The sequence below is a fragment of the Miniopterus schreibersii genome, assembly GCF_964146895.1.
Source record: "Miniopterus schreibersii genome assembly, chromosome: 1".
NCBI lineage: Eukaryota > Metazoa > Chordata > Mammalia > Chiroptera > Miniopteridae > Miniopterus > Miniopterus schreibersii.
In genome coordinates this window covers 149,321,825-149,849,939 of record NC_138101.1, presented here as the reverse complement: position 1 = coordinate 149,849,939, position 528,115 = coordinate 149,321,825, and the positions used below count along the sequence as shown (strand labels likewise).

General features: G+C 38.1%; 5 protein-coding genes and 2 pseudogenes across 23 annotated transcripts; 2 read left to right on the top strand and 5 right to left on the bottom strand.

Annotated features, from left to right (window-relative positions):
* Positions 1 to 139,885: 139,885 nt before the first annotated feature.
* On the bottom strand, positions 139,886 to 153,740 carry DTWD1 (DTW domain containing 1). Of its 9 annotated transcripts, none has more exons than XM_081144549.1 (6): positions 153,641 to 153,740; positions 151,340 to 151,541; positions 149,178 to 149,497; positions 147,122 to 147,265; positions 144,693 to 144,942; positions 139,886 to 140,200 (listed from the first exon to the last, which is right to left on the bottom strand). In XM_081144549.1, the coding sequence occupies exons 3-6, from the start codon at positions 149,439 to 149,441 to the stop codon at positions 139,953 to 139,955; spliced, it is 906 nt and encodes a 301-aa protein (XP_081000675.1). In that variant the 5' UTR covers positions 149,442 to 149,497; positions 151,340 to 151,541; positions 153,641 to 153,740; the 3' UTR covers positions 139,886 to 139,952. The 9 variants fall into 9 exon arrangements, with proteins under 9 accessions (XP_081000675.1, XP_081000678.1, XP_081000674.1 ...); XM_081144552.1 differs by lacking the exon at positions 151,340 to 151,541 and adding an exon at positions 151,179 to 151,298 and having other exon boundaries at positions 153,619 to 153,738; XM_081144548.1 differs by having other exon boundaries at positions 151,179 to 151,541; positions 153,641 to 153,723.
* A 164-nt stretch (positions 153,741 to 153,904) lies between these two features.
* On the top strand, positions 153,905 to 342,535 carry FAM227B (family with sequence similarity 227 member B). The gene is made up of 17 exons (XM_081139022.1): positions 153,905 to 154,056; positions 160,000 to 160,102; positions 162,116 to 162,169; positions 166,621 to 166,852; positions 168,510 to 168,577; positions 181,219 to 181,254; positions 181,708 to 181,812; positions 186,769 to 186,867; positions 193,725 to 193,826; positions 197,019 to 197,145; positions 204,352 to 204,489; positions 307,202 to 307,299; positions 311,019 to 311,179; positions 335,791 to 335,868; positions 337,030 to 337,104; positions 339,678 to 339,747; positions 342,437 to 342,535. Exons 2-17 carry the CDS (start codon positions 160,073 to 160,075, stop codon positions 342,527 to 342,529), a joined length of 1,566 nt encoding a protein of 521 aa, XP_080995148.1. The 5' UTR covers positions 153,905 to 154,056; positions 160,000 to 160,072; the 3' UTR covers positions 342,530 to 342,535.
* On the bottom strand, positions 188,723 to 190,935 carry LOC308564497 (ribosomal protein S6 kinase alpha-6 pseudogene; annotated as a pseudogene). The gene is made up of 2 exons: positions 190,184 to 190,935; positions 188,723 to 189,945 (listed from the first exon to the last, which is right to left on the bottom strand). The product of its transcript is annotated as a ribosomal protein S6 kinase alpha-6 pseudogene (transcript).
* FGF7 (fibroblast growth factor 7) lies at positions 219,880 to 279,111 on the bottom strand. The gene is made up of 4 exons (XM_081139111.1): positions 278,796 to 279,111; positions 277,666 to 278,214; positions 222,297 to 222,400; positions 219,880 to 221,253 (listed from the first exon to the last, which is right to left on the bottom strand). Exons 2-4 carry the CDS (start codon positions 277,949 to 277,951, stop codon positions 221,059 to 221,061), a joined length of 585 nt encoding a protein of 194 aa, XP_080995237.1. The 5' UTR covers positions 277,952 to 278,214; positions 278,796 to 279,111; the 3' UTR covers positions 219,880 to 221,058.
* GALK2 (galactokinase 2) lies at positions 336,752 to 460,280 on the bottom strand. 8 transcript variants are annotated; one of them, XM_081139036.1, is made up of 11 exons: positions 460,019 to 460,280; positions 459,768 to 459,892; positions 442,557 to 442,645; positions 435,880 to 436,003; positions 427,962 to 428,052; positions 424,789 to 424,935; positions 387,136 to 387,234; positions 385,537 to 385,689; positions 373,172 to 373,382; positions 349,910 to 350,111; positions 336,753 to 343,131 (listed from the first exon to the last, which is right to left on the bottom strand). In XM_081139036.1, the coding sequence occupies exons 3-11, from the start codon at positions 442,624 to 442,626 to the stop codon at positions 342,924 to 342,926; spliced, it is 1,305 nt and encodes a 434-aa protein (XP_080995162.1). In that variant the 5' UTR covers positions 442,627 to 442,645; positions 459,768 to 459,892; positions 460,019 to 460,280; the 3' UTR covers positions 336,753 to 342,923. The 8 variants fall into 8 exon arrangements, with proteins under 8 accessions (XP_080995165.1, XP_080995166.1, XP_080995164.1 ...); XM_081139039.1 differs by lacking the exon at positions 427,962 to 428,052 and having other exon boundaries at positions 336,752 to 343,131; positions 460,019 to 460,267; XM_081139035.1 differs by lacking the exon at positions 459,768 to 459,892 and having other exon boundaries at positions 460,019 to 460,276.
* Positions 408,499 to 410,283, bottom strand: LOC308564494 (ATM interactor pseudogene; annotated as a pseudogene). Its single transcript has one exon. The product of its transcript is annotated as an ATM interactor pseudogene (transcript).
* Positions 460,281 to 460,444: 164 nt separating the features above from the next.
* On the top strand, positions 460,445 to 488,960 carry COPS2 (COP9 signalosome subunit 2). 2 transcript variants are annotated; one of them, XM_081132523.1, is made up of 13 exons: positions 460,445 to 460,536; positions 471,902 to 472,015; positions 472,848 to 472,925; positions 476,865 to 476,990; positions 478,630 to 478,719; positions 478,848 to 478,925; positions 480,945 to 481,119; positions 481,547 to 481,725; positions 481,817 to 481,869; positions 484,486 to 484,583; positions 486,100 to 486,182; positions 486,714 to 486,772; positions 487,402 to 488,960. In XM_081132523.1, exons 1-13 carry the CDS (start codon positions 460,483 to 460,485, stop codon positions 487,544 to 487,546), a joined length of 1,332 nt encoding a protein of 443 aa, XP_080988649.1. In that variant the 5' UTR covers positions 460,445 to 460,482; the 3' UTR covers positions 487,547 to 488,960. The 2 variants fall into 2 exon arrangements, with proteins under 2 accessions (XP_080988649.1, XP_080988648.1); XM_081132522.1 differs by having other exon boundaries at positions 460,458 to 460,536; positions 478,609 to 478,719.
* The last annotated feature ends 39,155 nt before the right edge of the window (positions 488,961 to 528,115 follow it).

Below are 528,115 nucleotides of genomic sequence, written 5' to 3'. Positions count from 1 at the left end.
AAGTGCCAGGGACTATTTTGAACCTGAACAAAGAAAGTCTGAAGAGTGGCTGGTGATGGCAGTACATTGGGGAATAATAAAATTTTAATTTTACATAAACATTATCAGATTATTTGGAAAGAAAAACCAATTTTCTAGATTCAGGACTGATGTTGGCAACCTTGGGTCTTTAAAGCGTCAGTGCAAGCTTTGAGCTTTTCTAAGCAATTATACACTTATTCCTTTGACTTCGACCTGCTGCCTTGTCTCCCTCATCTGCAGCCAGGTATATACCCGTGAGGGAGAGAGAGAGGGGTGACGCAAGTAAGAGAGAGAAAGTGAGAGGGGAAGAAAGCAATGGAGAGAAGATAGGAGAACGGGAGATGCGAGTTTCCAGTTACATGTCTCTGAAGGTGGTATGACTCCGAAAAATAAGTGTAATTCCTCAAAGGAAAAAATATTTGATTGCATTTGAGTTGCAAATAACAAAACCTCCTTCACAGTTGGTGTGAGATCAAGAACATTTTATTAGAAAGGGGCTGGGAGCTCTGGCTTCTCATCAGGGTGATGCTGCTGAGTTGTGTTGGGTGGGCCATGCCACCCACTTCCCCAGGCCTTAATGTCCCAACCTTCAACAGAGAGATCAGGCAGTACGGGGTCTCAAAGACCCTTTTTCATTTCCCATTCTGTGAGCTTTTATTGCTAGTGCCATACACTGTAATTGTAATTTTGATTGGAGAGAAAGAGAGAGAGAGATTGGTTAAACTGGATTCTCTCTTGAGGGCAAGCCTTGACTCTTGTACTGGTTTGCATTTCTCTAGAACAACCCCTGATATCCTCCTGTCGCTCAGCTCACCATGGAGGTGCAAAGCCCTATGGCAGCGCTTTTGCTTGGCTCAGCTGAACACACTCGATTTCTTGCTCATGATTCACTAAGATCTTATATCCGTACCCTCCTTTCCTCTCTGCTGCTTTACATAGCAAAAGTATACAGACAAAGGTAAGATACTTCTGCCTGGTAAGAAGAGGCTCATTTTAAAGTCCTTTCTACTGTGTCCTTGGGCTTAGAGGAGATCCTTTTTTTAAAAATTAAATTTATTGGGGTGACATTGGTTAATAACATTATATAAGTGTCATGTACAATTCTATAATACATCATCCGTATATCACACTGTGTGCTCACCACCCACAGTCTAATTTCCTTTCGTCACCATATATTTCGCCCCCTTTACCTTCTTCACTGTCACCCCACCCCCCTTTCCCTCTGGTAACCACCAGACTGTTGCCTGTGTCTACGAGTTTGTTTTTGTTTGTTGCTTTCTGTTTTAGAGCTCACATATGAGTGAAATCACATGGTTCTTGTGCTTTACTCTCTGACTTAATTTGATTAGCTGATGCTCTCAAGATCCACCCGTATTGCTGCAAATGGCAGTGTCCCATCCTTTCTTCCGGGTCTCATCCCTCTGTGTACATGCACCGCATCCCTGTCCAGTCATCCGTCAAAGGACACTTCGGCTGTCTCCATGTCCTGGCCACTGTGAGTAATGCTGCCGTGGACATAGGGGTGCATATACCTTTATGAATAAATGTTTTCAGATTTTTGGGGGTAGATACCCAAAGAGAGTGTGCTGGGTCACATGGCAGCTCTATTGTTAATTTCTTGAGGAACTGCCATATTGTTTTCCACAGGGGCCGTACCAGTCTACATGCCCACCAGGAGTGACGAGGGCTCCTTTTCTCCACACCCTCTCCGACACTTGGTGTTTCCTGTTTTATTAATACTGGCCATTCTAACAGGTATGAAGTGGTGTCTCATTATAGTTTTGATTTGCATTTCCCTGATAGCTAGTGAAATTGAGCATATTTTCATATATCTGTTGGCCATTTGTATGTCTTCCTGGAAAAAGTCTCTTTTCAGGTCCTCTGACCATTTTTTAATTAGTGTTATTTTTGTTGTTGTTGATTTGTATGAGTTCTTTATATATTTTGAATATTAGCCCCTTATCTGGAGTATTGTTTGCAAATATCTTCTCCCATTCGGTCGGTTGCCTTTCTTGTTTGGTTGAGGGCTTCTTTTCCTGGGCAGAAGGTTTTTATGATACAATCCCATTCATTTATTTTTTTATTTTTTTAAATATATGTTTTATTTTTTTTAATTAATTTATTTTTTCAATATGTCTTTATTGATTTCAGAGAGAGGAAAGGAGACGGAGACAGAGAGATAGAAACATCAATGATGAGAGAGTCATTGATCAAGCCTGCAACCTGGGCATGTGCCCTGACCGGGAATCGAACCCCAATCGCCTGGATCCCAGGTCGATGCTCAACTGTTGAGCCATGCCCGGCCGGGCCCATTCATTTATTTTTGCTTTTACTTCCCCTGCCTTTAAGGTCAAGTTTACAAAAGCCTCTCTGAGACCAAGGTTCGCAAGTTTAGTACCCATGTTTTTTTCTATGTATTTAATTGTCTCCAGTCTTATATTTGTCTTTAATCCATTTTGAGTTAATTTTTGTGTATGGTGTCTAATGGCAGTCTAGCTTCATTCCTTTGCACGTGGCTTTCCAATTTTCCCAGCACCATTTATTGAAGAGGCTTTTTAAAGTATCTTTATTGATTTCAGAGAGAGGAAAGGAGAGGGAGAGAGAGAGATAGAAACATCATTGATTGAACCCGCAACCCGGGCATGTGCCCTGGCCGGGAATTGAACCCTGATCGCCTGGATCCTAGGTCAACGCTCAACCACTGAGTCACGCCCGGCCGGACCATCGAAGAGGCTTTTTAGAGGAGATTCTTTAGGCCTTAGGTGCCTCAGGATTCAGGTTGAAACAACAGAGCTTGAGTGATTTCCTTCATAGTCATACAGAACTTTTCCACTTATGTATCAGTTTGTGTATTTACACAAATTGTATTCTTTGAGCCTCACCACAATCCTGTGCAGTGGTCAGGACATTCATGTTAAACCCATTTTTAGGAAGTGGACATTGAGGTGCAGAGAGGTTAAGGTTCTACCCAATATTCCCAGAAAGTTAAAAAACTCACTCAGATCTGACACCTAATCCAGAGCGTCTTACCTACAACTCCTCATTCACACCCAGCTCTCTCTCCTCACAGACACGAGATTCCTGAACAGTCCATCTTTCTAAATCAGTCATTTGGCTTCTCAAGTGGACAGACTCAGGGGTACAAACAAATGTCAAGGTGCTTTGAAATGTATGTTTCAGGTGCTCTCTTTCCCTCTCAATGCAACTAGGCAAGATCTCTTCTTTCCTTTCTCTACGCATCTCATGAAGTTAAGTAGGCGTGGAATGCAGGCAAGGGAAATAAACATGCCTCAAAGGGTTTTGTAAAATTTCTAGAAAATGCAAAAAACCAGCCCGGCCGGGTGTGGCTCAGCGGTTGAGCGTCGACCTAGGATCCAGGCGATTGGGGTTCGATTCCTGGTCAGGGCACATGCCCTGGTTGCGGGCTTGATCAATGCCTCTCTCATCATTGATGTTTCTATCTCTCTCTCTCCCTCTCCTTTCCTCTCTCTGAAATCAATAAAGATATTTAAAAGAAAAAAAAAAATACAAAAAACCAGAAAGGCTGAACCTCTGATTTTTATGGTAAGGAATTGCATTACTCTTTCAGAATGTGCATTTTGCCTCATGATCAGTCTGATCTAATTACCTCAGTTGAATTACTCAGAATTATTATTTTGTATTTTAAAATATTTGACATAGTTTAATAGTGGAAGAAGCCAGAAATTGTGATGTCTTCTGGATTGTGGTGGACTTCTGCGGTCAGGAGTCAGATAATGACGCGGGGCCACAATTTTCCAATTTTTACATTGACATCTGGTATTAAGTGTCTGCAGTTTGCTCTACTGCGTCACATTTCATTCCTCGGCGACAAATCATGCACTTTTGCAATTCTCTAGCCTAAGTGTTTCGCTGAACTGCCTGGAAGCCAGACCCAAATGACCCATGTGTTTCAAAATGCTCATTGCAAAATATTTGGAGAGCCTGGCTGGGCAAATCTGTAGGTGTGGAGCTATAACTAAACCAAGAAAGAGGCCTATCTGTCCTCGGGTTTCAAAACTTCCTGGCAGATCTATTCCTGTAACTGGTGCAGAATGCAAAGCAGCTTGGAGCAGCGTAGTAAACGTCCAGCGTTCAAGAAATAATAATGAGTCGGCCAAAAATCTCTGGCCGTCTCCATTCAAATTCCCGTAAGGTTTGTAAGGGCAAGTTTAAATTTTTAATAAACTGCAGCCCTAGGCTTATACGGAAAAATCCTATTGAACCGGGATCCACGGAGAGATGATGCTTCACTTCATTTGAAGGTAATGATCTAGGAGAGAGGCAGTTGTTCCATCTTTGTCACAAATGTTTCTATTCTCCCTGCCTTCTAGGTAAGTGTGAGCAGTGAGTAGGCTATTCCTTTGGTGGTTGGTGACTTTACTTCTGCCCCTTTCTGATGATCTCTCCTCAGTGTGCAGCAATATGTAGGTACAGCTGATGCGCAGAGATTGGGCAGGAGTCACACCGACTCCAGAACATCCTCAGAAAAGGCTTTGAATAAAATTCCTGTTACTTTCTTGAGATGATGTCACTTTGATGAAGGGGTGATTGAAAAAGAATTAATTGGAGATCATAATTAGATGATTGGGGGAGATATTTAAGTGATTATCAATCAGTTTGGCAGGGACATTGACCAATAAGAATGGACACGCGCCATTAGTGACCCATGCTGCCCCACTGCCAATGGCAGCTGGCACTCATTCTAAGTCACATATGAAAACAATCCCTACTTTTCTTCATAAGGTACCTACTGGGTCTGACTAAATAAAAACAAAATTCTAAGCCAAGTAATTCATAGATACTATAAGGCAGGTGAAAATATTTTCTTGGTGTTGCTTTGCCATACCAGCTAATAATTTGTTGTCTAAAGCTATAATATGATGTTTTGAAGACCAGGAATAGCTTTTTGTTGTTATTGTTGTTAATCCTTCCCTGAGGACATTTTTTCCATTGGTATTTAGAAAGAGTGGGAGAGAATTGGGGGAAGAGAGAGAGAGAGAAAGAGAGAGAGGAACATGATGTGAGACACTTCCATTGGTTGGTTGCCTCCTGCATGTGCCCCAACCAGGGCCAGGGATTGACCCTGCAACCCAAGTACCTGCCCCTGACCAGGAATCGAACTAGTGACCCTTTGGTGTGTGGGCCGATGCTATAACCACTGAGCCACATCATCCACGGTAGGAATAGCTTTTAACTGTACAATATTGATGACAAAATATCTTTAGGTATTATGAATGATTTTTTATCTGTATAAATTACTGACATTGTTAGTCAAGTAGTTTTATAAATAAAACATTTATAAATAATTACGGTTCAGGAGTTTGGGAATTCAGTTACATTTTTGATGATAGAAAAGATCACTGATAATATCTTTGATTGACTGGACTTCATTTCATGGCTCTGGTTCTTCCTTAACGTCCTCAGTGTAAGGTTTGCACGTGGCAATCCTTCCATCCAGGAGCCATTTCCTCGTGTCAGAGGGAGTGTGCTGATGCATGCAGCACTCCTGGGCTAAGCGCTGAGTGTGGGGACGGGAGGGTATCAGATGTGTAAGAAAGAGAAACAGCTTCTCTTTCCTGCCCTTAGGGAGGTTCTAATCTAGAATCTTTCTACTAAGTATTCCACATACCATCTTTCATTGAATTTAAGATGGCATGATTTCAAAGATGCATCATGAATTTACAGACTACTTGAAAACAAAAAAATACTGTCATTTAGAATTGTAAAGATCTCATTGCATGTAAGATTTATTCCTAATTTCAGAGATTTTTAAATAGGAAATATGGTGATTACTGGGTTGTAGAAGGTTGAGAAATGGCAGGTGAAAAAATACCGTGTATGGATGGTGACTACTTTTGAAAGATGTTTGAAGGGCATAATAGTTTCAGTAGTTGTTAGGGGCTAAGAAATTATTTTTACCTTGCAGCCCAGGGTAAGGGAGAGCCTTGGAGAGGCAGGGGCAAGAGGGTGCTCCCGAAGGGGAACGTTCCCGAGGGCCTCTTCGCAGCCAATTGATGCAAAGAACAGTGAGGACACTGTTAGGATTACCCTGGGCAGATGCCCCCCTGCCCCAGTAGCCCGCAGAGAGGATAGATAACCTCCAGGAGGCTCTCAGGACCTCCAGGCTTTGCCTGGTTCTGCGAGAGCATCACTTCCTCTTTAGATACTCGCTGTGTGGCCCATGGAGTGCCTGGGATTTAACTGGTATCATCCTGTCAAGTTAATCTGATTAATTTACTTGTATTTTATGTTCTGTTGCAGCATCCTCACAAAAAGAATGAAGAGGTTACTTATTGCTGGGTTCGTTTATTAGTTTTGTAGAGGAAAGCACCGCTGACGTAGGTTTTGGTCACTAGTGTGCACACTTCTCACTAAGGCTCTTTATTTTACCTGAGTTACCCAGTCTTCATCATTTCTTAACTTCTTGCCCCATCTCAACTTCCAACCTATGAGTTAATATAAGGAGAAAATAGAAGGTTATTTTCTCTAAAAGTTACCTTACTGGCTTTTGTTTCTACAGCAGAAAGCACATGCCTTGAGCTACCACCAGAATGTGCTGATTTTCCATGGAGCCCTGCACTGGGGGTTCTCCAGACCCACATACTGGAGTCAATCTCAGCAAACTTTCAATGCAGGTTGCTTTCCCTCATATTACTTTCTAAAGTGCTTCTAAATTTTTTATGGCCATTAAAGTATTTTTCAGCCAGGTCAGCCAGGAGAGGTTGCTCCACATTTCTGAGTCAGCACCAGAGCTCTGAAGGCTTAAAATACTTGGTCACTTTTGTTACTGGCTTCCAGTTTTTGGTGCCATTTTCATCTCTCTCAAATTACTAGATTTTTGTTTTAAATGTAGTAATAGGTGGTTTGAATGGATGCATAGTTTGCTAGAAAGTTGATTGTGTCTCTGTAGGTACTTTTATCCAAAAAAAGGACTGCCAAAAACAAAACCCCGATGCCAAGCCAAGAGATCAGTCTCACTAACATGCATATGACAAAAATATCTTCTGCAGTGTTTTCATACATTCCTCCTTTCTGTTCCTTCTGGCCATAATTTCTTCACACAATTAAATAAAAAATATATAGACATATTTAACAAGTCACAAAGGTAAAGTTATTTATTCTTAGATTCCCACAGGTCCACTTGATGAAGGGTGGCTCCCTCAGCTCAGAACCCCAGCGTTCTGGGCCCAGTGTCTTGGTTAGAAGATACGCCTGCCAAGCTCGGTGAAGCCGTTGTCCCCGTCTCGGTGTTTACAGCCCTTACGCACACCTCTGGAATCACACTTATTACAGTTGTGCCAAATCTATGTTACTAAGCTGGTCTGCTCCTCTAGACAGACATACTCTATGGGAAAGGGTCTGTGTCTTATTTTCCTTTGAATTTCTAGTGAATTGTACAGTTCCTGGCAGATAATTTGTTGTCACAATATCTGCTAAATGAGTGAATGGACATGATTCAGACTCGCTGAAATGTAAGTTCTGTTTTGCACAAAACATTGACGTGGTCTTTTTGGCAACGTTAGGCTTGGAAAACGTATCTACCATTTAACCACGGACATAAGAATACAGTGTGTCGACCACATCCTGGGGAGGAATTCTATAGTTTCACTGCTTTAATCATTCTTCTGGGTCAGTATCCAGCATGAAGTAAAACCACACAGGAGTTCCTGAGCTCTTAAAAATACCTCATCAACTGAACCACACACAGGAAAGATATATTTTAAATGCACTGCAATCTTTTGGGCTTTCAGCAGCTTTTCCTCTGTGACTAATAAAGTATTTTTCCTTGTACTTGACTTTTTATATTTACATTTTTCCCAGCCTTGGTTGTCGTTACTTGTTTATGTTTTATCTTTATTTATTGTATCTACTCGTCTATTGCAAACCACTTGAGTCCTTTGGGAAATGAGGTGGGATATGACTAAATAAAAAGACGCTGTTATGTCATAGGGAGGCGACTGGGATTCACATCAGGGACTTTTTGGGGGAGGCGATGGACTGTCTTTCTGTCTTCCACTCGTCCATTCCGTGATCATGGGCAGGTCACTTAATTCACATTGCTGCTTGCTTCTGCTAGTTAATGTAGATACTTGAGAATCATACCTTCAAAAACAGTAACTGGAAGCCTTTTTTTTTTTTTTTAATAACATAACTTAGTCATGGCACTAAAGGAGCCATAGTCATTCCTCCTCAGCATTTCTTTCCATCCCCAAAAGGATTGCTAGGGTTTTGTTCTTCAGGTCCTTAGGGCCAGGATGCCTCACGAGGACTTTCCTACTACTCCTTGGCAAATCAATTAATAAAGCAATAGCCTGCATATCTGGGGTCTGTGGGGAATGCAGGAACAGAGTTGAGCACAGTCTAGACCCTCAAGGGACTTCAGGTCAACGAGGAACAGAGCTTGGCACATGGCATAAGAGAATAGAGGAAATAGCCCTGCACGTGGAATAAACACCTGGGTTCATGGCCAGGCTATGGGATCTTCAGCATTTTACCTAATTTTTCCAGTCTTCGTTCCCTTGCTTGTCAAATAGAACTGATAGCAGGAGTGTAGTCAAGATTACAAAAAAGAATGACCACCAAAGAAGTTTATAGCTTTCAAAACAATGTACATGTTATAATAAAGAGTGTTTATATTTGATATAAAATGATGCATTGGAAAGAACTTTGGAGGCATACAGACCTGGGTCCATATGTCCTTACTAAGACTCACAGAGTTTCAGCGGCACAGAGCTCCTGCGAATGTTGGCAGCAATGTACAGAAAGCTTAAAGCAGAGTGCCTGGCACATAACAGGCCCCGAATAAATGGGAGCTTTCATTTTATGATTACTCTAGCATAACAATAGAAATCACATATAATTTAGCCCTGGATTGTTTGCCTGCAGCCTGTGGGTAACGTAGCAGGTCAGAGAAGAGGTATGCCAGCTGTATTTGGGGTCTTGTTGAAAAGGCTTTATGGAAAAGGGGTAATTTGAGACGGGTCTGCAAAGGCAAGGTGAGTAAGCTTTGCTTTGGTGGAATAAACAGTTGTTTATTTACCCAAATTAGTGCTCTGGGTGAAGGCAGGACGACTCAGTCAGGGTCACACTTACATTCGCTTGGACCTTCTATAGCACCTAGCACTGGAGCGTGAAAGTTACTTACATGTTTGCCTGTCTCCCTGTGAAGTCCTGGGAGAAACCCAGCTGACTGTTTTCACCTTTACATCCCTTAAAGCAGCGGCTCTCAGTCCTGGTGGCTCTCAACCCTGTGAATAGCTCCTGGAAAGCTTTTAAAAATACCCACGCTGGGGCCTCATGCCAGACCCATTAAACAGGCAGCTCAGGATAGAGCCTGGGTATTCCTGACGCTTTTCAAAGCCTTCCAGGCATTTACCGTACGAATCCCAGCTGAGAGCCAATGCCTGATAGTGTCAACCACACACGCCCCAGCCATGCGCTGCGTCACAGCGAGGACGGCGTGTACGACAGTGGTCCCCCAAGATCATGACGGAGCCGAATAATGCCCATCACCAAGTGCTGGAGTAGCCCTGTCGGCAGCTCAGGGCTTTACTTGTGTTGGCGGTGACGCTGGTGAAAACAAACCCACCGCACTGACAGGCGCATAGAAGTGTAGCACGTGCAATAATGTACAGAGCACACTACCAGGTAACGATAATAAATGACCATGTCACTGGCTTGTGTGTTTACTCTTCCATACTTTTAATCCTGATTTGAGAGTGCGCTCTTTCTACTTATAAACAGTGTGCCACGCCATCCTGGCGCAGCCTCACACCCCTCGTGTTTACCGCGACCCCACTGCATCATCTTCGCACGTGCTCGGTCCAATCGTGCTGTTTTGTGCAGTCAGGAGCCGTCGGCCGAACCACCCAGCCCGCGTACGTGCTAGGCTAGGCCACCTGGGTCGGCGTGAGGGCACTCCACCATGCTCACACGTCCACAGCGTCGCCACAGGGCATTTCCCAGAGGGGTCCCTGCGTGTGAAGTGGGACAGGCCCGAGCGGGCTGCCGGGGAGGAGGCACTGCAGGTTCCAGCTGCGGCCCCCCCGACTGCCGGCCAAGGTCGTCTGCCCCCTGGGCTCTGTGCCTCATCTGCCCCGTGGGGAGGCTGGACTCTGTCTCCTCAAGCCCTGCTGGTTCAGGATGTCGCTAAGCAGGCACTGTCCGCCCTCTAGTTTGGGGATCCAGGCCTGGTGGTGGAATTGGGGGGGTGCTCCTCTTGCTTTCCCTCTAGGTACACTTCTCTCTCCCCCCCCCACCAGCCCCACTCAGAGGTGGATCAGAGGTGCTCACCGACGACATTTGAAAACTGTTTACCTCTTTTCCCAAGAAACACCATGCCATCATCAATCTGTGTTTGTTTTATTTCTAATGAAGGAAATGAACCTCCTTTATTGGAAACACCTTGTGGAAGGAGGCGAGGGCCTCTCTGCAGTCTGGCAGCTGAGAGCAGAGCTGCTGGCTGTGCCCCACCTGTCCCCACAACCAAGGCTGACATGGCCCCAAATGCTTTCCATACGTAAACCTTTGTGAAGTTTCTTGTGGACACAGTGCAGATTGGGCCCCAGTTACTGATTCTGGCCAAGGAAACTCGAACCACATGCTTGGAGGGGGATCAAGAAGTGGTTCCTCCAGAGGCAAAAAAGTAAGCTAGTGGCACCTTTTTATGCTGGTCATCGACCCTCTCCCTAGGACCAGGCACCAGCCAAACCTATAAAGTAATTTCAGTCCTGAAAATCACTGCATTTGGACTAGGACACCTGATGGTCCTTAAGAGGCAGCCATCCACTTTTGCTCTTAAAAAACAACAGAGGAGCCTGGAAACTAAGAGGAAGGTAGTACATGTGGGGAACTTCATCTGACATTCCAACTTCTCAGGCTGAATTTAGGGCCAGTAGGTGGAGCACAGACAGGTCCTGTGCCCTGGTCCTCGAGCTCTTTCCTGGGTCCTTAAGTGAGTTTCAGAGACCTCGTTGGGCAGACTGGGAGCCGGGAGGGATTGCCTCATATTTGTGAGTTTTGAGGAGGGGCATTAGGTCTGTTGGTGAATGGTAGTCAAAGCCATTCTGAGAACAGGGTATCCTGCAAGGCCAAAATCAACAGCCGTAGAGTCTTCTAGAGAACAGTCCCTGACCATGCTGTCCTGGTGATTTGTAAAATTTCCTGTTAGGGACCCCATTTGAACTTCAGTTCAGCATGATGCTGGGGAATGAGCTCAGGCTCTGCAGCCAGAACAAAGTGACATTCTTCCTACCCTAGTTAATTGCTTTTACACCTACCCCAGTGATTTAACATCCTTAGTCCCTCAGCTTCCTCATCTGCAAAATGGGAAGAATGGTAACCACTGCAGAGGCTTTTGCAAGGATTAGCTTTATATTTAAGTAGTTAAGTGAATGGGCTCTGAACCCAGGATGCCTGAGTTCGAAACCCTCTCTACCACATTCCGGATCTGTGGCCTTGAGCAAGTTAATTATTCTCTCTATGCCTCAGTTTTCTTACCTGTAAAATGGTGATGATAATAATAAGATCTACCTCATCCGGTTGTAGCGAGGATTGAATGAGTTAACACTTGTAAAATCTCCTGGAATATGGGCTGGTACAGAGTAAGCGTTCAGTAACAGGGTGAGTCAACATTTATTGTGCATTACAGCCCGTCACACAGTGGCTGGCATTCCGGACATGCCCAATGACTGTTGGTTATTACAAGCAACTGGGGCTATTATCCACTCAGCCAAGAAAAGGAACATCTGTCCTCATCTCATTTCCTCCCCCTCGACCTCCTGGCATGATTCAGATGTGAATCTGAATCCCCTGAGGCATCATCCTGGCCCTGAGGGGAAAGAAGGAGAAGCTGTGGGGCCAAATGAACTGAGCAGGGATGTCAGGCTGGCAGCTCAGGGCTCAGGCCAAGGATCAGTTGACCTTTCCACAGGAAGAAGAGAAACCTCAGCAGCTCTCACTTTCCCTGGGCTCTCACTGAGTCATGCTGAGTCAGTCAAAGAGGAATATTCTCTTTTGGGGTCAGAGGAGAGGAGAGTTAGTAGTCTCTGGCTGGCTCTTTAGCAAAATCACTATTATTTTCTCTAAAATTAGCCCATGCCTTATTCCTATAGAGAAGGGCCTTAATGTGTATTCATTTATTCTATAAATGTTGGAGGGCCCGCCATGTGCCATGCACGGTGCTAGGAATGCTCTCAAGAAGGATGTCACAAAATCCTAGATAATTACTATATAATATTTTTAGTTTATAACATGAGTGGGTTCAAAGTCTGATGGGGACATGTCTTTTCATTCTTTTATGGTCCTCATGTCTTTTAAGGGTGTCATCAAAGCAAGTTTCAAAAAACAATTCCTTAAAATAAGGCCAAGGAATATTTGAGATCTGCTTGGCTGTAATACTATCATGAGAACGTAGATATAGTGCCGGAACTTTCTGGACATGCCTGAAATATCCACTCTTTAAAGTTGGCCTCGAATTAGATAGGGTTAGGCCTGGCCCTCACGTGCCTCTCCCACTCATCTCACATCCCACTTCCCCTTGCTCTCTTTAATCACTAGACTCACTGGCTCTCGCAAGTACTTTAAAGACTCTACTTTGAACAGTCTGTTCCCTTTGTCTAGAATGCTTCCCTCCTCTCTATGTTCCCACCCCCTACTCATGTTTGCCCGTTGATTCCCACTCACCGTTGAGAACTTCTCTCAGTTACCACTTTTTTAGAGTCTCCCAGTCCCCCTCAGTAGGTAAAAATCCCTCTATTTCTAATCTTCTTGTGGCACCTTTGCTTCTCCTTCAGGAACCCTAGTACCTAACACATTTGCTGTGCAGTTGACCAGTGTTGATATCATTCTCCTCTACGTGGCGAGTTCCAGAGGGGCAAGGCTTGTGCCTATTTCTATTCATCAGCTCATCCTTAAGACCTAGGTATTCAATATCTCATATAAGCAAATAATTTGAAGTGAATGTTTACATTTAAATTAATCCACAATTATTTACTGAGCATCTACCATGGAAGAATGTGTGGAGGCTTACCGAGGAGAAAGGACAATGCTATGAGTTTTAAGGTGCTAACAGCAGAAACGATATTGAGTGGTGGCAAAGTAGAGTAAGGAGCAGGCCAAGAAAACATGGAAACTGAATGGTGTTATAAAGCAAAGTACAGAGAATGGAATGGGCTTCATTCATGAGGGCGACGGAATGCAGCTGGGACTGGTTAGACAGCTGATGTGCTGCAACTTCAAATTAGTGGCAGCACTGAGTAAGAGTATGTATATTAGTTATCTATTGCTGTATAACAAATTAGGCCAAAACTTAGTGGCTTAAAACAACACTTATTGTATTATAGCTTCTATGGGTATGGCTTTGCCGGGTCCTCCATTCTGGGTCTCTCACAGGGCTAGTGTTACAGTCTCATCTGAAGGCCTGATTGGAGAAATATGCATTTCCAAGTTCACTCACATGGTTGCTGTTGGGATTCTGTTCCTTGTGAGCTGTTGGACTGAGTGCCTCAGTTCCCTACAGGCTAATGGCCAGGGGCCTCCTTTGGTTCCTTGCCCTGCGGGGTTCTTCATAAGGTAGATCACAACATGGCAGCCAGCTTCATCAGGGCGAGCAAGTGAGAGGGCAGATGGGAGAGCAAGTGAGGGAGTAAGAGCAAGACAGACCTCACAGCCATTTGTAACCTGTTCTTGGAGGTCACAGCTTATCCTTGTTTGCCATGTTCTACAAGTTAGAAACTAGTCTCTAGATCCAGGCCACATTCAAAGTGAGGGGATTACACGGAAGGTGGAGGTCACTGTGGAGGCGGGGGCATTTCAGATGTTCCCTACCAGTCTGTGATTGCTATGGCCAGTTAACACTAAAAAGAAGGGCAAGATGTCTATGTTTATATTTCAGGGTTATGAATTGTGTCGTTCCTAATTAGCAGGAATAAGCGACAAGGTAAACTAGGAGTACTTGGCTCACACCCTTGCACGTTACAGAAATGCAAATGGAGGGGAATTGCTGCCATTAAGCTTACTTTCCGCTTGAATCCCATCTTAGGAAGTTCCTCCCAGACAGAGAGCAAATTGTGATAAATACAGAAAAGAAAGGCAGGGTTTTTGAGATAGATGCACTCATCAAACTCACGCTCTGAGACTGGGGATAACATTCAGAACAAAGCCCCTTATTCCCAGCCCTCACAAGACTCCTGCCACACTCCAATACTCACCATCTCCGTGTCCTTCCCCAGACACTTCTGAAAGTTGAGGCATGCAGGTCGCATCAGTGACCATATGGGTATTTTGTTGCACCAAGGACGGTATTGTCCTTGGGGACTGTGTTTGTTTTATTAACTCTCTACTGAACACGCGCTGCTTAGGAACATAAGACTGTAACCAAGAGAGCCAGGCCTGGATAACATCACCTAAACAGACAGCAGAAAGCCCTTAGAAAGAAGCACGGTTATCTCCATGACAGTCTTTTCCACCTTGATTTCTTCTTGCTATGGAAAAGAATTGTGTGTATAAATCTTTCTCCTCTAATCTTTCCCAGGGTTATCAGAGCTAGATCTGATTCAGGTGAAATCGTAGACACTGCAATTGTAAATGGATATCAAAGAAGGAATTCAGAATGGTTATAGGAGAATGGTGCTTTCTCCAGTTGTCTGCCAATGAATACACTGGACTGTCCAAAGAACAGGGGTTAAACTCTGGAAGATGAGCTTGGAGATGGGAGCTGCACCCTGGCTTCTGTGACAAGTGGGTAGCCTGCAGGTTTTGAGAAGAAGTAAAGCAAGACCAAATTTATGGTTCACTTTAATAGCGGAGGATCAGCTAGATCAAAGAGGAGCAATCTGGAGGAACAAGCCTCCTAGTTTTTGAGCTTGAAGGAATTCTAGTTTTACAAGGAATAAAATAATTCAGAACCTGGTCCCCGCCACAGAGTGGGCCTGTGGGTTTTTCTCAGGATAGAACAACCAAACCCCTGGATTCTTTCTGTGTTTTCCCCTTCAATCTCCTTCCCCTAGTCCCTGGAGCTCTTAAGGACCCGGGGGGAGTGTGGGGAGAGTGGCGAGGAGCTCTAGGATCTGGTCTTAGCTTTACACCTGCTTATATGTCAATCTTGGGCAAGTAATTTAACTACCTCTGTGAGCCACAGGTTTCTCACTCTGTAAATGGTAAAAATAACATCTACCCTGCTCACCTCACAGAGTTACCATGGATATTAAATGTGGTGTTATAGGTAAAGCTACTTACAAAATATATGTTACAAAATATATATGTATATAAGCAAATCTTTTTGCTGTAGTCATCTGCACCTCACTGATTTTTTATTCACCTAATTATTTGTCCAACCATTGATTCATATTAGCTCACTTGCTCTGCTCTTTCTCTAGTTGACTTAAAAATGTTTGGTTTTACTCCTTCCTTCTCTTACCTGCACCCTTGCTTTTATAATCTCACTCTGTCCCTTATGCATTTTCCCTACTCATTAATCCTAAGTCTTGGCTAAATCCCCTCAGTTTCTCCCGCTGTCTGTCTTGGCCTCTTTCCTGGTCAGTTCCTTCCCTTCGTTCCCTTCCCCTGCGTCATGTCCCTGTCACTCCTTCCCAATGCCACACGCCATCCCAAGTCTCCCCAAAGCATTACCCAGCCCCCGTCTCGCCGTGCGGGGCTGCTCTTTGTACTAGGGAGCATCATTGGAGGGCCCTGTCCCAGAGCAATGACCATGAGCTGCATTGCAGTTTCCTCATCTGAGAAATGAGAAATGAGGATGCTATGACTTTATACCCCCTTTTGCTGAAGAAAAGAACGACATTAACTACTAACTATGCTGAAATTACAAGCCTAGTGAACAATAACAGATAACAACTATGGAGCATTTATATGTAAACACTGTTATTCAATTACAGAAAATAAGCTCTATAAGGTAGATACTATTTGATGCTCAAATACAGTAAATAAGCTTCCCAAGATTATGTAGCCAGAATTAAAAGCTAGGAGGGTCTGATTCTAAAGTCCATGCTCTATGCACTATATCCTACTAGCCTCCAAAAATTCTTATTTTTGTGATGGACCAGGAGAGGGTACAGTGGTTGCACAGGTCAATCAATGACCTTGAGAGAATCTTAGAATGCAAGGACTAGGTCAGGAGGGCTGATCTATTCCTAAGAACCTGATTGGATAATAGGGGGATGTGCTAAAATTGGGGATTTATCTTTCTTCAGAACTAGGGTTGCCAGATATATAAAAATATGTCACCCAGTAAAATTTGCATTTCAGCTAAAATAACCTAGTTTTAGTATAAGTATGTCCCATGCAATATTTGTACTAAAAATATTATTCATTATTAATATTATAATAATAAAAAATATGGTTTTTATTATTTACCTGAAATTCAAGTTTAATTAGGCAACCTGTGTTTTATCTGACAACTCTACTCAGAGCCCCAGAGTATTTTGTCTTTTCTCCCATTCACAGTGCTTATTTTATTTTATAATGAGTTTTTAGCATATTTCCAAATGCCTTTAAAATCACATAATAAAACTTAGGGTTTCTAACACGATCCAGATGCAATATAAGAAAAGATTGATAGATTTGACTATATAAAAATAAAAACATCTTAGGTATCAAACAACAACAAAAATCCATAAACCAAGTAAAAAGACAAATGACAAACTGCAAGGAGATATTGTAAGCTATATATCACTGATGAAATATTAATAATACCTAACATTAAAAAAATTAACAATTGAGGAAAAACACAAAATATTACAGAAAATGGGTAAAACACATAGATAATTTACAAACAGAAGAAATAAAAAAATGGTTCTTAAACATGTAAAAAGATGTTCAACTTCACTTGTAGTAAGTTAAATGCAATTAAAACTACGTTGGTCCTCTCATTTATCAGATTGGCAGAAATTTGAAAGCTTGACAGTTCACTCTGTTGGCAAGTCTGTGGGGACATAGGCTCCCTCACACATTGCTGGAGGAATGCAAAACAGTACATTTTCCTATGGAGAGGAATTTCAAAACATGTAATAAAACCACATTATATATTTACCCTTCAACCCAGTAATACTATTTCTAAGAATTTGCTCCGAGCATATACTTTCAACAATACAAAAATACATATGCACAAGATTTTTCAATGCAGCATTGTTTATAGTTGTAAAGTATAGAGAACTACCTAAATATCCCAGCATAGGAGCTCAGTTGAAAGGTCCATTCACATAATAGAATATTATACAGCCATAAAAGAAAATAGGGAGATATCTATGAGCTGATATGGAGGAATTTCCAGGAGATAACATTCAGTGAAAAGGTAAAGAATAAATAAGATATATTACTTTTTGTGTGAGAAAGAAGGAAAGAAAATACTGACTATGTGAAGCATGTGAATGTTGGATATATTCAAAAATTAAAATTAAACCAATAAGAAAGGGAAGGAAAGAAAAAACTAAACCTGAAAGTAGAAAGAAATAAAGTAAACTAATTATATTTCAAATAAATATGGTAACCACATTGAATGGAAAAGGAAGGAAGGAAGGAAGGAAGGAAGGAAGGAAGGAAGGAAGGAAGGAAGGAAGGAAGGGAGGGGAAAAAAAGAAACAAATGTAAGGAATCCATGAACATGGTATTTTATCATACACCCACATTTTGGCCAAAATTGGGCATGAGGGTTGAGGGCAGAAAAATTGCAAACAAATTCTAAATTCTTTTTAGTAACTTTTTTTTCAATTAAAAAATATGGGCAAAACAATTCTGAAAATTTAATGTTGATGGGAGTCAGGGTTCTCACTGTGGAAGAGGCACATGCAAGTGTAGCATGAAAGAAAGCAAGAAAGAACACATGAGCATAAATTGCAATTGGACGTATCAGTGTGAACTGATAATTTCTAAGTTATGCCTACCCATGTAATGTGCACATGCAAACATACAGGTATATATGTGTGTTCACATGTGTGTATTTGTTGTATGTTTAATGTATTTTTGTGTGCATATATGTACACACACACACATAACTATTTTCTATCTCTGGTTCAGTTGAAAAGACCAAGAATTGACCGGCTGGGTGTAGCTCAGCGACTGAGCATCGACCTAGGATCCAGGCGATGGGGGTTCGATTCCCGGTCAGGGCACATGCCTGGGTTGTGGGCTTGATCCCCAGTTGGGGGCCTGTAGGGGGAAGTTGATCAATGACTCTCTCACCATTGATGTTTCTATCTCTCCCCCTCTCCTTTCCTCTGTCTGAAATCAATAAAGATATATTTTTAAAGAAAGAAAGAAAGAAAGAAAGAAAGAAAGAAAGAAAGAAAGAAAGAAAGAAAGAAAGAAAGAAAGAAAGAAAGAAAGAAAGAAAGAAAGAAAAGACCAAGAATTAAAGAAACCCAGTAGTGCCCTGGCCGGGTGGCTCAGTTGGTTGGAGTGCTGTCCTGTACACCAAACGGTTGTGGGTTTGATTCCAGGTCAGGGCACATACGAGAAGCAGCGGATCAATGTTTCTCATATCGATGTTTCTCTCTCTCTCTCTCTCTCTCTCTTTCTCGCTCTCTCTCTCAAATCAATAAACATATCCTCGAGTGAGGATAAAAAAGAAAACTTGGTAGCAATAACATTACCTAAAGCCTAAATCTTGGTCTCTAAAACCATTATCCAGTAAAGGGAATGAAGGCTCTTTGAAAGAGTGGCTGACTAGGCAAAATATGAAATTAGAAGTAAGCAAGCACTTCAAATAAATTGAGGGGTCATTTCACAAGGACCAAGGTGCTAGACAAAAAAAAAGTTTCAACTGGCCATATCAGGAGTAATTTTAGCACCGAAATACTTGAGTACAATTCTGAATTACAAACCACTGAAAAAAATTAAAATTCGTGAGTCCTTACTCATAATAAGTAGGAAAGTAAATGAATAAATGAATTAGTGAGAATGGAGGCTCTTGTTACAATAGAATGCTGCTAGCCAACTTGTAAATGTGGAGGGAGTATGGGAGTTGGAAAGCAATCACTTTGCAACCATCATTGAAAAGATTGCATCAATCAAAACTCATCAATAACTTAACTCTAAGGGAAGGAAAGTTTTAATAAACAGGAGAATATTTGCATGGTCTTAAACTATCTCCCCACAGATTGGTTATCAGTTGTGATGGTAAAAAGTAGTAATGACATAGTGAAGAAGCTGAACACCAACTTGACGGCATAATCAGATCAACGTGGCTGTGGAGGTAGATGGACACTGTGCGGCTCCAAGTGATGGGTGCCCTGAGGGGGACACACCATTATCTGCGCAGGATTTTGGTTGAATATACAACCTGAATCTAACCATAAGAAAACATCAAAAAAATATCATGAACATTCTACTAACAAAAAAAGGAGGGAAACTGTGTTCTTAAAAATTGACAAAGGCCACAGAAATGTTTCAGATTAAAAGAGGTGTCTTAGTCCTTCTGTGCTCCTATAACAAAAATACCATAAACTGGGTATTTAAACAAGAAGTATTTTATTTCTCAGAGTTCCACATGCTGAGAATTCCAAGATCAAGGTGCTGGAAGATTCTGTGTCTGTTGAGGGTTGTCTTTTCAGTTTTTAGATGGTTGCCTTTTTCTTGAATCCTCACAAAGCAGAGAGCAGAGAAAAATAAGTTCTCTTAGGTCTCTTATAAGGGCACTGACTCCATTCATGAGATTTTACTTGCATGACTTCACCTAATCCTAATTACCTTCTAAAGGTCCCACGTCATAATATCACCACTTTGGTGGGTAGGGTTTCAACATATAAATTTTAGGGAGACACAAACGTTCAGTTCCTAACAGGAGGTTACAGAAACATGACAACTAAATGCAATACCTGCCCCTAGACCAGATCCTGTACAAGAGGGGAAAATGCCATACAGGACATTAATGAGTTGACTGACAAAATTAGAATATAAATGGTGGATTAGATAAAAATATTATATCAATTTTAAATTTACTAGCATTGATGGCTGTAGTGAGGTTACACAGGAGAATATCTCTATACTTGAAAAATACACACTGAAGTATTTAAGGGTAAAAATCCATGATGTATGCAACCTAACTTCAAATAGTTCAGAAAAAAATTTGTATATGGAAATAGAACAAATGATGAAGTCAATGAAATAAAATATTAACAATAGATGACTCTGGGCCGAAGGTATTTAAGGGTATTCTTTGTAGGGGAATTCTTTGTGTTGTGCTTCATTATTGCACTTTCCTATAAGTTTAAAATTATTATTATTATTTTTTGTTAATCCTCACCTGAGGATATTTTTTCCATTGATTTTTTTAGAGTAGAAGGGAGGGAGGGAGGAGGAAAGAGGGGGAGAGAGAGAGAAAGAAAGAGAAAGAGAGAGAGCGAGATGTACTGGTTGCTTTCTGCATGTGTCTCGACCAGGGTTGGGGATCAAACCTGCAACCCAGGTACATGCCCTTGACCGGGAATTGAACCCACGACCCCCCAATGCCTGGTCTGACTCTCTAACCTCTGAGCCACACTGGCCAGGGCTAATATTATTTTTACTGGGAATATCATTTTGACCATGTAACCAAAAGTATCATCACTAGTGAGGGACAGATGAACACTGTGCCTCCAGAGGTGATCCCCTGAGGACGCATCACCTATGCAGTGCTCTAGTCCAGAGTACATAAGCTAAATCCAATCATGAGGAAACCTCAGACTCACTCCAGGTAAGGAATGTTCTATTTACAAAGGAGGGTTATTTTTTGTGTAGCATAATGAGACTTCCACTTTACAAAGAGAACCTCAACAGTTGCATTGAGGGATATAAGATACTTGACCAAGAGAAGACCAGCTTTGTAGCTACTACTTAGACAGCCTATCAGAGAGCTAATGAGGGACAGAATTAGCCTAGGATGCAGGCGTGGGAACTGGTTTCAGATTTAACAACAGTTTCATAAATAGGAATAACCCAGATTTAACACTGACTCAATTAAGTGGCAAAGGATAGGGGTAAAGTAAAATAAGCACAGGTCATTATTAGTTAGGTTGAAGCTCGCTTCCATCTGCTCTGCCATGTGTAGATCCAATGAGAAGACAGCCATCTATGAACTAGGAAGATGGCCCTCACCAGATACTGAATCCCCTGGCACCTTGGTTAATAGATGGTGAGGCCACTTATTGAGACAGGGAATCTTGGAGACGAAGTAGAGTGAAATAAAGAAAATTTCTGTGCATATTATCCAGGGGAAAATACTGATCAGAATAAATATGTTATTTATTTCAGCCATGATTTAGAAGCACTGAATTCTTACTAAGTCCCAAGCATTTGTGTCAAACTATGTAATTAATAAGCAATATCTGCATGATTCTCATAATGACACTTTTTCCCAATGAGAAAAACTAGGCTCAGAGATATTAGAAAAACTTGCCCAGTTAGTGTACAACTTAAAAATGGAGGAGGCATGATTTTAACCGAAAATTATGCTTTTCCACTATGTCATGTTACATCTCCCCCCAAATATGATTTTTGAAAATGTTGTTTTGAATTACAATTGACCTACAATATTATATTAGTTCCAAGTGTACAACATATTGATGATACAGTTATATACCTTATGAAGTGATCACGCTGATAAGTCCAGTATGATTTCTGAATAAAAGCACCATTTCTGCTTGCTTTTCTTCCTTACAGGATGCAATAAAGCACTAGGGGTGATATTGGATTTCCATGGTCTCTAGATAATAAAGTTAAAACGATCTAAGCGTGATTTTAACTGGGTCTGTTGGGTTTACAAACTATGGTCCACCAACTGCTTACAGCCTCTAGGTAGAATTTCCCAACTTTCCCCAGAAGGTGGTAATTGTACAACAGAGAGATCTCTGAAGCCAGAAGGTAGGTTCCATCCCTGGCTCTGCATCTTGCTGACTGTAAAATGGTGCCACCCAGGGCTGTTGCAGGGGTTAAATGAGATAATGTGTGCATAAGCATATACAGACAGACGTAGGTGTGTCTATGTAACCAGATCTATGAAACCAAAGACCTCAGTGAGATCCAGTGATTCCCACTGTTTCCTCCAACACTATCTCCAGAATGTTCATTTCACAGTGAGGAGTTAATGAGCTGCATTTGGATCAGGAATTCTAAAACACCAGAACAAATAAAGGGGTAGAGACTTGGCAGTGAATTTCTCCAAGGCCTACAGCCCTGAATCTGGTGTGGTTAGTGTGCTTCAGGGACAGAGGTCTCATAGTGGTTGTGTCACCTAGCACCATGTGATCTTGCCATTGCCTTCCCCTCCTTGACCTCAGTCTCAGCATCTGTAAATGAAAGCAGGCGCAATACTTCCTGAATCAATGTTAGTCACAGTCTTGTTCTCAGGTCACTTCTAGCTAAAGCAGCTGGGTGGCTTGTTAAAACACATATTCCCCAGGTCTCACTCCATAGCTCCCAAAATAGAAGCTTGGGCAAAGGATCTAAGAATCTGCATTTTAACCCCTTACCACCAAGTAATTCTAATGCACACAAACCTGAGAATCACTGATCTAAGTCCCTTTTTAGGTAAGTAATTCCATGTAGGCCAGTGCTTTATAAACTTTAACGAATCCCTCTGAGATCTTGTTAAAATGCAGTGAGGCCTGATCTGTACTACTACTGAGCTCTCAGGTGACGCTGCTGGATCCTGGACCACACTCTAAGTAGCAAGCCTTTATGTGACACGACACAGCCATATAGGTTGATCTTCTCTTTGGGATGAAAATTTAACATATGTAACGACTCAAGGATGAGAGAAGTACATACACATGAATAGGAACCCCAAAGATTTGCTTGGCTTGAACGAAGAGTTAGTTGATTGGACAGCTTTGGGTGACTTATGTCCCTATGATAGAGAAGACACAAATTTGGAGACAGCTGACTTGGTTAAGTCCCCCACTCTGTCATTTCCTAAACAAGGGATCTGCAGAAAGTGATTTACACCTTCAGAGTCTTAAGCTCTGAATCTGCGAAACAGAGGCAATAGAATACCCACCTTGTAGAGTTGCTGGGAGCATTAAATGTGATCACACATATGAAATTCCCAGCCTAGTGCAACGATATCAGTCCCTCTAGGTTTTCTGGGGACTGCTCCGTAGGACCTGTTCCTCTTCCACAGACACCACCACCTGGAAGGCAGCAGCCTCTTCCCCATGAGAAAACACTTGGCCGTCCTCAGGCACTGAGTGATTTATCACACGGCTGCTCTCCCGGACTTGGAAGGCTGACGGCAGCCCTGCCGGAGACAGATGGGAGAGCTGGAGTCCAGTTGCTTGTCAGCGATGTTCAGTGGACACATTTATAAGGCTTTTCGCACTTCCCTGGCACCCTCCACCACCCCAGACACCGAGGGCAGCCCGCTGCACACCACACGCAGGCAGGGAAGCCGAGTGCACGTGCGCGGCCCGGGCATGGCTCTGTCCTTCTCCCCTGCCTCCTTTCATTACTCGTTTCTATGCGGCTGTGGTCAACATGCCACCCAGCTTTTCATGCTAAGTCCTTTGAATTTTTTTGACAAGCACTACTGTCCTTTCTCTTGAATAACTTGTTAAACAAGCAATGAGTTGCAATAATATGGACTTAATGTGGAGAGTTGTCAACTCTCTTTATAGTCATTTGGAAGGGTGTTATTAACACATATTTCTTTAGCAATTGTGGCATCCCAGGTGCCTGAGGGAACCTATAACCAAACCATTTGTTTCTTGCTCAAGCTATAGGAAGAAAACCATGAAAGTAGTTTTCTTTTCCCCTGAGTCCTCCTCAAATTTGATTGCATATTGGAATCACCTGAAGAGATGGACAAACATACTGATGCCTAAATACCAATCCCAGAGATTCTGATTTAATTGATCTGGATGCAGCTTGGGCATTGGGAATGCAGCCAAGATTGGGGATGGCTGCTTAGGAATTAATCAAATCTACCCAGAATTTTTCCATAATGTCTCAATTTTCAATCAACATTTGTTTTCAAGACCACCCTTTACACCAAAATAATCTATGTTAAACCTCAAAACAACCCCATGAAGCCGTTAGTCTGACTTTGTTATTAGTTTACTTGTATATTTGTACATTAGCCTCAATTTGAATATTTTAAAAGATGGAGCTCAGAGAGGACAAGTTATATCCTCTGGATAGACAGCTGGTAAAGGCAGGGATAATTCTTGAGCCCATGGGTCCTGGCTCCCACTATTCTTTCAATTACTTTGTAAAGCCCTTAATTCAGAGTTTGTCATTGGACACCATTTATTGGATCATAACACATGTCTACTTTAGATTGTATAAATGTTCAAAGCAAAACTCTCTGATTTCTTTATTGGCAGATTTAAATAATATTAATAAGGAAAAAAGGGCAGTGTTAATGAGAATATAGGGCCTTTCTGGTTTGATGGCCAATACATGCACTTGGCACATACAATGTGCTAAGTGCCAAGAGACATTGGATGCATGACGCTACTTACTGAGGAAGTCCATGAATGCCAGCCGAAGGCTCAACACACTAAGCTCATCTCCAAGTACCATAAATCATCTCAAAAATAGACCACAGCATTCTTCCTTCTGTGATGAAAGACATTCCGAGTTCTTTGGAAGGTCGCATAGAGCGTTGTTTGAAGACAGAATCATCTGCTGATTCCAATAAATACAGAGATTAGTTTGAAGGGTAGCTGTTCTCCCAAGCCAGCAGGATAATATATCTATTCAGAGCCTTCGTGCCCAAGTTATTTTTCACTTTACAGGAGACAATACAAATATTTTAAGAAACTACAACTTTTTGGAGACATGAAGTTACCATTTATCCACAACTTCTTGAGTGTTTTATTAACCCTGCCAGGAGGAAATGGAGCAGGATTGATGGATAAAACTAACTCTTAGCACTCTCTGAACTTTATCAGGAAGCCTGAAGTTTAGGTGTCATGCTCCTGTCTGAGGCCAATGCCACTGCTAACGGTAAGTGTATGGTCAAAGGATGCTTACTGATGAATGGGTCAGCATGGGTCAGAAAATTAATTTAGGGTTGCTCATGGCATTGGTCCAGTTTGGCTTCCACAGACATTTGGGTTGCAGAAGGACAACAGCCAATTAAACTACTGGTCATTTCGAAAACAGTTGTTTGAATTAATTCCAATATACTATCCGAAGCCATTCTATTGTTCTAATCAGTTTGTATATGTGAAGTTACAGCCAAAAATGAAGAAGAGAGTATGCACATTAAGCTCACAAATAGGACTGTTAGAATTACTAAAATCGCTCTAACAGCCCAGGAGTTTTGAAACTGAAGAAAATGACCATAAAGGATAACTCTTAACCAAACCTACCAAAATTATCCATTAGCTGAATCCTTAAATGCAATTGAAATCTAGTTCTTTTCACAGGTTCTCACTCTCAGAAGTCCTGGAAACAGGTCCCCAAATGCAGACCTCACAAATCCCCTTTGAGATGATGATGCTTTGGCAGTACATAATTTGTGAGGCTCAGTGCAAAGGGCTGGTCTCTTTGTTAAAAAATTATTAAGAATTAAAAAATGTTGACAGCAGAGCATTAAACCAGACATGAGGTCCTGTGTGACTGCACAGGTTGCACTTCACGAAACAGTCCCTGTTCTCAGAGCAGCAAGGCCAGCTGCCCTTTTATTGATCCTTGGGCGTAAATGACACTTCACTGTGTGTTGCCAATTGTTATGTAGGCAGATGGCTCCGGCTGTCCCTAGGACATCTGCAGGGATAGTAACAGAAGGAAAACATGGTGGAAAGTGAACGCAGCATGTCTGTCAGGAGTAACTGGAAGGGCAGAGGTTCTGTACAGCTGTTACAGAGCTCGGCAAAGGAGAGTTGGCTACCGTAGACCCAACTGAACGCCAGCATCATCCAGAGGAGAGCGAGCCTTGGTGTTCTCATCGCTGGATGAGATTATGTGGCAGCACATCCTAAACTATTATTCCTATGGATTTTTCCCAGCTCAAAATGCAATTCTCTTGATTTTGGAAGGGAGGAGAGTGAGAAGGCCAGTGTATCCCTGATCAAACAAAATAGAGCCAGAGATATGGAAGTATGCAACAGACTGAAGATTCTCACAGGGAAGGGGGGCGGGGGCCAGGAAGAGATTAACCAAAGAACTTACATGCATACAGGGTGGGCAAAAGTAGGTTTACAGTTGTTCTTATGAAAAAATAATAAATAATAATACAAAAATAAACTGTTTCACGTATTCACAACTGTAAGCCTCCTTTTGCCCACCCCTGTATATGCATAACCCATGGACACAAACAATAGTGTCATGAAGGCCTGGGGAGGGGAGGGGGCTGGAGAGGGGGCCAAGGGGGAAAAAGGGGGGACATCTGTGATACTTTCAAGATGAAGATAAATTTAAAAAAAGAAAGAAAAAAGGACATATACCCCACATTTCAGGAGTGGCTGCATGGGCAACGGACTGATAGAATGACAGGAGGCTTGGGCCCCAGGGAGGGCTAAGGGTAGTTGAAAGCTTCTTGTACCTCATGGGGAGGCACAGAAACATCCGCAGACAGCTTGCTAGAAAGGACGGAAGATATCTCACTGGCACCTTAGGCAGCCTGGTGATGGAGGGTCAGTGGCCATGTAATGTGAAATGTGGCCCCCACTCCCACCCCAACATGCATGGCTTTGCATAGGATTTCAGAGAAATATTGTATTTCTCTTGGGAGGAGAGGGAAGTAAGAAAAGAACTGAAGTTAGGTTTCCTAGTAGCTTGGTGGGAAGAAGATTGAGAACGGAAATGAAATAATAAGAAAAGAGTTATTTTTCCTGTATACTGACAGGGCCAGGTACGGAAAACACAGGTACAGAAACTCACCAGGGTAAGAAGCCCTGGATGCCTAGCACGGGGAAAATCTGGGAAAACAAGAACCTTGTCCCCAGGGTAGCCTTTCCTCCCCTAGAATATCACTGGTCATTTGGTTTAGACCCCCTGAGCATTTCCTCCCTAAAAATAACATCTAGGCTTCAGTTGTATTTCAGCTCCAGGCCCAGAAAGGTGGCAAAACCAGACAAGTGGCTCTGCCTCAGGACCAGCTACATTGGCTAATGGTCCCCCACCCTCCCCCGCCCTGGCACCGACCAATCCGTGGAGACCACGGCCCTGAAAGAGCGCCCCTGGAAAGCTGATGAATATTCTATTGAGACCCTCCCCTGAGACCTCCCCTAAGATTTCCACCTACAAGAGAGAATAAATATGCTCAGGACAGAGGACCTAGTGCCCGCTCCCCACCAGGACTTACCCCCTGAACCTGTGTCCAAACCCCCCTCCTCCTACTTCTCAGGGAGCCAAAGCAGCCAGGCCTAGGCTCTCCTGCTGCTTCGATGCTCTTTCTTGTTTCGCTGTCCCAAGTACATTTTTGCTGCCATCATGGACCCAATGCACTTTGGCTCAGTGCTGTGTAGCCCTTCCCTTTAGATATCTCCACCCCCCACTCCCTTTTCCTTAAATAAATTCAACTTTTCTTTATTCACCGTCTGAGATGGCTATTTAGCCTGCCCGAGCACCACCAACTTTACCCTTTCACACACCTGTGTTTTTTAGACTGGGATTCATTCTCACTGCTCTGTGATAACACTATTTCCCAAGCTCAGTCAGTTCCCATTGCTTTCACGCTGCTCTCACAGAGTAACTTTTTACTCTTTTAATTTGGTTTTCAGTTTAAACTTTCCCAGCGGAAAGAGCATGTTTGGACTGCCATGAATATTGTATTTCTCTTGGCAATGAAAGCTCTCAGTATAAATGAACAAAATTGACATTGTTCTGATTTATAAATTAGTCAGTCTCTTGCGAGTTTGGTTAACATGGCTCAGTTCCCTGGGACTGGGCCACGTGGATACACTGTACTGTCTTGATGGAATTTATGAACTTGCAAGCTAGAGGGCCATGGCTCTCCTAAGGTGCAGATGTCCTGTGAAGTTCCATGGCTGAAAAGGCCCCCGACCTCTCTCTACTGGTATTTCCTATTGAAAAATAATATCATGAAAATTATAAAGGAATTTTTTAAGTTATATTAGTATAACATTGTAGCTAGGAATGCAGGCTCTGGAATCAGACTGTCCAGTTTTATCCTGGCTTTGCCACTTGTACAAATTGTGATTTAGCAAATTTAAAGAAATCTAATAGGGACTATTGTAAGAAATAAAGGCGTTAATAAGTGTAAACTATTTAGACCAGTGCTTAGCATCTGTTAAGTGCTATATAAATGTTAACTACTATTTCTAGTTTTATTGTTGTTATTTTAGCTGTTCCCTTCCAGCCTATACTCCAGTGCATGGGTATCATTTCATATAGCACATAACTTCCATTTTTCCTTTCAGTCTAACACTAGGCCACACATGCTTTATGTATTGTTATGGAGGCTTTAATTATTTTTAATAATATAACTGAATTCACTAAATAGTTGAGTCCTTATCTTAAAATAACTGCTCTGTGACAGGGATATCAAAATGATGGTAAACTAGAAAAATCAGCAAAGGTGGTGAACGGGTAACATACCAAGAAAGAACTATAAATGGCCAAAAGAGGGGCTTACCCTAACAAGAGGTCAGGAAATGCAAATTAAAGCAATTGTTACTATTTTTACCCAGCAAATTGTCAACCATAAAAAGTTTGATAATGTCCACTTTTATTTTTTCTTTTATTTTTATTTTTTTTAATTTATCTTTATTGTTGAGAGTATTACAGGTATCGCATTTTCCCCCCCAATTGATCCCCTCCACTTTGCTCCCACCCCCTTCCCAGGCCTTCACCCCGTTATTAACTGTGTCCATGGGTTATGCATATATGCATATAACTTCTTGGGTTAATCTCTTCCCACCCTCCACACCCCTTCCCTCTTTCCTCTGAGATATGATCGTCTGTTGCATGTGTCAATGTCTCTGGATCTATTTAGTTCATCAGATTCTTTTGTTCATTAGCTTCTTCTTAAAGAAGACCCTTCAACTTTTCCTTTAGTGCTGGTCTGGTGGTGATGAACTCCTTTAGCTTTTTCTTATCTGTGGAGCTCTTTATTTGACCTTCAATTCTAAATGATAGCTTTGTTGGGTAGAGCAATCTTGGTTGCAGTTCCATGTTTTTCATCACTTTGAATATTTCTTGCCACTCCCTTCTGGCCTGCAAGGTTTCTGTTGAGAAATCAGCGGACAATCCTATGGGTGCTCCCTTGTAGGTAACCTAATTGCTTTTCTCTTGCTGCTTTTAAGATTCTCTTTGTCTTTAACCTTTGGCATTTTAATTATGATGTGTCTTGCTGTGGGCCTCTTTGGGTTCCTCTTGTTTGGGACCCTCTGTGCTTCCTGGACTTGTAAGTCGATTTCTTTCCCCAGGTAGGGGAAGTTTTCTGTCATTATTTTTTCAAATAGGTTTTCAATTCCTTGGTTTCTTTCTTCCCTTTCTGGCACCCCAATAATACGAATGTTGAGCCTCTCGAAGTTGTCCCAGAGACTCCTTATACTATTTTCATATTTCTGGATTCTTTTTTCTTCTTGCTCTTCTGGTTGGGTGTTTTTTTGTTTCCTCATGTTCCAAATTGCTGATTTGATTCTCAGCGTCCTCTACTCTACTGTTGATTCCATGTAAATTAGTCTTCATTTCAGTTCCTGAAGCCTTCATTTCAAATTGGTACTTTATTATGTCATTGATTTTCTCAGTTATTTTCATCATATTCTTTCTAATATCCTTGAGCATCCTTATAACCATTATTCTGAACTCTGTATCTGTTAGCTTGCTTGGATCTATTTCATTTAGTTCCTCTTCTAGAGATTTCTTCTGTTCTTTCCTTTGTGACATGTTTCTTTGCCTCCACATTTTGGCTGCTTCCAGGTGTTTGTTTCTATGTATTAGGTAGAGCTGCTATGTCTTCTGGGATTTGTAGAGTGGCTTTGTGTAGTAGGTGTCCTGTAGGGTCTAGTGGCTCAGCCTCTCCAGTCACCTGAGCTGGGCCTTCTAGGTGCTCCCCTGTGTAGGCTGTGTGCACTGTCCTGTTGTAGTTGAGCCTTGGTTGCTGTTGGCGTCCCTGGGAGGAACTGACCCCCAGGTCAATCAACTGTGAGGACCAGCTGCAACTACAGCCAAAGAGCTGCTGTGCTGGAGACACCCCTATGGAGCAGGATTTACTTCAGTGGAGCTTTGGTGTTTACTAGTGTGCCCCTTGAGTGTGTCACTCGTGGATGTGGTAGGGTTGTAATCCAGCGTGGTCAAGTCTGACCACCAGGTGCACTGTCTCTTGGGCCTCCCAGGAGGTGCAAAATCAGCCTGTGCCAGTGCCTTGCCCAGGGCCACCCAGCATGAGCTACACAGCAAACCACAGTTGGCTGCTACTTGTGCTGGGCTTGGAGGTGTCCAGGGGAGGCCAAGCTATGAGCCAATGCAGGCTGCCGCTAATGCCAGGCCTGGGGTCGCTTATCAAGCTGTATGGGGCCCGCTGCTGCTTGTTTGAGAGATTTTAAGAAAGTCCTAAGCATGAGGCTCAAGAGGCCACTTGCACAGAAAAGCCCCTGGAAATGGCCTGGATGAGCTGCAGGTGGGGAGGGGCGGGGCCTCCGGGAATCACGGGGCGGGGCCAAAGGTGAGAGTCAGGTGCTGGCGATTCAAACATGGCGCCTGCCTGCCGGCTGTGTGCGGGGAGGACTCGCCAAAGGAGCCATGGCCTCCGCCAACTCTTCTTCCTGGGAGGAAGCCGCCCTCCGCCTCTCGCCCGGATTCCAGGCAGGTTAGTTCCCCCCCGAGTGTCCCGGGTCCTTTCAGGCTGCTGCCCGGCGCTGGGCTCAGAGGGAGCGTCTGAGTGAGTCCGTGCCGGGCCCTTTAGAGGAGCTGCTGGGGCTCCCGCAGCCTCCGCGACCCTCAGGGACAGTCCCCGCTGGTTTCATAGCCCAGAGTTGTGGGGACGTCTCTTCCTGGCTCTAGAGCCCTGAGCTGGGGCCCTGCTGTGGGGCTGGGACCCCTCACTCCTCAGGGGAACCCCCACCGCCGAGATTCCCTCCCGGGTTTCAACTGTGGCACCAGGTGTGGGCTCGCGGCGGGGTCTCTGCGATTCAGCCCCGATCTGCCCGCGTCTCCGCCCCTCCTCCCGGTCTCGATGCTCCTTCAGTTCCCTGGTTGTGGGGCTTCTGTTCAGCCAGACTTCAGGAGGCTCTGAGTGACGGTGGTTCTGTGTTTTAGTTGTAATTTTGATGTGGTTGCGGGAGGCGGCGGGCGCAGCAGTGACCTAGGCGCCATCTTGTTTCGATAGTGTCCACCTTTAGAGCAGGATGTAGGACAGTGGGCGCTCCCCTCTCCTGCTGGCCAAGTGTAAGCGCATGCAGCCATTTAACTATTAATATTTGAAGTTTGCAGACTTTTTACACTCAACCATTTCACTCTCCCATATCTGCCCTCAAAAAACACTTGCTGTGTGCTTCAGGAGACAGGAACAATAATGTTCACTGGGACATTTGTAACCGTGAAAACGGAACACCACGTCACTGTTCAGCAACACTCGGAATGGTTAAATAAACCGTGATCAAGTCACTCAAAAAGAATGCGTTCTATCTAATATTGAATGGAAAGCTTCCAAAGCTTGTTGCTAAGTAAATAAGCAAACAAACAAATTTTTTAAAAAGTTACAGAAAAGCAAGTACAGTGAGGTAACATTTTTTAAAACAAACACTCTAAATAAAATACATAGCCCTATAAAGTATTTATAAGTATATATGTGTGTATATGCATATATAAATGTGTGTGTGTATACTGAAAAATGTCTGGGAGAGACCACACCAAACTGTTAACAGTGGCCACCTTTAGACAGAAAATTAAGAATGGTCAAGGGGCATTTTAGCTTTTTCTGTATTTTAAAATGTTTTTAAGTATTCTTTGTATAAATAAGGATACACTTTTAAAAATTAAAAGATGAATAAAACAAAGTTCTTGAATCCCAAAGTTAGTATTCTATTGAGTAGTTGTATAACAATTTATTTAGCCATTGACCTATATTTGGCAGTGTAGGTTGTTTCCATTCTTCTGTATTATGGATCTTTATACACTGCAGCTTCTTTTTCTTCTGTTGATTTATTTCTCTAGGATAAATTCCAAGAGTGGGATTACTGGATAAAATGGTATAAACATCTTTCTGGCTTGTGATATATTTTTCCACATTGCTTTCCAAAAATGTCGTGCTTCTTTTCCCCCATCATTACTACAGAAAAATGAGTGAGCTCTTTCTTCTACCACCTGGCACCAATCTCCTTGTCTATTGCCATCTCTCGTTCTCAGGAATGCACACTTTTCACTTCAGTTTTCAACCTGTTTTAGAATTGGCATCTCATCGAGAACCGACAGTTCATAATCTTTCTCCTAAGTGTAGTGTATGTATATTCCTGAAAGACAGATATGCTTAATATTCCCATTTTATAGATGAGAACACTGAGGCTCACAGAGGCCCAGCAACTTGCCTAGCTAATAAATGGTAGATCTGTACTTTTAATCATATTGCTATACTCTCTCTGCATCTGGATGCAGTTCTCTGTCAGCATGGTGTGAGTAGAGTTGGTTTGAATCCAAACACCTTTTGCTTACACGTAGGGTCCACTTCTGTCACGACTTTCCTGCTCCATTGGGTTTCTTGGTACCAGCCCATGTTTGTGTCCTCACTCCCTTTCTCCCTGTGTTCCTCTTTGTTGGCCTGATTCTCAGATGGTCAACATGAATTTCACATACTTCAACTCCATTCCCATCTGTTTCATCTACTTTAACCAAAGTAGCAACATGGGCTGGTACCCAAAAAGTCCATCCCTAGAAATCCAGTAATCCAGCTTCCTTGATTTGGGCTATAGTCTGCATCTGGGCCTGGGACTTTTTTCAATGTTCCCTGGGAGCTTTGGGGTAAGACCTCTGCCCTAGATGCCATTCTTGGTCCTGCCTCTAGGTTTAGGTAGCAACAGGGCTGGTTTTTGTTTGTTTTATAAAAGCTGCTCTGTCTCCCTTGGCTACCACCACCACTCATTCTACCTGTCCTGCTCTGTCTCTTTGTGCGCTCCCTTAGCAAAAGCACCTTGCTGTTGTTACCTTAGAGCCCTTGCTATTACTGCTGCCTGCAACCACTCCTTTCCTTTGTCTTATCCTGTCGAGCTGATGTTTTACCTTCTCCGTGTAACTCTCTTTCATCACAGCCCACACAGGTGGCTGCTTCTTCCAAACTCTGATTTCAATTCTCACCTTCTTCTTTCTAGTAGCTTTTCTTTGATGATGGAAGGCAGTATATAATTTTCATGTATGGGCTGGAGGAAGCATTCTCAATAGTAGTTAAGAGCACAGGACTGAGAGTCAGAAAGACTCATATTTCAAATTCCAGGCTGCTAATTAACCACTCGATGCATCAGTTTTCTCACTTATAAATTAAAGACAACAGTAGTATATATCCCATGAAACTTAGACAAAAGCATGGAAAGCATTTAACACAGTACCTGATAGATGATAAAAGTTTGATATATACTATTAGAAATAGGGTATATGGTAGTAGACTGATTTCTTTCAACAAGAGTGATGGAATTGAGAATTTATGCATCCCAATGAGCAATTTCATTTATCAACTGCCCCATAAATATTTGTTATATGAATGAATGGAAGATACCCACTTATCCTGATGGTGCTACATTGCCCAGGTCTTTTCCTGATATCTTCTTTTGGAGCTGCCTGTAGAGCTCGTTTATGAGCCAGTAAGAGAAAGGACCCTATTACTCTACTCTTTGTTTCTGTTAACCAAAAAAGGTAATCTCCAGTTTCATTGTCTACTTTATTTATCAGCTTCTGTGCCAAATGACCTTTGCCTATTTTTTAAAGTTAAATCTGTCCTAAGAAGACAAAGATGCCACTACTAAGATTATACACCAAAAGTGTTATGGATTCTCAAGGAAATTTCAGAACAGAAGTTCTCAAAGAAGTTCCCCAAGGAGAATTTGAGAACAGGTCCCTTATCTTCAGGCAGTGTTTCTAACTTGGAGTTAACTAAAGTTGGGTGCAGACTTTTGTTGCATGTATTTTTCTAGATAGAGGGTCTGTTTATTATTTTCAAAGGTACTTACGACAAAAAGCGGATAAGATCTTTAAAAAAATATTTGATAGGTGCCAAGGCTCTTAGGAGAGTGCTATAATGTTAATAATAAATGTGCTATCTTTCATATGCTAAAGTGATGATATTCATTTACTGCTATTACACATTGCCATTTTATTGGTGGGGGATTGGTTTGAGTGAAATTATAAATATTTCCTCAACCCCTTTGCCTTGACATCACTTGTACGTGTTTTCATAGACAGCTGCTAGTGTTCCAGCGTATGGGGTGTGGCCTTGGGGAAAAACTAGTGTTGTTCTTTGAATGAAGAAAACTGGACTGTCAGGATTGATACAGCGATTTTTTTGGGTTTGTAAGTGACACATTCTTACACATTGAGTTAATTCAAACAAATGACACTGGAGTTATTAATTGAAAGAACTGAGAAGGTTAGTTTTCCATTGCCTTTCTTTGAGTTCCCAATGCTATATTTTTAGGACCATTTGTCCTAAATGGAGAGAGTCCAAAGGAGAACACAGATACCATGGTTAAAAAACAAAATCCGAACATGGGAATTGGGAGGAGGATTATTTTATTGTGCTTTTTTTATCCAGGGGTGTGCTGGTAAACTGGCTCTCTAGGGGGAGAAAAGCCAGGCCTGATTTTTAGTGTTTACCAATTTCTATGGTGTAAATACTTCCACCATGGACAATTGCACATTATGAATGTGAGGTCACTGAGTGGAATTGGAAGAGATGCACAGAATTTGTTCTTGTGAGTGAGTACAAGTTGGCTCTGGTAAACCACTGCTTATAACACTTATAAATCTAGAGGCCCAGGAGAAAGGTTCCTAGGGGAGGTTTAGTTTTACAACAGTGCCCTTTGGAAGAAGCACAATGTAAGAGCAAAAAGTAATTATGAATCCTGTTGAAGGATATTGAAGAGGACTGAAATATATATAGTTGAAAACATATTTCTCAAGCTCCCTGATAAAATGTGCCCTCCTCCACCCCCAAGCCACTATATGATTTTTTCTCCCTTTTTTCGTCTTCCTCTACCTACCCCTATTTTTCTTACCCATTAGATCTATGTACTCTCACCTCTTTAGGAATTGATTGGAGGTGGGGTGGGAAGGGGTTGGCTGCTCTCAGATGGACAGAGGAGGGGAGGGCTGGGAATAGCAGGACATTACTAATCTGTATCCTATCACGTTATTTTCCCATGTTTAAAGAAAAAGAAAAAGTTGAGGAAAAAGAAAACACATAAAGTTTATGGTTTGTGAATCAATCAGTCTTTATAAACATAACCCTTTAGAGAGGAAAAAGCAGTATAAATACGAACCAAATCTTTTTATTCTCTTTCCACTTACTAATGGGCATTTCTCAATCTATACCTACATTTCTAAACCAATCTGACTAATCAAGTTTGAGTTAATAAAAAGTTTAAAGCCAAGCCAATTGTTTGTCTATCCCAACTGATTCTACTTTGGCTGTCTGGTGAAACTTGCTATGTGACCATGGGCAAGTCATTTGACCTTTGTGAATTGGAGTTGCATCATTGGACAAACAGGATTGAACTGAATTGTGTTTAAATTGCCTTCTAGCCATAAGATTTTGTGGGACTTATATCACATTTAATGTGCAGCTTCACAATTTTCTCTTATGAAATAGACTAATAATCTCTACTTTTAAAGTGTTGTTGACCTACTAGCTTGAACAAGTGGATGTATTTTACCTGACCTGGACAGTTTACCAGGACCCTTCTGACAATAGGAAGAAGGGCTTATTCTTTAGAATCCACTTTTTTCTACTGGCACTTTTCTCTGCTGCCCTCCCCAGACTTTGAGACTCATCAAGCTCCTGTGCAGAAAGAAACTCTTCTGTTCCATAAGGATTTATATTCTATGTGTTTCCTTCTTTTTTTTTTTTTTATTGAGTTATTTGGGGTGGCATTGGTTAAAAAAACCCATACAGGTTTCAAGTGTATAACTCAACCAAACATCATCTGTTTACCACACCATGCACCCATCACCCAAAATAAAGTCTCTTACCGTCCCTCTTTATCCCCACTTTGCCTTCTTCCACCTCCCCCCACTCCCCTTTCCCTCTGGCTATCATCATACTGTTGCCTGCTTCTATATGTTTTATATATATTTCTTTTTCTTTTTTTTTTGTTAATCCCTTCACTTTTTCACCCAGCCCCCCTCCCCTCTGACAGCTGTCAGTTTGCTCTGTGTATCTATGAGTCTGTTTCTATTTTGTTTGTTATTTTGTTCATTAGATTCCACATATAAGTAAGATCATATTTGTCTTTCTCTGACTGGCTTATTTCACTTAGCATAATATTCTTCAGGTCCATCCATGCTGTCGCAAAAAGGTAAGATTTCCTTCTTTTTTATGGCTGCCTAGTATTCCATTGTGTAAATGTAGCACAGCTATTTTATCCACCCATGTACTGATGAGCACTTGGGCTGTTTCCAGGTCTTGGCTATTGTAAATAGTGCTGCAATGAACATAGGGGTGCATATATTCTTTTGAATTAGTGCTTCTGTTTTTTTGGAAATATTCCCAGAAGGGGCATCGCTGGGTTCCTTCTCTTTATGTTTCTGGCCCCTGTCCCCGGCCTCCATCTCAGTGTTCCTCGTGGTCTCATAAAAGGACAGGGTGTGTGGGCAACAGGCATGCTTTCCATGTTCTCTGGGGTTGTATCTCTTGACTCTTACCTATCAAATACCTGATGATTTACTTTGTTGAGGAGACTTCTGGAAAATAATTATGGCAATAATAGCTAGTATTTATTGAATGCTAAAGACTTTACAGACATCTCATTTAGTTTTTAACAATGGCATAATTCTACCCCCATTCTCTCCAAAAGAAAACTGAAGCTTAATAAGATCGACCCAAGGCCAGAACAAGTGATAGAAGCCAGATATGATATACAATCCCAGGACCTGTGCTCCTAATCCTCACTCTTGTGTGGCTGTATCTGAAGTTCCTAAAACAAAACTGGAATTGAAAAGCAGAAAACTAAATAAAAGCTCTAAGATGAGGAGGATTGGATGGGAATCAGATTTCACAAGTTTTTCTTACTAAAGAGAGAAACAGCTCAGGTGAAGGGGGCAAAACACAACTCTGAGGACTTTCTCCTTTCACTTGCTTCTCTACTCCGTCCCCTGAGCATCTTACTCAGGGACCATAGGCTCCACTCTGGGCTCAGGACCTCTTGTTATCAAAGTATAGGTAGTTAGTAGTGGGGCGGGGGGCAGTCAAGACTCCTTGCCCAATTATTCTAGTTTTCTGCCCAGGTATCATTTAGATTTCTGAAGACTCACCTTGTGAGTAAACATTGGCAAAGTCATCACAAAACTATATATGTAGGACCTTCTCTACTGAGCAGAAAGACTGAAGTAGATTATGACCTCCCTTTTATTCCCAAAGACTTTGAAACCCCAGTCCAAAGGAAAGGAAAAGGAAATGATAGATTGCAGAAAATGTCTAGCCTTTTGGAGGCTACAAAGACATGCATCTTAAATGGCACCTTCCAGAATTCATCCATTTGGAGCCTGGATGTCTCCTGAGACATGGGGAAGGTTAAGAGCTGTCCTCCAGCTTGACTTCAACCTCCACTCTGGAGATAATGGGAACGTGATAGGGAGAAGCCAAATGTTTTTAGTTTGGGGTTAGAATTTTTTTAATTGATAAGAAAGTGTGATGGCACATTAAGCATGGGAAGAATTCAGGAAGAAAGGAAAGATGATTTAAAGGAAGTTTTGACAAACTGTTTGATGGAGAGGCTCAAAGAGAAAGTAAGTTTAGTGCTTTAAATGGACTCAAGGGTAAGAAAGGGTCCAGGGGTGAGTAGAGACCAGGGGTATATGTGTAGGGGTTTTATAGAACCTGAATCTTGCATAACTTAGAGGAGCACTTTTAAGAAAAATAATATGAATGCAAAATTAGGTATAGAGACTTGAACAAAGCTCATGCAAGTGAGTATCTTGCAATGAAGCTTCATTAGCTTTGTAGAAAATCCTTCTATGGTTGAAAGGAGGGAAATGGAGGGCATCTGTAATAGTGTCAACAATAAAAATAAATGAAAGAATATAAAAAAATTAGAAACAGGCTAAATAACCAACAGTTTAAGTATATTAAATAAATTATGCTACAGCCACCCAATGGAAATCTATGAGGTCATTAAAAATCACATAGTAAAAGAACATTTCATGCACAAAAAATGTAAAGAAAAAAAGGAAGAGTTGGGGGGTAAAAAAGGGAGTAAGCTTTACAATCATGGAAAAGTACCCACTGTGGCTACATTTCAGTGGTTTTTCAGTAAACTAAAGTATTCCATTAGTTATCAGACTTCTATAAGAAGTTTAATCCTGTTTTTAGGAGAACACAAATAAAAAATTTTAACAAAAAAATATTCCAGCTGGAAACAGAGACACACCACTTGAGAAATTCTACAGTGAGAGACTGAAGGGTTAGTGCGACAGATGCAAAGGAGAGGATTCAAACAGGGCACCAAAATGAAAAGGAATTAGAGGGCATTTACCAGACGGTGTGCAGTAGTAAGAGAAGATCACATGTGTACATAGTTTCATACAACAGGGTCATCTTTGAGAAAAGAATGCCTGGCCTGGTCAGGTGTGGCTCAGCGGTTGAGCATTGACCTAGCATCTGGAAGATGGGGGTTCAGTTCCCAGCCAGGGCACATGCCTAGGTTGTGGGCTCGATCCCCAGTGGGGGGCGTGCAGGAGGCAGCCTGTCAATGATGACTCATCATTAATGTTTCTATCTTTCTCTGTCCCTCTCTCTCCCTCTGTCTGAAATCAATAAAAGATATATTTTAAAAAAAAGAAAAGAATGCCTGGAGGTGCCAGGGCAATGTGGACCACCATGCAGTTTTCTTTCCAGAATCTGAAAGAGGAGATAGGGATCAATAACTTCATAGCAGAAGGTATTTTTCACTCTCTCTTTGGTTTTCTACTAATTATGGTTTGAAAAAAATTTAATATGTTTTAATTGATTTTTTTTTAGAGAGAAAGGAAGGGAGAGAGAGAGAAACATCAATTGGCTGCCTCCTGCATGCCCCCTACTGGGAAATGAGCCTGTGCCCTGACCAGGAATCCAACCGGTGACCTCTGGTGCATGGGACGATGTCAACCAATGGAGCCACCCTGGCCAGGCACATTATGTCTTGTTTTATATGCATCTTTAGCACAGTTTATCTGCTACCTGTCTCTTTTCTTTACTTTTTTCTAATTATATCGTTTGATTCTTAATTGTCAAATAATCATATGTCTCAATTTGGGAAATAAGGGACATTTGTGAGACATGTAGAACATTTTTAACCTTGAAAATATTTTAGTCTTCTTTAGATTTTTTACAACCATTTTTAGATACCTCGATGTAGGTTTAAACTAAACTGACAGTGTCCCTTTTAAACTCTGGAGCAACAGAAAAAAAAGGCCTGTGATGGTGCCAACTCACCAGACTGACCAGGGCTGTGGAGCATACTAATTTTATGGAGTGGGGTTAATTTGGACGGTCTTATTGCTAGTCATAAGAATATTAAACCCATTGAGCATCTGACATCCTGCAGTTAAACTGGAAAAGAAAAAATGTCAGAACTTTTAGTGGTGACAGCGTAACCCAGCAACAAATTCTGCATGAGTATTAAAGTAATAGAATCCCAAAACTCCTAAACCAAGTACTAGGTCATCATCATCTGTGATTAACAAAAGATTAACAATGCAAATATGTTGTGTACTACCTGTCCTAAGAGATTAAAGAGAAGAAGAATTAATGGACTTACAGAAGAGACACTAAAAAACAAATATCTAAGCTTTAAAATATTTTACCAGGAATGAGCAACAAAATATATTGCAGATTAAATACAGATGGGGGAAAGAGGAGGTTTCAACAACAGCAGATTGGCAGGGAAGCTTGGGAGACATGGTAACAGGTTCTCTCTGTCCTGAAGAGAAGCCAGTGGACGGCAGGAGGGCCAATTTCTCTGAAGACTGGCACTCAACTCCTCATAATAATCAATACAAGGAATGTTGGACCCCCAGTCTCTGGCTCCTGTGAGCTTGTTCTAAGTGCCGTGGACCATGACACTGCAGCAGGAAGGGAGTCTAAGAAGCAAGAGAGCTTCTTGATTTTCCTGCCCTAAGGCAGGGTGAGGCAGAGTCTCTCATTAAGTTTACATTTGGCCCCCTTTCCACACAGCGGAAAGCCTAAGCAGCAGAAGGATATTTTCCAACATAATAGACACAAGTAAGACACTTCTGATAGGACAGGCTGGAGTAGCATCATAATTTTAGTCTAGGAGATTCAGTGACTCCATATGTATAGGAGTAGCTCGCCTACCTTCCTTCTTCTCTCCCTCTCTCTCTCTTTCCTTTTTTTCCTTATATTCCAGGAAATTGCTCAATTTACCACCCTGGAGTCATGGTTTTACAGAGTATTAGGCTTATCCAATTCTTTCCCCATCCAATATTGTACAGGGAGTAGTCTGTCAGAGGAGACAGTCTGATTGTCTGTCCATCCAACCATCCATCTACTAAACCTATATGGATAGTCTTATAGGTGCAGGGTCGTATTTTTAAAACATCACAAGATATAATTTTTCTCATCAAGGAAAGTATGGTCCAGTTCAGGGCAAAGAGATCTCTATGACAAACAAATTATCAAGTGATAAATGAGTGATACTGATAATATAAAAGATTACAAAAGTCTTAGAAAGGGCAAGGAAGGCTTAAAAGAGGAAAAGGGATTTGATGTAGAATCTGAAATGGGTGGGAAGATTTTGAATATCTTCTAAAAGGTATGAAAAAGCCCTTTGAGTGAGGCAACCACATGAAGGCCTATATGTATGCTATGGACTAAATATTTATGTCCTTCCAAAATTCATATGCTGAAGCCCTAATCCTCAATATGATGGAATTTTTGGAAGGTAATTATTTCATGAGGGTGGGGCTCTCATGACTGGGATTAGTGCCATTACTCATTTGTATTTCAATTACATCTCAGTGAAACTGTTAAAAATCTGGGTCAGTTTCATTTTCTTTGACTTGGCAGTCAACGCTATTCTTCTTTATCATCCCTTTGAAACACTTGTGTGGTATCTCCAGTCTGTCTCCAGATTTTCTCCTTGCCACCACATATGGAAGAATATAGCATTGTGAAGTCAAATCTCAGAAAAATATTTTAAAGGAATAAAATCAGTATGCTCAAGGAGTGGTATGCTCAGTTGGACAAATAGGAGTTCATATTGCCTATATCAGTACTAGCAGTGGCATGTGCCAACATTCATTTCCTAGTAACTGGAGTCCTAGAATTCAAATTGAGCCAGCCAGCCAGACATGGATGAGCATGTGAATCACTTATTAATGTTAAGAGAAAAACAGGTTTCCCGCCCCCATTCCTACCATTCCTATGATTTAGTAAATCTGTGGTGGAGCTCAGGGAATTTGTGTATTAAACCAAGATAAAGAAACAATAGCATTAGGATTAAGCAAAATCAACATTCACCCTTGCCTCCACTAGAACCCTCTGCCCTCACTGGGCTGCTGTCCTCTCCCCCTCTCATACCTCCTCTCCCACTTGTCTAATTTCCACCTATGCAAATTATGGTGATCCACCCATTGCAAATTCCACCTTTTCTTTTATAACTAACCATCTCTCCCCACTTTGTTTCTTCTCACCTGTCTCCAATCACCGTAGCCTTCTTAATTCTTGAGTCAAAACAGCTCCAAGATCCCAGGCTAATCACAGAGGTATTCCTTTCTCTGGGCTCCAAGTCACAAGGCCTCAGGGTTTCAAAACAGATTTATTTACAGAAAACCAGCTCTTTTGCATCACTCGAGAGAAAGTCACTGTTGTAAGTTCTCTTATGCGCGGCTTGCTTACTACATTGGACCCATCTATGGACAACGAGTACTACCCTGTTTTGGTTTTAGGGAAAATTATTAAGGCCTAGAGCAAAGTTGTTTATATTTGCCATCCAAATTTCTGAGAAGATATTTTAGATAAGCAATTCAACACTGCCTTTCATCTCAAGCTATCAGCTTCAAAGTATAACATTTAAAAATAATTTTTGTGTGGTTTCTATTATTTTGCCTGCCTTGCATGCACTGAGGCTTGTTTTAAGATGTCTCTCCTGTTTTTGAGCATTTTTGTCAGATGGTCAAGTTAGATGTTTGTCTGTTGTGATAAAATTCAACAACTCTTTTATAGAAATATCCTAGACTTCATTGATTATCATGTCAGACAGTGGTAACACGAATGCATTGGTCTTCTTTATGTGATGTTTCTGAGAGTAAGGGGTAAATTTCCACTCTTAACCTTTTAGGAAGAGTATTGGCTTCTGGTTTTTTTCTCCCCTTTATAACTTCTCTTGAAAAAAATCCACTTTATATATTTAATTTATATGGCAGGAAGGAAGATGGTTAACATTATTTCTTCTATATGGTGGAGGTAAACTTTTCTGTTCTTTTTGTTAGGGTCACGAAAAAAACGGTGTTAAATGTGGGACATTGGGACAATATGTTACAGAAGGGGCATAAATATGCCTTAGAGGTCCACTCAAGGGTACATAATTAATTTTATTTTTCCTTGCTTACTGCCTGAGAGATGGTATAATATAGTAGGCACAGTCAAAAAACAGTAGTAGCACTAAGTATCTAGAATTGGAGAAGCTGGTTTCCAAATTTTGTTCTTCCACCCACATAATCTTGAGCAACATTCTTTATTCTTTTGTTCATTCATTCATCACGAAAGTATATCTTGAGCATCTTCTATGCATCAGACATTGTGAAAAGCACTGAGAAGAAAGGAGCAGAACACAACCCTTGCTCTTATAGAGTGTGGCAGGCGTGAGAATGTGACTCATAGATCTCCAACAAAACATGCTCTTTTGTCAAGTACTAGGAAGTACACAGCATTACTCATGAAGTAATCTTTTCATTTTTAAATTTTCATTAAGAAAAAATTCAATCGTTTTCAGAAGAAAGAATACTATAAATGCCTTCACCCACCTTTAATTCATATCCAATTTCTTTAGTGAGTAAATAGCATGGGGGAAGGTAAAGCCATTTTAGAGTAAAAGACATGTAAGACAAGATGTTGCATCTTCACTAATAATGGAGAGTCTTGGTTGGACTAACTCTCCCTCAGAGAGCAATTACAAAATTTGGACAATATATTTTTAAAAATTATATTAAGAAACTGTAGAGTGACCAAAATTAAAACTAGACGAAAGTCTATCTTTGAAAGAAGAATTTTATGAGTGAGATTTGAAGATTTTCAGGCTCTTGTCTACACAGCTGAAGCAGCAGAAGCCACCATCTTACTGGTTTGAGGGATCAGACACAGTTTGTGGCAGGCAGAGCAGGAAGTTAGAGGGATAACCCTGGAAGGGAGGGAGTTGCACAGAAGGAGAGCCCCAAACATACACATATAAAATTGCCTAAAACCTTGGCTGATTGCTAAACTATACATGGCTAGGGAAGACCCCAAGAGGCTTTGAAAATTAACAGTACCTGGAAGCTGAATGAACTGAGTGGAGAGTTGATTTGTGGTCTGCCAAAAGGAAGACAGAGTTGGGAGTTTGAGTCCAGCCAAACTGTATTCTAAAATAAGGATTATTCATCAGAAGAACGGAGAAGAATACAGAGATATTGCACTGCATCATTCATAATGTCCAGTTGCCAATAAAAAATTACTAGATGCACAAAAAAACATAAAAGATACTCAAGGGATAAAAAAACATTCAATAGAAACTGACCCTGAGGGGATCCAGGTGATGGAAATTGCATATGAGGACTTTAAAGCAACTGTAGTAGATATGTACAAAAACTTAGGGAAAGTATGCACACAGTGAATAAAAAGAAGAGGAAATTTTAGCAGAATTTAAGATAAAAAGAAGAAAAAGAAAGCTTACCCAGTCCTAGTGTCTGTCCTACCTGCCTAGGTTTGGATATCCCTTCTAAGCACTAGGCTCTAATTTACTCTCACTAGGCATTATGGAGGCACAGTCAATACTAGGTAGCATTATCTATTTCAGTTGCAGTAGGTCTCATCTCAATGGGAAAGAGAGTGGGTAATGGTGTTGGTGGTGTCATGGTGTGAGTGATGGTGGTAGTGGTGGCAGACAGAGCTGAAATGCTAACTGACTATTAGGATATAAAAGGAAACTATTCTAAATTTTTGCTTTAATTAAATGAGATTATACATCTATGGTATTCCCCATAAACTCGCATTCCTTCATGACCAAAATTATGTTTTATCCAATGTTTCTTGAGAAAGGAAAGGGTTTATACAATAGTAACATCTAAGAATGAGAAGACTTAGTACTAGGTGCTAATATTCTAACCAATTTGGAGAAGTTAGATAAAATTCCAGAAAATCCAAGTTTTTTCCTTGTCTAAAGCAAGAGGGATTGGATGAAATGAACTCTCTGTAGCTATGACAGTTAATATTTAATGAATCCCAGACCTGGGATTCTCCTATCTTGACCATTATAATACCTTTACTGCTTACTCCACAGAGCAGTTATAAAGAACAACTGAGATCAAGACAACAATAACAATAGCTGGCATTTATTGAGGAATCACCATTTTCCTGGCATCATTCTAAGAGCTTTCTTTTCATGTATTAACCCACCCAATACTAACAACAATAAGATAGGTACTATTTTTATTAGCCTCATTTCACAGATGAGGAAACAGTTAAATAGTTTGACAAGTTCTCCCAGTTCACAAGAAGATGTGGAATTTCACCCTGGTAGTCTGTGATGAAGATGTGGGAATCAAGCATTTTCAGCCACTGTTATTAAGAATGTAAATTGGTGCAACCATTATGGAGAGCAATTTGGCTTCAGTCCTACAGCTAGATGCTCACTCCCACAAACTGGAAATTCCATGCATAGTATTCACTAAGAGAAACTCTTGTGCATGTGTAGCAGGGGACATATACAAAAATGTTCAGTGAAACATTATTTGCACTGGGAAAAACTTAATTGTCCATCAGTAAGTAAACAGGTGTGTGTGTGTGTGTGTGTGTGTGTGAGAGAGAGAGAGAGAGAGAGACAGAGAGACAGAGAGAGAGGGAGGGAGAGACTCTACAATAATTGAATGTATATCAATGTAAATAGATCTAGAACTGTGTTCTCCAATATGGTAGCCACTGGACACATAAAGCTACTGACCACTTAAAATATGGTTAAAGATATATGCTAGAATAATATTTTGGATGTATTGGATTAAATAAAATATATACTAAATTTAATTTTACCTGTTTCTTTTTTTGATGTGCTTATTAGAAAAAATTAAAAATTTTTAATTTTTTATTATTAGAAAAAATTACATATGTGTCTCATATTTTTATTGGACAACAGTGATCTGATCATTTGAGTTAAAATAAGCAGGCTATGAAATGATAGATACAGCATGAAAAGATCTGTAAACATTATAAAGCATGTAAAGCAATACTATCTACTATTCATGGAACATACACATGCAGTTAAAATACAAAAATATTGACTGAAATGGTACCCTCAAAATTCATAATAATACAATGCTTTGAGAGGAGATAACTGGATGGAAATTGGAGAGAAAAAAGGGAACTTTAATTTTTTTGTAATATCCTATTTTATTTACATAAACAATAAATCTGAAGCAAAAAGAAACAAATAGTAATAATTGATCATTCTTGAGAGTGGGTTATTTTCACGTTTTGGTATTTTAACATTTCAAAAATAAAACAGAGCAAAAAATTGAAATAAGACTAATAATGTCACACATGCAGCACACACTCATGCACATATATGCACATACAGTCACACTTTTACCAGCTTTCCAGTCCTTAGGCACCATATTTAGCCAGAGAATCCAGCAAAGACCTCCTTGGGGAAATCCAGGTAAATGTGAGGACATTAACAAGAGAGGCTAATGAAAGCTAATAATTTTGCCTGACTACAAAAGTAATATGTGCTTATTGTAGAAAATCTGGAATATTTGAAAAGTATAAAGAAAAAGTCAACAATTTCCCAAAAGCCCATCACTAAGGGAAAGTCCCTGGGTATTTTGGTTTATTTTCTTTCAGTCTCTTTGGAATATTTGGATTTTTACTTTTGCTAATATCCGACAGATATTTTGAAATAAAACCCTGAAAAAGATTGTTTTGTCTTTAATCAAAATAATCTTTGCTTTGGACTTTTATTTATTTTTTATTTTTTTAAATATATCTTTATTGATTTCAGAGAGAGGAAGGGAGAGAGAGAGATAGAAACATCAATGGTGACAGAGTCATTGATCGGCTGCCCCCTGCACGCCTCTGGCTGGGGATCAAGCCCACAACCCGGGAATGTGCCCTGACCGGGAATCGAACCCTGATTGCCTGGATCCTAGGTCAACACTCAACCGCTGAGCCATGGCCGGCTGGGCTGCCTTGGACCTTTAGATTGGGTTTATAATAACTTAAAAAAAAATAAAACAAGAATAAAACCAATAGCTAATATACACTAAAGGCTGTGCCCTGCATGTTAAGCATGTTACATGCCTCATATTATTTAAACTACTTTCCAATGTAGAAACTATTATAATTCTCATTTTACACAGAAAAAAATTCGGCACAGAGAGGTTTATTAAGTTGCCATAGAGGGTCTAGGAGGAAATAAAGGTGGGATTCAATCCCAGAGAGTTGGATACAGAGCCAATCGTTACATCTCCATGGCAGGTCCCCTAAGAGTGAGCCTTTGGGTTTATGTTGAATTTGGATGTGTGTGTGTGGTGGGACAATGGCATAGAATATATTCAGGTACCTTACCCCTCACTCCTACACCAAGCTACTTTCCAGAGGCCCCTACACCTCCATCACTCCAAATTCAGAATAAAATCTGGCCCATTCTAGAGATACGCAAAGCTAAGGTGGAAATAGGCCCAAAGCCAACGAGAATGTGCTGTGGAGCTCAGGCTGTGAAAATGTCCTATTGAGGTTATGCAGAGAGAGTAATTCACCACTCAGATATGCCTTGTGTTATTATGGATTCTAAGATTCTCTTTGCAGCCATTGTCCCATTGTTCAACAATTCTCAACAGGCTACAATCGGAACAAAGAACCCCAGAGCCCTGGAATGATCACCTGTACTGAGTCCATGTACTTCTTCCTGTGTCTGCACAAGTGATGGAAAGATAATTTTATTTCACATTTCACATTTGTTGAGCCCTCATTATGTATGTGCTTTGCCTAGGACTAAGAACATCACAGGTTTACTGGATCTTCATAACAACCCTATAAGGAAGGTTCTATTATGATTCTCATTTCATTGATAAAGACGTCAAGGCTTAAAGAGGTTGAGAAACTTGCTCAGGTTACAGCTAGCAATAACAGTGATAGAGTTGTCCACACTTTCAAACTGAGGACTGCAAACCCCAGAGTCCATAGTCTTCCTCTTTACCACTCCCCAGTATATGAAGACTTTCTTATCTCCTTTTTCTGACCAGTATAATATGATGATGTTTGAGGCCAGTAGAAGAAACATATTTGATATAGAATCCCCCAGACACTGATACAACCAATCAGATGACTCTTATCTTTTATAAAGACATCTTTGCCTTCAGTTTCTCACCAGGCCTGCCAAGTTTTGGTTGGGTGCCTGTCGCCAACTCCTGGTTCCACCTAGTTAGTGTTCAGGAATATAACCTGAGAAGCAGGCTTTAAATGGCTTGTTTTCGCATTGCATGTTGCAGTCTTAGGAGGAAACTTGGACAGTTACCAGCTTATAAAAATAAGGGAAATGAGAACCATACTTAATAGGAATGAGGCCTGCCAGTGACTGGAGCCAGGGATTAACCTTTTGAAATGTGATGTGAGATGGGGGTGGCGCAGGGGATGGGTCAAGAGAAGGCTGAATCAGAGTGTGAAGGCAGCTTTAGCCAAAGAACTGACCAATAAACAGATTCTGGGCACTCAACAGACTAGTAACTCCATAACCAGTGGAGAGGAAGAGATCTTCAAGCTAATTTTTAAAAATTCGTGTCTTTTGGAGGCTGAGGAGCAGTGATCACTAGGGACCTTGACAGCTGAGATGACATGCTAATGCACCTGTTGCTGGAACCCAGTCACTCCCTTGGCCTTAAAGCAGCACAGTACACTGCCCACTATGTTATTGGTACAGGTCCCAGCAAACAGTGTCTTTGAATCTCATCACCATCCCAGGTTCTACTAAAGGCCTGGGCCTTCATAATATTGCATACATATGATGAGTATTAATTAGCCAGAGAGTTTATGAGACGTAAACTCAGTCTCTGAGGTCAGGGAGTTAGTGAATGAATGTGGGGGGAGATCCAAGCTTGTATCTGAGACCTGAGTTATTAATGCAGAGATAAAATGTGCACAGAAAAAAAGAGAGTAACATAAAAAGTGAAGGGAACAAGCTCTTTATATTCTTACTCTTTAACCTAGATAAAGGAATGGGAATTAAGTGTGGTTAAACAAAGGTTTTCCTTCAGCTGATCTGTCCACATCTCCTGCCAAGCAGTGGGTATTGCAAGATGAAGAGTCATGTATTTTCTGGGAAATGAAGCCAATGCACCAATTTTTGACTGAAAGAAGAAAATGACAGGGCAAGGGGAAATGAATTGGACTGCAGTGTCTTTGAAATTCTTTTACATACGTTTCCCAGGCTCTAAGTGCAACACTTGTCTGGGGAAAGGCAGCCCTGTCCTTGTACTCCATGTGCAGGCTTAAAATGAGCCTCCATAGTCATCCAAACATCATAAGCGTTCTCATTATTCTCACCCTTCCTGGTGGGCCCACAGGAGTGGGACTATGCAGTTGGTCTGTGGGACAGCCCTGACAGTCACTCAGATCTCTCTGGACAGGAGCTGCTGGAACTTGCTGAGGTTCTTCTTACACAGAAAAGCAGCATTGCACCTCTATCTCAGCTGCAATACTGTAGCTGGCAAGTCCTTTAAGACTAGAACACAAAACAACTAATGACACCAAAGGGGTGTAAAATTTCATGATATTGGATTATTGGCCAAATCTAGATTCGACTCGGGATACCAACAGCTCCCTTAGGTGACAACACAGAACTCCCAGGGATTAGGCAGTGATTAGACTAAAGGGGGGGGGGGGGTAGATGTTTCTGGGCTGCTGAGGCCCCTCTGGCTCTCCATTTCTACAAAATTCATGGACCCACTTTAGATGTCAGAAGAAGTGGGATGAGAAAGGGAGTGACTGCTGTAGCAGTGTGAGGCTGAGCCCTACCCAAAGTGATTTCTTGTGGAGAATAGTCTGCACTTTCCAATCAACTGGACCCACTCATGGTCTGCTGGTCAGCACTGCAGTTTTGTGGCTCTTCCTTCTGTCAGTGTGTTTGGCATTGCCACTCCTGCTGAACATCTCCTCCCAGGTTTCAGAAACCTTGTCCCTTTGTCTTCATTGTCTTCATATATCCTTGGAATTCAGTGGACTTCCTTGTCTACTTATTGGTTTTAATATATATATATATATTACATATATATATATATATATATATATATATATATATATATGTGTGTGTGTGTGTGTGTGTGTAATTATTATTAGATACCTATTTTCTGTGTTCATCAGTTCTACCTACACAGTATTACAAACATGTTCTACTGGGCACTTTATAGTTAAGGAAAAATCTTGCCTTCAATGTCAAACCTTTATTAAGCACCAAAGGACTTTCTTAGAGGGGAAATTGGTAAGATGGATGTTGTGGGTAAGAACGAGGCTCTGGAGTCAGACACACTGGGGTTCACTCTTTACTCTGCCACTTAAATAATTGTGGATTTGAGGCAAATCCACCTCACCTCTCTAAGACTTCCTCCTCATCTATAAAATGAGCGTGACACTATAAAACATCTATAGCAAGGTTTGTTGTGAGGCTTCCATTATGTGCCTGGCACGTAATAATGGCCCAGTATTATTACTAAAAGATAAAATATAGACCTTAATCTTGTGGAGTTCATAGTATATAGGGAAGTCAATCATTTAAACATAAATAATGACATCAGGACAGAAGTCCTATAATAGACATGCAAAAAAAGAAGTCTAATAAAGCATAGATGAGGTGGCCATTGATTTTGTCAGAAAGGGTCATGAGGCTCCGGGAGGAAGTGCTGTTTGATCTCACTTGGCTGAGAAGTGAAGGAAGAAGGTTCTAGGCAGAGGAAACAACAAGAGAAGAGGCAGAGAGCCATGGAGCAGGGGGATGCCGTCATAGGAATTTGAGAACCCCGCCCACACGGAGGGATGGTAGGCTTTCTGAACTTTGGGAAGGATTAACTTCTGTTTATTTCTAAGAGGCATAATCTAGTTAGAGTCAGGGCGTACATTTTTCTTTAGCCTGACGACCCATTTACTGCAGAAGATGAGCTGGCCAGGAAGGGAAGGGCGGAACTCAGTGTGGAAGAACTGAGACACCGGTGCCGCCCAACCCGCTTGCCTGTCACAATGGCTGAGTCAGTCCCAATCCAATGAGACTTGCTTCTTGACTCATTGTCTGTCTTCCTGTTCAAGAGCACTGCATCCTAGTCGTGTGCATTGTCATTTTTTTTTAGCGATACAGCCAAAAAAAAAAAAAAAAAAAAAAGGCTTCCTGGTCTTCTTGATCTTGAAATTGGTTTTTAACTAGTCCATTTGTTCCCAGAACATTTTATTTGTCATCCCAGCCCTCTCAATTTGTTTGGTCAGCCTGGTTCTCTGGAAGGTCCAGGGCTGACTTGTCCATCATAAGTATTGAACGCAGCCTGGTTTAATTTCGGTTCTAATGCCTGGCTGACATTTTTTTCTTTGCCTTTATGTGAACATGTACACTGAAAACTTACAAATACAAAACTTCCTTTAGGTAGAAATTCATAAAAATGGGCAGACTTGAAGCAAAAGTCAGAAGAGCTTTCTTTCTCTCTGAGCGCAGGAGAGGTGTCAGCCTTCAAGGGGGAGAAGAAGCCTGATGAATGCGTTAGGTGAGGCGCGCAGGCTGATCTAGAAAAGTCCCAGGCGAAAGGATGGTAACCGAGCCGAAGCTTTGCACGTCCTCTCAGTGTTATTGAAGAAACATGTTCTCCTCTACTTATTACTAAACGTCCTTCTTAAAAATTAGTTTTTAGTTATTTTAGGAATAATCTATTTGTATATTACAAGGCATTTCCACTGTGCTCAGGAAAAATGCTTTATGATTTTAATTCTTTATCATTTATTGAAAATCACTTTATTGTCCAGTATGTGGTCAGCTTTGGCAAATCTATGTGCATTTGAAAATATTCTGCATTCTGTAGCTATTGAATGCATGATTGTGGGTTTATTTAATTCTGTTAGCTTATGTTTTAAAATTGGTAAGGCTATTTTATTTGGTGCATATAAACTTAGGTTATTAAATCTTCCTTTTTAGTTGCTCTTTATTACTATTAATACAAAATAATAAAGTAATTTTTATCTCTAATAATATTAAATACTGAAACATTTAGAAGTATTAAATTTTCCTGTTAGTCAAAATGAAATTTTGTTATCTCTAGAATTAGTGTATACAAAAGTTCTACTTTATCTCTAGTAATACTACATAATAAAGTATTTTTAATTATTCAGTTTCTTCCTCTATTTGTTTGTTTGAAGCACTGTTTTACTTTTATTTTGTATTACAGTTAGTTCAACATGCATCTTTGATTTATTAGGATTTACTTCAATATTTTTACCAAGTTTCCATACAATCCAAGGACCTTATAACACTTTAAAAAATGTTTTCTTTAGTTTTATTGAGACATAATTCACACATATCATTACATTAGTTTAAGGTATACAACACAATGTTTTGATATTAATCATTTATATTAATAATTATTTAATGATGACTACAATAGGTTTAGTTTACATCCATGACCTCACATAGTTAACAATTTTTTCCTTGTGATGAGAACTTTTAAGATCTACTCTATAGCTTCTATTTTGATTCTCAGTCTCTTACCTCACACACATACAATTTAGGAGACATAAAATGCACCCCCAAAAAAATTGCATGCAGAAAGTAAAGCTCACTTTTCTTTGGTTGCTTTTTCTCCAGGAACTTGGCTCATCCAGTCCTGGATTTCTTATCTCTTCAGCTCACTGAGGCTACCATAACACTAGGCCAGCACTTTTTTCAGAGTTTCCATGCCCCATGATTTCAACTGGAAAATGTGCTAGGACAGAAGTCCTATAATAGACATGCAAAAAAAGAAGTCTAATAAAGCATAAGATGGGGTGGCCATTGTCTGGCACGTGCCTACTGTCTGGGATCTTGGCCCCTCGAATTCTGGCTGCCTTAGTTGCTCTTTTCCCGTCACAAACCACTATTTGATGGTATTTTGTCCAGTTTTTATACTTATTCTTAATTACTGTGTCATAGAAGTGGAAATGCATATTTTTCTCTGAAAGTACTGATTTAGAATTCCTGGATTTTGTTTAGAGAGAAAGTGCAATTATTTCTGTATAAAATCTGGTCCTGATGTCTGGTCTGAACTCTACCTGGATGGCAACATAAATGATCCCCAGGATTATTCCTTATCTAAACCTTACAATAGATCCCTTCTTTTACCCTTTCATCTTTGAAGCTCTGAGAAAAGTTCTTGTACTAAATGTATCAGCGATTTCTGTACTTAATTCTTTCTGTCACAGCCCTACTACTCCTTTAAATATGTTTACGGCTCCACCCTTCCACATACAAGGAAGCCTAACACCTTCACCCTTTTTCCATCCATCTCATCTAGCTGTAGATACTGGAAAACAAAAAGCCCAGCACCGAAAATAAAATAATAGAATAAAATAAAAGTTGATGAAAGAAGTGAATAATAAGTGAAATTACTTCATTATGTGAAAAATAGTTGAGACAGTTTTAAGATTCTTCCCCTTCACTGTTAACCCATACCTTATTTATTTATTTTTTTTAAAGACAAAAAAAGTACACAATAATTTGAGGCTGCTCTTCTAGGGTCTATCTTTAGTGAGATACGAGGGATAGAATTTCACAAGTTTTTAGTCCATATAAAGGTACGCCAACAACTTCATTTTTTTTTTCACTCTGCATCATTTATTTATTTGTCATGTGAGTGGTCACCCAGAAGTGATTTTTGACAGAAATCTTCCCGTATACACTTAGCTAATCTTGACCGGTATAAACAGTTGTTGTCATGTGAATTTCTATTTTGGGACATGACATAGCTGGTGAAACGTAGCTAGATGGTTCATTGCCTGGTCTCATTTTTCAAAGTGTCTCCTTTGGAGGAAATTTAGAAATAGGAAATCATCATGCTATGTGCTGAATCTCTGTCAGGGCCTGCTCTGTCATGTTTCTAGATCTTCCAACATTTCTTCCTGTGCCTAGAATGTCTTTCTCCCTTTTGCTTGTCTGGTGAACTGCTTCAATGTTACTTCCTTTGTGAAGTTTTCCCTAATATCCCAGGAACATCACATTCCTCTTCTGGTTTCCCTGTTACCTGGTACTCAATTACAGTGCTTGCTGCTGCAGTGAATTATTTATGTCTTTGTTCCTCACTAGACTCTCACAAGGGCACAGGGTGTGTCTTACCCTTCAACAAACTTCAGTGCCCAAAATAGCAACTAATACTTTTTAGCTCCTCAGCACATTTAAAAAAAAATAAAATTCACACATCAAAGTCACCCTCTTAAAGTGTACAATGAAGTGGATTTTTGTTTATTCACAAAGTTGTGCAACCATTACCACCCTATAATCCCATATTTTCATCACCCCAAAAAGAGATGCCCAACAGCATTCACTGCCCATATTACCATCCCTCCAGTCCCTGGAAACCACTAATCTGTTTTCTGTTTTTATAGGTTTGCCTATTTTGGATATTTCAAATAAATGGAATCATACAATAATATGTGGCTTTTTGTGTCTGGATTCTTTCACTTTAAAACTTTAAAGGTTCTTCCAGGTTGTAGTATGAATCAGTACTTCATTGTTTCTGTGGGTGAAAAATATTCCAGTTTATGAATATTTTGTTTCTCCAGTAACCAGTTGATAGACTGATTATTATTGATTATATAATATATTGTTGATTATGGCCATCCTAGTGGATGTGAATGGGGTATCATTGTTTCTTCTTTATTGAGGCAAAATTGGCATATATCAGTTATTAGTCTGAGGCACACAGCCTAATGATTGGATATTTGGACACACTGTGAAATGATCACCACAATACTTCTGGTTAACAGTCATCACCATCCATAGTAACAAAATTTTTTTCTTATGCTGAAATGTTTAAGATTTACTCTCTTAGCAATTTTCAAATATGCAACGCAGTATTATTAACTATAGACACCATGCTGTACATTACATCTCCATGACTTACTTATTTTATAACTGAAAGTTTGTGCCTTTTGACCTACTTCACCCATTCTGCCATACTCCCCTCGCTGTGGTTTTGGTTTGCCTTTACCAAATGGATAATGATATTGAGCATCTTTTCATGTGTTTATTGGCCATTCAGATATTTTCTTTAAATTCAAATAATTTATCCATTTTTAAATTTGTGGTTTTTTTAAATTGTTGTGAGAGTCCTTTATGTATTGTGGATACTAAATCCTTATATGGTATTTGTAAACAGCCTGTTGTTTGTTCCAAATGCTATCCATTGCCTCAAGCGGCCATAATTACCTGTGATTGTTTTTGTCAAATGCCCTCAAGGAAAGGCTGTTTTCATTGGGCAAGCTCTGTGTCAGGTCAAATAAAGACAGCCTTGAAATGAAGCCTTTTACAGAACCACCAGACATGTCAGCTAATGACACTTCTCTGGGAAGGTGGCTTTGTAGAAGCTCCAGTTCCATTCTGTCCCCTCCAGTGGCTGCCAGACTGACGGTTTTCACCATAGTTGAAACTGTTGGGCTTTAGGGCTACCAGAGAGCTGGAGCAGTGGGGGAGGGGAGCAATGTTAACTTTAAAAAGGAAGACTTTTTGGAGGTTCTTCTTCCATCATTTTATTGACACTCTCAGTACATGTTTTTGAATAGATGAATGAATAAATGAACTAATTGAATGAAGTATGCATGCCCACTGAAATGCCCTCATACTCCCCAATTCAGCCAAGGTATGTATGTATGTATGTATGTATGTATGTATGTATGTATGTATGTATTTATTTATTCATTCATTCATTCATTCATCCATTCTTATTGTTGACACTATTACAGATGTCCCCGTTTTATCTCCCTTTGCCTGCCTCCACCCATCCCCTGGCCCCTCTTCCCTCTGGCGGTCACCACACTGTTTTCTGTGCCTGTGAGTTATGCATATATGTTCTTTGGCTAATTCCTTCACCTTCCTTCATCCAGTCTCCCCCTCCCCCCTTCTCTCTAATAGCTGTCAGCCTGTTCCATGCATCCGTGCCTCTGTTCTGTTCGTAAGTGTATTTTGTTTATTAGCTTCCACATATTAAGTGAGATCATATGGTATTTGCTCTTCTCTGACTGGCTTATTTCACTTAACATAATAATCTCCAGGTCCATCCATGCTGTATCAAAGGGTCAGAGATCCTTCCTTTTTGCAGCCACATAGGATTCCGTGGTGTAAATGTCCCACAGCTTTTTCATCCACTCATCTACTGATGGACTCTTAGGCTGTTTCCAGATCTTAGCTATTGTAAATAGTGCTGCTATGAGCATAGGGGTGCATACGTTCTTTCAAACTGGTGCTTTAGGATGCTTAGGATATATTTCCAGAAGTGGGATCACTGGATCAGATGGCAGTTCCATTTTTTATTTTTTGAGTAATCTTCATTCTGTTTTCCACAGTGGCTGCACCAGTCTGCATTCCCGCCAACAGTGCACTAGGGTTCCCCTTTCTCCACACCCTCGCCAGCACTTGTTGTCTGTTGATTTTAGTTTTTGATTTGATTTATCTGCTACAACCTGAACACTGGGTTAAGCAAGCCCTGGAACCGACTGCTGTAGTGGGAAGTGAGATGGGAAAGAAGTTGTTTTCAGTATTGCGGTGTCCAGTATATTGGCTGTCCAGATTTTTTTTTTTTGGAGGGCACCACCTACTACATTTCCTGTGCTGTAATTATTTCCTGTCTTCTTTCTAGGTCCTTCTACCATGATCTTTCATCTTATGTTTGGAATCATATACTTTTGTTCTTATATTTTTTGCCTAATTTGAGCAGCTGTCTTGCCTTGAATTGAGACTCTGTGAAGCCCTTGCCTCATTAATTACTTTACTTTTTGTATGCACTCAGTTTTTCCAGTGCAAATATCTTAATGAATTTTGAAGTGGAACATAACCTTGTTCTAGTCTTCCTGATCTTCTTGACCATCAGTCTTTGGGTACATTTATCTGATCTCTTGCCTGACTACTACTCTGTCTTTGCCTTGGAGATAATGCTAAACCTCATACCCTTTCTAGTGATCCTTAGCCACCCTGCAATGACACTTCCTTAGCAAAATATAAAAATCTCTAAATGCTTAAGTCCTGTGATATAACCCATGAAAGATTATGGAACTAGCTTTTTGGAAACCTACTAACTCTTTCGGATCCCTAGGATCCAACACACAAAATGAGTATGTTTTAAATAAGTTGTTTATAAAGCAAACATTTGTATACCAGATTATTCTAATTCTGGAGATAGAATACGATAGTGAAAAAAAAAAAGAAAAAAAAAAAGATCCCTGTCTTAAAAGATAAACTGTAGCACATTAAAATTTTGAAGTTTATTTGAGCAACATTGATTTGAATTGAGCAGAGACAAACCAAAAATGGTTAAAACTGCAATAGCAGAAGCTAAGGGAAATGCTTTGTAGAGCGGATACAGAAGCAAGCAAGGAAATTATTTGATTGGCTGTAGCTTAAGTTACTGCCTTATTTGGGAAAGCCTAGTTGGCTGTGATGGGTTGTTAAGTTTTGATTTCTTAACCTTAAGGCATTTATAGGACTTGGTTCTTTTAATGCTATATAGTCAGGCACAGTAAGTTTAAGGGATAAATAAGTCATATTTTCCTGATGATGATACTGAGGCATGGAGAACTGGGACCAATCTTGTTCTTACCAAGATAAACTCAACAGGACAGAAAGAAAGAGATGAGACAAGCATCCTGTCTGTGTGCCCTTGAAAGTTCTCACACAATTACAACTTAGGATTTGCTATAGTTCATTTTATTGGTAGGAATTCAAGTTTTAGTCTTTCTCCAAATAAACAAACTTGGCGATGGTGGGCACAGAGTGACTTGAAAAATCAATGCATTCTATCTACCATGGTTCTTATTTGTTAAGTATTGCTAGCCAAATTAAGTAAATGTCAAGTCTCTCTCGGGACTCCAGTGATAAAAAATAAATGACTTTTAAGCCCTAGGTGCTATCACAACCTGTTTAGTTTGGATGCTAGCAACTGCAGCATGGAACATGGAAACTCTCCCAGCAATGTTCTTCTCTAAAATCCTTGGAATAAATTAGAGCATAATGAAGAGAGATCAGAATCAGTGTCTCTTGTCTTTTGACTTTATGCCTTATAAAGTCAGACCTAAATGCTGGGTAGAGCCTCCCTGACATCTGAGATTTGGATTAGTATTTTTTAAAGGAATGAAGAAAAGATGCCAGTAATTGGCCTTCAATTTTTGTGAAGATGTCCACAACATATTTAGAGACCAGCAATAAAACCTACCAGACTTGGGGCTTATTATCTAAAGAACATAAAAAAATCACAATAGCTTCTTCCTTGGCTCAAATAGGAAAATACGAATTTGTAATTTAATTTGACCAGTACTTCTAAAAATTTTCAAATAGTGCCAAGAAAAGTCTATAGAAGTTTAAACAAAATAAGATACTCATCAGAGGAAACTTTTCCTATACAGATCATTAAATGTGTATACTTCTGTCTTGTTTTTTTATTGGAAATGAGCTGAACAAGGAGAACTAGATATTGTTAGGTGTTATCTAAGAGAGCATTGCTGGTTTACTTTTAACCTTTACCCAGGGCCGCAGTTTTGATAGAAGACATGATTATTTGATCACTATCCTATGTTTTCAATTAGAATCTTGCCAGATATGCACCACGATTTTCTTTTCTGCTATCCTGGCAAGAGCATAGAAGTATAAATCAACACATAATACCATTTGGTTCTCTTGGCTTAAGAAGCTCATACAACTCACTTTGATATTGCTTATAAGCTAAAGATGGCAACTATTCTTTCTACATTTTTAATATCTTATTGAAACATTACATGGCTCCCATCCTAGTCCTGAGAATGGAGGTTTCTTCTGATATGGAAACTAATCTTCAGACAAAATTTACATCTAAATATCTGGTGTATGTCCAAGTTGCTTGTAGTCTCAAGATGACAAATAATCATGTATCTCCTCCCAAGTTGCTTCTATTGTCATTGAGAACTGATTACTTCTGTAGAACACAACCTGTTTCACAGAGTTAAAATCATTGGGTGAATTCTTTGAGCAGCACTGATTAACACCAGCCTGTGATGCCCTACTTGTCCTGAGACCTTCTGCATGTAGAACCAAGCTTTGTCATGATTCCCTCTTATGCAAACATAACCTTAGGCCTGGACTCGATTTCTCTCCTGCAGATAAAAAAAATGTAAGGGGAGCTCTGGAGACAAACTGGCCTGACTTTCTCCCTGGGGGAGTCAGGGGAGTCAGGATATTTTACTGTGAGTCACCACCAGGGGCAGGCTCAACTCTCAGGGGGCCAGTGATAGCTCTGTGTTCCCTGGCTTGGGCACTGGATTATCCAGCTATAGAACCCTTCAGCCACTGAGAGCTGGGTGTGTAAGGATCCCACTGCTGCTCCTGTCCCGGCCCTCCCACATAGTCCACATTGTTCCATGAAACAACCACCCAACCTGTCATCATTCAGAAATAGTCACAGTTTGAATCAATTTAAGCTTGGAGATCATTCCTGAATCATTTGGATTTGGATAAGGAACTCATTAAATGGAAATCCAAACTGGTTCAAATATTGGACCAATTAGAGTCTGATACAAACTACATACTGGAATGGTTTTAGAGTTTAATCCCTTCAAATACTGAGCTGATTCGACTCAGTAAAAACATTAAGTATCATCCAAGTATTTGGGTAATAATGAGAAGTGTCCCTTACCCATCTTCCCTGTTCCCTCCCCTGTGTCTCTCTCACAGGTGTTCTACATGGTTGGGTTGTCTCAAAGACACTAGAGATTTTTTTTTTGATTTTTTTTTTGCTTATCTAGGTCAGGATACCAGCCACACCCTACCACTAACAAGGCACAAGGGGCCCCCACCATTCTTTGGCTTTCACAAACAGCTCTTACTGGAAGGCACCGAATTGAAATTTGTCTTTCCTTGGATGCTTGTTTGTGTATTTCCAGAGGCTGACAGAATTCCAAGGCTTAAAGAACTACAGGGGTCAAGAAAAGTCAGGGTCTCAGCCACTGGAAACCAAGGCACTTCAGGAAAGCCTGCTCTCCTTGAGGTCCAGACTGGGAGAAAGATTGCCTAATTTTCCTCATATTTAGAAGATCTTTCTCCTTTGAGTCTGCTTTTCCTGCTCTGTTCCATCCTCAGCTTAGAATACCAGTGAGGTGGACAAGGCTATCCTTCCAAGTGAAAAGTGTTTGTAAGGAAAAGCTATTGAGGTGGCCGACCTTGTGAAAAATTGTGAGGTAGATGAAGGGCTCCTAAGGGTGATGGTTCTTAAACTTGGTTGGCCCCAGGCTCACAGAGCCATGGTATTTTTGGATGGAGTCCTAGCATTTGTATTTTTTTAAAGCTCCCCAAGTGATACTGAGGGATGGACATTTGGGAAATGCTGATGTAAGGCACACACCCCTTTTCTTAGCTTTCTCCCCTATAGCCTTCTCACTATCCACCATCCAGTTCCCACTGCTGTCTCAGTTGTCCAGACTCCTCCCCAGACTGGCATCGTAGCCATGAAAGGCCTCCCTATTGCCTTCCCCAGCACCTCATACACAAACAAGCATACACACATACACGTACACATACACACACATACACACACACATATATACACATACACACACGTACACACACATACACATATACACACATACATACACATGCACACACATACACATACGTGTACACACACATACACAGTATTTTCAGTCCAATCTAATAAATTGAGCAAAAACCAATGAAATTATACTAAATTGCAATTGAATCCTCACTAAGCTTAATGTACTAAATCTTCCAGGAGTAACAGCATTTTGAAAGAGGGTACAAAGTTTAGGGAGGACAACGGCAGGAGTATGGATATCATCGGTCTTTAAGACCTACTCATACTGTGCAGAGAACGCTTATCCCATCTACAGGACAGACTCTCACCTCCCTAACAGACAAGGTGGGCCCCCATCAATCACGTTCAGCAAAGCCAGAACTGGCTCACTATAGCAACATGGAAAACACAGAGACAGCTGTGCTGTTGCTCTTACTTAGCTCCAGACAGCACTGGGAGAGAATTCCGCCCGCTGAGACTGCCTAATGATGCTTTGGCCAGTGGCTATGGCATATCCAGCTGGGATGGTGCCTCTGCTGGGGAAGCTTCTTAAAGGACAGGCTTATATTTCTCGTTTTGCTTACTAGCTGTCCCCGACTATACGCCAAAGCCATGGCTCAGGGTCGCATTAGTGTGTGCAGGTTTCAAGCCTCAGTTACCCTCACACTAAAAAGTTATGCAAACAACTATGTAAGGACCTGGGGGACCCAATAATTTATTTAAAGGAAAAGAAAATGGAGTGTTCCTTGGGATCCTCTTGTTTTTGGAACATAATTGAAAAAGCAGCTGCATAATCTATGGAAAGTGGTAGGCAAAGCACAGACCCTGTGTTGAGGGGTCTTCAATCTTCATTGTTTCCAGGGATACCTTTCTTCCAAATCTGGAGCATGAAGTCCAGTACTGTTCCCTCTTGATTTGTCCTTTCAACTAAGCCTTCCAAGGCCCTTAGTGCTAGTAGAGTTGCTGGTCTCCCAGGAATTGGATCGAGTCCAGGGCTGAGCTCACCATGACCACAGGAAATTCAATTCATGCTAAATGATTTGTGGTGCCTGCCCAGCCTGAGCTAGACGCAAGCCAGAGACCCAAGAAGCCAAAGGTTCTATGTCCTTGCACTGTCCTCTGGAGTCATATCCTTTCTGCCTTGCAGTTTCACTTGATATTTCCCAGAGATAGCCCACAGAATCCAAAGTCTTCAGCCAAGCTTCAAGTTGAGACTGAGCTGGAAAAGGCTGGATCAAATCTGGTATTCTCTTTCCTCACCTATACCATGCTCACTGTCCCTTCACACCTCTTAATCTCTATTTGCATTCATTTAAATTTCAGTTTATGATGATTTTTTTTTTCTGGGAAAATCCAGCTGGGGGCTTCCAAACTCTGGAGATTGACTGCAGCTGATCCCTTTTGGTCTTAGTTCCCTGAACCTGTATGAGCATCAGAAATGTTTTGTGACTCCTAAACCCCATCCCATGCTGCTATATGAGAATCTCTGCAGCAGAGCCAGGTGTCTGGGTTGTCCTCAGTGATCACATGGCCCTCCTACTACTCTATTCCCACCAGACTAGATTCACCTCTCCTGTTCCAAACTGAGAATTGACTTATACTCTTGGTTTGCCACTAAACTTCCAACATGTCCTTGCCTAATTTACTTAATTCTCATGGGTTTTAAGTTCCTTATCTTCAAGGAGGTGGGAGTGGGTTGGAGAGCTAGATTATATCAGTGATTTTTCAAGTCTCTCTCCTCAGCATGTTCACTTTTGGAGCTTTTGAAAATTTTGGATACAATGGTTCAGGTTTGATTCCTTTTGCAGTCTCCTCCAGGCCCCACCATTCCTCAACCCTTCCGAGGCTTGGCACGTTCTGAAGCTAAGATGACAAAAGGAGACAAAAGGAAGGTACTCCTTCCCAAAGTCAGACTCCTCCTTGCTCTAGGGCACTTGGTTTGGCAAGCAGAGCACAAGCTCTATTTCAGTTTCCAATTGCCTTTTGGATAGGTGCCTTGTGTAGGTCACAACTTGCACAACTGTGACCAAAGGAAAAAAAAGACTATTGGCTCTGGAGGTGGCAGGTTTGAGTTTCAGTCCCAACTCCCACTTTCTAGGTGTCTGAACTTGGGCAAGTTGCTTAATCTCTTTGAACCTCAGTTTAGTTATCCGTCAAAGTGGGATGAAGGTACCTACTAAAATGACCAAACCCAATGATAATACTAATCTACCAAATCTATTATAAGGCCCTCATTTGACTTATAAGCAGCATTTGATCCTTGTGATCCTTTCCATCTTCCTGATATGTCCTCTGCTTAGCTTCTGGGCACAACTCTCTCTTCATTACTTTCTTGCCTCTGCGGCCATTATTTCCAGCCTCCTTTGCTGATTTCTTTTCACCTTCCCAACTTCTTATTATTGGAGTGCCTAGGACTCAGTCCTCAGACCTCTTTCTTCACCAGTGTACCCTGATTTCCTAGGTAATCTCACCCAGTCCTATGACTTAAAATATCATTTTATGCTGATGATCATCAAACTGATCTCTGACTATAACCTTTCCCCAGAACTCTAAACTCTTAACTCAAATTTCCTACTCAATAGCTCCATTTGGATATATAATAGGCACCCCAAACTTAATATGTCTAAACCAAACTCCTAATTTTCTTCCCCAAACTTATTCTTTCCACAACCTTTCTGACCTCAGTATATAGCCTCTTCACTTGTCTAGTTCTTCAGGCCTAGAGTTTCTCTATCTCCCTCCACACTTCCAATCCATTAGCAAATCTATTGGCTCTATATCTAGTACCTGGTCTTGACTGCTATCATCCTAGTCTCTTTCTCCATCATCTCTCTCCTCAGCTATTGCAATAGATGAGTAAGTGATCCCCTCCATCCAGTTTGCTCCACCATGGTCTATATTCCCCACAGCATCCACAGAGATCAGTCAAAATCTTCCCATGCCTTCCCTTCTCACTGAGAATAAAATCACAAGGTCTTCCCCTGGCCTCCCCACAAGGGTTAACATGATATGCTTCTCTTCTACTATCTCTCTGACCTAATAGATCATTTAGCTTCTTGTTCACTCCTCTCTAGACATACCAGCCTCCATGTTGGCCCTCAAACATGCTACGTGCTCTTGCCTCAGGGCCTTTGCACTGCCTACCCCTCCTTAGGGAACAGTTTCTTTCTAGATCTCTATAGCTCATCAGCTTACGTCATTAAATTCTTTGCTCAAAAGTCACCTTATCACAAAGTACTTCCTTAATTTAAAACAGAACTTTATCCCAGCTCTCATAACTCTTTATTTCCTTATTCACATTCCTTTTTCTTCATAGAATATATTACCACTTGCCATATATATAATTTGTTAATTTGTTTGCTGTCTGTCTCACCTCACTTGGAATTAAGCATGTAAGAGGAGCTACATTCCAACATCTAAAACAGTGCCTAGCACATAGTATAGGGCCCAATGAATATTTGTTTAAACAAATGAATACATGAAAGGATGTCAGTGATATAACAAATGAGATTATGTATATGAAGGGTTTAGTATATGCCTGACACTTATTAGTACTTAATAACTCTCTACTTCTAGCTTGTGTTTCTCCCCACAAATATTTATTGAGTTTCTCCTCTAAGACATTCACTCTGCTAGATAATGATGACAGGAAATGGCTCTGCTACAAGGAGCTCACATTCTACTTGCTATATGCTAGTGGGAGAGACCCCACCAGAAATAACCACCAGACAATGCATTAAGAGCTGCAAAAGAGACATTGAACTATGAAAACATAGATAAGAGGACAGTTAAGGAAGGCTTCAAAGAGCAGTGACATTTAAGTTGAGCCTTGAGGGACAAGTAGGTACTTTTGTGTAACAAAGGGGAAGGATACTCCTTTCAGAGAGATCTTGGGGTGGGAGACAGAGATTTGATAACTCCCCCATCCCACCAAGAGCACACAGCCTCTTAGCTCCTTAGTTTAAGAAAAACATAACAAAGTGAAATGAAGAGAAAGTGTAAAAATTAAAGCATAATTATTGACATCACTAGCTCTCTCCTCACCTTGGTATAGTCCACTATATATTTTTCAGAGTTCTCCTAAATTTTATGTTCCTTTTGGCTCTACAACGTATCAGTAGGCCATGATCCCTTTATGACACAGCCAAAGAAACCAAAACTGAAATAAAATAAATGGTCTGTCTAAGGCAACATGGAACATTAATGGAGGATCTAGAGTTAGAACCCAAGACTCCTGTCTGGTTGACAATTTCTGCAATATAAAGTGAAAGGCAAATAATTGTCCTATCCAACTAGTTCAAAATATAAAGTGAAAGGCAAATAATTGTCCTATCCAACTAGTTCAAAATATTTCCAAATGGAATTCTAGATATAAACATTTCATGTTGCTCTTTTCTTAACTGGCCATATCCAGCTGCTATTTACTGAGAGCCTATCCTACTACACACTATACTAAGTTCACCACATATGTTATTTTACCAGTTTTCATAACAACCCTCTGGTAGGTGAAGTTGTTATTGTTATTATTTTATAAATGAGGAAACTATCACTTTAGTAGATTTTAAGTATCTAATTTGTGCAAAGATACTTAATAAAAAAGAGGCAGCACCAGATTTTGGAATCCAGTTTGTTTGATGCCATTGCCCATGTTTTTTCAGCTCTGCTTACATTTCTCAGATGAAACCTAACCAAATGTGCAAGTCCATCTTCTATTTGTGCTTCCTCTGAGTTATCTATATGGCAGGGGATGGCATTCTTGGCCTTGTACATGTTATGCAGAATTGTTTACTCACTGGAAATTTCATCTTTCATTGTAATTTTATATTTATACATTTCTCTAGCCAAGTTATACCACATGTACTCACGTACTATTTTTCTGCTTTTGCTGTCATATAAGTGTGGTCATATGAATCACTCTCATGTATCCAATTATAACACTGCTAAATAGGAAAAAATGACCGCCAATGGTAAAGTTAGCCTAGTCAATATGGTTAGTCTTTGTAAAACCATAAACAAAATCAAGAAGAAAAGATTTTTGAGCATTTTGCTGACAGTTCTTGTATAACTCAGTAATCACAAGGAGAATATGAAACACTTTCTTAACCTACACAAATTCTTTCTTAGAGGAGGAAAATACTAAAATCCTATTAACCATAGATTCGCCCCCAAACAGGTCTCTTTCCTGTGATGAAGCCCAACCAGGTCTTTATTCTTCAAGATATCTTTTTGTCCTTAAATTTGTAGATGGAGACATTGTGATGACTTGCTTTTGTCCTGCCTCCAAAGACACTATTGGTCAATAGATTTGTTGATGGTGACCACAGAAAGCAACCAGATGCACTGTCCCATGAAGGAGATATACCAACAGATGATCCCTTGCTATGAGAGATGGGGAAATTAGCATACTTTAGTTTTGTTTCAACTTGCTTCCTGTCTAGTTTTTTATTTTTCTTAGTTATATTATTTCTCATTTAAAGATTTATAACAGTTATATGTATTCTGCAATCATATTTTCATAATTGTTTAGTTTTAATTTTAAATTTAAATCTGTTTACTATGTACTACAGTCAGTTTTTATAACCACAGTTCTTTATTCCCAAGTTTTAAATTTTGACTCATATGTTAGACTGGTTTCATTTTCAAAAGTTTTTATTTTTTTAAAGAACAAATTATGGGTGCTATAGTCTGTAGGACGGTCATGTTTGAGAATGCTTGTTGCCTTTACATTTGCAAAGCAACTTATCTGGACAAGCAAGTCTTTGGTCACTTCCCCTCAATGTTATAAGTGATATTCCATTATTTTCTGGTAGCAAGAGTTGTTGTGGACAACTGAGGAAAAACCAAGTTCCTCCTTTAATGTTATACTTTTACCCTGCTTGAATGTCTATATTATTTCTTTATTCTTAAAGTTCAGTAACTTCACCAGGATGTGTCACAGTAATTTTTTGTATTAATTTTTCTTGGCATAAGGCATGATATATACTTTTATCTGACTACAAATTCAAATCTTTACTTCAGAAAAGTGTCTTCTAGCAGATTTTTCAATATTTTGTTGTTTCTTTTTTTTTTCTTTAAATGTTCTTTAGGGACATGATGTCTTCTGTATATTTTACATATATATTATCTTCTCCATAAACTATAAATACCTTTGTGTATTTGTTTTCATTTTCTCTGCATACTTTTCTATAGGCTTTCTTATATTCTAAGTTTAATTTTAAGTTCTACTTATTTTTATTATTTCTTTATGATTTTCCTCTATGTAATATTTTTCTTTCCTCTTCCAATTTGCTTTATCAATTTGATTGCCTCCCTCTGTTGTTCTATAATCTCTTCTTCTTCTTTATCATTAAGCCTTTTTAAGTTTTAAAATTTCTTTGAAATTATAACTATTTGTTTGAGTTACTTATCTTTTTCTTCAGTTAAATCTCTATTTTCCTTTTGTCGCTCTTCTCTGATCTGCCCCCCCTTTCCCCACTCCTCTCTCCTTTCTCTTTGGCCTGTGTTTTATGTTTGCCCTTTTCATTAAAATATATTTGGCATACATTTAGTTTCAGACATACAACAGTGAATTAACATTTATATTCCTCACAATTCTTAAAGAACAGAATGGAAAGAGATGGGAAATGAACTTGGGAAGCCCAGAGCGTGTGTTCAGTGTGTTTAACTGGAACTCCTCTCCAGATCTCACCTTCTCTTGCTCTTAAGGTCCATCGCACCTCAGTTTTACCCATAAAGAGGTTGAAGTGAATCATGGGAAATCTTCCCTTTCCTCCTATGTTCTTCCTTGCCCCTTAGTCTCCATCACTTAGGACAGACTGTAGAAAAAATTGGAAGGTCTGCATGACTTTGCCTTCAGCTCTGCCTCCCTGCTTTATTGTTGTGCCAAGCAAGATCTCTATGGGGAAAAATCACCAACTTCTCTTGGGGCTGGCACATACCTGTGGGTTTGATTGCTCTGGAAGGACCACTGAACGGACCCTTTGGAACTTTGATGTTCACATGTAGGGAAATCTGTGTCCTGCTAGAATTTTGAGGACAAATCTGTGTAGAAGTCTGAAGACAAAGATGTTGGATGTCAGTGCCTTCCCCTCATTGCAGCGTGAGTTGTAAGCTGGATTTGACACTTTTTTCTTCCAAAAGACTGACAGACTGGATCAGTTTGGGTTTTCAGACTTGGATATTTAATGGCATTAAACAAACTGAATGAAGTGAGCCTGTCACATCACAGAAAATAACTGACAATATTTGTTGACAACAATAAAATTCAAGCTTTCATGAGAAAATTAGAACTTTTGAAATCTTGTATCTACCACTGTGAACTTGACAGCTTCTTAATACATAAATACTTTTCTGATGAGATTGGTAGTGATTTTAATAAATGGGATTTTTTGATATTGCATAGTAAATTATGTCAACACTTGTAAAACTGGCACAATGGAATAAACCAATATTTTCCAAATGACCAAACATGCCTACTACAAAATCATGAATGGGGGAGAACTCCACTCAAAGTGCAAGGTAAATAAATGGATTTTAATGTAACAGAGAATTGATTCACTGTTATATTAACCTTTAAGAAACTACTACCTAATGAGTTTTGGTATAATATCAAAGAATAATATCTAGAATTATCTGTAAATACTTTAAGAAGAATTTTTTTAAAATATATCTTTATTGATGTCAGAGAGAAGAAAGGAGAGGGAGAAAAAAGAGATAGAAACATCAATGATGAGAGAGTCATTGATTGAGCCTGCAACCCGGGTATGTTCCCTGACAGGGAATTGAACCCCGATCACCTGGATCCCAGGTCGACGCTCAACCGCTGACCCACGCCCGGCTGGGCAAGAATAATTTTTCTTTTACAACTATAATCTCTTGAGGCCAGGTTTTCTTTAAATACTTTAACCAAAACAATATATAGAAACAAATGGAACATAAATGGAGGATCCAGCCGTCTTCTACTAAGCCAGACAGCAAAGAGATCTGCAAAACTGTGAGACAGTGCCACACTTCTCATTAAATTTTCTTGGTTTGGACAATAAAACTATCTTTATTAAAATATATTATTTTAGTATGAAATGGGGTCTTTATAATTATTTTAAATAAGGTAATAAATAATTATTTAAAATATTTCTTTGTTTTAATTTCAAATACTTTAAACATTATAGCTATAACACACATAAACAAAAAATCTTTGGAGTCCTTAAGAATGTAAAGGAATTCTTAGGCCAATAAGTTTCATAATCTCTGTGCTGGATGTACAGTGTAGTAAAACAGTAAGTGGTGCAGGAGTAAAAAATTAGAAGAAATATTATAGGTTGGATTAGGCTTTGTTCCAGAGTTGGATGCAGACCACAGATTGATAAGATTCAGATGGGAGAAGCTGAAGAGACACCATGTGAGAAAAGGTGTGGTGGTAGGAATAGTCAGGTTAGGTTTGGAGGACTGTGAGTCAAGCAGTGAGAATCCCTCCCAGGCTTCAAATCTTTCCTTCTTCTGCCTTACCTCTCTGACCCTTCTTCTGCTATCACATTCACTCTCTCCACCCCTACCCCCAACCCCCTCCACAGCTGGAAACTGTTCTCTGCTTTTTAAGGACTCATGATTACATTGCATCCAACTAGAATCCACACTCAACTCCCCATCTCAAGGGCCTTTCCTTTAATCACATATACAAAGGCCCTTTTGTCATGTAAGGAAATGTATTCACAGGTTCTGGGGATTAGAACATGGACATCTTTTAGGGACCATTATTCTGCCTACCTGTCTTAGTCTGTTCAGGCTCTTATAACAAAATACCATAGATTGAGTGGTTTATAAACAACAAAACTTCATTTCTCACAGTTCTGGAGGCTTGGAAGTTCAAGATCAGGATGCCAGCATGGTTATATTCTGGCTAGGACCTGACCCACATCCTGGTTCATCGCCGTGACTTCTCACTGCGTTCTCACATGGTGGAAAGAGGCAAGGAAGCTTCTCAGGCCTCTTTTATGAGGGCACTAATCTCATTCATGAGGGATCTTCCCTTAAGACCTACTCACCTCACAAAGGCCCCATTTCCTAATACTATCACCTTGGAGGTTAGGATTCAACATGAATTTGGGGGGATGCATACATTCAGACAATAGCACTACCATGGAATATTTTTGAGCAAGAAAGTGGCATAATGACAATGGCAATGAAGGAGTGATTATCCGTTATGGAATTGATCTGGTGCCAGGTTCCGGCAGAGCTCTGCCTCTGTGTTTTTAGTGCAATACAGACGATACATCCAGAAGGACATCTACTGATATTTTGGCAGGCAGATCACTTTCCCATTACCTGTCCTACCCACATTTGCCATGAGTGTCACCAAGGGGACAAACATCCATAGCTTCTAGAAATCACTTCTCTCTATTTCTTATCTCTGAAATGTTCCATGAAAAGAAAGGACACAGAATTGCCATGCTAGATCTTAGAAACCAATATGTTAAGAGGGCAGAAAATTTTCCGTTCTTAAGGCTGACCTTTCACACGAAGGATTCTGTTAAATAATTTGGTGGGGTTTCCAAACTTGGAAGTCAGAGGCAACGTCTCAATAAGTGTTGGGTCACCACCAGCAGTCTGACAAGAGAACAATAAGCTTAAGAGACTTTGAGTAATAATTTATCAGGGAAGCCAAATTATGAACGGATGCTTGAATTAAACAAAAGAAACCCACAAGATGGATGGAGCTCAAATATTTTCCAATGCAAGCTTCCTTTTGAAAGTAATTTAAATGTTTGTCTGCTTTCCCATCACATTTATGTGTGATATGTTGAGTAACTAACTAAGGAGGGCAGAATGGGAATCCCTGTGGTATAAGTTCCAAGAACAACTGAAGACTCATCCAAAGGTCACTGAGAAATCAGAGCAAGCCCAAATTCATAAGCTTGTCTTGAACAGAATCAAGTATCCTATAAAAATAAGACAAAACGACAAGCCATTATTTCCACCCTCTCAAAATATTTCTAAAAAACAGGATGCTGTTCCTTCAGCCAGGCCTATAACTTACCCAGGGCATTCTTAGCTATCGATTTTGACTGTTGCAGCGTAAGAGCGAACTTTGACATTTTGCAGCTTGCGTTTTGTAAAGTATATCTGTCCAATTCTCTTGGGTGTGTGCGGTTTATTATTTTTGCCTATGCGTGTTTTCTAGGGGAAAAGATGTCATAAAATCAGGACTGTTCTTAAACAGAACAGGCAACATTTGCTCTAACACTTTTTCTCTTTTGCAAGATTTTCTTCTTGGGAGGAAGCTATCACAGCCCTTTTCCCTGCAACCTACCACAGGCAGCAGGGACATTGTTACCCAGGGCTCAGTACTCGCCTATTCTTAACCCATTGGCAGTTCTCTAAATTGCACCTCCTCCTTTTGGACCCCAGGTATTGTCCAGCTAATTGTAGACAGATGTAACCTTTCATACAATGTAACATTTTGAGTCTACTAGACACCCCACACTCATCTTAGTTTTTTTTTTAGCTCACAATTTGGGTAGTTTTTTGAATATGTAAATAGAAGGTGAGGTGACAACCAAAAACAGAGATCCACTGGAAAGTCCTAAATTTTGGGACCCTGGGCCTCTAGCTAAGAGAATGCATGTACTGAAGCTTCAGGAAGTAGGTATGAAAAGAGTGGAGAGAGTTTCTAAAAGGAAAATTTTAATATATGAAAGGAAAATTGTATCTACTTCTTAGAGGTTGACCTTTGCTTCTGGTTTGCCATTTGTGGGGTCCTCTTAGTGTCCATTAATTGTACTGAGGAGATAGTTAGGCTCAGCCAAATGTCTAAATAGCTTGTGTCCTACCATGGGTATCACTAGTACTTGGCAATTTTATTTGGGAGTTCAAAAGGTAGAAACAATGGGCCTTGGGGGATGTGAGTCTGTAGCATGCCATATTCAGATCATCCTAGGGAACCTTCTTGTTATAATTCTTGGAATACTTTGCCCAACCTTGGAATCCAGAAAAGGCAGATCAGTGCCTCAAGCATTAATGTTGTGTTATAAACTAGGTGCTGGGTTTGTTTAACAAAGTCATCCTTCTTCATTGTTTCACACAGACCTACATAGTCGGCAGGTGTCCCTTAATACTGATTTATTTTTATTCTTTATGTACTAATTCTCTTAGATGACTTAGTATTTAATTTATGTATTTATTAAGGTTAAAATTTGGGCATTATTTCATGTAGATTTGTGGTTTGGAGAGGAGAGAACTGAATTAGGAGTCAGAAGACTTGGATTCTAGTCTATGTTAGTTTTGGTAATGCTATCTGCTGTAACAAACAATTCCCAAATCTATAAGGGCTTAAATCCAATAGAAGCTTATTTCTTCCTCAGGAAAAGTCAAAATGTGTATTATTGTGTGCCGCTCTCTTCCAAGTGGTGATTCAGGGACCCATGATCCAGCGACCTTTAAGATGTGGCTTCCAAGGTTGCTATGCTTATCTGTATCAAGCTGAAAGAAAAGGAAAGCACAACAGAGGATTTTTTAGTTTTTAAAATGAGTTTTTTAATGGGCCACGCTCAGAAGGGGTACATATCATGTTGCTCACTATCCTTTGTTGTTGTTAATACTTACCAGAGGCTATTTTTTCCATTGATTTTCAGAAAAGGTGAAAGGGAGCAGGGAGGGAGAGACAGAGAGAAAGAGAGACAAACATTAATGTGAGAGAGACACATTGATTGGTTGCCTCCCCTATGTGCCCCAGTGGGGGGTCAGGGATCGAACCAGCAACTCAGGTGTGTACCCTTGACTGGGAATCAAACCCCCAAACCTTCGGTTGTCGGGCCGATGCTCTAACCACTGAGGACACTGGCCAGAGCTACGCACCACTCTTTTGACTAGAGCTCAGTATCCTGGCCGCAGCTAACCCCCTTCTCTTGGGATCCATGAATATTATAAACTACCTTTTCAATGGCAGTTGTTTCCACATCTGTTGGCCTTACCATATTTAAATCATATAAAACCTAGACTAAAACAATGTAAGGTGGAACCTACATGCCCCCTGAAGCAGATGATCCCTAGAAATGAAAGAGGAGAAGTAGCAACGGACACCACAGAAATAAAAAGAATTGTAAGAAAATATCATGAACAGACTATATGCTAACAGATTGGACAATCTAGATGAAATGGATAAATTCCTTGAAACATACACACTTCCTGAACTGAACCAGGAAGAATTAGAGAACCTGAATAGACAGAATACAGCTAATGAAATTGGAGCAGTAATAAAAAACAACAACTCCCAACAAACAAAAACCAGGTGAATTTTACCAAACATTAAAAGAACTAACAACAATCCTTCTCAAACTATTCCAAAAAATTCAAGAGGAGGAAAGACTCCCAAGCTCATTTTAGGAAGCCAACATTGATAAATGTGCTACACCACATAAAGAAAATACAGGATTATAAAACCACATGGTCATATCAATAGATGCAGAAAAAGCACTTGATAAAATCCAGCATCCATTTATGATAAAAATTCTCAGCAAAGTGGGAATAGAGGGAACATATCTCAATGAAATAAAGGCCATATATGACAGACCCACAGCCAACATCACACTTAATGGCAAAAACTAAAAACATTTCCCTTAAGATCAGGAACAAGGCAAGGGGATGTCCACTTTCACCACTCTAATTCAACATAGCACTGGAAGTCCTAGCCACAGCCATCAGACAGGAAGAAATAAAAGGCATCTAACTTGGAAAGGAAGAAGTAAAACTGTCATTATTTACAGAGGACATGATACTGTATATGGAAAACCCTAAAGATTCCACCAAAAAACTACTAGAACTAATAAATGAATTCAGTAAAGTAGAAGAATACAAGATAAATATCCAGAAATCCATTGCATATTTATACACCAATAATAAACTATCAGAAAGGGAAACTAAGAAACAATCCCATTTACAAATGCATCAAAAATAAATAAATAAACACCTAGGAATACATTTAACCAATGATGTAAAAGACCTGTACTTGGGCCCTAGACAGTTTGCTCAGTGGTTAGAGCATCGGCCCATGGACTGAAGGGTCCCAGGTTCGATTTGGGCCAAGGGCACATACCTTGGCTGCAGGCTCTATCCCCGGACCCTGTCAAGCTGCGTGCAGGAGGCAATCAATTGGTATCTCTTTCTGTCTCTCTTCCACTCTCTCTGAAAAAACAATGGAAAAAATGTCCTTGGGTGAGGAAAAAATAAAATAAAATATAAAATAAAATAAAATAAAATACCTATACTTGGAAAATTATAAGATACTGAAGAAAGAAATTGAAGGTGATACAAATAAATGGAAGCATATACTGCATTTATGGATAGAAAGAATTAACATCATTAAAATGTCCTTAGCTCTTCTTTCTTCTTGGCTTTTGGATTCAGAATAGAAAGTTCCCTCCTGGTACTATGACTGGATAAGTTTGAGATGTATGTTGCAAGGCATCAGGAAAATATTGGGGTAAAATTATCCCTATAAAGGACACATGAGCATAGTGATTTGCATGTAGTGGGTGCTCAACAAGTACTTTTAAATTAATAACAAATAAACACAGGCTTTTGCTATTATTATATTACATGGTGTTTGGGTTGAATTTTATTGCTCCCTTCCCAAATTCATATGTTGAAGTCCTAACCCTGATTCCTCAAAATATGATCTTGATTGGAGATAGGGTCTTTACAGAAGTAAGCAAGTTAAAATGGGGTCATTCGGGCCCTAATCCAATATGACTATGGTTCTTATTAAAAAGGGGGAAATTTGTAGACACTCATACAGGGAGAACTCCATGTGAATATCAAGGCAGGGATCAGGGTGATGCTTCTACAGGTAAAGGAATGCCAAAGATTGTCAGAATACCACCAGGAGCTAGGCAGAGGCCTGGAACAGAGTTGTCTTCACAACTCTCAGAAGAAACCAACCCTGCCAACGTCTTGATCTCAGACTTCTAGTTGCTAGAACTGTGAAACAATAAATTTCTGGGTTGGTTTTTTTTTAAAGACATATGGGGTATAAGATGAAACACAAGAAATATATCCTAGTATATGAAGATAACTGGAATTTTACTGAATATTTACTGAATGAATGAATTAAATTCTAATCTATTACAGTGATTCTTTGTGTAGTCATAATCTATCCCCTCATCCTTTTTTACCTTTATTTTGTTTGAAGAACAATTATTCTACCCCCTCTCCAAAAACACTTCATAGAAATATTGTGAGGAGGATTTTCAAAATAATTTTGGAAATTGCTTTCAGTTGCTATAAAAATTGCAGAGAAGAATTATGTGCAAGGCAACGTTGCATAAGCATTTGCGTAAGGAAATAAGGAAGTGCATTTCAGTTCAGGAATTAATATTTTGGTTCAAGTTGTGATAAATGGTACCGCAGTTGTTGGAAATCAAGAAAACAGTTTAGAAGGTTTTTTTGTTTATTTTCAGGAAGTTTTCTGTGATTTTTTTTTTACTTTTGTTATTATCTTTGGTTCTGAAAATGCACCCATTCACAAAACATCTGGGCAGTTGTACAAAGTGGATGTATAATCCTCTGCAATGGGCCAGGATTCAAGTTGAAGTACAGTTGGCTGGACATTTAAGAACACAGTGAGAAAAAGCTCACCTTTCCTTTCCACAGGAAAGTGAAACTTTCCAAATTCTCAAGGAAAAAAAAAAAAAAGATGCCTCTGACTCTTCTGTTTGCCTTTAAGTCTTGCTCAAAATATTTCTTTTCAAATGGAAAAAGGAAGAGTGAAGGAAATAGCAAAAGTCAAGGAACTAATTTTGTGTCAAGGAAAACACAGCTATGGAATTTCTGGGCTAGAATTGTATAAAAAAATCCAGGGGGGGGAATCCCTAATTTATTCAATGCCTCAATTTGAAGATGAAGGAAAGGTGTTAAAGAATGGTGAGACTGAGGTGCTCCTTCGGAAAGATGACTTTTTCTCTGTATCTCAAAAGAAATTTGAAAAATTGCAAAACTTTCCACAAGAACCATTTCTAAGTTTGGAGAAATTGCTTTTTTCTGCATACTTCAGATCTCTCTAACAATGAAAATTTGACAACCGATGAAAAAGTGCTAGCTCCAGATATACAAAGGTAGAAATGTTCAAAGAACCCTCTGGGAATGTGTGAGTTTGCTTCACTATCAACACAATTCTGAAAATCCTGGAGACCCTTCCCTCAAATAATAGGTTCAGATGAGTAGCACTTTCTCTCACCATAATAACTAAATTGGTATCAACTGCAGGGCCAAGAATTCTGGGGCATGAAAGAACACATAAAAATTAAAATGCTGGTTATACCATTTAGCTCAACTCATTCACTTTGAAGATGGGGCTGCTGAGGCACAGGGACGGAAGTACACACTGGAACTGATCTGGAGGTCCCTTCTGCAGATAACATGGAACAGGCCACCTCAGGCCTCACTCCAGGTCCTGCCCCTCCTCCTGCTGCAGCCATCAGGGAACTGTGAATGTCTCCAAAGGTCTCACTAGAATCCTTGCCTGGTTGACTGAGTTGACAGGACCAGCCTGGAGTCTTATGACACCCCCTTCCATCCACACCTCTGCCCTATAGATTCTAAAACACCAGGGGTTCTGGGTGAGGGCTTTGAGCAATTGCTGTGGGGGTGGTAACTGAACAGGAAAGGTGAGGAAGCAGGGCCTGGTATTCCCAAGAGCAACACTAAGAGGTATAAACCTTGCATTTTCCTCCATCCTTCACTTTTATTCCTTTTGAAAATATTTTATTTTGAGCAAGACTTAAAGTCAAATAGAATATGAGTTGGAGGCATCGTTTTTCTCTTGAGAATTTGAAAGGTTTCACTTGGCATCTTTAGGTGGAAGAGAAAGGTGAGCCTTTTCCTCAGTGTGTTCCCATGTGTCCAGGCAACTGTTCTTCAGCTTGAGTCCTGGCCCATTTCAGAGGCCCCTGGTTGTACATTTATTTTGTCTGACTGCCCAGAAGTTTTGTAAATGGATATATTTTCAGATCCAAAATGATTTGTCTATTTATCTGAATCTAAAATCCATACTCTTTTCATGCCTATAATACTTAACTATTTTTCTTTACCATCAGACTTAAAAGAAGCATCTACATATTCATGAGTAATTAACATTATTTCTAATCATACCAATGTTATACTAAAAAATATTTTACTGTGTTTCTAATTTTAATAAAAATGTAAGCTATAAACAATAAATCTAAAACACATTGTCATAGACCAAATATAAATATTATTATCTAAAGAAAGTCTCAAAAACTTATACTACATAGAAGACATTTTCTAAATGTATGCAACAGTAATTATTAAGATTAATACAATTTTGATAGAGGGAAAAGAAACAAAGGAAAACAACAAAATGATTTGTCTAGAGAAGTGCTCAAATTTTGATATGCATAGAAATCACCAGGAGGACATATTAAAACACAGATTGCTGGGGCCCATGCCTGGTTTCTAATTCAGTAGGTCTGGGGTAGAACAAGCCCTACCATGTTCCCAGGTGATGCAGCTGCTTGTCGCAGGGCTCAGGGTTAATGGGAGCAATGGCTCCCGGATCCCAGCCTTAAATGTGCTCCTACTCAATTTGCCTGCTCCCACATCTCTGATAGGCCCCAGTTTTGCCCTGACTCAGTGAGAGGCTCTTACCATGTTAGGAGGAGACAGTGACAATGATGGACATTGTCACCTTCTCATAGGAACCTTGCTGTTTTTATTCTTAACTCTTAACAATTATTTTAGACTTATTTTTAGGCTCCTTATTTATTTTTCCCCCTCACGCATATATGACTACAAAATCCTGTAGATTCTGTACCTATAGAGGCTTTCCCCTTCCTCTCAAGTGCCTTCTCACCTCCCCTGATTCAGGTGAATATTATCTCTCACCCAGAATTCTGTAGAAACTTCTTATTTGTTCTTCTCTTTCACTCACCATCAGAGCAAGTATCCTAAAACAGAAATCTGGTCCTAACACTGTGCTCCTCAGAATTGCTCTTGTGTGTCCTCTTGGCCTTCAGGGGTAGAGGGCAACCTATGTCTTGGGGACATTTGTTTTCCCTTTCTGTCATTCTCTTCCTTCTTTCAACCACACCAACACTCACAGCATTCCAGACCAAACTTGGCAGAAAGAGGAGCAGGTTAAACTGATCAACTTCCTACTACTTAAAAACTGGTACCTTTCATTTTAGTTTAATGAGCATTTATAGGTTTGCAGTGCTTTTTGCTTTTCACCAATCCTCACAAGAATCAGGTAGGAGGAAAGAATGAGACACATAGTTAAGGAGCTACTTAAGCTTATAGCCAGCAAGTTAGGTGATACATTTAGAAGAGAAAATAGATCTCCAATCGCCTGTCTGGGTTTCTTGCCATAGAACCTCACAATAGTCTTCATTTGTTTTTCACATGTATGAGTTAGGCATTAGAGGTTAAGTCAATAAGCCCCAACTAACTTCAGACACCCAATTTAAAAAAACCTGGTTTCTATAAGGTAACCATGGGTAAGTTTCTTGCCCTTTGAACCTCCATTTCCTCATCCTGAATTAATCTTAGTTAGCTTTTATTCTTCTTCGAAAAACTCCCTTGTGGTAGCAGCATTCTAAGATGACCCCTGTGGTCTCTACCTCCTGATATCTGTACCTTTGTGAAACCTTCTTTTCAGGAGTGTGTGAAACTTGCTTCTAATAGGATAAGGCAACAGCCATGGGATATCTCTCTTATGATTATGTCATGTTATAGAAAGAATTTTTCAGGTGAAAGTAAGGTTCCTGATCAGCTTGACTTTGAGCTAATCAAAAAGAGATGATCCTAGATGGGCCTGCCCCAATCAGGTCGTCCTTTAAAAGAGGCTTATTTGTTTCCTGAGCTCTGAGACTCAAGATAGCAGAGATTCTCTTTCTCCTGGGTGCCCAGAAGAAGCAGGTTGTCAGGAGTTCTACAGATGTGAAGAAATACATTTTTCCAAATTCCATGTGACCTTGCAAGAAGACCCCTGAATCTCAGATGAGATTGCAACCCCTTGAACGCAATCTTGTGCAGCCCTAAGCAAAGGAGCCAGCTAAGCTTTGTCTGGATTCCTGACCAATGAAAACTGAGAGATACTAAATGTATAATGTTTTAAGCTGCTAAATTTGCATTAATTTGTTACACAGAGATAGCTAACCAAGACATGCCCCTTTTCCTGTAATTTCACTACCAACTCCCCTTCTCCCTAATAAAAAAAGGGGAGGAAGGTGACAAGGGCCTAAAAGCAGACTCTATAGACCAGGTAGAGCTGGTTTGGGAGCAATCACATCGTTACCCATCCCGAATCCTGGACAGGCAGAATGGCTTTCAGGAGCTCTGCTTTTATAAAACAGATGATGTACCCCAAAAGGGAATAGCCTACTAGGGGGCAGAGAAGTGTGGGACTGAGCTGGAGGACATTCTTGCACTTTTTCTGTAGTTCTGCATTTTTCTGGAACTCCAGGAGGGAAGCACTGTGCCAAGTGGAGAGGGTGGAGCTAAGCAGGCAGGAGCAATCACTGAAGTATAAAAGGTTTATACTATTTATAAAATAGTATAAAGTATCACTGGGCTGGGCTGGGCTCTATGGGGCTCGTAGACACAAAAAGCACCATGATGATGTGCTCCGTTGTGCCCTTTAAAGCCTATAAAAACTGGTGGGGAAAACCATTTTAACACATGGGGAAAGGTAAGTAACAAAGCAAATGATTGGCACAGGCAATATTGCATGGGGTGGAGAATGGTGCTGGGTTTGAAGACACAACACCACAGACATAGTTTGATTCTGCCACTAAATGTTGTTGAACTGCAGTTCCTAACAGGATCTCTGGATTTTGGCTTGACTCTAACACGAAAAGCTTAGATGTTCAATAGTATTTAATTTTTTTCAGAGGTATAATGCCTTTCCCAAGTGAAATATAGAAAACAGGTGAAAGGCAGAGTTGTTTGGTTAAAGCAGAGGACCCAACATTAAAACCAGTGCAGGAGATGAGCCCCAAGGTCCCTTCTGCTTCAGATGTCCTTTGACTATGCTGTGGCTTTCTGGCAGAGGCTTGCAGAAATATGGGCTTGGAGGATGCGTGCAGGTTTAAGCACCTTACCACTTCCATAGGCGCCTTACAAGTGTGGTACAGACGGGAAGCCCTGCAAGAGTGTGCGCCCTCTCCTCCTGCGGGGCCTCCGAGGTGCACGTCATGAACAGACACAGTTACCTTGCTTCTAGTCATTCCTCCACTAGGCTTGCAGCAGGTCAGCCAGAACTTTCTGTGGGGCTCCAAAGACAGTTCTACTCTAAGTCCCAGCGAGAAGGATTGAATAATGTAAGTTTTATTCTCAGAACATGAACTGTTTTGGGACAGTCAATTTGTTGCTTTAGAGGAACTGCATTTAGAGGAACTGCAACTTCATGGGGAATCAAACAAACTCCCAGCCCACCCACACCTCCATCCCCCGTAGTAGGTTTCATGATTTGTCTGTTCATGCATTATAGACATCCCCACCCACCAACCCTCAGAGCCAGCCTTGTATAATAACACAGACAAGAGAAAAAAACCTCTCTTGAGACTGTCCAATTCCTCGTGTAAGAGCTTTTGTACTTGTGTATCTGTAAGTTGTCTCAGATTTCTGTAGTGTGTAGAGAGAAAAACAACAAATGAAAGGGATGTTCATTTTTTCATGCAGTGTATTTACTGAACACCTACCACGTGTCTGGTGTTGTTCCAGCGACTGTGGGTAAGGAAGTAAACTACAGAGACATTGTTTCCACCTTCACAGAGCTTACAGTTTATAGGGGGAGAGAGGAAATAAAAAATAGTTGTGTATAGGAGATATAAACGAACTAGATAATTTAGGGTAAAATAAGGCCACTGAAAGAAACAAGCAAGGAGATGGGCTAAATGGGAATCAAAGAGGTGGGGAAGGACCTTTGGTAGGGGCCTTCCAGAAAGGCTTCCCTGAGGATGCAGCATTGAGCTGAAATCTTGATGCTGGGAAGAAGCCAGTCAAGCCCAGATTCCTGGAAAACTATTCTAAGAAAGAGGTGACAGCGAAATCAAAGGCCCTGAGTCAGAAGAGAGCTCAGCCTGTTTGAGGAACTGAAAGGCCTGTCTGGCTGCAGAGTGGGGAACATTGGGAATGTGGCTTGCTTTTCCCACGGGTCCCACTGGCTTTTGAAAAACTTTGCTGGAGTGGAAGGTGTGGGTGGAGCCTGGGTATTTTCCCAAGTTCCTGAATCGGCCACAGTGGCAGTAACCTGACCCCAGACCAGGCTGGCTGGTTCTTCTGGCTGCTGTCATGATTGGATTGAATTGCTTCAGTGTCTTAGGTTGGATCCCCTGGGCGACAGACTCAAGATGGAGATTTGAATGCAGGAAGTTAACTGGGAGGCATACTTGGGAAGAACTCCTGTGAGAGAGTGAGGATAGTGAGATCTGGTGGAGCAGTTGCAAGTCAAGCCACAGCAAATTTCACATGGAGCTCTGAAGATTCCTGGAGGCAGAAAGTTCCAGAGAAAGGGCAGAAAATGTGTAAATGTCTTGAGGTTGGAGAATGCTCGAGTTACAATAAGAAGGTCAGTGCAGCTGGGGCACAGTGGGTGAAGGAGGAGAATCAGAGGGTTGGCAGACGCTAGATCATGTGGGGCCAGAAAAGCAGACCATGGGAAGGATTTGGGATTATTACTTTTAATTTGTGGGTGAAGTGGGAAGTCACTAAATAGTTCTGAGCAACGAGTGTATGATCTGACATTAAGTTTTAAAAGGTGCAGACAGAGCACACGTAGGAAGCTACTGTGATAATTAGGCTGTGAGAGTAATGTGGGTTAGATCAGGTTATCTGTGGAGGTGGTGGGAATTGATTGGATCCTGGATAAACTTTGGAAGTAGAATTTGCTGACAGTTTGGCTGTAGGAGTGTGAGAGAGGGGAATCAGGGATGACTATAAATTCAACTGTCATTTCTGTGCACAGTCACTCCCTTACTCCACCCCACCCCCACCTCCACTTTGTTTACCACCCTCCTCTAATACTAAAGATTCTCACATTTACTTACCCAAGTGCTTCAGTGTGACCTCTCTCCCTCACCTTAGGCCTGCACGCTCTACTACTTCTAAATGCCTTTTTATATTCCAGACTTTTCTATACCGCGTTCTAGCCTATGAATTCCCCAGATAGTGACTGACTGATCAGCTTGTTTACAAAAGTAAATGAAGACCAAGGTGCTAATATGAAAATGTCATATTTCCCCCCCCCCCGCATCACCTCACTCATTTCCATTTTTAGTGCCTCACCCCTGTTTTATCTCACTCATGAGCAATGCAGGAATTTTAGGCATTTCAGAGTCAATGTGGAGCATGGGGGCCTTTTTGAGCAGGAGCTACTTCATTTATTCTGTCCTCACAGCAATCTGATCAGTATTTTTATTCCCATATCACAGAGAGAAGAACTGAGGTTCCAAGGGCCTGGGGTAAAGACAAGGCTGTAAGTAACAGCTGGGATCCAATCCAAACTGCCTGACTCCAGGCTCGGTGCTCTCCCCTCCACCCCGCACCCTGGTGGGGCAGAAGAGTGTGCAGTTAACTTCTGGGTTATAGGGACACCAAGAATGGGCCTGCTCTCTACCTGTGGCACATTCCTGTTATTTCTGAGCTTTGTTCAGACAAGAGAATTCAAAATGCCTCCTGATGAGTATTTCTAGTGTTTTTAATGTTTGTTTCTAGTGTTCAAGACAGTTTTATGAATGACTCTGACTTCAAAGCTATACTCTGCCATTTCTCTAAAATTCCAAATTATCTGCTATAGAGTCTAGAAGCCCAACATGTGCTTATGAGCGCAGCTCTGGGCCATCTTCAGTCCCCTGGAACAGTCTGATAGTGGTAAAGCAAAGTTAGAACTTGAAGCTGGGGATTTTTTTTCCTCATGGATGCCTTCAAATCTGGTGTTTGCCATTTCCTGACAAGAGCTTGGGACCAACTCACATCTGTCTCAGCGTTTTCAGTTTGACTGTACCACATTAGGTCTGTGCTGAATCTCTCTCTCTCTTTTTGTTTTCAGTCCTTACCCGTGGATATTTTTTTCCATTGCTTTTCAGAGAGAGTGGAAGAGAGAGAGAGAGAGAGAAATATCGATGTGAGAGACACATTGACTGGCTGCCTCCCTCACAGGCCCTGAACAGGGCCAGGATCGAGCCTGCAACCAAGGTACGTGCCATTGGCTGGAATCAAACCCGGGACCCTTTAGTCTGTGGGCCGGTGCTCTAACCACTGAGCCAAACTGGCCAGGGCTGTCCTGAATCTCTTTATCTTTCACCTCTACCTACAGGTTCAGTGAAAGAATGGACCTTTAATGACCCTGCCAATTTAAAAGGCCATGTCAATTTCTACCTAGGCCTGTAAACAGAAAATCATACCTGTGGTTTCCTGCTGCCCATCTGATTTCCAAACTGCCCATCAGCCATAAATTTTGTTCTTCCTGTTTAGAAACAGAGACACTATGGGGATGGGATATGGAGAGAGGAAAGAAATAGCAATGGAGCTTATCAAGGCGACCTCCGACACTGGGATCATGCCTTTCGGTTAAGATATGCTTATGTAGGTAAGGCTGTTAGTTGGTATTTGTTTCCTTTCCTTGGAAAATCCACTGTGTTGCAGCTATTTTTTCATGCAATATTGAAGTTTACTCATTAGCTCACATTGGTAGTCCATTTACCTTTTAGAAAAAGCACACCACCACAGATCTAGATTAAAAGTTTTAGATATTTAAAAGGAAATCTTATGTTTTGGTAAGAGTAACTTTTAAATTTATGTATGTTGCTATTAAACCTAAGCAAGCAATCAAACAGCCATGTAGAAATAATAGCTGAAGTTTCATTAGGGGCTATTAACAGGGGCTGGGTGGAGGGAGGAAAGGGGGACAGGGAAAGAGGGACATCTGGAATGCTGTCAACAATAAAAAAATTGAAATTAAAGAAGTAATAAAAGTAAAAAATAAAATAAAAAGTAGTATACAATATTTTTAAAAGAACAAATAAAATATCAATGTTTACTTTTTGTTTCTCCAGGCTGGTTTAAAAAAAGTCACACATGGGCATTTAATGATCTGTACTAATAAAATAGAACAGTGGTCTAGCAAAAGGGAATTACCATGTATTCAACCATACCATATTGTTACCATGTATAACAAGACTGATGTGCTAGGTACTTGATATATGTTATTGTGTTTAAATATCTGAATGATTAAGTCCCTTAAAAACCAATACCTTTGGACTATATTCTATGGCAGAGGGTGTGCAACACTTAAATTTTACTTAGCTCAATATTAAAATTAGTTTGCAATGCTGAGCATAGTTAAAGCTTATAATGTGCACATTGTCCCGAAGCTTAGAGATGTCACCTTTCTTTTATTTAGTCAATAAAGTATTTATTGAGCAACTTAATGTGATAAAGTTCTGGGTGAATTAGATATAAATTTAATTCTAAATCAGTTATAATCAAATGCAATTTAAATTGAAATAATTTGTAGAGCAAGCTCTTTCATGGAAATGTTATGGAGTGATTCAAAATTATTGGCCATTTGGAAAAGCAAATGGCCAATAATTACCATGATTATTTTGCATAGAGAAGAGGAGCCCCACCTACTAAGTACCAGACTTATAATACACACAACGTGTACTGATACAGGAATAAATAAATAGACCAATGGATCACAATAGGAAACCCAGAAACAGACTTAGACATACATATGGAAATATATATGTATATATATGTGTATGTACATATATATACACATTGAACATCTTTAAAGCCCTTTGAACTAAATCAAAACACTCAAGTTTGGTACAGCTCTATGAAAGAGTTCTGAGCAATGGGCTGTGTACAGGTGGCTTCTCCAGGCCTGCCCCACGAAACTTCCCTTGTAATACTCCATGTTCTTTTTTCACTGACCTGCTAGACACACGAAGAAAATCTGGTCGAGCTCTCTGAGAACCAAAGAGGTGGCATAGCCACTGGATGGAAGGAGCCTGACTGACGGTATGAAGCAGAAACGGTGCCCCACCCTCTCTGCCTACCCACTGTGGACAGCAGTGTAACCAAGAAACAAACCTTTGTTGTGTTGAACCACTGAAAATTAACATCGTTTGTTATAGCAGTTAGCCTATTTTGACTAATACACAATATAATTGCATTCATATTTCTGTCCCTTTCCACTAATCAGTGAGCTATTTGAGGCCAAAACCATACAGGACTTTATCCAATGTTGCTTAGCAAGAAGTTGATCAATAAATATTTATTGAATGAATAAATATTCAACTAAAGCACAAGAAAGGAATAATATGCAGGGTGGGGCAAAAGTAGCTTTACAATAATGGGTACGCAAAACACGGAGTTTATTCTGTATTATTATTTGTTAATTATTGTATTATTTTTCCATAGAAGCAACAGTAAACCTACTTTTGCCCCACCCTGTATTTTATGTTTTCATTGTATCCATTTTTCCCAAAGTGATTGTTTAAACAACCAAGCACAGAAAGTTCTTAAACATCAGAAAAACAAAATAGCAAGTTAACCAGATTTCACCATTTCTCAAGTATTCTGGATAGCTGACATTTTACTGCAGTAGAAAATAAGAGATTGATCTGGAGGTTTCCAACAGGCATATCATACATCCCTCAAAGTAGTGAAGGAAAGAAAACTTTTCATTCATCACTCTCATAGTAAAAAGAACAAACTTCTCTACATTCTATAGGTTCAAATCAGTTTCTATGCTTAAGCTTTCATTTGAAACAAGAAAACTTTGTGGGGTCACTTCTCAAGGTCTTTTTGACTACATAGGCATTTTGACATATTTCCTTGAGGCAGCGTTTGGCACAGCTGACTCAAAATGCATTCAAATGGCGTTTAATATACAGACTTCACTCATTTAATTACCAAGAAATATTTGTAACAATTAACCCCAGGCAAACTTCCATCTTAACGATATTAATATGTGTGTTTTACTGAGTACTGAGAAAATCATTAAATAAAGAATTAAGGATTTCCTATGAAGGTTGAAGCTAATATTAGTGGAACAAATTACTGCCTAAATATCCTCCCTTTCCCAAATACTATATATATCAGGAAGCTCACAGAAGCATACATGACTATCTTAATTTTCAAAATTTAAAAAGGGCTATCTTGTTAAGCAGAAGTTCTATTTAAAGTAAATCAGTATGGCTACTAGAGCTTTAAAAGAGAATTTGACATTTGCCCCATTCATTCATGTAATTCTTAGAGAATGGACAGTTGTTTTAGTTAAGAATAATTAATGGCCTTTTCTGAAATGAGTTGGGTAAATACATGCCTCTTGATTATCTGTGCTTTGCCTGCCAGATGGTGTCTGGGTGTATCCCCCATCCTTACCCCTCCCTGATTCTTGCCTCATGCCTTGCTACTTTCCTTGCCAAGGGGTGGTGTGAGGACGATTATGTTACACACTTCTTGATATTAAAAGGAATTGAAATTTTAATATGGCGTGTTTTGGGATTGTGTGAAAAAGTCCACACATCAAAAGGCAACTTAAAAAAGCAACTTAAAAAGGCAACTGGGCAAGGTCATTTTTCCCCTCTATTCTTCTGCTGTCCAATTCCCACCATTTTGTCAACTTTTGTTTTGCCCGAATGACTTCATGCCAAACCAATTGCCAGTGCTCAGTTTGGTAATTTGGATTTTTAATTATTGAAAATCTTCTATCTCCCAGTATGAATAAAAGCACACACATTTTCTTAACATACTTCCCTGTATATTATTCATACTGTGAATGTTATTTGTGATTTTCTTCTTGGCCAAAAAACAATCCCTGCTTTAATTATAACAAAAGTTTTAAGTACGTTTCTTAAAAAAAAATAAAAAAATGAAAGAGCATCTTGAATTGAAGTGCTAAAAGGAAATGAAATGGAGAGGTGAATCTACAATTCTTTTCATTGACATATTTAGATTCATGTTAAACTCCTCAATGTATTAAAAGGTACATTTTCAATTTTCTTGTAATTCAAGACTAAGACATGGGTTTTTAAATATTTTTTTCTAGGTCAGTTGATTTCATTGTTCCAAAGTACCTGTCTGGTTTGCAAGATGCTTGGCTATATAGATCTCTCTCTCTCTCAATCTCTCTCTCTCTCTCTCTCCACACACACACACACACACACACACACACACAACAAGGCCCCAGTCCTGATCACAAAGGAGGTAATGGAAACTGGGAAAGATGGCTCTATAATTAAGACCTTGAATTAGAGGATGGTGTAGGTTGTAGTTAGTGTGTTGAAGTTAGAATATCTATAGAATCAAATATGACTTTTAAAAGAAACAGCTTTACCTTAGAAAGTCCAAGTACTGTCACTGAATCAAGAAGAAAGTAATTAACCCCATAAATGAGAAATAGCAGTGTGTTTTTTTAGAGCCATTTCATGTCTGCTCTTACAGTGCTTACAAGTAGAAATAAAGCACATTTTAGTTCAGAAGAAATGAAACAACAAATGAAATATTACGTAGACCTTATGTTCTATTGTTATTATGAGAAGGATTACTCTGTTCTGAATATCCCTATCCAGAAATGACCCCAAGAAAATACCCCAGGCTTTAATAGGATAGTGGAATCCAAAAATAGTTGAGCAGGGAGAAGGAGGTGCCCGGGAATAAAAGACTTCTCAGCAGAGTCCTTTGATGAGACGTGAAGACTGATGATGGATTGCTTTTTCTACTGTCTCTCACAATTTAGTTGTACAATTATATAATGAAAAATGGCATTTTATGAGAAAACCAATGGTGTAATCTCAAATTAATCATAGTTATGAAAGAGAGGAAAGCCTCCTGAGCAATTTAGCAGAGCAATTATTCAGCTCTTCTCCTTTCATTTTCTTCAATCTGCCTCTATGACCCCATCTAAGCCAAGCTTTCCCATCTTATGATGGCTCAAATTCTTGACTTTGTTTATTCAGAACAGACTTCTCTCTTGTCCTGCAAACTCATATATAACATGGCCCCTCCTACCTGACCCTTCCTCTGGAACATCCTCCAGGCACTTCAGACTCCACCGATCATATCCTCATTACCCTCACTGGAATTTCTGGTCATACTAAGTGTTGCAATTACTACTGCAGCTTGTAACACCTCACTCCAGACCTTCTGCACAAAGAATCCAAATCTCTGTACACTAAGAGACATAAACTGCTATGATTACTTCAGGCTTCGTTTCTCAAAGTGGTTCTTTTTCATGCAGCAAATAATGGTATAATTCTCTATAGCCTCTACAGATATTAAAAAACAAAAAGTTATGGACTCTTCTGATCTTGCAAAAACTCTGTGTGTTAAGCCTATCTTCTATTAAAGCAGCATTTCTTTTGTAGATAGATAGGTAGGTTGGTAGGTAGAAGATGATTAGATAAGCAGATAGAGGGACAAAGAAACAGAGAAACGTACAGAGAGCTACAGATATCAGTGTTTTATAAAATGAAGGAATAAATGGGTGAATGAGTCATTGGTTCTCAGCGGGGTAGACAGGCATCCAGATGGAGTGAGCCAACATCTCTGCTGAGGGCTCTTTCTCAGTCTTTTGTAAACATGGCTTGAGTTTTGGAGAACCATCCTATTTTCAAGTATATTGCTCTATTATTATACCACTTGTATACATTTTTGGTCATCAAATTTATAGTGGAAATTAATTAATGTTTGTGTCTCACATGCTTCTGTTAGGGACTTTTGCATTTTTCTTTAAGAAAAAAATACATTAAACATTCAACTGTAGGTCAATGTTCATTTTTTGACTTTTGACTTGGGTCATTTGTCAGTCCTCATTTCCCTTGACCTAACAGCAGCACTCAATAAAGTTGACTACTTCCTCCTTTCTGAATATGTTTTTACTTGGCTCTGGCACATCGCCTTCTCTTAGTTCTTCCCTTACACCACGGGCTGCTCCTTCTCATCCTTGTTGACTCTCCACATCTACATGACCTCTAAACATTGTTCTGCCCCAGGGCTCAGTCTTTGGACACCTTTATAAATCTACAGTTTCATGGGGTCTCAAGGCTTTAAATATCATCAATATGCTGAAAAGTTATACTTCAGCCTGACTTCTCACCCAAAGTCCTTTCTGTCTATTCAAATATCTATAAGGCTGATTAATACAAATTAAACATTAGCATGTCCAAAACCGAACTCCTGATCTCCCCCTCCGCTCTAATTCTCCTGCAGCCAGCTTCATCTCTAACCCACTAGCAATCTTTTAGGAAATCTTGTTGGCTCCATCTTAAAAATATATCCATAAGTCTCTTGGCCATCTGTATGTCCTCTTTGGAGAAGTGTCTATTTAGGTCCTTTGCCCATTTTTTCATTGGATTGTTTGTCTTCCTTTTGTTAAGTTGTATGAGTCCTTTATGTATTTTAGAAATTAACCCCTTATCAGATGTGTTGTTGGCAAATATGTTCTCCCATCCGGTGGGTTCCTTTCTCATTTTGTTGATGGTTTCTTTTGCTGTGCAGAAGCTTTTTATTTTGATGCAGTCCCATTTGTTTATTTCCTCCTTTGTTTCCCTTGCCCGAGGGGATGTATCGGCAAACACACTGCTACCAGAGATGTCTGAGATTTTGCTCTCTACGATTTCTCCTAGGATTTTTATAGTTTCATCACTTATATTTAAGTCTTCTATCCATTTTGAGTTTATTCTTATATATGGTATAAGCTAGTGGTCTAGCTTCATTTATAGATGACCAAGAGCATATGAAAAAATGCTCAATGTCACTAATTATCAGAGAGATGCAAGTTAAAACTACAATGCGATATCACCTCACTCCTGTCAGAATGGTTACCATCAACAAATCAACAAACTGACAAGTGCTGGCGAGGGTGTGGAGAAAAGGGAACATTAGTACACTGTTGGTGGGAATGCAGACTGGTGCAGCCACTGTGGAAAACAGTATGGAGTTTCCTTAAAAAATTAAAAATGGAACTTCCATTTGACCCAGTGATCCCACTTCTTGGAATATATTCTAAGAATCCTGAAACACTAATCAGAAAGAATATATGCACCCCTATGCTCATAGAAACGCAATTTACAATAGCTAAGATCTGGAAACAGCCAAAGTGCCCATCAGTAGATGAGTGGATAAAAAAGCTGTGGGACATTTACACCATGGAATACTATGCAACTGTAAAAAAGGAAGGATCCCTTACCCTCTGGGACAGCATGGATGGACCTGGAGAGCACTATGCTAAGCAAAATAAGCCAGTCAGAGAAAGATAATTATCACATGATCTCACTCATATGGGGAATCTAGTGAACAAAATAAGCTGATGAACAAAATAGATCCAGAGACATAGAAGCATGGAATGGATTGATGAATCTCAGAGGGAGGGGTGTGGTTGTCAGGAAGAGATTAACCAAAGAACTTATATGCATATATATATGCATAACCCATGGACATAAACAGTGGTGAAAGCCTGAGGGTGAGGCAGGGGTGGGATGGAGGAGGTCAATGGGGAAAAAAGGAGGACATCTGTAATACTTTCAACAATAAAGATAAATAAATAAACAAAACAGAAGTCCATAATACTGTGGATTCTCTCTATTTCTTTCTGTTCCATTTTTTTCAACCACACCCACTGCTATGACCCTGGTTAAGCTATTATCATCTCTCACCTGGTTTATTGCAATAATTTCCTAACTGGTTTTCCTTCCTCCTTTCTTATTTCACTATAGTTTATTCTCAACACAACGGCCAGTCATCTTTTTAAAATTTAAGTCAGATCATGTCCTTCTGCTCAAAACTCTCCAATGGTATCCTGTCTTTCTCAGAGTAAAAGCCTGTAAAACCTTAAGTGATCTGGCTGCTCAATAGCTGGTGACCTCTCTCTCGTCAGTCTTCTCATTAGTTGTGCTCCAGCCATGCTGACTTTCTCGCTTTTCCTTGAATACACACCTGGCATTCTGCCACCTCAGCATCTTTACACTGACTATCCCCTCTTCCTAGAAATATCTTTCTCAATACATCCAAGTTGTAGCCTTTGTTTTATTTTCACCGTGCTAAAGAGACCTCCCCTGAGCACACTAATATGAAATAGCAACACCTCATTTTCTATCTCACTAATTATGGTTAATTTTCCTGTAAGGCACTTAAAAACTATCAGCCATGCTATATTTTGTGTTAGGAGGGAAATCCTGACCTGTGTTCTGGAACATAGAAGATGTCCCTTGGAACATTAGGGGGACAGGACAGAGGCCCTGGGGAAGAAGATTGTGGCTTGTGGAAAAGAGCTTTCTCTGTGGGCGGAGCCTGGTGCTACCAATCAGCTCTCTTAGCCCCCAAATTGCTTTAATGACTCTTAAAGGAGCTAGTGGAAAGGTGGCCAAGGATTTTCAGGCTTATATTATTTGCATATGAAATACCAGAGGTGGAAACTTAATCGTTTTTAGCATTGATGTCTTCTAATCTTTTCCATGTTTAATGATACCAATGCTCCAACTGCTGGGTTTCCTGCAGCGGAGCAGGTATCCTTAAGGGCACCTCCCTGATTAGGAGGGTTGTTTGCAAGGCAAGGCTCAACTCTTCTTATCTATCCCCTTTTCCTGAGGCAGTGGTTTCAAGGGAGAGTGGTGAGTTGTAAATGCCATAAGCTATCAGAGGTCTGGGAGCTGGCGCTGGGCCCACCATGGCTTACCTCCAAATCCCTGGCTTTCCTAATGATAAATGCTTGGTTCTAGGCTTATAAAAGCAACACTCTGGCAGAGACCCAAGTTACACGCAAACTACAATTTCAGGGATTTGAGAAACCACAGAAATAGATCTTTCTTTCCATTTCCAAAAGTGGAGAAATGGAGAGTATTTTTAAGGGTAAAGAGATTTTCTGATTAAATGGCTCCTAGATTAAGGCCTACTGTCACCAGGGCCAGTATTAACTGTCACATCTGCAGACAGAATCATAAAGCAGGGAAAGTGTGTTTAGTGTATCTTCCCTGCTGGAAACTCTTGCTCCAACTCTGCTCTCCTATCCCCAACCAGGAGGCCAGGAGGCAGCGATCTTGTGCTCTATTCTTTTCACTTTTCATCCCCTCCCCTCACCAAAAGCTGCTTTCAGAAAGCAATCTGGTATCAGTCACCTAAGCAAAACTAGGACAGGGGCCGTGCTGGAGGCAGAACAAGAAGCATTTGTTTGGGGAAGGGACATACACAAAGACAATTCGCAGGCAAATCCAAGACGAAAGTGGGTAAAGGGTTGAATGGATTATGTTTTGGGACAAGGCGTAGGAAATAGGGCATATTTGCAGTTGGTTTGGATGAATTCCCAGCCTTGTGTGTGCGCGTAGGGGTTCATCTTTGGAAACTAAAGATTCCTGGGTATTAGGTGCACTTCCCTTGTGCCTGTAGAGAGAACTAACACTTTCGGAGCTCTCTCTGTGTGACAGACACTGTGCTAAGGGCTTTACTTGCATCGTTTTATTGAATTCTTGCAGCTGCCCTATGGTGTGAGCACTGTGGTTATCCTTGTCACTTGTTTAAGCTTATAGAGTCCTATGTATTGAATCCAAGCTTTGAATCTAACTCTGGCTGATTCTAGAGACAACTCCCAGTCTAAACAGCCATATGGCCTCCATATGGTAGAGTGTCGGATTAACACAAAGCCCACGTTTGACACAGAGCAACACTCTCCAGTGTCTAAGTGAACAGAGTGGGAACTTCTCAAACCTTCCCTTATGCAATGCTGTTCTCCTGAGACTTTCAGTGATCCTTATGGTTCTCTGGGTTCTGTGATGATAATTTATCTATTTTGATATCCCAGTATTTAATGAACTAGCCTTGGCCTGTAGGATCTGGTCTCTGGAATATCAGCTCTGGGGTGAATCTAATATACATTTTAATCAAATCCAGATGAGCCTAATGAAGTCAGCCTTAAATAGGTATGTCCATAAAGAAAACTAATGCAATGACATGAGTGGTGACAATTATAAACTTTATCATCTCCTAATAACATGCCAAGTTGACCAGGTTCTCAACCGAGATTCCTGAATCCCCCACAACTGTGGACACATTGACCAAAGCACCCGAAAGGATTTCTCCTAATAATTGGACTGTGATGCTTAACTTCACTTCTAATTCCCTAAACTCTGTTCTGGAATACATCAATATTGAATCAATGTTGCCTTGGGTCTCATCAGCCCAGGGACTCATACACTATCCCATCCTTTATTGTCATTCAGTCGTTCAACATGGAATCACTGAACATCTACCCAGGGCCATGCCTTGGACTAAACAGTGAACAGAACAGGCCCTATCCCTCAGGAAGCTTATGATCCAAATTGGGAGCAGAGTCATTCTGTCCTGTGGAGTGTACTAACCATGGAAGAGTCCTATTCCTCCTCCTAACAAACTTCACTTTCCAGCCATGTTTTTAATCTTAATTAAAAAAAAATGCTATCAGGCCCTTCACTAAGGTTGAAAGTCTTCTGGGGTCTCACTTAGGTAAAGGTTGTTCTTAAAAAGCTTGAGCTTATAGACTATAATATACCCCACTTCAATATAGAGTAAATTTATTCCTGCTTGTGTATATTCCTACTATGTATACAATTTTCCCTTCCTGAAAAATGTTTTCCCTTCTAGTACTTTATCTAATTTTTGCCTTCTTTCAAATCCCAGGTCAGGTTCCCTTCCTCCCTGAAACACTCCCTGACACAAGAGAGTTATTCACCTAAACTCCGAGGACATTCATTATTTGTGCCACTTACTGTCATTACTCTTTAGATTATTTATCTTTTCTTATATCTGCCCTCCAAGAGGTTTTAACCTTTTCATATTTGTATTCTGTTGTTTAGAAAAGTACCTAACACATCACAGATACCCAGAAAATGTTTATTGATGATAAAAACACATATCTCTCTATGAACTTGATGATTATTAGGCCTAAAGAGTAAACCTTTCCAAGAGAAACACTTTGTGACAATTAGCTTTTGGCCAGGAAGAGTCACCCTTAGGATCTGCACACTTCCTTTTAGGTATCTTTTCATGCTACAAGTCATGAAGTCATTTTTTTCAACACTGGTCTCATGTGTGGGGTGTATTACAGAGAGGAAGCAGGCACAAGAAAGAAGAAGGCTTATGGTTTGCAAGACTGCGAGAGTAGCCGATACTCTGTGGGAAGCAGCTGGTTGTTTGGTACCAAGGATTGCATGCTCAGTCTAAGTGAAACTGAATAAGGAATTGAGTGAAAATCCCAGACAGGCCACAAGGAATTAGGACAAGATCAGACAATGAGTTCGGATACTCACTGTTAAGAAAAGTCAAGAACAAAACAGGATAGGACAATGCATTTGATCAAAGACAAAGGAAACTGTAAGTACTCAGACCACAGACTAGGTAGTGAGGGAATCTGGAACCAAATCAAGCAAAGAATCTGTCCAAAGAGCCATTTTTGATCATCAGGTTCTCAGAATTATGATTAACAACATTACTCGTCATGCTAGTGAAGGGTGCCTCAAATTCTTTTAGCGAACACACTTTATCACTCAGCACCTCCCCTTTTCCTTCCTGCTCCATTGCTCTCATTCTATGCACGCTGAGCGATCCTTATTGCAATTTAGCTTCCCATGCAGGCCAGCCTATTAAATAGAAAGCATAGCCATACAGACTTTAAAGCCTGGTCTTTCTCTTTGTGACCTCATTAGGTACCTGCATTAAGGTGTCCTCACCATGCAGTGCCTTGTCAAACAGGGCAGACCCTCACAGGAGTCTGCTGTAGTACTTCAGTCATACACTTACCTGGCAGATCTTCATTTTTTTGTACGTGGGCCTCCACCACCCCTTCCTCTGTGAAATAATAGGAGATGAATTCTATTAAGCTTTTATGGCCATAAGGAACTGGAAGGAACTATAGTGTCTACTGCTCCAAACCTCTGTTTTTTACAGATGGAGACAGTGAGGCCCATGGGGATTTAAAACATTGACCCAAGGCGTGCAGCAAGTTAGCAGCAGAACAAAGGTCATGACCCATGTTTTCTGCTTCGAGGAACAGTGTTCTTTTATATGGTGTCACAAATTAGATTATTACCTTAGAACCTAGATAAAAATGTCAGAGTTATATTTGTCTAGTATTAAGATTCCCCGATGCAGAAATACATTCACTACTAGGTCTACCAACAAAAATGACAGTTTATTTGAAATTTTATGCATGGTATAGATTTGGGAAGTCAGGCTAGAATCTGTCATGCTGCATTTAATATTATGGACACTTCGGCACACTGCACAAGGTTGGTAAAAGTTCACTGTTCTCTCTCTCCAAGTAAGTGGAATCCAACCTATCTTTTGATATGATGCCCAGAATGGTAATTAGAAAATAGAATGAAATCCATCTCAGTTAATAAACTATTTTGTTTAGGTTTGAAAATAATAAAGATTCAAACCAACAAAATGTAATAGGATTCCTTCCTTCCTTCCTTCCTTCCTTCCTTCCTTCCTTCCTTCCTTCCTTCCTTCCTTCCTTCCTTCCTCCCTCCCTCCCTCCCTCCCTCGCTCCCTCCCTCCCTCCCTCCCTCCCTCCCTCCCTCCCTCCCTCCCTCCCTCCCTTCCTTCCTTCCTTCCTTCCTTCCTTCCTTCCTTCCTTCCTTCCTTCCTTCCTTCCTTCCTTCCCTGCGTATCCGTACTAGGCAATGTGTGCCGGAAGCTGTTCCATCCTTGCTGCTTGACACAGTCCTTCAAGGAGGAGACATCTGCACAGCCAATGCTCCATGGGACTTGGCGTGTGGCACATCCCTCTTCCCATGCTTGTTCCCCTTTCTAACGCTCTGTGTCCTTACCCGAGTCACTGCACCAGAAAAGGGCATCGCCCTCGCTGGAAACTTTTCCCTAGCAGGGGAGTGGGATGGGACTGGAAGGGACAATGATTCAGTAAAAGCCCCAAGGAGTACGGGAAAATCTTGTGCCGCTTATGAGGAACTCAGACTGTCAGCAGAAAGTTTAGGACTTGTTAGGCCACTACTGCAGGAAGCTCCCCACCGGGGAAAGGCCTGGGTCCGGGCCCTGCTGACTCGCTGGCGCAGGGCCATCCACAGGGAGACCACCAGGGAGTTCCCACTAAGGAATGGATTACTGGGGGATGTTTAGATTAATGGAAAACTCTGGGAATCCCCACAAGGAAAGAGCAGTCTAGGGAAGAGATTATTTCAATCTGCACCTGAACCCTATCATGCACAGAATAATCATACACAGGATATACAATGAGGATGGACTGCTGCAGGGAATGTCAGTGGGGAGACTAAGGCCAGTGCCAGACAGGCGGGCGGTCACCACAGCTACAAACAATCACACGCAAGCTCCAGACCCTCACGTAGGACTCGCATAACCTTCACATAGAAAAGCTGGCTGAGTTATTCTCCTTTTAGCTATGTGGTAGAGCAATAAAATAGTCACTTCAGAATATAAATAACAAACTAGATATTAACCTGTAGAATAGCCTATAGAAATATAAATAGGTAAGACTAAAAATTAACATACCCAAACAGATGTAAATTCTTTAGCAAAGGTCAAATAAGAAGGTATATTCATTAACTGTGAAAGGCCAAAATGGAAACCGGAACATAGCATGATGTCATGTTGTTTAACCTGCAACAAAATCAAATAGTATAAATACAGGTGTAAGAAGCCAATAAAGGGAGAAGCTGATTCTCCTGATGCTCTGAACGCTGTCTCCATGTCCTTCCTTCGTTCTTCGCCGACACCATCCACACCTTTGGGGACCCCTGGACCGCTGGGGAAAAAACAACAAGAGTTCAAGTTTCTGGCCTCATGGAACTTACATGCTGGTGTAGAAGCCACCAAAAAAGTGTCAGATAAAAAAGCAATTTCAGACAGTGATAAATGTGAAGAAAACTGCAGGTTGCCATGGTAAAGAATATTGGGGCGTTTACTTTGCATAGGATGGTTAGGGAAGGCCTCTCTCAGAGACGATACTTTAAGCTAAATCCCAGATTAAAATACCATGCAACATCCTGGAAAGAGAGGGAAGCATTTTAGGAAGAGGAAAAGATATAAAGGGGCTGAGGTGATAAGTTCTGGGATCTTAACTATACATGATAAACTGGAAAAATTTGGAATGTAGGCAAGTCTATTTTGTAGTAAAAGAAAATCAGTTTTAATTCAGATTTGACTTAGCCTCAAGTGGGGGCAGGGGAGCGGCTGAGTGCCACGTACAGACTCGAGGAACTGAGTCCATTCACAGCTCTGGCTCGCGTCTGATTCCCAGGGGCTATCCATGGAATGCCTGAAGTGTGGCAGAGAACCAATAGAATCAAATAAAAATGCCCTGGACAAGGGCTTAAAAATAAAAGGGAATATTCCCTCTTAATAGAAAGCATTAGTTTGAGTAAAGAGTTAGAGGTTATAGGGGGAAAAGGGCACTGATTATCTCTTGATGCTTTCTCTGATCCCTCAGATTGGCCATATTAAATAGAAAAATCACCACCAACAACAAAAAAACACCACAAAAATTTGAAAAATGTGACATTAAATAGAATGCAAAAAGGATACTTGTTTACAGTATGAGAGCTGCAATAAGAAGGCGGAGTGCTGCCCGGCTGGGCATGGATCAGCGGTTGAGCATCAACCTAGGATCCAGGAGATCACGGTTCCATTCCCGGTCAGGGCACATGCCGGGTTGCGGGCTCGATCCCCAGTCGGGGGCTTGCAGGAGGCAGCTGATCCATGACGACTCTCTCATCACTGATGTTTCAACCCTCTCTCCCTCCCCCTTCCTCTCTCTGAAATCAATAAAGATATATATATATTTTTAAAAAAGAAGGCAGAGTGTCACTTTATTCTGTCTCAGCTGGAAATATGTCCATTGGGTGACAAATTTTTCACTGCCATGTGCATGTCTGTGAATGATTGTGAAAGGGCCCAGAATCTTGATTTTGTTGTTAAAAATAAGTTTTAGCAAGGAGGCAAAACCACAGATACAGAATCCAGGAATAGTGAGGGGTGAATGTGTATACTGTATATTATGTTTCAGGCTCTGTGCCAAGCAATTTATGTGTATCACCCTATTTAATCCTTTTAGTAACTTTATGAGTTAGGTACTACTTTTATAATAGTGTGCAAATTGAGTGTAAGTAAATTCCCAAAGGTCATGCAGTTGTAAGCAGTGGAGCTAAGATTCAGACCCTGGGATCTCTGAATCCAAAGGCATGTTCTTAGCCATTATGTTGAATTTTCCTCCATAAATATGATGCCTCCCATGAGCTTTTCTTGCCTGGGTAGAAGTCAATGGATGAAGACGATGGTCTATATTTCCAAATAGTCACTTCTTTAGAGGATGAGTGTAATCTAGAGCTGACTTACCCTATCAATCACAGCATACTATCTTTTCACTCAACTTCTATGCTTTAAAACACTGACTACCCATAGGAAGAGTTGGCAAGGTGTTCAGCCAAGATATTTAAATCTGAATTTAAAAGGGCACAGGGAAGGTGATCAATCCTACAAAAAAATCTGATTTTAAGGCATGGCCTCCAAAGTTAAAATCCATGTAGTGCTTGAGGTTATGGAGTTGGATTTCCCACCATCATTGAACCACAAATATCAATTTAAACATGCTAGGAAATGTGAAATACTATTTTTAAAATATCAGAAATACATATTATAAAAGGCATCATTTATTGAAATCTTATTTAATGATTGAGTGAAAACATAATTGATGAGGCACTCATTGCTGTGTAAGTGGAGTGATTATTTTCAAAGTTTACATGTACTTTATTTCTTTTCTAAATAAACACTATATAGATCTATATACTCACTCCTTGACTAGCATCCAAAATGTTACTCCTACTGACTTATTGATAAAGTATTCTGTTTTTAAGAGATTCTGTTAAACTAAGCACTTGGAATACTTTTCTCCAGCAACTCTCAACTCCTGATTGTGCTGTGTCAAGTTTATTACATGTCAGTCTCCATCGCATATAAACAGACCATAATAATATTTAGCAATGTCAAATGAGAACAATGACTATCCCCATCCCTCACCCTTTCTCATGAGGGGGTGGTGTTCATTGTTTATTGCTTAGAGGAATTTGCCAAGAACAATGGCTACTCAGGCCAGTAGCAGGTATTCCAGCTGCACCTCTCTTTTTTTAAATATCTTTATTGATTTCAGAGAGAGGAAGGGAGAGGGAGAGAGAGCTAGAAACATCAATGATGAGAGAGTCATTGATCGGCTGCCTCCTGCACACTCTCGACTAGGGACTGAGCCTGCAACCTGGGCATGTGCCCTGATCGGGAATCGAACTGAGATCTTCTGGATCCTGCGTTGATGCTCAACTGCTGAGCCATGCCCGGCTGGGCTCCAGCTGCATCCTGAATTGATTAAAAACTATTTCTCCATTTAAGGATTATTTTCACCTTGATCCCAAGAGTGAGTCTGATTAAGGTATATGATCAAATCATCAGAGAAACAATGACATGGAAAGTGAGAATGAAATGATAGTTGTGCTTGTCTTCTTGGTTACAATATGAATACCTAACTCCAGGTTTGACTGAACCAAATATCTGATTTCTGACTTAAATATACAGATACTACTTTTTCATTAATCAAGTTTTAATACTTAAGAAAAATCTAAATAAATAAATTGATGATAAAAATTGGAAGGCTTATTTGGTAAAGACCAGGCACTCTTGTATTTTATTTTCATTTTGTAATTGGTATACAAGTAAGAAAAGTTCCATTTTGGGACAATTAACAATACTCTAGGATAATTTTGGAAAATTATTAACAGATACAAAAGGAAGTCCTAATTCTGAGGAGTTGGGATAGGAAAAAGGGTGAGTTGGAGTCTTTGAAACCATTCATTCATTCCAGGGAATGGGCAAGTATTGGAGCTAAGTTCCAAAGGAGGAAAAAAAATCCCAACTGGGTTGTATGAGGAATAAATATGCTTCAATAATATTTACATGCATGAAAAGAGATGCTTTGTCTAAAGATTTTCTTATCTACTCAGAATGGTTTCTAAGTGGTATGTCAGTGTATTGAGGAATCACTAGAACACTGAGAAAAACCTCCAAGTAGATATATTGGAAATTTTATGTTTTTACCTGCAAAAGAACCCTAGAAAGTTTCTAATTTCTCATGAGCATCTTCCAAAGAGAGCATTCTTTCCTGAGAAGTCTACTTTAGTCTAGTTTAACCTAAGGGAGTTTTCAAGGAAGGCAGGGAGATTTTATCCAAAGGACAGGTAATTTATGGACAATATAAAGTTGCAATTGATTATTGAATACCAGTGGGCTAGAGTTGCAGTAGGGGGAAAGAGGTTATTTAATGTTAATGAAACATTAAAAATTTAGCTTATATAATACTTCACGAATCTTACATGTTTCTAAATATACATCACCACTTAATACATATGCACCAGTGTTATACGTGTGGTCTTTCTCTTACTAATGCCATGTGACAAGATGGCAGGATTGATAGGTTACTTATGTATTATCTACACTAACTCTCTCCTTTGAGGCAGAGGGATAGGACATTCTGACTCTCTGGACAGAGTGTCTTCTGAAAGCCAGGGAAGACCAGAGCCAGTTTTAAAAATATATGGTACCCTTTCTTTTTCTATTTACATTAATATTTTCATTGTTTCCTCATAATATATGTGAGCATTTTTTTGAGGAACTTTAGGCTTGGATTTACTCTTTATAACTAATATTGTTTCAAATATTATATTTTATAGAAATACCTACATGAGTCTTCATGTTGATTAATGTGAAGCACTCAGTACATTCCAGGTACCATGTAAGAGCTGAATAAGCTTCAGGAAGCTACAGTTTACATATTTCATAAAAATACCTATTAAGTTCTTTACTTGTTAGGCAGGAAGTGACAACATTGATCACTGAAAAACGTATTTGTCCATTTTGTGGAAATATTGCTTCCAATTTCATTTTGTTCTTAGTTGATCATTAGTAAAGTCTGTACTTAACCAGCTCATCTCAACCTCACAGAGCTATGGCTTTAGCCTTAACATACACAATAAATTCCTGCATGTTTTCACCACATATTGTATATACTTTTTTGACTTTCCTTCTCCAACAGTAGACTCCTTGAGTCCTTGGAGAGACATAGGCAAAATTCTGTGTGCTTTATGCACCTTTTTTTACTCCAAATATGTGACAAATTCTGAACTTGGTACTGGAGATGTCCATGGAAGCTCTAGCTTGGTCAAGGAAATAAACAGGAATGAATATTTGCAGGAAAATTGCAGACAGAGTGTGTGCCAAGTGCCATGAGAGCTCAGAGAAAGAAGTATCTGTGAAGTTAGATGAGGAAGTTGGCCTAGTGGGCCGAGAAATGCTTGAACTTGGTATTGAAAACTAAATAAAAATTGAGTAGGTAGATAATAGCTGGAGCACCTTCCAGAAAAAGGGAAAAAAATTGTGTAAAATTATGTCGGGCCATGAGGCATGTGAAGAGGGGCAAGAAGAGATGAGGCTGAGTTGGGACTTTATCCTATAGACCATCAAAGGAGACTCACTGAAGGTTTCACTTCACTGTATGAAGAACAAGTGAGGAGCAAGAATAAAGAGAAATCAACTTGAATCCTGTTATACAAAGAGTCCAGGTGATTTGATAAGGTCCTGAGGATAACATGTTGAAATTAATTTAACAAATATATATAAAATCTATTTAACACATAGCATGTGTCAAGCCCTGGTCTTAGCAATTTATAAATATTAAGTCAACAAACTATACTTTCCCTATAAGGTAAGTGCTATTATTATCATCCCACTTTTTTTGACTGAGGAGATCAAGGCACTGAAAGGCTAAGAATTTTGCTCAAGGTCACACAGCTAATAAATGATAAAGCCGGATTCAAACCCAGGCAGTTTGGCTCCAGTATCCTTCCTCTTGACCATTATGCCTCGCTGCCTTTCTATATTCAAGAGTAAAAGTTCATCCCATGCCTTGGGTAACTAGGTGGATGGTGACACCATTTATGTAGACCAGGAACACAGAAGGAGGAACAGATTTCAGAGATGTGTAGAGCTAATGAGGTCAGTTTTATTTTATTTTATTATTTTATTTATTTATTTTTAAATATATCTTTATTGATTCCAGAGAGAGGAAGGGAGAGGGAGAGAAAGAAACATCAATGATGAGGGGGTCATTGATTTGCTGCCTCCTGCAGGGATTGGTCTGGCAACTAGGGATGTGCCCTGACTAGGAATCAAACCTCGATGTCCTTGATCCTAGGTCCATGCTCAACCACTGAGCAACACCCAGACAGGCCTAATAAGGTCAGTTTTAGATGTGCTGAGTTTGAGGCCTAAATCACAACGGATAATTGTTGACTGTAGCCAATTATTTCTAGAGCCCTAGAAACTGGGATGTGTCAATGTCAATGCTGGTCTGAAAGCTTCTTAGGGACTTGGTGGTTTTTATGGAGGTTGAAAGTAGTGGCACAGCATGGAAGTTGGTGGAACATGTGCACTCACATACTTGGTGTCCACTATCCAACTCTCCCTAAATCAGACCCCAACATGTGGCAAATTACTGACAGTTGTGCTATTTTATATTTTAGTGGAAGTTCTGGAATTGTAGATCTCTCCTCTTCTCTCTCCTCAAATTTCACTGCCAAAAAATAAAAGATCTTTCACATTTTATTGGGCACATTTTGAACAACAATCACTAAGTTAGGGTAATTGTAACAAAAATTTCAAATAAGTAAACATCTAGAAGATTTCACATTAATTCAAGATAAGCCAATGAAAGTAATATCTGCTTAAAGAGAGCTAAACTCAGCCAAAGTTCTGCCCAAACCCTCAGATTCAATTTCCAGTGCTGTCAGTCGGAATTATTGTGAAATATTTAAAAGAGTCAAGTGAAGTCTGTGATACATCATTGTGCCAGGGATTTTTATCAGATGTTTATTATTACTTTTATTTTTTTCCGCTTGCCAAGGTTTAAAAATGGGTACAAGACAAAACACATTTTTGAAACAGATTTCAAGTCTTTGGTGATTGTTGAATTCCATTCCTTAACACGCTTGCCTTGGGAGAGGAAGGAAATAACACATTTCTCAACAAATAGGTAAGTTTGACATATTGTCCTATCATGCAACTAGGGGATGGGACAAAGAAAGACAAGTTGTCTTTCTTTGAATAAGCATTCTTTCACGTGCAGCGGGTCCTCTGGGAATGTCCCTGGATTCACCTTGTGACTCCTAACTCTTCAATGCATACAGTTTTCTATAAATTTCCATGATGTAAGAGCTCATTGAATAGTTGGCTCATTGTCTAGAAGGCAGTGAGTTCTCCCTTGATTTTTCCCAAAGGTTCACAAGTCAGGAAGTCAGAAAACCGATACAGACAAATACTCCTAAGTGTTTGGCCGAATTTGTAAGTTATATTAGGGGTATCTCTCTCCAAGTACAGGCTGAACCCATAGCAGAATAATGGTCATACCAAGCTACTCAAAAAAGTCCTTCCAATACCAACACATGGGTTCGTATTAAAATAATATATTTTTATTCTTGCAGAGAGTGAAATGACTTTTCCCTTTAGATTCTACTTATAAAAGTAATGAGTACAATAAAATTTGTAGAATTGAAACAATAGCCTATAAATCCAATTTCATCTTTTCCTCTGGACTCAATTGGTTTGCACAGAAGGATATTCACCAATGTCATAGATCCTTCAATCTCAGCATGCCCGACATCTCTGCAAGACTTGTTTTTTGTCCTAGTTTCCATTTCTCATTGTCCTAGAGGGCAGTGAGTTCTCCCTTAATTTCTCCCAGAGGTCCAAATTATCATGTAGTATGTAGCCAAACCAGAAATCCAAGAGGACTTTTTTTATAATTATTAATGTTTGTAGTGACACTACCATAAGTATTTCTCTCTTGGCCAGGTAGGATCCCTTACTATTCTTTGAAGTACTTTCATTCATTTTTAAAAATTTGATTTGAGAGAGAGGGGAAATAAGGGGGGAGAGAGAGAGAGAGAGAGAAATATTGATTTGTTGGTCCATTTATTTATGCATTCATTGTTTGATTCTTGTATGTGCCCTGACCAGGGATCGAACTCACAACCTTGGCATATTGTGATGACAGTCTAACCAATGGAGCTACCTGTCCAGGGCCCAATAGAACTTTTCAATTACTCCATTTATCTAGTTTTCCAGCCCTAGCTTTAAGTATGTCTCAAGCACATTCTCTCTCTCCTCCATCACCACCACAACCATTGCCTAATTTCAGGCCAACAGCAATCATCTCTCCTCTGGATTATTCCCTCCAAACTAGTCTCAACTATTTCCAGTCTCTTCACCCATTCTATCTATCCTGCCTTCGCAGAGCCAATGAAGTAAAGTTTCTAAATCACAACCTGATCGTTCCCCTTCTTAACTCTCTCCCCTAACCCCTGCCTCATTGGTTTCTAAATTCTTACATAGGAAAGCCCAAGCTCCTTGGAATAATACCTAAGGCTCTTCTTGGCCTGGATCCTCCAAACCATGTTCTCATTTTTCTTTAAGCTCCAGTCATGAGGTCACTTGTTCAGAGATCTCTTTAGGTCCCTGAACAATCCAAGGTTTTTCATGCCTCCATCGCCATCCAGAATGGGTCAGTTCCTTCAATGGTTGCTATTTAGATAGCCTGCAAAACCTCTATAAAGACCCCTCACATCTACTCTGTTAGCTCAGGGAATTGTCCAGGTTTGTCTCTTATCCAGGTGCCTTCATTGTCATCACGTTTACCACATTCCCTAGATGACTTACTTTTACTGATCTTCTAATATTTGCCTTGGGTTTTCTCTCCTCTGATTCCAAGCAGGAAATCCCTCAGGCAAGTGACACTCCATCCCTACATCCTACCCCAAACCCTTCATACTAAATGCCAACAAGGGTCCATCTGGAGGATGGGATGAGTTTCGGCTTCTGTACAACAATGCCCTCTCCCTCCTCTGCTGATTACAAGTGCCTTTCATTGAGCTTCAAAACCAAGTTCAAATGTTCCCAACTCTGAGAGGCCTGCCCTCTTCTATCCAGATTAAGATAGCTGTTTCTTCCCATTTGTACCTCGTACAAATTTCTATTTCATTTATTACTCTCTATTGTGTGATCTTCGTCAATATCTTTTAAATTTTATATGGCTGATCTGTAAAACTGGGATAAATTAACTCTCAGGGTTGCCATCACATAGTAGATACTCAGTAAGTGTTTACTAAGAATTGGTGGAAAGGATGCTTCTAACTAGGAATAAAAAGCCATATAAAGGCTAGAGATACATTCATGCCATGACTATTTTAGGGATTAGGTGTAGCATTTTTGTAATGTTAAATTCCTTTTATCTACATTTAGACTTATGGGCCCTAAGTGAAATAAGCCAGTCAGAGAAAGACAAATACCATGTGATTTTACTTATATATGGAATCTAATGAACAAAATAACCAAATGAAATAGAAACAGACTCATAGATACAGAAAACAGACTGATAGCTATCAGAGGGGGGCTGGGTGAAAAAGGTGAAGGGATTAAGCAAAAAAACTTATGGACTCAGACAACAGTATGATGATTACCAGAGGGAAAAGGGGGTGTGGGCAGGCAGAATAGGGAAAAGGGGGTGTGGGCAGGCAGAATAGGGAAAAGGGGGTGTGGGCAGGCAGAATAGGGAAAAGGGGGTGTGGGCAGGCTTGAAGAGGGTAAAGAAGAGATAAATGGTGATAGAATAGGACTTGACTTTGGGTGCTGAACACACAATACAATATACAGATGATGTATTATAGAATTGTACACTTGAAACCTATATAATTTTATTAACCAATGTCACCCCAATAAATTCAATAAAAATTAAATAATAATAATTAAAAATGTATATACAGCCCTAGACTTAGTAAATTGAAATAACTGTGTCCTCAATTTCACAAAATGCCTTTAGAGAACTTTAACAAAATTAGATAAGGAATATTAATGCTTGTGAACATAGATTATCTTTGTGTATCATTAGGAGTAAATGTACTATTTATTCACACACTGGAGTTCTTAAAATAAACTGGTTCAATAAACTTATGAGTTACCTCCTTTTAGTGAAGTGGTCTCTGATTTGCGATAAAGTGATGACCTTAGATCTGGGATTTATAGATATTGTGTCTTTGCGCAAACATATCCCAATATCAAGGTTTTCTATGTAACGGAAATCTCAGGAAGTCACACGAGAATTTCCCCAAGGGTGATTCTTTTCTCCAAATGGAACACTGCAGAGAATCTGTTCTCCATCCCCATTAGATCATTTGATAGTCATTCCATGGTCCCCAGTGATGGTCTCTTCATCTTCTTCCTCAGTTTTTTTCTTCTTGCGCTCCTTGCACTATTTGGCACTCTTGAAACCCACCTTATTCTTAAAAGGTTTTCCTTGTGGCTTCTGCAATACTCAGCTTTCCTAATCTTTTTCAAACCTAGCATCTTCTGATTTTTATTTTTTCAGCTTAAAACTGTGTGTTCTTTACGTGCTTTAATTCTGGGAATTCTGCTCTTCCTTCTCTCTACCCTCTCTCTGCTTCCCTTGGATGGATGATATCAAAGCAATATCTTTCTGTCTGCTGCATATTTCTACTGAGATATCTCAACCGTTACTTTAAACTCAATATTCTAAGTCCAAAGTCAATAACTGTATTCCTGTCAAGAATGGATTCTCTTATCTCTGTTAATGATGCCCCATATTTCAGTTGTACAGGTATTTAATTAAGGAGAAAAAGTTAGAAAAGCATCTTAAGTACATTTTTTTCTCTCTAGTCACTTGGAAGGAAGACAGGGACAAAGCCTACACTTTTTCATAACTTTTACTTTACTTTTCAAAATTTCTATCATCAACAGAGTTAGACGTATCCAGAAAAATAGTCAATCTAAAAAATGCCGACACTTAGCCGACACAATCTCTGGCAAAGCAGTAGAGCACATATTTGAGACTGAGGATGGAGGGGAATGGTCTTAGAACGTGACCCTACAATGAACACGTGGTTTTATGTCAGTCACGAGAAAGACCTTGTCTTGTACATGTACCAGCTCTTAGATGATTATAAAGAAGGTGACCTTTGCATTATGCCTGATTCTAATGATTCACCTCCAACAGAAGGGGAACCAAGTGAAGCTGTGGACAGCCTGGTAGGCAAACAAGTGGAATATGCCAAAGAAGATGGCTCTAAAAAGGCTGGCATGGTCATTCACCAAGTAGAAGCCAAACTGTCTGTCTATTTCACCAAGTTTGATGATGATTTCCATATTTATGTCTACAGTTTGGTGAAAACATCCTAGATGTCATCATGAACTCTGCCAAATTTGTGGAACTATTAAATGTCTGTTCAAGAACCAGTCTGGAATCTTGTGCAGGCTTGAGTTCTGCGTAATGGTGATCACATGTTCCGCCTCATCCTCTGTGAGCTCTCCTGCCCTCTTGGTGAGATCGAGGTCTGCTTTCCTCAACGCCACATGAGCATCTCTTCGCCCCACACCCTTAACTGCAGTGATGACAAAGGCTGTTTTCCACCGCCCATTGATATTGGTGTTGAGTACTTGCAAAATGTGCTGGAACTTCTCAGGAATCACTAGAGACATGGCGGCGGCGGCCTGCAGGCCTCCTGTGGAAGAGCTTTTCTCTTCTTTTTTTTAAGTTTCAGTTTTAACTTCTGATGTAGTAAATACTGCCAGATACAGCACGCATATATAAAAGTTATGGGTATAAGAAGTTTGAGAACTGCTGGGCTAGAAATGATACCATTCAGGGAAATCCACAAATGTGGGAAATTCTACAGGACAATCCTACTTCCTTGAACAAAGAAATTACAAAAAGAAAGAAAAGGGGAGGAGGAGTAGAATCTACACATTAAAAGAGACCAAGGAGGCCCTGGCCAGTTGGCTAGAGTGGCATCCTGATATGCCAAGGTTGCGGGTTCAATCCCTCATCAGGTCATATGCAAGAATCAACCAATGGATGCAAAGAAACAAAAACAGAAGGAAAACTGAATGCCTTTAAAAATTGCTGAATAAAACCAAATGCTACAGTTTCTCACTTTATTGTGAATATCGATAGTGTTTATTCCATATTTATATGTCAGTTTCTGTGCATAAAAACCCTAATAAGGGTTAATGGTTTGGGTCAGTTCATTTTTCTTTAAAGAAATTCTAACTTCTAGATTTTAAAAATTGCACTCTTGGATTTGTGTTTTAGCATGAAACACAAATATATTTATTTATATCAGTGGCAACTGTAATGGAGTCAACAATTCAAAAAAAAAGAAAAAGTAGCTGTAAAACCAATTTTTAAGAAAATATGCCTTTTTTTCTCCTTTAAGGGTTCAGTGGAAAGTCAGAAGAAATACTGCATAAAATATTGTGTTCTCAAGTTTGCAATAGTATGTTGACTTATTTTTTGCAAGCAATTTTTATTATCAGTTAGAAATTCTGGATTTACTATGTCTTATTCTTATGTAATAGCATTTTAAGTTCCAAGATCTTTAATCGCTGCTAATTTATAGATCAGAGTTCTCCACTACAAGGATCTTGAGGATACAGGCTTATAAAAATTTTAAATAACACATTTCCCTTGCATCTGTAGTCACTAAAAACAACCAAATTCTCTCATCACTTTTTCCACGGTGCCTACCAATAGCCTACAAAGCTACTGAAAGGAGAGAAACTCCTTTGTTGCCCTGCTGGTGCCAGGTGAGATGTGAATTCTCCCTCCACTCTTTGGGATCACGAGTATCAAATGTGTAGATAAAACTCATAATTGACTGAACCGTCTCATCACATTGATTAAATCTCACCCATGAAATGATTTAGATTGTGTTTATTTAACTGCAAACTATTTTCTGAATCCATCATAGAAAATCAGTTAAGCCAGGTGTTGGACTGCAAGAAGATAGGAAGGTCACAGGAAATCGGCAGAAAATGGATAGAAAAAAACAAGTTCTTTCCAAAATCCCCAATACTTTCTTTAGCTAGTTGCATGGAATAAAGCATGAAATTAAACAAATAGTTTTGGCGCTACCAAAGTACAAGGTCTTAAAACGCTAAGCAAAGGTGCCACAGTAATTATAGAGGGCAATTATAAGCCTGATAGAGAAAAATCTATTTTTCCTTTCTTAAAAATGTTTTTCCTGTTTTTTTCCCTAATACTAAAACACAGGGGTCAAAAACTTGCCAAAGAGTGATGAACCAAAAGAGATAATGCCATTTAGGTATCACTTAATGTTTGTGTGGTCTTTCTGCTTTAATAATATTCAGATTCTTGACTACTCCCTCCCCCCCCATATTTTAAAAATACAGCTGTAAAAGATGTGACAGGCTATTAGGAAACCTATCTAATGGTCAGAATTTAAAGCATCTACATTTGTTTTATTCTCCCTTCCCCCTCCTTTATTTGGTCTCAGGATGTTTTTGAAATTTGCATAAGACAAATATTTTACAGTTTAGAAAAAATTTTAGTACAATTTTCCTGTGCAAATTGCCAGGAATCCTCAGCTTGGCAAACTACTCAACCAAATGTAGTACCCTGGAGTAGATGTTGTAATTAGTACAAATGTGGTATAGAGAATATCGGTTACCATGAGAAAAGCTCACCCATGTTAAGCTGTGGTCTTGAATCCTGCCCAAAATGGAACTTGGGTTTGTTTATTTGTTTTTGCAATTCTGAGTCTATACTTTATTTTTAGTCTAGGAAAGCATTCAGAGTTTTAGGAATTTCCTTTTATCCAAAAAACTCTTGTGGCCATTTTACTAAGAAACGAGCTACTAGACCATCTGAAGCAAGTCCATCAAAAATAGTTAATGTTCATTTCAGGTGTTAACATAGCTCCCGATAAAGATTCCCTGCACATTACTAAATCTCTGCTTCTTACTAGAATAAAGAGCATTACTGAGCTATAGATTCAAAATCTGCATGAGAGGTCATTTTTTCATTACCTGTTTGGACACTGAGTTAGCTACAACAAATTTGAGACACTGGATTATTTGTTTTTAATCCCTCAATGCTACTCATTCGTTTTGATTGTTTTGCCAATTACCCCACTATGTCTTTATCGTCTTCATGGGGGCACTTGAAACTCATTAAAGCTTCAGGTAGTTTTGGTTTTTTGAAAGCGAAAATGCCTAAAAGAGGCAATATGTGGAAGTGTGTTCTATCCAAATAAATATCAGTGATGGAAGTGATTTAAAACTTATCAACATTTGTTAAATCTTTGAAATATTTCTGTATTTTGATGTTCTGAATTGGAGAATGGAATAGCTAACTAAATCACTAACATAAAGCAATTGTTTTCTGCATTTATTCATTCAGTGGATAAAAGGTGCTTTGGACCATCAGTATATAGTATGTGAGAATGCAGGATATACACGAGTGGAATCTTCCAGGGTCAAGGTGCTTACATAGTTGGGGACTTTTTCCTTCTTTGGGGGTTTTTATTGCTGTTGTTTGTTTTTTGGGGTGTGTGTGTGTGTGTGTGTGTGTGTGTGGTGTATGGTGTTATTATTTTGTTTATACACTACCATCTTCTAAATAGAATCTTTGCTGAATTTGAGAAGCAGAGGTGGGGGGAAGAAATTGGGAGAGAGTGACCTCATTTGAACCTGAAAATTTCAGTTTGGGGAATTCATTTAGGGTATTTATCACTTGCTAATGCCAGCAACTAGAGAGACTCCCACTAGTACCTAGGTAGGGTTGCAGGATTTAGCAAATAAAATTAACTCAGGATGCTCTATTAAATTTAAATAAACAATGAATACTTTTAGATAAACAATGAAGAGTATAAGTTTACCTCATATAATATTTAGGAAATACTTACATTAAAAATTTATTTGTTGTTTATCTGAAACTCAAATTTAATGTGGTATCCTGTATTTTTTTCCTGGCAAGCCTAAGAACATGCAAGCAAGACACATTGCAAGTGGCAAAGAGGGGGCTGTGTCAGGGATGGCTGCTGAAAATCAGCCCACAAACCATCTGTAGCTCTCAAACCTTAAGCGACTGATTTCTAATTTATGTTGAAGGGTAGGGGTATGACATTTGTTATTTTATCAGTGTAGACAATCTCATTTCTACAGGTATAATTCACTGACCTCCACTTACTAATAACTAATGAAAGAGCTTAAGATTGATAGTAACTCTATCAATGTCTTTGATATAAATTTTAAAAGATAAAAATATAAATACTGTATTCTTTTAATGATTCACATCCCAACATTTAAAGGATTGCAAAGTTGTTCTCTTTTAAGCAATGAAAGATCTGTTTTACACCTACCTAGCCTGATAGAAGTAAAACATTGGTATCCTAGAATTTCTCTCAACATTTAGGAACCTTTTAGTAAAACAGATTTAGTATATCTGTGAGGATCCCTTCATCTTTAAGAAAGACAACCCAGCCATCCACAGCAATGAAAAGGAACTCTATTCCATGTAGGAAGCATAAAAATAGAATATTGTCTCAGTTGAGTCAAATGAGAATAATTTTGGACAGGACAGTGCCTTTGTAATCCTTCAAATTACACCACAGACTGGGCTTTGGTCTGAAAGTAGAGGGTGAGTGTGTGTGTATATGTGTGTGTGTGTGTTTATCTTAAGGTAGAAAAAGACCTTTCACTGTTAAGCAATAACATCAAATTTAAACATAAAAGAATTCTCAAAGTTGCCTAGTGCAATAGTCTCAGGTAATCCAGAGGGCCACACTATGGTCTGCACCAAATTAATTAAAACAGAACCTGTGTTAGCAATGTTAATTTTGGCCTGCTCTGTTATGAAATCTTTTCATCAATTCTTGAAGTTTTCCTGCATCTGTGGAATTTTCCCAACTTCTGAAGTCATGTGTCAAATCATTTGTAATCTGTTGAAAGCTATCTGTGACCTTTCTTTAAGCTTAAAAAGAAATAACTCCATCTGTTGGCTATGTCACCAGAGAATTCTGGACAGGGAGAGGACTCAAAAGAGAGAAGGAAGTTTTTCCTCCTGACCTTTGAAATTGTCATGTCATGCTAATTTAATATGAATTTCTTGTTAACAGCTATTTCATTGAACATTTCTGGGAACTGTATAAAGTGTTTATAGGAAAGCAGGTGTTTTCTCTCACATTTGTGTGTCTTCCTGTTTTCTACACAATATCCATTTTCCCTTTTTCTCTCTGAATAATTCACTCTGACAGTGAGCTCCCAACTTCTTACCCTGTCCATCTCCTTTAGTGGAAAGTTCCTGGTTCACAAATATTTGTTGAAGAAGTAATTAACTAATATTTGAAAATCATTGTTTTCCCCAAAGCGTACACTAGTTGTAGCTTAATCAGTAATCATTCGAGTCATAGGATAAATAATGCTTTTTGAGGTCATACATATATATATATGGCTTTTCATTTGCACTTTATTTTAAAAGTATGTTAAGCTGGACAAAGTCTATGGCTACATTTTTAAAACTAGGGGAAACTGCTTTTTGTATTTACCCTATTGTAACAATTTCTTGAGATCTTTAATTCTTTGTGTAGACTGGAAGTAAGAAATGAGATAGAGAACAAAAGAGAGATGACTCTTAAGTGGCCTGCACCTTCCTGTGATTTCTCCTCAGGGGCCCCTGTCTGTCTCTTGGTGAATTTTTGTAAGTTTCAAGTCTTCCGCCCTCTGTGGGGAGCACTGACAGCCGCAGGCCCGGTGGATGAGCAGACCAGACCCGGGCCTCTGGGAACCAGGCCGTGTGATGGGGAAAAGAAGAGCAACGCTGTGAAGCCGCTCAGAAAGCCGCCCTTGCCTCGGGTCCACCAGATAAGTCAGTGACACGTAAGAGCTGGCCGAGGCCTCCAGCGCCAAACCACCCGGCTTGTCTTAATAAGCCAGATGCCCATTTGCAGAAGTTGAAACAACAGCATGTGGGCAAGCAGCTAATACCAGAAGGTAAATTGAGTATGATCTGTTAAACCGCATCCAGTGAGTAGAACCGATCCTAAACCCCGCTCATTATCCCGGGGGCGGTGCTGCCGAGCTCCAGAAGTGCAACGTTCCTCTGGAGCATATTTGCTCTGATTAACTGGGATACTGCAAGCTAGTGCAAGTTCAAGTTTTCCTATAGGTTTTCCTTTAAATACTTAGCCTCTCCGAGAGAGTCTCAATCTCAAGAAGCTCAAGTAAAATCCTTTTATTTCTTCATGAAGTAGCCCTTGATCATTCACTGGCCTCTAATGGGAGTGGGCATAATGCTGAGCAGCCACTAAAGTCCCAAGGAAGTTTATTTCATTATCAATATTTCATCCTCAAGGCTCATAGTAACTTTTCTACTTACCTCCATTTTTATTTCCACTGCTTCCATTGAGGAATGAATAGTAATTACATATATTTTGGGGGATTGTTTGATGCACTGTTTCTGGAATGACCTTGTGGACTAAATTTTCTTAGGTGGCTGTGTCATCTTGAAAAATAAGTAAGGTGTGATTACAATCTGACAATTTTACAAAGCCAAGGGCGGGACCTACTGCTGCTCCATTTTGTTGGATTTTAATTGAGCTTCTAATGTCAGAAAATCCTGTCACAGATATAAAACACGCTGTCACTTACTGTGTACTATTTGTACCTCAATTCTAGCATTTTTAATAACACAGAACATATTTTCTGCCCTTTTGGGTGGTGCCCAAGCATTGTGACTTGGTGCAGATATGTCTAGATCAGGCCTCTTGCAGGAAATATCTCTCTAATCATCTTGTTCTGGGCTGAGATCAAGGGAGTATGAAAGCTATTAGTCAAAAGAAAGTTAGGAATAACAGGCTGATCAAATATTCTCTTCCTTTTAAAAGAAAACACTTGGAGAAACTAAAGTTTAGTGCAAGTAACAGAGGATCACTATCACCCAACATAAAAGATGTTTAACATTATCAGGTCAAAATAGCAAAATACTAGAATTAAATATGCAATCTTTCAAAGACTCGCTCTCCATTTTCCTTCATCCACAGCTGAGTAAAAGACAAAGTGTTGTTTGTTGTGTGCTTGTCATATTCCTGTCCTTGGATTCCTTTCCTGGTGCGTGATATATGCTGATCTATTCCTACTCCCCACCCACCCCACACTACCCTTAGGGACAGGTATTCATCAAATGGGATTACAGAAATGGGTCTTTGAAAAAGTAATTCAACGACAAAAAATTAAGTATTAGCACAATGGCCCTAAGAGTTACGCTCTTCTTGATGTGGGTCACTTTTGGCAATATGTAAAGTCTACTTGCTTTGAAGACTGTTTTGAAGATGCTTAATCTCATTGACAAAAATCTATGGGGACATAAAAGAATATGAGATGTCCTAATCAATCCTTGTCTCTTTCAGCTCACTTAGTTCCAGTGGGGATGTCTGATGGAAATAAATAACAGAGAACCCAGGCCAGAGGCTGAGGAAAAGATACAAAATTCCTGAGGCAGAAGAAACTGAGAAATCGAAATAGAGTGAGATAAGAAAGGTTCTTCATCATAGAGGGGAGACCACGTGGGCAGACCTTAGAGATGAGAATGGAGGCCCATTACACCATGAGAGCTGCTGGGAGACAGTGAGTAGAAAAGATAAGTCACTCATCCAACCACACACAAAGTAACCTCTAGGTAAATGGTAATCGGTGACATGAGAGTGAAGTCAAGATCAGTTCCCTGGCCTGGCTGGGCGTGGCTCAGCGGTTGAGCATCAACCTAGGATCCAGGAGGTCGCAGTTCGATTCCCAGTCAGGGCACATGCCCGGGTTGTGGGCTCAATCTCCAGTCGGGGCAGCAGAAGGCAGTCAATCAATGGCTCTCTCATCATTGATTTTTCTATCTCTCTCTCTTTCCCTTCCTCTCTGAAATCAATAAAGATACTTTAAAAAAAAAGATCAGTTCCCTGAAAATGAAGAGAACCAAGGCTTTAGTTTTTCCTTAAATGGTTACGTCCAAGCAAGTGTTTCAAGAGTAGTTGATTATGTGCTAGATATGATAAAACATTATTATTATTATTATTATTGTTAATGTACCTGAAATACCAAGTCAGTGTGGCGGGGACTGATTAGCACTGTGCCTCAGCTCCCTGGTAAACGGAGCCATTTTCCATTGCCCGTTTCAATTCCAAAGCAGGATAATTAGCCCCATTCTCTTTTATAAGCATAAACTTCTGGCTAACAGCTGTCATAGAAATTCAAGTTCTGTGTCACAAAGTGAAACTCCACCAGAGAGGAGACAGTAGTAAGAATAAAGCCATCCCTACAATTTAAAGGGGCAACTGTATGTGCCTTCCTGATGGTTGGTCAGGGCCATCATTTCATTTCATCTTGGTAAATATGGATTGTCTGCTCCATGCTAAGCATTGTGCCCAGTTTTATGAGGGACACCATTTCTTGCCCTTAAGGGAGCTCAAAATCATGTGATAAGGATGGGGAAAGCATAATGAAAAATAAACACAAATAGCTATACTAGAAGACACAATGTGATAAATACCATAAAAATAACTTATAAAGAAAGACATATAAGAAACAGTGTATTATTGAAGCAAGATAGAATCTCATGCTCATTTTCTCATTGCTCTGTAATATAGGTCTATTATGTCTATGTAGACAGATAAAAATATACAAAAGTAGAATCATCTGAGCTTTAAACTTTCCTCTGTCTTTACACATCCTCTTTGATGTACAAGAAAATAATTTATTTTAATTGGCAAAAAAGGTTTCTCTTAGACTCCATTTCCATGCAGAGAAATCTGTGATATAAAGAACCTGCACAAATTCATATGGTTTGGTTTTCCCAGCCACAGTCCACCCCTTCTTCTCTCACAGTGCCATATCTCCTTCATCCTATGTCCTTTGTCTTCATTCATAAGGTCCCATTACAAAGAGATAGATTATGTACCAAATCACATTGGATTGTCAACCTTCTGCCAGCAGAATTCCACCCACTTTGTTCCTAAGCAATGGATCCAATATGAACATATCTTGACCCACAGTAGTTGGTACTTTGAGGATCTTACCAGAACTGACCCTGTATGGTTCAGGAAATGTCCAAATGTTAAAATGTCTGAATATGGCCATATCAAGAGTACGTAAGAACACTAAATGCTCTCCACCCCACAATAAAAACAGAATACTTCCAATGCTTGTTTTTGGCTTTCCTATAACATGTATTCCAGTAAATGTTATATTATATTATAGGGAATATGTTTGGGGTCATGTATGTATTTAAAGAGAAAACGTTATGTCTTTAGTCAAGTTCCCTGGAGGTGGAGCCTGAGATGGGGATTCTTGATCAAGTGATTTATTGGAAGAGTACCCTCAAAAGAAAGAGAGTGAGACAAGCTATATGTGCAGGGGAACTAAGTAAAGCAAGAATAGGTTCCTGGATGAGTGTATTTTGTTTGAGAGCAATTCTCTGGAAAAAGAAATAGTGAATTATTAGCATCTGTAGGAGGGTCATGGCTGGTGAAGGGCATCTATGAAAGGCACCAGCAGTGTCTACTCCATGATATATTTCCAAAATCTGTCTCTTTGGGTAAGAGAAAATTCACTTTGGGAAGCAGATGTCTTTAAACCTGGTGGAAGTTGCTAAATTGTGATTCAAATATACAATGAATTATCTCAGAAGGGTAATTTTCTATCAAAAATTTTGCTTGAAAATTAATTAGTTGACATCGTGTCTTCTCAAAAAGTATATTATATGTAGGCTCTACACATTTAACAAATACTCAACTTAGTAACATTTTATATATAAAAATAGGGTGTCTGGTGCTTTACAGAGAAGAATATAGAGCCTTCCTGGAATTTACTCACCCATGTGATAAAGATAATATACCTACTTAATTATTGAGGCTCAATTATGAGAATGGTCCAAAATGCTTTGTAAATGGAATATTGCTTTAAAACATAATACAGTATCATGGTAATAATGGGGATTAATAGATAGAAAACTAGAAGAGAGAGAGAGAGAGAGAAAATCGTTTACAGGGAGAGGAAAGGAAAAGAAACATTTCTCTATGTTTATAGTTCTGTTTGTGTTGTGTATGTAGTGTATTATAACCACCTCATCTCAACAGAGTTTTTGTTTCGTTTTGTTTGGCTAAGCATAATTAAGACAGTCAGGACCAGCCTTGTAAAAAATGTGAAATTTAGGCAAAGTTCAACATCAGTGAGGAGCCTGTATCATGAGCCAAAAACTCTGGCATCATCTTTGATTCCTCTCATTTTCTCACAACCCAAATCCAGTTTGTCAGAAAGTTCTGTTGGCACAACCTATGAAATATACATATGGAATCCAACCACTTCTCACCAGCTACCTCACTGTTAACACCTTGCTCCAAAACATTGTCATCTCTCACCTCAATTTTTTTAAATACTCTCCTTCCTGCTTCTGTCCTTGCCCACGACAGTGTATTCTCAACAGGGTAGCCAGAGTAATGCTTTTAAAACTTGTCAGGTCATGCCATTTCACTGCTGAAAACCTCCAAATGGCACCTCGTTACGTCTGAGTGTAAGTCCAGTTCTTGGCAACGACCTCCAATGTTGCCCGACTTCTCTGAGTGCCTTCTCCCTGGGCTCCCTCCACTTCTTGTTCTCCCCAAATACGCCCAGCACCATGATCGCAAAGGATGGCCATGCAGTCATGCACTCCCCAATTACAGAGAGCAGCGTTCACCTTCGCTGTCATTATAAGTGTGCATATCCACTGCCACGCATTGTCAGGTGTCAATGAAGTGTTTGGGGAAAGGAAAGCTATTTGGACCAGCAACAAGGCTGGTTCCATTTTAGTGTTTTGCAAATTGTTTCTTCAGTCATGGAATTCTTCCCCTTCTCCCCATGATACATTTGGTAAACTCCCTCACCTCCTTTATATCTCTGTTCAAGTGATACCTACTGAAGGCCTTCCCTGACCACCCTATTTAGTTTGCAACCTACACTACCTCCCAACACATAGACATTCCTGAAATCCCTAAGCCTGCTCAATTTTTCCCATCGCATTCATCCCCTTCTAACATGCTGTATTACCTACTTACTTATTGTATTCATTGTTTATCGCCTCCCTCCCACACTAGAATATGAGCTCCATGGTGATAAGGATTTCAGTCCGTTTTATTCATTTATGTATCCTGCGTACCTAGAAGAGTGACTAAGGCACTAACTTACCTACCTTCTCCAGGCCTCTGCTCATCTGTTAGTGTTGAAGTGGGGATTCAGTGATACCATACTGGGAAAGTCCTGTCCAGCACACGGGTGAAGCTCTTTCAATGCTCTTTCTCGGTGCCCTTTTCCCCAGGGGTGAAAGCAAGTGATAGCAGCCAGAAAAGAAAAAGTATCCAGAGTGCTCAGATTCACATTTTCAAGACCAAGAACAAGTCTTTGTTTAAGGTCAGAGATTGAACATTTGGATCTCCAGAACTGAAGCCACTCTAGTGGCAAGGTGCTCCCGTGTACATGTGCTCTTTTTCTCCCTCTTTCTTTGTCTCTTGGCAAAAATCCCAGGCACATTCTCTTCTGAGGCAACAAAGAGGGTCTCAGGAGCTTCAGGCTTATTTGTCCTTTAGAACTGAGTATCTTAGAAAAAGTTTGTTTCTCCCAAGGCCCATTTAAATCTCACCAAAATGGACTTCTTTGGACCTACCTGTGTCACACACCGAGCCTGGACCAATCACTGCATCCAGGGGAATTGGCCAGTCTGGGTACCTACTTACTCTGGACGTGAGGAAGACAGCGCTATGTGATTCAAATCTTAGCAATGGAAGGAGTATCAAGTCCCAAAAGAGAAGCTGCTGACAAGCAAAAAATTTGACAAATATTCCGATACTTAGAACAATAACTGCACTATTATGGCACTCGGTAAGTGAACATGTGCACTATATCCCCTTTTTTCTTGGTCATGCCTGTCAGTAGTTTATTGGTCTTTTCAGGGAACTGTCTTTCATTTATCATGCACTTTTAAAACCTTTCCTACTTCATTAATTTCTGATATTACCTTATAAATTCCTTCCTTCTCTTTTCTTATTTTGTTTTCTTTTTCAAAATGTCAGTTGAATCTTAGTTCGTTTATTTTTCATTTCTCTTATCTCTTTGGCCCTAAAGACAGTCAGAACATGCCTCTCAGTGCATTGGCAAGCATGACTCATTTTATAACAACAAAAAATAACATTTTAATGTTAAAATGGGGCAAAGGGGTGGATGTGAGGGGAAAGGGTCAGTTGCACTCCTCACCACTCCTCTCTGGTCTGATGAACGTCTCTAGGAAGGGCTCCTGAGTATTTTCAGGCACCTGGATAATAAAAAGCAGACTAACAACTTTTAGTTGGTTTTATTAGTTTTTAAAATTCTCCATAGAAAATATGCCTTCTTATTGCCTACACTGGGGCAGACTGCTTCCGCAGCCTCCCTGCCGTCTTCCTTTTGGGAGTCACTGCTGACTTCTCACATAGTTCTCAAAAACTCCCAGTGGGGGTATCCCATAAAACTCTGCCATCCTCTTTCACCAAAAATTCCCCGTGCAGACCTGCCAGTTTTATCTGCCCTTTGAGGAAGGCTGAGAAATCTCCCTGCCTGCAGGAGATTCCAGAGAGGGGTGAGTGTTGTTTCCTAGGTAGAAGGTTAGGCAGGAGTTGTCATGGAAAAAAATTTAACCAAGAAGGCTTCAATCAAGATCAACATAGTCCAAATGAGGCTTTCCCTCAATAATCCTCGTACTTTCTTGATTTGATGTCAAAAAGAGGAAACTAGACACAGTGATTGTTGGCTTCTATGTATCACAGTGACTTACAAGAAGTGGAAATTCTACGTTGGGAACAGACGTAAGTCCAAACCCTAAAATCACCACTGACTTTCTCTCTTGACTTGAACAAATTACTAAGTTAGTATGTGCTTCAGACTCCTTTCTGAAGAGATAAGTCAATAATATCTGCCCTGTCTTTCCCAAAGGGTTGTTTTCTAATAATACCAACATGATTGAAAAGGGCTAGGCAGTGTGGCAACAAGAACCTTTCCTGCCTCATTACTCACTGAGATACAGATTTCTTCAGCTGGATATCCTGGCCTCCTATTCCCAAAGTAAGCAAATGGCCTCTTACTATAATGTATATTCCACATGTTCCTATTGGGTATACCCATTTTTTGTTTTATTATATTATATATTATATTATATTATATTATATTATATTATATTATATTATATTATATTATATTATATTATATATTATATTATATATTATATTATAATGTTATATTATATTATATTATAATATATTAATTATATTATATTATATTCTCATTGTTTATTATCATGAGGACATGGATTTACTGGTCTTTACATTCTTTGTGCTCAGTGGCATTTTTAACCAAGATGGGCCCGATACCTTGATTATTTATTTATTTATTTACTTTTATTGAAGTAAAACATACTTACAGAAAAGTATATATATCTGAAGGGTATAGGTCAATTGTTTTTTCACAAATTAAGCACATCCATGTAACCTTCGCCTAGATAAAAAATAGAGCAGGAGCCCGGCCGGGCGTGGCTCAGCAGTTAAGCATCAACCTAGGATTCAGGCAATCGGGGTTCGATTCCCGGTCAGGGCACATGCCCGGTTGTGGGCTTGATCAGTGACCCTCTCATCATTCATGTTTCTATCTCTCTCTCTCTCTCCTTTCCTCTCTCTGAAATCAATAAAGATATATTTTTTAAAAAAAATAGAGCAGGAACAACACCTCTGAAGCCTCCCTTGCGCCTCCTTCCAGTTACTACCCAACCCTTCCTCCCAAGGGTAACCACTATTTGACTAACACAGCCATATATTAGTTTTCCTGGTAGCTCTTTAACAAGGTAGACATGCTACTTCCATGTAATTGCTAATAGCTTTCTGATCTGCCATATGAGTTTTTGATGACTTAACAAAGGATGATGGAGAAGTGGGTAAAATACGAGGCTGGTGCAGAAGATGGAACTGGAAATTATCTTCTCTATAAAGTATTGTCAGTTAAGACCAGTGTGTCGTTTCCAGCAGGCATATGATGTTGTAATATTGATACCACTGTAGTTAGCTAGTTATTAATAATAGGAAAGGAGCAAAGGAGGAAGGCCAGACATCATAGGCATGTCATTTGGGCAGCTTCACCATGAAGCTGCAACTTTGCACTCCCCAGGGAACCACTGGCCTATTCCTTGAAAAACACTAGGGGAAGGGATCCAATAAAGGGAAGATAGACACATGTCCATTAAGGTTGGGGTGACACAGGGCAGTTACTTCCTATCGGTCAAGCCTGGGAAAACATGGTTGGCAAGAATGGTCATAGCCACTGCAAGCATGCAAAAATTTGGGAATACATAATCTCCTAAACAAAGAAATTCTCTCTCTTGGCACACTTAGCTCATGACTCTTGTGACTCTTGGCTCTCTTGCATTTGCCCCTATGACCCACAGCCATGTGGATCCCATACGCAATGGGCTAATGGACTGCAGCAGGAAACATAAGCTAAGCTAGCTTGATGCTGGACTAGACCTGGCTCCAACATGGAAAGGAAACTCTGAACACTGGCTCTGATTTTAACTCTACTGAAGCCCCAGCTATACTTCTTCTATGACTGGACTAAGGGAAATGGGACTTTGGAAACCCAGGGGTGTAACTCCACAGAAATAAACCTTTCTACTATATCTCATCCTCCAGTGCGAGCCTCAAAAAATTCTTTTTCTCCTGATATCACAAGAAACCTATTCTAATTAGCAACTAGGGGAGATGAGGACCTCTCCCCTCCATTAACAATATTTTTGGGAAAGAAAAGCTTAATGAAGTTGAAACTATTGTGTTTCTCTTATCTCAGATAAATTACAAAATACCATTTATAGAAAGAAAATTTTAAAAAAGAAGGAAACCATTTTTTTCCACAGCTTAACTTGGTACTTGTCCATACTTGGAGAAAGTTAGAGATGTACAGTATCACGTTGTCAACTTGGATTTTTTAAGGCCCTTTTACCACAATATTCCCAAGAGTATGAACAGAATCCAAATGCCAGATCTTACCCAGATGGCCATTATATTTTCTAGGTGATGAGGAGTGTTGGGGGCAGAAGATGGGGGATGGGGGTGGGGGTGGAGAGGACCAGGAACTGTGTGCCAACTGCCTCAGGGCAAGAAACCCAGTTCCCTTTCCTTCTCCCCATATCAAATCCTCAACCGCATTCCACTGTCTGACTGCACTGGCCACAGCTGTGGCTGTTTCCAAAATGAAGAGGGAATCTAGCCATACTTGGATTTAGTATTCTCTAGAACTGCTGTTCCTCTGGGCATGATTGTCAGAAGTATCACATTGCATAGGGGTTTAATTTTCCTAACTAGATTTTGGAAAAATTTGCAAATTCTTTCCCCCAAAATATAAAAAACTGATGTAAGAGGCTTCTGTCATTATAGTTTTCCTTTGGGATATCCTTTTCCCAGGTGTGGGCAGGGAGGGGGGAGAGTGTGATTGCTTGACCCAGCTATTTGCCTAAAATAACTTTGTTGGGGTTTGTTTGTTTTTCTAGAGCAGATAAATTATATATCATCATAGCACAACACAGCTGCATATTTGAGCATAAGAGTCTGTAAAGTGAAACACTGTATGGTGACTTCTTATTATAGCTCTGATTTAAATCAACCAACAATCTCCATGTCCTGGCCAGTCTGGCTTAGAGGTTAGAGTGTCTGCCCGTGGACTGAAGGGTCCCGGGTTCAGTTCTGGCCAAGGGCACCTACCTCAGTTGCAGGCTCAATCCCTGGCCCCCGGGCTCGTGCAGGAGGCAACCAATCGACGTGTTTCTCTCACATTAATTTTTTTTTCTCTCTCTCCCTTCCACTCTCTCTGAAAAGCAATAGAAAAAATATCCTCAGGTGAGGATTTAAAAAAATAATAATAAATCAACCAACAATCTCTAAGAGCTTATGATATACTAGGCACAGTATTAGATACAGATGAAAAAATAAGAAATAAAACTTTGTTCCTGTCCACAAGACGTTCACAGATCAGTGGCACAACAAACGCAAAAACAATAATTACCATATAATGATTCGTTATTATAATGAAAGGATTATGTCCAATGTTTTGCAGAAGAAAAAATTATTAATTCTCATGGAATGTTTGATTTGGGAAGAAGTCACAGAGGAGGTGTTACAGCATAATTGGCCAGCAAAAAAGAAATAAACAACACAAAGAAGATTGACATAGCCCAGTGTTCTTCTGAAACTTGAACAGCATGAAAATTATCTAAGCATAAGGTGAAGGGTGACAGTCCATGAGACTAATGCTGACAACTGGGGTCAGGTCACGGTGGGACTGCATCTTCTCAAGAGTTTTAAGCAAAGGACCAATATGGTTAGATTTTCAGTTTAAGGATTGACTCTGGCATAGAAGAGGCTCAATTATCAATTATGAAAAATCAAGGCAAGAAGATCAATTAAGAAATAATGTTTTTTCAGGCTTAAAATACGCCAAGCCTTTAGTCTCATGGACACTCTCATTCCCACCCTGGCCCATTATCTTGCTCACTCCCTGTTTTTTCTGTTTTTATTACTGCCTTTCTTTCTCCAGACACCTATAACTCTTCCTCATACTTTATATAATACTATAGAAATTTTAGGAAGAACCCTTCAAAATATCCTGCATCATCCCACAGCCAATTTACACAAGATACACAACTTAGAAAAAGAAGAGAGGGGTTAATACAACCAATTGAAATAATATTTTGTGCTAGTTTTTTCCATTATTGTAAATATCTTAGGGAAGGTACCTGTTAACGAATAGACCTATCTGGTCTCTGCTGGCTCTGTTTAAGTGATGGCAGACTTGGTAGCAGAGCCAGATATGGTTTCACTACCATAACAAAGAGATAAGGAGAAAGTTTCTTATTACCAGTGACTTGCTGGTGACGTGATTCTGCCCCAGAGAGTTTGCTTGGCCTTCACCCTTGGCTAGTCATCTTTGACCTGTCACTAGTGATCCTCATAGGCTGTGACACAGGTGATTACTCTGCACATTTCTGCAAAAAATAGCTGGATTCTTTATGCCCTGCTCCTTTCTGGAAGGTGTGGGTTTATAGGGGGAAAGAGAGGAGACCATGTATAGTGGTAGAGCCTGCTCTATTTCTGGATACACCGATGAGCCAGTCTGACCAGTTAGGATGGGCAAGACTGAAGAGAACAGAAAGACTGTTGAAGGCTCTCCAAATGGACAGGAATAGATGAATCTGGCAGGGAGAAATGATTTGCACTTCCAACATAAGTGTCTCACTCTTAGGTAGTGTATATAAACCTCATGAGAGGAGAACATGAGAAATTTGAAAATCCAATATTATTATTAAAATTTTCTTTAGGTCAAATGTTCATTTATTTACAAAATTTAAATGTAATCGAAGGAGAGTGTGGGATGTTTGTGTTTGTGAAACGGGAACTTTTGCTGTTGTTTTTTCTTGGATTTTTCTTAAGACTCAGAAACACTGCTCTCATCTGCTTCTCTAACTCACAAAGAATGGAAGAAAGCACAGAAGAGTGAAGACTGGTCATTCAGAAGGAAGTAAAAGCTCAAATTCAACACCTGAGGCAGATTTCTTTTCTTCACTATGCCTCACTTTTCCTTGTATAGCTAAGAGGAAGTGGCCCTTTGGCTCCCAAAGAAAATGAATCCAGTAATAAAAATTGGATATACTAGGAAACACATGTAAAGCCTATTTGCAATGAGCAATGAAATAAAATGTTTAAAGTTTGTTTGCAAAGAACAAGGAAAACTTGCGCTTTTCCTAAGCAGTTTTTTTTTTTTACTTTTTACTTTTAAGCAAAATAAAATTGACTTGCAGCATAAAGGTAAATTTAGGATCAAGAATTATGTTGCATAATACATAAGGTTTTTTAAAAGAGCTTTTCAAAGTTTTAAATGCTTCATTATAGTATAATGGAAAGAATACTAACTTAGCAGTCAGAAAAATCTGGGTTCAGAATAGAAATTAAATTTCTACTGCTGGCCAAGATGGAGTAAACCAATGACAACCTATTTCTCCCACTGATTGCAGAACACTTGAAAAAACACTATCAACCAACTTAACCTGACACTTAAAGAAAACTCCAACGACAGCAGAATATACATTTTTTCAAGTGCATGTGTAAAATCATGATGATATATCATATCGTGGGCCATAATACAAACCATAACAAATTAAACATAATTTAAATCAAACTATATTCTCTGATCAAAAGGAATTAAATTAATAATAAATAACAATAACTTTCTGAAAAATCCTCAACTGTTTTAATATAAATGGCACACTTCTAAACAGTCCATGGGTCATAGAGGAAGTCTCAAAGAAAACTGAAAATTATTTTGAACTGATTAAAAATGAACATACAACATATCAAAATCTGTGGGTTGCAGCTCTAGCTGTGCTTAGAAGGAAATTTATAGCACTAAATACTTATATTGGAAAAGATGAGCAATCTGAAATCAATAATCTAAGTTTTATATCAAAATATAAGAGCATCAAGCCCTGGCCAGGTGGCTTGGTTGATTGGAGCTTTGTCCCATGTACCAAAAGGTTGCAGGTTCAATCCCTCGCTGGGATTGAGAAGGCAGCCAATTGATGTTTCTCTCTCACATCACTGTTTCTCTGTCTCTCCCTTCCTCTCTCTGAAATCAATAGAAACATATCCTCAGGTGAGGATTAAAAAATATAAGAGCATCAATCAATAAAATTGATTATATAAAAGCAGAGGAAATCAAAGTAACAAAAAGCTTATGATTTGAAAGACCAATAAAACTGATAAACTTTTACCTGGATTGAACAAGGAAAAGGGAAGACTATAGACCTTACAGATAGTAAAGGGGTGACAAGAGAATCCTATGAACAACTCGGTGCCCATAAATTTCACAGTTGAAATAATATGAACGAATTTTTGAAAGAGATAACTGTCAAAACTCACGAAAAAATTAGTTAACCTAAATTTTCTTATTTCTTGTAAAAAAATTGAATTTTATTTATAAACTTCCCCAAAATGGAAAATTCCAGGCCTGGGTGGTTTCATTGGTCAATTCTACAAAACATTTAGGAAAGAAACAATACAAATCTACAAATCTTCACAAGCTTTTTGATAAACAAGAGGAGCGAACACTTCCCAACCCATTTTAGGAAACCAGTATTACCCTGATACCAAAAAAACTAGAGAAAGATAACCATGGGCCAATATATCCCATAAATAGAGATGTAAAAGCCCTCAACAAATATTAGCAAATCAAATCTAGCAATATATAAAGGATAATACATCACAACCAAGTGCAGCCTATCCCAGGAATGCAAGGCTGGTCCAATATTAGAAAATACAATTAGAAAAATATATTTCACCCTTTCAATAGATAAAAGAAGAAAAACCTGATATATGCAAAACAAAAACAAAAATAGTATTTAACAAAATTTAAATTCCATTCATTACTTTTTTACAAATTAAAAACTCTCAGCAAACTGCGAACAGAAGGGAACTTCCTTAATTTTACATGGTATCCAGTTTAACAGTTTTCTATAGCTGCTTTCTATAATATGGGCATACATACACATGCACGTACGCGTACACATGACTTAAAGCTAACATCACCCTTAATGGTGAAGGTTTGAATTATCCCCTAAGGTTGGGAACACGGGAAGGCTGTCTGCTCTCATACTTCTGCCCAACATTACACTGGAAGTCCTGGCTAATTCAACTGGACAAAGAATCTAAATAAAAGGCATGCTTACTGGAAAGAAAGAAACAGAACTATCTCTTCACAGATGATGATTGCCTCCATTGAAAATTCCAAGGGACCTAAAAAAATCCCAAAAGACATTCACCTAAATAATAGGTGAGCTTAGCAAATTCACAGGATACAAGGCCAATATACAAAATAAATTGCATTTCTAAATAATACCAACGAACATTTTGAGAATCAAATTATTAAAAAAAAACACAACAGTTACGAGCATAGAGGATATACCTGGCATACAGGGATTCTCAATAAATATTTGTTGATTGAATAAGTGTGCAATTTGGTTTTTAAATGTATTCTATTTTTGTTTTTCAATAAATTTACATGGCAAAATATGTTCTTCTGGGTGTTGTGAACATGGTCTGATATCCTTGAAAGAATAACAATTACTCATGGGCAGTAGCAGCTGAGAAGAAGCTAGATAGTTCGAAGCACATTAAACTTAAAGACCTAATGTCAGCTACCTTGGGGGGAAAAATAATGATTGGTAAAGCTTCAGTTTTCTTGTAAAAAGTAAAGGCTGCCAAGTATTTCATATTACAGCAGACTCAATGATTAAACAATGAATAAAATTCATTTAACTACCTGGTTGCTTAATATAGAGGTTATATGGTATCCAGTTTAACAGTTTTCTATAGCTGCTTCGAGCGATGTTAGCTGTGTTTGCTCTTGTGGCTGCACACCGTGGATGGCTATGCTGAGCTAGAAAGTTCATGAAAGTCTATCTCAATGGCCTGGGACTTGGTGCCATTGACTGAGGTACTGCAGCTATTCCCTGTGTAGCTTTTCTGTCCATGTAGTGCCTCTAAGGACCGGCCACGTCTCTGGCAGAGAAGCTTAGACTTCTGAAGATACTATGTTCCAGCTTTAAATATCTCTGTACATTGATTTCATCTAAGAAGTAAAATTAATTTACTTTTGGGAAAGCTTCCTAACTCTCATTGTTAAAATAAAGTGAAGTGTCCAGACTTAAATTTGGAAAGCATTTTTAACTTTACAAAAGTATTTTCCAAAAGTAACAAAGACTTCTATTTTTTAAATGCAAAAAAACATGTTTTCAGGGAAATGTGTCTTGCAAGGGGCCTAAGATTATAAACATTAGGCCCCTTGGTTCAGTCAGTGTGGTTTTTCTTCCCTCCCTCCCTCCCTCCCTCCCTCCCTCCCTCCCTCCCTCCCTCCTACTTCTTTCCTGGCAAAGTGCTTTAAAATCAGAACTTATTATGTGTTACAGTATTATAAGTTTTTCTAGAGTTTCCTAAAGTGTTTGTGAAATACTTGCTTGAGAAATTGGAGGGGGGGAAAGGTTGCAATAGTAAACATTTAGTAATATATCACTGTGGGGGAAAATCCTCCATAATAAGTGATTAAAAAAAGATTAGGCAAATTAGGAACAACAAGGCGGCTGCGTAGGTAACAGCTGCACCCACCGCCTCCCGCAACCACATCAAAATTACAACTAAAATACAGAACCACCATCACTCTGAGCCTCTTGAGATCTGGCTGAACAGAAGCCCCACAACCAGGGAACTGAAGAAGCACCGAGACCAGTAGGAGGGGCGGAGACGCGGGCGGATCGGGGCTGAATTGGAGATGCGGCCGCGGGCCCACACCCGGTGCCGTGGTTGAAACCCGGGAGGGAATCTCTGCGGTGGGGTTTCCCAGAGGAGTGAGGGGTCCCACCCCACAGCAGGCCCCCAGCCCAGGGCTCCAGGGCCAGGAAGAGACGTCCCCACAACTCCGGGCTGTGAAACCCGCGGGGACTGTCCCTGACGGTCTCGGAGGCTGCGGGAGCCCCAGCAGCTCCTCCGAAAGGGCCCGCGCACGGACTCACTCAGACGCTCCCTCTGAGCCCAGCGCCGGGCAGCAGCCGGAAAGGACCCGGGACACTCGGGGGGGAACTAACCTGCCTGAAATCCGGGAGAGAGATGCAGGGGCGGCTTCCTCCCAGGCAGAAGGGCTGGCGGAGGCCATGGCTCCTTTGGAGAGTCCTCCCCGCACACAGCCGGCAGGCAGGCGCCATATTTGAATCGCCAGCACCTGACTCACCCCTTTGGCCCCGCCCCGTGATTCCCGGAGGCCCCGCCCCTCCCCACCTGCAGCTCATCCAGGCCATTTCCAGGGGCTTTTCTGTGCAAGTGGCCTCTCGAGCCTCATGCTTAGGACTTTCCTCAAATCTCTCAAACAAGCAGCAACAGGCCCCATATAGCTTGATAAGTGGCCCCAGGCCTGGCACTAGCGGCAGCCTGCATTGGCTCATAGCTTGGTCTCTCCTGGACACCTCCAAGCCCAGCTACGGTTTGCTGTGTAGCTCATGTGGGGTGGCCCTGGGCAAGGCACTGGCACAGGCTGACTTTGCACCTCCCTGGAGGCCCCAGAGACAGTGCACCTGGTGATCAGATTCTACCACACTGGATTACAACCCTACCACATCCACGAGTGACACTCAAGGGGTGCACTTGGTGAACACCAAGGCTCCACTGAAGTAAATCCTGCTGCATAGGGGTGTCTCCAGCACAGCAGCTCTCTGGCTGTAGTTACAGCTGGTCCTCACAGCTGATTGGCCTGGGGGTCAATTCCTCCCAGGGATGCCAACAGCAACCAAGGCTCAACTACAACAGGACAGTGCACACAGCCCACACAGGGAGCACCTAGAAGTCCCAGCTCAGGTGACTGGAGAGGCTGAGCCACTGGTCCTTACAGGACACCTACTACACAGAGCCACTCTACCAATTCCAGGAGACATAGCAGCTCTACCTAATACATAGAAACAAACACCTGGAAGCAGCCAAAATGCGGAGGCAAAGAAACATGCCACAAAGGAAAGAACAGAAGAAATCTCTAGAAGAGGAACTAAATGAAATAGATCCAAGCAAGCTAACAGATACAGAGTTCAGAATTTTGGTTATAACGATGTTTAAGCAGACTATTAGGGAAATAACTGAGAAAATAGATGACATAATAAAGTACCAATTTGAAATGAAGGCTACAGGAACTGAAATGAAGAATAATTTACAGGGAATCAACAGTAGAGTAGAGGATGCTGAGAATCAAATCAGCATTTTGGAACATGAGGAAACAAAAAACACCCAACCAGAAGAGCAAAAAGAAAAAGAATCCAGAAATATGAAGATAGTATAAGGAGCCTCTGGGACAACTTCAAGAGGCCCAACATTCATATTATTGGGGTGCCAGAAGGGGAAGAAAGAGACCAAGGAATTGAAAACCTATTTGAAAAAATAATTACAGAAAACTTCCCCTACCTGGGTAAAGAAATCGACTTACAAGTCCAGGAAGCACAGAGGGTCCCAAACAAGAGGAACCCAAAGAGGCCCACAGCAAGACACATCATCATTAAAATGCCAAAGGTTAAAGACAAAGAGAGAATCTTAAAAGCAGCAAGAGAAAGGCAATTAGTTACCTACAAGGGAGCCCATAGGACTGTCAGCTGATTTCTCAACAGAAACCTTGCAGGCCAGAAGGGAGTGGCAAGAAATATTCAAAATGATGAAAAACATGGAACTACAACCAAGATTACTCTACCCAGCAAAGCTATCATTTAGAATTGAAGGTCAGATAAAGAGCTTCTCAGACAAGGAAAAGCTAAAGGAGTTCATCACCACCAGACCAGCACTACAGGAAATGTTGAAGGGTCTTCTTTAAGAAGAAGCTAATGAACAAAAGAATCTGATGAACTAAATAGATCCAGAGACATTGACATGTAACAGACAATCATATTTCAGGGGAAAGAGGGAAGGGGGGTGGAGGGTGGGAAGAGATTAACCAAAGAAGTTATATGTATAACCAATGGACACAGTTAATAACGGGGTGAAGGCCTGGGAAGGGGGTGGGAGGGAAGTGTAGGAGATCAATTATGGGGGGAAATGGTATACCTGTAATACTCTCAACAATAAAGATACATTTAAAAAGTAAAAAAAAAAAAAAAAGATTAGGCAATCTTCTCTGAGGATAGAAGAAATCTAGAAATTTTTGATTCCATTATTTTACAATCCATTATACTTAGACTTAAAAAAGACCTGATTTCTCATATTCAGGGTAGTTATAAAATTCCAAAATATGTAATCAATTTAAAAAGAAAAAAGAGTCATCAACAATTAAAAATTTTGATTCAGTAACTTATTGTATTTGCAGCATTGCCAAGGATATATATTTGTTTAAAGAGACCATTTCTGCCCAACTGGTGTAGCTCAGTGGTTGAGCATCAACCTATAATCCAGGAGATCGAGGTTTGATTCCTGGTCAGGGCACATGCCCAAGTTGTGGGCTCGAACCCCAGTGGGGGCGTGCAGGAGGCAGCCAATCAGTGTTTCTCTCTCATCATTGATGTTTCTGTCTCTCTCTCCCCTCTCCCTTCCTCTCTCTGAAATCAATAAAAATATATTTTAAAAAAAGAAACCATTTCCCCTGATAATAAAATTTTAAACATTAGTATTTAAGAGAAAATAAGATAAATACTGTATTGTTTTATATGTATTTGAATAGTTTTTTAAATTTTTTAATTCCCAGCACAGACTCAGGTGGAAAGAACACCTTCACACAGGGCAATCAAACATAGACTATTTTTAAGGTAATAAAAAGCTTAATTTGCTATCAAAGGTGGATTAATTTGCTAGAGAAGGTTTGCAAAGTTTTTAAGAAAATAATTAGTTTTCACTTTAAAATTTTAACCAGAACTTTCATTCCTGTACTTTTCTGCCTCAGAAATTGAGTCATTTGCTAAATGTTCATGGATGCTTGTTGATTGCACTGTATTTTATTAATATGTTTATAATGCATTTAATAAAATAGATGTTACCTCTAAGTTTAACTTATATTTAAGCTTATGGTAGTCTTAATTTCTCAAGGTTTTTTATGGTGAGTCAGGAAAGGAAACTTAAAATATGTAGACGTCTCCTCCTATAAACTCTGACATATTTGCTACCATTTTTTATTCCCAATTTTACCAGGCAGAAAAATATTTTCAATGTCATAAGTGGTCTCAGAGAAAAGACAAAAGCTCAAGGCACCAACAGTAAAACATGGTCTCAGAGTTGACAATCATATGCTTAAAATCCTTTTAAGATTTTAGAATGATGTCAACAGTGCTTCACACACAGGTCCTGTGGGCTAGAGAACAACACCATTGGGCATTTTCTACAGCACCCAGATGCTCACCAAGGTAGAGGGGCCTCTCTAAAAGAAATTTATACAAGTGGCTTTTGTCTAACAGGGTGGATTAATTTGCTATAGGAAGGTCACGAAGTTTTTAAGAAAATTGCATCAATCAACTAAAAGAGACAGAGGCGGTTCAAAATGAAAAGAGATGTCTAGGCTCCCAACTCCCCACAGTTTTTTTCTTCTTAAGTCTCTTTTTCTTAAACCCTTCTCTACAAACAAAAACATGGCTATATCAAATATCTATTGCTATGTAACAAACATAGTGGCTTAAAACAATGATTTTTAAATTTCTTCTGGTGGCTCTTCTGCTCCAAATGGGGTCAGCTGGAATCACTCACGCTGTTGCATTCAAATGGTGGCTAAGCTGAGCTAGAGGGTTCAAGGAGAACTCTCTCACTTGTCCGGGGCTTCAATACTATTAATTAGGGTACCTCATTCCTGTCCTATGTGGTCTTCTTCTCCATGAAGTGTCTCTAGGGACTCTACAGCAGGATGGCCTGGAATTTTACCGTGACGCTCAGGGATCCAAGAGTGTGAAAGCAGAAACTGTCGGGCCTCACTTTCACCATTTTTATTGGTCAAAGTCAGCTATGAGGCCAGCCCAGACTGAAGGGGAAGGAAATGAACTTCAGCCTCGAAGGGAGGAGCAGTATGCTTGTACAGGAATGGGAGGAATTGTTTGAGGGCCGTTTTTCTCTCACAGTCCATCCTCTGGCTACAATTCTTGTCCCACCCACATGCAAAATATACTCACCCTGTACCCTAAAGTCTCACCCATCATGGCATATGTTTAAATTCAGTATTTTATCATCTAAATTAGGTCCAGATATGGGTAAAACTCCTCAGGTTTTGTTTCTCAGGTATGGCTACTTGGAAGTGGCTTCACTCAGTTCAGGCTTTCTAGGATAGAAAAACCACAGAGATACTCTTAGTCAAAACTGGGGTGAGGGAAACAGGAGACACAACACTGAAATTGTGAGGGCTCCTGCTCTAAAGTCAGGAATAGTCCCTTTGGTGATGGTTTCCTAAACCCAAACTCACCTTGCTTTTTGGCTCCTCCCAGTGGGCTTTTGTCCTTACCCTCCAGTCATTCTTTTTCCATAAGAAAAGACAAGTGCTGGAGTGGAAATATTTCCTCAAAATTCTTCTTTAAAATCAGTTTCTTTTTTAGCTCATTTCTCTCTTCTTGTATATTATCATCAGTAGCTGTAAAAAGTTAATTGGTATTTTCACCACTCTGCCTGGAAATCTAAGAAATCTATAAACTTATAAGGTTCATTTTCCATCGTCTGAGAGCAGGCAAAAGTATTGACACACATTTTGTTACCACATGTAACTCTGGTCCTACATTCTCCCACATTTAGTAATTTCCTTACTGCCTTTCTACTCTCTACTTAGAGTTTGTTCACCATTCTTCCACCCTTGGCTAATAACCTCTAACAACCTGTATTCTTTTTCTCTTGCTTCTATAACAAATCACCACAAACCTTGCAAGTGTAAGCTTGCTAATAAATAAATACAAATTTATTACTACATAGTTCTGGAGGTTAAAAGCCCAACACCAATCTCGACAAAGTAAAATCAAGATGTTGGCTGAATTGTATTCCTTTCTGGAGGCTCTAGGGGGAAATCTGTTTCCTTGTCTTTTCCAGCTTCTAAGGCCGCCCACATCCCCTGGCTTGTGGTTCCCTTCATCCACCTGCAAAGCCAGCAACTGTGGGTCAAGTCCTCATTTCCCATCACCCTGACCCCCTTCCACTTTAAGGATCCTTCTGCTCATAGTGGGCCGCCCGGGGATAACCCAGGATAAGCTCCACATCTCAAGACCCTTAATCACATTGCAAAGTCCCTTTTACCATGTAAAGCAACATATTCATAGGTTCTGGAGACTAGGATGTGGACTTCTTTGCAGGCCAGTATTCTGCCTACCACACTGTCCTTTCAGCCTCCACTAATACTCTTCCGGTCTCAATACCTGCCCTGTAGTCCTAAAGCCAATATCTCGTTTCAGTGTTTTGTCAGGGCAACACCCTACTCCAGATACCAATTTCTGTATCTATTACTAGATAACTAGCTACCATAAAATGTAGTGTTTTGAAATAATAACTATTTATTACTTCTCAGAATTCTCTATTTAACTTTTTTGGTTTGTTTTTTTTTTTTGCTCACCATGTGTGCTAGGGTCACTTCCGCAGCTTCACTGAGCTGGCCTCACTTGTCACCAGGGGTGGGAAGGACATGACCTCTGCAGTTGAGGCAGACTCTGAAACTGACACTGGAGGTTGCTGACCTCATTCCTTTCTTGAAGATCAGCCTGGGCAGCCTATCTCTGCTGACCACGATACGCCCCTTGCTCCCCATGGATCTGTTTCTCCACATGTGTAGGCTCCTACGGGATTGAAGGGCCTCTTTTCCTGAGGGGGAACTTAGAAGATGCAGTAAGTGGGACAAACTACAGCCCCTCTGCTGCAGCCAGTGCTGCAGTCAGGCTGGGGAACAGAATCAATACTCATCATCTCCCCAGTCCACTATCAATTCTCCATTGCCTTACCCTCCACTACCACCTCCGCTGCCACTGGTGGCTTACTTGGTGCTGTAAACCAGACCCTCTTTCCCTGAGGGGCCCGAGTTTCTGCCATCATGTACTTTTCAAGGTGGGGTTGCTATGCCTATTCATAACAGTCACAATCTGGTAAGTGTACCACTTGGGCTCCACACTTAACTTTATTCCCTCTGCTGCTTTCTTGATGCTCTTCCTTCTTTCAGTTCTTCCTCCCTTTTGCTGGAAAACATCCTGTAGTATCTTTCTAAACATGTTCATCCCAAGAAGGATACATGGAGGTAAAATTTTGGAGACCTTGTGTATCTTTATTCTATACTCACACTGGATTGATTGTATGACTGGAAGTAGAATCCAGTACAAAATTGTTTTCATTCCGAGTTCTGAAGTTACTCCATTTTCTTCTAGTTTCCAATGTTGTTTTGAGAAGTCCTCCGACATCCTGAATCTTGGTCTTTATATGACCTGCTTCCTTTCTTTGAAAACTTGGTTATTTCCTCTCTGTATGTAGTGCTCTGAAATTCCTCGATGACAAACCCTAGTCTATGCCTAAACATCTGTGTCCTTCAGTTTTAGGAATTGAAAAAAATATTTTCCCCCACAATTCCTGTTCTCTCTGAAACTTCTATTATTCAGGTGAAGGACCTCATGAAGTGGTCCTTAATTATATTTCTTTCTATTTTCCATTTCTTTGACTTTCCAAGATATTTCAAGTGGAAAAATAAATTTCATTATGAGTTTAGAAATGACCTTTACAAAGAAGCCAAAATGAAGTCCTGTTTTTTGACTATTCACCCCGGTTATAGCAGCAGAATTCTGAATAAAGATCCTGAGGTCATTAAGTTAATCAGCCAAGTGTTGGTGTGAATATTATAGCATAGGTGAGTGAATTTTCTCCATCAAACACAATATTCTATAATAAATAGGTGATGAGATAAATACTACAACAATAACTAACATATAAAATAAGATTGCAGTTGGCAGAGTTTCGGGCTAATATGGAAACATCAAGGTTAAAAGTAATTTGGAGATTAGTGTTTTGGTCCTACTCAGCAATCCAGCTAGAAATTCAATTTCATAATGGTAATATGCAATAAAAATAGAGGTTAATATACAGTGCATGAATAGACTTTCATTCCACCTAGCCAATGCTCTCTTACTTTTTGTGAATTTATGGTAACTGGTATACAAATAACTGCCAACATTCTCCTTAACAAAAAAGGGTAATGGCTAGTACAAACATTATTGTCAGTAAATGTCTTTCTCCTTCAGAATATTTATTAAATACCATGTAACATACAGCCTATGGTTTCAATTGCAACTTTGAACTAAGGTTGAACTTTATTTGGAATTTACAGTTTTCTATTCTTATGCTATATTTTGTCTTCCAACAAAACATTAAATTTTTATTGAATTTGTATTTCAGCAATCACATTTTTAATTCCCTAGATCTCTTTTTTATTGCATGTTTTTTTTTTCATACTATTTCATTCTCTTTTTATACACACAATATACTCTTTTTCTGAAGATACTTAGTTTAGTTTTTTTTCTCTTTGTTCTCTGATTGCGTGTTTCCTTTAGATTTTTCCTCCTCCTTGTTAATGGGTCCCTCTTTTTTATGTGGAGGCTTTCACCACATATCTAGTGATGCTTGGCTCTTTTCCATGGATAGTGATTTTTGGCTGCTGGTCTTCAATGCAGGTTCATTAAGCGTTTAGCCAAACATTTCATTTGGGTCTTTTAACTGTCAGTATTGGGAGGCAAAAATTATCGCCTGCAATAACATGAGGACAGAAAATGCAGCTAATGCATTACGGCATTTGGCGAGATTTTGAGGCAGAATTTTGAAAGAATAAGCTGGCTGCTATTAGCTGTAATTGGTAAGGTGCTAAAAGAGACAAGCTCAAAAATAAGGTGGTGGGTATGCAAATGGAACTGAAAGGGAATATAGAGCCTATGATGTACAGGGCTGGAGAATGGAATTGTTTCTCGCTAAATCAAATATGTCCTCATTAAATACAACTTTAGGACCAAGACCAAGTCTAGGGTACTGCTACTACTGTGGCCTCAAGGAAGAAACCAATAAAGGCGTGTAGATATACACTCATTTTTTAAGACCTCTGAAAGGACTGAGATGCCTTTCAGCTGAAACAAAGTATACCTAAAAAGCTTAAGGGAATGAGAAGCTTAATATGCTCTAAGACATATATACGTCAATAAACTAAGTCATGGGCATGGCACTTTGAGCATCTCAGGCTGAACTAGTTAGTGACTGTTTCTCTAACCTCTTATGAGTCATCTTCCAGACCTTTACTCCCCCAGCAACCTCTGTATTTGGGTGAACCCTAATTCTTTATTAAACCTCTTCATTCATGTACTACTTGTAATGAACCTGTTTTCCTCACCCAACCCACACTAAGACACCTGGCTTCCATGAAAGAGAGTCTGAGGCAAAAGTTAAATCTATTACTGTATCAGAAGGTGCAAATCCAGGCTGGGGAGAGCGAGGGAGAAAGGACGGCTAAGAAGGTGGGAAGCAAATGCACGTTGATAAATTACTATAGAGCCCTTGATTTGTCTCATGAAAAGCCATGAAGAGGCACTGCCAATCATTTGGCAAGTACACTTGCTTAGCCACATGGTACATCTCTGGACACAAGGGTGAAAAACTGTGCCTTGAAAGAGTCCATCAGAAAAAAAGATAGGAATTTCTCTGACAGCATCTTCTAGACCATTGATCCAGATGGCACCATCTAGCCCTTCTGACAGTCACTGGGGAAACCCTGCAGCAGAGTGCTTCCTAGAGTCCGCAGGTGCTGGGAGGGATACTGAGCATGTGGCCAGTTGATTTCAGGCAGAAATCACACGAGCCTGCCAGTAGTGCCACTTTGTAGGGTGGTAGCTATGGCAAAGCAAGTGGTTGATGGCGCTGTAAACAGTGCAGCCAAGAATCTGAGAAGGTACTTGAGGAAACTGTATCTGATACTGTATCCCAGGATGAGATATTTACTGGCACAATAATGCTGTATAATAGACAGCTATACAAATTCAGTGGCGTAACAGACATCCCTTGCTCACACATCTGCAATGGGTAGGTGTCAGTTAGGGAGCTCTGCAGATCTTGGCTGGGATTGTTAACATATCTGGGAGTTGAATGGCCATCAGCCAATTTAGAGAGAATTCAGCTAGGGTGACCACGGTAACCTGGCTCTGCTCCATGCATGTCTTACCGTCCAGCGGGCTAATCCAGGCATGCACGTGCTTATGGCAACAGGATAAGCACAAGACTAAGTGGAAATATGCTAGATGTTTGGAAATGCATATGGCCCATAATCAGAGTGAGAGGGTACTTACTTCAAAGGAGCATGAAAAAGGACCATGAATACAGGGAGGAGTAAAGAATTAGGGCCATTTTTGTAGTCTATTATACCAAAAAAATAAAATGACAAGCACAACCAATGCATTGTTATAACAGGTATTAGTATAGTTTTGGGGGCAAGAACTTGAGATTTTATCTAGCTTTAGCTGTAAAATAGGCTCTTTTGAAGTTATGTAGGTCTTTTTTAAAAAAAAAAAAAATACAGTTGATATACATTAGTTCTAGGTGTATAATATAGTGATTCTGCATTTTAATACTTAAAATGTGACCACCCCACTAATTCTAGTAATCATGTTACCATGTCCTTATCACAATATTATGGAATATATTCCCCTTCACCTTTTTTTACCCACCCCCCCTCCCCCCTCTTTTTTGGCAATCATCCCATTGGTCTCTGTTCCTGTGTGGGTCATCTTATGCCAAATGGGGGGAAATGAGTGATAGAATTGATCATTTGTGTGTGTGTGTGTTTTCCTCCCTCTTAACAGTTATGTTGTTTGTAGAGCCAGTTAAACGGCAATAGATTTTTGGATTTCTCTGAGCTAGGTCCAAATTTAGCTCAGAGAAATCTAACTTCAGCTTGCTTAAATCAATTCAGGTCTTCCTGCTTCTAGTGCTAAGTTTTAAAGATTAAAAAACCCCATTTTAATTCCATTCTTGTAAAATAACTGCTACATAAACAAACCAGTTTATTTTGCTAAGACTATAGGGCTAATAATGTCCAAGTCTTATATAATCTACATTCTTTTTCATGAATATAAAAATAAATGATGACCTCGCTGAACCAATGAGAAGTCCCAGATTCTAGACCAAGTTCCATCACTAACTAGTTTTGGGACTGGTGGGCAAGTTAATCTTTTTAGGCGTCAGTTTCCACATTTATACAAAATCAGGAATTGCCATGTATTACAATACTCCAAATGCCCTACTTTTACAGGATGCTCGTAGCCATTACTTATTCAATTAAGTTTTGAGAAATAGTAGCCTAAATAAAGTTTTAAATGTTTATTTCAGGACTTAGCACTTTTATGCTGTGCCTTTTGAATCTCTAAGAGGGGAATATAATCTGCAGCAAACAAATTTCACCATTAACTTGTTTTTTTCACGAAACACGTGTCCCACTGAATATACTTTTGGGAAACGTAGTTATTTCTAGCATCTACACGGGTAAAGTCAGGGTCCCAGAAAGAAACAGAGGGCAACTTCAAATGGGGGCATTCAAATAATATAAAATGACTATTTACAAAGGTATAGGCAGGATTTAGGGAAACTAACAAGGGTTAATGAATTACCCTGGGGCTAGTAACACCTGGGAGGCATTACTACCCCTAAGTGAAGAGAGGTAAAGGGAGGGACCTGAAGAGAGAGAGTACCTGGAATAACTGCTTGGAAAGGGATGCCTGATAGGATGGCCTTCAGTAGAGGGACAGAGACAATCAGTGGTTACCTGGAAGGAAAGGAGGTGGGGGGGGAAGAGTAAATACAATTTAATTTGCTTTTCAACCTCCAATCTCCCACTGGTGCTTCTCATTTGTTGAAACCAGGCAAAAGTCAGAGAGCAAGGGAATTCACCTAACAGACTGAGAGAATGGAAGAGCAGAGGGTGGATCCCAAGGGGCAAACAGAAGCTACCCAGCACACGGTTCCATCCACAAGCAGCTATATGAGGTGACTAAATGATGTCCTCAGGACTCAGTCTTTTTCTCTCTCTACTCTTTCCTTTGCTGGCTTCATTCTAAGGCAGGCTCTTGCCACCTGCAGCACAGATGCCAGCACGGAGCTCTAAGGTTATCTCATTTAGTTTACAATTCCAAATAAAATAATAAAAAGAGGACACATATATACAGCACTTACTGTATGTCAGGTGGTGTTGAAAGCCATTTTAGATACATCAACTCAGTTAATCCTCGTAATTAGCCTATAAGGTAGCTATTGTATTACCCTATCTTTACAGATGAAGAAACTGAAATACCACTGGTAAGGGGAAAAGATTCAGATAGTCCAGCTCTAGAGTCTGTGCTTTTAACAACTGCACCATAGTGTGTCTTGAAAAATAAGCCCTATCTCCTACAGCATCTATACTACTCGTGAAAAAGGATGCTGGGTTATGTGCTCACCACTGAATCAATCACTGGACACTTTGCTTGCTAGACTGAGACATGTGTCCATACCTATGACAGGACCCCATGACTGATAGCAATTTTTCCCTAAAAAAAGTGCCAGCCTTGGGCCAGTGTGGTTCACTTGATTGGAGCATCGTCCAGTAAACTGAAAGGTCATGGGCTCAATCCTTGGTCAGGGCCTATACCTAGGTTGTGAGTTCAATCCCTAGTCAGGGCACGTTCGGGAGGTAATGAAGTTTCTTTCTCACATTGATGGTACTTTCTTTCTCCCTTTTCTTCTCTCTCTCAAAAACAACAATAAACATCCTCCAGGGATGATTAAAAAAGAATTACTAGATTTTAAGAAAAGATGCCAGACAGATGTATAAAGCAACAAATGTCTACCACAGGCAGTGTGGACTTAAGGACACAGCCCTATGGGCTGGAGCTATAATTCTAGTTCTGCCCATGTTTGCCTTTAACTTCAAACAAATTACCTATCACTTCATTGTCAGCAAGGAGACTCTGATCCCATCTACCTCCAAACATGATAATGAGTACAGGTGGAAAGACATGTGGGTCTCTAAACAAATATCTAAATATATCTAATTACGTAGATATAACACATTATTATATTAAAATATGGTAGTAAAATTGAGACATGCCAAACTTGAGCTAATAATTTCTGAAGCTAATTTTTCAGTCAACACTAGCTCTGAAAACTCCCTTAGAAATAACTCCCTTTGTAAAAAATATGAGGTAAAATAAACAAAGCCTTATTTTTTGAAGTGGTCTTGCAGACATGACACATGAATATTGCCTAAGAAAAAACAAAGCACAATGACAAGTTTATTGATTTTAGCAAAATAAAATGTCATAAGTGGCTTCTTAAAAACTAACGAGTAATTTTTCTTGTTTCCTTGTCTCCAGAGCATTTGGCATTCTTTATCAACTGGTACATAAAAGAGTAGAAAAATAAAAGATTGTCATATTGTCCTTTGTATTTCTCTTTTAATACATCAGTATGGTAGTCTACCAGAAAGTAGTAGATGGCTTCAATTGTGGAAAGGAAGGTATCTGGCTTTCCTCTTTGATGGCGCCAAAAGCAAGTTTTTCTTGTTTTCAACTCAACTTGTAACAACCCTGCCAAAAACAAGAAAAGTATAAATATACATAATTTTTATTCTTACCCGAGGATATGTTTATTAGTTTTAGAAAGAGGAGAAGGGGGAGAAAGAGAGAAATATCAATATATCAAACATCGATTGATTGCCTCCCGTATGCACAGAGACCAGGGAAGAATCTGCAACCTGGGTATGTGCGCTGACCGGGAATCAAACCCACATTTTGGTGTAAGGGACAACATTCCAACCAACTGAGCCACCCAGGCAGGGCTAAATATTTCTTAACCACAGAGTGTGATACAATAATGATGATTTCTCTTAATTAAGCTTTTTTTTTAAGAGCACAGATAAATTCCCTCAATCCCAATTTAAAATAAGGTATTTTCTTAAATGCACTAAGTATACACAGAAGCAATGTAAAACACAGAATGAAATCTTATACATGACAGTTACCTATAAGTCTTGGACCCTGTAGCAATAGGTGAAAAGTAGTTAACATTTAAGAGATTCATCCTATCTGCTCCCTACCACTGTCTTTTTTTATTCAAACCTGTGACAGGGCTAAATTTGCCAATTTTTAGAACGGTTTCATTTCCTTGATAAACTGACATTTAAAGCATCATTCTGAAACTCACTAGGAGACAGGCAGGTTAATGGTTTTTAATAATTTTAGAAGTATTGAGAATGTTCTAAGTAATTAGTACAATTAAAATCTTAACATAAACAGTGGGGACCACTTTGTGAAGTATATGATTGTCTAGCTACTATGCTGGTATACCTGAAACTAATACAAAATAATTTTGAATATAAACTGTAATTGAAAAAAAATTTTTTAAAAAATCTTAACATAGGATTCTGACATCATCAACGTAATTTCTAAAAAGAAACAAACTAACTATATAATAATGCTAGTTTCTATAATACATCTAACATGTTCTATAATGTTAAACGTAAAAACCAAGATTTAGTGACTATCGCCACTAATCTACCCTGTTTTAAAGATTTCCTTGGGAGTATATAGATCTACAGAACCTTTTAAACCACACTGAAATACACAGACATGGAATCACACAGAAAATTAATATTTATTTTTAAAAGTTTGACATATACACTTAAAAAATTCTCTTGCCGGTATTTCTGGCAATCAATAACTAAGATAAAATACACCAAAAAAGTTTTAGCAGTAGAACTTTAAAGCATGTAATTATAAATGGCTTTTCCCTCCAAAATTATCTGAATTCCCTCAACTGAAAATGAGAATGAAAATCCTATTGTTGTGAGGACTGAATGAGGAAGTATATGATGAGCACTAACTGACACACTAAGTGTAGTTTAGGAAATGCTTATAATGTGAACAAATCTGTCAAAATGAAGGGATAGAGCTGGCTCATTTTTAAAACAAATTACAATATAATTCCCATTTTTACAATCTGGACACCCTTCCAAACAAAAAGAAGACCATCTTTCCCACCACATCCCCCCAAAGCTTCCTACAGTGAATCTTCAAGAATGTTATATCACTTCACTTGTAGGTTTACATTGTATGATTAAGATATTCAACCTTTAAATGTTTTATTTTGACAGTAGTAAAACATCTAGAGCTATTTCTCTGTTAAGTCTGGCAAAATGGTATGTTTTTATACTGTTAAGGGGATTCTTAACCTTAGCACTCATAGTAAGATAACAAAAACATAATTTTTAACACATTACATTTGAGGGTTTAAACTGAGGTTTAGAGTTGTTCAGATTAATCCCATCAAATGATAAAATGTTTTAAAGCCTAAAGACAATGATTTATAACAAACATGGGTTGTTTCTTGTGGAAGTAACTGGGCTTATCTGGAAGATAGTATTTCACACATATAGACTGTAAATATGCAGAGTCCCGAGTTTTCCCTGTGGTGAAATGAGGAGCCAGAAGTAGGACATGCAGAGAAGCCTGACTCTAGAAATCTATTTCATGATTTTCAAGGAATTGAGAAATCCCTTTTAAAAATTTAATGAAGCACAGAATTAAAATGTATGATACTTTCTATGTGATCTGGGAAAGAAGAACAAAGACTTTTTGTGCAAATCTGATTTTGAGCCTTAAGCACAAATGTGAGTAACTCTGAAAACAGAGTTTGAATTGTACCTCAGTAATTCCTTATATAGTTTTTTTCAAGTGTTTTCACTTATGTTCTTTCACTGGAACCTTTCAATAACCATATAAAGAAAAATAGCTCAGAAAAATCTTCAAACTGGAGGGTAATTTGCTGCTGTAACCATCCAAGGTAATGTGGCAGGCACTACTCCAAAGAGCAGGGTTTCAAGGTTCCATTTCTCAATTAAACATCAGCAACAAGATTCTTCCAGGTCATATGCTCTACAGCGTCTGTCTGTCTGTCTCCATCCGTCTGTCCATCTCTCTCTTTCTCTGTCTCTCTCTCTCATACACACACTATTTCTTTGTCTCTCTCTCTCTGCCTATCGTTCTCACACACATACACACAAGCACACACAGAATGACAAAGCAATCTTACTAACGTGTTGATCTTACAGGTACAAACTATATAAATTAAGGTAATTAAATTTACATTTGCCATTCACTTTAGCTTGATACTAATTAACACAAGGCAGACTCCGAAAAATATCATAAACTTTCCTTTCTAAATGATGCATACTTTCAACAATAGCCTGGGAGAAGCTCTCCCAGGGTGAAACTATTTTGGCAACTGCCTAATACCATCTAGGTAGCTCTCTTGCCTTATAGTCATACATGGTACACAGATAAAGCCATCAAAAAGCTGAAATAAAACAAAAGCTTTTAGAAAAGCTGAGAAAGCCTGAAGAACAGAGTAAGGTACAAGGAAGCATGAGAGTTAATATGAGCTCCTGTTCTTCATATTACTAGTTGTATTACTTGGGCAAGTATAGTAACTCTTTTAAACCATTATTATTAGGAATTAATCTTTTCACTCTGACAAAAAGAGATATAAACATAAAACCAAAGAAAAAAAATCCCTGTAATGTTAAATCCCTGCATTGGAGCCATCCATGTGATCTTTCTCTCTCTCTACCCCCCCCCCCCCCACACACACATTTATTTTTCTTGGCTCTGTGCACTGAAGCAATGACATCCAAACAGTAATAAATTTACCAGATCTTGGTTTCTAATATCATTCCCCATTAAAAAGAAAGACAGCTCCTTTGAACGATTGATTCTTGGTCTGGGGCAGGAGAAAAGTACAAGTAAACTTTGAATGACTGATTCTAGGTCTGAGGAAGGAAAAAGTGCTGTACCAGAAAGACTAATGAGGCCCTGCCAAAAAGACTTGAAGGGCTCCCATGAGCAACATTTAAGACAATTTGGGCATCAAAAAAGTACAATCATGATAGATTATAATAAATTGAATTAAAAAGACATCTATCAGACCACAGAGATGTCATAAATGGTAGGGGCAAGGGGAGAGGACAAAAGAGGGGAGGGAGGAAAAGTTCTTCCTTATGTAAGAATACCAGCCAGCAAATGCAGAAGAAATAAAATAAAAATTTCATCATTTTGTAATTCTCAGTATAATTACTGATTTAGAAAAGCATCATCAATGAATACTAAAATATCTTAGTGAAAAGCAGTTGGTAAATATACAGTCCATAGTCTCAAAGCATCACCCAACAGACTACTACTGATTTCTAAGAAGAAAATAAATCTTTCTAATGAAGAGAACTTTAAATACTTGGACAAAGGTGATTGCCAGATGTCACCAATAATGGAACAACTTATATTACATGTCTCCTGTTTTGATGCAATAATAAGTAAACAACTTCACCTATGAATAGCGTAATCATATAATTTATCAGCTGAACAGCTTCATTTCTGAGAGTAAAAAGGGATGTTATTAATAATTATACCAAAACAACAGATATGACCTGGAACTGTCATGGACAACCCCGGGTTTACCCTTATCTATAAGGACCTTTGCAAAAACATTTAAACTGAATCTAATCATGATGAAACATTCAGGCAACTGACCTGTCCGATTCACATAAGTCTAAGTTATGGAAACAAAAACACTGTTTTACATAGTGTAGAACCGTTCTACACTAAAAGAGACTGAAGAGACATGGCCAAATGAAATGTGAGTTTACATACTACATCAGAGGAAAAAGAGCTACAGAAGATATTTTTAGGTCAATTAAGGAAATGTGAATTTGGACTATATGAGACATCACAGAGCTTTTGTTAATATTAATGTGATAATGATATTATGATCATGCAATTATTCTTAAAAGATGTACACAGGTATTTAAGGGTGAAGTGTTATAAAGCCTACATCTTCCTTTCAAAGGGTTCAACCAAAAAATATATACCTAAGTATACACACACATATAATAGGAAAAGAGAAATAAAGCAAGTGTGGGAAGGTGTGTGGATAGTTAATGCAATTCTTCTTCTAAGGTATCTGTAGGTTTGAAGTTTTATGAAATGGGAGTTGGGGGAAGGAATAATACAAAAATAATTTATTTCTTACCTTGAAGTCTCTCATCAGAAAATATTTTGTTTGTTTGGTTCCAAGTGCTATCTATAAATATAATTTTTTTCAGTGATGTCTCTTTACACTTGTTGTCATCTAAATCCTGTTCTTCGGTTTTCTTGCGTTTAATAGATGGCTTGTCAGAGTCATCATTTTTGCCTCTAAGGTTATTTTGAATCCTTTTTTGCAGATGAAAAGAAATATCTTTAATTGAGACAGACTTAGGCCCAGGAAAAACGAGAGCAACCTAAAGCAAAGAAACTTAAGTTAACAGTGTGTGATTATGATCTTCAAAATGAATAAATTCTAACTGACTTAAAACTGTAAGAGAAAAAATACACTGAATATCTAAGAAACAAGCATTAGGTTCTACTACATGCACTTCTTTAATATGTATGGTAAAGTTTTTGACTCTTCCTAAGTAATTTATAATCATAATATACTATCTAAAAGTTTTATTTCAAAGTAAGTTATGCACCTGTGGATAGAAGCCAAGTTAATTGTACCTCGAAACAGAAAACTAAACTTTATAATATTTAGTAAGATCAAAGGCAAAGTGTGTGATATTTTGTAAAAGAACCATTGAAAAGCACTCAATAATTAAATACCAATTTCACCTATATAATAAACAAAGACCAAATAAATGATACACAGTCAATACTGGTAAGGAAATGGTGTAACAGGCCTTTATAGCCATTACTCATGGCAGGTTTAAACAGTGCAACTCTTCATGAAAGCAACTTAAATCAAGAGTCTGGCAATGTTCATACACTTTGATCAAATAATTTCACTTATGGGAATTTAACAAAATAATCCTAAATACCCATAGGCTCCCCACACTGTAATGTAGGACGTCCCCCCAAAAATGTATACACACACTTTGAATAATTATAAAGGAAGTGTTTATTAAAATACATTTCATTTTCAAAATTGAGCTATCAGCTGTTAAAGTGTATATACATTTTTTGGGACACCCTGTATTTGTTAAAGTATATTTATTACAGTGAAAAATCAAAACTAAAAAACCTAACTTCCTTTCAGCATTTTACTGAGATATGACATACTCCAAGAGTCTCCAATGTCTAAATGGTTCCAGTTACCCAGTAAATATTTGTGAAATGAATAAATGGTGGTAGAATTATGAGTACTTTATCCCCATACTTTTCTGTATTTCCCAAATTTTCTTTAATGAGCATCATTTTTAACATAAAAAATAAGCATTATAAAAATAAAATAAACAAAAAATCTTGAATTTATAAACTTCAGTTATACAAGTTGTTTAAACATTCACAATCCATGCCAATACTCCCCCCATACTCAATTAGCAAAGTCCAGGGTTTCTAAATTTTCTTACATTATAAGCATATCACATCTCTTTATTGAACCTGACACTGTGCTCTATTTAATTAACATAAATGATACCTAGCTGACCAGAGAAGGAAATGCAAATATATTCCTAGATCCAAAACTCAGATATTATTTACAAATAAACTTTCTATATAAACTAAATAAAAAATATACTGATAAAAAAGGAAAAATTGAGTTCTTTCTAGAACAAGTGAGTATGCAGTATATTAATTTTTAATTTTGTTTCTGATTAGCACTACCAACATTGATCCCCAATATATCTAAAAGGATTTACCTACAGGGATGGGTAATCTTTTTTCTGCCAAGGGCCATATAAAATTATGAACTTAAAAATTAGCCTGCTATATTTGGTCAAACATTTAATTAACTCACCCCTATTGTGATGGCTGGAACTGCTTCTCTTTGGTGAGGCCAGATGTTCCCCACCCCTGGTTTACAAGCTTTAAGAAGTACCCAATGCCTACCTCTTTTTGAGATCTATTGCAACCTTACTTTTCAACAAGGCCACTAGTATCTCACCAATATGAAATTCCAACTATGTGAAAACCAATTAAGAATCTAGAAATGAGCAAGGAAAGCCTCTGAGCAGACAAAAAAAATGTTACAAAGGCCACATACTAAAGCTCTTAATTTAGGGAAAATTCCTGAAAATCCTTTTAATTCAGTTTTTCTTCTTTGGGAAAAGTTCCAACAATGCTTGTAATCTGGTTTCTCAGTTTGCATCAAATCAGACCATCTATATGCAGCATAGGCAGGAAAAAGAGGGGGGTAGAAAGGAAAAGCAGGCATAATAATACTGGCAAAGTGTAAAAACTTAAAGAAATCATGCAGAAAAATGATAAAATGTGGAAAGACTCAAGGAAGCTTAACAAATCTAGAATCTTCTGATCTTTTCAGACACCAATGGAATAAAGGGTATGTTGTCTAGTGCAGCATAAGGATAACCCTAGTCATTAAGAAATATATTAAATTGTGTTCAAGTAAGTTCAGAAAGGTACTGGAATTTAAAATTCATTTTTAGATTCAATGTGAACAGTTGTAAAAAATAAGCTACCTACTTCATGGTCCTCTTCTTCATATTCCGGAATGCAAGGGTACGTGTAAATATTTACAAATTCAGGGGCTAAGAGTTTTGCGTGTATAGCTGTACTTTTGCCATCTGTTTCATTTGGATGTTTAATGATGTCAATCTTCAAGGGAAGCTACAATTTAAAAAAAAAAAGACAAGTTAACAAAGCAAATACAAAAATTCTAATTTTTGTGTTAATAAAAATGATCTTTAAAGCTTCAATAGTAAGCTCACACTACATTCCCATAAATAAACCTATGGTTTGAAAGTCATACATTTCTACCCAGGATATTAAGAATAAGAGTCATAAAGCAAATCCAAATTTCTTCCACGATATTGTTAATCATATGATAGAACTATTTTAACAAGTTTAACAGAGCCCAGCCGGGCGTGGCTCAGGGGTTGAGCGTCGGCCTAGGATCCAGGCAATCAGGGTTCGATTCCTGGTCAGGGCACATGCCCGGGTTGCGGGCTGCAGCAGATCAATGACTCTCTCATCATTGATGTTTCTATCTCTCTCTCTCCCTCTCCCTTCCTCTCTCTGAAATCAATAAAGATATATTTAAAAACAAAAAACAAAAACAAGTTTAACAGAGAATCTGCTCTTGAAACAAGGCTCCAATGTCATTTTCATTTAAGTTACAAAGCCATTGAGTCCAATTCCTTGCATTTCAGTATCTGTGCCAAGGGTATTTTTTATAATTCCTATAAACTTCAGATTTTTTCTCTTTGTGATACATAAAAGGAAATAAAAGTTTGGGCAAAGTTTCAGATCTAAAATTCAAGTTAAAATGTTGATCCTTGTATATCCCTTGAGGTTGAAGGTATTATCCTTAGTTTTAAGCATCATCATTCTCAGAAATGCCCTTTAATAGCACAAATGAGATAATTATCCATTGAAAAAAATAGTAACAGAATAGGTCTAGAAGGTACACTCTACATGTAAAAAAGAACTCTCTTCAAAATCACTTTGCCTATTTACCTTAAAGTTTAATTATTTATTATTGATTATATCCTTTCTCTATGCAAAAATAATATGATCTTGCATTTCTTGAGTTAGAGTTTTAGGTCCCTGAGAAGACTGTGGACTTGCCAAGATGATATATAGGCTAAACTGAAACTCAAGTAACAAAATATGAGTATTAAAGTATGCTTATTTCAAATTTAATGAACCTTAAAATCACCACATTAAATGTTTTTCAGATTAGTTACAACTTATTTTCTTTCTGGCCAGTTCTAATGAGCCCCTGTCTAGAGTTTAGTCTCACTACAATCCTAATAGGTAGGAGTCAAATTTTACACATCATTTGACTTACACCTAAATGCCAGGTTACTGTTAAACATGTTAACATACAAATAATTAATTCTTTGATTATGTAGACGTGATGGTCTATAGACCTTTTACCTATAGAAAAGTAGTATTGGTAAGCAACAAAAAGTATAAGCTAAGCAATCTATTCAAATATATTTTTTAAATCTGGCTTTAAATCACTACAATTTATAACACAGCCCAATGAGTAGGTCTTAGTCTTTTCAATTTTAGTTTAGTTTCCTTTTATTCACTGACATGCTCCATGTTCATGTACAGGATGAAGCTAAGCCCATTTATCCTACGAAAGCCTAAACAAAAATGAACCCTGCCTAATTCCTTTGGGATGTTTTCTCAGAGCAGTCCAAGGACCTGAGGTAGTTTTTGAAGCTCCTTCAGGCAGTCTATAAACTTGTCTCTTATGGTATTCATGTTTATACCATATTTTTTCTATGTTGTAAATGAATTATAATCACTAACTTAAAAATCAATTGATTTCATTAAAAACAATACCATTCATGTCAGCCCCAAGTGTTTTGGCAATGCGCATCACTTTTTCCAGAGACAAGAAAAACAAATAGGTTTACCAGTCTTTAGGATTGAATTTCTATTCATATAATTCATTCTCCTAATGATGTTATTTATCAAGTTTATCAATTACATTAGAACAAGCAAGTATGAGATGTCTTTTTAAAATCTATTTTTCTACTTTCAAACAATTAGATTTCTTACTAACCTTCACAAGCGGCATTTGTTCCATAGGTACATTTTCAACTGGGACATAACATGTATAGCAGTAGAACATTCTTGAACCACCACATTTAAGGCATTTTGATCTCCCACTTTGCTGAGCTTTTTGAAGAACTTCTTGAGATGCTAAGTGTAAGTTTTGAAGAGGATCTTCCGCAGCTATGGAAGTAGTTTGTGACTGTTGTATTTCCACAAATCTTGAGTTATTTTCTTCGCTTTCTTTGAGAAATATAGGTGGATTGAGAGACATTTTTCACTCAAATCAAAGTTTAACAACCATTTCTAAAACACATTATCATTGGTGCACTGGAAAAAAAAATAGTGGGAAGCAAAATAAAAACAAAACATTTTACTCATTGTCTCCATAAAGAAAATTACTCAGTTTAATTCACAACTGTGTGCTGTTTCTAGTATTTATCAATAAAAGTTAATAAGTTTTTTAAATGACTAAGTTATCATACTTTTAAAAATTAAATGTATTGAACATACAAAATTAAAATGCAATAAACTCAAAATAATAAATTACCCTTTGGAACCACCCCCCCATAAAAATAGAAGAGTGTTCTCATAGAGATATTATTTCAAATATAAAGGGTACTAACAATCCATTTTTCAGTGACTCTTTTTGTTCCAAAGGCAGTAATTTTGTTTTGTATTATGAATGCATTGGGTTAATGTTAGTATTAGCCAGGAATGTATTCAACCCTATAGGCTCTTTGAATTGGTATTAGATGACACCTAATCTCAACCAGAACTCTAATGAAAATACAGGGTTCCAATGTAATCAGTAAAATTTAGTTGGTTATGTTCTAAAGGACATATTCCTGTCCAACTTAAAACACACATAAAAAATATAACTAGCCCTAGCTGGTTTGGCTCAGTGGTTAGAGCATCAGCCCATGGACTGAAGGGTCCCAGGTTCGATTCTGACCAAGGGCACACACCTCGGTTGCAGACTCAATCCATGGCCCTGGTCGGGGCACGTGCAGGAGGCAACCAATCAATGTGTCTCTCACATCGATGTTTCTCTCTCTCTCTCTTCCACTCTCTCTGAAAAAGCAATGGAAAAAATATCCTCAGGTGAGGATTTAAAAAAAATAGATATATATATGTATATATATACACACACACACACACACACATATATCTAAATAAACTTCCATTAAAATATGAGATGCATCTACTACCAATTATTATTTGTAAGATATCCCAAAAGGTAAAATATATGCCCTGAAAAATAAAGTGTGATCTTAGAAATTTAAAGTTTTATATTCATGTGCACTCACTCTAAGAATTCCTACTGCTTTTTTTTTTATACCATTCAGATTCTTAGTTCTAGAGATAAAATAGTAAAATAACTTTCCCACTTAAATATTTCCTTCAAAGAAGGTTAATGGCTGCCAAAACTATTATTTAAATACTCTGTAACCACATATCTTTTGGGTAGAAAAGAGACTGGGGCCCTTTTGATTTGATATGCATTCCAAAGCTGTAAAATGATTCTCCTATTATAAAGTCTTATGGCACTGTGATGTTTAACCACGAGGCTCTGGGCACTTTGAGTACAAACACTGACTGACTGCAACAGGAAACTTTCCGAGATCTCCCAAACAGAAAATGAAGAAAAAGTCCAGTGGAACATAACATACAAGATAATTTACTAATAAGAAGTTAGTGATACTAATTTAATTACTCATCAGGAGTTTTTTAATAGATTTTAAATCTCAGTGAGCTTGAGACTCAAAAAAGAAATGCAGAGAAAAACAATGATGGTCATTAAAGGAAAAGGAAAATATACTTGCCAAATTTACCCAAAGGGGAAAAATAAAAATATTGTATAATATTTTTGATGTGTACTGATTAGGTACAGATTGACATTTTGGGTTTTTCAGAGAAAGTGATATTTCAAAATGATAGTCCAATCACTTTTTCCTGCTTCACAAATGGAAAACATTATCTACTGTCCCCGCAACACCAAATTACCTACCTAAAAATGGCTTCTATCTTTGTGAACATGCCCTCAATGACTAGGACAGTACAGGATATTAAGCTGCCACCTTTTCTTGAGTCACAGATCCTTTTAAGGTCACATGAGTCTTGGACCTTACTGGTAGAAAATGCATTATACAGACACAATATTTTGCTCACAATTTCAGGTGGTTTGCAGATCAGTAGAGTTCATCTAGAGATCCAGATAAAGAAATCCTGACTAAGATAAAAAACTCCATGTAAAGACAGGAGCCACCTTAAAAGTCTAGGTTTGGGTTTGTTCTGGTGTTGCCTGAGGTCCTTACAGAGAAACATTTTTAGGCTGTAAGTGTCTTGAATTACCTCGATCACGGGGCTTGTCCTAAAAAAACAAAAAAAACAGGATTGATCTAATTTATTTCCCTGGGTATTCAATGGAAAACTACTGGTGCATTTTTCTAGGGCTCTCAAAATGCACTCCTCTTGAGATGCCTCAGAAATCTCAATACTTGGGCTTCCATCCATTTAACTAAATGGGTATTAGTGGAATCTCATATAAACATCATTTCCCTCCAAAAATTAAACATAAATACCTGTGAGACAGTGAAAGGGACATGTTTATGGCCCCCTCCCTCCCCTGCCTCACCTACATACTCTCACCTATGGCTGATGTGGCCACACAGAAGAGGCCAGCACTAGTAAGTCATGGGCAGCTACCTCCAAAGGTCTCCGAAACCATACGACCAGAGCATCTGTTCTGACGTAGCCAAGAGCCTGCCTCAAATGTGTACAAATAATGTGCTGCAAATATGATGATTCAAAACCTTCAAAACATACTTATTAACACCAAATACATGCAGGGAAATACAAGTGGAGTTGTGGGACTTACTTAGAAAACATAAAAAAAATCTTTAGGAACTAGCTGGTATATCCATCATTCTGCAACTTAAAAGATTGAAAACAAATCCTCCTCCTACACTTTTCCCCCCAAAACTACTCACTAAGTTGCATCAATTCTACACTGCACATCATCCTCTCTTAGTTTCAAAATCAGGACCCTAGATGTGCTATGGCAATCTCTCACATCTCCACTTTTGTGCACTTATTAGTGATTCTACATATTTAACATGGAAAAATGTACCTTAACTTGGAGTTAACCTTTGAGTGAAGCTATCCACCCTAGCAGACAGTCAACTCTGCAAGAGCAGAACTGTTTACTGATCTTACCTATCCCTGAGTCTAATGCAGCAGGAGGAAGTCATCAAACACTTATTAACTAAATCAAAACCATTCTGAAAAATAAAAAAGCATACAGTATGCATCTTGCTGCTGAAGTTCCTGGCAAACTACAGTGCTACCTCGGTTTTCGAAAGTAATCCATTCTGGAAGACCGAGTTCTGAAACGTTTAAAAACAGAGGGATCAACAGCTGACAGCTAGGCCTCAAGATCTTGCCCTCAGCAGAAGCCGTGTGGCATGTTCGACTTCCGAGGCGTGTTCAAAAACCGAAGCATTTACCTCCGGGTTTACGGCATTTGTAAACCTAAATGTTCGTCTACGGAGACGTTGGAAAACCGAGGTACCATTGAAATTTTATGGGCAGCCTGGCAGACCATTTTTTTGCAAAACAATACTCATGGAAAAGGCTCATAGCTACAAACAAGTAAGTTGACTCACCTCCCAATGGAACATTATATAAGACTCCCCTATTCTGTACTGTAGTTTTTGATAAAACCCACTTCAAATATTTCTTTTCTGGAGTATTTTTAAGAGCCTGGTCACATAACATATATAGATCCCACATTCCTTTTTTAAATTCCAAGGTATCACCTTTTTCATAGCGGACCAACGGCGCCTCTCAAAGACCAGCCACCATGTGGTGGGCAGGCTGTACTTCCTTAGTTGTCCGCGGTAAGGGGGTTCAGACAGAAGTAACCCTTAAACGCTGTGGTTTTAGTATCGGTTTTTATCATCCAATTCCATGGACTTGGCACCTTAAAGTGATATTTCCTTACTTGTCCTACATTTCCCCCCAAATAATTTAAACATGAGACTCCTTTGCATGTGTAACCATTACCTTAATACTTCAGATACTGCAATGTAAGACTATGTCTGTGCTAAGCCGCTCCTTCCGTGACAACCAATACCCCGCAAACCACTCCAAACACTAAAAAAAATAGGTAGGGTTCCTAGAGCACGAACTTTGCCAGGACAGACTTTCTTTGAGGCGGAAAGCACCGAAAATAATTATTAGGGGGGGGACATTTTTTTTGAGGAAAACCCTGGAAGCCTGTTCCCCAAAGGCCCGTAGCAGCCCCCACCTCCCCCCCAAAAATGCAAGCGGCGCGCAGGGACACCCGGAACGACCTCTGCTAGCGCTCGGCCACCGAGCGTCCACTCCCCGCAGGCCCACGGCTCCAGCCAGGCCGCGAGTCCCCAGAGAGGCGCGGGGACCCGCACGACAGCGGAGTGGGACTCAGACCTGCACAGCGCGCGGGTCCTCGCGCAGCTCCACGCGTCTTCCGCTCCGCCCGAGCCCGAGGCGCGCGCCCGGCCGTGCCCGCGCACGAACGCGGCGGAGCGCTTTCCGGGAGACACCGGAGGGAGGAGCCCGGCCGTTGCTAAGGCCGTTGCTACGTCCGTTGCTAGGGCCCCGCTCGGCCTAGCCCGCGGCGAAGGTAACCGGCGGGAAAGAGGGCTGGGCGGGCCGAGACGGGAAGTCCCGCCTTTGCCGGTCTCGCCGGCCCTGTCGCCGTTGGGCGTAGAGACGGCTCCCAGAGCGGGCCGGGCAGCGTCGGCCATGGCGGCCTCGCGTTCCGCCAGCCTCGCCCCGAGCTCCTTTCTGGGACCACAGAAGCGGGTCGCGGCTCTCACATTTACTCTCAAGGTGTAGCTGCAGTGAGTTGTGAAAATGCTGCGCCTAGGGGACGAGTTTCCGTTCTTACCAGTCCCTCCAAAGGGTTTCAGCCATGACAACTTGGTTCTGTTACTTGTGGCGATGTGAAGATCACTATTTGCATTCTGATGGTTTGATTTGCTTAAAAACTACACACCCGTGTAGAGTTGGGACTACTTTGTGCGTTTTTCCAGTTTGAAACTAATCATAATATGCGGATAGATTTTTGTTGTTGTTGTGCCAATCCAAAGACAGTCCAAACTGAAACAACTGGGAGTTGGAAATACAAGGGCCAGGTATTGAGCAACATATTTATTGAGTACTGTGAGTTCAGCAAGTGAGAAAGAAAGGACAGAACCTTGACCGGGAGGAGCTTACATATCGAATGAAGCATGGGTAGTACAGAAAATACAATATGGCTAATTGTAGGAATTTTCAAAACAGCTCAGAATGCAGTGGACGATGAAAGTTTATTGGTTGGACTTGACTAAGGCCTTGAAGAATGATTACCGTCTAGAGTAATGTTTTTCAAGGGAATGACTGTGTGAGACCCATTGGTGGAGGTCCTATTTGTAAGCAAGGAAATCTATTTAGCCAAAACTACACTTTAAAAAAAATGAAACAGGCCCAGCCGGGCGTGGCTCAGCGGTTGAGCATCGACCTAGGATCCAGGAGATGGGGTTCGATTCCCAGTCAGGGCACATGCCGGGTTGTGGGCTGCAGCCGATCAATGACTCTCTCATCACTGATGTTTCTGTCTCTCTCTCTCCCTCTCCCTCTCCCTTCCTTTCTCTGAAATCAATAAAGATATATTTTAAAAAAAAATGAAACAGTATGGTATGGAAATATCAGTGCAGTTAAGTACTGCTTTATGGAGTTTTAAATTATATATATGTAGATACACACATACATGCATACATACACTAGGTCATGTTTATAAAATCTATTTCTTATTTTGTGTTTCTCTCTGAAAAGTTTGAAAGCCACTGCCTTAGGGAGAAAGATGAACTTTCTGGGTAAGAGAACTAGCAGTAGCAAAGTCTCCAAGCCGAGAATAAATAATTCTCACCTTTTTTCTTTTTTAACTGCTTTAGTTCAAGTGCACAGATTATAAAACAAATGATATGATTTATTAATTGAAGTTACTATTGCTATGTAATAAATTACTCCAAAATATGTGGCTTAAAGCAACCATTTTATTATGTTTATGGACTGTGTGTTCAATAGGTCACAGTGGGACAGCTTTTTCTGATAACTCAGCTGGGAAGACTGAATGCTAGCAGAGCTCCTCTGTGAAGCCTCCACATGTGGCTTGGGCTTCCTTACAGTATGACAGCCGTGTAATGAGCCTTCTTAGATTAGGCCCTGTGCTCCAAAGTCAAATGTTGTAATGGACAAGGCATAAATTACATGTCCTTTTCTGAGCTAGCCTCAAAAAGTAACATAGGGTTACTTCTCTCACATTCCTTTGGTTTTGAGTCACAAGGGCTGTACAGATTTTAGGAGAGGAGATACAGACACCGCCTCTCAAAAGATTGTAAAAGAATTTGTGGCCATGTTTTTTTTAAGCTAACACAGTGAATTTACTGCTGTCACAGAAAACCCCCAGATTTCAGTGGTTTAATACAATAAACTTTTATGTCTCACAAGAAATCCATTACGGATGTTTTTAGTCAAATGAAATATTAGACTCGAGGATGCCGTTTTCTTTGTCTTTTTAGTGGTTCTGCTGTCTCCTAGGGATTGGCATCCACAGCTTATCTGCCAAGAAAGAAAACATACTGAATCACAAAAAGTTGTAGAGATCAGCCCTAAAAATGGCATGTATCACTTTTCCCACATTTCACTGGCCAGAATTTAGTCCTAAGGCCCCCATTGTAATGGCAAGGGAGCCTGGGAAATATAAGGAAACATATACATATTGGTGAGCATTAACAGTCTGCCACATTTAGTTTTTAACCAAAACCTTGTGGTCCCCAATTTCTCACTCTATTGTCAATTCTCTCAAAAGGAAAATTCTTTCAAGTCTTTTGAATATTCTGTTATTTATTCCATATTTCGAAATATAGTTAAACTGCGATTTCTTGATTTTTTCAATCTCAGATATTATTCATTGACTTTCTCCTATGGAAGTCAATGATAAAGCTCTTTTATAACACCATCCGTAAATGTGTGAACATTTCTTCTCTCCCTGCCCCCCCCCACACACTGTTTTTATCCCCTCAATTCTCAGTATAGTAATATCACAGTTTTTGTTTAAATCAACATTTGTAAATATCAGTCAACCCTTATTATGTTCACTTTTAATACAACCTTTGTCTTAATAAATGCTATATTTATTTATACTTATTTGTAATCTGTCCTCAAACACTACCAAAGTGACAAAACATCACAATCAAACACATCAGTTAATCTAGTAGATTAATTTTTATCCTTCCAGATAGTCCTTTTAGAGCATTACAAACTCTAGTTCATTTAGTATTGTTTGCTTTTACAATCCAATACTGCTCTCCTGTGTTGGATCCCTTGTTTACTTTTTCTTTGTTTAATCTTTTGTTTTCATGAAACATATCCTCCAGTACCTTCCTGAGAAAAGATAAATGAGAGTGTGGTAGACAGCATAATGACCACCCCCAAAGATGTCCCTATCCTAATCTCCATCCTACGAATGTGTTTTCTTCCATGGCAAAAGGAACTTTGCATATGCAATTAAGTTAAGGATCTTGAGATGGGGAAATTACCCTGAATTATCTGGGTGGGCCAAGCATAATCACGAGCATCCTTATAAGAAGACAAGAGGACAGAGAGGGGAGAAGATGCTACATTGCTGGCTTTGAGGCTGGAGGAAGGAGCTAAGGAGCAAAGGAATGTAGGTGACTCCTAGAAGCTAGAAAAGGAAAGGAAACATTCTCCTCTACAGCCTCCAGAAGGAACATAGCCCTGCAGGCCTATTTCAGACCTCCAATTTCCAAAACTCTGAGATAATAAACCTATGCTGTTTTAAGCAACTAAATTTGTGCTAATTTGTTACAGCAGCAATATAAAACTAATACGGGGAGAAATGGTGATTTTTTATTTTTATTTTTTTGCTACTTTTCAGATCTGAAAAATGCCACATACTTAATTGATGGTCTGCCTATATTTAAATTTCTAGGTTGAAATCATTTTCCTGGAATGATCCTCTAAGCTATTATCTTTTGCCCTCTAATTCTTTTCTTTTCTTTAATATATCTTTATTGATTTCAGAGAGAGGAAAGGAGAGGGAGAGAGACAGAAACATCAATGAGAGAGCCATTGATCGAGCCCGCAACCTGGGCATGTGCCCTGACCGGGAATCGAACCCCTATAGCCTAGATCCTAGGTCGACCCTCAACCGCTGAGCCACGCCCAGCCGGGCTCTAATTCTTTTCTTTAACTTTTAAATTCTAGTTTCCAGAAAATTTCTTCAGCTGCCCCCCCCCCGGCACACACACACAAATATTTTGTTTAATATTTAACTTATACCATTATATTTGTACTTTACTTTTTAAAAATTCTCTATTACCTTATAATATGTTGTTTTGGTTTCAGGGATGTATTACCTTATATCTTTCTAAAAATCTCAAGGACATTTTAAAAGTTTCCTTCTGTTCCTATTGTCTGTATCCTCTCAGATTTTATTTTTAGTTATTTGTTTGGATTTCTAATTTTTGTTTTTATCTTTTTAAAAATTTTATAGTTATTCCATAAGCACCCAGTAATCCTTGGATTTCTATTCATTTTGAAGAATAAGAATTTAAATGGTGATAGAAAGCTCAGTGTGTCTGAGCAGGGATTGTCAAACAAATAGCTTCATAATGGGATCAGATTTTACATTGCAAGATTCTCAAATATCTATAGAATAAAAGGCACTAATGAAGATAAGAGCAGAAATCAATGAAATTGAAAACATATGTGCACTGGAGAAAATCAACAAGGCCAAAATTTCTTCTTTGAAAAGGTTAATAAAATTGACAAGCCCTTGGATAGACTGACCAAGAAAAAGAGAAAGTACAAATATTAGGAATCAAAAAGGAAACATCCTGCAGATATTAAAAACAGTAAGAGGATATTAAGAACAAATATTTATGTCAAACTATTTGACATTTTAAATTTTTCCTTGAAAAATACAATTTACCAAAACTGATGTAAGCGGAAATAGACTATCTGAATGATCCTGTATTAATTTTCAGAAATTGTACCTGTATTAGTCTGCTCTGGCTGCGATGATAGAATACCACAGACTGGGTAGCTTAAACAACAGAAGTTTGTATTCTCACAGTTGTGGAGGCCGGAAATCCAAGATCAAAGTGCCATCAGGGTTTGTTTCTGGTGAGATCTCTCTTCCTGGATTGTAGATGGCTGCCTTCTCACTGTGTTCTCACCTGGCCTTTGTAAGTTCATGGAGAGAAAGATCTCTTCCTCTTCTTATAAAGGACACCACTTCCAGAAGATTAGGGTCCGACTCTTAAGAACTCATTTAGCCTTTATATCTTCCCCAAAAGCCCCAGGTCCAAATATACTCATATCGTGAGATAGGGCCTCAACATAGGAATTGGGTGAGGGAGGAACACAAGTCTACAACAGTATTCTCAATTTGAAATTCCTCCATACTTCAGATTTAGGTAGCATCACCAGCAAGGTCTCTCAAACATTTAAAGAAGGAATAGTATTGATCTTTCAGATTTCCAAATTCTTTCAGAGAATAGAAAAAACATTACCCAACTCATGTTTTGTTTTGTTTTTTTGAGGTCAGAATAACCTTAATTCCAAATCTTAACAAGGACATTATAATAAAGAAATTTTCAAGCCAATATTTCTCATAAACAATTTAGCATAGCTTCATTGTGGTGAGCACTGCCTGTTGCATTACTTTAAAAGATTGTGTATTCTGCAGGTGTATGTTCTATAAATGTCAATTAGGTTAAGTTACTGGATAACGTCCTTCAAACCTTTTATCTCCTTACTGATTTGTGTATGGACCTGATTTATCAATTACTCAGAGAGATGTGTTAAGATATCCAAATATAACTGTGGTTTTGACAATATTTCCCTTTAGTTTTATCAATTTCTGCTACATTTATTTTGAAGCTCTTTTATTAGATGCAAACACATTTAGCACTTGTGTGTTTTCTTACTGAACTGACCTTTCATCAATATGAAATAACCTTATTTATGTCTGGTAAAACTACTTTGTCTGATATTAATATAAACACACCAGTTTCCTTATGATTAGTGTTAACATGGTTCTAAAATTTTATTAGTTTCGTATTAGAATTTCTGTTTCTCTTGAAATATCCCATTTTTTCATGAACTGTAACCCAATGTATGTTATAAAACCTTTAACATACTTACAATAGTTGTTTTAAAGTCCTTATACACTAATTACAATTACTGTAGTCTCAGTAAATTGTATTAACTATTTTCTCTTGATTATGGGTCCCATTTTCCTACTTCTTTGTATGTCTTATAATTGCTTTTTGTGTATTAGACATTATGTGAAAAAAAAATGTGGGGGCTGAAGCTTACTTTAGTTCTGAGAGAGCGCAAGCCTTTTTCTTACCTTGGCATGTAGAGTGCGAGACTATTCCTTTGAAACCTTCCTAGACTTGAGCTTTAATGTTGGCTGCAGCTTTCATTAGATTGAGTTAACCTGTGATTAACCCACCTCCAACTTCCCTCTTCATAGCCACCTCTTATGTCTTGTTAGTATTTCATTGGAACAGGTTTGGACTGAAGTTTTAAATGTTTTGGCTCACCTTTGGAGTCAATTCTGTCAGGGCCTTGGAACCCAAGTACTGTAATAATGCACTGGCCTATATAAATTCTCTAACTTCCCAGCCCCTCCTCCACAGTTGCTTCATTTATTGACAAAATTCAGAAGTGAGATGTGGGGGTAATTTTTTTTGCTTTTGGGTTTCTTTCAGACTCCAGTGTGTTCCCCCAGCTCCCACTGAGGTCTAAAGCTCAGCTATTTCTCTTCATCTCTGCTACTGAATCATGGCAGGCCAACACAGACTTTACTCCTGGGTAAGGAAGCTGCCACAGCTTTGTGCTCACTTATAAAGGGCACATTTCTCCCTGGATTACAGGTCATTAAGCCTTCCAGGTAAGGCAGCTTCATGGGCTTGCCACCTGTGCAGCTGCAAGGGCCTCATGATTAGACAGCACCACACTTGGTTTAATGGTCTGATGTTACCATATTAAAATTCTTAATAATTTTTAAACAAGGGATTCTGCATTGTCACTAATTATATAACCGCTCCTGCTTACTGGCATTCTCCACTCTTCACTAATCCCATAGAAAGGTAAGATTTTTATTTGTTCCAGGTTTTTCTTGTTACCATGGAAGCATAGGTGTTTTGCATCCTTCTACATCCTAACAATAGCCTCACTTCCTTTTAACTGAGAACTTTGGAATTTTATATTGAAATTAGCTGGAACTTTCCTACAAAAATTTCACTTCCTTAATTCATTTTCTAATTCCCTTCAATTGAAATGTGGATATTATTTATAGTGCTTTGTACTAGAAGTGACTTGTACTGGACAGACATTACAAGGAAAAAAGTCAAGATTTAAATGATTTTATTTGGCTCCTTTATATTTTGGCCATTTCAAAATACACTGATAGCTTCTTTCTAGCCAAACAACTATAATCACTATGCCTGAAGATATTATATTATGAACATTTTTTTGTCTCTATGCACATTGTGCACCTTCTCTTTCTCAGTCTCACTAGGCCTAGACACTCATGCTTTTCATAAAATTTCCCTGACAGCTCTGTGCATCTTTGTATCTGAACACTTGTTTCTTATGATTGTCACATATATCCTTTATTTTTTGATTATTGTATTATCTATTATATATTTACTTATATTTATCATATGTTTTAAACAATATTAAGAGAATAAAATATTATTTTCAACCTCAAATGTGTAGTTATTTTTATAGAACACACCTTGTGAGTTTGGAATCTTTATTATTTTATCAACTGACATGAAATATGTTTTAGTAAATTAAAATGTAATGCAATCTTTTCAGACATATCATCAGACCATTAGGGTATTATAATAATAGGATTTTCTGAATTTCTCTTATTGTCCTCTCTCTGATTTTTCATTCTTTGGAAATTTTTTCTTATTTAAAAATTTTCTAAATACCTACTTATTTCTCTGACATTCATCTACTCATTTATTTATTAATTAATTCACACTGAACGTATTTATTATTCATTGGCCGTGGGCCAGCCTCTGTATCAAATTTTGACAGTTCAGCACTGATTTCACCATAGTTTCTATTTATAAAGGTATAAATCTGCTGTCTGTTACCATAGAGAACCTTTTTGGGGGCCAATTTAGGCCTCCTAGAAAAACTGACTTTTAATTTGATATTTGAAATAAGAGTTAAATGAGCCAAGAATGGGTTGGAGGGAGAGGGCTTGGGACAGGGAGCCTTCTAAGCAGTGGGAAGAATTTGTACACGGTCTCTAAAGCAAGGAAGAGCAGGATGTGGTCTTGATTGAAATTAATTTCTCTAATGAAAGAATGCATTTTTAACTTACAAAGAAACTACTAATAAAAATAGGATTATTATTTATTACATTGAAACATCCAAATATTTAAAGTGCTTTCACTATGTCACTAGTGTGGCTTTTTAAATATTCATCAGCAAGAGGGGCATGTTGTTATATTTTTGGCTCTGGATCTGTTGTAGACACCATCCAAGATAGCCCCAAATATCTTGTAAGTCTTGTAGGAATTTGAAATGAGGACATTCAGAATGTATTCATGTATAGCTTTTTTCTAGGAGCAGTGTGTCAGAGGGAAGCCTTTTACAGACTTTGGTTTGGAGGCACAGAGTTTAAGCATTGATCTCTGTCACTTTTCAAAGTGCAGGGACTCAACAAAGTGAATATTTTACAATATTTATGGCTCTGAAAATTATAACAAGTTCAGTATCTTTATTTATTTAAATAAATTATGTATAAACATTATAAACAATCTGAATTTATGTTAATGAACAGTATTGATTTTGCTTTATTAGGAAACGCAAGAACCTCCAAAGAACATTGAAGAATTCTTAAAGTTTCAAAATTGGGTGAGTAGAGAATCCTATTTTGTGCCAATACATCTTTCAAAATATCAGTTATGGAGCTAGGAAAGGACTTTAAGAACAGAAATTCTTATGAGTACCATTTTCTTTCTTTTTTAAATTTTTATTGAATTTATTGGGGTGACATTGGTTAATAAAATTATATAGGTTTCAGGTATACAATTCTATAATACATCATCAGTATATTGTATTGTGTGTTCACCACCCAAAGTCAAGTCTCCTGTCACCATTTATTGCCCATTTACCCTCTTCTGCCTATTCCCCACCCCTTTCCCCTCCGGTAATCACTATATCTGTGAGTTTTTTTGTTTGTTTAATCCCTTCACCTTTTCACCCAGCCCTCCAACCCCTCTCCCCTCTAACAGCTATCAGTCTGTTCTCCATCTATGAGTCTGTTTTTATTTTGTTTGTTTATTTTGTTCCACACATAAGTGATATCATGTGGTATTTGTTATTTCTCTGACTGGCTTATTTCACTTAGCATAATACTCTCCAGGTCCATCTATGCTGTCTCAAAAGGGAAGATTTCCATTCTTTTTTACGACCCAGTAGTATTCCGTTATGTAAATGTCCCGCAGCTTTTTTATACACGTATCTACTGATAGGCACTTGAGCTGCTTCCAAATCTTGGCTATTGTAAATAACACTGCAATGAATGTGGTCAATATATTTCAATGTGGGAAACATTTATAAATATTTACCTCCTTTCAGTAAGCTCTAACTTATAGCCATTTCCTCTTGCCAATATTCTATTCTTTTTCACTTTTAAAAAATTCTAGTCCAATGTTCTATCAGAAGAATTATATGGCCATTTCTATACAATTTTGCTAATGTAAGATTTCTTGCCTAATATACTTACATCTTGAAGAATATCTGGCAGTTATGCTTGCTTACATCATTTGTCCATTCACCACAGCTGAGACTCAGGTAATTGGTAGTGGTGTTGCATTGGTGTTCTTTGATATTGAATCAGAGTAAAATATTTAAAATGTGTTTTTATGTTGAAAACTCCAGTTTCCATTATGTGTAACTACTGATTTCTGGAGTTATTAGGGTTGTATGGGTTTTCTCTTGGGTTCATGCACTTGTGAATGTGGAGGTCAGGTTTGTTTTGCATTGAGGAGTGTCAAGGGCTGGGAAAAAGATGTTAGTGTAGAAGGCAGAGAGAACAGGAGGCTTTTTAAATGAGATGTGTACATACTTTGAGTAGATTAGACTTTAATTTGCACTTACTTATGCTGAAATGTAAACAGAATTTGCTGTGACTAAACTGTTCACAATTGAGTTTCAAAAATACCTATTTTTAAATATCTATTTTCTGTTCTTTTTTTTAAATTTTTTATTTATTTATTTATTTTCTGTTCTTATATTTGTTTAAATAATTTTTAAAAAATGTTTTGAAAGAGGATTGTGTTCACTTTAGGAGCAAATAGAAACTGAAAGCGTTCTTATTTTACAAAAGTTTATTTCAATCACTGTGGCAGAGTGAGAAATTTTGAACTACTTTTTGGACAAGCTTTTTGCAACTATTTTAATTTAAATAATGATGAAAATATGCTGTAGCCTAATCACAGTATTTCAGATCTTTTTTAATGTCAAGACAAAGGGATTATAGTTTAAATTAAGCCAAACTCAGCAAATAATTGTAGGGACATTTGGACTATACTCTCATACGTGTTTGAGAACTGATGATTTCAGATGAAATTTTCTAATTATTTGAAGTGAAAATGTACAGTCACTCTGTTCAAATTAAGAACAATACTAATCAAATCAAGATCACAGGTTTATGTCAGCCCTTCACCGGAGAGAGACTAAAATTAAAGCAACATCCTTGTGTGCAAAGGACAGCGTCTACATTGATAGCCTTTCATTTTCATCGGCTAACATTTGGTAAAACAACATATCCAGTTTTGTCATTTATGGCTTTCTCTGTAAATTTTTTCTTATTGTCTAAATTTCCCAACCAAATACTTATATCCTGTAGTTTTTTTAAAGGTTGGACTATGTCTATGCATTGCCAAACTATTGCATATTTGAAAACATCTAGGAATAAAATGACTGTATATTTAACTTTTTTTTTTTTTTTTGCTGGACACTAAAATCCTAATAACTTCCTCAAATTCATTTACAAAATATTTTTGAGCACCTACTGTGTGTCAGGCACATAGACATTTAGAACAGATCAGTGAATAAAAACGGGGAAAGGTCCATGCCTTCATGACTCCGTCATTCTTTTTAAAATGAGGCATGTTTATAAACAAACAAGTGGATAAAACAAAAGAGAAATTAAAATACATCCCAAACTACCATGGCTTTCTGGAAAGCCTGTCTCTGTTCAATTTTCTTTTTTTCTAAAATATAAAAGCAAAGGTATGTATCTGCATAGTTGTGTGGTAGTTAAGATCAGAGGCTCTGTCTGGTGTCAGATTGCCAGATTGCCTGTGTTCAAATCCCAGCTCTGCCATCAGAAAGGTACCTGGAACCTACACTAGCTAAAGCCCTACGTTACATCATCTAAAGCCCTCTTATTTTGGTCAATTTCCACCATTTCTATCTTTCTTCTCTAACTTTAATATTTTAAAGCTTCTACTGGTCTCTTCCTATCCTTTGTTATAGTTCTGTGCACCTTCTTACTTTCAATCACTTCTCATTTCTCTGTGGATCAATTCCTACATTCTCTTATTTCTTCCCCTTCACTTCTTCAACATTCTAGTTCCATTTTTGTTTGTATAAAAAGATTTTTACCTTTTTTATGGCACCCTTGTGTTCCACTAATGTGTCATAAATTCTCTTACTTATTCTATTCATTTATTCATTTAATAATTTTTACTCACTGCCCACTGTTTGCCAGGTAACCTTCTGGACACTGAAGCTACAACAGTGAACAAAAAAGAGTAACATTCCTGCCCCTGGGGAAGTTGCGTCACCCCCCTCCTCCTGCCTTACTCTGTGCTATCAGTGCTTTGTTCCTGCTCAGTTACTTAGGCACTGAAGAGCTGGTTCCAATCTTTCCTTATCTATTTATCACATTTGATCTTCCCTGCTTTTTATTTCTTATTCTTTGTCTTTTTTTTTTTTCTGCTTTCATGTGACTTCTACCTGGTAGTACTTTAATTCATCTTCTCTTAGGACATCAGTGTCAGATTTTGTTAACAGGCCCACTAGGTATATAATACAGACCTGGAGGGTATTCAGATCCTTAGTGTGGTTTTTCACAGAAGATCAAAGGCACTTTATGAGAGAATAATTACTTCATTTCCATTCTCTTTATTCAGGGAATAGTTGTCACACTGTGCAAGTTTCCTACCATTCCAGAAGGCATTCTCTTACTTACAAACCCTTAATTATTTTGGCTAACTTTCTTTGTTTTGTTATTAATTGATTATATGGAAAGATAATCTTGGGATTTGGACTTGCAAATATTATTGTTGTGATTCCCCTTCCTTCCCTATTATTTTCCTTTCTTTTCTTCCTTTCCTTCCCTTCCTGAGCAATTTAGTCCTAAAGCATTTGGGGGCCAAAACAAGGCAGGCATCCAGATTGTCAGGGGAGGTGGGGATGTACTGTGGTAGCATAGAGCAAGCTGTCTGCACTCAGCCGCAGTGAGGAGGGTGTCCATGTGGCACCACAGCTGTCAGAATCCAAGGGAATGAGGATGGTGCCCACATGTAGCCAGGGGTAGGGATGGGGGGTGGTGTTGGATGGCGGTAGGTAGGCTATGGCCTGATAGGGGAAGTCAGAGTCCAGGTGGGGGTGAGGAGGGTACCCCTGTAGAGTGAGCAGCCTGGCAAGGGGTGTCAGAGCCTCAGCAGGATGAGAAGGGCATCCAATGGAGGAGAGGCTATCAGTAGATAGGAGAGATTGGTTAACGAGCACCTGAAAAGATTGATAAAATAAATACATAAATTAAAGGTAACAGCACCTGGGTTTTTCACTGTTGGAGATGATAATTATAATACAGAAAGAGAGAAAACTAGAATGTTTGAAATTGGAATCAGAGATACCAGTGTGAACTCATGGTTTTAAGTACAAAGGAAAGACTGAGTAACTGAAGAACTGTGAAGCAAAATGTAGTGTGTAATGTTGAACTAGATCCTTTTGCTGTAAAGTACACTATGGGTTCAGTTGATGAAACTTGAATAGGATCTGAGAATTAGATAGGAACCAGTGTATCAATGGCAATTTCCTGATTTTGATGGGTAATTTGGGTTGTATAGAATAATATGTCTGTTTTTAGGAAATACTAAAATATTCAAGGATGGTGGATAAGCAACTTATTTTCAGATTATTCAGGACAAAAGGTTTTTATAAAGCATTTGAAACTTCTAAAGTTTATGATTGTTTCAAAATTTTTTAAGAGTACACTTAAAAATAATGCTATGTAATAAAATCTCAATTTTAGCTTATTAAGTTGTACTTGATAACATTTTTTGCAGGATTATTGGCCAAGGGAAGTCCATTTTAGTGATAATAATAAATGGGCAAGCACTCTGAATAAAATAAAAGAAGATAGTTCATTTACTTCAATTTATACATATCTATGGGAAAATGTCCCTCGACTATATGATGCATCCATGGCCATGGAGTCAAGATTACAGGATTGTGCAATTCTTTTGGAAAAACATGCCTCTAAAATATTTAAGTTGGAAAATGTAATTCCTGGGAAAGGTAAACCTTATTTTTATATGAATAAAGTAATGGTCAGTTGTGTGTGTGTGTGTGTGTGTGTGTGTGTGTGTCTGTCTGTCTGTCTGTCTGTCTATCTCTGTGTGTGTAGTCTCATAAAGGATGAAATCCTAAGGTATAAAATGTCTAAAAACGTAATATTTCCTTTTCTTTTAAAGCTCTTCATTTCAAAATGGTCCAGTACAGATTTTTAGTTGAACATCAACATGTGGATTCAATGAAAGTATTGCTAGGACAAAACCTCAAATAGCTGTGAACTTTGTTAAGCTGGAACAGAGGTCCCAAATATCAGGGAAACAGGACTGCATCAACTGATATTGGTACCAGAGACAAGCAGGCCAGCAAGAGTTAGGGTATAAGAACATAAATACCTAAACTCAAAGTAAACGGGATAAGAGTGGATCTACATGAGCTGGGTTAGCTTGTAGGAAGGGAGTAATTAGCATTCAGTACAGAATAGCTGCAGGCTGAGTAAAAAAGCATATCTGCTAGTAATGGTAATTTTTACTTCTTTTCAGTATTTTTATAACTTTTTTATTATCTAATCAACACTTTCAGATACTAAAGTTTTAGATACTGATGGTGATCCTTGTCTTTTTATTTAATGAGTAAACATCATAAATAAGCCTTAAAAATGCTGATATTGGTTATACTTATAATGTATTTTCTACGTATTAAATAAATTTAATTAGACATATAATTTAGATACTTAATATTCTTTTATAGACCTCCATTTTTCAAATTCTGAGAATGTGTTTAAATACACAACTTTTAAATTTACTACTGTTTTATTTTAAATTTTCTTATTTAATTTTGGATTTTTTTTAAATATAAAAATATTTTTGAAATGTACATATATATGTATTTAAGAGAGAGAAAGTGCACATGTGCATACTTTAAAAAACTAATTTTATGTATATTAATTGACCTCAATATGTAAATATCAGAGCTTGACTGAACTCTAGGTTAACTGACTTTAGAGCCCCCATAGTATTTCACTGGGTCATGCTCCAAAGTCCTGTACATTCTGGAATTTAAGGTGACCATGAAACCACAGTGCAAGTGACTAAGCTATTTGAAAAACATGAGCTTGTTCAGTAAGAAGAGATTGATGTAAAACTTTACATATAGGAGTAAGTACTAAAGACATACTAGTTGGAGCATGACATTTCTAAAAAACAAAAGGAAACAGAAGATATAATAGTTATTTACTCATTCAACAAGAGTTTGTGTGTCTAGCACTATGCTTATCAAAGTAGCTTGTTGATCCCATTGAATAGTTTTATATATATTTTGTTTAAAGTATTTAAATCTTTTTTACTTTGTTTTTAAAATATACCTATTGATTTCAGAGAGAGGAAGGGAGAGGGAGAAAGAGACAGAAACATCAATGATAAGACAGTCATTGGTCAGCTGCCTCCTGCACACTCCTTACTGGGCATGTGCCTTGACCAGGAATCGAACGCAGGCATGTGCCTTGACCAGGAATCGAACCCCGACCTCCTGGATCCTAGGTTGATGCTCAACCGCTGAGCCATGCCTGGCTGGGCTAAATCTTTTTCACTTTTAAAGGAGATATATATGTGTATACACATACAAACAAACACAAATATGTATCTTGTGAATTCTTTTTTTAAAGGTCCTCAAGGAAAATTGGAAAAATACAAGGCATTTCTAAGGAAGCACCATAAGAAAACGATGATAATGGTATGGTATTTGTTTTCATCTTTCTTGAAAAATTATATTTCCACAGAAAAAATAAGTACTATAATTGCATAGATAAGATAATTTCATAGAAAGTTTTTAAAAGTTTCCTTTTAATCTTTTATCATCTATCTATCTCTATATTTTTAAAATAGCTGGCTAATATTCTCTTACACACACACTATTAATTAAAGTGTTGGCATTTTCACATCACTAGAAGTGATTTAAAAACTTATTTTAATGTATATATTGCATCCTCTTGTTATTTAATAATTTATGTCCTATACTTAGTGCAGGTCCCATATCAGTTCTCTCCCTATAGAAAAAATTAAGAATTCCTTTTACCAAATGTTCATAGGTGAACTAACACCTATCCTCAAACTATTCCAAAAAACTCAAGAGGATGGAAGACTTCCAAGTTCACTTGATGAGGCCAGCATTATCCTAATTCCAACACGAAATAAGGATACTACAAAGAAAATTATAGGCAAATATCCCTGATGAACATAGATGCCAGAATCCTCAACAAAATATTAGCAAACCAGATGCAACAATGCATTAAAAAGATCATACACCATGATTAAGGGCTTTATTCCTGGGTTGGTATAATATCCACAAATCAATAAACATGGCACACCACATAAACAAAATTAGGGATAAAAATCACATGATCATATAAATAGATGAAGAAAACTCATTTGATAAAATCCCCATTTATGATAAAAACTCTCAGCAAAGTGGGAATAGAGGGGACATACCTCAACATAATAAAGGCCATATATGACAGACGCACAGCCAACATCATACTCAATGGGCAAAAACTACAAGCATTTCTTAGGATCAGGAACAAGACAGGGATGTCCACTTTCACCACTCTTTTTAGTACTGGAAGTCTCAGCCACAGCAATCAGACAAGAAGAAATAAAAGGCATCCAAATTAGAAAGGAGGAAGTAAAACTTTATTTGCAAATGACATATTACTACAGAGAACTCCAGAGATTTCACAAAAAACTACTAGAACTGATAAATAAATTCAGTAAAGTAGCAGGATACAAACTAAATATCCAGAAATCAGTTGCATTTTTACTCACCAATAATGAACTGATAAGAAAGGGAAACTAAGAAAACAATCCCATTTACAATTTCATAAAATAAAATAAAAAAGCCTTGGAATAAATTTAACCAAAGATGTAAAAGACCTGTACAGTGGAACCTTAGTTCTCAAACATAATTCATTCCGGAAGCAATTCTTTTGAAAACCGAATCATTTCCACCCCCCATTAGAAATAATGTAAGTTGAATTAATCTGTTTTAGACCTCTAAATGATCCTCTGTTTTAACCTTTCTTATACATAGTACATGTCTAATGCACTGTTTAATCTATAAACAAACACTTCTTAAATTTATCGAACCACCACCTACTAGCCTTAAATCACTTTCAGCACTCTTTGCTTCTTCACTTATTACTGCCTCAGAAATGCTGTCACCTGCTAGTTAACAGCTTTTCCTTTATCCAAATCAACAACAGTTTTTCTACCTCTTCAATTACCTGTGATATTGTTTTATGAGCACTTTCACGCCCTTAGCAACATCAGCACTCTTGATGGCCTCTTTATGTTTTAAAATTGTGCCTATCTTCCATTATACCAGCAACAAAAGCAAAAAAACAAAAACCCGAAAACTCAAAAATATTCACAGCACAATTTCCTGAGATGTAAACAATGCAAGGTTTAGCTCTCCTTTGTTAGTGGTCTGAGAGATACTTTTTGTCATGCTTGTGTTTCAGTTTGAAAGGGCTGTCAGTGGGAGACCTGAAGTTTTGTCTGAAAATGGAGACTTTTTCTGAATTGTTTGAGATGGGAGACAGACTGAGGTTTGACTATACTCGGATATTATAAGATACTGAAGAAAGAAATTGAAGATACAAATAAGTGTAAGCATACACTTAAGCAAAGAAATTGAAGATATAAATAAGTATTTATGGATAGGAAAAATTAACCTCATTAAAATATTCATACTACCCAAAACAATCTATAGATTCAACACAATTCCTATCAAGATACCAATGGTATATTTCACAGAGCTAGAACAAATAATCCAAAAATTTATATGGAAATGCAAAAGATCCTGCATAGCCACAGCAACCTTAAGAAAGAAGAACAAAATTGGAGGAATCATGCTACCTGATACCAAACTATATTACAAGGCCATAGTAATCAAAACAGCATGGTACTGGCATAAAAACAGACATATAGATCGATGGAACACAATAGATAGCCCAGAAATAAACCCATGCCTTTATGGCCAATTAATAGTCAACAATGGAGGTAAGAACATACAGTAGGGTAAAGATAGTTTATTCAATAAATGGTGTTAGAAAAATTGGACAGACACATGCAAAAAAACACTGCCTTCTTACACCATACACAAGAATAAACTCAAAATGGATTAAAGACTTAAATGTTAGACTTGCAACCATAAAAATCCTAGAAGAAAACAGGCAGCAAAACCTCGACATTTCTCATAGCAGTATTTTTTCTGATGTTTCTTCTCAGGTAAAGGAAATAAAAGAAAAAAATAAACAAATGAGACTACATCAAACTAAAAAGCTTTTGCACAGCAAAGGAAACCATCAACAAAATGAAAAGATAATCCACTGAATGGGAGAACATATTTTCCAAAGATACATCTGATAAGGGGTTAATATTCAAAATTTATAAAGAACTTATAAAACTCAACACAAACACACAAAAAAATCCAATTAAAAAATGTGCAAAGGACCTTAGTAGACACTTCTCCAAAGAGGACATACAGATGGCCAACAGACATATGAAAAGATGCTCAGTGTCATTAATCATGGGAGAAATGCAAGTTAAAACCACAATGAGATATCTTACACCTGTCAGAACAGCTATCATCAATAAATCAACAAACAACAAGTGCTGGCTAAAATGGGGAGAAGAGGGAACCCTCATGCACTGTTGGTCAGAATGCAGACTGGTGCAGCCACTGTGGAAAATAGTATGGAGTTTCCTCAAAAAATTAAAAATGGAACTGCCTTATGACCCAGTGATTTCACTTCTGGTAATATATCTAAAGAAACCCTAAACACTTATTCAAAAGAATATATGCACTCCTATGTTTATTGCAGCATTATTTATAATAGCCAAGATTTGGAAGCAGCCCATGTGCCCATCAGTAGATGAGAGGATAAAAAAAGGAGTGGTACATTTACACAATGGAATACTACTCAGCTGTAAAAAAGAAGGAAATCTTAACTTTTGCAGCAGCATGGAATGTGCTGGAGAGTATTATGCTAAATGAAATAAACCCGTCAGAGAAAGACAAATAACTTATGATTTTATGTATATGTGGAATCTAATGAACAAAATAAACTGGCAGACAAAATAGAAACAGACTCATAGATGCAGAAAACAGATTGGCAGATTAACCACCAACTTACACCATACACAAAAGTAAATTCAAAATGGATGAAAGACTTAAATGTAAGACATGAAACCATAAAAATCCTAGAGGAAAACATAGGCAGTAAAATCTCAGACATCTCTCATAGCAATATGTTTGCTGATACATCTCCTAGGGCAAGAGAAACTAAGGAGAAAATAAACAAATGGGACTGCATCAAAATAAAAGGCTTCTGTACAGCAAAAGAAACCATCAACAAAATGAAAAAGGGAGCCCACTGTATGGGAGAACATATTTGCCAATGACACATCTGATAAAGGGTTAATATCCAAAATATATAAGGAACTTAACAAAAGGAAGACAAACAATCCAATTAAAAAATGGGCAAAGGACCTAAATAGACACTTCTCCAAAGAGGACATACAGATGGCCAAGAGACATAAAAAATGCTCAACGTCGCTAATCATCAGAGAGATGCAAATTAAAACCACAATGAGGTATCACTTCACACCTGTCAGAATGGCTGCCATCAATAAGTCAACAAACTACAAGTGCTGGCGAGGGTGTGGAGAAAAGGGCACTCTAGTACACTGCTGGTGGGAATGCAGACTGGTGCAGTCACTATGGAAAACAGTATGGAGTTTCCTCAAAAGATTAAAAATTGACCTGCCATTTGACCCAGTGATCTCACTTCTAGGAATATATCCTAAGGAACCTCCATCACCAACCACAAAGAACTTATGCACCCCTATGTTCATAGCAGCGCAATTTACAATAGCTAAGATTTGGAAACAGCCCAAGTGCCCATCAGTAGATGAGTGGATAAAAAAGCTGTGGCACATTTACACCATGGAATACTATGCAGCTGTAAAGAGGAAGGACCTTTTAGCCTTTGGCACAGCATGGAGGGAACTAGAAAGTATTAAGCTAAATGAAATAAGCCAGTCAGAGAAAGACAAGTACCACAGGACCTCACTTATATATGGAATGTAATAAACTGATGAACAAAGTGGATCCAGAGACATAGAACCATGGAACAGACTGAGGGATCTCAGAGGGAAGGCGGGGAGGAGGTGTGGGTGTGGAGATATTAATCAGAGAGCTTATATGTTTATAAGCATAACCCATGGACACAGACATTGGTATGGGGAAAGCTTGGGGGTGGATGGATATGGGGTGGAAGGGATCAGTGAGGTTAAAAAGGGGACATTTGAAATAGTCTCAACAATAAAGGAACATTAATGAATAAATAAAGGTAACTATTTTACAAGCAAGAAAAAGTAAATAAATTAATTAAACAAAATAATGAGGGGGGGAAAAACAAACAAAAAATAATACAAAAAAATTGGTCACCCAGTGGAAGGTTATTTTGGTAAAATCTTTCTGGCCTGCAATTTAGTAATATTAAAATAGTATAGAGTCTTTTGATTTTGGAAATGTATCCTAGGAAATAAAAAACATAAAATGAATTTAAAGAAAAGAAAAGAAACAGACTCATAGATGCAGAAAACAGATTGACAGATGTTAGAGAGGAGGGCGGTTGGGAGGCTGGGTGAAAAAGGTAAAAGAAATTAAGCAAAAAAAAACGCCCCAAAACTCATAGACACAGACAACAATATGGTGATTACCAGAGGAAAAGGGGGGAGGGAAGGTAAGAGTGTAAAAGGGCAATAAATGTTGAGAGAAGGAGACTTGACTGGGTGGTGAACACACAATACAATATACAGATGATGATTATAGAATTGTACACTTGAAACCTATATACTTTTCCTAACAAATGTCACCCCAATGAATTAAATAGAAACTAAAAAAATAAATTAAAAATTCATTGTATTACCTTTAGAATTACTTTGTCAATTAAAAAATATCTTTGAGATTTTTATTAGAATTATAATTGGCTTTTTAATTACTATTAGAAACTCAGTCCTTTTCAAAAATACATTTAAAATTGTATAATGTTAAACCTATAAAGACTTTAAGTGCCACCAGTAGTCTATCCACCTCACTAAATGTTAATTTTTAAATTTCAGTATTACTTTTATTTTTTTCCTGATTATGTCTAAGGTAGTTATTTTTAAAAGTTAAAAGAAATAGATAAGTACTTAAAACATAAGAAGTTTAATTCTATTGCTTATAGATAAATATATCTCACTATGTAATTGTCACTTTTTTTAATTAAAAAGTTTAGAAAATTTTGATTAAATCGTGTACTTATAAAGAATTAAATGTATTGTGAAATTTTTATTAATACATATTTTTATACACCATTAAAAAAACCCACTAATGTACTAGCCCTTTTTTTGGATTCTCAGGTTACTGTTCATTATTTATTATTATTTACAAAGCTGCTGTGAATATATTTAGAGCTAAAGACTGCTTACCTATGAGTATTTTCTTAAGATAAATTTCTAGAAGTGGAGCCACATGGGAAAAGAAATATGAAAATCTAAGTTCTTTGATACATGTTGACAAATTGTTCTCTAGAAAAGTAGCACAAATTTATATTTGTAACAATAGAATTTGTGATCTATCTCACCCATTTTCTTGCCAGCATTTAATATTATATATTTAAATGTTTGCAGAGTTTTAGGCATAAAAGTTAACAATTTTATATATTTTACTATGTTGATTTTTTTTAGGTTTTTCTTAGTCTTTGTGTTTCTATTATTGTGAGTTGCCTATTTATGAATTTCTGCCACTTTTCAGTTGTTCTATTTTTATTTCTAAGAGCTCTTTATGCTTTAAAAATACTAACCCTTCTCCGTAATATATCATATACATATTTATACCACTTTATTTCCTTTTAATAGAAAAGTATTTTTTTGCTATATAGAACTTTATATTTTCATGGATCTATAATTTTCTATTAAAATTTTCTGCTTTCAGTGTCATAATATTTAATAAGACTTTCTTCATCACAAGATCATACATATATTTACCTGCATACATATTTGTGTGTTTAATCTTTTAATCCATACAGTGTTTATTTTTGTGTAAGGGAGTAAAACATAAGGATCTTATTTTAGCTTCATCAGTAAATTTGTGTGATTTTCTTCATATAAGTTCTACACATTTCCTATTAAATTTACTCCTGGATATCTTAAATTTTTGTTACTAATGTCAGTGAGATTGTTTTTCCATTATGTTATTAAAGTGGGTTATTGTTGGCATATGGAAAATTACATTGGTATATGGATATTATTCAACATTGTTAGTGATTTCTTATTGTGTCTCTGACTCAGAAAGAATTCTAGCTATCTTTTTTCAGATTAATGAAATTTACTTTTATTTCTAGTTTATTAAACATATATGGATGTGGATGTAGGTTAGATATACAGGCATACCTTGTTTTACTGCACTTTGCTCTGTTGAGCTTTGTAAATACTGAGTGGAGCAAAAGTAGGTTTATAGTTGTGAGAGTTTATTCTTATTATTTATTGGTTATTGTTTTATTTTTTATATATAAACAACTGTAAACCTACTTTTGCCTCACTCTATATTGTGTTTTTCACAAATTGAAAATTTGTTCTAACCCTGCATTAAGCAAGTCTATCCATTCCATTTCTCCAACATTTGATCACTTCATGTGTCTGTGTCACATTTTAGTAATTGTTGCAATATTTCAAACTTTTTTACTGCTATCATATTTGTTATGGTGATCTGTCATTAATGATCTTTGATGTTTCTATTGTAATTGTTTTGGGGCTTCATGAACCATGCCCATATATAAACAAAATTAACTGATTAATGTTCTATGTTTTCTGACTGCTCTAACAACAGGCCATTCCTCTCTCCCTCTCCTCAAGCCTTCCTGTTTCCCAAGACACAACAATATTGAAATTAGGCCAATTAATAACCCTACAGTGGCCTCTAAGTGTTCAAGTGAAATAAAGAGTTGCATGTCTTTCACTTTAAATCAAAAGCCAGAAATAATTAAGTTTAATGAAGAAGGCATGTCGAAAGCTGAGATAGGCTGAAAGCTAGGCCTCTTGCACCAAACAGTTAGCCAAGATGTGAATACAAACGAAACATTCTTGAAGAAAGTTAAAAATGCTATTCCAGTGAACACACAAGTGATAAGAAAGCAAAACAGCCTTATGCTGATCTGGAGAAAGGTTTAGTGGTCTGAATAGAAGACCAAACCAACCATAACATTTTCTTAAGCCAAAGTCTAATCCAGAGCAAGGCCCTAACTCTCTTCAGTTCTATGAAGTATGAGAGAGGGAAGGAAGATGCAGAAGAAAAATTTGAAGCTAGCAGAGGTTGGTTCATGAGGTTTAAGTGCAAAGCGAAGCAAGAAATGCTGGTGTAGAAGCTGCAGCAAGTTATCCAGAAGATCTAGCTAAGACAGGCTTTCTTATTATGGGCTAATGCAGCTGATGACTTCAAGTTGAAACCAATGCTTATTTACCATTCTGAAAATTCTGGGGCCCTTAAGAATTATGCTAAATTTTAAGTCACAGCCCAGCCGGGCGTGGCTCAGCGGTTAAGCGTCAACCTAGGATCCAGGCAATCAGGGTTCGATTTCTGGTCAGGGCACATGCCCCGGTTGCAGGCTGCAGCCGATCAATGACTCTCTCATCATTGATGTTTCTAGCTCTCTCTCTCCCTCTCCTTTCCTCTCTCTGAAATCAATAAAGATATATTTTAAAAAATAAAAATAAAAAAATAAAATAAATTTTAAGTCACAGAGCAGTTGTGGCATGAGAGATACCCTTGGCTCCTTCCCATGAAATTTCAACAAAGTAACCAACTATAATTCAACATAGAATTCCATACTCAACACAGAGGCATGCCTGAGAGACCCGCACACTGAAACATCTAAAGGTGGGCAACTGGGAATAAGCAGAGTGGTGAGAAGGGAGGAAAGCCCAGACAGTCCACAGACACAGCCCTGCAGCTAGGAGCTCAGGGCCTGGCCAGGAAAGGGAGAAAGCTAGCTGTAGCAGGCGCTTCCTTCAGCCTGCCAGGAGGAAGAGAAAGCTGCACGAGGCAGCCCAACAGAGTGAGTGGAGTGAACAGTAACTGAGCCAGCAGATACCTGACAGAGCATTGTGTTCTGCCTTGTGGCTATCCCACTGTTGGGCAGGGGTGTTCTGCCTTGTGGCTATCCCACTGTTGGGCAGGGGTGTTAACAAGAAATGGAACCACAGAACCCTGCTGCCCCTTGGATTCCCAAAACTCACCTCCCATTGCCCTTGATGTTGGGTCAAGGAACATTTTATCTATAAACCAAGAGCTATTACAGTAGAACCTCTATTTCCCTCTGTGACTGATCCCCAGGTTTGGTGCTTGGGGCAGGACCCCACAGAGGTCAGAGCTACCATTATGGTGAGAGCAAAACAAACCCCACCCCCAAGCAGCACAACTGTACTGTCCTACAGGAGCCTGTGAAGGTCAAGTCTGGAAGATCACAAAGTTAAAAAAATAATCTTGCAATTCAGCACCATCTACTGGAAAATCGTAGAAAGACCTCCTCAGAGAATGCTGCTATAGAAGGGACATTTATGCCTAGACGAAAGAGAGTAGAAAATACCATGAACAACCATGGTAACAAGGAAGAGCAGAAAGAAAATGAAAAATCCCCAGGAAGCAAGCTGGAACACATGGAAATATGTCATATAAATGACAGAGATTTCAAGATTGCAGCTCTGAAAATACTCAACGAGATGCGAGAAAATACAGACAGGCAATTCAGTGCACTAAGAAAATGAATCAATGAACAAAATGAGTACTTTACCAAAGAGATTGAAACTTTAAAAAATAATCAATCAGAAATCCTGGAAATGAAGCATGCAATTAAGGAGATTAGGAATGAACTACTGAGCATAGAAAACAGAGACAACCAGATGGAGGAAAGAATTAGTGATATTGAAGATAAGAATCTAGAAAATACGCAGAGGGAAGATAGGGACCTGAGCATAAAGAAAAATGAAAGAGCTCTATGAGAACTGTCTGATTCCATCAGAAAAAGCAATATTAGAATTATAGGCATTCCTGAAGAAGAAAAGAGGGACAAGGGAACAGAGTCTATTCAAACAAATAGTGGGTGAGAACTTCCCAAACCTATGGAAAGATCTAGATCCTCAAATCCAAGAAGCAAACAGAACACCTAGTTACTTCAATCCAAAGAGGCCTTCTCCAAGGCACATTGTATTAAAACTCAAAAATTAATGACAAAGAAAAATTCTTAAGGCAGCCAGGGAAGAGAAAGATATGATCTATAAAGGAGAACCCATTGGAATTTCATCCAACTTCTCAGCAGAAACTCTACAAGCCAGAAGGGAGTGGAACCAAATATTCAAACATCTGAAAGAGAGAAATTACCAGCCACGAATAGTATATCTAGCAAAATTATTCTTTAAATATGAAGGAGAAATAAAGACACTCAGATATATAGAAGCTGAGAGAATTTATCACCAGAGAACCTGCATTTCAGGAAATACTCAAGGGAGTTATTCTACCTGAAACGAACAAAAGGCCACAAGACTACGAGTAAGATCACCAAAAAACTTACAGCATAAACAGGAATAATTTGTGACAATAAAAACATAAACGAGGAGGGGGTAAAGGTCTGAACTGGCAAAGGAGGATGAACATCAGATGCACTAGAAAGAAAAAAAACCTATTGTATATATGCAACTTTATTTTTTATAACCTTAATGGTGCTCTGGCTATGGAACCTTGCCTGGGGTCTGGGCCATGATCTTTTCAGGGAAAAGACCCTCCCATAGCCTAGAGATCCCTTTTCACTCTTGACCCCCTGCCTGTGGAAGCTGGGCCAGCCCCTCTCATGACCTTGCCCTTCCTACCAGTCTCCAGGTACTTTCCGTCCTTACTTGATATAAGTCTCTTCCTCAGCTGGACCTCAGTTGTTAATTCCTAGTGAATTTTCCCCAACTTAGTTTTATTTCCAGTCTGGCCCTGGAAGGAGGTGCAAGAAAGGTCTGCCTATTCAGCCTCCATCTTTTCCCTCTCTGAGGCACTGTTTCTAATGAATCTGAACCACTCTTATATTCATAGGATATACTTTTTAATCGATGTTCTATAAGATACAATGATCTCTTTTGGCTTTGTTATCAAAATTATACTAACCTCAGAAAATGAGTTACTTAGCTTTATCTTACTTTCCATTCTATAACTAGTTTGTAGAATATTGGGATATCACTTGTTCTTTGTAAGTTTGGTAAAATTTGCCTGTGAACTTTTATTGATTTATTTATTATTTATATTTTGCCGAGGGGAGTAGGTAGGTTGGTAGAAATGCTATATGGAAGTTAACAGGTTCCACAAATATCTACTTTGGTTGATTGTCAAAACATAATATTGAGTGGGGGGGAAAGCAAGATACCAAAAAATAGGTACAGTTGATATCATTTCTCTAAATTTTAAAAATATACAAAAATGTCTATATTCTTTATATATGTGTACATATTTGTGTGAAAGTATTTTAATGAAATGGGAGGGATACAAATAAAAATAATAGTGACTATCTCAAGAAAGAGGAACACACAAATAGAACTAGAAGCCATTGTGGAAGCAGGTCTTAACTTTTATTATATATAATTATACAAAAATTTTATGTATTTTCTCTGAAATAGTCTTAAACAATATTAAAATATCAGCAGTAATCCATTCTAGGTTGTGGGGACATAGAGGTGCTGGTAGTTATGATATGCATTATAATTTCTATATTTAAAAAAATTTTAGCCCTGCCGGGTGTGGCTCAGAGTTCAATTCCTGGTCAGGGCCCATGCCCGGGTTGCAGGCTCGATCAATGACTCTCTCATCATTGGTGTTTCTATCTCTCTCTCTCCCTCTCCTTTCCTCTCTCTGAAATCAATAAAGATTTTTTTTTTTTAATTTAATTTCTGACTGTTGAATTTTATCAGATGGCTTTCAGAATCTGTTGAAATGAACATTAGATGAATTATACTAACAAAAGTTTTAAAAATTATTTTTATTGTTAAATATATTATATTGGATTTTTTAATTATGTATTTTAACATGTAAGATACCACAAAAATATAAATGGTATGACCAACACCTAGTTTTATTTTATTATTACTCTGCTCCTTAAAAACTTCCAGTGTTTCTTTGTTCCCCACAGAATAAAGCCAGGGTTTGAGATTAACATCTTTCTAAATTTGACCCCTATCTTTAGTGACCAATTGTATCTGAAGCTGTCAAGCGTACAGCCTTCTTTTTTTAAAAATCATAGTTGATCTCACTTTCCCTAAATAGTCTTTCTTTTTTTATTCCTTTTTACACTTTTAAAAATGCCAATAATGTAATTCTCCTTCTGTTAGCAATCTGTTATTATCCTTTCAAATCTGTTTCCTATGTCATCTCCTCTATAATATTCTGTATTGTGTAATGTGTGTGTATATATAAAATTTGCCTGTACAATTAATTATAACTGGAGGAAGTAAGGGTATGGAAATTAGTAAACAATATATCAACATGTCCAGATAATCAAAAAATATTGCATATGGAAGGCTACTTATTCTCTGTATAAAGTAATATGGTGAAGATAGAGATGTGCCGCATAGATTTCCCTTTAAGGAAGGACCTGTTGCTCTCACTGCTAGGAGTGCTATTCAGGCACACCCTTCAGCTGTCAGCCCCTTTAGGGATTGCCTCACCTACATAGAACTCCCGAGGGCATGCCCCTCCAGGAACCACCCACATCCAATAACTGATCAAGTTGGATGCAGAAAGGACTGGCTATTTCAACCCAATGCAGGACAATCATGATGGGTCCTTTCTGCTTTAGAGCTCTTCTTATGGTCAGTTGAGGCTGTTAGACTTGCATCAGAGCTGACCTTTCCACCTTCCCAATTGCTCTCCCCTTGCCTTCCATAGATACTGAACCAAAAGGCACTCCCAATAAACATCCTGAACACTAACTCCACCTCAGAGTCTGTTTCCAAGTGAATCCAAACTGCAGTCTAAATAGTTTGTTTACACTCCTGTTATAGCCCTTATCTCTGTGTTCTGTATATATATGTATCTTACTCCCCTCTTGAACTATGACTAGCTTGAGGGCAAGGACCATCTTTGTATTCCTAGCATCTAATACAGCAACAGCATTCTAGGCTTCAGACACACACACACACACACACACACACACACACACACATTAACTGAGCAAATTTACCAAATATAAAAATTCTTTAATTTAGAATTTTAAAGATTTTATTTTAAATGTTTTTCAGCTTTCAGATGAAATGGAGACAAAGAAGAATATAGAGGTATTTAAAATTTCTATTTTATGAAATTATGTATCAAGGTATTATGTGGAGGTAAAAGAATGTTTATAATAACAGATGTAGCTATAAATAGAGATGGGGACCCTAGGAGAGAGATTTAGGAACAGATATAGAAGCTTTCTTTTTCTGCTTAGTCCATTTCCTTATGTGTAGCCTATCTAAAATTCTTGACCACTTGAGTTATATAAATTTAGTTCTGAAATATAAGTTTGTTTTGCTTTTGCATTTGTCATATGAATATGCCAGGTCTCTTAATTTCAGAGAAGCAGATAGTATGATTTTTCTTAGGTGGGATAAGTATTTTTCAATTTTTTTCATAAAAAGAAGTAAAATAATTACCTAATGATAGTTGCATATTTACCTGTCTTCTATAGTCATATGAGACTACTAAACTGAAAAAAGTAAAGTAATTACTGTTATATTTCCTCTTTCTAGGGTTGCAATTTTTCAGGATTCAAAACAAATGAGCTTACTCAACTACCCAGACACTTGGATGCTGAACGAATCTATCTTTTTATTTTAAAAGTCCATAACTTTGATGTATGTAAATATTATTTTAATTTTATTATATGATAAATTTTGAGGATATGATTTAATGAATCAGACCTTTATTTAAAGATCTGACAGATTAAGTGTTTAAGCAAGGTTTAATCCTTTGAGTATTATGTCTGGCAGGAAAGACCAGTGATGTTTATACACCCTGATCACCAGAAAAGAATGTGTTAGACCTGTGTTCCTGTCTCAGGAGTCTGAGGTTGCTAGTGTGTATTGGCTTGTCATGTGACTATAGCAAGTATTTTTCCCTCCCTTTTCCTGCTCTATCAGCTCAGGATATTTTAGCCTGCTCATTTTGACAACAAAATAACTTATGAGAGCTCTTCCCTACAACCCCACCTTTGAGCCTCCAGGTGTCTAAGGAATTTTTGAGTAGTATCCCTACAGAGTAATTAATTGATGAAAAAACTGTAGGCATAGGAAAGTAACTAGATCATTGGCCATTGTTCTAGTAGGTTGAGGGTTGGGTGGTTACTGGCATTGATTTCCCACTCAAATTTTAGGTAGTTACCTAACAAGGCTTCTATGTCCTGGAGGCTTAATCAATTCTCCTTGTACCCCTGGGCAGATTTTTTTTAGACAGTTCTCTGAGATGGACTTGGCCCCTACTAGGCCCTCTTCCCCATCTCTCCCCCTTAGGCTTAGAGTGGCTCTTTATTTCTCAACACAAAATCCTTGTTGTTTTCTCTCCTACTATAGTCTACAGTTCAGAAGGAGCATTATCAACCATTAAACCTGGATGAATCCATTTCAACCATTATTTCCTGCCCCCTTTTCACTCTCTTCAAGATGAAGGAGAGTATATCTCTTCAGTGTTCCATCTTCAAGATGCATTGTTCCAAGAAGAAGAGTGTGTTTGACCTATTTGGCTTTCCTGTTTGCCCCTCAGTTAGGAAACCACAGGACACCTTAGTTTACAATTCCACCTAGAATGGTTCAGTAATGACACACTCTCTTATTTTCCATGCTAATACAAATGTTTTTCAATTCTCGGGATTTTGATGAAAGGGAAGGGTTAACCTGCCCTCTTAATCTAATCACCTATTCCCATTTTTACAGAGAAAAATTATGGGTGCTAATTGTAGTTATGCCGGGTCATGAACATATTGATTCCTTTCACTAACTATACTTTCCAAGTTGCCTCAGGAAAAAGGTTTTATTGTTATGGAAATAAATTAATAAAATTATTGTTAAAATAATTTTATGGAATATTCTTCTAGGTCATCTATAATACTCTTTCTAACTCTAATATTTTGTGTTCTAAGGTGGAACTACATTTTAACCATGGGTGTATATATGCTTACCGCAAATCACAAGGCAATCACATAAACATGGCATAGAAGTTACAGCTGTGAGGAATTTTTAGTACAGTTAACTTGGAAGATGCTGGCATAAGTGAAATACCTAGGAAAGTGAGGAGTGGAAGTAGATATGGGCAGTAAGGGTGAATGTGTGTGTGTGTGGAGGGGGATATGAACAGCAGCTGGATTAGGATATCATGCGTTTGTGTAGCAAAGGCAGATTTGGGCTTAGATACCCAGTATTTATTAATACCTTTACCTTATTTAAAAAACAAATTTAAATTGGCTTACTAGACCATGTACAATGCAATAGCATTAAAATAAATAGATGATAAAATTAGAGTGAAGAGAAAATAAGCTTAGGAAAATAAAAATAGCAAAGGAAAGGTTATTTCATAGAAATGTTTACACCACAGAGCAACAATAATCAAAACAGCATGGTATTGGCAGAAAAACAGACACACAGACCAATGGGACAGAATTGAGAGCCCAGAAATAAAACCACATGTATATGGGCAAATAATTTTTGACAAAGGATCCAAAAACACACAATGGAGAAAAGAAAGCTTCTTCAATAAATGGTTCTGGGAAAATTAGAAAGCCACATGCATAAGAATGAACTAGACTACAGTTTGTCCTCATGTACAAAAACTCATTCAAAATGGATCAAAGACCTAAATATAAGATCTGAAACAATAAATTACATAGAAGGAAACATAGTTACTAAACTCATAAGCCTTGATCTTAGAGAAGATTTTATTAATTTAACCTCAAAAGCAAGGGAAATAAAGGCAAAAATAAATGAATGGGACTACATCAAACTAAAAAGCTTCTGCACAGCAAAAGAAACTGACAGCAAAACAAAAAGGCAGCCAACCGAATGGGAGACGGTATTTTTAAACAACAGCTCTGACAAGGGGTTAATATCCAAAATATGTAAAGAACTCATACAGTCCAACACCAGACAAACAAACAATCCAGTTAAAAATGGGCAGAGGACCTGAACAGACACCTCTCCCAAGAAGACATAGAAACGGCCAACAGATATATGAAAAGATGCTCAGCTTCACCAGCTGTTAGGGAAACGCAAGTCAAAACTACATTGAGATACCACCTCACACCTGTTAGAATGACTGTTATCAACAAGACAGGTAATAAGTGTTGGAGAGGTTGGAGAGAAAAAGGAGCCCTCATCACTGCTGGTGGGAATGTAAACTGGTACAGCCACTGTGGAAAGGAGTATGGAGGTTCCTCAAGAAATTAACGATAGAGTTACCATATGACCCTGCAATCCCTCTTCTGGAAATCTACCTGAAAAACTTGAAAACATTTATTTGAAAAGATATATGCACCCCTATGTTCATTGCAGCACTATTCATTGTGGCCAAGACATGGAAACAACCAGTGTCCTTCAATAGATGGCTAGATAAAGAGGATGTGGTACATATATACTATGGAATACTACTCAGCCAGAAGAAAAGATGAAATACTGCCATACGTGACAGCATGGATGGATCCTGAGAATATTATGCTGAGTGAAATAATTCAGGCAGAAAAAGCTAAGAACCAAATGATTTCACTCACACGTGGGATATAAAACTGAAACTCAGACACAGACAACAATATGGTGGTTACCAGAGGAAAGGGGGCTAAGAGTATAGTAAAGGGTAAAGGCAGCCAAATATATAGTGATGGAAGATGACTTGACTTTGGGTGATGGGCACACAGTGCAATATACAGATCATGTATCATAGAAATCTATACTTGAAACGTATATAATCTTACTAGCCAATGTCACCCCAATACACTTAATTAAAAAAAGAAATGCTTACAATAGCTTACAAGATTTGAACTTATGGATCTGTAGCTCAGAAAGAAAAGGTCAAAGTGCTACTATTATATGCCCTTGACTTCAGTGGCAATCCATTGAAATGAATGAGTTCCCCTTACCCCATCCAAACACATTCCTGCACATACAGTCATAGATTAAGTTTCTTAATGAACAAAAGTGTGTATTCTGCCCTATATCACACAGAACATAACGCTGGCTAGAGATGATGCTCAGTAAAAATATTATTGAAATGAATTGTGAAAAAAGGTCTTATATATATAAAGAAAGCTGAGCCACAAGCATACTTACATACACAAAAGAAATTCAAGAGAACATTAGAAGTAATTTTGTCCAACCTAGAGTCAATTTAGAAGAAAAACTTCCAAGTCAGATAATCTACAGGTTTTCAGATATATTTATATTTACTTGAAGCAAAAACGTATCACAAAGGTGAAGGGGTTGGTGAGAAGGAGAGAACCATTTAACTTTTTAAACTGGGTTTGGGTTTGTTTTCTTTTTCCAATTTCTATTTTTTGGTTGTTTTGACTATTGATATATTTTTAAAAACCTGGAATTTTCCTGAAAAAAAAAGGAAGTGATGATAAACATAACCAAAACTAAGACAAGAAGCAATCATGCAGTTAGTTTGCACTAAAAAGCATTTTTGCTTGAAATATGCAAAGAATTTAAGCAAAAGTATTCAGCTTTTGCCCCTGTATTTCAATTTATCTACTTTTTTTATTTATATACTTTACATATGTTCCTTGTAATTAAGAAGTACTAAATCTAAGTTGATGTTGTTATCAACATAAGTGGCCTGTGAAAGAGAAGTGCCCCCACAGAATACGTGATAATCTTGGTATAAAAGTTTGCACGATGTTATGTTTTTTGTTCTTGTTGTTTTGTAGACTTGTACTTGAGGAACAGGAATTTATACCTATGTGTTTCATTAAAAGAAATCTTAAACTCTACTGAATCTGGCATTTAAAAACTTTTAGTTGAATAAAATAAAATAATCTATTGAATGTACCTGTTTAAACCAAGATTTATAGTCTGTAATAGTCACAGTAAATAGATTTAACCTTATGGGCCAATTTTGATCCATTGCTTAAAGAGAACACTATGTTTAGATAAGGTCTAGAGTTATAATGGAGTTCATTGGTATAGAATTCCATGATTGTTGATATCTGTCTTCAGTGTAAATGAGAAATTGTAGCATATCTTGGATTTTTGCTATTCTTTATCTAGCCTACACTGTCATTTCCATAGGTCCAAGTCAAGTGTGATTATTGAGCATATGGAATATGGCTAATACAATGGGCCTGAATTTTTTAATTTTATTTTAATTAATTTATATATAAATTCAAAAACTAATACTTGATTCATTTATTTAAAAACTTTTGGGTATTGTTGAAACAAGATTACAACCATGTATTTTATGAACTCTAAATACTGATCTAGTATTTACGATGAAAATTTAGTGTTCAAACTGAGATGTGCTGTAAGTATAAATTATACGATATCTTTCAAATTATACGATATAAATCAAAAAAGACTGTAAAAGATTTAATTAATTTTTGTTATTATCTGATAATAAAATGATAATATTTTAAATATAGCTGATTAAACAAATGTCATTAAAAGTAATTTCACCTTTTACTCTTTTAAAGTGGCTACTAGAAAATTTAATATTACATATGTGGCTCCACATTAAATTTATATTGAACACATACTCTTTACAAAGCCTGTTTACATTAACGTCTTATAATGTATTTTAGTTTGATCCCCATTTGTCTTTTTTTCCCATAGGAAAACGTTCTTAAAATCTGGAGGACTCATTTTCTCTCAGAAGCCTCTATTGCTCTTTTGCATGATTCCTTTTGGTGGTGGTTTCTCCATAGATTTAAGGTATAATGATATGTTTTAAACTTCTTTTTTAGGTTGATTTGCAGCATAATTCATTTTTCAGTAGAGGTAGCACTGGTACAAAAAAAATGTTTTTCTGGATCCTTTTACAGAGCTTGTTTTTTTTTTTTCAGTATTCCATTTTTTAGTTTTAGTTAGAAATCCTTGTTGAAATCTAGAGTTCTTTCAGAGGATTAAGACTTTAATATGGATTTCAAAGAACCTGGGTCTTCATTTAATCAGAAAACGATCAGTGAAATCAAACGTTGTAGCTTTACTCAACACTATAATTTGCTGATAAACACTCAACAGAAGGTGCACTGCAGATTAGTAACCTTGAAGGAAGTTTTCATTTGGAAAACAGTCTACAGATTAAATGGAGAGAGGATCTCACTTGATTCAGAAAGGTTAGGACTCTGATTAGGATTAAAAAGAGAAAGAGGCGGGCATCTGGAAAACAATAAGAGAAGAAATGAGCAGCACATAAATCTTACAATAGAAAACATGTGAGCCTAGAAAAAGTGGTGAATATAGATGACAACTGTTTAGACTCTGGATCTGGAAGAATGGAAAATAGAGCAACCCAGGGCATCATAGTCTAAGCATTAAGAAGGTGTGCCACCCCATCAAGGAAGCCTGCAAATGGACTCACCTCCCCACCTTCCCCCAGCTCAAATTACCCACAGAAAACTGCTTATGAATCTTCACAGAAACTTCATACCATAAAGAAGTGGGTATTACCAATTTTACATATAAGCTATTTGGTTTGTGCTTTAATATAATTCCAGGTAAGAGTATTTCTGATATTGTTAGGAGCTGAATGAGGCACAGGAAGTAACATATCAATTCTACAAAGGTAATTTAATTACCTAGGGAAATTTCTGAAATTGGGAGCTTCATTATCTTACATTTCTTTTTCTAGATCTGGATCCCAAATTTATGTTTTTCTATGATAACAGAGAAAAACCTTACTTTCCCACTAAATCTGTTTGGATTATATAAAACAAGCTTTTGAAGAAATAATCTAGCAAAGTTCCTAGAAACTTCTGTCAGGCCATAGTATTTTTTTATTCTGAACAAAACACAGATTTGACACAAAAATATTAATGTCCCACTACATGTATAGGATTGTTCTTGGAATAATAAGGAATTTGATTTTTTTATCTTTAAACTCTCTAGGAACTACTGGCTTTCTGAAATGAAAATGTAATAATTTTAAAGTATTATAATTTAATAAAATTTTCAGGATCATTTGTGATTTTTTACTCGTTTTGAGGCCCAATATGTGATTCAGCTGGTTAATATTCTGTTAGTGTTCTAGGGGGCAGTTTGGGGATGCAGATCAAACTGAAGCAAAATTTCCATGATTTAACAAGAACGGTTCCTTATTCATCTGTTTTTTTGTTTGTTTGTGTGTTTTGTTTTGTTTTTCACTATTAAAGTAACTTTATTTAAGAGGAACTTTAGAAGTTAGTGTGCAGAGAAGTTGTTAGGACCTTGTGAACACCAATTATATACTTAAATAAATCTTGGACACTACTACAAAACAACATATTATGAATATTGTGGACCTGTCTATGTTTATTTTTTAATCTCACTCCCCCTAAATAAGGAGGCCAAAATAGAATATTCAAGAAATGTAGCAGAAAACAACACCCAAGATTAGGCAAAACCACACATTTTGTTTTCTCTTTGTCCAGTGTGGTGGAGGAGCGCTGGGAATTGTACAAGCCAGTTTGTCAGCTTTTCATGCTCCGTCGCTGAGCTGAGCTTGAGTCAGCAACGGGCTCTAGGTCTGGTTGGAAGGTCTTGTGAGCCAGGCCCACTATGTGGCAACCACTGCTCCCTTAACGACATATCATGTATCATTTCTATTTGGCTGATCATTTGGCAACTGCCCTCTGTGGGTTATCCATGTGTGTTTTAACACTTGTTCTGTAGTGTGCCACTGATGTGGGTCCATGGGTAGCAAATGGGACAGCAAATCCTTTGCTCCAACTGAAATACTGTCCCAGTTTCCACCTCTCAATGAGAAATTTCCATTGCCTATATGCAGCAGTATCACTTCAGGAGTATCACTGAAGCTGTTAGCAAATGGAGTGTAGCCAGCCAACATTGTGTAAAATAGGACTCCCAGACACCAAATATCACAAGCAGCATCACTGCCCTGTTGCGTAAGAACCTCGGGTGCTACACAATTTGCAGTGTAGCATGGAGTTGAGAGAAGTTCCATTTTTTCCTTGAAGTTGTTTTGCAAACCCAAAATCACAAATCCTAATGGAGCCCTCATTGGCTGATTCAGCCATGTATAAAATATTTCTAGGTTTAATATCACAATGAGCAACTCCTCAACAATGAATGTAGTCACTGTCCTAGTTATTACAATCAGTAATCACTAGCTTCCCGTTCTACGAAATGTTTTTGTTCGAAAATACAGTCAAGTAGCTCTGCTCCTTTCATCAAATCCATAACAAGTTAAACTTATCTACCATCACCATAAATAGTCTTTAAAGTGATAATGTTGGGGTGTTGTCCATAGCACTCCAAAATTTCAATTTCCTCTGAGGGAATCTTACTTTTGGCAAATAGTCTTCACTGCAAACTCCAGGTTGGCTCCTGTTCTGTTTGCAAGTGATGCATACATACAGTCACCAACAGCGGTCTCTTCTTTCAGTTCATACACTTCACCAAAGTGTGCAGCATTTCCACTTATCTGAACAATTGGTAATCCATTTGCCCTTGTGATAGGAGTGGTTTTATATCCTTCTGCAATAGAAATTGCAACAAAGCAGAATTCTCTGAAGAGTTGATGAGCATTAGCAGTGGCTGGCAAACCAGGAGACTCTAAGTGTTTTTGTAGTAAATTCAGTATCAAAACAAAAAGTATCATCTGGTTTTCCAGAAGCAGGCTTGAAAGGAGGTTGAACTTCTCTTTCATATAATTTTTCCAGTCAATATTTGCAAAAAAAAAAAAATTTTTAATGATGTCTTTTGATTTCTTCAGCTCCTTCTGAACCCAGTCTGTTTTCTGGATTCCTTTTGAGTAACACACTTAGAAGACTGTGCTTCAGCACTAAGAAACTGAGGCATTCCAAGTTTTGCTTTTTTTTTTTTTTTAAATATATCTTTATTGATTTCAGAGAGAGGAAAGTAGAGGGGGAAGAGAGAGATAGAAACATCAATGATGAGAGAGTCATTTATCGGCCGCCTCCTGCATGTTCCTGACTGGGGATGGAGCCCGCAACCCGGGCATGTGCCCTGATCAGGAATCAAACCCTGATCGCCTGGATCCTAGGTCGACGCTCAACCGCTGAGCCACACCTGGCCGGGCAAGTTTTGCTTTTAATATCATGTTCATGGTCTCATTTCTGTCTTTACCTTGAAGGGGCAGTGTAGCAGTAAGCATTTCAAACATAAGTATACTACATGACCACCAATCAGCACTCCAGAAATGACCTCTCCTATTTTCTACTTCAGGAGCCATATACTTCACTGTACCAGAAAATGAGTAGCCCTTCTTTTCTAGATCTACTAATTCTTTGCTGAGTCCACAATGTGTTAACTTGATATGTCCTATTTCCTCAAGCAATGTGTTTCCCAGCTTCAGGTCTCTATACACATCTTCTCCTAATCTGTGAAGATGATGCTAAGCGTGGGCTAGTTCTGCAAGGTAGACTTTCACGCCTTCCTCTGGAAACAGAACCTCTTTGGATAATCTTGTGAAGACACCTCCTCCCCTGAGAAAATCCAGTATTAAATACAGCTGCTTTTCAGTCTGAAAGGCATAATGCAACTTGACAATTAACTGATGATCTACTTTCACCAGTATATCATATCCCTCTCCATCTTTGTCTGAACTCTGTCTTGAACTTTTACAGAAGCTTTTTATAGCACCTTCATTGCATAGAGCTGCCCAGCATCAGGGCCAGTCTGCTTTCTAACATGAAAAACCTTTCCAAAGAATCCCTGACCAGGAACTTGGAGCAACTTATATCCTTCTCTAATGTGACGAGTAATAGGAATTTCTTTAACTCCTTCATCTTGGCAAGAATCTGCTTCTCCCTCTTCCATTTTAAGACGATTTACTTGTGCAGTGCCTGGAACCCCCCCCCCCCCAGCTGCAGCACAGGGATTCCCCAGTCTGGGGTGATGGGGGTGTGGGAAAGAGAGGAGGGGGGTTGCTGTTCAGCGGAGGCAGGAGAGCTCATCTGTTAGAAATTGCATTTCATCCGTGAATTTATTTCTAAGAGAGCTTATTGTTAGAAGTATGTATATTGAAGCCAGTGAACTAAATAAATAACATGACATCTTAGGAGGCCCCTAAATCCATCAAGTAAGTGTGGTGGGACACCCACACATTTTTACCAGCATTGTGTGGAAATAGATCCCCTCCTGGAATATTACAGTTTTCTTAGGTAAGCTATTTCAAGCTGTATTACATTTTAAGATGAACACAAAACACATGAATTCTATCTGCTTCATGGTCCATTTTATGAAAAATAAATAATTCTGATTTTATAACTGGAATAAAATAAAACTTAGTCACTTACATAATTTAATTACCAATAACATATAGTATGCTTCAGCATGCTGACTCTAAAACTTATTTTAGAAAATGTTGTATGATTAATGTAAGAGCAAATTTTGTTTATTTAGTGCCTGTGATTTAATGGTAGCTTGCTAGTAGAAAAAAAAGATGCTGTACTTGAACCCAGAAAACTAGCATTTAAATCTGGTTCTCCCAGTACTTAATGTGAGGCTTTGGGTTATTCAAAAAAACTCTTTAAGCCTCTCTTATCTCATCTCTAAAAACCCCACAAAAAACAGGTAGAAAATAATATGCCATGCTTTTTCCCCTGGGTGGTTGTGTATTCTAAAGTGGCATGAGTAAGGAGACACCTAGTAAACTGGGAAGTGCTATAGAAATGTAATATGGGATTCAGTATAATAGTTAAGAGATCTGGCTTTCAAAAACAAGGTTAGTAAACGATGTGACCTTGAATAGTATTTACCTCTCTAAGTCATTCACAAAGTTTAAAAAATCACCTACCTTATGTGTTTGTTGAGGGTGTTAAATGAGAAAATGCAGGAAACGTTTTGTTTTCATGGAACTAGGTATAGAGGGAGTGTTCAATGGATAAATCTACCATTATCATTGTTGTTTTTGCTGTTGTTATGTTGATAGAACACAGTGTTCTCAAACTCTTCTAAAAAATTGAAGAGGGAGGAACACTTCCTAACTCATTTTATGAGGCCAGCATTACCCCGATGCCAAAGCCAAAGATGCTACAAGAAACAAAAAATCTACAGACCAATATCTTCTTTGATGAGTATTAATACAAAATTCCTCAACAAAATACTAGCAAACCACATTAAAAAGATTACTCTCTGACCAGTCGGATTTATTCCTGGAATGCAAGTATAATTTAACGTGTTAAATGGCTTGGTCTCATGCATGTTAGATCTGTGGGTAACTTAAATACTCCAAACAGCTACAGGATACATTTTCTTTCCAAGCATACCATAACATTTACAAAAGAAATGGCAATTCCACTTTCCTACTCTGTCTCCTGTGGAGATATATATGGTGTGGACACTAGGTTGAATTGTATTACTCAAAGACATACTCTGGAAGTTTCTGTTTGGGTAAATTTCTTTTCTTCATACATATTAAGTATAGATTGTGTATTTGAAACGTGAACTTTTATGACTAGTAATATATATGTATATTTTAATTCTCTCACAACCCTATATTTTAGAACTATGCCTGATACATAAGTGATCAAGAATTGCTATTAACAATAGTTATTAGTTTTGCTATAATCTCCTTCCATAAATTTATCACACAATCATGAGCACTGTGTTGGGAGTTAGGAGACCTAGATTCTAGTCTGGCTCTCAATTACTTACCTGTATAACCTTAAATAATTCTCTTAATCTTTCTGAGCACCAGTGCAATCACTAAAATAGAGGGACTTAATATAGGTGATATCTAACTTCTGTTTTTGGTCTAAGATCCTATGCATTTATAAATCTCAGTTCATTTGGCTTGCTAATTTTATAGAAGACTACCACTAACTTTGAAAACTTTGGGGGTTTATTACCATGATATATTAATGCCAGGGTGCTTCTACAGTTGACATCATAAATGCATTTGGATTCTTTAATTCATCTTTATTGCTTAATTCATAGATTTGGATTCTAATTCATCTCCTCATTGCTTAACAGGGCAAGAGGTCAGGACTTAACCATAATATTGCCATTATTATCTATAGATTTCTTCCTTCTTTCAAGATATTTTGTTTTCAGTTTAGCTATCATGTCACAATTTTACTAGTTCTGGCTATGACTATTTCATCCCAGTAATTGCTTTAATTTCATGCTGTATTACTGGTAATAAAAAAATTGGAATGGTTATAGAAAAATAGAAGGTAACTAAGTCATTGATTGCTTTCTGTATGCCAGCTACTATGAAAGAACCTTCATTAATCAATTTATCAAGTATTTTTGTGTTTTCTATATGCCAAGCACTGTGCCAAAGGCTTGAGGTAAATCACATAAAACATGATCCTTGTCCTTATTTAATTTTAAGATACTACTTTAAGATATGGATATATTATCAACATTTGGCAGATGAAGAAACTAGGACTTAATTAACTTGCCCAGGGTAATGCAACTAATGAAATAAGAGCCAGAATGCAAATTCAGCTCTACATGATGCCAAAACCCATGTTAATTCCACTGTAGCAAATGACTTGCTCTTTAAGAATAGATAAAATTACTGACACTATGCAAACAACTTCCAATTTTAAATTGTAATATTAATGATTTTAATTACATTCATCTTTTATTTTTTTAAGCCTGACCAAAAAAATCAAGATTTCTTGTTTGATAGGATTTCAGAAAGTTACGTGGCACTTTTTATGAGCATACATCTAAATCGAAAGGATGCATTCTTTCAGGTAAACATAGAAATTAACTGGTTATACTAATTATTTTGGGAGCTAATGAAATAGAAATATAGTTATTTTATTTAAATACATATGGGAACATATTTTGTTACTTCAAAAGCAAAATTTCCTGAAATAAAGTAAGTTATGATACTATTTTAATCCTCACCCAAAGACACACTTTCTATTATTATTATTTTTGATTTGAGAGAGAAATAGGAAGGGAGTAGGGGAGAGAGAGAGAAACATCGATGTGAGAGAGAGATATCAATCGGTTGCCTCTCGTACGTGCCTTGACTGGAGATCAAACCCACAACCTGGTCATGAGCCCTGACTGGGAATCGACCCTGCCACCTTTTGGTGTACAGGATGACACTCCAACCAACTGAGCCACACCGGCCAAGGCAGTTATGATACTATTTTAAAAGTTATATCCCCCATTCCAGAATATTGTATTCCCTTGACTAAAAGTCTTATAGAATCTCCCTAGTGTGATATAGGTATTTTGTTTGCATATTAATAATTTCAAAACTATTGACTCATTCCATGTATATTCTTGGTTTTTTTATATTTATCTACAAAATTATCTATCAAATTTTTTTTTCTTTATAATGTATCTTTTGATCCAAGAGGACTTGAAAAGCTTATGTTATCCCTAAGGGCTAAGTACATGTTACAGTAAAGAACAGGGACAAATTTATGAATCAAAATTTTGTTTTACTTTTCTGTTATAGTAACTAATAAGTAGGGTTGAGTAAAGTAATTTATGTTCCTGCATAATGTTAAGTGAAGATGGTAGGAATTTCATTGGGTATTTTAAAGTTTAAACATCTAATATTTCAAAGCAGAAGCCATATTCAAATACTTCAGTGTGTTGACATCTGTAAATCAGAAATACATAAGTATTTTAGAGTCTGTAAATGTTTCTTTTCCCTGGGTAAAACAAACCTAAAATAAAAATAGTTAAGTGTCCTCCATAAACAAACCTAAATTGCTAAATATTTATGTTCAATCTTGACCTATATATATACTGTGTCACAGAAGGAAACTAGTAGTGGACTTGGAATGAGACTTGGCTTCAAGTCTAGAATCTGCTACTAATTACCTGGAGGATCTTGTTAAGACATTCAGTCTCTCAGTTCCACAGCTGGTTGTCTATCAGATAAAGAGGATGATCAGATCCATGATTCATAAATTATTGTTTTGTAGAACAATGATGTTCTCAGAAAAAGAATATAATTTTGCTAATATTGATTTTGTTTCTTATTTGCAGGAAAAAGTTAATAGTTAGGATTTTGTGTAATTAAATTGTTTAGAGTTGACAAAAAACAGCTGTTTCTCTATCCATAATCTTTCTTTGCTTGAGAACCAGGCCACCTCCCTGCAGGTTTCTCTCCTTCAGAGCTATTTAAGTGAAAGTGGAGCCTCATCTCTCATTGACCAATTCCATTATTTTTAACTCATTCAGATAAGTGGGAGTTTTGTTACTATTGGCTCATCTGATTTATCTTACCTAAGGAAGAGATATTTATTAATATTTAAGAATCAAAAATTATCTTCAGGTCTCATTATTCAGTACATATTAATTGAATCTAAACATATTCAGTGTGGCTTTTACTTCCCTCTCTTCCCATATCATACAACAATGTTCCCTTAGAAATTTTCCCAACACAACTTGACACTTGATCTCTTTTTCTCTTGATCTCCTGTAGGTAAGGTGCTCACAGAAAACTTTTAGAGGTTTCCCTTTTTCATCATGCTTAACATTTTAATTTTAGTCATTAGTATGGTTTTATGTACCACAAATAAAATATTTGATTGTTTCTGGCATTAAAATATTCATAGTCCATTCAATAAAATTAAATATATTAACATATTAAAGCATTCTCTCCTCCCCCCCGCCAAAAATAATCATGTTTTTCAAAGAATATCATCAGTTACCAGCAAATTTGAGCACCCCTGGATTCGGTGACTGTGTTTTCTATTGCTGCTCTAACAAGTTGTCACAAACTTAGTGACTTAAAACAACAGAAATTAATCGTCTTACAGTTAAATAGGCCAGAAGTCCAAAATGAGTCTTAAATGACTAAAATCAAGGTATCAACAGGACTACTTTCTTTAAGAGGCCCCAAGGGGTAATCCATTTCTTGCCTTTTTCAGCTTCTGGTGCCTGCCAACATTTTTTGGCTTTTGGCCACATCACTCCAGTCTCTACTTCTACCATCACATTGCCTTTTCTCCTATAATAAAATTTTCCCCAGCTTCCCTATTATAAGGACACTTTGCGATTACATTAAGGCCTGTTGTATAATCCAAGATGCCTCCCCATCTCAAGATCCTTCACTTAATGATATATGCAAATCCCTTTTGCTGTACAAATTAACATTTACAGGTTCCAGGAATTAGGACAGTTACCTGTAAAGGGCTTTTTTGACTTTAAAATTTTACAGTATTAAGGGGCTAATGTGTGATTGTAAATACTGAGTTGAATGCAGAGTACCAAAATAGTAAGTAAATGTTTTTAAACCTTTAATATAAAAATATCATATCTTTCTATGTTTAATCACTCCCTGAGAGAAATTTAGTATTTTAGGGACTACTGGTAGAACCATATATTTGTTGATATATGATCATAGTTTTAATATGTAAATAACACAATAGTGGTTACAATATATTAACTTACCTAAACAGGCTTTAATTATTTAAAAATATGCTTCTTATTCTCCGATAATTATGTGACATGATAGAAGTGTTAACTAAGGCTATGGTTGTAACTGTATTCCAATATGTAAATGTATTATGTCAATACATTGTACACATTAAATGTACACAATGTTATATGCCAATTATATTTATATACACTTTAATTAGAATGACCTATATATGTTACTTTATAAAAGAGGTTAACAATAGCAAGGTCAAATGAAATAAATATGTATTCATCAAACCTTACCTTATTTGTTGACTTCATCCTTTATCCAAATTAAATTTTTCCCCAAATGCTATCAAGTAGCCAAACTGACTGATTTTATTTTTAACTCTTGTTTATGTTCCTCAGTTAGATGTACAAAGAGGTAAGAAATGGCCGAAAGCAAGCTATAACAAAAAAGGGAAATTTATAGTTCACAAACTTAATAATTTCTTTGGTAGTTGAGATATGTTATATGAAATATTAAATTATTCAAATATGACTGGTTTTGGTAGGTGTATCCTGATTGTTTGGCACAAGCTATCTATGTGACATTCCAGGAAGCATTTCCAGAATCCAGTGACCTCTTTAATGATGAATTTAAAGAAGATCTAGGGAATACCATTTTTCTCTGGTTGTCAGGTATGACTAAGTCATTTAAGTATTGATCATTATTTTAGTACCTAAAACTTTTGGATTTTGTTTGCTCCAGTCAAAAGATAGGTAGTTCTTTGCCTTACAAAACATGCCATATGGATGCTTATGTTTTAAAATACTGATTATTCTTTTGTGAAATTTTTACAAAACCAAAATTAATCAGTTATTAACTTTAGAAGTAAAATAATTTTTTTATAGGCAGTGGAATTACTGCAGAAAAATGAATTGCTACAGAAATAAAGTCATGCCATATACATTTTTATATTTGGAAGATAAATATTTTAAGCTGATTTTGGAAATAATATTTATAACAAATAATATTGAATAAATTCTAGAGCTAATTGAGTTCCTCATAGGACATACAATCATTAATCAAGGAAACTTGTTTTTTGAATTATAATGTGCTTATAGGCAAGAGTGGTAGGACTGGAAAACTAAAAGGAAGTAAAATCCTGTTCTAGAGTATTTAGCTAGAGATTTAGGTACGTGGGTTTAAAACTAATGTATAGTTACATATTCCAGGAATGACCTTTCCAACATTTTTTTCTAAGACTATTATGGACTACCAGAGGCTATTGACAATTTGTAAGTGGTACTTCTTGTAAATCTTTTGGTTCAAATTTTGACTGATTTTTAAAACTGTTTTATGTCTATCCTTAGTAACCAAACCACTTCTATCAGAAAGTGTTTCATATTATAAGGAGAGAGAGACACCACAAATTCCTGTCTATTGATTTTTCAGGATACAAAATTACTATACAAAATTAGTTGCATCTCTCTAACAACAAAATATTTGAAAAAGTAATAAAGAAATCAGTCCCATTCACAATAGCATCAATAACAATAAACTCCTTAGGAATAAATTTAGACAAGGAGGCTGAACATTTGTACACTGAAAAGTACAACACTTTAATGGGAGACATTAAAGAAGGCACAAAAAAGGGAAAGATATCCTGTGTTCATGGATTGGAAGAATCACTATTGTTAAAATGCCCATACTACACAAAGTCATCTATAAATTCAATGGAATTGCTATCAAAATCCCAATGGCATTTTTCACAGAAATATAATAAAGAATCCTAAAATGTATATGGAACTACAAAAGATCCTGAATAGCCAAAGCAATCCTGAAAAAGAACAAAGTTGGAGGCATCACACTTCCTGATTTCAAATTATACTACAAAGCTATAGTAATCAAAACAGTTATGTTACTGGCATAAAAATAGATACATAGACCAATGGAACAAAATCAAGAGCCTACAAATATACCCTCATAAATACAGTCAACTAATAGTTGACAACAGAGCCAAGAATACTCAATGGGAAAGGATAATCTTTTCAATAAATGGTGTTGGAAACACTGGATAACCACATGAAGGAGAATGAAATTGGACTCCTATTTTATTTTATTTATTATTATTATTTTTTAAAATTTATCTTTATTGTTGAAAGTATTACAGGTGTCCCATTTTCCCCCCCAATTGACCCCATTCACCTCGCTCCCACCCCCTCCCCAGGCCTTCACCCCATCATTGTCTGTGTCCATGGGTTATGCATATATGCATATAACTTCTTTGGTTAATCTCTTCCCACCCTCCACCCCCCTTCCCTCTTCCCTCTGAAATATGATCGTCTGTTACATGTCTCTGGATCTATTTAGTTCATCAGATTCTTTTGTTCATTAGCTTCTTCTTAAAGGAAACCCTTCAACATTTCCTGTAGTGCTGGTGTGGTGGTGATGAACTCCTCTAGCTTTTCCTTGCCTGAGAAGCTCTTTATCTGACCTTCAATTCTAAATGATAGCTTTGCTGGGTAGAGTAATCTTGGTTGTAGTTCCATGTTTTTCATCACTTTGAATATTTCTTGCCACTCCCTTCTGGCCTGCAAGGTTTCTGTTGAGAAATCAGCTGACAGTTGTATGGGTGCTCCCTTGTAGGTAACTAATTGCTTTTCTCTTGCTGCTTTTAAGATTCTCTCTTTGTCTTTAACCTTTGGCATTTTAATGATGATGTGTCTTGCTGTGGGCCTCTTTGGGTTCCTCTAGTTTGGGACCCTCTGTGCTTCCTGGACTTGTAAGTCAATTTCTTCCCCAGGTAGGGGAAGTTTACTGTCATTATTTTTTCAAATAGGTTTTCAATTTCTTGCTCTTTCTTCTCTTTCTGGCACCCCAATAATACAAATGTTGGGCCTCTTGAAATTGTCCCAGAGGCTCCTTATGCTATCTTCATATATCTGGATTCTTTTTCCTTTTTGCTCTTCTGGTTGGGTGTTTTTTGTTTCTTCATGTTCCAAATTGCTGATTTGATTCTCAGTGTCCTCTACTCTACTGTTGATTCTTCATTTCAGCTCGTGTAGCCTTCATTTCAAATTGGTCCTTTATTATGTCATTAATTTTCTCAATTATTTTCATCATACTCTTACTAATATCCTTGAGCATCCTTATAACCATTATTTTGAACTCTGTATTTGTTAGTTTGCTTGGATCTATTTATTTTAGTTCCTTTTCTAGAGATTTCTTCTTTCCTTTGTGACATGTTTCTTTGCCTCCGCATTTTGGCTGCATTCAGGTGTTTGTTTCTGTGTATTAGGTAGAGCTGCCATGTCTCCTGGAATTGGTAGAGTGGCTTTGTGTAGTAGGTGTCCTGTAGGGTCCAGTGGCTGAGCCTCCCCAGTCACCTGAGCTGGGCCTTCTAGGTGCTCCCCTGTGTGGGCTGTGTGCACTGTCCTGTTGTAGGTGAGCCTTGGTTGCTGTTGGCGTCCCTGGGAGAAATTGACCCCCGGGCCAATCAGCTGTGAGGACCAGCTGTAACTACAGCCAGAGAGCTGCTGTGCTGGAGACACCCCCGTGGAGCAGGATTTACTTCAGTGGGGCTTTGGTGTCCACCAAGTGCGCCCCTTGAGTGTGTCACTCGTGGATGTGGTAGGGTTGTAATCCAGCGTGGTCGAGTCTGACCACCAGGTGCACTGTCTCTGGGGCCTCCCGGGAGGTGCAAAGTCAGCCTGTGCCAGTGCCTTGCCCAGGGCCACCCAGCATGAGCTACACAGCAAACCACAGTTGGCTGCTACTTGTGCTGGGCTTGGAGGTGTCCAGGAGAGGCCAAGCTATGAGCCAATGCAGGCTGCCGCTAGTGCCAGGCCTGGGGCAACTAATCAAGCTGTATGGGGCCCGCTGCTGCTTGTTTGAGAGATTTTAGGAAAGTCCTAAGCATGAGGCTCGAGAGGCCACTTGCACAGATAAGCCCCTGGAAATGGCCTGGATGAGCTGCAGGTGGGGAGGGGCGGGGCCTCCGGGAATCACGGGGCGGGGCCAAAGGTGTGAGTCAGGTGCTGGCGATTCAAACATGGCGCCTGCCTGCTGGCTGCGTGCAGGGAGGACTCACTAAAGGAGCAATGGCCTCTGCCAGCCCTTCTGCCTGGGAGGAAGCCGCCCCTCCAGCTCTCGCCCGACTTCAGGCAGGTTAGTTCCTCCCCGAGTGTCCCAGGTCCTTTCAGGCTGCTGCCCGGCGCTGGGCTCAGAGGGAGCGTCCGAGTGAGTCCGTGCACGGGCCCTTTAGAGAAGCTGCTGGGGCTCCCGCAGCCTCCGCGACCCTCAGGGACAGTCCCCCTGGTTTCACAGCCCGGAGTTGTGGGGACGTCTCTTCCTGGCCCTGGAGCCCTGGGCTGGGGGCCTGCTGTGGGGCTGGGACCCCTCCCTCCTCTGGGAAACCTCCACCACTGAGATTCCCTCCTGGGTTTCAACCCCGGCACCGGGTGTGGGCCCGAGGCTGCGTCTCCGGGATTCAGCCCTGATCCACCCGCGTCTCCGCCCCTCCTACCGGTCTCGATGCTCCTTCAGCTCCCTGGTTGTGGGGCTTCTGTTCAGCCAGATCTCAGGAGGCTCTGAGTGATGGTGGTTCTGTGTTTTAGTTGTAATTTTGATGTGGTTGCGGGAGGCGGCGGGCGCAGCTATTCCCTGCGCCGCCATCCTGTTTCTCGGCGCCTGGACTCCTGGTTTATACCACTCACAAAAACTGACTTGATTCAAAATGGATTGAAGGCGTAAACATCACAAATGAACTGCAAAACTGATATAAGCAAACATAGGGGGAAATCGCCTTGACATTTGTCTTGACCAGTTTTTTTAATATGACACCAAAATTCCAAGAAAGAAAAGCAAAGATTGATAAATGTAACCATATCAAACTAAAAGCTGCTGCACAGCAAAGGAAACCATCAACAAAATGAAAAAGCAACTTATGGAATATATTTTCAAATCATATGTCAGATAAGTAGTTAATATCCAAAGATACAAAGAACACATATAACTGAATAGCAAATAAATAAATAAATCTGATTTTAAAAATGAGCAGAAGAACTGAATAGACATTTTGCCAAAGAGGACATACAGAGGCCAACAGGTACATGAAAAGGTACCTGCTTAACATCACTAATGATCAGGGAAATGCAAATCAAAACTGCAGTGAGGTGTCACCTCATGCCTGTTAGAGTGACGGTTCTAAAAAAGATAACAAATAAGCAGTATTGGTGTGGGTGTGGAAAAGAGGGAACCCTTGTGTACTCTTGGTAGAAATGTAAATGGTGCGTCCACCATGGAAAACAGTATCAAGGTTCCTCAAAAAATTAAAAGTTGAACTAACATATGGTCCCACAAACCTGCTTCTGGATATATATTCAAAAGAAATGAAAATTGGAGCTCAAAGAGATATCTGCACTCCTATGTTCACTGAAGCATTATGCACCACAGCAAGGCACAGAAACAACCTAAGTGACTGGCAGTGGATAGGTGGGTAAAGAAGGTGGGTATATGTAGACAATTATTCATCCATGAGAAAGAAGGAAATCTTGTCATTTGTAACAACGCGGATGGACCTTGAGGGCACTATGCTTAGTGAAATAAGTCAGACAGAGAAAAACAAATACTGTATGGTATCACTTATATGTGGAATCTTTAAAAAGCCACATCCATAGAAACAGAGTAGTATGGTGGTTACCGGGCATTGGGGTGTGGGGGAAATGGGAAATGTTGGTCTTTTGGTGATAAGATGAACAAGTTCTGGAGATACAATGTGCAGCATGGTGATTATAGGTAATACTACTATATTATATACTTGAACGTTGCTAAGAATGTAAATTAAATGTTCTCACCATAAGAGAAATTGTAATTGTGTGACATGATATAGGTGTTAGTTAACACTATTGTGGTAATCATTTTGCATTATATAAGTGTTGCAATATATGTGTCTTATCAAATCACATCTTAAACTTACACAATATTACATATCAATTATATCTCAATAAAGCTGTAAAATATTAAAATTTAATAATATTTCAAAGCTAAAGATATAGAACACACTTTATTTGGATGTTATGACTCTATATTAATGCCCTTCTTTAGAAGAGTCCATATTTAGTTACCACTTTGTATTTTCTACTTGTAAATCATGTTGGGACACAGTCACAGCTCTACCAGTGGCAAATTGGGAAAAGAAGCAATAGAGAAACTAACATGCATTAAACGTTTACTATGGACCAGGTACTGTGCCAAATAATTTTACATCTGCCTTGATGTCAGGCAGTCACTAAGTTTAATTGAATTTTAGGTCCCTGTGTCTAATGCATAGTTTAATACATAGGAGGCCTTCAAAAGTGTTTGTTGAATGTTATCTCTCTTTATATATCAGGACCTAGTAGGGTTTACTCCAGAAATGGAAGGATTATTCAACACCAGACTGTACTAACCATTTCTTCTGTTTTCTGTCTCCTAATGCTTTGATATCTGGGGTCTTTGCTGACCCTGAAAGGACTGCCCTTCCCAGGGTTAGCCATTCCTAGAGATATTAAACAACTTATCCATGAGAGTGCTTTTCAAATACAAACCAACCTATCCAGAGCCCACACCACAACCCCCGCCATTATTGGGCTCTCACTCTGGGCCACTATCCATTTGCCCTAATCATCCCAGGATCAGGTACCAGACAACTGGGAACAGCACCTATGCCCCAGAGCCACTGAAATTATTCATACTAGCCAATCATAAGTATGTGTACCCTGCCTCAACCTTACTTTCCCTCAGAAACCACAATAAATGCTCTTGCCCACAGTTTCCTCTCTTCCTCTGCCCCTGGCCAACTCCTGTGCTTCCTTATGTGGCCTCCCATGGCATAGAGTGCCCCCTCCTCTGGGAAACTAAGTAATAAACTCTCTTTTCAATGTTAATCATCAGATCTGTTGGCCTTACTCTCTCTTAAATAGTCTATTAATACACTATATTTTAAAACAATCTATCAAGAAGCATTCAAATTAAACTGAAAGCTGTTGCATGTTTTACCTACTGACAACTAGTTGAATCTAAAAACACTTAGAAAATTCTAATTTAATAGCTAAATATAGCAAATAATCCTCATTAAATGTTCACTAGTGAGAAAATGTTAGCTACATTTATGAATATGTTGATGTATAGTAATAAGATGAGCTCATATTTCCCAGTTTCTGAACACTTTAATATATATTATCTCAATAACCTTCAGAACAACCATATTGTAGTACACAAAGAAATTTATATTGTTTTTATTTGTATTGCTCAGAATACAAATGTTTAGTGTGGTTAAATGAATTATTCAACCCTCCATAGCTTTTGGAACAAAAGCGGAACTTTTTAGGTGAAATATATTTTATTACTTTTTGGGCACTGTTATTGATTCTTAAATATTATTTTTAAAATAATAGGAGATAAAGACAGAGAAAATTTTAAAACAATAATCACCTGTGCTCAGAGGTAAAATTGCTCCTCACATAAAAACATTATGAATGCCTCTCTATGTTAACAAGTATTTACAATATAACTTTAATGGATACTTGAAATCTACTGTATAGTACTGTTGTTGCATATTTAGGTCTTTTCCAAGTTTTCACAATAATTAACCTCCTATGTTCATATATGAACTTAGTGTATGCCTATGAGTCAAAAGGATACATATCAGGCTTTAGCTCTTTTCTAATTCACTGGTTTATATAGTAAGACATTAACATTTCTGCATAAAAGTTCCCTCATTAGAAACTTGAAACTGGCAATCCTCACAGGACTGTTGTGAGCATAAAATGTATAATACTCATAAAAATGCTTTGACAAATTAAAAAGATATTTTCAAAATCCTAATTTCATTGGCTGACTATATATTTTATTATTAACAGGTTTGAAACCTCAAAAAGGCTTTTGGACCAAGTGGAAACTGAAAGAACTGTCCACAACAACCATACATGGTACCAAGAAAGCACCTTCCAAATCCATAAAGGAAAGGATAGCAAGAAGTCAAGAACGCATATCAAATTGTAAGTAAATTTATGATAAATTCAAGATTAAAATAGCCAAAATCAAGTGTGCTAAGTTATTTATTTGTCAGAATTTTCTAATGATTTATTCTTTGGTGGGGATCTTCAGATAACACTTGATTTGTACATTGAGGTTATAGTAGCAGCTTAAATATTGCTTTCCCTCTTAGTTTTTCATCATAGAAGTTATATGTGCTTACCTCCTTTTCCCATTTTGCACATATTTATTCTCATATTTATTTGTAGGAACTTTTCAGGCACATTACAAATATTCTTACTTAGCTGTATTGCTAACTGGTTAATAATGTCATTTGCCAATAGATCAGTTTAACTTTTTTTTCAGTAAATTTAAATAATGTTTCTTTAGAGTCAGTTTTGTGGCATGTTTGTCAGGATTCACCCAATATTATGAAAATTTCTACCTTCCTTTTCTAGTACTTCTTATTTCCATGTTTTATCTAACATTTTAATCCATTTGGAATTTATTTTGTTATAAGGAAGGTAGCCGTATTCTACTATTTTGTTTTCTCCAATTGCTTCTTATTAAATAGTCTACTTATGGGCTACTTGAAATATCAATTCACTTGGATATATTTTTGTAATCTCTTCTGTTCCTTGAGCTACATGCCGAATTCCTGAACCAAACTTCTCAATTACTATAGATTAATAAGCACTATAAGGCAAGTTTATTTCTCTCTTGTTTATTACCATATTTCTAACATGAAACATAGGTCTGGTTGGTGCTCAGGCCTCATTTCTGACTCATTAAATCAGAGTCTCCGGCTCAGGATTTTTTAAAGCTACCCAGATGATTTCAATGTGCAGGCAAAGTTAAAACCACTAATGTTGAGGGAAATACCTTTCCAATCTTCTAGATACAGGCCAGAAGATGGAGGGATTAGCCTACTCAACTACTCTTCTGAAAGTGTGATTTTCCCCACTCCTATCCTCATAGAGATCATTCTGTCTGATTTCTATCTTTTAGTAATTACATGAAATTTCTTTTTGCTGTTGCCATGGGTTTTCCCAGAACTTCATACACAGTTGTTATTTTGAATGGAGAGGTACTTTACTACCTTGACCCAGTCTTCCATATCTGTGTTTACTTCCCACTCTCACATGTAAATAACAACTTGGCTGAACATAAAATTAAGGAATTTGGAGGGAGCTCTTTATTTTGTTAAAATTTTAACTTACAGAAAGTGATAGGAATAGCATAAGAGATCCCTTTATATCCCTGATCCACCAACTGTTTAAATTTTACCCTATTTTATCATTCTCTCTCTTCTTTTTTCATATAGCATTTAAAGCTATAGATTTCTCTAAGCACTGTTTTAGCTACATTCTACAAATTTAGGCATGTTGTATTTTCATTATCATTTAATCTAAATGTATTCTAATTTTCAATATAAATTCTATTTTGATCCATGGGTTATTTAGAGATATAGTGTTTAATTTCCAAATATTGGGATTTTCTAGATATCTTTATAGTTACTGATTTTTGATGTAAAAATATACTCTATATGATCTTTTGCAATGTATTGAGACTTGCTTTATGGTACAGTGCATGGTCTATCTGGGTGAATATTTCATGTGCACTTGATAAGAATGTACATTCTGTAGTTGTTTTATAAATCTTAATTAGATCAATGTGTTTGATAGTATTATTCCAGTCTTCTATGTCAAGGGTTAGTGAACTATATCCTATGAACCAAATATGGCCTGTAGCCTGTTTTTCTGTCTTGTGAGCTAAGAATGATTTTTACTTTTTTTTTTTTTTTAATATGTCTTTATTGATTTCAGAGAGAGGAAGGGCGAGGGAGAGAGAGAGTTGAAACATCAATGATGAGTCACCATTGATCAATTGCCTCCTGCATGCCCCCTGCTGGGGATCGAGCCTGAAACCTGGGCATGTGCCCTGACCGGGAATTGAACCGAGATCTCTTGGATCCTAGGTCGATGCCCAACCGCTGAGCCACGCCCAGCTGGGCAATTTTTACATTTTTAAGGGTTGAAAGGAAAAAGAAATATACCACAGAGACCACGTGTGACTCACAAAGCCTAGAATCTTGACTATCTGGCCCTTAATAGAAACTCCTGTTCTATCACCTACAGATATTTTAATTAGTTGTTCTATTAATTACTGAGAGGGAGTATTAAAATCTCCAACCATAATTGAGAAATTATTTGTTTCTCCTCTTGATTGTTGATGTTTTGCTTTATCTACTTTTAAGTTATTGGGCACAAACTCATTACTATTATGCTTCCCTTTAATCATTATGAAATGTTCCATATCTATGGTCATTCTCCTTGTCTTGGGCTCTATCTTGTTTGATATAATACAGCCACCTCAGCTTTCTTATGCTTGTGGTTTGCATGATGTATCTTTTCCCATCATTTTACTTACACTCTTTGTGTTTTTATGTCTAAAATGCATTTCTTGTAAACAGATTAGTTGAGTCTTGTTTTTTATTTAGCCTGACAATTTCTTCCTTTCAATTGGAGTGCTTACTTCATTTACATTCAATATAACTATAGATTTACTTTTATCATGTCCCTATTTTTTTCAATTTTATCTTACCTGATTTCTGTTCTTCCTTTTCCCCTTTCCTGTCTTTTTTTGGTAAATCCAATATTTTTAGTATTCCACTTTAGTTCCTCTATTAGTTATCTGGCTGTACCTCTTTGTAAGTTTTGAGGTTGCCTTGATGATTACAATATGCATCCTTGAATTATCAAAATACTACTTAAAGTTAATATTGTTCTGTTTCACTAAAAATGTAGGAACTTGTAGCAGTATAGTTACATGTACATCTTTTTTGTCCTTTGTGTTGATGTTGTTATATATATTACAAGATCTGCATGAATAATAGCCTCACATTATATAGTGTTATTTTTCTTCAAATAACTACATGGTTTCTTTCATCTTGACTGAGGTCTAACTGATGTATAATAAACCACATATATTTAAAATGTAAGATTTGATGAGTTAACATGTGTATGAACCTATAAAATCATCACAACTTTCAAGACAGGAAACATATCCACCATTCCCAGAAGTTCTGCATGCTTTTTTGTAATTTTTCCTTCCCACTCGGCCCCCAGGCAGTCAATCACTTGTATGATTTTTGTCCCTACTGGTTATTAGCATTTTCTAGAATTTTATGTAAATGGAGACATAGAGTCAGTGCTATTTTTGTCTGGTATTTTCCACTCCACTCCACTCCACATAATTATTTTGAGATTCACTCATGCTGTTGCATGCATTAATAGTTTGTTCCCTGTATTATTGAGCAGTAGCATGTAGTCCATAGCAAGGATATACCACAATTTGTTTACTCATTCGCTTGTTGGTGGACATTTGCATTGTTTCTGGTATTTAGCTATTATAAATAAAGCTGCTGTGGACATCATTTCTCTTTGGTAAACATAAACTAGCGGAATGGCTAGGTAGTATAAGTGTATATAGCACTTTAAGAAATTTTCTGAATTTTATAGTTACCCCTCTTCCTCACTAACACTTGGTATGGTCTTTTTAATATTAGACATTCTTGTGGGTTATATGTACTGCTTTTTAGTTAGGTTTTGTTTTAATTTATTTAGTGACTACTCATGATGAGCTTCTTTTTATGTGCTTATTTATCTGTATATCTCCTTTACTGAAGTGTCTGTTTAAGTGTTTTGGCTATTTTCATTTGGGTTGTTTGTCTTATTACATTGTTATAAGAGTTCTTTATATATTCTAGACACAAATCCTTTAATAAATATATATTTTTCAAATATTCTCTTCCAGTCTATGGCTTGCCTTTTCATTTTATAATAGTGTCTTTTGAAGAGCAGAAGTTGATAATTGGGCAAAATCCAATTTATCATTTTGTTCTAACATGGCTTGTGCTATTTTTGTGTCCCATTTAAGAATTTTTTTGTGAAATACAGTTTCACCAAGATTATCTCCTATATTTTCTTCTAGAAATTTTATAATTTATAATTTTGTAAGTTATAGTGGCAGTGCTTACATTTAGGTTTCTAATTTATTTTGAGTAATTCTTGCAAATTATGAGAATTTAAGCAATGAGGATCATTTCTTTGCATATTATTCCAGCACCATTTGTTGAAAAGATTATCCTTTGCCCATTGAATTGTCTTAGAACCTTTGTCAAAACATCAGTTGACCATATGTGTATTGGTCTACGTCTGTACTCTATATTCTGTTCAACTGATGCCAATACCAAACTACTTGATAACTATAGTTTTATAATATATCTTGTCAGGAACTATAAGTTCTCCAACTTTGTTCTTCTTTTAAAAAAAAATATTTGGCTAATCCAGATTTTTTTCCATTTACAAATAAATTTTAAAATCTTTGTGAGTTTTTAATGTATAATCTCTGGAACTTAGATTGGATTTATGTTTAATCCATAGATCAATTCAGAGAGCATTGACTTCTTATCAATATTGAGTTTCCCAGTTCATGAACATAAAATATCTCTACCTTTATTAGGACTGCTTTCATTTATCTCAGCAATGCTTTCTAGTTTTACTGTATATATGTTGCACATATTTCCCAAGTAATATTGTCTATGATATTTATTCAATTTCTGGCTGTTCACTGCTAGTATATAGAAATCACTATAAAAAAATATTTTATATTGATCTTACATCATACATTCTTACTTAATTTACTTATTAATTCTAATATCCTTTTTAAATTTCTTAGGATTTTCTGCATGGACAATTATATCATCTGACAATAAAGAGCATTTTACTTTTTTATCTCCAGTCTATATGTATACTTTTTATTTATTTTGCTTGCCTATGGCTAGGGTCTCTAAGAAAATGTTGACTAACAGTGGTGAGAGTAAGATTCTTGATCTTAGAGGGAAATGTTTGGTTACTTATCCTTAAATAGATTTTGGCTGCAGGTTATTATAGATTCATTTTATCATGTAATTTCTTTTTCTTCCTAGCTTGCTGTGAGGTTTTGTTTTTGTTTTTTAACATGAAAAGATTTAGGACTTTTACAAATGCTTTTTAAGCATCTATTTAGATGAACATAGTCTTTTAATACATTTAATTACATTGATTGATTTTCAAATGTTAACCCAACCTTGTATTCCTGGAATAAATCCCCTTTGGCTATCATATTAACATTTCATGTACTACTGGATTCAATTTGCTAAATTTTGTTTTCTTTCCTGTACTATCCTATTTCATTTTAGTAATAAGTTTAATGCTTCCTCTACTTCTCTTTTCTAAAAGAGTTAGTGTAAAGTTGGTATTTATTCTTCTTTACATATTTGGTAGAATTCACCCATGAAGCCATATGGGCCTAAAATTTTTTCTGTGTGAAGGTTTTTGACTAAAAATTTAATTTCTCTAATAGATATAATGCTATTCAAATTACCAACTCCTTTTTGAATGCACCTTGTAGTTTTGTGTACATTTTTATTTTATTCCTTTAAATATTTTTTAGTTTTACTCTGGGATGCAATCCAGTTACTTAGAAATACTTTAATCCATTTAAGGCTTGCTTGTAAACTTCATTAGATGGAACCAAAGAAGCCTTTTGTGTGGGCCTATCTTGCTTCTCCCCTACTGGGGCAATACCCTTCTTAGTATTCTACCCCATGCTCTGTATACAGGAGGTTTCCCATCTGGCTGTCTCTGGAATAGGAGCTTTGTGTAAACCCCAAGCATTGTTCTGCCTGCTCCTTCCTGTGGTTCTTTACCAATCTCAGGTAAAGATTCAAGGATAATCTCTGAAAATCTCCAGCATTCCCCTTGTATTCATCTGTTTCCTCTACATTATGCTGACCTATGAAATTTAGCTTGCCTTCACTTCCTGAATGCTGTTCTATTTTCTCAAATCCATGAGAATACTGAGTTCTGATTGGATTCCCACCACTTGCACTAGGGTTTGAAAATTCTTTTTTACAGACAAAATGATGAGACAATTGAAGGGCTCCTTCATTTGTTTCTCTTCTCCTTGGGATTACTTTCCTGTGCTGCCTATTGTCCAACACATGAAAACCATTGTTTTATATTTTTTCTCTAACTTTTTAGTTGTTTAAGAGAGAAAAGTAAATCCAGTCCTTGTTGCTCCATCATAGCTAGAAGTGGCAATGATTATATGTATTTTTAAAAGATTGAGAGAAAACTTAAAAATAACCTTCTATATTTATTCACATATTTACCATTCCTGGTTCCTCATTCCTTGCTATAAATTTGAATTTCCATCTGGTATTATTTCCCTTCAGCCTGAAAATGGCCTTTTAGCAATTTTCATAGTTTGGTTCTGCTAGCAATGAATTTTCTCAAGTTTATATCTCTAGAAATAATGTTCATTTTGCTTTACTTTTGAAGGATATTTTTGCTGGATGTAGAATTCTGGGCTCACTTTTCTTTTGCCTTTCAGCAAGATATTGGTCTGTTGTGTTCTGGTTTGTATTATTTCTAATGAGAAGCCAGACACTATTCTTATCATTTCCCACTGTATCTAGGGTCAGAAGCTTTTCCTCTAAAGAGTCAAATAGTAAATATTTTAGATTTTGTTGGATACATTTAGTCTCTGTCACCTAATTTTTTTTGCAATTTTTTAAAAATATAAAAACATGCTTAGTTTGAAAGCTACATGGAAAATAGGTCATGAGCTGGACTGGACCTGCAGGTTGTAGTTTGCTGATTCCTACTAGATGTAACGTGCCTTTTTGTGTCTAGTTATTGTTAAGACTTTTTTCTTTATTCTCAGTGTTTAGTAATTTGTCCATGATGTGCTGATATACTTTTCTTTGTGTTCATCCTACTTGGGGTTTCTTAAACTTGTAGTTTGATGTTTTTCACCAAATTTGGAAATTTTTTTGCCGTTATTTCTTCAAATTCTGTTTTATTTTTTCTGGGACTCCAATTTACATGTATTGTGTTGCTAAATATTGTTCACAGCTCACTTGGATTTTGTTATTTTTTTCAACCTTTTTTTCTGTGTGGTATAGAAAACAATTTCTATTTATTTTATTTTAAGTTCACTCATTTTTTTCTTGTATGGTCTACAATCTACTCTTAAACCCAATAAAATGAATATTTTATTTCATACATTGTACTTTTCAGTTAAGAGTTTTCATTTGGCCTTATTTTTATAGTTATAATTTTTATTCTGAGGTTCTCTTTCTCTATTATGACCACATTTTCATTTAAGTCCTCAGGCATATTTAAAATAGCTTTTTTAAAGTCCTTTTCTGGTGATTCCAATATTTGAATAACTTTGAGATGGATTTCTATTTGCTATTTTTTTCTTGACTATGAGCCACAATTTCTTGTTTCTTTTCATGTCTAGTAATTTCTTATGTATTCTGGGAATTTTGAATGATACTTTGAGGAGACTCTGAATTCTGTTGCATTCCACTGAACAATGTTAATTTACGTTCAAGCAGGCAGTTACTTCAACTGGACTCAAAGTCCAAATAATATTCCAAAGTGGTCGTTGACTATTGAGATGGAATTAGCAATAGGGACTCGTGGTTTAGATTTATTATTTTAGAGTTTTTACTCCTCTCTAGTTCTCTCCCTCTCTCTGCCTTTGTGTGTATTAATACCTTAATCTGTGTGCTGTAGGAATCCCAAGACAGGTCAAGAGCAAAACCAGGATAAAATACGACTGTATACATGCTTGTGTGCCTATATGGCTTTCAAGGAATAAAATAACTTGTGCTCCATGTATACTGATGTCTCAGAATGCTTCTTCTAATCCAAAACACATTTTTTTCTTCTTGACATTTGAGATGCTCACTGTCATGTGGTGGTAATTTTTCTCCAGAATTTTAAACTAAGAGAATTTCTGGTTTTGTTTTTAATGAAGTAAATAGACAGAAGATAGTTAAAATTTGCCTTCCAAAGTGGCATATCTCCCTTTTCAGGACTGGGATGTAAGCAGTTATAGAATACAGTATCTGGAATGACTCAGGATTTACAAGCGAGCTCCCCTTAACCAGTGTATTGTTAGATGATTTACAAATCTGAAGTTTTAATGTTCATTTCTCTTATTATGGTACATCATATAGCCTTTTAAACTCAGATGAAGATCATTTAAAAAATGTTTTTATACCTCTCTACTAATTTTTAAACCCAATTTTCCCTCTTTATCTGGACTGTAAGGTTAAAACATTAACATACTCCATGATGTTTTTATAAACTTTAGTTTAAACCACAAGCAATTTTAAAAATCCTTATAATCGGTTAATTGTAGCTTTTAAGTACCTATGTGCAAATTCCTGCACATGGTGCTGTGGGGAGATAAAAATAAAATAAAGGTAGTAGTTACTCAGACACAAGTACAAGTTGATATTCAGCAAATGACATATTCCAGAAATACTTAAAATATTAGCCAGATGGGTGAGCTAGGTAAACTTTAATTTGCACCTCTGTCATTTTGCTACCTGTTCACTGTCACCAGTGCTTAGAGACAATTAAAAATAACCCTTAACACTTGGCAATAAGGTAGCTCTCTGAAAATTAAGCCAGTAAAATCTGGACATTGTGCTTTTCATTACACATTATTGAAAGAAAACCAAGAAATTTGCATGGTTAAAGAATGAGGAAACTCCCAAGATACTAATAAGATAACTAGAGATATAAACTTCCAATGTGGTAGTAATTTAGTGAGTTGTATTATTGTATTGTTGTTAGTTGTATTTTATACTACATGAAGAAAGACTCTATGAACGTAAGTACAGTAAATAACATGTGGCATGGAATAGAAGTAGCCCCAAGACACAGAAACTGGCAGTGTTTTTAAAGAACTATCCAGATTTGATCATTGTGAATTAGGTTTCATAATTAGGTTCTTACTTTGCTTTGATGTCATGATCACCAAGCAACTTTCTAATTACTCACTTAGTTTTCAAGATCATTTTCCATGGTCTGTCATAGGGTGACCTGCAAATCCCTGCCCCGGGTATGTTGACCATTGATTGGTAGCAGTGGTCAAAGGTGTTGGATAGCATTAAAAAGCAATGCTTTTTTATTGTATTATAAAATGTGTTAATATACTCTATTGTGTGACATGGAAATGTCATGGGAGGAAGTGAATAATAAGAATTAGAATACTTCTGAGACAGTCACTAGTTTGAACAGAACATTTGCAACAACTACATTTGCTTCAGCATTGACATAATGCTGTGTAGTGAGGTGTGTTCATTATTCTGTTACTGAACTAGAATTGGTTTACCCATTTGTTCACTGAAAATTTACCTAGGACTTACTCCACACCAGACCCTGTTAAAGGTGCTTTGGGATATGTAAATGAACAAAATAGATAAGATCCTTTTCCTTATAAAACTTATGGCCTAGTGATGAGACAAACACAATGGACTAAGAACACTTTAAGATATGTGATGAGCAGTGAGAAGATTGGACAGGTAAGGTAGAGCCAATGGTTTGACAGCCTTGGATGCTATTTTAAGAAATTTAAATCCAGTTTGAAGTAAGGAGCCAACATGGGTTCTCCGACTGACAACTGACATAGTTACAGACATATTTTAGGAAGATTAAGGAATTAGGTAGCATCTGAGATGAATAGGAACTTCAGACAGAATAATGATTAGGAAACATTTGCTAAACTCCAGACATGAGGTGATGAGGTTGTCGAAGGACCAAGAAAGATGCATCTGTGATGTTGAGAAAGAAGAAACTAGCTGGGTTTTGGTGATACCAGATAGTCAAAGGGAGGTAGAAACAAGAATAAAAGCTGACCAAGTTTTGAGCATAAATATTAGACAGAATATTTATCCACTCCCATGTACTGTTGGTTAGAATGTATATTTGGAAAAGCTTCCTGAAAATCAGTTTTTGAATTTGCATTTATAAAGGAATTTTTGGTCCAATAATTCTATTTTTTATAATAATCTAAGAAAATAATCAGAAATATAAATAGGCATGTACAAAAAACTTTATGTTAGTAAAAAAATGGAAACAACCAAAACAACCAACCATAGGAGATCAGTTTAATAAAGAAAAGTAAAGTAAAAGCCCTCTCATCTAGTCTAGTCAGATTCATTAATTGGTTGATTAATAGAAAACATTTTTTAAAGTGGGTATTCATTTAATCGATATATACATGCCTTATTTATTTTATTTCAAACATCACATACATTCATTTGTCAATTTCTAATTCATCAATTTCTAATTCAGGGCTATGGCCTTTCCTCTGAGTATGATTCTAATTATTATCATGCCCATTAAATATTATCTACAATGCCCAGTTTGAGTTTCTATAAAATAAACTGAGAATTCAATATCTACCAAGCAATCTAAGTACATAACTCTATATTTTTATTACTCTTTTCCTAGTGTCTTCCCATACCTAATTTAACATCTAAGTTTTTCATCACTCTACTTTGTTCATTGCCATTCCGTAAGCTATTCTAAGAACTCTAGCTTCTGTTCTGAGTAATATGGAAAACAATTGCGGTTTTGTCTTTTGTTGTTGTTAATCCTCGCCTGAGGACATTTTTTCCACTGATTTTTTTAGAGAGTGGAAGAGAGGGAGGGAGGAAGAGAGGGAAAGAGAGAGAAAGAGAGAGAAACATTGATGTGAGAGAAACACATCTATTGGTTACCTCCCACACACGCCCCACCTGGGGCCACAGATCGAACTGGCAACCCAAGTATGTGCCCTTGACCAGGATTCGAACCCGGGGCCCTTTGGAGCATGGGCCAATGCTCTAACCATTGAGTCACACTGGCCAGGGCAACAATTGCAGTTTTAAACATAAGAATTGCATTATCTGAAATACAATTTAACAGAATTACACTAGCTGCTCTGTTTGAGAATTAACTACTGTGTGTGTGTTAGGGGGGCACATAACCTTTGTGCACTTTATACTCCATAATTATTCCAATGCACTCTTTCTAGTGTTTACATTTCCTTTTAGCCTTAGTTATGAATAGGAAAAATACGGAGGCGTCTAGGAAAACTAGGGATCCAAAAAGCACTGAAGACTTTAGAATAATACCAGAAAGTATGGAATAAGGTAGGAAGCAACCTAAATATTATGAGGGTGCTTAAGGAAGAAACTAGTTAAAGATGAAGAACTAGGTATAGTTCTTAAGGAGATTCTTCTTCCCTACCCCACTTAGCTAACTGGCTCTCAAGTGTGTAGGCACAGTAGAATTTCCTGGGTAGCTTTTTAAAAGTACCATTGCCTGGGCCCCATCCCAGAGACACTGATGCAATTGGCCTGGGGCAGTGCCTCAAAATCATTTTTTAAAAAAAATTCCAGGTAATTTCAGTGTACATCTAGCAATAAAATCAGTTGTTTTTCAAGTCTTTGGGGGTCGTTTTGTCCTCAGATGGTCTTGAGCAACTTGTGATCGATTGTGTTCCCCATCCAAACTCTCTATGGCTGGAGGAATTTCAGCCGACATCTCTGATCTTTTTCTCTTGAGGGAGAGCAGTGAAGGGACAATTCTCTTCAGGCTGCCTCTGAAGGCAGGGTGGGCCATTTCCTTCATGTGGAGGCAAAGGACTATTGTTAGTTTTACGGCTACATAAAGACTCTAAGGAGGTACAACTTAAGCTAGTAGGCAGTTCAGAACTGTGATTCAAACCTTTTCTCAGAGAACAGCCCACACAGTATCCCTCAGGGAAAGATCAAGAATGTTACCATATAGAATATACGTACTTCTTTCTCTGCTGAATGCCTCACCACTGAAAGCCATGGATTACCCGTATTAGGCACTAAGGGATCCTGTCCGTGGCAGGGGCCATAAAACCATCCAGTTCATGACTTATGTTAGGCAGCCTTTGAAATGGCCTATGGCCACGTGTAATTCCCTCTCCTTGAATATAGGCAGAAGTGATGGAATATTAATTTCAAAATTAGGTTATAAAAATACAGTGGCTTCCGTTTGAGGCATACTTTCTCATTCTCTCTGATTCCTTGCTCTGTGGGAAATATACTGCCATGTTTAAGTCATGCTATGGAGAGGCCCATGTCTTTAGGAAGTGGTTTTTTGAACCAACAGCCAGTGAGGATCTAAGGTGGATCCCTCTCGGAGTTGAACATTGAGATAATAGATGACTGCATGCCTGGCCAACACCTTGATTGCAGCCTCATAAGAGATTCTAACTAGAAACACCTCGTAAAACCATGCCCAGGTTCCTGAGCACATAAACTATGGGATAATAAATATTTGCTGGTTAAGTCACTAACTTTTAAAATAGTGTGTTATACAACAACGTATGTGTTATACAGCAATGGCTGGATTGGTCAAGAGAAAGATCTGCCATCTTCAAGCTAAATTTTATTATTCATCTCACATTTTAATTATTAGAATATAAGTTCTGATGATATGAAGAAAATAAATGTATGTAGGTTCTCAGAAATTTAATGATGAGGATTTAGAAACTAAAACCACATAATAATCAGAAAAGAAAAGAAAAATATGAGCCACCTTCTCAGGTGAGAGTAAATACAGGTATTATTGGGAAGAGACTAGGACTTTGCTATTTCTTGCTGCCTGTTAAATCTCCTCAGCTCAAAAGAAATAAATTTTCTTGACACAGCAATCAAAGTTAGAGGGTGAGTGGGAGCACATGTGGGCCTAAAGGAACATCCTCTTCATTGAAAGCAGAAGTTTGGTTGACTAAGTATAAAAGTAAAATAGAGCAGCCTTGCAACAGTGCTGAAAGAGTTAGACATAAAATTATAATGCACTATTTCATATTAAGACAGGTGTTAAGAACTCTAACCACAGAGGCCAATTAAAAAATATTCTCTAAAAACTCTGTTTTGGGGTGATCATGGAAATGGTTAAGGCCGATAACCATCTGGTACCCACAAGTTAATCACAGTGGCCAGAATCTGTTCTGACAGATCAGGGTATATTCTGATTGACCAGTAACCACTCATACTGGTCATTACATATGTTTAATATCATTCTTGTCCATAGTGAACTTTAGATGTGTTTTGGTTTTCTTCAGCCATGTGTCATCTGTGTGTAAAGTTGGACTGTGAGAGGGAGCAAGATCTCTTGTGTTTCATTCATGCCCAAGAGTATGGCACTATGGCAGTGGTATAAATGAAGTCACATGATAAAACTTCTACATTTTTCTGATATGTCGCTTTTACTCACTGGTGTCAGTATCATATTAAAGCAAACACAGGTGTATTATGGAATAAAATGCAAAAATTACATGAGTCTTAAGAGAAAGGAGAGTTTCAAAAAAAATTATGTCTTTGGTGGATGACATTAGGCTCTCATTTTCTTTTTTTCTTTTTAAATATATTCCCATTGATTTCAGAGAGAGGAAGAAAAAGGGGGAGAGAGAGAGAGAGAGAGAGAAGCATCAATGATGAAAGAGTCTTTCATCAGCTGCCTCCTGCATGCCCCCAACTGAGGATGGAGCCCGAAACCTGGGCATGTTCCCTGACCAGGAATCTAACTTCGAGCTCCTGAATCATAGGTCGATGCTCAACTGCTGAGCCACTCCTGGCCAGGCCGACTCTTATTTTCTACCTCTATTATTGGCATTTCAATGGAAAATTGTGAGAGACACTAATTTAGGGTATTCGTGATTATAGAGTTGCTTTTACTATATGGTAGGTCCCATAGTCCATCTCTGCGTTCTTTGTCACTCTAGAGAACCAAAAATGCAAACTCTAAGAGATGGAAACTAAGAATTCATCTCCAGATCTCTTCTCTTACATCAAGTTTAATTTATAGCCAACTCAAAGGCTGATATATTATAGCTTTTTTATGTGAAAATGTTTTAGTTCACTAACTTCATTGAAAGTATCCACTTTATTAACTTCTTTTGCTAACAATTTATATTCTTTTAACTTTCCCCTTCCTAATTATTGGAAACCTGTGTATTTAACCAGTATTCTCTTTCAAAGGCCATTTTAAGAAAAGGTTACCCTGTTTATATGGATATTTTGCACAATGCCCTCCATTTGTAAATCAAGGGGTGCATGTAAGAGTTGAATAGGAATTAGGATCAGAGATTGCATCATTTCTCTCATCCTTTCGAGTGAGATCATCACAGTATAGACTAATCAGTTTGTATGTGAATTGCCAAAACATGTCATGTTTGCATGCAAATGTAAATATTATATCCCAATAGAATTTTTTTTAAATGAGACCACTAGCTAATAATCCCAACAGTCTAAGAATAGGAAGCACACACTAAGTGCCCTAGGCTCTTGTGACAGCTCTCTACCTAACCAGGTATGAGACTTTAGACGTATCACAGTTTTAATTTTCTGGTCTGCAGATGAATAAGAGGGACTAAGGCCCCTTGCAGTTTTAAGATTCTAGAATTCTAAGCATATGCAACAAGAGCAGATTTTCTCAAATTTGCATGATAAATGTATAAAAGGAGGAGACAAAGAATTAAAAGTGTTTCTAGAAATGCTCCCAGATTGGAATTAGTGCTTAATATTGGTTTGCTTAATTCAGCCTTGCTGTGTAATTTGATTATAACTATAACTTCATAGACAAAGAATATTTGGTCCTAACAAGCTTGTATCTTGTATGTATATATAGTATTTCTGTTTACATTTCCATGTAATCATGTTTTACCCTAACTTTTAAAAATGAAGTAAAATTAGTCTCGGTATGAATTTTCTTTGATATTCAAACATTGAATCAATTCATATAAAATTGATTATGGACAGACATTCTGCTAGGTACTAAGGAAATAAATATGAGAAAAAATAGGTCCTCCTCTGCCCTCACATGTTCACAAGACTCCAGTCACAGGAGCTGATCTAGGAACGTAGGCTAATAAGGCCCCTGAGTCAGATAGCAGTTAAAAATATTATTCGTGGCATCTCCCCAGAGTATATCTGTAAAGGACAGTTCTTCCTAGCTTCCTGCAGCCTGCTGATAGAGGTGAGCCCCAATTCAGTTGGTTTTCTTGGGGCTCACCTATAATGTATTGCCAGATAGTATTTACATAAAACAGAGGAAATTGAATGGCAAGTATTTTGAAATTAAAACCACCATGCTGAGCATACCAATAGTATAAATTAGATAAACTTTGACCTTCTACTATGAATATATAAAGTGCTACCAAGATCTGCCAGTGGAAGAGTTATGAGTGGGAATTTATTTTTCTGATAAGCCCATTATCTGTAGCCTGATCTCAAGCCTTTATGATATTCCGGGCCTCAATACCCTATTTTGGGCATTAGAGTCTTGCCATCTAACAGCTTTTAATGCTGCCATAGTCCGACTGTCCAGATTTCTAGAGATTAGAAAAATTATTAACTTTAAATACACATGTTTTTAAAATATGGTACTTTTCTACTGATAAGCTCAAATATAGTCTAACTTTAAAATTCTGTAAGTTCTTTTAACTTATACGATTCAATTTCATCAACAAGAGTATGTGGCATAGTTCACATTTTTTTATTGCTCCCTGTGAGGCATCTATTGTGAGATTGCTGCAGGCTGTCATTTTTGTCTGTCATCCAGGATTTGCTGGCCCAAGTGCTGTGTCCTGGACTTGGTGTTGGTCACAAGGGGGAGGGGGCCTTGCAGCTGAGCCAGCCAGTTTTGTTATTGCTTTAGAATTAAAAGCATATGAAACAGATACAGCTTATTAAGGTTGTTTTTTATAAATAACATTAACTTAAATAACAAAACAATAAAGTTCATATACAACTTGAAATAGAGTTTAATGCTGTAACCACCAAAAAAAAAAAAAAAAAAGCGCATGATTATTTGTGGGGAAAACATTAAAGCCGTATTCCTGAATATGAATTATACAAAAGATAGATTATATTACTTGAATTTTAACTCTTAGGGATTATAAAATGTTATTTTGTGGCAAGTGAGATGAAGTACAATATTATTATCATTATTGCTATTTTATATACAAGATTTTTGAAGACATCCTTGTAGCAATACCCTTTCTATTTGAGCAGCATTATGAATTTTGTTCCTGTAAATAGGCACAAAAATGTTCTAATCATACACTTTTTTGAAACTAACAATTTGATTCAATTCCATAATAGAATTTTTGAGAATAATCCTTCTTTTCTGATTAGAGTTTAAGTGAATTATAATTTTTCACTAGAAAGAATTTCAACTACTGCTCATCTTCTATAGTTAGCATTGGCTTGATTATCTGACAAATCATTCCAGCAGCCTTTAGGTCTGACATATCTTATATAACATCATCTGCATTATTATTATTATAGCAGCCATTTAATAAGCAGAAAAGTATTTAAATAATCATTATCAGATAATCAAATCTAACATACTCTTAAGGGTAAATTAATTTAAGAAAAAAGCATTACTATTACTAACATCATGATTGTACAACCAGTTTTACAATTTTTTACAACTTTTAGTTACTAAATCTGATTTTTGTGTTTATTTTTCAAATCTTTCTTTAATGCAGTCTCTTAAAATAAACATAAATGCGCAAGTCCAGCTTGATCAGTTTTTCAGTAGTTTTCCAGCCCTTCTTGGTTACTTAAAGAGAAAAGAAAAGAAAAGAAAAAGAAAACAGTCCACTTAAAGAAATCTCCCTGCTGGAACTGGTTTCTTATACACCATATATGATTAGGTTATTGCCATAGGAAGAAAGTGAGCTGTTTTTTGTTCTTTCTTCGTTTTTTTCCCTTTTACAGGAACCCCCTTTTGGTTTAAGGCAACAAACATTTCTCCTCCACTGTGTGTCCATTTAGCTGATGCATATGTGTTGTAATGGTTTTCCAGAATTAATTCTTTGAAGTTGCAATCTTCATTGCATTCTTTCTGTTAAAACAACAAACAAACAATATTATCCAAACGTTTTTAGAGGGGCTCAATTAAACAAAGAGTACACAGTAATATTTGGTAGAATTAAAACATATATGACTTTTTCTGAGTGGGCATAATGTAGTTTCTTTGATATAGGTTAGCATGCTTGCAAAAAAAATTTTTTAAAGTGACATGCATTTAGTTAGGCAACATAGCTTTGAACATGGAGCTTTTGGCAGTCAGTTGCTTCTGTCCTTTAATATTAGGAGCCATTTACCCCTAATTAGCAGCTCTCATATTACTGTGCCCAAATCACTCATTCCCTAACCACTGAGACTCTGGTATAATTAGCAGAGCCTCTGCCTCCCGCAGTTGAAAGACATATTTCACAACCTTTCCCATTTACTGCTGCCCTGTCTGTGATAGTGATGGAAAATAAAAGGCTATTTATTTGTTGGTCCTCCAATTATTCATTCATTCAGCTAAACCTATATTTTTATGTAACTAGTCTGTGCCAGGCATTGTGCTGGGCTGTGGGATTACAAAGGAAAGCCAATTCTACTTTACTACTGTGGGATGAACTGCTCCATATTTCACATCGGAATAAAGTGGCAGCGATGGGAGTGCCTGCGGCTCAAAGCCCATGACTCTGAGATTGATGTTGATAAACAAACTCCTGAATTTCCCCCCCAAGAATTTTCATGTCAGCAATGTGCAAATTGGGTGAACTTTAACAAAAAGAGCTTTAACACAGATGGGTGGGAATTTTAGATTTTAAGTATCTAAAATGCAAATGGCATGTTAGAGCTGGAAGAATTCTTAGAGGTTAATTTAACTCATTTTACAGATGAAGAAACCAAAGTCCAGAGAGCTTTGCAATTTGTCCAAAGCCTCACAGAAAACATTTTTCTTAATGCTTGAATATAAAATTTCATAATGACATTATTAAATTACATGGTTAGAGAGAGATTAACTCTAATTTTACTTGTCAGAAAGGCAAGATGTTCTTGATAAAAATAAGTTTGGAAAATTAAGGCTAAGCTATCAATTATTAATACCTTTGCATAGAGTTTTCCTTCCTTGTTCATTGCAAGAAAATATTCACTTTCCACCCCTTTGATTGCCACAATTCCAACCTCCACTGTCCTGATTTCCATAATATCTGTAAGGAATCACAGAAAGATATGTCAATTATTCATTCAGCTGTGCAGATTGTGCAAGAATGACCATTTGTCTTTATTTCTGTTTCAATTGGAAGTTGTTAAGATTATTAATGGGATTATTTACTTAGCACATACACACAAACACCAGATTTCTAGTTCTTACTAAATATGCACAAACTATTCATATTTTTCCTTTGTAGAAAACTATACTTATCTGGATTCAATGAAATAGTTACATATTTGAATTTAGCTTCTTCTTCTCTAGAATTACATTTCTAATTTACAAGAATAATAATAACAGTAATAACTATGGTTTAATGAACTCATACCACATGCTAAGAATTGTTCCAGTGCTTATGTATCAACACATGTACTGATCACCAGGACTATGAGGCTTGTACTCTTCTTATCCCCAACTTACAGATCAAGAAGCTCAGCCACAGAGAAATTTAGTAATTTGCCCAAATTCTCTCAGCTGGTAGGTGGCATAAGGGAATTTTGAACCCAGATGGTCTGGCTCTTAATCGTTACATAATACTATAAAAGTATATAATAAGCTAACATCTTTACTTTCCTACTTCAACTTTATCTTAAAAATTTTTGCTAACAGAATCTCTCTTGAATATACTGAAATTGAATAAAAATCCAGTTAAAGCAGTTATAAAGGATGGTAGACAGAGCCTAACCTTCAAAAGGGATTATTAGTCAGTTTTTTGATACATGAAAAGATAACTTAAAGCCAAATTATGAATCCTACTCATATGTTATTTTATAAATGTGTACCTTTCTAAGTAATTCTTAATCTTTGTTGAAATTAGTTTTACAAAACATGTAGTTATCACAAGAATGTTAACCTATTATTTTTTATTATGTATCTTTTCCTTAAGTGCTGTATTTTAATGACTTACATTAAATACAGTAAAACCTCAAGAAATTTTTAAAGATGACTTGGGAATTAAAAGTTTAGTGAGCCTTTTTATGTAATTGCTGGTAATTATACTTTCCATACGAAGGTGCAAACATGAGGCATTCTCTCTCCTGTGCCGCACACAATACAAAGAAAACTCCAAGTCAAAATTTTCTGCAAAAGCTGTTTTCTGAAATAATCATTTAATTAAGTGGAAGTCTGATGCTTCTACTTCTTCCTCTCACTAACTCTTTATGCTCACATTTTCTTACCTGCAGAATAAAATGGTTGCCCCCTTCCTCGGAACTCGTGTGGCCTAGCTAATATTTGTTACCTGCCTCACACGTGCCGCATGCAGAAGCCAGTTCCCAGTCTACTGTGCTTAACACCTGTCGGGGCTCAACCAGCCTAGTGTTCTACAGCTGCCCAGCTAGAAACTGGGCTCTATGAAGAAAATGCAAAGGACTGGATATTAATCTTTTTAAGTATTTATGAAGCATTGTCAGATGCATAGCACTGTACTGTAATTTTAGGATAAAATTTAAGAAAAAAGTGCCTAGGTTTCTGAATTCCAGAAGCTAAAATATAATATAAGCAGCAAATGCATCTGTAGATCTACCTTAACTGAAAGAGAGAAAAAAAGCTTTTTGGAAAACACAGCCCCAAAGAGGAGGCTAAGGGAAATCTTAGCAGTTGTTTACAAACACACGAAGGACGTGATGCTGAGGCAGTTGTGCAGCATGTAACAAATCACCGAGAGCCAGTTCTGTGCCAGGTCACCTCAGAGACACGCCCTGCCCTTGGGAGTGCTGAATCTGGTTAACTAACTCCACTTTGTGTTCATTAAAGAAATATCAAAGGGAAATCATTTACTCTGCCGCAGAATCCGGTTAGGTTAAATTTGTACTAATCCAAAGAATAATACTGAAGAATTCACTGATTTAACATACTTGTAATACCGTCAACACTGAGTAAACATATCTATTTAAGGACATATGGAGTAGTTAGTCTCTAAAGATCTTACCACTGCAAGATTATATGAAGTCAATGCTTTCCTTATTTTCAAGTCCATTTACTCCTGCTTTTCCGCCCTTTATTCAATGTTATATTTTTTCTTAAATAGAAAGAAGAGTACTAATAAAGAGGCTAAGTATATCTTTCATGCCTAGTTGTAACTGGGGAATGGAAGATGTAATGTTTGCTGGGTTTTCTTGTATAGACCAGCTGTCCACACTATGTAACTGTGATAGAGGTATTGTTAATTATATGTCCAGTCATGACAATATGTTCATATTATCCCACCTCCAAACTCTTTTTCTCTCTATCCCTTGCCTGTCCATTGCCCATCTTATTTTTGTTGCACTCTAATACTTAATAGGTGATGAGCATTGTTAATTGTATCCCTCCACATATCTGGGTTAATGATATCAAAAAATCTTCAGATTTTTTAACAACCCAGTTCAAAAGTGAGCAAAATATCGGAACAGATGCCTTATCAAAGTAGATACATGGATGGCAAATAAGAATATGAAAAGGTGCTCAATCTTTAAAGATTCTACCTTTAACTGAGATTAAAATATACTTGAAAATGGTAAGGTTCTGATTCAGGAATGTTCTTAATTGTTTGATGTATTTAAGCAATCTCTTTCCTAGGAAATCAATAGATTTAAAAGTAGAATGATTGGAATTTAATGAACAAACTACACTACCAAACAGAATAGACACAGGCTCATAGATAGAGAGTAGCCAGACAGCTCTGGTGGGGGTGGCAGTGGGGGGTGGAGGTACTGAGCGAAAAAGGAAGGGAAGGGAAGGGAAGGGAAGGGAAGGGAAGGGAAGGGAAGGGAAGGGAAGGGAAGGGAAGGGAAGGGAAGGGAAGGGAAGGGAAAGGAAGGGAAGGGAAAGGAAAGGAAGGGAAAGGAAGGGAAGGGAGAGAGAACTCATGGGCATGGACAAGTGTGGTGATTGCAGGTGGGTGGAGGTGGAGGAGGGCATAGAGGGGATAAATGACGATGTAAAAGTAAAATAAATAATAATAAAAATAAAATTAGAATGCCTGGGAGTATTAAGTAGTGTTGGCAAAATCAATACTCTATCAACCCTGACTGTCTAGTCTGTTCTTCCCCATGTACTGTGCCCTCTTTTATTAAAAAAAAAACACACAAAAACCCCAAGAACGAAGAAACTAAAGTGACCACAAGTGCACAATGGGGAAGTGATGTTCCTACAGATCCACAATGATCTGTAGACAAATTGACTATGTAAGCTTTTGATACCCTGCCCTACAAACCACAAGCCAGGCAGTTGATCATAAAATATAATATAAAAATATGTAGTGTGCCAATATTAAATTAGCCACCCAAATAAGCTAATTGTGCATAGTTTTTGTCTACTGTATATCTTTTCTTTATGTAAGACAAATATAAGAGTTTGTCTTTTTTGGGGGGGTCTGGATTTATGTTTAAGAGAAGTTTATGTGTCTAAGTGACATAGTAAATTTGTTTCCAAAGATGAAAGGCATATTATGTGGGTACATTGAATTGTTAATGACCGCAGTAGCATAATGATAGAGTTCAAAGATAAATAAATAAAAGAGAGAGCACATCTCACACAATAGAACATGAAAAATGAAACAACATGTCAAGTGAATCGGTCATTTAGCCTTGTTAACAATATTTTTGTTAAAAATATTTTCAACCATAGCATCAATTTATTACTTAGTATGTCACCCTTACAAACTAGAAAAAAATGCCCAAAATGTCTTCCCTAAATTTTTTTTCTGTGAATAATTTCTGTTATGTTACCTGTTATATTACCTAAATATTTTTGCTTATTTATTGTTGAAACCTGATTCACATTTGCACTCAGAAGTGAGGAACCATGGTTTATGTTGCTATTACTTCAACATCTACTTCCAGAATTTTAGATGTTCCCCTAATGTATTTAAAAAATTAATGCTAATTCTTTGTTCTCATTATCAACAGCATTTATGATTATAAAGTGTTTTAATGTTCCTGTTTGAAAAAAATATATTTTTATTAATAATTTATTTTTAAATCAGTTTTAGGTTCACAACACAACTGAGGGGAGTACAGAGATTTCCCACAGGCCCCCTACCCCCACACATGCATAGCCTCCCCCATTATCAACATCCCCTACCCAAGTGGTACTTTTGTTACAATTAATGAACCCACATTGACAGGTCATTATCACCTAAGGTCCATTGTTTACATTATGGTTTACTCTTAATGTTACACATTCTGTTGGTTTGGACATGTATCTGTCATTGTATCATGCAGAGTAATTTTACCACCCTAAAAATATGTGCTCTGCCTTTTCAACCCTCTCCCTTATACCCAACCCCTGGCAACCACTGATCTTTTACTATCTCCATAGCTTTGTTTTTTCCAGAACGTTACATAGTTAGAACCATAGAGTAGGTAGCCTTTTTAGATTAGCTTCTTTCACTTAGTCATATGCATTTAAAGTTCCTCCATGACTTTTCATGAATTGATAGCAGAAAAAATATCTTTCATGTCTCATCACACAGAAATCTACCCCTCTCTCCCATCCCAGTTCCTTAAATATTTCTTTTCCCTGAAACTTTTAAGCTTTATATTTAAAAGTTTAGAGGGGACATATATTAACATATATGTGCCAGCATGATAACTAATAATTACTTTAAAGTTGAAAATAAGTGGAGGCAATGGTTTAATGGTTATTAGGCCAATCAGAACATTTAAATTTGTCCTTGACCATTTTAAATATACTTTCTTGGGCACATTAAAACTAAGAATTGGTATCAACAAAGATCAAAAACATTTTTAATGTTAAACGACTTTTATGAGTATCTGTCAAGCCTGGATTTTTGAGTGTGAAATCTTAACTACTATATATTTATGTTACATTTAAGGCTAAGGATTCCATTTATTATTCCATTAAAGTACATACAAATACAAACATTTATACAAAAAATATATCCAGTATATCCAAAACAAATACTCTTAAAGCTTGACAATAAGAAAATAAGCAATCCAGTTAAAAAGTGGGCAAAAAAACCTGAAGAGATGCCCCTGAAAGAAGAGTCACACATGGCAAATAAGCATTTGAAAATCTGCTCAGCATCATATATCAGTAGGAGATTGCAAGTTAAAACAGCTATTAGGATGGCTAAAATCTAAAAACTGACAACACCATATGCAGACAAGGATGCAGAGCAACCGGAACTCTCTTTCATTGTTAGTGGGAATGCAAATGGAACAGCCATTTTGGAAGACAGTTTGACAGTTTCTTACTGAATACTAAACATACTCTTATCATGCAATCCAGCAGTCCTGCCTCTAGGTATTTACCCAATTGATTTGAAAACTCATGTCTGCACAAAAACCTGAACAGGAATGTTTATAGCAGAGTATTATTCATAATTGTCAAAACTGGAAGTAACCAAATGTTCTTCAGTATATGAATGGATAAACAAACTACAGTAAATCATACTTTGAAGTATTTTTCAGCATTAAAAGGACGTGAACTATTAAGCCACAAAGACATGGAGAAACCTTACATGGGTATTGCTAAAAGAAAGAAATCAGTCTGAAAGGCTACATACTGTATGATTTCAATGGTGTGACATTCTGGAAAGGGTTAAACTACACAGACAGGGGTTTGGGGAGAGATGAGAAGGGATGGAATGTGAAGAATGGGATTTTTAAGGCAGTGGAACTATTCTTTATGATATTGTAATAGTGGATACATGATGTTATACACTTGTCAAAACACATAGAACTCCCTACAGAAGAGAGCAAACTTTAGTGTAAACTACGGACTTCAGTTAACAATATGTGTCTTTATTGACTCACCAATTTTAACAAATTTACCACATTGATGCAAGCTGTTAATAATAGAGGAACTGTGAGGGGAGCTTGAGGTGGTAAAATGGGAACTACTATCTATTCAATTTTTCTGTAAATCTAAAACTGTTCTAAAAAAGCCTATCAATTAAAAATACAGCCTAGATTTTAATGAACAATATGATATGATTGTGTGAGACACTATTTATACTGGCATTTTTTATTACTTATTCTTGTCCCAAATATGTAGTACATCTGAGGTTTATTATTAGTTACTCTTCATAATGCCGTCAGTGATGGATTAAGATCTGCCTACCAGGTTGATGACTTCTCTTTGTGAAATATGGACAGTTATGAAGAGTAATGATATTGCAAACACACTCTGGGAAGTGTAGGAAATACAAATATTCTACATACAGACCACTGCTACACTTGTATATGTGAGGTATCTCTCAGGTGCATTAGGATGGAAAAATCACTGAGATCCAGTAATATTTTAGAAACTTGATCTGATTATTTTAATTGTGATGTCATCAAAATATCTGGACATGAATAAAATATGTGTCAACATTCAGTTAGAATTTTCTCTTCCTACCGAAAAAGAAAATGAATGATATCCAGCAGTATATGCCAATTGCTAAAAAGAATGGGATGGAAAGTCACTTCAATAGAAATTCAGAAGGAAGAGGTGTTGCATATCCTAGGTGATCAAGGGAGGAGTTGAGGAACAGATAAAGCTTGAGTGAGATCTTGAAGGATGGATAAAGTTGAAAGAGGTGAAATGAAAACATAGGGTGGAAACATAGTGCTAAGTGAAAGAGACAAGTATATGTAAGACCACTGAGGCAAAGATTCCAGCCATGTTCAGAAGATTGAAACTACAGCTCTCTGGAGTAGGAAGTGTCTCTAAGTAATAGAAGGTGGGAAAGGAGCTAGGACCGGGTTGTCGAGGCCCTTATTGTCCATTTAAGGAATTTTAAGCTTTGTTTGTAGACAATGAGGAGTCATTGGAGGTTTGAAATTTGAAAAATGTCAGGATATAAATTGTGTTTTAAGAAAATTAATTAGATGTGCAGTGTAGATAAGAGAAAATGACAAAAATGGTGTAAGCCCAGCTTTCTTCCTAATGTTGTCAGTTGATGTGCACATTGACCTATAATGTGTTATTGTTGTGATTTTTTTAATAAATTAATACATAAACAATTTTTAAATGTCTCACTTTAAATTTCTAACACAGGAAATAGCAGTAATTATAACCCATGTGAAAAATAAAAGCTCTTTGAAATCCTCAATAGCTTTTAAGAGTTTTAAAGTGTCTCAAGACTAAAAAGTTTGAAAACAGCTTTTCTAAATTAATTCTGTTTTTCTTGGTGATTTAGTTTTTGCAATTTGACTGTACTTTGAATATTGTACCCATATATTTGTGCATTGAATATCTTTGGCTATTTTATATAACTCTATACACATGGGCTTATAAATTAAAACTCCATGGCTCATGCATACAGAAATGCTCAATGTGCTCCAAACTGTTTGGAGAATTTCTTAATGATATTTAAAAGTATCAAGTTGCAAATTGTAATTAAATTATGTAAGTAAATAGTAGACTATGCAAAACATTCATGTTTGATCAGCTTGGCTACTAGTTTAATGTTAGTATGGCTTTAATTAAATAATAAGGCTAAGGTATATATTTATACTGCTATGATTTTTGTACACTGACATAATCACAAGGATAGCAAAGAATTCTTCTAAATATGTACTGTATTTTTGACATATTAAAATCCTCTAAGCCAGTATTGTTTTTCACATATCCTGCATGTAATTGCTCCAGTTATTATTGTGTGTGTGTGTATGTGTGTGTGTTTGCTATTATAAGTTCAAAAGAATTGCCCTCAAAGGGCAGTAGACTCTTGATTCTATCTCCTCCTAGTTTCCCTTGGGCATCTTCAGTCCTTCTCTTCCTTGCTTTTTAATTACAGAAGTCCACTTTCCAATTTTTTTTCTTAATCAGGGCTGTTTTAAGATCTTTATAGGTCCTAGGTACTGTTATTTCCTGAGACCACCCTACACAGATCAAACGTTAAAATACATGCATATTTCTCATTAGATACAATATTTTGTAATTATTTCAAAGTTTGCATAAATTTTCTTTTGAAATTATTTGGCCTAAAGGAACTCGTTGAATTCACCATTACCTATACATTTTTCTATAAATATTGTACCTTCTTAGGAATTCTTACAAAGTGAAAAATATTATCAAGCTATTTTCAAACGTTATAAAAAAGTTAATAAATTTTATAAATAATGAAATTAGCTTACTGGTATGTTCTATATGTTAAATATTTATTGATGTCCATTTTAATTTTATTTTCAAATTTTGTTGCCGGTATAAAATTTTCAATATATTTGCAAGCCCTTAAAGTTTTCATAGGCTCTAGGCTCTCTATGGGCCAGTTGAATAAAATGCCCCTGCTCCTAACTCTGAAATCTTTTCAAAAGACTACCCCAGTTCCCTTTCACTAGCACCATTTTTCTTTAGTGTATAGAGTAAATCTCACTTTTCTTCAGTTTAACTCTGGCATTCTAACTGCTAATCTCTTTATTGGCTTTCTCTCCTCAAGATCATCAGTCACCTCCTAAGTGCCAAATTCAAGGGGTTTTTTAATAACCATAACTTTCTTCTGTGCATCTTTTGGCACACTTGGTATCTCTTGTTCTAACCCTAAATCGCACTATTTTTCTAGTCCTGCACTACTCTGATTAATTTACCCCAAAATGATTACTTTTATATAACCATATCTATGGGTCTTTTTTGCTCACTCAGTACATTGCTTTTATACTTAAAAGTCTTTTTTTCACATTTCACTGTCTGAAATACATTTTATTCCAGCTCCTATAGTTTTAGTTTTAAGTATATCTTTTAAATTCATCTGAAATTAATTTTGGGATATGGTGCAAGATGAAACCCTAAACTGATGCTTTATTCCTGAAAATACCTAGCCATTTTTTTCAACACTTTTTATTAAATATTCCTTTTTTTTTTTACTGATGCAATGCCTGTCTTTTGCCTTATACTAGTTATCTTGTTTTGTCTCATCGATTTATCTATCTGCTATATGGACATTAGTTTATTGTATGCTACTAATTTTGAAGTGGCTCATTACATTTATGGGTAGCTCGGATCCTAGGTGTTACTAAATGTGTGTATATGCAGAATAAATCAATACCTTTCCACATAGAGGCCCTTCAGAGAGATGAAGATACTGGTTATGCACCTCATGAGGCAAAACATCTGTAGCTCCATCAGCCCTGCCTCATCCAGTGTGGATTCCATACTCCTCACCAGCTATCCCATTTACTAAAACCAGCTGCTCACCAATATAATAGTCTAAGGCAGAATATTGTTTGTCGTTTTTCTCAGTATAGACCATAAACCACAGTAACTTTATGTCACCATCTTTTTAAAGAGCTTTTTGTCTCTTCATTATTTTGAAGTTTTGATATAATAAAAAGTGCGCCTTTCAAAATGAAATTTTGTTTCAGATTAGTATATTTTTCAAGGTTATTTATAAAGTCTGTTTATAACATCATATTTTATATATAAAGACATATGTCAACTATTCCCTTTTAATGAACAATGAATGCTTCTTTATTTTCTTTAAATTAATTATGCAAAACAGAATGGTTGGTGAACAAATAAATTTCAAAATTGCATTACGTGGTATGTGCAAATTAAAAATATATTGAAATAAATGTAAATTAGAATATAAATGTTATAGCATTAAAGATGTTGACACACTTTCTTATTCTGATCTGGAATACTTCCAGTCTATGCTTTAAAAAATTCGCTCACTTATTTCTACAAGTTTATATAGTTTCTAACTTATGATATAGAAGAAATGCTATCATTCTGCTCTTTGCAAATAGTGCTTCACAAATAAAGTATTGCAAGTGAACAGAATCATCATACCCGCCCCACTGATGAAGCCAGTTCCTATGATTGTCACAATATTTTCTGCAACACACAAAATTATTTAACAAATATTTGTTGAGTATTTACTCTTACCAGACCCCATTCTAGGCACAGGTACTTTACTGACTTGAAGAAATTACCTAAAAATGAATTGTGGAGTTATCTTTATATTTCTTATTAGCTTATGTTTAAGTCATGATCTTTATGCTTCCCATTGTTAACCAACAGCCTGCTAAGGTTATAAATTTAACAGCATATGACAATGAACCTATTTATATGATAGTGAAAACAATGATGATTTGATTAAATAATGAAAAGATGAGGAAACTAGGTCATGAACAAATTTATCTCTTCTCTCTAATCGCCAAGCATTCGTATTTGATAAAACTATGGAGACACTTAAGCTATTCTTTTCTAAAATGGACAAATATAAATTTATTTTTTAAAAACTATATAGAAATTAGAAACGATTATTTTATGTCTTTTGTTAAATTAATCCCCTAAGCACCTTGGAAACTTCTGGGTAGTACACATACAATTTCTTGAGAAGGAGTGAGTTAAATTTCTTAATTCAACCTAATATTATGCAAACTACTTTAGAAGTAGGGATATATTGTGGCTTATATTAAGGTTGCAAAATGCCCAGAACTTCATTCGTGTGAGTAAATCACATCTATGTTCTGTTGTCACACAACTCACGTTTTCACCGAAGTTTGGATCTTTATATTTCTGTCTAATACTTAGTATTCCTGACTATCACAATTTTCTAAGTTTTAATTCAGCCATCTCAAGTTCTGTGTGTAAATTGACAGGGAATAAATTATAAATTATAAATAAATGACATACGAGTATATTAGAAAAGTATGGCACCCAACAGATTAGCTCTTCCTTTCATTTATTGGTTATCGGCAAATTTGAAGTTGTCTTCCTCTCTGCTATACAATGTATTTCTTCCCATCTGCTATTAACCGTTGAACTCTGTGCTTTTTTACGCCACCTGAAGTTATGCGTTTGATGCGGCCCCTTTTCTCACGAGGCACACTGGGCTTTCTGTTCTCTCCGTCGTATCTGCAGTCCTTAAATCTTCAAGCTTTTGACAACACGATGTCACTCATCATGTCAGTCATTCTTTCTTTAAACCATACACAGGCATTTTTCTTCCCAATTTTCTGAGCAAAGATTATTCATTGTTCCCCACTTTCCATTCTCCTCTTCTTCCACAGCAATAGCGTTTTTAGCTGGCTGCACAAAATAAACATTACATTTCCCAGTCTCCCTTGCAGTTCGGTGTGGCCATGTTACAAAGTTCTAGCGGATGGGATATGTGAAGGTCCCATAGCAACTCTCAGAAATCTCCCACGAGAGAGAGCCCGCGGGGGCTCTTTGTACCTGGCTTTTTCTTCTTTTACTCCATCGTCCTGCTGGGAGAGGGGTTCTACCTTCAATCATGACAACAGAGTGATTGCGGAACAATGACCTGAATGGGATCTGGAAACTCCCAGATGTTTCTGTAGAGCAGAGCTGTCACTTCTGTAGATGTTTATTGGAAGAAGGAATAAATGATTTTGTTTAAACCAAACCTAATCTCAAGTCCTGGGCATTTTGCAACCTTAAGATAAGCCACCAGTATACCACTACTTCTAAAATAGTTTGTATAACATTAGGTTGAATTAAGAAATTTAACTCACTCCTTCTCAACAAATGCACCACCTCAATTTCATTTTTCTGTCAGAGCCGTTCTTCATAAAATGCACATAAAAATCAAGGAGCCCATATTTTTCAGTTATTCTAATCCACCAACCTGAAACACAAGTTCTGTTTTCAACACTGTTGTTAATAGCCAGGTTTTAGATTTTTTTTTTTTAACTTCTAAAGTCATGAGATTAAACTAGAAGAAGAAATGAAAACAACACCTGTGCTCTCATGTCTTTCATTTTCCTATTCAGCACTTCAGTGTGACTAGAGATCCCAGTTTCTCTGGTGCTGTCATCGTTACCACATCAGCATTCAGTTAGCTCGGTGAATCTTCACAGGTTCTCCTTTACATCTTGATGAACATGTCAGGACACCCCTGGCTCCCCTAGTAAATTGTGTCAGACCTGTGTTCCGTTGCTTTCTAGCCAGGGAATGACCTCATTTGAGATGCCGCTGGCAGTCTTTCAGAAAGACCAGATTTGCCATTCTTGGTTAAAACATCATCACTGTTAATTTATGAAGAAAACAATTTATTGGGTACTTAGCTGTGTTCAGCACTCTGCATTTGTTGTCTTTCTCTCCAGTATCATTTTATTTTATTGGCTGTATTCTTACTGATAGTTTGGATTCCTTTGCCTCTTTAGATTTGTTTTCTTCTTGGCTTCTTTCCTGAATTTGTTGTGTGGTGTGTTTTTCTAATCCCCTTTAAAAACACTTGCCTATTCTAATAAGCTGAAGCATAGAAAGGGTATCTCAAGCCTTTTCACTTTCACATATAGCCAAGAAAAACAGCTTATATTTATATTACACACGATTGGTGACTGTCACAGACACAAGGACAAACACAACAGATATGTCCCAGGTCACTCCAAATAGTTCCCTTGGTGTCCTTATGTCCTGGAATTTTTCCTGGCAAGCTGTTGAGTTCCTGGAAGCATTTCTTTCAATTTTCTGAGTGGTCCCCTTGTCAGTGCCTCTGTACTTTGTTAATCTTGTAGGAAGCGGAGCATAATGCTGGATGAACCACCCTGATGTGAAATCTAGCTCCTTTCAGCAACTGTGATAGAATGCAAATACTCAGCGCATTCTTGACAGCAATGATTCAGAATATTTCTGTCCCATTACTCATGCCTCTTCCTGTATCCATTTCCTCAACTTCCAGGCCCAATGGGTGTTTTGGCTACGGCATAAGATAAGGAGTTGGAGAAGGACAGGATCACTTCAAATTTGGCTGATTTTGAAAATGACAAAAAATATTAGGGAGATTCTGTTTTATTGGGGTGTAACTAATAATGTGCTTGAGTTTTATGGAAGATACTGAGCTTGAGGTGATGGCAGTTTTCTGTATCTTGTTCCTAAATTTGACATAAGCAAATCATTCTGTGATCCAAATCCACAATGAAGTTCTAGTTGTGCTTGATGTGAAGGATTAGAATTGTTTGTTAGCAATAAAAAGTCATTTTGTATAGCACATACAAAAAAAATCAGACTAATAAAAAATGGTGATAATGTTAATGTTTTCAATTTTTTAATATTTACTCAGTGTTCCCAATGTTCCCAGTGTTAAAAGAGAGGTATTTGTAGGTGTCACTTGAAGTATCCTCAGATGCGCTCTCCTACCCCTGCTTCCCTCTTTAATCTGCAATCACATCCTGGAATTTCATAATTTTCCATGCTCTGATCACAATGCCGAGGTCTTCAAAACATGAAGCAAATCAGAATGTCTTGGTTTGACTGTGATTATATGCAGGGCTTAAATTTTATTAGCATGAATCTCATTTTGAATTTTTTTATTATGTCTTCCTAGAGTCATAAAATATTGAAAGATAATGGCAATATGTTATAGCCAGAAGCTTCTCGATCAGATTATTGCTATCATCAACCACTTGTAAAGGCATAGCTTAGTTGTGACCAAGATTTCTGTAATTAATATGAGTTCAATCACCGATACCAGTTGTTGTAAATGAGCCCCTAACTACTTTTATTCTGTCGTTTAGTAAAATCAAGGTATTTATGAAGTTTATTGAATTCTAGCAACACCTAATAATTTAATCCATCAGGCACTGTTTGGCCTTGAATACAAAAACAAAGCCATTTTTACTGTTCTGACTCTAAGGAGGGGAATAAAAATAGTTGTGCTGTTAAAAGCCAAATGATTTGTTGGTCTGAGATTTTTAGAACGAAATAAAATAATGGTTATGAGTCATGTGTAACTTATCAGAATTAGATATAAAATATTTTGATTAAACTAATTTTAATGCTCCACACCCTTCAAATAGAAATAAATACATTTAATTTTAAGAATATCTCTGAAAGTAGCAATTTTGTATATAAACAGTACTCAGTGAAGTGAATGATATATTTACCTCAAACCAAAAAATTATTCTTTAAAGCAAATATGTTTGAAAGCAGAGTAACATGTCTTATGTTGACCAATGTAGATAAATTGCTCATAAGAAAACAAATGACTCATCAACCATCTTAAAAATAAATTTAAGAATGAAACAAGTTTTAAATAGTACATGAGTCATTTATTTTCTTGTAAGCAACTTCTATCATGAACCATGAACCATGATAGAAGTTTCATCAAAATATCAAAGTTATATGATACATTCAATTAAGTCGTAGCTACCAGTGTTTTGTTTCAAGGTGTCAACCTGAAGCATAAGCCAGTGACCTTTAGTAATGTATGCATTTTATTAAAAATTTACTTTCTCAGAAGTTATAGTGAAACAGACAAACACACAACTTAGCTTGGATTAAATTTGTTCCATCAAGTAAGCAGGGTGACTACTTAACATGGAAGACAAATCTTTTTTCACCATTTGGTGGCTATGAGGTGCACATGCTGAATTTGCTGCCTGGAGGTAATGAGTCAGTGTTTGAGTTGGGAAAGAAGTGAGCTCAGTTTCCCCATATTTCTTTACTGACTTTCACTTGGAATAGGTGACACAAAAGACTTTGTAGAAGTAGTGACCTCCAGCAGGTTCTCTTACTTTTTCCCATGAACCATAGAATCCACTGTTATAAGATAACATGATATATATGGTTGATAATACTAATCTTGTCTTTGGATCACTATAGTCTAAAAAAAGCATGTCCTGTAGCCCTGGCAGGGTTGCTCAGTGGTTGCTGCATCATCCTTGCACCAAAAGGTGGCGGGTTCCATTCCCAGTCAGGGTGCACACCTAGGTTGCAGGCTTGATCCTCAGTCAGGGTGTGTATGGGAGACAACTGATTGATGTTTCTCTCTCACATGGATGTTTCTCTCTCTCTCTCTCTCTCTCTCTCTCCCCCTCTCTCTCCCTCCCTCCCTCCCTCCCTTCTTCTCTCTCTAAAATCAAACATATCCACGAATGAGGATTAGAAAAAAAAAAAAAAGCTGCCCTGTAAAACCAGAAACAAACACAAATGGATAAATTATTACAGAAACCCAGAAAGTGTAATTCCCGTCAAATCAGCATGAAACTCAAAACAGTTGCAAATAAATGATTGCACAATTCCTGGTATCAAATACAACTGAAAGGTCCTGCAAGAGAATTGATTCCACACCATCTTCATCTGTAGGGGATAAATCAATTACAGCTCTTATCAGTCCTCTATCCTATAATGATGCCAAAAACTACTTAAGTGACTTGTCAGGTTAAGTAAAAAGAGCCATGGCATTCACTCAGGGATTTATTAAGAAAATAAGTAAACATTAGATAATCTTTAGAGAGTACATAACATGTGGTACAGTGTTGTCAGTGTTTTCTTTTGCAAGAATGTAAGTTGCAACAGCTTGTTTCAGTGAGGTTAAAACCGTGCCAGAATGAAAAGCAAACTATTCAGTTGTGCAACAAATAGGATGATTCCAGTGGCATGTTACTGAAGAATGTCATGGGAACCCAGTTGAACTATATTGCACAGAAGTAAATCACTATCCCAATTTACTGACTTTGGCCTTATCGTTTATGGCCTCTCTGGAACATGAGGGGGCAGTTTTCTCCTGTGGGCTCGAGAAGGCAGGTTCCCTGCACCAGGCCCGAGGAAATACTCTTTTGTTTGCTCTGTAATCGCTATAAGTTCTCAACTTCTTTTCAGAAAGAATTCTTTTTCTGGTCATGTCGAGTGTTTACATCTGCTAAAGACACCCTTTACTATGTTCTAAAAATGGCTCCAAAATTCTCAGAATAGGTGTGGATACTGTAATCCCAGAATAAATGAGAAAAATATCAGAAATAGAAATAATCCCTTCCCACCACCTAGAAAAAAACTCTCATTTCCTGACTTTTTCTGAAGTCTAAAATATCTTCAATAGGAAACCAAATTTTATATATATATATATATAGGCTTAAGGGTAAGATTCAAAATACAAATGCACCTGGGACAGGTTATGCACAGACATGAACTCATACTGTGGTATAAGTGACTGCACTTTCCCTGAGAGCAGAATCGGATTTTGCCAGAAGGGAATGAGCACGAGGACACCAAGAATGAAACGGAAAGGGGAAAGTGGTCATAAAAAGAAGGGGACGTGCGAGCTTTCATGAACATTTTGCTTACAGCTACTTCTGGGAGTCAGGACCTCTTAGGCTTCTTCTAATTCATAGAGGCACCAGCTTACAAGATAAACCACACACCCACTTTATCCCTTTATTTTAACTATTACTAAGTCCTGTGAAGTTTTGTTGTCTGGTAGATATTTAATGTAATTTTTCCTGTTTCTCTCTTTTTTTAAAACTTTGTTTTTATTGTTGACATTATTACAAATGTCCCCATTTCCCCCACCCCTTTGCCCACCTCCACTCGGCCCCCAATGCCCCTCCCTCTGGCCATCACCACACTGTTTTCTGGGTCTATGGGTTATGCACATATGTTCTCTGTCTAATCCCTTTACCTTCTTTCCTGTTTCTCTTTTTAACTTGTATGTAAATGTTCTGCCACCCAAGCAATAAGATAATTCTAAACGCTTCAGTTTCAGATCCTGCCAGTAACCAGCATTGAAAAACTAAAGCATGACTTAAAGCCATTTTGGCCCTTGGCTCTCTGGAACTTTTAGACACACATTCTTTGCTAGCAGTGTAAAATATGAGATCTAATGCAGAGTAGTTACATTTTTCATAGAAATGAAAGTGAAAAGAAAACGAGGAAGTAATAAAAACATCTGGGTTTACAGAGGAAGATACTTAGGATATTTAAAAGGAGATCCAGACACCCTTTCTATATTACTCAATGGTACCTGGCACTTCCCTTCTGTTTCCACTGCCACCAGGGTAGCCCAGGCATTTGTTATTTCTACCTCACCAATAATTACAGTTCCTTAACTAGACCACCGCTTCCAGCCTCTCTGACTTTATATTTACCCTTTAGGGATTCATAAAGGACATGTTATAAAGGTTACTCTGTCTCTCCAAATATCCCAAAACTTTCACTGGTGCACTCTATTAAAAAGCAGAACAAAATATTTTACTTGGAATTCAAAGCCCTCCAAAACCTGGCTCCAGCTTACTTTTACAATTTTTTCCCATTGTTTCTCTACAAATTACATGAGCCTTTGGCCCACATAAATTGTTTTACTTGTCTTTCTTTCCCATGCAAATTGCTAGGCACTTTTCCTGCTTCTGCTCACCAGTTCCTGTAACTACACAGATCTCTATTTTACTATTTCCCAAACATTAATTGCCTTATGGACTGGCTCCATGGAATCACGTGATGAACTCTAAAAACTTTCAAATGCCCAATTCCAAATCCTCAGAAAGTCTGACTCAACAGGTCGAAGGTGAGACTTAGGAATCAGTATTTTAATAGCTTTTATTTACTTGAGTGGCACCTTTCTTTCAAAGCCAAACTTAAATCAAAGTTTCTTCATAATGTTTTACCTGGTTTCCAATCTGTCATCATCTCTGCTATACTATGAATTAGCACTCAACTCAATTCTCCTACTGTTATTCATAATTTTAGCCTATTTTTTTCATCTAAATTATAAGCTATTTAGGAAGACTGTCTTATACTTCTGCAACTCTTAGTACTTAGTAAGGGGTTTGTACTTGGCAGGCCCTCTTTAAATGCTGAAGTAAGTAGAATGATACATAACCCCCCTATTAACTAGTGTGTCATATTAAAAATCAGCAAATGAAAGTAATTATTACAGGATTAAGGGATTAATGACTATTTTAATCAAACTGAACATCAGAAGAACTAAAGTTAAAAGATCGATTAACCAGAAGTATTTGTTAAATTTTCTTCTAATTTTCATTATGTTTTTGAAGTTTATCTAATTAGATAAGCACAAAACATCATGGTTAATTTAAACAATAGTTCATCTTAGATTATATTTTTTAATACCAACTCAAAAGAGTTGAGAGAACTCCAAACATCTCTAGTTTACTAACCAGTTATAGGTTTTTCTTTTTTGGTTTTGGCTAAACCTCTCTTGAACCTATTTATACTTTTAGCATGCAACGCTTATATGAGTAACAACTTCCATATGCTTTGTTTCTATGTAATACAGCGTATCTATCTGTCTTGCTCCTAGCATATTATGACTTTAAGAAGTGCACGCTAGTTCTAATATTTTATTAATTGACTAAAAAGTCCTCTTACTATTATTTATATTGCTGTGATTTTATAGACATTGAATATAGTCCATCTTAATGATCACCGTAATAAATATTTATTATTCTAGATGATAGCCTACATTTTTTAGCCTGTGTCATATATGTCTTACATCATTCGTTCAGTCATTCAAATTCCAGGATGCTTCCAGTGTACTGTGTAGTCTTTATTAATGCTAAACAAAGAGGATGACATGTGTATTCCAGATGTAGATATACCATGTTGTTTACACAGAACTATTATAACATGTTCTGTTTTGTGTCTTACTTTCTCCCTGATGATGCCCATTACATTATTGGTCTTTTTGCTACAACTACACATTAAGATAATATCTTTAGGGAAACATCCAAAGTGATTTCCTGGTGCCCTTTTTGTGAGGAAGTTCTTGTTCAAAGCCCTTTATCTTATAAATATAATTTAAATTGTATTACAAAATATATTACAGTCAAACTCACCTGCCAGTTTTCTGCTTACCTATATATGTATGTTCTACCAGCATTTTATCATCATTGGCTTATTTCACTAATTTAAAGATGTTAGCATAATCTATAAACTTGGAATTTTCATTATACATTCCCATTGTTAGAAAATGTTGGCCACGCTGGGTCATTTTATTGATCCCTGAGGAACCTCACGGTTACGTATTTTCAGGCAAAATATATGTTTATTCAAACTAATTCCTTATTTTGAATTTGTTTCTTTTTTCTTTAACGAGTGGTTCTGGGGATGGTAGGCTCGAAGTGGAGGTGAAGTCAGGTGTTGTTGGGCAAAAAACATCCTTCAGGGAAAAGGGTTTCAGAATTACTGGGACTTTTTAAAACTACACATATTCCATGAAGATTCTGGTACTTCCTCCCCATCCTTGGAAAGCTATTCCCTGCCCGTCACTCATGGGACTTACCACTGTAATTAGCCAATGACACTAAGAGGAGTGTTCTCTATACAACAGGTACTTGGGGCTAGAAAAAGTTCACAACCTATCCAAAGCCAGGTTTTAGCAATATCTCACCTCCCCAATAAAAAGGATCAGCTTTGTCCTAAGATCATAGTAATGACTTTTTAAAACCCTTATCTTTTGAACCACATCAAATAATTGAAAGTCAAAAAAATTGTCTACATGCTTTTTTCTCCTAGAGCTTTAGTAAACAGGTATAATTTTCCCCTTACAGACACTGCTTTGCCTAGTTCCTTCACATCTATTCTACAAGCATCATAAATACTCTGTAGCAACACAGTAGTGGCGCAGGGGAAACGACGCAGAGGGAACTGTGTGAGAAAGGCACAGGACAAAACACGTGGCTTTTTGAGGTTAGTCTGCTGTGCTTGGAGTATATACCAGTCAGACTGCCAGGAGGAGAAACAAGGAATATAATCAGGGCCCAAATTATAAAGAAGCTTATGCAGCTAGTTTAGTTTGGATTTTTATCCTGTAGGGAATGGGGAACAACTGAAAGGTTTAGGAAGATGCTTCTATTCACAGTGTGGGAGATGGATTGACAAGAGGCAAGACCAGCGAAGAAATGAGAGCACTGATCTAGGCAACAGCACTGGTCCAAGGCAAGGGTGGTGGGGGTGGGGTTTGGAGGTAAGTGTACTTGTTTCCTCCAATAAGTTGTATTTGCATAAATAGTTCATACAAATCCTCAATCCCTCTTAGAGTGATTTAGGACACATTCTCTTAAAAGACCTCAAAGTATTGTTGATACTTAGAAAATCTGATAATGTTATATCTACCACAGCACTGTTCCAATGTGCCAAAATTGAATTTATAAATGTCTAAGTTAGGACCTAGAGAAGAAAATGCTACTGTTTATATTGATGTAAAATCAAGTTTATCATTTGATGAGTCATCTTCCAGAATACAGTCATCCCTTTATAAATTCCAACATCTTTGCTAGTCTAAACTACTTTCATACTCTGATATCTCATTTGTTTATCTTTCAAAGTTGTGTTTTAACTTAATTAAAAGTGAAAATAAACAGGAGAAGAAGGGACAGAGAGCAAGCAGTCATAGAACCTGTGAGCGAAGAGAAGTTAGCTTTCCTCCCCCTGTGAGAGTCACCGTGACCTGCCCTTCCCTCCCTCCCCTCGCTTTCCAGTGGTGTGCCATTGAGGGTGGATCGTGCACAAGGAGCTGGGAGGCAAGAAGTTAAAACAGAATGATGAGAGTTGTAAGCTCTATTTGCTCATCTGAAAAACAGAATAGTGGGACTGGATTAAAGATATTTCTGGACAAAGGCTGGATCTCTGGTTAGTGTGAGGAAAGAAAAGATTGTACAACAATCCCATATTAAGAAACCTCATCTGAGAACACCTAAATTTAGTAGACATATATATTAGAGACTTACTATTCATCCTGCAAAATACTTCATTTGGAAAGGATTTTCAGCAAGATATTTTTAATGGGATCCTTTTTTTGTGCATTCATATGTGATTAAGGAACAAAAAAAGCAATAATTTTTCAAAGCTGTATCTGTTACATAAATCAGTGTGTGCTAATAACCATATACAGATAGTGAGCTCTCAGCTGTTTGATTTTAAATTAATTCAATACAATAATTAGCATACAGAAATTCAACTTGAATTTTCTGTGATGACTTTTATGTTTTAATCAAGTATCAAAAATTTCCCTCAAAAATATCAGGATTGCCTTCTTATGCCTTGAGAATGTTCATACTCTGTATCTGCACTGTCTGGATGCTTTGTGCACAACTCATCTAGCCCGTATACCTGCAGGGATTAATTTCATATGACCAAGTTAAATAGGAGTGCACGGTTCGTTCACAAAGAGACAAGACATTTAGCATTAAGTGTGGAGAAGTGCCAGAGCAGGAAATACGCAGTTTCTTAGATCAGCTAAAGTTTGCATTGAAAAATCAACATGATTGGGGTGGTGAACACAGAATACAATATACAGATGATGTGTTATAGAACTGTACACCCGAAACCTATGTAATTTTATTAACAACATCACCCCAATAAGTTCAATTAAATTGTTTTTTTAAAAGGAAAAATTCTACAAAAAAAGGAAAAGAAAAATAGAGATGACTTCAAATATGCCATGACTTTTTAGCAGCTTTAATAATGACCAAGGAATATGTCTATTTAATGGTTGTCAAATCTAAATAAATGAATCGAAAGTTTTGACTGCACACCTGCCCTGTGTCTAACATTGTACATGGATTCATTGTGCAGACAACACAGAAAACAAGTTGGTAGCTCTCTACCTATGAGAAACAAATTATCTTTGGGGAATAAAGAGACCTACAATTAGCCCACATGGCAGGGGAGTCTAAGTGGCAAAGTAGTAAAGACAGGAAAAAATCAATGTCACTAGTTCAGTCAGGGAGGGCTTCCGAAAACGGGACAGCCTTGAAAGCCTATCAGGGTGAGAAGTATTTGACTGAGGGAGAAAGGGACTAGAAATAGATGAAGAAAAATGGCAGAGGAGGGGTGAGGAGCAGCGCGTGCAGGGGAAGGTGGCCGCTGCAGGTGAGACAGCACCCGCCTCTGTGATCTACACGGATGTCTGCTCTCAGTGCTGGACTTGGAGGTATCAGCACTGGACTTAGAATTTGACTTGGGCAATATTCCTTTAAAAAAACACTACAAATAAAACCAGACCAATTATGAAAAAACAAACACACAAACAATTGTCTTCTTTGATATTTGCTTCACACACGAAGACCACACAGCTTTGACCTCTAATATTCCCTGCTCGGGGCAGAGAATCATGTTGCCAAGACAGAGACGCTGCACAAGTTCCAGAGGGGTTTTAGAATTGTTTAATCATTAATATACATGACTGGTATCAAGAGCTTTCTTTTTTTAGACTATAATGAATACAATGTGTGTGGGTTAAGATATTTGTTTTATGACTTGGCTGTTGCTAGAACATTTTTGGAATTCGCTAATACTCCCACCTCGAATATTTGGTAATGATCGCCTGGACCGTGAAGAAATGTCAAAATATATGTAGTGAAAACAGAGGAATCTGGTGCTACAGATTTAGAATTTGAGCTAATGTGAGTACATGCATTCCAGACTTTTCAGTTCAGTCAGAGATTATATGTGGACACACAACACACACCCGAAACACATAAATTATATTTCATTCTACCAAAAAATCAGGCTTCATCTTCCATAAGCATGACCATGAGAGTGTCTCAGCGTGGTGTTGTCTGTGTGTGGATCAGTGAATAGGTATGATGTAAGTAAGTGTGCAGTTTTTCCATTTCTAGGAGTATTAAGCTCAGAAGTAACTTGAGTAGGTACCAGGGAAAGGAAACCACTTTTTTTCCCTCTCTTCAGAGTCCAGGGCCTGCCTCTTCCATGATACGTGATGTTCTGTCTGACTCTCCATGGATAGGTTGCCACAGCACGAATAGCATGAAGTCTGTTCTTGGTAGAGACAAACTGGGTGGTGGTGGGGCACGGTTCCAGAGGAGGAAGGTGATAGCCATGGAGACTTCATTACAGACAGTGTGTGTGCTGGTAAATATTGAGCAACTGACTTACCGGAGAAAAAGTAAACCCTCTCATTTATAGTATTTGCCAATTTCCATGGTGCAAACACTTCCACATGTACAATTTCACACCTTTATCAAGCTACCAACATGTTTAAGAGATGAATGTGGAGTTGGAAAGAGGCAGGCTATGGGCTCTCAGGACCCATGATGTGCCTGCTCCTGCACAGTGGGGCTGTGAGCCATACATAGCCTGGCCTTGGCCCCTGAAAATGTGTGAGAGAGTTTTTTTAAAGCATAAGATAGTAATATATAGCAATATACAAATATTAGTTATGCCCCAAACTCTATGAATTTACATAAGAGCAAAATATGCAAAATAATAGGAGAGAGGGAAAACAAGAGGACTTTAAGCTATTTTAATTAAGATAAAGATATCAGATTGGAAAGGGAACACATTTAACATGATGCTGAAGTGCAGGTTTGTTTTTAAATCACTTTTCACTCTTCTATCTCAAAAAAAGAAAGAGAAAAGATAACACTACAGGAATGTACAATATGTGAACGAGGAGTTTCAGAAAATGCACTGAATTAGATTTACTAGTTATAGGTGTTCTAATTCTAAGAGAGTTTTGAGTTTGCTGCAGGCATCGAGTGGTTGTGCTATTACTCCAGAGAGCACCTAGCACAGAGAACTTGCTGGGAGTCTACTCTCCATGATTGAAAGTGACCCAACACATGCACATCTCTCCTCCAGGAGAGCTCACACCTGCATGCCCACTGTGAGGTGGTAGGAGAAACAGGCGCATACATCCACATTCTCTCTCCTGGGCAAAGAGTGGGAACCTTTCGAAACTTCCCAGAAACTCACAAGATATTCTGTAATGATTATATTCTTATCACCAAAGGAGAGGATATGGTCAAGTATTAATTTTTGAGCATAGTATTTGTTTTTTAATTGTCTTATTGATATGGTTACAGATCAATATTTTTGCAATCAGTAGTAATTTTTAATCAAATAGCCTAATTAAAAAATCGATTACTTATAATTAAATAGTGGATGTTGGGCAGCCTAGTAAAAAAATAAACAAAAAACATGTGCAGGGGGATAAAACACCTCTGAATTTATCTGCAAGTCTTTTTTTTTGTCTATAAATCAAATTTATAAAATAAATTTCTAAAAGACAAGATTTTAAGAACTTCAAAAGTATCCACAACTGTGACTAATCCCATTGCTTTTATAAAACATTATCTTAAAGTTGATTTTGAGTTTTGTTGTCTGATGTATTACATTTTCACTTTGTATGAAAGTCAGAAAATATGGGAACATAAAGTTCACTCTGATTTCTATAAAGAAAGAGCTTGGCAATGGTAAAAAGCAAGTTCTAGTCATTGCATTCTTAAAGAGTTTCTTCTTGTATTATCTTAAACTGTATGAAATGTGTTGAATCTTAAATTGGGATGGGGAAACAGGAAAATCTTGGATGAAAAATAATCCAAATAAAACTGAAACCTCTAAATGATAATTAATTAGAAACACAAGTTAACTAAGCTGGAAGTGCATGTTTATGAGTTTAAATGACCTTTAAAGATGACTCATAGCCAAATAATAGCTTATTTGTGGGTTATGGCTATTTAAATGTACTATTTTTCTTTGTTCTTTTTGCCCAGGGACTCAGTAGTTTATGTTGGTAATTATAAATGCCTCAACTTATCCATCTTATCAAGCTGAAGCCCTAAATTTTCTGAGAATTTTTACATATTTTATCTCATATGATCTTCCAACAACACTTTTGCTATGAAGTGAATATTGTGATGGGAAAAAATCAATCAAGAAGGAACTATATAACCAAAGGAAAATCACATCAGTAATAGGTTTAATATATTTGATGATAACCGCACAAAAATTAGATTATTTTAATTGTTAGTTTTTTTACTATTATAAACTCTTTCCAAAGTATGCACCATTTAATTGAGGACTACAATAACTCCTAGGTTTCTTAAATATCATATATTCACAAACTCTCTTAATTTTAAATTATATAATAAGTAATATAATAAACAAGACCTTCTATTTCCTAAATACTAAATTAATAATGCCAAGGTCCTTTGTACCTTGGGATCACTTCAGAGATTCTGAAGAAGATCACACCCATTTTATAAACTCATTTTCCAAGCCTGCAGTCTGCTTTCTGTTCTCTTGAGAAATGGAAAAGTTTTTGTCGTTCAAGGAATTTGACAATAAATTCATTCCTATAAAAATTACTGCTATGGATTTTTAAGAATTGACACAGCAGTTTTAATTTACCAAATTTCAAGTTTGGGTCCCTGGATTTTCCTGTTTTAGTTAATGGCATCATAATTTTCCAAATCAGCTTTTAAATTTAAATGCCTTCTTAAAAATTCCTATTTCTCATCTCCCATATCTGATTATGACTTTCCATGAATGCCATCCACGGAATAGTTTTCCCTTTTTGTTCTCCTTCTCTTACCAACATCATTGGCACCACATTTGGAACGTTACAGTGTTAACGGAATTCCCTCCCTCACCCTATTTCCCCCCTTCTCCAGCCCACGGGTAGGCAGCGGCCTGCCCCCCAGGAAACAGCATGGTCTCTAGGCTTAAACAGCTCCCCTCTAACCCTGGAAGGGAACGCAAAGTCCTTGCCCTGTGTTACCAAGTCTCCCTATTTTAGCGCCTTGCTCTTAGGCCAGGCCACTTACTTTCTCAGTTCTGAGTTTTCTTCCCAGGAATTTAGCGACAATCCTATCGATTTTTTTCCGATTAAACTAGATTAGATTAGATTAGATTAGGTTAGGTTAGGTTAGGTTAGGTTAGGTTAGGTTAGGTTAGGTTAGGTTAGATAAGTAATATAGTTAGCAGAGTGCCAGACAGGTTGTGGGAACAGTTACCTGTCCTTTTCCAAGCATATCGCTCACTCATCAACAAAGTTACACCGCCACTGATTCTCACAAGCCAAAAGCTTTTGGTCACTCAGCCCGCAAAGTGACCGCCCACCGCACGTTCATGTTCATGAACAAAAGCCAAGCTAAGTGCCTGATCCTCCCGCTTTTTGCTCTTTGCAGAAACTCCCCAAATACACCGCTTGCCCTTTTGAGAAAGTACACTTATTTTATTCTGCCTTATTTTATAATTACTTGTGTAGTTATGTTACCTTTCCTTTTAGGACATTAACTTCTTGAGGAGGAAGGACCCCCCAAAAAATAATCCTTACTTATCTTTTTTTCATATATAAATAGATCTAGCTGAATGCTTGCCCATAGTAGAAATGCTGCATTTATTAAATGAATGGAAAAACAATTTTTGAGAAATTTTACTTCAAATATGTTACCTACATAGCCTTACATTTTGCATTAACCTTTCTTAAATTAACCCTGTCAAGTAATTTTAATTGGCAGAAATGACCTGTCATGCAAGACGCTGTCCAGCTGCTTTCTCTTTCCATGATTTCTTTCAACTTCTAAATATAACTCTCTACTTGTTACTTCTTTCACAAAGGGTGCTATTATGAACATCAAACACATTTTGGGAATTTGGGTAATAATTCAGGTCTCAGAGTGAAATAGAGTAAAAACTGAAACTGAAAAAATAACTCTAAAATATGCTAAGTGAAATAAACTAGTCAGAGAAAGACAAATGCCATATGACCTCACTTGTATGTGGAATCTAACGAACAAAATAAAACCAGAGGCATGGGGCATTGAACCAGACAGGCAGCTGTTAGAGGGAAGTGGAGAGGGGGTGACTAGATGAAGGAAGGTGACAGGATTAGCCAAAGAACATATCTGCGTAACACATAAACACAGACAACAGTGTGATGATGGACAGAGGGAAGGGGGAGCAGGGGCTGGGCAGAGGCGGGCAAAGTGGGGGGAAATGGGGACATCTGTAAAAGTGTAAACAATTAAAAAATATATAGTGTATCTGGAATAAGAACTGAAAAACTAATCTCAGTAAAATGTGCTTAACAAAAATAGAATTCTCTAATAGGGAGTCTAGACTCACTTTAACATTTTCGAATGTCTCTTAATAGTAGTTATAGAAGGCAGAAACACATTCAAGCATGTAACTGCGTGTTGAGCCAGTTCTTCGTTGTTTCTGTTAATGAAAGCTCTTCCAGAGTTTTCCTGATATGCCCCCCTCAGAGCAGTTTCCAACACATTTTGAGCTCTACAGTGAAAATTGGAAGTAGCATATTTATGGGGACCAAAAGAAAAAAAGGAAAGAAGAAAGCCATGGTTCAGTAACAGCCAGCAGTAGGAAATGGCACGCTGGAGACAGACTGAAATTTTTCTCCGATTGAGTACACCCACACTAGAGCAGTTTTCCTAAGAGCATATTTTCTTTTTTCGCCCACTTTGAACAAGAAAATAGCATGTGTATCTACTTAAAACACCAAAAGCACTTATTTGTTTTAAATGCTGCCATTTAAAAATATGTCTGTTTAGAAACATGAGATGTCTGCTAAGAAGTTAAGTTGTTAAACATATTTCTTAAAGGACTTGTCCACATATTCTCTTTTTAACTAATGAGGGCTCTAACCACAAATTCAGTAAATATATGTGTCTTACATTTCTCACAGTGCTGTATTTAAGCACCTATATAGTACAGCGCCTACTACTTTATCAGGCCCTTACTACATCTGCATTACTTAAGAGGGCACAAATTGTTTTGAAAAATACTGGCTTTTTATTCACTTATTTTGCATGGCATTCATCAAAACTACATATTTAAAAACGAAATCAATGTAGCAATACAGGTTGACCTTGCTTTTCATGGCAGATGAAATCATGACAACTATAGTCGCTACACATTAGGGGTATCATGTGCACCGTGCTAGCCCTGTGTATTCAGCACCCAGCACAGTGAGACGCACAGATGCACAGGAATGTCACCTAGACCTGAGGTGCCTAATCTTGAACATGCAAACAAATCACCTGAGAAGCCTAATAACAACAGGGATTTTGATTCAGTGAGTGAGAATTAAGACTTGGGGAGCACGCTTTTAACAAGTAAAATTGGTAATCCTAATAATACAGGCAGTCTCAAACTACCCTTTAAATCACACTGCTCTATATGAGGACAGGGTCCTTGTCTTCTATCCCAGCTCACTAAAACTCCTGGAACTGACGGTTGGAGGATGGTGAGACCTGTGTAGAGTGCTGTAGGAATGCAATTGTCATGGACACTATCTAAATCCTAAAGATTTCATCTATGTTAAAAGTACAGATAAGTTGAGTGGAACCAAGACTTTCTCATTAATAGGGAATTTCACAGAATTGAATTTGCTTGGAGTTACACTGGTAGGCAAATATTTTCTATATACAGAGCAGGGACTCGATAAATATTGGCTATCATGATTATTATTAGGATTTTTATATAGAGTAGTAGTAGTGTTTCTTCCCCTACTCTACTGTATATGCTGTGTTTCTGGGGCTAAAGTGGAAATGGGGAAAAGAGAAGATCTAACAAGTGTTCTTCCCTCTGTGAACCTCTGGGTGATCCATGGTATGTCTCAGCGATTCCAAGGCAATTTATTCAGTCCTTATTTCTCAACAGATAAAGAAAGAGAGAAAGATCAGCCAATGGAAATGCACAGATGTGTGAAAAGCCTGGTGTGTTTGAAGCACAGCAAGCAGTAATGCAAAGCTAGAGCAAAAGGATCAGGGGACTAGCAAGTGATGTTAAAGCCAGGTATTAGAATTTGACCCATAGGCCCTGAAAAATATCAAATTGTGAGCATTAAAAGCAGGAATACAATAATCAGGTTTGGGTTTTAGAAAGGTACGTAGTGATCGTCTAAAGGATGGGTTGCAGGCTGAGAATGTGTAGATCACTGAAAAGATTAGTGCAATGACCTGGGATGGGTGTTATATGATGAGAGCCTTAACTAAAGCAGTTTCAATGGGAATGGTTTAGTAGTAGAAGAAGAGAGGAAAGGGAAAGGAATTAGCCTTTACTGATAATCGCCTGTCGCATATACGTTATACAGTTCAACCTTTGTACAACCCATTTTACAAGTCAAGAAATTGAGAATCGGGAACATTAAGATTCTAGCTCTAGTTTATACATGAATTAGAAGTAAAGCAGAATTTCAAACCCAGGCCTGATATATCATTTCTTTTACACCACACTCACTCTCCAGCCATATCAATTTCCTAGGAGATTTGAGGATCCGATCTAAGAGATAAACAATAGAACAGTGAAGTCAGTGACCAAAACTGAGAGTTTAATGGAGACGGAGGAATGCAGGGCTTCCAGCTTGGTCAGCTGAGTGGATGATGCTGGCGTAACACATGTAAGGAACACAAGACAAGAGCAGGTTTGAAGAGGAAGATTATGAGTTTGTTTGGGAATATACTGAATCTGAAATGCCTAGAGGTCATCCAGAGAATTACCTAGTAGCCACTGGACATACGGTCCAAGAGCTCAAGAAAAGAAAGAGGAATGGAATTTCAGATTTTAGAATAATCAATATATGGGCCATAACCAAAGTCATGGGTATAGACACAAGGACTAGATGAAGAGAAAAAATGCAATATCATACTAAAAACTATAAAACAGGACCAAACATGCGGTGACTTTTCATTGACTTTGGTGTAGTATTTTAGGATGATTATCGAAGATTGTTTATAAAAACCACATTTCCACAGTTTTAGGAGAAAAGTCATTATTATATTAGCATCACAATTTTTAACTAAAGCAACATTTTATAAATTTGGGCCCTCTGGAAGGAAACTCAGTTTAAAGTGGAAAAAGCTCCTGACTTTGGGATATTTACAATACTTAAAGAAATTTAGTTTGGTCATATTTTTGCCCAGATCATAGTGAGTAAGGCATTTAACAACCAATGTTTATTGGGTGCTCATATGCACTATACCCTGTTCTACATTTCACAAATATTCATTGTTCTAATAACCTCATAGTTCTCTAAGTTGGACATTATTATTTCTGTTCCTCTAATGAAGAAAATAAGATTCAGAGAGACGAAGCCCTACACCAATAATGTTTGTGTCTATTATACTTCCTAAAAGATTGCATCCATGAGAGCTTTTTTAAATGCAGACACTTAAATTAAAAAATAACAATTTGAACTTCATAACAATCCTATGCAGATTCTTCCCTCAAGTGCCAGAAAATAATATTTCAGTTTCTCTAGTAGCTTATTTTTACTTTTTAATTTGTTTACCAAACTTCCTTTTGCACGAATAGCATAGAAATAAATGTCAACCAGGGTTCATTTTAATTTTCACATATCTAAATTAGTAAGGTAAATAACGTTGAAAACTCTGTCACCCTGACTGGTTTTGCTCAGTAGTTAGAGCATTGGCCCATGAATGTCCCAAGTTCGATTCCAGCTAAAGGCACATACTGCGGAAGGCAACCAATTGATATCCTCAGGTGAGGATTAATTAAAAAAATAAAATTCTGACTATGTCAAGTAATGAAGTAGGATTCCATACTGACAGAAAGTTTTCCCAATACTTTTTTCTCTAATTATTAAACCCAGCCTCTGAAATTCTGAATCTTGGATCCTAGGCTCTTGTGTTGCAATTGGAAAAACCACATATGAAATGAGTCACCGCCTAAGAGACTGCAAAATATGTCTTAGTTTATTATCCTAGGCAAAAAATTTACTTAACTTCTATAGATTGATATAAAAACTTAGCAAATAATTTTAAATAGATATGTTTATGGCATAGATGTTGATGATAGCTTATCTCCAAACTTACCAAGTTTTCTACATTAAATACGAACATCATTTTGTGTGTCAATCATGCCTCCATAAAGTGATTTTTTCAAAATTAGGAGTATCAATCCTCAAGAAAGCCTTCAATGTTAGAAGATATCTTTCATGATTTAAAATATACTGAACAATTAATATTAGGTTAGGCTTATGATTGTGCTTCATGCTTACTTAAAATATCAATGTAAATGAATCTATTGGATAGCCAATAAAGATAAATGTGAATTGTTGGAAGAATCAGAATAGGATTTAGAAAAAATCTAATACTTTCAACAATGAAGATAAATTTTTTTAAAAAGACTAAAATTTCAGTAAAATTAAGATTTCAGAATTTAATATCATTGTTAATATTATAATCTGACATATACAGTTATGGTTATAGTTATGTAGTAGTTTGGCCTTTGAAAAAGTTAACTATTTCCAGCAATGAATAATTTCTCTCTCAATTGAATGCTGCATTAAAAAATTTACTACTTACTGGTTTCAATACTTCACAGAAAAAAAATTATTATTGTAATACTAATTTTGTGCCTAATAAAACATTTTATTTTTTTATAATTTTTCTTTTACAAAATTTTAGGTTCTGTGATACATAACTGTATTAAAAAATTATTTTCAATGTTAGAATTCTTATGATAGTTATCAAAATATTTATAGAAATTTTTAGCAAAATCTAAATTGGTTAGAATTCAGTGACGTTGTTACTCATTTCACATAAAAGTAGCTACATTCTTAGCTAATATTTTGGAAACAAATACATGTAAATTCTACAGAAAATTATTTTCTGATATACTTTTTCTAGGTCGTGAGATTTATATCTGACTTTTAAATTTTTGATTGGGGTTAAACTTTCTCTTAAAAGATAGTTTTGTAAAATTCAATATTTTTCTCCCACATGTTGATGACACTGACCAGAGCAATACATTTTCTCAATCCATTCAAAGGAGCTGATTTGCTGTAGATATACTAACTACATCTCTATATTATTTGAACTTTACAAACTGGCTCGGCCCCCATGTGAAAAAGAATAACTAGGCAGCTCCAGAGAACCTAAACTATGGAATTGCCTATAACAGATTTTACAGAAAAGTAAGGTGAGATTTATTTTTAAATACATTATCATAACAAGTTCAATTTAACTTTTTATTGAATTGGATTTAAAGATTAAGAAAGTAACTGAAATTAATTGAAAATCTGTGGTTATGAAAATCAAGAGAAATGGCCCAAAGGGCCCTTGCTGACTATTGGGTTTTAGTTTGCAGTCCTGTGTACTTTCCTCTCTTGTGGTTATATCCCCGGTTGTCAATAAAATCTTTCCTGGCAAAAAAAAGAGAGAAAGTTTCTCTTCTCCAAAATATGTAGGATTGTACTATTAGAAACTAATTGCTCTATACTGATCATCACATCCCCTGGGGCACACAACTAAAGGGCAAATATTTCCGAGAAAGTTTACAGATTGAGCTATTAACCACTGTAGCATCAATTTATAAAATTGGTTTCTAACATGGTTGGCTGAAAGGAGGCCCCTGGGGAAAAAAGGGCATTCAGGAGAGTCTTGAAGTATCAGAGTAAGGGAAAGAAACATCTGTAACAGAGTCGGAGACAGAGGTCCAAAGAGAGGAGCTCTGGACAGGAGGAGCACAATGGAAGTGCTGAGATTTGGAGGCAGGGGGAGCCCATAGTGACAGTAAACTGCTGAAAGATGGCAAGGAGAGCAATGAACATACCTTCATCCATTATCCATTTAATATCTCCTGTCAGCTCTGAGTCCTGACATATACCCCAAATTCACTTTCTGACATTCTAATCACATTATGGTGAATTTCTTTATAGTGAATTTCTCTCTAAGAAGGCACATTTATCCTACAATTTTATGGTTTTCTTTCTTTAAAAAAAAAAAAAAATGTTTTTATTGATTTCAGGGAGAGGAAGGGAGAGGGAGAGGGAGAGAGAGAAACATCAATGGTGAGAGAAATCATCGTTCAGCTGCCTCCTGCACGCCCCCCACTGGGGATTGAGCCCAAAACCCAGGCATGTGCCCTGACCGGGAATCGCACTGTGACCTCCTGGTTCAGAGGTTGATGCTCAGTCACTGAGCCACACCGACCACGCAGCTTCATGGTTTTCACTTGTTTCTCAGTCCTGTGGGCTTCCGTTACTCTGGCACATGCATCACTGATCCACTCCTTACGGGTCCACGCAACTGCCTTGCATGGACGTGCTGTGTCACGGTCTTGTCTGTGACTGAGCGTGGCATTGTCCTCTTCTCATAAGTCTGTGGAGTATCCCCTCCATATGTTTCTAAAGGCCTGCTTCCCGACTCAAGAACTAGAATGTTAGAAAATCAGCTCCAAGTAATCTCTAGGAATATCTGACCCCTTTCACATGTAACTTTTTTTATAGTTGACTAGAATGTTGAGATGAAGCCAACAAGATAAAATTTAAGAAAGATAATGTCAAGGTGCTATAAATATAAGTTCAAAACGACAATTGCACAAGTACAGAAGCAGAGGAGACCTGACTTGGCAAAAGTTCATCTGAAAGAGGCCTGGAACCTTGAGTAGACAAGCTTAATATGAGCCAACAGTATAGCACACCTGCTCCAAAATATATTGATGGTGAGTGTGGCTGCCTTAATAGGAGGCAGGAATTGCCGAGGAGGCAGTAATCCTGCTATCCTTGGCCTTACCCTGCTCTGTTTGGAGCATGTGCTCTGGGTACCTCATTTAAGACGGTATCCACAGAGGTCTGTTGAATCGTGAGAGGTTAGGGAATCATGTTTAAGGGTAATGGTTGAAGGGGTTTACATTGTTTAGCTTAGAAAAGATAAAGCTTAAGTAGAAATATAACTGTCTTTATATATTAAAATCACTGTCCTATAGAGGATGATTTATAGGTATAGGCATAAAAAAATTTACTAATTTATGGTCTTATTTTAGATTATGGGTAGATTGATTTCATGATGGTTACATTCCATGCAGAAATAAGTAGCAGTAAGTATTAGAAGCTCTATATAAGCCTGTGTAGAAATTACTTTTAGTACTAAGAAAAGTTTGGACTGATAATACAGTCTGAGATAGTGCTAGAAAGAGGGGACAGTTCTCTGCAGATTGAAGTTATCACTCAAGTCACTAATCAAGTCCCTGTCCAGCATTTTAAGTAGCCAAAAACCACTTTAAGTTGTTATGGGAACTCTAAAATTTTAGAGTTGAAAGCGATCCCAGCAGTCACCTGGTTTAATCTTTCTATAAAGAATAGAGGCTGAGAAAAAAGATTTGCAAAGTTCCTAATACAAACCACAGGAACCAGAACTCTGGCCTATTGATCCCTAGTTCAGGTGACAGGTTTGCTCATTACACTAGTTAAGTAATTATTTGAGTGATATTAGAGGCATTGTTTTATCTTTATTGTATAAAATACTACTTAAGGAAATTCTTCACTTTGAAGTCATTTACCAAACCACCTCAATTATATGACGTATCACCAGGAAGTATGTATAATGGCTTTTAAAGCACAAAAAATAGAAGTCCTAAAAACTTACCTCCCAAACTCATTAACTCTATGAATAGTGGAAGACTCTCAGGTCATTTGTTCAGACATTAGATCTATTCCAAGTTACCTAGTCATGACACTTGCTTTGAGGATTAAATTAATAACTGTACCTGTGAAGCACTTAGCAGAATTCTTGACACATAATAAAGCCTCTATAAATATTTTCTCATATTATTATTACTGTTATTAGAACTAAATGTGTTCTCTATTTATTTGCTCACCCAGCCATTCAATTACTGTTTATTAAATATCTATGGCATTCTGCCATGAATATGCAGTCATAGAAAATGTACTTCAGTTTCTTTGACTGTTGTATTCTCACAATCTAGATGAGAATACAAATTAGGATATTTTATAAAATTTTAGATTTTAAGCCCCCAAACCCCATTTTAATATTTAAAAACCTGTTTAATTTCTATCTTTTTATTCCAGATATTTTTCTAAAAGGAAAGCTAGGGAAACATTTTAATGTTTCCAGAATAATTACAAGTTATACAAGAACTCTTCTAAGACAGAATGATTCTGATATTAGTCACAGATCTAAGTGATTTGAATGTGTAAAGATAAGACCTTAAAGGCCTACTGATCTGTTAAGTCATCTAACATCCTGAATTCAGGCACATGCGCATACCTAACCACAACATTTAAAACTGAACTGAATGTGGAGCCATTTTTAAGTTCATCTATTCATAAATTCCTCCTCTTTGCATTCAAATTTCCCCTAACAAATTTCTGCATTTATGTATTTATTTTTCTCCCCTAAGCAGTCAAAGAGGAATAACATTTTCTTTGTTCTCTTTTTTATACCTAACATTTGGCCCAGTGCCTGATAACAAGTAGTCAATAAATATTTATGAAATTCATCCATTCATCCCCTCTACAAATGTTTATTGAGCACCTATGTTCCAGGCACCATTCTAGGTACTGGATATATTAACAATGAACAAAACACCTTCTCTTTGTAGTCGGGGAAACAGTTTACACACTGTTTAAATAAAAATAATATGTAGTATGTTAAAGAGTGATAAATGCTAAAGGGAACAATAAAGGAAAAGAGAGATTAGGAAGTATGAGTGTTGGGGAGAAGGTGTAGGGAAGGTCTCAGTGAAAAGATGAGATTTCAGTAAAGACTAGAAATAAGTGAGGAACTGAGCCACCCAAATATCTGGGAATGTAAATATTTCCGGCAGAGAAACAGAGTGCAAATGGTGCGAGAATTTGTCTGACTTTGTCCTAGGAGCAGCAAGGAGGCCGGTGTGAATGGAGCGGCAGGAGCAAGGGAGATAGGATTGAGAGTTGGTGGTGAGAGGGGCAGATGTTCTGGGACTTTGTAGGTCGTTGTAAAAATTTTGGATTTTATTCTGAGTAAATTGGGAAGACATGGGAGAGGTCTGAGCAGAAAGTGACATGATCTGATTTAAACTTTGAAAGACTCACCCTGATTCTGCATTAAGAATAGACTTCAGAGAGCGAGGGTAGAAGCAGGGAGACTGGGTAGAGGCTATTGCAGTCATCCAGGCAACGGATGATAGTACTTGGACTAAGATGGCAGCAGTGGAGGTGGCAAGCCGTGGTCGGGTGGAGATGTGTTTTAGAGATGATACAACAAGATTTATTAACAAATTGAATATAGAATGTGAAAGAAAGAGACAAATCAAGGATGATTCCAGAGTATGGGACCCAGTTAACTGGAAGACTGGTATTGTCATTACCATTTTCAAGGAGCACTGGTGGGGAAATCCCAAGTTCTGTTTTGGACATGTTAAGCCTGAGATGCCTCAGAGCCATTCAAGTAGAAATGAATTTATGATTCTGGGGTTTAAGGGAGAAATCTAAGCTACAGGCGTAAATGATATAATACTGGAGTGGAATGCAAGTGGTTCCATTCTTGGAGAGCTTTGAGAAAATTTTGACAGTTCTACGTCTTGTGTTTCTTAGTCTGCTGGTGGTTGGGGTCTTTCTTGTCCTATCAGAGTGTGAATGAATGAGGAAAATGAGAGCCACATGAATAATAAGCAACATAGTTCATTATAATGAAATATACACATATAAATATATAGATATATGTTCACATTCATAAAAAATTAGTATATGCTCATCAAAGAATATTTGGAACACTAAAAAAAATCACCTGAACATATCACTTTATAATCTGTTTTCAATCATTTTTCCTGTGCATTCTGATAAAGTTGTAATTATAAGTAGGTTCTTTTAAATATGAAAAAACCTACTTATAATTAAGTGGTTGAGCATAGACCGGATCCAGGAGATCGCAGTTCAGTTCCCGGTCAGGGGGTCAGGGCACATGCCAGGGTTGCAGTCTTGATCCCCAGTAGGGGATGTGCAGGAGGCATTGGTCAATGACTCTCTCATCATTGATGTTTCGATCTTTCTCCCTCTTCCTTCCTCTCTCTAAAATCAATAAAGATAGATTTTTTAAAAAAAGAATGTGATTGTTTGAAGTCTATCAATTCGCTTAAACTTATCACAGTTTCCAAAAAAATGCACCCCAAGCAAATATGCCACTGATGGTGACCATTTATTTCAAACATAACAAACAGTACACCAAAGCATTTACTTCCAAGATTTACTTAATTACAAATAAAAATGTATGTATTTTCCATTTTATGTAGATCACACACAAATGCTAATGTTAACCATGTACTAAATCCTGTTTTTAAAATATTAATTTCAAAGAAACATAAATCTAGCTATAATATTTCAATGTAAATAAATCAATAAGGTCCCATGACCAGTGCATTTGAAAGAACTGGCCAAAATTTCATAGCTTTAAGCCAGAGGTAGAACTTAGACCACATTTCCTTACTACTGGTTTATGTGTTGAGTAGTGAATATGAAGAATTTGTTGCCCCAAGTACAAAACAAAGATAGCAATCAAGAAAGATCCCAGGAAATGCAAAATTTACTGTAAATGTATTTTCAGTAAATGTAATACTAACCTGTGCTAGGTCATTTGAGACAATCAGGGGACTCTGAGATGCTGATCTCATCTTGAAGATGACATAATGAGGGCCACTCAGTCTCCTCAGAAGGCTGTGAAATTGAGCCTTTGTTTTAATTTTATAACCATTTTCATATACTAATTAACCTTCCAATTTATAAGATGAGAAAAATACTTTTGATGGTAATGTTAACATAAAATATAGACTCTTGAATGTCTGAGGAGAAATTATCTTCTATGGTATCATATCACATATTTTGTTTGAATGCACTCCAGGAAAATAGATGTAATTTGTTACAACCTGTACTTTAAACTTGGGCAATTTTTCCTACTGGACAGTATTTTGCTTATGAACCAAACTATGAATGGGAGGGTGGAGGGGGTTACTTAACAATAGGCATACCTTCATTTGCATAATTAATACATTTTCCTCTTTTCTTATTTTAAAAGTACATGGAGACTATAGCTACATATATTTTTGTCTGTAAAATTGAATATGATTGTGTTTTTACTACAATTAAAATTTTTTTACGTGAATAACTCTCCCTGCAAACAAACGTCAAAAATAGTGTTCAAATTCAAAAATCTAGGAGGGTATGATTTTTGAGAAGTTGTGTTCTATTCCTTAGATTATAACCTTAGACTATCTCAAAGAAATTTCTCTCTTACTTATAAGAAGTAATTACTGTGGTGGATAAAATTACATTTCAAAAAATTTTAATGTGAATCTCAAAAAAAAAATTTGTTAATATGAAGACTGAGAAGCTCTTGTTTTAGCACATGATTTCTTTGCTAGTTGCCATATTTTCATTTTGACCTTTTTTTTAATTTATTTTTTTAATTACAGTTGACATACAATAATTTATTAGTTTCAGGTATACAAAATAGTGATTACACATTTATATACCTTATGAAGTTTTCACCCCAATAAGTCTAGTATCCATCTGGTTATTACAATATTATCAACTAAATTCCCTGTGCTGTACTTTACATCCCCATGACATTTTTATAACTAGAAATTTCTACTTCTTAATTCTTTTCACCTTTTTCACCCATTCCCCCCAACCCGTCTCCCACCTGGTGCTATCAATTGGTTCTCTGTATCTATAAGTTTGTTTCTGTTTTGTTTAGTCATTTATTTTGTTTTTCAGATTCCACACATAAGTGAAATTATGATATTTATCTTTCTCTGTCTGACTAATTTCATTTAGCATAATACCCTCTAGTTTTCACCATTTTGTTGCAAATGGCAAGATTTCATTCTTTTTCATGGCTGAGCAATATCCTACTGAATAAATGTACCACTTCTTTATTCATTTGTCTATTGATGGGCACAGGTGGCTTCCATATCTTGGCTATTGTAAATAACGCTGCAATGAACATAGGGGTGCATATATCTTTTCAAATTAGTGTTTTGAGTTTCTTTGGATAAATACCCAGAAGTGGAATTGCTGGGTCACATGGTGGTTCTATTTTTAATTTTTTGAGGAACATCCATATTGTTTTCCATAGTGACTACACCAATTTACAATCCTAACAACAATGCACAAGGGTACCCTTTTCTCCACATCCTGGACAACACTTGTTGTTTATTGATTTATTGATGAAAGCTATTCTGACAGGTGTGAGGAGATAGCTCATTGTGGTTTTGATTTGCATTTCCCTGATGACGAGTGATGTTGAGCATCTTTTCATGTGTCTGTTGGCCATCTGTATGTCTTCTTTGGAGAAATGTCTATTCATGTCCTCTGCTTGTTTTTTAAACAAATTATTTTTGTTTCTTTGTTGAGCTGTATGAGTTCTTTATATTTTAGATAGTTATCTCTAATCAGATATATCCTTTGCAAATATCTTCTCCCATTCTGTAGGTTGTGCTTTTGTTTTTTAATGCACCACTGAATATCTAAAAACCTAGGTTTCAATCTTAGCTCTACCACTAACTAGCTTTTTGATTTTGCCTTCTTAACTTTACAGAAACTTGAAGTGTATTTACCCTCTAAGCAAAGCTCAGAGTAATCAGGAAGTATTTGCCAACTATGTACAAAGAGAATTTCTTAGTTAATATTCTCGTGTTCTTATACTTGTCAAAAGAAATAACATACAGTGCAAGATTACTTACAATTATTTACCATGGGCCTGGTGGGTTGCCTCCATAAACATTTACAAGGATGAGTTTGTAAAAGCCTTATATCAGAGTAGGAAACCACGGGCTTGCATCTGACCCTTAGCATGATTTTTCATTCAGTGATTAGGGTAGTAGGTATTAGTCCGATCACAGCCCACTTATTCAAGAAGATGAATCCCACCTGGCCAGCATGGCTCAGTGGTTGAGTGTGAGCCCATGAACCAGAAGGTCATGGTTTGATTCCTGGTCAGGGCACGTGCCCAAGTTCCAGGGCTCGATCCCCAGTAGGGGACCTGCAGGAGGCAGCCGATCAATGACTCTCTCTCATCATTGATGTTTCTCTCTCTCTCCCTCTCCCTTCCTCTCTCTGAAATAAATTTATATATATATATATAAAGTTGAATGCCCCACACCCCCAACTCTGGTGGTTACTCTGGTTATACCTGTGAAAGTCTCTGTGGACTTCAGAACTTCCAGAGCATCCCTCTGCTTTGATCTCTCCTGCTTTCTTCATGTACCTGTGTTTCCTTTTTCGTTTCTTTAAGGTTCACTCTCTCTAGCTCTTCCCCTGCTCGTGTCTTTCTCTATTTACTTCCTCACGTCCTTCTTCTGTCTCCCCACTTTCACCCTCCTTTTGCTCTCCTATCTTCTCTTTTCACAACATGAAGTTAAAATATGTTGTAAGCATTTCGCGTGGTTGTCAGCTCTGCGTTACCACTCTCCTTGCCCCACGCTCTCCAGCTGGCCAGGACAGGCCTCTCAGCTCTTCACAGTTGTCCTACTGCATCCATGCCTTTTTCATACTTTGATCTCTGCTTGAAAAGCTCTTCACCCTCTATCAAAATCCTCTGACTAATCCCCCTTTTGTGCAGATGCACTTTTTCCAGGAAACTTCCTATTCTGTCCCCTTCACTTCTTTAGGGGCACCCAGAAATACTCTCTTTCATTCTCCTGCTCTCTCCCTTGTTCATATGAAACTTATTAGTAGTTTTCAGAACTTACCAAATTATTTCCTATAGAAAGAAGCACATTAAAGGCAAAAGTATATTATTTATATTCATAGCCTTTATTATACGATGTCACCTTGTACGTTTTACTGAATTGGGGTAACATTGGTTCACAAAACTATAAAGATTTCAAGTGGACAACTCAATAAAATATCATCTGCATCGTGCACCCATCACCCAAAGCAAAGTCTCTTTCCATTCCCATTTATCCCCCCTTTGCCCACCTCCACCCACCTCCACCCCCCTTTCCCTTTGGCTATCACCACACTATTGTCTGTGTCTATGTGTTTTATTTATATATATATTCATATATGGCTTTTTGCTTAATCCCTTCACCTTTTTTCCCTCCAGCCCCCAACCTCCCCCCACCCCCCGACTGACAGCTATCAGTCTGTTCCATGTATCTGGCCCTGTTTCTATCTTGTTCATCAGTTTATTTTGTTCTTTAGATTCCACATATGAGTGAGATCATATGGTATTTGTCTTTCTCTGACTAGCTTATTTCACTTAGCTTAATAATCTCCAGGTCCACCTATTCTGTCGAAAAGGGTAAGATTTTCTTCTTTTTACGGCCTAGTAGTATTCCATTGTGTAAATGTCCCACAGCTTTTTTATCCACTCATCTACTGATGGGCACTTGGGCTATTTCCAGATATTGGCTATTGTCAATAACACTGCAATGAACATAAGAAACCCAAAACACTAATTTGAAAAAGCGTATACATCACCTTGTACATTAAAGGTGCTCCATAAATATTGAATTCAATTGCATTCTTAATTTAAATCCTAATGAGCTAGATCAAATTGCCTTTTAACTCCAAGTGACATTAAGTTAAAATTTCCCATGATTAATGGTTCTTAACTTTAAAAGTGTTCCCATTTATAATTAGTCTTCTCCAGTGAAATTGTTGTCAGCCTACTCCCAACTATAATTTGCATCTTGATTTTTTAAATAGTAAATAAGATAAATTAACAAAACACTGGTATTTAGGAATATACTATAGTTTTAATGTACAAGAAAATTAAAAATATCTTTATTCCAGTTAGTGAAAGATTCATTAATGTAAAATTATAATGTAGATGGGGAAATCTACATTACATTATTATATTCTCTTAGACTTTGGGACCAGGAATTTAAAATGTTATTCTTCTTTATGGTTAATATATCAGCTCTTCTCCAACTCTGTTCTCACCACCTCCCCTTTCTTTACTCCTCACCTCCCACCTCAGCTATTAGGTTAACACTTTGCATAGAGTATTTACTAATTACTTTCCTCAATGTCCTTTATAATTGCTTAACCCACTAGCATAGTTATTTGAGCATTCAGCAGAAAAAAACAAAACACTCAGTTACAAGTTATTGCTATTTATACCAAACAACTCAATCACACCATTTGTTTTTCTTCTTTTTAAAGTGAGACCCTCTTTTGACTTCTACGTGATGCCTGTATCTCCACTCAGTTGTTGGCATCCACCAGTGTGCGGCCCACACCACTCAACAGGTTTGTTAGGAAAAAGAGATTCCAAATGGCAGGTAGGGAAGGACTGCTAGAAACTGTGTGAGGGCAGAGACATTTCTATCTTGAGCCCTGCTGTATCGCCTCCCCAACAACGAGCACAGTTTCTGGCATGTATGAAGTGTTTAAAAATATTTGTCGAATGAGTGAATGAATATATAGATCCATACTTGAGTTTATATTAGAGATGACCAACTACCATCTATTTGCTGATCTCTTTTTCCTAATACATAAACACTGGGTTTTCACGTTATAAACACTTTGGAGCAATATTCTCCCCTCTCTGATGACTCTTTTACTTATAAAAAAATACTCATTTTATAACTCTTGCTGGGGGGACAAAATGGAAAATGGTCCTAGTAATAGAGTGTATAAATAGAGGAAAATCAGTTAAGCTTTTGCTTTTACAAGCCACAGTAACAACATATATTGTGTACACAATGGATGTAACTCAAATAATTCTGAAATAAATACCAGAAAAGTTCAATTCTAGTTCCAAACAAACACTGCCACTAATTCATGATGTGATTTTGAAAAGTTATCTTACTTCTTTGTGTCTCAGGTCCTTCGATAAGATGAGCATAACTAGGTCAGTGCTTCTTACACTTTTGGGGGGCAGGTGCGGGGAACACAGTACGTTTGAAAACCTGAAGAAAGCTTCGAATCCACTTCCAAATATTTTGTGTACAATTTTTCCTTACCAATTTCCCTGCGAGCCAAATGCAAACCGCATGTCAAGATCTCTGGACTGGATGATCTCCAGGCTTCCTTCCAGCCTTATAGCTCCAGAATGCAGTTGGATTTGTCACGTAGGGCCGTCAGTGTGCTTTCAAACAAATAATCTAATTTCTTTCTCGATGCTACAAAGTGGGGTGTTAACACACACTAGAAGTTTTCCTCTCTAGGTTTACACTAAGAGACGAGAGCTCCGTGCTTCTTAAGGAGAACATAAGCCAAATCCACAGCTTCCACGAGGAGAGCTCTCTGTTCCTCAGGCTGATCTCTCAAGCTGATTGCTCCGCTCCTCTGCTGTTGCTCTAACTTAATCTTCATGTACACTTGACGAGACATCCTTCAGACGCAGAAACCGTCTGTGGTAGCCAGCCTTTGCTTAGGCCTCTAGTGATCCCCACCACTCAGTAGACACACCCTTGTGAAGTTCCCTCCCGCATTTTACCACGGTTGGTCTGTGTGACCAATAAAATGGGGCAGAGTGACGGTGCACCCTCCTGCAGCTTTCATCTTGGAGGGGAGCTCTTGCTCCCCCTCTCCTCCTCTCTCATGCTCATTCTGGGGGAGGCCAGTTATCCTGTCTTGAGGACACAGAGGAAGCCTCTGGCCAACAGCCTGCTGAGAACTGAGGCCTGCCGGTACCACGGGGAGAGCTTGCAAGCAGACCCTTCAGTCCCAGGCAGGCCTTAAGAAGACTGCAGCCCTGGCTGACAGCTTGACTGAAACCTTGTGAGAGACCCTGAGCTAAATCCACTCAGCTCAGCTGCTACCAGATTCCTGACCCGCCTACACTGTGAGATAATAAATGTTGCTTTAAGGTACTAAATTTGGGGAATTTGTTATGCAGCAATAGAGAGCTAATACACATACTCATATTCTCTCTCTCTCAGCTACTTAGTACTATTGGTAAGATTTTACAATTGAAATCTATTCAAGCAATCTGTTCTAACCTCTTTTATTTTATATATTTTTTAAATGAGGCCCAGAAGAGATAAGCACTTGCCCAAGGTCATTCAATTAAATAGTGAAAGAAAAAGCATTAAAACCCAGGTATCCTAATATGAAATACAGTTTTATTTCCATGTCTCCATGCTGCCTCTCGCTTTCTAATCAAGTCAACCTAGTTTTAAGGGGTAAATAATATGTTTTATTGTTTATGCTAAAAGAGCACTATTGGTATAATAAACTAAGACTGATAAATCATAAATGAATCATTTAAACCTACTTTTTCTTCCTATTCTCTTCTAATTGACAATTCAGTCCATTCATAAACCCCTATACAAAGAGTAGGTAGAACAAAGTAATGTATATTAATGAACATGAGCTAATTTTGCTACTTGTGGGTAGTTCTGATAAGGAACTTTGGTAAGAAAAGGGATTAAATTTTTAATAAAATAAGTGTTCAGGTTATTAGCAGATATTAACCACCAAGTCTTTGTGAATAATATAAAGAACTATCTTTTTTTTATCAGTTACCTCTTTGGCACTCTTCTTCAATAGCTCATTACCTGTGGAGTAAAATACATGTTCCCTAACTAACTCATTTTTATTCCCTTTTTTTTTGCCTTTTTCTTTTAATTGGGCAAAGTCCTAAAAGGATTAGAAATAAAATGAGAACATAGTAATCATGGACAAAAGAAAGAACCAATTTTCAAGTAAACTATTTTTTTTTCCAACTATCCTTCAGAAGGGCTTGTTAGAACAGTCTCTGTTGTTGCTTTTATTTGGTTTTGTGTTTGTTCTATTTGGATTTAGTGGTCTTTGGAGAGGGAAACTATCTGGCTGTCCTCCTAAAATTAACTGATTTATTCTCTAAAATTAAATTGAATATATGTATATATTCTATAATAAGTGAGGACACTTACTAATGAGCAGAAATATAAATATTTTAATAAATATCAGAAATGTGTTTAAAATACAACCAAATTAAATTTTGCAGCATCTTTAGCAATTTGTAAGCAAAATAAACTGAAGGTTTCTATGCCAACTCAGAGGAAGACAGATGGCGATATTGTGTACAAGGAAAGTTTTTATTTAATGATAAGAAAATAATGCCAAGGACTCATTAGGTCATATTACAGAGAAGAAAATTTCAGTTGTTTATAGTTCTTCACATGCAAATTACCCCACTGCATGGTGCAAATTCATAGGTGATGCTTTAATAATACCAGTGACATGTGGCGGTAACTAAAACTATGCTTTGGAGTTAAACCCTCCTGGGGTCACATTCCAACTCTGACAGTTGCTAGCTATGGAACCTAGAGCAAGTTACTTAACTCTGTGAGCCAAAGTTGTCCCATCTGCAAAATGCGGATAACCCTGAAACCTTAAGTGCTCAGTGAAGATTATAAATTAGATAATATATGTAAAGCAGCTACAGTGCCAGGTACATAGCAACCACTCAATATGTTTGCCTCTTAAAGTAGTTGGTCTTATTATCTTAAAATAATATTAATGGCCCGTGTTTTTATTTGGGGGGGAAATATTACTTAAAAATGCTTTGCTTCTTCGCCTTCCAAGTCTCTTAGTAACTCGTGTTGGCTATAAGGGCACTGGGAGGTTTAAAGCAGTGTTCTGAACACGAACTCTTTGCTCTTTAGTTCATAACCATGTTAGTCACACTGTGAATTCATCAGGCCTCCTGTTCAGTGTCTACTCTTTGTAAGGGAACTTGCCACCCAAACAGTTCCAGAAAACAGTCATTTCTCACAGAGATTTTGGATATCTTCATTTTCAGTCATCAGCTATTTTAAACACCAGTCTTTCTTAATTAAAGTCAACAATGCCTATATAAGAGGCAAAGCAGTCCTATGTATAATTTTAAAACTAGAACTTGTACAGTAGCAAACTTATCAAGCAGGCTAATCTCCTGAGGGCCTTTTCTTTCCTTCAGTGAAATGGACTAATGGTGAGTGCAAGCTTATAGCAAAGAGGCATTTTGAGAAATAGGATGAAGTGTCCAATTGCACCAATTTCAATATGGGCATATGTATTTTTAAAGAACTAACATCTATTTAGTCACCTTGTGTTTAGTCGCTCAATAAAAATGTTCCCAGTTGTACATTATGCAATTTTACATAGACTAAATTAGATTTATGACAAAACAAAATTTATTTCTATACATTGCAGTAATTTTAATAGTACTATTGACGTGAATACCTGATAAACTATTAAATAATACTTTAAAACATAATAAAGTTTAGGTTTAAGCACAACTTAACAACCATGATATATAGATTTATGCTTGTCTTCTTTGGGAATGAATTATTATTCAATATCTGGTCAACTTCAAGCCAGTTAGAAAATTTGAAGACCAAATTTGGCCAGGATCTTTTAAAAATGTACAGCATCTTTGTATGGCTATTAAACATCCAACATTGTTTTATAATGCATTATTTGTGCAGAAAGAGAATTGAGCACAATTTCTCATAAACAGAGAGTGTTTCAGTGAATTTATTTCAGTGGGAAAACGTCTCAGCTCATTGCCTACTTCATGATTTAGAGGGAGCAAAACTATGCCAGCTGTTTGACTCCTGAGTGTCCTGGTTAAATAGCTGAAACAGGTGATCCAACTCTAATGATGGTAAAAGTTATCTCATCTTAAAGAACACAGCAGATAACATCCATAATTTTGTCCTTAAAGGCTAAACATATGCTTCAAAACCAGTTTCTCTCACTTTTTAGAAACTATTAAGCTGGGGGGGGGGGCATCCTCTATAAGGCTAATGTAGCTTTTACAATGGTCACTTGTGAACAGTTGACTTAAGCAGATTTACAATTATGATCAAAGATCAAAAAGGCATTAAAAAGAGAAAAATATGCAGTTATCCAGAAAAGCAATATTATTCCAATTTAATCTATGTTTACTTTACCATTCTAGTTTAAATTGTGCCTTTAAAAAAGAGTTACCCTTTAAAGGAAATAGCCATTTTAAGTAAACAGGGCAATCAGAAAATGTCTGAAAGTTAATAAAGGTCAAATGTTTTTCTCATATTTTTAATAGAAAAAGAAGTTTTAAACTTAGTGGGCTTAGCATTGATACCTAGAAAGATATTAAATCACTTTCCATTTCCCAACCTCGCAGTACTCTCTTATTGCCAATCACCACAAAAAGTGTGTCCTCTGAAGGTAATACATTTGTTCTCTCTTTCATCCTGATCATTCTTCAGGTCGTTGTTCTTTCAAAAAAAGAATTCCATGCCACCCTCCTCGAGTCGAGTTAGGCACCCCCCTCCCCTAGTGTGCTCTAAACTTTCCTCCTCTGACTTGTAATTCACCCCCCACCTCCAACTAAACTTAATTCTCTAAAAACATGGACTGTGGGCTTACTACTATTTACTGCCTATCACTGAAGTATCAGCCTGGCATAGGGAAGTATCAGTGACTATTTATTGAATTAGTAAAAGACTGAAAAAAGAAGCCACCAACCTTGCAAAGTTTTACATGACATCTTCATTATTCAAGCAAACAGGGAGAAAACTGTCCACTGCCTACAGGTGAACTCCCCATGATTACTGCCTCAGCACTAACCAGGCTAACCTGGCCTGTGCCAGAAGTCTAGTTGGAGACACGGTAAGACACCAAGAGACTCCCCGAGGAGGATCAGGCTACTGGCACTAAAACAAAGCGAAAGTGTATTCACTAAGCTGCTGCTTCTCCCCAGCTTTCTCTCCCTAAACACATGTCCTTTCCTCCCTTCAACACTGCTCACCAAGTCCAGGACCAATCTTATAAGTGCTACTAATAAGTAGGCAGATCCCTACCCAAAATTTATCAGCCCACTGCTTGATTTTACCAGTAGAGCTCATTTAATTCTTAAAGACTTTTCCTCTCTTTTTTTAACGGAGGCATTCCTTAAGCCAGTATCAACTATGAATTTTTTTTTCTTTATATAGTTTTTATATACAGGGATTAATTGACAGTCAAATGGGACTAAGCATGGGTGTTGAGGAGGGCCACAGCTCTTCCAGGATTTGTCTTCACCATGCCCTGCCAATCACCCTTCTAGTATCACCATGGTAACTGTACCTACTTAGATCATTGGCTTCTACGATAAAACTTATCCACTAATTCCTTGAAATTACCTACAAAATACTGAACTAAATCGGTTCTAGAGGCCAAGATGTTTTTTATGATAGAAAATAGGAGAGGCATACTTCTCTTTTATTTTAGAAAGGCTTTTAATTCTTGTACACACCAAATTTTCAGAATTCAGTAATCTATTTCTTATTTAGAACTAATTTTAGATGTGTAAAAACTTGAGGAAGAAATATATTGAGTGATTGCCAATTCTTCTCCCTTCTTCCACTTCTTGCATTGGCTTAGTCTTGCTTTGTCTGTCACTGGGAGACAGAAGGAAGAGTAAAACCTGATGCTTAATCTCTCCAGAACTGACATTACAGTGGCATTGCCAAATGCAAACAGAATGTGTATGGCTGGGAAGGCAATTCTATTTAAAATCTCAAGTAAATAACCTGTTCAAATGATATTGCAATTAATTCATTAAATTTGCAATTCTCTCTCCAGGTTATCTCAAATTTCTAAATAGTTTTTGGCCAGTGAATGAAATCTATTCTTTGTTGATACACTTGAAATAACTTCAGCTTTTGCTACGACTACTTTTTTGAAAAGTAAAAAAAAAAAATAATTTCAATCATGTTGGAATCCTAAAATGTTCCTAGTTTTTGGTTGGTTTCTAGGTTGCCCAAATAATAGGTATTGGGCATCATTTTGAATTAGGACAATGATTCTATAAAGTTGCTCAGAACCTAGAAAGAGCTTTAAGCGAGGCTTAAATCTTACTGCAAATCTCTGGATTTCAGCCCAGCATCCATACCCTAATATTACCCTAGTAGTCCAAAATTACACTGAGGCTCCTGGCTTTGGCATAGATTCTTGGTTCAATGTCATTCTTAAAATACTGGTTCAGGCCAATGTTTTTATTTGGAACAAACACCTGAGTGGAAGCTGGGTTTTAGTTCTTCACCGCTCAACAGATAGATCCAATAGCTCTCAATAGCCACTGTAATGAAATTCAAGTGTTTTACCCTATTGGGTGGGAGTGAGGAGGGTGAGAGGGTTGTGTGCGCTGTGTTGTCAAATAAATTTGGGAAATCATATATAGTCTTCTCCTAGAGTTTTGCAATTCATATTAGCAATTTTAGTGTGGTAAAGGCTTAGAGAATTTCTTTTGTGAAAGACTTGTTCAACTTTATTTAACTTAATATTATCCAATTGGTTAGCCACAGAAACTGTGCTGCAGGAAACGCCATTAATATCTCCAGGGACACTAGTGATCTAAGAAACAAAGTTTGGACTTGCTGCCTTAAGAAAAATCTGCAGGCTGAGTTGATTCTGAATTTCTTCTCAAGTCATATTCTCAGCATTATCTAAAATTACATCTAAAGTTCAAGTAGGCAGATAAATGGAAAGTATTATAATAGATTTAATGGAACATGATAAATATGGTACTTAAGGATGTTTAAATATGCTTCATCTGTCTTGTCTTACATCATAAAAATAAACTCAGTTTCAGAATTGTCCTGATAAATAAGCAAAGCAAAGATTATATTACAGTTTTAGGCACAAATTTAACTAGTAGGTTCAAGCTTTCTATTTGAGTAACATATGCAATAATCTTATTATCATTTCAACCCCTCTGTATACAGTTTTGCTTTGTTTATTTTGTTTTGATCTCAGAAATCCTCCCACTAGTGTCTTACCAATCTATTGAATTCCATTGCCCTTATTTTTCAGTACATCAAAAATTTCGTAGAGCTACATTTTATGAGAATCTTTTGTTTAAATTCTAAATTTAAAATACAAAATCCATTAATTTTTATATAAAATTCTTTTTCCTTGCCTCTCTCACCCTTTTCTCTCCTGTTCGCAGACAGATATTTTCCTTCTATTTATTCTTAGCAGGGCACAAGCTAACAGCTCTATCAGGTACTCCCATTCAGCCCAACAGAAGTGATTACAAACCCTCTAGAGCCTATTCTCCCCAATGTATATCAACCTTTTTCCGCCTGAGAATGGTGTTGTCCATTGAAAAGGCAGGTTTTACCTGGATGTGGATACTGGATAGTTCTCCTCTCTCCTTCTCCATCCTAATCCCTTTGTCTTTATATAGTACTGTACAAACCCATTCAAAACTAGCTAACTTGAATGATATTTTTTTGGTTAGTGAATTTGGTATGACTTCTCTACCTAAGTCAGGTACAGATAGAGTTTCAAATGCAGACATGAATCTTGGTCAAGCTAAATGTCCAGGGACTCTTTATAGCAACTTTCAGAACCATGTGAAGGCTGGAGAACCTTCATTTTCCAACCTTCATATTCTGCTTGTGGAAAGAATGGATATGAACTAGGAGGACACTATGCTAAGTGAAATAAGCCAGACACAGAAGGACAAATATCACACAATACCACTTACAGGATGAATCTAAAAGAGTCAAACTCATAATAGCAGCGAGTGGAGTGGTGGTTGCTAGGGGCTAGGGGAGTAGGAAACGGAGGGTATTGTAAAAGGATATCAGGTTTCAGTTACTCAAGAGGAACTAGTCCAAGAGATCTGTAGAGTGTAGTGCCTATAGTTTACAAGATTGTGTTGTATACATAAATATTTGCTAAGAGGATAAATCTTACTTTAAGTGTTCTTGTCACAAAAATATTATTATTATAAATTAAAAGAACAGGAGGAAATTTTGGGAAGTGGTGGATATGTTTATGGTATAAATTGTGCTGATGGTTTCACAGATATGTACTCATCTGCAAATTCATCAGGTTGTATACATTAAAGTACAGCTTTTTATATATCAATCATACCTCAATAAAGTGGGGTGTTTTTCATGGAAGATTAGATATGGTTTAGAAAAGGAAGGAATTCATATGGAAAACTATCTCATTTAAAGAGTTATTTTTCTCCTTATTACTTAGACATACACAACTCCTGCCTTTCCTTCTGCATACCATATGTGAAATTAAAATATACAAGCCTTGTATTTCATGGTGATGTAAAAGAAGTTACTGTGCTACCCACAATTATTTGATACAGAGGAAGAAAGCAAGGATCCTTAGAAAAGAAAGAAAACCTTGCTTTAATCCCATGCTTACAAAGAGAACAAACCTCTAGTTTCATATCCTTTCACTAATCTGGATGGACCTTCTAAGCTTGTAGTTTCTTCCCCCTTGGGTTTCTAGACTGGAAGCTTTCTCTTACAGTCACTGCCTTTGAACTATGTGAGGTGGCCATAGGAGGTGAGACCTTACCTTGGGGCACCTGGGTTCACAGTCCTAAGTGGCTCATTTTAGTGTCAGGTAAGCTGGCACTGATGCCTGCCCTCCAGGTCCTCTGCTGCAGCACCGCTTGAAAGTGTCAGAGAGATTTGGACCTGCCCGTCTTTGTGTGATGGTGGCCCAGGACCTGCTATCCCTGCAACCAGCTCACTCCCCAAAGAAGCCTTCTCACAAAGCAGCTTCAGAGCTATCATCGCATGCACTGCCAGGCCAGTTCACCAGATATGGAAACCACTGAGATTTGTCAGAGTTCAAATGGACCCAGAAGAACGTCCTTAATGCACAGTTCAGAGATTCATTCCTGATAAACCCATTTCAAAATCCTGCAGGATACAAGTTAACTCTGGAGCCCTCTATGGGTTCCAAATATTCTTGGGACACCTGAGGGGATTCAGGCTGAATTAGAACCTTTGTTCTCATTAATTAGTGGTTTTTAACCTTACCTGCACAGTAAAATCACCAGAGAGCTTTAACAAACATTAATACCTCAGTCTTCTCCACCTTCTCGAGATTTTGATTTAACTGAGCTGTGATTTCCCCCGTAATCTAATGGGATGCCCTTAGTCCAGTCATTCTCTGCTTTGGCAACATGTCAGAATTATCTGGGGAGCTTTTAAAATTCCTGATGCCCAGGCTGCAGCCCAAATCAATTTAATGAGAATCTTTGTGGGTAGAACCTGGCATCAGTATTTTTTTAAAGTTCCCCAGCTGATTACAATATTTAGCCAAGGGTGATAAACAAAAAAATCTAGAAAAGAAAACCCTTCCATATATCTAAAGGCTGGCTTCTTGCATTCTCTCCAGTTTAGTGTGTCTCTGGTTGCTCTGAAACTAGAGGCTGAAGAGTTGTAATACAGCTGGTTAACAAGGGGAAATACATGTCCAGATGTTCTGGGTTGATATGGAATGAAATTAATAGTTCAGGTGAGAATTTACAAAATAAATAAGAGATGCACCTGTGGCAATAAATGATTAGCATTTCCTAAGTGCCAGCCACCTGCATTAGCACACAAAAGAGGAAGCCTATAAAGTGAAAAATAATCTTCAATGTTAGACTTTTCAAAAAATAGCTAATATTTTCGAATCTGTGCCACAGAATTTAGCCATCTTCCATAATTTAAAGCCTTGACAAGTTGCTTAAGGGACTGCAGGTCATCAGTTCTACAGAATTCCATTTTGTCAATAATTTTAGGATTTGGGTTCAACTCCATGGCTACATTCCTTGTTGTCTATTTTTTAAAGGTGGGGCTGTCCTGGTTTTCCTATTTTTCATTTTGACAATGTGAATTATTGTTCTTCTCATTAACTTGCTAAGAACCGTTTGGAACGCAAGCACGTTTACCGTATTTAGAGGTGATGTGCATGTTTGGTAGCCACTAGCAGAGATTATTGTTGATTAGGAGCTTTTCCAAAGAATTGTTGACAATTGAGTCGCTGAAGATTTTGTAGCCAAAGTCAAATCCAACAACACTGTGTTTATTTGCTTTTTGCCAATTGTTAGGCCATATCCCGTCACAGTCTAACAATCCAAAGGAGAGTATTGCCAAATCATTGGCCAGTTTTCAGAATGGCTAACCCTTTTCTTGCTATAGAACTTATAAGGCTTAACTGTAACCAGTAAGGCATACTTTTATTGAATTGGTGGTTTATGACAATTAAGGATATTTTTCTTAGAAGGAATGGGTGGTGTTGACCATTATTGGGAACAGCAAAGCTTTTTAGTAATTGGATGCCAAAAGCAAGGAAACCATCCTGAGAGGCTGAGCCCTCTGTTCCACATCTGTCTCTCAGGGCGGTTGTCGGTTGCCCAGTGCACTGCTGCCGTCTCTCACTCGGCACCTCAATTCCCAACTTAAACAGTGTTATTTCTGTCAGGTGTGGAGTGATTGTTTCTGTCTGCCGATGGGATGCCTGGTCCAACAATTATCTAAATTCACCCTCTGGCCTTGTCTCCAAGGGGACAGTTCCGACAACAGCAGTGGACGTATTGACCGTCCATTGCCAGTCCCTTCATGATGTTATCAATGCTCTCCTGCACACAACATGATGTGCATTTCATGTTTGTGGGGCATTTTATGCTTTTATTACCCTTTTATCACCCTTTTATCAGTCCAGGTTAGGTTCTAGTCTCATCGCTTAGAAACTTACTGTAAGGCTAAATGTGGAGCCACCAAAGAGAGCAAGTTGAGAGGAGAGGTTTTCTTGCCTCCTGGGTGGAACAGTATGAAATCTCCAGACCAGTTCTCCAGCACCAGCTTTTCTCCCCGGGAGAGTTAGAAATGTGGTCCAGCGACTCCTGGCCTCTCATGGGTTCCTTCATTTACATAGTTGGAGCTTGCTTATATGTTTACTAATACGTCTTATTTATGTTGGGTTCCTTAGTACTCTTTTTCTGCAGTTTTATTCTAATATGAATTTAAAATATTTTACAAGACAAGACTATAATTAAGATAAGACTGAAGTGAGATCTTCACAACCCAGGGTAGCTTAAGTAATTTTTTAAATTACCTAAAGATATGAGACATGAGCTATCATATCCACCTTCCTACCATTCCCCTTCTCTTCCCTCAGGCCTCCCACCCACCTACCCCAGCCCAACACCTTCTGAAAGCAGGAATATACACCCAGATTTTCCATCTCCCTTCCTCACTCCAATCCATTATCTGAGCATTATCTTATGAACTGCCTTCCATGAAGGAGCTATGCTTATTCCTGGTGAACTAAGCAGTCCTTCAAGACCCATTAATATCCTGAGATCACTTCCTTCCTTCCTTCCTTCAGTTCCTTTTCTTTCTTTCTTACTGTAGAATTAGTGTTAGAGGAGAGATGGCTTACCAAATTGGCTTTATGATTACTCAAGGTTTATGCTAAATTGTATTTCAAACTACAAAATAACTTTAGCATTTTGTATATATTTACAAATGCCTATGTTTCATGGTTTTAAGAAATTTTAACACAAATAAAACTTACATATGTGAATGCCTTCCAATAGTAGATATTCTTATCCCAAATAACTATACATATTATTCACTTTTACTGGATTTTACATCTAATTTTTCACTTTTTTTTATTATTTGACAAAAGCATTAAAAAAGAACTAGTCAGCACATAGAAGAATTATACAATGTTTAAGTTTGATAAACTTATTTCTACAATTTTAAATTAATTCTGACAGCTTCTCCTTACCATTGAGATAATATCACTTTCACCTCATTCAGTGTGTGTAATAATTAGAAGTACTTAGATTTTCCACATTTATGTTATATAATTTCTGTGGTTTAGAATAAAATAGACTGTAGGAACTAGAAGATATATTGGAGATCATCTGAACATATCCCACATCTTACAGATGAAAAATTGAGAATTGGAAAAAGTAAGAGATTGTTCCAAAGTCATTCACAGACAGAGACTGGACCTTTGTGTTATAACTTCCACATGGGCTCTGTCTTCTCCATCAGGTTCCATTATCCATGATAAATCTCAATAACTTTTAAATGAACTGATTATAAGCCAAATTCTGTTGCTCACATAAGTGGCCAACCACAAAACTTTCCTCCAAATAGTTATTTCCTTAGCTAAACTTTAGTATAATCAGAGCAGTATTCTAAGAATAGCATGATAACTTTATTAATAACAGTAATTATAAAACCATAACTGTTAACAATCCCTTAAAATGGCCTTAACATTCTATATCAATTATAGTTATATTAGCTAAGAAGCCTGAAAGCCATTCATTAAACAAGCAACAAAAGTTTTAAATATTTACTAGGCAAGCCTGGCACTGTCCTAGACAAATGTTTACACCATCATCCCCATGCATTCTTTTTCAATTGACTTCAACATATAATATATAAGATGATATAATAATAACACTGTCCAAGTGCTAGCAATACAAACAAAATTTACTTTCACTCAGGGATTTTTAAATTCTAATGTATATGTTGAGGTATGTACTTTACCCCATTAAATTTAATACTATTGAAATTTGCTATTAATCATAATTGCTAAATGATAAATCCAACCCTGATATTTCAACATGAAAAGAATAACTGATTCTTGAGGAAAACTAAGGCTTATTCATTGAAAAGCATGGAATTAACATATTTTCCACCTCACTTTTATTTCTCCCTTTGCATTTACCTTTCTCTTAGGGGAACATAGAACTATGGCATAGAAGATTTACGTAAGCAAAATGTTAGAAGGAACCTATTTTTCTGCCTAGGTAAATAATTAGGCATTCTAATGCAAGCTCATTATGACATGAGCAAATGAGGATACCACAGATTCCCTTCTGTTTTTATAACAATACACAATTGCACAAGTCACTGAATGCATTTTTGAGCACAGATTAAGTAGTTTACATCACAGAACTGTTCTTTCAAAGAAAGTCAAATTATTTTTTAAAAATAAATTCTCTGCCCCTAAAACTAATAAGTAGTTTTGGACGACTATTTACTGAGCACTCTATTAGCATTCCTAATGAGATTTGCTAGAAGACAAATCATATTTCATTATGAATAACATCATTTATATTTTGCTTAACTTATGAGCATTTTGAACTTAGGACATGGAGAATATATTTTCAAATTAGTTTGGGTTATCAGCTCCAACTATATTAGTAAATTTTCCTTGTTCCAGGGGATGTTTTTAGGAACATAGTTTAACTATCCACATTTAGAGAAATTAGAAGATTATATTTAATTTTTTTTTTTTCAAAAAAATAAGAAAAGAAACATAAAACATGTCACTTGAAAATTGATCTTCCCCAGGATTGCTGTGGTTCATGAGCATCGCTGTAAAGAAAAGGCACTACTTACTGTAATTGTTCCTCATCTCTTGGGTCCCCTTGACTTTGCCTCGTTTATCAATTCTCAGATACCACTGTGTTCGACAGAAGAGCCTTCTCACTCTTATATCCCCTCCTTCCATGTAATCATAACTTCTTGTGTGTCGCTCGGGGCTGGAGCAGTTCGCGTTTGCAGCCATTTGCTCCGGAGTCATGTCATTGCAAGCTAAAGATATAGTGCCCACCAGACAGATAACGTGAAAGCAGGAGCTGTAGAGCAGAGTTGGCAGGATCCATGTCAGTATCCATTTGCGCATTATAGTGCAGTGCTCCGGGGGTCCATGAATAACATAATGAAAAGTAGATCTTGAGTTGATTGTGGCTCCTAGGGCATTGACCTCTTCCTATCTGTGAGCTGTAGCTTGATTTAAGACCGAGTCCTTGCTCTTTCCAAATTGTCAGCCTTATCCTTCCAGTCCCTGATAACAATGCAGGATTCCTCCTTCGCCCTGTTGGTATATCCTTATGAACACAGGTTGTGGTAAGCTCAGTTGCTGCGACACTGTCTGCTCCTTGACCTCTGTTTACAATGAGAGATTAGGAATAGAGACAGGAGGAGAAAGGAAGATGAAAAACTTTCAGTGGGCAAATAGTATTATAGCATACAGGGCAGTGTATACTGTGGAGGTACACTGGAAACAGCTTTCACAGGATGTCAGCACCTCTCTCACTCTATATGTAGATTTATAGAAGTTATACATTGGTAGAGGTAAATCAGAATATGATTATAACAATCATTCCAGTTGCTATTTGACAAGAAACATCCTGCAACTAAAGCTATTGGTTTAAATTAAGTTCTAAAATTACTATTAGCAAAGTAAAAATGCTTTCCCTAGATTCCTTTAATATCTGCTTTTACACTTGAGATTAATCAATTATTTTCCCCTGAGCTGCCCACATTTCTCAAGCTAATTGTCAGGATTGCTCTGGAGAACTTCAACCTTATCTTTATGTAAGTTCTACAACAAAATTACTATAGATAATTACAGGGCTCGAAAATCTGGTAACTTTACTTTTCCCCTCAGTGCTAAAACCAGAGAAAGAGATAAACTGCTAGCAAACATTCAGCATTATTTTTAAAGACAAATAACAGTAACTTACTTGTTCTGTTGATAACAGCTGGATACACAAGAATTCCATGTCTGTTGTCTGCCTTCTGCAACTTGAGCCTCTCTACTGTAGCTACAAACTACTTCTCAGCTGAGAAAATCTCCAGCAGAATCATAATTGTTTCCATAAATCAACAGGCAAGAGGATTTTCCCTGTGTGTGAGTGCGTGTATGCTTGTGTGTGTGTGTGTGTGTGTGTGGAGCCTTTTATTCAGGGCTTTTCGATAAATACCTTTGCTGACCTCATTGGAAGCAATTAAAACTTAACCAGTGAGCTGTTAGTTGAATACAACAGCGAGAATAAAGGAGGCTTGTATAGTATTCATTCAATGGTCATGAGAGGGAGCTATGAACATGGTTTATGCTTAAGTCTACAAACGGGTATCTCCTTAGTAGAAACAGCTCCCCGAGTCTGAAGCAGTTCGAAGGGAGAGGGGAGTTTTTTGGACCATCTTTACAGCACAGCAGTTGTATATAAGTTGAAAAATATTTATTTGAACATATAATAAAGGGACTTTTTAATAGTTAGAAAATCTTTTCCAGAGCTTTATGGTAAATGTATTTCTATTACTCCCTGGTGCTCGGAATGTTAGAATAAAACTACTGATCTGTATTTACTCACATCTTAGTGTCCTAAAGCACAATATAGCTGAGCCAAGGGTATATATGCCTTCATACAGAAATATTTCACCATTTTATATGCATATGACTTTTATGTCTCAAGTTTCAAGACTGAAAATGAGAAGACCTGGGTTCTTATTTTAGTTGAGCTACTAATTACCATTATGATCTTGGGCAAGTCACTTAACATTCCTGAGTCTCAGTTGCTATGCTTGTAAAATTAGCATATTAGTCTAAGTGATTATATGATGCCTTGTAGTTTTAAGTCTGTGACTTGTAACTTTAACTACTGATATAAGTAAAAGGCTACACATTTTTAAAAATTATTCTTCTTAAAAATTAAAAATAAAGAAAATGGTTTTACACTGATTATCAGTATTTGACTCTTGCCTCAATATGAACACTAGCACAATAAATAAATGTTAATTTATGGGTGGCATTTTAAGAGCTATAGCTAATGTAAATAAGGAAGCTATTTTACTTTCCAACATGAGGTGGTTCCAGCACACATATAGTAGTTTTCTAGTGTTTTATTAGATATTTGTCGCAGAATAATTGTATTATTAATCTAAATCAATATTTAGGAATGTATATTAAAGATCTCTTTCCCATGTAAATACCCCCAAAATGTGCACACCCACACATGCACATGCGTGCGCTCATACACACACACACACACACACACACACACACACACACACACACACACACACACACACACTGCACTTGAAATGCACTACTTTACCAGCAGGTGGTGCATGTAGACCAAATAGGACAAGGAAATTAAGTCCTTTCAATTGGATTCTAGTTTATGTGATTTTCCTTTGTGTCTCTGTTTTTGGGGAACAGAATCAAGAGCACAGAATAGTTTAAATGTACCCAGGTACTGTAAAAGCAGCAGATATTGCAATTAAGTTTATCAGGGCAGAGGAGTTTGGATTCGTCTATAATTGCATCTGTTGAAAGCTAGATGGCTGCAAAAATATTCTATCGTGTGTTTCTCTAAAAGAAGAAAGAGAAGGAAAGAAAGTGTGATGCTACTGTGTTCTGAATGATATCCCATTAGTGTTATAGGCAACAATAATGAGAGGATCAGAACCCCCAGGACTTGGATATTCCCTCTAAAGAAATGAAAATTATTGTCAGTTCGCATGTAAAGGCATCCAAGAGCTACTAAATCTGTCTGTTCCACACTGACCCTATAGATTTTAAATTAAGAAACCAACAGATTAGACATCAACATTTTCTAATTAAATGCTTAAGATTTAAATAAAAGAAGTGGATAGTTTGTTGATAAAGAGTGCTTGGTGCCTTCTGAAAATCTGCTATATAAGGTTAATTATCAATTTGGGAACAAAGTAAGTAAGAAATTGTGACCTACACACTTTAAGTTCATTAGATGCCATTGTACTCTGTGGCTTGAAAATACAATCCCAGTAATATTAATGAATTAATTAATCTCAGCAGGGAACTATATTTAAATCATTTGATTATCAGTTTCCTTAATGGAGGATAATTAATTCAAGATGGGCCCACAACCTGTTTCACTGACCCCACAGCTATAACAAAGAATCTTATTTATGCCCTTATTGTGCTTATACTTCAAGAGGGATTCTCCAGAAACCAAGGGTAACTTATGTTATCTCTAGGTGGGGTAACCCTTTGTGTTTTTAAAAATTCTTAGTAATGATAATGACAAGTATTTCTTGCTCTTGTTTTAATGTACACATAGTGATAGTCTAAACACAGAAATAGTTCAAAGAAATGTCTCTTTTGATGCTTCCAGATTGAGTTAACTTCGTTTTTAATTGGAAATGGTTTTTTAAATTTGTAAAACAAAGGATTCTTGCATCTATTCCTAAAAATGGACTTTAAAAACAATAAACTAAAAAATAACCTTAGAAAGTAAAGATTATCACCTGGGATTCTTCAAAAGGAAACAGTGCGTAACATTTGTCTAATTTGATATGGGGGTTGAATATATGAAAAGAGTATGAGAATCTATTTCAATGACTACGATTAAAACATAGGCAGTTGTTAAAATAATATTCAACCACCTCGTTTTGCTTAAGCAACCTTCATTTTATCCCTATTTCATGAAGAGATAAATTATAGAAAATTGCTTTTGTTTAGTTAATTTTGCATTTCAATAATGAACTTTAAACATCTGCCACATGCATAAGTGTGTATGATATAATCAATAGAAAAGAACCGCATGAATGATTTTCATTACTTTTATTCTTTCATCTTATCTTGTTCTTCATCATCCTGGTTCCCATCCTTCCTCCAAAATATAGGTAGTCATTGGTATTAGTTTCTTGAGTATCTTTCCAGAATTTCCTATGCATATCGAGGCAAATTGAATACATATATATGTATATATATTTTTTTACTTTTCCTCTCTTTATACAGAAGGTCACATACCATATACAGTGTTCTGCATTTTGCATGTTTTTCTACTTAATAAAAATAGAAAGTCTTCTCATCTCAGTATTTAGGAAATTCCCTCACTTTTTAACAGCTGCATAGTACTCCACTGAGTGGGTATCACGGTGTATTTTACTAGCCTACAATTGATGAACATTTAATTTTTTTCCAGTCTTTTTCTATTATGAAAAAAAAGATGCTTCAAAGAAGAAAGTTATAAATGTGTCATTTTTTACTATGCAAATATATCTGTGGGATCCATTTCCAGAATTTCTCTGCATCAAATGGTATATATATTTGTTAGATATTGCCAACTTATTGTCCACAAAGTTGTACTAGTTTTACAGTCCCACTAGCAGTACATAAAAGTGCCTGTTTATTCAAAGGACTGTTTTGTCAAACTTTTGGGGTTTTGCTAATCTAACAGATGAAAATGTTATTTTAGTGTATTTATCCCTTGCATTTCTCATGAGAGAAAGTGACCATCCTGGACAAGTAGTATAAAGAAAAGGTGTGAGTGTCTATAATAGGTGGCAGTAGGGAAACTTGCCCTACAATAATGCCAGTAGAGCTGCAGTTTGAGGGGTGACTGGGAGTTAACCAGATGAGGAGGTACCTGTCAATATACAGACCATGTGTTGAAAGAGAGCATGGCTTTTCCAACAACGAAACACCAGTGTGGCTCTAGTCGAGAGAATGAGAGGGAGGGACGGTGGTGCATAAGGAGGCTGTAGAGGCCAGCAGTGTGTGGTGGGCCAGATCAAGGAGTTTGATTTGTAGCCTAAGAGCTACAGGAAGCCACTGTAGTATGTTAAAAGAGTGACATGATCAGAACTGCACTTCCTCCCTCTGTTGTGGCACAAACTTATTTAATTCCTATTAGCCAAATAAGCTTATGAAATATTAAATTGTGCTCATTTATCCTAGTCTTTCTTTTCTTAATGTTTTCAAAAAGATAGCCAAACTTTGTATTAGGGAAGATGGGGTAGAAAAAAGCCACATCTACTTCCTAACTTAGGTAAAGCCTAAATCCATTTCAAAGGGTTATTATGCTAAGTCCTCTGAAAAGAAGGGAAGCGTAAAAGTGCCTTTGATAAGCTGCTCAGGGAAGGTAGAGTCCATGGACCAGGGAGCTTAGACAGAAAAGTCTGCTTTGGGGAGTCAAGCTCCTATATTTCTGGTTATACCACAGCACACAGCAGAGGCAGAAAAGCTCCAGTAAGGACTGCCTCATGTTTCTAAACAGATGGGCCCATAAGCACCCCTCATAAAGATTTCCCATGTTTTAAAAGAAATCTGGAAGCAGCAGGGAGCCCAGACATGGAGGAATTGCGTGAGTGGAGTCAGTGAACACCCCGAGAAGTAACCAAAGTAGACAAATGACTCAACAACCAGAGGCCCTTGCCTTGGCCCTAAATCAAACCCTTGAACCCTGGCCCATCTTGAAGCAGAACAAGGAAACCCAAGAATAATTGAGGTTAAGTTTTCCACAACTGGGGGCGGGGGAGGGGGACAGAAATTCTCAAAGTTGAAGCTAGGTTGATTTATAAACATAAATTTATATGTAATTTCTTGCATATTTGAGAGTGTGGTCCAAGATTTATTTCCACTACATTCCCACAGCTGTCGTCACACTACAGATTTATGTTCCTCTCTTCTTCTGTCAGTCCCTTTCCATAAATTTAGCCTCAATTTTGGATCACGCCATAGAACCAATAGCACTTACTTCCTTGATTCATCCACTAAACAAACATTTATCAAATAGCTACTTGGTCCCAGATGTCTTCCTAGACTTTTGGAAATACAATGGTGAATATTCTGGAAGTGACCTCTCCCCTTACAGAGTATGCATTCCAGTGAGGGAACAAACAAATGCGTAGATCTGTGATGTGAGTAGGGAGTTGGGGTAGGGTGGAGATATTGGGATACAATGAAGGTGTTTGAGGAGATAGGAGATAGAGAGGTAAATGGGTAGAGGTGCCTACTTTAAATAAGAAAGACCTATCTGAGAAGGTAAATATTCAGCTTCCCATGAACAGGAATGACTTGGTGTGTTCCAAGAATGAAAGAAGGCCAATGTGAATGAAGTACGCATGAGCAATGGGGAGAGTAGTGAGAGAGAAATGAAACTGAAAAAACAGGCAAGGGGCCAGATCATCAAGAATTTTGAAGGTCAGGGCATTCGAAGTTTGGGTTTATTCTAAGTGTAATAGGAAGTTGGAGTGTAAGCAGGTCTACCCCAAGCCTGATAGACCTGGTCAAAGACAGGAGTTTAAACTCTGGAGTAAAATTCCAAAAGTAATTGAGGAAGCCTGTGGTCCCTATAAATCCTCGATTGTATAAACTCTGTGCTTACCCTTGGCATCATGCCCTCACATTTTAGAACTAACTGTATATAAGATACCAAGTCTGAATCATGTGCTCAAAGCTGTGGCGTGCCTGTGACCAGACTATATAAATATCACAGTTTACAAATGTAATTGACTCTTCGTGTCTCTGAGTCATTAAAAAATTTATGTTTCACTGAATTTCATATTTGTAAAAAGTTCTCTGAAATGTTCATCTAAAATTAAAGTTCTTCAAATTATATTATTGATTTACTGAATTACTGTGCAACTTTAGACCTGCAGCAAGATCTCACAAGAGTTTTTTGTGTGTTTTTTTCATTTTGGAAATTACTATACAGTGTAGTTATGTATAATTCATTCTTTATTCCTTTGATTGCCCTTAAATTAACGCTTAACTTGAACAAAGAATCAGTCTCTTTGATTAAGTGCTATATGTTAGTAACTGGCTTTGGCAGCCTAGTGGCACTCTAGAACAGCTGAAAAGTGTTACGATGGGTATGCAGGGAGTTTTGCCTCAGCCTTAGGAGCACATTATGAAAAACAACAGAGACCCTGTGTAACTGGGGTTATTATATTCTTTGCTTTAAGTTGTCATTCTTTGGTTCCATACCCATTGTCCACATAGCAAAGCAGAAAAATGAGGGATAAAATCTAGCAACAACAATGTTTTTAATGTTTCATGGATGTCAATGTGTTAATAACAAAATTGGTTTAATTTTTAATTCATTAGTTTTGCAACCATGACTTTTCAGCACCAGAGGAAGTTTTCAAAAGTGAGAGGAAGCAGAATAAGCATAGTTATGATAGTGAAGAAGGAGAAGAAATGTATGGTGTCCAACATCTTTAGTATAAAGATACATCCACAAAAAGCCAGGTATCCAGTAAAATACAGATTTCTGTAAAATTGGTGGCTAACAAAATAACAAAATAACTCATGCATAAGAGAAAGGATGTTCACACTTCTCCTTAGGCTTTTCTTCAAATTAAACTTTCTTACCATCTTTAATATTACTCTTATTTTCCCCTCAATGGTATCTAATATTAACTCAGTCATAATGAGCCCTCCTTAATTCTCTAATTGATTTCAAAAATTATCAATTCTACCACCACAACTTCTTCCACACCTGTCAGCTACTCCCTTCACATTCTAAGTCAACTAATTGTTATCTTTCCTGACAACTCTATTCCTAATCCACCTCCTTGTTTGCATCTCCTCTCTTCAACCTCCAATCCATTTCAAGTGTTGCCACCAGGTTAAGCTTCCTAAAGCACAGTTGTAATCATGTTCTTTTTCTGCTCAGTAACATTTCCACTGTTCCTGCATAAAACTCTAGCATTCTATTCCTAATACGCAAACTCCTGGTTCCAACATCCTCTGTGATCCTTAACACCCTCAAACACTTGAATCTCCCACAAGGTTTGGGGGCAAGGGAGATTCACCTGCACCCCAATTCTCTTGGTAGGGAAGGGGTCTAATAGAGAAGAAATCCTCCTCAGAAATCCGTGCTTGCTCTCTTTCCCCTCCCTTTCTCTTCTCCTCCCCTCTTTCTTCCCTCTTATATCTTCTGTCTGGGTGAGGGTTCCAAGACTCATGCAGGCAATTATCAGATATTTCCTTTGAAATTTTACGTATTGAGATGTCGATAATGCAATAAAATTCTTGGTCCTACTTATTCTTGTTAACTCAGCTAATTACTTCAACACTTACTCTGTTTTTAGGTAGTATGCAATATGATAGAGATATAGCGTTCAGTAAGATAAGCAAGATCCCTGACTTCATGGAGCTTAAATTATGGAGGAGGAGACAGATAGTAAACATATAAAAAGCCTTCTGATGATATCACAGGAAGAAATTAATAGGTTACTATGATAGCAAATAACAGAAAGGCAAGGGGAGGAGAATCTGGTCACAGTAGGCCTCTCTGAGGAGGTGACATGTAAGCTGAGATCCAAGGGGCAAGAAGTGGGAAGTGGAGGCAGTGCATTCCAGGAGAAGGTGACAGGAGGAACAAAAGCTCTGAGATGAAAAGGAGCTTGGTGTGTTCTAGAAACTGAAAGATGACAGTATAACTGGATCATGGTGAACAGTGGGAATGTTAAGTGACATAAGACCAATGGTAGGGACTTTGGCTTTGGTCCTATGTATAACTGGGTATAACCAGCGAGTGATGTGATCATTCTGAAAACTGTGGAGAATGGTTTCGAGGTCGGCAAAGGTTGAAGGATACTGGTTGGTAATCTATGATGTAACCCAGGCTGGAGATGATGATTCCTTAGACTAGGATCTTGGCAGGGAGATGGAAAGAAGAGGGCAGACAATGTTGGAGACAAAATTTAATGATAAATTTGATGTAAGAGAAAAGGAGGAGTCAAGGTTAAGTTCCAGATGTCTGACATTTGTAACAGGATGAATAGCGGTGTCACTGGCAGAGCTAAGGGAGACTGCGAGAGGACCGCCTGGCAGTTGGAAAGTTTAGGTGAGAGGAATGCTGTAACCCAAACCCTACTCACTCTGGATCAGAGGGAGCTGGACCTCTTGCTCCCTTGAAATGAGGACCTGTAAGCATCTTTTGGATCAATTACCACAGAAGTGTGGAAGTAGAAACAGAATATCTTTTTAAGGAACTCTGGTGCAAAAAGAAAGCTTTCCTCGTGGCAGTATTAAGTATGTACTTTGATGAAAATGTTAAGGGCCATCCTTTGTTGTTGTTGTTTTTTACTTGTACAGCAATGTTTATTGTAGCATTATTCACAATAGCCAAAATGTGGAAACAACCAGTGTCCATCGACAAATGGATGGGCAAACAGAATGTGGCATATGCATACACAGAGGACTATTCAGCCACAGAAGGGAAGAACATGGATGAATGTTGAAAACATTATTCCAAGTAAAATAAGTGAGACACAAAAGACCAAATATTGTATGATTCCTTTTACATAAAACATCTAGAATAGATGACAGATTCATAGAGATAGAGGTTATCAGGGGTTAAGGGTTGAGGGGAATTTATTTTTCAAATAAGAATGTCTCTGACAACCAGAATATCATACGCCCCAGTATTATAACACATGAAATTATCAAAAGTCAAGCTGTTATGGGAACTTTTTGTAAAAGCCCAAAACAATTTTATTATTTGATTTTAGCCATAAATAGGTTCCAAAGTTGTCAAAATATAGGTTAATGTACACTGTTCAGTCAACTCTTGTGACACTGAAAAGTCTCTTAATAACAATGTAGGCATTTTTTAAAAGAAATCAATGCTTAGTATGCTCTCTGGTTATTTTACCTAAAAGAAAATTGCATCTATTTGTTATATTTCCTTAAGGAAATATGCTAATAGAGGAATGTTGTAGTAGAGTAGTTCCTGTCAGCATATAATACCATAGTAGATTACACAACAAAAAGAATATGCCAGAAACTAAAATTTTGTTTATCTAATGCCAAGAAGAACTGGTTAATTTGGGAGGAAAAAAGAAAATCATACCAGTCATTTGATAGTGGTCAGGAGACCAATAAAACAAGACTGATTTCTTTCTAATAGGATGACTTGGCTGCACATGAGTATAGTTTTGATTTCCTACCCCTAAGTGGCTTGGAAGTTGGAAGCATTGTATCACGAGTTTAGAAAGTTGCTGAATTAGTAAAAATCCAAAACTGTATTACATTTAAAAAGAAATACTGTTTATTAATGCCGTGCTATATGTGTAGTAAGTCAAACTGCCTGCTGGCTTAACTGAATCAATAAGAAAAATATGGGACTAGCTTATCGGCTACTCTGCAAATGTGGCTGTGAAAGTACTGAAAAGATGTTTGAAAATTGCTCTCTCTCTTAAATATTTTTAAATCTCCCATGACAACTGATTTATTCTATTAATTTGCACTATCTTGGAAATATCTTCAAAGCAAAAGATAAATTTCAATCCAAAGTCAATTTAAGTGGTAACAAAGGGACTTCAAATAAATGAAGTTTTACCATATATTAAACTATTTTAAGATAGGTGAATTTATTAGGATAACATTCATTTTATTATTTTTGCCTTGAATAAATAAAAGTAAAGAGGATAATTCTCGTTCTTAATAACTAAAGGGGCGGCTAAAGACTAATCTGAAAATGGTGATTAAGTTTCTTGTGATGTACTCCTCTCTCCCCTCGATGGCCTTCCTCATGCCCTACCTGCCGTTTCATTCCACTCGGGAGGCTGACGTACTGTGGTAGGAAATATACTTTATTTCTAATATAATCAAATATAAAATCAAGAAGCAAATTCAAAACCGTCGTTAAACACATTATTGTTCTTTTTATTCCTCGAATTAGGTGGAAGAGAAGGAACGAAAAATAAAAGATCTCTGAGTTATTTTACCACAATAATCCAGATTTTTTTTTAACATGTGAGAAGGGATTTTTTTCTTTTAATAATGTTGCTCATCTAATTAGTACTGAGAGGCCATCTTGTCCTGTTTTCTTACTTTCTTGGTTTATAGGTAAAATTAAAGTTAAACTATGCTATATCCTTGGTGATACCAAATACTTACAAATATTTAGGAACCGGTCTGCTTTGGTTTTAAATTCGGAATTTGCTCTTACCTTATTCTGTTCACCCTCCATCCCATTTTCTCTGCGTTTTTCTCCTCTACTTTGTTTTTAAGCGCTACCCCCCCACACACACATACAAGCACACATATGCACACACACATGCACACATGTGCGTGCACAGACGCACACATATGCACATGCACGCACGCACTCATGCTTGGTCTGTTGCGCCCACGCTTCAAGTTTCTAAAACCCGCCTTAGGTCATATTTATATTAATTTTCTACTCGGTTAGCATTTTTTTCAGTCTAGTCTTGAAAAACACATCTGTTTTCTATTCTAATCAGTAGTCCTCTGAGAATAACTTCATATTATAGAAGACAAACAATTCTCAATAACCCATAATGGTGCAACCTCTAGTAACTGAAACTTTTACTCAATAATTTTAAAAGAGTTACTTATGTAGTCTAACTTGGCAGGCTTTTTTTAGATAAAGTTAATTAATGGAGGAGGTTTGTATGGATAATCATTTAAAGCAAGTTAATATTTGGGAACCTATGTTTTCAGAATGAGAGACCTTGGAAACTAAAGTGGAAGCTGATTCACTCTCGCATTAGCAATTCATTTCTTCAGCGCTCACAAGTTAAGTGACATAAACACAGCGTTAGGGCATGAGGAGGACAGCAAAGCCTCGGCACTGAAACAGGAAGACACAAAAAATGGAACCACTAAGAAACAGCAAATACATATTAAGTAAGAAATGACCGAAAACTCCCTCCAGAAGCTATGTGAGAGCGTGTGGCGTTTGGAGGTCACATGGGACGACCGGCCTGGGAAGAGCTTTCAGGATTCAGGTGGTCTCTGCAGCCAGGCATATCTGAATTTGAATTACCTTTCAAATTCAGGCAACTTCCTTCACATGTTTGAGTCCATCACATGTAAAAAATATATTCATAATACCTACCCACCTGATAGGTTGTTCTACGCATAAAATAAGAGAGCTCCTGCTGGTAAGTGCCTCCTGGTCGGGGCCCAATAATATGGTCTGTTTCCTCTGAAGAAGCCTAAGTGGCTGGAGACTGGTTGCAAAAAATAAATAGGGTGATTTAAAGGCTCTGAAGTGAGTTTTCCAAGAGGAAGGTGAATTGATCATTATAGTGGCAGCATGGAAGGTGAGACTGAGCGAAAACCTCCTAAGGGCAGGCAAGCCTAAAAGAAAACAGGAGCAAAGTAATGCCTCCAGCCTGACCGAGCCTAATAAACACAAAGGGCACAGGCAGTCTAATAAGAAACGGAGAAGCTAACCTACTGACATAGCTCTACTTTATCAAATAAACAGCACAACAGGCCAGGCAAATTTCTGAGCGCTTTATAAAATTAAATAACGTATTCTAATTAAGTTGGTACTGTTTTGCAAATGATGAAACTAGCTTTAGGGATGGTTTGCCAGAACAGAAAGAGAAGTAGCACCAAACTTGAGGTAACTTCAGGTCTCCACAGCAGATACTGCAGGGAAATTACAGGGGAGATGGTTCTGTCCAAGAGGACGATGACGATGACAATAATGATGTCATTATTTAAAATTTAAAATATTCTAAATTTTTATAGTATATAATATATATCTCATTTCATTATAAAATTTAGTAAGAGCTAGTAAGGTAATTAAAGCCTAGTTATTCTTGTATCCTCAATTTCTAGATGAGGAAACAAGGCATAAGAGAATTAAAGTAACTTTTCCAAAGTAATAAAGTGTGTAATGCATTGGGACAGTTCATCTGAGGCCTGAGCTCCTAGTCACCACCATTGCCTTCAATATAGGATTTATTTTCATAATGGGTTGGGGGTGTCCCTAATGGGACTCACTTCCTCAAGCATGGAGCACCTTAGAGGGGGATATGCTGGCTCACATAGCTGGTTCACATGCAGAAAATATGCAAGAAAGCCCTCCAACTCAGGAGAGAAACTTACTGAGAAAAACACCTACCCAGCTCCGGAAAAATTCCATGCCAGTCACCTATAATAGTAACACTAGTCCTGAATTCATATATATGAACCAAGAGTGACAAACATTTGGAGAAAACATGGAAGAGAGGGATCGAAGTGAGTGCACCAAAAAATTCACCCTGAAGAAAAAGATAATTCAGCAAATACAAACTATTTATTTCAAAGTCTAACTAGAATTTTTATACTCATTCATTTAACAAATACTACTAAATATCTACTATGTGTCAGAATCTGATTTGTGGCACTAAATTTCATTAGTAACCTACCCCCATAAAAAAATGATAGCTGCCCTGTGGAGCTTATTTGAGATTATGTTGCACTGTAAAAAAAAAAAAAAAAAAAGACTCGCAATCACAGAAAATGGAGCAGAAAAGAAAAATAGTTCTTAGGAATCAAAAATAATTTAATTTAATAAATTAAATAATTTAGCAAAATGGTTAGGTAATAGAGTGAATATGGCTAAAGGGCAAATTAGTAACTTGGAATATCACAGCATTCAGAAGTAGAACAAAATACAGGGATAGAATATAGACATGTTAAATGCTGTAGAAGAGCAATTCATACAGTTCATTCTTCTTTGCAAAAGGAGTCCCAGAAGAGAATATGAAGAAAAAGAGAAAGAGCAAAGAACACTTCACAAGTTAAATAAAAATTCAAGTCTTAAGATTGAAATGGCCCACCAAGGGCCAAGCAGAATGAGTCAAGGCCCACATCTTGGTAAAACCTATGAACTCAAACAATTAAAAGGAAATTCTGAAAGTCTCAAAAAAAATAAGAGTTACACAAATTGCTTATAAAGAGCCTAGAATGAGACTGTCACCAGATACCTCATTAGGCAACACTTGGTGCTAGAAGAAAGTGCTGAAATATCTACAAAGGTCTGAGTGAAATTATATTAAGCCAAAATATATACCAGTCAAAATATCATTCAGACACAAGTTTAAATAGAAATATCTTCACACAAACAAGAACTTCAAAGCTCTACTGGCAAATAGACCCTTTTTGAAAGAATTACGGCAGCAAGATAAAAAGTTTCCAAGAGGAAAATGTGGGATACAAAAAAAAAAAAATCAATGAAATGCTACTCAACAAAAACAAGGCCCCATTACTGACATGTAGAACATATGCATGAATCTCTAGTCATTATGCTAAGTGAAGGAAGCCAGATCCAAAATGCTACATACTAGAAAAGACAAAAACTATAGGTACAGTAAAAAAATCAATGGTTACCAGGGACTTGGGGAGTGTTGACTACAAAAGGGCACAAGAGAGTTATTTGGGTAATAGAGCTGTTCTATATCTTAATTGTGGAAGTGGTTACACAACCATATACTTTTGTCAAAGTCATATAACTGTATACCAAAAAGAGTAAAAAATAGATTATGTGAATTGTGCCTCATAAATAAATAAATACATGCACAGATACACATATAAATTAGTGCTAATGGGGGGGGGGGGTGGAGACTAGAAAAATGATTAAATGTATACTTAAATTTCAGTCTTAAAAAATTTAAAAACAATCTTGAATTAAAATCTCAAATCATTACAACATTGGAGGTGTTGGGAGGTAGAAGTTGAGGAAGAAAATAAGTTTGTTGAGATTATTACTTTATTTGGGGAGAGAATAGATATATCACTATATTTTAGATGTTGATAAAAATAAGTTACTTTTAGATTAACCCAAAAATATTTTAGATTAATCCAAAGAAGAATAGAAATGAAATTCATAACTTCCAAAGCAGATGAAGAAAACAGTAAATAGAAATCAATCTAATTAGCAAGTAAGATAGAGCTTGGCTGGGTGGCTCTGTTGGTTGGAACATGGTCCATACACTGAAAGGTTGTGGGTTTCATTTCCAGTCAGGGTACATACCTAGGTTGCAGGTTCAATCCCCAGTCAGGGCACCTATGGAAGGCAAGCGATTGATGTTTCTCTCTCACATCTTCTCTCTCTGTCCCTTTCTCTCTCTCTAAGAATTAATAAAAACATATCCTTGGGTTAGGATTAAAAAAAAAGTAAAGTAGAAATGACCAAAAAGTTTTGTTGAAAGAGGAAGAAAAACTAAAGTAAGATGGAAAAAATTAATTTCAAACAGATTAGTCATCATAATAAATAAGAATGTGTTAAATTTTCATATTAAAAGACAGACCCTAAGAAATGATTAAAATTAAACACACAAGTACAGAAATTAAAATTCAGCTACATGCTGTTTGCAAAAGACAAATCTAAAATTAAATGACACAATATGATCATCTTATGAGATACCAAAAAATATAATATTTAACATGATTTAATATTCATTCTTAATAAAAATAAAATACATTTAGTTTGTTGAAGCTTATGGGAAAATATTTATTTGATAGAAGGAAGCACAACACACCTGCAGAACATCATACTTAATGAGGTGCACTGAAAAGAGAGTCACTGCACCATTCAACTTTGTTACTTCAGGTTTTAGTCAATATAATGAGAAAAGAAAATTTATATGATGATACCTGTAGAACTAAAGTTGACAACTAATCTTAACCTAATAACTTCTCCTTCCAAGATTTTCTCTTCCTGTTACATGTCTTTTTATTTTAATAATTTTATAAGTGCATTGTTCTAAACAGTTTTTTATTTCTAATTTCTTGTTCAAATGTATTAAATTAGCTGTTAAAAAAAAAAAAAGCTATTGGTGTTCCCCGCATATCAGCCTGCCTTCCATCAGCCAGCAACTGTGTCTTGGTTGAAGGGCTGCCAGAATTCGCTTTGCCCACACATGGAGGGACAGAATTAATACCCCCTGAGGGACATTCCTTAACCATTGACTGAGGAGAGAGAGTTAATAAAGGCCACAACTTCCTCCCATCCCCAAGCTTGGCTGGGATAATTCTGATGCATGTGTTTTGCACTTTTTTCCCACAGTTTCCCTCAGATTATAATGCAGTCCCCCACCGTTGGTAGCTGGCTTGATATTGATCTTTCATTGGCTGCCTTTTCTTCCATGCACCACCAGTTCTTCCTTCTCCATCCAAGCCACATTCCTTGCTCCTCCCAAAAGCCTGCTTGTGCCAGAATCCATGTCTGAAGAACACAAACTATGCATAAGCATAAATTAATAATCATAGATATTAAATGTTTTTCACTTGTTTCATTTTTTAATGCTAGCAGTGTCTAAAATTTCTTTTCAAAATGATTTAATGAAAGAAATACAGAGAAAGCAAACGTGTCAAAATGTTGAAAACCGGTGGATCTAAATAAAAGTCATAGGGCTATTCCTTTGTGATAGTTTGGCATTTCTTAAGTTTCAAAATTTTCAAGATGAAAAGTTGGAGAACATTCTGGGTGACTCCGGGTTTGAAGACGGCAGCATCAAGTCAGCATTTCCCCCTTTCTTTCAAGGAAGGCATCCAAAGGCAACAAGGAGCACAAACAGCACAAGTTCCTTTGAAATGCCACTTTCGGTGCTGAAATTGGGAGAAAAACAAAATTCAACACCACAAAACAGGATAAAGGAATTCCCAAAACAAGAAAAAAATGAGGGAGGAGGAAAGGAACAGGAAAACCAAATGGTAGATGAAGGACACTCTCCAGAAAAGTGATACCATGGAACAGACAAAAATTATAACTAAAACTTTTGCCACACAGTGTAAAGCTTAATGATTCACTTCTATGGATGAAAAGCACAAGCATAAAAGCAAAGGCTTAGTGAAGAGAAAGACTGAAAAGGTGTGAAAAAGAAAGCCATCAACAGACGTGAAGGAGCAACTGGAAGGAATCCAGCAGTGAGGAAGGCACTAACACCAATTAAAAGGTAGTGAAATGTTTAAAAGGGGGAAATGAGCAAAATGGATATCAACAGAAGGTTTTAAATGTTAGAGAAACGATAGTTAAAATAGGCAAAGAAACTCTACAACACCGAAGCCCCCAAAGAATCAAACCAAAATAATAGAAAGAAACAAATATTTTAAATATAAATTTATTTTTGGATATTTAAAAAATAATTTTCAGAATGAAACTTCTCCCAACTTTTTTTTGTAGTTTCATGTGTGATTAAGCTTGACAGAAATTGTAAATAACACTGCGATGAATATAGGGGTGCATATATTCTTTTGAATTCAGTCTTTCTGGTTACTTCGGATATATTCCCAGAAGTGGGATCACTGGGTCATAAGGCAGTCCCATTTTTAATTTTTTGAGGAAACTCCATACTGTTTTCCACAGTGGCTGCACCGGTCTGCATTCCCACCAGCAGTGCACCGGGATTCCATTTCCTCCACATTCCCATCAACACATGTGTTTGTTGCTTTGTTGATGGCAGCCCTTCTGACAGGTGTGAAGTGATAACCTCATAATAGTTTTAATTTGCATCTCTCTGATGATTAGTGACATTGAGCATCTTTTCATATGTCTCTTGGCCATCTGTATGCCCTCTTTGGAGAAGCATCTTAAAGTGATTTTCCCATTTTTTAATTGGATTGTTTGGGGGATTTTGGTGTTGAGTCGTATAAGTTCTTTATAAATTTTGGATATCAACCCCTTATCAGATGAATCTTTGGCAAATATGTTCTCCCATTTCAGTGGTCTGTCTTTTCATTTTGTTGATGTTGTCCTTTGCTGTATTAAAAACTTTTTAGTTTGATGTAGTCACATTTGTTGTTTGTGATGTTTTTTCCTTTTGTTTTCCTTGATCAAAGAGTTATAGTGGAAAACAATATTGCTACAAGAAATGTCTGAGATTTTAATGCCTATGTTTTCTTCTAGGATTTTTATGGTTTCAAGTCTTACATTTACGTCTTTAATCCATTTTTAATTTATTCTTGTGTATATTGTAAGATGGTGGCCTAGTTTTATTTTTTTGCTTGTATCTGTCCAATTTTTCCAACACCATTTATTGAATAGACTGTGTGTTTTTGCCACCTTTGCCAAATATTAATTGACCATAAATAAAGGTGTCGATTTGTTTCTGGTCTTTCTATTCCATTGCATTGATATTTATGTGTGTTTTTACGCCAGTGCAATGCTGTTTTGACTAATGTGACCTTGTTGTATAGTTTGATATCAAGTAGCATGATTCCTCCAACTTTGTTCTTGTTTCATAAAGATTGCTGTAGCTATTCGGGCTCTTCTGAGGTTCCATATAAATTTTTGGATTATTTCTTCCGGATCTGTGAAATACACCATTGATATTTTTGTAGGAACTGAGTTGAATCTATAGATTACTTTAGGTAGTATAGACATTTTAACAATGTTAATTTTTCTTATCCATGAGCACAATATATGCTTCCATTTATTTGTATCTTCAACTTCTTTCTTCGATGTCTTACAATTTTCTGAATACAGGTCTTTCACCTTCTTGGTTAAATTTATTCCTAAGTATTTTTTTATTCAATTGTAAATGGGATTGTTTTCTTAGTTTCCCTTTCTGATAGTTCATTATTGGTGTATAAAAATGCAACTGATTGCTGGATATTTATTTTGTATCCTGAAACTTTACTGAATTTATTTATCAGTTCTAGTAGATTTTTGGTGGAATCTCTGTGTACAGTATCATGTCACCTACAAATAATGACAGTTTTACTTCCTCCTTTCCAATTTGGAGGCCTTTTATTTCTTCATCTTGTCTGATGGCTGTGGCTAGGACTTCCAGTACTATGTTGAATAAGAGTGGTGAAAGAGGACATCCCTGTCTTGTTCCTGATCGCAAGAAAAATGCCTTTAGTTTTTACCCATTGGGTATAGGTTTTTCATATGTGGCCTTTATTATTTTGAGATATGTTCCTTCTAATTCCACTTTGCTGAGAGTTTTTATCAGAAATGGGTGCTGGATTTTGTCAAAAGCTTTTTTTGCATCTATTGATATGAACATGATTTTTATCCCTCATTTTGTTTATGTGGTGTAGCGTGTTCATTGCTTTACAGATACTGTAACAACCTTGCATCCCTGGAATAAATCCCAGTTGATCATGGCATATGATTTTTTTTTTTATGTATTGCAGGATGTGGTTTGTTAATATTTTGTTGAGGATTTTAGCATCTATGTTCATCAGGGATATTGGCCTATAATTTTCTTTCTTTGTAGTGTCTTTATCTGGTTTTGAAATTAGGATAATTCTGGCTTTGTAAAATGAACTTGGGAGTCATTCCTTCTCTTTAACTTTTAGGAATAGTTTGAGTAGGACAGGTATTAGTTCATCTTTGAATGTTTGGTGAAATTCGCCTGTGAAGCTATCTAGTCCAGGACTTTTGTTTTTTTGGAAGTTTATTGATTACTGCTTCAATTTCACTAATTGTAATTGTTCTTTTCAGACTTTCTATTTCTTCTTGATTTAGTTTTAGGAGATGGTATATTTCTTGGAATTTATCCATTTCTTCTAGATTGTCCCATTTGTATGCATATAGTTGTTCATAATATTTTCTTACAATCCTTTGTATATATTTGGTGTCCATTTTTACTTCTCCTCTTTCATTTCTGATGTTATTTATTTGAGTCATTTCTCTTTTTTTCTTGATGAGTCTGGTTAAAACATTATCAATCATTTTTATCTTTTCAAAGAACCAGCTCTTTTTTTCATTAATCTTTTGTATTGTTTTTTAGACTCTATTTTGTTTATTTCCACTGTGAACTTTACTATTTCCTTTTTTCTACTCACTTTGGGTTTTGTTTTGTTGTTCTTTTTCTAGTTCCTTTAAGTGTAAAGTTAGATTGCTTATTTGAGATTTTTCTTATTTCTTGAGATAGGTCTGTAATGCTATGAATTTCCCTCTTAGGACAGCTTTTGCTGTATCCCATAAGTTTTTGGTTGCTGTGCTCTCGTTTTCATTTGTTTCAAGGTATCTTTAGATTTCTTTCTTGATCTCATTGTTAACCCATTCATTGTTTAGTAACATGTTATTTAGCTTCCGTGTCTTTGTCTGTTTTTCAGGGGTTTTGTGTTTCAGGGTTTCTAGTTTCATACCATTATGGTTGATGCTTGATATGATTTCAATCTCCTTAAATCTACTGAGACTTGTTTTGTGTCCTAACATGTGCTCTATCCTAGAAAATGTTTCATATGCGCTTGAAGAGAACATATATTCTGCTGCTTTGGGGTGGATTGCTCCGAAGATATTAATTAAATACATCTGGTCTAGTGTGTCATTTAAGGTCACTGTATCCTTGTTGATTTTCTGTTTTTAAGATCTGTCCATTGATATAATTAGGGTGTGTTAAAATTCTTTATTATGACTCTGTTACTGTTGATCTCTCCCTTTGTGTCTATCAAGACTTGCTTTATATATTTACGTGCTCCTGTGTTGAGTGCATAAATGTTTACAAGGGTTATATCCTCTTGATGAATTGCTCCCTTTATCATTATGTAGTGTCCTTCTTTGTCTGTTATTACAGACTTTGTTTTAAAATCTACTTCATTAGAAGTAAATATTGCTACCCCAACTTTTCTTTTTTAAAAAATATATCTTTATTTATTTCAGAGAGAGGAAAGGAAAGGGAGAGAGAGAGACAGAAACATCAATGATGAGAGAGTGATTGATCGGCTGCCTCCTGCATGCCCCTGACCGGGGATCGAGCCTGCAACCCAGGCACATGCCCTGACTGGGAATCGAACCCTGATTGCCTGGATCCTAGGTCAACAGTCAACCACTGAGCCACGCCCAGCCAGGCCCAACTTTTCTTTTTCATTTCCATCTGCATAAAATATCTTTTTCCATTCCTTCTAGTCTTTGTGTCTTTCTTTCTGAGGTATGTCTGTTCTGTGGTGTGAAAGAGTGACTCAGCACAGGGATCCTGGTAATTGTCCCTTCAACTCTCTTCCCCAGAACCACAAATCCCAGTCTGTCCTCACAACTTTAATCTGCTCCATCCTCCCTCTGACCAGAGCCCAGAGCCCAGAGTGAGTGGCTGCAAATAAAATTTTGTATGCTGGCCCTTATAAACAGCACCTGGGTTGCTAGCTGACTCCCATTTCTCCCTGGCAGATAAAATCCCTGCTGATTTTCACAGCCAGATTTTTGTGGGCACCCTTTCCTGGCTCTGGTGGTCTGAGCTGAGGAGCCCAACATGAGGTTGAAATCCCACACTGCTCAGGAAGAACCTTTGCAGCTGAGATATCCCTCAGGAATCTCAGCAACCACCCAGGGGAGCAAAGCCAGCTTTTTGCATGTCTCTGCCATTCCTAGTAGACTCGATGTAGCTCCTTCTGTAGCTCCTTGGTTTTAAGATTTCTGTTCAGAGAGTCTTCAGTTGGTTATTCAGGTTGATTGTTCTATATCTTAGTTGTAATTTCACTTTGGTCCTGGGAAGAGGTAACTGTAACTTCTACTTTCTCCACTGCCATCTTGGATCCTCTCAATTAGGACTTGTATTTATGAGTTCCAGAATGTATATTTTATTCTTTCTTATAGATCTTAATTATGGGTGAAATTTTCCATTTTGTTCATCTTTTCTTTTAATTTCTTGAAAATATGTAGAATATTAAAATAAAGCCCTTTGTTTCCTAATTCCAGTATATAAATCACCTGTGTATCCGTTTCTATCTTTGCCTTTGCTTGTCCTGCAATCACTTATTGTACACTAAGCATTGTGTATAATATAATTATAGAGCTTGCAAATGATGTTGTTTTCCACTACAAATGGTTTTCCCTCTCCCCATTTAGGTTGAGGGCCTAGATACCATGATTTAATGCATTATTGAGCTGGATTACAGTTTTGGTAACATTACCCCACCTCTGGTTCTTTTCTTGTTCTTTGGGCATGGCCTTTGTGGACTTTCATTAAAAACCTAGGAAGTCTCTGTATCTTCAGCCATGAAATACTGAGGAAGAATTAATTCTGTCCTTTGAACGTTCTGAGCTTAACTCTTTAACCTCTAATAACACACATTTTCAGTATTTGACACATTGCCCTGAAGTGAAACCAACCAGGTGTTAGTGAGGCTTTGTCTCCTGATCACTATTTAAGAACTATAAGAGACTTCATGAAGCCTTTCAGAAGCTTCTGGCCCAGCCCTGCCACAACCTTTCTCAGCACCGCAGAACTCAGCAAATATCCCATGATAAAAAATAGCTGCCATGTATGTAGGTCTTGTTTAGATTTTACATCAGCCTACATGAGCGTCTAAAGCTCTGATGGTTCATCTCTTCTCTAATAGATGAACTTCTGCCTATCCCAAGCCTGATCCTCAGCAGTACCCCACATCAACAAATGGTTTCAAGGGATGAAAATAACTAGAGATTGTCAGCTCACAAAGGAAGGACTCTTTCTCCTCAGGGATTTTAACTTGTCTTTTTTCTCATTGTTTCCAGTGTCCTTAAAAATAGCATTTTTGTAATTTATGCCATTTTTTCTAGTTATTGAAGTGGAAACATTGGCCTGTAAGAGCTACTGCATTCTACTCAGAGCAAAAGTCTCAAGTAGATTTTTTTAAAGCATCTTTATTCCTCTTACAAACAAAAAGAAATATGCAAAACCAAACTTTCTAGAAAAGTTTTAAAAGAAGCAATGTAAAAAAGATAATACAGTCCTGCCAGAGAGGCTCAGAGGTTGAGCATTGACCCGTGATCCAGGAGATCTCGGTTCAACTCCTGGTCAGGGCACATGCCCAGATTTCATGCTTGATCCCCACTAAGGGGCGTGTAGGAAGCAGCCAATCAATGACTCTCTCATCATTGATGTTTCTATCTCTCTCTCCCTCTCCCTTTATCTCTCTGAAATCAAAAAAGATATATTTTATTTTAAAAAGGTAATACAATATTCACCAAATTAAAATTAAAGAATAAAGCATTGAAAAAGATAGTCTACCTATTGATAAACAATCCAACAGAAGGTATAATAATATATGTGTACCAAAAACATTTTCTAAATATATATAAAGCAAAAATATTCAGACTCTCAAGGATTTACTGACAAATCAATAATTTTTCATTTAAAATCCATGATATTTAATCTTCATCTTAGGTAATAGCTAAATCTGGCAAAAAGAACTAGTAAAGAATATATATCAGGAAAACATTAGCAAGTTTGATGTGTGTGTATGTGTGTGTGTGAGAGAGAGAGAGAGAGAAAGAGAGAGAGAGAGAGAGTATTCAACAAATCAAGACTATACATTCCTGCCCTGGTTGGTGTGGCTCAGTTGGTTGGAGCATAGTCCCATATACCAAAAGGTTGCGAGTTCAATTTCCAGTCAGGGCACATACCTAGGTTGTGGGTTCAATCCCAGTTCAGGGCATGTATGGAAGGCAACCAATCAATGTTCTCTTTCATATCAATGTTTCTCTCTCTCTCTAAGCCTATACTCAGGTGAGAATTAAAAAAAAAACCCACAAAGATTATACATTCCTTTCACATGCAGGTACACATGGAATTTTTTTTTAATTTTACACATACTAAGTCATAAGTAAAATCTCAGCAATATATAAATCTTATTACCTTTCAATGCTCCCTCACCCTGGTGATGGTCTCTCTTCCCTTCTTACCTTACTAAATACTTTGGTCAGTAATTATAGTTTTTCCTTTGCATTCATCTTCAACTCCTTTTCCAGACTTCCACTTTATCAGTATCTTGACAAAGCTATAGATCTAAATACAGATAATTATGCACCTTTCCCACATCTGAAAATATGCAGCTAAATATCCATAGAGAAAACATACAACCATGCTGACTAGTTTTATTTCTAATTCATAATTGCATAAGGCAAGTGGGCCTTAATTGTGTAAGATAATCGTACTGTATTCCCTAGTTCTTTATTTCTCCCAGTTATGAAGACAACTGTTTTCACCTTTTTTCTCTTCAAATCTCCAGCGCTATTTCCCCTATTGTATCTCAGATAGTGATTTTGCTTCCTACCTCAATGAGAAAATTTAAGCAATGAGAACTTCCACAGACTCATACCACTGCATCTACCCAATCACCAGCATCACCTACCATATTCTCTGCTTTCCCTTCAGTGCTCCTATCTAACGTCACTTATTCCCAGTGTTTCACAGACATAATTTTACTTACTCCTCCATTGACTCTGTGAGGTTGGTGATCATGGTACCATTTTACAGTTGAGGGCACAGGTTCAAAGTCACATCATTAGAGAGGAACTGTGGCAGCTCTGTGTTATCTATCCCCTTGTTACTCAAAAGGAGGCTCCATGGACCAGTAGCATCATCAATACCTGTGATGTTGCTAAACCTGCATTATAAGAAGATCCCCACCCTTTGTGGATGTTTGAAGAGCATGCTGTATATACCATTCTGTTCTTTCCCATGCACTTTCCACTGTAGTATAGTGGCGCCAATTACTGTAAAAATAAAATTGGTTCTTAGATCATGTTCTAGTAGCATTCAGTCCATCTCCCTTGAGGGAGTGTCATTAACAATGACAGGTCTTCCCAAGGTACTAATTAAAACCTTCCATAAATTTTATTAGTGCCTTGTGGTCTTGCAAATGAAACTTCTGATGGTATTCCTTCTCTTAGTATGATTGATTTGATTACGTTTGGATTCAGTTAGGGTAGAAGCTTAGTGGTAGCCAGATCAAAGATTTTGGGATTACCAGCCTTATAAGAGCCAATTCTATTCCAATCATTCATTTTAACTATTAATTTCTCATTCACTTAGAAGAGTTTGTTTAATTAAAAACAGAACCAAATACTGCAAATTCGATCTTGGAATAAGGACTTATTTTAAGGCGTATTGTTAGTGGTAAATATTGAGAATCCACCCATGGAAGAGGTTTGAGAGCCTATAATTTTTTTTTTTTTAAATAATGGAATAAAATGCTAGTTTCTTTGTTCAGTACAGAAGTCTAACTTACAGTAAACATTCTGATGGAAAGATTTTGGTGAAAGGGTGGGGAACTGACACTGCGTCACTAGGACTTCTGCCAGCACTTTTCCCATTAGAGCACAATGGCTCCAAACAAAGAGGAAATGGTATGGGTGAACCACAGCACCCTCCATACAACATTTACACTGAGAGGAAAACACAATGAGCTCTTACTAGTGTTCTCCCACCACATTTGACCCTTCCACCCACATTTTGAAAGAAACATATGTTATTTCATATAAATCATACACAGCACTGGCCTCACCAAAATGTGAACTCTTTACCACTTTGATTTCATTATTTCAAGGTTTTTAATTTCTTAATTGACAATACTTTATTCTTCTACGGTAACAGGTAACTAACTATACATTCCTTGGCTTCTGTTTTCGCCATCCTTTTCATAGTGGTAGGGTTGGTTCATTCTTGTTTCATTTACGAAATTTATGATAATTTGAAGTAATTGGGCTCATTATCAACTTTACGACTTAAAGGGGAAAACCACATCACTCACATCATTTGTTAAGCAACTGTAGTACTTAAATGAACTCATAATTACCCAGTAATTATTTCAATCACCCTCAAAGATTTGAGTTCAGTCCATTATTTCTTGACAAATACATAGTAATGATCAGCACACACTAGGATAACCACTCCATCATAAATGTCTTTGCTCTTTTTCTTCTTCATATTCTTAGGACATTTCCTAAGGTAACCTTTTGCTGCAACCAGGGTGGTCTTTTCAAGGTCTTGCCCAAATGCCTTGTTACCCAGTCTCACCCTATGTACACTCCATTGGCCTAATTCTTTTTCCATGTCTGAACTCCCACAAATCTGATCAGTTTTTATTTTTTTAAATGTTTTTAATATTTTTTTATTGATTTTTTTAGAGAGAGAGGAAGGGAGGGGGAGAGGGAGAGAAACATCAATCAGCTGCCTCCTGCATGCCCCCTAACAGGGATGGAACCCAGGCATGTGCCCTGAATTGGAATCAAACCAGCAACCTCTCGGTGTAGGGGACAGTGCTCAACCAACTGAGACACACAGGCCAAGGCAAATTGGATCAGTTTTTAAATGAGCCTTTTCTGACAGCCACAGACAGTCTCTGTCTCATCCTAAAAGTTGTATTTCCGATATAAGCTCTTCGCCTCTTTATCTTATATTAACTTTGTAATAGACATTGAATTAATTGTTCACAAGTATTACCTACATATAGTTAACCTGTTTGATGGCTGAAGCCAGAAACTCTATCTTTTACTTCTTTTGAACCTTGTAGTGTTTTTCACATAGTCCACAAGAAATGTTTCTTAAGTAAATCAATAAGCGGAAAATAGCAAACTTAGGCTCAGGCAATCATATTTGTGGGTTTTCTCCACTTATTAGAGGATTAATTCAATCTAGTCCTTCATGCCTTAATTCATATAATTTAAAATAAGAGAGGAAATTTGAGCATAAATTTTAAAGACCTCTTTTTCAAATGAGGAAATCAAGATTCAAGTGGAAAGTGTGTAGCTAGAAATTACATATATAGCTGTGGCAAAATTAAACTAGAATTTAGATTTCTGAATCCTAATACTGTGTTCTTCTAAAGGGCAGTGCTTTGCGGTGGACACACCAGGTTAGCCATTAGGCAACTTCAAGAAAGGGGTAAATAGCAAATTAGGTAAAGCACACAGGCCAGTTCATATTGCATATCACATGTTTAAACCCTTTCTTTAAAATAATAGGCAATATACTTATGTATATATTTAATTATGTATATGCCCATCTTTTGCTGTAAGGATTTTTTGGTAGCTTTACATAAATGTGTTCAGAACAACAGCATAAAATAGCATGTTAAATAAGCAGATAAGGAAAAGAGGGCTGGACAAAGCTGAGGTAAAAGAAAAGTCAAATGATTTTACAATGCAAAATCTTACTGAGAAATCTTTTACTTTTGCTAGATTTAGCTCACAAATATGGTTGGCTCTAAGCTTTGTATATGCCAAGGAGAGGAAATGACAATGTCACTTACATAATTGAGCAGTATCCATAAAATACAAACAAACCATTAGTGATATGAAGTACTCTATTCCTTATACTATGACTAGATAGTATTTTTTTTCCCTGTGAATCCCTATATCAATCAGAATAGGCTATATTATTCTGTAATAACAACTTCAGCAAAATCTTAGTTGCTTATGCTGATAAAGGTTTATTTTTCACTCACACTGTGTATCCATTGCATACAGGCTAGTGCCTCTATTAGTGTAGTAACTCAGACATCAGTGCCAAAGAAGATTCCATCTCATTCAAGGTAGTCACTATAGCAAGTGAAGAGAACACAATGAATTGAGCATTGGCTTTTAAATCTTCATCTCAAAAACAAAACAAGCCCAGCTGGTGTGGCTCAATGGTTGAGCATCGACCCATGAACTAGGAGGTCACAGTTCGATTCCAGGTCAGGACACATGCCTGAATTTTGGGCTCAATCCCCAGTAGGGAGCGTGCAGGAGGCAGCCGATCAATGACTCTCTCTTTTCATTGATGTTTCTCTCTCTCTCTCCCTCTCCCTTCCTCTCTCTGAAAGAAGTAAAAACATTTTTTAAAAAAATCATTATTTCAACTCAAATTTTATTGCACAGAGCAGGCCCCATGGCCATACTTATCTTCAAAGAGGGTAGAGGTTTTCAGTCCTACCATGTGCCTTGGAAGGATGAGACGGTAACTATTTCTCAACAGCCTGATTGACTATCACAGTCTCCCCAGGGAAGCTCTGTATACGTAATGACTATTTGGCATAGTAAATACAGCCAGGGTTCAGTTTGTGACATTGCACTACATTGACCAACGGCATAAAGATAAAAAGCACAATATGGTAAAAATAGGTCTACAAGTGACTAGGAAAATTCAGTGCTAATACATAGCTCTTTGCTACTCTACCTTAATTAAAGACTATGTCTCATATTTTTCTAAAGGAACAGATAAAACTTAATCAGTCCTCAGTATTTTCAATATTTTTATCAACAAAGCTTTTGTAAGTATGAAGTAATAGTGAGCTTGAATTTATTATACTTCTTAAGAAATAATATTAATAACAATATTGACTAACATTTAACTTTCATGATGTGCCAGGCACTATGATTTGCATATATGATCTTATTTTTATCCAGTTAACAAGTATATAAGGTAATTTGTATCATCTTCAAATTATATTTGAAGAAACTGAAACTTAAAGAAATTAATTTGCCCAAGGCCACTTCATCTACAAATGGCAGAGCTGGCGTTTAAATCTGTGTCCATCTGACTCCAAGGCCTACGTGCTTAACTCATACACTACTCTGACTCAGGAATGTAGATTAAGTTCACATGTGTGTGCTTCAAACTTTTTTCTTTCTGGTGTTTCTTTATACAAATAAAGGCAGATACAATAGATACTCTTATTTCCTCTCTTTTATACTAAAGATGGTATACTGTATAGAATGAATTAAATAATATACTCCATACACTCACTGTTCTGCACCTTGTTTTTATCATTTAATGATATGACCTTCAGTTCTCTTTACATCAGTGTGGGGGTTTTCCTCATTGCTTTTTACAACTGCATAGTATTCTTTCAAATGAGGGTGCCTTAGTTTATTCAACCACAGCTTGACTGCTACGTACATTGGTTGTTTATAATCCCTAAATTTTCAAATTAGCCACAAATCAATAAACTTGCACGTATATTCTTTCATACTTCTATAGGAGGTTGTGTAGGATCAGGAGAGAAATTGCAGGGTCAAAGGGAAAATATGTATATTTGGTAGATATTGCCAGATTCCTCTCCATACGTGGTTATATGCTTTTGAGCAAGTTTTAATGAAAAGACATTATGTGGCTTACCACTTTTCTTGCCAATTCTAAGTCCAACTCAATCTAATGTTGGTTCCACTCAAAATTTTAAAGTGCAAATTCCTTGCTAACCAATTGTTTAATCTCTGCCAGAGATGAATTCCCACTTGCCTCTAGTATTTCAGGCTAATATTTAAAATCTTTTAATGTCTAATGTCAAAAATCAGTCCAAGTGACTTTCCTCAACTCCTCAGAGGTTTCTCATCAACATCACAGCCTCTAATCGAATTAATCTGCCTGATAATTGATGATAAAATGCCAGAATCTAGCATAAACCTCTTAGATCACCTGTTTCCTCTGCCCTGTGTTAAGATATCTTAATAACTAGCTTTCAGACTGATTGACACTGCTGATTAAATCATACAGTTCTCCTGTTGTTTAAGTCTTAACAAGATTCACTGGATACCCTCAGGGGCATTCATGCTGGTTGCAAGGGAAAATTACCAGATAAGGGTGTGTTTTCGGTATGTGGAAAAGGTCCTCTTTGCAGAGGACCAAGCCACCTATTGCATTTAACTAGAGGGTCATGAAAAGAGCTCTGGGCTCAGAAACAAAAGACCTGGGCCTGTGTCCTCTCCATGTACTCTTAATAAATGGTGACTTAGAGCAAGTCATGAGAAAATGAGATGGAATAATCATTTCTTCTGACTAGGGAAAGCTATAACCGTATCCTAAACTCTCATCCACATTTGCCCCTCTCCATGTTTAGAGTGAATTGTTAGGAGAAAAAAGGGGCATCATGTCTTTTTCTCAAGGAAAACCACCAGAATTTTAAAAAATATTTTATTTTCTATTTTAGCTATAGACTTCAATATGACAAAAATTTTAAAGGCTCCATCAGCATATACAATGCCCACATCCAAGGAAGAATCAAGATTATCAAGACTAACAACAAAGGTTTGGAGTATAGTAATTATTATTTTTTAATTCTTACTTCTTTAATTTGCAATATAGTTAGTTGAACAGCTTCATGTAAACAATGTTGGTTATCTTATTCTTGATATATATCTTAGAAAAAAATTAATGATAAGTGATTCATTGGGAGGTTAATATCAATATTAAAAAGTTATTTTTTCCAAAAAGAAAAAGAGAATCTTCATCTCCAATAAGAAAAAAAAAAGACACACTTTTTTCTCACACTTTTGGCCTTAGTAGTCCTTGGATTGACCTACAAACATAGCTCTGATCTCAATAAGCATTAGTCGAAGTTGCAGGGGAAACTTCAAAGGAGTTTTCAGTAATGGTTGACCTGTCCCCATCTTTTAAACTATGGTCCTGGAATAACTGAGTACATGTAGATACTGTTACTCTTAAGTCTTAAATGCTATATGTTTCTCCACTTCCCAGAAGGTGCCTCCAAAATAGAGATCCTATGGACTTGCCACTTTGTGTTCCTTCAGCCAAGATTTGATGAGGTTATTGGCTTGAAATTCTGAATTTGATCTCTTAACTTGTTAGACAATTAGGTTTTAAATCTGTCAAAGTCTCCCGGCCGGGCGTGGCTCTGCAGTTGAGCATCGACCTAGGATCCAGGCGATCACGGTTCGATTCCCGGTCAGGGCACATGCCCGGGTTATGGGCTCGATCAATGACTCTCTCATCATTGATGTTTCTCTCTCTCTCTCTCCCTCTTCTTTCCTCTCCCTGAAATCAATAAAGATATGTTTAATTAATTAATTAAATAATTAAATAAATCTGTCAAAGCCTTTATTGCTAAAATTTTATCTGAATTATCCAGTCAAGCCTGGCCACCTTTTGAAAGTCAGTATTAACACGTTTCCTGATCTCTAATAATCCAGGTATGTAGAATCTCTTCCAGCCTTCACAGTGCTGCCAAGAATGGTTTGTAAGTACCTAGCATAGAAACTGGTGATCTCTAGGATTCAGTTTGGGATCAATGACACTATCACACCTTTTTTTGGGGGGGGAGGAGAAGGAGATGCGGGATTGCTAGATTTAGAAATCAGGGAAATGTAATAGAAATTGTGTATCTGATCTTCAGCAAGCTCTAAAAATGGTCTTTTACACCTTGCTTACAAGTTGAAGAAATATGGACAGATGGATGTGTAACTGACTGTACAACCTTTTACAGATAACACTATTAAAAGAAAGAAAATTGTAGACACATCTTATTGCAACATTGGTCTTGTCCCATGCAGACTACTTTATCAACAACTTGGATAAAAATATGGTTGCCATTTTTGTTAGATACTTAGAAGCCATAAACTTGGAAGAATTATTAATACATTGGAGGACCAAAAGTTCACGACAGGCTAGAGTAAAACGGCTGATCTTAGAAAATAAACTTTGATTGTGGAGAAAGTATAGAGGCCCAAAATTACAACCTCAGAGGTGCAGTATAATAAAGCCTTGGCTCGGGGGTATCTGAAAAGATTTGGGAATTATTTTTAACAGTAAGATCTCTACGTGTCAACAGTAGAATGTTGTTGACTCTCAAGTCTACTGTATTCTTGGCTGTACAAATAGAAACGTGGGCTTTACTCCATGCTGATTGGACAATAATTGTGTATTATATTCATTTTGAAGAGCTTCATTGTAACAAGGTGTAGACAATCAGAAGTGTCTGAATAGAATGAATAAGGACTCTGAAACCATATTGTTTGAGCAATGGTCAAAATATTTAGACATTTCTACTAGAAAAGAAAAAACCCTGGAGACCTTATTAACTGTTTTCAAATATGTAGAGAGCTACTATAGGAAAGCAGGATTAGACTTTTTCTGTGTTGCTCAAAAGAAGTGTTTTACCAATACAAATCAAAACATTTTTTACTTTTACCAATAAATGAAAGCTATAGGAAGACAGATTTCGGTTCAACATAAAGAATTTTTTTAAGCACCAGAGTTGTCTAAATGCTGAATGAGTGCCTGTGGGTTTCCAATACCCATAAGAGCATTGGCAAGACACATTAAATATCAAAAATCAAAGCTTAGTTTCATTATCAGTAATCAAAGCTTAGTTTCATTAGTAATCATTATCAGTCATTATTCTTTAATAAATTAACAGAAAAATTCAACACCAAAACCATCCTTTGGACTTTCCGGTTTACCCCTAGGGACCCTTCCAAAGTTTATAGGATTGCTCCATTCTTCAAAATTAGTGCCAAGTTGTTCTTTGATGATGAAAGTTCTGTTTATGGTATCAAAGTTCTCTGATAATTTTCTGTCATATCTTTTGTGGGGTGAATGGAAGCAGTGGGGCTTCTATTAGTTGTTTGGGCTATTTTGAATATTTCTAACAAGAGTTCTTTGGGCAACATGGGACCTTCTGCTCTAAAGTATCTAAGAAAATGGCCAAGGCTCCACAAAACACTGAATTTGCATTTAATACCTAGTTCTGCTCTTGCCTCGTTAAACTATCCTTTAAAAATCAGGGATCTTCACAGACGAAGAAGGAGCTGTGAACTGTGGTTTCTCTAAGTTGAAAACTGATAACTGCAGAGGAAAATAACAGAAATGTCTATTTGTAGTATTTCAGTAAGATAGAGTTTCTATCTTACAATATGCAAGACAGAAGCCTGGAAAGTGGTCATAAAATAGTCTTTTGAGACAGGCAAAATTTCTTTTTAATCTAAATGGAACTTGGCCTGGTTTTGCATGTAATTTAAAAATCAAGCTAGATATAACCTGATGTAAATTGTCATGAAAGACTAAGATGAAGGAAATGGTTTACATCATAAAAAATACATCTGATATTGACATTTAATTTTTCACCATCAAAGACTTGCTTTTGATTATCATAGTCCTGCTTTTAAAAATAATTCTGGGGTAGCTATGAATGAATACAATTAAAAAGCAACCATAAGCAAAGGAAACACAGAGAATTTTATTTATCAGTAAGAGCAAATCAGAATAAAATCTTATTTCCCCACAGGAAATGGAATCAATAATAAATCTCTCTTCTAGGCATTACAAATATTGAGAAAAGACTTAACATATGAGTAGTTGCTATACTGACCATGTTTCCCACAAGAAGTCAATAATAGAAACTTGAAGCCATTATATTTATGATTGTTGTTTCCCTGAAATAAAATTCATGGTCAACATTTTTTCCATCAGCACTTTGATTATGTTAACCAACTCCTGTCTTCTAATGAGAAATCAGCTGTTAATCTTATTAAGGTTTTCTTTTATGCTGTTTTTCTTTTCCTGTTTCTGAGATTTTTCTTTTGTCTTTGTCTTTCAACACTTTGACTATATGTCTAGGTGTGAATTTATCCTACTTGAAGTTAAGCTTCTTGGATATGTTTTTCATAAACTTTGGAAAGTTTCAGTCATTAGTTCTTCATATATTTTCCCTGCCGCTTTTGCTAGGCCTCTGTTCATTTTCTCCATTCTTTTTTATTTCTATTCTTCAGACAGAATAATCTCCATTGACCTATCTTCAAGCTTGCTGTTAAAGCAAAAGGCTAGGAGAGCTTTACTGCACATACTCATAGATTTATATGCTAGTAAATTTCTTTAATTAAGATGCTTTATTTATTTTAATATTCTAAATGGTAGTTTTATTTATAGTCATAATGCAGTTATAATTTATTTACAGTTTTTTAAAAGCACACCAAATTAATAACTGACTTTATTTTTTCTTCCCCTAACAGTCCCATTATAGTAGCACTGGTCCAGAGTTTAACCGTGTGCTCTTCAATTTTGGAGGTCGGAGTCCACTGATTTTACATTATCTTAAGAGGCATGAGCTAGCTGGTATTTCCAAAGCCCCTAGACGAACCAAGATTAAATTCACTGAAATATCACAAGAACCATATCCTTTTTTAGCTTTGCTTTAATAAGATCTATTTCTAAAATATTCAAAACTTTTTACTAAATGTCTCAATTAAGAAAAAAAATTAATGCATTTTTTAACCAATGCTTTTTTAGTTAGCGTTTAATCATATTCAAAACTTTTGTAGCATATTTGGTTAAAGTATTTTCTCTTTTAGATCTAAGGCTGTGATTTTTCATGTAAAAAAATAAAACCTAGGAACTTTAGAAATTGGTATATTTAGCTCTTTAGTAAAAGACTATCTTTGCAACTGACAGTTCAGTGTTCAGTTTCAAACATTTGTCAGGACTGTGAGTAATGGGGCTTCTAACCCTCTCCAGAAGAGAGTTTCAAACATGTTTTAACTGTGGCATTCTTTGTTCCAAATAAAATTTATCAAAAAGCTAAATGTGTAAAATATAAAATAAATGAAATTGGAGTTCTTTGGTTGCAGCAGGGGTGGGGCCCAGAGTTCTATTTACACTCCTGTGCTCCCTCGGCATAACCCATCCTGACCCAGGCCTCACTGGGGACTCAGATGAACCCCAAAGGGATCTAATACTGTGCTCTCCAAACTGAAATATACACAGCTCTAGGTGATGAAAAAAATATATCAAGACTCTTATTTACACGTATTTCTATCTTGAAAAACAAAAAAGAAGTTGCACTTCACTAATATATAGTAAACAAGTGCCCTCACTCAGCTGGTATTTCAGTCTGCATTCTACTATGTTGAGCGATAATGACAGCAATGCCCTTGGGTGGTTTTCTGAGCATCACAACATAGTGCTGTTTTATTTGGTGGGGTAGGGGGAAAGGGAGCAGATTTATAGATTATATCATCTAGTTTAACTAAATTAACAACTCGCTAGTGAAACAATAACTTTAAAAGATTTCTGGAAAGAACTGTGGATTGATGATAATATTTATGATGCAAGAATAAATTAGATTCCACATATAAACAAACAAACAAAATAGAAACAGACTCATAGCTATCAGAGTGGAGGGGAGACGGGGGCTGGGAGAAAAAAGTGAAGGGATTAAGAAAAACAAACAAACAAAAAACCTCATACACAGACAACAGTGTGGTCATTACCAGAGGGAAGTGGGGGTGGGGGGAGGTAGGAAAAGGTAAAGGAGAGAAAAATGGTGATAGAAAGAGGCATGACTTGGGGTGTCGAACATGCAATATAGATGATGTATAATAGAATTGTACACCTTAAACTGATAGAATTTTATTAACCAGTGTAACCCAAATAAATTCAATTTTAAAAAGAATAAATTTATTAAAAAAGAAATAGCAAAACAATATTTCTCCTACTCCTTGAAGGAGCTCATTTTCAGCCACGCTAAGAGATGAAATTAATGGCGACCCATTCAGTTCCACCCAGATGTAGACCAAAAATATAAAAATAAAAACACTCAAAAAGACTATTTGAAGTATGGATATACATTATTTTATAAACAGTGAATCTGGCCCTAAGTCTATGTTAAACTTTTTAATATTATCAAGTGATAATAAGCCAGTTTAATTTGCATGGCATTCATAAACCAACTGTCTAGACACCAATACAAACCTCTACAATTTGAAGACTAAAAGTTTAGGGTACCATTAATAAACATAAAATTTTAATTTAAAAAATATTTATTTCATGTTACTGCTTTCTATTTGTACACTGTATATTTTTATAATGTGCATAATATATTAATACAGATTGATGTGTATGTAATTTATACATTTATGATTATACCTATAAGGGAGTGTGCTCACGTAGCTTTTACTCATGGGATATGGGATCAGAAAAGTGTGGAGACCACTGCTCTAGCAGCTCCTCAGACCTCTTCCCAGGTCACTGCTTCTCCCACATTTCAGTCAAGACAACCTAGAGCCTCACTGACCATAAGCACATGGAATTACCTTTAATGGCTCTGGAACACAAGAAGAAAGGCAGACTATAGGGCTGAATCAGTCTGTTTTAAGACTTGTAACTTAGGTAGTGATGCAAGGATTCTCATCAACCTTGAATTATGTCTAAAACAAAATTTTTAAATCCCTAGAAGCAAAATTTGAAAGGTATCTAAAATCTTTCCTAGTAGATTAATTTTATTTTAACTAATTTGTATTGTGATTATAAAGATGTTCATCTTTTATCATGATTACATTTCTGATGAGCATGGACTTGTTCAATGGCTATGCAAAGATTCATACCACCAGTTTACTGAGAATGTGGGAAGAGTGTGAGTATGAGTGGGGGTGGGGAAAGGAGGAGATGGAGATCTGAAGCATGAAACCTGTTAGGATTATGTCTCATTCCATAAAAATTTGGGGGGAAAAGTCACCTATTGGAAAGTTATGGGGTTTCCCACCATGCTTACTGTGCTTGTAAAATATAATAGCCACTTAAGAAAAAATGTTCCTAGATCTAATGATGAACAAAATTATAATGATACCTCACATTCATCAGCACTTGGCAATTTTTCAAGCATGTGTTGAATTCCCCTATGTATTATCATTGCAATGGCAAGAGTCCTGTGACAGTGGGTGGAGCAAGCACCGGTCACAGCCACCTTACAGATGAGGAAACCAAAGCACAAAAAGGGCAAGTGGCTTGCTACACAAATTTGCCTCTATATCCCTGACACTTGAGAAAACACATGTAGCATAAAAGAGTTGTTAAACAAATGCCTGTTGGGAGGATATAGCATGGCTTTATATAAAGATAAGACCAAACTTCATCTTATTTTTCAAAAAAAGAATTGACATTATCTTTAAAATTTAAAAAAAAAAACAAAAAAAAAAACTACAGGAAAGAGAGAGAAATTTGTCATCACTGGTACAAAGTTAGTGTATAAAGTCATCATGATTAAAATGATGTTTTCAAAAATGTATTGAATAGCTCCTGTGTACCAATCACTCTTCTAAGTGCTTTATACTTAACTCATTTAATTCTCATGTGAACTTCTGAGATAGATATTATCATTGTCTCTATTTTTAAAATAAGGAAACAGAAGCACAAGAAAGTTAAGTAACTTGCCTGAGGACACTGCAGTTAAGTGACAGCACTTGGAGTCTGTCCTGGGCAGCCTGGTTTCAGAGCAGATGCACAGAGCTCTCTGCTACTTAATTGTTTACCCAGGGGGACTGTGGACCTCCAGAGAAAGATAAAAGCCTACTCTAGGCTTTTAAGGAGAATTGTAATTATGGTTTGGGGGAGGGTGGTAAGAGAGAAGTCAACAGAGGACAAACAAGAAGGGCTGCCATGCTAATGTCCCTCATACTTGAGGATAAATAGCTAATTGATATTTCTAGGGTGGTCCAACATTAAATCACTTTAGCAGTTTTCCTTCAGACATTTAAGATTGCATGACCATGCAATCCTATTTCAAAATCCTTTTATCTATTTAGTAAGAGATTCTTATGGTACACTTGATTAAACAAGCTCAAATACAGAATAATATATTTGGTCAGTATGTAACTTTAAATTAGAGTCTTTTGGACCAGATACATTTCAAAATAAATTTAAAATCATAGGTAACATTTCTTTTGATTCAGAGTGATTTGCCAAAGTCACAAGAGGGAGCATTGCTTACTGTCACTGTTTTAGTATTCATATGCAAACAGAGAAGACTGGAGGTGTATGTGGAGAGAGGGAAAGAAGGAGTTACTGCAATTTTAAATCACAGGGGAGTTCATGATTCTGAGAGAATTTTTAATGTACATTTGTAAGGAAAATAATAAACTTCTTTACTAATTAATGTACATTAAATCATTATTAGTAGAAAATTTGAATATTTTTGTGAGTGATATTTGAATTTTTAAACTTGATCACTTAGTATTAGAATTATAAGTAAAATGGGGAAATAAACCTTTGATTTCTAGGACTCAGAGCAGAATGTGTAATGTGTCTTTAAACTTTTCAGGATCTTGTGCAAAACGTATTTGTAGCTCCGCATTTTCCCTTTTCACGTTGTCTGTACAGTATTTTTATAAACCATCTCAAGTCCTGTATGTGTTGAGAATAAACTAAGAAATACACAAAAGACTAATAACTTTTTACATGTAAAACACAAAAAGAAAGAGAAAAAGAAAGAGAAAAAAGGAAGGAAGGAAGGAAGGAAGGGAGGGAGGGAGGGAGGGAGGGAGGGAGGGAGGGAGAGAGGAAAAGAAAGAAAAAAACAAAAGAAAAGAAAGAGAGAGAGAGAGGGAGAGAGAGAGAGAGAGAGAGAGAGAGAGAGAGAGAGAGAGAGAAAGAAAGAAAGAAAGAAAGAAAGAAAGAAAGAAAGAAAGAAAGAAAGAAAGAAAGAAAGAAAAGAAAGGAAGGAAGGAAGGAAGGAAGGAAGGAAGGAAGGAAGGAAGGAAGGAAGGAAGGAAAGAAAGAAAGAAAGAAAGAAAGAAAGAAAGAAAGAAAGAAAGAAAGAAAGAAAGAAAGAAAGAAAGAAAGAAAGCAAGCTCAGGGACAAAATGTTGGTGTAGTTTGTGTGGGTCCTGTTAAAAAGAAAAGTCTACAGGCTGTATCTGTATTTCTACCATGAATTTAAAATGTTCACATTCAGGTGCAGTTTAGAAAGAAATCCAAGCTCATTACAGTGCCATAATGATACATTGCATTTCTATAAACACATGCTTCCACCATCATGTACATGTATACAGACCTTTTAACATGTGAAAACTTTGGGGGCAGATTGGTCAACTCTACAATTGAAAATAATGTGGGGTATATCAAAGTTGATCCCAGAAAGAAAGAAAAAAAAGCTATATAAAGAAGTCATCTGTTGTGAATTATCTGTGATGTGGAGGAAGTTAATAGTCAACAGTGAAAGAAAAGGAAGAAGCCCTGAGACTCATGAAAGGTCACGAGCTCTGTATGACACTCCATCTTCACACAGCAAGAGTCCAGCGGGAAGCTCTCCAGTAAAGAGCCCTGTGCAGTGTCTTTTCAGTTTTACTTATAGAAAGGTTCCTAAAGTCTCTGTCACATGTGCATTCATAGACTTTTTTCATTAATATGTGGGTAATAGTTTGTGAACTGTGATTAAAGTTACTATCAATTATATTTTTTATTTCAAATCAGTAACTTTTCAAGTTAATATTTACTAAGGATCTTGTAATTATATATTTTTAATGATAAATTAGCTAAAAAACAAGTGTCCAAAAAATTTCTAATCCAGAAACCTTCCATCTAGTTATTTCTCCAGTAAAGACAACATGTAATACTTTTTCTCTGAAACCTTCTAAAATTCTCAGTGTGAAGTGAATAGGAAAGCCTACACTGCTATAGAGTTCATTCCATTATTTATGAGATTATCCCCCCAAAATGTAACCCTTACTTTCCTTCAGCTTCAAAAATAGGCATGTGAACATCACAATATTATCTGTTAATGAGACCTTTCAGATAATAGAAGCCAGATGTTAGTTTCCTGGAATGGGAGGTCTTTTAAAAATACTTTCTGTTGAAAACACCCAGTCCTAAAAACCCTGTGGCAACACAGACTCCCTTCACCAAAACATGATGGAGGACCGATATTTCCTCTAGTTGTCCACAAAGAGGTAAAACAGGGACCTGGTAGACTAAGGCTGTGGAAAGAAAGAGAATGAAAAGGAGAGTTGAGGAAGTAGAGAGGAAACCTGAAGCCCTTGGTTGCACTGAAGAGGCCTCTTCAGAAGTATGGGGGCGGGGGAAGGACTCTAATTTGAGCCTATTCTCCATCAGTATCAATCAATCAAGCAGATGGGTTGTACTAGATAAATTTCAAGTCCCTTTGAATCCTGAGATTTATGATCCTCTTGGAGGAATATGACTCTCCAAACCACCAACGGATAAATTGATAAAAAGCTCAATTTTCCCTGAAATGACAACATCCTCATTGTGTCAACTCTTCTGAGTTCTTCTGAGGCTACACTAAGAAAAAGAATGCAGAGATACCATTCTTCCCATTTTCAGCTGCCAGCAATCCTAAAACACCACCAGAATAACCTGTTGACCAAATAAAGCTAAGTTTAGTGGATTTATTGTAGTAAGAGAGAAGAACAATTAAGCAGAGTTTTAGTAGTGTCTCAAAATAGGTAAACTCAGGGATGATATTTATAGGATTTTAGGGCCTGAATTGGATGAGCTTGAGGCAGGCCACATAAGGCAGGGAATTGGTTGGGATTGAGCAGAGTTTAATGATATTATCACTTTGAATTGGTGGGCCCAGTGAAGCAAGGGTCTTGAAGTAAGCTTTGATGAGCAAGCTATTTTAGCTTGTTCAAAGTCTTATCCTTTAGAAGAAAGCAAGTATCTAAGTTATTATTGCTTATTCTCAATATTGTTATATATAGGGACAAAAAAAGTATGTATAGTCTCCAAAGTTTTTTGTTTTCATATTTGTTTTTGTTTTAATCCTCACTGAGGATATTTTTTCCATTGGTTTTTTTAGAGAAAGTGGAGGAGAGGGAGGAGTGGAGGAGAGAGAGGGAGAAACACCAATGTGAGAGAGAGACATCGATTAGTTGCCTCCTGCATGAGGGCCCGACCAGGCCAGGGAGCGAACCTGCAACTGAGGTAGGGGTCCTTGACCAGGAATGGAACCCACAACCGTGCTCTAACCATTGAATCAAACAGGTCAGGGCTCCCCAAAGTTTTTAACACAGGAACAGCAGGGATGTCAGCATGATAGCTGAATAAGACATCCCTTATTCATGTCCCCCTCTCAACAACAACAATGTGGCATTCGTCCATGGACAAAGTGCCTTTGTGGAAACTGTGGGATCTAGTACCATTCGCCAAGGGACCCAAGAAGAGTCTTCATCCACCTCTGCATCAGAAAATAGGCATACAGACCTTGGTCCCTGCTGTGGACCTCATAGTGGCCTATGAACAGACTCTAGCACTTCTTGGTCACAATCTGAGAACCCCTGGAAAACACTGCCATAGATAATCACCTATAGACAGGATGGTCTTTGTGGAAGTCCAGGTTTTCAGTGGAAGAGTTCTAGCACACCATTGGAGAAAAAAATATGAGTGTAGATGCATTAAAGAGGATAAAAGGAACAATTTGACCATTCTCTTCTCCCAAGGTGGCATAACTTAGGGCCAAGATAAATCTTGGCCCATGATTTCTCATGTGGGGGAAAGTGAGACCTTGTAAGTAAAAATCTGTCTTCCCTAACTGTGTGGTTGCTACTAAAGAGGCTCATTTTTTTCTTGCTACATCCAGAGTACTGAATGGTGAGCTGAATGGGTGGGAAGAGCTGGGAAAGTGACAGATGGGACTCTCAGAGGGCATTAAACAGATGTAGTTTCTACTGTGTCAGAGCTCCATTAAGAAGCCTGCTCATGAGCTGCTGGGGACATCTTACCCACAGATCCTCCCAACAGGCCTATGGGTACCCCCGGTGCTCCATGAGCCTCACCCCCAAACACTCACACCCTATGACCAGCTCTCTGTGCATGCTCCCAAAGGCAATGGCAAAAATGAGCTTTGGCAGATGGCTAGTGAGCATACACATAAAGCCTGTGCAAGCCTGAATTTGTGAGCCAAGGAGAGACCACAGACTTGAGACTTAGTACCACTCTGGGAAAACAAAAGGGAGGCTGTCAGGACTCATCCTGATGTGTTGCAGGGTAAGAGAAGGCATATAAGCTTAAGAATTCTGCCACTAGATGGAGCAAGAAGTGTGAAGCAGGTATATCCATAGATGGTCTAAGAAAAATTCAGAATCCCTAACAGGGCTGACAGAATGTACTTCTCTCCCAAAGGAAATTAGCAAAGACTAGGGGAGGTGACTTCTACTCTAAATGCAAAGGCAGCAACACACAATTTCAAAAAACATGAAAAATCAAGGAAACATGACACCACCAATAGATCACAATAATTTTTCAGTAACCAATCCCAAAGACACAAAGACCTTAATTTATCTGATAAGGAATTCAAAATAACTGTTTTAAGGAAACTCAATGAGCTACAGGAAAACACAATTTAATGAAATCAGGAAACTTATTTGAATAAAATAACTAGTTTAACAGAGAAATCATAAAAAACAAATCCAACAGAAATTCAGGAGATCAAGAATATAATGAATGAAATGGACAATGTAATAGCATCAAGATCAGAATGCATCAAGCAAAGAAAGAATCTTTGAGTTAGAAGGCAGGAATTTTACAATTATTCAGTCAGAGGAGAACACAACAAAAAGAATGAAAAAGAGTGGAGAAAGCTCACTTAATATATTGGATACCATGAAAAGAAATAATCTAAAAATTATTGGAGTTCCAGAAGAGAGGGAGAAGGGAAGAGATGCTTAATTAAAGAAATAAAGGCTTAGAATTCCCAAATCTGGGGAGAGATATGGATATCCAAGTTCATGGAGCTCATAGGTCATCAAACAAACTCAAAGAGATATTCTTTAAGACACATTATAATAAAACTGTCAAAAATCAAAAACAAATCTTAAAAGGAGCAAGAGAAAGAAATCTGTAACATACAAGGGAACTTCTATAAGGCAATCAGCAGATTTCTCAGAAGAAACCTTACTGACCTGGAGAGAGTGGGATGATATATTCAAAGTACTCAAAGAAAGAAAATACCAACCAAGAACACTCTGTCCAGCAAAGTTATTCTTCAGAAATGGAGAGATAAGGACTATACTGGGCAAACAAAAGCTGAGGGAACTCATCATCACTAGTCCTGCCTTTAAAAAAAATGTTAAAATGACTTCTGCAAACTAAAATTAAAGAATGCTAATAAGTAACATGAAAATATACATCATATTGGTTGTATATTGTATTGCACACTTGTGTAACTGGCATTAAAAAGCCACATAGACCAATGGAAAAGAATTGAGAGCCCAGAAATAAACCCTCATATATATAGTCAACTAATATTTGACAAGGAAGCCAGAAATACTCAATGAGAAAAGGATAGTCTCTTTACTAAATTGTGTTGGAAAAAGTGGATAATCACATGCAGAAGAATGAAATTGGACCTCTAGCTTATGCCACTCACAAAAATGAACTTAAGATGGATAAAAGACATAAAACATAATACCTAAAACTGCAAAACTCCTAGAATAAAACAGAGGAAACCTCCTTGATGTTGGTCTTGATAACAATTTTTTGGATATGACACCAAAAGCACAAGTAATAAAAGCAAAAATTAGTAAAGCCACACCAAACTAAAAAGCTTATGCACAGCAAATTAACTTGTCAACAAAATGAAAAGGCAATCTATGGAATGGGAGAAAATATTTGCAAATCATGTATCTAATAAGGGGTTGTATCAAAAATATAAAAGGAACTCATACAAATTAATAGCAAAGAAAAAGCTCAATTCAAAAATTGGCAAAGGAACTGAATAGACATACAAGTAGCCAACATCCAAAAAAGACATACAGCTCAGCCAGCATGGCTCAGCAGTTGAGCATTAACCTATGATCCAGGAGATGAAGGCTTGATTCCCAGTCAGGGCACATGCCTGGGCTTTGGGCTTGTTCCCCAGCAGGGGGTATGCAGGAGGCAGCTGATCAATGACTCGCTCTCATCATTGATGTTTCTATCTCTCTCTCCCTTTCCCTTCCTCTCTCTGAAATCAATAAAAATATGTATATGTATTTTTAAAACGATATACAAATAGCCCAACAGGTACATGAAAAGGTGCTCAACATCACTAATTATCAGGGAATTGCAAATCAAAACCACAATGAGATATCATCTGATGTCTGTTAGAATGGCTATTATCAACAGGCAAGAAATAAGAAATGTCAGATTAAAAATGGTGGCAGACTGAGTGGAAGCTACACTGACACTCTCCCTGAACCAAACTGGAATTACAACTAAAATATAGAAAAAACATCCTGAATAATCAACTGCAATAGAAGATGAGCTGGAGAGCACCCTCATAACCAAGGAGGAAAAATGGAGATCACATAGAGACTGGTAGAAAGTATAAAGGCACGAGAGGGCTGGCTGGGCTCCCACAGGCAGCAGCTGAAGGTATGGAGGGATATCTCAGCTGTGAGGGGTTCCCACTGAGGACTCTGGGGCCTAAACCCCAGGCTGGGCTTCCCAGCCCAGAGCACCAGATCTGAGAAAGGTGCCCACATAACATCTGGCTGTGAAAAGCACCAGGGTTTCTGTCTGCCAGGGAGAAAGAGCTGGAAATGCAGACACCCTCTTAAAGAGCCAATACACAAAGTTTCATGTGCAGCCACTCACCTTCGGCTCTAACAGAGGGAGGGCAGAGTGGACTAGAGCAGTGTGAGGAGAATCTAGGATTGTGGGCTCTAAAGATAGAGCTCAGAGGGCACCACTCTGGATTCCTGTGCAAAGTCATTCCTCCATACTGCAGAAGCAGACATTGACTTTCCAAGCAGCTTTTGCCTGAAGAGGAAGCAATTGCTCCACCCTGCTGGAAAACCTCTTGTCCTATCCTGTGGAGTTTCTACAGCTTGAGGCTCATTAAGAGAATCAAAGTAATCAGCCTGCAGGCAGAGGCAAACTTCAGAGTGCTTTGAGTCTTTGCTTGATCTGCTTCTGGACCCAGGCCTTGGAAAAGTAGGCCTTGGTGTGCACCTTGGACCTGTCCAAATGCACCCAACCCCAACAGAGGAGAACTCAAGCTGTGGGTTGTTGATAGCTCCAAACAGAGTACTCAAGGCCAGTCAAAAACTGCGTCTGACATTGGCCTGCACCGAGACCCTCCAAAAATACTGGGAGTCCTAGCAGGCCTACCTAATATATAGAAACAAACCCAAATAAGCAGCCAAAATGGGGGCAACAAAAAAACCCTAAATGAAAGAACAAGAGAAGTCTGCAAAAAGAGCTAAATGAAACGGAGATAAGAAATCTATCAGATACAGAGTTCAGAATGCTGATTGTAAGGATGCTCAACAGCATGAAAAAAGATATGGAAACTCTAAAGGAAATTAAGAATGACATAGCAGAAATAAAGAATACTTTGGAAGGAATAAACAGCAGATTAGAAAAAGCTGAAGATCAGATCAGTGAATTAAAGACAAGGTAAAAAATAATCACTCAATCAGAGATCCAAAAAGAAAAAGCAATTTAAAAATAGGAGGACAGTCTAAGGGAGCTGTGGGACAACATGAATGTGACAGTATTCGCATCATAGGAGTGCCAGAGGAGGTCAAAGTAAGCAAGCGTTAGAGAACCTGTTTGAAGAAATAATGGCAGAAAACTTTCCTAACCTGGTGAAGGAACAAGTCACCCAAGTTAACGAGGCACAGAAAGTCCCAAGCAAGACAAATCCAAAGAGGCCCAGCCCAGACACATCATAATTAAAATGCCAAAAATTCAAAACAGAGAGAATCTTAAAGGCGGCAAGAGAAAAGCAAGCTCTTACCTACAAAGGAGCTCCCATCATCCGACTTCTCAGGAGAAATTCTACAGGCCAGAAGGGAATGGCACGAAGTATTCAAGGTAATGCAAAACAAGGATCTGAAACCAAGACGTCTCTATCCAGCAAGGCTATCATTCAAAATAGATGGTGAAATAAAGAGCTTCCCAGACAAAAAAAAAAAAAAGGCTAAAGGAGTTTATCACCACCAAACCAGCATTGCAGGAAATGTTAAAAGGACTGCTGTAATTAGAAGTAGAAATAGAAGCATTGCAAGAAATGTTAAAGGGAGTGCTGTAATAAGAAGAAGAAATAGAGAAACATAGGCACAAAAAATTAAAATGGCAATAAATAAGGACCTATCGATAATAACTTTAAGGACTTTAAGGGAGAGATCAACAGCAATACAGTCATAGTTGTAGACTTGAACACCCCACTGACCTCACTGGATAGATCTTCCAGACAAAAAGTTAACACAGAAATAGTGACTAAATGGCACACTAGATCAGATGAATTTAATTGATATCTACAGTACATTTCACCCCAAAGCTGCAGAATATACATTCCCCTCAAGTGCATATGGGACATGCTCAAAGATACACCACATGTTAGGACACAAAACCAGTCTCTACAAGTTCAAGAAGATTGAAATCATATCAAGCATCTTCTCAGAACACAATGGCATGAAATTAGAAATCAGCTACAGTAAAAACACTCAAAAACATTCAAACACATGGAGGCTAAATAACATGTTATTAAACAATGAATGGGTTACCAATAAGATGAAGAAAGAAATCAAAAACTTCCTGGAAACAAATGAAAATGAACACACAACAATCCAAAATCTATAGGATGCAGTGAAAGCAGTCCTAAGATCATAGCACTGCTAACCCTATAATTTAAAGAATTAGTAAGCTCCCCTGTGAAGCTGTCTGGACCAGGGCTTTTGTTTGCTAGGAGTCTTTTTATTACTGCTTCGATTTCATCCGTTGTTATTGGCCTATTCAGGTTTCCTGATTCTTCCTGATTCAGTTTTACATGATCTCACTCATATGTGGAATCTAATAAACAAAATATACTAAGGAACAAAATAGATCCAGAGGCATAGAAGCATGGAACAGACTGAAGAATCTCAGTGGGAAGGCAGGGGTAGGGGAGTGGGTGGGGAGAGATTAATCGAAGAACTTTTATGCATATATGCATAACCCATGGACATAAAACATAATGTAGTGAAGGCCTGGGAAGAGGGTGGATGCAGGTGGAAGGGACCAATGGGGGGAAAAAGGGGAGATATCTGTAATACTTTCAACATTAAAATAATTTTTTTTAAAAAAAAGAAAGAAAAAGTAAGTGTTGGGAAGGATGTGGAGAAAAGGGAACCTTTGTGCACTATTGGGAATGTAAATAGGTGCAGCCACTATGGAAAACAGGATAGAGGTTCCTCAATAAATTAAAAATAGAGCTACCATGTGACCCAGCAATCTCACATATGGGTGTATAGCCAAAAGAAATGAGAACAGAATCTTGAAGAAATATCTGTACTCCCACATTTATTGCAGCCTTATTCACAATTGCCAAGAGAAACAACCTAATTACTCTTCAATGGATGAACAGATAGAGATGGGTTTATATAGACAATAGAATATTATTCAGCCTCAAGAAAGAAGGAAATCTTATCATTTGGACAACATGGATGGAACTTAAGGCCACTATACTAAGTGAAATGAGAGAAAGATAAATACTCTATGATATCATTTATATGTGGAATCTAAAAAGGCTGAACTCGTAGAAACAGATAATAGAATGGTGGTTGCCAGGGACTAGGCACAGGGGAAATGGTGAGATGTTGGTGAAAGGGAACAAACTTTCAGTTATAAGGTGAATGCTTGGGAGGATCTAATGTACAGCATAGTGATTATGGTTAACCATAAGTATAAGTATTTTATACTTGAACATTGCTAAGAGAGGAAATCTTAAATGTTCTCACCATAAAAAAGGAATGGTAATTATGTGAGATGATGGAGTATTAACTAATGCTAATATGGTAATCATTTTATAATATATAAGTACATTAAATCAACACAGTTGTACACTTACACTTACACAATGTTATATGTCAGTTATATCTCAGTAAAGCTAGAAAAGGAAAGAACAAAAATGGACAAAAAAATATATTTAGTGGATGCTCTGAATGCCTAGGTTCACTCCCAAAATAAGGACTTTTTTCAGCTGCTGGGGGAATAATGATGGCAGAAAGCTCTCAGTTGCCAGCACCTTATAAGGATTGCCTCAAGTGATGTCTCTGGCAGATTATATTTTTAAAAATTGCCACAGCAGTGTCATCCATCTGTCATGCTCGTTACAATGTGACCCCGCCACTTCTCTCATTAAGACATAGTGCCTATGTCCACTCCCCTTGAATTTAGGCAGATATTTGTATCTTCCTCAGCTACTAGAGTGTGACTTCTGAGGATTCTGCTGTACAGCTTCTGTTTTTGTTCTTGGAGTGCTCTTAGAAATGTCTGCTATGTGAGGAGGAAGCTCAGACCACATGGAGAGGTCATGTCCTAGCTAGCAGTCACAGCTGAAGCTCAGTGACAGTCATCATCAGCCACAGACATGTGAATGAGAAAGCCTTTGAGATGTCTCTAGCCTTAGACCACAACTGACCACAACTACATGAGAGACCCCCAACTAAGAACCACCTAGCTGAACCCAGAACTGTAGAGATTATAATAATAATAAATAATGGTTATCATTTTATGCCACTGAATTTGGGGTTAATTATGTAGCAATTGATAAGTGAATCATGCTCCCTTCCCAGAGCAGCCCATATCCATTGACTAATGTGATATATAAAGGTCCCCAAAGTTGAGGCCCCTTTGTCCCAACTCAGAACAATTTTGAAGAGTCATACCAGCTTTAGAACTCCCTATAGATCAGCTTAGACTTTCATTGGGACCATTATCACAGTTTCGGTTCTCCCTCTACCCAATTTTACTTCCCTCCTTGCATTCCACAGATGTGGATCCCAAGAGCACTTTCTATTAAACCTCCTCCACACTGATCCTCATTTTTAGTTTGCTTCCCAGAAAACCCATCCTGGGCCAGTATATTTGTTCCCAGTATTATTTAACACAGGGACAATAATATTGATTTTAATTCTCACCATTACAGAGAAAATAATCCATTGATTGCTCACTAGTTTTTCTCTGGATCCCCAATAGTTAATTAAATGGAAAGAGTAGGGAAAAATGGATGAAAATATATTTTTTTAATTAAACATTGTATTATGGATCTTATTTGCTACCATGAAATGAAGCTACCTCCTCCAAGAGTTTGGCAGAATTGGCCAGATAGTTTCCACCATCTTCTAGAGTTCATCCTTTCAAAGAAAAGGCTTTAACATGATCTCGAAGCAGGAGTGGTTAAGTACTGAATTAGACTAACAATGATATCCAGTAGTCATTTTTGTGTTTAGAAGACATTTAAAATACAAAATCTTGTACTTATACAGTGAGTGGTTCTAAACAAATACACTATGCCTATGCAGTTCTCGTTTCTCCACCCCATGACTTCAAATAGACACAAAGAAGGCTAACAAAGGGAAAGATACATACAATGGGTAGTTTCTAAGTAAGAGGCAGGAGAGTCTGAAAACAATTCATTGACTGTAGAGAAACACCCACAGCATATGGTTGGGCAGATTTTGCATTGCCCAATGTGGTCTTTATAAGAACTGTGTGCAGCATATAAATATTTACTGGTACATAATGGCCTTGAAAATATGCCTTTAAGGGGGAAAGCGATGCATGTGGGGAAACCTGTTGCATGCAGTGGATTAGGTTGTGTCTATCAGCAATCTCTCCTTTGCACATGGTCACTCCCATATCTCTTGCCTGAGCTTTCCCCTCCTGCCCCAGTTCTCATTTTGGATTCTAAATGTGTTGCCCGCTCTACTTATTATTGTCCAGATACATGAAATCTCGCTAAGTGTCTGATTCTGACCCATTACCTGAATATGCCTTCATTACCTGGTTCCAGACTTCAGTCTGTTCTTGTGTCTCATTTAACAAAAATTTACAAAAAATCTATGTGCTGGGTAATATGATATGTGCTAAGGACATGACTATAATCCCCACCTTCAGGTAGCTTTTTGTCTATTGGACAACCTTGTTCACAAGCTTGTCAGCTCTTCCTAAGATAGGCCTCCCTAACTTTCCTCCCAAGCTTGCCTGAACAATTCCTATTCTTCCCCTCTCCTCAGTGTCTAAAAGCTGCAGCTCAGTGGCCTTGAAGAAAGAGATGCCTGTAAAGGTCTGAGGAAGCACACACACTTCCTTTGCCTGGGAATGGAAGGAATCTAGTGAGAAATGGGTATAATTTGTTGCTGACTCTGGAAGCAATCAGGGCAACATTTGAAACAAATGAAATGCTTGGAGTACTGAACAAGGCTGCCTTGAACAGAGGCTTAGCCTGGAAGAAAATGCAAAGAGGGGGTCACCAGGTTGCTTTTGTCTATGGAGAAAAGGGGAGTCTGCTTCTTTTCTACCATTCCATGTAATTACATTTCCCCACCTAATTCAGTATCAAGACTTGGCGAAATCTCACCAGAAGGGTGAAACCAAGAGAGGAGGGAGTAGAACTGGGGAAACGAGTCAAACAAACAACCAGAAGCACAGAGCTGCACTGAAGTAAAAGAAGCACCTGTTAATGTCTATCTTGATGGCTATCAGGGTTTGTAAGAGGGGTCGGCTCGCTGTGTCTTTGGCTACCATGTCCCAGAGTGTGCTGTTAGGAAAGGAAAAGACATACCTACTTTGAGGTAATCCACTCTGAAGAAATTAAGAGAAAAGTTGCCCAAGTTTTAGGAATTATAAAAATGCAAAGGTGCATAAAAACCCAGCAAGGTCAAAAATGGACTATGAAAAAGGCAAGTCACAATGCCCTCAGTGGGATACTGGGCATAACTCACTGTGAGGGGTGGACCACTAGTTCTTACTGTGGAGTCTCCATTTGGGGGACTAACCCATAAGAGGCAGTCTCATTTTTCTCACTATTCTTATACCCTGGTAGCTTCTGACTAGTTTAGAAAAGCAAGATTAGTATGTGAGCCACTCGATCGAATTTTACATGTTGTACAAAATGGCAATACATACTACTTAGAGCAAAATTTAAAGAAATATAAATAGGTACATATAGTTAGGTATTTTTTATGTTTTTCATCATTTAAAGCTACACTGTCCAATATGGTAGCCACCAGCCATGAGTGGCTATTTAAACTTATATTTAAATTAATAAAATTAAGTAGAAGTAAAAATTCAGCTCATCAGTTACACTAGTGACATTTGAAGTACTCACAAGCCACCTGTGACTACAGGACAGTGCCAATATTTCCATCACTGCCCGAAGTTGTCTGGGCAGCACTGTGTAGAGCAGGAAGAACATTTGGAGCCACTCAGAGACCTTGGCAGGCCAGCTTGGAATATGAGCCCTCACAGACAGGACTTCCTCTCGCCTTGCCACCTGCTGCCTTCTAGAGTAGAAGTTAGGGGCCTGTGGTGGCCTGTTATCTTACTCATCCCTTTATTACGCAGCCACCCAACAAAACTGCCAACAAATTCCAATTCCCCTCTGAACTCTTATATTCCCCATCACATTTTGCTTTTTGGGGTTGGATTTTTCCCCCTTTTGTCTTAGTTTTGCTTTATTTTTGCTTTTTCTCAGAGATAAGCTACTTTCAGCATCACACAGACTTTTGCTTCAGTCCGTAGAAGCTCGCCACGCTGTACACACAGGCCCCAGGCCGATGACTTTATAAGTGCCCTTGATCTCTGTGCCATCTTGACTGCTTTATACAGTCAGATTTCTCATCCAGGGGCTCCCTTTACTTCATTCTCACTGGTGCTAGTTTATGTCAGTTACCTCAAAGAACCTAATAACTCTCCTGCTGGTCTCTCAAAGATTCCTCAAAGGGCCAGATTTAAAATTTCTTTTTAAATATATTTGACTTATTTAATAGAGCATTTCAGAAGGAGAAAAACATCATGGAAGCATAAGAAGATAAAGGATACATGAAGTATTTAAATTGCTCTCTTAGAAGAGAAAAGGAGGTTTTGTTTTTATTTTTAGATGACTTTTAATTGAGGTTATTCTAAACTTTGCTGAGTAAGTTGCTAAGTTTCTTCCTTTCACAGACTCTGACAGTTAAGAGTAGGGGCCAAGTTACCAAAAAAAAAAAGTAGTGTGGGGAAGTGGGAGAATGAATGACATATATATTTAAGAACGTGAGGAAAAGGGGGTTTTGTTTTACATGACTAAGTATGTGCAAGTGTATCATAAGCATTTTGCAGCCACTGTGAGCCAGAGACAATTACAAAATTGCTTGTAAGATCCGGCCCATTTTTCCTTACAGACTTGGTTTAAGTTCTAGTTAGGGGTTTGGTGTGTTTTTTCCCTTTTCTTTTAATACACAAGACACAAACCACAATTCAGCGAACTTGTTATTAAACTAACTAATGAAATAAATAGAAGACCTCAGTTGCCTTGGGTAATCAGCTTCCAGGGAGTGGGTTATATCAATCCTTTAGCCACAATTTGGACTTTGATTATAAACATGACTCAATGGAAAAATAAGAGAGGACGCAGGAGGGATTTTCATCCTGGAGAGTTAGTAATAGTTTAGGGTTGGTTTGTTTTTTAACTTGGTATAAATGTGGTAAAGCCCAATTTGTATCAAATAAGAGAAGAAAATTTCATTTTCAAGTAGTTTTAATGATCTTCAAATGCTGAAAAAAATGGATAATCTTGCTCTATCAGCTATTGGTGGATTAAAAAAAAATCAGGTGGGAAAGCCATAGCTTTTTGAAAGCTTAGAATTTAGGACTAAAAAGAATTATCTTTTAAAAATATAAAAAATTGACTAGATTATAATTTGTGCTCACCCAACCCATTTCTCCTCCTAGGAGGTGGGCCTGCAAAGGAATAAGTGAATTAAACCTACGCCGTTACTCTGCGCTCGCCCCACAAAAATCACTGTGGGCTTCTGACTCCCCGTGAATCTATCTGTGAGGTGCTCCATGAGGTCAGAGAGTGGAAATCCCATCCCAGCTTGGAGCTGATGTCTTGCCTATTTAAGGAAAAACAAATCGGCTCCTTTGGGTGGCCACCTCACGTGCCTTCTCGTTTTGTTACTAATAGTACCCTTTGGTCAGTCTCGGGGAAGCGAGGCCCAAACATGTCTGTCTTTAGAGGAGGGGCTCATATGTCCAGTCCAGTTACAAGCAGGGGCCTAGGGAACTTGTCTGGGCCCTGAATTTGCAAAGGGAATCCGAAGTTTACTGTTTGTTTCGAATGGCTTTGTGGGGGCAGGGGGGTGATGGAAATACTGAGAATGGCTGAAGTCCCTCCAAACAGCTGTTGGAGCCGTGCGTGCTGAAGGACATGAAGTGGTGGAATCTCTATAAATCAACAATTTGTTTACCCAGCCTCAGCAGGGAGTGAACTGTTGCCCGTAACTAAATTTTTCAGATACCTAAGGCTGGCCATTTGCAGCACCCAAACATTTTATGTTAACCATTTTAATGAAAAATTTCCCTAAAGATATATATCATACTTCTCTGACTTCTTAAACAGTATAACAAAAAATAATTTTCTGACGACGACTAGGCTTCTCAAGATGAAATCTATGACTCAGCTGCACAGAGATATCAATGAGCAGCTCATTCAGGGGATGAAGAAGCGGGAACGCTTCCTGAGTACCAGCTACACACCAGACTGGCACCTGCTACGCACCGGACTGGCACTAGCAGCCCGATGGCATAGACGGGAACGGGGTCCTCAGTGACGGATTCTGCATAAGGCTCCGTGGCAGCACAGAGGAGCACCCTTGCCCAAGTCGAGACTGTCCTGCACTTAAGGAGAACAGATTGCTAGACTTTCATAGTCTTTATTTCTATTTTTTAATAGTTCTTCTGATTCCTACTTCAAAAACTGCCTGTCGTCTTTTCTCATTCCTACTAACTCCTTAAAGCCAGACACCATGTCTTACTCATCTCTGTGTCTCAATGCCTGGTAAACGTCCCGGCGAGTTTGTGGAATGCCTTTAGTTAAATTTGTGTTAACATTGCCAGTAGCCCCGTTTCCTCAATTTTCTAGACTATGCTACAAAACTGCTGCTAAAGATGTGTTAAATAGCGAACCCTACTGTTTTACACATAATACCAGGCCGCATAGAACCTGGGGGAGATTCCAACAGTGGTACTGTCTCCCATAGAATAAGGCACATGTGCTCAGTAATCTTAAATTTTGGATTCGTGGCTATGTTGTGGATGCTTGACACCCCTGCAAATCTAACATGAAACCCATACTGTTGTAATCACCTAGTAATGAAAAACTGGAAAAGAGCAAAGGGAAGGCTAAAGAATACTTTACACGCCCAGTAAAGTCTGGGGGAAACAGGGAAGGCACTTGTCAGTCACACGTGGGAACAGGCCATTGGCCAGAGTAGGTGTGGCCACTGCAAAGACAGGAAGATGTGAGATACACAAGCCTCTGAAGAAAGGAGTTTTCAATTTTGCCTCTTGGCCCTTGCTTGCTCACGCTCTGCTCCTGGCCTGCGACTCTCACACTCCTGCATCTGCCTACATGGCTCACAGCCATGTGGACCCCACACAATGGACTAGTGGGCTACAGCTACCTGGTAGTGTATCAGGCCCAGCTCCACCATGGATCAGAAACTCTGGACACTGGCTTTGCTTCTAGCCCTGCTGACTCCCCAGCTGCATGTCTTCCAGGACAGGCTTAAGGGAAATGGGACTTTATAAACCCAGAGATGTAGCTCCACACAAATAAAGCTTTCTACCACATCTCACCCTCCTGTGGGGGCCTCTGGAAATGCTTATTCCTGCAGTAGCCTGAGAACCCCACTCCCCCTAGCAACGGAGAAAGACCATCCATCCATTTCTCAGGTAACCAGACTATTTGAAGTGTAAGCAGAATAAAACTTCTTTAAAATAAGTTTGAGCCCGGGGGGGGCGTGGCTCAGCAGTTGAGCATCAACCTAGGATCCAGGAGATCGCTGTTCAATTCCCGGTCAGGGCACAAGCCCAGGTTGTGGGCTCCATCCCCAGCAGGGGGTGTGCAGGAGGCAGTCGATCAATTATTCTCTCTCATTATTGATGTTTCTATCTCTCTCCCCCTCTCCCTTCCTCTCTCTGAAATCAATAAAGATATATTTAAAAAATAAATAAATAAATAAAATAAGTTTGGGCCCCATGCTAATAAGTTATGTCAAGAATTTCAAATTTAGGATTAAGAATTAAATGAATTTTGGTGTATAAAGGAGATGATTCTGGCCACTGCTTGAAGCTTAGTGTCCTTTTACTTCTTATACAATAGCATTATGTGTAGAATGGGTGCTCTGGCCCTACACCTGGTATTCTCATGAGCAACTCTGAGAATACTCCAAGGAATATCTCTAGAAGATATGAGGTAGACAGCAAAGCCTCCACAGCCTCATTCTAGAATAATACTTTTGGCAGATACAAGCAAAATTCGCCCCAAGACATTATTTTCTTGGGCCCCCCACACACCCTAGCTCTCAAAGACACAGTGCTTCCCTTCCAGAGCCTCAGTTTCTTCACCTATACTGTAATCAAATTGGACCCTATGATTTTTAAGGTTCCTTGTGTCTCTAATACTCTGCGATTCTAAATGGAGATCAAAGGCCCCAGAGTCTGAATTGAGGCCACCAGGATGTCTCCAGGTCTTGATCTGTCACATCCCAACCACAACTGTTGTGAATGGGACCATTTTATTTGTAGCCAAATGGCTCCTTACCCATTTAGTGGCTTGCCATGTAACCTCGTGTAGCAGTGCATGAGGAAATAAGTGTGAGGTCTGTTCAAACAGTGGAATTGAAAAACATGTTGCCACAGTCATCCCTAAGGAACAGAATATAGCCATTCATCATAATTTATAAACTTTGAGTACTCTATTTTTCTACAGTTGGGAAACACTGATGGCTTTAAGTATCTGAAGGGAATAAAAATGAGGATATTTATTAACAAACATTAATTAACAGAAGTCTACTGAAAACCATCACCATTAAATAGTACAAGAAAATGCTGAGGTTTTAGTCAACACCAACATCATACAGCTCAGAACCTCACTACACAACACAAGTGTACAGCTGTGGCCAAATTTTATGGACAAGGAGAATGACTTTCTAAAGAATGTATACCCAGTTCATTTCAATGACATATGTTCAAAACTAACAATTTGTAATAAAACATAGCTCTTTGTCTCAATACCAGTAGTATGTAATGAACGTGCAATGCAAAGAAAATCCGATTAGTTCAGAGTGTCAAACATATCATCCTGCTCACAAATGCTTAATGAAAACCATACAAAAGAGCACAATATAACTCTGTAGAAGGATAAAGTCTTTGAAATGCTAACAGACACTTGAGGGAGAGGTTAAGTATTAGCAGGAAATAGCCGCATGCAAATTAAATCTCAGAAGCTGGAGACCGTCTACATTTTAGGAAAAGCGTATCATTAGTCATGCTAAGTGTTCAACAAGAAGAATGATACTTAATTTTTGGTGACTTTTACTCAGAGAAGATCCTAGGCTTTCAGGCACTTTACGCAGCATGGGGGGGAGAAGGGGGTTAGCCAGCATCCACCGTAGCCTGAGTTCTACAGGCCTCACTCGTCAGAGGAAGACTGACGAGCCGTCTCTGCCAGTGCGGCTGCAGGTCTTCATGGTCTGCGACATGTCAGGGAAATTAAGGTGGGCATCAGGCATGACAGCCTGCAGGCTTCTTGCTGATGTGATGAACAGGACCACTGCCCTTTTGTTTTTAACCATATGCATCAAACCAGTGCCAAGCTAAGCAAGACCTGGGCTGTCTTTGCCCAGAATTCAGAGGAAGCTGAGTTAGGAGCAGGACAATCTTCCCTTGGTAGACTTTTGGGGTGCAGGGGGAAGAGTCACACTGGAACACACAATTGGAGAAGAGAGGAGAAACTGGTGACTTCATGTAAGAAAACCCAGCACGCCCTAGCTGGTTTGGCTCAATGAGTAGAGTGTTGGCTTATGGACTGAAAGGTCCCGCGTTCAATTCCAGCAAGGCCATGTACCTCAGTTGCAGGCTCATCCCCGGCCCTGGTCGGTGCTCGAGCGGGAGGCAGCCAATCGAAGTGTGTCTCTCACGATGTCTCTCTCTCCCTCCCTCTCTCCCTCTTCCACTCTCTCTGAAAAGCAATGGAAAAAATATCCTCTGGTAAGGATTGAAAGAAAAAGAAAACCCAGCAGTGTTTGCACTATGTTAATGATAATCATGGCAATAGAGCCCATCTGGTATGTACACCCAATGAAATCTTTTGCAAGCATTAAAATAATTAGTACAAAACCTAGATGCATGAGGAAACTGTGATACTATATTGGGTAAAGAAAGCAACCACACCATAACAATAAGGTAAAAATATATATTTGTATATGGCAGATGGAGAGACACATAGAAAATTGAAAATGGTTTCAATTTTTGGAAAGTGGGATTGTGAGAGAATTGTTTCCTTTTGATTAATGTAATCATTAAGGATGCTAAAATATTCTTATAATAATATTTTTTGTGTTGCTGAAACACTTGTCAAAATGAGTAGATTTTGTAAGGTTTAGCTTTTCTCCACTTTAATTATTTACAGTGCGGTTTCCACTCCTTCCCTCCCTTTAGATTTGAGGACTAATGTATCCTTAATGTTATTTATTGAATCATCAAATATAGTTCCTATGTGGAAATAAATCTCAAAGCCAAGTTTGAAAGTAATGTGCACCCAGCCTAAGGAAGTTTTATTTTGAACCTTTACCATTAGGACTTGGCTCACATCAAGAAAACAACTGTAGTTCATATGGGCACTTATTCTAGAAATGTCACTCAGGACAGCCCTGAAGACAAGGAAATTTGCACAGTGTGATCAGAACACGTGGAAAAAGTCCACTGGGCTTTCCGAACATCCTTATGCCAGGAAAATAAGATTAAAATGAGCATCTAGGACAGCCTTGAAATAGAACATAAATGTTTTTTAAAGGGCAAATTGCACTCAGAGAAAAATAGAGGTAATATTGAAGTGTGGCTGGGATGGGGAGTAGCGAGTGGGGCTGTAGGAGGACAGTCTCATCCCGTGTCTTGGAACCTGCAGGGGGTTAAGAGCTTCTTGTTTATCTGTGAGCCTGAGATCTTAACTCAGGTGAGGCTGCCTCCTTGGGTCATTTGCCAATTGCTGCAATTGCTGCTTCATATGGAAGTGTCTGCTTTGCCAGACACAGACATGAGTTCAGATCAGGGTTAGGGACACAGCCACAGGCTGTTCCAGAAACAGATGGGACAAGAGCCCCAGCGCCATTAACAGTACACTCACACCATCTGCTTGCCATCTTACCAACTTTCTTTCCTTTTTTTACATCCTCGCAGGAGGACATGCTTAGAGAGAGAGAGAGAAACATTCGTCAGTTGCCTTCCACACGTGCCCCAACCAGGGATCAAGCCCACAACTCAGGTGCGCGCCCTGACCGGGAATCAAACTGGAAACCTTTCGGTGCACAGCGACGCTCAGCCAGCTGAGCCACTCCGCTGGGCCCTGCTTGTCGCCTTCCTTCTGTAGTTAGCCACGCTCAGCTCAGGCTAACGGAGGCAGCCAACACGTGCTGCCAGCCACCTCCAGGGCCTCTCAGAGGCCAAGAGACTTTTAGTTTCTCCATGTATATAGAAATGAAGAGATTTGACTTGGGTGGTAAACACACATGCAGTATACAATGATGTCTCATAGAATCGTACACTTGAAACCTATATAATTGTATTAACCAATGTCACCCCAATAAATTTAATTTTAACAAAGAAATGTATAAGCAGGGTTACAAAAATTTTAGTACATTTTTAATATTTACATTTAACAAACTGATGCTTTTAAAGCACACCAAAAAAAAAAATTTTTTTTAAAGTGGTAATTACAGGATTTATGGGACTGTTAAGTCCTAGCGCACTATGGACAGTGTGATCCAGATGATGGGACACAAGTTTAAAGTGGTCCAATGGGTATTGTCTCCTTTCAGTCCTCTTGGTATCACTCCAGACACAATATTCATGTGTACACTTGAGACCCTTCATGTGGGAAGCCCAGGCCAGAGCCCCCCCTTGGTCCCCCATCAAGGGTACTGTTCCTCTCCCAAATGTTTGTAATTGGAAATCTTTCCTTAACCGTAATCCTCTCACACCACCTGCTCCAACTTACCGTGAAATTATAAAGGAAGCAAAAAGACAATTTTCAAGGAACCAAAAGGATTTTAGGATGTAAGTTGATGCCATACTGTTGCTAAATATAAAATCACAGACTCTTCTAGAACTGGAAATGATCTTAGAAACCAGCTACACTGAGCTCTTTGTTTTACTGATGAGGACAGTCACCTCTGAGCATCTTACAGCTCAGAGATTCTTTCCAGGCAAGTGTCAAGAATGTACATTGTAACCATGGAGCCATGCAGTGTCAGGGATGGATGGATGGATGGATGGAAGGAAGGAAGGAAGGAAGGAAGGAAGGAAGGAAGGAAGGAAGGAAGGAAGGAAGGAAGGAAGGAAGGAAGGAAGGAAGGAAGCTCTTCTGTGGTGTGATTGGGGGGATGCACCCCAGCATGGAGAGGCCAGCAGAGAGCCCCAGCCACTAGGGATGGGATTATTGTCCGTTTACAAAGACACGCCTTGAAGGAAGAGCAGAGAATTTGTCTTCAGTAGAAGGAGCTCCCTGGAGCCATAGTGGCAGCTGGGGTGGTATTGAGGAAAGCAAGGCAGGGAGGTCTTTTCTGAAATGTTTTCTCAGGGAAACATTTTCAGTTTTTTTGTACTTAATTAAAATGATTACTCGTGGCCAGTCATGGTATTCTTATGTGCCAGGAGGCCAGAAATGGCTTAATGACAGGATGTCCATCAACTGTTATAAGAAGAAATTGGCAAGATCCAGTTCTTCTATGATGTCAAAGCCACTGCCTAGAGGTCTTGTTGCCTTAAGTGGGAGAAAGAATGGGTGCCTGATGCTTTTCAGGAAACACATCAAAGAGAGGAAACTGGAAGAGCAGCCAGCTAGGTCCTATCCAGGAGGCAGATAAAAAACCTGAGTTTCTGCTCCCCATGGGTCCCCATTCCCCTCCCACCCACAAACACAGAGACGGAGCCCTGAGATTTCCCTTGCTCAGTGGGATGAGCAGGATGGATGCCCCGTGAGAGGGCCCCAGTGGAAGCAGCAAGTCCAGCCCATGCTCAGGTGTCACGAGTGACGCTCCTGGCAGGTGTTTATAAGAGGATGCGCTGGGGGATTCCTCACACCAAGTACTGTGCAGGAGGGACGCTGAAGAATCGGTTTATAAAGGACTTTCAGTGACCCTTGAAAGTTGGCAAGTTGTTGATTTACTCTTTCACAATTAGTAATGTTTGCTTTATTTTAAAATTTAACTTTTATAGGGAAAAGCACAGAATTAACGAAGAAATAAAACTCCTAAGAGAGCGGCAGGAAAGAATTGACAAGGAGCTTGATAGGTTTGTTTCTTGTTCAACTCTGTAGTGCTTAAAAATATTTTAATTGAACAAATGTGTTACATAAAACCACAATGATTTTATTATATAAAAATACACCAACTCAAATATCTGCAAAGAGATTTTCTACTCAACAGTTCATCTGGAGTAACACTTTAACTTTCTTTATCCACATAATCACCTACTCTGCTAATTTAATTACTTCCTAAAATTATCACCATCTCTTTTTACTCCACCAGATATAGGACTTAAGCACAAGGCTTTTTAAAAACAAACCCATAACCATGCCACCCATTTATCTGGTCTGTCCCAGGCTAGTTCTTTGTCCCCCTTCTGCCCCTGCTGCTTCCCCTATGCATAGACTGTCCCCCGCTGAAGCAAGGAAACTGGGCTCATTTATTTTATAAATCAGAGTATGAAAAGGAAAACTATGAAGTATTGAGGCTAATCCACTTCTTCCAACACACCCACACGAGAAGAGCATCAAATGCACAGAGCCCCCAACAAGCCCATGGGGACCGCCAGTCATGCTGCCACACTTCTCGTTGCTGTTCTAGAATTAGACCACCAGTCTCCCAGTCACAGGAGAAAATCCAACCCCTGACTTTAGAATCTTATCTCACTGTTCACCACAATCTTACCAGCCAGCTTTCCCTTTTGCAACTCCTCAGCTATAAGATCTGATTCCAGGTGACTTTTACAAGTTCCCCAAAACCACATCTATGTAGGACCGAATTTCTCCCCACTGAGGATAGAAGGAAGAATGCAGAATGGTTTTGAGAGCAGTGTGTGCTTAAATGTATTGCATGCAATGGCACACTGTTGGAGAAAGTCAAGGGGAAAAGAGTCATTTGGTTATATGAATTCCACATGCCTGTTAAACTTACAGGCCGAGCATGGAGCTTCTATCTGTCATCCCCGAAAATGAGATCTCCGTGAAGAAGGCAGGCAACCGGGATGGATCGGGTAGTACCAATGATTGCAAAAGTGACCGTACAGTTGACCCCTGAACAATGCTGACACTCGCACAGTCAAAAGTCCATATGTAACTTCTGACTCCCCAAAACTCAAGTTATCCCTGAGCATCCACAGGAGATTGATTCCAGGACCCCTGCAAATACAAAAATCCGCGAGTGCTCAAGTCCCTTATAGAAATGGTGTAGCCCAAGCCCGGCTGGGTGTGGCTCAGCGTTGAGCATCGACCTACGATGCAGGAGATCGGGGTTTGACTCCTGGTCAGGGCACATGCCCGGGTTGCGGGCTCGATCTCCAGTCGGGGGCGTGCAGGAGGCAGCCGATCAATGACGACTCATCATCAATGTTTCTCTCTCTCTCTCACTCCCTTCCTCTCTCTGAAATCAATAAAAGATATATATTTTTTAAATGGTGCAGACCGATGCACAGTCAGCCCTGCACATCCACATCAAAATGAATTATTGCAAAGAACCCACGTATAAGCAGGCCCGCAGAGTCCAAATCAGTGTTGCTCAAGGGTCAACTGTCTTAAAAACCACTGAACTGTACACTTTAAAAGGGTGAGTTTTATGGTACTTGACATATCTTAATAAAGCTATTTTTTTTAAGAGAAGGAGATTGTAAATTAAGAGTGACCTGGAAGATGGGTTGATGTTAACTGAGATGGACTAGAGTCTCAGGGTGACCTGCAAGTCAAGGAGGCTCTAAGAGGGTGTAGCTGAAAAGGGCCCAGGAGTGTGTGAATGACTACGAGGAAGAAATCCAAACTGTAAGAACACACTCAAGAAACACAGAGCCAGTGGATTATGAGAAGTGAGGCGAAAACGCAGGTTGAGGCGATAAAATCAGCAGAGAAAGAAATAGAAAATGAGTGAGGGGCCATTTATGGGTCACAGAGCACTAACAGGAGAGACCCCTAGGAGGCGGCCCTACGGTGCCCTCGGGTAGCCTAAACGCTAAAGAAACCTAGAGCAGGGCTTGCCCGGTAGGCAATCCAAACTGTAGGCTTATGCAGAGTATATTTGGGATTCTCAGAAAATTCTACTTCCTATGAACTTCATGGAGGAAGAGTAATTTTAAAATGTTTCACCTGAAAATTACCAGTGAATGAATAGCTTTATACCCTTTCTCACTGTTCTTTCTCTCATCTGTCTCTCTTGCCAATGATGTCTCTCCCTTGTCTAAAGTTCCTACCCTTCCTTGCCTAGGCTGCCTCTGCCTCTTCCCTCTCTGGGCCCAGCTACTCATCTCCTTCATAAATATGTCCCGAGTGAGTGCTTGGTGGCAGAAACCATGGGAGTCCTGGGTGCCCACCCTGCGAGCATAGTCTAGGAGCACCCTCACCCTTCAGCCTCTCCCGTCTCTGCTACTTGTGAGCTGTACGTCTGCGGGCAGGTGACTTAACCTGTCGGAGTCTGTTTCCTCACCTGTAATACAGGATAATAGTAGTACCCACTTCATAAGGTTGCTACGAGTGTGACTGAATTAACATTTGTAAAGTGCTGCCAAGTGCCCAGCATATTAAACTCCTAGTAAATGTTGGCTCTTAGTGTCAGTATAAACACTAGTTTTGTTAACGATTTTCTTTGTTCCGTGATTAGACTCCAAGCAAAGGCTACCAAGAAGCCTCAAGAAGTTGAAAATGACTTTAAGAAGTTCGTACATAAAATGGTATGTTTTGTTTTTTAAGTAATCAAGAATTCTCTCTCTCACTTCTCTTATGTAGACTAGACAGTATTTCATAAGCAACATACAGTTTCATGTCGAAGTCACAGTGGTGGAGAGAATACATTCTTGTTATTGAATCGTCCACATTTAACATGATCTGTTTACATGTCCGTGACCACCTCACGCCTACTGCCCTCCCCCACCCCCCAAGACAGTCCATGCAACTGAAAACCTGCAGGTGCAGGCAGACTTTCAAATTAACAGGAAATTATTGGTGTTTGAAGTCATGTTCACATTTTCCATTAACATTTGAACAAAAACATACTGGATTCCAACCACTGTTAAATGAATGGTTCTTGCCCTCAGTTAACAGAAACATAAGACAGAAATGCAAAGGTTCTGAACAGGGCTCCAGAGAGAAAGAAAGAAAGGAAAGGAGAGAGACTGCTCCCCCTTCCCAGTTTTCTGTGTCCTCTCCTCCTCTGCTTATGGGGAGTCCTGTGCGATCAGGGGCCTTCCTCCCTTCCAACAGGCAAGAACACGTAGAGATCAGTGGACAATGAATCTGAAGGCTGGACAGTCTGAGGTCGGGAACAGGAGAGGGCCTTTTATTTTCAGCATGTCAGGCTTCCACTCAAAAATCTAGAGCAATCCTCATTGGCTGTTAGTGTAAAGTCAAAAACAGGGGTCAAATAATCTAATTTAATTCCTATATAAGCCAGAAAGGTGTGATAGAAAGGAGTAAAATACCTGGGTGGTTAATAGTAAATAAACAGGACTGTTCTTTACTTCCACAGACACAAAATAATTCTCCCATGTTTGTTGGTATCTCTTAACTACGACTGCTAGAGACGTGGCTACAGAGAAATATTTACTTAGTATGGGAAAACAACTGTGCAGGTCTGCTGGGAAAGGGCACGCTGACCTCAGCTAGTGCATGATAAATGAATGGCCTGAGTGTCAGGGAGAGTATGAGGAGTTGTGAAAACTGTAGCACACTGGAGAGCCCCCGCCTCATCCAAACCAGGCAACTACTTTTCCTCAGCTTTAGTTCACTGTTGCCTGGTAGGAATGGAGGCCAAAGTGTTATCAGGTCTTCCACCATCAGTAATTTAGATTCATGCTCAAATTTCATCTCCTGCATGAAGCTTTTTTCTAGTGGCCCTAGCCTTGTCCTTTCCAGGCAAGTTTGATATCTCTCATAATTTCTAGGATAGCACTTGGTGATAGTCTGATTGAAAAATAGTTCTTTTCTTCAAGCCAGACATCAAAACAAATGTAGGGTAAACCCCTGGCTTAGACAACTGTGTCCTGCAAAGTAGAGTGCACACTGGAAACACCCATTGCAAGGAAGGGATCTCATGGTGGAAAATTTATATATGATAGAAAAGCAATAGCAACTGCCTTTTTTTTTTTTGATGTAATGCAGGTTATCTTTAAAGAACTATATATCAATCACAGATCTTTTATGGAAAATGGAAAGGTATTAAAAAACAAAGGATTATAATTTTAAATCCATTCAGATTTTGTCCTGGCGGGACGGCTCAGTTCATTGGAACATCACCCCGTACACCGTGGGTTTGATTCCGTCAGGGCACAGACCTAGGATGCAGGTTTGGTCCCTGCACATGAGAAGCAACCAATCAATGGTTCTCTCAAAACAAAACAAAAAATCAGTAAACATTCCTCGGGTGAGGGTTAAAAAAGTTAAATCAATTTAGAATTTGGATTACTGAGTTTTAAAAACTCAAAATTATTTCAAATAATTTGACTTAAGCTTTCTCAAGTCTTTGCCTTTCTGCTAAGAAGTTTATTTTAGAATAGAATAATGGATTTCCTAGTACTTTCTATATGACTGTTGTCCTTTGAGAACTATTACAACCAACTTTGCCTAAGCCTATGAAACTGAGATTCAAAATGATGTCCAATCTTTGAGCTGTACATTAATGAACAAAAACAATTATAGGATAATAGAAAACTGTGATAATTTTATGGATATTCATGCATAAGACTACTGCTGTTTCAATTATCAGATTATATCACCAAATGCTTTCTGATCCAAATCTCCATATAATTCAGGAAGGCCCTCCTGTCTTCTATCCATGAGAGAAAGCCATTCACTTACCATCACCACATGGCCAGACATTCCTGCCCACTTTTGGTAAACATATATAGGTACCCGCCAGTACCCTCACCCAATATCAGAACTAACTCTGAGCCTTTTATACTCTCACCCACATTTCTGCACACCTGCCCCACACTGGCCCACATATACGAATAAGACTTGCTAGGCACACAATACAGGGATGCAAGGTGTGTTTCCCAAAAGAGTGAATAAGCCTCTTGGATTAGAGGGGCGTTTGAGAAAAAGTAGGATAGATGGGAAGTAAACTACGTGGACAAACTGATCTCTATTACCATCCAGATAATTCTCTATTTCAGTGTGAATAGAGATACAGACTTAAAGTGTCTTTTATCTAAGTTTCTCTGCTAAATGATAGAGCTCAGGGCCAAAAGAATTGAAAGTGATTGTTTATGTGATATCACATGTTTAAAAAAATTAAATGATTGGGATTTTCTTCCTAAAGTCATCTTTTAGTAATTCTCATCTTGGTAACTGGGGGAATCTCACACTCAACTATACAATGCCCAGGAAAATCTGTGTATCCCTAATAATGTATTATTTTCATAGAGATCTGAAGCTCAAGTTGAGAGAGAATTTCTGGCATCACTGTCATCATCATCAACAACAGAGGACTGCAACCTGGAGGAAGAAGAGCACTGAGAGAAACCAGAAGTAAACCGTTTAAGAACACTGTATACAAGTCCATTGTTTCAGTTTAACTGTAGCAGTATGTTTAATTCTAGTCCAATCCATGGTCAGGATTGGCTTTTACAATTCATCTTTAAAAATCTAGAAGGCAATAAATCCCAGTAAATTATTCTTAAGGGATCTGTCCAACCATAATTTTGGCTCTTATTGGTAGAAAACATATTTTAAGATGGATAAATAATCATTATGAAGCATAGAGAGTTTTCAACCATTTCTTTACAAACACTCTTGATAATAGCAACTGTTCATCATAATACAAAACAGAAAGGATTAATTTACTGTGGCATGAGAGGCCCTGCCAGTTCCTAAATGCCCTAAATAGTTTCTCTGAGATTTTTCACATTGTTTAGGCCTCAAGGAAAACCAAGGCCCCGCCTCCAGGTTTGGTAGCAAACAAACTCTGCTTCTCCGGTGCCAGGCTCCGGTCACCGCTCTGGTAGTAGGCTTCGTGCACATTCGCTAGGAAGCTGGGCAGCTTGTCAGCAGGTACCAGTGAGACTGTGCAGCCTCCCCATCCTGCTCCAGTAAGTCGTGACCCTTGAGCTCCAAATGTCCTACAATAATGAAAAAGGAAAAATCAGACCCTGTAAATGAAAATGAGAGTGATCTGACTGCTGCTGATAGGACACACATTCTACCCAAGTTCTAATGAGAGAATATGTGTGTGTGTTGTCGAACATTTTTAGTAAATCAGGAATTTTATACTGTTGCAGAAGGTGATTTAAAACTTAATTGCATCTAAAACCAGCCCCTGGTTTTGGCTCTGAGTAAGTAGGTGGTTGCTACACAGCTCTTCACATGGCGACTTCATGGAATCTCCCTGCATCTTCAGGAGCTAGTCTGACAATTGGGCTCAGAATTTACCACCCAAAGAAATGTGTGATTGGATGGAAACCACTACACAATCCACTGCACAGCAAGAGATCAGTTTAGTCACCATCAACCAGGCAGTTTCACTATACCAGTGAAAGGCCCTATACACAGTAAAGTTAACATGTACTTCCAATTCTTTCTAATAAAATTTACTCCAAGTTCATAGCAGAATAAAAACTCCATAAGTAATTTAGCACAGTTTTGTCCCTTTTTTCCATATAAATGAGCTACTTTACTCCCTGGAAAATATCAATAGAATGTTACCCCTACTCGAACATCAGATTTATTGCCATGCCCATAAATCATTTCCCCTCAGTGACTCTGTCAATTGATTTCTTGTCATCATCTGTTGTATTTTTTAAAATATGCTTTTCAGATGAAAATAGATATTTAAGGAAAAAAAACAAAAATACTTGCAAATAAACAAAAATAACTCATGTCCTCCTGTTCCTCCAACATTCATTCAGCTGATGGCCCAACAGCTGAGCGAACCCAGACTCCTGAAAAGTCTCTCTCATCCTGGGATTCTAGGATTATTCTGAGTTCTTAGGCTGGCAAAGGGCCAGTTTGCAATTTGGTGATTTGAAATTTAAGAAAAAAAAAGGTTGTCAGTCACATCAAACTATCTTTCCTGTGGAAAATGCTAGAACAACAGAGGTGTCAGTGAGGCATCTCGTGAAGACCATGGCCTCATCTAGAGAAGAACACTGTGCCCTCTTCCTCGATTTTCTCAGGTCCAAACTATGTCACTTTGCTGGACTCAAGCCAACCAGGTTATGGACTTTTAGGCATATTTCCTTACACTTTTTTATTTGAGCAGTTTCTGAAAGCTGTGGTTTCAAAACTGAACCTAAAGCAAACCGAGCGTTGTTTCTAACTTGCTGCAAACCCCACAGGTATTGTGCCAAGAGGGCCTATAGTCCTGAATATCCTGCCAGTTTCCAGAGAGCAGAAGCTAAAGTCTTCCTAGGTAAATGCATTCACTCTGAGTCCCCAGAGCTACTCTGTCACCACCCTGCCTGCTGTAGATGAAAATGGACTAAATTGCATCAACCACATGGTCTAAAATCATCAAGGCTCAAATTTCCCAAATAGGGAACGATAAGTGCTATTATAAATAGCCTTCTGCCCGTAGTTCGTGGCACTTGTGATCACAAATCAGGGCCTGCCCAGCAACTGGTCAGCAGCCTGCCCAGCTAGACACACTCACAAGGCAGAGAGGGCCTGTCTGCTGTGTCCTCACTGGTGCTTAAGATGGATGTTCTTTGGCATACGCCATAGAAATTCTGAGAGAAAGAGATTAACCAAAGAACTTATACCCAAATATGCATAACTCATGGACACAGACAATAGTGCAGTGAAGGCCTAGCGGGGAGGGGCCAATGGGGATAAAAGGGGGACATCTGTAATACTTTCAACAATAAAGATAAATTAAAAAAAAAAAAAGAAATTCCGAGAGAGATCCAAAAGTTAGGAAACCAATAAAAGCTTTAAATCAAGAACGGAAAGCAGGTGAGCCAAGGGTGTTTAGTGAACTTTAGATGTTTGCATTTTTCCACCTTGGAGAAGAGTAAGACATTAAGAATATAGGTCTTGAGACGCAATACAAGAGCTATAGAAACCAAAACCCTACACACCTCCAAACACCACTTTGATGACCGTGTGGACTGGGAATAGTGTAGAAGGGTTGGTCAAAACAACAAAAGTTCTGCCTTAAAAAGCATGATCCTCAAAACAAAGGCCAGGCAGATGAGAGACGGAGATTATAAAGATAGTTCCCTTTGATCCATTTATCACTGAAAAGTATATTCTTATAGCCTTCCAGGCCCCCAATAAAGCCAGACTAAAATTTCCTACTTTTAAATGAACTGATTTGACCATAAAACACTAAGGTACAACACACAGGACAATGGGGGGTGGGGGAGGAAAGAGATCCAATAGGCCCCAACTTTGGTACAAACTACAAAGAGGGAAAGCAAGGAATTTTGCCTTGTAGGTATTTCTAGTCAATTTTATTTCAAAATAAGTAAATATTTTTATATTAAATGGATATTAAATTAATTATTTTAGAAAATCTTCAATTTAGGGATAGCTTATATCTCTCTCTCTAATATCAGCCCAGCATAATTCCAGGCATTTGGTAGGTTCTAAAAAAATGGCTGCTGGTTTGTTATATTTGTTTTAAATATCAAAATATAGGAACTGCCTTATGACCTAGCAATTCCACTTCTGGGAATTTATCTGAAGAATCCCAAAATATTAACTCGAAAGAATATATGCACCCCTATGTTCATTGCAGCTTTACCTACAATAGCCAAGATTTGGAAGCAGCTCAAGTGCCCATCAGTAGATGAGTGGATAAAAAAGCTGTGGGACATTTACACCATGGAATACTACTCAGCTGTAAAGAGGAAGAAAATTTTACCCTTTGGGACAGCATGGATGGACCTAGAGAACATTATGCTAAGTGAAATAAGCCAGTCAGAGAAAGACAAGTACCATATAAATTTCATTCATATGTGGAATTTAATGAACAAATTGAACTAACAAGCAAAATAGAGACAGACTCATAGATGGAGAGCAGGTAGACAGCTCTGGTGGGGGGAGAGGGGTGTTGGGGGGTAGGCGGAGGGATTGAGCAAAAAAGAAAAAAAAGAGGAAAAAACTCCTAGACACAGACAACAGTGCAGTGATTGTGGGGGTAGAGGGGTGGGTGGAGGTGAAAGAGTGCATGCAGGATAAATGGTGATGGGGAAAAATTTAAAGAAAAAAAATGTATATATCAAAATATATACTCAGGCTTTTTAAATTAATGATAGAAAACCTCAGTTATGTGAGATAAAGTATAATAATAAAGGAATAAGATGATACTTGCCCAACTATAAAATATTTTTTAAATGAAAATGTAAATTTTAAAGTAGAATTTACTGAAGAACATAAAACAGTTTTGAAACCAAGTTAATTACATGTGAGACGGCATATATATATTAATATAATATAAACATAAGCCATCAATAATATATTCTTTACCTGGAAGTATTTCGAGCATCTGCTCTAAAACCTAAAATTTTCAGACTAGAATCTCAGAAAAAGAGACCTTTCAGAACAGCTTCTATTCTTTTTACAGCCAGGTTATTAACACTTTCGGATCGCTTTAGATTTAAGAAATCACAGACTTCAAATACTGTTCAAATGAAAAAGTATAAGAAAATATGACCACAAGTCTATTTTAGAAATGTGAGCCGCTTAGGAGAGCAGTTGGTTTGGTTCTAGCACATGGCAAATATATATATATATATTTGCCATATGTTTGGCCAGTGGGGGGACAATAAGTGGAAGAAGACAGGGACCCAAAGAGAAGCATGCCCCGAGGACAGCGGGAATGGCTCCCTCCCTTTTCCCTGGCAGATTAGCACCAAGGGCCGCGGGGAAGGAGCACGGGAAGGTGGTGTGCACCACACTCCTCCCGGTTAGGCCCCGGTCAGGAGACGGGGCGCAGGGGCTGAGCAGCAGGCCAGGGGCTAAAGCTGCGGAAAGCCTTCCGAGGAAGATGGCACAGCTACTTGTGTAACCTTTGTTGGCCTATTAAATTTGTCATGAACAGCTTGGGCAATAATGCAGCACTGAGTCCTCCTTTCAACAAGTGTTAAAGCGGAAATAACGGCTCGAACTATTTTTTTCTTAAGTGCAACCAGGGAAACTAATAATGAATGAACTGTCTCACATGTAATTGACTTGGTTTCAAAACTCTTTTGTGTTCCTCAGTAAATCCTACTTTAAAATTCAGCTGTTTTTTAAAATTTACATTTTCATTAAAAAGAGTTATTTTATCATTGGGCAAGCTTCATTTTTTTCCTTCATTATTATACTTTTTTTTCACATAACTGAGGTTTTTAACATTAATTTAATAAAAATAAACAAACAGCCTCCCTGCAGGAGTGTAGTTTCCTTCTCCCTCTCTGGCCCTTTCTTCGGATCCTCAACTGGTTTTCTCTTGAAGAGTAAAAGGCTCCACTGAGAAAACAGCAAGTTCTGGTGATGTCTGTCCTTCCCCCCTGTCTCCACCTGAGTCATGCACAGCTTCCTCTGCGTCATCCCACAGGCCAGCCACCTAGAGACACCTTTCCATGTGGTCTGACTTAGACCGCATTAAGATTTTAGCGTATAGTAGGGCCCTGATTATTCTAGGCATAGGAATCCTTCACTCACTTAATGAATTAGTTGTCTTTTCCTGCAAATAGTTTCCAAGCTGGCCTTCAGGAAAACTAAAGGAATTTTGAAGTGCTGCACGTGGACCTGGAGGGAAATCTAACAATTATCTTTGGCAATGCTCCCGACCCCATTCAGCTTCCCTTCTCCACGGACTCATGTCGACTTGTTCAAGGCACTTAGCCTCTTAGCGCCTTCTCCATCTCTGCTCTTCCTGCTCTCCTAGCTGACAGCACCCTCAATAATTCTGACTCGGGAATGTGAAATTTGACTTCCAGAAATGAGACCTTTACAAAAACAAGGAAATTTTCTCAGGCCAAAAACCCAGGAGTTATCTGGACTCCTCTCTCTCACCAGAGAGCAGTTGTCTTGAGTCTTCCTTCAAGGCATTCTGCAGAGGACCTTTAGCACCTCCACTGCCACCTTTCTCCACTCAAGCCAGGGCCTTTCCCACAGCCCCCAAGGCCCAGGTGGATGGCTCCTCCCACCCCTCTCACTTCAACACCTACTACTCTTCTCCTCCACTGCCCTCCAGCCACACCGGTCTTCTTGCTGTACCTCACGTGACAGCCACGCACCCACATCAGGGCCTATCTACTTGCTGTGCTATTTTTTCACTTGCTTCAGGTCTCTGTTCAAATACTACCTCATCAGAGAGGCCTCCTTCAGCCCCTCCACCCTCGTACTTTCTATCCCTCCTTTTTCTCATAACACTTATCACTACCACTTGACTTATTTTTATTTATTTATTTATCTTAAATATATCTTTATTGATTTCAGAGAGAGGAAAGGAAAGGGAGAGAGACAGACAGAAACATCAATGATGAGAGAGTCATTGATCGGCTGCAGCCCGCAACTGGGGCATGTGCCCTGACCGGGAATCGAACCCTGATCGCCTGGATCCTAGGTCGATGCTTAACCGCTGAGCCACACCCGGCCAGGCCACTTGACTATTTTTAATTGTCATTTCCCTCTTTCCACATAAGGGTGTAAGTGCCACAAAAGCCATAGCTGGTGGACATCCCAGGAAGAAGTAGTTTATTAGTGAACTGCAGGAGGCTAGCAAAAGCCCTCCCACTGCTTTTCGGGTGGGATTCAAACGAACCCTGCTACCATTTAGGCAGAGACGATTCCTGATTTTGCATAAACCATTCCACTTCCTCTTATGTCCAGAACTGAAACAGTATCTGTCCCCTTCCATTTACTGGGCCCTTGATATTTTCTGAAAAGAACACTTACAACGAAACAAGCTCTGGCAGGCTTCTTGGCAATTAGTGAGCAAACACTGACGACAGCAGAGTCATTGTCATCAATGCTCTGTTCAAAACTCTCAGCAAGTCAGGTTACACATGCCATGTGTAATCATTGGAGCTACTTGGTTTAAACTTTTCGGGCTGGGGGTGTAGCAATGAGCTGAGGCAAGCCATAGGCGCCAAGTGGCAAATTATATTTTCATTACTAATTGCAGACAGTTCTTCTCATGGTCTCTTCATGTATTATCTTCTCACAGTGGAAATAACATGTAGCCATTTGAGGGTTTGCCCAATTTCCCTTTCAGTTCTCCCAACGTCACTGGGATAGATCCCTGTGGGCGAAGGGACCTTCTACTCCATTACCCCCAATCACCAGCAATTACAAACGAGCTGTTACTCAGGCTTCCTGAAAGTTTCCCTCTTTACATTTCCATCTCAACCAACCATTCATAAACTAGGCTTTCTTCAGTCTTTATTCCCCCAAATTGCCTAACAAACCAGGAAAGCAGGAAATGCTGGCTCTCTGAGTTAAATCCTTCAACAGCCTCCCCCTACCTCCCTACACTCCTGTCAGGCTTGAGGCTCCCTTTCCATTTTCTCCCTTCTTTGGAATAAAACTACTAAACTTAGGGCACCAAACAGGAGATGCTCGCAGAGCCACAGTATGGTGAGCAGCACTGGTTAAAATATCAGGAGAAAGTAACACCAGGGTCCACATCTGAGAAAAGCTCCCTGAAATGTCCTTCCTGTGATGTTGTGAAAAACCGACTCCAAACCCGGAGCCTCGTGAAGCCGTGGAGTCGGCTCTCCAGTCTTTCGTCGCACAGACGTTTAGGAAGGAGCAAGTTCAGCTCCACATCACGCACAACTCCTCATACAGAAAGTGGGCAAGGATCCGCTTTCACTTAGAAGGCTATGAAAATGTTACTTTTTTTCATTAATTTAAGCAATTTCTTTGGCAGCATCCCCAGCCCCCGCCGTGCTCTCTGGGCCTCACCGACAGATGTCCACCAGCTGGTCCAGCTCGGGGCAGCTACACTCGTACATGTCCCGGCAGCTCACGTGGCTCTGGTTCATCAGCTCCCCCAGCAGCTGCACCGTGTCGCCAGGTGCCTCCTCGCACACCTTCTTAAACTGCAGCACGCGCGCCGCCTCGCTGAACACGTGCCGGGCCCGCTGGTACAGCTTGAAGGTGGGCACTGAGGGAGAAAGGGGTGGGGAGCCAGGTTAGGAATAGTTACTGGACAGCCCCGCGCAAAGGGAGCTAGTCACTGAGGACTTCCGTTTCCGTCTCCAGTATCAATACCTCAGACTTTCTATAGGGCTCTCTTTCACTGAAAGAATTCTTTATAATCTAAATGTGTCTCCTTTTAAGTCTAGCTCTAACGTCTTAAGATTCTATGAAGAACTTCCTCCAAGCCTTCCCCCCACACTGTGATGTTCTGTAAAGAGGGCGCTGATGGTGGCTGTTACCTTCTTTCCGCACCCCAGTTCTACCCGCTGCCTTCCCCATCCCAGTATCTGCCCCAGGAGGCTGACCTGCATGGGGCACACCTTGCCATCTAGACTGGAGAAAGGAAGAAGGTTAGCAAGACACGGGAGGATGGGGAGTCAGGTCCGAGGGTTTATCCCCAGCTCCTTTTGCAGAGCCCCCTGGACAGAGCCAGCTCTGTCCTCTACTGAAGGGCATCCTCCCAAGGCAGCCTTTTTCACATGACTCTCCTCCAGGCTCTGCCTCCCGGTGCTCTCCCCCGACTGTTACTACTTTTTCAGAAGTACTTTTACATTCCACTCATGAACCAATAAATTCTATTCAGTTCTCAGGTCACATTTTCCCCTCCACAGCTCCATCTTCCTAACACTTACAGATGTATAAGAAGACAGCAAAGGCTAAAGGAAGTGAATAGCCATTCTTAGGATTTGTGTTAAAGTTTAGTAATTATAAGTGTGGGGCTAGCTTTCCTATAAATTAATAAAGAATTAAAAGCTTTCTTTCAAAGTTCCTCAAGTGAGTCATATTAGACATATTAAACTTACAGTTAACTGCTTGCATCAATAAAATGATACAAATGCATGTGAATTTTCCTATTCTCTTTCAAAGAGGACCTAAATTCAGTCATCAGACCTAATTGGTTTTGTTTTGTTTTTTTACAGTGTTTCATAATCATCCCTCCCTTCTATTCTCACTGTCATTACCCAAATTTATACTTTTATTCCCTTTCCCACTATTTTGCAGTGATTTCCCAATTGATTTTCCTCTCTTCATCACTCCTCCCTGCAACCTCCCTTGAGGTCAACACTGTCAGAGTGAGCTCCTAACACAGCCTCACTCATGTTCCCAAGCCTTTGCTGCTTCCCCAGTTTTTACCGTACTCCAGATTCCCCCACTCAACACGCTCATCCCAATAGGAACTTTCCCTCCAACCAAACTTGCCTGTTCATAGTTACCCAAGCTCTCCTTGCTTCTGGGTATATTCATTAGTCCACACAAAAATAGCTTCTCGCCCTTTCTCTCCCTGTCAAAATTGTACCTCTTTCTGAGGGTTGAGTTTAAATTTTGGATGCTCTATGAAGCCATGATGGCCCCAGATGGGAACAATCTCTTGACTCTGTATTTGTACCACACTTGCAGTCCGCGGCACTCATTTGGACGCTCATCCTACACTTTCCACAGTAATAGTTTCTCTTATCTCTGCAAAGTTTGCAGCTGCTGAAGACAGAAACTTGGTCTTCTGGTTCCATGCATTCCACCACTACAACCTTTCACCCCCCAGCACCTTCAACAGTGCACTACACGACAGGAGCTCCAGTGGGTGCCTACTGTTGATAATTATATGATTAGGACTTGATTTTTAACCCCAGTTCAAAATCAAGATACCTCCATATAGTCATTGTTATTTTAAAAAATGAGGTGCCAGTACTCAACTGCTTCCTAGTGTTGAGGAAAGGGGACAGCAAGATTCCCCTTGGTATTGAATCTGCAACTACTGACACCAAGTATGAAGAAAAAATAAGGAAAAAAAAGAACTTACAAATTAAATGTAGGCTGAAATAAAAACACAACATGTTTTGTTCCTCAGTATCCAGGTCATGTGAATCAGCCCACACTGCAGTGTGGATTTATCTCCGTCAACAAGTTCAATGGACATGGGAATATTTAGGAGCTAGGTATTGAAATATCCCAAGGTAAAAAGTCTTACCAATGCTCAATATTGGCACATACTGTCAGCAAAAACACAGTATCTGAAGAAAGATCACAGGTAGATTTAATGATAACACCTCAAAATCTCTGAACAGAGAAGGAAAAAGATGGGCCATTGATTGACATGTAGCCTGAGACAGTACCAATAATTTTATATATGTTAATATAATCCAGGTTGTAAAATATACATTTTAAAAGGAAATAAAATAACTTTGTTAACTATACTTTAAGATTGTTCTTCTTTTCAAACAAACTTGAAACATACTCATAGACACAGAGAGTGGACTTGTGGTTGCCAGAGGAGAGGGGTTGTGGGACTGGGTGAAAGAGGTGAAGGGACTGAGAAATATAAATTGGTAGTTACAGAATAGTCATGGAGATGCAAAGTACAGTATAGGGAATATAGTCAGTAATATTACGATAACTATGTATGGTGCCAGGTGGGTACTGAAAATATCAGGGGGAACACTGTGTAAAGTATATGATTGTTTAACCACTATGCTATACACCTGAAACCAATACAAAATAATATTGAAAGTCTAAAAAAATTTGTACTTTAAAGTGATGTTGAAACAAGATGTTTAAAATACTAGCTTTGTTCTGCAGCATTATTTACAATAGCCATGATATGGAAGGAGCCTAGATGCTCATCAATAGATGAATGGATAAAGAAGAAATAGACGTGCATATACTAGAATATTACTCATCCATGAAAAAGAATGAAACCTTGCCATTTGCAAACACATGGATAGACCTAGAGGTTATTATGCTAAGTGAAACAAGTCATAGAAAGACAAATACTGTATCATTTCACTTATGTGTGGAATCTAAAAAACTAAAATGAACAAACAAACGAACAGGCTCATAGTTACAAGAAAAACTGATAGTTGCCAGAGGGTTGGATTGTGGTGGGATGGGCAAAAGAGTGAAGGGGGTTAAGAGGTACAAATTTATAACATAAATAAGCCACAGGGTGTAAAGTCCAGCAGAGGGAACACAGTCGATAACATCACAATAATTTTGTACAGTGACAGATGGATACTGGACTTTTCTTGGTGATCACTTTGTAAGTTATATAAATGTCAAATCTCACTATGTTGTATACCTGAAACTAATATAATATTGTGTGTCAACTATAATTTAAAAAGAGCTTTACATTCCAGAATGAAAAAAATAATACTAGCTTTTGGATTCCATATGTTTCAGTTTTACTTTTGTACTACTTCATCTCCTGTAATCATAGGCCAAGTTACAAAGCCAGAGCGTGGGGTTAGAGGCACGAGTAAGGGGAGATTAGTGGTTCATTTTTATTGTAAGGTCCCATTTATGAAGAAATCTTCTAGTTTCCAGGTTCACTGCTATTTATGATCACAGTGCAAAAGGTACAACAAAGCAGCATCCACCACACCCCAAGGCAATGTTACTCAGCTGATGAAGCACTGTATTATGCTTCAACTTGCCAAGATTTTGTTTGAAACTTTGAATTATAAAAATTTTCAAGTGTACAGAACAGTAGAGAAAATATTATAGTAAACTTCATGAGCCCAGTACCTAAATGAAACAATTATTAACATTTTGCCATATTTGCTTCAATTGATATTTTGCGTGTTTTAAAACAAATTATAAATGTGACATTTCCTCCATATATATTTGAGTGTGCATGTCTATAAAATGATAGTCTCTTACATAACCTCCATATCATTAGCACATCTAACAAAATTACAAATGATTCCTTAATATTTTCTCATGTTCAGTCCATATATAAATTTCCCAGTTGTCATTTAAATGCCAGTTGATTTACACCATGATCCAACCAAAGTCTACACATTATATTCCATTGTGACTAATACGTCTCTCTTAGCAAGAATTTAAAGTGATTTTTTTTTGATACTCTGGATTTTCAATGTCATATAGATATAATATAATCACATTTTAGGGCCATATACTGTAATAAAAGTCAATACAGTACATTAGGGAGAGTACGCTTTGGTTTCCCTCTAGGGTTACATAATCTTTCAGGACTGAATATCTTCCCTTAAGATTAAATATTCTAGCCCCTGGTGGTAAGACTTGACCTCTCTGAATTACAATCCTACCACGTCCACGAGTGACACACTCAAGGCGCACCCTTGGTGAACACAAAAGCTCCACTGAAGTAAATCCTGCTCCATAGGGGTGTCTCCAGCACAGCAGCTCTCTGGCTGTAGTTGCAGCTGGTCCTCACAGCCGATTGGCCGGGGGGTCAGTTCCTCCCAGTGACACCAACAGCAACCAAGGCTCAACTACAACAGGACAGTGCACACAGCCTACACAGGGGAGCACCTAGAAGGCCCAGCTCAGGTGACTGGGGAGGCTGAGTCACTGGACCCTACAGGACACCTACTACACAAAGCCACTCTACCAATTCCAGGAGACATAGCAGCTCTACCTAATACACAGAAACAAACACCTGGGAGCAGCCAAAATGCACAGGCAAAGAAACATGTCACAAAGGAAAGAACAGAAGAAATATCTAGAAGAGGAACTAAATGAAATAGATCCAAGCAAGCTAACAGATACAGAGTTCAGAATTTCATTTACAAGGATGCTCAAGCATATTAGTAAGAGTATTATGAAAACAACTGAGAAAATAGATGACATAATAAAGTACCAATTTGAAATGAAAGCTACATGAACTGAAATGAAGGATAATTTACAGGGAATCAACAGTAGAGTAGAGGATGCTGAGAATCAAATCAGCAATTTGGAACATAAGGGAACAAAAAACACCCAACCAGAAGAGCAAAAAGAAAAAAGAATCCAGAAATATGAAGTTAGTATAAGGAGCCTCTGGGACAACTTCAAGAGGCCCAACATTTGTATTATTGGGGTGCCAGAAAGAGAAAAAAGAGAGCAAGAAATTGAAAACCTATTTGAAAAAATAATGACAGAAAACTTCCCCTACCTGGGGAAAGAAATAGACTTACAAGTCCAGGAAGCACAGAGGGTCCCAAACAAGAGGAAATCAAAGAGGCTCACAGCAAGACACATCATCATTAAAATGCCAAAGGTTAAAGACAAAGAGAGAATCTTAAAAGCAGCAAGAGAAAAGCAATTAGTTACCTACAAGGGAGCCCATATGACTGTCAGCTGATTTCTCAACAGAAACTTTGCAGGCCAGAAGTGAGTGGCAAGAAATATTCAAAGTGATGAAAAACATGGAACTACAACCAAGATTGCTCTACCCAGCAAAGCTATCATTTAGAATTGAAGGTCAAATAAAGAGCTTCACAGATAAGAAAAAGCTAAAGGAGTTCATCATCACCAGATCAGCACTACAGGAAAAGTTGAAGGGTCTTCTTTAACAAGAAGCTAATGAACAAAAGAATCTGATGAACTAAATAGATCCAGAGACACTGATGCATGCAACAGACAATCATAGTTCAGAGGAAAGAGGGAAAGGGGGAAGTGGAGGGTGGGAAGAGATTAACCAAAGAAGTTATATGCATATATGCATAACCCATGGACACAGTCAATAATGGGGTGAAGGCCTGGGGGGGTGGGAGCGAGGTGGAGGGGATCAATTGGGGGGAAAAAATGGGACACCTGTAATACTTTCAACAATAAAGATAAATTAAAAATAAATAAATAAAATGATAACAAAAAAAAAGATTAAAATATTCTAAAGTAGAAACTTTCCAGAGAGATGTTTTTATATTAAACCTTAGGACTGGTGTTTTGATTTGTGACAGGAAACACTGAGAACGCACCAAGAAGATTATCCGAACCTCACAAGTCTGGCACCTCTGTGTGCTGTCTATTGCAGGGTGTTTCACAGCAAGACTTCTGACTCAGGGTGTCTAATGAGGACTCTCTCTGGGCATTGTGAAGTTGCGTGAGAGAATGCCATGGCTCACGCCTCCCTGAACGGTAGTAACGCACACAAAAAGGGAGAGGGCAGAGGGCACCTGTTTTCAATTGTGATATAAAATCTTGCTAAGGGCTACAACAGATTTGGAGGCCACCCTTTGGGAAGGAAAGCAGTTCTGTGTTGGCTGGGCATCACAAATGCTCTCTGGATCCAGAGTTCTGGAGTGTTATTTGCTGGCAACTCATCAGGTCTCTGTTGTGCAGATACCAAAATACCCAAGAAAATCTAAAACTGTAACAGCTTTCTTCCCCGTCTAGTTAACTTTAAAACCAAATGCTTCATGTGTACATAAACTCTTATAATCCTTGAGAGTGATTGTTATATTAGATGAAGGAAGTTGTTTTTTACTATCTTCATTCATATGTGATTTTTTCCCAGGCAAATTCAGACACCATTTTCCTAAAATACTTCTAGTGTGCTATCCTACTCATGGGACATCTGAGGCTTCAAAGCAGAACATATCACATAAACTTTAGAACACTGTCTTTCTCCAGTGTGAATCTTAGATAATTACTGATTCTGATCCTGAAATCATGATACAAATTCTGAGATCTAAGTGACCATGGCCATATACATTTAAACTGTAAAAGTTATTGAATACATTCACTTGTATAATGATCCTATTTGCTAGTGCTAAACTTTCCTTCCCTCTGACTTCCTCTCTTTTCCTCTGTACACCTCACGGGCTCCTGCCTTAGGCTGATTACAACACCTGTTTTGTAGGCCTGAAAGTCTCCTCCCCCTGATCTTGACATGGCCCCAGCTTGTCATTCAAGTGTCAGATGTCACAACTTTAAGGACACCTTCTCTCAACTCCAGTCTAGAGTTAACTCCCTCATGTACAGCCTTGGTTTTTTTTGTTTGTTTTTTCGTGTTTTGTTTTTTTTTAATCCTCACCTGAAGATATTTTTTCCATTGCTTTGCAGAGAGAGTGGGAGAGAGAGAGAGAGGAACACCGATGTGAGAGAGACACACAGATTGACTGCCTCCAACAGGGCCAGGGATTGAGCCTGCAACCGAGGTACGTGCCCTTGGCCAAAATCAAACCTGGGACCCTTCAGTCCGCAAGCCGATGCTCTAGCCATTGAGCCAAACTGGCTAGGGCCATTCAGTCCTGGTTTTAAAGTCTGTTTTGTCAGATATAAGTAATGCTACTGCAGCCTTCATTTCCTTTTCAATTGCATGGAATATTTTTTTCCATCGCCTCACTTCTAGTGTGCGTGTATCTTTCATTCTGAGGTGGGTCTCTTGTAGACAGCAAATACATGGGTCTTGTTTTCTTATCCATTCAGCTACCTTATGCCTTTTGATTGGAGCATTTAAGCCATTTACATTTGAATTGATTATTGATAGGTACGTATATATTGCCATTTTATTTTTTTATATTATGTTCCTCTGTTGCTGTTACTGTTGCTCCTCCCTCCCTCCTCCCCTCCTCCTCTTGCTCCCCCCTCCCCCTTCTTCTTCCAGCAAACCCTTTAACATTTCTTGTAATACTGGTTTGGTGGTAACAAACTACTTTAGCTTTTAATTGTCTGGGAAGCTCTTTATTTCCCCTTCAATTTTAAATGATAGCCTTGCTGGGTAAAGGAGCCTTGGTTGTAGGTCCCTGCTTTTCATCACTTTGAATGTTTCATGCCAATCCCTTCTGGCCTATAGTGTTTCTGTTGAGGAATCAGCTGACCATCTGTGGAAGCTCCCTTGTAGCTGTCTTTCTCTTGCTGCTTTTAAGATTTTCTCTTTGTCTTTAACCTTTGCCATTTTAATTATTATGTGTTTTGGCGTGAGCCTCCTTGGGTCCATCCAGTTTGGGACAGACCGAGCTTCCTGAAATTGTATGTATTTTTCCTTCATCAGGTTAGGAAAGTTTTTAGTCATTATTTCTTTAAATAGGTTCTCAATGCCTTGCTCTCTTTCTTCTCCTTCTAGTACCCCTGAGGTGGATGTTGTTATGCTTCATGTTGTCCCAATGACCCCTTAAACTATCCTCCTTTTTTTAATTCATTTTTCTTTTTTGCTGCTCTGATTGGGTGTTTTTTCCCTACCTTGTCTTCCAAATCATTGATTTGATCCTCTGCTTCATTGAGCCTACTGTTTATTCCTCCCAGTGTATTCTTTATTCCAGATATGGTATTCTTCATTTCTGATTGCTCCTTTTTTATGGTTTATATGTCCTTTTTCATGCTGCTGGGCATCCTTATAATCATTACTTTGAACTTATAGCTGATAAGTTGCTTAAATAAAATTCCATTTCATTTAGCTCTTCTTCTGGAGAATTTTCTTGTTCTTTCATTTGGGTCCTGCTTCTTTGTCTCCCCATTTTGGCTGCCTCTTTGTGTTTGTTTCTATGTATTAGGTGGACGTGCTATGACTCTCAGTCTTGGTAGGATGGCCTTCTGTGGTAGGTGACCTGTGGGACCCAGTGGCACAGTCTCCCTGGTCACCAGAACTGGGTGCTCTAAGAATGTCCCTTGTGCATGTTATGTGGGCCCTCCTGGTGTAATTGACTTTTGATTGCTATTAGCCCATTTGTGCATAGGATCTACCCTCAGGCTGCTGACAGTGAGGTTCAACCCCCAACACAGCATGTAAGGTGCTGTACAGGTGCTGGTCACATGAAGCAGAATTTGCCTCAGCAGAGTTCAGTGACTGCCAAGAACTCCCTACAGATATACTGCTTATGAAGCTTATTAGATCATGCTCTGCTGTTGTCTGAAGCAAACCACTGTGCATATTGGTTCTGGACCTCTTTAGAGGGACTCTGGTGCAGGCCAGTGTCAGACACTGTCTGTGTAAGTGGCCCTGGGTAACCTATCTGGAGCTATCAGTGATCCACAGCTATGGCTCCCTCTGCTGGGCCTGGGTGCATGTGGAAGGGTACAAGGTGTGCACCAAGGTCTGCTTTTACTAGCACCAGGCCCAGGGGGAGGTCAGCAAAAGTCTCAAAGCACCCAGAGATCCTCCTCTGCCTGTAGGCTGTACTCCTCAGCAGTGCATAAGCACCACAGGGATTCTAACAGGTGGTGATATTGTTTCCCCACAGGCAGATGGTGCATGGAGGGGATGCTCTGCCTAAGAAGGATGGCTTCTGCAGTATGAGGTAATGACTCACCACAGAGAATCTAGCAGCTGAACTCTCAGCTCTCTCCCCATAACCACCAACCCCAGGCTCTCCTCACGCAGATCTAGTCCACTCTTCCTTCCCTCTGCTAGAGTCCAAGGTAAGTGGCTGAGAATGAAATTTTGTGTGTTGGGCCATTACTAGCCATCTCTCCCTGGTGGACAGGAACACCACTACTTTTCACAGCCAGGTGTTATGTGGGCGCTTTTCCTAGTTCTGGTGCTCTGGGCTGGGGAGCGCAGCTTGGGGTTTATGCCCCACACTTCTCAGGGGGAACCCCCCTACAGTTGATATATCCTTCTGGAACTTCAGCTGCTGCCTATGAGTGTCTGGGCAGCCCTCTTGTGCCCCCCACACCTCCTACCAGTCTCAATGTGGCCTCTATGTAAGTCTTTGGTTATAAGGCTTCTCTCCAGCTAGTCTTCCATTGGTTATTCGGGATGACTTTTCTATACTTTAGTTGTAATTCCAGTTTGGTCTTGGGAGGAGGTGAGTGTAGCGTCCACCTAATCTGCCACCATCTTGGATCTCCCCCAATTCTCTTGTGTGCTCATTTGGTTGGCTTGTCGTCATCTCTCTCCACTAGAAGTTAAGCTTTGTGAGAACACTTCATATCTAATTTCTTCACTATTGTACCTTCAGCAGCTAAAATAGGGTCTGGCACAAAGACAGAACTCAATAAATATGCATCGAATGAATGGTTCAGTTCCCTGTTATAACAAAACTGCATAGAATCTAGGCTAAATAACTGTGGGACAAATGCAACAGGGAAAATGAAGAAGACCTACTATTTTGGCAATTTATGTTTACTAGCACCTTTACCAAAAAAAATTGGGAATAGTCTGCTAAAAGAAGGTTTGGAGACAGTAAACTTCAGTGTCTAAAGTGTGCCTAATGCCTATTATCACAGATGACAGAATTGTTTATATTGTATTTTGCTTCACAGATATGGGAGAAAAGAGATTTCTAAAACAACAAAAATGTGTTTCAAATAAAAGGAACACAAAATAATCATAACCAGTTAAAATATTTTTTTGCTTTTAGACAATCTTTGTAACAAAAAGATGCCTACTCACTTTCACCTTAAAAAGATGGCTAGATAGCTTATGCTCAGAACCCCTCTCTCATCACTGAATTAAGCCAGGATACAAACAATTGATCATTTTGTTTTATCTCTGGTGAGAAAGAATGAGAAAGAGCCTGTGACTGGCATCCTTTTCCTCATAAAAGATGAGAGCAGCAGGTCAACAACAGTAGATGGAGGACAAGCCTATCCAATCTCTAAAAGAGCCCCACTGGTTTAATTTTAAATTCTGTACTCAAGAGCTAGTAGCCTCCTGATTATTACCTCATCTTCTACTAAGAGTGATGCCAAAAGCACTGCATAAGATAGCATCTAGGGTCAGTCAACCAGTAGTTCTTCCTGAGCACCTGCCATGTCCCACACTCTGCTGCAAGAGACAGGAAAGACATGTCAACAGAAGCCTCTGCTTTGAGGAACTTACAATGCAGTTAAACAGATAAGACAAACTATGAGACCACTGGACCATGGCCAACTGTAGCAGATATCCGAGTGCTGGAAATGCTGAAGGTGCACTAAGACAGGGTTTGTTGGGGGAAGAAAAGTAGAGAGAAGTGTCATAAGAGAAGGCCTGAGACACAGAGCTTCCTTACTGTAAAGACAGGATGGGGAAGGCTCAGGCTGGGAACCAGCAGAGTGTGTTTATGGGCCTGAAGAGAGCAAACTGGCCAGAGCCTAGGGCAGCTTCTCAAGGAGGCTGTCCCCATATCTGAGCTTTTAACATTCTCTGGTACACACGCTATACAAAAGTTGGAAACTAACAACCCATGATCCATATCTAGCTACCGTGATGCTTTCTTGATCCACATACCGTTTTCTAAATTTTAAGTAATAATCTGAATTTCTGCTTCCCCTTGAAAACCTGAAAGGCCTGGCAGCATTGAAGCACTGCACAGCAGTGGTTAGCTGGGGCTGAGGAACAGCTACCCCTTTTAAAGATGGCACACACACTTTATTTCCAGCCTGCCTCACTGGTTTAAATGCCTGCCTGGTCCCTGGAAGCATCTGCATGTGTGCTCTCGTTCCATAAAATTCTGTATAACAGGAATTATTGGCTAGAGAAAGAAGAGTGGGCAAACTGAGGGGCTGTCACGCCATAATGAGCCACAGTTACCATTACTAACAAATGTCACCTCACTGTGGTGCATTGATAGCTCTGTACTGAACTTAAAGTCTATCTTCTTGTAACCTCTCCTCTTTAGTCTTCATTCTGTTCCTCAGACACATGTAAACATATGAGTGATCTGATGAAAGCTCTCACATCTTATGTTTTTTACATAAAGATGAGGATCCACTATGTGCTGGTTTTAATACTGAAGGAACAACAATGAATAAGTTAAGCTCTTTAATCTCAAGAAGTAAAAGTCTAACAAAAGACAAACGTTGGTGAAGATGTGGAGAAATGGAAACCCTTGCACACTATTGGTGAGAATGTAAACTGGTACAGCCACAATGGAAAACAGGATGGAGGCTCCTCAAAAAAATAAAAATATAGTATAACTGAAAGAACTGAAATCAGGATCTCAAAGAGATATTAGCTCTCCCATGTTCACAGCATATTCACATTTGCCAAGATGTGGAAGCAACCTAAGTGTCCATCAACAGATGAATAGATAAAGAAAATGTAGTACCCAAGTGATGGCACCCGCTATCTTCACCTGAAAGAAAGGAGGCCATATCCTTACCTATTACTCATAAATTGAGCACTTCATTTAATTGTCTTATCCATTAAGGTAACATTATGTGTAAGACTAGAGATTTCAAAAAGACATCTCAGATCCTAAACTGCAACTCAATAGTTTGATCTTAAGCAAGTTTTTTGAACCTTTAAAACTTCAGTTTTTTAAACCACAATTGAAAAAAGAAAATTTTAAGAAAATTCAGTACAGACATACAATGAATTATTATTCATTCAGTCTTAAAACTGAAGGAAATTCTGCAATATGCAACAACATGGATGGACCGTGAGGACATCATGCTAAGTAAAATAAGCCAGACACAGAAAGACAACTACTCATTATTCCATTTGTATGAGACAGCTGAAATAGTAAAATTCACAAACTCAAAGGCTGGAATGTTGGTTACTAGGGGCTCAGGGAGGGAGAAATGGGAGTTATTAATCAACCAACTTAAAGTTTCCATCAAGTAAGATAAATAAGCTCTAGAGCTCTGTACAACATTGTACCTGTAGCCAACAATACTACATTGTAAACTTACAATGGTTAAGAGGATAGGTCTCGCATAAATTGTTCTTACCACAATAAAAACTGAAACAAATTTTAAAAATAAATGAAGTAATCATCAACAGAGAAAGATCGTTTAAATAAGCACAATGAAGGGCAATAGATGCTGAGGCAGGTCCTCACAGCTAAAGTGGAGGCACAAAGTCAAGAGAGTGTCCTGATCTGGGTTAACCTGAAAACAGAGCCTCAGACAAAGACTTGAGTGCTGGTAGCAGAAATCCAGAAAGCTGGAGCAAAAGGGGAAAGAATGTGAGAGAGGGAAGGAGAAAAGCCAGTAAAGGGTGTTTAATGAGCAGGTTACCACTGTGGACAACCAGGGCCCCGTTGCTCAGGGGTCTTTGTAAAGAACCATATAGAAGCTGCCTCAGAATTGGCCCACGAGAGGATGGACATTTACCCATGACATTCCCATTGCTTGAGTGTTGCCCCCACAATGGTTAACTTCACAAAGATGTGCCTAGGCAGTGACTTTGGAGAATGCCCCAAGAAAACAAAGAAGACACTGCACCAGCTGCTAGCTTGACATGAGCTGCTGGCAATGCTGAATCAGGTGGGCCAAGGGGATGGGACACAGTGATCATGACCTTCACAGAGGAGGTGAAGCCAAGTGATTCTTAAAAGATGAGTAGGTGTCCAGCAAACCAATTATAAGGTGGATAAGGTGCAAAGAAGTGGATTAGAAACTTAAGGCAGAAGGAACATCATGAGCAAAGACATGGAGATTAAAAGCCATGAGGTGCTTTTAGAAAATCCATGGTACCTGGATGTGACTAGAACAAGAAATTAATATGAAGAACAGAAGTAACAGGAAACAAAGTAAAAGGGAAAATCGAAGTGGTGGGCAGAGGCCAGGTCATGAGGGCTTTGAAGTAAGATGTTTAGATTGTAGATAAGTGGTTCTTGGCCTTTTTAGGATTATAGAACCTCAAAAATCTAATAAAAGCAAGATTTCAAAAAGACATCTCAAATCCTAAACTGCAACTTACTAGTGGCTTTATATTAAGCAAGTTTTTTTGAACTTTTAAAGCTTCAGTTTCTTCAACCAAGACAGAAAAACAAATGGACCTTCTCCCTCATCTGAATACACAAATGTCCAAAGTTTTACATATAGTACAACATATACACAGATTCCATAAAGCTATCCTTGAATTCAGGTTAAAAATTTCAGCTAATGGGCTCTATTGTCAACAAACCCTGTGCCTATTAGATGCAAAGCCCCAGACACAGACTGTGCCAGGAAACCAGGGTGAGAAGTAACCTATGTGAGGCAAATCTCACCCCTCAGCTTCCACCATAGGAGGCAAGACCTTCCCTCTCACCAACATGCACACAGCAAGAGATTTCCTTAGGAGAAAGGCCTGGATGTTAGTAGCTAAAATTATGGCACCTGCCCCCAGCAGCAATGAAATACAATAACCCTATTAGCATTTAAGTCTTCTCTCTTCCCCTGCATGATTGAATTTCAAGTCACCTTCACTGATGATTCCTCTGAACACATGTTAGTCTGTGTGTCCCCTTCTTAAAGGATGGTTCCCAGTCCACCCTCAGACTCAGTCTGAAGAGTGCTGGATCTTCGTCTCCTTCACTCTCAGTACAGTGAGTTTCTTCAAGTAGCTTCATATGGCCAAACTACATACAGGTTGTGTGGGGATAGAAGAATGCAGGCCATGGTTTTCAGCTAACAAGCTTAAAAGTGGTAAATATTTTGGGAATCAGACTTAACTTGGATAAAAACTTTATCTCAGGATAATTAATCAAAACAAAATAAATAAATATGCTGGTCTGAGAGAATTGGAAATCTTTATCATGTAAGTATATAATTAATCTTCTGAGAATCTCATACCCCCAAATACTTTCCAACTGTTTGAGTGAGGGGCTAACAGCAGTTGTGGTTTTAGCTGTTTTTGCATAACCCCGTAACTTCATGCCACTGGCCAATTTCTCTCAAACAGAAAGCTCCACTGGGCTAAACCAGGAGTTGGTTTTCAAGAACAGCAAGCGAGAGGTAGATGGGGAAAACCACTTCAGAATCCACTCCTAAGTCCTCTGGTTTCCTACGCAGCAAAGTTAGAATAAGTCCCTGCTCTGAGGCGTAGACCCTTTGGAGTATTTAAGCAGTAGAATGGAAAAACACGATACAATCCTCATTGAAGTTGGAGTGTGGTTTCAAATTTATTTTTCTAGTAATAATATTTTTCATGTATGTGAAGTTTCTGAAATGGTCAGACCCACAAAAAATAAACTGCTGTTTTCAGCCACATTAATATCCCATTCCCATGCTGCAAAGACTAAATTAAATTAGCATTTTACATTTAAGAGGGGGGAAAAATCTTAACTACCTGCTTTTAAAAGCAAAACCACTGATGAAAAATATATACGTGCACTTTCAACACAAACCACATTAGTCCATGGAAAACTACATTCCAAGAGGCATTTGTGAATATTCTCAAATCCACAGCCTAATGCCATCTTTTCCATGGAGAGTAATAGCACCCCACGTGGTTAAAGCTTCCCTTTCTCAGATTTCCAGGAGCAGCAAGAGCCAGCACTGCCTGTGTCGTAATAAATTCTACTCCTCTGACCTTGAAACCTTTGCCTCACTCTGCTGTAGTCACTCTCACCTGCCTTTACACTCTGGCAATATACTAAGTTCCTGTTAACTCCAGGGCCATTCAAACGTCCAGATGGAGCCCATCGCTCCCTTCCTTTTCATTCTATACTCTACCTTTCTAGTTTGAATCCTTACCACCCCATTCTGAACAATTATGCTGCCTTCTAACTAGTCTCCCTCTCACCTCTACCCAGCCTATGCACAGCTGCCATAATAAACCTCCAGATTTACCCTTCTGGCTGTGGCATTCCCAAATACTTGGTTCCATCAAACACTGGCACAGTTTCATTGTCCAGTAAAGGAAGGTCCACACATTCCAGTCCACCAAGACACACCGAGTCTTCTGAAAGTGCTCAATCCTTTCCTACCTCTTGTGCTGTGTTTGTGCCACCCCCGCTGGCTTATACCCTACTCCATCACTGGCTGTCCAAGAACGAAGGCCCAGCATCGGTATCCTGCCCAGACTGGTTCTGCAATCCCCAAATCTCTTTCAATGTCAGCCCAGATGCCACCTCTTCCATGAAGCTATACAAATACAATGGACCGTCATTTTTGTTGTCGTTACTATTGGTATTTGGCAATAACCCACTAAAAGTTGCTAGATCCATGCTCGTTCCTCATTTCTGCTGACTCACATGGAGACAAACTAGAAACAAATTCATGTTGGTAGTAAGAGGTACACAGTTTCTGATTTAGAAGTTCTTACCAGGAAACTCGGTTCCACCTGAAGCTAGGTACTTTGCAAAGGGACAAAGGCACAGGAAGTGAACAACTAATATCAATCAGGAGGAAATGTTTTCCTGGACCATGCTGTAAGATTCTAGAATGATAGTCCATCCCAAATCCTATTAGCTCAAGAAACTTGGAGAGCTCAAGGGTTTGAAGGTACAAGTATGAAGAGACGGTCAAGCTCATAGGTGCGTTCTGGGCCTGACTTAGTCCAAGACAGCCAAGTGTGTTTAAGATTACTGCAGGGGCCAGCTCCTCCTAAAAATGTACCTTCAGAATTCATTTCATTTTAGCTCTTTTAAAACTCTCACACAAGTGGATAAAAATTCCAGAATTCTGCTTTTGGGGCTCCAGAATGGCCTCAGGATGCAGAAACAAGGCTACCATTATTAGCCTTGTGGGATAAGAGGGAGAATCTGAGCTCCAGCCTTCCTATCAATGGCTCAGGTACCAACCAGTACACAGCAGACATCACACTGGTCCTGGGTTGTTCTTACAGAAGTTGAGTTTTAAGATGCCATGTCTTTAAAATCATACTTAATAAGGTATGCTCACATTCATTGTTAGTTCCTTAAATATTTGAAGAGGGAAGGTGAACCAATAAATAGATTTCACCTATTTATTCACCAATAAATATAATGCACACATATGAAAGAGGAAGACGAAAACCCAGGAAGAACGCATCATCCCCAAGCCATCTGGAATTATAGTTCAGTCTACTTTTCCCTAGAAAATAAAGAACCTTTACTCTTGGCATGACTCTGCCCTCTGTAGCAAGACAGCTGAGGAAGTCAACAGGAGCAAGAGACAAAACTGAAGGACTCATTTTCATTTGGCCTTATTAGAAGTCCAGCACACAGATTTTAAGGATTTCTGCTATGCCAATATCTGTAAACTCTAGAGAGGTTGATAATTTCCTTTGGAGTTTCTTCTAGGTTCTTTATGAAAAACTTTTCTTTCAAAATTCTTATACAAAAAAAAAAAAAAATTGAACATGTTGAGATCATAGAATTTAGTGCTTAATATTTCACAAACTATTTTTAAATCAATTTTCTTAATATCTGAGAACACTTAATAGGAAATTGACATTACTGACCAACTCACTCTTTTTATACCTTATAAAGAAACAAACTATTAAACTTAACTGTGATAATCCATGAGAACCACACTTTTATCGAATAAGAAAATTATATGGCACTTCTCACAGTTCTTCTGTAACACAACAGCTCATGTATATTCTGACCAACTTGAGTTTGCTCCTTAAATTAAACAAGCTACTGAGTGCAAAGAGGTTTTACATCATCTTCTAGGGCCAAAGCACCAGAATGGGAAATAGCCTAAAGGAAACTCTTTAATCAAAAAGTAACCCATCTTCATTACCTTTCTTTATTTTTAAGGAAATAATCAGAGCCAAGCAAAGTCAAAATTGGATGATTATCTCCCTTTCTTGGTGCAGGATTGCTAAGGCCAGTTTATTAATACACTGAGAAAAAAAATAATGGCAGAAAGAGCATTGGATTAAATCAGAAGACTGGGATTTGGGATCTGACTCTAGCACTAGTACCTCTGTAGTCTTGTAACTACATGTAACTCTCTAACCTCAGTTTTCTCGTCTGTGAAATGAGGATAACCATGTGTTCCAGGGTTGTTGTGAGGTTAAAATCAGGTGATATGAGTGAAGAGCAATATGTAAACCATAAAGTAAATAAGTTTTTTGTGGGGTTTCTTTCTGGGGCAAGTGGGGGGACTTACTCTAGATGTCCCCTTCCTAAAGACAGTCTATTTCAGTGCCCTGTACTTGCTCTAAAGCCACGATTATCACTCATGAATTTAGAGATCACAGAATCCAAATAGATTAGTCAGCCACTGGCCAGCATTTCGTGAACATATAGTCACAGGCAAAATTGGTAATCCAAGCAATGAGATTTGCCTCCAGCTCAACCCAATGGGTCTAAGCAGCAGGGCCACCCCAATTTGGAGCACAAGCTGGGCTTCCCAAAATGAATGCTCCCAATAAATTCCCCCTTTCTTAAACTGGCACCCAAAGTACCTGACCTATTTTCTACCTCAGTTTCCATTTAGTTCCCCAATGGGCTCCTTTGTTTCCTCCAGTGTGTGTTCATATCTTCTGTGCTGGATACACATGCCCATCTCTCCTGGCTCTGACCACAGCTTCATCTTTTCCTCTTGGGTCTCACCCCTTCCAAACCAGCCTGGCCCCTGAGCCTCTACAATCCCAGACATTGTACCATACCCTAAGGTAATTCCTACCTGTGGGGAAAGCCTGACACGGAATTCTTAAATTATCCCTCGCCAGTTCCTAGTGGTGGATTGTAGCCATTCTAAACAACATCTAAAGGATTTGAGGATTTTGCTTTGTGTGTGTGTGTGTGTGTGTGCGCGCGCGCTTAATTTCAGTGGCTTCTGAGCATTTCTAAATCTAATTATTAGAAATTTGGAAAGAGAAAATAATAATTGCACATGAGCCTTTTGAGGTCTGGATGGTTTAGCAGGAGCTGCATGCCACAGTTTGATTATAAACATCTCTCCCTACACTGTCACCTCAAGGTCAACATCTCCCAACTCACACTCATATCCAGGTAAAGAAGGAAAGCAATTTGGGCATTAAGGGAACATCAAATTCCACATATCTTTGAGAAAGGCATGGATTTCCATGATCAGAATAATAGTTCATGTCAAAACTAAGCATGTTGCCCGGCCGGGAGTGGCTCAGCGTTGAACATCGACCTAGGGTCCAGGAGACATGCCCGGGTTGAGAGCTAGGCAGCCAATCAATGATTCTCTCATCATTGATGTTTCTATCTCTCTCTCTCTCCCCATTCCTTTCCTCTCTCTGAAATCAATAAAGATATGTTTAAAAAAAACAGCAACAAAAAACTAAGCATGTTAAAGTGTAGGCCCCTGGAATAAAGGGGTGCCAGTCCCCAGAAGTCCTCTTCTGGGGGCATATGTCATCTTTGAATCTATTCATACTATCTAAGTACAGTGCCACATTCAATAAGAATCACATCCTCCAGAGCATTTTAGAGAAACATTTCCTTAAGGTCTTAGACCAACCAGAGCACAAACTCTGAAGGAACAAGGCAAAAATATAAAAGGATTTTAATCCCTAAAGTTAAAACTGAGTGCCAAGAGAATTCAGCTGGAAATTTGGCTGAGGTTAGATGGCTGAATGCAGAGAGTAAATCAAGTGACATTAATGTAGGATAATCTAGAATCCCACACACTAATTTATGTTCATTGATTTTTAAAAATTTATTCACTCCAAAAGCAAAAGGAAAAACTTTTAAGAAATACAAAATGGATTCATTCATTCAAGATAGATTTATTGAATGCAAGCAAAACAAAAGTACTTTATAGAAAGTGATGCAAGTGAGCCAGAAGGGAAGTTGTTCTAGAGAAAGGGAGGACTGAGCATGCATCATTTGTTACAAAAACAATGTAATCATTATTCTTGGGGGGGGCGGGGTTAAAGATATACATAAAGAACAATGCATGTACTATGATTAGCAAATTATCCTTTTTGTTTCCAAGGTTTTCTGGGCGATTAACTTATTCAAACACACACTAAAAGGGGGGAAGGGAGTAGAGACAGGCAGATACAGAGGAAAGAAACATGGATAGAAAGAGAAGAGGCTATGGATTAAGAATACAGAAAATATAAAAATTATATTGAGCATTAAAGGTATATTTCAGAAAAGAGGAAAGGTCTAGTCAGAAAAAGACAATAATATTTAAGATTAAAGGCTCAGAGACAAGACCAGGATGCAATTAGTAAATGGAATCATTCTGCTAAGACAACACAGTCCATGTGGGCATGCATGGGCTCAAAAGGGTGTCAGGGTAGAACAGAGTTAAGACCAAATAAGAAAAAATCTTAACACCCATTTAAGGAGTTTAGGCAATGAGGTAATGGGGAGCCTTTAAAGGTTTTTGAACTAAGAAGTGACACCATGAAAAGAGTGCTTTAAGAAGATCATTTGAGCCCGACTGACATGGCTCAGGGGTTGAGCATTGACCTATGACCTAGAAGATAGTGGTTCGATTCCTGGTCAGGACACATGCCACAGTTATGGGATCAATCCCCAGTAGTAGGCGTGCAGGAGGCAGCTGATCAGTGACTCTCTTATCATTGATGTTTCTATCTCTCTCTCTCCCTGTCCCCTCCTCTCTCTGAAATCAATGAAGATATTTAAAAAGAAAAGTTAAAAAAAAAAAAAAAAGATCATTTGACAGTGAATATCCTCAATGTCCATTAAGGCTTATTTGCTACTTTAAAAAAAAAAAAAAAAAAGTTTTTATTGCTTTCAGCCAGAGGAAAGGAGAGGGAGAGAGAGAAACATCAATGATGAGAGTCATTGATCGGCTGCCTCCTGCACACCTACTACTGGGGATCAGGCCTGAAACCTGGGCATGTGTCCTGACTGGGAATTGAACTGTGACCTCCTGGTTCATGGGTCAATGCTCAACTACTGAGCCACACCAGCTGGGCAAGGCTTCTTTGCTTCTTCACCAAAAACTCCCAAATCTAATTATATAGTTTGGGTTTTTACATGCTCTGCATCTTTATTTAGATGCCTTGCCATGTCATCAACATTCATCACGTTGCCCCCCAAATCATTCCCCATATTATAACTCCCTAACTTTCTCAGCATCCATACCTTGGCCTTCCTTACCTTCTGTTCCTTTTCTTCTTTCCTCTTTCCCTCCCTTCCTTCTTAGACACAGGCAATCTTTAATTCCAACTGAACTCTCCTTTCCAGTCTTGAGACTCTACCTGTTGTAATATCTACCAACAATCCCCTATTTCAGGCTCTTATGTGATGGAGAATAGAACAGTAGTCCTTTAACTGACATCCCTTTAAATAGTATTTTTGGCATCCAACTCATACAGCACACAATATTTCTTAGCCCATTTTCAAATACTCCGCTCCTCATGCCTCTGTGCCTCTACTCAGGCTCTACTCTCGGTCCCCAATGGCCTCTCACCCCTCTCAGGGAAGTCTGTAACTTTAAGATCCAGCTCAAATTTAAGCCACATTTTCCAGGCACTTAGTCATTCTTTCCTCCACACTAAAGACTCTTGACAAATACCTTTATTGCAGTGGGGGTTGTTTACTGTGATTGTTGTGTGACACGCTCCTGCATTAGACACTAGGTCACTATAAGGTAGAGATCATGTCCTACTTATCTTTGTATCGCAGCATCCAGCATAATACCTAGCCCAATGAAGTCAATGTATATATTTGCTGAATTAAAGAAACTGGCCAGTGTCTTAAGTCACAGGATAAAGACTGTTTCCCTGGACACACTCCCTATCCAATGTCCTGTCCAACTTCTTCACTCAATAAACATTTTATTAATGATGTAATACACACAAAGTATTTAACAAGGCCACTGGTGATCTGGGCCCATCTACAAACTCAGCCTGATATATCACTCGCCACCATGTATATTATTTTTAAGAAACACTCAACTAGCTGTAGTTCTCTGGACACATAACCCTTTCTCACTGCTCCCTGCTTCTGTGCCTGCTGTTTTGTCTGCCTGGAAGTGTGTCTAACAACTTGTCTACATTGGAAATTCCTATTTATTCTCTAACTTTGGTCTAAGTGCTATCTCCTTAGCAAAGCCAGCTCTGACTTGTCTTTTCTGGTCTCCCCAGACCCAAGTACATGTCCATCACAGCAATCATTACTCTGTGCTGGATTCGCTTTTTCTTTATCAGTTTCTATCACTACTTTGTAAACTCCTCAGAGGATGGATCCCTGTTGTGTTTATCTCTGTGTTCCCAACGCTCAGCCTCAGGGCCTAGAAGAGGTAGAGGAGGAGAGGGAAGGAGAAATAACAAAAGCAGCTGGCATTTATGAGCACCTCCATTACCAAGCATTGTTCTTAGCACACCGCACAGGTTAGTCCTTTAAGGGAGGTATTCCCATTACACCTATTTCATGTAAAACTAAGATAATAGTCACCAATCTAGTGAGTAAAGAAGCCCAAGATCCTAATCCAGGTCCACTGCCTTTCTGGTGTGGAGATCCGCAAATGTTTTCTTCAAAGGGTAAGGTAGTAAATGTTTTAAGTTTTGTGGACTATTCTCTGTCTCTGTCACAACTACTCAACTATGCTGTTGCAGTGCCGAAGCAGCCATGGCCAATTACGGCTGTATTCCAGCAAAAGTTTATTTTACAAAAACAGGTGGCAAGTCTGATTAAGCCTGTGGGCCAGTTTGCTCATCCCTGTTCTAGAGACACAGTTCATCAAATTAAATTGGATCTAATAGTGTTGGAAACCAAACCTTCCCCCTGACCTCAAAAGATTCCCTTATCTTATCCTAAAGCTGTCAGTAGTTGCAGCCTTTAAGACATCATTTGGCAGGCAAATCTACTGTAGGCACTCACTAACCAATTGTAGAACTGAAATGAATGGGATAGAAATTAGGGAGGCTGATCTTTGTGCTAAGCTCCCACCCTCCCAACTCTTCCTCAATAAACTACTGGAGCCCTGGTGTGTGTGGCTTCGTTGGTTGGAGCTTTGTCCCATACACCAGAAGATGTGAGGGAGGCAACCAATTGATGTTTCTCACATTGATGTCCGTGCCCCTGCCCCTGCTCTCCCTCCCCCCTCCTCCCTGCCTCCCTCCCTCCTTCCCTCCCTTTCTCTCTCTGAGACCAATTTAAAAAAAAACAACTATTGGATCTTAGCTAAATGTCTCTGTCCCCAGCAATGACTTCCCACAAATAAACAACCGTTACTTCTAAGATGGAAAGATACTCCACGGCTCCATCCTGTACCTCCAACTTTACCTGGCCCCTTCTTCTCAGTATCTGAGGTTATCAGTATAAAAACAACATTACTTGAAAGCAGCAGGCATATAGAAGAAGCTTCCACACTAAAGTGGGCCACAAATTTTGACCTAAGCAGTGAAGACTTCCTGGTGTTCCAGAGTGTTGCTCCACAGCAGTTATGAGCACTGCTCAGATCGAGACCTTTTTATATAAGTAGTATAGTAATCAGAAAAATGGCTAGGGATAAAAAAGATGACAAAAGAACAAAAAGGAAGCTTATGGAATTATGAACTTCTTGAGGACAGGAACCACATATCATTTACCTTTGCCTTACCAGCATACCTGGCATATAGCGGACCAGTAAATGTTTGTGGATGAATGAAAAAATGAATTTAATGAAGCCAAGAATCTAGATAATTAAGTTTGCCAAAATACACCCATTCTCCAAATTCCCTCAAGCATTCTTCAAAACCAGCAAGATCCTTTCGGAAGTTGTGAACTGCAGCTCTGACAGGGGGACAACCCATGTCCTTACTTTCTCCAGCACACTCACCATCTTGAGTGTTTGGACTCAGGATCTGGGTCCGAAGCTCCTGCAGGCTGATTCCCAGACACCTGCAGACCTCTTCGGGGCTGTAGGGTTCAGGGTGAAGAGCATCCTCTGTGATCAACAGCATTTCTTCCAGACTGACCCCCAGGTTGGCCTGCACCTCCTCCAGCCGCAGCACTTTATCCCATTGCAAGCTTTTGTACTTAGCCAGGAGCTGAAGTTGAAACCAAGATAATGGTCAGCTTTCGTTGCAGAAATTAATATGTACTCTATTAGCCAGATTCAACTTTAAGCTGCTTTTGTTTTGTTTTGCTTTTTCCATTCAACATATCCACATTTCCCACCATTGCTTGAAAATGCACCCTGGGCTCAGATGTTTGGAATTAAACATGCTTGTGTGACACTCACAGGCTAGTTAAGTATTTTTCTTAAAAAAATAAAAATAAAAACTAATCCTCCACTGCTTTTTTGCCTGCCACCACTTTCCCTCGGGGCTATTTCTCTGAATAACTTTGTTCTTCTACTCCTGTTTGGTTCATCCCAAATATACCGCTCTCCATAAAGCCTACAGGAAAACTAGTCAAACCTCACGTGACGCGGGTCCTGAGGTGGACACCCTATGCCCAATTTCATTAGAGTGCTTCCTGTTTACTACACGCCCCTTTGAAATGGCTAATGAATTTAAGTATCTGGGCGTTTGGAATAAAGTCCCAGATTTTAAATGAAAACCTCATTGGTGACCTTATGAAAAACCATTTCATTAGGTTGCTGGTAGTAGTAGAGCCGCATGCTTCTCCACCCTCAAGAAAAGAGTCTGGCTTCCAATTACGTCCTAAGGCACCCCCTCAGTCTGTCGGAGGGGGTTAGGTCCAAACCAAAGCTTTGTAGCCAGTTCTACTCACCAGAACCCCAATCCAGAATAGATTCCCCTCATTCTCCCAAACCACTGGCTGAGCCCTTCTGAGCAGGTAGGTGACAATCAAAACAGTGAAGATCGCTCTCATCCGGAGCCTGTAAAACCCAGTCCCCGGGTGTGAGGGCGGCAGGTGCAGACAGCACAAACAGCAAAAAGAAGCCCGTCTTCAAGGAAATGTGCATCTGATTTACTCTTCCATTATGCTGATGATTTGATTTTCTTTCTTTTCAGCAGGAAGCAGGCTTTACCAAAAGACCATTATGCTCCGCTTAGAGGCGCTCACTTCTGAAGAACGTTAGTAACAGAAGTTCTTATATTGTTCATTCTCTTTGTAAACCTCTGGCTCATACATTTGAAAGGAGTTAATGACTTTAGGCAGAACTAGGAAAAGAGGCAATAGAATTATGTTTTTCTGTTCAATTATTTCACAGGACCTGGTGCCATTTTTAAAGCAAAGACACAAACTAAAACCTTTTTTTTTTTTTTTACCTTGTTTGCTTAGCACGTTTTGTTAATGTTTATTAGCAGTGTTGGATTTGATACCTCTGCAGATTGACCCACTCATTTATTTAAATCATTCACTCATGGTCTATATTCCAAAAAGGAAATTTCAGAAAACTGATAAAGACATACATAATGCGAAAGAAAAACATACAATGTATTTATTTCATACAGAGAAATAAGAGTAAGTGATTGTCCAAAGAAACAGCTGGAAATTGAACCCAGGTCCTATAACTGTTTCTTGCTTCCACAAGGCCACATTCTCAATGAGGTCTGGCTGATATCTACCTATACGTCATGCTACTCATGTGAGTTTAAATCACCACTCAAGTCTTAGAAATGATTTCTGAAGAATAAACTAAGATTGGTGTTAGAAGTAAATATCCAGTGATTTAAAAACACTTTGATAAATGGGTTCCTTCAAATAAGACGACGAAGATGCAGAGACGATGAAGGAGGAGGGGGAGGAAAAACATCAGAGTGGCCCCCGAGTATGAGAGTGGGTTCTTCCTAAGAACCTGTCAGTCAACAATGATCTCCAAGTTCCCATCTCTGGCCTCCCCCTTGAACAAGTCACACTGCCTCAGGCACTACATCCCAGGAAATTAGCCCAAGGATATGTAAGGAGAAAGTCTGCAAGGGATGCCTGGTGCCTACAAGGCTGTTGTCGGAGGCAGCCTTCCTGTGTGCCCTTCTCCCAAAGACAGAGGCACTAACACACAGAGGTTCACATCCACTCCAACAGCTTGCTGTTGGGTTCACTCAGCCCTCAGCTGGAGGGTCCACACAGCCAATTTGGTGTGTACTTCAGTTAGGAATGAAACCTACCACAAGCCCTCCACGACAGCTGCACAGCCCTGAGCCACGAAGTACGTGCACTACATTGTGGGAGCAAAACAGAAAAGCCGCTTAAGCCCTTTGAAATCTGGCTCGGGAAACAGAAAGACGACTTGCAAATGAGGGAAATGGGTGGGTAAGATCACTGTTGCTCAAAGACAGAACTTTGTGAGGGAATTTGCCACTTACGGCCCTGGTGACTGGCCTACTTCAGAGCATTTACAAAGCAGGTCTATGAGTCAGGGCTATGGGTCATTTTGTCACAAGTTCCTTACTCAGCAGCAGGGTGGGAAAATAAGAAAAAGCAGTTGTCAACATTCACCATTTTCTTTTCACCACTGCAAAAATTAAGTGTTCGTATCAGATACCACTTCCAGGAGGTTCCTGAGCCTGTTCTGTACTGTGGACAAGAAAGCAGGTAATGAGTGCTTTGTCCAGTCATGGAAAGAGGCAGATAAATAGTACTAGGCCCTATCTTAAATTGGTTTCTCTTGGAAGAAGACACTGAGACAAGAATTTGGGGGGTCAGTGAAACCAAGAAGCACTGGTAGAGGAGTGGAAAGTAAGACAGGAAGAGAAGCCAAAATGAGGTACACTGACACAGCCAGGTGAGGCAAGACGTACTGGGCCCTCCAGGACCTGTATGTATAAACCTCAGATGTTTACCCCTGGGAAAGAAAGCTGGGATATTTACCCACTAACTCTCATCAATCATTGATTGAGAGCTGCTTCCAAAGGGAAATAGCTCACTAGTACTACCAGGTTGTCCCAGGTGCAAATTATGCACTCTCCTGCAATTAGAAGAAAAAGCCCTAAGTGGGACTTCCAGGAAGAGAGTTCAACAGGAGAGTGATAAGATATGGGCCTTAATTCAGGAGCCTGTCTGTCAAATCCACCCCTCTCTGACTTTCTCATTGCATTTAGCAGTATTAACAAATCAATGGGAAAAGTACCAAATCGGCTCCTCGCCAGATCAGCAAAAGATAAAATTTCTAATCTCCTTCTGAGTTACCTCTAAAAACAATTCATTGAACAAGTTGTTTTCCATACAACAAAAGTAGCTGTGTTGTTGTTTCAAGTTTTACAATTCACACATGCTTTTTTTAAAACTGCAAAAAACAGAGTTCAAAGTACAAAAAAAATACCCTAAAATACATCATCTGTAACCACCCAATGAGATAACCACAAACTGCCAATTTTGATAACCATCCTATTATACATTTCTTTATGCATACTTTATGCATACCTACATAGAGTTTGAAATAAATGGAATCATACTTAGCTATTTTTATTGTGCATATGTGTGTGTTTTTCCATCTTCCCATCACCTCCTTCCAGCTACATAAAGCCAGCCTCCAGTGACGTCCATGTCCATGATCCACTCATAAACATCATTCACCACATTGAGCTTCCCCAATGTTAATCACCCCACTGCCAATGTTCTCTGTATTAGTTTGCAGGCAACAGAGTCTATCTGAAGAAATCTACACAACTGTGCATAATGGATCTCCTCACTGCACCCTCAGCAGAGCCCACCTGTAGCATCCCCACGCATCATGCTCTGGATTTTATTCACGTCTAACTTATAAGGGGCACAATGGAAAGAGGAGAGACAAAGAAAGACCAGGACTTCTGTACTTACTTAAAACAAGTTACAACATACCTTGGCAGAAAATTCTCAGGTAAAGTGGGACACTTAATGGCTACTTTATAAGATTAAATAAGATAATAAAAACAGAAAAACTTTAAGATGGCAGAGGAGTAGGTGGATCTTGCGTGCACATCCTACCTGAACCAAACTGGAAATAAAATTAAATTGGGGAATAATCACCTTGAATTACCAACTGAAGATTATCTGAAGAGGAGACTTCTAACCAAGGACTGGCAGAGGAGGCCACCTCGAGACTGGTAGGAACAGTGGAGACATGAGGGGGGCCGGACCCTGTTCCCATGAGAGGCAGGCCAAGGTTATTACCAAATCAACATTGCAAGAAATGTTAAAGGGACTGCTATAAGAAGAAGAAATAGAGAGAGAGAGGAACATAGGCATAAAGAATTAAAATGGCAATAAATAAGTACCTATCAATAATAACCTTAGATGTAAATGGATTAAATGCTCCAATCAAAAGACATAGTGTAGCTGAATAGATAAGAAAACATGACCCATAAATATGCTGTCTACAAGAGACCCACCTCAGAACAAAAGATTCACACAGGCTGAAAGTGAAGGGATGGAAAAAATATTCTACGTAAATAGAAACAAAAAAAAGTTTGGGTAGCAATACTTGTATCTGACAAAAATAGACTTCAAAACAAAAGCCACAATAAGAGACAAAGAGGGACACTACATGATACTAAAGCAATTGATCCAATAAGAAAATATAACCCTGCTTTCACCACTCTTATTCAACATTGTACTGAAAAAACTAGCCATAGTGATCAGACAAGAAGAAGTAAAAGGCATCTGAATTGGAAAGGAGGAAGTAAAACTGTCATTGTTCCCAGAAGACATGATATTGTACACAGAAAACCCTAAAGACTCCACCAAAAAAACTACTAGATTTCATAAATGAATTTAGTAAAGTAGCAGGATATAAAATTAATATCAGAAATTGGTTCATTTTTATATACCAAAAGTGAACTCTCAGAAAGAGAAACTAAGAAAACAATCCCATTTACCATTGCAAGAAAAAAAAAGGTACCTAGGAATAAACTTAACCAAGGAGGTAAAGGACCTGTCCTAGGAAAACTATAGGACATTGAAGAAAGAAATAGACGAAGATACAAACAAGTGGAAGCATATATCATGTGAATGAGTTAGAAAAATTAACATCATTAAAATGTCCATACTACCCAAAGCAATCTATAGATTCAACGCAATTCCTATTAAAATACCAATGGCATATTTCACAGATCTAGAACAAATATTCCAAAAATTTATATGGAACCAAAAAAAGATCCCAAATAGCCTCAGCAATCTTGAGAAAGAAGAACAACGTTTGAGGGATCATAATATCAGATACCAAACTATACTACAAAGACACTGTAATCAAAACAGCCTGCTACTTGTACAAGAACAGGCATATATATCAATGGATCAGAACAGAGAGGCCAGAAATCAACCTACACCTTTATGGTCAATTAATATTTGACAAAGGAGGCAAGAGCATACAATGGAGTAAAGACAGTCTCCTCAATAAATGGTGTTGGGAAAATTGGACAGGTACATGCAAAAAATGAAAACTGGGCCACCAACTTACACCATACACAAGAATAAACTCAAAATGGATAAAAAACTTAAATGTAAGCTGTGAAACTATAAAAATCCTAGAAGAAAACATAGGCAGTAAAATCTCAGACATTTCATGTAGCAACAGTTTTGCCAATACATCTCCTAGGGCAAGGGAAACAAAGGAAAAAGTAAACAAATGGGACTACATCAAAATAAAAAGCTCCTGCACAGTAAAAGATACCATCAACAAAATGAAAAGGGAACCCACTGTCTGGGAGAACATATTCACCAATGATACATCTATCTGGTAAGGGATTAATTTCCAAAATATATTAAGAACTTATACAACTCAACACTAGGAAGACAATTAGTCCAATTTAAAAATGGGCAAAGGACCTGAATAGACACTTCTCCAAAGAGCATGTACAAATGGCAAATAGGTATATGAAAAAATGCTCAATGTCACTAATCAGAGAGATGCAAATTAAAACTATAAGGTATCACCTCACACCGGTCAGTATGGCTACCATCAAAAAATCAACAAACAATTGCTGGCAAGGATGTGGAGAAAAAGGGAACCCTAGTGCACTGTTGGTGGGAATGCAGACTGGTGCAGCCACTGTGGAAAACATTATGGAGGTACTTCAAAAAATTAAAAATGGAACTGTTATTTGACCCCGTGATCCTACTTCTCAGAATATATCCTAAGAATCCCAAAACACCAATCAGAAAGAATATAGGCACCCCAATGTTCATGGCAGTGTTATTTACAATAGCCAAGATCTGGAAACAGCCCAAGTGCCATCAGTGGATGAGTAGATAAAACAGCTATGGTACATTTACACCATGGAATACTATGCAGCTGTAAAGAAGAAGGATCTCTTACTCTTTACAACAGCATGGATGGACCTGGAAATTATTGTGCTAAGAGCAATAAGCCAGTCAGAGAAAGACAAATATCATATGATCTCAAATATATGTGGAATATAATGAACAAAATAAAATGACGAACAAAACAGGAACAGAGGCATGGATACAGAACAGACAGACAGATCTCAGAGGGGATGGGAATGGAAGAACAAATATGCATGTATGCATAGCCCACGGACATAAACAACAATGTGGTGAAGGCCAGGGAGGTGGGGCTGGGTGGAATGGAGCAAAGATGGGGAAATGGGGGACATCTGTAATAGGGTCAGCAATAAAAATTTTTTTTAAAGATAATAAAAACACCTAGCACCTTGCCTGGCCAGAAAGAGGTAGTATGTGAGGGTCAAGCTTATTTCCCTCTCCACATTCCCCACCCTCTCTAGCTGGTTCTCTCCCACCTGACACTTTTTCCTATGCCTTCAAACATATACAGATATTTCCTGTCTTAAAATTCCTTATTCCTAAAGCTACTACTCTTTATTTCTCCCTCTCCCTCACTGTGGCCCAGTCACTGCTTCCTGGCCCTCAGCAGCCACTCTAACTATTGAGTATGGCCTCCCAGAGATCCTTCCTTATCTCCAAAACCACTTCTAAAGCCACTGGAGTTTTCTCAGTCCTTTTATTCCTTAAAGAATCAGTGCCTTCTGGAACTCCTCATTATCTACCTTCTTCATATTCTGTTTTATTGGTGTCTGTAGCAATGAATTTTCCTGGCTTCCCTCTCACCTCTCTAGTCCTAATACCATCTTCATCCATGACTAAATTTTCTCCTGTAATTATTTAATTGAAGTTGTCTTCCAATATCAACCCCTGGCCTTCTGATCTTCTCTTGCCACATTCTTTCCCTCAGCAATGTGAACTAAGCTCTTGGTTTCAACTATTATCTCAAAACAAATATATCTGAAGGCTATAGCCCTAGCTGAGAGATGCATTCCAAGCTCAGATTTCTAACCACTTAGAAGAAAATTCCATGAAGAAACTTCATCGCCTCCCACTTTCCAGTCACCTTCCATCCTATCTTATCCAGGCCTATCCGTGGCAGCCCTATGCTGTCCATCCATCATCTCAGCTTAAAACTGCAGCCCTACTGAGTCAACACTTTGCCTTCACTCAGGCACATCTGCATGCAATGAGTGTCACTGAGCAGCTACTACTTTGCAGGCCCTCAGCAGACAGCAGTAAATAAGGCACTCATGGCACCTCAAGGAGCTCAGTCTATCCAAGGAGATAGATGTTTAATAATCACACAGAGAAGAATTTAATCCAAGTGTGATAAGCTGCTATAACAAAAAATTACAGGATGTGGTAAGAGCATATAAAAGGGCATTTAACTCAATGGAAGTGGGGAGGGTGGTCAGGGAAACTTCCTCCAAATAATGGTGTTTATGCCAAAAGGAAGACAGAAACCCAATCAGAGAGCCTTATACCTGATCCTTTAGTAGGGAGGGTCTTATCCATCCCTTTTTATCCCATTCTCACTGATACTTTAAGACCCACTTCTCTTTAACCAAGGCAAAGACACTGCTTCCAGATGAATATTTCTAAAATACCTGGCTAAGGACATTAGTGGCTCCCTCTGCTTCCAGGACCAACCTTGTGTGAACCTTAGCACAGCACTGGAGACCCTGCCACAAGCTGGTTCCACTATACACATCGACCCTATTCCCCAGTATGTGTGTCCTCCGCCCTGCAGCTTGGACTGACCACTCTAGGAATACTCCACACTGCAGTCTTGGCAGAGGGTGCTTAACTGAATCAACAGTCCCAGTGAAACCGGCCACATTCTTGGGCATTTGGTTTTTCCTCACTCAAATTCAAGGAAAGTGCCAAAGCCCTGAGAATATTATGCCCACTTCTCCTTACTCTATCACCACACAGAGAATAAGTTCCATATTGACCACTAAGTGGCAGGAGCTCAAACACTGAGTGTGTGGTGGCCCCTGACCAAACAGGCTCTGAAAAGAATCATGCTGTAAATTTTCCCTGAAGTGTCAAAGGACCACATGAAACTCTCTCCTTCATTGCTTCACGTGTTGCCACAAGGAGCACAGGGTATACAAAAAGCAATAGTAAAGTTTCCCTTCCCTTTTTGATTTCCCATAATATTTATTATTGGCATCACACATTTTATCCCTCAATATAATTAAGGGACACTCTCTTTTATAGACATAAAACATTTCTGGAAAATTTTAAGCCACTGAATACATGTAAAATATGAAAAGTTTTGTGCTCAGTAAAGATTTCTGGCCACTTTGTTAATTTAAGAACATAAAAATGTGCTTCACTTAAAAGTATCATTTACGCAAGTAATAATTATAAATCTCTATTGAGTTTGCCTTGAAATGTTTTTAATTTTAGCTCAAATTGCTCTACAAGACTCTGAGTTTTAATGAATCTACATCAATTAGTTTTTGGAAGCTGCTGGAAAGAGAGGAGGAGGAAGGAGAGAGAGAAAGAGAAAGAAATCTTAAGAACAGAAACCAGAGACCAAAGGGATGGTTATCAGAAGGGAGGGAGTAGGGGGATGGCTGAAAAGGGGGAAGGGGAATGTGGTCAATAATCTTGTGATAAGTTGACATGGTGAGAGGTGATGACTAGAATTAGTGGGGTGATCACATTGCAAGGTATAAAAATGTCAAATCACTTTATTGCACACCTGAGACTAAAATAACTAATATAATATTATATATTAACTAAACTTAAATAATTTTTTAAAAAAGAATAGTAGAAACTATCAACATTAAAGCAAAACAAAGAAAAATCATCTTCATTGATTTAGTGTACTTCCCTGTACTAAGATACAAAAGGTATTTGCCCGGCCAGCATGGCTCAGTGGTTGAGTGTCGACCTATGAACCAGGAGGTCACGGTTCAATTCCTGGACTGGGCATATCCCTGGGTTACAGGCTCAATCCCCAGTAGGGGACATGCACGAGGCAGCTGATCAACGACTCTCTCATCATTGATGTTTCTGTCTCTCTCTCTCCCTCTCCCTTCTTCCTCTCTTCTCTGAAATCAATAAAAAACGTATTTTTTTTAAACAAAAAGGTACCCATTTTCAAAACAGGGGTTTAGAGAGACAGGAGAAGAAAAAAGTTATTCATTATAATTTTGGCATGTGGAGCTTCACCTAATCAGTCTCATTTTCAAAACTATCCTGATTAGTAATTTCTCCACTGACACTTCATTTTATTGTCTGAAAACAGAAAGTTTGTGCAGATTAAGACAAGCTTCTTTACCTTTTTAACATAAAAGTTTATTTCCTGATTCTATGAGACTATTTAAAAAAAAAAATTATATTCATTCACATGTTACTGAAAATGGAAAAATGGAACCATAGTGTAAGGACAACATGCTTAGCAGAATTCTAGCCCATATTCCTAGGCAAAAACATAATCTTAACATCAAGAGCTACATGTGTATAGCCCATCCGCAATTTTATCTTTATTTCCCTTTTATAAATACCCTTGGACTCTAGTGATCTGCAGCAACATGATTTAGAAAACATTCTCCATCTTAAAGTCACTTTTCTTTCTTCCATATTTTAAAAAAGAAAAAATTCAGAGTATTTAAAACAATATATTTTATCTATACCAACTATGAGGAGTATGTGGCAAATAAAAAATCAGATGCCAATTTTGCTGACCAAAGTGCCCCTAAAACACTTATGGAGTTGTATAGTTAAATTCAGAAAGCATCCTCAAGAACAGGAGGTTCTGCAGTGAATTAAGATTTCCAGCTACTGCTTTCAAAAGAGATGTGCTTTTTATAGTTAACTCCCAAAAGGCATCCCCCCACCCCCCAGCCACATCCAGACAACTTTCACTACAGAGTTTCAGCATCAAAATTGTATTTCTCACTTTCTTCCTGAATCTTTGGAAGAGACTAGTCACAGCATGAATCCATTTCATGTCTCATCCTTGTTTTAGCTCATGTATGGATCTCGTCGGGGGTATCTAATTTCGTGATAAAACTTTGAAAACAATGTTGTGTATGTCTGAGGTCTCCTCAGGAAGGCAACACTTACTCATCAACCTCAAAATAAAAAGTCAACAAGAATAAGCCCTGAAACAAATAAGACACTAATTTCTTCCATCTCCTGAAAGAGCTTCTCCTAAATGGAAAAAAAGAAAAAAAAAATGGCCACTAACACTGAAGCCTTGATATTGAAAAGTTGACTGAACTATTTCTTCTCATATATAGACTAATTAAATACTGTGAACATTTAATATTAAAACATTTCTTTTACATAATTTTTAGAAATTTGCTGAATGAGTAAATTCCAAGTTTTTGAAATTTAAATCATAATTTTTTTTTTTTTAAGAAAAGGTTTAACCCCAAAATTTTCCAGAAAAAAAAAAAAAAGCTCTTATTTTTTCGACCTCACAACATCAGTGGGTGGGAGTGAGGGTGGAGGGGTAAATCAGTTAAAAGGGAAAACTAACCCTACACATCTCCATGGCAGCTGGCCCAGCTCTGGGCACACAATATGCCCTTGGAAAATACTGTGAAACTGAGCAAAATTAATGTTACAGGGCAGGTACACAGACAGTAGTCGCTCATTTATTTAACAAATGTTTACCCTGTGCCTCCTTCAGCTTAAGCACTATGCCAGGCATTAGGAATATAAGACAGACACACTCTTGGTTCTCAGGTAAAATCAAATCGGAAAGAGGAGACAGACATGAAACAATTGCGACAGTATCATTGTTGAGACGTGAAATAGGAAAGGAGCCCTAATTTAGTTTGGGAATAGGGAAGTCGAGAAAGGCTTCCCTGAGGGACACGGGCTGAGGCTTCAAGAGGCTGGGGGAAGAGCGTTTGGTGATGGGCAAAGTCACTCACAGCTAGAGAGCAATCGAGTGCAGGACGCTGAGGGAAAGAGGGGAGCACAGGCTCGGGCCCTGCAGGGCTCTCCAGGCAGTGACAGGGCTTCTTACTTTATTCCAGCGAAGTGAAAAACCGCTATTTGAGGAATGATTGAGAGAAAGCACAGTGCAGCCCCTGACCCAGATTCCACTCCAGCTTTCAGCCTCAGTTCTCTCCGACTTTCTAGTTATATTATGAACTTTTCTGGATTCTCCATGACGTTTCATTTCTGTGTCACTGTTTGGAGCACCTGGTTACAAACCACCTGATCACATACTAACCATCTCCTATTTCTTTTTTTTCTCCTTTTTTCATTTTTCAACCACAGTTAGCACTCAATATTATTTTATAGTAGTTTCAGGTGTACAGCATAGTCATTAGACATTTATATAATTTACAAAGGGATTTCTTATCCCCTTAACTTTAACCCTTTACTCACTCCATTTTTATGCTCTGTATCCTTTTGTATTTCAACAGGTATCCAATGAATACTTCCTAAGCAGATTTAAGGCTTGACTGGCAAAGATCTTCTAAACTGTGCAACAAAGAACTGCCAGACTCCCTTCTGGTTTGTGTTTCCCTAGTAGACATGTAGAAGTCTTCTGGGCACCAGGAGGGCTACACCAAGCCTATATTTTTAGAGTGCCCAGTGAAGGCCCAGTACAAAATGCTGCGTGTATGAGCGCCAAGGGTTGAGGCTGCCATCGTGTTTGTTGAGGAAACAAGATCAGCTATGGCCACTTACCATCAATCACTTGCAACTATCTTTCTCCCACCCGTATACCTAGCCCATGGGCTGCAATTCAAATATATAAGCTGTCCTATTTTCCCCAGTGCCACCCTAGAAGGCTCAACTGTGAAGTTCATATAACTTCCCAATAGCTAGAGGTTGCGGGGCACACCTATAGGCTTACTACCTCCTGAGTTTGGAATTAGATTGCTCTGTGCCCAAAGACCTTCAGTTAGAATGTTGCTGCAGTCAGAATGTTTCCCTAAATTTTAGGCAAAAAGACAAATAGGGAACAAAGAGAAAAAGAACACGAGAAAGCTTACTTCAGGTTTCACTAGTTTGCCAAGTTCATACCTTTGCAGCCAGCCGGCACTCCATCACCCTGATGTTGAAATGGGAGGTTGCTGCCTTATTCATTTCCACACAACTGTTGGCAATCACAAACACTGCTCCACTTGGGAGTTTCACATCAGTTGCTCTCAGAGGACTGAATTCTATCAACTTGGCCTATTAGAAAAAAAATACAGACAATTTTTAACCATTTATGCACTTACTTATCTTAGGAAAATTTTTTTTCCTAAAAATGCATTCATTCATTCATTCAAATATGATTTATTGACTTCCAGTTGCTGTACTAGCCATTGGAGATACAACCGTGAACAAGACAGACACTTTCCCTGCCCTCATAGAGCTTACAACATAGTGGGAAAGGCAGTCAAGTAGACGGGTACCTTTCCAGACTGTGTCACAATGGTAGCAAAGTGCAGAGTGCTATGCGACACACCCTTGAAGCACCTGATCAGATATAGCCTAGTGTAGGCTCCACTGAAGAAAGAGAAGCCTGGACTGAGTCTTAAAGGATGAGCAACAGTAGCACAGGCAGAGGGTCTCTTTACCCAAATAGGAAGTCAAGAAGAGGGAAGAGCATAGGCAAGTTTAGAGGTGGAAAACACCATGAGGTGTTAATAGAGCTTCAGGAATTAAAAGTTAGCTGCATCTTAGAGTGTGAGGGGTCATGTGTGGTGAAACGGTAGGTAAGAAGGGGAGAGCAGGGGTCATGCTGTGAAGTGCTTTGCAAGCCCAAAGAGTTGGCACTTTGTTCAAATTCTACCTCTAACTTACATTAACATCAGGACTCTTGCCATCAGTCTGCTTGTAAGGTCTCATCCAAAACACCCAGAGTATTTTCTTAGCATTAAACCAAATTTCCTCATGCCTCATGTCTTTGACTTAGGGGAATTAACAACAAATATTCTTAAGAAGAAGAAATCCAGGTATTCTGGGAAAACAGCCAAGCCTATAGGAATTTGATGAAAAACTAAAAAAAGATTTTAAAGAAATGCCTGCTTCTACTTTGGAAATGGGCAGTTTATGACCAACACCTCAACCTCTGCTCTGCCGAAGGGAGTTGATAGCCAAGGGGAAGTGGTATCCAGCTAAGGAATTCGTTCCTGGCTTACTGTCAACATTCTTTTCCCCACCGCTAAAGCCCCAAAAATGTTGACAGAGAAAAATGATACCAAAGAGTAAATTATAAAAAGAGGGGTTGTGAATATATGTGGTAAGAAAACTAACATTTGGGTTTAAAACCAACGAGAGATTATGAAAATGCCATGAGATGAAGTGATTTGGGACAAAAGAGGGAAAAGAGATCTCAACAACTAGGGAGTTGAGAAATCTCATCCTAACAGTGAATTAGAAAGAGAAAAAAAACCTATACACAAGATAAAAACAGACTTGGGGTATGATTCTGGAAGCTTAAGGGAGACGTGATCAACATGAAACAGAATAGGTGAACCGGTGGTAGCCTTGAATTGCAAAGGAGTTGAGAAAGACCGTCCTACAATAGAGTCTAATAGAATAGGCTGCCCCAAACCAAGCTGGGGATCTAATAACCTCCCTCTCTGTGAACTTCCTCTAGCTGGTGTCTCCAAATAGCTCAATGGCACCTACTTTTCCTTCTTCTGCAAGAAATGATATGGACTGGTCCATCCCTCCTCCTTCGGTGCCAATGTATCGCTCACTCTTGGTGCAGATTTCCGCAAGTTCCACCTGGAAAAGTAAAAATTGATTTGCACCATGAGTACAATCATAATCTATTTCTCATTCATTTCCATTTTTTCAAATATTTTTTTGTTATTGATTTTAGACAGAGAGGAAGGGAGAGGGAGAGAAACGTCCATCAGCTGCCTCCTACATGCCTCCTACTGGGGATCGAGGCTGCAACCCAGGCATGTGCCCAGACCGAGAATTGAACCAGCAACCTCTCAGTACACGGGTAGATGTCCAACCAACTGAGCCACACCAGCCAGGGCATTTCATTTATTTCTTACTCCAGACATGACAGGTTTGAATTCCAGTGTCAACTGTGAACAATTGATAGTAGTTGCCTGGAGCACTGTGTTAACAAAAACTCCATTGAGCCATTGAGCTCGATAAGAAAACACACCAAGATAGGTTAATGCCTGCTATAAGATAGAAGAGAGAATGATTGTGCCTACTGTGTATTTTCTACCCCTAAGGACTCCACAGGGCAAGCAGTTTCTCCCATCTTTCTATTTGTTCCATCCCTCCCTAGACTGGTATCACCAAAACCCTCATATGGGCACTGATTCATTTCTGCCTCAGTGCCTTTGTCTCCTGACAGTGGATTAATCCACAATCTCCTTACAGCCAAAGTGGGGTCATCTGACTTTATTTCCCAGTCCAAATTCATGCTGTCTGTGGCATTTCCATTAAATGTAAGAATCAGAACTAGTGGCATCTCACCAGACACATCTTCAACCAAGATGAGGAGACCCAAAATATGAATACATTTCTAATCCAAACTGAAAATGTCAAAATATCTGTTTAAGAATCTTCAGTGACTTCCTATTGATTAATTAAATAAGTTCAAACTCCTTAACCTGGCATTTCAAAGTCTTCCAAAAATGTACAACCAGTGTGCACATGTATGCCACCCTTTTCCAATTAGATTTGTCTCCTTGACCTTTCACACATCACCTGTTTCATATCAATCGTATTGCCATTTGGTACCCAGTTTATTGGCTATCTACTACTATAGGCAAGTCATGGGCTGGCCCCTCAAATCCTCCTCCATTATAGAGTGTTCACTATGGCATCCCCTTTTTCTGAACTCCTACAACACTTAGAGTGAGTACATCTATTTACTCACTCTACTATTCATTCATTCATGCATTCATTCATTTTTCCTTTCTTCTAAGACTTGACTCAGGCTCTAGTTCTCACGTTTTGCTGGAAGATCCTCCTAGAGTGGTCACTCTGAAACACTGTTATAATCATCTCTTGCCTGCTTGGTTGCCAATGCCTTGGTGCTCAGACTTCTCAGCATGGCACACAACATCTTGAATGACTTATCCCTTGCTCACTTCTCCAGCCTGCTCTCTCACCACTAACCCCATAAACCCAAAGTTCAGGCCATCAGGGATACTGAGCAAATGTTGTTTTTCGCCATCCCCAGGCTCTCACCTCTCAGTGCCTTTAAAAGTGTGATTTTCTGCCCTTCTCGCTCAATACTCCTCTGTCCAGCATGCCCCACTGGTCATCAGGATCAACTCAAGCATCACCTCCCCTGGAGCCCACATCACCATCCAAATGTACACACCCCACATAACCTCTCCTGTGGACCCTGTATAAACCTGATTCTTACTTATCAAACCATGCTTTAAGTGTGGGTGCTCCTGTCTCCTGATCCACCAGTCTGAGAGCCCAAGCGGCGCCCAGGTCTGAGCCCACTTAATGAACATGACTAAATCACATAGCGTTTATTATCATTCTACAGGCACGTCAGTTTTCCCCAAAACACTGTCAGTCTTATAAGAGACAAAGTAGGTGTTTCTGTTGTACCCCCTACTTCACACAATGCCAAGCACACAGTAATTCAATAAACACCTGCTGCTTTCACTTTCTGAGAAAAGCTGCCTGAACACCATCTGACAGATTCTGTGTTATATTCCCTGTTGGTCATGTGGACTCGCTAACATTAACTTTGCCTTGTGACACAAGGTAAATTTGGGATTTTGACATAATGGGCATTGCACGTGGCCAAATGAGCACGCAGAGTCAGTGGCCTTTCTATAATAGGCACGTTAAAAATAAATTAGTAATCAAAAGGTGAAAATAATTGGATTTTAAAATGTAAAGAAACCAGCCCGGTGAAGAAGGCCATGCAGCATTCAGTGAGGAATGACAAGGCCTGGGCTCCCACCTAACGGTGACTTGGGGCCAGTGTGAAAGGCCACCCCACACCCCCACACAGCCACAGCAACAGTCACACTTACATGTTCCTTATCTTTTGTGAGCATTATCTCCTTAAGCCTCTGAACAACCCTCTTCTTACCCTCATTATACAGATGAGAGAAGTGCAACTAGAATACATAACAGAAAATGGAGGAGCCAGAAACTGAACCCCATCTGCCTGATCCAAAGCTGTGTTCTTTTCACACTATACTTCAATTACTTCTCCCCCATCCCCTACTCCCACTCCTCGCCCCCCACCAAATGGGGATAATATTACCTTTTTTCCACTACTTCAAAGGGATGTGAAATGACAGATGAGACCACCAAAACTTAAGTATTCTCTGTCTTAAGAGAAAAAGACACTAAAGCATCAAGAAGTATATATGCTCACTGTTTTTTTAAATCTCCTGATGTGTGGCAATAACTGCATATTTTAATAGAAATAGGATGTTAATTTCTCCAGACTATCTATGTAGACAGAATTCAGAGGGACCCCAGAAGTCCCCAACATTTCTGTGTCAAGGAGAGTTCACCACCTGCAGGGCTGTGGACATCCCTATGCCTTGCTGCTACCTCTCGGGTGAATTCTGACAGATAGAGCTCATCACTTGACAGAGAATACCCGCGGGTTCCAAGTGTAAGGAAACAAAAAGAAAATGAAAATATGGAAGTTGAAAGAATGGATGACTCATTTTCTATTCCTCCTGGAAAAATGAGGAATTGAGTAGTAAATAGAGAGGAAAGAAACCAGTACCAGAAGCTTCCAAATGGTTAAAGTCCAATTAGCTGTGTTATCTTAGATACACTGCTTGATTTTTTTCAAGTTTACATTTCTTCACATACTATTATTAATAATAATAGTTTTATCAGGTAAGACTTACTGAGCGCTAACTATAAGCCAGGTACTGTTCTAATTGTTTTACATGAACTATACTTCTCATAATGACCCTATAAAATAGGTACCACCTCATTTTACAGATGAGAAAACTGAGTGGGTTTATAAGCTGAGACTAGGCTAGGAAGTACTAAAGCTCAAATTCAAATTCAAGTTGTCTAACTCCAGAGTCCATATTCTTAATCACCAGGCTATATTACCTCTCATCCATAATATAAAGAAAAATACCCACCTCCCTACCCACAGGATTATTGTAATAATCCAATGAATTAAGTACAAATACTTCATAAACTCTAAAGCTCTATACAATTGTCAGTTTTATTATTTTTACATAATGAACAAGGAATCATTTGATTTACACAGCAAGTAGCTAAGTCCCCAGCCAAATGTAAAAACAGGTATAATTATCGTAGAATACAGGACCATTTTTTAATTTTTTTATTTTTGGAGGGGTCACATTATTATTTTCTATTTTAAAAAATTTTTTTAATTTTTCAATTATAGTTGACATACAATGTTATATTAGTTTCAGGTGTACAACATAGTAATTAGGCATTTATGTAACTTATGACCCGATCACCACAAGAAGCAGGACCATTTTTTAAAGTGTTCAAGGAAAGAGAACTTAACAGATTCTGATGCCCCTTGGAGAGCCAATTCAACAATGGGAATGGGCCCTGAGGCAATCAGGAGAGTGTGCGCTCCATTTAAAGCATTTCAGTCTAAATGGGGTTGGGGGTGGGATCTCTGTCAGCCAAATAAAACAATTTTGCAGTATAAACTTCAACTGTGGGCCCACAGGCTGGCTTCCCAAGTGGTCCTAGCCCTTTGCACCCATACTAAGAGCAGAAGGTAAAATCTTAAATGGTCATGAGACAGGAAGAAACTACAAACAAAAGTGTGTTATTTTTATCTCAAATCATGTTGAAGGAAAAACTTACATGCTTCTGACAATGAGCAAAAATCAGAGCTAAGCCCATTGCCTTAGCCAGAGCTGGCACCGCCTGAACTCAGAGAACTACTGATGGAGGAATCTCAATAGCAGGGGTATAAATGGGAGTGGAGAATGCATGTCATTCTGGATGATGTGAGGGAGACATGTGAGCCTGCCATGTCTTTTCTGTCTTTGGGGACACTGGAAATAGAACCCTGAAATGTCTCCCAAGAGTTATAATCAGGCAGAGTAATTTGCAAAGGCACTAAATCAACACTCCACACAAACTTAAATTATGTAAAATATCAAGAGTTCATGAGAATAAGAAGGGGCTGTCAAAAACACATTAACAAAAGTGGAAAAAAGCCTACTGGAAGCTACCTTCAAGGACAGAGAGAATCAAATTCCAGGACCCAATTCTATTTAGCAGAGAATATGATCTTCCCTGATGCCAGAGGGATTCTGAGAGGCACCCACTTCTCTTATCTCCCCAACACACACACACACACACACACACACACACACACACACACCCCACACACAACCTGAAAACCCTCAAGCAAGAACAGGAACGGAGGGATTCACTAACCAAGAAGGGATTCACTCCCTTCCCACCAATGTATTTTCTTCTACTCTTACGCCTGAGTGCTTCAAGAACCTCCAAACTACTCACTTGTAACATTTAGCTCTATCCCTTCCTGCAAAATACTAATGTCTGAGAATCATTAAGAAAGATAATTTGACTGCATAAGAAACTTTTTCAAAGTTTATAGCCAATAAACTCATTTCTATTTTGACTTCTGCCCTCTGGACAGTTAGGAGAAACCTGGCATTATTCATAGACCTTCTTTTAAAGCTCCTGACGACAGCTATGAGGCTAATTTAGTCCTTTTGTGTGGTTCTTCTCTTGAAGCCACCTGGGAAAGAACCAAAAGTCAAGTGGGCTCCCAAATTAAACAGCTTACCCACTGCTGGCCAGTGGGGCTCTAGTAAGAGGAGAAATTACAGGGCTAGATTTCATAGTCACTAAGAAGGACTAAAGATTCATGAATGCATTGCCTAGCTAAACCTGAATGTTTATTTTTTAAAAACAATAGTAATACAAAAAGGCTCAAGCTATTAATACAGTAAACTGTATCTTTGTTTAGCGGATTTACTAATGATATTGTCAAAAGTAGAACAATTACCTAGATAGAAAATGTTAATCTCTTCCTAAGGTAAGCCTTGCTATTGAGAACACAGACTCTAACCAAGACAGCATCACCCAGCTATTGTTGGCCACCCTAAATGTAAGTCAAGAGAAAGGAAGGAAACGAACATCCCCATTCATTCATTCATTCAACAATTATTTAAATAGTGTCCTAAAGACAAGTGGACAGGCCAGTGTCTTTCCTCAGGGAGTTCACAATATTGATATTGTCTTCAGGTGAACAAGTCGTTCAAAAGAAAGTGTAACACTGGTGTGTGACTTGCCCCTCTAGATCTGCTGTCCGCCCACCTCCAACCTGCTGCCTCAGGAGACAACCCAGCATAGGCTACGTGGAGAGGCTCCTATGCACTCTGCCTCCAGGGAACTCTGCCAGGGAGTGGGGACCGGAGTTGGGAGGGACCATGGGGTCAGGTTCCCTCCCTGGAAGGTCACTTTAAGGCCCAAGAACAATAACAACTCAGATATAACTAGTCCTGGGTTTCCCTATCCCTATGCTTTTGTAAATAGTCCCTGTACAGTAAATTGTCCTTTATTATTGAGTGAGTCGTCTATTTTCTGTTATGACCCTGACTGATATATCTAGATTAGGAGAAAATGTTAATGGCTCTGCTAACTTTTCTTTACCTCAAATATTTTCTTTCCCTGCAATCCTCCTCCACCCTAACTTTTTAAATGCCTGAATTTTCACCTGGGGCTGTTTTCAAATTCTTCCCCAAATTGGCACACCTACTAGGTAGAGTCCAGCCAGGTAGGAGAAACTCTTCATAAAATAGCAGCAAGTGAAGCCTAAAAGAGACTGGATTCAGACTTGCTTTGTCTGGTAACATGGCTGATGACCAAGCTCTAACTCGAAGATACTTTGGAGTGTTTTAAGGTTTAAAAAAAAGTACACCTGCTTTCATGGAAAAAGGAAGAAGGGGGCTATTCTTTCTTTTCCACAGCTCTAACCAAGAGCAGTAGCTCAGAGATTGTGATTTTGCATCTTTCAGTTCAGGGAAAGGTGCTCGAGGGCAACCACAGCCAGTTCCCAAACTGAGCACAAGAGATGCAACTGACCCTGCTGGCTCAGGCTGAAAAGTTCCCGTAAGTAATGCAGGAAAGAAAAAAGGAGTTCAAATATTTAAAAAATCAGAAACTACAAAGAAACAACAGTGAAGAGAATTCTCAAAAGTAAATCTTAAAAAACAAACAAACAAACAAACAAAAAAACTCCTAAAATGTGGAATCATCAAAGAGTATGCATTAAGCACTCACAAATGTGTACCATGAAAAACACATGGAACAAAAGTGGACAGCTCCACCTGTATACACTGAAGAGAACATAATGTAATGGACCTGGAGAAGGCTGGTAATTGGCACATGTGGGTTTACAAATATCTAAAATGCTTAGTGAGGTCAGAACACAATCTTTGGGTCAGCTTCCTCCAAACTCTAAAGAGAGGAACAAAGACCACTTCCCTAACCTAACTGACTTACAGTCTGAGTTCTGGAGGGCCCCAGATTCTGAGAGGAGGCCATCAAAAAGGCAAGAAGACAATATTGTTTGTGAAATAGTTTGGGATTCCAGGTATGGGGATCTGAGAAAATACCTGTGATCAGCTTCTTCTAGAGCGCTGCCCTCTCTGGGTGAGGAGGGGGAACCTTCTTAGGTACCTGATAACATACAACCTTTGATATTTCTCCAACTGATGATCCTGCATGTACAGATGTGTGTGGTAAGACTACTAAAATATTAGCATGAATCTAACAGGCAATAATGAGATTTAAAGGGAGGAAAGAATATAGTACACTGTGTGCTACACTAAGTGAGGGCTCAGACACAGCACAGGTGTCACCTGAAGACTGACCCAGGCCCCACTCCAGACCTGCTCAATCAGAATCTGTAGCTTAACCAGAGACCCCAGCGATCTGTATGCACATTAAATTTGAAAGCACTCTTCTAAGTGATTTCTTGCACTGAGACTTTCTTAGTAAATTAAGAAGACAGGGAAGAATCAGAAGGGAAGGAAGCTAACAAATGTTAAATGTCTTCTAAAGCCAGACTATGCTGGGTATTTTATATGCGCTATCTTATTCAGTCTGCAAAATAACCCTGAAATGTCAGAATTACAATTGCTACTTCGTAGAGAAGGAAATTGAGGCTCCAGAAGGTCAGTAAACTAACCTAAGCTATGATACAAAGCCAGGTAGGTGTGGCTCCAAAGTCCACCAGGCTACCTTGTCCCCCTGCCTCCAGAAACAGAGGCTGGGCCTAGACACTGGCCCTGGTAAGCTGAGCAGAATACATATATGCAATCCTGAACTGAACATCCCTTCTGTTAGAATAAATAATGAAGTTGACCATGAGCCCTAGGATGCCAACATTTCTGAGTCATCCCAACTTCATTCTGTCCCCAGGTTAAAAACAAAACAAAACAAAACAAAACCTCGCTGGATGTTTTGAAGTTTGGGGGCTTTCCCATTATCCATCTCCAAATACAATCCCAAACACCTCCCTCCTAAAAAACCACAACCCAGAGTGACCTCAATATAAGGCTGACATTTTGGCATGATTTCTGCAGCCTGATCATAATAATAGCAGCTAACACATTGAACAGACACTGTTCTAAGCACTTTTCATGTACTACAAATTTCTATTCCACGAGGGAGGTTTTTATTACTAAATGCATTGTATAATAAAGAAACTGAAGCATAGAGAGGTCAAGTAAATTGCCCAAGATCATTCAACTAGTAAGTGGCAGAGGCAGGATTTGAATTCAGAGTCTTGGCTCTATGCTTTTGACAACAATACTATTCTTTATCCCCAAAGAGAGCAAAGTGATGGGGTTGGAACAGGAACCCAAAATTCAGGAGCCCCAAAAAGCCTTCCCTGCATACTTTTCTCTCATTAGCACAATTAATTAAATCCCTTTCATTGCTTAAATTAAAAAAAAAAAAAAAAAAGATAGAAAGGGCAGCAAACACATACCAAGGTAACTATTATTGGGATGAGGGGAGGAGGGTAGAGAGAATGAAAAAAAAAAAAAAAAAAGGTTGTGGGAAGACAGCAAGAGGCAGAACCCTGGCCTGATTAATGGAATCAGACAAGACTATGACCCAAGTCACTGCTACTAAATACCAAAGGGGCCTCCAACGTCTGTGGTAAAGGCTGGTGTCACTCCCTTGGCTGACAGACCATTTATTTTGGCTCTGACCTTTGAAAAATGTTAAATAATGATGATAATAATGGATGGGCGGCAGGCCTGCAATCTCTGTGGTTTGGCAAGTGTGTCCTGTAACTGCAAGTCCCCTCCCATGGTCAGAGAGACACTCCCAACCCCGAGGGAGGGCTTTTCACACAGAGTTTTGAGCAGCACAATCCTGTCCCCACCTCGAGGTCCTAACTACAGGAAATCTGACTGTTAACCAATCTGGAATCTCCGGGAGAAGGGAGAAGGTAAAGGAGAGGGAGCATTAGATAATTAACTACAACTTTCCAACAGCATAATCAGTAATGTTAAAATTAACACCTGTTAATTTTCCCAATATGACTTCAATTGTACAGAAATGAACCCAAACCAAAGAGAGAAAAATAACTCCCATGAAACATAATCTAAAATCATGATCATGAATCATGATCTAAGTCAACCAAATCCACAGCTTGTACACATTTGTATGGAAAAAAGAGTTCTCTGTGTGCAACATTCAATTCACAAAGACTTGACAAGAAGCGGGAAAAGTCTTTAGGGTCAAGAAATGGTAGAGAGTATTAAGAGGATTGTTACATGAGAAATAATTTGATTTCATTGAGTTGTGCTCAAATGCTATACCCAGAGCATCTACTGAACGTCATTGTAAGAAAGTCACACAAAACATCTGCACTTGTTTTCAGGCCACTGGAGAGGTTAGTCCATTTCATTGTGCTTTGTGTGCTGTAAGGAATCCATCAGAAGAATTGGAATGATTTCTACTCTGATCACAAGACCTGTGTAGCTTACTATGTTTCCCTTTTTACCTTGGCTTCTAAGAATCTCAGTAAAAATTAAACAAAACAATTACATTAAATAAGGAACAGTTGATGTGTTTTCATTCTCCTTTTCTTTGCCTTGATTTTCTATTTCTAATTTACTAACCTTATTGAAGAAATAGTCCTGGTTGTGTAATTCCTAGAATTTTTGCAAAGGAAAGTAAATATGAACTTGGTACAAGAAAAAGAAAAAATGAGACATAACACGTGTCAAATGGAATATTCAAGTTCAGGGGGCGATCCAGTCTACTCCAAAAGGAGAACACTTGTCCTTTGGAAAAAAAATGTCTGATCGCAATCTCTTTCTCTAGATTTAATTCCTTGTTAAGTACCTACATGTAGTCACTTTGACACTCCCCCAAATTATAAATGTTATAAATACTGTGTTCAACAAGAGACTAAGGAAATTTCCTTACATACAGAACTCAGGAAATTTCCTTACTTATAATTACCAGTTTATTATTAAAAATAAAAGCACAGAGTATTCCAAAATGAAAATAGAAGCAACACTGGAAATGATGTTTCATAAACACACTCCTGGACGCAAATATAGAAATGCCAGATGATGGTTTAGCAAACTGTTGGCAGAAGGTTTCAAAGGAAGGGTAAATAATTTTTAATGGAACAGAAACTAACCTAAACCAGGAGATGTGCCCAACTGGTAAGGTTATTTGTTACAAAACACAACCACTTTATACAGTGTAAACACATGGAACAAGAGACACTAATGTTGTCTAAAGGAAAGTGGTAGGAGAGAAGGGGAGAAAAGGTGATGATCATGTCCAAGAGATACCAGTAAGGATGGGCCCTGGCTGCTCTGCAAGGTAGATAAGAAGCTCTCTGCTACTGGACCAACAGCAACCTGCAACATCAGCCCCTGTCCTGAGAGCCTGCGCCTCAGATGGCAGCTCTGCTCACTTTCCCTCTTCACTTCAGGAGTCTTTTCTTCCACTTATTTTGAGAGGATATTTTACTCATTTCTACAGCTGGAATTTTAGCTCTTTGAAGCATTTTGGAATACTCTGTGCTTTTATTTTTAATAATAAACCGGTAATTGTAAGTAAGGAAACTTCCTGAGTTCTGTGAATCACTAGCAAATTATTGAACCTGAGGAGGGGGATGTGGGAACCCCCAAATTTATAGCTGATTGGTCAGAAATACAGGTGACAATCTGGGACTTGCAACTGTCATCTGAAGTAGGGGTGGTCTTGTAAGACTAAGTCCTTAATATGTGGGATGTAATGGCTAAACCCAGGTAGTATTTGAATGGAATGGAATGGAATGGAATGGAATGGAATGGAATGGAATGGAATGGAATGGAATGGAATGGAATGGAATGGAATGGAATGGAATGGAATCGAATGGAATCGAATCGAATCGAATCGAATCGAATCGCACCCAGTTGTTGTCTGGAGAGTGGAAGAACTGGTTGCTGGGAGGATGGGGGGACACACATTTCGTGTTAGAAATGTTTTAAGTAAAAATAGTTTATACCCCTCTTCCTCCAAGGTCCCAGTCACTACTCTAAGTTCCCTGAAGCTTCTACATTATTTATGAAAGTCAGTGTAATAGAGCTTTACAAGATGTATGTCTAGCTACCCCTCCCTCCCTATCTCTACCACTTTTGGGGGGCACTGCCCCCTGACCTCCTTCTCAATCCCCCTACCCCACTATCACAAGGTTATAGCAATATAGCTCACAGATCCCAGATTCACATCCTCCATCTTCCAAAACACCCAACCCACCCATGCCAGCACAGTTCATAGATCCAGGTGTGAGTACCTTACTAACAAACTAACCAGATTCCCTCTGGATTCCCTCCTCCAAGGGAATCTTCCCAGTAGGAAAAGAAACAGTCAGTTTGGGAGTATCTAGATCTGTTCCACATGATCCTAGAAGCTATCAGCAGTCATGTGGGGTTTTTTTACCATGGAGACCAGAGAAGTAGAGGAAGCTGGTCTGAAGATAAAGAAGACTGAAACAGATAAGCAACAAGGCAGCAAGGCAAGTGACAGGGGCAGACCTAACAACATTTAGGTTTCTGTCCATTCCTGAAACCTAGCTATATCCACAATCTTAGACTGCAGAATGGCCACAAATCCCCCTCCCTGTTTCCATCCCCTTGCAATGTGGCTTTAGAGCTCCTCCCATGAAAAGGTGAAATCCATCTCTCCACTTCTTGAATCTGAGATGTTTTGGCCAGTGGAATGTGCAGCAAATGTGACACACAGAAAGACGTGAAAAGCATGTGTACATTGGAGTTTGTCCTTTTGCTGTTCTTGGAAGCCTGAGACCTCCATGTGAACAAGCCTGGGCTAGCCTGGTGCATGAGGAGAGGCACGTGGCCCAGCCGCCCCACCATCCGGCTGACAACGAGCCAGCCCAGAAGCAGCACGGCCTCACTGACCAGCAGCTGAGAGCAGATGTGTGAATGAGTCCAGCCAAGACAAGTAAAAGCACTATCAAGCTGAATGAAGTCCAAAGGGTTGTTGCTTTAAGCCACTACATTTCGAAAGGGTTTATTACACAGTAAAGGCTGATATACCCACCTTTGTATTCCAGAACATATCCCTTGAATGCATTTTTTTTCCTTGTAAGCAAGAGTCTTAATAACTCACATTTGCATTCAAAAATATTTTATCTTCACAGAAACCCAAAGAATATTCAAGCATTCAAACAACTTTAAACATTTTGATCCATCGAGTTAAAAAATATATGGAACTATTCACACAATTGCATTCTGTCCTTTCCCAGGCTCCAAGATCATCTCCTCTGTAGCTCATCAATTTTTAGTATATGTGGTGCCAAAATAAGTACCCCATAGGCCTTTCATAAAAACAGAGTATGATCTGACCTCTGCTTATTTCTTCTACCATAAGCTCCTGCTGTTTTATCACACAGTCCATGCTCCTATCAAAGTAAACTAATTTCAGTTTTCTGAATATCTCACGCTCCCTATGCCCCTGTGTCTTTGCAAATGCTGTTCTACCTGCACTTATTCAACAAATATTTACTGAGTGCTGACAGTGGACAAGGAACGGTTATAGGTTCTAGGGATACAGTAGGGGGAGAGGTGAGACCAAAATTCTATACTCTTCTCACCTTTATAACTGGCTAATTGCTCTTTCACTCAGATTAAATTCGAGCACAAACTCCTCTGGAAAATTTTCGTGGTCCCCTAGAACTGAATTACATACTCTAACTCTGCTCTACCGTAGCACTTCATAGTATAACACAGTGATTAAAGCATATGTTTCCTCCTCTGCAAAATGGGAGTTATAATAATTACCCACTTCTTTGAGTTGTAAGGATTTTAAAAGCCTATTGTACAGTGAGTGCACAATAAATGTTAGCTATAATTATTGGCCAACCAGGAATCGGTATCGCACACCACCTTAGGACTGTTCCACCTACCACTCCCTCAGTTTGGAATGCTCTTTGTCTGAACTCTTGGCTCAAATGTCACCTTATCAGACTTTCCCTCACCTCCCTAAAATATATTAATATCCCCTGCCACTCTCCATCTCATACCCTGCTTTGTTTTTCTTCAAGGCATTACCACCTTATTTATCTTTTAACTTACTTTCTGTCTCCCCAACCAAATGCAAGCTCCATGAGAACAAGCACTTTTTTTAATCGCTACTCTTCCCCAGTGCCTGGAAAAGTGCACAAAGTAGATATGCTATAACATTTTGTTAATTGGATCAACATAAGCACTAAATATAGTTTCCTTCAACTGTAATATTTTTAAAAGGTACAAATATTTTATTTTCACCATAATAATCAAGGTGGCAATTAGTCCAATCTTTGGTTGTTAAGATTATGGATTATTTTTATTTTATTTAATTTTTAACATACTTTTAAATTCCCCAGTATTCTATAATGAGAATACATTGCTTTTATAATAAGAAAAATAACTTTTATGGGATCTCTAATCAATCCTGATGAAATCAGGAGAAACCTGGAGTTATTAAAAATGTTTTTTCGCTCACTTAAGGTGGTACGTTGTGATTCCCACTTCTATTCATGGCTCAAGGAACCTGCAGCTCACAAAATAGCCCTCATGACTAAAACTTATACTTGAAGACCATTTGTATTCTCCCTGCCATTACTTTCAGTCAATACTTACCAATTTTAACTATAACACTTCAATTAGAAAATATTTAATTGATCTTAAAGTTCTGGTCAACAAGAGAAAACTCTCACTTTACTACTTTATAACAGCTATATAATTGCCTGTCTCTCCAGTGGAGAGAAAACTAAGAAGCAGAAAATAAAACTAAGAGAGCATGGGACTTCATACAAGTATAAAGAAGAAAATTAGATGTAAAGGAGATGTTTCCACATTCATCAAGAGAGATTTGCAGCTTTAAGAAACACCTCCATTTTTGGTAGCCAAAGAGCTGTTATCGTTTCATTGCCTCTCTTGCTCCTTGAACACTTCCCAGTGTACTAACTCCTTCACCTGAGAATATAAGAGGCACTGGACAAAATTCAGAAAATTCAAGCTGGGGCCCAGGAGGGACAGTATTTGCTAGAACCATCACTATGACAACTCTACTAATTCACATGCTTGGGTTAATGGAACGTGCTTTCATATGCATATATGACAGACAAAGCCTATTAGCAACTAGGAGGACCCCAGGACCTGGCACAATTGCCTAGAACTAGGGATGTAGTCACACTTTTAACAACCAGTGTGGAACAGACTTCCAACTTCTCAAATGGACATCAGCCATAGGAGAGGAAAGAGAGATCTTGGTGAATTAGCCCCACATGGAACATAATAACCCTTCAATAAATGTGGATAAATAAATAAATCTTCTGGATTTTGTAAACTGCAAAATTTATAGAACCTCAAGTGGTTATGTTAGTAAAAGCCCAAATAATTAATTACCTTATCACCAGCAAATTACCATGTTGCAAATGAGATCACTTTTTTTTTCTTAATTCATTTAGGTACCAGACTGCACACTGGGGATCCAAAGATTTAAAAAGGGATAATCTCTGTGACTGAAGCCCTCACTGTAACCTAGAGGGAAATATCTTTGCAATACAAAGTGAGAAACACTATAGTGAAGCTAAAGTTTATATTGTGGTCCCACAGGCCAGGGAGCTTTAATCAAAGTGTATGTGGGGGGCAGTGATCCATTAAAAGATTTTTACAGTTACAGATTTAACCCACAGGTCCAGTTGGCCATCTCACAAAAGCCTGCCGATGACACGGTACTGAGTGAGCAAACACATTCGAATGGCTCAGTAGCCAGCAACACAGCCACCCATCTGCCTGCCTTCTGGAGATGAGGCATCAACCTCGCAAGCAAAGGACAGCACTGTTTAGCTTTTCTTTCCTATAATGTACCAACTAGTGACTAGAGAAACTTAAAAGATCAAATGACCACCCTGACTTCTATCAACACCACCCACCTGGGAAGCAGAAAAGGTCAATACACACAAGAAAGCACGCACATGACAGGCAGCCGTCTGCCCATGTCAGGCCACTCTTAAGTCCACCTGTTCTCTGCGGAAGCTCTGGCTTAAATCCAGCATTTATCTAGATGGGCTGCCAGTATCATTTTCACAGTTAGATACACTACTGATCAACCTTTTTAAATCTAACATAAAGCTTTAAAAAAATTAAGCCTCTGTAACATAAACCCCTTAAAAGATTACAATAATTAGAGTACAAGGACATGTAAATATTTGTTAGTCAAACCAAATTCGTGTTGACTGGTATTTTCTCTGGAGCCTGACCATGTCATTATACTGAAATGTGATATATACAAACCCTGAATGACTGCAAGTGAAATAATGTGACCCTATATACACAGTGACAGTTTAAAATTACATTTGCTTGGGTTATTTTTATGTTAGGCATCTCAAACAGTTTATTCTAAGCTTAGTACATTTTGTTTCCTAAACAAAACAATGAAGGAAGACATAAAAAGATTTAAATAGCAGTGCAACAATGAGGGATTTTCATTCCTTGACAAAGCTGAGAATTTGTGATTTTAAAGTCACCAGTATTCATTCAGCAAATATGCACTGAGTGTTGTATTTATTAAAACACATAATGGAAGATTAACTAAATATGTTACAGTACCTATTTGTACTTTTAAAGGACTTTTTAAACTATGTTTTAAATTCCCTTTATGAAAAGGGAATTTATGTCACATACCTAAACTAGGGCATTTTTTTGGATAGGAAGCAAATCTTCTGTCTCTCTGTATTAGAATATTTTTTGTCTTTTCACAATATATACAAATATTGAATCATTATGTTATACACCTGAAGCTAATATAATGTTATATGTCAATTAAAACTCAATAAAAAACAAACCAAAAATTTTTAGTTTAATGGAATAAACAGAAATCATGTGGTATGATTCACTGAGAAGGGCATCAGCTACATAGTACTGCTGAGGGCAAAAAAAGTTAATCTCAATCTAGTAATAAGGCAAACATCCTGATACATCAAAATAGAGGAAATTTGACCCCCAAAAATAGGTGTGGACTCTTCAAGATGTTACTGTCATGAAAGAGAAAAAACTGGGGAACTGTCGTAGAAGAAAGGAAACTAAAGAAACATGAACATTAAATGCAATGATTGGATCAGAAAGAAAAAAAACAAAAAACAGGAAAAGTTGTAAAGGACATTATTATTGGGGCATTTGGGAAATTTTAATATGGACCTCATATTAGATAATAGTATTGTGTCAATAATGTCTGCAATTAACTCTCAAATTGTTCAGGAAAAAGAGTAGAGAAAAAGAGAAAGCATTTGTAGCAAAATGTTTACAAGGATCTAGGTAAAAGACATGCATGTTCATTGACTATTCTTGCACTTTTTCTATATGTTTGAAATTTTCTCATAATAAAAAGTTGAGAAAAAATTAAGTGCTACATTAATCCATCTAATTATGTGTGTGTGATATTTAACATTGTGGTCAACGAGTAACAATATATCAGAATTTTACAATGTTATCTCAAAAAATTGAAGCACATAAACTTCTAAATATAAAGGCTTCTTGCACTAAAACATGTTTTTGTAAATTATTCCTAGAGAAAACTTACATTTAATTTTTTTTCTGATAACATGTTTTCTTTATCACCAAATTTTCTTAAGCAACCTTATTTGAGGAATTAAAATGTTTGTAATTAAAATATTTTGTCATGAAAATAAACATGAATACAACTTAAATTATAAAATAAAAAGGAGCACTTTGATTTCTTTACAGTACGTAGACTTTACATTTTAAATTTTTTTATTTTATATTCTACTGATTGCTTGAATTTTTGCATATTTTTTACAAAGAAATAACACAATTTTATCAGAAAAAGAAACATTAATCAGATATTCTCTGGATGTTCTTGTAACCACAGGAGTCGTGACCAATTTTAACTTCCCTGTAACTTACTTAAATTATAGGAGATTATGGGCTTTGATAACCACACATAAAGTTCCACAGGGCCCTGCTTCCAGTTGACTTAAATAAACACAATCAAAATTAACAACTGGTTAATAGCCCAGAATGTCCTCTCATGTGGGATGTTACCCAAGATCTTTGAAACAATTATATTTTATTTGCATGCTTGAAATAATTAAATCAACATATTGGTCAAAGAGTAACCTGGGTGGCACTCATTAAAATCTATCATTTGAAAGTGATACACAAAAAGCCAACCTACTTTTATGTTGTCCTTAGTAAGATATTATTGGTGCTGACACAAAGCAGGCAACCCAGTGTTAACAACATAACCTGAGTTTCTAGAAGGTAAATTTAAAGAACTTTCCCTAGTCATTATAAGAAACAAAATGAAATGGGATTCCTCACGCCTGTTCCTACTATTGCTCCAAAAAAGTTATGATATTCCATGGGAAATAATTTAATTACAGGATAAATTACTTTAACATGTCATATTGCCAATGTGACAGTGGAATAGTCTGCATATGCAAAACGAAACATTAGCACATGTTAACTTTGCCAGCCAGATACCCAGAAAACAAATCCTTTCTTCTCTGAAAAGTTTTCTTCTTTAAAAGATTTAGTTTTTAAGAAATTAAAAGAGAAAAACAATGGAAATTTAGGCATTACTCATTTTAGTCATTTATTGTGAGATCTGTTGGTATTTAACAGTGAAATGATAACAAGAGAAATGCAATGAAGTTATGAAATAAGGGGAAAAGCATAAATTATACCACACTAAACAACAGAGTAGGATTTGATAATAAAAATTAGCCAACTTGAGGCAACTGGCAGTATTTACAACACTTAACTCTAACCAGTGTTAAAGGGCTGGGACTTTTTTAGGCCGGCTCCAATAGCTTTACAATCCATTATTGTATAGCAAGGGAGGATCTTTAAAATACTAAGCAATAATTTGACTGGAAAACTCAATAGGTACAGTTTTTCCTTTTTAATTTTTTTTCCTGAATGTTAAGGCTATAGTCTAATAATGACAATCTATGAATCTCTACAGAATGAGGCAAATGTACTCCTGGTCCCCTGTGTTCTGCTCCAACTGGAACTCCCATAAAAAATGAGAAAGGAGACAAGACAAAGCAGTTTGAAATCCACTAGGACTGAGCAAAAAAGGAAAAAAGAGAGACACAGATAGAACTCATGGACACGGACAACAGTGTGGTGATTGCGGAGAATGGGGGGTGGAGGGAGAAGGGGGTAAACGGGGATGAAAAACTAAAATAAAATAAAAATAAATCCACTAGAAGATCACAACCTGGAAACATAGAAGGCCCTTGAGGGGTCCCTACTGACTCTACTTTCACCTAACCTCACACACCCCACTGAAGGAGGTGAGAAGCCCTCCTGCCAGGGCCCCGGGGCATCCCACTCCACCACAGTTCTCTGCACCTACAGATAGCTTCTTATCGGCAGAATCAGCAAGACGGCATCCAAAGAGTATTACCAATCACCTCAGGAGAAAATTTTCACCAACCAGCAAAGCTGACTTTATACATAGAAGAAAGATTGAAAATAGCTACTAGTTAAGTGTTTAATAATATACTTCAACTTAAATGTCACTCCTTATGTCCTCATGTTATTGCTACCCACAATAATACTCAATTTCACCAACAACTGGTAATCATTTTACTCGGTAATTTTTGGTGTCCCTAACTTCTCTTACTTTAATTCTTTATACTAATCACTTAACCTAAAGTAGAATGAAAAGTAAGGTTTTTTCCTACTATCCTAATCCACTTGGTATCCCTGAATCTCAGAGTTAGAAGGAAAGTAAAAAGGCTTCCAGTGAAACTAGCCTCATCATCTTCCAGCGATGCAGAATGCCTCACCTACAGGAAAAAGTCTATCTTTTGTTAACTGGAATAAAAATTATGGATTGTTATTACTATTATTGTCATCATCATCATTATAATGTGGTGGTGATGACAATAATGATCACTACCACTTACTATGACTTTTATTTCTCATCTTCACAACAATTTTACAAACAAGCAAACAGGTTCAGGGTGATCAGTAGTGTGCCAAAGTCACACAGCTCTTTAGGGTATGAACTAGCAGTCCAAGCTCTGGTTGACCCAGAGGCCATGCTCTTCCCATCATATTATGAAGCATAATGTTCAGTCTTTATGATCAGGCCAAGTTACTTTCCCATCTTCTGATCCCTTATCTGTTCTGCAACTATTAAAATTAAGAATTATATCCATTCATACAAATTCTAAATAATCCCCAATTGTACTTCTAAAGCATCTTGCATAGTCAATAACCAAGGAAAATTTAATTTGTAAAACACTCTCCTCTTTGGTCATTCATTTTGGAGATACCTGGATGAAATATTATTAAATTATTTTTATGTGCCTATATTATTCATCACCTACTGACTTCACTGAAATGTTCCAATTCCAGGGGCACGAGGATGGTTCAACATATGCAAATTGATCAATGTACTACACCACATTACCAAAGAACAGGATAAAAACCATATGATCTTATCAACAGATGCAGAAAAAGCATCTGATGAGATTCAACATCCATTTATAATTAAAGCACTCATTAAAATAGGAACAGAAGGGAAGGACCTCAACACAATAAAGGACATATATGAAAAACTCCCAGCCAATATTATACTCAATGGCAACAAACTGAAAGCTTTTCCTCTAAGATCAGGAACAGCACAAGGATGCCCACTCTCACCACTCTTATTCAACATGGTTCTGGAAGTCCTAGCCAGAGCCATCAGACAGAATGAAAACATAAAAGGCATCCAAATTGGGAAGGAAGAAGTAAAGTCTCACTTTTTGCAGATGACATGATTCTGTAGAAACCTCTAAAGACTCCACCAAAAAAACTATTAGAAACGATAAACAAATACAGTAAAGTTGCAGGATACAAAATTAATGTACAAAAATCCACTGCTTTCCTATATATTAACAATGAAACTTCAGAAAAAAAATATGAAAAAAGCAATTCCTTTTGCAGTTGCAACCAAAAGAATAAAATACCTAGAAATAACAAGAATGTGAAGGACCTATATACTGAAAATTACAAAGCATTATTAAAAGAGATTGAAAAAGACACAACAAAATGGAAAGATAGTCCATGTTCATGGATTGGAAGAATCAACATAGTTAAATGGCCACATTACCCAAAGAAATATGAAGATTTAATGCAATCCCCATCAAAAATACCAATCTCATTTTTTAAGGAAATAGAATGAGAAATCATCAGATTTGTATGGAACCACAAAAGACCCCAAAAAGCCAAAGCAATGCTGAGAAAAAAGAATGAAGAAAGGGGTTAATATCCAATAAAGAAACAGGAACATTAACAAAAATAAATAAATAAAATATTCCATAAATATATTATTTTTTAGTCTGACTTCTAACATTTTCACCTAGAACTGTACCCCAGCCTCTTGCTTTTATAATCATCAAAAACCTTAGAATAACTGAGTTGGAAAAAAGTCACAATATACTTGCTAAAATGCATCCCAACTCTGAAATATTAATACTTATAAATTGCTCAATGTGCTTTTAAGATCATGAGTAAGTAAAAATTAAACAGGAAAGAATATTCAAAAGAGAAAATAAAAATTATGTCCATAGAAACTAATTCTAAAAATTAAATTTGAGAAATAAAAAAACTTGATAATTTAAAAAAAAAAAAATCCTAGAGACTTTATGAGTTTTTACTAGATTTTTCAAAGATAGCAAATGCAAGCACTTCAAGGGGTGTGGGTATTTGCAAATTAGGTCAATACACTTAAGGTTCTAATGGCAGGAAATATTCAGTGTAGCTCTGAAAGGCTTCACAGTGATTCATGGTGTATCTGAATCTTTCCTTGTAGCCCTGGGAAGCTGGCTTTCGCTTTCAGCTCTCACCCTCACCTTTTTCTGTTGTTCTTTTGTTTTTCTTTTCCTTTTTAACTTATTCATTTATTTTAATTAAAACTAAGAGCTTTCTGCCCAGAAGTAAAAATGTGTGGTGAATTCAAGAGCTTGGTTGGTTACCCCAGTATCTCCCTCTAGTGGGCATTGAGATTATAAAGCTTATTTTATCCAATAAATTCCTGATTTCCAAGTTTACTAAGCAAAGTAATTGTGAGAAAGGCAGAACAAAGAAAGGCAGCGGGTATTTTCCTGAGTATGGAACTGTCGATCAGCAATGACAGGAGAGCTGTGTTACATCACTACAAGTACCTAAAGCCCCAGTGTTCCAATAGTGCTGAAGTTTGGCTATAGCTCTCCAGTGTCCTTTTGCCCATTAATGATTTTGTTGTCACTAAGATCTAAAACCTTGAAAAATCCATTAGAAGATTTAGATATCATATAAGCATGAGTTATTGTTAGGCAACTCTTCATAAAATGATAGTCTTAAGAATTGCTTTACCTCTTAGATCACAAAATGTTAGTGCGAGAAGGGGCCTCTAAGATTTAGAAGTCTAAATTCACTTATTTTACTAGTGAGTGAACAGACCTAGAGACAGAGCCTTCCCCTCCGTTATCAACTGGAGAATAAGCAGCACCTGAATTCAGACCCAGGAATGCTCTGCAGTCCCGTACTCCTCAGAGCCCCTCATGGCAAAGCTGGAGTGTTTCAAAATACTTCCCAGAGACAGATGAGGGCTACTGTCTAAAAAGAAGTCTGTGTCTGCATGCCAAACAGTTCAAGGCCTAAGAAATCAGAATTTCCCCTGTAGGGCTGGACAGAGGTGTCTGCAGGTAAGAAATCAGTTTGGGTCTCTGTATCCAGTGATTCTAAGAGAAGCTCAGCGGTCACGGTGCTAAGCTCACTCTCTTCAGTTTGTCTGGATATTTGAGGCTGAAAAGAACTCTTCAATATCAAACTTAATTGCGGGATTCTGAGTTGGGCCAGATGGGAGCTGGGTGTCAGGTCCAATATTCGTGTCAGACAGAAGACTACAATTTTCCAGTGTCTGGCCAGGCAGATTACTTGACAAGGCGTTTTCTAAATCACTTAATAAATCTAGAGTTTGGGTCTGATTATCTGTCATATTCTGTGAAGGAAACATACTGTTCTGTGCACTGAGGTTTATAATTGGTGCAGATTTCTCAATATCTTGATTTAAAGTCTTAGGGTGGTTCTGAAGTAACAAACCATGAGTTACATTCTCTCCTACCAAGCTGCTGCTTATAATACTGTCTGTAGAAGCGCTGTATGATGAATAGGCACTCTCAAAAACGTCTCCACACATTACAGCCTGGTCCATCTGTACTCGGTGTTCTGTTGGACTTTGCATTCCGCTGGTTTGGGTTTCTCCGGAGATCCCACCTAACTGGAAGCAGGCATCCAAAATGCATCAGTCTGAGCAGCTATAGATGAAACTGCCTTAGAACTGGGCAAAATGTATGAATATGAACACTAAGGAGAAGAGAAACTTGAGAACCAACCCTCAAATCCATTTGAGAACAAGACGATACAGAGGAATCAGGGCACACCCCCTGTGCAGAAGGTATAACGTGTGGTGTGGCCAGACAGATCTGTCTGTATGGTGACTGAATAAATGCTGTGCTTTTGAAATGTGTTCCCTAGTTCTTGTAAAGGACTTTTTACCCAGGCTCACTTGAACACCTGTACTAATTGGCTCAACAGCAACAGGATTTACAATTTTTGAGAGAGAGAGGCTCTTCTTCAGAGATCAGGCCTCTGAATCAAGGCCAAGGATCAGGGTTCCTCTTGACAAGGGCAGTAAGTGCCCAGCTCCTGGGGCAGAGGCCAGATGCAGGACACCCACACCACCGGCGGGGGGGGAGTCCACTGCAGGCACAAAGACGGGCACAGGAGAAAGCTGCACAATGCAGGGTTTAACCGAAGCGCTCGGGCTTTGTTGTAAAAGCAGCTCCTGAGGACATCGTGGCGCTGTCGTTAAGAGGCTGCTTTCTGGCATTAGATTAGAGCCACAAGAGTCTTCAAAAGCAGCTTTATTTCTAAAGTTTCGAATTCTTGAGTGTCTGGTCCCAGGGTTGGTTGGTTGTTCAATGACAGAATGGTCTTACCGGGCAACTTCTGGTCGTGCAGGCAGTTTTCCGTTTTCCTTTCCTTACGGGTGGATCCCAGTTCCGTAGATGTGGGACTGTAATGCAGTTCTAGTGGCATAGGGACAGCCACACGCGCCCTGGAAGGTCTCACCACCGTCCTCTGCGCGGTTTTCAGTCCCATTCAGTGCCATGCGAATTGCTGCACTTGCTACCTTTATGCTTCTTTTCGACGTGCGTTTTCATAAAGTGGTGTTTTATGAGAGAAAATTGAGAAAATGGTCTGTCAGGCCTGTAGGGCATCCTCCAATTGGACAACAGTAGAATTCCAGCACGTTTTTAAACCCCTCCTCAGTGCTGGGTTCGCTGTGTCCTCCTGCGGTGGGTGGCTCCTGAGCAGGCGCAGGCGCAGGCTGGGCGCGGGCACAGGGCACAGGAGGTCAGGCCGCATGGCCCGGGGCAGCTGCTCACCGCCCGCTGGCACCTGCAGGCTGCTGCTTCATGCAGGCAGACCGAGGCCTCGGGGCCAGCTGCCCCTCAGTGACCCAGTGGCTCCCCTGGCGGCCCCAGGGACGGGCCTGGGCGCCCCAGGTCAGAGCCCCGGTCCAGCCCCGCAGCCACCGCCTCAGAGGCCACCATGGCTCCTGCAGGCCTGCAGCAGCTTTATTCATAACTGACAAACCGTGGGAGCAACAGGACGTCCTTTAGTGGGGTGGGCAAACTGTCATACAGAAAGGCAATGAAATACTATTCAGCACTAAAAAGAAATGAGCTATCGAACCATAAAAAGACATGGAGGAAACTCAGATGCATGTTACTAAGTGAAATACGTCAATCTGAAAAGCTCACACCTGTACGGCTCCACCCGGCATTCTGGAAAAGGCGAAACTATGGCCAGAGTAAAACACCAGTGTTGCCAGGGCTTAGGGAGGAACAGACACAGGGGATTTTTAGGGCTGGGAACTACTCTGTAGGATACTATAATGGTGGGAACACGTCCTTATACATTTGTCCAAACCCACAGAGTGTACAGCACCGAGAGAGAACCCTAACGCGAAGGGTGATAATGATGTGTCATTGTAAGTTCATCAGCTATAACTAATGTACCCCCTGGTGCGGCGTGTTGACAGGGGGCACTATGTGTGAATGGAAGCAGGGGTATATGGGAAATCTTTGTACCTTAGGCTCAATTTTGCTGTGAACCTAAAACTACTCTAAAAAATAAAGTTTATTTTAAAATTCTTAAATTTTTTTTTAATTTTAAGTTAAAATGAGAATATCTTTAACCCACTATTTCTATGTCCTGGGATTTATGTAAAGGAAATAACTGAGCAAGTGTGGAAAAAAAGTGTGCATGAATATTCATCAGAGCCTTTTTTATAATAGTGGGAAACTGGAAACAACCTAAATTTCCACCATAGAAGTCTAGTAAATCATTGTACAGAAATGTCATTAAGTATTAAAATTGATGCTATACATAACCCTGGAAAAAAATGAAATGTCTGATTATTGGGCCAAATGAATTATAGTATGACCAAATAGTATTAAACAAGGAAGCCATTAACTGTATATGGGCTCATATGGAATGATTCTCTATACTTTTAAGTGAAAAAGCAAAGCATGGCGGGGGGGGAGGGATATGTGTGTGTTTTTTGTGTGTGTTTATCACAAAAAGGGGAAATGTGCATATATTACAATGGATAGTATATTCCTTGGAGGATTCATAAAAATTATTTAACAATGGTTGGTCCTGAGATTGAAGGAAGTCTTTCTTTTCTTTTATTAAAGTATAAGACACATAGTAAAAGTGTACTAAGAATAAAATAAAGCTCAATAATTTGTCACAAAGAGAGCACCCATGTATCTACCATCTCGGTCAAGAAATAAGTACTGCCAGCCCCCTAGAAAGTCTCTTTCAAGTCCCCACCTAATCATTTCCCTTCCCTAATCCCAAAGGTAGCTATTATACTGAATTCTACTTCTAATTTGCTAGGAGTTTGTTTTTTCTTTTGTTTTTATCATGAAGGAATGTTAAATTTTATCAAGTGCTTTCTTTTATCTACCAAAATACCATATGCTTTATTCTGCTAATATGGTAAACTGCATTGATTTCAATTGATAAACCAACTTTTAATTCTTGAAATAACTAGATTTGGCTATGATATATTATCCTATTATATTACTGGATTAAATTTGCTAATAATATTATTTAGAATTTTTTGCATCTAGATTCATAAGAAAGATTGACCTGTAATCTTATTTTCTGGTAATGTCCTTGGGTCAGATTTGGTATCAAGGTATCATACTTGGTTTGGTAACAAGGTTATACTGGCCTCATAAAAGAAATTGGGAAATGTTCTCTCTTTTCATATTCTTTGGAAGAATTTGTATATGTTATGTTTGTGTGACATTTCTGTTTTTGTGATAATCCAATCTCCTTGACTAAACTGCAAATTCATTAGACCAAAGACTATACACAAGGCTTTCTGTCTCCAAAGGTTTTCTGTCTTTGCTTTGGATGTAGCAGGATTTGAAAAAAATAATCGGTATCTTGACAATGAGTATAAAATCAGTCAACCAAAAAAAACATTCAATTCATATTAGTAAGCAAATACATGAAAAATTATAATTCACTTCTATCTATTTTAGGACATCAGAAAGAGCACAGAATGTTAGGGCTGGACTCATCTCCAGTGTGCTCCCTTTGTCTACAACACTGACCACGTTATGCAATAGGTACCAGCATCGCTGAGTGGGAAAAGCACCTATTTGAATCAAATCTACTAGGCTGGAATCCAGGCAACTCCATTCACAAGCGGTTTGTCTTTGGTCACATTATATTAATTCTTTGAACCTCACTATTTGCCTCTGCAAAACTGAAATAAATAAATAAACTTGCTTTATAAAGCTACCATGAGGTTGGAGATAATGTGTATACAACATCTATTCACTACAGTAATGAAAAAAGGCATCTGACGTAAACTCTAACACAACTTTAAAGTCATATTTTTCAGTAGCGAGCTCCAAATCTGTGTCTCCAGCGCTGCAATGCACGCCTTAACAGCCTCCATTAGTTAACCTTTTCCTTTTGAGTCACTTCTCTACACCATACAGTTTGTCTCCTTACTTAAAAAACTTCGTACCATTACAAAAATTTCCCTGACTACTAATTTATTTTCCCATTTTACCGATTTTCTTGCTAAATTCTTCCCCTAAACTTTTCCAAAATCTCCCATCAGGAAAATCAGGGAACTAGAAATAGTCAGCAAATGTAACTGATTTGCCTCTGTGAATTTAAGGAAATAGCTAATTACTCTTACTCTCACTTTAAAAACAGAAATTGAGACACGGGGAGTTTTATACAAGTTACAGAATAAAATGTCACAAATGGGGACAAGGTCTAGAGCCTTTCATTGTCCTGATTACTCTATCAAATATTAGTCTGGGTAATTCTTCCTCAAGATGGTTATCATCACCTCTACAAAACATAAACGCATGAAAATAGATGACGAACCCCTTTGAACTTGATAAGGGGATTATTTGTCCTTCTATTTTCATCTTTTAGTTATTTTTACTGCACACAATAAATGTACATAGTATAGTAAGGGCTGTGCACATATGTAGTATACTTAATATCACCTGCATTGTCCCATTATATTGGATAATATTTAACTTATTGCTGGGTGCAAACCCAAATTGGGAGACCTGGAAACACGGTGACCTAATGATAAGGATCTAAGGATCACAAGGAAAGTTCAAAACATAATCAGACATGAGTTTGCAGCAATAGTGGTTCCATTGGAAACAGTGACCCATATTCCTCCAATCTGCTGCTCCTTAATTAGCCTTGTTTGCCTTAGTTTATTCTAAAGGCAAACATGTATTTAGCCTAGGAAAGGAAATGGAAAAAAAACAGAGGTGACCTAAACAATCTCTGCAAAGTAAGGCTTCTAATCTGCAATCAAATTGCTTAGTCACATCATCCAATCGAACCCAGATTACTCAAAATCATTAAATAAATGATTCAGTCTCTAATCCTACTCCTAAAAAAGAATGTAACCATAGCTACAAACACCATCCCACACAACTGAAAGACACTTTGTTCTCTTTTACAGATAAAACTGTGTGAATCATTTTATATTGAGATATTAACAATATTAACTTAAATGTTCAAGCCTTTTAAACACAGGCCACCCAGGGCTCACCCTCAGCACTCCTGGTTTTTGTACCAGTGAGCACATGGCCTCAGTCCATGTTCAGCACTTAATTAAGAGATTCTTTTCAAAGATTGTATTCTGGATTTACCGTCTTCTTAGAGGCCACGCTGCTGCAGTTCATTAGCAGTCAACATCTGGCAGGAATGTTTCAAACTACCAGTTTCTTTCACCATTATATAGATGAGGCTTGCGCTATTCTAAGCAAACTGAAATAGTGTCCTTGTATAGACTTCTAAACATAATAATTAGTGACAGTGCAAATTGTTTTCTGATTTTTCCTATACCATGTAGCAAACTGCTATTAAAACATTTGATTCATAGTTTAAACCTTTGCATAATTGTGAGACTCTTTTCATTTTATAATGTAGACCATGTCTTTACTTTTTTAAGTGCAAGGTCTTGGTCTGAAGGCCAAGAAATATTTAACTTAAATGTAGCTATATGCAAAGAAAACATAGCCTTAAACTTTCTCAAGGAAACAGCCCTTATAAACTCAGGAAAATGAAAACTTGGACGTATTTGGCACAAAACTTTGAACGTTCCACTTACTCTGCTTCTGAACCTCAAAGGGCCCTTACACAGTATGGATTTCAAACTTCAAAAACACTCCCCTGAAAAGAGTATCAGCCCATGTCTATACAACTAATTTGCCCCTGAAATTAAGTTAACTAAATTTGTTCAGGGGCTTGAGCAACTAGAAAACATCCCTGTAGTCAAATAAGGTTTTAAAAGGAATTTCATGAGGCTGCATAAGAATTTTTAGGCCTCGGCTGACACATATTTATAAGTCTGGCTCATAGAACTGTTATAAGACACTTATGGGTTCACTCTGCCTGAAATGCCCTTGGGCCTCTCCCAGGACTTTGTTTCGAGACACAGCCTTCACTTCCTTCAAATTTTTGTTTAGGACTCACCACTTACTTAAAATATTCCGTGTTTAACTTCACCAAAAAGCCATTCTTAAAACACGATTCCCCTTTTACATATAAAATGCTTCGCACCTTGTATGAGATAGATGCCCAATGAATAGGTCTTCTGTTACTACTGCACTACATGTATTTACATTCCATAATGGCATTAACTATTCCTTTTCTTTTCTTTTTCTTCCTTTCTTTTTTTAGTTGTTCCCTCCTGTGCCAGGACAGGGTACGGTGTGGTACTCCCAGCTGAAAGAACGCAAATCAACATAAATCACATCTGGCTGTCCTCAGCTCACAGCCTCCCAAGGCCTTCTACTACAGCTGGAATGAAGTCCAAGTAAGACCCTACACAACATGGCCTCTGACCACCACTCAGCTCACCTCCCACCACTCTGCCGTCTCCCCCGCTCGCCACACCCCACCTACACAGGCCTTCACTGTTTCTTCTGGACGTGAGGAGCACCTTTCCCTTAGGGCCTCTGCAGTTACTGTTCCTTCTGCCTCCCCTCTCTGCTCACTCCCTCAGGTCTGTCCATGTCTCCTCTTTAGAGAGGATTTCCCCTAACTCCCTATCTAAAATAGCAGCTTCCCCTTACTCCGGCCTAATTTTCTTCATAGCCTTAGCTGATATTATGCTATGATATTTATTTGGATAGCTCTTCATTATCTCCCACCATCACCACCACCACCAGCATGTATGTTCCATGAAAGCAGGGGCTTCACCAGTTTTATTCACAGCTGTGTTCTTGGCGCCTACCACAATGCCTGGCACGTAGAAGGTATTCAGTGAACGGCCATGAATCGCTGCTTCCAAGACTCAGGACAGGAAGCTGATATTGTGGCTGAAAAGCCTACCTTCTCTGGGACACACTCCCTCACAAATCCAGTGTTATTCCTGTTGTGCCAGGCTTCTGAATACTGAGCAGGGTTCTTTACGACTAACTCTGAGCCTCCCCAACTTCCTTAGGGGACTGCAACCCTCAAGGAGAAGTTTTATGTTCAATCCGTATTCTGGGTTACTCAGTCACAAGAATTACTTTCATTTTTTTTACCCTCACCCAAGGATACATTTCATTAATGAGACAGAGAAGAGACAGAGAGAGAGAGAAACATTGATATGAGAAAGAAAGACTGATTGGCCGCCTCCTGCACATGCTCCGACCAGGGATTGACCACCTGCAACCTTTTTTTTTTTTGATGTATAGGACAATGCTCCAACCAACCAAGTGACTCAGCCAGGGCACAAGAATTACATTTTTTACAAAATGCCAAAGATATCCACACATAGAATACCATCCTACCCCACTGCTCCCTGCTGGTCATTTCAACCTTCATCAACTGTGGTAATAAGAGATTTCTCTTCCTTACACTTCAATATGAGGGATACAACTCAGCTGTATATTCCTCTGCTATACCCCCAATCCTCCGAAGTGGCTCTTCTGACCATCACTTGCTCAGTCCACCATCTCATGAATTCAAAATCTACATCTCAGCCTGCCCCACCCCAGCAGAGGAAAGATTTTGTGGGTAGAAGCCAACCTAACACACCTTACTATCCAAGGCTTGCCTTGAGAGTTACAACCTGTACCCAAGCCAGCCAGCTATCTCTAATCTAAGATCTTTAAGAGGTCCTTGGTCTTTTTGTCTTGGTCTCAAAGGACAACTCTAAGAACACAAAGAAACTGGACACAAGTCTAGAGCAACCTGAATCCTGAGCTGACAAACTGCAGGTATACCTTACAGAGTGTCTCACCAATGAATGTTTTCCTGAGAGAACACCTCCTGGGTTTTCATACTCAGGCTTCATAGACTGTATATATCTCTCAATACAACACTTTTTGAAAGGTGTTTCTGTAAGAAACAAATATACTTACATCCCAATATCTAACTACAACATTGTTAACAAAATAGTGTGCAAAATACTAGAACACCAGGTGTTGACAGAGAAGATATACAGAGTATTACTAGGTAAAATAACTGCTTGTTAACAACCATATTAATTGTTTGATGTTCAAGAAGGCTGTTTTAAGTATTTTTCATTGTATTTCTGTGTTACTTATATAGAGGAATTTTTACTGTGTTTTTGCAACATTGTAGAAAATTAGTTAGTAGAGTTGAGTAATGCATTATAACTTTTCCTATTTAAAATAATAAATAGGCCCCCGCCTATGCAGACCTCTGATTTTTGGAATGGACTGCTGCCATTAAGTGGAAGATGCCTGCATTTTCTTGGATTCTTTCACCCAAAACCCATCAACAAGCCTTTCCCTAGGCCTTTTTGATCTGGTCATGGTCCAGCAGCTCATCTGTTCCCAATCTCTAACTTTGGCTCATTGAATCCCTTCTCGCCTCTTCATCTTCCAGCTCCCCCAATAGCAGCAATTTGGGTCATCCATTGTCCCTCTTACCTTTCATTCCATTTACCCCTTCCCTCTACCCTTTTCTTTATTTTCAAATAATTTTTACTTTCACAAAAGGAATTTATATGCACATAATCTAAAAGATCAAATGAGCCAAAAGGACTATAACAAAAGCAGTCCCTAGCTTGCACCCTTTCATCCCCACCCCCAGTGCTGTGTGCCCAGAGTCACTGTCAACACTTGGCTCTTGCTTTAAATGATCAAATCTCAGTAACATGCTATCTCCTGGTATTCCATTTTGAAGTTTATCTACTGCCTTCCTATCATGGTTAGGACCTTAGCTCTCTTACACCCACTTTCCCACTCTTTCTCCCCACTCTTTCTCAATAAACTTATGCCAAAAATTTTGCCTAAATCCATATTCAGTGCATTAATTATTAAGACTATTGTTCACATATGAACCAAATAATGAAAAATAATTTATTTCCATTCTAAAATATTTGTTTTTCTTTTTCTTATATTTAATAACCTTTTAATTTCCTCATTTGCTTATTTTATTCGTATGTCCAGTTAAACCTTCCCATACCCTAAAACGACTCTGTAATATCACCCTCAACCCATTTTTTGACATGGTCAAACATGTCAGATGTATCAGTGTGTTTTTTTCCTCATAAGATTTATCAGCTTCACTTTTTCCCTCCCTCTTCTTTCACTTTTTCCCTCCCTCTTCTGGTTCTAATCTGTACTGAGAGTTTTCTCACTGCTGGATGTCATGGGGGTATGTTATGTTGGGATTTCCCCTCATTAATGTTCAAAAACTACCCAGCTTCTCTCTCCTATATTGGGTTCCCCGTTTCCTAGTTCCCATGGCATCTTCTTTCTTGGTTTACTCCGTTTTTGCGTGCCTTACATCCTGTAGACTTTTAAGACTTTGCCTGTTTGAGAATATGTTATTCTATCCTTACACTTGATCATTTCATTTATTATAAGCTAAATTCGTATTTTGAAGATACTACGCTGCTGCCTTCTGTCTTCCAAAGCTGTTTTTGATAAATTAATTTTCATTCCTGATCCTTTGATTGTTGTGTTTCCCTTCTTCTCTCTTGCTGTCTCAATCAGCTTTTTAGTGTGTTTTCTATTAGCGTTCAAGTTTCAAAATTCCCAGATGGTATACTTTGGTTTGGTCTTTTTTTTTTTTTTTTCACTTTTTAAAGTTTTTTTATTGAGGTACAATTTGGGCTTTTTTTTTTTTTCATTTATTATGTTGAACATCTAGTGAGTACCTTTCAATCTGAGAATTCATGTTTTTACTTTGGAGAAATATTGTTTTTTTAAAAACAATAATTTTCTAGTGACAGTTTCCTCTATTTTACCTTACTAGCAAGATATCAAATTCCTGGGATTGATTTATAAATTTTCCTCTCTCCCCCTTATTGTCCAGCTCTTTTTATTTCCTACTTGATCAGAGAGTCCTTCCAATCCTTTTATAGAACATTTTGTTTTAGCTATCATATTTTTAATACCCCAAAGCTCTCTGTTATTGTTTGTTCCTCTTTTTAAAATAACACTCTATTCTTTCCTCAACATTTTCTTTTATCTCTGAGGACATCGTGGCTGCTTTGAAGCACTCTTCTGCTTTCAGCATTGTCTCTGTGTCCTCCGAGTTCCTTTCTTCTCTTTGTTTGTTTGCTTCATGTTGGAGGCTTTCTTCCAAAGCCTAATTATCTTTTAATGTTCTATCATATTTAATAGTGAGTCACTAAAAAGCTGATTAGAAACTTTGTAAATGGGCTTCTAACAGGCCCATAGAGTAGCAGGAGGATTTTTGTGGGAGGAGGTCACCAAATGTATCGTTCCTCCAGGATGGTCCGGTTTCCTCTGAGAAGAATCCTCCAGTGTTCCTGGCAGGGTGTGGCAAGGCTGCCAGGATGCTAGAGCTGACCAGAGGAAGGGAGCTGGGAATTTCACTGTTGAGATGCAGAACATCCTTCAATCCCCTAGTTTTCAGTTCTGTTCTCCTGCCTTTCTTTATAGAGTCCCCACATTATTTCTCCAGAGACTCCTGCAGAGGTGAGGGGAAATGGTCTCCTTACTTGGCCAGGTAGGAGTGGGCTCTCAGCATCTAATGGATCCTCAGAAAGGCTTTCAAATAAATATCCACCTGCCTTGTCACCCTGCCTTTTCTGGTACTGGTGCCTCTAACTCCTAAGCTCTTCCAAAGAGCTGAGAGCCAGCGTGCTTTCCACCCGCACCTCCCTTCACAAGCACTTGGCCCTGACCTTTCTCCAGCCTGCTAAGTCATGCACCATCCTTCCACCCACTTTCCATCTTCGTATCTTGTGGTTATTTATGTCCCCCTGACTTATCAAAGATGGAAGTTGTGCCTTCTTTTCTTGTTCCCCTGTTGTTTGGGGATGATTATTTGAGAAGAGAATAATGAATGAGTGATGGAAAAAGAAAGAGTGTGCAGGTCTTCGCTCTGTCACCTTGAAGCCTCTAGCCTTTTCCATGCCGTAGGTCTTTAATCACACCATACGCTTCTGTCAGTTCCAGTCTGATTCATAATTTCTGTCTTCCAGACTTTCTGGGTGACTTAGACATCTTGTTAGGCTGGTTTCGGACATATGACATTTATTGTATTGATGAATTAACACGTTCCACGTGGGATATGATATGTAGGACTACCTTTTTTTGCAGTAATTGTCTGCAATTGCACAGGGCATTCTGAGTGCACATATGAGTGGGAGGGGATCAGTTATCGTTTGGGAGAGCATTAGGCACCAATCTCCTGTGGGACTTTTTTCTTTGTTTATCAGATAGGCTGGCTATTCTGTTGCCTTCCTGCCTCTCCATCCTAACACACCTCTGTACCCCAGGAGACTGACCTCTATGGACAACTCCCCACCTACTGCCATTCCCACCCACCTCACTGCATTTCAGGTAACATTACTCTACAGCTACAGCTACAGAAGTATAATGGCTTCCGGCTTCACAAAAGAGCCAACCCGTCCTCCTTGGGTCCCTTGACCTTTCCCACAAATCTATAAATTGCCTCTTTATTTAATTTTCCTCCAGTTATATCCTGTGGGACATTTGTTTCACTAATACATCAGTGGGTGGAAAAATTTTTTTTGAACTAGCTCACCTCTGAAGTTCTCTCCTTGAATTCTTATGTTCTATGACTTTTACAAGTCAAGTCTATGGTTAGCACTTAACTAAAGACCAAGCAAATTAAGGGCTTCCTTTCAGTCAAGATTCTATCTCACCACAGCAAGCAAATTCTCCAAATAATTATGCTCAGCCCTAGAAAGTAAAGGGCTGTCAATACAATTTAGACTAGCAGAGAAAGCTAAGACATACATACTGTTCCTTTTAGGCAATGGAGTCAGACAGTTCTGATTTGATATCTTTTACTCAATTATCTTTAATAGGTATAACTGGCGTACAACAGTATATTATTTTCAGGTGTACAACATAATGATTTGAAATGTGTATATATTGTGAAATGATCACAGCCATAAGTCTAGTTAACATTCAAAACCATACATAGTTACAGAATTTTTCTTATGAAAACTTTTAATATGTACTCTCTTAGCAACTTTCAAATACTCAATATAGTATTATTAACTGTAGTTGCCATACTGTACATCACATCCCCATGACTTATTTATTTTATAACTGGAATGTTGTACTTTCTAACCACCTTTAGCAATTTCACTCACCCACCCCCACTCCTTTCATTCACCCATCCCCACTCCATCTCTGGCAACCACCAATCTGTTCTCTGTAATTTTGTGCATGGTTTTTTGGGAGGTTTTGGTTTGTTTGTTTTAAGATTTCACATATAAGTGAGATCATACAGTATTTCTTTTTCTCTGTCTGACTTTTCAATTAGCATAATGCCCTCAAATCTATCCATGTTGTTGCAAATGGTAAGGTTTCATTCTTTTTTTATGGCTGAATAACATTCCAATGTATGTACACCACATCTTCTCTATCCATTCACCCACTGATGGACTCTTAGGTTATTTCCATATCTCAGCTATTGTAGCTAATGCTGCAATGAACATAGGAGTGCATATATCTTCCTGAGTTAGTGTCTTCATTTTCTTCAGATAAATACCCAGAAGTAGGATTGCTGGATTATGGTAGTTCTATATTTAATTCTTTGAGGAACCTCCATACTGTTTCCCACAGTAGCTGCACCAATTTACATTCCCACCAACAGTGCACAAGGGCTCCCTTTTCTCTGCATCCTCGCCAACACATTTTTATTTCTTGTTTTTTTATAATAGCCATTTTAACAGGTGTGAGGTAATGTCTCACTGTGGTTTTGATTTTGATTTTCTTGATGATTAGCAATATTGAGCAGCATCTTTTCATGTGCCTGTTGACCACTTGTATGTTTCCTTTGGAAAATGTCTATTCAAATCCTCTGTCCATTTTTTAATTGGACTGTTTGGGTTTTTGTCTTCTTTGCTTTACAGAAGCTTTTTAGTTTGATGTAGCCCCACTTGTTTATTTTTGTTTTTGTTGCTGTTGCTTTTGATGTCAAATCCAAAAAAATCACCACCAAGGCCATGTCAAGGAACTTACCACCACCAATGTTTTCTTCTAGGAGACTCATGGTTTCAGGTCTTACATTCAAGTTGTTAATTCATTTTGAGTTAATTTTGTGTATGATGTTAGATAGGGGTCCAGTTTCAGTCTTTGACATGTGGCTGTCTGGTTTTCCCAATACCATTTATTGAAGAGACTGTCCTTTCCCCATTGTATACTCTTGGCTTCTTCATCATAAATTAATTGATCATATACATGTGTGTTTATTTCTGGGCTCATTATTCCATTCCATCCATCTATGTGTCTGTTTTTATGCCAAAATACTTGCTATTTTTTACTTTGAAGGCACAGGGACATCCAGATTTAATCCCAAAGGTTCAAGTTTTCTTTATCTTCTTTTCCCTTAGATATCTACACCATTAAAAGGGCCCGAAAACATGCCAAAAAAATTTCACCAATCCTCCCATTAAAAAAGAAATTAATTCCTTGACCTCAACCCACCACAGACACAAGATTATCCCCTTTTCCAGGCATAGCCAGACTTTTTGTATCCAATAAACTTTTCGATTTTTTTACCTCTCATAGACCCCTCTACCCATTCTTACTTTAAACTGCTTTTTCCAAAGTTTTATTCAACTTCTTTCATGCTAAATCTAACGTCACTTCTCAGCCTGTCTTACCCTCAGCTGCATCTGACCCCACTGCCACTCCTCTTCCTCGCTGTGCTGCGGCCTCGCCTGCCTGGCGACGACTCGGTCTCTTCAGTGGACACGTCTTCTTCCGTCGTCCCCCAAATGTCCATGCCTGTCAGAACTCTGTCATACTCCCCTCATCTTTCTACCTACACTGCGCCAGTGGATATTTGCCTCCACTCCTATGTTTTCTAAATTAATTACATACTAATGATTCTCAAATGGACCATCTCAAGTCCAGATCTCCCTTCAGAGGTATTGTTTGTAACTAAGTATTAAATAACTCCGTTGGTATGTCCACAAGTTCCTCATACTCAACATTTCTGCTTTCCCCTACACCAATTTTTTCATCTATTACTATTCCAAAGACTCACACCAAACTAGAGACCTGGGTATAACCCTTGACTCTTTACTGTTCCCCATCCTCACACCCAGTCAATAATCAAGTCCTATGGATTCTGTCTGAGATGGACCTTAAATTTACCTCTCAATTCTCTCCATTTTCACTGCCACTTCCCTAAACCAAATCATCTCCCTACGGCTAACACTGTTGCCCTCAAATCTAGAGTTTATAATAGAGCCAGGGTGTTCTTTATAAAATATGATCATGTTATCCTCTCCCTAAAAGTTCACAATAGTTTCACACTGCTTTCAGGATAAAGCCCAAAATACTCAACATGGTTTACAAGCATCTAGTCTTCTACCCTGTCACCCAAATTACTGGTTCCAGCCAAATTGGGCTTATTTTAGTTCTTCCAATAAGCCATCATCACTCTTACTCTAGATATGTCCACAAGCTGTGCCCTCCACCTGATACATGCTTATCTGGTATCATCGGTGTCTTCATGCTATCAGTACTCCTTGACTAATACCTACCAATCCTTGTGTCTCAGTTTAGCTGTCCTATGCTCTCTAAATCTGGGTTAGATCTGCTGCCACACAGCACAGTACTTACCCATTTATCACACTCTGTTATAGTTGCCCATTTACTTGTCTCTATTTCCCTTTTGGATCATAAGCACCGTGAGGGTTAAAACTACCTAGTATATCTCCAGTGCCTTGAACATTACCTAGCACAAAGTGGCCACTAAATAAATAGTGGTTAAATGATGACAAATTTTATAGATGGACTTTCACTCCCCTGCTTTCTCTCCTCTCAAGCAAACAAATAACAACAAGCAAATCATCCTTCCCTCCAAAGAAGCCATTGCCTACAAAGGGCTAATTAATATATAGTTAGATATGACAACTAAGGAAAATTCTATCTGAGGCTTTCCTTTCTCCCTCATTTCTCTCTTTTCTCTTACATATAAAATTTTCAAACTGGAAGTTTAAACAGGCTTAAGAAAGCGTAAGCATGTAGATGTCTTTTCTCTTGATGTGCCTGATGCCAGTCTGTGTTCCTAAACCATTTATAAACTTGGTAGTGTATGTACATGGGATAAAAAGAACCTAAGATAACATTTTATTGAAACCAGAACTCAAAGTATTAATTAAAGCTGAGCACACCTGCTCTGAACTGCAAAGTCAGAGATTTATGTGAACTTATAAAGTTAAGGCTTTCTGACCTCCTGCAGGATTTATGTTTCCTTTAAATAAGCACTTCCTCTTTGTAATGCAATATTTTTTTAAAAAGTTTATTTCAGTGACTAACCTGCTGGCATAAACAGATATGCTGTACAGTTCCTTTATTGCCTGTGTTTTACCCACTGCTTGTCAAATATTCAATTTAAGGTTTCAGGTGAAAATAAGCAGGTCCAACCATGAGGCCTAGGATTTGTCGTTCTAAACTTGTTAATGAGGTGCTCTAAAGGGTACCCATGCATTTGAACTCCACACCTTAGATTACAAGCATCTGAATACAGTTATTCACAGATCTACTCTGTTAGAAGGCATCAGCTACCTTAGCGTGGTTTATCACAAGCAGGTCTTATTAAGTTACCATAAGTGCATGTGTAGTCCTGTAAGTAAGACAGAGTTTTTCAATCAAAGGAAGGCATCCTAATTTTGAGATTTGGATACTAGTATCTTTAGAAAAAGAGGTTTCTGTAAGGCTAACACATTCAAGTTAGTTACCTTGGATAGGTTCATTCCCAGAACTGTGAGCGTCACCAAGCCAGCACAACAGACCAACGCACTGGAGCTGGAGAGGCCAGAACTTGGAGGGATGGTCCCATCCACCAGGCAATTCATTCCCGTCAGGTCACTAAGACCAAAGTGTTCCTAAGAAGAAGAAAAGACAGTACTAGTCACTTTGGTGTTGGATTCAAGGAGTAGCAAAGTGTTCTTTTATGCCCCAGGAGCAAAAGTCTATCAATGGACTTATTACACTATTTATAGAAACTACTTGTGCAATTCAATTCAGTTGAATCTATGACATTTCATGTAAGGGTATGGTAATATGAGGATTATTTTTTACTCTGTTCAACAGAAAGCTACTGATCCACTTCCTAAAATTGCCTTGGATTATCTTTTTCTTGAATATTAATTGATTTGAACAATTGATATACTAAATAATTGTATTGGAAATAAATAATTGGAAAAAATACTAAACAGTTATAATTACACTTCTCAAGTAGCAAGAAAATAAATACACAATTATTAGCAAGACAGACTAAATTGTTATGTGGTACATCCCAACACTCTGTGATTGTAAAAGTCTAATATCAAGCAGTGGCTTATTTCTATGAGTATCTTTTTTCAGAAGGGCCTCCACACTTTCTCAGTTCTGTTTTACGTATGGAAAAACCGAGACACTGAAAGATTAAGAGACTGTCCCAAGATCATGTGTAGGGAGCTAGGAGTAGGACCCAGGTCTCTGATTTCTGGCTGAGAACTTCTCCATCGCAATCAGAACCCTGGGCCAGCACACTGTCACTGTGATTTAATGCAAGTCAGCTATATGAGGAAATCCAGATTTTTACTAGAGTTTATAGATACAGTTTAGCCATATGGTAGCTTTCAAGACAGCCAAATTAGAATTCAGCCACAAATAAGAATGCAGACTCTAAACAAAGCAGGGAAACTCTATTTCTCCAAATAGGAAAGCCCAAAGAAATAATCAGACTCTCATCTAAAGCTGGAAAGCTCTATGATACTTAAATGAATATGTAGGTGACACTGAGGATGATATCATATCATATAGCCTTTCTGGTTTAAGATTAAAAATAAATTTAATGCCACTTCCTCATCAAGGAAAGTACCATTGTGTTTGCAAATTACTCAAACGCCTCAAGACCAAAGTAAAAACTACTATTATATTACATAATTATGCATTTCATCATACATATTATTCTAGGGAGAAGTTTCAATAAACTAGTTACAATAACCAAAGTAACAACAAACTCTACAAATAAAAGGCTCAGTTTTTTCCTTATTTTTTTTCCTTTTTTCCTAAACTGGCAAAATCCATGCACCACAAAAGAAGAGACTCAGTTGGATGTACTTCTCTTCTTGATTTCAAGACATCTAAAAATTTCCTTTCCAGAAATACAAACAAATTATAAACTGAAACTCTGCTGCTGTCAATGCCCTTTCATACAGAACATGCAGACAGCTTGTTTTTTTTAAAAATCCTGGTTGGATGCTATATATTTAACCATAAACTAATTCATGGGGTGCCGTGAATGTGAATCATACTTGCAAACCTATCGTGCAATGTTTAAATGAAAATGCACAACAGAGTCAAAAATGCAAGTGGGTTTTGCCAATTCTGTAATAGTTCTATCCCAAAAGGATAACATGTTCGATTTAATATAAACAGATTATCCTCTGGAACTTTCTAGTATTTGAATTTGAAGGTTTCTGAACAGGCTAACTTTAAATTATTTTTCAGCCAAAAATTCATTGCACAAACCTGCTTTTGCATGTAAGTTATCGAACCAAAAAGGAAGGCTTTAGGGCCTGAAATTCTCAAAAGCAACACAAAGCAGCATGCGTTACTTAGGTGACTTTACCCATATGCTACAAAAGGCATATTGCTATAAGGAAGATCAAATTGCATTTGCCAGGTAAATGCTTCCAAACACTATAATTCCCACTAACACATATGACAAGCCCAATCACTTGAATATTTAAAACCTGCCAATAACTTTTCCCATGTTATTACCATATGTCTGGGAAAAGGAAAGAAAAAAGGGAGGGAGGGAGGGAGGGAGGGAGGGAAGAACTCCAAGACCAGAACCACCATAATTAGAATATAAAACTACACGTCAAAAATAAATGTGATATATTTCTGTAACAGACAGGCCACTGAGTCCTAGGTCACTCATGACAAAAGTTTCAGGCAGGACCACCAGGCAGCAAGGAACACAAGCTCTCTACAACATGGATTTTAATAACAAATCAAATTGATATAGCAAATCAATTTTCTTTTTGTCCTTCACACTTTTTTTTTTTAATACATGTTCACTGATTTCAGAGAGAGGAAGGGAAAAGGAGAGAGACAGAAACATTAATGATGAGAGTCACTGATTGGCTGCCTCCTGCATGCCTTCCCCAACTGGGGATCGAGCATGTGCCCTGACCAGGAATCGAACCTCGATCTCCTGGATCATAGGTCGATGCTCAACTGCTGAGCCACACCCAGCCAGGCATGTCTTTTATACTTTTTAAATTAGGACAGTGGAAATATTTTAATTTTCTTGTTCTTGTACATGACATTAGAGATGCTCAAGGTAATTATTCAAAGTTTCTAGGGAAATATTTATTCTAATAAATTTCACAACATCTTTTTTTTAAATCCCATCTGAAGTAGTAATAACAATATTAGTTACCATTTATTGAACCCTCCTATGCATCAAGCATTGTGTAATCCTTGCAACCACTCTTTTTTGGGACAGCAGTGACATCATTTTATAGCTAACGAATCCGAGACTTAAGAGGTTAAATTAATACAGCTGGGCTGTTCAACAATAAGTCCTATTGCAGTATATACCTCTATATTCTTAGAACAAATGTGAATAGTATTATTAGAATGTATCCTTCAAAAAACTTTTTAGAAAAAAATTTAAAAACCAGAAAGACGTCAGATGCACCTGACTTATGAACAGCCACTCCTGCCTCTTGTGAACAACACCCAGAAAAATTCATATCTACCCCATCCCCTGGAATATGAAAATTAGCAAAATAGAACAGAAATATCACTTAGTATTGAAAAGACACAAAAATGATAAAGTAAATAAAATAAATCTTGATATAACAGACATCATAGTCTCAAATGCTAGAAAGTGCCTTATAAACCAATTTACCTGAATTCCTTTAAATCCACATAGGAAGTAGTTGTGCCACAGAGGCTTGGTTTTGTCAATCTGAATGTTTTTAGTACTAGTACTGAAGTCCCTGAAAAAACAAAAGACACCATAAATGTCAGTCCAGAGGCCTTGGGCTGCAAAACCAATGGCTGGCTGCTGCCATCTTGTGCCCAGGCATTGATACTGAAATTTCATCTTCCATTTACTTTCAACATATGCACCTCAGTCTACCCAGAAACAACAAACATCTCCAGCTCCTAAAAGTTAAGAGAAATTATAGTGACCTAATCAGCTAAGAGAAGTTATAGTGACCTAATAACTACACTACTTCCAACTGACCCTTTTTATTTCCTGAAACAGAGAGGAGCCAATATATTTTAGCACCATTCTTTATTTCGTGATGGCCCTTGTTACATTAGTGTAAACCTTATCCTTGGGCCCTGCTGCTTGGCATACCACTAACTGGAACAGAAGTGCTCAAAGCCTTCTTCCACACACTCACTGCCACTAGTCAAATTTTATCATATGCACAGTTTAAGGGGAAAAAATGAATAAATAAAACAAATAATGATTTTAATAGATCATATCTCATTGATTAGAATAAGATGCCATAAATCTATACTGATATAAATTAACAAATGAATAAATGGCTAAATGAAAAAGGGAAAGCTCTCCCTTGGAGTAAAATGCCAACTAATAGGTGTAGAAAAATGATGGAAATTTAAAAAAAAAAGAAAAACACTTTGGCAAACTCCTATAATAACTGTTTCAGGAAAGAATCATCAACAGATGCTAAAGTTACTGAGTATAAATTTGATGAGAAACAAGATATTTACATACACTCCAGGTATATCCCCACCAGAAACTTACTGCAAGGAGAAAACACTGTAACTTTATGGTAAAGAAATTTGGCAGATACCACCTTACCCATCACCAGTAAAGGAACATTGTGTGCCTCCTTGATATAATGCATGAGAACACACCAGTTAATGCGTAGGAATTCTTTGTACTATTTTTCTGACTTCTTTGTAAGTCAAAAATTATTTCAAAATGAAAAATAGATAGCTTCTAAATCAGCCAAGGGACAAAATATGTGAAATGGAAAAGGGGGTAGGAATCAATTTAAAAGTGAGAAAATAAGCAACATTCCCCATATTGACTGAGTGCTCTTCACATAACTTACTAAACACCTATGACTATGTGCCAGTCACTGTAGGAGGACCCTGCATGCATTTTCTTCACTCAATAACATGAATACATCATCTCCTAAGGAAAATATTCAATGGCCACTAAGGTGTGCAAGGTATTCAGAAGAATACAGTGGAAAAAGGAAAGGGCTTGTCTTTTAAGTATTTGTAATCTAGCCGAGACAACATGAACACCAGTCATGATCACACGCCAGTCATGTGACAGGGCATCATGGCTGGAACAGAGGCCAAGGGGGCATCATTTCTACAGTCAGCAGCATGGGTTGCAGAGAGGTCCTTCCTGGGGGCTCAGAGGGGTTCAGTGACTCAGCGGACACACACAGTCTGACTGCAGATCACAAGCACTTTAACCTCACCCACAGAAGTTAAAATACACTGGGAGAGCGACGTCAGCACATGGTAGAGTGAGAGGCTCCCTTTGTCTCTCCCCTTCAGGCTCCAACTAGTGGAACATCAGTAACTCAAGAAAGATTCCTCTGCTCAAGAAACTAGGCTGCGCCCCGTCGGCGTGGCTCAGCGGTTGAGCGTCGACCTAGGATCCAGGCGATCGCCGTTTGACTCTGGGTCAGGGCACATGCCCGGGTTGTGGGCTCGATCCCCACCGGAGGGCATGCAGGAGGCAGCTGATCAATGACTCTCTCATCATTGATGTTTCTCTCTCTCTCCCTCTCCCTCCCTCCCTCTGAAATCAATAAAACACATATTTTTTTAAAAAGATACTAGGATGCCTGAGAGATGCACACCCTGTACACCTGAAGGCGGTGGGCTGGAATGCATAGGGCAGGCAGAACTCAGGGGCAGCAGGGATGGGGCTCCTGACCCTGGTTCCCCTGCGGCTGCTGGGCCCACAGCCGTAGCGAGCACAGTAGCAGGGACGGAGACCAGGCAGCAAGGGCAGCCCCTCATCATGGCTCGGTGTGGGGCGGCAGGGCGGGGGTAAGAAGGGCGGCAGTGGCAGTGGCATCAGCAGCTGGGCCTCTGGGTCCCTCCCCTGGCTGCAGTGATGCCACATCACTGGAGGGTTCGGCAGCAGCGGCGCAGTGAAGGCAGCACTGGAGGCTCTGACCTCCAGGTCACAGAAACATAAACAGCCACAGGTAACCAGGCAACAGTGGCACAGGGGCTCTGCCATCCCCGCACCACAAGGCCTTGCGGGAGACCCAAACGACCCTGGAAGCAATGGGGGCACATACCATCCCTGTGGCCCTGGAAGCGACACCACGACCACAGCAAAATCAGCGACTGCAGTGACACTGGCGCAGCAAGGCACTAGCGACTCAGTGGCACAAGCAGCAATGAAGAGGGCACCTGCTACACCTCTGGCCGAGGCAGGGGGAGGTGGGAAATGCTCGCTCTCAAATATAGACAGCTCAGGTAAAAGAAACCAAAAACTTGTGCTATAGCACCACCTCCTGGGGGAAAAGGGCCTCTAATTACCAACCTGCTGGATTGTTAAAATCAAAGCTGTACCTAAATAAGAACAGCGTTCCATACTTCAAATGTACTGGCAGAGGAACAACCCATCAAGCATGAAGAATCATGCTAAAAAGGTATCACAAAAAGGAAATGACAGTTTTATTCCCATGCTCCTCGAATTGCCTTTCTGAACTTTCTGGCATCTCACTGTGTGTCTTCATGATATCTATTTTGCATTTTCTATCATTTAGATCACAATCTTCCATGACTTTGAGTTTGGTTTCTGGGAAAGATGCTTGGTATGATTTCAATCTTTTTAAATTTATTCAGACTTGTTTTGTGTCCCAACATATGGTCTATCCTTGAGAATGTTCCATAGGCACTTAAGAAGAATGTATGTTCTGTTGCTTTTGGATGGAACGATCTGCACATGTATCTATTAAGTGCATGTGGTCTACTGTGTCATTTAAGGCCAGTATTTCCTTGTTGACTTTTTTGATTGATTGATTTTAGAGAAAGAGGAAGGGAAGAGAGACAGAGAAAGAGACAGAGAGAGGGAGAGATCAATCTGCTGTTCCACTTATTTATGCATTCAGTGGTTGATTCTTGTATGTGCCCTGACCAGGAACTGAACCCATAACCTTGGCACATTGGGACAATGCTCTAACCAACTGAGCTACCTGGCCATGGCCTCTTTGTTGACTTTACCTTTGGAAGATCTATCCAATGGTGTAAGTGGGGTGCTAAAGTCTCCTACTGTTATTGTGGTGCTATCAATTTCTCCCTTTAAGTCTGTTAATCGTTGCTTTATGTATTTTGGTGCTCCTGAGTTGGGTGCACGTATATTAATAAATATTATGTCTTCTTGATGTCCTTTTTAATATTATATAATGTTCATCTTTGCCTCTTGTTACCTCTTTTGGCCTGAAGTCTATTTTGACCTAAGTATAGCTACACCTGCTTTCTTTTGGGTGCCATTTGCTTAGAGTATAATCTTCCATCCCTGTCTTGCCTCTCTGCCTACCTTTTTCCTAAAGTTCAAAAACAGGCAGCCCAGCCAGCATGGCTCAGTAGTTGAGTATCGAACCTATGATCCAGGAGACTGAGGTTCAATTCTCAGTCAGGGCACATACCCAGGTTGTAGGCTCAATCTCCGGTCGGGGACATGCAGGAGGCAGTCAATCAATGACTCTCTCATCATTGATGTTTCTCTCTCTCCCTCTTCCTTCCTCTCTCTGAAATCAATAAAGATATGTTTAAAAAAAAAAAAAAAAAAAAAAGCAGGCACTCATTTTCCCACCCTTTGTTCCTGGCATTACATCTCCCATCTGCTTTCTCCATTCTTTCACCCATGTTGTAGAATGCTAAGAAAAAAGTCCGCAAAATGAGCAGACATGACTCACTTTCCACTTCCACATTTATTCATTCACTCACCTGTTCTTCCAACAAACATTTGCCCAGTGTCTACCCTGCTTGTGTCAGGCACTAGGCTAGACCATTTACAAGAACAACATGATCAAAATAAATAAATACTTAGAGAAAAATTTAACAAAAGATGTATAAAACATGTACCTTCAAAACAGCAAAATACTTGAGAGAAAAATGAAGACCTAAATAAATGTGTCCATGAATTGAAAGAGTAAATACCGTTAAGATGTCAATTCTTCCAAAATTGATCTATATATTCAGTACAACACCAATAAAAATCCCAGCATGCTTTTTCATAGAAAGTGAATAGCTGATTCTAAAATTAATGAGAAGCTCTGGACAGTGTTTCTCAGTGGTTAGAGCATCAGCCCACACACCAAAGTGTTGTGGGTTCAATTCCCCATCAAGGGCACATACCTGGGTTGCAGGTTCAATCCCTGGCCATGGTCAAGGCCCATGGGGGAGGCAACCAATCAATGTGTCTCTCACATTGATGTTTCTCTTTCTCTCTCTCTCTCTCCCCCTCTTCTCCCTTCCTACCTCTCTTCCACTATCTCTTAAAAAAATCAATGGAAGAAATATCCTCAGATGAGGATTAACAAAAAATTAATTTAATTAAATTAATGACAAATGCAAAAGATCTAGTATAGCCAAAAACAAATTTTAAAAGACAAACAATATTAGAGGATTTACACTATCTGAGTTCAGGACTTCTTATAAAGCTACAGTTTTCAGATAGTGTGCTATTGACATAAAGATAGGCAAATACATCAATGGAACAGAATAGAGTCCAGAAATAGGTCCATACATATATTACCAATTGCTTTTCAACAAAGGTGTCAAGATAATTCAATAGGAAAAAATAATCTTTCCAATAAATGGTGGAAGCTATTGGATAGCCATGTGCAGACACATAAACCTCAGCCTTATCTCATGCCACATGCAAAAATTAACTCAAAATGAATCACAGACCTAAATGTAAGGACTAAAATTATAAAACTTCTAGAAGAAAACTCTGGGAAAAAATGTAGTGGCCTTGGGTTTGGCAAAGGTTTCTTAAATACAGTCAAAAACTACAAACAGTGAAAGAAAGAAAAAATCAGTAAGTAGGACTTCATCAAAATTTTAAAATTATTCATCTTCAAATAACACAGTAAAAAAAAAAAAGCAAAACAAATTGGATGAAATATTTTGCAAAACATACATCTAACAAAGGACTTGTATCTAAAATATATTAAGAAACTCTTACAAGTCAATTATAGAAAATGAAATGCCTACTTAAAAATAGGCAAATGGCCTGTCGATCATGGCTCAGCAGCTGAACATCAACCTATGATCCAGGAGATCACAGTTCAATTCCTGGTCAGGGCACATGCCCGGGTTTTGGGCTTGATTCCCAGCAAGGGGCATGCAGGAGGCAGCCAATCAATGACTCATCATTGATGTTTCTATCTCTCTCTCCCTCTCCCTTCCTCTCTGAAATCAATAAAAATATATTTTTTTAAATGGCCAAGTGATTTGGACAGACCTTTAACAAAGAAGATACACAGATGACAAATAAATATATGAAAAGATGTTCAACATCGTTAGAGAAATTAAAAACCACAATGCACTACTACTATACATTTATGAGAGTGGCTAAAATTTTAAATGACATGTTAGCAAAGATGTGGATCAGCTGGAACTCTCATGAACTGATGATGGGAATGTAAATGTTACAACCCCTTTAGGAAGTAGTTAGGCAAATTCTTTGAAAAGGTAAACCAGACAGTCCACTCCTAGGTATTTACCCAAGAAAAATGAAACATGTCCACACAAAGATTTGAACACAAATATTCTCAGCCAAAAACTGGAAATGATCCAAATGCCCAGCAATGGTGAAGAGATAAAAAAAAATTACAGTATCTCCATGCAATGAATTCCACACAACATGTGAAGAATTCTGGGAGGCGTGCTGCATACTCCCAAGGGTCCTGGTGGAATAAAGCCCCTTATCTCCAGCAGAGACTACCTGCCTTGACAATTCACCTCTGCTTCCCTAACTCATTCTCCATGCTCCTTCACTACCACTCCTGGGATCATTTCCCAAATACTCCACCTTCATCCAAGTCTGTCTCCGGCTCTGCTTTGGTGAAAAAAATAAAATAAAATTGAAACCACATATTATGATGGAAATTGTTAAGTGAATTTGAGTAAATCAATGTGACAAACTATTATGCACCCAGTTTTTTGTTTTTGGGGTTTAAAAATTTTTTTATTGATTTTTAGAGACAAAGGAAGAGAGAGAGAGAAACACCAATGTGAGAGCAGAACACTGATCAGCTGCCTCCTGCACACCCTCCACCAGGAATTGAGCCTGCAGCCTGCACATGTGCCCTGACCAGGGGTCAAACTGGTGACCTTTCGGTGTATGAGATGACACCCAACTGAGCCACACCAGCCAGGGCAGCACCCAGTTTTAAACGTTTGCAAACAATGACAAAAAATTGTATTTGAGATAATGTAAGGTTTTCTTTAAAGGGTCAAAAATATATATAAGATTATTCTCAATTATGCAAAATAATTAGAAAGTGAAAAGATCTTATACAATAAGTTTCATATAAAAGTAAGGAATTTCTTTTTTTTTTTAATATATCTTTATTGATTTCAAAGAGAGGAAAGGAGAGGGAGAGAGAGAGCTAGAAACATCAATGATGAGAGGGTGACTGATCGAGCCCGCAACCGGGCATGTGCCCTGACCGGGAATCGAACCCCAATCACCTGGATTCTAGGTCGACGCTCAACCGCTGAGCCACACCCAGCCGGGCAAAAGTAAGGAATTTCTATATCTTGCCAGCCTGGTATAATGCCTTAACAAATGAACAATAAGCCAAAAATATAATATGCCAATCATATGCCAAAATCTTTTTTTGCAATTATTAAGTCAAATCCATCATAATATATTATTACCAAATAGGTCTTATCCCAGGAATGAAAAGACAGTTCAAATATTAAAAATTTATCAGTATAATTGATATTTTTTTAAACTGATCTTCAATATTGAGTAGACATTTAATAAAATTTAGTACCCATTAATTATTCTTCTAATCTTAGCAAACTAAGAATTAAAAACAACAACAAAATATATCCTTGCTCATCTCAGTGGTTAAGCACTGACCCATGAACCTAGAGGTCACTGGCTCGATTCCTGGTCCGGGTACATGCCTGGGTTGTGGGTGTGATCCCTAGTAGGGGGTGTGCAGGAGGCAGCCCATCGATGTTTCTCTCTCATCGATGTTTCTATTTCTCTCTCCCTTCTCCCTCTCCCTTCCTCTCTCTCTAAAAGTCAATAAAAACAAATTTTTTAAAAATTAAAGAAATTAAAAAGTATATCTTTAACTTAATAAAGCATTCATGTACTAGAAACTTACATCTGTTATGTACCACTCTATGTCTGACACTGAGGCTACAGCACTGAAGAGAGGCAACAAACAGTACCTGAAGCCACAGAGCTTATCCACTGGGGGACACCGGCAGGGAAGCAGGTAATGGCAATACGGCATGGTACAGCAAGAGAGTCAGAGGGTGCCCTAGTACACAGGAAAGGCACCAGCTCTGACTCTGCTGGAGATGACACCTTCTGGGCAAGGACAGAGTTATTTTCATCTTTGTATTGCCCAGTATCTAAAATAATGTCAGGCATGTGGTAAATCTTCAGTAAATATTTCTTAAATGAATGAGCAAATGAACAAAATAAACAAATATTAAATGGTAGCCTTAGAATCTTTTGCAAATAATTTATTATAAATTTAATATCTCCTAAAGAGTGCATTTGGGTACAAATACAAACACACACACACATGGTAGCAATCCTAAATACTCACGGGTACAAGGAATTTGTATTGGCCAGTTGGAGAGTGTGTGTTTTCACAGGTTCCACGGCTATTAACATATCCTGTTCTACAGCCATGGGAAGGACCGAATATCCACAGTAATCTATATGTTCTCCTAGAAAAGAGAGAAAGCATTTTTTATCAGTGAAAACATACAGCACAAGAGAAACACAAGTTGACACACAAGATGAACTTGACCACAAGCTCAGTGTTAAAGGAAAATAAAAATACTATGGGCAGAAAGTGGTTCAATTTTCTTTTTCTCCCAGACATCTGAGCCAGGTACTTCTGCTAGCAGAAGTATATTAGTTATTATTTTCTAAGAATTTTTAGACTTCTTTAAACCTCTGTAAGTTTTTTTCTACTTTCTAATTCATAATGAACATCTTCAAATATTTGTTATGTGAAGCATCAAGAAAAACAACATCTCCCTTCTCTGTTGTTCTCTTGTATTAACTTTTAAAATATGAATGAATTGCCCGGCCAGCATGGCTCAGCAGTTGAGCATCAACCTATGATCCAGGAGATCCCGGTTTGATTCCCAGTCAGGGCACATGCCCAGGTTTCGGGCTCAAACCCCAGCAGGGGGCATGCAGGAGGCAGCTGACCAATGGCTCTCTCTCACCATTGATGTTTCCATCTCTCTCTCTCCCCCTCTCCCTTCCTCATTCTGAAATCAATAAAAATATATTTTAAAAAATACTTCTCCCTGAAAAAAAAATTTTTTTTATATATATATATATATAGGAATGAAGTCTTTAGCACACTCTCCCTTATATTAACATTATGTGAGTCCCACTCTCTTCCTTACTAGAGAATGAGCTCACCACAGATAAGGGCTTTGCTTTATTTATTTTTTTTTTTTGTGGTCTAACCAAATGCCTAACAAACTATACTGGCACTAATAAGTTGTGTTGAATATGCTACACAAAGCTGGGATAAAGAAGAAGAACCTAGAAAAAGAATACTTTATCTGTACAACTTTATATGTAGTTAGCAAATATAGGAAGCAAACTATTCTTTTCATTCTAATTCTTCCTTGAAACACTAGGAAGAATTTTTTCTATTATATACCATAATGTCTTCAAATTACCACTTAAACTCAAGGTTGTTAACATAAGATTTAACTACAAAATAGCAATTCAAGAAAGGTGGGCTAAGGTAGCTCATTTATATTTCCCCATACCAGGTCTTTGTATCTGATTGTTCCTATGGCAATGATCAACTGAGAAACACAAAATGAATGGAAGGAAATTCAACTGCATAATCATATTTTTAAGCAAATATTATTTTACATATTACTACAGGTAACAAGCCTTTTCTTTCTACATTAATGTGTACTTCAAAATAATAAAATAGTCTTCCAAGCAAGATGGCAACTAGGTAAAAGTGGCTCTCACATCCTCCCACAACCACATCAAAAAAACAACTAAGCTACAGAACAACCATCATTCAGAACCACCTGAAATCTAGCTGAACAGAAGTCCTACAATTAAGGATATAAAAAAGAAGTCACAATGAGACTGGTAAGAAAGGAGGAGACACAGAACAGACTGGTCCCGTACCCACATGTGGCAGATAAAAATTGGGAGGGATAGCTCAGCTGTGGAGGTTCCCCCTAAGGATGGAGAGGTTGCAGCCCCACACCAGACCCCCCAGTGTAGGGTTCCAGTACCAAGTAGAGAAGTCTCCACAACTTCTGGCTGAAAAACCAGTGGGGATTGTGCCTGAGTGAAACAAAGGCTGCTCAAGTCCCAGGCAGTTCCTCTTAAAGGGCCTGCACACAGACTTACTCAGACTCAGCTCCAGCGCTGGGGCAGCAGCTTGAAATGTACCAGAGACATACTGGGGGGAGCTGAATTGTTTGGAATCAGGGACAGAGCTGGAAGGGCAGCTTTCTCCCAGACAGAAGCGCTGGCAGAGGCCATCGTTCCTTTTCTGAGCCCTTCCCCTACAGAGCCAGCAGGCAGGCACCATATTTTAGTCTTTTCAACCTGGCTCACACTATTTGCCCCACCATGGTGATTTCCTGAGAAACTGCCCCGCCAACTTGTGGGCCGACCCAAGCTGTTTCCAGTGGCTTTTCTATACAAATGGCCTGTCTTGCCTCATGCTTCAGACTTTCCTAAAATCTCTCAAATAAGCAGCATCTGGCCTCAGTGTACCCCATACCTCTTGCTAAGTGGCCTCAGGCCCAGCACTAGTGGCAGCTGGCCTTGGTTCACAGCTTGGCCCATTCTGGGCACCTCCAAGCTCAGCACGAGTAACAGCCATCTGCAGAGCACTTTGTAACTCCTACTGGGTGGCCCCAGGCAGAACACAAGCAGTGGCTCACCTTGGGCTGAACCTCCTGAGAGTCTCCAGAGCCAGCTCACCTGGTGGACAGCTTCAGACCACATTGAAGCACCACCCAACCACATCCACAAGCAACTTAGTGGGCACCACAGACCCGCTGAAGTTTGGTGTAGTGGGCCCCTGCACAACTGATCTTCCACAGTGGTTGCAGTCCTTGTAGTCAATTGGCCTTGGGGTAAATCCCTCCCATTGACATGCAACATCAATCAAGGTTCAACTGCAACAGGAGGGTGTACACAGCCCACATGTGGGGGAGGTGGTACACCTGGAGTGCCCAGCTAGGGTGAACAGGGAGGCTGTACCATACAGGACATATACTACATTAGGCCACTCTACCAAGCCCAGGAGATGTAGCAATTCTACCTAATACATAGAAACAAACACAGGAAGGCTTCCAAAATGAGCAGACAAAGAAGCATGTCCCAGATGAAATAACAGAACAAAACTCCAGAGAGAAAAAACTAAACAAAATGGAGACAAGCAATCTAGCAGAGTTCAAAACACTGGTTTTAAGGAAGCTCAATGAACTTAGAGAGAAGTTCAACAGCATAAAAAAGGGGATTGAAACCATAAAAAAAAAGTCAGAAATGAAGGCTATACTAAAGGAAATGAAGAATAATTTAGAGGGAATCATCAGTAGAGTAGATAATGCCAAGAATCAAAACAGTGATTTAAAATATAAGATACCCCAAAAAAATGTATGCACACTTCACAGGCAATTGCTCAACTGATGTTTCTTTCTTTTCAGATTTAACCCATTGGAATTAATAATTATTCAAAGTTAGTATACATTTTTTTGGGACACCCTTTATATGGAAGAAAAAATCATCCAATCAGAACAGCAAAAAGAAAAAAAAAAAATCCAAAAAATGATAGTGTAAGGAGCCTCTGGGACAATGTCAAGCATACCAACATTCGCATCATGGGGATACTGGAAGGAAAAGAAAGAGCAAGAAATTGAAACCCTATTTGAAAAAATAATGACAGAACACTTTCCTAACCTGGTGAAAGAAATAGACTCACAAGTCCAGGAATCACAGAGAGTCCCAAACAAGATGAACCCCGAGGCCCACGCCAAGACACATCATGATTAAAATGCAAAAGGTTAAAGACAAAGAGAGAATCTTAAAAGCAGCAAGAGAAAAGCAGTTAGTTACCTACATGGGAGCTCCCATAAGACTGTCAGCTGATTTCTCTACAAAAACCTTGCAGGCCAGAAGGGAGTGGCAAGAAATATTCAAAGTGATGAAAAGCAAGAAGCTACAAGCAAGATTGCTCTACCCAGCAAAGCTTTCATTTAGAATTGAAGGTCAGATAAAGAGCTTCACAGACAAGGAAAAGCTAAAGGAGTTCATCACCACCAGACCAGTATTACATGAAATGTTAAAGGATTTTCAAGAGGAAGAAAGAGGAGGAGAAAAAGGGGGCGGAGGAAGGAGGAGAAGAGGGGGAGGAAGAAGAGGAAGAAGAAAATAAGATGAAAAATAGGAACAACAAAATGGTAACAAATACATATCTATCAACAATAGAATGTAAAAAACAAACAGAACAGAAAAAAAATAATTAAAATAAAATAAAAAGTAATAATAATAAAGGATTTTTCCTGGATTGACAATGACAGTAGGAGAATCGGTTTTCAAAGTTGTCTTTCTCCCCAACTTCCTTCAAGAAAACAATAATACACAACAATGGTTCACAAGTAAAAGCAGAACTCCAGGGAGGCACCAGATGCTGTTGGGGAAGCTGCAGTGTGGAGGACAGCCTTCTGACATTCCTCCCTTTGTCAAAACTGATGGAAATGCCCTGAGGGGCAGGGGGGAGGTGAGGGGCAGCAGGGAGCGGGAGCTGCTGGCAAGTAAGGATAATAAGATGATTACATTCTGCATATTTTAACAGAAAATATAATAATGCTTTTAATAAACCCTGAAATTCATTTCATCCCAAGCACTAACTAAATTAACTACATTAGAGCATAATACCCCTCCCTTTTTAAATCAGAAAATATTCAGTAAATTTAATAGAATAAGAATTACTTATCAGGAAAATCCTTAGTCTGGAAACCTTACCCACAAAACTAAGCAAAGCTTGGCTCTGATCTGAGGCTATTGCTTCTTTTCAGTCCCCCTGAAAGCACGAGTTGTTGTTCTCCCTCTCTGCTGTGTCTAGGCCTTCTTTCTGCCCCCCTGTTCTTTGGAGGCTCAGCCACAGTCTCTCCTCCTCATCACTCTCATCTATGACTCTCTCAGACACTCGGTTCTTCAGTGAAGACCTTAGCACCTCGTTCCAGCCCCTCTCCATCCCAATCCTGCAATAACCTGGACAACACCCAGGTAAATAACCCAGCCCAAGGCCCCAGCTCCTTAATCCCTTGACCTCCAGAGAACTTGACCTCTTCCCTGCTTCAGTCATCTACTTACTTCCATGGACTGACAATTCTAGTAACGACCACAGACCTTCTTATCACCTGAAACTTTTCCACCTATGAAATTTTAGTTTCAAGAATCATATTCTTTACTAAAACTTCCCATCCTGCTATTTCTATTACTCAGTTTATCCCACTTGCCTTTTCCCAGACTCAGTTCTTCGCCCTCTCTGCCCTGTAAATTCCCTACTACCTTTCTTTCTTTTTCTACCCAGCACAGATTCCAGATGCCACCGTCTCTTACAGCTGCCACCCAAAACAAAACCCCAAACCTAAATCAAATACAAGCAACTTAGACTAGCTGACAAGGAAACAATGAAAACTCTGCAGACTGGTATTGCTACAATCTTTGGTCTCCAGGTCTAATCAGACCTCAGTGTTACCCAGCCAACCTTTAGTTTTTCCAGTCATTTCCCTCTCCCATCTTCCTTCACAAGGCTATTTCAAATTTTCTGGCTTCTCCTAAACTTACAACCCCTCCATCTCTCCCCTATAAGAACTCCCTCAACCTTCTATGCAAAAATTATACGTTTACCTACATCCACCTGCATCCTTTCTTCCTTGCCTTCTGTTAAAAAGCCAAAGAGGCTCTGTTTCCATGCTCTAGATGCCAGTCCTCTTGCCTTCTAGGGAATTCCGCCCCATCAGTTACTTGCTTCTCAGATGTCTTCAGTCTCTCCGCTGGATTTACCCCATCCCCCTCCCCCTGAACCATACGCAAGCATCCTGTATTTTTTAAATCCTCCGTTATTTGCTTCAAAATAAAATAAGGTTGCCTGGGTTGATGATAATTGAAGCCACTGGGTACATGGGAGTTTATTATATTATTCCAACTTTTTTTTTGTATGTTTACATTTTTCATTTTAAAAAGTTTTCTTTTCAATCCTCCTTTGAGTCCTGACGTTTTCTCAGATTCCACAGAATCATTATCACATGAAGACTGCCACTGTTCCAGTTTTGCACATTATGGCATCCTGGCACATGTTAGGTGCTCAAGAAATATTGGTGACATGGATATGATGCCACAGTATTTAAATATGACTAACTGGACAGGGAGCTGCCCAGGTTTCCTGTTGTAGACAGAAAAAGGGCTTCTCTGAACAGTAACCTCACTGGGTGATCAGATTGTAAATTCCTAACTGAGCAGGCTATGGTTGTTAGTCATGTCCCAAGTATATAACTTCTTTGGTAAAAGGCTTATCTTTGGCTAAAGTGAGCCCTGTCCTTTGTTTCTGTGCATCTAGGTTAAGACACCTTTGAAATGCCCCCTTTCAGGACCCTCCTTCTAAAGCGTGAGTTTAACTATCCTGTACTCCAATCCCTGAATTGCTTTCTCTCACCTTCATGTAATCTTTCTTATTTTCCCTCCTTAATCTCAAATACATAAAAGAAACTGCAAAACTTCCTCTCCAGAGCATCTGTGACCTTGCTCCCTGGTACATGTTGTCAGCTTGGCTCAATAAACTCTTATAAAAAACATTTTTTAAATGAATCATTCTTCAGGTCACCACACTATTAAAAGTGAGGAATTATAGGGTTTCCAAGTATTTACTTCTAATGAGTAAATGTAAAATCATCAAAATTACTCACCACAGTCTAAAAATTTAACCTGTAGCACAAAAAAATAATTTCATCTTTCATGAAACAATACTAATAACTAGTTTCAACAAATTTATAATTTTTTTTACGTGAATGGGCAAAATTAACATTAATAACATTGACTGGGAAAGATGAAAGTATAGTGTGGTTCCTTATGCAAAAACTAAGATACATGGGAAATATTCTATTTTTTCAGTTCTCCTGGGGGGAAAAAATAAGAAAATAATGTATTAACAAAAATTTGGATCTTACCAAAGGAGGGAAAAAATTAAAGAAGAAACTTTTGAAATACCTATTATGTTGACCCTTCCTGGTGCTCGAACATAAAACTTGGGAATGGATCCAAACTTAGAGTTAAACATTTCCTTTAGCTTCAGCAATCTGAAAACAAGAGTAGAATATGTCAGAATATCCACATAATAGAAAAATCCATAATATACACACATTCAAACATGTTTTATATACCTACCATCATTAATTTGCCCTAAAAAATAAAAAAGCAAAAACTTTTACTGACATACTTCCTTAAAAACCCCAGGAATAAAAAATATTGTAACCTCCTAAGTGGCATAAGAGTATAGCTAAGCACACAAAATATTTCAAAGGTTAAGTAAACTCTTATTAAACTTTTCTCTAAGTTTGGATGTTCTTTTGTAGATGCAAACCTGGCACATCTTGATGTGCCAGAAAGTAAGGAAGTGCTGAAACAACGACCGTAACATGCCAGGACACAGGAGCCCATACAGAGGATCCCACTGCCCAGATCTGAAACAATTCCATCATCAACATATTAATAAAGGTAACATATTATAGCCCACAGAATGAAAGAGAAATAGATGTGTCCATGCTAACATAAATAACTGGAAGAAAAGGAAAAACACTTCCTTACACTAGAATGACAAATAATTTGAAAAAAAACTAGAAAATCATCATTTGGTGACCATCATAGTAGTAATAATTGATTCAGCCAAGGATCATCAATGGATGATAACCAGTAAATTGAAAGTTTCATATGAAACAGAATATTAACATATCCTTAAAGTATTTCACCAAAAGATACTTACTAATTACAGAAAAAAATAGTAACTTTACAGTGGAAAAACCAGGCAGATGTCTCCTTAACCAAGTGACCCCAGTTAACAGCATTGGTACTGGGGCAAATAGACATCATGTGCCTCCTGGTATGATGTACTGAGAAAACAAAATTACTTTTTTGTAGTGTTCTTACCAAAACGGATAAAGTGAATCTAATTATGAAGAAATATTAGATAAACTCTGTTAAAGAAAAAAAAATTTTAAGTATAATCATGACAATTACACAGGTATAAAATAAACATGTGTTAAAAATTTTTTATCTCATTAACTAATGACAAAACCAGTAAAATATTATAACCTGTTAGAAGGAGAATCCAAAGTACTACTCATATAACCAAATAAGGAATGTTGAAATGAATTTATAAGTAAACACAAAAACTACTAAAATTGGTTAATAGCAACAATCACTGCATTGCACCAGGCATAATTTGCAGTTTCTATGGACAAGACTCATTTGCATTGCTATCAGTTTTCTTATTTTAAATCCTCACCCAACGACATTTTTTTCATTGATTTCTAGAAAGAATGGAAGGGAGGGAGAGAGAGAGAAACATCGAAGTGAGAGAAACACATCGATTGGTTGCCTCACGCCCCAACTGGGGCCAGGAATCAAACCTGCAGCCGAGGTACATGCCCTTGACAAGGAATCGAACCCAAGACCCTTTGGTCCACAGGTTGATGCTCTAACCACTGAGCGAAACTGGCCAGGGAGCTATCAATTTTCTATGATCTACAGTCTATAAAAGCGCTTGATGATAATGAAAGGCTCAGAGCCACACAGAAATCAGATAACCTGAAAGACAGGTATGCCAGGCAACATCCTGGTTTCTCCTTGGAGACACCCCATAATCTTTGGTCCATTTCAAAGATTTTCACAAGTTTTTCCTGCAACCCAAATTCAGGGATATTCAATAAAATAACTGGTCATGAAATTCAAAGAAAGACTGAGGAACTGCCTGCACCCGAAAATAAAAGATATATTTTTAAAAACACTAAATGCAACATGTGTCCTCGATTGAACCCTGACCAAGAAAAAATATATATTACTATTTTTTGCTATAAAGGACATTAGTGGGATAACTGGTAGCACTTGAGGTCTGCCGATAGGTAATGTTGTATCAATGCTAATTTCCTGATTTTGATGATTGTATTCTGGTTCTGTCAGAAAATGTTCCCGTTTCTGGAAAACACACTCTAGCATGTAAGGTTAAAGAGGCATCATGCTTTCAACTTAATCGCAAACTGTTTAGAAAAATATAACATAAAAAGAGAGAGAAAACAATAAAGCAAATATGGAATAATGTATTTGGAATATCTGGGGGAAGAGTATACAGTAATTTTTTTAATATATTTGACTTTTCTGTAAGTCTTAAATTATTTCAAAGTAATGTTTTTTAATAAGCATTTACTTATGCTCTACTTAAAAAGGAGATTAATAATAGTTGGCCTCTGGGTGTGGCTCAGTGGTTGAGCATCGACCTAGGATCCAGGAGACTGCGGTTCGATTCCCGGTCAGGGCACGTGCCCGGGTTGCGGGCTCGATCCCCAGTGGGGGGCATGCGGGAGGCAGCCGATCAGTGACTCTCATCATTGATGTTTCTCTCTCTCTCCCTCTCCCTTCCTCTCTCTGAAATCAATAAAGATATATATTTAAAAAAATAAAAATAAAAATAATAGCTGGCCTCTAGGAATATAAAAGTGTCAGAAGAGGAAGATAGGTAAGCTAAAAAGTACAACACAGCATGACAATGAAGTGATAGGCCAGACAAAGGCAGTTCTACGGGAGCAGAGAGAAGCTATTTGGCCCCTACTTGGTGAGAATGAGGGTGAAGCTAGATCCAGAACTGCGGGGAGTAAGCTAGGGAAGCCTCCCAAAGAGGCAGCAGCTAAAATGAGGTGTAAAGGATGGCATCAGACAAGCGAGATGTTGTGAAGTATTCTAGGCAAGTGGAATTAAAAGGCCCAGCATGCGGCATTCAGAAAATTATAATTTGGGTTTCAAATACATCGAAAGAGAAAAGTCGGAGAGGAGGGTGGTGGTAATCAAGCCCCAGATCTTAACTGGCCCTATATGCCACGTTGAGGAACCTAGCTTTTAACACACAGAAAATGGATGTGAACAGATGTTTAAGAATGAAGTGGTATCAGTTTCACAGTTGACAAAGCTCACTGGGAAGTGTGCGGAAGATAGGTCATGGGAAGGCAAGGCAGAAGCAAAGAAGTCCAATGGGAGGCCACTGTGGTAAACCTAGAGAGAAATGCTGAGGGCGCTCGGTGGTGGAGATAGAGAAGGGTGAAAATTAAATTAATTTTAAGAAAGTCGAATCCATAGGAATCAGTGACCAATTAGGCGTGGGAAAGAGGAAAGGTTTTCTGGCTTACATGACTCCACTAGCCTCAATAGCAGCTGTTATTTCTGCCTGAGAAAATCACATACGGACAAAATTCAAGTTCTGCTGAACTTGAATCCTTATTAATTTGCTCTGGTAAGACCTACAAGCACAAACAAGATGAAGTACTAACAGCACTGTTAGAATTAGTCTCTTAAACCATGTTTTAATGAATGATTTTGAGTTGTTAAGTTTGGCATTATTTTCCCAGACTACCCCAGGAAGGCAGCCTGTTCATGCCTTACTATAAACACTCCATCACCAAGAGGCTTACCATACAGCATTCCTGCCTTTGAAATTCAAATGCAGAAGCTATAAAAGGAAACAAGGAAAGTATTTTTCTCTAAGAATGGGAAGAACTGATGTGTGCAATGTTTTTCTAATCCTCTAATAATGAAGCAGTATGGCTATAATTGGGGGAGTAGCTGTATCTTCACCACACTGGGCTAGTCACCAGCAAGACTCCATCTCTTCACATGTAGTGACTTAAAGTATTCCTCCAAAAAAGGGTACAGTGAGCGTGTTCAATCTGAAAATAAGAACTCCTACAAGGATCACATTGTTAAAGGCAGAAATGGTCAGATTATCACTATACAAGTTGCTGAATCTGGTGGTCTGAGTGCTCTTTGGACTTAAGATCTTTCTTAACAGCAGCTTTAGTAACAGAACTTGAGGGACAAAATTGTGACTGCAGTGAATGAAATGGATTTCAATACAAGGACTGATTCTCCCAAGGACCCTCGGGTGACCAAATGGCTAGCTACAAAGAAGCATGAATTAAAATTTCAGGAGACATGGCACGTATCTTTAGTATGTCATTATGACCTCAGGCAAGTCTCCTATACTGTCTGGGCTTCCGTTTTCTCTTCAGCATCAGGATACCCAGTAACGGCATTACAGAAAATATGAATTTTTAATACTAATTTAAGAATACTCGGTTGTGAATAAGTATTTTTTATGGTGAAGGAAATCAACATGCCACTCCAAAATACATCATTTGCCATGAGGATTATTTTGAGCTGAAGTCAATTAAGAAACTGCAAACATAGGAGGATCTCTTTATCCTCCCTCTATCTACCTAAAAGCAGGGCATAAATTTCCCCTTCTGAAGTTGTCTCATTCCCTCTCCCATGACAAGAGATGAAGATGCAGCACAGGAGGCCTCACTGACAAGTCTGCACAAACAAAGCCTCACTAAAATAGCCTTATCATCTTCCATTAGTTTCCCCCATACAGTCACCTGCCCACAACTTACCATCCCCAGAAGCCCGAACCCCTTCTTTTTGTCTAGTCACTTCTTACAATTTATCATCCTTTGTTAAAATAGTATATAATCTCCCAGCACTAACCACTTCTTTCCTGGAAGCCCCCAGGTGCATGTGAAATAAACCTTTTCTTCTGTTAATCTATCTTTTGTCAGTTTAATTCACAGGCACCACTTCCTAAACCTAAGAGAGTAAAGGAAAAGTTTTTCCTCCCTTAAAATCTTAATTTTAATATGAGTTGTTCTATCTCTCACTTTATGAGGATTTTATAAGCATGCAATAATTATAAGTCATATTTGAGAATTTAACATGTTAAAAATGGCACTTCAAAGTACGGATAATTGCCATTGGGAGAGGAGAGGGAATTTTAATCCCTACTTTGCTCCTTCCATCACAACAAATTCCCCCTAGATCAAATATTCAAATGTAAAAATGAAACAATAATTATATTAGAGATCTTGGAAAATAAAATCATATGACAAAAATAAAAACAGTAGATGGGCTGCCCTGGCTGGAGTGCTCAGTGGTTGGAGCCTCAGCCCACACACCAAAGGGTTGTGGGTTCTATTTCCGGTCAAGGAAATGAGCCTGGGTGGCAGGTTCCATCCCTGGCCCCAGTCAAGGCTCATGTGGGAGGCAACCAATCGATGTCTCTCTCTCACATTGATGTTTCTCTCTCTCCCCCCTCTTCTTCCCTCCCTCCCTCTTTTCCACTCTCTCTAAAAATCAATGGAAAAAATATCTTCAGGTGAGAATTAACAACCACAACAAAAAGTAGTAGATGGGCTGAATAGTTAGAATAAAGAGTTGAGAAACAAATCAGTGAGATAGAAGGGAAAGATGAGGGAAAGTAGAAATTAAAGCCAAAATTATAATTTAGAAAAATAACAAAAATGAGGGATTTGCATATTAAAACTTATGAGATGCAGCTATAATGGTATCAGAGAAAATTTTCTAGCCTTCAATGAATTTAAGAAAACAAGAAAAATTAACATAATTAAAGTATGCCTATATCCTGGAAAGCTAGCAAAAAAGCAATAAAGAAATTAGAAATAATGAATTAAAAGATAAAAGGAGAGCCCTTGCCAGTACTGTTCAGTAGTTAGAACATTGGCGTGAACACTGAAGGGTCCCCGGTTCCATTCCCAGTCAAGACCACATACCTGGGTTGCAGGTCCAACCCTGGCCCTGGATAGGGCACATGTGGGAGGCAACCAACCAATGTGTCTCTTTCACATCCATGTTTCTCTCTCACTCACTTTATCTATGTCTTCCTTCCTCCCTCCCTCCCTCCGTTCTACTCTCCCTGAAAAAAAAAAAATCAATGGAAAATATATCCTCGGGTAAGGATTAGCAACAGCAAAAAGATAAAAGGAGAATTCAGTGAACTAGGAGAAAAACAGCAGACTTAGTAAAAAATAAATAAAATAAAATAAAAAATACAGTTTTCTTTGATTAAAAACAATAATATAGAAAAAACTTATCTGAGTCTTATCATATAAAATAAATATTAGAAATAAGAGACAACCATAGACTGAAAATAGATTTTTAAAAGGTTTAATCTACAAAAAGGGGTGATTTTTCTAGGGAAACACATATTTCTAAAAATTGACAGAAGAGAGCCCTTGCTGCTAGTTGGGTGTCACCCCATGCACCCAGAGGTTGCCAGTTAAATTCTCAGTAAAGGGTTGCAGGCTCAATGCCCAGTGGGGGGCGTGCAGGAGAGAGCCTACTGATGTTGCACTCTCACATCGGCATTCCTCTCCCTCTCCCTCTCCCTTCCTCTCTTTCTAAAAAATCAGTTAAAACTTTTTTTAAAAAAAAAGAATTTATAAAAAATAATTGAAAGAAGAGAAATAAAAGAAGAGAAAAAAGAAATAGAAAATGTGGTCAGAGATAATCCCGGTAATAAGGCCCAGAAAATGTTTTAAGTTTTGTCAGGACCTTAAAGAAAGATGACCCTTTGTTTTTATAAATGGTTCTAACAATAGAAGCCACAGAATATTCACATCTCATTTTAGGAAGCCAATACTACCCAAAAGCTAAAACTTAAGAAGACCCCCAAAAAGCAAACTATAGGCTACTCTCATTTGTGAAAATAGGTTTTAAAAAACTCTAAATAAAATATTGGTAAATTTAATCCAACATCCATTGTTTTATAATATATGTGACCAAAGAGTTTATTCCAAGAATATGAAGATAGTACCAGGAAATCTATTGGTTAAATGCACTATTCCAACAGAATAGGGGAAAGCTCTATAACTCCATGATCCTCTCAAAATATGCATACACAAAAATTATAAAATTCAATAGTCATTCCTGACTTTTTAAGTAAAATTTTAATTAAAAAAATTTAAAAAAAAAAAAGGCTCTTGACATGCTGGAAAAGAAGGAAATGTCCCTACTAACTTTAATAAAGACTATTTACCAGAAACAGCAAACATCATATTTGATGACAAAATGTTAGAAGCGTTCCCATTAAAAGCAGAATCAAGACAAGGGTGCTATCACTCAACACTGCACTACACTGCATAAAATATAAAAGACATCACAAAGTTAAAGTGCTAGACTGGGAACAATATTTTATAATATACATAAAAAACAACAAATGGTTTACATCCAAAAATCCATACATTCATACAGAAAATACATATGTAAATAAAAAGCTCCTGAAAACTAACAAAAATTAGACAATCTAAAAACATCTTTTTTTGCAGGGCAATTTGTCACAAACAATCAAAATTTTAAACATTCATTACCTTTGGCCCTGATTCCATTTCCATGAATGAGTTTAAAGGAACAAATCACAAAAATACTCAAAGATATATGTTTTTAAGAGTGAAAAAATCAGAAACTTAAATATACACTCTAATAGTTGAGTGGTCAAATAAATAATGGTATTCATACTGTGAAATACTCTTGGCCCATAAACAGTTAATTAAATCTACATGGAGTGATATGGCAGAATCTCTGAGAAATATTAAGTGAAAAACAGTGACGGAAAAACAAATACAATTCTACCCACATGAATATAATAATACCATTTTTATATAAAATGGTAACAATGATATTATAAGGATAAAATATACTATTAGATTAAATTATATTACAAGGATACAAACCAAATGGATAACTTCTAAGAAGGGAAGAATTGGCAGGCAGCACAGGGTAGGAAGCAGAGACTCTAGTGAGGAAAGGAAATGTGGGATTTCCAGGCTTTACTGAATATACTTTTAAATAATCCAAATATTTCCTATTGAGAATGCATTCATACAGCATCATTATTCATAGAGACAAAAGGTGGAAACAACCCATCAACTGAGGAATGAATAAACAAAAAGTGGTATATCCATACAGTAAATATTATTCAACCATAACAGGAATGACATACTGATAACATGTTACAACATGGGTGAACCTGGAAAATACATTAAGTGAAAGAAACCAGTCACAAAAATGGCACATTATATGTTTCCATTTATCTGAAACAGAATAAGCAACAGAAAGTACATTAGTGACTGCTTAGGTCTGGGGCATGCAGGATTCTCTTGGAGGTGATAAAAAGGTTCTAACTTTGATTATGGTGATAGTTGCACAATCCTGTGAATATACTAAAAATCATTTCATTATAAACTTTAAACAAGTGAAGTGTTTGGTATGTGAATTATGTATCAATATAGCTGTTAAAAAAACAATAATCCAATAATTTAAAACTTAATCCCAAACGAAAGAAAAAGAAAAGAGACACCACTACTGGAAAAGCCAGAGCAGTGGAATCTGAAGTTGCCTTAACATACAGGGAGCATGCAAGATTGGGATGCAGAAAAAAATATCAGAGCTTCTATTTCTATTTGAATAGAAAAGAAGTTTACCAAAATGCAAAGTTTGCCTGATGAATGCCTTTATTCAGAGGCTCATGTGTCCTATGAAGTTCAAGAGGCATCTGAAGAAAGAACAGGAGTTCCACAAGAAGACAATCTGATCTCAGCACTCTGATACATTTTTTTTCCTTTCAGCATATTGCAACATATGACGAGCTAGGTGGATTTAAATTTAACTTAAGTCACCCCTACTAAAATGAATAAGTGGCTGAAACACTGCTTGAAGCTATCAATGATATTGCATGCACAAATGAAAACAAGAAAATGACAGAGAGCAAACTTATCTGACTGCTGCTACGATCTCTTCTGTGACTAGCACAGAACAATAAATACTTGTTGCATGAATGAACACTAAAAGTCAAAAAAAAAAAAAAAAAAAGCAAAAATCTCCGAGAAACTTTTGTAAACATTTCTTCACTTTTAGTACTTGTTACCACCATGTTCCCTCCCCAACAGAGTAATTATAGAAATATTGAACATTATGATAAAAATCATATAAATAGAAAGACAGAAGAAATTTACACATAGATATGTTTTATGTACCAGGTGCCAGATTATTTTCATGCAACAAATTCTTCATGACTTTTGTTGGAAGCATGTCTTTAACACAGTGTCCTAATTCATTCAACCGTGTCAGGGCAACCATGCTGCGCAAGGACCTCCAGAAAACATGCTGACATCCAAAGACATTCACAAGTGGTCTAAAGCAGTGCCAGTCTGTCTCCATAATCAAAACTTATGTTTCTTTCTGGTAACTAAAGCCCCACTGTTGGTTGGCTTAAGGGTGAAAAACCACTTTCAACTGTCACATGACAATCATATACCAGGAAATAGGGAGAGCTTGAGGACTCAGCATTAGAGGAAAAAGTTAACAGGGAGAAAAAGTAAAAACCAGAAGCAGCAAAGGGGGAGCGAAGCCAACCTGAGAACATCTGTGTCAGAATTACATATTTCTACCAAGGATCTGCAAAACGCCCTCAAATAAAGACTGTCCACCAGTTATCACTAAGCTATTAGTTATTCTGTAGCTAGGTACTGGCGGCAGATTAACTCCCTCACTGACAATTATAGATTCCATGATTTGTTTAAAAAGATGCAGGCACCAAGGGTTTTGTGTGTTCGTTTGTTTGTTTGTTTGGGGGGTTGGGATGAGGGGCTGTGTGTGTGACTGTGTGTGATTGTTTCAATGAATATTTTAGAAAGGGGACTTTAAGAAGCACCATCAGCTGGCAGGCAAGCCCAAAACAGAAGGGGTTCGGAGTTGATTTGGCATGCACGCGGAAGCCCTGAAATAAGGGGGTGCCACTCTCAGCAGGAAAGGAAGAAGGCTCTGCGCGGAGCAGGAAAAGCACACAGCCCTGGTGGCAGCCAGGGTGGAGAACGCGCGGCACGGTCTTTCCTGCAAGCCCAGCAGCGCAGCCCGTGACATCCCGAGGGGTCCCCCCCCCCGGGGAGCCCTGGACACAGCGCGCACCCAGCCAGCCCCGGCGAGCCGAGCCGCGGCGTCTCCCTCCCCACCTGGGGTGTTCTGCCACCTGGACTCGGCACGTGGCAGGGCGCTCCGTGGCCATCCTTCGCTACGTGCTTCTTCCTTCCGCAGCTGCAGTCGGCGAAGCGAGGCTCCCGAGGTAGTCCCGAGGCGTCTGCTGCGGGAGCCCTCGCTTCCGGGCGACGCGGCGCCCCCGGCCTGCGGAAATCCTGCCTGGCCTCCGGCCGCGGCCAGTCCGCCCCCCCCCCCCCCGCGGCCCCTCCTCCCGCGCTCCGGGCTCCGCGCTCCGGGCTCCGCGCTCCGGGCTCCGCGCTCCGGGCTCCGCGCTCCGCGCTCCGCGCCCCGCGGCGCTGTCGGGCCGCCGCCGCCGCTCGGAGCCGAGGGGACCCGGGGCTCGCCGAGCGCGCCAAGCTGACTTAGTCAGTTTTCCCTCTGCGCCCTGGGGATGAGTCTGAGTACAACCTGGCGCCTCAGGTTGCGCTCCCCAGCCCCCCCTTTTTTTTTAACTTAGGGCTTTTGCTCTTTAATGACCACCAACTACTCCAAAAGGTTTAGTTATTGCCTCTTGTGTGGGTTATTTCAAAATCAGGCGATATAAAATTGATGCAGCACTTGATTTAAGCCTATTTGCATTTATTGCAGAATAGGTGCATGGGTGGACCTTCTAGGACACATAGTGAAAGAAGTAGATGTCCCTCAAACTGCAACAGCCCTTGGCATCCAGTTCAACCCCTTCATTTTTCAGTTACCTAGAGAAACGTCAGATGCCCTATATCAAGAAACATACCACCCCACCCCATCACTCTACCATGCTACTGTTTTCTTTCCTTCATAGTTCTCACAAGGTCTGCATATTTATTTTCTTATATATTTTTGTCCGTCACCACCTCCAACATCACTACCTTCACAAGGTAAGCAACTTGAGGATAGGAGCTGTGTAACCCCAGCACCCAGAACAGAACCTGGCAGATTGAATTTTTAACTGAGATAAGATGAACTGAATGAATGACTATAAGGTAAAGTGACTTGCTGATTGATAGCAAAACCTGAATTAAATGTCAGGTCTATTAACTCTCTCACGCACTTTGCATCCCAAAATGCTAAGATTAAACACAAGCAAAGACGGTTAATAATATACCTATCCATCCCATTTTGGGCCAAGATGACACACACAGTAGGGACAATAGCGTAACCCAGAGGGATTCAGTATGTTGCCACTCCAGAATTTGTGTATGTGTACATTGAGGAAGGGGAAATTGGAGATGAAGGCTAAAGTGTGAATTGACAACATCAAAGTGTAGCCAAAGAGTTGCAGCTCCTTGGCACCTGTTTGCATTGTTACTTAAGTAGAATATCATGGAAACAAAGTTATTCTGGTCTCAGGGCTACTTTTTATTATTTCAGTTCCTCCTTATCACTAGCAAATGAAGTGATTATATCTTTCTTGAACCCCAATAAATCCTAGTATGTTTATTGTGGTTTACTCTTGAAAAAGGGGAGGTATTATTGTCACTTCTATAAATAGGTTTGAAGGGGAAAGAACCTAAGTGAGAAAAACATATGTAAAAATTTTAGGAACATCAGTAAATATGGAAAAGGAAAGATTTTTATTCAGATATGTTTCTAATATACCTTTTATGAACATTAAACAATAACCAAATTTTGAAGCTTTGCAAATATTGTTTTTTAATAATAGTCCCAAACTCATTTCATACAGTACTTTTAAATTAATGCAATGACTATAGAAACTCTGTTTCATAAAAGAATATTTCCTATTGACTATGTATTTGATGACCAAATATTAACTTTGCTAAATGAAACCTGATGGCAAAGCATTAGTTTGGATCTTGCATACATTTCCATTGCAGTCTCAATAAAACTGACACAGACTGGAAAGCAACAAGTAAAACTCTTTTTTGAAATGATTGACCCAAGTGAAAGAGTAAAGAAATAGTGGGGCTGGAATTAAAACCCAGGTCTCTAGACTCCTAACCCAGCCTACTTCTGAATGTGTGTGACCTTTGATGAGACCCCAGTGAAGTATGCTTTCTTAAAAATTATGGAATAATTAGTATCTTTTGTCCCAAAAAATTGTACATTATTTTTATAAAACATTGCTTTTAAAATAACTTGTTCTCAAACTACTAAAGAACTGCAACCAGAAACCAAAAAACAAAACTCACATTACTTTCTTATACTATCTTCCTTATGCCAGGCCTCTTGCTAAGTAAGCACTTTACATTTATTATCTCTTTAAATCTTCCCAACAATCCTTACAAAGTAGAAAAGTATTCTTTGTCAATTTTAAGGTATTCCTTTGGTCCTTAGAGGACATTTCTAACAGTGAAAATATTTAGTATATAAATTTTACAGTATTTTTATTTTCACAAATCTTAGACTTTTCAGTTATTTTTTGCATATGGGCACACTTACAATATTAGAGTCTAAATTATAAGCTAGCATAGTATTTCATGATAGATTCTCAAAGAGAAATCTAATTAATAAACTTGACATTGTTTCCCCTCAGAGGGTATTTGTTTCTATTTAGATAAAATATTGTAACAAACAGAACAAACACCAAAATAAAGCAAAGCAAAAACCTGGTCCAAATTCAAAGTACAATCATGGGCATTAGGTCTAACTCCTACATATGTTAGATAGCAGTTTCGATTCCCTACACGTACCTGGGTTGTAGCCACCCCCATCCCTCACTCCCACCCACCCCCGCCCCACCCCACCCCCCACCCCACCCCCCCGCACACAGGGTGCTTTCGGGAGGCAGCCAGTTGATGTGAGTTCACGTCTATGTCTCTCTCTCCCTCTCCCTCTACCCCTCTCTTCCCCCCACTCTCTAAAAATCAATGAAAAAAATATCCTTGGATATTTTGGGGGGTGCCACAGAAATCTAGTAATTAGTTTATGTGTGCCATGAGATGAAAAAGGGTGAAAATCTCTGCCATAGATCATCTATCAGAAATAATGTTATTTCTTTGGGTTAGTCTGTTTGTGCAACATCTAGAAAATATTTCCTATCTTGACTTATAATTTTTAAAATAGTCTTGCTCACAATTGAGAGAATCTAATTCAGCGACCTATTTTTGGGTATTTTTCCATTATGATAAAATATTATACTTCTTTAATGTCACCAGATGCCACCCTCAGCTCTTCTTTATAATGTTCCTTATTCGTCTGTATATAGAATAGATACATCTCTAGTATACAATCATTTAAATAAAGGCAGAGATAAGCTCATGATTCAGATAAATATACAGGGTGTTTCCCAAAAAATGTATACACACTTTAACAGCTGATAGCTCAATTTTAAAAGTGAAATGTATTTTAATAAACAATGCCCTTATAATTATTCAAAGTGTGTGTATACATTTTTGGGACACCCTATATACTTATGTAGTTAAATACAGCATGCTAATCTTTTATAAATTAATATGAAAGGAACAGAATTGTTTGTGCAAAAATGCTTTAACAGAACACAGGTTGTTTTGCAGAGTGGAAAACAACAAGTAAGCTTCTAAACACCTTCTTCTTGCCCAGTCATTGCAATTATCACACCAGTACTGTTATTACTTGTGTGTTTTCTTGTCTCTCTAGTCTAGACCCTTGCTACTCAAAGTGTGGTCAGACTAGCAGCAGCATCACCTGGGAGCTTGTTAGAAATGTACAATCTTGGGCCCAAATCCACTGAATCATATTCTACAATATAAGCCAATCATATTATTTTAAATGTTTTTTTAATCTTTTTAAATTGAACTTATTGGAGTGACATTGGTTAATAAAATTATATAGGTTTCAGGTGTACAATTCTATAATGCATCATCTATATATTGTATTGTTTTCACCACCTCAAGTCAAATCTAAGTTTTGTATAAATTACTTTTAAATGAGTAGAAATGCATGAAATTAATTTTAATAATATATCTTACCCAATATATCTAAAATATTATATCAAAATATAATCAAAAGTATTCAGATATTTTTTTTCATAGGAACTCTCCAAGAGCCAGTGTATGTTTTACACTTACAGCACATCTCAATTCCAACAGAAAGATGTGGCTACTGTATTAGACAGTATATGTCTAGACTATAAGCTCCCTGAAGGCAGGAACTGGTTTAGAGACTCTGGGGTTTTTTTTATGCTTTATGATATTCTTTTATTAATTCTTTCATAAGATTATAATATTACTCTGGCAAATATTCCTTAAATACAACACAAAAAGCATGAAGAATTCTTACAACTCAATGGTAACAAGACAACCCATTTTAAAAATGGGTGAAAGAACTGAAAAGATACTTAACCAAAGAAGATGCATGAATGACAAATAGACACATGAAAAGATTTCAACATTACTCATTAAGGAAATGAAAATTAAACTCACAATTATATACCACTACACTCCTGCTAGAGGACTAACATTAAAACACTATGTGTTGGCAAGGTTGTAGTGCAACTGGAACTCTTATACATTGCTGATGGATATACAAAATTGCAAAAACAGTGAGGAAAACAATGTGATAGTTTCTTAAAAAGTTAAACATACACCTACCATATGATCCAACCATTCTACTACTAGGTATTTACCCGTATCCATGTCTACTGCTATATAACAATATTACCATAAATTTAGTATAAAACAATACACATTGATTATCTCACAGTTTCTGTGGTTCAGAGTCCTCACAGTTTAGCTGGCTACTCTGCTCTAGGGTCTTACATTGGAGAAAGATACATTTCCAAGATCACAGAATTCAGTTCCTATTAGGTTGTCAGCATGAAGGCCACAGTTACTCACTAGCTGTTGGCCAGATGCCACCCTCAGCTCTTGCCACATGGTCCTTCACACGTGGCCACCTGCTTTTTAAAAGCCAGCAAAGGAGACAGAGTCTCTCCTAGCAAGATGGGTTTACAATCTTACATAATGTAATCATATACATAACCTTTACTGTATCTTTTGGTTAAAAGCAAGTCACATTTATTTGTCAATTATACCCCAATAAAGCTGAAAACAAAAAGCAGCAAGTCACAGATCTCACCGACACTGAAGAGGGAAGGATTATCCAAAGCATGAACAATGAGGAGACAACCTTAGTGTCTATCCACCACATTACATGAGAGCAATGAAACATATGTCCATATAAAAACCTGTACACAAATGACCCTACCAGCTTATTTGTATTAGCTAAAAACTTAAAAAAATAGAATACCTATCAACAGGTGAATGAATAAAATGTGGTGTATCCATACAATGGACCACTCAGTAATAAAAAAAAACCCACCAATTGATACATGCAACAACGTGGATGAATCTCAAAATAATTATTCTGAATGAAAGAAGCCAGGCAAAAGAGAGTACATACTGTATGATTTATTTAAATTAAACTCCAGAAAATATAAACTAATCTATAGTGACAAATATAGATCAGTGATTTCCTGGGAAAATTGAAGGGAGAAAGTGGATTACCAAGGGGCAATCAGGAAACTCTGCAGTGATAAATATGTTTATTATCTTGGTTGTGGTGATGGTTTCACAGGTGTGCACATACGTCAAAATTCATCAAATTGTACTCTTTAAGTACGTGCAGTTTAATGTACCTCTATAAAGCTGCTAAATTATACCTCAACAAAGCTTCTTTATATTCTTGAAAACACAGGACCCACTTCGACAAGGACACCATATCACATCAATGCACCATTAAAATAAAAATTTATTATTTACCATTGAGTAAAATTGATGTCAAGAAAACTGATGTCAAGAAAAATACTTCGTAACTGTACAAAGTATTCAGAATAGGCTATGTGAATGAGGTAACATTTAAATGAACTTTCAAGAACAAAAGGCATTCCCTGCACAGAAAGATCAATTAATTAGCATGTTTATTTATTCAACAAGCATTCCTTACACTTGTGTGCACAAGGAGTGTGCTAAGCACTGTGAAGACCTTTTTAACTGGTCTTAGCAAATTTCCAGACTGGTTTTATTAAATTTGGAGATGGCCAAGGATAGTATGTTCAAAATTTAGCTGCATTTTTCCCTAATGCTCATCACTAATTTCCTTGAACAATTCTTTCTCCATTGTAGGACTAAGTAATTACATTAAAAAGCAACAAATTATATAAATAAATTCAATGTAAATGAATTTTTATACATGTAATCAGTATGTACATGGTTGATAATTTCAAAATTGTTATTGACTAAAAAGCAAAACTATGTAGCTCTGATTACTCTGAGCAAAGAGATCTCTTGATCACCTTAGGATTCTATTTTCTCTTTTGAAGAATTATGAATTTCAGGTAGAATAACCATGTGACTTATTGTCTAAACTTCTGAGAGTGACAGATGCTGATAATTACTATTCTGGGAAAACAGTACTAAACCAGCGCTGTCCCATGCAAACTGGGATGGACAGTCGCCCCAGTTATAAGGAGATTTTGTTTTGTTTTAAGGTGACAAGTACAGGCTGCAGAGCTCTACCCCAGATCTACTGAATCAGAATCTTTGGTATGGAGTTTGGGAAGCTATAATTTAATGAACTGCTATGCTTGCGAAGCCGTGGACTCTAAAGTGGTATAATTAAAGGCTCTCCCAATTCTAAAATGATATGTTTAATAAGGAAACTTTGAACATGCACTGGCTATTAGATGATATCAGGGAATGGTTAATTTTCTTAGTGTAATAATGATGTGATTACATGAGCAAATGTCCTTATTTTTAGGTAACACACATAGCTGCACTTAAGAGTGATATGTCATGATAACTGCATCTTTCAGTTGAATCAGGAAATACATACACACACAAATAAAGTTGATATATTCACATGTTCCCCAGACTATTCTTTCACTTTTATTGCATGTTTGAAATTTCTCATAATAAAACATTGGAAAGAAAAGACTAGTAGGGAAAATCTGTTTATGGGTAGACAGTATTATTGTTATATGACTTTCAAGAACTATGACAAAAAATGTCAATTCAAGTGATTACTAAAAAAATTCAGCCTGTAATCCTCCTTTGACTTTCTTCGAAGACAAAATAAAGAGACAAAGATATTCACTGGGGAATTGTTTAAAACAGTGTTATTTTTGCAACATTCCAAATGTATCAAAATGTCAGCTGAAGTAAATTAAGGTGTATTGGTTCATTCAACGGAGGGATTATAAAACCATTAACATAATCATTCTCAAGAACATCTTGTACAGTATGCACGTCCTATACCTAACTAGGCGGGCATAAGTGGGCAGAGCTGGAAGTTTATACCGAAAATGCTCATTGTTTGAGAAGTTTTTTTTCCCCTTTAATTTTCTTATTTCGAATTGTGCTCATGATTTTGTGCAAGAATAATGCACTTTAAAAAGCCAGTCGTTAACCCTACCTTTATGCGGTCCCGAGGGCAGGAAAGGTCAGTTTATAATTCGCTGAACAACAGAATAAGACTTCGGGCGCCTCCCTGAGATTCATGCTTCACTAATTTGGGATATCCGCCGAATCGTTTGCCGACTACGAACACAACAAACATTACGTGTGAACCGTACTGGTGAAAAGGCCTCCAAACATCACAGGCGCACCCCCCGCAATGTGTGGGCTACACTAGCACATAGACAACGACGGCAGAAAGCACACTACCTGTCGCACAAGACGGGCATGTCACCCATCGCTCCGCCAAAGGCTGCTGGTCCTAGGCTGTCTCTTATTTTCACTAGAATGAGAAGGTTCCAGAGTCCCAGTCAAGGCGAGGGTTGGGGGGGGGGGTCCCCTAGCCTAGGAGGCTGGAAACGGCTCGGTGTGCGTGAGCTCAAGGTTTCCAAGGCCCTTCAGCGGAGCCCCGCAGCGCCTGAAGATTCCCCAGTTGCTAGGTCTAGTTGCTAAGGCACCAACCGGCTCGCCGGAAGAGAGAGCGGTGCGCTGCCTTTTGGCGTCGTAGCGAATCCCCTCAACGCTGAGCGCATTTGTTCCGGGTGGAAACGTTCCGCTCCTCTAAGAGCCACGGAAAGGCGAGGAGAAGCTGGGAGTGACGCCTCTGAACCGCGGAGGATTGTGGGAGGAGGTTGTCTCCAATTTCTCCTCCCCCTCCCCCCTTCCCGGCCAAGATGTCTGACATGGAAGATGATTTCATGTGCGATGATGAGGAGGACTACGACCTGGTGAGGCGCAGGGGACGGACCTCCGGGGCTGGAGGTGGTGTCTGGCTTTAGGGGCCAGGGCAGGGGCGTTCGTGGCCTCTCTCCGTAGAACATGTGCTCCTTCCAACTTCTCCCGGTGCAGTGACAGGACGGGTTTACCTCCTCCCCATTCCCGCACCGGCCGGGGCCCTGCTTTTCCAGCATGGGGGAGGGGACAGTAAAGGAGGCAGCGAGGGGGTCCCGAGCCTTGCGCTCCAAGTCCGCGCCTTCTCCGTGTGCTTGGACCTCTCTGGCCTCCGGCGTCCGATTCTCGGTGCCGCTACCTGCTCCCACCGCGCGAGCGGCCTCGGGGACCGTGTAGTGGTCTAGGCCCTGGCTCTGCCCTTTCGGGCCCAGCACTGCGGGCCCCCTTCTTCCCACTTGAACTGAGCGGGTGCGAAATGCTGGGAGAAGGGGCTGAAAACTGGGGCGGGGGGGGGAGGGCTCACTACTCCCAGGCCTGACCATGAAACGGCGTTTGTGAGTCTCCTGGAAACGTAGCTTAATTTGTCTTGTTCAGGGTTCGTTTTGGTTTAAGGTAAAGGTGCCTTGGAGAATTTAGAGCAAAGATAGATGGAAAAAAGTAGTTGAACTATTTGTGTTTAAAGAGAAAAGCTTGGGAAGTGGTTCTGCTTTTTGTTTTGGGGGGGGGGGAGAGGGTAACAAGGGCATTGACACAGTGGCTTTTTTCTTGACTTAGAAATTTCCCAGTATTCAAAGTTAAAAATATCAACAGTGAAGAAATAAACGAATTTATGCAGCTTAATGGTGATTTTTAAGTATTCAAGATTTAATTTATGAACAGATTTACAGGTGTGTGTTTTTAATTCACAAACATTTCACGTTGCTATTCAAAATTTTAAAAAGTATCTGCACCAAGGACCAACGTCAGTTTGCTTTTGTTTATTTTTATTTTGGGGCGTTTTTGTGCATGGTTCATGTATATTGTAGTGATGCATTATCATAAAGTTATGAATGCTTAGGTAGGCCTCCCTCCTCTTATATTTTAAGTGTCAGAAATTCTAAAGATATTAATAATCGTTTCTTAATTAGTGTAAAACTTCTTTGTAAAGTCATTTCCAATTAGTCTTTCCATTTTAAAAGAAGGCACATTTGCAAAAGGGAGCCAAAGATGCTTACTATCACCTGAAAGTCATAATAGAGGTTTTGATCATTCCTAAAGTCAGATATAAAGTTTGCTAATAGTTATATCTGCCTTACATTTTCAGTTTGTGGAAACCAAACCAGTTGTAGGCAGTATCTTCAGTGTATTAAGAATATGTTACTTGTGATATCTAAGGCATTTTTATTTATTACATGTTTATGTTAGTTATTTTTATAACTATGGAAGTTTCTTTTAAATATGTTTGTATTTTTCGTTTGTGTTTTTAAATGTTTCTGTTTATGTCTTTCCTAAGCAATAGTTCTCAATATATAAATGACTTCTTAGCACTATGATTAACTTGAAGGTCATCATTACATTAAGCATATAATGGAGGAAAGGCAATGAGAACCTTATTGTCCCATGAAGTACTCAATTTTTGCAAGATATTTAATTAAATATACATTGTTTAACTTGACTATGTTTCTGCAGCCTTTTGGGGCCTATACTACATGTACAATATAAAGTTGAATATATAGTTGTTTTCTCTTTTTGTAAAATTTCTTAAGCAAAAAAGTAAGATCTTACTAACTACTACATAATTAAATGAAAAAATTTCCCTCAGCATTCTGTTGAATAGTTGTTCCTCTCCCCAGATCTCTCTCGCATGCATACCACTCATGTCAAGTAGTGAAAGCTTTATGCTCTATTTAGTACTAGTTAAACTCTGGTGGCATAAAATTTATTAAGTAATTTAATTTTTACTGCGTTAATTTCCTTAAACCAGTGTACTTTTTTTTTCTAATATATCTTTATTGATTTTAGAGAGAGGAAGGGAGAGGGAGAGAGGGAGATAGAAACATCAATGATGAGAAAGTTGTCATTGATGGGCTGCCTCCTGCATACCCCCCCACCACCACTGGGGATGGAGCCGGAAACCTGGGCATGTGCCTTGCCTGACAGCGAATGGAACCGAGATCTGGATCCTAGGTCGATCCTCAACGGCCAAGTCCTGCCAGACTGGGCAAACCATCGTACCTTTTTTTTAAATGATTAAGAGATTCATTGCCATTTCATGCTTACATGTTGCTAAAAGATAAGTTTTTTGGGTTTTCTAGTTTTGTTTTGTTTTTGTTTTGTTATTTGCCTGGGTCTTTTTTTGTTTGTTTCTTAGGATTTAAAGAGTCTACAAAATTGACTTCCCATTTTAGAGAAACTTCTTTTTTATTAAAAAATGTATTGTTTGTTGGAAATTTTGCCATCACCTCATTTTAATCAAAATGTAAACTAAAGTCATGAAGATTTCCAACTACAGATATATTCAGCATATCTTTTATAGGTTGTCTCTAGATAAATTTTAATATCCTAAGGTACTTTTTGTCTTACCCACTGTAGTGGACATGCGTAGACTACCATTGGAAAAAGTAAAAATCTATTTCTAAGACTAGAGTTCATTTTTTAATACCTGTTTTTATTGATTCTAGAGAGAGAAAAAGAGAGAGAAATATTGATGTAAGAGAGCAACATCCATTCATCGGCTGCCTCCTGCATGGCCCCTACTGGGGATCAATCCCACAAACCGGTCATGTGCCCTGACTGGGAATCAACCGGAGACCTTTTGGTGCATGGGATGACGTTCAGCCAACTGAGCCACACCGACCAGGGCTAAGACTATAGAGTTTTAATCCAAGGAAGTAAATAATAATGATTTGTGCCCAAGATCTAAAACAAAAGAGAACAAACTTGGTTAAAAAAGAAGAAACAAACATAAAAGAAATTTAGTATTCTTGACCTCTTCTAAGATCTTTTTTATTTTTATTATAGGCAGAAGCAGGCACTTGCTAAGCATAAGAATTTATGTGGCAGGGAATGGAGAAGTAGGAGATGGTACTGGTAAATGTCTTTTAATCCAATGCTAATTTTACAGATTTATAGATTATTTGCTAGTGTAATACTACTAAATAATAACTATAGTGCCATTCATTAAGGTGGTAAGGCCATTGATAAGTATTGTAATTCCACAGTCTAGTCATTCTAGCATGAAATTGCTTAGTATTTCTAATAATCTTTTTGAAAGGGTTTAAAAACAGACTGACTTTGTACCTGAAGTTATTCTTTAGTAGATCCTGTGATAGGTAGGGCATTGTACATTTGCATTTAAATGTATTATAAGGGGGGAAAATTGTTAAAAAAGGTAGAATAATTCCACTTGGTTAAATGTATTTATGAGCTGTGAGCCTCATTATATTGCCCTAGTCAGGCTCATAGTTTGATTACTGAATGAATGTTTACTGGTATTGTTTTTCTTGTTTTATTGTATAGCAGTTTTAATGCCCTAAAAGTTTACTTTTTTTGTCTACTACTTTGGGAGGTGGGAGTCCTAGTATAAGATATCTTACAGAATCTCTTTTTATTTGTCATCATTTTAACAAGACCAGCAGACAAATGATGGCTTGAACTTTAGTTCCTCATGTTATAAAGAACCTTAGAACATGATTTAGCAAATTAAAAAAGTAACACTAACTTCTGTTTTTTAAAAAGATTTTGAATTGATAAGTCTGTAGCATTGTTTTCTATGCTGCATGCACATTTGGAATTCTGCATGTGGTCTTCATGAAGAGGAAATGTCATTGTACAGTTGAGGCTTCTAAAAGAAACATAATGTTTTTAATTGTAAATAATTGGAAAGAGCCCCGAATTATCAATAGTAAGGAAGTACTAGTACTGTTAATACTAATAAGGTGATGATAGATATGGTATATTCATGCGATGGAATGCTATGTCAGCATTTCAAACCATGCTTCTAAAGAATATCCAGTGATATTAAAAACTTTTGATAAATTGTATTGGTCAGGGCTCTTGGATAAAGGACAAGAATACATGTGAAACTAGTTTAAACAAAAAAAAGCGTGTATTGGCTCACATCACCAGGAAGTATAGGTATGGTTGGATTCATCGGCTCAGATGATGGTGCTGTATTTTTTGCTGTGTCCATCTCTCTTCCTGGGCTGCTTTCTTTACTGTAGTTGACTTAATTACCTTCACATTTTATAAGATGTGATGTGGCATCTTCCTAGTATCATAACCCCAAGATAAGAGAGTCGTCTCTGCTAGCTCTAATGTGGAAATCCCAGGAAGAAGGTCTTTGTGGCCTTCTGTGAACAGTCTCACTGTAGAGACAGAGGTGGGTTGCTTGCCTCTTCTGTGGGAGGAGCGCTATAATTGAAAACCCTCAGCTAGTAGAGGAAGGGTTAATTAACGCTGTGCACACAATGAATATACCTCCACCATAAATATGTAATTTGTATTACAATGTTGGGTGGGAATAAAATGTATTTTGTTAAGTAGGGGGAAATATAGAAAAAATGTCTGGAAAATCTGAAAAGTGTTAAAAAATTAAAATTTGTTCATTTCTTTTAAACTTTTCACAGTGAACCTATATTTTATTGCTGTGAGGAGAGGGGGCAGGTTGCAGAGTACAAATGATGAGTAAAAATTTTACTTTGATCTTGGAAGGCCAAATAGTGATTTTGTCATTACTCAAAATTTTTTAGACTTCCTCTTAGAAATTGTCTTCAAAACCTGAGGAATCTAGCTTTTTAAAATAGGTAATACATGTGCACATGGTTCAAAAACGTAAAATATAAAAATTAACTTTCCATTTTGTTCCTCATTTGCCCAGTTCCCATTTCTCTCTGTAGGTAACATTTTTATCTCCTCCCTTTTTAACCAGAACATAGCATATTACATATATTGCTCTGCGCTTCACTTTTTAATGTCTTAGAAATTATTCTATGTAAGTATCCAGAGAGCTTACTTATGTCTTTTTGCAGCTGCATTGGTAAGAAGTTGGCCTGTTTTCTTTTGCTGCTATAAACAATGCAGCTTTTTTTTTTTTTTTTTTTTTTGCTTTTTTTGACTTCAGCTATAGCCAGGTCTTGTCCTCTTTTGTAGGTGTTGAAAATTATAATCGAAGTCAGTTTTGATAACCTGGACCATCAAACTGAATGATTCTGTTTTAGGTTAGAAACATCTGATTAATGAAGTTAGTTTTCTTGAGAATTTCAGAAATGTTACTTATTTATCCATGTCAGTATAATTGGAATAATTTCATTACCTCTTAAAGTTACTACTTCAAAGAAAAGCGTTAGTTTGAAATATAAGTTTTGTTGAATTTTTTAAAAGGCTTGTTGCATTACTTCATAAGAGTACCCTGTATAATGAAATTAGAGAGATTCAAACAAGTATAACTGAAAAGATGAGTAATGGGAGACAGCTCTTATATATGCTAAGAAGAAGTTAAGCTTAAGTCTTTTCACTCTTAACTTAAATCTGTAAACTATGAATACCCATCATTTATAATTGTTTCAATATAATTTATAATTTATATTTTAAATTATAATTTCATAATTTATAATTTATTTTATAAATTATAATTTATAATTATATTTCAAACAACACATAGACCTCAGTGGGAATTAGAAACTTCCTGTAGGGTTCCACCCCCACGTTTGACAGGAGAGGAACTAAAGCATTGAGTGTGAGTGACTTACCTAAATTTACACAACAAATTAATGAGAAAATCAAAACTAGAATCCAGGTCTAATGACTTTTATGATGTCTTTCTTTGGGAAATTTAATTTGATTAAGCTTGAAAGTTTAGGACAAATAAAAGAATGTTCTAATTTATACCAGTGATAAAAATTAAGACCCATTTACTTGAGTGAAATTTTTGAAAGTATGGATAACTTTATGAATGACTAAATCCAAACGGCTACCTAGAACTTGAGTTATATCTAGTCCTTAAGGATAATGGGACATTGCCCTTTACCTGTGTACTCAGCATCTAGTACAGCTAGTACATGGTCAAGGTTTGGGAAGCAGTGTAAATGGTGAATCTTGTTTTCCTGGTGCACATTCTAAGACCTCTATTGGCAACAGACACAATAAGTAGATGAATTCTGGAACCGACCCTATTCAGCAGTGACTGCATTCTGACCTCTGGCTATTGTGTGTCCTGTTATTTTGGAACATTCAGCCACTTTCCATTTCAATTAAGCAAACACTTATTGGGCATTTTGTAGTATACCAGACTCTGGGGATACCAAGATGAGGAAAAAGTTCCTGCTTTTGAGAATTTCATGGCGGGGCAGGTGAGGGGAGAGAACAAAGTTCACACAAGGCTCCGTGTTAGATGCATGTCATGTAGAAGCTTGACTAAGATTTAGTTTGCTAGGATTTGGAGAAAGAATCACAAAGTAAGGCCTGATTAGTATGTTTCCTGGGAGTGTTGGGGCAGAGCATCATCAGAGAAAAGTGGGAAGTTTGTTTGGAGGGGAGGTGGTTTAGAATTTCTAGGAGAGAGAACAGTTTATGCCAAAGCAGAGATTTTAAATTGTGTGGCATAACTGAGAAAGGATGAATAGATTTGGGTAGTGTGGATGGATCACAGATTGCTTTGGGAAGCTGTCAGGCCATGAGTTATTATATAAGTAGGTTGGAACTATTACTGGTTTGTTTTTTTTTAATACCTTTAACAATGTTGAAGTGCTTGTTTCTTTTTCAAATATTGCTTAAATTCTTTTTTGTTTTTTAAAACAATATATTGATTAAAACTTCAGTTTCTCTTTTAAAAAACATTTTATTTAAACTTTTACAAATTATGGTTACCTGCTATTCATCTGACATAGGGGAATTCTGTTTAGCAACATTTATTTAATATTTTTCCTATATTTCCTGTTCTGTCAGTGACACTGTAGTGATTAGAGATAACTTTATTTTCCTTTAACTTGTGCTAGATCCTTTTTATTTTACATTCTCAACATTGCTTGATATCTTCTGTATTAATTCTGTCCCCTTCCTTTTCTCCCTGTTCTACCACTTGGAATCAGGCTTCCGTCACCTTTTGGCCAGGCTGTTGTAAGAGTATCCAGTGGGCCACTTCATTGCTACAAAGTTCTCTTCCTAAAACACAAATCTGATTATTTCCCTGTAAAATCTTTTAATAGCTCTCTGTTTGATCTAAACTCGTTGTTAGACTTCTATCGTCCTGCTCCTCTGTCCTATGCCAGTTTGTCTCTCATTACACACAGCCTGTGCTTTAGCCCAATCAAGCTATTCATGATTCTTTCAAATATGCAATGCCATTTCAAGCTTCCATGCCTTTGCACACGTTAATTGCTATGTTTCAATGCCCTTCCTCATCCCTGGCAACTCCTATTCATACTTTCAGAGCTGGTTCAGGCAACTTTTCCTTCCTTTACCTCATTCAAGAGTAGTGGATTACTACTTTTTTGAGCTGCCTATGTACCTAGTATGTGTCTCTACTGTTGCTTTTATTGTGTTATATTGCTGTTTCATTTGTTTATTGGTCTCAGTCCCTAAGTAGCTTGAGGGGAAAGACTTAATTTGCATTTGTTTGGGCAGTACTTAATTGTGGGTATTTACTAAAGATCATTATCATTGAGTATAAATAATAGAAATCTAAACAGAATTAAAGGCTTTTCAAAATGTCATCAGTTTAAAAATCATGAGAGTGTAATAACTGAAAAGTAGTTTGCTGTAGTACAGAGCTCATATGGTTGGTGTGATTCACTGAGCCACAAATGACTGGTTAATGATGTCATGGAGGCTGGTTCAAACCATATGAACATGGTATTGCAGATCAAAACAAGAGACTGCCCAGTCATAAGAAACTAATCAGTAACATATCAGTTGTGCCAGTTCTCGTGTATTTATACATTGAAGCAATAACATATAGAGTTGGATTGCAATTATTCAAAAACTATTGTACATTCCATTGCTTTATATAACATGAAAAAACAAAAGAACATATGCATAAAGTGTTGGATTTAGTCTTATCTTGATCATTGTGATTTTAGGGAGTTCTAACACCTAAAATTTAGAAATATCATTATTCTGAAGCCAGTCAGGTCCCAGAAGTTTAGGTAGCCAGTCTTGTACTATAACAGGCTTTCAGTGATTGAATGACATGATAGGAAATGTAAAGGTTCTGGTCTTCATCAATGTTATAATCATTTCACTAACCACCAGGTAATTGAAGTTAACCTTTTTAATTTCTGAAATACTATTTTCAGTTTCCCCTTTGCTGGCAGCTCCACATCCCCCTACTGTCGTGTACCTCTCAGCTTCTACTTCCCTCTTCTCTTATCCCGGCCTAATTGTCTTTTGTATTCTGTTATGGGATAAGACACCAAAAATAAATGGGCTTTGAGTGAGAGTCCAGATTCTTAGACTTTGAAATAGATGTAAATCAAAAAACTTTTACTTCCAGGTTCAGGGTGGGTTCTGAAGATTTGGATTGCAGAAAAGAATCTCTTACCCTTTGGGACAGTATAGATGGACCTGGAGAAAATTGTGCTAAGTGAAATAAGCCAGGCAGAGAAAGACAAACATCACATGATCTCGCTTATATGTGGACTCTAAAGAACTTAATAAACAGATGAACAGAATAGATTCAATGACATGGAAGCATAGATCAGACTGACGAATGTCAGAGGGATGGAGGAAGGCAGGTGGGTGGACAGGGAGAGAGTAACCAAAGAATTTATGTGCATATATGCACAACCCAAGGACATGGACAGTGGTGGGGAGGGGGATGGGACGGGGTGGAAAGGGTCATTGGGGAGAAAAAGGGACATCTGTAATATTTTAAACCAAAAAAAAGTTATCTTCTGATTGAGCTAGCTGTGACTTCCAGCCTAGCTGGTGTGGCTCAGTTGGTTGAGTGCACCAGGAGGTTGCCGTTTCAGTAGTAACACATTATATATATATATATTTTTTAAATATATTTTTTATTGATTTCACCAAGAGGAAAGGAGAGGGAGAGAGAGAGAGGGAAACATCAATGATGAGAGAGTCATTGATCGGCTGCAGCCCACACTCGGGCATGTGCCCTGACCGGGAACCGAACCCTGATCGCCTGGATCCTAGGTCGATGCTCAACCGCTGAGCACACCTGGCCAGGCCACATTATATTTTTAAAAAGAAAGAAAAGAATGATTTCTGAATTTGTAGAGTAGGTTTTTATAGCTATGGTTCTTTACTCCAAGTCTTCCTTAAGGAGGCAGCACTTAAGCTGTAATGAGATGCAGTAGGTAACCAGATGAAGAGAGGTGGAAAGAGAAAGAAATGACATGTAAAGATGAGAAAGAGTTGGCTACTTATGAGGTAAGGCCCGAGTGATTGCAGCAAAATGAATGAGGGAGAGTTTGATAGGAAATACGGTTGAATGTATAGTTAGGAGTCACATTTTGATGATTTTTGAACTTGATTTTAATAGCAATGGAAAGCCATTTTTAAGAAGAGGAATGAGATAATTTACATTTTGTGGCTGCTTACCATGGCAAGATTGGAATTTAAAGGTTAGCAAAGAGAGTGGGAAGGCTATTGTGGTCTATGGAGAGATGAAAGTGGCATGGTAGGCAAGGGTGGTGGCAAGGTAAAGAGAGCAGTTGATAAATTATGATAAAGGTAGAATCAATAAGGACTTTTTGTGTTCCAACAATACGACTGCTTTTAGTTCTTTAGTTCCCATTATGCTGTTTAGTATCTGCTGTTTTTTCCCCTCTCCTATTTTGTCTAGCAGGCAAACTCCCCCTATCTTTTAATACCTAGTTCAGAAGTTATCATTCGATGTACCAGTTGACTTTTCATTCTTTATTATTTGCTTTTTAGTTTGATCAGTTTCATTGTAGTCAAACCTAGATTATAGGGTTAAGAAGTGAATGACTGATTATGAAATTCATTCACTACTCCAAATTTGATCTCACACCTAAATGTTCCAGAAGATTTTCTTATGTTAAACATAACTAAATTGCTGTTCATAAACCTGTGAGGCTGAGTGCTAGTGCTTCATGTTCTTACACAAAGAAATAATTGTCCTCCAGAGGGCGCACATTACAAAGTCACTGTGGTCAGATAAAACTAATTTATACTAACATCAAACATGACCCTCCATCTACTGGTCACAGGAAAAAATCACCTTAGTTTATGTATTTTTCCACTTTTTAACACTACACTCAGAATATATCTTTTTTCATTATTGTGCCTTTATGAAACATCAGAATTTTCTATAAATATCTCTTTAAAAATTAACTGTATTTGGATTTAGAAATAACCACAGTATTGTTCTTTTTGTGTTTACTTACAGGTACTTTTTTTTTTAATATCTTTATTGATTTCAGAGAGAGGAAGGAAGAGGGCAAGAGAAAGTTGAAACATCAATGATGAGAGAGTCGTCATTGATTAGCAGTCTCCTGCACGACCCCAACTGGGGATCGAGCCCGCAACCCGGGCATGTGCCCTAACTGGGAATCGAACCTCGATCTCCTGGATCCTAGGTCGATGCTCAACCGTTGAGCCACACTGGCCAGGCAGTACTATTCTTAATTTGGCATAAACTTGCCCTTTGTAATGATTTGTAGCTGAAGAAATAATCTTGTGTCTTCCTAAAATAATAATTTTCATTATACTAATCCATGTGTATTTTATAATCCTCATCATTAAATTGAATACCTGGGAATTGTTTTTAAATTTGTATATACTGCTCCCCAAAATAGTTGTTTTACTCCAGTTTTCCTTTCTGTTTTATTGTTTAAGTACTAGGAACTGAATTTATGTGATGAAAGTCACATAAAATTACATAAATTCATTTTATTGTACTTATTTTGATTTATTATAAAGCTAGTTAAAATACATTAATGTAACTGAACGGCTGTTTAGTAATATGGAATGCACATAAGGCAAATATTCTTATTAATATATTCAGCGATAGACTACTATGTCATATGCAGATTACCCTAGGTAGTTAGATATGGTAGAATGATTAAATTTAGAGTTAGGGAATATGGAACTAAAAATGAATAATTAGCCCTTATGTAGATTTTTATCGGATTCCATGACTAACAACAGATCATTTTACAGAATTGAGGGCCATTAACCAATATTAATTCTTTGCACTTTGCTTTTGTGTTGGTTCTGTGGAAATTGTAGTTTTGATATGAAAGAAAAAAATGATTTTATTATACTGTCCACTTGATTTTAGCTTTGCTCCTAGTTTTTTAAATAATGGTTAAATATCTATGGCATTTTCCCTGTGTACTTAAGGTTGTTATGTTTTGTATAAATATATGATTTTTCTATCTTAACAGTATTTACTTTTTACAGTGCAGTGTGTGAATTTCTTTTTTCCTTTTAACATCTGTTTGTTTTTCCAACACACAGGAATACTCTGAAGACAGTAACTCCGAGCCGAATGTGGATTTGGAAAATCAGTACTATAATTCCAAAGCGTTAAAGGAAGATGACCCAAAAGCAGCATTAAGCAGTTTCCAGAAGGTTCATATTTTTTCTGGTTGATTCTGTGTCTTAAAGTTTATTTTTTTTAAATGATGTCTTAGATCAGATAAGTTCCAAGTGATTTTATCTCAGAAACATGTGTTGGATACTTAGTGATAATCCTGTAAAATAAATTTGCATTATGCAGCAGACACATGTATTTCTGAAGGGCTATCCTGTTGATTTTTTTTTTCCAAGCAAGCTACCTATAGAGCCAGGGCCATTGTCCTGAAAAGCTAGTATGGTCCTGGTAGGGGAACCAACATGATAATCAATAGGTATTATCCCTGCAATCTTGTTGTTCTTTTGGGAACTGACTACACAGGTGTGGTTTCACTATTAAATAATGTGATTTCTTAACTACTGATACACTTTTGGATTATTCTCACCAACGGACCTTTAAAAGGAAAAAGAGTACTAGAGCTGTATAATAATCACGAAGTAGTTATTTAATCTTTTGATGAAGGAACTTCAAAATAAGCTCACTTATCCTTAAGTAAGCATTTTAAGACTTATTTCTTTTTTAAGCTGTTAAAAAATGATATTGAAGGGAGGACAGGAAGAGATTAAAGAATTTATATGCATAACCCATGGGCACAGACAATAGTGCAGTAGGCCTAGGGGGGTAAGGGTGGTGGAGGTGGTTGAAGGGGGGAAAAAGGGGACATATGTAATAATTTGAACAATAAATTTTTAAAATGATACTGAGAAATGGAATTCTTGGGGAAATACTTTTCTTGCATATGATATAAAATAAATTCAAAATTTAGACTTTGACTGTCATTAGAAAATAACAGTATTAAGTTAGACTAAGAATTTTGTCTTTTTTCAGGTTTTGGAACTTGAAGGTGAAAAGGGAGAATGGGGCTTTAAAGCACTGAAACAAATGATTAAGATTAACTTCAAGTTGGTAAGATTTGTTTTGAGGGAAATTAATAATTTTTAAAATAAATTCTGTATGTTAAAACCTCATGCAACAAAATACCATTATATCTGCTTCTCTAAAATAACTTCATATGTTTTCATATTTAGGCTACTTTTCATTTGTGACTACAGTAATACTAAGTTTAAAAAAATCTGCATAGCATACAAAATGTTTTGTTTTTCAACAGTTTTTGATTTTTTTTTAATCCTCATTGGAGGATTATTTTTCCATTGATTTTTTAGAGAGAGTGGGGGAGGGGGGAGAGATGATGTAAGAGAGACACTTCGATTGGTTGCCTCCTGCATGCACCCCGACTGGGACCAGGACAGAGCCTTCAGCTGAGGTACGTGCCCTTGACTGGGAATCAAACCCTCGACCCTTCCATCCACAGACCAATGCTCTAACCACTGAACAAAACTGACCAGGGCTCAACAGAGTTTTTTAAGAAAACTTATCCTTTAGGTATATGGACAGTATTCGGCTGCATTATTAATAGAGTAATTTCCCAGAGACTATTAGTGTTCATTTTGAGATTTTTAACGTTCTACTTTTTATTACAAAGAGTTCCTCTTCCACCGATTAGGGCCAGAACCTTAGCTTTATTCTTGAGTCCTCTCTGGATCTCTCACCCTGCAAATAATTTATTGGTAAGTCTAGGTGGCTTTATAGCTCTTCAAAATACATCTTGTTTTCTATTCTGTTCCTTATTGGCCTCTTTGCTGTTCCTCATGTCACCTAAGCACACTCCTGCATAAATGCTTTTACTTACTGTTTTCTCTACCCCAAATGCTCCTCGCAGATAGCCATATTGCTATTTTCCTCAACTGATCAAGTCTATGTTCAGATGTCACCGTATATCAGGATGTTCTTCTGCTGACCACTCTATATAAAATAGCATCTTTCCCATCATCACTTTCATCTTACCCTGCTGTTTTCTTCTTTGCTGCATATATCACCACTTGATCTGTTTACTTATTTATTGCCTTTCTGCCACCCCTACCACAAACCATAGGTTGAAAGTTCCATGAGAGCAAGACTTTGTTTTATTCATTGTTATATTCCTAGCACCTGTCATAGTGGCTGGCATTCAGCAGGTGCTCAAATATTTTGTTGAGTGAACTCATAGATAAGCTGGACTTGTCATGACATTGTACTCTCCTACATTGCCAATCTTCAAGAATACAGAGTAAAAAAGGGAAAAATAAGCAGTTAGTAAATGAGAGGACTAGATACAGACATGAATCTTAAGATCCCTAAGGGTAGAGGAACTTTTGAGAAAAAAATAAAGTGGAGCTTAGATTAGCAAGCAGAGGTAAGCGCTTGCCTCTATGGCAAATGGAAGGTTAGCTGTTACTACTTTCTTTTCCCCCTGTCTCTGTGTTTATCATATGCCTCCTCTCTCTCCTCATTAGCTTCTCTATCCCATCTATCTGAAATTGAACTCCCTGAATTGATTAGTGCCTTTATCCAGTTAACTTCACTAATCTTGCGTCCTGCTCTTCTTGGTGTACTCTCACTCTGGCGTCCTCACCCACCTCCATGACATCTACAGAAACTATCCACAAAATATTTTAGCTCATTTCTTCCCCCCAGAATATCAGAACTATTCAAAACATGTTAAATGATATTAAGTATATTGTATATGCTTAGTTGGTTGACGGTTGTCCCATACACCAAAAGGTTGCCGGTTCTATTCCTGATTGGTGTTCATGCCAGAGTTGCAGGCTCAATCCCTGGTGGGGGCATGCAGGAGGCAGCTAATCAATGTTTCACTCTCATCGATGTTTCTCTACCTCTCCCTTCCTCTCTAAGTCAATTTTAAAATCTTTTTTAAAAATAAGTAAATATAGTGGAAAAATACCTATGTTGTATTTGCCTTTTTTTGTTCTATTGCTGTGATATTCTCAAAGGATCTCTGTGTTGCACAAAGCCCCTGTTCTTTCTTTCCATTTATTGTTTGTAAAAATATTTACTATATTTAAATAACTTAGGGAGCTATGGAAAAAGCATCAGATGTCTCCAAGGATAGAGAGTTTGAATAAATAATTATAGTAACATCAGGGACCCAATGTTTTGCTCTTAAGGTTCTGTGATTTGAAATAATACCAAGAAACCCTATAGAAATTATGTTACTGTGATGAAAGAAATCTAACATACTCAGAGTGATTTAGTTTTGAACCCATTTAATCATATGCTACCCACAGGGCTTGATTTTTACATTTTACCTTGAGCCAAGATAGGAAGCAAGTAAGCAAAAGGATTATTTGTATTTCATGTTATTTTGCCTGCTTTCCTTCTCTACATTTTATTTGTTCTAGCAGTATCTCTGCAGGAGTACCAGTTTATAAGAGTAGTTTCAGCTTCCATTCCTGCCCCCTCATTTTCTAGTTGGCTCAGAATAGGACCCATTTGCTGTGGAGTGATTTTGGGCAGTAAGAAGTTGGAAAAAAAAGTTCGTTACCAACTACTCTGTGTGTTCACCACTGCAGATAAAACCAATTTACCTACTCCTCAGTCTTTAATTACAGTAACAGTTTTTGAACAGTGAACTTCATTCAAAGTTACAGCATGAGAAAATGAATTCAGAACAACCTTTTTGTTAAATTCCTATTTGAGTATCCAGATACAATCTCAAAATTGGAACAGTCCTATTTTTTATTTTCCTTTTGTCACAAGATACATTCTGTAACTTGGATTTTAGCAACTTACTGATAGGACGTTACCTATTTATCCCCCCATGCTACTGGCATACTGGGAAACAAAAGTAGTTTGATATATAATGCTAAAGCTTTTCCCATGTTCTGTCCATTTTTTCCACCCACCCCTACTACTGTTTTCATTTTTTTAATTTAATTCTTGCTCAGAAGATTTTAGGGAATCATGTTTTCTTGTCCCTCGTGCTGTATCCCAGAGCAGGATATAGTCATAAGCAGGAAAATTACAGTATCATTAGTTTATTCTTCACCCTAATAAACACTTTTTTTTCAATCCTCACCCAAGGATATTTTTTCCATTGCCTTTCAGAGAGAGTGAAGGGGGGGAAGGGAGGGAGAGAGAGAGAGAGAAACATCTGTGTGAGAAAGACACATCGGCTGTTTGCCTCTAAGCCTGCAACCAAGGTCTGTGCCCTCGGTTGAAATTGAACCCTAAACCCTTCAGTCCCCAAGCCAACGCTCTTAACCACTGAGCCAAACCCACTAGGGCATAGACACATTTTTTTATTAGTCAAGAAACAAAGCATTATAACTGCCAGTGTTCCTTCTTCCTGTGCTAGAAATTTCACTAGTAGTCCTTTATTTCCTCAGATCTTTCATGTTTCCTGGGATAACCACAGTATTACAAATAGTGCTGCAAGTAAAAGCAACATTGGCTACATCTACTTTTGAGTAGAGCCTTAAATGGGAGGACTTTTCTTGATAGTGGGTTGAATATCTGGGCTTGAAGAGATTCTTTTACTTCACATTTTAACACAGTGTCAACCGATAATAGGGAGAACAGAAACATGTAACTATTGTTAGAGAGCTTCCTAATCAAGGGGTGAATCTTCAGAGGATATAGCTGATACCTGCATAGCTGGTACCCAAGGCATTTAAAAAGTTGGGTTTACTTATATTTTTTAGTTTATGAATATTTAGTAGTTTTTATGACTTAAATATGTTGCCCAGTGAGGAACAATATCTGAAATTTGGAAACATTAAAAGTTGTACTTATTCGTAGGCTAACTTTGTAAATTTGGTTCGTGCGTCTAAGTAATCTAGTAATTTCAAATTTAAGTTAAAATGTTAATAGTGTCTCTGTCATAGTTTGTCTTTCATAAAGCTATTATTTTTCAGTTATGCTGTAATATGTTCTGTAATTTGAATCATGTATACATGTTTTAGTACATAAATATGTATCTAATAATGCATTTTTCTTCCCTCACAGACAAACTTTCCAGAAATGATGAACAGATATAAACAACTATTGACCTATATTCGAAGTGCAGTCACAAGAAATTATTCTGAAAAATCCATTAATTCTATTCTTGATTATATCTCCACTTCTAAACAGGTTAGGTTCTGGTTTTCCTCTTGGTACTTATCTGCGTGTTTATTATTTATATTAAGGGCCTTGTTCTTTTTTTTTAAGGCCTAGAAATTCTGTTTAAGCATTTTTGCTAGTTTTTAGTTTGTTTTTAAAATAATGTGTACTATTTTCTTGATTGTGGTACTAATTGTGTAATATTAAAAGGTATTAACTGCAGCTTAATCTCTTTAATATCTTCAAATACTGACATAATCTGCACACAATTTTTACTAGCTTATATTAGATTCCTGTTTGCAGATACTATCACAGTTCCTTCTAAACTCCATTACCACTTGAGTTAGCCATCTTGAGCTATTTAAATACTTAACAGTGAGTCATAAGTGATTTGTGTGGATTTGATTAAAAATCCAGGAGGGGAAAACCTGTACTCCTATAGTTAGTGCTTGGCATTACTTATTAGATGTTTGTTCAAAATGCTTCTGTAAAGAATGGGTGGATGGGTGATGAAAAGAAGGGCTGATGATGAAACTACAGTGATCATTGGGAGTGATGGTGCTTTCATTTAGTCTAAATTTTATTTATTAGGAAAAGCGATGATGATTTTATTTTATTGCTAAGATAATTTTTAATTAGATTGTTCGTTAGTATTCTTTTAAGCAGCATAGTGCTAAGTTTCAGCTTTCTTACACTAGTATTTGAGCATAAGAAGTATTCTCTATATCACTTAATATTTCTTAGAACATTTGGTACTTTTTATACTCATAATAAAAATTGTTCATCGCAGAATCAGCCTCTTTACATCTTTTCTATTAGATGTCATTTTTAATTCTTGAGGCAGTGTACTATTTTTACTCTTTATCTAAAGTACATGTGATGGAAATAGAGGAAGATAAACTTATGTTCTGTTAGAACATTTGCACTTAATGGCACTAATTCTAGAGGTATTCTATATCAAGGGGCTTGTCTTAAGTGGGAAAATGTTTTCTGAGTTTTACAGGCAAGTATCATCAAAACATTTTTGTTATACTATTTATAAATGTTATGCCAGATGTGGGGGAGGGGCTAAGTAATTATAAAACTTCAGGATTGAGTGTTGCTTCATACTATCGTACATAAACTATTTGTCTTTTAAAAGTAAGAATAGATGCTGAGTGGGCGGCACTTGACTAATTCAGTAAGCCATCAGTAGTCATGAATAAATAGGCAGCCTTTTCTGAAAGTACCAGACTTCCCTGTTCTCATGGCCCCGTTACTTCTTTATCCTGTTAGGTAGAGAGTCTGCCACACAGGACATACCAAGTAACAGTTGAGTGAATAAGATACACTGTTAATAACGGTACAACTAGTTCTGTGTATGGGTAGTGCACTTTTGTTAATATAAACTGAGTTATTAGATTGGAAAAGACAAACCTATACTATTAGAGAATTAGATATTTTCTGGGTTTTATTTTTTTAACATAAAAACATGTTGGCACATGTCTTTTGCAAATTTGGTCTGTATTTGTATTTTGTGGACTGTTGCAGACATTTGGTAAGACACAGGTGATAGAGTATCTTATGTGTGTTAAAGTTCAAAGATGCACTTTTAGTTTGCTCAAATTAACTTTATTAACAGGTACAAATTTGCTGTTTACAATTATAGAATTCTGATTTTTTATGTCAGATGGATTTACTGCAGGAATTCTATGAAACAACACTGGAAGCTTTAAAAGATGCTAAGAATGATAGACTGTGGTTTAAAACAAACACAAAGGTAACGATTATAATTACTTATTTTTTTTTCTTTGGAAGAGTGGGTGGGTGTCCTTAGTAAACTCTCCTAAAGATGCACACCTTCTCCTATTGAAATCTTTTGATTTTAATAAGTTTCTTTCTTTACAGCTTGGAAAATTGTATTTAGAACGGGAGGAATATGGAAAGCTTCAAAAAATTTTACGCCAGTTACATCAGTCCTGTCAGGTAGCATTCCCTTAATTTTTTATTAACATTTCTTCATAGTAAAAAAGCATAAGAAAAATTTGTATTTGAAACATTGCTTAGGAGTGTTTTTGTTCAAGCATCATCCCAAAAATGAAATTGGGGAAAATAAGCTACCAAAAAGCTCATTTTTTTCTGAGAATGACATTTTTTCCTGTTTTAATCCTAATTTCAGTCCTTATGTTTGTGGGATGAAGCACAGGTATTAATAAATGAACAGACCAGTCATTAATATTAAGAATAAGCCGTTTGTTTGTTTGTTTGTTTTGTTTATTGATTTTGGAGCGAGGAAGGGAGAAGGAGGGGGAGAGAGAGAGAATCATCTATTATTGGCTGCCTTCTGCTCGCCCCTAACCTTGGATCGAGCCCACAACCTGGGCATTCGCCCTGAGCAGGAATTGAACCGTGACCACCTGGTTCATGAGTCAGTGTGCAACCACTGAGCCACGCCAGCCTTTCTTATTTAGTTATGCACCCTGTGAAAATCAGAAAGGATATTGTAGGCATATATAATAGAGATATTTTGTATTCTAGTTTATAATATATGAATTCCCTATAACAATACCCTCCAGTAGTTCATGTAATGCTAGAATACTGTTTTTCAATATGGTGGCAATAGCTACATGCCACTAGGCATTTGAAATGTGGCTGGTGTGACAGAGGTGCTGAGTTTTATATTTCATTAATTCATTTAAATTTGAATACCCACATGGTCTGGACCGTGTACCTCTATAACTTTTTAGCTAAGGGCTATAATTTTATATATCCTTTTTTGTCTTGATAAGTAAATTATTTGATATTAGTTTAAATTTTATGTAGAAATACTATTTTTAAAAGTTTGCTTTTCCAAAGCCATGTACTATTTTTTTAATTATATATTATTTCTGTGCATGGGGGAAAAGTTGATCAGGAAAGTGTTCAAAATTAACCACCTACAGATACTTTTATTTATTTCTTTTGCTTTTTCAGCTTTTAAAAACAAGAAAAATGTATTTCATAATAGTTTTGCTTTATAAAGCAGGTTAGTCATTTATGAATTATTTATCTACACATACTTAGGAAAGTTTAGTTTGATGCATAAACAACTGTGAGTTCAGTTCCACGTGAAATGGAAATGTTAGAGAAAACCTTTCTGAATGGAGGAGGGTCTTTCAGTGTATACATAAGGAATATGAAAATTTTGGTTGGTTTATTTTGTACATAAGGAAAATGCTGCCTGGATTGTAAAAAACATAGTATAGCAGAGATGCTTGATAATCTGAATGTACAAATTGTCTTACAGATCATATTTTTTTACTCTGTTGTGATTCATTAGTGAATAACTAAACAGAAGTTTAAGTTGGTATCTGCTATTTATGGTTATCTGACTATTGACCATATGCATTTTGTGGCTCTTGGCTATCTTTCAAAGTTGAACTCAAATGTCACCGCTCTTGTTATTTTTTTGACACCCCCCCCAGGAAAGTTAGTCCCTTTCTCTTCCGTTCTTCTAGGTACTTGGTTCATGCTTAAACTAGAATCGTTATCATTTATAATGTAAATTACCTCTTGACAGATTAAGCTACTAGATTGTAAACTTTCTTAGGCCAGGAACATTGGCTTATTTTACTTACTTCCCCAAGGTAGACCCAGTGCCTGGCACAAGGAAGGCACTCAGAGGGTTTTTGATTGAATCAGTGGATCCAAAATGGTTTCAAAGATTTGGAGAAGACCATAAATAACCTCCGAGCTAAAAACAAACATCGTAACATTTTATACATAATAATACACCTCTGGCCACTTTTTTCTTATTGAATACCAGAAAGTACAAAAGATGTGTAGATTCCTTTTTGGCCATAAAGGTAGTGTTCTTAGTACTCTAGGTCCCAATTAAGATTTGTAGTGTTTTCTCACACAGAATTAGAAACTTAAAAATGTAAGGTTCTTGGGCTAAGTCAAATAAAAATTACTAGGCTGACTCTGAATTCTATCTTGACTAAAGTTTATTATTTGTCTTTCTAGACTGATGATGGAGAAGATGACCTGAAAAAGGGTACACAGTTATTAGAAATATATGCTTTGGAAATTCAAATGTACACAGCACAGAAAAATAACAAAAAACTTAAAGCACTCTATGAACAGTCACTTCACATTAAGTCTGCCATCCCTCATCCACTGATCATGGGAGTCATCAGAGGCAAGTTTGGTTTGGAGAGAGTGGGCAGTGTTGTGGAAGATATCAGGGTGTCATGCATATAACTGAATGACTGAAAGTTGTTTCTGTTTTAGTGAAAGTAATTAGCAAAGTAATGAAGTCAGTGAAATGATACAGTCTTAGAAATTAGGATGACTTTTGTAAATTTATATCAGTGAAGATAGTAATAGAAAAATTATAAGTTCTATTCTAGAATTCTAATGATGTATATAAAAGTATTTCTTCAGTTGAGAAGAAAGACTTGCAGATGCTTATTTTAGAGTCAAGTATGTACCCTGAGGCTAGTACTGTTCATGTTGTAGAATTAAAACACCGGAAGCCATTGTTTTCATTTGATTTTTATAAAGTAGTCAGGCTTATTATGATACTTTTGAAAATATCCTCTTTTCTCCTGTTTTTTTCTTTACAGAATGTGGTGGTAAAATGCACTTGAGGGAAGGTGAATTTGAAAAGGCACACACTGATTTTTTTGAAGCCTTCAAGAATTATGATGAATCAGGAAGTCCAAGAAGAACCACTTGCTTAAAATATTTGGTCTTAGCAAATATGCTAATGAAATCGGGAATAAATCCATTTGACTCACAGGAGGTATGTGTGTTCGTTCCTGTCAGCTGTCTTCCATGGAAATAAACTTTGTACATATAGTTAATTGTTAATTGTTTTTTTTTACTGTATTTAGGCCAAACCGTACAAAAATGATCCAGAAATTCTTGCAATGACGAATTTAGTAAGGTAAGAGTTTATATTTCAGTTAAGGTAAACTTATTTAAAGCAGTGAATAAAGGGGAGAGAAAGAAGAGAGCTTGTCAGGATCCAGTTAATACTCAACAATTACTCTTCTATATTTTCGTTTGAAATAGAAAGTTTGTGCGATTTTTATCTTCTGAAGTCATTTATTATGCTGTTTCTGTTAGGCACGAGATTTTATTTGTTGCTTTTCTCACCTGTATGTATGTGTACTATTTTTCAGTAGAAAACTGTTTGTAGATGTTTTAAAACAATTTCTCAATGTTTACTGTTGCTACCTGCCTGAATCCAAAATGAAATTATGAATTGGTCCACATAAATCAAGCATTTGCAATAAGGCAATTACTTGAATGTTTTCTTACTTGAAAAGATAAAAAAAATCATTTAAAAAGAGTTTACCTCAGATAATTTTCTGAAGTGAGGAGCAGAGGAGTCACACTGGTAAGATACCCAAGGATTTATTGATAGCTTCTATGGAGAGAGATAAGATTAATAATGTTTAGCAATTGAAAAACCTGATGTAATTAATATTAAATAAAATTATAGAAGATAAAATCAAGCAAAAAGCCTAGGAAAAAAGGCCTGGTTTTGCCAAAGAAGTCAGTGAGCAAGAATTATTTTCCTCTGTGTCAGGAATAAATGGAGCCCAAACTTTAATGGGCTTTCTTTGTAGAAAAGAATGAGAAACTTACTAGGTTTCTTCAAGTCCTTTGTTTTAGATTGTACAGCTGAGTTTACCAAGGCATGAAGAATGAAGTGAGGGACATAGAGCAGGGGGTTTTTACAGATATATGTAGGTAATTTAGTTGTCCAGACATTCTCTTAATGGTCCTTATCATTAAAAAAAAAAGTATTGTTAGACTATAATTTTAGTCACCTACATACAAATTTTATGTACTTGGAAAAAAAGCAGATGATTTATGATATTGTTTAAGTTCTTATATAAAATGTTCTCATTTACTTTGTTTTTACTTGGCTATGATTTTTATAAGTTACTAGGTTTTCTTTTTTATGGAAACCTTAATTTTTAACTGTAAAAATAATGACCTTATTTTAAGGAAACTAAGACTGGTTAGGGGATAAAAACCCTAAATGGCAACATTTTAAAAAATCAATTTATTGTTTATTTCTTTAGTATATTTTAATAAATATTTGTTGGATTAAGTTGATTTTAGTCATAAAAGGAAATTTCTCCGTCTTTATTTCAAACAGTGTATTCCATCTGCATTTGGCCACATCAAGAGGTGAATTAGAGATTAATTAACTTCATAATACTTGTAAAAAAATTTTTATAAAGTTCAATTGCTAAAGCAACAGTTTAAACGTTTAAAACTCTTGAAGAAATATTGAAAGTTTTGCCCTAGACCTTAATATTTTATCTAAATTAAATTGGCTAAATACATAGCTATATTTATATATTTACTATATCTTACAATTCACTTTAGTCAGGCCTCTGTATTGGAACTTGGAAACTTATTTTAATGGTAAATTTGGACCCAAACAAGCAGCCTGTAGTGTCCCACATTTTGTATAATTTTTTTAAAGCCACTTAAATAGTGGAAGAATCTCTTGGTTAAAATACATGTGTGTGCAAGCGTTTTCACTACTCGAATATATCCTCCAGTAGTATTTACAATCATATATTTGGAGTAGGTAAGAAAGTAATGCTTCCTAATTTTATCTTCCTAGTCAGTTGCCAGCAGACTAGAGGAAAATAATTCCTGTTGAAGCATTTGAATCACCTGCCCCTAACATGAAGTTACATTGCGACCCATCAGATGGAAGCACAACAGAGGGCGTGCAGAATGGCTGATGATATTCCTTACATATAAAGCAGACAGTGGTGCCATATCCAGAAGGTTGGCTTCTTCCTTCTCAGCACCTTTAGCGATCCCTATAGTGCCTTACAGAATCATTTCAGGACTAGATACTAGATACCTCAAAGAATTGTGAACATAATCAGCCTTTGGCCTTCTGCAGCAGAGTCCATCACTCTCTACTTTGGGTGTATGTCCTATTTGACACTAATGATCACCACTGATACAATTTTCTGCTGTATAGCTCAGTGAAATTTTCAGCTAAAGAATTAGGAATCAGATGTTCCCTTTGAAAAGTTTTGGCAGTTGCTGGTAGCTTTCTAGAAGAAAAAATTAGGAAGTTCTATTTCTGACTAAGCTCCAGAGAGAATAAATAATAATGTCATATTTGAAAGAGGCAGCCAAACTCCTCCATACAGTAGTATGCACGCAACTTGGTTTCTTAGGGATTAAGTACACAATGTAATTTGAAAGCATCAAGCATTAAACAGTCATTGAACTGTTGTCAATTCCTCCAACACCAAGATTTTAAGAAGATTTAGCTATATATAAATATAAAACCCCAAAAGATTTATTTAATCTTTATTTTATAAAACTGAAGCATTAAAAAGGAAATTAATTTTATTTGCAGAAGGATGTGTGTGTGTTTAACTCTGATTCCCATGACAGAAATTATATAATTTAGGTTTTTGTACATAGAAATTGAGAAACAGGCTCTTTGGGTTATCTGATTTAATACATGACTTCATGTTTAACAAAGTACATACTTTTCTTTTTCTGTTAGTGCCTATCAGAATAATGATATCACTGAATTTGAAAAGATTCTGAAGACAAATCACAGCAACATCATGGATGATCCTTTCATAAGGGAACACATTGAAGGTATATTCTTTCTGCTACCTGGATTCTGTTACTTACTTTGTCACTGTAACAGTGCTTCTTAATTGAGCTGAATAGAATTGAGCTGTTTGTCTTCTATTTATTGCAAAAATGGAGAAATATTTCTGAATGTTGTTATGGAATAAGATACTCCTTAAAGTTATAAAGGTGTTTGCCTAGTCAGGCGTGGCTCAGAGATTGAGCATCAACCTAGGATCTAGGAGATCAAAGTTCGATTGCCAGTCAGGGCACATATATATCCAGGTCTCAGGCTCTATCCCCAGTCGGGGGCTTGCAGGAGGCAACCAATCAATGATGACTCTCTCATCACTGATGTTTCTATCTCTCTCTCTCTCTTTCTCCCCCTCTCTCTGAAATCAATAGACACATGTATATATATATGTATATATATATATAAATAAATAGAAATAATAAAAAAAAATGTATTATCTCTTTAAAAAAAATTATAAAGGTGTTTTAAAGAAATCATTAGCCAGTTTCATGTTAATAACATTATCAGGTTCTTATATGATGTCCATTTCAAATAAGAATGGGCTTCACTGGCTGTCCCTTTTACCTTTTTTTCTAATTTAAATGTTGTTGCATGTTTTTTACTGATGCTTAGATTCAAAGTTAATTTTTAGGATTTATTTTTGACAAATATCAAAAGCTTTGAAAATAGCCTGCTATATATAATGCTGAGTGCACTTACCTTGAAAGGTAGGCTAACATTGTAACTAAGTGTATGAGATTTTTAGTAAGTTCTGTCAGATTCACAAAGACAGACAAATCACTCCTTTGTTCTGGGGCCTCTGTTTTATACCTCCAGTGTTCCCACCTGTTGTGGAGCTGTTTGAGGATTTTTAAATGACCATTTGGAACAACTCATTTAAATATTTTAAAATTCCAGATGCATCAGGAAAATCTGAAGGGTACTTTGGAAGTAATGTTTTTTTGTTCCCCACCTTCCTTTCTCTTTCACACAACAGACATTTTTAAAGTTCTTATATGAACCTAGGATGATACTGTACTTTGTGGGTATACAAAAATGTAGATGCCTTATGCATGAACTCCAGTCTGGCTTTTTTGAAAAAGACACTTGTACGTGAAGAAACTGGGGAGAATTGTAAAATCATTGTATAAAATAGAATAAGTTTTATAAGAGAACATAAAGTAAGGAACTTAGCTGGTGCAAATCAGAGCTTCTGGAAAGATGTTAACTATAGAGGAAATGATGAGCAGTGGAGTATTATTGAGGAGGCAGGGGGATATTTTAGGTAGTGTTACACATTAGCAAAAGTAGGGAGGTGGTAACAAAAAATGATGGGAGAGACCTCTAATCAAACTGCATCTGTTGGACCCAAATATTTTTAGATCCAAATACCTTATGTCTTTGCCAGACAAAAGGATGTATTTTGAGAAGATAAGTGATGTAGTTAATATGATTTAGAAGCACATGATTCATAAAGATATACAAACTATTAAATGCAAGTGTATTGTCTTAATTTTTGTCTTTCAGAGCTTTTGCGAAACATCAGAACACAAGTGCTCATAAAATTAATTAAGCCTTACACAAGAATACATATTCCTTTTATTTCTAAGGTACTTATATCCGTGGATTTTAATATTTATAATTTGTATTTATAAATGCAGTATACCTGTCTTCCATTTAAAAGAGTAATTCTAACTTGGTAACGTTTTATAGTATTACATTTCTTAAATACAGCATAACTTAAAAGCTTTACTTTTAATGTGAAATTTTCTGTTTTCTTGGTGTAAATTGAGTTAACAGAAAAGAGAAATAAGGATCATTAAATTTCTTTTTAAAGATTTTCTCAGCCATAGAGAAAATTACAGAAAAGAGTCTACTGGCTAAAATACATAATCGGTGAAGGGTTAACCCCAACCATAATAAAATTGTGGTAAGAATGTACTTTAGAAGTGACAGTTAAATTTATCATACCTGTGTTCTCAGAAATATTTTGAAGTGATAATGAAATTTGTTATAAATTTTTTCTTCACTAATTTTTTTTTAGTGGTGGAAATGGATTTAAAATCAGAACGATTATTTATACAAAGTCATGACTTTTTAAAATGTTAATTAGTAGAATTACAATGAGTCTTTTGTCTTAGGAGTTAAACATAGATGTAGCTGACGTGGAGAGCTTGCTGGTGCAGTGCATATTGGATAAGTAAGTATTTGGCTATTTTTTATCACAAAATGTTTAGGGCCATAAAGGTTGAGTGATGATGGCAAAGGTAGTAGCAGGTGGATTCTTGACTTTTTATAAAAAGCACCTTCTGGCTATGACTTTCTGTTAAAAGATATATATGTATGTGTGGTGGCTTTTTAATAAGTGAATGAGAATATAAAGCACATGATCTCTGAGAAAGTTCTAAATGCTTTTTCAGAAGGATTTTTCATTCAGTATATGACCCATATACAGCTAGAGAATTATTTAATGAGTAGTATTTTTTTATGTATAAGGTATGATATATAATAGTTTTGAAATTATCTCTTTTAAAAGCAGTGTGTTATTTAAAGCTTCACAAGTTACATTTGCTCTTGATTAATTGGATAAGTCTGTGCCTGTTCTTTCTGTGAAATTGATGACAGGTAGCTGAAATCTGGTTTCTCTCTAGAGTTTAAATAAGGCAATGAATGCTATAATTAATCCTGAACTCAATCATTTATAATGTAGGCACCGGGGGGGAGGGGGGGTTGCATTTATTGATATTGTGAATATTTATGAAGTATTAGTCTAGAAGATATGCTTAGTGAAATTAGTTTGTAGACATGTCTTCTTTTATTTATTTCCAGCACTATTCATGGCCGAATTGATCAAGTCAACCAACTCCTTGAACTGGATCATCAGAAGAGGGGTGGTGCCCGATATACTGCACTAGATAAATGGACCAACCAACTAAATTCTCTCAACCAGGCCGTAGTCAGCAAACTGGCTTAACAGAGAACAAGCTTTTACAGACATACTTAAGGCAACAGTGAAGAGATGTAATTCTTAAAAGAACTGGGAATGGCAAAACTACTGTCGGTTGATGTGTCCTGAAAATTATTGGAGTTATGGCAGAAGTGCTTTTTTTGATCAACTGGTTTGTGTTTTGCTGCTGCATTTATCCCAAGAAAAACAGCTTTAATCTCCAGAAGAAAACCAAAATGCCATGGGATTTATGCTGTATTGACATCTTGCCCTAACCATACAACATCATAGTAATTTGTCATGGGCAACATGACCAGAGAGAAGATTTTTGTCATGATTTTAAATACACTGACACGCTACTGTTGGTTAAATTTAAACATGTTTTACCTACAGAAATTCTCTCACAAATAACCTGCAATAACTTGAAATGCATACCCTTTTGAACACTTCCTTTTCTCATGTATAAATTAAAATGTTTGCTGCATTTTGCAAAATGTCAATTCTCCAAAAATGTGTCCGTATATTTCTGTACCTGCAGTGTAGTAAAGGTTTAGATGAAACCCCATAATTATAGTGGCATACTGTCACTTAGGTTTCAAGCAGCAAAATAAACAGTGCAGCTCAGAAATTGTAGTTTGGTTCTTGATGTGTTTTTATTACACTTGGGCTTTTTGTTTTGGTTTTTAGTAACTTAGAAATTTCAAATTTTATCTTCAGTTAACAATTTTAAAAAGCCTGGGAGCAAATAAGTTAGATATTTGCTTTCAAGTTTTTAAAATAAGTCTATTGATAAAGTAAGTAGAACTAGTTTCTAACAAAATACTTGCATAGTACTTACTTTAACAGTGATGTTTTAAAGGAATAAAATTCTTTTTTTTTTTTTAAGAATGATATTCCTTTTTAAAAGAATAAATCCTAACTCTCAGAATGTTCACTTTAAACAAATATGCCAGAACATAGACAGCTAAATGAATGTTACCTTGCATAGTGATCATACTGGAAAGTTATTTTCTAATTCCAGCAATTTACCATTGCTCAAAATCTCAGATTTTGCTCTTTTAGAATTGCATTCATAGTTCATTTAAGTCACACAAACTATTAGCTTTATGATTACACATTGTTTTTTTAAAAAAGAAAGTACCAAACTTGATTGTTTTATAGTTACCATAATTTGACACCAAATAACTTATGACAGTTTCCAAAAATTAAGTCAATCTTTGAGGTAATGGCAAAGTATGCAACTGGCTTTGGAGGCAATCCCAAAAGAGTTTTAAAGGTATTTTGAGCAGTGGTAGCATAGTTAAGAGAATGAACTGTGGCCTTCCAAGGTGACTACCTTAAAGGAAACGCAGATCATTTGAATGTATTGAGTTTTGGATGTATTTGTTTCATTTAAAAAAAAAAAAAAAAAGTTCACATTATTTTATAGTGTCAAAAGGAAGAACTAAGATTAAGATAATTTCTTTGGTTTTTCTGTTGCTTGTTATTATGTACAAAGAAGTGAGTGGCAGTTCAGAGGGAAGACTGTTTGTTATAACTGAAGAATGGCAGCCAAGAATTTTTGATCATTAAATCCAATTTTATAAACAGTGGAAGGAGCATGGACTTAAAACAAGGCATGCTTATTCGGTTTTGTCAAAATTTTACGAAAATATGTGATATATATTTATACTAAAACTATATAATCCTTAGATTTAGGAAAGCAATCAGTTAATGTCTTCAGCAGATTAAAGCAGTATTAAATACAGGTGCAAGTTGGAAACTGTAGAAAACAAAGAAAACAAAAGACAAAATGTCTTTGGTAGGGAATAAAAAAGTTTAAGATATAAAATCATGTGTATTTTCTTCTCTTTTACATATATTTGTGAAAAGTGTACTAAAATTTTTTACAGGAGTGATCATAATTAGGATTTATTTTTTAATATAATTTGGAGACCATTTGTTACCCGAATAAAAATGACAAGTTTCTGTGCTATATTCACATATGTATGTGATAACTCTGGGGAAAAAGCCCTATTTAACTCTTGAGTTGATGGATTTAGAATTCAAATGATTTGATTGATACTATTTAACCCTTTCTAACTCTTACAATGCCCAGTCCCCCTGTGATATCTTTGCAGTGTTCAGTGTTGCATTTTCCCATTTCTAGAGGGAAAGCATGCACTTCTTATTCTTAGGAAACTGGGCTAAATGTATAACAATATCCAAAGTTATGTCACCTTAATTTAATGTAAATTATCTATCACACAGGCTTTGTTTAATATTCCCTAGATAGAGGCTTAATCTTTTTTTAAAAGTCATTTGCCATATTTGTTCTAGAACACAGGTTTTTTATATCTTAACAGTCTGGCTAAACAACTTATTATTTTTCCCTTTAAACATTTCTATATTCTTGTGCATCAGATCTTGTAGAGTTGAAACCTTAGAGGTTGCTATCAAATATAACTAAATTGAAGAGAAGTAAAAAAAAACTTCGCAAATTCCTAGCTAATTGCTGGTTAAGTCTTTGTCTCTTTTGTGAAAACTGGAGTAACAACTAGTTTACATCAGATTGTAATGTGTTTATCTCCTTTTTCTTTCTACCCCTAAACCTGGATGAATTCACTCCACAGCAAACTTTGGCTGCCACACATGCATACTATCTGCTACAAAAGCTGGATTTCCATTAGTCATTCTAGCTCTTAAATTGTTGATTAAATATTTTTTTCTCCACATCTGAATGTAGCATAACTTTTTTTTTTAAGATGACTATGTATGTAGTAAGTATTGCTTTCATTACACGAGTCCCTCTAACTAAAGGTTAATAGTCTCAAGAGTACTGAGAGTCTGACTTCACATGGGGGTTATAGTTTTAGCAAAGCCTGTTTTAAATGGGCTACACTGGACAGTATAGTAGTTTGTGTTATAATAAGACATCGGCTTGTCACAGACTGAAAAACAGCTATTCATATTTAAAATACTGTATCCATGATAGAAATTTTAAAGATATTTTCTTTTTTAATCATTAGTCTTTATGATTCCTCAGTAAACACAGGTAAGTACACTTCTGTTTTGGGGTAGTGATGAGGTTGAGGGTGTCCAATCAGCATATGAGGCAAATTGTGTTGGGACAGAATTTAGTCAGTTTAGTCCATAGGATAAAAAGATATTTGCCTAATGGATTCCTCTTACCTTTTTAAGGACTAAGATATACTCTAACCATTTATTTACCAAGGCGGCTTTTTAAAAACAATTTAGTACTATTTTAAGTAAACTTGAGAAGTTTTTATTTGATTTAGGTCTTTAAAGTGAAACTTGAGCATACAAAACTCTAGTTAAGATAGGAGTTTTACTCTCTAAGTGGGATTTATCACATCTTGAAGAAAACCATTTTTAAACTGAGATACGTAACAAAATGTAAAGGAATTGGCTTTTTCAATTTTTTTTTTTTTTTTAGATAAACGACATAAGGAATTGGCCTTTTTTTTTTTTTTTTTTTTTTTTATCTGACCCAGTTATGTATGCCACAAATTGTAGCTAGTGCCATAGGAAAGTACTTTTGGGTTTTATCAGATTTATTTTGTCCATCTTTTGATTAGCCTTTTGATCTCACATCTAATATAATTTGGCCTTCAACTATTTTGTTTCAAAGTATTAATACTGTTTAGGTACTTAGAACAAGAGATGATGTCAGGTCTCAGAACCTGAAGCTCACAGTCTTCATTTGTGTGACCAAAATCAAAACTTACCTCCTCTCATTTTTTGGAGGTTTTGCTTGTTTTGTTTTTGCATTAGTGTCCCCAACCCTACTCCTCCCGGGCAGCATCCTATATTTGTCTTGGTAAAATTATAAGTAGAAATGATTTGTAAGAACTTCTGTAATGTAGACATATCAGAGGTTCTTGACTTTTATAATGTATACATATCAAAGGTTCTATTTAACTCAGTTATTAAATTTTGCTCTGTATCGTCTAGCTAATGTGTGCCCTTAGTGGCATGGATTAGCCAGTTCAAGAATTTTGTATACTTCTCTTTGAATCACTAAGATTTGAAAAGGTTTAACTTTTGGAATTTCAAGGCAAGTTAGAATAGTAATGCTATTCAAAGGATTTAAAAACCTAGAATAATTAAAAATCAATCTTATGCCATCAAACCTTATGGTATTAAAGGTAGATGCCAACTTCATTAAAACCTTGTGATAAACAAAAAATTATTTCTTAAATATTTACCTTACTACTGGCCCCCAAATTTTCCTATTGGTCAGGATTTTAAATTTTAAATCTTGGTCAGGATTTGCACAATAATGGCTGGCCAGTGTTATTTTGTGTGTGCGCGTGCGTATACTTGTGTGAGTACAAAATTCACTATCCAACACCTGAAACCAACACCTATACAAAATAATATTGAAAGTAAACTGTAATTGAAAAATAAAAAGAAATGACAAAATTCACTACCTAGTCCACCACAATTTTTTTCTAGTTTCCATTAATACTGCTTATTTCTGACTCAAGCATATGCCATGAGAAGAATTTTCAGTGTACCAGTAACTTCTATGTTATGACTAGGTTTCACATGGAAGACAGTGTTTCAAATGTACATAATAATCGAGGAATTAGGTTGACTTTGTTTTAATTCTGAAAAAGGGCATCTTTAAGTCAATTGATAAAGGTTGCTTGTTGGACATTATTCATAATAGTTTTAATCATGCTTAGTTCCTGTTTTAGTAGCATATTAATGCTGTGTTGAATATCTGATTTTTGTTTGAAAAGTTTTCATTTGTATGTCAGCCAAGAAATGGAGCAATGGAAAATACAAAATTGTTTTATTTTGCAGCTTATTACATAGTTGCATTATGAGTTTTCTCAATTTTCTTATCCCTTAAGAAAAATGCTAGCTTACTAGTATTAAATATGACAGATTCCTTGATTTCACACTAGATGGTATAAAGCAGGTAACGGGATGTCTGCGAAATTGGAAGTCCCACAAGTTACTACTTGAGAATCAACAGATAGGTACAGGTGGGTCACAAGATGCTTTAAGATTAGGTACTTACAGATTTTTTTACTGGAAGTACACATTATCAGTAATAAAAATTATATAATCTACCTCTTAAATATTTACTGTGTAAATACTAGCTTCAGTTAGCACAAGGCCAGCACAGTGGCTTTACACAGTGCACTTAATATATTTAATCAAGTAATTCAATAATGTATACTTAAGCAAAATAGCCTTTGAATGTTTTTAAAATGTTTCTCAGAAAACAGTTCTGGACATTCTGTTCATTTGGGTTGAAAATAGGGGTTTAAATACTGTTCACTTTTAAGATTACCTTCTTGTTCTGCTTGAAGCATTCCTGGAGGAATTGGCCTCTCCTAAACCCTGTTTAATGATCTGTCCTGGAACAATTCATGTTGCAAACAAATGTCTCAGTACTCCTTCAGTGTGAAACATTTCTACGCTGGAGTTAAGCCAAGGAAAGAAGTGGAGGAAGAAATGTACTCCCAAATCCCTGTTACAGTGCTTTAAAATGAACTCTTTTAAGGGCCACAATATCTCAGAAACCGCTTGTGAATTTATTATGTATACAAAAATAATGTTTATTTAACAGATACTTAATGTTTGCCTACCATATGCTAAGGTTGAAGAGAGAACATAAGGAACAAATTATTCCTGTGCTCAAAGGGCTCAATTCTATGGGGAGAGGCAAATGAATAAAGTAACTTCAGACAGAAATGTAGCAAATAATGAAGGTGGGCGAGGCATCTTTGAGGGTGTGAAAGTTGATTTCATGTGTGAATGAAAAAGCTGATCATACAAATCTTGGGGAAGAGCAGTCCAGGCAGAGTTTAAGTCTGTCTAAAGCGAGATGGGTATATCAAATTCAAGCAAGGTACACTGATGTTAAGATCAGAGGTGGTCAGGGACCAGATAATGAATAGTTTATAGTTTGAGAGAATGAGTTGAGATTCTTATTCTAAATACAATGGGATGCCACTGGAAATTTAAATTCTGATATACCGTTTTAAAAGATGGTTTCGAATATTGTGAAGAGAAATGATTATACGGGGCAATAGTGTGACCAGGGAGACCAGCAAGATCCCTTTGCAGAGGTCAGAATGAAAGATGATAGAGGCTTTTAGACTAGGATTTCAAAGTGCACAGAATCATGATAGGTCAACAGGATTTGCTTATGAATTGGAATAGAGAGTTGTAAAGGAGACAAGGATGGTTTCCAGGTTTCCTACTGAACAATTGGTAGAGATTGGTATCACTAAATGAAATCGGAGGACTGAGAAAGCATATTTTTAGCAATATGTTAAAATCCATTTTTTCCCTTTCCAACACTATATAAGCATTTAACTTAAAATATATTTTTACATTCATTACTATGAAATTGCATAATACCCATGGCTTTATCCTTTTTTATATCCCTATAAAAGCTGTCAAATTTTTAACCAGACTCATCAAGAAAAAACGAAAGGCCCTGGCTGGGTAGCTTAGTAGGTTAAAGCATTGTCCCAATACACCAAGGTCGTGGGTTGATGCCCAGTCATGGCACAAACAAAATCAATCAATAATTTATAAATAACTGGAACAACAAATTGATATCCTTCCTTCCCTCTGCCTCTTTGTCTCCCTCTCCTCCCACCCTCTTTCTTTCTCTTCCTCCCTTTCTCTAAAAAAGAAAAAAGAGGACCCAAATAAGTAAATAAAATTAGAAATGAAAGAAGTAGCAACTGACACCAAAGAAATACAAAAGATTGTAAGAAAGTATTACAAACAACTATATGCCAACAAATTGGACAATCTGGAAGAAGTGGATAAATTCCTAGAAACATAATCTTCCAGAACTGAATCAGGAAGAACCAGAGAATCTGGACAGACAGATTACAACTAGTGAAATTGAAGCAGTAATAAAAAAACTGCCAACAAACAAAAGTCCTGGACAGGATCGCTTCAAAAGTGAATTTTACCAAACATTCAAAGATGAACTAACACATATCCTTCTCAAACTATTCCAAAAAAAAATTCAAGAGGAGGGAAGAATCCCAAGCTCATTTTATGAGGCCAGCATTATCCTAATTCCAAAACCAGATAAAGCGACTATGAAGACCTCTGGCTGGTGTGGCTCAGTTGATTGGAGCATCACCCCATGCGCCAAAAGGTAGTGGATTCGATTCCTTACCAGGGCACATACCCAGGTTGCAAGTTGACAGGTGCAGGAAACAACTGATTGATGTTTCTCTCTCCTTTCTTCTCCAAAGTCAATTTAAAAAATTTTTAAACAAAAAGACACTGCAAAGAAGGAAAATTATAGGCCAATATCCCTGATGAACATAGATGCTAATAGCAAACCAGATCCAGCAATACATTAAAAAGATCATACACCATAATCAAGTGGGATTTATTCGGGGGATGCAAGGTTGGTACAATATCTGCAAATCAATAAACATGATAAACACATAAACAAAATGAAGGATAAAAACCACATGACCATATCAATAGATGCAGAAAAAGCATTTGATAAAATCCAGCATCCAGCACCCATCTATGATTTTTAAAATCTCTCAGCAGAGTGGGAATAGAGAGAACATACCTCAACATAATAAAGGCCATATACGGCAAACCGACATCCAACATCATACTCGATGGGCAAAAACTGCAAGTGTTTCCCTCAAGATCAGAAACAAGACAGGGATACTCACTTTCACCACTCTTTTTCCAAATAGTACTGGAAGTCCTAGCCACAGCAATCACTCAAGAAGAAATAAAAGGCATCTAAATTGGAAAGAAGTAAAACTGTCATTATTTGCAGATGGCATGATACTGTATGTAGAGAACCCTAGAGAATCCACCAAAAAAACCTACTAGAACTGATAAATAAATTCAGTAAAGTAGCAAGATACAAAATAAATATTCTGAAATCGTTTGCATTTTTATACATCAATAATGAACTCTCAGAAAGGGAAACTAAGAACACAATCCCATTTACAATTGCATCAATAAAATAAAATAAAATAAAATAATAAAATAAAATAAATAAAATAAAATACCTAGGAATAAATTTAACCAAGGCTATAAAAGACCTGTACTCAGAAAATTATAAGACACTAAAGAAAGAAATTGAAGAAGATACAAGTAAGTGGACCATGTTCATAGACCATGTTCATGGATAGGAAGAATTAACATCATTACAATGTCCATACTACCCAAAGCAATTTATAAATTCAATGCAAATCCTATCAAGATACCAATGGTGTATTTCACAGAACTGGAATAAATAATCCAAAATTTACATGGAAACACAAAGGACCCCAAATGGCCACAGCAATCTTGAGAAAGAAGAACAAAGTTGGAGGAGTCACACTACCTGATATCAAACTATACGACAAGGCCATAGTAATCAAAACAGCATGGTACTAGCATTAAAATAGGCGTAGAGATCAATGGAACAGGATAGAGAGCCCAAAAATAAACCCACATAGCTATGGTCAGTTAACATTTGACAAAGGAGGCTAAAGACAGTCTATTCAATAAATGGTGTTGAGGACCCAGTGTGCTCTCCCTCCTGGGATCATGCCCCTCAACTTTCCCCTTTCCTTTCTGTTTTCCTTTTCCTTCCCCTTCCCCGCCCTCCCCCTCAGGTGTTACTCTCACCTTCCTCACCTCCAAGCTCCTAGGGCCCTTCCTTTGCCTCTATAACTCGTTTGTAAGCCTATTTCTTCTATGAATTGCTTCTTCTACCTCTGTGATTTTATAAATAAATGTTCAAATAAATGATATTTGGAAAATTGGACAGATATGTACCAATAAAAGAAAAATAAAACTAGACCATACACAAGAATAAATTCAAAATGAATTAAAGACATAAATGTTAGACTTGAAGCCATAAAACTCCTAGAGGGAAACATAGGCAGTAAAATCTCAGACATTTCTCATAGCAATATTTTTTTGATATATTGCCCCAGGCAAGGGAAACAACAGAAAAAATAAACAAATGGGACTATATCAAACTTAAAAGTTTTTGCACAGCAAAGGAAACCATCAACAAAATGAAAAACAACCCACTGAATGGAAGAACATATTTAGCAATGATACCTCTGATAAAATGTTAATATGAAAAATTTACAAAGAACTTATATAACACAACACCAGAAAGATAAACAATCCAATTTAAAAAATGGGCAAAGGACCTGGATGGACACTTCTCCAAAGAGGATATACAGATGGCCAATATATATATGAAAAGATGCTCAACGTCACTAATCAACAGAGAAATACAAATTAAAACCACAATGAGATATCACCCCACACCTGTCAGAATTGCTATCAACAAGTGTTGGTGAGGATGTGGAGAAAGGGAACCCTTGTGCACTGTTGGTGGGAATGCAGACTGGTGCAGCCACTTTGGAAAGCAGTATGGAGTTAATTCAAAAAAATGGAACTGCCTTATGACCCAGTGATTCCACTTCTGGGACTATATCCTAAGAAACCTGAAACACTAATTCAAAAGAATAGACAGATGCACCTCTATGCTCATTGCAGCACTATTTACAATAGCCAAGATTCTGAAGGACCCCAAGTGCTCATCAGTAGATGAGTGGATAAAAAAGCTGTGGGACATTTACACAGTGGAATACTACTCAGCCATAAAAAAGAAGGAAATCTTACCCTTTGCAACAGCATGGATGGACCTGGAAAGCATTATGCTAAGTGAAATAAGCCAGTCAGAGAAAAAAAAGTACCATATGCTCTCACTCATATGTGGAATCTAATGAACAAAATAAACTAACAAACAGAATAGAAGCAGGCTCATAGTTAGAGCTATCAGAGGGGAAAGGAGTTGCAGGGTTGAGTGAAAATGGTGAAGGGATTAAGGGAAAATAAAACCCTCATAGACACAGACAGCAATATGGTGATTACCAGAGGAAAAGGGGTGTGAGGGGTGGCTGAAGAGGGTATGGGAGAAGAAATGGTGATGGAGGGAGATGACTTGGAGTGGTGAACACAATACAATATTCAGATGATGTATTATAGAATTATACACCTGAAACCTATATAATTTTATCAATGTGACCCCATAGATTCAATTAAAAAGGGTTTTTTTACAAAAAAGCTGTCAAGGCCTGGCCAGACATGGCTCAGCAATTGAGCATCGACCTAGGATCCAGGAGACCCCGTTTCAATTCCTGGTCAGGGTTCGATCCCCAGTCAGGGGCTTGCAGGAGGCAGCTGATCAATGACTCTTTTATCATTGATGTTTCTATCTCTCTCTCTCCCTTCCTTCCTCTCTCTGAAATCAATAAAAATATATTTTTTAAAATAAGTAAATAAATAATAAATAAAAAAGCTGTCAAACCTGTCTAGTGTTTATGAAGAATGGATTTGTTTTATATATATAAATAAAGCCCTTTCAACTTATCAACTTTTATTATATCTTGGGATTTCAATATAGCTGATTTTAATGTCACCAAAATCATGAATTCTTAAAATATTTGACTTTGTCTCCAAGGAACAAGTTCAAATATAAACAATACTATAACAAGGGCTTGCATTTTGAGTCATCTCAAACTGACAGTGGAACAATGTGCCTTATCCTGAAATTATCATGTTTTACCTGGAAGTACCCGTTTGTTTATATGGTTGAATACCCATGAAGCAAGTAAAATAATTAAATTTACAAATCATCATACCTTAGAATAATAGTGATCATTTTCTATAATCAAAAATCAGGAAACAATTCACAAGTGGAATGTGCTTCTGAAGACAGAATACAGGAACTCTAGGACAGAGGCTGGCATCTTAAAGATGTTTTTTGCAGCTTCCCAAGGGAGAGGAGTGTGGTACAGCGGTAAGATCTGCGTAACAGGAGACCTGCCTTCTTCCTCTGGCCATGAATTGAGACCTGTCACTGAACCTCTCCGGGCTCCGGGCTCCAATTTCCTTGGCTGACTGATCTTTTTAACCTCAGGTATTCAGAATTGAGAAAATCATGGCATATGGAACACAATGTTTTTTTCAGTTTATTATTTATTTATTTATTATTTATTTATTTATTTATTTATTTATTTTAATTTTTTTTCTTTTTTTTCCCCAGTTTATTTTTCATGTGTGTAGATGTGCATATCTTGAAAAAATAATATTTGTGTCTATTTTTAATTTTCATAAATGATACAAGTTTCATTTCCTTTAAAAATTTTTTATATGTTATTTTTAAATCTACTTCATTACTCCTGATTTTTGCCTCTCCCATCTCATACATATACCACAATTTACCAATTCATTTCTCCAGTGATACACATCTGTGCCCCTTCTAGATCCTTCCTACAGTAAATTATTCTCTGATGAACATTTTATACCTATCTCCTTATGGACGTGTGCAAAAATTATTCTGGAGTGCACACCTGGAAATAGTAGTCTTAGGGTACAGTACTTAACTTTACCAAGTTCTGTGAGATCACTCATAAAATGGATGCACCATTTATGTTCCAACATGAGAGCTCCAATTTTCACCTATACTTGACAGCTCTTGATCCTATCTGAGTTTCGAAAGTGGTATTTTGCTGCTAATTTTAACTTAAACATTTTCATGATTATCAATTAGCTTCACTATATCTTCATATACTTATTAGTCATTCAGGCTTCCCTTTCTATGGATATATAATCTCCACAATCGCTTACTGGCCACCTATTTTTACTGATTTGTGGAAGGTCATTGTATATTCCAGCTATTAATTCCTTATTTGTGTTATTTCTGCCTTTCAAATATTCTCTGAAACATTGTCTCTAGTTTTCTTCATTGAGCAGAAAGCCTTCATTTTTAAATCTATTCATTTCCCCCCTCACCACCCATACTTCCTTGGATCTTGTTTAAGAAGTCGTTTCTTACACTGATATCACAAAAATGTTCTTTTATAGTTTCCTCCTTTATATTTAGTTCTTCATTTGGAGCTTATTTTGGTGTATGATTTGAGGTAAGAATCAAACTTTATTTTTTCTGCGTAATGAACTAATTTTCTCAATACCATCTACTCAATTATTATTCCCTCCGATACATGACATCCCCTTTCTCAGCTACAAGTTCCTACATGTGCAAGGGGTAGACGTCTCAGTTCTCCAGTCTGCTTAGGTGTTCTGCTTGTTCCTTCATCAGTGTCCCCTTTGGTTTTTGTTACTGAGCTGAGTAGTGCCTTAATTACAGGAGAATCTTCCCACCCAATTTGCTGCTCATTTCAAAAATTATTTTAGTATTCATGTACCGTCTCTTTTTTTTGACGTTTAAATAATTTTTATTTATTACTTATTTTTTTATTTTTGTTGTTTTGGATGTTTTAAAATTCATCTTTTTTTTTTAATATATCTTTATTGATTTCAGAGAGAGGAAAGGAGAGGGAGAGAGAGAGACAGAAACATCAATGATGAGAGAGTCATTGATCGAGCCCGCAACCCGGGCCTGTGCCCTGACCGGGAATCGAACCGCAATCGCCTGGATCCCAGGTCGATGCTCAACCACTGAGCCACGCCCGGCCGGGCTAAAATTCATCTTTATTATTGAAACTATTACAGATGCCCCCTTTTTCCCCATTGCCCCCTCCCCCCCACCCCAGGCCTTCCCCACACACTGCCTGTGCCCCTGGGTCACGCGCATGTTCATGTAAATTCCTCGGTTAATCTCTGTACTTTCATTTTTTTATATCAGTTTTGGAATCAGCTTGTCAAGTTACTTAAAAGTTTTCATTGGAATTGCATTGAATTTGAGACCAATTTCAGTCTCTTTTTATGTCATGTAAGAGAGTTTTTAACTATTCTCTATAACCATCTTGAGCATTCTTTGTGATATTAATTTCTAAATCCCCATAGGTTATGCTCTCTTGTTTTCCAAAGCACTTTCTCGTTGGTTTTGAGTAGAAGAAAGATGTTGATATTTACATATGAATTTTTGCATCTATCAGCCTTGCTGAATTATAGTTTATCAATAGTTGATCTGTTGGTTTATCTGTATTTTCTATGTAGATAATCATATTGTCAAGAAAATAATTATATTTTATGCATTTCCTTCCATTATTTCTTATTTCTTTGTCTTATCTCTGTGCGTTGCTCAAGATCTCCAATACACGTGGAACAGCAGTGATAACAGTCAGCATTCTTTTCTCAGGGAAAAAGCATTTTGGATTTCTCCATTAGGTATAAGGTTTATGATCAGTTTGGGGGAGTGAGCATTTATTAAATAAAGTTTTGTTCTATTTCTAGTCTCCTAAGAGATGCGTGGGTTTGTTTTTTATCACAAACGGTTTTGAGCTTTGTTAAATGTTTCTGGACCTAGTAAGATGAACATGTGATTTTTCTCTTTTAGTTTATTCATGTAGTGAATTATACTCATAGGTCTTCTAATGTTAACTCATCCCTGCATTCTAGAATAAACTCACACAGATAATTACATATTCTTTTTCAACACAATGTTAGATTTATTCGCCAACCTCTACTTGTTTAGAGGTTTTCCATCTATGTTCTTAAGTGAAACTGGCCTATAATGTTCTCTTCTTGGGCTACCTTTATTCAGTTTAATTATCAAGGTTATATATAATAAAACAAGTAGGCACCTTTCACTCTATTTCTGTTTTTTAGAACAATGTATGATATGAGGATAATCTACTGTTTGGAAGAACTCATAATGCTGTTTAAACTGAGATTTTATTTTTTAGAAATAGATTTTTTAAGTTACTATTTTAGTTTTTCCAATGATTATTCAACCTCCCAAATATGATTATTCATATATTCAAGAGTTATTTATTTTATGCTATTTTAGCATTTTATTTATTTTCAAAAATATATTTAGTCTAGATCTTCAAAAGAATATATTTTTGTAAAACTGTACAATATGTTTGTGTTTTAAGCTCAGTGTTATCACAAAAGAGCTGACAAGTTTAAAAATTTTAAACACCTATAAAGTTAAAAAGTTACAGAAAGCTAAGGTTAATTTGTTATTGAAGAAAGAAAAAAATTAATTTGGTGGAGCCTAAGTGTACAGTGTTTATAAAGTCTACAGTGGTGTACGGTGGTGGTGCAGGCCTTCAGGTTCACTTACCACGAACTCATCCAGAGCAACGTCCCGCCTTGCAAGCTCCTCATATAACTGCCTTATACAGGTGCACCATTTTTATCTTTTATACCATATTTTTACTGTACCTTTTCTGTGTTTAGAAACACAAACACTTACCATTGTGTTATAATTGACTGCATTGTTCAGTACAGGTTTATAGCCAGAATCAATAGGCTATAGCACATAGCTTAGGTGTGTTGTGGGCTGTCCCATTTAGGTTACTGTAAGTGCACGATGATGAAATTGCCTAACAGCGCATTGCTCACAACATGCCTCTGTCTTTAAGCAATGCATCACCGTAGTTAAAGATCTCAACAGGAAAACATCTCAACATGAATTAGGATGTAAGTAACTACCACAAAATTATAATCGTTATGCATGTGCATGTGCACAAACTCACATGGACACACACACACGTTTATCTCTGTTTGTCTTTTATGTGTGTCTTTTATCTTGAAGGACAAACAATTTCAAAAGACAATTTTATCCCTTCTCCCTAAATTATATCTAGAACATTGAGACCTACTTTTAACCTGGCAGTGTAAAGTTTTTTCTGTATGCATTTTTATACGGCTTAGAAATTTATTTTGCAAACACTATATGTTCATTGTTTAAAAATTAAACTAAGAGTGCACAGGGGTATGTAATGTAAAGAAAAGGGTCCTGACCTTATATATATCACTATCAAAAGATTGTCAGTTCTTCCAGAAACTATCTGTGCATATAAAGTCATATAATATTTGCATAAATGGGGTCCAACTCAACGTTTTTCTGCTTGCCTTGTTCCTAATGTCTATTTTAAGCCAATCTAAAAAAGGCGCAGCAAGATAGTGTCCACCATGCTACACACAGTACGACATGTCACAGCATTCTATTATTTTCTTTTGTTCTTGAGTATAACATAAAGTGCCTATGAAGTGACCTTTTGTTTTGGTATGTATGGCAGGAACACAAGAGTTTTACAATAAACAATATCTCACAATAATGACTCATTATCTGGAGAGAAAAAATCCAGCAAATATCTTGGGGAAATGTCACCACGCATCTGGCGGTCAGCAAACTCGGAGTGGGATTCCTGTCTAGTTCTACTGCATTCCACATTCGAGTCACAAAGAATGGGATTGTGAGAAAACTCATTTTACCAGTGGGATGTTCGATGAAATTTTTGTGACTAAGATACTCCCACCATTCTCAAGACCTATAAGCTAGTCAGATTTTTTTTTTTTTTTTTTAAGTGAGCTCCACAGAAAGCTTAACACTTATTTTTAGCACTGCAAATGTTTTTCTCCTTTTGGGTTTTACAAAGACAACTTCTACCAGTTAATTATTTTAATGCCTACTATGTGCCAAGCTATGCTGAATGCTTTGTGTATATCGTCTCATTTAATCCTCACAGCACCTATTCTTTCTCAGGTTCCTTTTAATTAACGAAACAGAGGCACATGAAGGCTGAAGAACATATTAGCGATCAAACTGCTAAGCGGGGAAGCTGAGATTTAAACCAAGGTCAGTCTGACTCCAAAGGCCATAAGCTAACCTTTGTGCTACCTGACTTCCTCTCCTATGCAAGACCTGCCCCCCCTCTTCCCACCTATTGTCTTTGTACTATTTAGTGGTGCACGCCAGTCAGCGTATCTGCAGTGTTAGCTTAAATAATGTATTGTCTGTTTCACCTTTCATTTGTTTCTTTTGAATCTCCCTTCTAGAAAGTCCTGTCCTCATTCCGCCCAGGCCACTCCAGAACTGTGAGAAAAGAAATCTCTGTTATTTAAGCCACCCAAGCTATGATATTTTGATATGGCAGCCTAAGCAAACTAGTACATGGGGGCAAGTCCCTATTTTTCTGACTCCAGACTCCTTTACACCTCCTACAACATTCAGTCCCCCCATAAGTTACTCAACCACATCTTCAGCTCCTCCCCACCCAGCATTCTCTGCACTAGTCAAATATCGTTCTTCAGTGTTCTCTGAACACCCCTGTCTTTTGTTCAGAGTAGCGAGCCCTGCTTCTAAAACCACTATGCCAAACACAACTCACCACATCCACTGCGAACAACAGCCTCCTAGTTGGTCTCCACGCCTCCCCCTTCCGTTTATCCCCAGCCTGCTCCTAGCACAACTGCCGCAGTGATTCTGGGGAAGCCTGTCCAATTATCTCCTCCCCTCAACACCTTCCTTTGGGTTCCCGCCTCACTCAGGGTGGAAGACACATTGTAAACGCTCTCCCAGGCCCTGCCCAGATTCGTGCCCATTGCCCTTCTCACCTGATCACCTGCTATTCACTCCCTTGCTTACTTCACTCCAGCCCCACTGGCCTGTTGCCATTTTGCAAACCTGTCAGGCACATCCTTCCTCAGGCCTCTGTCCTTGCTGTTTCTGTGCCTGGAACACTACTTCCCTTAGATAGCCACATGGCAGATTCCTTCATTTCCTTAGCTCTTTTCATATACATATACATACATATGTATACACACACACACACACATCACCGAAGAGACGTGGTCCCTGACCTCCCTATTTTAATTTGCACACACTCAACTCCCTATCTCACTTCATTGCTTTATTTTCCACTTTCACAGTCTAACAGGCTCTGTGTTTTACTTATTTTTTGCTTATTGCCATGTCCTCCTAGAATATAAAGTCTCTGAGTATAAGGATTTTGTCTTTGTTTATTGCTATTATCTCCAGTAACAGTGCCTGACACACAGTAAGTGCTCAACAAAAAAATTTAAATCCCAGAGCCTTTGCCTTCCTTTTCCTTTCTGCTTTAATTTTTCTAGTTCATTATCTCAACCCGCACTACTGTTACCCTCAATCTGTTGAGTCCTCAGTTGCTGTCTGTTTAATACGTGTTTAGTTTTATCTTCCCAGCTAAGCTGTGAGTTTCTTGAGGTCAACAACAACATAGGATTTCTTTTTCATAATCTACAGCCCTTAGCAGAGTATTGGGCATGTAGTCAACATTTATTAGATTCTTGATGATTAGATTCTATCTACAGTGAACCAGAGCCTTTGAAGGTGAGGCTGCCTATTGGATAACCATAAAAATTTTCCAAAGGGGCCAGACAACTGTGCAAAAGGTGCGTTTCCTTCTTGAGTGCTCAAATTGTTTGTAACAGAAATTTCCACAGCTCAGAAAAGCCAAGTAGAGAGCTCATTGTTTATTAGGGCTTAAGGAAACATGGAGACTGCATAGGAACCTTCATTAACTTCTGAAATGATATCGTGGGCCAATACAAGTGTGTATGATTACAACTTTTACAATACTATCCTCTCAGTCACCAGCTAGATCTGCTGAGAAGGGGATGGAAAGGGCAGATTCAGGTGCACATCTAAATGCTGAGAAGTAGATTTAAATCCTGGGGTGGAGCTTATAAAAGTTAATATAACTACTTTGGAAAATAGTTGACAGTTTCTTCAAAAGTTAAACATAAAGCTACCATGTGACCCAACATAAGTAAATTTTATGATATGTAAACTATATTTCAGTAAAGCTGTTTTTTTAATGTACTTTTTTCTGATTATAAAAGAAATACATACTCATTTTAGAAAGCACAGAAAAGCATAGAAAAGAAAATAATCACTATCTATCAAGAGATAACATTTTGCTTATTTCCTTATGTGTGTGTGTTTTACATAATTGAGATGATTCTTTATATACAATTTTAAATCCTGATTTTCTGACCAAACATTATAGTATAAGCATTTAATCTCATCATTAAAGCCTCTTAATAAATATCAATATCAATAGCTAAGTAATATTTCGTAGAGATATATTGTAATTCACTCAACTACCCTCCATTACTGGATATTTCAATTTTATAAATAACATGCTAAACATTTTTGTCACCAAAAACAAAACAAACACTAGGCTTACTTTTCAATCTAGTTTATCCCTGGTCTTAGCATATCTTACAAGTTTTGAATTTGGAAACGTGACCTTTGAAATACGGGCTTAAAACTTCAGTTGGTGAAGATAGCCCTGCTTAGCTGCGGAGAAGCACTCATGATTTCAAAACAGGCCTGGGTGACAACAGAACCAGGCTGATAGTCTGGGCCAGCCTGAGGCAAGGGAGCGAGCCAAGCAGGTGTCAGGGGCTGGGACTTGTGCCCAGAAGAGGACTCCGGGGCAGCAAGAGGTCAGGAGCAAGGTCAAGAGCTCCAGCCTTGAGGCCAAGGCAGTGAGCAGCCCCTCGGTGTCGGTGGGTTACCTACTTGGAGTCAGGAATGAGCTGGGGGTAGGGTAGGAGGTGGGGAGGTCTGGAATCCCACCGAGATCCAAGTTGTAAGAAATCATCATCTTTCCCAACTCATGACAGAATTGAAGGTAGATGGAAAAACACAGCACCCACAGCAGGAACCCAGAAGGGAGTGCAACCCTGTTCTCTCACATACTGACCTCCAGACAGCCAGAGTCAAGCACGCGGGAGCCCATCCATAACCCTTGTACCTGCCCCGGGGTGGAGGCATTAGAGTCACAGGGCATTACTAATCTACTGTCTTGTTTTGAGAAATATTATTTTAAATAAGTAATTGTAAAACTAATAACAAAAGGAAGCTGATTTCAAATGCTGTGTGAAATAAAGGTATTTGCTTTTTCATCCTTCCTATGAACTGACCATAAGTGTTCTAAAATTAACTACGATGATAGTTGTACAAACACAGTGAATATATGTAAAACTATTAAATTGTGTAATTTCAATAGGTGAATTGTATGGCATGCAAATTAAATCACAATAAAGCTGTTCAAATTTTTTTTAAAAAGAAGGAAATTGACCATGATGGGAGCCTCTTTAACTTCTAGAACAGCAATTTTCCACCTGTTCATCTCAGGGCACACATAAACCAATTACCAAAATTCTGCAGCACACCAAAAAATATATCATATTTTTGCAGATCTGACAAAAAAAAAAAAAGTATAATTTTGATTCATTCACCCTGGGTAGCTATTATGTTGTTTATTGTCATTTTTTTATTGGACAATGTAAAGGAAAAAAAGGTCAGTGCCCCTGACTAAAAGTCCGCCATTGCCTGTTTTAAAAATTCTTGTAGCACACAGGTTGCAAATCACTGTTCTAAAAGATGGAGCCCATGAACGTCTGCCCATGTTCCAGATCTCTACACCATTTGCTTCCCAGTGCACCCAAGGCTTTGACACTGAAGATGGATCGCTCTGTGTAATTTCATTGCTCCATCCCACCCTCAAAGTACCCAAGGAGACCCAATTTAAAGAAATGATGGTTGAGAAAACTCCACCACTCTCCCCTGGGGGATTAGCACACAGCCATGAAAGGCCCTGTGGGAACATGAAGGAACAAGATGCGGGATCCCTATGCTATATTGTCACACCCACACAGGAAAAGAAACTATGCAAAGAAAAAAGGCTCAGAAGAAATTAAGTTAGAATGCTACCAGCAGAGCGAGGAGGTAAGAATGGAAGGCGTGTTTCTCTAACAGTGTGCTCTCCAATGTTTCCTCACCTGTTGAGGGACAATGGTCTGGTTTTCAGTGATGAGTCACTCTGGGAGACACAATACCACCTCCGTTTCTGCTCAGAGAGCTTGTTCTATGAGACCTGCATTTTTTCTGTGACAAAAGGAGTCCAGGGAAATATGGAAACTCAGAATGCTGAGAGGGTTAAAAGAGGAGAAAAGAAGGAAAGGGAGCTAAGTTACCCTTTCTGTTCTCCTTTGGAGTTTTCATTTATTTTAACCATATGTAAAATAATCCATTTGAGATTGTAACTCTGCAGGACAACCTGATTTATCTCTTCTCATCTTGGCCTTTTCTGTTTCAACATATGTTCTCTGTGAAGTCAAATACTGGCTGCTAATCTCTTTCCTCTTAAAGTCAAGTCCCAGCTGCCACTCTATTTTCTTTTAAAGAACATCTTGTACCACCTGATCTAGAGTGAATTCAACTGTATCTTACCTGCAATGATAATAGTAGGATCACACAAATACAAATAATACATACACAAATAAAAGCCTTTATCCAGACACTGTAAGTAGCTCAATGGGAAGACAAGTGTCACTTTAAACTCCAGCTCGCCAAACACTGGATCCACACAGGGAAAGGTATGATGTGGTGTGAGGTGGATTATTTGGTTCTGGAGCTGACAGGTGATTGCAGGTCTGCTGAAAATAAGCAGGTGGTAAAACGGAAGGGGTCTCAAAAATTATCTAGTTGAACTTTTATTTTGCCAATGAGCAAACAAATGTGTAGAGAAACAATGACCTATCAAAGAGCAGGTGGGTGGTAGAGTTGGGATCAAATGTCAAGTCTCCTGCCTTATGTCCTAGGGTCAGGCCCTTGTAGAGAGGGCCAGAAGTGCCCTGTCCTTGCTTCCTCTTGATTCCATTGAAACAAACCTGATCCAAATCTGGATTTACCTGCCCAGAGCTGACTGGATTCAGAGGAGAGCCAGACCCGGGCCTGTCCCTCTGGAGCCAGGCCAGATGTGAGCATGTGAGGAGGGAGGCCCTGGCGGCTTCAGTGCTTGGGCAGAGCTGGCTAGCTTAAGTGGTCACTGGATCATTGTACACTTTAATTTTCAGGGGTCAGCAACACCAACTCACCCAAACGTATTAAACATGAAATGCTAGGTTGTAAGCATAACACTAGTGGTCCCAAGAATCATTGTTAGGTTTATTTATGTGAACAGACTGTTCATTTGAGAGGCAGAGTTGGGGAAGACACCAGCCTAGTCTCCGACAGCTTAGTGTCAAGGTGTGATCCGAAGAAGGAAGCATTAGTCCAGGGAAGACGAAGGGGCCTGTGTGGGAGCTGGAAGTAGAAGAAAACAGCAGTGTGCCTGAGGAAGGCCCGGGTGCCTTCTCTTGAGCTCCAGACTGGAAGGGTGTGGCCAGGGGTGCACTAGTGAAGGAGCCTTGGAAAGAAAGGGGGCCAAAGCTTGGTAGTCTCTACTCTCTGCTTCCTACTGTTCATCAAACTGAGAGCTGCACAATGTTCTACAAGTTCAACAATATTCGTTCCAGCACCTAAGGCGTGTCTTACAGTACAAAATCAAAATCCAAAAACAGTAACAAAAAAATCAAAATGTTTTCATCTTGAGGATCAGCAAGGCTTTGTATTCCACCAAAGAGTGCTAGCAGATCTTCAGATCTTTTGTTGAGTTTTAACTAAGTGTTGCTAGATAACTGATGAATTATCCATGTCTAAAAGGAATTGTTTTCATGTGAAAATCAAGGAGCCATCATTTAAAAGCATTTTTTCTTCTGAAGTTATAATTCAATGAGTAAGAAAATATTTCTCCACTGGATTTAAATAAAAACACAACAAACTAGAAGCGACCTTTAGAGATTACTTAACCTAACCACCTTTTTTTAAACGCTTTTTCAAAATAGGAATATACAGCCTAAACAATTTCTGCAAAGATTATATTAGAATTGTTTGGAAAAGCCCTAAAACATATTCCTCACAACTTAAAGATACATGAAGGTCTTATTTTAAAGCCATGAATATAGCCTATTTAAAATTAAATATGTATCACTGGAAAATTAAATTTCTTTCATTACTCTGAATTACCAAAGTAGTGTTTATAAAGTTACAAGAAAAGAAATCGTCTCTAATTCATGAGTCTAATGTGATTATTCAGAAAATGTTTTTGCACAGTACAACACCTGTCACTGTTTATCTTATGAGAATGAAAAAATGTGTTTCAAATATTTAAAAAATATATATCTGTACATATATGTGACTATTTTTATTATCATTTAAAAATAAAAGTAATAGTTTTAATGGATCCACATAAGAAATTTTAAAGATGGTTTCAATAATTTTATCTTCACTGTCTTCTTTTAATTACTCATAAGTTGGAAAATAAAGATGACTTCTGCTTTTACAGTTCTTAAATGTTTTCTCGGTGTATTTCAAAGGCAGGAAGACATCAACTTGGGAGCAGTGTTTAATGCATGGATCCCAAAATAAATATTTAGATATCTTCACATAGTAAAATTTATAAAGCAAAACTTAGCAGAGGTTTATATAAAATCTTATAGACTTCAAAATGAAGACCATAACGAGGGTGAAGAAAGGTCATTACATAATATTAAAGGGATCAATCCAACAAGAGGATATAATCCTGTTAAACATATATGTACCCAATATAGGATCACCTAAATTTATACAAAGACTTCTAGAGGACATTAAGGGAGAGATCGACAGCAATACAGTCATACTAGGGGATTTTAACACCCCACTGACTTTACTGGATAGGTCTTCCAGACAAAAAATCAACGAGGAAACAGTGAACCTAAATGACACAGTAGATCAGATGGATTTAATTGGCATTTACAGAACATTCCAGGCCAAAGCTGCAGAATATACATTCTTCTCAAGTGCACATGGGACATTATCAAAGATAGACCACATGTTAGGACACAATACCAGTCTCTACAAGTTCAAGAAGACTGAAATCATATCAAGCATCTTCTCGGACCACAATGGCATGAAATTAGAAATCAGCCACAATAAAAACACTAAAAAACATTCAAACACATGGAGGCTAAATAACATGTTTTTAAACAATGAATGGGTTACCAAAGACATCAAGAAAGAAATCAAAAACTTCCTGGAAACAAATGGAAATGAACATACAACAACTCCAGATCTATGGGACACAATGAAAGCAGTCCTGAGAGGGAAGTTCATAGCACTACAAGCCTACCTCAAAAAACAAGAAAAACTTCTAATAGACTCTCTAACCCTACAACTTAAAAACTTAGAAGAAGAACAGCAAGAAAAGCCCAGAGTAAGTAGAAGGAAGGAAATAATAAAGATCAGAGTAGAGATAAATGACATAGAGACTAAAAAAAAAAAAAAAAACAATACAAAAGATCAGTAAAACCAAGAGCTGGTTCTTTGAAAAGATAAAAAAGAGTGATGAACCTTTAGCCAAACTCATCAAGAAACAAAGAGAGAGGACCCAAATAAACAAAATCAGAAATGAAAGAGGTGAAATAACAACTGATCCAACAGAAATACAAAGGATTGTAAGAAAATACTATGAACAACTATATGCCACCAAGCTGGACAACCTGGAGGAAATGGAAAAATTCCTAGAAAAATACAACATGCCAAAACTCAATCAGGAAGAGTCAGGAAACCTGAATAGGCCGATAACTGCTGATGAAGTTGAAGCAGTAATCAAAGGGCTCCCAGCACACAAAAACCCTTGCCCAAATGGTTTCACAGGGGAGTTTTACCAAACATTCAAAGAAGAATTAACACCTACCCTCCTCAAACTATTTCAAAAAATCCAAGAGGAAGGAATACTTCCAAGCTCTTTTTACAAGGCCAGCATTAGCCTAATTAAGAAAGAAGATAAAGATACTACAGACAAAGAGAATTACAGGCCAATATCCCTAATGAACATTGATGCTAAGATCCTCAACAAAATATTAGCAAATCAGATTCAGCAATATATTAAAAAGATCATACATGTAGATTTATTCTAGGGATGCAAGGCTGGTACAATATTTGCAAATCAATAAACGTGATACATCACATAAACAAATTGAAAGAAAAATCACATGATCATATCAATAGATGCAGAAAAAGCATTCGATAAAATCCAACACCTATTTTTGATAAAAACTCTCAGCGAAGTGGGAATAGAGGGATGATACCTCAACATAATAAAGGCCATTTATGACAAACTTACAGTCAACATCATACTCAATGGGCAAAAACAAACCATTTCCCCTAAGAACAGGAACAAGACAGGGATGTCCACTTTCATCACTCTTATTCAACATAGTACTGGAAGTCCTAGCCACAGCAATTAGGCAAGAAGAAAACATAAAAAGCATCCAAATTGGAAAGGAGGAAATGAAACTGTCATTATTTGCAGATGACATGGTATTGTACATAGAGAACCCTAAAGATTCCACTATAAAACTAGACTTAATAAATGAATTCAGCAAGGAGCAGGATACAAAATTAACAACTAGAAATCAATGGCATTTTTATACACCAATAATCAACTCTCAGAAAGAGAAACTAAAAAACAACCCATTTACCATTGCAACTAAAAAAATAAGATACCAAGGCATAAACTTAACCTGTCCTCGAAAAACTACAGAACACTGAACACTGAAAAAAGAAAAAGAGGAAGATATAAACAAATGGGAAAATATACCATGTTCATGAATTGAAAGAATTAACATCATTAAAATGTCCATACTACCCAAAGCAATTTATAAATTCAATGCAATCCCTATTAAAATACCAACAGCATATTTCACGGATCTAGAACAAACACTTTAAAAATTTATATGGAACCAAAAAAGACCCGGAAAAGCAACAGCAATCTTGAGAAAGAAGAACAAAGTTGGAGGGATCACAATACCAGATATCAAGTTATACTACAAAGCCTCTGTAATCAAAACAGCCTGGCACTGGCACAAGAACAGACATATAGATCAGTGAAACAGAACAGAGAACCCAGGAATAGACCCATGCCATTATGGTCAATTAATATTTGACAAAGGAGGCAAGAGCATACAATGGAGTAAAGACAGTCTCTTCAATAAATGGTGTTGGAAAAATTGGACAAGTGCATGCAAAAAAATGAAACTAGACCACCAACTTACACCATACACAAAAGTAAACTCAAAATGGATAAAAGATTTAAATGTAAGACGTGAAACGATAAAAATCCTAGAGGAAAACATAGGCAGCAAAATCTCAGACATCTCTAGTAGCAATATGTTTGCTGATACATCTCCTAGGGCAAGAGAAACTAAGGAGAAAATAAACAAATGGGACATCAAAATAAAAAGCTTCTGTACAGCAAAAAAACCATCAACAAAATGAAAAGGGAGCCCACTGTATGGGAGAACATATTTGCCAATGGCACATCTAATAAAGGGTTAATATCCAAAATACATAAGGAAGTCATACAACTTAACAAAAGGAAGAAAACAATCCAATTAAAAAATGGGCAAAGGACCTAAGTGGACACTTTTCTGAAGAGGACATGCAGATGGCTGAGGGACATATGAAAAATGCTCAAAGTCGCTAATCATCAGAGAGATGCAAATTAAAATCACAGTGAGTTATCACTTCACACCTGCCAGAATGGCTGCCATCAACAAATCAACAAGACTACAAGTGCTGGCGAGGGTGTGGAGAAAAGGGAACATTAGTACACTGTTGGTGGGAATGCAGACTGGTGCAGCCACTATGGAAAACAGTATGGAGTTTCCTCAAAAAATTAAAAATTGACCTGCCATTTGACCCAGTGATCCCACTTCTAGGAATAAATCCTAAGAAACCCAAAACACCAATCAGAAAGAACTTATGCACCCCTATGTTCCTAGCAGTGCAATTTATAATAGCTAAGATCTGGAAACAGCCCAAGTGCCCATCAGCAGATGAGTGGATAAAAAGCTATGGTACATTTACACCATGGAATACTATGCAGCTGTAAAAAAGAAGGATCTTTTATCCTTTGGGACAGTATGGAGGGAACTGGAGAACTGGAGACTATTATGCTAAGTAAACTAAGTCAGTAAGAGAAAGACAAGTAACACATGATCTCACTTATATGTGGAATGTAATAAACAAAATAAACTGATGAACAAAATGGATCCAGAGACATAGAAGCATGGAACAGACTGAAGGACCTCAGAGGGAAGTTGGGGGTGAGGAGCGGGTGGGAAGAGACTAATCAAAGAACTTATATGTTTATAAGCATAACCCATGGACACAGACATTGGTCTGGGGAAGGCCTGGGGGTGGGGTGGATGCAGGGTGGAGGGGATCAATGGGGACATCTGTAATATTTTCAACAATAAAGATAAAGAAACTTTAAAAAAATAAAATCTTACAGTTGAGTTTTTTAAAAGTTGCATCACTTAGGATTTTTAGCTTAGACAAGACTTAGGAAGGATGAAATAGCTATTTTTAAATACTTAACGCAAATTCTGAGAGAGTTGAATTGGCCCTGCTCCAGAAGTTAAAACTAGGTCAGTGGGAGGTAAAATTGGTCATAATGAGAAGCAATTTCTTTCAATTACAACTGAAGGCCAAGGAATAGCTGCCTCAAAATATTTTTGAGTATTTAGACCATATTTTAATATGGTCTGAGGCTTATTGTTACATATCAGTAAAATTGTAGAGATATAACAAGTTAAAATCAAAGTATACAATTAAGCTGAGAAAAGTCTTTTCAACAAAAAATGATCAAACATTCATGATCCTTTTTAACTTTTTAAGCATTTCTTTTAATATTGAAAAAAGTTGACTTTTATTTATCCACATTGTTTTGAACTTTAGGCTGTGTGTAGATTATTCAATAAAAGCCTATGTCTAGGGAATGCCTTCAAGAGTAATTCACAACAAAGCCATATTCAGTTGAGCACATCTAAGAAACCAATCAACCAAAAGCCTCATATGACACAGTTTAAAATACTTTGTACTTGGAATGATATTTTTTCTACCGTAGATTATGTTTGAATTCTTTTTAAAAATATATATATATCTTTATTGATTTCAGAGAGAGGAAAAGAGAGGGAGAGAGAGAGAGAGAAACATCAATGATGAGAGAGTCATTGATCAGCTGCCTCCTGCAAGCCCCCGACAGGGGACGGAGCCCACAACCCGGGCATGTGCCCTGACTGGGAATTGAACCCTGATTGCCTGGATCCTAGGTTGATGCTCAACCTCTGAGCCACGCCCAGCGGGACTGTTTGAATTCTTTAAAAGCATTGCATACAGGAGAGAAAAGTAATACAGGTTCACTAATACATACATACATACTACTTGGAATATAAATATAGGAAAAATTAAGTAAAATAAGAAAAATACAAAGAAGTGAAGTTCTGGAACCCTTCAATCTAGAACATTCTGAGATCATCACCGTATATTTGCATATTCAAAACAAGCAAACAAAATAAAAGTTCTGTTGTGTATTCAACAGTTCTCTTTTTCACCTGTTATAGATAATGATTACGTATAATTATTTTATTTAAAAAGAATTCTCTCTTGTTCCTCTAGTTTTTTTACCCTATGGTAGTGATTTTCAACCTTTTTTATCTCATGGCATATAAACTAATACTAAAATTCTGTGGCACATTAAAAAATACATTATATTTTTTGCCAATCTGACAAAAAAAATAGATATAATTTTGACTAATTCACACCAGATGGCTATTGTTGTGTTGGCTGTTGTCATTTTTTTATTTGACAACCTAAGGGAAAAGAGGTCAGTGCCCATGACTAGTCAGGTACTGCATGTTGTAAAAATTCTTGTGGCACACCGGTTGAAAACCACTGCTCTGTGATGTTTGGGTATCCCTAACTTCACTCCCATGTGCCATCACTTTAAAGGCATGTTTCCATCCCACTTGAATGTATTGTTTAAAATTATAGACTGAAGATTTTGTAAATTTCTTAAAGTGGAATTTAAGAAAATCTTCAACATTGCATAAGTCACATCCTATCCAATGTCCTATTTTCAGTCTTTTTCTTTTCTTCCAGAGCAGACAAATTCCCTAGAGCTATGCAGCGTTCCAGAGCATCCTCGTTTTTATTTAATTATTTTGGTGGATGAAAAGCTTTTTCATAGCACCCCCACAAAATCTGTTATACCAAGCACCACGCAGTCACACAGAGCATTGAGCCCAACACAATGCCTGTGATTGTAACTTTCCTCCTCAGCGTCTTGTCTCTCCCTCCTCAGGCCTGCAATTTGTACACATTATCTCCTCTAAACGCAGGTTTAACACTAGCATACCCGGAAACTACGCGTCTTCCTGTACCCACCTCACAGAGTTGGAGGAGCTGTCCTTCAGCATCAGTGGAACTACGGAAGGCAGAAGATGAAGTCTTATTTAATCCCATATGAAATAGTTCTTGTGAGGTAATGGGCGTGGGGAACATTAGCATATAAGCATTCCGAAGCCACCCATTTTGGTAACTACATCTCAAAACATAACTGACTTAAATGTAATAACTCACTCAGTAAGTGATTTCATTTAGATACCTACCTCCTTATACCTTCGGCAAACAACTTTATCTAGAAGGTACTGCTCAAAGTTAGACTTCTAACTTTGTGGAGAGTTGCTTTTTCGTGTTTGCTTTTGTGTTTTTAGTGAAACCTGTTTTAAAAACGTTCTCCATAATGTTACTTCAGCTGCGATCCATGGCATAGAAGGTTAGGCCTTTGATCATCAATTTGTCCCAGTGTTGACTACGATCCCTTCAGTCAACCTATCACATCTGTCTGAAGTGGGGTGACAGCCTCCCAGACAGGTCTGAGTGCCCATGCTTTACCTGGGTACAAGACCAGTTTCTCTCCCCCAGACCCTGTGAATCATGTTACTGACCATGTCTTGTCACTACCAGAAGGATCGGAACCATGTTTAGGGCCCACCCCTAGCAAGGATGTAGGTTTATAGGACTTCAAAGCATATGCACCAATCTCATGAGTGGCCTTAACTTATTTTTTTCACATATGTCTTTGTTACAATTCTGTCTTGGTCATTTTACAAATTTTTGTAAGCTGCCTAAAATTCTTTCTTGAGGTATAAGTCAATGGATAATTTTAAATTAATTTATCATTCCCCATATTGAGTAGAAAGAGTTTTAACTGATCTCATCTTGAAGAATTATTCTTATTCATGGGCATTTATTTAAAAGTTATAATGGCTGCTGCTTTTCAGGAGCTGACAATATTTAATGATCTGCCCCTGGGGTCTACACTATCCCTGTTTTTTGTAGAAGAAAGATTGAAGAGGTGACTAGAAAGAAAAGAGAATATTAGGCATACAAAATCGAATGCATTTTAAAATAAAGAAAAGAGAATATTAAAAATAAAAAAGAACATTAGACATATAAACTCAAATTCATTTGAATTTATTCATAAATATTAATTATGTATACTTAAAATATATTTTTATTGAACTAGGATTCTATTATTCTGTCAAATTGTCAAATTGCTAGAATTCTTATAGAAGTTGACAGGAACTAGAGGCTAAATGGACTTGACACTTTACTTGACTATATCTAGTAAATAAATTAAAAATATTAAATTATCTTGGCCCTGGCTGGGTAGCTCAGTTGGTTAGAGCATTGTCTCAGTTGCCAAGCTTCCAGGTTCAATCCCTGGTCAGGGCACATACAAGAATCAACCAATGAATGCGTAAATAAGTGGAACAACAAATTGATGTTTTTCTCTTTTTCTCCTTTCCTTTCTCTAAAAAATCAATAAATTTAAAAAATTTTGTAAGTAAATTTTCTTAAACACACAAAGAAAAGTAGGTTATATCCTATAAACAATTTAATATCAAATCTTTTCCTCATTTAATTGTCTGGACTTTTTAGAATATTATTTTGATTGGTGGGTGGTTTAAGAGTTTAGATTTGCTTCTGGTTAGGAAGTGACAGATGTTTAGTAGAGGAAGGGGGAAGAGTAACTGGTCATTACTACTTGGTAATAGAATGAAGATCAGACATATTCACTAGAGAAAAAGAATGCTTTTGTAAGATAACTGCTACTAAAATTACCATTGAAGAAAATGTTGTATAACCAGATCAATAGAATAGTATCATTGAATATTATCTATAATATTTATAATATATAGCATATATTTCTGATATAGTAGGCAGTTAGACATGAGCAGAGTAGGAATGATAGACTAGGTACAGAAGGTCACCAGGGTGGAAAGCCCTGGAATCTAGCAATGGACAAAACTTGGAAAACCAGTATAGGAGGGTAGCACCTAGCCCCCAGGGTGACCTTTTCTCCCCTAGCATATCTCTGGTCATGAGGTTTAGATCCCCTGAGCTTTCATATTACTGGTCATGTGGTTCGGACCCTCTCCTGACCTTTCCTCCCCTGGCATGTTGCTAGTCATGTGGTAGACACCCTTAGAGGAGGAACAAAGGGGGTGGAGGAAAACCTCATATCACTCCCATACAAACCCTTGCACAACCACTCCCTTAAGCATTCAGCCCTCAAGATAATGAGGTTCTGACCTACATCAAACAATCTTAGAATCAAAGCCTTGGGTCTGTTAACCACAGAGACAGAGTTTTGGTCCAACTAGAGATAACATTTAGGCTTTAGTTATCTCTAGGCCCAGAAAAGCAGCAAGGCCAAGCATGGTGACACCATGACTGACATCAGGACCACTGTGATGACTAATGACCCCCTGCCCAGGTGCTGACCAATCAGTAAAGACCACAACCCTGAGGAAACTGGGAAACTGATAAATATTCTATTGAGATCCTTCCCTGAGACCTCCAGATAAAAGTTCTTAAGGCAAAGGGACCCGGTGCGGCTCCATCTCTCTAGAGCATGCCCATGCCTTCCTCTTCTTCCCCCCAGGTGGGTTTTCTTTGCCTTTCTCTCTCCTAAGCTCCAAGGGCCCTTCTTTTGCCTCTGTAACTTGCTACCTGAGCCCACACAACCCAGTTGGCTCACTTCTTCCACGGCTCACTTCTTCTACCTCTGTGACTTTCTAAATAAACTTTGACTTGTATTTGAGTCTTGGCTCTGAATTCTTCCTTAGTCCAAATTGAAGGATCAATGTCTAACATGTGGTGCCATTCGCTTCTAGCATTTCCATGCACATGTAAAATCTTTACAATGTCCTTACTTATATTAATAAATGGACTGCAACTTAAATAAATAGGGTGAGAGTGTGGCGGACAATAAAAACTCAAGATGAACCCCAGTCTCCACCACAGCCCTTAGCTCTGGGCACCTACCTTCTTGCTGGCCCCACTAGGTTTGAATTCAGAACGAATTCTATGTTCACTCTCACCAGCTGCTTTGGGACTTTAAAAAAATCCTCAAACTTTTGAGTAGCTGGCATTTGGACCTCACTGGGCAGATGTAGCACAGTTAAGACTAGAATTAACTAATCTTTGTGGTTGTCATCACATTCTGTTCTCAACCGATGATTCTTGTGGAGGAAGCAAATCTTGATTTTTCACATTACTCTTTGTTGGCAGATCTTAACTCCAGCTTCCTATGATTTCTCTGATGCAATTACTTTAGCTCTTTCCTTCACTTCTTGCTTAAAATTAAAAGCTTTAAGTCCTTGTGTAAACTGACATTGTGCAATTTTTTTCTATTTCACAAAATAAGTTCTTTATAATCTTACCTTGTTATCTATTACAAACTTTACTAAAGGTAAAACAAACACCTTAGTAAAGTGCTTCAAGTGCAATGCTCGGCATCCTTCACACATTTTAGTACAATCTAATTTTATTACAGACTTTATTTCACAGAAAATCTCAACTGCTGTTTCTCTCTCAAGAACCTCCAGTTGTTCTTTCATCTACAGACCCTGCATTTACTTTTGATAAAAAGGCAGCATTTTGTTGGCTCTAATTACTTTGGCTCAACCCATTAGCTGCACTAACAATAGATTCATTGTCAGTAAAATTAGCCTTTTATCTGTCACCCTCTCCCTTCCTCCACTTTCTAGCAAAGTGCATCGGCAAGGACAGCGGAGTCTGCTGACTTGAAACAAATTATTTAATCTCTCCAAGCCTCAGTTTTCTCCTTTGCAAGAGGAACACAGAGACACACATCTTAGATTGTTGGGCAAAATGGGTCTAATTCCTCTGACAGAGTCAGCACTCAATGAATGTGAACGTCCTTGCCCTCAAAGAAGTAGTTTGTATGAAATTACAAAAATGTATTGGCACAGGAAACATGCTGATAAAAATCTCACTACCAAAAATTTGAAGCCAAGAAGTAAATCCCAATTGAAGCTTGGAAAAAACAAAAACAAAAAACAGTTCTTAAATGTGTCCCCTCTTTTAAGGTTAACCTCAACTTGATATTCAAATGATGATCAATTCATTCATCACGACCGTAATTAAATACCTTGGGCCCTGGTGGTTTTGAGCGGCTGTGGTACAGGGAGAAATTGTGCTTGTATCCGCCATCTCTTAATCCCCAAGTGACACATTGTAGATCTCACCAAATATTTGAGGAGTCAGTGAGTGAGCTCCCTAGGCTGTGTTCCTTTTTCAGCAGTGCTTCTGAAAGGCTGTAGGCGAATCCACTTTGACTTCACTTTTTTCTGTTTGATGATCTATGGTGAAATTATCATTCATAGTTTCTTCCTATTTCAGACTGCCCTTCACTTGGCACTATCTCATTAAAAGGATCCATTTCTCATTGGCCTGCCTTCTGTTCTGTAAATAAGTGCTTTCATAGTTGGGGGAGATAAGTTAAAAGCCAAAGGCTTCTATTCAAAGAAATGCTATAGCAAAATCATTTTATTAAAGCAATAATCCTTTGACATATGAAAAATTGGCCCTTACATTTTTATGTAGAAATGTTAGATTTTCACGTGTTACAACTTCATAAAAAAAGGTGCACTGATATTTCCTCAGGACACTCTGTAAGTGTTCTTAAAACATTTTCTTAAAGAGCAAAAATCACTGTTAGACAAATTCCATTTTAGTTTCTCTCTTATTCTAAACAACAACAAAAAAACTATGCTTGCTACAACTAAACATAACATTTTCCATTCATTATTTAATAAAAAATTTATTGGAAATCTATCTGAAAATGTATCAGTAAAGAAGAGGAAAGGACTTAATATTTCAGTCAAGTTGGGGACAGGGAATGGGGAGAATGTATAATGGGTTTGAATTCCTTAACTGCTTTTTTCCTGGAGGTGGGGAGTTAGGGGGTAGGAGGCCTTTCTGTAAGAGTTATTGTAATAGGATCTTTTGACAAAGGCAGCTCTTTTTCATTGTTTTTCAAGCCCTTATGGGTTGGGATAAAGACCTATGGGGATGGAATACATGCCGACTAAACACTTGATCTAGGTCTTTTCATATTTCAAAGAAATTTCTGAAGAACGTGAGATTCTTTAGATTTGTGAAACAGTTTGAAAAACACTCTTCTAAATGAATGTGAGCAGTTCCCGTCTTACCCCAGTCCTTAAGACAAGATTCTCTGTGAAATTAAGAATTACCTTGAAGTGTGTGAAGAATACACGTTCAGTAGGTGTGGGGCTGGGCTCAGAGGCTGCATGTTCGCCAACAGGGTATGAGATTCTGATGAAGACCAATAAACTATTGATCGAAGACCACTATTTGAAGATAGAAATGGGCACTGAGTCTCAACTGAGCTCTCCACTTCTCCTGTCTTTCCTTCTCCATTTCCAACCAATCAGTGCCTCAAATGACTGTCCCAGATGTTCTCCATCTGCTTCCCACCAAGATCAGCCTATCCAGGGAAGGTCGTGCCGGGGTGTGGTCCCCACCTCCCATCCCATGTCCTCAGCCCTCAGTCCCACGCTGCGCTTCCTTTCGCAGCCCATTTGCTGACCATGGCCTCGGGCTGGTTTTGTGTCCCACTTCATTCCTTCATGTTCACAGGCTCGCCATTGATATTTCTCCAGGCATTCTGTCCTTCATCTCTGTGAACCACACAGCTATCTGAGAAGGACTTGAGAGTGAAGGAACTATGGAAACCAAATCCATAAAGAGCAATGAGAGGAGCTGAGGGGTTTAGATGTGATTTGATAGTTACCACTGAGGGGAGGGATGTGTAACAGAAGGTAGTTTAGACTCATTCTGTGGAGTTCTACAAGTCCTAGCTAGGACCACTGAGAAAAAGTCCCACAAGAGTAGATTTTTGGCTAGGGATAAAGAAAAACTCCCTAATAAAGTTGTAGCCTTGTGAAATTATAAAAATCCAGTTGCTAGGAGTGTTCAAACAGGGGATGGAGAGTTTCCCATGAGGATTTGATAAAGGAAAATATTCTATCAGTGGTGATCAGAATTCATTCATTTGTTCACTATTTCATGAATTTTACAGAGTATCCACTGTGTGGATGGTGCCCCAAACACAAATAAATAAGAGATGTTTTATATTTGCAAGAGCACAAAGTGCAAAAGAGAATTGCACATAAAGAGCAAATGCACTGCAATACAGTGTGAGTGCAACAGCAGAAGAGTGGGCAGAGTTGCAGCCCACAGCTGGCATCAGTCACAGGCATGCCAAAGAGCAAGCTTCAGAGATTCAGCTATCACATTTTATTATGGATTTTATTTTATATATGTACACGTACATGCTTTATTATTTAGAGCAGTTTTAGGTTCACAGCACAACTGAGTAGAAAGTACATAAAGTTCCCATACGTCTCCTTCCCCCACAGATGCATAGGCTCCCCAACTATGCACCGGACAGGTGCATTTGCCACAACTGATGAGCCTACATTGACACAGCGTAATCGCCCAAAGTCCATAGTTTGCATTAAGGTCGTTCTTGGCGTTGTACATTCTACGGATTTTGACAAACATATAATGACAAGCACACATTCCTACACTATACACTAGGTAGTTTCCCTGCCTGCCCTAAAAATTCTCTGCCCTGCCTAGTCATCCTTTCCTCCTCTCAAGCTTTGGCAACCACTGATCATTTTCCTGTCTCCATAGCTTTGCCTTTTCCAGAATGTCTATAGTTAGAATTATACAGTATATCCTAGTTTTAACTAACACTTATCTCCTCCTGGGACTTCATGTCAATAAACTTTTTTCAGAGCTTAAAGACACCATCCTTGCCTTCAAAGAGTCTATCATTAAATAGTTCAGGATTCAGAAACAAAATAATAATAATAATAATAATAGCCATAAAGTGTGATAAGAGCCATAAATAGGTGCTTCAGCAAGGAGAAGTAGCTGTTCCCTGGCAGGGAAAATAAAAGGGTAAGTCATCCAAGAAACCCTCCCTGAGAAGAGGGCATCTCAACTGAGATTGAAAAACGAGCAGGATTTAACAAGTTGGAGATGTCTGGGGCAAGTTTTCCAAATAAAGCAAATAATACAAGCAATTACCTGGATGTTAGAAAAAAAAAAATAGACTTTTTTTTTCTTCTAAAACCAAGAACTGTGCTAAATGTTCCACATACTATTTTATTGCATTTAACTCTCACATCAATCTTGGCAGTAAAGTTCTTTCAACTGAGGCACAGAGAAGTCACTAAGCTGATAGGGAGCAAGCTGGGATTAGACACCAGTGACTGCAGGAAACAATACTTAGCTGCTGCACTATGAGCAGAACCTTCAGAACCTGCAGTAATCAGATATCAGTGGCCTGCCCCAGGACAGTGGCAGATGGGTTGAGACAGTGGACAGATTCGGGGAAAGTACTTTGTGACTGACTGAAAGAAATGAGGGAGAAGGAAAGAGGAGAATATCAGCCAGGATGCATTGAGCCTCAAAGAACAGAAGACTTAACTAAAAGTGATGCAAACCAGAGGCAAGGTGTCTGGGGGAATGCTGGGATTCCAGGATGTCACTGAGGACCATCTTCAGCCTTCTGGTGCTGTCGCCGGCATGGCTGCAGAATGTCCGCTGCACTTTCTGGTGTCACAAGCAGGCCTGACTGTCCCGCCCCGAACCTTTCTGGGCAAGAGTGCAAACAGAGCCTTCCCAGCTCTTCCCTCAGCCTGCTGCATCCTGCGCATTTAGAGACCTTAACACACATGTGTACGGACACCCCACAGCATCTCCCTCTGCAAATGATCACCCCTGGGGTCTTGGGATGAGCAGGCCCGCAATGTCGTCTGCCATCAGGGGACAGGCAGGAAGAGGCCCACCCAGGCCCTGGAGGCAGTGAGGATAGGGAATTTGGGGTCCTGGATACCCAGAGGCCATTGTGGAAGGGGGCTGCAGGCTCTGGCGGGGGTGGAGATCTCCTTGGTTCCACAGACACCATTCCCTTGAGGGAGGGTTTGTCTTCAGAAGAGCACCAAAGGGTCCTTCTGTGACATCCTTTTGTAGTTTTCCAGAATCCTCCCCCAACCCCCACTCCCAGTCAACTTCCATCAGGTTGCCATAGCCAGGTGAAGCCATGTGCCTAGCCTACCACAATGTGTTCCCTCTATCCTTTGTGGATAATCCAAAACGGTTCTCTCTCCCAATTTGCATTTGTTGTTAAACAGTACTATGACACTAAAGAATTTTGAAGAAAAAATTTTCTTCTAAAATAGCTAGAACTTCTATTATTGTATGTTTATACATTAAAATTGGAAACCACTCTCCCTGGCTGGGGTGACTCAGTGGTTAGGGCGTTGGCCCGTACACCAAAGGGTCACGAGTTCAATTCCCAGTCAAGGGCAGGTACCTCAGTTGCAGGTTTGATCCCAGTCTGGTCGGGGAGCATGCTGGAGGCAACCAATCAATGGGGAGACATTGATGTTTCTCTCTCTCTCTCCTTCTCTCTTTCTCTCTCCCTCTCCCTCCTTCTGCCTCCCTTCTTCTCTTCCACTCTCTCTAAAAAGGCATGGAAAAAATATCCTCAGGTGAGGATTAAAAAAAAATTGGAAGCCACTTAAGTATTCATCAGTATGGAATCCTTAAAAACACACTATTAAAAATGATTAATTAGATCTGCATATGTGTGCGTATTATAAATATATCAAAATTTGCTTAAATTAAGGCTTCTCGAACTTTAGCTTGCATGAGAATGATCTAGAAGCCTCTGCATAATAATGAAGTGGGAGAAAATCTGACTTCTGAGGGAAATTAGGGGAGAAAAAAAAAAGGGATGGGGAAAAATAGCTAGAGAGAAATGACCAAAGGGACTTTGGAACAAGCTGAAATATTCAATTTTAGTCATTTGTTCTACTGGACTACATTAGGAACCTTTCAACCATCTCTAAACATTTTGGCATAGCTTTGGTCAATAGTATTTTGAGGGGAGGAGGGATCAGATGTGTCTGATATGGGGTGATGTGGTACAGAAAGGGGACAGCACATACAGAGGGTGAGACCTAGGACAAGGACTGAGATTTCAGCAAAGGGAGGACATCCGATTCAGAAGCGACAGGGAGAAATGGAAGCCCAGGAATCCCTCGGGAGAAAGAGAGAAAAGACAGGGAGCTCAGAGCCATTTTATTTACATATTATGAAGATGGCTGGGGCCCAGAGATACCCATCAGCTGATATCCAGCTGGGGAGTGGCAATGAGCATAGACAATAAGGCCAAGTGTGACAACACTCGAGTGTTGCAAATAATTGGGGACAGAGTCATGACTGTAGCAGAGGGTTGAGGCAGAACATGACTAAGAGAATATACTTACTCTTAGAATAGAGCCCCCCCAAAACAATGAGTTTAAATTGTTAAATAATTTAAGGAGAAAATACCTCCCTCACTACCAGCAAGGATTTCCTAGTTAATAAACATCTGTTCCAAATAAGGAACATTGTCCTTAGCTTGCAATCTATACCTGAACACCACCCGGTATCAGTGGCCAAACAGAAAACCAGTAATGTAAGCAGAAGCGCCTACGGTAGCAGTGCTCTTTCATTATGACAATACGTTAGCACAGGCTCCAAAGTCAACAACCACTTACCATTCTAAAAAGCATTGCCTCATAATGTGTAAAACTTGCTTTCCCACTAGCACTCAGCCTTTTGTGGGAAAACGAATATAAGGATTACCCCGCCAGTGCTGCCTGTAGGGGCCAGGTACTTTCAAAGACACTGCCATGGCCCCTGTGCTTAATTCAGTTACAGCACTTACTATCTTGTATGTTAATGTCTGATCGTCTGTCATTTTTCTCCAGTGGACTGTGAGCAGCTTGAAGTCAGAGACTGTGTCTTTCACTAGGCCCTAGCATATTATACACGCTCCTTAGAGGAACTGTTTTTGTAATAAATGCATCAAGGACTGTATGTGTCTTATAGTAGCCAAAGAAAACAATACAGTACTTAGGCCTTAAAGTCCTTCTCTATAAAGTGGCAGGGTTGAACTGCACCATTGCCAAAATATCCAGATGTACAAGGCATTATTTAAGATACTTGATTTGTTGAAATGATTTAGAACTTCCTTAAGTGTTCCCAAGAATCTATCCACTACTGTTGATTCAAGCATTTCTTTAGACAGGATAGGATCTGAAATCCTAGAGAACAGGATCTCCATTAAGCACTGGAAAATTTCTAAGACATCAGAGATGATGGGATGATAGGATGGTGATTCTATGGGGATCTGCAGTTTCTTTCTTTTTTTTAAATATAATTTTATTGATTTCAGAGAGAGAGGAAGGGAGGAGAGAGAGACAGAAACATCAATGATGAGAGAGTCATCATTGATCGGCTGCCTCTTGCGTGTCCCCACTGGGAATCGAGCCCACAACCCGGGCATGTGCCCTGACTGGGAATCAAACCTCAATCTCCTGGATCCTAGGTCAATGCTCAACTGATGAGCCACACTGGCCAGGCCAGGGGGATCTGCAGTTTCATCTTCAATAATAAGTCACTCTAAGTGAAAGAAGCCAGACACAATAGGTCACATGTTGTAGGATTCCATTTATATGAAATATCCAGAATAGGTAAATCCATAGAGGCAGGAAGCAATTTAGTGGTTGCCAGGGACTTGAGGGACAGGGGAGTGGAGAATAATTGCTTAATGGGTAGGGGTCTCCTCTGGGGGTGATGAAAATGGTTCAGAATTAAATAGAAGTGATTGTTGCACAATATTGTGAATTTACTAAATGCCACTAAATTGTACACTTTATGTTATGTGAATTTCACCTCAATTAAAAAAAAATAAGTCACTGACAACCTTGAACTAGGTCAAGATTTATATCAAATTCTACTCCCTGAAGTTACAATTAACACGGTGTTAACTAACTTCAGAAAGGTAATGAAGGTCGACTTATGTATCTTATTTGTATTGGGTCTATAGTTCCAAATCCATCACCAAGTCCTCTTATCTCTATCTACAAAATATATCCCAAACCTGAGAGCCCTCTTCCTCTTACTTTGGTTACTCTAAGAGCCTTCCCACTTGTTTTCCTGCTACCACTCCTGCTCTCCTATGTCTATTATGTAACTAGAAGCCAGAGTGATCTTTCTAAAACAAATTTAAAAAATAATAATTTAAAAAAACAAAACAGATCTTGTCATCTCTTGCTCAAATCCTTCCAACAATTTCTCATCGCATTTACAATCCAATAAAAATTATTTATTATGTCCTTGTGACCACACAGCTTTCCTCCTGAATCTATTCTAATTTGACTGGTCTTCTCTCTGTTCTTCGAGCTCACCAAGCACATTTTCATCTCAGGGTCATTGCATATGTTGTCCTTTCTATCTGGGACATTCTTCCCCAGATGTCTGCCCAGCTCATGCTTTATTTCTTTCAGGGCTCTGCTTACATACCAGTTTTTCACTGAGGCCCTCCCTGATCAACCTATTAACATAGCCCTCCTACATTTTTCATCTTTTACCAAACTTTAATTTTATGTATAACGTGTGTCACTTCTGACATATTTAAATATGTGTTGAATGAACAAATGGCCTAGCACTCTTACCAACAGCACTGGAGAGTGGATTTTACCACCTGAAGTTGTCCAACTTTTGATAGCATTGAATCGTTTCCCTCTGCATACCGTGTACATCCCTCAAACACTTTCGCCTGGCAGTAGAAAGAATACCTTAATGCTTTGGAAACTAAGTACAAACTAATCACTCTAGCATACAGTTTCAAGCACATAGAGGCACAGAGCCACCAATCTTGTGATCGCAGAAGGAATAAGAGTAATAGCACTGAGTCACCGATTCCCATAGCACGCAAGCATCTCTCCCCTGCAGCAGCAGAATTACAAGATGTTACTCGAGATACACAGTTCAAAGGAGGCTACGGGATCCTGGGTGGAGCAGGCAAAGACTCAGAATTGTTTCACCTTTGCAAGTGCTGCAATGTTACTAACTGCTCCCCAGGGCACCTGACCTCAGTGAGAGCAGGGGACTGGGTGCTGTGGATTTAACGTCTCACTCAGTTCATAGTCACACTCCAGAGCCAGGGCTGGCAGCATTTGCAGGGTGAGAAAATAGGCAGAGAAGGGAAAAGGACAGGATGGGGCGATGGAAAAGGGAAAGGGAGTGGCAGAGTGGGGAAGGAAGAGCAGGATGGAAAGGGAGACTTGATGAGGCGGATAGAGATGGGGGAATGGGAGGTGTGTGCGGGATTCTATCAGAATTCCCCTCCTCCTTTTCCCCTCACAAACACACTGGTTTTCTATCATTTGGAATGGACACATTCAATGCCTGCAAAGGAGGCAATAGATTTTCTTGTGCCCTTGGGAAAATGTGTTAACACACGGATGGACATCTGAGTTCCTGGAGCAGCTTTCCTTTGATCCCAGGTGGTTGGGACATCCAAAACCACTTTCCTGTGACAGGTGCGTGGACTACTAGAAGGACCTTTTGCCCACAGCCCCTTAATTCCTCTTTCTGTCTCAGTCTGATCACTTCACTAGGTTTGAGGTTATTTTCTAATCCAGGGCATTTCCGGCTGGAATGGGGAACAAACAGTAGGACTAGAGTCACGGCCAGAGTCAGGGCACATGTGAGGAGACTCAGCATTTAAGAGGCCTTGCGCAGCGTGGCTGGCATGGCTCAGCGGTTGAGCATCAACCTATGATCCAGGAGATCTTCATTGGATTCCCAGTCAGAGCACATGCCCAGGTTTCGGGCTCGATCCCCAGCAGGGGGTGTGCAGG

Bases quoted from the DNA above. Each gene is read 5' to 3' on its own strand.
- DTWD1 (XM_081144549.1), bottom strand. From the start codon at position 149,441: ATGTCTCTCAATCCACCTATATTTCTCAAAGAAAGCGAAGAAAATAAC. The intron at 147,266-149,177 runs GTTAGTAAGAAA...TTTAAATTGTAG, and splicing joins AACAAATGCCGCTTGTGAAG to CTTCCCTTGAAGATTGACAT. The intron at 140,201-144,692 runs GTAAGAAATAAA...TGTTTTTGGCAG, and splicing joins TTCTGATGAGAGACTTCAAG to GGTTGTTACAAGTTGAGTTG.
- FAM227B (XM_081139022.1), top strand. From the start codon at position 160,073: ATGGCAGGCCAACACAGACTTTACTCCTGG. The intron at 204,490-307,201 runs GTAAGTAAATTT...TTTCTATTTTAG, and splicing joins TCAAGAACGCATATCAAATT to CTATAGACTTCAATATGACA. The intron at 335,869-337,029 runs GTAAGTTGATGC...TAACTTTTATAG, and splicing joins AACCAAAAGGATTTTAGGAT to GGAAAAGCACAGAATTAACG.
- FGF7 (XM_081139111.1), bottom strand. From the start codon at position 277,951: ATGCGCAAATGGATACTGACATGGATCCTGCCAACTCTGCTCTACAGC. The intron at 222,401-277,665 runs GTAAGTAGTGCC...GATTCCTTACAG, and splicing joins AGAGATGAGGAACAATTACA to ATATTATGGAAATCAGGACA. The intron at 221,254-222,296 runs GTATTAATAATT...TTGTTTTAACAG, and splicing joins AAGGAAAACTCTATGCAAAG to AAAGAATGCAATGAAGATTG.
- GALK2 (XM_081139034.1), bottom strand. From the start codon at position 452,466: ATGGCCACGGAGCGCCCTGCCACGTGCCGAGTCCAGGTGGCAGAACAC. The intron at 428,053-435,879 runs GTGAGTATTTAG...TTGTTTTTTCAG, and splicing joins AATACAAATTCCTTGTACCC to GGACTTCAGTACTAGTACTA. The intron at 343,132-349,909 runs GTGAGGCCCAGA...TCATTATTGTAG, and splicing joins CAGCTGGTGGACATCTGTCG to GACATTTGGAGCTCAAGGGT.
- COPS2 (XM_081132522.1), top strand. From the start codon at position 460,483: ATGTCTGACATGGAAGATGATTTCATGTGCGATGATGAGGAGGACTAC. The intron at 476,991-478,608 runs GTTAGGTTCTGG...TTACAATTATAG, and splicing joins ATATCTCCACTTCTAAACAG to AATTCTGATTTTTTATGTCA. The intron at 484,584-486,099 runs GTATATTCTTTC...TTTGTCTTTCAG, and splicing joins CATAAGGGAACACATTGAAG to AGCTTTTGCGAAACATCAGA.